Here is a 576,716-nt window from a genome sequence, read left to right as displayed (position 1 = left end):
CTGTATCGAATTTTCTATTCAAAGCCAGGCACAATGTTCAGGAAGCAAATAATTCAGCTTGTAACCTGGAACAATGAGTGACATTTCAGGTTATGGATGAGAAAATGGCAGTATTAATCTGAACATGTTTTATCAAATCACTGCCAAATCTGAGGGTGATCATATGCCAATAGCAAGTATATAAGTCTATAAGTTTATGTTCCTCATGATTGTGTAGTTTTGGATCCATCTTTATTCTCATGTCATGTCTGTTTCTCTCAGTGCACTGAATCCTAGTTTAGTTCAGGTGACTGACAACTGTGTTTCCATGGAGATGGTGTTTGGGTAAACACAGACTGCGCCAGCGCACCAAAGGACAAAGGCAGAGAAAAACAGACATCAAGAGGAAACTTTAGTTGTGCTGTTTTGAAGTCAGTATGAATTCCCATTTTACTTCCATTATGTGAAGATTTCCAAGCATTCAACAAGAAAAACAAAGTAGGGTGTGACTACATTGAATTCTTCAGGATTTGATTAGATGGTAAGTCAGTGTTACCAAAAATGACTGTTTGCATCATAGATATATACGTAGATGTCACATTCCACGCTGTTAGCGTGTTGTCACTCACAGTAAGAATCAATGAGGCCACAACATTGTGCAGCTTCTGGTTGAGAAACAGAGATTTCAATTCCTGAAGAAATGGGATAACCTTTCACAGGTGAGTGTTGGTTTGTGTTTTTATATGTACAGCAATATTAACTCAATATTATATGTTTTTACTATTTTAATGTTTTTACTTTTACTATGGTAACGTTTTAATGTCGTGTTAGCTAACGCCCCCATCTTGTTGTATTGTGAAAGTTGAGCAAATTCATCTGCTGAAGTCTATTTCATATATAAATATTCATACACTACTTAACTACGGTTGCATACGGTCAGTCAACTTGCTCTTGAATGTTCACAGACCGGCTTTGACCGTTCCAATATGGCGGACGGCTTATGTATAGCGACCCACAGAAACAGCCATTAATGAGGCAGCTATGTATATATATATATATATATATATATATATGTGGTTTCCATATCAATGAAGCCAGACCAAATGAGGGCCAGGGCTGTTATTGTTAACTGAAGCTAAAATTATTACAATTGGTTTTCGCTAATTGAAATAAAATAAAATATAAGTATTCAATGAAAAACCTTTACTTAAAAAAACTGAAAATTAGAGATGTTGCCTTAGAAACTGAAGTTGAAGTACTAAATTATAAAAACTATAAATGAAATAAAGTATTTAAATAAAATCAATTAAAGCTAAATGTGATTTTTTTTTATCTAATAAAACTGTCAAAAACATAACAAAAGGGCTCAAACTTAAACTAAAATTAAAATGAAACCTTAAAATATTAAAATAATTTAGGAATAGTAATAAATACTATAATAGTATATAACACTAAACTAACACTGATGAGAGTTCGCTAAAACAAAACATAAACAGCTATTTTGGCAGTTGGTTAATATTATGCAATATCCTGAATTGCCTAAGAGATGTCAGCTGGAAAGGAAAGATGTTATAAGACAAACAATGATGGATCATATTCACAATAAGACCTGGAACATACATTCAAAGTTAATACGGTTATTTTGATGGAGTGTTTACTATAAGAAAGTTTAATTAGAAAGAGAAATCTGCTGTAATCTACTAAAAGTGAGAAGACGTGGGATTTATTGTATGAATGCAACCATCTAGTTAGTGAGGTAACATCCCTTGTGATTGTTATTTACATTGATAACTCAGTGTTGTTAATGAAATCAATATGAATGAAAGCTGAATATCTAAAGTGTAATATCTGAGTAATGCACCTCAGGATATAATGTCAAGAGTGTGCATGCATAATAATTGTCCAATCAATTCTTACAGTCTCATGTCTCACTAAATTAGATGATTTTAATTGTGTTATAACGTATGTATCTTATTGTGATCAATTCATCAGAGCATGTCATTCCAAAAAAAAACACAAAAAAAAAACATGTTTGTCATTTTTTATCAAAATGCATTTAGCCTATGTTCTCTTAATCTGAAGCAACTTTCCTTTTTCGCTGACATCACCTAGGCAAAGTAATGTTATTGTTAACCAATAGCAAAATATCTATTTAGGTATCATTTCAGAGTCAGACTACTGCTTTAGGTAAAGTAATAAACCCTTTATGAAATCTTGCCACTAGTTAATGTCACACAATAATTTAATGTTGCTTAACATTAATTTATAAAGAATCAGCAAGTATAAAAATGGTCACCATAATTTTGCCAAGCAAGACATGTTCCTGAATCAACATGTTTTGTTAATCCTGGAACAACACTCCTGTCCAAAAATTGAGTCCTAACCCTAACCCTAACCTTAGCGCTTATCTTAAGTTATGATAAGCCATAACCTATCGCTAAAATCAAAGGGAAATGATTGATGAATAACACTGATGTAGAAGCACTTAACCCTGGTTGTAAGCCTAAACATGACATAAACTGTAAACTTGTCCTTCAAATCTGATGAGTTAATTGAAAAGCTATTCCAGGATCAACAGTGTTTCCCATACATTCATTTATCTGTGGAGGGCCGCCACAATATCAACATTGACAGCCACAAATATATTTCTGTACTTCCCATTCATTAACTAGACTGTGGTGACAGGAAAATATATTTAAACTTCTCATAATAACATAAAAGGTCTTTAATGTCATGTTTTGCTCCATTGCTGTCAAACAAACTAAAATTGAAAGCGAGATAAGGCTTTGTGTCCTTATCAAAAGACTGTCTGTTTGTGCTGCGCAAAGAGAAGTGCGCACTTCGCTCACGCGATAAGAACATGATCAGTTCACAGTGAATGAATGTGGTGGACTCCATCTGTGCACGTGCTGAGTTTAGCGTGTATTTAAGAATGCAGTTACACATTATTTCCACATTTGCATAGTTGACCATTACAGCATTTCACTAGATTTGTAATGAGACGAGTTTGTAAACTTGTTTTCCGCAAAAATAAAAGTTCAACTGCAGTTTCCGTCACAATAAATACTCACAGGTTTATCTCTTGCATGTATAGAAGTAAGGACAAAACTAATTATGAAAGTTTCATTTATTTTTCAGTGCATTTGTTTTACAATATAGGGCTGTACAGCCATGGGAATAATATTATATTGTTATTATTATAAGTAGTAGTAACAGTATTATGTAGTTTAATGTAGACTGAGACACTGCACTGACATTGTTCAATTCACAATATGGGTTGGAGCTCTGAATTTGGAACTCTCAAAGTGCGCCAGATGTATGAATTTCGCTTCAAAATGTACAAAAATAAATTCTTCTGGGGGCATGCACCCGGACGCCCCTAGAGGGACGAGGACCACCAACCACAATTTCACAAAAATCCTGTGGGAAACACTGAACAAAGATGCTGATCCAGTACCGTTGCACTTGGTGAAATCACGTTCACTGTCTTCAGTACCATCTCAGTTCTCAGTAGGTAAGAAGCTAAAATATAAATGGTCTGATTCCTGGGGCAAAGATTCCATCATCTCCACAACTGACTGCCATCTCACATTCCGGTCTGGCTCCACTTTTCACCGACCAATGAATTCCCGACGGATAAAATCAAGCCCTAAATGTTTTTCTGTTGAATGTTCTACTTCACTCTGAAAAACGTCTCATTACAAAAGTAAAATAGCTTGTGAATGCCACTTTCTACTGACTTCAGAGATGTTTTTTTATGGGCTGATAGGAAATTGAAAGAAGACAATAATAGGTAGAGATGAAAAAGTGGAGAGCGTTCCTAAATTGTTGTATTCCAAAATGGCCAGCGTGCCAACTCTCAGACTTTTCTTCTTTTGTTAACGCTCTAACTTCTTGTTATTCATGAGTTGATGTGGTGTGTGTGCGTAAGAGCGAGACAGAGAGGCTGAGAAACGTTCAGCACTTGACACGTCTGATGGGAAATAATGACTGACTGCATTAACACCACAGGGCAGAGAGGAAGAGAAGCTCTTGACCTAAACGTATTCCTCTGCAGAGCTGAGCATGCATTTACACATGCGGTATTCACATACACACGCCGTCTATCCTAAAATACAGATTAAAACACACATATGCACTCTGCCCTCCTACGTGCTTTCTGCATATGCTGCGCACATAAAAATGGGCTGTAATATATGTGTGCCTGCATGTGTGTGTGGGTGTTCGGTACCTCATTGATGAGAAACTGCAGTTGGAGAACTGCCGCCCCACTCTCATGCTGACAATGACAGTCCACTCCCGGCCTTCCCAGACTGATGACATCACAAAGTTAAGGACAGTCATTTAAAATGAAATTCTGATACTTGAAAGTTCGAAAAGCTTCGAAATTTGAAGGTTGTAAATGGTCATATGCACTTTCGACACTTTCCATACAGCAAGCTGGATTAGACAGATAGACAGCATTTAGTGTACAGTATGCGGCTCAAGTATAAACTGTCTAAAGGTATATTGTTACCTACTTTTGTGTGTGTGTGTGTTACTGAAAGAAAGAAAAAGAGAGAGACGGTGAATCTGTGGCATTAGTAAATTAACTCATAAAGTGACATTAACAGATTAGACTCTAAAAGCAGCTCATCACCCAGTTTTAAACAGATCTTCCTCTAGGAATGTGCTTAATGATTTATCTCAGCAGTCCACACACACACACACACAGCAATTGAACAAGACAGTGGGAACAGAAAGTGTATGCCATTTGTCTCTTCTCTTATCTAAAAATGTGTATACACACAGCTGTGTCCGATCACTTCAAAATCATGGTGGTGATGGCGCAGTGGATAAGACACATGCCTTTGGTGTGAGAGACCCGGGTTTGAATCCACTGTGAGACACCAATGTGTCCCTAAGCAAGACACTTAACCCCTAGTTGCTCCAGAGGCGTGCGACCTCTGACATATATAGCAATTGTAAGTCGCTTTGGATAAAAGCGTCAGCTAAATGAATAAATGTAAATAATCACAAAGGAGGGAAATGCTTTCAAGACAGAAACAAGGTCAAAATCATTCAGTATAGTTCAGACCACACACAGAATAGGTTTGTATAGCAAGAATGCATTAAAGGGTTAGTTCACCCAAAAATGAAAATTCTGTCAGTAATTACTCACTCTCATGTTGTTCCAACCCCATAAGACTTTCGTTCATCTTCGGAACACAAATTAAGATATTTTTGATTAAATCTGAGAGCTGGATCACTCCTCCATAGGCTTCTTAAGGGATCGAAACTGGTCGGCCCAAAAGTTATGAAAGACATCGTTAAAATAGTCCAAGTGACTACAGTGGCTCAATCTTAAGTTTATCAAGCGACGAGAATACTTTTTGTGCGCAAAAAAAAATAAAAAAAAATAACGACTTTATTCAACTATTCATTTCCTTCTCTGTACGGCCTTGAGATTTCACGTAGTGAAACTGCGCAAAGCTTCTAGGTTGTACGTCACGCATCACACACATGACCAGCGTCGGCCAATAGTGAGCCTACGTGTGACATGCAACCTAGAAGCTTTGATTATAAATTTGTAATAATATTTCACAATATTCCTGTTTTTACTGTAGTTTAATAAATGTAGCATTGGTGTGCATGAGAGAATTCTTTGAAAAAAACATTTAAAATTAAAATCTTACCAACACCAAACTTTTGAACTGTAGTGTATATATTCCACATGTCTTATTACAGGCCTACACCTAAAGCACAAATATAAATGCACAGCTGTAGTTTAGGTGACAACAAACAAGCTTGCGTTCTCGTATCCAGCCTTTACATTAAATAAATACCAGCCGAATGCATAAATGTGATCTTTGTTTTCAATGCAAACGCTCCCAGGCTCAAAACCCAGCAGAGTATACAAATTTCACAATACTAACTTCCTTTCAACCATACAGTCTCTCTCCGAAACACCACTGTCCAGAGACATGTCAATATACCCAAACATACAAAATGACTGACAGGCAGGGAGGTGCCTCCAGGGTTTTTTGGGTAACATGCGTGGGCCATGCTCAGATTTTTTTTAGAGCTGTCACAGAGAAAGGTGTGATTTCTCAGGACATCTAATCTATTTCAGTGATATCTGCCAGGTAGCAGACATTGTAGGCATGCTATACAGAAGCATTAAACAACAGGAACTCAACAGAGCAATCAAACGGTCATAGACATATACTTCTATTGACCTATATGATCACCCTCAATTCAAAGGAAGGAAAAAGACAGAACGTTGTAGAATAAACCCCTACAATCACTATTAAAACATCTAGGGATTTTGCACAGACAGTGGTTAATGATGATGGACACTCAAGAAAGGACGGTTCCTTAAAGCAAGTGTTTGAGTGTATGTATGTTTAAGGGGGATTGGTTATAGGTGTAATTGTTCTGCATGCTTGATTGACTCTTAACTGCGCTTAGTTCAACCCACATGTACAGGAATTAATATGTTCAATAGTGCCTGGGATGGACACACAGGGACCAATGCACAACTTCCCCAGATTAAACCACATGCTATATATATCGACTGCACTTAGGCTTGTTAATAAGATAAACATCAACTTGCAGATAAACCACAGGCTCAATATAGCAATGGGGCCTCTGTAAAACATTACTTTAGTGATTTTTTACTGTGCACCAAAAGGTGTGTTTTAGCCTTATTTCTGAAGCCTTGGTTATCTTTACCCAGTGTCACAATCTAACAGTAATCAAATGAAGAAATAAACTCGTATAGTACTGTCATTAATCCATATTGACCATATTAATGATCAAGCTACTTCTGTATTCAACTTAAAGGGACAGTTGTCATTATTTCATATCTACAGTAAAAACAATAAAAATAAATAAATGTTAGGCAAGATGTCTAGGCTGCTTTTTCCATACAATAGAAGTAAATGTTCTAAGTGTTAAATTAAATTAAAGTGTTAAAAAAATTCAAGTATTATAAAAGAGGTCCACATGACTTGTGAACTATATTCCCCATCTCCTAAAGTCATGGAATAGCTCTGTCCCAAAAAAAAAAATTAAGTGCCCTTATGTCATAATCCTCAAATCTCATTCGTGCATGTGGAGAAATTTGAAGTGTTTAAATCAGTTACTAGACATACAAGATCCAATGATATTTGGCAACATTGTTGTCAAACTTGGTATGACGCACCATATTTGAAAACACATGAAAAGATACAAATGGAATTTGACTTGAATGAGATTGATTATTATCAATTAATGCGTTTTGTCATTTTCAAGATTGGCAGCCCCTGACTAACATTGACTTTTATTGTATGCAAAATACCAAAAACATCCCAATAAACCTCTTTTATGTACTAAAGAGAAAAGAAAGGCATACAGGTTTGGAACGACACGAGGGTAAGTAAATGACGACAGAACTTTCTCTTTTGATTAACTACATTTATAGCTACATCCAAGGCTTTACAAGGTTCAAAATGACCACTGAGAGATGTTTTAGTGGTGAAGAGGGCACTAGATTGATGTCTCCATTGTGAAACAAGGCTAAACAGAAAGATATATGATCGATGGAGGAAGAAGATAAGGATGGAGTGAGTTAAGAGATGTTGAATATAAAGACTGGTGACTCAGACCCTGAAAAGATGGGATGGAGGAGCAGAGGTAAAACTCAGAGTATCACTGAGGCAGGAGGTGAAAGAGAGAGATGAGTCAGAAAAAGACTTCAACAGGTTTGACGTGGTGACTCAGATTGAGTAGGAGAGAGAGATTGAAAGGGAGAGTTGAAATCTATTGGTGTCCGTGTCATAAAAGCCACAAACACACACACAGGTAAGGCGATGTTTCATGACTCATTCTGGTGTATTTGGCTTTGTGCTATTTATGCACTCAAATCTATGGATTTCCTCATTTTGTCATTTTTTATACAATTATAATTTCCTTTATATAAAATTTCGGGTTTTTTACCCAATTACTGTTAGCATACTCTCTCAAATGCACATACTGTATATAGACTGACAAAGAAGATTTTCATTACAATTAAATCACACAACTGTGCTAAGGACCCATTCACAGTGATACAAATGAGTTGTTGGATTCCCTACAGAGCTAAAGACTCCCTCCATTGATATAAAAAGAAAATGATGTTGATGAACAACATGACAATTTACCGAGCGTTCACAGCAAGAGAAATGAGTCAGTCAAAAGGGATAGAATTATTGACAGAATAATTGCGTGCAAGATGGTTTTGCAGAGAGGGAGAGAATCTGTCTAAACTATTCGCTCATGAAACCTTATGAAACTAAACAAAAAAATCTATTGCTAGAGAGAAGCAAAGCACATAACGGTAACACTTTATTTGAAAGGGTGTGCATAAGACTGACATGACACTGTCATAAACATGACATAACACCTGTCATGAACACGAAGGAGTCTTTATGAATGTTTATGACTGCTGTCATTAAGTGTCATTCGGTAAATTATGACACTTTTAATGCAAAGTTGACATTGTTTAAAATGTCTTTGTTATGACAACTTGACATTAACAAAGACAAAAATGTCTTTGTTAAGACAACTTGACATTAAAAAAGACAAAAAATGTCTTAGTTATGACAACTTGACATTAACCAAGACAAAAATGTCTTGATTATGACAACTTGACATTAACAAAGACAGAAATGTCTTTGTTATGACAACTTGACATTAACCAAGAAATCATAACCTGTCACAAATATGTCATAACAGGTCTAATTATCAAACTTAAAGAAGTTATTTAACATTACATTACCCTGTCATATGTTAAAGCATTTGTCATATGTCATATGTTAAAGCATTTGACAGTGTAATAACCCTTAATGACATCATTATAACTAGTACAATGTGTTCCACTTTACTTGAGGACAAGTAAAATATTAATGACACAGTTATAATGGTGTCATGACGGCTAAAGTCAAAACCAACCACATATGACAGTGTAATGTAATGTTAACGCAAAGCTAAATAACTTCTTTAAGTTTGATAATTAGACCTGTTATGACATATTTGTGACAGGTTGACAGGTTATGATTTCTTGGTTAATGTCAAGTTGTCATAACAAAGACATTTTAAACAATGTCAACTTTGCATTAAAAGTGTCAATTTACCGAATGACACTTAATGACAACAGTCATAAACATTCATAAAGACTCCTTCATGTTAATGACAGGTGTTATGTCATGTTTATGACAGTGTCATGTCAGTCTTATGCACACCCCTTCAAATAAAGTGTTACCCACATTTCATTTGTTTTCCTTCTCTCCTGCAAACAACTCTTTCAAATGCTGCTAATTAAAAAACACTGGCGTTAATGTAGCCATGCTAAATTACAGACCAAGCTGTTTTTAGTGGGTATCCCCCAGTCAAATGTGTGAATATCTGTGTGTGTGAGACAGAGAGATTTTATAACAGTCACTGTGAGTCTGATTGCATCTGGTAATATTTCACTGCTGTTTGTGTGAAGGATGCTGTCAGTCAGTGCTCAAACAATCAATCAAAACACAAACAAAAACACTGCTAAATCTGAGAATTCATAATCATGTTCCCCACTTCACTGATTTAGGAAATATGAAACATACCATGCACCACCTATAAAAAAGAAAAATGATCAATTTGACAATACAGTGAGCAAATTGAAAAGCATCCAGCTTTATTTCTACTGAGAAAAGGGCTCCAGTATACAATCTCACATGTGTTTCCTAAAGTGTTTCAGAAGAGATTTCAAATATATCTCAAGCCATGTTCAGATGTTCAGTCTGCAATCAAAGGTCAGATATCTCAACATGAACTCAAACATTTCTTATTAAAATGAAAATGATCTAAGACTAAATCATCTGAGCTATGCTATTCACTCTCATTTTATATCCCAAAACTCTCTATTCTTTCATGTCAACCATTGTCTCGTGTATGTCTATTTTTATCACTTCTAATTAATTTTAGCAGAAATATCGAAGAGCAATGTGATTTTTATTTAAATGAACATAAATTGAGAACTCAATCTCCTGAGCAATGAAAGAGCAAACTTTGAGCTACAAAACTTTTCTATTGATTATTTTTATTAGCCGTAATATAGGTGGGATTGATGTGGGATTATGTGAAGGGTTAGGTTTAGGCTGTCATAAATCATTTTTATATATGTAAAATTATGAGCCCTGTTACCGTGTGTGTGTGTGTGTGTCTCAGCTCAGCACTAATATAGTCAGCACGGGGGAAATTATTATTGTAAATTAACATACCATGATTGGGATATGCACATTTTACTTCACTGACTTCTCACATACGGCTGTGCATGCATGTACACCTGCATCTCGCGTCTTGTGTCTTTAATTAAAACTAACAAATCACCATGTTTTTTGTGTTACCATGGCAATACCGTAGTATTCTTTATAATGGCCTTAGTCTATCATGTAAATACCATGGTACATGAATATGGTATTCACTTACATTTACATTTATGCGTTTAACACTCGTCTAAAGCGACTTATATCGCATTCACATTTGATCAGTTCATGCTTTCTTTAGGAACGGAACACATGGCTTTGGCATTGTTAGCGACATTCTCTTCTGTTTGAGCAACAGGTGTGTCTGTGTTACCATAATGTGCCTGTATTTGAATGGACAAGTGCATTAGAATTAGTAACCTAGTAATCGGAGTCTGGCATACATCATTTCCCAATCTCCTTCCATATCATTTCTTGTCTCACTGTTCCCGTCTAAAAAATGAAAACAATTTAAAATATAAAAAACAATTACCATCTTTTTCTTCAGGTGATCTGGATAAAAAAATAACTCTTACAGTACATCATACAAATAAAACTAACCCACTGGAATATAGCTCACTCAACAGTGTTTGCTTGTCCAGTCTGACATCACCACTCAAAGATAAATCAATTCAAGTAACGTACTGCAATGTTTATGTTGTGAATTGATAATTGGTGGCAGGAAATGTAAAAAAAATACAAATAAAATCAGGACTGGCCCTGTATCTCAATGTGCAAACCTCCCCGCTATCATACCCAATATCATGACACAGTAACCGAATATACAGCATTTGCTGAGATTTTGAAATGTGCAATACATGGAAACTTTTGCCCCATAAGGCCACTGGTGCTGAGGAGTTGTCAAATTCAAACTGAAAGCAGAAAAGGGGTAACAAAACTGTGAGCTGGGCATTTCTTTTCAAGTTTGTCGCCTGTTTCAGCATTCATACTGGACGGCAGGAGAGCACGGGAGTGCGGAGCAGGAGCAGAGCAGAAGTGGCAGTGTCGTGATTGTTTTGCCGCGGAGTCTATTTTTGCCGCCCTGCTCATACTGAATTAAAGCCACAGTACATTGTTTTTTGGTCAAAATACACCAACACGAAAAATAACAAATTTCACCATAACATCATATAAGTGAGGTGTTACGTGTTTCACAGTCACCATATGACATTCAGAGCTGTCATAAAATAAATATAATACATGAAAACACACCATTGCCAGGAGTTTTTGCCCAAACTTCAAAGGATGTTGTGTACATGATTAAAACTAGAGGTATATCTTAACTTTAAGATTACTTTTATCATTTAAACTACATATATACAGCATGTTATGCATAACAGACATAAGTGTTGTAAGTTCAAAGAAAGTTGTTCCTCATCGTTATATTAAACTTAAAGGGGTCATATAATGGTACATGCACTTTTACAAGTTGATTGTACTGAAATGTGTGTTGGCAGTGTCTGTACACAAACATCATATAATGATAAAAATCCATCCAGTGGTTTTGTTTTAATCTCCTTATATGTTTTCCCCTGCCTCAAATCGAGCCGTTCGTTTTTGTGACGTCAATAAAACGGACGCCCCTTCCACGATTGTTGATTGACGGGAGCGTTTCAACACAGACCCGCCCTCGCACATGAGGTAGCTGTCAATCATAGTCTGCGCGGCGCGGACCGGACCGGCGCGGTCATTGTTGATGTGCCGGAGCACTGTCTATGAGCAGAATGGCGTCTAAGCGATTGTGGTGTTCTGTTCTTGGGTGTAATAACGAACACAGTCATTTTAATGTTCCTGAATCCGAACCGCTGAAGACGCAGTGGCTGAGTTTTGTTTTCGAAGGGAATATTCTCCACGAGCAACGTCAATGCTTTCATGTTTGCGCGAATCATTTCACACACCAGACTGCTTTATAAACGAGGGTCAGTATAAAGCTGGATTTGCTAAGAAGCTTTGCTAAAAAGGATCGGTACCAGATATTCGTGTTCCTGCTGAACCTCCAGAAGAACGGAAGTGAGTGAAACGTTTTATTAAACTTTATATTTAATCTTAAATATATTAATCTTTGCAAATCGCTAGCTGCACGCTTCACAATGAATGCGTCTAAGGTTTACACTCAGTCAGGGTACATTACGGCATGTTTTCTATGTATGACGTTCTCAATATAATTCATAATTCCACGTTTATACTGAACAACGCGTTATGGTTATTGTGTTATTGTGTTACAAACGGTGTATGCACAGAACAGAGGGGCGGAGTGAGCGCAGCTCATGATCATTTAAAGGCATATGCACTGAAACGGCGTGCTGAAAAAAGAGCTGTTTTTGACCAGGTAAAATAAGTGTTTTCTTACAATACTAATGAGAATTTTTAATTAAAGTATATTACAAACTTTTAATTTAGACCCTAAAGAATCATATTAGCTTGTACAAAAATGGCATTATATGACCCCTTTAACACTTTATAGGTCAAAAGACAATGCCAAGTAGTACACTGACATTTGAAAGTTTGGGCTCAGAAATATATAGGACATTTTTTGGGGGGTTCAACAGTAAGTTTACATTGGTACAAAAAAAATCTATTTAAAAAAAATGCCGTTCTTTCTAACTTTCTATTCTTCCAAGAAGCCTTAAAAATGTATCACTGTTCCTATATAAAATATGAAGCAGCACAACTGCAGTCTGTTTTCAACATTGATAATGATAAGACATTTTCTTGAGCACCAAATCAGCATGTTGGAATGATTTCGGAAGGATCATGTGACACTGAAGACTGGATTACTGGATGCTTTGCCATCACAGCAATTGATTTTTAAATACATTAAAATAGAAAACAGTTAAATTAAATTGTAATAAATTATATTTCACAATATTACTGATTTTACTGTATCAAATAAATGCAGCCTTGGTACTTCTTTCAAAAACAATAAAAAAACTTACTGATCCAACACTTTTGAACTGTATTGTAAACCAACAAAACGTATTTAAGCAACAGAAGAATTAATCATATTCAGTACATAATATGAAATTTATTTATTTAAGTCAGAGACAGTGGAAAACTGAAAAAAGGTTACTGCAGCAGTAAGTATTTAAAAAGAGCAACAGCCATAAATATTCAAGTTTTGTAAATGTGTGAAACCCTCTAACATCAGCACATCAGAGTCTATTGACCTTGTATGTAAAACATTAATACTTATGCGGATGTGGCCAGCCGACCTTCAGTAAATCCACACTGATTAATTGATTCTGAATAAGCAATCTTTCTCATATCTTCTCCCCACTATACTGTGAATTATTCAGCGAGGGGTGATGCTTTTAACTCAAGGACATTCGGTTTGGTATCCAGACTCACAGGCTCAAGGGCAGAGTGAAAATGAGGGTGTGTGGGAAGCTGTCAGCTTGATTCTTTGAATGTTTTTCTCTTTTAATGTGAGCCTTTCATTGTGATTTGCCGGGTAAGAATAATTGTGCAGATGAGGATGTTGGAACCCTGCATGTTCCTCATGCCAGATGCCAAGCTAAAGCTCTTTTTAAAGAACTTTCAATGAAAGGGGCAAGAGCGGTTATGATGATCTCAGTGAGCTGAGGCATTCGGCTTACGAAATGTCAGCAGGTAACATGATTTTTCTGGACCGTGTCGTCTACTGCGCATTTCTGCCGATTCGAGTTGGCAGCGTTGAGCCGGGGCCGGCGGCATCCGGGCTATCGCTTTTAATTATGATCCCTCATTAAGCTGCGCACATTCTGCCGAGCCAGAGGATCCAGGTGTTAATGCCCGCACCCAAACCTGCTCTGACAAATAACCTCCTCCACCGCCGAAACCCCTCTGGCTGCGGCACACACATCTGCCAGACGGTGCGCACGAGAATGCGAGGACACTGTAAAGAGAGTGTGAATGGAGACACGTGACCCTGACGGAGCACAGCTTATGTGGGTCTTTAATAATATAGACAATAGCAGGACACAGGTGTGCGTTACAGAACGGAGGGAGCTGGCAGCCGGTTATTGATAGAAGATCCTCCAGCTGTTCCAGTATCAGTGGGGAAAAAAGCTCCGTCTCGCCCAGATAGGACTGCTGACCCAGGGCGACACATTCGATTGGTCTGCTATTGCATTTTTGCAGGGTGACATTTTATGGTTCCTTTCACACCGAATGCCTGACAATTAGAATAAAGGGCGAGAGGCAATTTGCATATGCGGCCCATGATGACTGCCAGTTATCTGAGATAGGCATGCTCTTCTCTATTGTTTAAAAATTTTTTAGCCTTCTCTAATGCACATGATTGACAGACATAACAGGTCTATGGTGATTATGCATTACGTTTTAGGCCTGTTCTATTATTTTGTGGATCTTAATTGTAACTGTTACTAGTGGTGCCTGCTGCAGCAAGTCTCACTGTTATTGTGTCTATACTTTTAACATGCTTAATGTAACTCTTCCTGTGCTACAGTCAGACATGAATAATACCTCAAAACAAGTAGTTTGTTCAGAAGAGGTGTACTAGAACTTTTTGCCTGGAAAATGGGTGAAAAAAGTCCCACGGAGTTACATTGAAGGAGGGACCCAAGCCATAAAGGGACAAGAATGTAATTATGTTTCCATCCAAATTATTACTACGCCACCATTCGAAAGTTTGGGGTTAGTAATATCATTATTTTTTAAATAAATTAATAGTCTAATTCAGCAAGGATGCATTAAATTGGTCAAAAGTAACAAAGACCTTTATATAAAAGGTATGACAATTTAGAGAAAAACATTAATATTGTTACTGTTTTAACTGGAGCCTTGTTGGGGTAAGATACTTCTTTTTTACAACCTTTTGTGTGGTAGTGTACTATACAGTATATACAATATTATTATATTTTATGCAAAAATTGGAATATTGTGAAAACAATTTACAATTAAAGCAATGAACAAACAAAATCTTCATTTTTGGGGAAACAAAGATATAAGTTGAAGACACTGGGAATTGCAACATTTTAATAAATTAAATAATTTACTGGCTATTCAGAATACACAGACAAATCTCTGGCAAATCTTGTACTTGACTCTTTCTTCTGTGAAATACCAAAAAAAAAGATATGTTGTAGCCCAGTGTTATTTTGTACCCCTTGACATTCATTGTTTGGACAACATTGTTTGTTTTGTTCAGAAAATGTTTTATGTTCCACAGAAGAGAGAAAGTCATGTCGGTTTGGAATGAGAGTATTAAATTATGACAGTTTTTATTTTTGGGTGAGCTATCCCTTTAAAAACACCTGTCAAACACCCTAGAACACCATAACAAGCACATAGCAACACCTTAGAAATCACCCAGAACATCCTAACAAGCACATAGCAACACCTTAGACAACACCACATCCTAGCTTTATGCAGAACCTGAGTTCGCCAAATACAACATGTTCCTGGATCAACATCTTTGTTGATCCTGGAATAACATTGCATTCAACCAATCAGATTTGAGGGTTTTGAAGTTTACAGTTTATATCAAGTCTAGGCTTACATTCAGGGTTAAGTGCTTCTACATCAGTGTTATTCACTTATCATTTCCCTTTTATTTTAGGGATAAGTTGTGGGTAGGGTTAGGTTTAGGGGTAGGGTTAGGGTTAGGACTCAATTCTCAGACAGGAATGTTGTTTCAGGATCAACAAAATATGTTGACCCAGTTATGCGTCCAACTTGGCAAAATCAGGACGTGTTAGCATATTTAAATTTTTGCACCGATAAGCATTATTTAATATTTTCTTCAGACAGTTTCTCTTCCTGTTTATCATAATAATTTTGGAAAACACAGATCATTTTGAATATATCACAGCATGTGCAATTTTTTTATTTATTTTTCCAGGTCTTAAATTTGTATCTGTGTACACCAGTTCTGTGCTCTAGCTCGTCTATTTTCCCATATTACTTCTCTTGTTTTGACCATCTTTTGTTTTCCAGCATGTTTCGTCCTGTACTGTCTTAATTACCCTCAGGGGCAGAATGGCTCGTTCCCGTGACAACGGACAGTCAGGCAGCTGCATTGGGGTGACAAATTAAAGACCAAATCGATCACCATAATAACAGTAGAGATATAAAACCCCTTCTGTCTCTCACTCCTTCCCTCACTTCTACTTCCTTGCATTATATCTGTCCCTTGTCTGCCCCAGGCCGCATATTTTAGGGAACCGGTGCTTGATGGGGCAGTAAATAGCAGTGTTTGTTCACCACGCTCAATTTAATGAGGACGAGATTAAATGAAGGCAGGATGATTGAGCTTAAGGGGACGAGCCAATGAAAGTCACGCGATGAAGAGACATGGAAGAAATGGGGGAGGGGTTAGGGTTGTCCAAGAGTGATCAATAACCCTTGAGCGAATTATTATTGGCTTGTCAGCCTCAATACACTAGAGCACGTTAAAATAAAACAAAATAAAAAAATTCTGTTGCCCACTTTCCAAACATGTACAAAAGTCAATGAAAACATCTACACTGGAGAATAACTGTCATTTGCAGTGTCACGTAATTTTTCTTGTGGCACAATGTGACATCCAATAGTTTCTGACTGACTGCAATTTATGTTTAATAGACTGCAGTGACCTCTTTCAATTTCCCCCTATTCATTTTCTCCATAGGCATTTACAGAATTCTTCAATAAAAAGTGTAAAGACCTGAAACAAAATAACTAGTTCTGACTTAAATCACATTGCAACATTTGATTTGAAGATAAACAAGTGTATGAAAATGAGAAAAAAAGTCAAAAGTACAAGTGTACTGTGTATAAATATATATAACATATAAAACTATTTTCAATAAGGATGAGTAGAACACATTTGAATGAATATAATAATAACGTTGTTTACACAAATAGATTTAGACATATTCAAACAAAGTTGTTGGAGAGTTTAAGAAGAGTTTCTCTATGTTATTCCCAATGATTTATGGGATTGGGATGTCACTGTTGAGCTTTTTGGCCGTGATTCCAGTTTCTGTGGTAAAAGCATTAGACAGCATTGACAACATGATTGATAACAGGTTATTGGAAATCTATTTTTAAAATACAATAGTGTCATTAATCTGATCAATTTAGTTTTGTGCATCCGATTTTGCCAGTGCAGTAAATATTGACAATATTTCTGAATACAAGTACGACTACTTACTTCAATATAATATTACTAAATAAATCCGATAACCTCATTTACAAACACCAAGCACGTTTCAAAACCCTAGAACACTTTAGCTCAATTGACTGATAAGAATCACAGACAATTTCTTTAGAAAATATATTTCTCTGCATACGTATTTGAAGTAACTGTAATAATAAAAATAATGTACATTTTAATAATGTCATTTATTCAAATATATGCAAACATATTGAAATTGTTTGAGAGTTTAGAAATATACACTGTGTTATATATTATTATGCAAGTGAGTAGGATTTCAGTACAATAAACATTCAGATTTTTAGTTTTTCAAAGATAGTGTTTGTTTTATTTCTCATATTTTAGACAACTGGCATCAATCTCAGACAGGTTTGTTAAATAGTTTGGCAGGTCTACTTGGGTAAATGGAAACCCTACTTAAAGAGGTTGTTCCACATTAATAAGCAAGTCACCGTTCTTATGCAATATGGGGAGGAAGAAAGATCTTTCTGAAGATGAAATGCATGAAATGGTGCAAAAGCCATGAAAACAACTAATATTTTGTGAAAACTGAATAGAGATTATCAAACTGTCAAAAGATTTGTGAGTGATTTAGAGCACAGAAGAACCCGGTTAGACCCGGTTAGATAAATATTTATTAAGGGAAGTTTCTGTCAAAGAATTTAATTGTATTAAAAGGGCAGCTATTAAAAAAACAGTTATTTGAAGTTGCTGGTGTCTCTGGAGTCTCAAGAACCTCTCCATGCAGGTTGGCAGTTGTGTGTAAAGTTGTATTTCTACCACCTCTAACCAAAGCTCATGAAGAGAAATGTTTAAAGTGGGTTTAGAAGTACATTTTTAAACCGTTTTATTGCCGAGGTGTTTTTTGCAGCATGGGGTAGTGCGTTGTCCTGCATGAAAATCCTTTTATAACTTTCCTTAAGAATAGTTTATCTGACTGAATTCTTCTGTGCTCTAAATCACTCACAAACCTTTTGATGAACCTTTTGCAAGACATTGAACCAATTCATGCTTTGCATCTGCAGGAAGATCTTTCTTCCTCCCCGTATTTCATGAGAACTGTGACCTGGCAAACTATTTAACAAACCTGTCTGAGATTGATACCAGTTATCGAAAAAAATATGAGAAATAAAACAAACACTTTATTTGAAAAACGAAAATCTGAATGTTTATTGCACTGAAATTCTATTGATATTTCACTTGCATAATAATTGGGAACACAGTGAATAGCGACCAGCATTAAGCTTTAACAAAGATGCAAAAGGTATCACAGAATAGTCCGATGCTACACGTGTTGTATATTATAAGTGTTCTGGGGGTATACGATGGGGTTAGTTGAAAACCAAACTGAAATCTAATGTATTATTTAAAGAATATCCTGACCTTCGGCGCTGGCCTTCTATGCACGGCTACTCGATGTGCGCATTCGAGAGACTCAATTAGCGCCGCAGTTCACACCGACTCACCCCGAAAAAGCACACAAGTTGTGATAAATCAAGACTAATTGCTGTGCTCATTTCACGATGGCTGGAGCTGCCCAGCAAAACATTTCAGAATTAGAAACATGTCACTTATTGCATCGCTCCAAGTAAGGACATTGTATCATACGGTGGGTGTTAAAAATCAATAAAAATAACAATATTTTCTGTAAGTTCCTTTTCATCTGTCCTTATTTGACTCTATTTTCTTTTCTCCTCTTATTTTAGCACTTATCTTGGCGTGAGCACACCTGCGTGTCCCAGACACAGGCCTTCCGGATCACTGTCACTCCATTAGCATATAATGTCAAAACTATTTTCACTATCGCTCTGTCTCACTGTCTCACAGAGCTGATCATCCCAGAAGGTGATGGTTTCAGGGCATGCTTACTGTGTCACTCAGTTTGGGACAGAAAAAAAAAAGGCTGCAATTAGCCTAGAGTGGGGTGCCATCACTCCACCCTATAAAAAGGACAAAGGAAAACAAGAAAGGATGACAGGACGAGTGGGAGAAACAAAAGGGAAGTTTTTCCAAATTGCAAGTGATCAGATGAGTTCCACAGGGACATATGTGATTTGATAATGATCCTATTGGCACGACCACCGCTGGGCTCATATGATGATAGTAGATGAGGGTCAGCAGAACAGAGATGAAGCTGTGAACATAATTGAGTTTTTCACACTCCTTCTCAATTCACTCCTTATCTCTCACTGGTTCTCTCTTCGGAGCTAGTGCGAGAATCCTGCTCAAAATGAACAATTTGTTCCATCTGCTCTAAAATCAATTACTTCCCCTGTAAGCCAGCAGAAAATGGTTTCTGGGATATGCAAGAAATGCCTAACAGAAAGAGAGAAACATGTGTAAACTCTAAAGAGAGAATGGATGAGTTTAGGGAGGGATAAAAAGAAAAAGAAGGGAAAGAGATTAAAAAGCATTTCATTAAGAAAGAGTTCAGCCAAAAATGAAAATCCTCTTTACTCGCTCCAAACACATGACTTATTTTAAAGTCATTAAATTCTTGTTCAAAGAGTTGTTGAATAAATACATCATTTACATTATACTACATTGTTTAGTTGTTGTTTTTCAGTGACACGGCAGATCAGAATGCTTGCTTTGAAATAAGGTTGACTCAACAAATCTCCCACTAATCGGATCAGAATTCACCAGTTCAGTCACTATTCCAACTGTCGTCTATAGAAACACTTACGCTAATAAACACACACAAAGGGGTCAGTGCACATCTGGAGATAGAGAGATGTAATGCGAGGAGACAGACAGACATGCCGTAAACTCAGTCACTATGACAAGCCAAAGGACCAAGGAAAGGAAGCATCTAAAGAAAACAGACACGGTAACAAATGTAAAAGAATAATTTATGGCTGCCAATAGAATTATCAATGCAATTCATCTCATGATTTTAGAAGCTGAAATGTAGAAGAATTACAACGACAACCACAACAATAATAATGTAATACAGTATAATTAATAATATTGAAAAAAAATAGTATTATATTATTAATATATTTTATTATTTTATTTATTTATAATAATATTTCTTACAATAATATTAGACCCTTTTTAAAAATGTTTAAAAAAAATGTATAATATGTATCTCATATTGTTGCTGCAGCAATCAGTATAAATGGTGAATCTTTTTAATGTATGTAATAAAATAAAAAGGTCTTTAAAAAAGAGAACAGAATAAGACAAGAATAAGAAAAAAAGACAAAATATGATAAAGAGAAAATGAAAAATAAATGAAGAAAGTTCCATAGTTATCAACATCGCAAATCTAATAAAGTTTTTCATATTTTCATTTGTAAAAAAAATAAAATAATAATACACATTTATAATGCTATATTGTTATATTACCTTGTCAGTAAATAACATTAAAAAATAATAATGCTCCTGGGAGGGTGTTTCTAATACAACAGCTGTGGGAGGGAAAAAAGTGAGTTACAGACGAACAGAATAAGACAAAGAGTAAAGAAAGACAAAAGATGATGAAGAGGAAATAAAATATAAGAGTGTTCCTACTCTTCTGAAAGTAAAGTGGGCACTTCATTATGTTGTTTTCCAAATCCTGCTGAAAAATATGAATATGCATCTCTCTCTCTCTCTCTCACACACACACACAGTGATCTGACATTAACCTGAGGTTTTGGTGCATGTGCTGTGCTCAGCTGAGCTGAACATTACGACTCTGCAAATATTAATGTGAGGTCTGCTCATATGCATACTAATAACAATGCCAAACAATACATGAATATTCAATATATAACAACCCTCTTTTCATAAATCACTTCATTTCCTTTGTAATGATGAATGGCATTTGACAACACATAATAACACAACAGAGCATTCATCTGCAAAATGAAAAACTTAATTTCACATGAAATGAGATCTTATTGCCTTAACCCCACAGAGGCGATATCAGAACAATCGTCTGTGTCACTGCATTGTTTCTGTTATGTTAAATCACTAATGAATTACTTCTTCCTGTAAGACCTTTCTCCAGCGACTCCATCTTATTGTCTTTGCTGTTTTGTTAGATGTGTGGGACATGGAATGTGTATTTGTGTTCAACTACAGACTTTAACAACATTGAATGACAAACACAGGATGAGACAGATTGTCACATTTTGACGAATACACAATAGTAGTTGTCGGCAAGTCATTCATCATTGTTAAAGGAATAGTTCATAATTGAGAAATGTGCGTTCTGTCATCATTTACATTTACCCTCATGTCTTTCTAAACCCATACAACAGTCTTTCTTCCATAGTAGTCAGTACATACTGTTCTAAGCATGGGTACCATGTCAAAATGTACTCAATTAAAAGTACAGTATCAAGGCAAAATATACTTAAAAAGTTTCCGTATTAATTGCCCTTAAGTATTTCAAGTAAAAAAAAAACATTTATCTTTGGAAATGGGATGATGAAATGACGAGACCGTATAAACGTTCTAATTGATGTAAGGTTAATGCACAAACTGTGCACTGCAACCTGTAAAATCATATTTTTTCCTGACTTTTTTCAGGTTATGCACCACTTCAGGTAAAAATGACCAAAGTTGCAATTATTGAAAATAATTTGTTATATTGATAACTTGTTAAATAAATAAATGCATAAGTAATATATAATTATGTTAACTTGTTAAAGCTCCAGTCTGTAACTTTTTTGGGTTAAAAATTATCCAAAATAATTTTTTGAGCAAGTACCTAACCAGCCAGTGTTTAAAACTATCTGCTTGCCTTAGCTCGATTCAAAGTGGTAAGCTTGTAATAATGTTTTTAATTCCAGTGGTACTGGTGGATTTCCACGGGAGATTCGAGCATGTCTTTGCGTCATTACGTCACATCTGTACACATAAAGAAGGAGTCTCGGCTAGTAGGCTATATTGCGAGTGAGGATGCTGGAGGTGGAGATTTATAGCCTTTTCTCACAGCACTTGATATAATTAAACTTATCAATTTGATGGCGGATCCAGAAAGGTTCAAACGACAATCACCAGTGACAACAGATTCACCCGCTGTAAAATGCAAAAGACTTCAGAGTGACTTCGTTCGGACTTTAGAGTGGCTACAGAAAAAAAGAGACTGCAACCGGACCCATGTGAAAACAAGGACACATATCGGAAGGACATTACATAGTCACGCAATGCTGACGTTGTTAACGTTAACAATTTGAGAACAAAGTATAATTTGCACAGTTTTGCGTGACATGATAAAAGATTTTTAGATTTAATCAGCGCGATTTACTGCAATGTCAGAACCAGAACAAAAGTGGATGTTACTTACTTGTTCAGAGGACATTTTCCGGTGAAAATTATTATGTTGGTCATACTTCCAAAAAGAATAATCTGTGATTCTGAATGCCAGTATCCACACCGGCGCGGTGACTGACAGCCTCACACTCTCCTCAAACATTGTGTTCATCCGCGCTGTGTCGTGTTGAAGTACAACTCACGTAAAGTTGATAATTCCGCGAATAACTGCAATTGCAGATTTCGAACAGAGATGGCGACAAAGAGGAAAAACTGCGGACTGCAGCTTTAACTTGATAATAAATGAAATTATTTGAAAATAAATTAATATATATTAATATTAATAATAACAAACATTGTTTATTATGTTCTAATAATTCATTTTAACTTAAATAAATCATATTAATAATTGTTATTATTACCACATTATTATGTGATAAATAAATAAATAAAATGTTCAGTTTTGATGATTATGGTGAAATATGTACCTTTTACTTCAGAGCTCTTAAAGAAATTGTAAGGATAATAAAAGGGTAACACTTTAGATTAGGGAACACATTCAAATATTAACTAATACCTTATTAGCATGCGTATTACAAGCATATTGGCTGTTTATTAGTAGTACTTATCGTGCCTTATTCTGCATGGCCATATTCAAGATCCCTTAACCCTACCCCGTTACTATCAATAAGCAGTAATTAAGAGTTTATTGGGGGAAACTACTAGTTAATAGTGAATATGTGTCCCCTAGTCTAAAGTGTTGCATAAAAAGCATTGTTTTTTTCCTTTTAGTACAAATACTAAAGTACTGTACACCGCTGCATGAAAGTCATACAAGTCAAGTATTTTTTACAATTTGTGCACTATTTTGGTTACACCATTGCTTTAAAGGTGCCCTAGAATTTGAAATTGAATTTATCTTGGCATAGTTAAATAACAAGAGTTCAGTACATGGACATGACATACAGTGAGTGAGTCTCAAACACCATTGTTTTCTCCTTCTTATTTAAATCTCGTTTTTGAAAAAAAACCCTGAAAAATAGGCGAATCTCCACATAACACCGACTGTGACACAACAGTCGGGATCATTAATATGTACGCCTCCAAAAATTGGCATGCCAGCCCATGTTCAATGCCAGGAGAAACTGCGCAGCCGAATCATCGGAAGTTCTGCAGGTGAAGAAACAAGCGAGGATCATAGGGAAAATGGCAGATCATGGAAACAAATGTTATGTTCCAGGCTGTGCAGGGGATGTGAGGACTTTTCATACCCTTCCCACAGAAAAGAAATGTCAATAGGCGTGGATGTTTATCTATAATCGGATACCGCAACAGTTTAATTCGAAGTTGTTAGTTTGCTTTGCCCACCACGGACTTATTTTCTAACCTGGGACAATATCAAGCAGGCTTCTCTCAGCGTCTCATACTGAAGAAGGGGGCAATTCCAACTATATTCCCGCAAGCTGTAACTAGTGATTTTATTAACGATAATTACACTGTGTTATAGATCCAGCGCAAGATCCTAGTACAGTAACAATAGCAAACTCCAAGTAACGAGCATACATAACTAAATAGTATGACAAAGTATTTACGCTGAGGTTAATATTTCTTGCCTGTGTTGTCATATAAATCTACAAAATAATACTGTAGATACAAATAATTGTACTTTCGTCTATTTCATCAACAACACGTCAGGGGCTAACTACGTTAGTTTAGTTGCTCACAGATAATGTTGGCTCACTCGATCCTTCTAGCTAACGTCACATTCTCCACCACATAAGTTGAAGCTATATTTATTTGACAAGGCATCTAACGTTAGTCCATTTGTTACATTTTTTTAATTTTTTAAGATTTTTTTGCACGCTTGTATATCAGAGTGTGTGAAGTGAAACAGCCAATCAGAGCAGAACTCCTCATTACTATTCATGACCCTTCCAAATAAGGTAAAAACAGACCATTTCATTCTAGGGCCAATTTCTAGAGTTGAAAATGGACCTGTAAAACCATTTTAACATTTTAAATGCCCTTAAATAAGCCACACACCCTCTATGTAGATATCAGAGACAAAATTTAAATATTATTTCAGCACATTCTTGGGCACCTTTAAAGTTTGTCCAACAGTGCTAATTATGTTCCCCTCACATGCAACAGCAGGAGGTAAAGCAAGACCACTGAACTCAGCTGACAGATACAGTGTCTTCTCGCACAGACAGTGAATCAGCATCACGGTCAGCAGCTCTGTGGCACTACCAGAGATGTTACGGGCCGCAAGACAATCGAATAAATCCAGCCTGAATGCTGCCGCTATGAGCTCAAATGCCAATTCCAAAAGCCTTAAATCCCACACCTAGTTTACCGTACTCCAGTAATCTCTCTGGGTCCGTGGATGACCCCACTATATTTCTCTAATACTGGGATTAGTCTAGTACAGCACGCTTCTCAATGAAATGCTTCTGAACATTTCTTGCAGAGAGCTGTGTGTAAGGTTATGCAGAGGTCTGCTGTCCTTTTGCCCATAACTGTCTATCATTCGCACACAGTGTTCAAGGTCTTGTGTTTTATGTGGTTAATTCCCTGCAGGAGGCAAACAGGCCCCTGCCTACATTTTCTGCTCCAAAGAATAAAGTGCAGCTAATACAGCATCCTACCAATCCTCTCTATCTATCTCTATCTCGGATTCTCTCTTTTTCACACATACTCACATTGATGCAGCTAGTTGGCAGGGCCCTCCCCATTACCACTTCACTTCACTGCCTTCTCTCTCTCACACACACACACACACACCACTATAAGGAGAAATTGATTTTGTAGCCCAAAGCCTTTTACAGCATCAGGGGCATAGTAAGAGTTCTCTATCATCAATGCACAAGCAATCACACACCAATGAATGCTTTACACAAATCTGCAGTTACACAAATTACACAAGGGTGTGTGTGTGTGTGTGTGTGTGGTGGTCCGATATACAGAACCTGTGCTTGTAAAAGCCTGTAAGCTCTGAAAAAGATATTACAGTATATCCAAAAACTAGTAATATGCCAATGACAAGAAGGCTGTTCCAGGTGAAAAAAAGCTCAGTGAAAAAAAATTATCAGTTAAGAATGAGTTGAGATGAATGTTGAATATAAATAAATTTGTTGTACATTACCAAAAACAGAAAATTACTTTTACATTTTTTTCGAAAGGCTCTTATGTTTACCAAGTCTGCATTTATTTGATCAAAAATACAGGAAAACACTAATATTATGAAATATTATTACAATTTAAAATAACTAATTCTATTTGAATATATATATTTTTTAAATCTAATTTATTCCATGTGACTCCATTCTTCAGTGTTGAAACCACCCTTTCAAGCCATATCTGAGTAAACATATAGATATAAAGACATATACGGCCCTATTTTAACGATCTGAAACGCAAGTGTCAAAGTGTAAAGCGCAAGTAACTTTGTGGGCGGATCCCGGCGCTGTTGCTATTTTCCCGGCGGGATAAATGCCTCTTGCGCTTGGCGCAAATCTAAAAGGGGTTGGTCTGAAGTAGCTTCATTATTCATAGGTGTGGTTTGGGCGTAACGTGAAATAAACCAATCAGAGCGTCATATCACATTCCCTTTAAGAGGAGGCGCGCTTGTTGTAAAGCGGATTCCTATTATAACGGCGGATTTGCCAGGCGCGCACCAGGAGCGGTTCACAGCCGAGGAGAGCAACGTTCTCGTCAGGGCCGTAAAATGAGAAGTGACATTGGGGATGGAGAAACCCACCCAAATTAACTTCTGTTAAACAGGCGTATGATAATTTGGGTAAATGTGTAAGCTACATGCTTTTATAATAAATTGTCTATCTATCTATCTATCTATCTATCTATCTATCTATCTATCTATCTATCTATCTATCTATCTATCTATCTATCTATCTATCTATCTATCTATCTGTCTATCTATCTATCTGTCTGTCTCTATCTATCTATGGTAATAATGTATGATTTGCAAAAATGAAAACTGCTGCTTAGATGAGAGAATCAACGTGTATGCGCGTTGTGCACACGCTACATTGATTATGGCCAAGCATGCGCCCTTAAAATAGCATAATGAACAACGCGCAACGCGCCACTGACTTTAGACTAGGTTTTTTCTGGTCAGTGGCGCAATTGTTTTATAGAACAGCAAAATAGCATGAGGGAAAGTTTGCGCCGAAACACGCCTCCTCTTTGCGCTGAACCGCCCCGGGGAGCGCAAGTGTATTTCTCAAGGCCAATTTATACTTCAGCGTCGAGTGTACGCCGTAGTGTACGGCGTAGGCTACGCACGTAGGCAACGCCGTCATGAGCATTTATACTTCTGCGTTTAGGTCTGCGTTGCTCTGCAGTACAGCGCCGAAACGCTAGTTGGCGGCGGAGGGTTTTAATGTTCCACTGTGTTTAGATTCCTCGCGGCAAGAAGAAGAAGATTCCTCGCGGCTGTTTTGAGTTTAGGTTACTACAAGCAATGGCGACTGAAAGAGAGCAGATCATGTTGGAGTTGGAGCTTATCGAGGTGGAAAAGGTAAATTTTTAGTTTTTTTAACAGTTTCGCTGTACTTAGAATTTAAAAATGGCGGGCAGTGCAGAAGAACACGCCGGAAATGCATAGGAGGAAACGCGATGCTACCAAGCCGACCAATCACAGATCTTGCGGTCCGCGTCGTCGCGACGTGTAGTTAAATTTTTGAGGAGGTGCGCGTCAGGTTACGGCGAAGGGTACGGCGTATGGTACGCGTCTGTGCGTATGCTACGCCGTACCTACTGCGCGCACCCGACGCAGAAGTATAAATTGGCCTTTAGTTAACCGACGTGCGTCTGTGGAGGGAAAAGTCCGCTTTGCGCGGGTGCAAAATAGGAATGATACATGCGTCAGTGTACACAGAGCCGGATTAACGCAAAGGCAAACTAGGCACGTGCCTAGGGCCCGACTGGCTGGATGGGGCCCAGACAGAGGGATACATTTTTTTTTTATTTTTTTTTTACAAATGTCCTATCTACAATTTATTTCAATATTTATTAATTAACTAAAAATAGTGACGATGTTTATCTTAACCATAGACTGTTACATTACGTCACATTAACGCCAGCCCATCAGGTGCTGCGAAGCAAAAGCCTAAATAGGCACGCAAAGAAGCACAGCTCGTAATGCAGGTGTGTGCGTTGTCGTCATCTATTTTGGAGTGATTGCAATGTATTCTAAATATAAACTTGTACTGTAGATCAGCGTCATTTCTGGAAAAAACATTCACCGCTTTATTACGAGTTTAAAAGAGCGCGAGCGTCATTAACGTGCCCAGACGCGACGCTTTGAATTTGCGCGTACAATGAATAACATCGCGTCGGGAGCTGACTAAAAACGCTACAAAAGTAAAAGACAAGACGTTTGAATTCAAAGTTAAAAAGCCAACACACTACAACATTTTTAAATGTTTCAAATAAAGGATCTCGGGTCTATCTTCTAAATTCTGCTGATGATTGTTGAACATTGGTGACCTTGAATGTGCTCTTATTATGACTGTTGACTAAGGGGGTGTGAGTCTAAGGGGTGTGGTTCGTTCATAATGTTTTTCAGGTGTTGCAATTTAATAAAATGACTGCATGCTCCTGTGTGAGTGTGCACGACAGTCAAACGAAACCCGATGGCTCCGTGAGTTTATTCCTCCGTCATGTTTTAGCCGGTTTTCTACCCTTTATGTTATGATGGCGAACTCAACAGGTTATGGGCCCAGGAAGGAGTTTGGAAGCCGGTGGAACCGTTTATGTTTTGACGGGGATGAGAAAAAGTATGAACTGTGGGAAACTAAGTTTCTTGCGCACCTGCGTCTGCTCAGTTTGAAGAGCACCATACTGAGCGAACCACCTGATGATGACGGTGTAGAAGAAGACGCGGAGAAAAATGAGGACGCGTATGCAGAACTGATTCAGCTGTTGGATGATAAAAGCCTTTCCCTTGTGATGAGAGATGCAGCGGATGATGGAAGAAAGGCGCTAAAGATTCTGAGACAACACTATGCTGGTAAAGGGAAACCACGAGTGATCAGCTTATACACAGAGCTTACGTCTCTTCAGAAAGCTGTCAATGAGAGCGTCACAGATTATGTCATTCGCGCAGAGACCGCTATTACAGCTTTGAGAAATGCGGAAGAGACTTTAAGTGATGGCTTGTTGATTGCAATGGTTCTGAAGGGCCTACCGGACTCTTTTAAGCTATTTTCCATCCACATAACCCAAAGTGATGAAACGATAACTTTCACGGAGTTCAAAACAAAGCTGAGGAGTTATGAGAGCACAGAAAAGTTTAGTGCTGCTTGCTCAGAGGATGACAGCGTGATGAAGGTGAAAGCAAGAGACGGGTGGAATATGAAATTGACCTGTTTCAACTGCGGACAGAAGGGACATAAGGCTGTGGAGTGCATTTCTACTACGAGTGAGCATAGAGAACAGCGACAGTGGTGTAATTTTTGTAAAAGTTCCACGCACAGGGATGTGAATTGCAAGTGGAGAAAGCGGGACAACGTGAAGCAGGTGATGGATGAGGAGGACCACACCTTTGCTTTTAAGGTGGGCCAAGTGGATGCCGTCCTGGCCAGCGAGGTGAGGGAAAAAGGTCTCATGGTTGATACAGGAGCCACGTCGCATATCATCCGGGACATGACACAGTTCAAGGACTTTGATGAAAGTTTTGAGCCACATAAGCACATCCTAGAGCTGGCTGATGGAGAGAGGACCAGCGGTATCGCCTTGAGGAAAGGTACGGCCAAAGTTCGCCTGAGAGACAACAATGGTCAAGTGGTGGAAACGATGCTGATGGGGGCGTTGTACGTCCCATCTTTTCCACAGGACATCTTCTCAGTCAAGGCAGCGACGTCCCAGGGAGCGACGGTCATTTTCAAAGAAGGTCAGAACAGACTTGTTCATAAGAACGGTGTAACATTTGACATTCAGGTGTATGATAGACTGTTCTATTTAAGCACGGTTACAGACGATGTTGATCAATGTCATGTATGTTACGATATCCACACATGGCATGAAATTCTTGACCACTGTAATTATGAGGATGTGTTGAAGCTGGAAAATGTCACAAAGGGGATGAAAATTAAAGGTAGAACTGAAATGTCTAATTTAAAATGTGAAGTGTGCATACAGGGAAAGTTTGCTCAGAGCAGGAACAGGGAGGCAGATGAAAAAGCAAAAGTTCCCCTTGGACTTGTGCATACAGACTTAGCTGGACCTATGGAGCCGGTAGCAAAAGATGGTTTCAGGTATATCTTGGCCTTTACTGATGACTATTCAGGTGCAATCTTTACATATTTTTTGAGAGCAAAGAGTGATACAGTCAAAGGAACCGAGAAGTTCATTGCTGATGTTTCACCTTATGGTAAAATTAAATGTATGAGATCTGATAATGGCACCGAGTTTACATCCAGGGAATTTCAGTCCCTGCTCAGCAAAAATGCAATTAGACATGAAACCTCAGCTCCCTATTCACCCCATCAGAATGGGACAGCTGAGAGGAGCTGGAGAACTTTGCTTGATATGGCAAGGTGTATGTTAATCGAGAGTAGCTTACCAAAAATGTTATGGACGTACGCAATCCAGACTGCAGCTGTTATTCGCAACAGATGTTATAACAGACGTGTAGAACAGACCCCATACTATATGCTGACTGGAAAGAAGCCTGATCTTTCAAGAATGAGAATATTTGGGTCAGAGTGCTATGCATACAAACAGAACAAGAAAAAGTTAGACTCTCGATGTGAAAAAGGGATTTTCATTGGTTATGACAAGAATAGCCCTGCATATCTAGTTTTCTATCCAGACTCAGGAAAAGTGAACAAAAGTAGGTTGGTGGAGTTTATCACAAAGAGTGGGACAGAATGCCACACTCAGACAGATCAGTTAACGTGTGAAGATGATGTGCGTAGGGAGAGCGCCGAAACTCACCTATCAAAACCTGAGAAAATAGAATTAATAAATCCCCAGGACATAAGATCTGAAACGTGTGACCCAAACCCCAACACAGGTGAAAGGGAAAGTGTTGAGAGCAGGCGTTATCCACAGAGAGAGAAGAGGCCTCCACAGTATTTGAGGGATTATGAGTGTGGAATAAAATGTGATGATGACCATGCACTAGCCAGTATTGATTATTGTTATAGAGTTGCATGTGATGTACCCCACACTCTAAAGGAGGCTATAAGTTCACCAGAGTCAGAATTGTGGAGTAAGGCCATGCAGGAGGAGATGAACTCTCTTAAGGAGAATGATACGTTTACCCTTACAACACTACCTGAAGGTAAAAATATAGTGGGAGGCAGATGGGTCTACACATTGAAGGAAAACCCAGTTGGGACAACATACAAAGCTCGGTATGTGGCGAAGGGGTATAGTCAAGTTGCAGGCATTGATTATAATGAAACTTTTTCTCCAACTGCTGACATGACATCAATACGTAGTTTAATGCAAATTGCAGCTCAATATGGTTTAGAACTGCATCAAATGGATGTAAAGACTGCATATTTGCACGCCCCTATTGATACTGAATTATATATGGAACAGCCAGAAGGGTTTGAGGTCAAGTCAGAAACAAGTGAGAGGCTTGTCTGTAGACTTAACAAATCACTCTATGGTTTGAAACAGTCAGGGCGGAATTGGAATAAAATGCTAGATGATTTTCTGATTCAAAATGATTTTATTCAAAATCCTGCTGATCATTGTGTTTACAATAAACAAATTGGAGGTGAGAGAATCATACTGATAGTCTGGGTTGATGATCTTCTTATTGCAGCAAGTGATAGTCAGATACTCAGAAATGTGAAAAGAATGTTGGAGGAAAGATTTAAAATGAAAGATCTTGGTAAACTTACACATTTCCTGGGTATTGATTTTGCACAAGGAGATGGTGAGATAAAAATGAACCAGAAAAGGTTCATTATTAAGATTTTGGAGAGGTTTGATATGATTAATTGTAAACCAAGGTCAACTCCATGCGAAAACAGAATGCAATTTGATAATGAAGGTGAACGTGTTGATCCAAAGCGGTATCGAGAAGTGGTTGGTAGCTTGATCTATCTAATGACTTGTACTAGACCAGATCTAGGTTTCATTGTCAGTAAGCTGTCACAACACTTTTCTGAACCAAAGAACCAACACTGGGTAGCAGCTAAGCATGTATTGCGATATTTAAAGGGAACTGTGAACAAGGAATTGTCTTATAGGAGAAATGATGTAAATCTTAATCTCTTTGCATTTAGTGATGCTGATTGGGCAGCAGACCAAAATGATAGAAGAAGTACAACTGGTTACTGTTTTAGTTTGTCTGCCACTGGTCCTGTTATTTCTTGGAGATCTAAGAAACAATCCACAGTTGCTCTTTCCACATGTGAGGCGGAGTATATGGCTTTGGCAGCTACTGCACAGGAAAGCCTATATCTTGTCCAGTTATTAAACAAAATGGACAATGAATGTGTTTACACACCAGTGACAATTTATGAGGACAATCAAGGGGCAATTGCTTTGTCAAAGAACCCCATATGCCGTCAAAGGTGTAAACATGTTGACATTAAGTATCATTTTGTTCGATCTGCACTTGAAGATGGAAAGATAACTATTGAATATTGTCCTACAGCAGCCATGGTTGCAGATATTCTGACCAAACCTGTAACCAAAGTCATGCTTGATTGATTTGTGTGTTTTATTTTTGGTGTGATGTAAATGTACATGATAAATGTATGTTATTCAGCCTAAGAGCAAGTGGGGGTGTTGAACATTGGTGACCTTGAATGTGCTCTTATTATGACTGTTGACTAAGGGGGTGTGAGTCTAAGGGGTGTGGTTCGTTCATAATGTTTTTCAGGTGTTGCAATTTAATAAAATGACTGCATGCTCCTGTGTGAGTGTGCACGACAGTCAAACGAAACCCGATGGCTCCGTGAGTTTATTCCTCCGTCATGTTTTAGCCGGTTTTCTACCCTTTATGTTATGATGGCGAACTCAACAATGATTATACCCTGTCTGACATCAGCCTACTTACGCCAATAATATCAGTTTAGAATTTTTTTTCTAATCAGTAGCGATCGTGTCTTTCTCTTCCACTTCATTTGTGTATAGCATATTTAAGCTAGCAATGCAATGCATAATATCATATTAGGCCTACTTATATTAATAATATGACAATATCTGCATTCTGCAGTCGAATATTTATTAAATGGGAGGGGAAAATCCTGCCCATACCAGCTATGAAAAAAATGATAAAAGCATATATCACTGAAGTGGTATTCTGGAACTGTGAATAAATTGAATAAAACAGCAAAATAACAATAACAATAACATCTTCATTAAACAAAAAAGAGATTACCTTAGATGAAGTTTGATTAATATGTAGCCTACTGGTAAAAAGTCTGGACCAATTACTATTTTTAATGTTTTTGAAAGAAGTTTTTTTATTATGCTCTACAAGCCTGCATTTATTTGATCAAAAATACAAAAAAGAAAAAGAAAAACAGGAATATTCAGCAAGGATGTGTTAAATATATAAAAAGGGATAGTGAAGACTTTTTTAAACAACTTTTTAATAATAATAAATAAAAAAAATCCTGAAAAAAAGTATCACAGGTTACAAAATAAATATTAAGCACCATTTCTAACATTTGATAATAAATCAGAATATTATAACGTTTTCTGAAGGATCACATGACACTAAATTCAGCTTTGCATCACATACATATATTTTAAAGTAGTAAAATAGGAAAACTGTTATTTTTAATTTTAATAATATTTCACTATTATTTATCTGTATTTTTGATCAAATAAATCCAGGCTTGATTAGCATAAGAGACTTCTTTCAAAAACATTAAAAATAGTAATGTGTCCAAACTTATGTACTGTGTAAGTAAAAACATTTAAAATTAAATGTTGTATAAATTAAAAGGTTAGGAATCATATTTGTTTCAAGAGTTTTTTATTGGGGGTGGGGGGCCTCCAACATGAATATTGCCTAGGGCCTCCAAATGTCTAGAACCGGCCCTGAGTGTACAAAGTCATTTGCGCCGAGTGCAAGATAGGGCCCTTAATGCACATTGTGAAAAGGCTGAAACATTTTGAGATACAAATTTGCCCAGATCTATCTGTCAGTCTAAGCAACTGTCCCACAATCAAAAGTCTGTCAAGCAGACAGCAAACAGAGAGGTTGGGCCAATAGCTCTATACGGTTGTTTTCTCTGAACTGCTCTCAGAGGGCACATGCAGTATAGGCTTTTACTCATCTGTGGCCATTTCCCTGTTTTCACTTCCATCCATTTACAGGATTGGCAAACACATTTTCATAATTTAGCCAAAACATAAACACAAAAATAAAAATAAAAATGTGATTGAGAAATGTGCAGTTCTCTGTGGCATGCACATAAACACACACGCCCACACACACAAACACACACACACACACACAAATGTGTCCGTAAATGCACACAGATTTTGACAGCAAAAAGAGAGAGTGCAGCAATCATCATGTTGTTGCCACCGAAAACAACCCCAATTACCATCATCGGTGGTTTTGTCTGCAGCTGACATCACTGCAGGAATGATTTGAATCATAATATATACGTCAACATGTCAAAAGCTGAAGCGTTTTGGGTTCAGTAATGGAAATTCAAAATAATTTAAAGCTAATTCAGTGCTTTTGAACATATCGTACTCGGATGCTTTCATGTACTCATAATTTTGTCCGAAATGAAGTGAACACGAGGCATTTCGTTCAAGAAACAAGACATCTTGTTCATAAATATATACTAAACAAACAAGACATCTCATTCGTGAACAAACTCAATGGATAAGGTATTTTTATTTGTGAATGAACTGAACGAACAAGGCATCTAGTTTGTGAAAAAAGGAATGCAAAATGCATCAAATTTGTAAAAGAATTAAAGGAACTCTGTGACTAGATGTTCAAGAACAGTTCATTCAGTTTGTTTGTCACAAATTAAGTGAATTTAAGCAGCATGGCATGCCCTCATCCTCAGAAACCATAAATGAAAATGAAAATATAAAAAGGTAAAAGAAACTACAGAAAACATTTAATTAAGGATCACAACTCAACAAAGACAAATATGATGATGTCCAGTGTAAAATCAGGAGCTGGAAGCAAAACCAGTTGAGAACCACTGCAGTAAGCCATAACACACACACACATACTAAGAGATGATCTGGGATCTACTCTCTCGCTCTCTCTCTCTTTGTGGAACATGAGCTGGTCGGATGACAAGTGGTGAGTCACAATGTGGGCTGGTGAATAATCTTGATTTAAACACACTCATACACCCACACTCCAACACACACGCATACACACGCTGACCTGTGTTCTAAATGTAAGAGATGTGTCTTATGTAAAGCTATCAGGAGATTGTGAAGCTACAGCTTCAGGAATGTACTTCATTCACTTCGGTTCAAACAGAAAGAGGCAAAACAGTCAATACGGTCAGAAAAACACACCGCAACATTCAAGAATAGTGTAAATACAGAATATGATGATGGTGTGCACTACTGTTACTTACAGGTTAAGTGTATAATTTTCTCTGACATTCCAATATTTATTTTACCTCTGCAATACTAAGCAGAGACAACCAGGACCTATCAAAGTTGACTTCCAGAAGAGTGTTAACACTGTGGCTCTGTGGCATTTCAAAAGAATTTCTTCGATTGTTTGAGAGCTCTGACATGTCAACATCAAGACCGTCAGTTTTTCTGTAAACAACATTATTTTTTCCAAATGTCATTTTTGCTGCATAAATTCTATGCTGTACGTTTAAACATCTGAATCATCACATTTTATAACAGCAGAAACAACATAAGCTAATTGCAAACAAGTTAATAAAATAATCTACAAATTTAACAAACGTAACACATTAGAAAATAACTCAAAATAATGTAACTAAGACTAAATGTGGCAATAATTGTAAACGCTAGTTTCTCTCTCTTTTTCTGTCTGTTTGTTTTCCTCACTCTAGCTCTGTCTGCTGGCTGCTAGTCAAACTTTGTGGAATGAAAGTCATGTCACAAATCACAATTCCCAACAGCACTTTCTTTCACAAGCACTCTTTCCACTCTAATCAGTTCAGGAATCAAAATCTAACATTATCTAAAAGGCCAAGCATATTTAAATGACAGGCATGTCCCTCGTTCAAGGGCAATCACTAATTATAATGATGACGATAATAGAAGAACAGAGAACTGATTGCAAAAAAAATGAAATGGAGAAAAAGGACACTGGATAATAGCCCAGTGCTAGAGGGTTTTTTTTTTTTTTAGTCGCCGCAACCCTCATTTTAGATGAAATAACCACCTGCTGCTCTGCTGCTGTGGAAATGGAAAATGCATATGACAGAAATCAGCATTTTCTTTCAGGTAAAAGTGTTTGTGTATTCGTGCATTCTGTATGTGCGCTATATTGTTCTCGGATATGAATCAAAGTAATTGTGATAGAACTACCAGGAATATTACCATTTAGTTATTACCTAAACCTCTTGTTCCAGATCTGAATGACTTACTTTCTTTCAGGAAACAAACAACTGTTAATAATTTCCATACAACAAAAGCAGACAGTTACAACGTAATATGTACAATGCCGAGGCCATTTGTAGTAAAATTAATGCGTTTAAATGCTGTACAGTCATATAATCTAGGTCTGTTAGTCCATTGAATTATTGCTTTGAAAATACTGATCGCTGTCTCACTTGTTCTTGGGTTAACCTTTAATGCAGCATTCCTGATATACAGGGAGAATACATTTTCACACACAGACAGTCCAGGGGCCCATCAAATCAGTCCTGCTCATTCATCCATCCATCTCTTTCTCTTTATTCCATCTCCCTCCTCTCTATTTTTATCTCTCAAATATTACAGTTATCCTTTTTTCTCAAATATTTGTAAAAAGTTTAGTGCCGGAAAACACAGATCATTCTTCTTGGTCTTAATAACATTCTGTACACACATATGTCTTCTCTTTCTCTTGCTCCATCTATTCCTGCATTCATCTGGAACACCTGAAAGGCAATCAGGGAGGCCTTGACTTTTGAGGATATCGATTGCGCACAGGCCCACGTGTGTCTGTGTGAGATTTGATCTGTGTCCCTGAATCTCATGGGGCCATATTTATGTCTGTGTGGACAGAATGTTTAGCATGTTCACCCTCACTAACCCCCATCAATTACTTTTTCGGACTTACATCATAAAAGTTTCATAATAGAGGTTCATACGACTCTTACACTGTATACAAAGGTACTATACCAACCACACAGGGTTTTACAGGTTAACCGCACCTTATGAGAACCTTTTGTAGCTTTATTGAGCGTTTTATGCTGTAGTTCAGTAAACCATCTATGTGCTGGTGCTTAAAACCAATACATTGGACTTTACACTGGACCATTAAACCAATAATATACATCAAGAAATGTTTAAGTCCAAAGATCCATATAGTCCCCTCAAGAACTAGTGGATGACCAACATGAGTTTTTTTTCAATTGCCGATGCCAAAATCATACAGAGCAGGGTGGCCAATAGAGTGGTGCAGGTATGACATCACTTTGAAGGCCAACCGGCAGCTAGCATCACACTGGTTTCCTCTACAAAAACCCAATAGGATTTCTCCATAGGCTTTTGGATTATCGCTAAAAAACAAGCTCTGTAATTAACAAAAGTTTGATACTTACACGTTATGTCCATCAAGATAATTTTCACAGATGAACATAACTGTTATGAATTTCACAACAAACAACACTACGGTGCCACCACTAAGCTTCCGACAACCGTTTCAGTTTTTATCTGAAAGTTTTCCCAGAAAGTTTGTGTTAGAGTAGATTATAAGAGCACAACTATAAGCATAAAGGGGCTGCAAAAGCGGCCTGAACTTATCTGTTCGCCGTGATGACGTTTAATGTCTCCGACAGCCTCTGTAGTCCCATTTAGCCACTTGTTAGCAACCGCCTTTTTCAAGACACATAACAGCTTAAAAAAACACTGGTGGGGTAATACTGATGTATTTTATGTTGTAGCATAAACCTTGAAAGTATCTTGAGCTTGTGTTCACCCCAGACCTTATTTCAACCATTTAACAAAAACCCCATTCAAAAAACCCATTGACTTTGGGACGATGGAACCGGAAGTTCTAAAATGCTAACTCGCTTCCGCATTTCGGCCTACAAATTTACGTCATACCTGCACCACTCTATGGTTGATATAAAGTCAATATATTATCACAAATTTAATTTAAAGACCTGCACTTAAACATTGCTGCAATAATTACTAAATTAATTTGTAATTGTTATTTTGAAAATAATGCATTTGTGAAAAATAATAAAGTCAGATTTATTTTTGTGTCAAAATAGCAGTCCAGCTTCCAACACTTATCAGCTGATGTAATAAATAAAAAAAACAAATATGCCAATATATAGGCTACTGGTCGGCCACTATTATAACCCTATATCAGTGGTTCTCAACCTTTTTGACTCAAAGCCCCGAAAACAGTCCAAAACAATATTTGAAGGCCCCTATATAATATTATCAGAACTACGTATACCTGTAATATATAAACTATAATATTCTATTAACAGAAACTGGGAGTGTCAATATAGGTTAATTAACCACAATTAAAAAGGTGGTGTCAGTGATCAGTCAATTAAAGTTATCTTGAGGCCTCCTCTGAAGTTTTCTGAGGTACCCTGGATGAAAATCAATTACAGTATAAAATATTTCTTGATCAGAAGATCTAGAAGTTCTCAGCTGAACCTAAGGTGCTACAATAAACCACTGAAGAAGCTTTTATTCTATTTCTAAGATTGCAGAAATCTTAGCCACAGCGTGAATACAATTGAGAGCTGAGTGTGTGTGCATGTGCTCGTGTGCCAGTTAGTCAGTCAATCAGTTTTTTTTCCTCCATTCTTTTGATCTGCTCTTCAACCTCTCCACCTCCATACTCATCAAGCCCATAGGCCTTTCTTTCAGTCACTCTAATTGCAATCATTTCTGCACAATGACCGAATAACGCCATTTATCTCTCTTCTCCATCCTTGCCTCGACGCCACCCCACCCCCGCGCTCCCTCCGTCAATCTAATAATCAGCCAATCAACATCTGCCAAAACTTGACCACTCTGTCAAACTGAGACCAGGTCAAAAAGGCAGTTCACATGCATTACATGCACATCAAGAGAAAAATCAACATAGCGCACACATACACACCCAGAAATGCGCATAAACATAAGCACACAACACATAATACACCGAAGCAATTTGTATGCTGGTTAACTGAAGCCTGAAAGGACAGAAGCCTCAAGGACACACAAACATAATCTAAATATTATTTTAATTAAGTAAAGAATGAAAGCCCTCAAACACACACGTTAATCACACATGATTGACCTTTCTTGTCCGCTGCTTTGAATATCTCTATAACCTTTTCCTATATTCATAACTAGAAGAAAAATGCCCACAACTATATACAAAAAAAATATGTGTGTGGGTCAGGTTTTGCTTACATTGTGGGACCAAATGTTCCCAGATGGACAATAAAAACAGAAATCACCTTCACTGTGTGGAAAAGCCAACCGTCCCTTGAGGAAACAACTTAATAAACATACTAAATGATGTTTTAATGAAAATGTAAAATTGCCGAAAGGTTTCTATTAAGGTCAGGGGATAGAAAATAGAAAAAAGAACAGAAGTTAATGGAAAGTACATACTGTATGCCATGACAAAAAAAAAAAATGTCTTTGTGTAGGTGTGTGTATGTCTTGCATCTCGTTGCAGCCATAAAATGCTCATTAATTTAATTAGCGACGTTCACTATAAATCAGTTTAAATCAAATGTAATTAGGTTCTCTGCACGGGTCCCTCGCTACAGTCTGAGTGTGTGTAATCGTGGGCATATGGCTTGGCAACGTTTTCCACAACACAGAGATTTGCTAACAGGATGAATATTAATGATGTCAGTGACATCATTGTAATATTTGCAAACTAAATTAAGATTGGTGTTCTCTTCCTTGCATCTTTTTAACCTCCTATAGACCTTAGTCTAGGCTGTGAAGGGTAGAAGTACAATGTCCTCAATATATTGTACTGTAGTTTAACAAAGTAATTGTTCAGCTGACAAAACATCTTTAAAAAAAACTAAGTAGACAAAAACTCCATAAAACGTGGTAAAAGTTGGGAGTTTTGGTTTGTGCATGTTGACTCTTGTGCGCAGGTGACAGACTTCACAGACAAAAGCCACTGCAAGACTGCCCCATTTGAGACAATGCCACTGTACGTTAGGGTTTCATTCATAAACATAAAGCCTAGTCCACAGATCAGCTTTTTCTGGCCAAGAATCTTTGTGACATTCAGGACTGAAACCGGTTACATACCATTCAAAAGTTTGTGGTGGGTCTCTTATGCTCACCAAGGCGGCATTTGTTTGATCAAAATAGTCAAATACAGAAATATTGTGAAATATTATTACAATTTAAAATAACTTTTTATTTGATTATATTTTAAAATGTAATATATTCCTGTGATGGCAATGCTGAATTTTCAGCATCATTTCAGAAATCATTCTAATATGCTGATGCTCAAGAAACATTTCTTATTATTATCAATGTTGAAAACAAAACTAGGATACATTTTATTTCAGGAATATTTTGATGAATAAAAAGTTTAAAAGATCAGCATTTTTTAAATAGAAAGCTTTTGTAATATTATTAATGGGTTTACAGTCAATTTTGATCAATTTAATGTTTCCTTGCTCAATAAAAGTATTAAAATAATAATAATATTTAAAATAATTGTAATAATGACCACAAGCTTTGGAACGGTAGTGTCTAACAAGAAGTAGAGTAAATATACAGTAGTCTGTCTTCAGCCATATCTCATTTACTGACTACCAAGAGTTTTGTTTTTTTGTTTTTCAAAAAAGGAAAACCTCCGGAGAGCCCATTATAACAACATGGAAAAATTACAAAAATAAATTGATTTAAAACTGTGTACTCTTACTTCAGAAACCACGTAAAGCTAACCCATCCGATTTGAACTTCTTTTGTTGTTGTTGAGAAAGCTCATTTTGTATACTATTTGCTAGCTTAAGGCATGAGATTAATAGGAAACAAAAAAAAATCCAATGTTAAAATCAAATGTATCAGAGTGTAACTGCCAAATTTTTTTTTTTTTTTATGAGCATGAGAGAACTGGAGCAAAGATGTTATAAATATGAAGAGAGCCTGTAAAAAAAAGGGTGACATATTGTCAGCAGGAAAGATGGCAGCAGCGTGCTAACTATCAGCATCAGCGCTAAGATCTCAGCATTATTCACTGTCACTCTGACCACACGCACAAGGCATCTGTCATTGCCTTGGTGTTTGTGCATGTTTCTGTGACGCTGCGTTAGATGTGTTTGGATGAGCGCGTGAGAGCTTGTGTGTGTTTCGCCCATCATTCCGACATTAACTGGACAGAGGCTGCGGTGAACTCTAAACGTGTCCTGACTGATAATGAAAACAGTTCCTGCTCTTTCACACCCTCGCTCTCCCCTCTCCAATAAAAATGGAAAAGAAAAAGGGAAAGAAAATAATGCAGAAGGTTACATGACTCCACCCGCCTCTGTTTTGCCATCTCACCAAAATTCATCATCACTCCACGACCAATTTCCCTCTCTCTATTTCCACTAGTCTGCTTTGATGAGAATCGACAGCTTATCACAGAGGAGAATTCTATTACCTGTTCACATACAATCTTACAAACTCTCAGAGAAATGCACATCGAATTTGAATTACTTTGTTTTTGAACATACGTATGTGCACACACACGGGTAGTGAATTCTATTACCAGTCTCCTATTGGACAGTAATCCTCTCTTCACTTCCTGCTACGACAAGGACTACATCACACAAAAAGCATCTCACAGTGCACCGGTGTCACAGAGCAGATCCTAACAAAAACACAAAAGATGAATGACGCATACGTTGTGCGTCAAAGGACGATGTTTGGAAGGGAGCCAACTGTCGCCCCTCAATTATGCACCCGTCTAATTTTATAACAATTGAAAAGAATTTAGCATGCAATGCCAGTAAATTAGAACTGACCGCTACAGGGTTGCTGTTAGAGAACTCATGAGTCATGCAGATGATGCTGAACTAGAGATGTTAAAGTGCTCGTATTATGCTATTTTAAAGGGGTCCTTTTATACCCTTTTACGAAGTCTTGATTTTGTTTTTGGGGTGTACTAGAATATGTTTTCAGGCTTGATTGTTCAAAAAAACACATAATTTACATTATTACTGCTCCTCTCTCCCCAGTCTGGTTGAACACGTCATTTTTGATGAAGCCCCTCCTTCTAAAATATGAAATGTGCTGTGATTGGTTAGCTGGCCCAGTGTGTTGTGATTGGCAGCGTGTTCGGGAAATGTCACACGAAATGTTAACGAACAAGAGGATTGTGCTGAACGGATTTCAAGCACGGACTTTGCAAGCACGGATTTCACAGGACATTTCAGAGTGGTATGTTTTAGTTTTGTAATTTTCTTATAGATATGATGTTATCCACCATTTAATCATATTTGTCAGAAAACTGGTAATACAAACAGTAATCGATCACAAAATCATGGATAATTTTCCTAAGGGGCAGCCTTACAAAAGCAAGAGCTTACAAAAGCTAAAGTAAACACTACATCAAAACTGTAATGTTAGTTAGCAGGCGAGCGGAGATAAAGCTTTGCCCTTCGCTTACATCTATCATAGCAACTACATAAAGCTTATAATTGGAACTGTTAAAGCTGCTGTAGGTAACTTTTGAAAAAATGTATTTGCTAAAACTGTCATTATGTCCTGACAGTAGAATATGAGACAGATAATCTCTGTAAAAATCAAGCTCCTCTGGCTCCTCTTAGTGGTCCTATTGCCATTTGCAAGAAATACACGCTCCCGGTCAGAAACAACCAATCAGAGCCAGGAGGAGTGTCTTAGCAGTGTCAATCACGCTCGTGTACGCGCTGATCACACCCCTCTCTTGCACAGCGCGAGCCGTCGTTCAAACTCAAGATTGCCGGCGAGCTGCAGCTGTGCTTATGATGGAGAAACAACCTAAACTGCCAATTCTCGAGTGACAACCTGCTCATAAAACAAAGAGGTAAAAGGAAAAAGACTGATGACGATAAACAAGCGAAAAAGAAAGAATTACACAGAGCCCATTGACTCGGTGTCAAAACTCTAGCCGCATAACATGTAGATAAAATGTCACGCACTCTGCTAAGCTACAATTGAAACCTGCTAATTCACTGGCTTGTCATGTTGCTGAAATAATGTACTAGCACACCTTATCTAGCATTATATATCGCTAGAATAATTACTTACATACTGTGACGTTAGTTACCGTTATATTAACGTTATCTTACTAGCTATTTATAACTTATAGAAAGAGTGCAACGTTATAAAGTTACATGTAGGCTATTGCAAAATACATAATGATTTGAGGACCAAGTTTGTAGTCAAAGTATGGGCAGGCCATAGTCAATGTAAAGCATATTATTGACGTTTAGTCCCTATTAGTGAATGTGCCATATAACTTTTTATCCGCTGTTATCGGTGGCCCTGTTTACTAGCCTGCGCGTTCACGACGGGCTCCGCTGTGGAGGACGAGCTGTGGAGGGAGGGCTGTAGCGCAGCAGAGAGCAAGGGGGTGGGACCTGGAAGTTGTGCTTGTTAAAATTTTCAGGCTAAGTCAACGTTTTCTCAAAACTCCCTACTGGAGCTTTAATAGAAAACACGGTAACACTTTATTTTAAGGTGCTTGTAATAAGCAGTAATTAACAGTTAATAATACACTTATAAGACCTTATAAGATGCATATAAGATGCATATAAGCATTAACTAATTATAATCAATAAATTAAATAAAAAAATAAATTTCTCAAGTATCAATACATTGCACTTTTAGAACAGCCGAACAAACATAAATGGTAACACAAACGCACAGTCCCTTAAAAATTGACCTTCCCAAGAGGGAGTAGTTTCCCTGATCTCTTCAGGGCCTGGACCTTTAATTAACCCTTATATGAAGTAGTTAATGCTTATATGCATCTTATAAGGTCTTATAAGTGTCTTATTAACTGTTAATTACTGCTTATTACAAGCACCTTAAAATAAAGTGTTACCGAAAACACAACTACAAAATTTTAAGACATACTTACAAGTTGTGATCCATAAACAAAAGATTGTCCTGACAAAATGGGAATGGCTACATCTTTTAGGAGAAGCTATTGTGCATATAGCCTGCAAAATGTGCAGCGCACAGACAAACGTTGAGGTTATAATGTTCAAGAACAGTGTTAAAAATACATTTTAACCTCTCTAAGCTCTCTACAAACTTTTTTCCTGGGTGTAAAAAACAGCAACAACAACTCTTCCTTATCTCTAAAGCAGCCCAACATGGCCTCATCCCCTTTGTTGCGTGTTCTCAGGGTTTATGTAAATTTTAGGGTTTGTGTTGTCACCAACCCGGGAAGAAGCTCGTTGTAGTCCCTACCAGCCATTTGTTGTAGTCCTTAAAAAGCGATTTCTGTAAAAGAAAATATCTCACTTTGCATTGAACTTTGAGCGTCTTGACTTTGCAGATGTTGTTTATGCTCAAACAGCAACATTACACACTAACTAAAGTTAAAAAAGTGAAATCATAATCCTAATTTTGTTTTGAAGGTCTCCTTCAATTGGTTTACATTTATCCGAGGTAAAAAAAAACAACGCTAATTTTCTCATAATTTACATTGCAGCAGCATCACCTCTTTTCTCACTGTGTCTGAAACGGATCAATCAAGGATTCAGTCTCTCTAAATTCCTCCTTTCTGAGAGCTGACTCTGCTCTGATTGGTTAGATGGCCCAGTCTGTTGTGATTGGTCTACAGCTTACAGCGCATGTCTGAAACAAAACATTCTGGAGGCTTCCTCAGCACTTGTACGTTATGAACAGAAACGATGGCATTGTTTTTACAGCATCAATTTGAGTCTGAGTCCGATAATGAAACATTCGAAGAAATAGTTGATCAATTTGAACCACCAGCGCAAGCACGACTTGAGCAGGGCGTTTCTAAGTGGTCGACGTTATTTGCGGGCAGTGAACGAAGACCATAGGTTGGTTATATGCAAATTTGTTACAAACCTACTTAGATTTCAGCAGGATCAAGACCCGAAATTACTGACAACTCATTTCAGTCAGTCAGACTGTATTTGTTGTGCACTTTGATCTTTGAAACTTTGCAGACCTTTTACATTCACAAACAGCTATATTATATCAACTATGTGCTAGCCGGCATGCTTTTCTGGCTCCTTTTCAATACACACAAGTAGTAGTGTGGAATGCAGAAGTGTATGTCGTTGTCGTGGTAACAATGATGCTTGCCTGTGCTAGCATGTGAAACACCCTGCATCTGAGGTGATTATTATAACTACTGTATTTGGTGTAACATGTAAATGAAAGGTTGTTTTTTTTTATAAGGAAACAGAAAGACATCTATTTATCTCTCTATAAAATTTCTGGATTTGGATTTGAGAAACCAATACAAAAAGAAACGCAATAGAGCTCAGAAAAAGCGAGTATTATTTTTTTTTATTAATTTTACACAAATTTAAAATATAGAAATAGTATACTAAAAATTTGATTTCAAATAAATGCTGTTGGACTTTCTATTCATCAAGGAATCCTAAGAAAACATGATCACGGTTTCCACAAAAATAAAGCACAATGTTTTCAACATTGTTTAAAAAAAGTGTTTCTTGAGCATCCAATCAGCATATCAGAATGATTTCTGAATGATCATGTGACACTGAAGACTGGAGTAACGATGCTAAAAATTCAGCTTTGCCAACATTTCAATTATATTAAGATGGAAAACAGTCATTTTAAATTGTATTAAAGGTGCAATGTGTAATATTTCTGAGGATCTATTGACAGAAATGCAATATAAGATCCATAACTATGTATTCAGTGGTGTATAAAGACCTTACTCAATGAACCGTAATGTTTTTATTACCTAAGAATGAGACATTTATATCTACATAACCGCGGGCACCCCCTTCTATGAAGGTCAACATATTGTGACGGCATGTTTCTACTGTAGCCGACAGCGAACAAACAGCGCTACAGAGCGCGTTTCGGTCATACCTTGAAAGAGAAGCCGCAGAAAGCTAGAAGCTAGCCATAGACACCGTGAGTAGTGACTTTTCCCTTGTCAGTGGTGTAAAATATGTAGTTGGATTGTTTCATGTAACTCAGTTCTTCTCCCTCGCTGTGTTATGGCTTTGACAATCAGCTGATTAGTACTATTGACCGTAAAACAGTAACGTTACAGGAGTCACCAACCCGTCGATCTTGGAAGCATTTTAAGTCGATCGCGAAGAGTTTTCAAAACCAGAGAAAAAAAACAATATTTTTATTCATTATTATTTATTAATTTGTGTGTAGCAAATGGTGTCTAGGGGATGCGGAGGCACGCGCGCTGTTACAATCATGTCATTTTTGATTGTAATGTCATGTCATGAGCACTTTCTGCTGTCTCAGACGACGATATGTTTGTCCCGTTTTAGCCACCGTAGCTTCTTCGAAAGGGAGGGGTGAGCAGTGGGCTGAGCCATTAGTGCAACTCGCAACCGAACTGCTAGATGCGGCTAAAATCTACACACTGCACCTTTAATATACTACAATTTCACAATTTTACAGTTTTTACTGTATTTTTGAACAAATAAATGCAGCCTTGGTGAGCATTAGAGAACGACCCCAAACTTTTACACTTTTTACCATTTTGCATTTAAAATACCGTTTACAAACTCAATCCGGTGCTCAATTTTTTTAAATGGCAATGAAAATAAGCATGGTGCTTCTCCTACTCACAAACTAGTCAAATTAATATTGTGTACCATTCCATAATTGTGCCATTATTGAAAAATTTGGAAAGAAATTGTTGCCTTTTGTCTTAAACATATGTGTCTAAAACAATGTTCAAACAAAACCTACACCCCTGCATATTCTTACAGACACACACAAGTAGCTAGCATAATCTGTTAAGACCCTTACATCAACGTGACGATTATATTCTGTCAGGATTTCTTACTGTAGTTCAGGGGTCAAATTCACTTGCAAAGTACATTTTTTATGTATTTTGTCAAAACTCAAAACAGAATCTTAATACGGGTTTTTCATCTGTGTTTGGTTCTATAAAATTGCGAAAGTTTAGAATGACTTTACTGGATTGGTATGAGATTGATTATTTGTCTTCATTCATGGGGCTTATGCAGTTAGCTGACTGCAGTAAAGTGAATGCCACACCAATCTCAGCCCTGCATACTGCCATCCTGCCAAGATCTGCATCAAAACACACAGATGACATCAATAAAACCGGTCAGTATAATGTGCTCCTTGCTTACATCAGCATGGTGCCTATTTTTATACACAGTACATATACTAGCGTGTTTAACACCTGCCACCTGTCTTTCTTTCCTAAGCTATAAAGAGAGGCGCTATTTTAATATATTTACAGACCTTTCTAAAACGAGCACAAATGCAAGTTCACCCATGCACACGTTGAGTATTCCCCTATAAAAATGATTTGCAGACAGTGTATGCAGTGAATGCAGTGAGTGCACAGAGAGGTTGATAATCAATAGTGCAGTGTGAATGTTTAACTTTGGCTGCTTTCAATCAATACAGAGCTCTGAACAAGAACTAAATATATCATTCTGCCCAGGAAAAGATAAAGAGAAAAAGTGAGGATGAACAAAATGCTAACGTAATCTGAAACAAACACAATCAGTAAGCAGTAGTACATTATGATGTGTACAGGATGAAAGATTGTTATAAATATTATATTATTGACCCCAAACTTCTAAAAAGTAGTATAAGTATATTATATAGGTATCAAAGGCCCTTGCAGTGGATGTCATGCAACAGAATACAATGATGATCTAAAATCTGTGCACAGCACACAGTGACTTTACACAATAGTCAATGCCAAAACTTTCAGCGACACAGAAATGACTCCTAACAGAGTCAAAGCCCCTTCCTTTCATGTCTCATTAGCATGTGATACATGCGGATGAAAGGGCAGACAGAAAGACACAAACAGTAGAAGAAAAAGTATCAGAAAAAAAGTAAGAGACAGATTGAGAGAGAGAGAGAGAGAGAGACAGGGAGAGTCATGCTTTTCACAGTTAAGTAACACAGTCCATAGTTATCTACGGTAATGACAGGTCCATAATTAGCACAAAGCTAATTCACTATGATGCAAAAATGGCTCACTATCTCTCTTTCCCTCCCTCCTTTCATCTGTCTGCCACATGATTCCTGGGCATTTCTTCTCTCTACTTCCTGCTTAGTCTGACTCCTGCACACAGACTTTGTTTTCTCAATATCGCAAGCAAACCTCTTGTGACTAACCAAATAAATAGCATCATCATTAAGGACAAACTAAAACATTTTAAGTAGATTTCTTTGCAGGCAATGTTTCCAAATCATAAAACACTCCAGACACTTGAGTTGTACAAGTGCTGGGATCGGGTTAAAGGAACGTGATTCATTTATTCATGCGACTGAGAAAATAAATTACACACACCAAAAATCAGATCACATATTTTCACTTCTATATTCTCTTCTAAATTGTGAGCTCTTTCTCTTTGGCGAATTTAAAATTCATTATATCTGTATTGAAATGAATAATTCCGACATGGAAACTGCACACTTTACATTTTCTAAGCTGCTTTTATTTTTATTTTTTTAGGAAAATCAGCTGAATTATGTGGAATGGATTTAAATGTGGAAAAATGTAGCAAAACTGAGTCTTAGGGTGTGTAGTTGTAGTTTAGTTCTCTTGGTACAAATGATACATTTAGTCCTGGTTCACTAAGCATTCACACTGTCATTTTTAAGACCAAACCTAAAGATAAAAAAAAAAAAAAGCTTTTATGACTTTTTTTTAATGTTTTTGGTCTGTGCTGCGTTCATATTTCATTCGAATCGCACCAGAGTTTGTTTGGAAGCGGACTGAGACCCATCTTTTTGGCAGTCTGGTGCACACCGGGGTTTGGATAGAAATGTTCACGCTTATTCAAGTGAACCACACTAGCAGAGCATCAGAGTTTGTTTGAATTGAACCAAACCTACCAAGTGTGAACATGCCCTTAAAGTCATATTAGTTGCTTAAAGCATCACCAGATTTGGCACAATATTTAAAGGAACATTGTCTGGGCTTTCAGTCAACATCTGTTTGGAGCAATTTACCTTTTTCAAAAATGTGCTTCTCAAAGTGCACTGCTTTTTGCAAAGTAGTTGGCCCTTTTTTATTGTTTACATGACGTAAATGCAAACAATGGCCGAAGACGGGAAATTACCCAGCAAATCGAATCAGACATCTCTGAAAATAAAACATTACTGTAGGCTTACTGGTAAGGCAAGAACACTGATTTCACTCAATAATTCATTTTCTGTGGAGTTTTGCAGGCACAGAATCCACGCAGGCCTGTTCAATAATGCTGCCAAAGAATTATTGAACAAAAATGCTAAGCTAATGCAGGTTTCTGTTAGTGGCCAATACTCATGTTTAGCCATTATTTATCCAACTATGTTGGAACTGTCTCTCTCAATTTTTCTGTCAGTCATTCTCAGTATTAATGCATGTGTGACATTGTGCGGCGATTCCTCTGGGTGTCAGTCAAATGGTCTTACACTCCTCTATGCCATAGGGAGGTCTTTAAAGCAAGGAAACATGACAGCATTATACCTTACCTCAGAAAGCAGCTATCCCAAAGCCCAAAAGCCCTCCCAAAGTCTTGAAATTACACTGTGGAGGAAACAGCATTGGATCACTGACGGAAAAAAAGGATACAGACGTACTCCTCCGGAACGAGTGCCGATGGCAAGGATCTTCTGCACCGGGTCAAATGCCAGAGCTGTGGGCTGATAGGGAAATCCATGACGCACCGTCTACAGAGAAATGAAAACAGAGCAAACATGAAAAAAGCGAAAACATTGTGTGCTGCGTCAAGAACAAAGTACTGTATAGGCAACTTCAGTCATTCATTCCCACACAATAGTGACACAGCCTACGGCCTGCCTGAACCCCCTGTGACTCTTCTGAGAACAACTCACATGAGACAATTCTCGCTGCTCAATGTGCAGCCACCCGCTCTCTTTCCTCTCTCCTTCATAATATCTTCTGCCATATTTTTATTGGTTTGGCAGTACACTACTGTTCAAAAGTTTGGGTTCGCTAAGATTGTGAAATGTTTTTAAAAGAAGTCTCTAATGCTCACCCAGGCTGCATTTATTGTATTAAAAATACAGGGGAAACAGTAATATTGTGAAATTATTGCCATTTAAAAATAACTGTTTTCAAGTATAATATATTATAAATGTATTTTTTTCCTGTGATGGCAAAGCGTCTCAGGTTACTACTGTAACCATAGTTCCCTGAGAAAGGGAACGAGACGATGCGTCACTTGACGTTTTGGGAACGCCCCCAGCGTGCATGCGTCTGAGCATCAATGTCAACTAGTCCAATGGAAAGAATGAGCGTCACGGGCGGGTGACGTCATGACCAGGAAGGGATTAAGGCTCACCCGGTGAAACGCGGCATTAGCTTCAAAAAGTCGAAGCAAGCCGATCACAGGGATGCAGGAAGTATGGCAGGGTGACGCATCGTCTCGTTCCCTTTCTCAGGGAACTATGGTTACAGTAGTAACCTGAGACGTTCCCTTTCGAGGGAACTCTCGATGCGTCACTTGACGCTTTGGGAACGAGAATACCCAAAACGCCAGAATTCCAAGTACCTGAGTGTCAGTCTGTTGGAACTAAGCACTAAGCACCTGAGAACCTGGGGCAGCATCCAGGTCTAAGCTGTAAAACCTAACGAATGTGAGCGGTGAGGACCAGCCTGCCGCATCACAAACGTCTTGAAGAGAAACTCCAAATAGTAAGGCTTTAGAGGCCGCCATACCCCTCGTAGAATGAGCTCTGACCGCCAAAGGACACGGCAGGTCAGAGTACTCGTATGCAAGTGAAATAGCCTCAACTATCCACTTACTAACCGTCTGTTTAGAAGCAGGAAGACCCTTCTTAGGTGATCCAAAGCAAATAAATAACTGGTCGGACTTCCTCATTGACGATGTCCGATGAACATAAGTATCCAGTGCTCGCACTGGACACAAGAGGTTCAGCCTTTCCTGGTCCGCAGATGTAAAAGGAGGAGGACAGAAAGCCTGCAGCACAATAGGCCTCGGAGTCAAGGTCGGCACCTTAGGGACGTATCCCTGTTTTGGATATAAGAATGCCTTGACCATCCCCGGTGCAAACTCAAGGCAAGTGGGGGAAACCGAAAGGGCCTGAAGGTCTCCAACTCTCTTAAGGGATGAAATAGCTAGCAGAAAGATAGTCTTAAAGGTAAGAAACTTCTCTGAAACCGAATCTAAGGGCTCGAATGGAGCCCTAGACAGGCCTTCTAGTACTAAAGCAAGATCCCAAGCTGGCACCCTAGTGCGAGTTGCAGGCCTTAGCCTCAAAGTGCCACGAAGGAAACGTGTAATCAGGGGGTCTCGACCCAACGATGTACCCCCCACCAGGGCGTGGTAAGCCGCAATGGCCGCCACGTAGACCTTGAGCGTGGAAGGACATAGACCTGACGTAAAGCGCTCCTGCAGGAACTCGAGTACTGTGTTCACAGAACAGTTAACTGGATCCCACTGATGTCGGTGACACCATACAGAAAAAACTCTCCATTTAAGCGCATAAAGTTTCCTAGTAGCTGGAGCTCTGGAGCTTAGAATGGTCTCAGCAGCCTCAGCTGAGAGACCACTCTCTATGAGTTGGGCCCCCTCAGAGGCCAAACCCACAGGTTCCAAATTTCTGGTCGAGGGTGAAATATTGTGCCCCCGGCCTGAGACGGAAGGTCTCTCCTGATCGGGATCTCCAAGGGAGGACCGTCTAAGAGATGGATCAGGTCCGCAAACCAGATCCGACTCGGCCAGCGTGGTGCTACTAGCAGTAGGCTTATTCCGTACTGGCGGACTCGTTCCAGAACTCCTGGGAGCAGAGCAACAGGGGGAAATGCGTACAGACGTAGCCTCGGCCACGTCTGCACCATAGCATCCAGCCCCAGGGGGGCTGGGTGAGTAAGGGAGAACCAAAGTGGACAGTGCGTCGTATGCTGAGACGCAAACAGATCCACCTCTGCTTGGCCGTAAAACTCCCAAATTTTCTCCACCGCCTCGGGGTGGAGTCTCCAGTCCCCTGGCCTCAGCTCCTGCCTCGACAGGATGTCTGCCCCAATATTCTGGTCCCCAGGAATATACACTGCCCTCAGGGAGAGTACCTTCCCCAGAGACCACAGGAGGATCTGGTGCGCCAGCTTGCAAAGCGGACGCGACCGCAGACCCCCCTGACGGTTCAGATAAGAGACCACCGATGTGTTGTCTGTACGGACGAGCACATGATGGCCCCTCAGGTCTGGGAGGAATTGCTTCAACGCATTGAAGACGGCCATCATCTCCAGGCAATTTATGTGCCAAGAAAGATGATGACTCCTCCACCGACCCTGAACCGAGCGGCCTTCCATTACCGCTCCCCAGCCGGTGAGGGAAGCATCTGTCGAGATCGTGACTCGATGGCAGAGAGCTCCCAACACCGGACCCTGGGTTAAGAACCAGTGTTTTCTCCATATAACCAAGGCACGAAGGCATCGCCGCGTGATCTTGATCATACGAAGTGGGTTTCCCCTCGGGGAGAACCCTCTGGTCCTGAGCCACCACTGCAAAGGTCTCATGTACAGCAGGCCAAAAGGAATCACGTTGGACGCTGCCGCCAAAAGACCCAACAGTCTCTCGAACTGTTTTACAGTGCGTGACTGGTCTAGCTTTAGCTCTTTGGTGGCTGTCAGGATAGCAGCTACACGAACGGGCGATAGAGTGGCCCGCATCGTCACTGAATCCCATACCACACCAAGGAAAGTGGTTCTCTGTACTGGAGAAAGCACACTTTTCTTGGCATTGAGCCTCAACCCCAACATCTGCATATGAGCGAGAACGACACCTCGGTGCCGAACCGCCAACTGCTCTGATTCCGCTAGAATCAGCCAGTCGTCGATGTAGTTCAGAATACGTATGCCCTGAAGCCTGAGAGGGGCTAGAGCTGCATCCACGCATAGGAAGAACCCGATATTGGTATTCTTTGCCCCCGAAAGAAAACCTTAGGAACTTCCTGTGCTGAGGGAGGATGGAGACATGGAAGTAAGCGTCCTTCAGATCTATCGTGACAAACCAGTCCTCGGATCTGATTTGAGTCACGATCTGCTTGAGTGTCAGCATCTTGAACTTGAGTTTCTGTACTGAACGATTTAACAGACGAAGATCTAAAATGGGACGCAACCCTCCATCCTTTTTTGGAACAATGAAATAACGGCTGTAAAAACCCGACTCTCTGTCGGGTGAGTACACCTGTTCTATAGCTTCCTTTGCTAACAGGGCCTTTACCTCTTGCTCCATTACCAGAGCCTGCTCGGGATGCACCACTGTGGGCAGCACCCCGTTGTAACGAGGAGGACGAGAACCAAACTGGATTCTGTATCCTTTCTCTACAATCTGCAGGACCCAACGAGAAATATTCGGCAGAAGCTTCCACGCTGCCAGAAAATTTACTAAGGGAACCAGCCTCTCGAGGCTGGTCTCTGGTGTTATCGAGACGGCTAATTCCGGAGCCTGAAACATAATGGCAGGAACTACCTGAACTTGCCGCTCTAAGGCCCCCCTCAGAGGGCGCGAAACCGATGCTGTGCCGCAGCATAGCATCAGCGACTCGCTGGACACCGCTGCGCCCTGAAGCACCGAGGGTGGCAGGGTTGGCAGAACGGTCTCGTGAGGACCCCGAAATGGAACGGGCACCGTATAATGAGGTGAACACCGCTCCACTTCGGTCGGGGCTGTCCTCACAGGCCTGATGCATGAAGATCAGGACCTTTTTTTTTTTTTTGAACCGAAGTCTTCTTCGCCTGAAGAACAGTCCTCAGATCCGGCTTCGACTTAGAAGACTTCGGTTGAGAGGGTTGCGTCCGTCTCCAGTCTCTACGTGGAGGTGCACGAGACGCAACACTCTCTTTCTGATGCACACGATATGATGAGCTCGACGGCTGGGGCTGCTCACGACCAGCAGCCCCAGGGGGCTGGACCCGGCGAGGGATAAACTTTTTAAAAACGTCAGCTTGTTTCTTTGACTCCTGAAATCTCTCGACGACCGCGTGGACTGCGTCGCCGAAGAGACCAGAAGGTTCAAGCGGAGCATCTAATAAAAAAGCTCGATCTTTTTCTTTAATTTCAGACAGATTTAACCATAAATGTCTCTCAGTAGCTACCAAGGCTGCCATAGACCGCCCAATTGCTCTGGCGGTCTCCTTAGTAGCCCTGAGAGAAAGATCGGTAGCCCGACGAAGTTCACGAATATCGTCATGACTGACTCCCTCACTACTATCCAGATCCCCCAGCAGGTCAGCTTGATAAGCCTGGAGCACTGCCATAGTATGCAGACATGCTCCAGCTTGACCTGCTGCCGTATAAGCTTTGCCCACTAACACCGAAGTGGCTTTGAGCGGTCTAGTGGGCAAAGCCGAGGCTTTCAGAGACGATGCGGGACCAGGGGAAAGATAACTGGCTAAATTCTCTTCCGCCTGGGGCATCGCCTCATAACCATACTCTTTCAGCCCTCTTATTCTCGAATAAGTGTTAACTTGAGGGCTGAAAAGACGTGATGAGTAAGGTTTATTCCACGATTTAGATATTTCATTGTGCAAACCGGGAAAAAATGGAAGCCCTCGTGGTGGAGATAATGTGGTGGAAGATAAAAAGCGCTCATCTAATTTGCTTTTAGGACGAGCGCCCTTCTTCTCAGATGGCCATTCAATATTTAATTTCTCTACAGCCCGCGACATAACATCCACCAGCTCATCATATGCTGGGGAAATAAATTGTGAATCTCTTTCCCCCATGTGTGTGCTTTCACTCTCCAAACTCATCGCATCAACCTCCTCGGAGGAAGAGCAATGAAGTAATGGAGGGCTCTCTCCCCGGGCGGAAGAAACCGCAGAGCGTGCTTCCGACACCGGGGGGAGAGCGCTGGATCTCTCGGGTAAGGAAGGAGAAAGAGCCCTCGGACCCGTCTCCAACCCCTCCGAAAGTTCCTTTTGCGATCCCCAGGAATGCAATCTCCGCGCTGCCTCAGCAGACGCGGGTCCTGATCCCTGCGGATCGCGAGCCTGCCCACTCTCTTTATCAAAGAGTGACAGGCGAGAGCGGAGCATGCGAAGCGGTAACATCTCACAATGCTGGCACTCAGCCCCCTCGAAGGCTGAGACCGCATGCTCCACTCCCAAACAAACGACACAAAGCTCGTGTGTGTCCCCACCCGTTAAATAACGCGGGCAGGGAGAAGCACACTGTTTGTACACTTGTTTAGTTTCCATCCTTTTCCGCAACAGACAACAGTAAATAGACAGAGACAAAATGACACAGATCGCTTGCTGAGACACAGAAGCTAATGCCGCGTTTCACCGGGTGAGCCTTTATCCCTTCCTGGTCATGACGTCACCCGCCCGTGACGCTCATTCTTTCCATTGGACTAGTTGACATTGATGCTCAGACGCATGCACGCTGGGGGCGTTCCCAAAGCGTCAAGTGACGCATCGAGAGTTCCCTCGAAAGGGAACTGAATTTTCAACATCATTACTATAGTCTTCAGTGTCACATTATCCTTCAGAAATCATCTATAATATTCTGATTTGGTGCTAAAGAAAGTTTCTCATTATTATAAATGTTGAAAACAGTTGTGCTGCTTAATATTTTTGTGAAAACCATGATGTATTTCTCAGGATTATTTGTTGAATAGGAAATTCAAAGAACAGCATTAGCTAAAATGTATATGTGACTTACTTAGATAAATGTGTTTTTTTTGTGTATGTGATATAAATAACAATAAGATAAATATAAGTAAACAACAGTAGCAAAATGTACATCAATTAAGGGCTGGGCGATATCGCCAAAAAAAAATCAAAAAAAAAAAAATCCTATCAGTCGATATCAATAATTAATCATGATAAATGTCAAATCTTTATTTCTTAGTTTAAAGGCAGATTTTTGTTCCTAAGTGAAAGTTGTTGAAACCAGACACTAGACACTTGTGGTTTTATCATCAGAACATGACAACACTAGCCAAACAGGTGAACATTTCACAAATTAAAATTACATGTTTTGTCTCTTAGAAATACACATTCGACAGTAGCTTGAGTAGGGATGCAGATGTAAACCTTTTAACACAGGTAAATTCACACACTGCACCTCTACCATGGTAAATAATTATATTGTTTCTTTGTTATGAACAACAGTAGCCTAAAGACATTAGTAGCCTAGAATACAAATGCACAAAAATAGCTTAACTAAAATATTGTAAATCCGCAAGCATTTAACGACCACACACTCTTAAACCAAACATACTTAAAAAGCATTTCTTCTTCTCTTCTCTAGCCGGTTTCCTAATTTAGTCTAATAAACCTGGCATTGTGTATTTCAAAGATTGTTGGCTCTTTGATGAACCCTCAACCCAGTAGGGGTAAAATCTTTGCGTGGCAGGGGGAGCTGCCACTCGACCTGTCACTCAACCCGTCACCGTTATATGCGCCTGCCACTCGACCAGTCACCGTTATATGCGCCTGCCACTCGACAAGTCACCGTTATATGCGCCTGCCACACGACCAGTCACCGTTATATGCGCCTGCCACTCGACCAGTCGCCGTTATATGCGCCTGCCACTCGACCAGTCGCCGTTATATGCGCCTGCCACTCGACCAGTCGGCGTTATATGCGCCTGCCACTCGACCAGTCGCCTTTATATGCGCCTGCCACACGACCAGTCGCCGTTATATGCGCCTGCCACTCGACCAGTCGCCGTTATATGCGCCTGCCACTCGACCAGTCGCCGTTATATGCGCCTGCCACTCGACCAGTCGCCATTATATGCGCCTGCCACTCGACCAGTCACCGTTATATGCGGTGACTGGTCATCCTACACAATATGTAAGATGTTTTTAAACTAAATGCAGCGCATATCCCCTGTAGCCAGCGGGAGACAGAACGGTACGCACAATAGGTCAATATTCACAATTAACCAAACGCTTTTCACCTGCCTTACAGCTACTAGCAGACACTCCAACTGATGCATATGATCAAATAGACAGGCACCCCGCGTTTCCTTTTACTCTTATTTACCCTACCTATTTGCCACATTGCCTTATTTTATTCCACAGTTTTAATCCGGAGCGCGAGTCTCGTGACACTATTTGTCATCTTATCTTATTCGCTTGTTTTGCCCGTAATTGAGCCCGTCTCGTGGCTCTTACTAAGCGTCGCGCCTGCCACAAGATCTCTCACTGTTTTCATCTACTAGACACTGCGATTGATGCACATATGCAAACAGACAGTAAAATACTGCTATTATTTGCCATCTTATCTTAAATTTTATTTCCTCTTTTTGTCCATAATGGAGCGTGCGTCACGTCACCTATGAGCGTCGCGCCAGCCACAACTTAGCGTCACGCCTGCCTCAAGATCGCTCACGTTTACATGAACCAGACTCTCCGGATTGATGCACATGTGCAAACAGACAGTAAAATACTGCTCTTTGCCATCTTATCTTATATTTTATTCCCTCTTTTTGTTCATAATGGAGCGCGCGTCATGTCACCCAAGCGTCGCGCCAGCTACAAGATTTCTCGCTGTTTTACTGTCTGATACTCCGATTGACAGCTGAAGGGAAAAGCAGACGAAGATACCTCACTACATCGATTTGTTTGTTTTATAGGCCTAGGCTATTTTTATTTAATTTATTTACAGAATGTTGCAGAATATCAACATTTAATGATGAGGTCTTTGAATTTACATCAGTGAGAACTGCAAAACAAACAAAAAAACTTGTTAAGGCAAAGAACAAAATTTTATTTTAATAATTAAAAAGAAATTTTAATAATCATCATTACTCGCCCCATGGGGTTTTACCAATCGGTTACTACCTGTGGCCATTAAAAAACCAACACCAGTATGGAAAATCCAACACAAATGGACTCATTTACTGAATTTAGAGTGAAATTGTCAGCATTTTAATGCTTCATTTAAAATATTTTGCCCTAGCCAGTTGTTATTTTGCCGGTTTTTCACACAAACATCTTATCCGAAAGATGAATAATAAGTTAAAATAGATAGGCCTATAGGCTATAAAACAAACAAAGCGATGCAGCGAGGAATCTTCATCTGCTTTTCCCTTCAGCATGTCATCGGAGTATCAGGCAGTAAAAGTGAGAGATTGTGGCTGGCTCGCTTATAGGTGACGTGGCGTGCGCTCCATTATGGACAAAAAGAGGGAATAAAATTTAAGATTACAAATAAGAGCAGGATTGCACTGTCTGATTGCACATGTGCATCAAATTGAGTGTCTGGTAAATTTAAACAGTGAGAGATCTGAGGCAGGCGTGATGCTAGGTTGTGCCTGGTGCGACGCTTAATAGGTGTCAAGACTCGCGCTCCGGATTAAAACGGCAGAACAAAATATTAAGTAAGGTGGCAAATGGATAGGCTAAATAAGAGTAGAAGTAAACGCGGGATGCATGTCTAACTGTCTATTTGTTCATATGCATAGGTCGGAGTGTCTGCTAGTAGCTGTAAGGCAGGTGAAAAGCGTTTAGATAATGGTGAATATTGATGTGCATGCCGTTCTTGTCCACTAGCTACAGGGGATACGCGCTGCATTTTGTTTAAAAGGCGCATATATCCGTGACGGGTCCTGAGTCGCAGGCACATATAACGGTGACTGGTCTAGTGGCAGGCGCATATAACAGTGACTGGTCGAGTGGCAGGCACATAACGGTGACTGGTCGAGTGGCAGGCACATAACGGTGACTGGTCGAGTGGCAGGCGCATATAACGTGACTGGTCGAGTGGCAGGCGCATATAACGGTGATTTTACGCAGCCGCCATTTTAAAATCGAAAGAGAGGCTCCGGTGGGAAGAACCCCAGAAGTACAGATAGACAACAATGCCTTGGACTACCAACCTGATGCTGCTGCCGCGATTTACACTATTGGATGTTAATATCCAATATAGCATATGTATATAGTTCGTTCCTGCTTCTTTTTTTACGTTCTGAATTATATATAAAAAAATATTTTTATTTATAAATGAATTTCACTGTATATAGTCTAAAGTATGAAAGAAATGTATGTACATTTTTAGAATAACTAATTTCTACATTAAACACAACAATACGCCATCGCATTCGCGACTCTCCTATGATTAAAGGCGACACTTCCGGTTTTCTTCCCACCGGAGCCATTTCATAATGGCGGCTGCGTGAAATCAGCGTATTGATAGCAACATGAAGTACAGGTCAAATTACTCAAGTCAATAAAATAACAAAACAAATGCAATCAAATATGCCCTGCTACTTAGTTTTCTGAAGAGCAAAATCACTTGGGATTTGAACCCAGGAACCTTTCAACCACATAATCGTATATCATGAATGATGATGACACCAGATCACTTGATTGAGCCACTGAATCATATGGCCCTTCATGCTGCCGTCAGGTTGACAACACTCCACATTCCCTCTCATTTCCTCTTCCATGTCTACAATCTCAGCAAAGATCTCAGCATGCCTTTCTGGCACCTCGCTGACCACTCAAGCTCAACTTCATCAAAACCGATCTCCTCTAACCCCCAGTTAACGCTGCCCCACTCAGTCTCTCTTCATCCCAGCTGAAGGTCACACAACTGTCAACTCTTGCTGTGCAAAAACAATGGTATCCTTCATGACCAACTATCACATTCAAGGACAAAAATGCAACAACCACCTAAACCAGCCCTTTCAACTTTAAGCTTTTCCTTCACTCCTACACCACCCAGATGTTTGTTTATGCTCTGTTTATTTAATAGCAAGATTACTCTTCTCATTGGCCTTCGTGCCTCTGCTACATAATCCCTTAAACATATTCAAAACATTGCTTCTCGTCTCAGTTTCAACTCAGTTCAATTCTTTCTTTCATGAAAGAAAGAAAAGAAAGAAAGAGAGAGTAACACTTTACAATAAGGTCTCATTTGTTGAAAATTACAATAAAGCAGTACATTTGTTGCAGTATTTATTAATCTTTAATGTTAGTTAATAAAAATACTGTCATGTTAGTTAACCGTACGTTAACTAATGTTAACAAATACAACTTTTGATTTGAATAATGTATTAGTAAATGTTGAAATTAATATTAATAAATGCTATAGAAGTAGTGTTCATTGTCATTCTTAGTTCATGTTAACTAATGAAACCTCACTGTAAAGTGTTACCAAAGGAAAGAAAGAAAGAAATTACATCGTATTAATTAATAAAAAATACAACTGAAATAATGTAATGCCATAAAATAAAATACAATTATTATTATATTTTTTTTTAATAATAAAATAAACATTTAACAAGATAATAAATGAAGTTAAGGTAGGTTTAGTGCCTTACACCAGGACCCAATAGTGATGGCTTTCTAAAAGTGGGGCTTTCTAAAAGTGGGTCTTGAACCAGCAGCCTTCTGGTTAAGAGCAGAAAGCTTTATTCTGTAAATGTGCATTTAACCTCTAGAATTTCTCACACATTACATCATTACAAATAAAAAATGAGATGCGCTGTTCTCTGCCATTAACAAACAACTATCTGTAAGGACGGCCCCTTATGGAGCATCATTGGGTTAAGTGCTTTGCTCAAGGACACAACAGTGACATGGGAACACAGTAAATCTACAGTTCAAGGGTTCACATCATTTAATCTATTTGCTGATACTTCACTGCACAATATGTACAAAATGGGCTAATAATGTTTTTAAGAAGAAAATTTGTGAAAGAATATGATTGTTTCAAATAATGCATTCATAGACAATTAATGTCAGGGATTGAACTGTTTGAGCTGCATCAGCTAAAGTAACACCAGTAAAATGAAGTGCTTTTCTAGTGGATTAATGAACTCACCCAAACAAATTCAATACAAATGAGAGTAATCGGATATATACAATATATAAACATATTACAATGTGCATCTGCAGAAAATGCACAAGTGATTGCACAAATGAACTGTGTAAATCATGTTGTGAATACGTTGTTTCCACAAGAATACACTAAAACACAAATGATGAATAATTACATAATTATTATTCACATATAGATTATTAATATAATTACAGTAGTGTACCCGTCTTATTTCAGAAGATCAGGTTTTTATAACCAGGACATTTTTCACTTAAAAAAAAAAATGTTGATACGTTTAAATTATTTATTTATTATATATATATATATATAGCCTTGTTATACTTGCAGCAAACTGCCTGCAATCGCTGTACTCAATTGAGCTGGTTATGGGGCCAACTTCAAATCATGCAGCTCTGCCTCTGGGTGTGTGTTTTATTTGGTGCACTGAACTGTACAGATTACAGAAGTTGTCCAGAATGTGTGCTCTGAAATGTAAGAGCAGGTGCTGTCCACAGCCGTCGGTGCTGGAAGGGTGCAACGAGAGCTATACACAGCCTGCGGGTCTGTGCTAGTGCTCTGGCGCTGTCCACCACAGATGGTGCTGAAATCCATCACACATGCGGCTCCAGAGCTGTGACGCAAATTGTGACTGTCCAAAAAAAACACATTTTTTAGAAACAATTCTGCAGTTTAGTGTAGAATAGTTCCTGATTGGGAAACGAAGAGAAAGTGACAAGTCCATGAGGTAACTATCCCTCTATTTTTTTTGACTGTAAAAATCACTTTTTGCGCACTCTTGCTCACTCACTTCCCCCATTTGTTTGGCTCCCTCATAGAGGTACGTTCATCAATAATTCATCTGCATAGCTCGGGACTGATGCAAGCAAGTACTGGATGAATGAACAAGATGGAGTGATCACAAAGCGAGCGAAAGACAGGCAGAGAGAGAGAGAGAGACGGGATGGAGTGAGTGTGATGTTCCATCCGTGGCTATTAAGCTGTAATAAGGCTGTGATGATAACCATTGTCATGTCCAAATTCTCTCGACTTGTGACTAAAGCTGCAGGTTAAGGCAAACATCTGGAATCATTGCTCAGCGTCTGCATGGGCGTGGCTGCGTTCGATGTTTCAGAACGTATGTGTGTGTGAGTGTTGCTTTATCTTCTCTATTAATCAAACGAGTGCTAATGAATGCCTCGCCGTATAGATTTTCATTCAGTGCTCTGCTTTATTGCAGACTATTTAAGCATCCCCCTCGCATTCCCTTCTTAATTTCTGGGCTTCTGTCCTCTCGCTCTGTCTCTTGCTCTCTCTCAAACTGATATGGGGTGTTGTCTCTGTCTTTTAGCTATTCAATTTCTCCGCCCTAATTCTACTACTCCATACTGTTCCATCACTCTTAAAGTGGGTTTCATTTTTGGGTGAATTGTGACTAAGTGTTTGTGTATAGCAAACCCTTTTTCTCTCTCTCTCTCTCTCATACACTACCATTTAAAAGTTTAGGGTCAGTTATATTTTTAATTAAATTTTTTTAAAGAAATGAATACTTTCAATCAGCAGGCACTATTGATACTTTTATGATCAAAAGGGACCGTAAAGATGGATATATATATATATATATATATATATATATATATATATATTCAAAGAATCCTGAAAAGAAATGAAAAAAGAAAAGAAAATGATCACAACTTTTTTCAACTTTGATAATTATCAAATTTTTGAGCACCAAATCACCATATTAGAATGATTTCTGAAGGATCATGTGACATTGAAGACTGGAGTAATGATGCTGAGTAATGATGCAGCTTCGTTATCACAGAATTTCTTTTTAATATATATATATATATATATATATATATATATATATATATATATATATAATATTTTAAAAAGAAAACTGTTATTTTAAATTATAATAATATTTCACAATATCACTGTTTTTACTGTATTTTTGATCAAATAAATGCAGCCTTTATAAGCAAAATCTTGACGAATTTTCAAAATCTTGCCAACCCCAAACGGTACGGTATATCTCATTCGCTTCCTTAAAAGCTCTTTCAGCCACAAACATACGAATAAAACAACACAATCTTGCTCATTCACAGTTACAGAATCAAACGTGGTCACACCACACGTCTAGCTGTCACAACCCTGAAAAAAGTTGTGTGTTAATGCTGAGAATCAGGCCAGGACCACATATGCTGTGTGTTTCTGTTTGAGCGTGCTGTAGCATGCTTTTTGTGCCAACCAAGGATCAAGCCTCCCCACCCTCCATTTCTCCAAGTCATTCATACGGGCTATATCAGCTTCTACAAGCTGTGTGTATCTGCCCGTCTCTTTGTCTTGCAGTTTGCTAGATAATACAAAAATACTTACTGTCATGCTGCTGGTATTCTTTCAACCCATACTTCTTTTTGTAACTGATGTGACGCCATGATTAAAATGGAAATCTCTACAGCTACATTAATACTGCCGCAATGGCTTTGTGACTATGGCTTTGTGACTTCTTGTTCTGTGAATGTTTAAATAGGAATTACAGTAAGTGACAGATCGTGTTTAGGGGTTTTCTCTATCAGCTCATATTTGTAAAGAAGGGCAGAGTCAGTTCATAAGAACCATAAAATACTGCATATGTGGCACACTATCAATTAGTACACAGAATAGGCTAATTTAAATTCTGTTCCACACATAAACAACTGGGAAAGTGTTTATAGTAAGTATACATTTATAATAGAAACACACTGTATTGACCATAACACATTTAGGGCCAGATCTACTAAACGGGGCAAATTAGCCTAAGAGTGCAATTCCAAAAAAGTGCAGATGGGAGTGGAAAGTTCTGTGCGTGATCTACTGACGACGCGCACATTAAAGAACACAGACGCAGCCGTCAGATCATTTCCATAATAATGACCAACGCAATCTACCAAGATCAGCGCAAATTAGCGTCTAGTTTAAGACATGCTTTTTTTACGGTAAATAATGGCGCAAATACCAGTAAATTGACTAGCGCAAACCTTAGTAAATCACGTTGCGTGCTTCATTTAAATACTCTCCTCCCATAAATTTTGTCTCCCAAAGGGAAACTCCTACAAATGCATATGAGATCATTTCAGCCGCAAAAATAGCCGTCTACGCCTTTTCAGGGCTAATTTTTCACTGCGTGCCTTTAGTAAATCCTGACAGTAGTTTTGTAAATGGTAAAAGACGATTTACGCTAGCACAAGCTAAATAAGTAGTAAATTAGTAAATTAGTAAATCTGGCCCATAAACATTTAAAGGGATGGTTCACCTAAAAATACAAATTCTGTCATTTACTCACGCAAAAAGTTTTTTTTTTTCAGTCTTCTCATTTAAATACAATGAAAGCTTATAAAGAACAAGTTCTGTCAAGCTCCAAAATGTACCATAAAGTTAAAAAAAAAGTGCAGATAAAAGCTACAGCACAAATGTATATATATAGCCTATAGCATAACAGATGTGGTACACAGACATTAGGTTGAAAACAGCTATTCCTTTAATGAGATACACAAACACACATTCACACAAACCCGTCTCCCACCGCTGGAGTAGGGGCGGGTGGTCTGGGTTTGGCAGCTCTGCAGCCTTTAATCATGGGCTGGAGAAGAGGTTGACACACAAGGGGGCACTGACCTCCTGTCTGTCCCAGCAGGGCAATGTGACCTGTGACAGGAAGGAGACGAGGAGCCCCTGGGACCTCCCCCTGTATCCATGCATAAAGGCGGGGGGGGCGGGGGGGCGGGGAAGGGGGTGTGTGGCGGGGTATACAGGCCCCATACGAGCTGCAAAGAGAGTCATTTGCCATTAAATATACATAGTACAGAGCGAGGATGAAAAATACATCTACTGGCCCCAATCTTTAAAGCCTTATTCATATTTCATGGCCAGAAGATCTTTTTTTTCCCTCTTTTTCTCTCTCTTTCTTTCTCATTCTATATCTCTGGCCTTCGCCTTTAATTTTGGCTTTCGGTTTGTAGTCGACAACATGTTTAATTCTGCATTGGAAAGGCACAGGAAGGAGGAGAGAAACATTTAGTAAATAGACCTGCGTGGCACTGATGTTATAGAACTTTCCAGAACACTGAGCAAGGGTCTCTCGCTCTTCCTCTAGCCCTAGCTCTATCTATCTCTATCTAATTACATTTCAAACCACTCTTTCTCCATCGCTCCATATAAATATATAAATATTCCAACACATACACACAATGAACTCTCTTTCTCGTTTATTCACTCAGCCTTTTCTTTCAGAGGGGCGGGCGAGTCTAGACCCCAATCTAAAAATAGACCACACATCCAGCGCTCCCATGCTCCACTCTTTGCCCAAGACTGCAGATCTCACTCTCACACTCGAACTGTGCCTCTCGCAAACACGCACACACGGCACGTTATCGTTTTAGCAGAACAACAGGTCTTGTCATATGCTCTCCCAAATATTCTTGGATGGACTGTCGACATCAGTTCCATTCATATAATACCCTCTCGGCACACACACTTATTTATTTATATATACACAACACAGCATTGATCTGTTGCTGCAATGCAATATAACACAGTGTAAGCAAAAGATGGTCTATATAAATGTCTGTTGAAATCATTACTAATGCAGCATGTATTAAAAATGTATTGAGGAAACTATTAATGCTGCCTTTAGTACACAAACTGATAGTTCGTAATATCATATATGTGTATGTCAGAGCACAAACATATGAAATATTAAGGAACAAATGAGTCAAAGCTGTGATGTAGTGGTTAGTGTACATGTGCGTCCACACATTAAGCCTTGGTGCTCATTCAGGCAAATTGGGTTCGACAATCACTGATAATGAAAGTCTTAAAAAGACCAAATATAATATAATATAACATGATATAATGTGACAAACAGTAAATAGAGTTCTCTCTTGCATCTTATCATGCTTGATTTATCCTAACATTACATTACTTGATTGAATGATTGGCTGATCATAGGATAGGCCTACATGTGGACCGTCCCCAGATAGTGTGATCATATATTGTAACACTAGACAAAGGATGCCAGGGAAAAAACTGTGTTAATTGTAATACAAAAATTGTGTTAAACAAAAAATATTGAATCGCAGAAAATATTTTTTACAGTGTATATATATATATATATATATATATATACACACATATACATACATACTGTACATAGTGTACCTTAAAGTCACCATGAAATCAAAAAAGACAATTTCTCTTTTCTGAATTTTGCAGTATTTATTTTAAATGATTTATCTGTGAATTATTATTGTTTTTTATTCTTGTGCCCTCATAATATTTCATCAAAATAACATCCCTACCACTTGCAATGACGTTTCATCTCAATCTGTGATTGCAATAATAGCGAACCACAATGATCCAACAATCCAATCAATTCCCGATAGACAAAATAAAAGAATCCATTGAATGACATACACAAGACATAGACATATGAATGACAAGTGGTGGAATATAACACGGCAAAATATATTTTACAATTTAAACACAAATTTGTTGTTATATTAACAATTATTTTGCCATTCTAAAAATAAACACACAATACGTTCTCAACTGCAGCGTTTTCATTTCCGAAAATCCAATATTTAAAACAAGAAAAAAATGTCGTTCTGCACAATAAACTTCTGTGGTCATATGTAGCAAATCTCTCAGAGCTGCCTGATACATTTGGTGGAGACACTCTGTTGCTGTTCCCTGATAAGCTCTATGCCTTTAATATCCCACAGATGATCCGTACATGCTTCAGGAAGAGAAGCTTCAAGATTGGCACTATGTGATGTACAGTATGACTCATACGCATGAAGCTAGAGCTACATCCTCTTAGTCCTTCAGCCAGAAAAGAAACATCTAGACACTGAACTTTTGAGTAACTTTTGAACCTTTAAAAGCCTGAGACATAGAAAGATAGGTGTATGAGATGGTTGTATTCATACTTCAAATCTCAATTTCAAAATTATGTTCACCTACAAACGACAGACTACGGTTGTCAATTCTGTATTTGACTCCTTAATTCGGTGATGTTCACACACAGTTCAGTTATTTACGGGAGTGACAACCGCATTCTATAACCAAACTCACACCCGTAAATGTTCAGGACTCTCAACCGCATTCTTGGAAAACATGTACTGTGTGAACGCTACTGAACTGGACAGCTACTGTAGTTGTCTGTCACGTCACATGAGAGAGCCACTCTGCGCTGCACAAACACGGGTCTACCGCGTGATGTGGGTTTTCATATGTGGTTTAAAAAAAATTACTACAACACAGATACTGTATAAGCTGTGTGTCATCTGAAGGTTTTAGATCCAGTCACTTTTCTCCACCGGAGCAGTTCCCATCAGTTTCGTGTTCTACACGCAAATCAAATGACCCGCTCTCCACCCAAATAATAAACGCTGTTGTCAGTTAATGAAGATTTGACGGATGAACTCGTGGATCGATTGGACTCTTGTGGTGTCAAAAGTGATAAGTCTTTTCAGTTTTAGGGACATTGCCATCTTTGATATTACTTTGGTCACTGTTGCTATGGTTACTGGTAAGAGAATACGGGCTTGACTCCCATTGCATATTCAGACAGTATTTAAGATACTACGGTAAGTTGTTGTGTGAACAGTTAATTTCGACACTCACACTTTTGAGTAAAAGGGATTGACAATTCCAAAAAATTACAGTGTGAACGTAGCCATAAAGTAACACTAAAGTACTGCTGCACTTAGTAAATAATTTAGTAGGCATGTTTACTTAAAGCAACTTATTACAGGAAATTGATTCTACAATTATTCAGTTATATAAAATGATAAAAAAAATAAGTGTATAAAAATGTATAAATAAATATATATAAAAAAATAAGTACCTTAAATAAAATAATTAAATGAAAAAATGAAAAATAATAAAAAAAATTAATACTGAGCAACACTTCGCTTTGCAGAACATCTCATTTAAGAATGAATTGCTCATGATGTCGCACTCCTCATTTGCAAGTCGCTTTGATTACAAGCATCTGCTAAATGAATAAATGTAAATGTAAATAACTCAAACTAATCTGATGATTCACTCACTACTAACTGCCTCAAATAAAATCCTTATCTTTCAAATACTTAGTGACATAACTCCCAAACTTCAGCAAATCCAGCTATTTTCTTTCTAATTCAAAAACTGACAATTTCAGAAAGCTCTTTTTGTGACATCAGCTTGTTCATGAATGTTTAGTGGGTAGTCCATCTGAGGCTGAGACTAGCTGTAGGATCCTGTGTTGTTTCATTCTGGGGTCTAAGGTTCAATCCCTGGGATCCCAGAGGATAGATTTATTGCTCAGAGGTTGCTCTTGCAAAGATGTGTTATTTGGTGACTGGAGAAGTACAGTACTGAGGATTGCCCCCTTCAGCAAATCACTTAACCTCAGATTGCTCAAGCAGGACCGTGATAATAAGCAGACTAGGTTCCTTTGGTGAAAAAAAGCATCTTCAAAAACTAACAAAAACTCTTTTTTCTGACTGTAGAAAGCAAGTATAGAAACACACACATAAATATGTGGCACACACACATACACTAAAAGCTTGTTGTGGTCTCAGCTTAAGTTCTGTCAAGAATAATAATCTTCCAAAGACAAAAATGAACTAGGAATGCAATCTGACTCATAATACATCCATAGGGTTAGAGCATGTGAGAAAATAAATCTGAATAAAAGAAAGAAAACAAAGAGACAATGAAAATAAAGAATGAGAAGAGGAAGAAACCCAGACATATAGCATTCTCATATGACAAAATATACTGAATATAAGTGAAATGAGGAAGATAACTACAAATAAGGAAAGAATAAAACAAACAGAGCAGGATTCTAACCATTCTCTATCAGAAATCTGGTTCAATCAGCCTGAAATGGTATTACGCCTCAAATCCAACAAATAACCTTAAAACAATTGAGTGAAGGGGAGGAAGACAGAAAGAAGTGAGTGGTGGGAGGGAGGGGTATTGATACCAGATAAGAGAAATGAGGCTCTTTTATTGGGTCAATAAGTGTGTCATGGCCCCGGTGAAGCCACATGAGGGCAAACAGCCCACTTTAAAAGCAGTTCTGTCACCAATCAATTACAAACCAGACCATCATCCTGCACACACATAACAGAATATGACAAAACGATCAGTCAAAAAACAGTCCAAAGTACCAAGAGATTGGAAACAAACACAGTACAACCTGAAGGTTAATTGGAAGTACTTGTCCTTTGAATGACAACAGGACTGTTAATGCATCCATCTGCCCATCTTGTCTTTGTTAGAGCTGGTGTATGTGCATAATAATATGTATCTAAACGTCACTTGAAAGGAATGTGTGGGCGCAGCTTGTTTGAACCCTGCTGCTGTTTATGCTGCGGGCTTCAAGCTGCGCTAAAAGCGAGACTTAGAATGCAATTACTGAGCTTACAAGCCATTGTGTACTTGAGCGTGCATGTGCACGTGCCTAACTGGATTTCCGTCTACAGACATATAAGCCATCACTCGCCTATCCAGAGAGGGAGACTGTTCAATGCTGAAGTCATTGGAAAGGGAAGCTATGGAAGAATGCCAATCACAAATGAACGCATCTGTTGGAGGTGATATCATCATTGACTTGAAACAAATATTGATGAATGTTGGCAGTGAGGTCAACATGGAGGTGAGGCAACAACTTCTTAATTGAGCATTGGACGCCGTTTGAAGCAATCGCACAATTCTAGCCAGACATTACATTTGTCTCTTTCACTTTCACTGTCACATGTTACATGTCACGGTTATCAAGCCTGAGGAGAGTGACAAATAAAGCGCAGTTGTCTATCAGAAGGCTGTTAGAAATCTAGGAAATGAGTTTACGCCTCTGCATAACTTTTTATCTCACACTTGCAACTTTATTTCTCATAAATTGCAACATAATTTCTTGCTAACTACAACTTTATATCTCAGAATGTGTCTTTATGGGGCGGTTTCCCAGACAGGGTTTAAATTAAGCCAGGAGTAGGCCTCTTGCAATGTGACTTATTTTGAACATACAGTTGTGACTTATATATCACAGCATGACAATTTCTTGTAATTTTGGCTTTATATCTTACAATATGAGTTAAAACAAATATTACATAATTTTTAATGTGACTATTATTATTAAAACTTCATCATACAATTAGTTTTTATTTATTTTTAGTTTTACTCTGATGTAGCAACAGGCTTCCATAAAAATTCTGACAATTTAACAGCTTTAAGAATACAGAAGAATACATCATGTAGGCCTATCATTTTATGTAATAGCGACTATCAGTATTTTTTTATCATATTCAGTGAAATCGACACTATAATCCGACAGAACAACATAAATAAAGAGGTTTTAGAAAAAAACCCGAGCTTCTAACTCCACCTGGAGCGTGTTATTTGTTTTGCAAAAATCCACAGCTCCCGGATCATCGGGCCCAATCAGCGCAGGGGGGGTGTGAGATCTGACTGTCAATCACAGATCGGGCACACGCCACCCCTCGCGCACGTTACAATGACATGCACACGCTGGAAGTTCGCGGAAGTTCGCGCAGTAACGAAGAGTGATGGCGGAAAATCAAGTAAGCTCATTTAGAGTATAAATGACGTTAGCAATTGCAATCTATCGGTAGATTAGCCAGGGCAGCATACCTCCAAATACTCCATGGTGTTGATGGATGCTGATGAGACGGGCGCGTTCACAGATAACCTGGTGCACACGCACTGACGAGCATGAACTCGGTGGGAGGGTATTCCTTGATAGTGGGGGAGGGCCATGAGACTTGTAAACATTCAAAATTTTGCCTAAGTCCACTCAATCTGCCAGACTTGCCGACTGCAGCTTTAAAATCGAAACGGATGCATACGTGCACAAATACACAGAAACACAAAATCCTCGGAAAAGAAATTTGTTCTTCCACTTTCTTCTTTTGTGCGAGTCACTCAATTACAAGAAGAGAAAATGAAGGGGCATCAGAGAAGTGGAGTGGAAAAAGGTTTAGAGGATATAGATTGACTGAATAGGGCTATTCATTTATGGGTGATTACAAGCAAAGAGCTGTTTGGAGTATTAACTACCTTAGCCCTGCTCAGTCACTGGAGAGACGACACTGAGTTTAAATGATGGAAAGAAATAACAATAAGGTTCAAACAAATGATACCATTGGAAATCAATCAAGTTGAGCAGATGTAGAAAATAAAGAGATAAACAGAAAGAAGTAAGGGTGCCAGGTGCTGTGTAGGCTGTAGTAAGGGCACGATCATAAAGGATATCAAAGGAGTCTTTTAGAGTAAATTCCACTAGAATCACAGGTAAGAACCTTAGGGAATAACCACGCATAACATAAACAATACCGTACAATAAAATATAGGAGACTGAAGGCTTAAAAAAAAGGGAGAGTAATCAACTGAACAGAAACAGGTGTGTAGAACTAATTAACAATAAAGGAAACAAAGGCAAACCAGAACAGGGAAAACAGAACCAAAACACAATGGTTGTGTCCAAAATAATGTTTTGAATAAGTAATTACTTCACGACCACTAAAAAAGTATGTTCTATATAGTATAAATGTGTGTATGAAATCTGGATGTATACTACATTCGATCTACCAGCATTGTTTACATCGCTTCACTGCCATTCATAAATCCTCTCCCGTGACCTCATGGGATAGGAAAGTGTCGATCGTATACACATTTCAGGATCTCAACAGAAGTAGTAGGTCATCCGGGTACTTCTTGCCTACTCTTTTATGAGTACTGTGAATTCGGACATACTTCTTTTGCCACATACGGATTTTCGTCAACTATATAGTAGGAAAGAATGTGATTTCAGATGGAGCCAATAAAACTAAACCAAAACAGAACGTACATGTTAGTTAGAGAGAGAGAGAGAGAGAGAGAGAGAGAGAGAGAGAGAGAGAGAGAGAGAGAGAGAGAGAGAGAGAGAGAGAGAGAGAGAGAGAGAGAGAGAGAGAGAGAGAGAGAGTTAACCTTACATCACGTTACGTTACAACTTGCAGTTATTAAAATTACTTTATAATTAAAAATTCACAATGAGCTGATCATTTTGTACTATACATAGTACCTCATTAAAACACCATACATCACAAAAGAAAACCACATTATTTGTAAGTCTGTAATAAGCGAATTCGATTTTCAGTCTTCCCTCTACCAACCGTCTAAACATCATTTCAGGATCTATTTTAGCAAGTTGTAGACCTTTGTTCTTTCTTGTTTTCCAAATTGCAAGTTTAGCTGTTCCCATCAAATAATTTAATAAACATATTTTCCTCCTCATTGAAAAACTGTATTTCATTCCCCCAAAAAAACACTTCATCAGAAAAATCCTCAATAAAACTTCTGGGGCCTGATGTATAAACGTTGCGTACGCACAAATGGGCATAGAAATATGCGTACGCATTTTTCCACGCACATATCGGGATTTATAAAAAATAAACTTGGCGTAAATAAGTGCGCACCGTAAGGATGCTCTTGACCGTGCGTACGCACTCTTTTAGAAGAGTATGTGTTTTGGCGACACCAACTGGCCCAAATAGCAATAACTATTTAAAATGAAAAACTTCTAAACTATCCTATTACATCACCCAATAAATCAAATTGCATCAACCTGAATTATCATTATCAGCATTCTTAACCAGGTGCAAATACTATTTTTTTGTAATGAATGGGCTATAAAAAGGTATGTGCGTATATAACATATCATCATAATGGATGCTCTAGCGCTGTTAGAAGACCTTGCTAATGACGCTCTACGGAGGGAGCGTGTTTTCAGAGACCGTGAAGATTTCCTTGCTCATGATGATGATTGGCTCATGAGCCGATTTCGATTCCCAAGAGCCATCCTCTTGGAATTGTGTTCTGAATTACGGCCAGTAACATGAAATCATTACTGAGAAGTTACAACATTTTTATATTCAATAAATATAAATATTTGTTGTGGATGTGATGCTTTTGAACACTTTTCTCTGGCATGCTGTCTGTGTTTTAATGTGTTAACTACATAGATAATTGCTTATGATAGCAGATTGTCTGAGAAAATGGTTTCGTGCAAATAATGCACAACAAGGTCTATCTGTTTCCATTAAAAATATAAATCAATTAAAATACTATTTGGCCAGAGAAAAGATTGAGAAAAACTATCTCTGAAATGCATTTTGCACAATTTTATTTTATTTATTTAAAAAACAAGGGAAGGATGGGCTACTAAATGATTTTTATTAATGTAATGTGACGGCACATCCAATATTTCATATTTTCCTAATGTCTTGTACCGTTAAACATGTTATCATGTGGATGAATAATCATATAGAAATGATATGCAGATGAGGATATGCATAGTAAAACTAATAGTAATCTCCATATATGGTTATTTCGGGGTGGAGACGCATGTGCGCACAATCTTCCGCTGACTGGGATTTATAAAGTGAATTCTGCGCAGGTTCTGGCGTACGCACGGTTTTATAAGTTTGAATATTTTTTTGCGTACGACATTTTTGCCTTTCGGGCGCACGTACACTTTTAGTAAGGATTCTACGCACAGTTTTATAAATGATGCCCCAGGTCTGTTACACCTAAAAAACAAATGTTCTAGATCCTCCTGTTCCCCACAAAATCTACATTCCCCAACTACTGCTGGATTCAGGTGTGCCACATGTCGGTCCGTAGCTATGGCCCCGTGAATAATCCGCCACTGTAGATAAGCAGTACGCTTCTCTACAGGGGGGTTATACAGGGTCCGCCACCTGTCCCGCACGAGAAAGTCTGGTTGTAACAGTTCTGGCCATCTAGCAGCTTTTTGCCTCTTCAATGAATCTCGATGTGTGACTTTAACTGTAGTGCAGTATGTTGCTTTCTTAGACACATTTTTAAAGATAAAATCGAGTCTGCAACTTCATCTTCATTTATGACAGGTGAAATTTTTATTTCTGGAAAATCTTGACCAGTTATCATGTCCTGTGTTTGTCTCAGTCCTATCCAAGTCCTGCAGCTGCTTGGTAGTGCATTACAGATTTCTTCTTTCAATTTTTGAAACAAGACGCAAGGACTTTAACCCCGCCATCTCTTGAAGTGCCTGAATGGATTTCCAACCCCTCTCATCCAGGAGATGTCCAAGTTTCTGAACACCATTCCTCAGCAAACATCTCTTCACGCTCAGGGAGGACAACAGTCTAGTCTGGACCATTGGGTTGAAAAACAACAGTTCCTCTGGAGTCCAATGTCCTTGGTCACCCATATCTCGCTCCACTCTAAAAACAGTTCTCCATGTCTGCAGCATAGACTTATAAAAGGGTGGAAGCTCTGACAGGCTTACTTCCTCGAGTTTCATTAAAAACAGGTGTCTATCAATTCCAAGTACTCCTGCCCACTTCAAAAACGCACTTGCAGTTTTGGCCCATACCACATCCGTTTTGTAGCGAAGTCTCTGCACAGCTTGAATCCTAAAAGCCCGGATACGACACCTCACATCCACCAAGCCTTGGCCGCCCTCTTGAACTGGTAAGTAAAGTGCAGCTGCACGGATCCAATGCTGTCCACTCCAGAAAAAATGAACAAATGTCCTTTGTATCATAGAAATAAGTTCTTCAGGAGGCTCCTAGTTATACCCCTGTGCCACAAAATCGACGCAGCGAGATTGACAACCAGAGCTCTCCCCCATAGGACAATTGTGGCAATAGCCATTTTGACAATTTAGCAGACACCTAAGCTTCTCCAGCAGACCCTCCCAATTTTTCTTTTGAAATTGGTCATTCCCCAAAAAAACTCCTAATGTTTTCAATCCGTCCTGTCTCCACCGTACCTTCCCACCAACCAATCATAAACCCTTCACTTTTAGACCAATTAACTCAAGCAGAAGAGGCTTTTTCATATATTCCAATAGTTTGGTTTAAGGTTGTGTAATATCCTTCTGACTTGTGATAAAAACACCAATGTCATCTGCATACACAGATAAAAATTATTTAAAATTATCATTTGAATTACAAATTACAACTCCTTCAAGATTCCTCCTCAATCTGCACAACAAAGGTTCAATAACCAAGCTGTATAATTGCCCGGAAAGTGGACATCCTTGTCCAATACCTCTTGACACAGATAATGGTTCACTTAATCCACCAATTACTTTCACCATAAACTAAACTACAATACAACAACCGAATATAGGATATAAATCTGTCACCTAGGGCTGCACGATGTATCATTTTAGCATCGATACCGTGATGTGCGCATCCACGATAGTCACATCGCAGGATGTGCGATGTCAAGGATCGTAATCGTCGTTGATCCGTGATTCATGATCAGTAGGCTACGGGCCAGCAGCTCCCCGGCCCGTAACGCTTGTGATTCGCGGATTAATTGCAAAGTTTAACCATCATAGTGTGAGAGTTTATCAATTTGCAAGAAGACTGGAACTTGCGTGCTGTTTTCTGTCAGCCTTACTAAGGCGTATTTTTGTCCCGCCAAAGCCTTATTTGACCGGTGAGTGATGTAGATGACTGACTGCTGCGCTTGAACGAGCAGAGGGAGTGAAAGCCCCGGTCGCGCACGCGCACTCTCACCGTCTTCAAACTGTCTTGCTCTCTCTCCCTCCCTCCCTCGCGCATTTAATGAATTGAGTTGACTGAATATCTTTGAGAATACACGATGGTAAAAGGTCGGAAGATCGAAGTTTTTTTTTTTTTTTTTAACTACCACTGGTTGTGAATTGTGCTAAAATAATGGTCCCTTATCTTCTCTGAAAAGCTTTCCACACATTCAGATCGAATCAGATGACAAACCACACTTTCAATAAACAAAAAAAAATCTATCTAGTGATGAAATGTTTTCTGTGTTGCGACAAATCTTGTGCGATGTCCTAAACTGCCTGGATAATCACACAACGTGTGCCGTGGTCCGTTAATGACACATCTGATTCGCGAACTAATGACTCCTTTGAACCGATTCACTTTAATGAATGGTTAAAACAACTGATCTGTCCAACACTGAACTCAAGAGACATAAAGCGGAAACACTTTACAATAAGGTTCCATAGTTAACATTAGTTAACATTCTATTAATATTAGTTTCTATACGGATTTACTCCATGACAAAACCACCCCAGTCATTCTAGAATGATTCATTCTTTCCAAATAGAGCTATTCAAGTCATCTGGTGAAATTGTTTTTATATCGCAGAAAAATAAAATATCGCAATGTCATTTTTTACCAATATCGTGCAGCCCTACTGTCACCAAACCCAAAATACTTTAACACCTTAAAAAGATATTGATGATCAACCCGATCAAAAGCTTTTTCTTGATCTAGTGACAGAACTCCAAGATCAACATGATAAAACTGATTATTAATATTAATTATATCCCGTAATAAAAAAAATCCAAATAGATCTTACAGCTATACAACACGTTTGATCATTATGAACCAACAAGTCTAAACAGTGTTTAAGTCTATTGATAAACATTTTGGAAAATATCTTATAATCAGAACATAATAAAGTGGTCTCCAGTTTTTGAGAAGTCCCAAGTCCCCTTTCTTTGGAAGCAGCGACAAGACTGTTTCACTTCTAATGCAGACCAGCAACACTTCATAAAAATCTTGTCCAAATATTTCCCAGAACTGTTGATAAAAGTCTATAGTCCATCAATTCCAGGAGAACGGCGAATTCTTTTTCAACGCATCACAATGTACACCTTCATTATTAGTTACAAGATTTTTTTCCAACAACTCAAATGTCCTTTTGTAGAGTTTTTACTGTTGTTTTGACCATAGTTGATGTATGAAAAGCATAATTCTGACAAAATAATCTTATATTCGCCTTTCCCACATCCCACCATTGACAAAGATTCTCAAACAAAAGCTTCTTCAACTTCCGTTCACTCCAAAACACTTTAAAACTCACAGAAAAAAAACATCATGTAATAATTTACCATTCAAATGCCAATAATAATTAGATCTTAGTGTCTTTTTTACATTTAAAACCAAATGATCAATCATATGGTGGTCTGAAAACCCGTTTGGAAAAATACAAGCATCAATTACTCTATTATTGCACATTTCTTTCATATAAAACCTATCCAATCTTGCACCCCAAAATCTAGTATTGTCACACACTTTCAACCATGTATACCTTTTCACACCAATATTTCTTGTTCTCCATACATCTATTAATTGAAATTCATGCATAACTTTTAACAGTGTGCTACTTGATTGACTGAGGCTCTTCCCCATTTCTGTCCACTGTAAAATCTGTTGTGCAATTCCAGTCCCCTCCAATTACAAGACACACACTATCCTCATACTTCTGGATGGCATTTCTTAGTTTTAAAAGAATACATCTTGTCTCTCAGGACCACTATTGGGAGCATAGACATTAACAAACACAAACATATTTCCGTCATACTCAATTTCTATTAGCAATAATCTACCTTCAACAATCTGTTCCACATTTAAAATGTAAACATTCATGGTTGCAGAAAATAAAATAGCCACTCCCGCACTATTAAATGTCCCATGGCTCAAAGCAAACTTGCCTTCCCACCACATACCCCATTCAATTTCATTATCCTTATGTGTTTCTTGTAAAAAAAAAAAAAAAAGAAACATTAACCTTTTAAATTTTAAGAAATTCTGAAACCATTGCTAATTTACCCCTCTTCCTCCATTAATATTTAGAGCAGTGGTTTTCAAACTGTGGGTCGCAACCCACTTGTGGGTCACACAGTGAGAAAAGGTGGGTCGCACAAAGGCACTTAGCTGCAGCTAAAATTACGTTACGATGAGTGAAACAAAACCAGTCCGATTAATGACCAAACGACTCTTAAGTGACGATTCTTTTAAGGAATCATTAAAAAAAAAAAAAAAACACACACACACACACACACATAAGAATCAGACGTCTGAATCAACATAGCATTCATTGAATGACTCACTGAATAAATCATCTGATTCATTTGAGTTGAACTGTCACCTGTCTACATCAGTACAAATACAGCATTCAATGACCACGCACTCCGCGTAGCATATGTAAAAAAATGGAAAAGTTTTTAAAACTAAAGGCATCGCAGACCTGTGAGAAGTCGTCAGAAACAACAAAATCTAAAAAGGAGCCACGCAGAAAATATGACCAGTCCTACCTTGATCTTGGTTTTATTGCCTGCGGAGGTCCAGACGGTGAGGAAGTCCCTCAATGTCTTTTATGCTTAGAAAGGTTGGCCAGTGCTAGCATGAAACCCTCAAAACTTAAACGGCACCTCACAACAAAACACTCTGCATACGCCAACAAGGGGCGATCGTATTTTCTTCTAAAAAAAAGAAGAGTATCTTCGTCAGCAAAAACTGATTAAAGGTACAGCCAGCATCCCTGAAAAAGCAATGCGAGCCTCATTTTTAGCTGCATATAGAATCGCAAAATCCAAAAGGCCACACACCATAAGAGAGGAGCTTCTGCTGGCAGCCTGCATAGACATCGTTGAGGAAATGCTGGGTAAAGAAGCTGCAGGAAAGATCGCTAAAGTTCCACTTTCTGATAACACAGTATAACGGCGTATTGAGGAAATGTCCTCTGATTTACGCGAACAGACAAGTGACAAAATCCGGAGTAGTGTTGCATTTGCTCTACAACTGGACGAAAGCACAGATGTTGCAAAATGTGCAGTTACTGGCTTATGTCAGGTACGTTGACTCCACTTACATCGTTGAGGACTTCTTATTTTGTGAAGAACTGAAAGAACGAACGACAGGGGCAGATATTTTTGACTGCTTTTGGATTCATAACGTCCGAGGGCTTCCAGTGGGAAAACTGTGTGGGCCTCTGCACGGACGGTGCGGCTGCAATGACAGGCAAGAAAAGTGGTCTTGTTGCTCGAGTAAGGGAGCTGGCCCCATTAGCTACTTTTACCCACTGTTTTTTACATCGAGAAGCCCTTGCCAGTAAGAGACTGCACCCGGAGTTAAACGATGTGTTGCAGACTGCCATCAAAATAGTAAATGCTATCAAGGCCGGGGCACTCTCCTCACGACTTTTTACATCGCTATGCACTGAAATGGGCTCAGAACATCCGCACCTCCTGCTTCACGCCGAGGTCAGGTGGCTATCACGGGGGAACGTGTTAACTCGTCTGCTTGAGCTGCGAGAAGAGGTCTCGCAGTTTTTAGCAAATGTTCATTCTCCTCTTGCTGTAAATCTGTCAGATGAAGAATGGTGCGCGAAGCTTGCCTATCTGTCGGACATATTCACTCATATAAATGTACTGAATGAAACCATGCAAGGTCCATCATCATCCATCCTGACCTATACGGACAAGATCACAGCTTTCACCAGCAAGCTGAAATTGTGGAGATCCCGAGTGAAAAAAGGAGTGTGGGACATGTTTCCATCACTGTGCGGAGTGTGCGCCAATGACTGTGAATGCATCCGAGACACTGTACATTCTCAGCCCGGTGCACTCATTCAGAAAATTCCACGAGTATTTTCCTGATATTAGAGGTAAGATATATATTTTTGGTTCTATTATTATTATTATTATTATTATTATATACATGTTAAACACTCTTATCAGTTGACTTCATTGTAATAGTAATTTTATTTTTTTCTATCAATCAATCATCTGTAGATATGACAGAATGGGACTGGATACGGGATCCTTTTTGTAGTGAGGCAAGAGAGCACTGTGTCCTAACAGGAAGAGCAGAGGAGGAGCTGAGATGTGGCTTCAGACAGGAGTCAAAGAGTCTTGGACAGTTCTGGGTGTTTGTTGCCAAGGAATACCCCACATTAGGACCTGCTGCACTCAAAGTTTTGGTACCCTTTTCTACCACTTACCTATGGTGAGAGTGGATTTTCTGCTCTGACTGCAATGAAAACAAAATACAGATCACGGCTACAACCATCACAAGACATGCGTGTCAGTCTGTTTATTCTGTATTTCTTTCAAGCCTTTTGGTATTGCAATCAATTATATATTTCATTCATATGAAAATAAATTAAATTAATAGGAAAATAAAAACTGTTCTCTCCTACTAAATGAAGATGTGTTTTTTCCCATATTTCCATTTAAACATTTTATGGTGGGTCTTGAGATTGATTATACTTGTCTAGGTGGGTCCTAGAATGAAAAAGTTTGGGAACCCCAGATTTAGAGAACCCACCCTCAAATTATCCATGTAAGAAGAGAAGTACCTATAGAGTGGGGAGAGACAGAAAAAAACAGCAAAGTATAAAAGCCACCACGTGAGATTTAGTCATCTTGATGTCTTCTTTGAGAAACAAATGTATCTTTTCGCAGTTTTGTTACCATCTTCTTCAATCGAAATCTTTTCTTCTTATCCAAAGCCTCATAGCTAGGCCTAAACGTTCTCTGCAACAACAACAGAGACGTCCGGAAAAAATCTGTCACATCAACAGTCTTACCAAATGTCGAATCTAGGAAATCATTAAATCTCTTGTAAAGTATACACCTATCCCACTATCTGTGAGCCCATATCAGAAATATCGGAAAGCGTATCATCATCTTTTATCTCTGTATCACAATTCATCATCCCTTGATGCATCAACATTACCAGTAGCCTAGCACTTGTCACTTCACCATAAATCTGGTCACTCATATCATCGTCCATTTCACAATTTTCATTTGATTCTGTTTCAGCAACCACTTTCTCATTTTGACCGTTATCAGTAACTCTTTCGGCCTCAACAGCTTGAGCGTCCCGCTCCTCCACAACTCGAGGCAGCCTCTAAGGCCTTCGCCATCACCGCAACACTCGGCCCGGCGCTCGCCACACTAGTCCCACTACTCCCAGCTTTATGTGGGCTGGGCATGCTAGTCTCTTATGACCAACATCCCCACACTCAAAACATTTCATGCTTCCCGTCGTTTTAGCATAAATCATATATGCCTTTCCTTCGTACACTCTAAAAGACACGTCTAAATTTGGTTCTTTCAAAAACATGAACACCTATCTTCTGAAAGACATTACATGTTTTAACGCTTCATTTTTACAGCCGAGTGGAAGCGTTTTTTATCGCGATGGCACATTTTCCGTACCGTGAAAGCCCTCGCTCAATTTCATCATTCGGAATAAATGGAGGCACGTTAGATACGGTTACCTTAGTTGGCGCAACAAGCGGTGAAACAACAACAAACTCTCCACTTACCACAATTCCATTAGTTATCAGGCGGCTAACTTGAACCTCTTCCTTCACAAAAACGACCACAGCTTTGTTCATGCCATGCGTGAAGCCGATGCAATATTCCGATGCAATACCTCTCCAACAGCCAGCACATCCTCCACAGTCACACCGGTCTCAAGAACACACCTGACGCCGTGACGAAGGGAAACAGGTGGTGCTACGAAGAAGGACGTCATCCTGATTCCAAACAAAACTCTATAAGAGTCAATAGCTACACGTCACTTCAACACACATCTTTTTAGATGTCATTCCTCTCAAAGACAGAGAGAGAGGACCTTTCTGGGTGCCCAGAACCTCTGAATTGAGAAAATATACTGGGATCTTGGAGATACAATGGATGATGGTTAAAAATGCATAATACTACCATTCAAAAGTTTGGGGTTGGTACGATTTAAAAAAAAATGTTTTTGCAAGTCTCTTATCCTCACCAAGACTGTTTATTTGAGAAAAAAAAAGAGTAAAATCTGTAATATGTGAAATGCTATTACAACTAAAAACTCTTTTCTATTTTAACATTTTAAAATGTAATTTATTTCCTGTGATGGCAAAGCTGAACTTTCAACAGCCATTACTCCAGTCTTCAGTGTCACATGATCCTTCAGAAATCATTATGCTTATTTTGGTGCTCAAGAAACATTTCTTATTAGCAATGTTGAAAAAAAGTTGTGCTGTTTAATATTTTTGTGGAAACTGATACTTTGCAGGATTCTTTGATTAATCATTCATACAATTAAATGTCTTTGCTGAAAAAAGTATTAATTTATTTTTAACAGTACTATATTTCAGTAACTATATTTTGCTTTTCTGGAATATTTGAATATACATTTATATACAGTATTCTTATATTAAACAAAGGGGAAAAAATGTAAATCCAAAAAGTCAATAAAACAAAAACAACAAAACAAGCTTCCACTCTACCATTTGTTTACCATTGTTTGGACACAGCAATGTTTTAAAAGAGTTATACCCTTCAAGAAGTTTAGCACATTCCTAGGATAGAAGAATTCACTCTGCTGAATCTATAAACAGTGTTGATGATGAAAAAATCAATCTACAATGTAGAGACGTGTTTCTCTTTGGTCGAGTGAGCACAGCTTTCCTGTTGAGAGATGAGGATACATGCAGACAGAGCGGGCTGCTCGCACAAGCAGCGCTGCCACTGCAGTCTCAGAGCACTGAGGAAGAGGAACAGATTCACAGTATCTACCTTGTGTTTTGTCATTTGCAAGTGCGAAAACTGATTGCTGATTGGCTTAAAAAACAAGTTCCCTCCTGTTTTTTTTTTTTACCTTTCATTTTGATGTTACATACACATTCACTTTTTTTCTATTTTTCCTCTATGCCTTTGACCCTATTATTACTGTGTGCATGCCAGATCCCTCCTGGAGTAGAGAGAGACATTCTACCACACATGAAACATGACAGCCCGTGACGGGAGTTGTTGTCAAAGCTCATAATTCAGTTGAGTGATCATAACCAGAAATGGGTGTCACAGTGTGTTCTTGAGCACATGAGAGGGTGTTCGGCAGTCTATTTCAGATCTGAGTCTCCAGAGAACTGTCTCTGTCAACATCCCAAACAACCCAACCCCTTTGACAGTCCATGAGGCATATACTTGTCCATAGAATAATAACTCATACAATTCACCATTGCTTATGTCTGCTTATAGGCCAGATTTAATTTTCATTAAAGGGGTCGGTACATTTGAGTTTATCGGATATAAAGTTTACTAAGCAACCCCCGAAAAGGAATAAAGTCTGTATATATTTGTTTACTGTTAGTTGTAACAAGTGTTTTTGTGTAATTCGCTGTGTATGTTGTATGTACAAGAGAGAGAGAGAGAGAGAGAGAGAGAGAGAGAGAGAGAGAGAGAGAGAGAGAGAGAGAGAGAGAGAGAGAGAGAGAGAGAGAGAGAGAGAGAGAGAGTTAATGGATAAGACTTTAATGCGCACTTCTTGTACTGTGTTTTATTCAGCTCTAACAGTGATTTTCTGGAGTGAAAACAGACACTTCATCTTGTGTGATGTACAATAAACTTCATAAAACTCATCAATAAAGTTGTTGGCATCATTCAGACGGGGTCCGCTACAACAGGCTTGTAGTGGATAATAGCAAGGTGACAACATAAGTTATAACCATAATTAAACTAAACTATACCTTATCTATCTCCATGCAGCATATATTCTCTGGCTCTGTAGGCATTATAGTCCGACTCCGGTTTGAATTGAGCACCGCTGACATTTCAGTGCATAAGATTATCCTGTTTGTTTGTTGCATGATCTCTTGAAGTCCCACCCTCTTCTTGAAAGGGGGCGTGAGCAGCAGCTCATTTGCATTTAAAGGCGTCCTCAAAAAGTGGCAATTTTAACATGCTATAAAAAATGATATCTGGGGTATTTTGAGCTAAAACTTCACATACACACTCTGGGGACATCAGAGACTTATTTTACATCTTGTAAAAAGGGGCATAGTGCCATTTAACAGTGATTGGCTCATACAAGGAATTACAATAGTCCAGATTTACAGAAATAAAAGCACTAACAATCTTCTCCAAGTTACTAGATGACAGAAACGGTTTTACCTTTGCTATTGATCTCAGATTAAAGAAACAGGATTTAACCACAGAGTTGATCTGTTTATCAAATTTCAGAGAGTCATCAAACTGCACCCCAAGATTCTTAACCACCGATTTGCAGAATGGAGATACATTTCCCATATTAGAAAGATTTTGGGAATCAGAGCTCCCAAACCAAATTATTTCAGTTTTGCTTTCATTTAAATTAAACAAATTCCATAATTTAACAAAAAGTTTAGTAATGACTCAATTGACCTCCTGTCCTGTTTTCATAGATGTAGGTACACCTGAGTGTCGTCAGGTAAAATGGGTAAATTATCAATGCCTTTGAAAAATAGAACTTTGAAAAATAGAACCTAAAGGTAACCTAAGTAACATATAAAGTGAAAACAGAATTAGACCAAGAATAGAACAATGCGGAACACCACAAATCAATGAAGCAGATATGGAGTAAAGTTGACCAATATTAACTGAGAAGGTTCTATTAAAGAGAAAAGATTTAAAACATTCAAGAGCCATACCCCGAATACCCACAGTCTTTTCTAGCACAACAATGGAACAAAATCATTGAAAACAAGAGCCAGAACAAAATAATACTTATCGACTTTTTTATCTGGGAAATCAGATACTAGTTACACTTCCATGGATATGGAAAAGACCTACAGCACGCAGAAATTTTAAAATATGCTTAAAAAAATATTGTTATACACTTTCATGTTAGCTAACTCTCAACCCTTCTCTGTTTATTTCCATCTTGTTAATTTTCTTTCAAATCAATTTATTCATGATACTAGGCCTACAGTTTAAGTGCGTGCTTCACAAGGGCATGTTTCTGAAACTCTTATATACATTTAGCTATTATTATTTTTGAAATAGGCCTACTTAATCTTAAATTACAACACAGGTATATTCAAAAGTTAGAAGAAAAAAACGGCAGTGCATAGTAATGACCCATGTTCTACCTCTGTGGGGAAATACATCCTGACAATATCTGATTGATTACCTCATTTTATTTAGCTGATGATTAATTATAATATATCCAATCTGTTAAGCTTCAATACATTCTGTGAATCGGATATTAGCGCCAACTAAAGGGATGAAAACAAAACAAAAAATATTCGGGGACGTTGGACCTGTATAGCCCGAGTCTCTCACCATATTCCCGGGGAGAGCATAGCAACACCGCGGTCCCATCACTATACATGGTGAGAACAAGGCGTGTGCCCGTCGGCAGTGAATAAATGTGCTGCGATGGGAATGTTTCACAAGCAGCTTTATAAAGTGTAATTTCTGCACGTGATACATTCCTGCACTTCCATTCAAACGGTACTACTATCGTTCGTTCGTTCATTCTTACCCATTTTCCGCTGTGTAATTTGCTATGTTGGAGAACACACGTCCATCCTCGATCGCTCTACAAAAGATTATTTACTCCAAATTTCGAGCTCGAATCGAACCGATTCAATTGGAGGCAGAATCGCTACAGTCAGTTTCCACCATCCCGACCGGCTGGGTTAGGCCCTTAAACAAATCTAAAAATAGCTTTAGGAAAAACCACAGCAAAGCCCGGGGACTACGGCAGGCATCCCGAATTCCCGATCGCTTTTTATGTAGCGAAGACACCTCGGTTATGTCATTGATTTCCTATCACTTGACTTCTTCACTTCTGAACATCTCCCTTCTGAACATCTCACTCCTGAGCATCTCGATAGGATAGATAGATTATAGATAGATAGATAGATAGATAGATAGATAGATAGATAGATAGATAGATAGATAGATAGATAGATAGATAGATAGATAGATAGATAGATAGATAGATAGATAGATAGATAGATAGATAGATAGATAGATAGATAGATAAAGCAAAGTTCAGTCCCTAAAAAAATATATTTTTGCATTCCATGGGGAAAATCATACTGGTCTGAATTTTTCTGGTCTAATGACAGAATTTTGACTTTTTTCATGAATTCTTCAACACATCTGGTCTTGCTGATGTAAAAGGTTTGGGACTGGATTAAGCAGTAGTAGTTGAGTCATTTTGAGGGAGCCAGAACTATGTTTAAATGTGAACACCACGAGTCCAAAGGTTCTGGCTCCGTTTTTTGGGACTGAGAGATTTTGGGAATCTTACCACTGGCATGTTTGTTTTGAGCTGTTAACGGCTGTTTACAACTGAGACAACTGTTAAAGGGATAGTTCGCCCAAAAATGAAAATTCTGTCATCATTTACTCACCTTCAAATTGTTCCAAACCTGTATGAGTTTCTTTCTTCTGTTGAACATTTTTCATTTTGGGATGAACTATCTCTTTAAGTGCTGGGAACTTAAAGGGACATTTCATTTTGTCATAACTTAGTCATCAGCATGTTTTTACAAACCTGTATAACTTTATAATGTCTGAGGGACACAAAATAAGAAAAAAGAACATTTGAAGAATGTTGGTAACCAAATAATTGTGGTTACCATTGACGTTGTATGAACAAAAACACAGGTATTTATCAAAACATCTTCTTTTATGCTCCACTAAAGAAAGTCATACATGGTTGTGAGGTTGAGAAAATGACAACTGAATTTTCATTTTTTGGGTGAACTATCCTTTTAAGGTATACAATCTGTGGTTTACTATGTCTGTATACTATATCTTTGTGTATATTGTGTCTGCTGCTGGTGCACTGCAATTTCTATTGTGGCTCGATCAACAACAGTTCTCCCAACATCTGCATTGATTAGCACAGGCCTCTTTGCCAAAACTAGCTTCACATCTCTACTGCAATGACAGACAAGCCCTTTGCGACAATCTAGAGGGGCACCCACCTTACAGATCTGGAAGTGCTCGGACATCAGCGTTTCCTGGATCTCCAGTTCGCGCGGTGTTGGTGCCGCACTGGGGGTCCCAGCCGCACTGCCGCACGCGGGAGATCCGCCTGGATTCACAGGCGATGAAGTGGTCAACCCGTCCAAAACCTTCCGGAACTTCTTCATCTTTATCCTTGTGTTTACACTTCACCGTTTCTCTTGGAAAATCACAAAACGTGCCGTCGAGACGCTTAAAACGGCATAGGAGATGATGCAGCTTCAGGCGAATTCAGACTCCTCGTTTCTTCTTCCTTTCAGGATTTTATGTGCACAAAAAGTCGCAGAAGAATCTCATTTTCCAAAGCAAGGCTGATGATCACAAATAAAGTAGATGAATTGGGGGGAAAGGCGAAGAGAGGTTCAGTGCGCATTAAAGCCTGAACCAGGCTGGAGAACAACCAAGAAACTTCATGGCACTTACGCAGGACGGTAGCCTATCGCATCCAACTAGCCAACATTCTCAGAAGCCATGCCAGAAACATATCAAAGTACAATTGACTTTGGTGAATGTATTATTATTATTATTATCGAGACTCAATAGCGGTACACACCAAAACTCACGCTGAGCGTTTGTGGTTTGGGATCCCAGGCGCAGAGGAGACACGCTGCAGAGAAGCAGCGTATAGCGACGAGCCAACGTCGAAAATGGATCACAAACTGCCGGGAAAAGAAAGAAAATTCACGGCCTGACAGATTTTCTGTGAAATCCCCTTCTCTATTTCTTTCTTTTGAGTTATTTGGGAGGAGAGGAGGCGAGTACCCTCGACCCGAACCCTGAATATCTCCCGCAGTCGAGTGCGAGCTGCTGTCCAAGGTGCTGAATGATTGAGCGAAAGAAAGCCACACCCCTCTATGTTCTAATTGGACCATGTGCCACGGCCCTACTGTAATCCCCGCCTTTAGGCAGCAGCGATTGGACCATGTGCTTCAGAAACCACAAACAATGAAATAGTTATTTAATTAATTGCACAATTTTTATTAAACTTAATATTACTTTTAATGCACCAAACTAAGCTACAAAAGTTTTGAAATTCAAATGTACCGTCATTTTTCATGCCAATAAAACACATTCAATTTAACTGAATTTCAGAATTAAAAAATGTCCATAACATTATATTGGCCTCGAATTGGGCATCGGCATATCACAACGTCCAGCAGTTAATTTAATTGTTTATTTTATTGTTACACGACTAGTCTAAAAACAACTGAAAAACATTAATATTCGCTAAAAAATACAGTATTGTACAAACAATTGAAAAATGAAATGTTAGACCAAACTAAGGGAGACACCTCAAAAGCGGAGTATGGTTGCATTATTGTTCTCTGGTTATGGCCACACACTATCCATCCTGTTCATAATTCCTTTGAGAGGCAGCGGTGGCCTCGAGGGGGCGCTGTGATGTGCATCTCGCAGATGCAGATTACATAAGCGCTTACATCATCTCTCCCATCGGCACGGTTTATTCCATTGAGGTCTTTTCCCCTGAAATCTGCTCATGTTGGAGATACCTGCTCCAGAGATTTTGATGCTCATGATGCTCCTGTGAATTTTATTCGGAATCTTATGATTAGATATATTAGAAAAGAAAAGAACAAATAGAACAAAAGAAGCTATGATAGATCCAAACCTTATTTTTATATGTGCTTCATTTGTTGAGTGTGTTATATAGACTGAATCTGAATAGACTATAAATATATTCCATAGAACATGATATACTGAAGATTAAGACCAGCAGTCAACAGCTTTGCATAGACGGCAGGCAATAGTGACGCCAAAATGCAAGACAAAATTTTGTTTGTTGTCCTGTTTGGTTAAAAGCAAAATATATACAAATTATTTTTCATTTATAATTATTTAAAATATGTCTTTATTGTATATATATTCTGTTCTTTTGGATATTACGTAGTGTTCAAGTGTAGCTAGCTAGAAGGAAGCTAGTCACACCAAATATTGATTTATTTAGTGAAAAGAAGTTAAATTATAAATATATATATATATTTGTATTTAAAAAAATGCAGCATTTGTTCAAAAGTGCCTTAAAAATTTACTGTGTGCACACACACACACACACACACATTATATAATCTATTTGTAGGTGCCTTAAATATCATATTGTGTACTAAAGTGATTTCAATGTATTTCAAGTGCCTCAAAACCACTGACAGTCTTTTTTTCCCGCTCATCTCACCATAGCTCAACAAGGAACGACAAGACTAAAGAGGGGATTTCGCAATTATCGTGATTATAGGGTACAAATGTTATGCTTTCTAGCATTTTATCTTGACATTTTCAGTTATCTATTGCTTTGACTGTTTATAGGTTATAAAATTATAGATCGGGCTCAAGCTCCCCCAATTAACAGGCTAGAAGCTCAGTAGGCTGCCACATGTAATTGCTTTTTAAAACCTCTTCATTAAATACACTTTTCATCATGAATACCTCTTTATTGGCACATACCCCAGACAAGATTTTCTATGATTGTCTAAACTAAAGGATGGAATCAGAGTCTGAACTTAAATGGTGAGAGAAACAAATAATATATTTGTAGCCAAAACATTTATGGTCATTCTTCTAAATCTAATTCTAAATCCTTCTGGTTTCTCGTGCTAATGCAGCTTGTCGCTTGACAAACATCCCCACATGGACAGTTTATCTAAGTTATATTATTATGTGGCCTATCGCGAATGAGGCAAGCATGGTAGTGTTGCTAAAAGAACTCAGTAGGGGCCTTCTCCCTCTGCTGCTTGGTGGATGTATTACAGAGGAAATCCCTTTGTTGAGAGGATTTGGGAGTGAGAAAAAAGCTAAATAATCCTCTCCATCACTCCCTCAGGGTAAACAGCATCCAAGATAACGCAGCTGCCAAGACAACGGCACGGGGTGTGTGCTGCACTATGGGGCCGCTGCGTTAATCTTCCTGCTGAAACCTGCAGACACGGATTAGGGAACATGAACACGTCAGGTATCCCATAGTGCAATGCAGCTGGGGAGTTTTGACTTGGCATTACACTGATTCAAATATGATGTGGGAGAACATTAGTGAATAAAGAGAGGGATAATTTATTCACAAATTCAAAAGTATGAAATAAAACTAAAGCAGGGAAGGGTAAAGACTGCAATCTGCTTGAATAAATGTTATAGATTTGATCCCAGGTAAAAGTGACATATGGGAAACTGAGATACTTGTCATAGCCGTGCCCTTGAGAAAGGCACTTTACGCCATATGCCTCCAGGGTGGACTGTACATAAAATTGTTGTATTGTAAGCTGTTCTAGATAAAACATTCATGCAAAATGTTTATTGCAAATCAGTGTTTAGACTTTACTGAGCACCTAATTCAAAATGCATCAGTCTCTATTATGTGTCTGACAGTCCCATCAGCGCCAAAACCTTTTGGTTAACCCTTGGCAAAACCCTCAGGCAGATTATTTTCTATGTAGCTACACACACACCATTAAAGCTCTTATTTACTTGACTGTGGAAAGACTATCGACTAAAACGTAATTTTGAGCGTTACATTTTCTCCTATTCATATTTATACAAATGTCCTGTCTCTTATGTCTCATATAAAGGGTTAGTTCACCCAGAAATGAGAATTCTGTCATCATTTACTTCCCCTCATGTCTTACCAAACCCGTAAAACTTTCGTTCATTTTCGGAACACAAATGAAGATTTTTTAATGAAATCTGAGCAATTTCTGTCCCTATAGACAGCTATCCAAGTGACAATTTGGCGCTTCAAAAAGTTCATAAAGAGATTGTAAAACTGCACTGTAAAAAAATGTACATGTAAATTAACGGTAAAATACTGGCAGCAGGGTTTCCAGCTGTGTACCGTAATTTTACAATTTCATTACCGTAATCTAAATTACAGCTTTTCTATAATTTAACAGTAAAATACTGGCAGCAGGGTTTCCAGCTTTGTACCGTAATCCTGCAGTTTTATTACTGTATTCTAAGATACATATTCTTTATTACCTTTAATATCTATACTTGTACAAATAAGCTGGTATTGTAATATTTCATTTAGAATACTTTCCCAAGGGGACAAAAAACAGCTCAAGAGGGTATTTCTTATAGCACACAATTTATTGAGTTTAGTGACAAATAATCTGAATGCTTAGACAAACAAAGCAAATCATAACAACTGAACCACGTCCAATAGAATAATCAGTCTTTTTGTGTTTACATAAAAACAGCCTTTAAGAAATAGTGAATTTGCAAATTTATTTTAGTTTAATAAAAGTCAAAACCTGTATTTGGTACAGGAACAGGCCAAGAATGTGTTTGGGGTGTCCATTCCCCTAACAGCCTTTATGAAATAGTAAATGGTGTGAACATTTTTGAAGTTAATTTTAGTTTAATAACAGTCAGTCAATCGAAGTCAAAACCTGGCAAATATTTGGAACAGGAACAGGCCAGGAATATGCCGGAATCTTCAAAGTGATGCAGGTGTAGTCTGAAAGATTAAAAAAAAAATGGGGGGGAAAAAACTTTAAATAAACTTGTATGTTGTTTGCTTGTAAATAAAGTGTCAAAAGAACATGACAAAAAGCAACATAATGCTACACTACAAAAATAATGACTAAGAAGAATTTAGATTAACTTGAAGGAGAGAGTAAATGGGGAAACATTTTGAGCTTGAAGAAGAGGCGACAGGCTTTTTTAATAAGCAGCAGCATGGTACAATGATGCCCGTCACAAAAAAAAGGGCTTTACTGACTTAACTCTGGGTTGTTGTTCTTTCTAAACCCTATTTTAACTCAGTTAAACTTAAGAATCCACAATATCATAGCGTTTGGGTCATAAGCAGCATTCAAAAATCAATGGAAATGACACCACAAATATGCAAATAAACCCTATATTATGAGCAATGCTGAACATTAATCAAGATAACCTAGGATGCTGTTTATCTGGGGTTTAGAAATGACCCATGGTTAAATGGCTAGTTTACCCAGAAAATGGAAACTGTAATTACTCATCCTCATGAAGTTCCAAACTCGTAACACTTTTGTTTATCTTCGGAAAACAAATGAAGATCTTTTAATGAAATCTGACAACTTTCTGTCACTCCACGGACAGCCTTCGCAGCACTGTCAAGCATCAGAAAGGTAGTAAAGGCATCATTAAAATACTCCATGTGACTCCCGGGTTTAACCTCAATTTTATGAAGCGAAAAAGCCCACACAAAGTATGTTTAACACGCATGCGTCAGGGCGCAAGTGTTATTTTTTTCCCTGCACACAAAAAGGACTTGCGTTTCTTCATCAAACTGAAGTTAAACCGCTGGAGTCTCCTGGATTACTTTAAAGACCTTAACCCCCGGTTTCACAGACAAGCCTTAAGTTAGTCCCAGACTAAAATGCATGTTTGAGCTGTTTTCACTGAAAGAAACTTGCACTGAAATTTCTTAAAATATTTCAGAGCCTTTTGTTTCGACTCAAGATGCACACCAGTAAATGTTTTTTATCTATGGCATGTTTATAAAAGCTACTTAAATACCCTAATTGAACTAAGGCCTAATCCTGACTTAATCTAAGCCCTGTCTGTGAAACCGGCCATAAAAGTAGTAGTTTTGTAGGCTGTGTAGACAGAAAGATTTCATTAAAAAGATCTTCATTTAAGTTCTGAAGATGAACAAGTCTTATGGGTTTGGAAAGACACACACTTTAGTAATACATTGTAAAGCACATCTGAAATTAAAATGAAAAGAGCTTTCAGTAGTGTAGTGTATTGTAAACTGTTCTACAAAAAAAGCTGGTATACTGTAATAACTTTAATGGGAAGCAGCTACATAAATTAGTGTGTACGTGCAAATTTACTTACCTAGATGAAATCCCACTCGAAATCCGCAAGATTTCTCAGTAGAGAGGCAACCATTGGATTGACTGTGGAAGACTTTTTATTCACCACCTTGCCCGTCTTCTTGGAGACCACCTTGCCTCTGCAGGTCTTTGAACCTCTTTCTGGGTTTATTCCAACGAAGCGTCTAAAGACAGTTATATAACAAATTACCATTGAATGCAAGAATGATGCATCAAAATTCTTATGAAGATGAAAGGTGGTAAAAAAAAAAAAAAAAAAAAAAATCCAATAAGGACTTAAGTGTCATACCTTTGAAGAAACTCCAATGTGCAACAAGCCTCCTCTTGATACTGCAGGTTGAAGACGTAGTACACAGCAAAAAGTGTTGAAAGTGCAGTCAAAAATGATGACTGGTCACTCACAAATAACACGGCCTTCAAGGCTTATCATCCATCGTACAGCATTTGTCTGCTTTCCCATACCTAAAATAAAAACAGCAAAAACAAACAAACAAAATAGATAAATAAATATATAACAACAATAACGATAACAATACCATTGGCACAACTCATTTAAAGATCTGCTTTTGAGAAGACTTCATTGTAAATGGATATGGATAGTTCACCCAAAAATGTAATTCTGTCTTAATTTACTGCTGAACACAAAAGAATATATTTGGAAGCATGTTTGTAACCCAACAGTTGTGAGGCACCATTGCCTTCCATAGTAGGACAAAACAACAACAGTGTGGAGTATTCAGCAGAGCAAATTAATTTATACAGGTTTGGAACATGTGGGTAAGTAAACGATGACAATTTTCATTTTTAGGTGAACTATTCTTTAACAACTGTATACAAATTAGAAATGTTTTATTTTATTTTACTGTATCTTCCCCATTTGTCAATGTTTCTTCTAAACATACTAACCCAGTAAATTAAGACGAGGACTTCCAGGTAGAAGTTTCTTCTCAACATCAGCTGCAGATGCAGCAACCTGAAGAGGACACAATACACAAATCAGAATACATATCATCACTTAAAGGAGAACTCCGGTCAATAGGGTGCAAATTTTAAAAAGAGGATAACACGGTGTAGGCAACACCGATTTTTGTCGTTGTTCTCTGTACTGACAGCACTCCAAATTTACAAAAAAATGAGCTCAATGTTAAAATTGACCGGAGTTCTCCTATAATAAAGTAGAAAGTAGAAAACTAAATACTCACATCTGCATGCAACACCAGTCCATCTGCATGTTCCTGAAAATGGGACATTAGCTTGATATGCAGGTGTGCCATCTCTGTGTTTTCAGGCTGGGACAGGACATCCTTCACCTTTTCATTCTTTGATTTGCTTTTGAAGTACTCAACGATAGCCTTTCCGCATTCTGTCATGGACATGTCAAAGGCTTTCATAGTGCTCATATACTGTACAAAGCCAAAATAATAACACTGACATTTAATAAGTACATATAACTTCAAATGAGACAGACGTGTGCAATAGGCTTTATGCCGAGCGTCACGTGACCAAACAGGAAAACAGGTCTCATTGCATCCGCTTGTCAGAGAAAGTGTTAACGGCCGTAAGAACTAACTACGATATCTATGGATTTTTAAGGTAATCAGCTAACCTATTAAGTTCACTTTGTTATTGGTGTTTTATGCTGTTTAAATATCTAAACGTTAGTGTGAAGAAGAAAAATGTAAAAACTTTTAAATATCAATCTGCACATGCGAGGGACATTGGTTGTGCTCATTTTTGCGTGCTCCTTTTAAGTTATCTTGAGTAAAACCGCAAAAAATTTCATGAAGCACATACTAAAGACCTGAATCGGAAGCGATGTGACCTGTTTTCCGGCTTGGTCACGTGACGCTCGGCATAAAGCCTATTCACTCGTGCTACAGAACCTAACGTTAGCTGTTCCACCATCCCCCACCGCGTAAAAAAAAACATAGCCTACTGGCGAAAGGAGGTAAATTAAAAAACGTACTCGGTTACTAACGTAACCTCGGTTCTCTCTAGAGAGGGAAGGAGTACTGCGTAATAGCTTACGCTAGGGGGGAAAACTCTTTTCCGCGAGATATTGAAGCCAAAAATTATCCTTAATTTTTTATTAATGTAAAACGCTTTGCAGCAGCAAGCAGACATAGGCGAAACAGCTCGCGCGCCTATTGGTTGCTCTGCAGCAAATGCAGCAGCCTATCGAGAGAGACTCTGCGTGACGTAATGACCAATGGGGGCAATTCGCGCCCATATCGTCACGTCCCGCCAGAAGGGGCGTGGTCTCACCCTATAAATATGCTCGTTAGGCTGATACAAGCTGGTTTTTATCACTGAAGCGAACCAGAGCGTATTCCAAGCACGGCAAGATACGCAGTACTCGTTCCCTCTCTAGAGAGAACCGAGGTTACGTTAGTAACCGAGTACGTTCTCTTACGAGAGTATCTCTCGTACTGCGTAATAGCTTACGCTAGGGGAACACAATGCAACACGCCGTGCGTACAGGGATCCAACACCAAAGTCCCGGGGGCCGAAGCCCAGGGCTCATGTAGTGCATAATCACCATAAACTCACATAGAGTGTAGGAAGAGAGGCTGGAAGCGTCATTCCCTATAAAAAAGCACCCAGCGGGGCTATTATATGACAATAAAACGCGCAGCCAGGGTGAAAGCTTTCAGCCTGATCTGGGTGGCCATACGTGTGTCAACACTCATGGGGCTGCAGTAAACTCAGCATCTGGGCCGCACAGCGGGGCAGATAGCACTGAATTTTAGACCGCCAAAAGCTTAGCTTGTAAGGCGGGTACCTCCAGGTTATAGTATTTTATAAATGTAGACGGCGAGGCCCAGCCCGCGGCCGTACAGATATCTTGCAGGGAAACCCCGCTCGACCATGCCCACGAAGAGGCCACGCCTCTCGTGGAGTGCGCCCTGACACCCAAGGGGCACTGTAGGCCCTTCGCAGAGTAAGCGAGCGCAATGGCATCCACTATCCATCTGGATAGGCTCTGTTTTGAGGCGGCGAGTCCCTTGGAACACCCGCCAAACAAAACAAAAAGCTGCTCCGTCTGTCTGAAAACAGACGAGCGTGACACATAAGCTCTCAATGCCCTGACGGGGCAAAGGAGACTCGCATCCTCCTCCTCACTGAGAACCGGAAGGGCGGACAGGGAAATTACCTGGGCCCTGAACGGTGTATTGAGGGATTTCGGGACATACCCGTGCTTTGGTTTGAGAATGACCTTCGAGTCATTAGGCCCAAACTCCATACACGACGCGCTTACTGAAAGCGCCTGTAAGTCCCCTATGCGCTTCACTGAAGCGAGAGCCATGAGAAACACTGTTTTGAACGACAGGTGTTTCATGTCCACCAGCTGGATTGGCTCGAACGGGGCGCCTTTCATGGCCTCCAGGACCGTGGAAAGGTCCCACGTCGGGACTGAAGGGGGCCTGGGAGGGTTCAGCCTCCGAGCTCCCCTAAGGAAACGCACGACTAAGTCGTTTTTCCCCAACGACTGGCCAGACACCGGTTTTGCAAACGTTGCTATGGCCGCCACATATACTTTGAGCGTGGATGGGGTCCTGCCCTTATCCAGTAGCTCTTGAAGGAAGGAAAGCACTTCCGAAACCCCGCATTCCACAGGTGAAAAGCTCTGGGCTTGACACCATGCAGAGAAAACAGACCATTTCGAGGAGTAGAGCCGCCTGGTAGACGGAGCTCTAGCCTGCGCGATCGTGTTTAACACTCCTTCTGGGAGGCTAGCGGTTACCCGTTGATGGGCCATGCGTGCAGGGACCACAACCCCGGGCGAGGGTGCCAAATCGAGCCCTCCGCCTGAGAGAGGAGGTCTCTCCTCAATGGTACAGGCCATGGGGTAGTGCTGGTCAGCTGCATCAGGGCAGGGAACCACGTCTGGTTTGTCCAGAGCGGAGCTACGAGCAGCACTGGGCATCCGTTCTCCCTGATTCGTTCCAACACCTGAGGCAGGAGCGAGACAGGAGGAAAAGCATATAGGGGGCAGCGGGGCCAAACATGAGCCAGCGCGTCCTTGCTTTTCGAGAAAAACTCCGGGCAATGAGCGTTTTCGTGGGACGCGAATAGGTCCATCTGTGCTCTGCCGAACGTTTTCCACAGCAGCTGGACCGTCTGCGGGTGCAGCGACCATTCCCCTGCTGGAACATTGTTCCTGGACAGTCTGTCTGGTCCCACATTCAGGTGACCAGGCACGTGCGCTGCTCTCAGTGAGAGCAGGTTGTGCTGAGCCCAGACCAGGAGGCGTTCCGTCAGCCTGTGAAGGTTTCGTGACCTGACGCCGCCCTGGCGATTTATGTATGCCACCACTGACATGTTGTCCGACCGGACCAAGACGTGGTGGCCTGTTACCTGGGGACAAAAACGCCGTAGCGCTTTGTCGACTGCTATCATCTCCAAGCAGTTTATGTGAAGGAGCTTTTCCCGTTCTGACCACAGGCCAGCTAGCGGTCTGCCCTCGAGCAGCGCTCCCCACCCCGAGGTGGAGGCGTCCGTAGACACCACCTTCACACTCGAAGCGGTCCCCAGACTCACACCTGACTGATACCAGTCGGTTATTTTCCAAGGTTCCAGAGCTGAAACACACTGAAGGTCGACCCTGAGGCGAAACAGACCCGCTGTCCATGCCCTGGGTGGAACCCGCGCTTTCAGCCACATCTGCAGTGGGCGCATGCGGAGCAAGCCCAACTGGAGTACAGAGGCTGCTGAGGCCATCAGCCCCAGCATTTTCTGAAACCTTTTGAGCGAAACTATCGCGCCGTGGCGGAAGGATTTCACGCCGCGCTGAATATTTAGCACGCGCTCTGGTGACAGGCGTGCTGTCATGGACAGCGAGTCCAACACGGTTCCCAGAAAGGAAATTTTCTGACTGGGAGACAGTGAGCTCTTCGCCCAATTGACTGTGAGGCCCAGCTCATCGAGGTGCTCGAGTAATGAGGCCCTGTGTTCTATGAGCTCCGATCGTGATCGAGCTAGAATCAGCCAATCGTCCAAGTAGTTCAGGACTCGCATGCCCTGAAGTCTCAGGGGTGCGAGCGCCGCGTCCATGCACTTCGTAAATGTACGAGGTGCTAGGGACAGGCCGAACGGCAGGGCTGTGTATTGATATGCCTGGCCCTCGAAGGCGAATCTCAAGAATCGCCTGTGATGGGACGCTATTTGTATTTGGAAATAGGCGTCTTTCAGATCTATCGACATAAACCAGTCCCTGTGGCGCACTTGCGCGAGGATTTTCCTGGTCGTAAGCATTCTGAACTGGCGTTTGACAAGCACTCTGTTCAGCTGTCGTAGATCTAAAATGGGTCTGAGACCCCCATCCTTTTTCGGCACCAGAAAATATCTGCTGTATAGGCCCCCTTCGCTCTGAGCCTGAGATAAAGGTTCTATAGCCCCTTTGCTCAGTAGTTTCGCTATCTCGGCACGAAGTAGATGAGACACTTCGTTTTTCACCGTAGTTTCGACACGCGCCGTATAACGGCGCGGGCGTCGAGCGAATTGCCTCTCTTTATAGTGTTCAGCACCCATTCTGATACCCCGGGAAGCTTTGACCACGCATCTGCGTGAATAGCTAGGGGCAGAATGAAATCCGGGCTCTGGTCGCGGCAAAACGGCAGCTCGAGAGCCCGGGCATACTGGGAACACAACACCGTGTTTACAGCGTTCGAGGCGGGGGGCGCGCTGATCACAGCGGGCGGCCTGACCGCGCTCAGCTTTTTTATGGCAGATTGTGCAGAAAAAGCGAGCGGGGGAGATCCCGTAGGAATCGGCGTGTCTGTGAGAAAATGTGGGCGCGGGGCTGCGGGCACATTTATTACACTGAAAACGAATCGGTTACCTAACGTAACCTCGGTTCTCTCTAGATGAGGGAACGAGTATTGCGTAAGCTAGCTTACACTGCGGGAAAGATTCATCTTTGCTGAGAATTTGAAGCCAAAAAATTATTTCATAATTTGTATCCATTGACAACGCAGTTCCTCTGCGGCAGACCTTGAGCAGGCTAGCTAGCGGCTCATTGGTTCGCTCAGAGAGAACTGCTTAAGCCTATGGGAGAGCGGGGCTGAACCCGCTGCCAATGAGAAGCGCCCGCGCGCTCATTGCTTCATGGCCCGCCAGAATGGGCGTGGCTATGGTGTATATAACAGTCTCTCCCAGGCTTATATGTTGATTTATTTCAGCGTGAAGCGAAACGCTAGTAGCGCAAGCACGGCCGGGAACGCAATACTCGTTCCCTCATCTAGAGAGAACCGAGGTTACGTTAGGTAACCGATTCGTTCTCTTACGAGAGGTTCTCTCGTATTGCGTAAGCTAGCTTACGCTGCGGGAACACCTGGTCAACGCCGTGCGCGCTATGAATCCACTCATGAATCCCGGGGAGATACCGGGGGATTCTTAACGTGGAGTGAATGTAATATGAGGCCGGCAGAGGGGGCACATGAAGTGTATACATAAGCATCTAAGGGGAGCACAAGGGGCGAACCGGTTGTGTGAGGGACTCCCAGTAATGCAGCTTCTTAGGGAGCTGATCGTTAGACGGCTAGTACTTTTGCCTGCAAGGCGGGAACTTCCAAGTTGTAAAATCTGGAGAAAAGGTGGACGGGGAGGCCCATCCCGCGGCCACACAAATGTCATGAATGGAAATTCCACAGGACCATGCCCACGATGAGGCCATGCCTCTAGTGGAGTGAGCCCTGATGCCCAGAGGGCAGGGCAGGCATTTAGATGCGTAAGCAGAGGCAATCGCGTCCACTATCCATCTAGACAGCGTCTGTTTTGAGGCGGCCAGACCCTTGGTGCGCCCCCCAAACGACACGAAAAGCTGCTCAGCGCGTCTGAACACGGCAGCGCGCGTAGTGTACAATCTCAGGGCCCGCACCGGGCAGAGGAGATTGGCGTCGCGCTCACTATCGGATGAAGGTAGAGCCGATAGGGAAATAATCTGAGCCCTGAACGGGGTACCAATCGCCTTCGGGACATAGCCATGCCTAGGTTTGAGAATGACGACAGAATCATTCGGTCCAAACTCAAGACACGCGGCGCTGGATGAGAGCGCGTGAAGATCCCCCACGCGTTTTACTGAGGACAGAGCCGTCAGAAAAACGGTTTTGAGCGAGAGGTATTTTAGGTCCACAGACTCGAGCGGTTCGAACGGGGGTGCTTTCATAGCTTCGAGAACTATAGAAAGATCCCAGATAGGAACAGAAGGGGGGCACGGAGGGTTCATCCTCTTAGCTCCCCTGAGGAAGCGGATGACTAACTCGTCTTTGCCCAGGGACTGAGCGCGTCGGGGTTCAGTGAACGCCGCGACGGCTGCCACGTAAACCTTGAGAGAGGAGGGGGACCTGCCCTTGTCCAGCATCTCTTGAAGGAAAACAAGCAAAGACGGCACCTCGCACGACCGTGGGTCCAGATTTTTGTCGGTGCACCATTTTGAGAACACAGACCATTTAGATGCATAGAGCCTTCTCGTGGAAGGTGCTCTAGCCTGTATGATAGTGTTTCTTACTCCCTCTGGCAAATCGACGAATAGTCGTTGATCACCCATGCATGGAGCGCCCAGCTCTGTGGATGGGGGTGCCAGATCGTGCCGCGAGCTTGAGAGAGGAGATCTGCTCTGACTGGGATGGGCCACGGGGCTGTCTGTGAGAGCTGAGTGAGCTCCGGAACCCAAGTCTGACTCTCCCAGCGCGGGGCTATGAGGAGCACCGAGTGGCGTGTATCCCTGATCCTCTGAATTACCTGCGGTAGCAGAGCGATCGGAGGGAATGCATAGAGCGGGCGGCGAGGCCATTCCTGGGCTAGCGCGTCCTCGCTCCTTGAAAAAAATATTGGGCAGTGAGCGTTCTCCTCTGACGCGAAGAGGTCCACTTCTGCTCTGCCGAATAGCCGCCACAGTATTTGGACCATTTGTGTGTTCAGGGACCATTCTCCTGTGGAGATGAGGTTCCTGGACAGTATGTCTGGACCGTCGTTCAGATGGCCCGGCACATGCGTCGCTCTGAGCGAGAGCAGGCGGCTCTGAGACCAAACTAGAATGCCGTGTGTCAGCAGGAAGAGATTCCTGGATCTGACACCGCCCTGACGGTTGAGATAGGAGACCACAGCCATGTTGTCTGAACGGATCAGGACGTGGTGTCCCCGAATGAGCGGGAGGAAGCGCGAGAGCGCGTTCTCGACCGCAAGCATTTCCAGACAGTTTATGTGCAAGGGGCTTTCCTGAGTCGACCAATGGCCGAAGGCCGGTGAGCCCTCGCAGACCGCCCCCCCACCCCGTGTTGGATGCGTCTGTCGAGATGACCTTTCGGCTGGAAAAGGTCCCCATCGTGACGCCTCGCCGAAACCATTCTGCTACTGTCCATGGCTGCAGTGCCGTGAGACATGTCTGCGTAACCCTGATCAGCTGGCGGCCCGTGTTCCACGCGCGGTGGGGTACACGGCTTTTTAACCAGAGCTGAAGCGGGCGCATGTGCAGAAGGCCCAGCTGAAGCACAGCGGAGGCTGAGGCCATGTAACCCAGCATCCTCTGAAAAGTTTTCAGAGGTGTGCGGGTGCCCATCTGAAAAGAGGCGGCTAGTCGCTGAACACTGCGCGCGCGCTGTGTAGACAGGCGAGCCGTCATTGTGACCGAGTTCAAATCTATTCCTAGGAAGGAAATCGATTGACTGGGTTGAAGGGAGCTCTTTGTCCAGTTGACAGAGAGGCCCAGCGTTTTCAGATGGTCGAGGAGAACTGCGCGGTGCGACAGAAGCTCCGTCCGTGATTGAGCCAAAATCAGCCAGTCGTCCAGATAATTCAATATGCGCAGCCCCTGGCTCCGCAGGGGGGCGAGCGCCGTATCCATACACTTCGTGAAGGTACGGGGCGCCAGGGATAAGCCGAACGGGAGAACGGCGTATTGATAAACATGACCCTCGAAGGCGAAACGTAAGAATGGCCTGTGACGGGGATTTATCTGGATCTGAAAATAGGCGTCTTTCAGGTCTAGAGAGATGAACCAGTCCCCCTGGCGCACCTGCGCGAGGAGTTTCCTGATAGTGAGCATCTTGAACGGTCTCTTCATGAGCACTTTGTTCAAAAACCTGAGATCTAAAATCGGTCTGAGGCCGCCGTCTTTCTTGGGAACCAGAAAATAACGGCCGTAAAACCCCGACTCGGTCATAGATGGCGGGACTCTCTCTATAGCGCCCTTTTGCAACAGCGTCGCAATTTCTGAGCGGAGCCTGTTGGCGGCCAGCGGGCTGACAGTAGATTCGAGCCGAGCGCGCGAACGAGGCGGGCGGCGGCGAAACTGTAGCAGATAGCCGTTCTTTATAATGCTTAGCACCCACGGGGAAATGCCTGGAATGGCTTCCCACGCTTTGGAGCATGCGGCTAGTGGCCGAATGGCTATATCGCCCTGATTGCTGCACATAGCGGGCTGGACACAGTGTGTGGGCGCGCTTTGAATGTGTGTGGCAACGGGACTTACACTCAGAGAGGAGTCTATGGGCCGTGAAACAGAGCGAGCAGAGAGGGGACACGCGCATGAGCTCGTGGGCGTGTTTATGTTCTCTGATACCAGAGCGGGCTGTGCCCGCTTCATGTGGGGGGGCTCTGAGAGAGACACGGGATATGTTATGCTTGTGTGTATGGGTGAACACATGATTGTGGGCACATTTTCTACACAACTGGCATATTTTCTCTTTTTGAGATTTCTCTGGGCGGCGGTCTGCGGCGGCTGTCAGAGCGAGAGCGAGGGCGGCCGCCCTGTCTGCGCTGGGCTGTTTGAGTCTGCGGAGGAGGGCGCTGTGGTGGGGCTCTGGCAGGAGGCTCGCGAGAGCGGCCTACGGAAGAGCTAGCGCGGCGGGGCAGAAACAAATTCATGGCCTGAGTGGCTTTCTGGACCTCGGAAAAGCGATCGACGATCCCCGTGACAGCAGATCCAAAAAGGCCCGTCGGGGAGAGGGGCGCGTAAAAAAAACGCGGCGCGCTCAGAATCTCCCATGTCGGCGAGCCTGAGCCATAAGTGTCTCTCGGATACACAAAGGCTGGCCATGCATCTCCCCAGAGCTTGTGCGGCGGCTTTAGTGGCGCGAAGGGCGAGGTCCGTAGCACTTCTCAGATCCGTGACAGCGGAGGGGGGATTCTACCGCTCTCGGCCCACTCACGGAGAATATCGCTCTGTAGCACCTGGAGGACAGACATAGAATGCAGCGCCGCGGCGGCCTGACCGGCGGCGGCATAGGCGCGAGCATGAAAGCTCGAGGTCGCTCTGCAAGCTTTCGAAGGAAGCGTGGGGGAAGAGCGCCATCTAGCAGAGGGCGGGCAGAGGTGGGCGGCGACCAAGTCCTCAACGGGCGGCATGGCTGAATAACCTTTTCCGGCGGCTCCGTCCACCGAGCGCAGCGAGGCGGAGAAATCGGAGCGGTTTCTGGCCGAGAGTGGGGCATTCCAGGACTTCGTCAGCTCTGTGTGAAGTTCAGGCAGGAATGGGGCGGCCCGGTTGCACGCGGGGGTCGAGCGCCGATGAAAAAAGCTGCCGTCCATCCGGTTCGGGGCCTGCTCGGGTGGAGGAGACCACTCGAGACCGAGGCGTTCGACGGCCTGTGAGAGGAGGCGCATTAGTTCCTCCTCTATTCCGGCGCGGATCCCCGCCGACTCTCTCGTGGATCCGAGAGATGACCATTCCTCACTGTCTGACGCGAGCAGTGAACAGGAATCCTTCTCCTCCGCGGCGTCATCGGAAGCAACAGAGCGGCCACTCGGCGGCAACTGTATGTCCGGCTGGGGCGGGGAGGGAGAGCGGGAAGCGGGAGGCGGCGGCAGCGGCCCGCATGGTTCCGCAGGGGGCTCCGGCGGCCTCTGGGCGCGGCGTTTCTTCTTACGCGGCGAAGAGAGAGGCGGCGCGGGAGCGGTTTTAGCCGCCAGAAGTCGTGCCCGCAGGGACGACAACGGCAGGCTCTCACAGAAGTCGCATCCTCCATCAGCGAGGGCGAGTTCCGCGTGCTCGAGTCCCAGGCAGAGAGCGCAAATGACATGGCGGTCTCCGTCCTCGAGAGGAGCGCGGCAAGAGCCGCAGGCGAAGCGAGGCATCTTTAAAAAGACGCTCGCGCTCTTTTAGATAATGAGAGAAGGATACAGTCGTCGGATGGCGCTAGCTTGCAGGGCGGCTGAAGGTGGCGAAGACGGCCGGCTTCTTCAGGGTCCGGGAGCTCGCTAGAGTGATGCCTTCTCGACGGCGACGGCTTTTCTCAAGTCAGCAGAAGCGTGTAGCTCGCTGAAGATGAAATGAATCAACATATAAGCCTGGGAGAGACTGTTATATACACCATAGCCACGCCCATTCTGGCGGGCCATGACGCAATGAGCGCGCGGGCGCTTCTCATTGGCAGCGGGTTCAGCCCCGCTCTCCCATAGGCTTAAGCAGTTCTCTCTGAGCGAACCAATGAGCCGCTAGCTAGCCTGCTCAAGGTCTGCCGCAGAGGAACTGCGTTGTCAATGGATACAAATTATGAAATAATTTTTTGGCTTCAAATTCTCAGCAAAGATGAATCTTTCCCGCAGCGTAAGCTAGCTTACGCAATACGAGAGAACCTCTCGTAAGAGAACACTGTCGTTCATGGCCGACTGAATGTGTGTTGGTTTCGTTTTTACAGAAACCAAGGGACACGCAGCATGTAGTGTGAGCGGGCATGGTGACATGGGCGCGTTTACTACATTGTTTGCACAATCGACCGGAGTCGATTTTATTTGTGCTAGCCCTGCACCGTGGCGGGCTGTGTCTGTGTGTGTGAATGGGCACTGGGTGGGCATTCTTACAACACTTATAACACCATCGGCCGTGGCCGGAACACCAGAAAATGCACTCTTTATTGGATTTATCTGGGTAGCCGTAAAAACGGCTTTTGTGCGCAGGCAAACGGGCTGAGACACCGGCTGGCTCACTGCGAAATACACTGGGACAGTCGCGATGTTTGGAACTGACCGAGCGAGAAGTTTTGGTGGAAATCCGGCCGCAGTGGGATCTGAACACCGTCGCTTTCCTAGAATGGCTAGGAAGATTTTGAGGCCTCGGGCTTGATCTCAATCCTCGGCCGGGGCCCGCGCTGAGGGGGGCGGCGTCCAGCAGAGCGAGAGCGCGGTCTTTGGTCTCGGGCGTGGCGGCGCTGTGAAGCGGCGGCGGCAGGCGGTGCAGGCTGCGGCTGAGAACTGCGAGCAGACGGCTGTTTTGAGCGGCCTGCATCGGAGCTCGAGCGCTTCGGAAGGAAGTGCTTCATGGCCTGCGAAGTCTTTTGCACCTCCATGAATCTGTCCGCGAAATCTTTGACGGCAGATCCGAAAAGGCCCGCTTGTGAAATGGGCGCGTCGAGGAACACAGAGCGCTCGGCTTCCGTCATCTCGGACAGCGTCAGCCATAAGTGTCTCTCAGCCACGGTGAGAGAGGCCATGTTTCGTCCTATGGCTTGTGCAGTGGCTTTAGTAGCGCGAAGAGCGAGGTCTGTAGCGCTTCTCAGGTCCGCCACGCAGATCGCTCCGGGTCCTTCTTCGTCCAATTTAAGGAGAAGGTCGGCTTGGAAGATCTGCAGGATAGCCATAGTGTGCAGCGCTGAAACTGCTTGCCCGGCGGCGGTGTAAGCACGACCGTGCATGGTTGACGTCACTCGGCAGGCTTTAGAAGGTAGCGTCGTGTGAGCGCGCCGTCCAGCGGAGGGCGGGCAGAGATGAGACGCTACAGCTGGTTCCACAGGAGGAACAGAAAGGTATCCTCTGTCCTTCGCGCCATCCACCGAGGAGAAAGCAGCAGAGGCAGAGGTACGCAGCCTGGCGGAGAAGGGGGCGTTCCACGATTTAGTCACTTCCTCGTGAAGTTCCGGGAGGAAGGGCGCGGGCCGCGATTTCGTCGGAGCCTCGTCATTTCCGAGAAAGCGTCCGTCCATTCTGTTGCGCGGCGACTGCGCGGGCGCCTCCCAATCGAGGCCGAGCAGACGCATCAGCTCAGTCTCAATGCCGGCTCTCTTACCAGTGGTCTGGCGGGAAACGCTAGCGGAGGGGAGATCCACGGAGCTCGCCCAATCCTCACTATCGGATGCCAGAAGAGAACACGCCTCGGTGGGTTCGTCAAACTCGTGGATGGACGCGGCGGCAGGCGGCGGCCGTTGTCCGTCAGTGAGCGACTCGAGCGAAGCCGGCGAAGCTGGCGGGCGAACCGGCGAGCTTTGGCGGGCTGGAGAAAGCTCGGGAGCGCACTGGGCGCGGCGCTTCTTGCGGCGCGGCACCACGGCGGACTGCGGTGAAGGCTCGGAGAATGATGCCAGGCGAGTCCTCAGAGTCACCATGGGCAAAAGCTCGCAATGAGGGCATCCGCCGTCAGCGAGCGCGAGAGCCGCGTGATCCTCACCCAGGCAGGAAACACAGATGACGTGTCGGTCTCCATCGCTGAGCGGGGCGCGGCACGAGCCACAGGAAGGCATCTTTAAAAAGACGCAGCTCTTTTTGTGAGAGAAGTGTGAGTCGCGTCAAGTAAGCGAGCAAACACTCTCAACAGAGTAAATACACACAGAGTATGAAAGGATATAGAACGCCGGAAAGCGCAGCAGGTACGGCAGTTGAAGGCGGCGAGGCCAGCGACTCCAGAGCTCGTCCCGCTGAAAGGCTTGCTTCGACGGCGCGGCTTCTCACTCCGGATCCAGCGATGCGTGTGCTTCGCTGAAGAGGTAAAAATCAGCTTGTATCAGCCTAACGAGCATATTTATAGGGTGAGACCACGCCCCTTCTGGCGGGACGTGACGATATGGGCGCGAATTGCCCCCATTGGTCATTACGTCACGCAGAGTCTCTCTCGATAGGCTGCTGCATTTGCTGCAGAGCAACCAATAGGCGCGCGAGCTGTTTCGCCTATGTCTGCTTGCTGCTGCAAAGCGTTTTACATTAATAAAAAATTAAGGATAATTTTTGGCTTCAATATCTCGCGGAAAATAGTTTTTCCCCCTAGCGTAAGCTATTACGCAGTACGAGAGATACTCTCGTAAGAGAACCTACGGTACTTAATAAAAAAATCCAACGAACGCACTTATTTTACATTTCCCTCTATATTAGGGTAACTTGTACAATGAAAGAACACAAATATGCTGCACGCGCGAGCGCGGAGACACACACACACACACACACACAAAAACGCTTAACTTGAGGAACAATAAATTTACCTTATCTTAAAGCGTGAAATAAACACAATTATTTTAGATTCACCCGTGGTCTGGTACCTGTAAATGAGCTTCAATGTGAAAGCTGTGCTTCCACCGAGAAAGACGTGTGTCAGTCACTCTTAATGCCGTGTCAGTCACTCTTAATGCCAACTGCCAAAGTACGTGTTCGCGGTTCCTTCCCTCCTCCACAGATCACGTCCTATTTAACGGTAAGAAACTGTAATTTCAAAAAACGGTTCAGTACTGTACATTTCTGCTGTAAATTTACAGCAATTCTTTACAGTGTGCATGTCTAAAAAAATGATTTGAGCGGTTTAGTCCAAAATTTTCTGAAGAGACATGATCAGATGAACAGATTGAATTTAGGCTTTTATTCACATATAAACATTGAATTTGCTGTCATAGAGAATGTCCTGTTTGTTAGTTTGGATGATTCGGTCAACCAAATCCTCCTTAAATCACTTCAATGAACTACCAACCAGCCAACTAGCTACTTTCAAGTTGAGTAGCAGCACACTTGGAAAAACTCAAGTAGGCCTACATTTAATCTGTACTTAATTTGAATTAGTTAAACCCGGACAAAGATCACTAACATACCAGCCAGTCTGACTTCGTCATACTCATATTCTAGTCAGAATGTGAGTCTGATACTGCTCCATAGGGCTTTGATTATGAGGCGTGTCTTAACCGAACCAGGAAAAAAAAAACTCTGCACTCAATTGGATAGACCTACAACCAATCAGAGCAACGCAGTAAGTCAACTACTTTGCATAGCACAGTTGTCAACTACAGAACTCAAATGCACGCACGCTGGAAGAAGTAAAATAACGAGTGTTGCTTCTTTTACTTGGTCCTCCATAAGTGCGACCAAAGGAGAAACCACAACGACCACAGGGTTTCATTGCGTCCCATCTTCTTAGTTACCTTTGGAGCCAGCTGATAAGTTACACTTTTGCCGAATCCTGTAGGAAGGACGGCAAACACATCTTTCCAATCGAAAAATGCCTTGATTGCAGTTTTCTGTTCGTCTATTAAAATGAATGCGCTGTCGATTTATTTTACAACAGGCGCGACAGCGGAATCTATACATCTCAATTCTCCAGCTGCAGTCATCGCGCTCTTTGATAACGTGATGATTAGGCTACGTCCCTCCCTGCAGATCATCTGTCCATCATCGTATAAAGCCCGCCCTGGCAATTTGATTGGCCCGAACATTTTTTGACTGATCATAATTACTCCTCAATGGATTGAGTCCAGACCGAACTTCCCGACCAAAAAATGTTATGGGCGGGGTTCGGGCTGGCATCCAGGCTACCAGCCCACTGCATGCCATGCTAATACTCATTCATATTCACACTTGCTTAGACTGGGGACAAAACCAGGGGTGCTTTCACACAAAATGCTCAGAACTGTCAGCAAGTCTTGTATTAAAACACCCTTAGAGATGTAAAAGGCTTGTCACCCCAGCTTAACAAAGTGTTCTGAATTGTACATCCCCACTAGGCTTTGGGAGAGAGAAACAAATGGAAAACAGCCAAAGCAAATCTAACACATGGAGCTCAAGTTTATGAGTGTGCACAATCTTGCTTGAGGTAAAGTAGGTGCTTTTCTCTTTCTCCATTCCAACATACTCTAACGTAGATCTTCAAATTAATCATTCAGAACTCACTAACCTGCGTTTCACACAATTAGAAATGCCACACTGTCCTGTCCTCAACAATTAAAATAAATGAGCCCCACAAGCACATCCACATGTGCCTTGCATAAATTAAGTCATGGCCTACCGTTAGGAAAATGATTATTAAAATATAATTGTCAGGTCTTAGACAGCATGCATTGTGTAACTGTCCTTTACTGCTCGGCACCCGCAATAACCGTCAGCCCTGCCGCTTACGATCAAGACATTCAAAAAGGCCAGTCACTCAAGATGAAGCCTCAGTTTTTCAATTAGGGCAAAAATTTGACTTGAAATTTTTAATTACTCTCACACGTTGTTGCTAATGTGAGCATGTACCACATGACAGACAGGGTTTGAATATTCCCTTGTGAGAATATCCTGAATTGATTTTCATCTGTTCAGTGTATGTAGGACAAAGTAAAGCCATGATGTTCAACACAAACGCTTTGTTTCAAATGCAAATACAAAGAAGCAAATTGATATTGATCACAAGCGTTAATCAGACATCATGTCTTTGAATATGTACGTCACAATTCAATCATATACAGTATGTCAATGATGTAATTGTGAAAGGAGCGAGGACTCAAGTGCAGGAACAATGGTTACTTATTAAGTGGTAAAAATTAATCAAATACAAACAAGAACTCCCCGTGGGGTAAATCAAGACAGGCATCTGGCAGGACCAGGAAACATGAGGGAATAGACAATGAACCAACACAGGACTGCAAACACAGGGAGACTAAATAGGGAAGCACACAAAGGAGGGTAACCAGGGAGGACAGGTGGGGCAAATGAATCAATAATCAGGTAACAAGATCGAGGGGCTAGACAATCCACAGGAGAGCACATGGCACAAGGAAACACCTGACCAGCCATGTGCTAACACCAAACAGAACTAGAACACAAGCACATGACAAACCGGGAGTGTCAGAGCTCTGACAATGATGTCACAACGGATTAGATTATGTTTACACCAGTATTTGTATCATATTTTGTATTATTCATTTAGTTATTTGTAACTCTAAGATCCTGATCTTGATGACAACCTCCCATTAATAAAATGAAGCAGTAGAAACCTAAGATTAGAAATACTAACACAGTTCTTCCTCATTCTGTGACATTTTAAGGTATATACTATGACTGAATAATTTAAAGAGTTTACAGTTTTATCCTCAAAACAGTAGCTAATAAATTTTTGCTTCAAACCTTTTCATTTCGGCTACCACCAGTTGACCTCAGATCAGGTCAGCTACTTTTGTTTGTCTGCACTATCGATCTAACCGCCTACATGCCTGCACCATTTTTGGATGAGGATTTTTTTTCCCTCTGCCTCTGGTAAAAAAGGAGGGAAAAAAGAAAGTGAAAGAACAAAAATCAGAAGATAAAAAATACAGGCCTATATCTAAAATGTGTCAAAATACAAAACCTTTCAAAACATAAAATACACATCATTATCAAATTAACTTCTCAGCGAATACAAATATCAAATTAAATAATAATAATAAATGAATTAAATAAAGGGAAGTATTGTATTCAATGCAATTTGAAATATTAAAATGTGATTATTAATGTTTAGAAAGTCAAAATTCTAAATGTAGTATGTGCTTTATATAAGATGAAATTATTAAAAATGTTAAAATAAGTAAAGAAAATCAAAATACAATCTAAAAAGAACAAAAAGTGGCTAAGAAAGAAAGAAAGAAAGAAAGTAAGAAACAAAAAAAGTTATTCTTGTTCCTGACTAAAGAGAGCAGACATCAAAAGTCCTCATCAGCATCATGACATGGCTATAGCTTCATACTCCTATTCATGTTCCTTGTTGGATTTCTGAACAAAAAGAACACACACACACACACACACACACACACACACACACACACACACACACACACACACACGCATGCACACACACACAAAGAAAAGGATCCAACCATTCATTTTGCCCCTTTCATCAAAAATGAGTGTGAACAGTCTGAACAGTGATGATTGAATTAGCGACAATGGTTGCGGCGAGAGCCTTAGCAAAGGACTTCATTCCAGCCTCACCACCTTCATCTTCACTGAGCCTAATGCACTTCTTCCAACCCACGTCTGTCCATCAAGAGGCCCCATTCCATCTTTTAACATGTGACCATTCACACATCATGCCATTAGCCTGTTCTTTCCTGTCATTTTCAAGACCCCGGTTAAGTCGTCCTATTTCCATTTCATTTCATGGAGCATATATCAGTGAACATATCCTGACAAGGAATTACTTTTAACTCCAGACAAGAGCCCATAACTGCATGACAATCAATGGAAGAAAAAAAAATGATACTGATAATTCAAACACAAATTTTAAAGTGTGGTTTAAGTGTCAAATACTATTTGGACACTATATGCCTATGTAAATGAAGCTATGAACATAAAATAAACAGGGAGAAAAATCATTCGGTTTATGTGAATATAGACTCAAGAATATGGATCACCCAAATTCTGGTACACTGAGAAATTCAGGATCACCAGTGCTGAGCGAGTCTACATACTGCACAGTGGAAATGAGAGATGGCAGTGTCAGGGCCGCTTGTTTTTGGATGTCACTGTGACAGTCTCATTGGGGTGAAGGGGGTGCATATCCTCTCTTTCTGTCACAACATAATTTGTGTCACTATCCCACTGTCAACAGGGTGAGTCACCACAGCCTAAGATACTTGTGATGTGTACACAGAATGTATCAGTGACTCAAAACAGCTGCCTTGCCATTTTTTCTACATTCATGTATTTCATTTTTAAAGTTTGGGCAGCACACCTCAAAGGGCTCATGCCTTTTAAAAAGTAGCTAAAACAATCCATTTTCATTACCATGGAGTAAAGGTTTTAGATGATAATGCCAAGATACTTACTTGATTTATAGCATATTATGGTAATGAAAGACTGCCTTATTTTGTATGGTACTCCAAGGTGGGCTACCCAACACAAAGTTGGAAAACATATTTACCTGCTGCACGTGCAGGTGTCAACCTTAATGAAGACTTTATATCACTGGGAAATGATAGGAGGTGTTTGCATGTTTGCATTGTAGGTAAACATCCACTTCATTGAATGCTCTTTTTGTTCTTTGTTTTCTAAAAGGTTGCGTTACTGTTTTATGGAGTGACAACATTCAAAGATTTAGTAAGTTGCAGAATGAGAAATCGCGAGCTGGTTCAGATCGGCTCTGTTGAACCCATTTGACCAATCCAATAATAAAGAACCGACCCAAAAGAGTGACTTGAATCGGGCATCTCAAGTTCTGATGATGGCAGGAAATAAGGGACAGACAGAAAAGGATTTATCTGTAGTTAATGGGGTTTGTACAGAGAAATTGGCTTGGTAATTCTGAGTATTTGCGATCACATGCGAGTAGCAAGGAGTTGACAGTGAAACTTCATGAATGTTCATGGGGGTTTTTTCACTTATGTTTTGCCTAAACTAGCGCAATGCTTAATATATAAAAATATATGTTTTTATACGTATATCATCATACAGGCACGTGTTTTTATATGTATATCATCATACAGGCACATGGTTTCTCTTACCATTGCTATGCTGATGACACCCAGCTCTACCTCTCATTTCAACCAGATGATCCCACAGTAGCTGTACGGATCTCAAGCTGTCTGGCGGACATCTCGGCATTGATGAAGGAACATCACCTGCAGCTCAACCTGGCAAAGACTGAGCTTCTCATCCTCCCTGCCAATCCGCCTCTACAGCACGACTTCACTATCCAGCAAGATTCTTCCTCAATCACCCCATCAAGGTCGGTCAGAAATCTTGGAGTAATCTTTGATGATCAGCTGACCTTCACAGACCACATCACAAAGACAGCTCGATCATGCAGGTTTGCTATGCACAACATCAGGAAGATCAGGCCTTTCCTAACTGATCATGCAACACAACTTCTTGTCCAGGCCCTGGTTATCTCTAGGCAGTGGTTAAATTGGGCCGGGGCTCTCCAGGGCTCAGCCCCGGCACATAAGCCTGCTCGTTTGCAGTCAGTTGCCTACTGGAAATTATGTCACATACAATTTGATGAAAGTGATGCTTTTGAAAACATATTTCTGACAATAAATGAAAGATTTTTGAAATGGCCTGTCTATTTTGTCTCGGCGGAGCTGAGATGAGAACAATCGGAACACGGCCGTATTTTTGTTCAGCTGCTTAATCTCGTTGTCAGTCGACCATGATCGCGCACCGCTCGCGCATGCGCATCTGACACGGATAAATGTACGCAGCAATAATGAATGTTCCTGGGAGACCGTGGTTGCGCGGGATGTGGATGTTCCAGAAATGTCTGACAAGGTGAATGACAAGGTAAGGAAAATAAGACTAAATCAAAATTAAATAACCAGGACTAGGTTGACCATGTGATTTTTCTCAGGAGATGTTTTCAGCATTTTACTTCAGATACCGGATTATCAGCAAACTGCCAAGAGAACTGCTAATTTAACGTTAACTGGCTACTTAAAATAAACTAGCAATCTATTCAGTCAGCATATTTGTATTTGATCTGTGTGAATTACAGAAATATAAGACTTGCTAGACCTAAGTTACTTTTAGCTACCAAGCTCTGTGGTTTATGAAAATTAAATCAACCATTTATTCTCCAACTTTCAGAGATAAATTGAAATGAGTGGAGCATATCCACCCAAGAAGAGGAAACTGACTTACTTCTTCAAAAGGTGGGGTGATATTCCAGACATTTTTAGCATGACTAGCTCTGTAACATGTTGGCAGTAGAGATGGGACAGTATGAAAATGACCAAAATTATCACAGTGTTCGGTATTATTGCGGTATTTTTAAAAGTGTGTTCAATATGTTCAGAAAGCACTGACAGCGTGTCAGTGACAGGCCTACACAAGCTGAAATAGTTTCAAAAAGTGTAACAGTGCTTAATATATTACAAAAATATAGGCAATATGCTTGTAAAAACTATTGAAAACGGTCTGAAACACTGAAAGAACTTGAACCAGAGATGTCTGGCTGAGATCCAGGAAGATTTATTTACAACTCCAACGTGAAGTCAACTATGAAGTTGTATTTTGACATTACATGTGAAGTTGGATGTGGTTCTAAAATATAAACAAATAATAATGCACAATAATAAGCATCTGACTTACTATGAAAATTATTTACCAGTACTAAATATTAGCCATCACAACCCTTAATCGCCAATTTATAACCCATCACAAGCCTTAATCGCCATTTACGGCAACTGATGAAGTTCCCATTTATCCAGTCTTCCAGGTCCAACCCATAGACAGAAGTCTTCCAGGTCCAACCCATAGACAGGTACAGGGCACTTGTTATCGACTTAAAATTTAAATAGGTAATCGCAACAGTAATTGAGTAACAATGGTGCCAGAGACTTTGAGAGAAGGAACAGACTCATCCCTTGAGGGACTTCTTTGATTTGCATATAAATGGGCGGGTAAACGCATGTCTGCCATTATCAGCCCGCCTGACTGGCTAAGAGGAAAGGGTAATGAGTGCCTGCCCCTTTTCGATTAGCATGGCAGCATGTGTTCCATTTCAGTGCAAAAGACACACATGAGAATAGGTTGAAAAGAAAACATTTCACTCATTCAGAGGCAATAAATGATAAACAACTCAAAAGACAAAGCAGACAAAAATAATAGTAATTGTCTCCGATAAGACCTTGTTAATGTCAAAGTAGGCCTACCTGTGAAGCTGCAGAGCAAACCAAGACTGCTAATGATTATCAAGATTATGCTTCTTACTGTTTACATTTATGCATTGAACAGAAAGGCTAGGCCCAGCAGAGCCGGCATTTATTTCAGATTAAGCAGCTGTTTTCACAGGGAAATCATGTACCGATCTGTAATTCCAAAAGCTAGAGGGCCAAGTGGGAGGATACGGCTTATTTCAGAGAAGCTATTCCAAGGCTGTATAGCTCTTTGTGTTACTGTCATTTGGTGCCTATGACTCACAGCCTTATGAAGTCATTACACGGCCCTCAATGTACGACATTTTGCTTTATGCAGAACGCATTGGCCACGTGGCAGTTTGTTTGGTCAGTGTATTATTTATTCAGCCTTCAGTGCTATGAGTAAAATTAGACTGGCTCCTTAAGTTAACATCAACTTGGGCTACTGCAACCAAACAGACACTGGCTGCGTCCGAAAACTTAGGCAGCTGACTTGTTGCCTTGCTGCCCTTTCAGGCAATGACTTTGCAAGCAGAAAGGTACTTTGCACATGAAGGTATACCTCACGAAACTAATTTTTGATAGACTTCTGAGGCAGCCTAACAGTTTAATGATCTACAGTAAAATAGAGAGAGATTTGGTGATAACTACGCAAATATTGAATTACTACAATAATAATTTCTTGCTTGACATCAAAAGTAATAAACTTTTGTCAAAAACGTACATTTACACACAAACTGACCACCAGCCACAACTTTCAGATGCCATCTTTCTTTTTTACCTACTCTGTCACCGAATGGAAAGCACATGATTGTGGAATATCAAAGGCAGCGAAGGATACATCTCTGCTGCCTTCAAAAATCGATCAGATAAAGGTATCTCATGAGACGGGAAGTGAAGCTAACATTGGATTGGGACGTGCCTTGATGCCTTCCTACCTTGGAACGCATCCTCCGAAGGCTGCATTTTTAAGATTTCGGACGCAGCCACTGTGATAATCACAACCAGCTGAGGACAATTAACTGTTTGAAGGTAGTTGTGCCACCAGTAAAGATGAGCTACAACTCCCACTAGATTTCTCTGGTCTTTCTTTGTAGGAAGTGATTAGAGTGGGCTGCCCATATTCCAGGGTCACATCATTACTTGCATTAATTCATGGCCTGCATCTTGCTTTCATTGTCCTTGAGAATCCATAGCATATCCTTACTGTAAATGCACGTCTAGGGTAATTCTTCTTGGCTACTTTTGGAATATAATTCTAGTGGCTAAAGTCTACACGGTAGGTAATACTGTACAGTATACCTACTGTTTTTACTTACAAATAAGAATAGAAAGAATCCTAATTAACTAAATGATTCTGGTTAATAACATTACACAGACTTGTATTCAGTGTTTTTAGAGGTGCATGAATGCAATCCAATAATTGTCCTAACTATTTTAGTTAAGAAGAGACATTCTAATCAGACTACTGGTCGCTGTCTGTTACTGTCATGCTGTAGATTCAGAAGAGGTGTTGTGGCGCTGCTAAGTAGTGCAGTTTTACTGCACTCTGTCCGCAACAATGTAAGAATGCGTGTACAAAACCATCAACCTAACAGCATTCAGGTTAACGGTAGTGCGTTGCTGAATGAATGTCTGAATAAATTGCTGTTTTTGAATGAGTCATTTGAATGAATGATTAAGTGATTCGCTTCATAAATGAATGAATGAATGAGGCATTTATATAGCGCTTTCGTATGTACTACTGTACACCCAAAGCGCTTTACAATCATATCAGGGGATCTTTCCTCAACCACCACCAGTGTGCAGCATTGACTTGGATGATGCGACGGCAGCCACCGTACAACGGCGCCAATGTGCTCACCACACACCAGCTATAGGTGGAGATATAGCCAATTCAATAGAAGGGGAATTATAAGGAGGCCATGATTGGCAAGGGCCAATGGATTGAATTTGGGCAGGACACCAGGGTTACACCCCTACTCTTTACGAGAGGAGCCATGGAATGTTTAATGACCACAGAGTGTCAGGACCGCGGTTTAACGTCTCATCCAAAGGACGGACAGTCACTTGATACAACCTACAGATGTAACCTGCAAGTAGTATTCTAGTCTGACCTCACAACCTTGTTTAATTCTGTGTGTGGTCGGTCATCATCTCAGAAATAAATATGGCTTGTAATTATCTGAGAAGATATTAAAAACCGTTCATGTCTAGTTGAACACTTGAAGTAGGATACAGTATTTCATGCAGTCTGCTCTGGTTGTAAAGACTACTGCAGATCTTGGTATAAGCCATCTGGGTGTTCAATGGATACATAAAATCTGCATAAAGTGCAACAAAAAAAAAGAGTATGAATATTATCGTTGTGTGATTTTCTCACATATCTAGTGTACTTTGTCTATGCCTCATTCTTCCCATCATAAATCAGTATAGGTGAATTAGTGATGATGATTTATCAGCATATGACTGTCTGAACACCTCTGTGAATGCAACAGATTCACAAGGCGAAATCTCCTTAGACACACTGAAGGGGATGAAAGGAAACAAGCATGCACAGCTTTTCCATTCAAACACACCGAGAGCACATCATCCCAGTAGCATAGCTTTGCAAGGTGCCATTTTCATTCCAAACTCTACTTGCATGAAATATGATAGGCAGCGTAGAGATCGTAAATACTCCTATCATCATCCAACACAACGTTATTATCTTTGTCCATGTCATTATTAACATTATCGTCATTTACATAATCATGATAATTATAAATGGCTTCTGTATCAGTGAGGGAGATGTTATGAGAAGATTATATGGAGATGAAGGAAAATGAGGACATCTGTTATTATTATATCCTTTGGTACATTTGATTTCTGAATTGAATTACAAGGAGATAAATCAACATGACAGTGGAACGGAGCTACACCAGATCCACATGCCCTCCCTCTTTCAATTTTGTTTTTCTCACTCTTGAGTCAGAGGGAAGGATTGTGTGCATTACACAGTGTGAATTACGGTTACCATTACAGTAGTACTGACACACACGCACACAGAAAAACACACTTTCACTCTTTAGGCTGCATCAAACCTGACGCTCTACATGTAACATCTCCATTGAGCTTGTCACTGATTTCAGTCCTTCATTTAAATGTAGTCTGGATTTTAAATGAAATGTTTTGAAAAATGTATTTTCTATATTTTTATAATATTTATTTTATATAATAAAATATGTATTTATGTTAATATTGTATAAAATAAAATATGGCCTAAGGTCTACCCTAAGGTCTATGTTTCTGTTAATTTTTGTCCATTTTGCATTATTTTAGAGTTGTTTTAAGGTTTGGATTATATTTTAGTTCTGAATGTGTGTAAAAGCTTAACCTTATTTGACCCCTCCTTCCACATCTTGACTGATTGATTGAAAAGAGAGATGTTGGGAGTGATGCATTTTTATTAAATTTTGACTTGCTCCTCACACTAAGCTATTCACAAGACTTGGAATGTAGCTCAAAGGTCATATAGATTTTTTTCACCAATTTCTTTTTGGTCTTTTGCAGCTTGAGACACCGTTTGCTATCCATTTTTGTCGCATGGAAAAGACGAGCCTTAACATTCCGCAATATGGAAGAAAAAAAAAACATGCAGGTTTGGACATGAGGGTGAGTAAATGATTAAGAAATAGTTATTTAAGAAATCATTCCTTTAAAATTGCTCACCATGCCCTTCCTTCTCTCATTGATGTTTGTCCTTTCATGCATCATTTAGTTGATACGGGATAGTGTCAAGGGCAAGATTCAAGGGTTGATGTGAGACCAAACAATCTCATGCCAGAAAGCTACTTGAAACTAGAACCTATAATTTCCCGAGAGAGTGATAAAAGACATTTTTAGTATTTTGCATTTTTTTTATTCTCCCTATACTAAAATGCCACATAGCAACTGCTTTGTCAGTTTTTATCCCTCTAGGCGTGCGTCTCTGTTGAACGCATTGAATCCATTACCCATAAGTGACGTTTATCTTTTTCTCCCTCTCTGAGTGGATGTGCTTTTACTGGATTTTAGCATATATAAAACATGATAATCTCATTACACTGTCACACATTAAATCAAACCGAAATATTTCCATGCTTCATGTGAAAAGAGAAGCCAAAAGTATATTGCTTAACATCTAAAAGCTAATCAATCTGATAAATTTCACTTTTAACTGTCCTTTTTTTCCCCCTAAGAAATGGCACCTGTGATCCAATTAAATCTGAAAAAACCCACGTCTCTTTCTCACACAGAACTTACAAATGGTTTCAGGAGACTTGAAATATAATTATTTGTAATTATAATACAAAATCTTTGTTACTGTTATGTTGGTTTTGGAGCTTGACAGGCCCAGACCTCATTCAGTTTCATTATATCGAAATTAATTCACAGTTTCTGATCCGTGGGAAAAGAGTGAGTAAATGATGATAACATTTTTGAATAAATTGTATGATCTGAATTGAGCCAGCAATATATAGGCCTATCTGAATCTATTTCTATATTTTATCATTTAAAATATGAACATTTTGGGGATGATCAAGTGATATGCAGTGTTGCATTACTCATGGTTTCATCATAACCCCGGTGCCTGCATCAGCATTTAGCATTTTAGAGGTCATGGATAAATAGACAATTATCCTGAACAGTCTTTCCGTATGGCTAACCTCTAACAAGAAGAGGTGTGGCTTGAGGAACATATAAATCACATTAACCACAGCGCCACCTTCAATCGCCCAACCATAAATCAGGGGGTCACATATGCACATGCCACCAGCTGTGCATGTCTGCATGTGCATGTTTTATATGTGATTTAATGCTGGAGGTTCATAACTGAAATGCGCCTGCTGCAGATCAACTTCTTTCATTTAATTTATGACGTGGGTGCTTAATAAGGTTCCTTATTTAGTGGTCCCTTGCCCTGATGTGTGAAGGTCTGACTAATTATTATATTGATCAGTGGGTGGCACATTCAATTGCTTGAACAATGAATCTATTGATTGAATAATTTATTCAGAGAGACAAAGACCATATAGGTGTTGGGCAGACAAGTATAGATTATCTAAACAGCCAGATACGTTAGATGAACATTGAGTTTAATTTAGGGATTTATGATGCTTCAATCAGACTAGAGCTTGTTGAATGCATTCCTCTGGAACTTGAGACTGTAAGGAGACTGTATGTAATTATATTTTCAAATGTCTAAATAAATTAAAATAATTACAGTATTCGCCATTGAGTATCTAGCCTACTGAGAATGAAAGGGTGTAATCAACTAATTACTTTCAAGCATTTATTCTCATTATTATTCTTCTTGCTCCCACTGGTGACCTCATACAGATTTTTAAAAGAATTTACATGAAATGTAAGTAGGCCTATTAGATATTGTAATGGAACCTGCAGCACTCATAAATAAACCCTTAATATGGCCAGACGTATCACTCAGAACTCACTGTTCTGTACATCCCAAACATCCTTCTCTTTTACTCCTTCTATCTTTCAGACACAGCAAGTACGAGCTGACAGGAGGTATCAAAATGATTAGTATTGCTCAGCTGCGGGCAGATGCTGCTTTCAGAGAGATTCAGTGGAGAGATGGGCTTTGACATCAAAAGCGTGAGTCTAGCGCTTCCTCTCGACATGAGCACCGTTCCACTGACTCACATAATTGCACACTGACATCAATTAGACCTTAATGAGGGTGCCCAGATTAGATCCAAACAGAGAAAATATGAAATGTGAGTATGTGACCTTTCATGGACTGATAACACGTTTGTGTTTTGCTGGAAGAAATAGATTGGACACTAGCCCAATTTGGGTTTTGTGGCCATAATATTTACAGCATAGAAAATTAGAGGCAATTTGAACTCTTTCAGCTAAATCGCTGTCAGGATACAACCTTACTGACAATACTCATAATGCAATGAACTAATATCTTTTTCTTGACTCTTTCTTGATTATTTGATTAGACCACCAAGAGTTTGAATCAGAAAAAATATGACAATAACGTAGCACACTTCTATCTGAATTTTTTTTCTGTATCTTTGTATACCCCATACAGTTTTACATGCTATTGTAATAAACTAGAAAGTAAGATACAGTGTATACTGCATAGTATGCTAGTATTCCATTCTGAACATTGAGTTTTAATTGATCAAACTAAGTAGCCTAATTGATAGACAGCTTCCTGTTCAGGGGGTGTTTTGTTCCCTCATCAGGATCCAATAGCAGGAACTGCATGTTTATGATAGAAACACTTCCCCCAGAGCAGAATACAGCTCCCATGAGGCCACACAATGATGTCACTGCTCAGAGTTATTGTTTCAGAAAACCAGTTTGGAATTAGTTCAGTCAACCCCTGGGGTAGTTAATGTTTTCATATTGAACACAGAAACTGTAGCAGGTAGTGTCCATGCCGTAAGTTGCAATGGTTACTAGCATACTCTTAAAATGTCACTTTTCAAAAAAAGCTCATGCAAATTTAGGTTTGCAGTTTGTAAATAATTACACTTATCACCTATAACCTCCAGAAATACTGTCCCTTTAATAAAATTGTACTGCAAGCTGCTTTGGATGTTCTTGCCAAATGCCAGAATATCCACAATTCAGTCTGTCCTAAAATTACCTATAACATTAAAGTGTACATGAATATTTAAATTATGTAGCTAATTTTGCAATAACTTTTTAGCTACTTAAGATGCCTTTTAGTGAATGTAAATACGATCTTTTCAACCTCACACAGGTATATGTCATCACATTAACTAATTCTCTAACATTTCACAATCATAAAATATAACTCTTGAAGTCAACTTTTTATCATTTGAATCCTAGCAAACCTTATTTGGTTACATATTTGTTTTGTAGTTGTTTTGCTTGAAATGTGTATTTGTGTTCTCTTTCTTTAAAATAAATGCCACTTGCTTTGATATGTTGTTATCTAATGCAGTGACATTCAGATATTTTTGCGCATGGCTTTTTTGGGCCACTGCACGCCTGGCTCAAAACCAGACATGATCCAATTGAGAGGGAGTTAAATTCAAAGAGAGGCGATCTTGAGTGTGTTTGTGTGTATGAAACAGGGGATGATATTGCAGAAAAACTTCTTCCCTCAGGCTGTGTAAATCACCACACAGTGTGTTGCTGGCCGGCAGGTGTGTCACCAGGGACAGACTGCATGTTGTGACACTCTAAAAGGCACAGACTCCTGGGAGAAAGCAATAATGCAATAACACCCACACACCCCCACACATACACGGTTTCGCTATCTTTGTGGGGACTCTCCGTATATGGTTTTTAAACTGGACAAACTGTATATTCTATCCCCTAACCCTAAACCTACCCATCACAGAAAAAAAAAAAAAGTATGTTTATTAATCCATTTCCCTCGTGGGGACCGCTGGCTGGTCAATGTGATTTCGGATTTTACTATCCTTGTGGGGAATGTATAAACCTACAGTATTTGCATTTCCTGGAAGAAAAGATCAGTGCTTGTAGGTAAAAAAGTTAGCTTTTGTTTTAATAATAGCTGTGGCTTTAGGTATAATAACAGTTATGAACCTACATAAACAGAGACAGGAAGAGAGAAATGAAAAGACAGGAAGAGAGAAAAGAGTGTAATATTAAAAAAATAGACCAAATCACAACTGTGAAAATAAGTCGGAAAGAGCCAGAGGAATAGTCAGTACGCATATCACTGTTGCATTTTGAATGCTTTTGAATAATTAACTTATTTTTATAAATCTAAAAGTAGGCTACAAAATCATAACATCATTGCTTTTTCTGTATTTTTGATCAAAAAAGTGCAGCCTGTTTGAGCATAAGCAACTTCTTTCAAAAATATTCTAACCGAACCCAGCGTATAGTACCCATCTCAACTATGCCCTTGTTTATATTGTACTTAAGTAAATAAGGTGGACATAAATATTTGAAACATGTTTGTGCCATATAATTATCTTGTTGCAGGCCTCAACACCCCCGTTTCCAACTCACCCACAGCTTTCCATGTAAGAAACATTAATTAGTGTGTTTGGAAGTAAACAGAAAGAGAGGTAAACAATACACCGTAACTAATGAAGGAGTGGCCGTGAGTTAAAGAGCAACATGTTCAGATTGGACACAGCAGAAGCAGCCGCAGGAGACAGCTAATGGCTTTTAAATGACTGACAGATGACAGTGTGTGCGCTTCCCTAATTGAATAGAGAAGGCCATCAGATCCAAAAATAACCTTCATGAATTCATCTCTACTTTGTGTTCTTCATTAAAAAGATGTAAAGGACGAAAGAGTGATAAAACAGGACTAATCAGCAAAGCAGCCAATAAATAAATATTGACCCATGAAAAACTGCTTAGATCTACACACTTCCTATGACTCGTCACCAAAAAGATGGTAGCTAAGCATGCAGCGAATGGTGGGTTTTTGATTTTCTCATTTCACTTGCAGCACAGTAATATAAATGTACACTTCTGTCCATAAGCCGATTCTGACTGAACATTTATATGCTACAATGAGACATCTTACTTAAAGGGATAGTTAAGGGAAAATTACGTTTCTTTATGTCGTTCCAAACTTGTACGACTTGCTTTCATCAGATGAAGACTGGGGTCAAAACTATATAGGACTCTGTTGACTTTCATTGTATGGAAAAACAAAACAAAACTTATGTTCTACAGAATAAATATAAAAATTTCTAATCATTTTTCCAAGTGTAAAACTTTTTACAGTGGAAAAAAATTGTGAATGCCTCTTTACTACATTGCTAACAAGAATAACACTAAAGAAAGTCGTGTACTAGATGAAACGCAATAGTTTTGTTAGGTAGACATAAACACATTAAAAAACATGAAGCCCAGAACACCTTGACCTCACAAACAGTGAAATAATCGAGAGTTCTCTGAATCTTCCATCTGAGAAATGCCTTTCATTTACAGCTGAGGAGGTTATAAAACAGGGAGTAAAATAGGTGTGCTGAATGTGGCTAATAAATAGATTGGGACAGGGTCTGCCAATTCAACCCAGTCTGGTTGAACACAGAAATGGTACAAGGAAAATATAATTTACAACAACAAGGTCAGCTAACATTATATAAGACTCATAAATATGCAAAATCCAATAAAAGCCTTTTCATTTGAGATTCATTTATATGTTAAACAGTGGTTTCGGCATGGTAACTGAATTCAGCTGAAACGTTTCCTTGTAAAAGTTTGCATACACAGTACACACTTCTGCTCTAACTTTTTGGGAGTCTTATTGGTAGACCTGATCACATCTGTTCTCACAGAATTCTGCACAAAATTATATATTCACAATGTTACTTGCATCAGGGGCTCCAAATATTATTTCTAAAGTCTAATGTTCACAAACCATGTTTTTGTCCACTGGTATTCTGGAAATAATTATTTGTTGGTTGAGTAATTGACACCAAGGTGCATAAAATAATATATTCCCTTTTTTTCCTCCATTAAATACAACTAAATTCAAATGAAAATATATGGGTTTTTTTTGTCTGTGGCTCGTGGCTGTGACATCATTGATTTGTTTTTCCATTTATTTTATCAATAAACTATATAAGAAGTATAACATTTTAAGTGAAAAGGTGAAGAAAGAAACATGCCTTGCAGAACTCGAGCTGTGTAAACCCAGTTAAAATGTAATAAAAACAAACAGAGGGAAAATGTTTTCCAGTAGGAATTGAGAATGACAGCATCTGACCTTTTATAACCGCCGGTAAATGTCACAAAATTGTTTATACTTGACTAGTTACCTCGAAATAGAGCAAAAGCTCTAATATTTGTCAGTCACTTTATATCATTTCTTCTTCAGGTTTCAAAAACATTTTATTTCAAAGACTAAATTAGATTTTGAAACCCATAACTTCCAGTTCATAACCTTTAGACCCGCCCCCTACATTTAGACACCCCTTTTGCTCTGATCTGCAGATACCCATAGTTGACTCCACAGTGCTGCACCTGCAATATGATGTGACAGCAGCATTGCCAGTTTTCTCTCTGGCTGCGCATCTACGCACCACAGATTTTATCTCCCGCATCGTCTCATCCGAGCATCATCTCATCCACAGCTGCACCAAAACACATCCCCGGAGACTGTTCCCAATTCAATTACATGATCACACATAAGAGGTCAATTCAAACATTTTTTGGAAACAGTCAATGGAAAAATGACCTGCTGTTCTAGACAAAATAAACACAGTAAAGTATAATATGAAAGCAGGATTGTAGTTTATGAAGCTCATCTTTTCATTCATATTCATCTTTTGGGTTGAGGTTGTTGCGTGCATGCACACACAGATTCATGAATAAACTGACGTTTTTACACAGCTTTTTATTTCTATAAACAAACTTTCAACAAACTTGAAAAAGAAAACATACTTTATCCATTTACGGATAAACAAACTGAAGTGAGTAATGACCACTGAGGCAGAGATCAGAGAAAAAAAGTGCTCATTTCTGCTGTGAAAGGAAAGCAATCACTCTTAACAACCATATCTCATCAAAACTCTTTTAATATCACGTCAAGGCAGTCAGTCGCAAAAAAAAAATCGCTAGTCTTTCAAACGGCAAATCCTGCTAAATACTGTTGGGGAAAAAAAGAGCCATGGACAAAGACAAGAAAGCAAGAGGATGCGGAATTGTCTCTGTAGCTTTGAGCAAAACAGAGTCTGTCACTTTCTGTCATTCAAAAGTCAATCATGCCAGAAAAGCCTCAGAACCCTTCGGTTTGGGGTTTTCTTTTGAGTAAAACCGTCCTAGAGGTCACTGCAGCAACACTTATTTGTTTGGAAGTCTCTGAAAATGGCGAGACCACAAACATACTGAAAAAGGAAGCGGTGCAAGTGTGTTTGCCAATGTATGATACTCTTGTTTACAACAGTGATACACACTCAATAACTGGCACCAGAGAAGTTTTATATATGAATATGACGGAGGGTTGAGTAAAAAAGAACAGTCAAAGGGTATAACACTACATTTCTCAGCTCTGGCACGCCGCACAACACCGTTTGAGAGTAAGTGTGCAAAGGAGACAGATCGAAACTGGATCCTGTGGAAAAAAGGGCACAAGCGAGATGCAGACAGACATGATGAACTCAGTAGTACATGTCCTGGAAGAGATTCTGGCCCATCTCAATGTACGCCTCTTTCTCCTGGGCGCTCATCTGTTCCACCAGGTCGGGTCTCTGGCTTACTTCCCTGTAAGAGAAGGGTCTTCCCCCTACCATAACCACAGGGTCATCCCCGACCTCCTCAAACTCGTCATCATCTTCGTCCTCATCCACTTGTTTTCCTGGCCGCAGAGCTGTAGCATTGTGCACCATGTGGGTTGGAGCCTGGGGCAAAGAGTCCTCATCCGATTCGCTGGTATCGCTGTCAGAGTCGCTGGCGTTGGCCACTGGAACGGTCGGTCTGGAGACGACGGCACCTCCTGGACCGACTGCGCTCCTCTTCTCATGAATGAGTAAAGCCTGCATTACCTCCTCATTCTCATCCTGGTTGGCTCCTCTTGCAGCCATGCCCTCCTGGGTTTCTATAGGGTCCTCGCCAGCTGGTGTGTAAAAATTTGAGAAAAAAGAATAATAAAAAACCCACAGCAAATTTAGATGTAATCTTTTTTCTTTTTTTTTTACTTTCCACATTTTTTTACCATGAATGTGCTATTCTTTGCCATCTAAAGCCATACTATAGCTCTATATAAGGAACAGGCCATCATTTAAGTTGTTTTTTGATGACAATCTTTCCTTCCATCCTAGTTCTCAAATTCCACTCACACTTCCATACATTCAAACCTATTAATGACTACAATTCCAAAAATAATTGAAGTTTACATTGGGTTTCTTTTCAGCCTTCTTTAATGGTGTTAAATATGCTAAATGTATATTTTTAACCATATCATGATTTGTGCGGGTGGAAGTCAAGACTTAGTGAACAACAACTTTAAATCGGTATATTTCTCACAAAAAGCTATTTTATGGCTATTGAAGACTTGACAGTTGTCATGTTAAGCCGCGGAGCAACAGCTTGAGTCAATCTACACTGGACGTGACAAAGCAGACTGTTGCAAATCTATTTGCTCTACATGTCAGAGTAAATCAGAAATAGAATGGGGCATCAGTTTACATTTGGGAATTTGTCGTGTCCAGTGTAGACAGCTTCACTGATTATAATGGGTTATATTTGCTTTTGTCATGTTGCGTTGCCCTGCTTGTGTCTGCTGTAGACATGGTGTAACAAACCCATCCCGAGCAGACCTCTATTTGGAAGTCATTGTATTAAAAGAGCAGCTTGGATATTCCGCTCTTTGTGTTCCACAGAAAATCAAAGATGTTTAGAGTGACAATAGTGTGAAATATCCCTTTCAATCAAATAAAGCCCTCACCCTTATACCTAGTTTGACTATGCATTCAGACCAACGAGGAATATGAACAAAAAATAAAGCAGGAAAATCATGAAATTAGTGATGCACCGATGGAAAAATTGTGGCCGATACCGATAACCGATATTAATATTGCTGTTATGGCCGATACCGATATTTACCGATGTCGATATCTCTGTAAAGAAAACACATAGCGAGGATTAGGGCTGCAATGTAGTTAACTAGACTTTAATAAATGGAACCTTATTGTAAAGTGTTTCCGATTTATGTCTCTTGAGTTCAGTGTTGGACAGATCAGTTGTTTTAACCATTCATTAAAGTGAATCGGTTCAAAGGAGTCATTAGTTCGCGAATCGGACGTGTCATTAATGGACCACGGCACACGTTGCGATTATCCCGGCAGTTTAGGACATCGCACAAGATTTGTCTCAACACAGAAAACATTTCATCACTAGATAGATTTTTTTTTTTGTTTATTGAAAGTGGGGTTTATGTCATCTGAATGTGTGGAAAGCTTTTCAGAGAAGATAAGGCAATGTTATTTTAGCACAATTCACAACCAGTGGTAGTTCAGAAAAAAAAAAACTTTACCATCGTGTATTCTCAAAGATATTCAGTCAACTCAATTCATTAATATGCGCGAGGGAGGGAGAGAGAGCAAGACAGTTTGAAGACGATGAGAGTACGCGTGCGCGACCGGGGCTTTCACTCTCTCTGCTCGCTCTCTCAGTTAAACAAGCGCAGCAGTCAGTCATCTACATCACTCGTCATCTACATCACTCACCGGTCAAATAAGGCTTTGGCGGGACAAAAATACGCCTTAGTTAGGCTGACAGAAAACAGCGCGCAAGTTCCAGTCTTCTTGCGCTTGATGTTTAAACTGACAGGACTTGCGCTCGTACATGCGCTCGTGCAAAAACACACTCACATCTACACACGTCAAATACACAGGAATGATTATCGGCCTGTTCACATCGGCCCTATTTTGACATCGGAACAATACCGATGTGTAGAAAATTGACCATATCGGCCGATATAATATCGGTGGCTGATATATAGTGCACCATTACATGAAATACATAAAAACAATGTTAATATGCAGCCATGACCAGAAAGAATGCTTTCATAATGATACAATATAGTTAATGTGACTCACAGTTCTTCAGAGCATCCGTTTCGCTGTACGCCCCCTGCACCGTGCTTTCTGTCAGCCATACGGGCCTCTCTTTGGGGGCTTTGCCTTCAGCGGTCTGACTAGGCTGAGACTCCTGGTCTTCCATGCTGATGACCACATTCTGCGTGTAGAGGTCATACGACGAGCCTTTGGTTTTCCATGTGTCTCGATCAGCCCCTGCAGCTGCTGCTGCAGACTGGGCGGCCCGCTCCCGACTGTGAAAAACAGCAGAGGTGGATTACTAAAGAGTTATGTTGTCGATATAACATAAACCTGACTTATATTGGGCACCCTTTATGACATTTTTAAAAAAATTAGTATCCACTAAAAGTGGAAAAATGCTTTAAAGAAGATGATAATGAAGTCTCTTCTATTCGGTTCAAAATAAATGGTCTATTTTGGGGATATTTTAGTATGCTTAATATTTCTATTTAGCTTAAATTTTTTTTTCAGTTTTAGATTTTAGTACTTCAACTTATTTTATTTCAGTTAGTTGCCAATGCAACATTTTTATTTTTCGTTTACGTTTTTCATCTAATATTTATATTGTATTTTATTTCAGATTTATTTCAAATAACAATAAAGAAAGTATTTGAATAGTTTTAGTTAACTATAACAAAAAGTCTTCTGCATATAACTGGCCACTGAACTCTGTGCTGACCTCTGTTTCAGGGCTGGGATTTCTGCCGGTTCGGGCTCCAGAAGGTCATGAGATAAGTTGATGTTCTCCGTCTCTCGTAGCAATACATAGATGGGCTCAATCTGCTCATTAAATCGTGCCACCAGAGTGCGGGCATCTTTCTTTGGCACAGCCGATTCGTCTTCTTCTACTTCTGTTTGACAGAAGGTACAGCGGAATGTTCCTGTGTTTGAGAGAAAAAGGTCTTAAATACAAAATATCAAGTGTTGAGACAGTAACAGTGTTCATCATCCCTGAGCCTTAACCACCACAACGATCCCATCCATGATGTTTGGTGCCTCTGGGTAACTCGGTTTAGAAGTAGGAGCCTAGAAAATCTTTTCCTGTCAAGGAGCTCCATATCTCCAGTTAGCCAGGGGCTCCAAATTTTACAGAATTTTCTTTTCCCACAAAAATGGTGCCAATTGCGAAGCTGGAGCCAGTGCCCAATCTGGCCCCCATCCTCTGGCGTTTCTAGTTCTGGGCCAGAAAATTTGACTCAGCCTTTCAAACCTGCTGGTCTCAAACCAAGGACCACTAATGTCAGTGGCAAGGGGGGTGAGATGCTGTCTTCGCCATACAAAGTTTTCAAACCAACAACAAATCAGTCTGGCTAAACAAGACCGCTCCCATTATAATTGACTAGATGTGTATACTTGAATTGGTCAATACTGACAATTGAGTCTAAAATAAAATAAATATTTTACAAATACAATATAGTTCAAAAGTTTGGGGTTGGAATTGTTTTTTTTTAATGCTTGGAATATGTCTCTTATGCTCACCAAAGCTGAATTTATTTGAATATTAAAAAAACAGTAGGTAACACTATTTCGATGGTCCACTTTAGACATTCTACTAACTACAAGTAACTTTGCAAGTACATTTCTACTTATTCTACTAACCCTAACCTAACAGAAAAGTAATACTCTGAGAGCTAATTGACAAAGTTCAAAGAGAGCTAGTTGCAAAGTTATTTATAGTGTTTACCATGGTATGTCTGAATACTCAATTCTGATTGGCTGGAATGTGTGCAATAAAACCGTTTGATGCACAGGTAGTTCCAAGTTAGTTTAATCACTGTTCTATATTAATGCGCTGTTTTCATTGAAGCACACACACACACACACACACACACACACACACACACACACAGAGAGAGAGAGCAGAGATCGCGCTGTGCACACAGAAACATTCAGGAGCACAGAAACTTATCAACACTGCCCCGTGACTTTTATTAATAAAATAGCTTCGCTACTGAATCGCTACATTATATTTCTCAGCAAAGAGGGGGTTACATCACTATTTTGAAGTAATTAAACTCACAGCTTTGTTGTTAATAGAGAGAGACTCTGAACAGACGCAGATACAAGTCTCTCTCCCTTTATATACACTCACCGGCCACTTTATTAGGTACACCTGTCCAACTGCTCGTTAACACTTAATTTCTAAGCAGCCAATCACATGGCGGCAACTCAGTGCATTTAGGCATGTAGACATGGTCAAGACAATCTCCTGCAGTTCAAACCGAGCATCAGTATGGGGAAGAAAGGTGATTTGAGTGACTTTGAACGTGGCATGATTGTTGGTGCCAGAAGGGCTGGTCTGAGTATTTCAGAAACTGCTAATCTACTGGGATTTTCACGCACAACCATCTCTAGGGTTTACAGAGAATGGTCCGAAAAAGAAAAAACATCCAGTGAGCGGCAGTTCTGTGGGCGGAAATGCCTTGTTGATGCCAGAGGTCAGAGGAGAATGGCCAGACTGGTTCGAGCTGATAGAAGGGCAACAGTGACTCAAATAACCACCCGTTACAACCAAGGTGGGCAGAAGAGCATCTCTGAACGCACAGTACGTCGAACTTTGAGGCAGATGGGCTACAACAGCAGAAGACCCCACCGGGTACCACTCATCTCCACTACAAATAGGAAAAAGAGGCTACAATTTGCAAGAGCTCACCAAAATTGGACAGTTGAAGACTGGAAAAATGTTGCCTGGTCTGATGAGTCTCGATTTCTGTTGAGACATTCAGATGGTAGAGTCAGAATTTGGCGTAAACAGAATGAGAACATGGATCCATCATGCCTTGTTACCACTGAGCAGGCTGGTGGTGGTGGTGTAATGGTGTGGGGGATGTTTTCTTGGCACACTTTAGGCCCCTTAGTGCCAATTGGGCATCGTTTAAATGCCACGGCCTAACTGAGCATTGTTTCTGACCATGTCCATCCCTTTATGGCCACCATGTACCCATCCTCTGATGGCTACTTCCAGCAGGATAATGCACCATGGCACAAAGCTCGAATCATTTCAAATTGGTTTTCTTGAACATGACAATGAGTTCACTGTACTAAAATGGCCTCCACAGTCACCAGATCTCAATCCAATAGAGCATCTTTGGGATGTGGTGGAACGGGAGATTCGCATCATGGATGTGCAGCCGACAAATCTGCGGCAACTGTGTGATGCCATCATGTCAATATGGACCAAACTCCCTGAGGAATGCTTCCAGCACCTTGTTGAATCTATGCCACGAAGAATTGAGGCAGTTCTGAAGGCAAAAGGGGGTCCAACCTGTTACTAGCATGGGGTACCTAATAAAGTGGCCGGTGAGTGTATATAATTAATTCAAATAAATGCTTTAATTCATTTATTTAAATAAATGTAATCTTACTCACTACTTTATCTCTGTCTGATTCAAAGCTTGCAGAATGCTAGATCTAACGAGCCGTGACTGATGAAAATTACCGTCAATTTTACCCTTCCAGTCAAATATTGCGCTGCAAACATTAATAACAGATTTAAGTTTTCAATGCTGGCAAATGACTATGGTATTGTGGGATAATCCACGGATAGCTGTGCATTAAACGATTTTAATGCACTTCGCTGAGGCAACCACCCTCCGCTTCGCATCGGGCAAAATGAGAAATGCATATATATTAAGAGTAACAGGTTGTGTGGCCTAATTACAGTTACAATTCAATGCCATCTAGAGGATGGAGCCAAACCCACTGCTGACCATCTAATATTATTGAAAGAGGAATAACAATCACAGACACAAGGACAAACCTACACAAACACACACTCAGCCCCAGCATTCACTAGCGGTTCCACAGCAAGCGAATCTGGTCTGGTTTGCCATCTGCTGCTGAAGTTATTTACAGCCTTCTGACAAGAACACACACAGCAGGGCCCGGTGTATGAGTGTGTGGTGTACACTGGCTACTAGCTGAATATAAAATACACGCATTGATATATTTTACAAATGTGTGTACTTAGCATTTAATGGTCAGTCACAGATGGTGCTGATATCGTGAGCTACTTTTAATTGTAGATTTTTACTTAGAATGTCATTCTACTCATGTTCATGTTTTAATATCACAAACACACACCAGCAATATGTATTTTACGATGAAATAATCTCATGTTGTTGTGCTGAGTGCATGAAGGCTTCCGAGTTTCTGGCCTTGAGGGGAATCGAACGAGTAAACGATTCACCGCAATTTCCATTTTAAAAGCTTTGCTGGAAAGTTGACAACAAAATCTGTGAAAGCGCTACTGAAAAACAATCACCTCCAGCTAGGCCCTTTTACTACAGATGTCTTCTCTGCCAATACAGGAGTGGAGGGCGGAAAAGAAAACAATTTGATGAGCACAAAGAGAGAGAGAGGCTGTTAAAAAGAAAAGAAATAACATTCAGGTGAAGGGAAGATAAAAAAAAAAAAACAGTCTTCATCACATTTGAGACAGCTCCAGAGGAAATATTGACAAGCCCTGAGCACAGGAAACATTTTACCGCAGCCCTTCTGGTCAGTCAGTCGGTCTGCATGTCCTCACACAGAAAAGGAATGAAAAAGCACAAGCGATAAAGAATGCAGAGACAGGCTGCATTTTAAATTTCTAAATAAAGATGTGGCCATATCAAGGCGCATTTTTAAACGCATGCAAACATCATGTAGTGAAGGAATAAGGGCTTAAACAGCAGATGTATTCGGGACCATTCGTTTTGAATGCATCCCACACCACTGCCTTTACATTGTTTTTCCTATGTAAACACGCACTAGCTTGACGTGTTAGACCGTTGCGCTCGCTTTTTCAGTGTCTTGCGCATAACAAAAGGGAGGGATTCTAAAAACACAAGTTAACATAAGTTCAACATTTAGGGTGTGTTCACACTTGTAGTTCGGTTCACTTGGTTAAGTTGGTGTGGACCAAAATAAAAACAAACATTTTAAACAACCTAAAGACATAGATATGTTCACAACCTGATTGGTTGGCTTTTATTACATATATTTTGCAACGAAACTTACCGAAAATCCAAAACAATGCTGAGTGCTAGGCTAAATGCGCTCCTTTTATGTACGTAGCCTACATATGATGGTATTTTGACCAGCTAAGAACTCGTGAAGAGAGTAAAGGAGTCAAAATAGCACCAGGAATCCACACCGAACTGCGATGGGCAACATCGCGACTATGACAAGAAAAAACAGGTATGCTTGAGCAGTCTGTCCTTTTTAGGGTCGCATCTTGTGACAATGTCGTTTACATGTCTTTGGTCCATGTTGCGTTCATTTAATTTAATTCGAACCGCACCAAAGTTAGTTTGGAAGCGGACCAAGACCCATCTTTTCAGCGGTTTCGGTCCTCTTGTTTGGTGCACACTAGGGTTTGCTTTGGGTGGCAGCGTTCATACTTATTTAATGAACCGCACTAACAGAGCAATCGTACCAGGGTTCGTTTTAATCGATCCAAACATGCCAAGTGTGAACATAGCAACACAGCCTTAAAAAAATGCATCTCTAGATCTTGTGTTTTTATTTATTTATTTATTTTATTTAACTACCCTGCTTCTTGCATTTTTAAACAAAAACGCTCTGCTTTTCCAATGTTTTAGATTTAACATGAGCACTGTGTTTTTAAGATAACTTGTCAACGCGTGCTGGCACCATGCAGTCTTTTCCTTTCTGCTGCGCTAAGTCTGCCTTCTTTAAACACAAGAATGTGTTCTCTATTAACCAACATGATATCTTAAAAGTGCATTTCTCATGCGTGAGATGTTATAGAAAAGGCGAGCAAGATGCAGTTTAGCAGTTAAAGGGGTCATAAATTGATAAATCAAAATTTCCTTGATCTTTTGACATGTAAGAGGTAGGGGTGTGACGAGACACTTATCTCACGTCGAGACGAGACTGGGTTCACGAGAACAAGACGAGACGATTTTTGCACAATATTTTAAAGAAATCCTCAATGACAATGTTCATGACTGGAAAAATAGTTTGCAGGTGCATTTTGAAATCTTTGTTTTAACTAATAATCTTCTAGTGAATGTCATTTCATGCACTGGTCTGGCAGTTATAGGGTTAAGGCTGTTAAAGTTTGTAATGTGTGCCCTCATACTGCTCATGTCACGTGTATGTGACCTGCTATCCATAGATGGATGTATGGTAATAAAAGAGGTTCAGGTCCAACAGAATACCGAGTTATGTCTGTGTGTTTTTCCCCCGTATAGTTTACTAAAATAAACGGTTATAATCAAAGTCCTTTTAGGCAAGTCATGCCACTCGGCCGCCATCTTGGCAACGCCTCCGGGCAGCTATTTCGGACTAACAAGACCAGGCTCCTATCTAAATGAATGGGCAGAGAGTCAGAACTGCACTTTCACTGGTCACCGGGACATAAAAACTGCATGTATAGAAACAGCAGTAAAATATGATAAAAATCGCTGAAAAAGTTTGATAACTTTGCCCCAAAATAAGGTTTAAAACGCCTTTTCCCCCACAGGTTATACTTTACTACGCATGCGCAAGGGTTCTCTCCCTCTGACGTGCGCGCGCTGCACGGTTTGAAACACAGTATGTGTGAGGTCTCGCTCGCTCGCTCTAGTTTCCGGGAGATTTGAACTAATTTTGGGCATCAGGGAGCCGCTATAAATATGCGGTAGACACTTGGGATGTCTGATATTTACACAACGCACACATACACTGCATATCAAATCTGCCGCCTTTTCAAACAGTAACGTATTTTCCACTGTCGCAAACCTCAACTGTGCGCATGCGTCAGTGGAACCAGACGATAGGCTTAAATGTTTCCCGGCTTGACTGTTAAAGGCAGACGATTGGCTTTCCAGCGGGAGGGGCGGGACATGTGCATACAACCGCCATCTTTGGCGTTACGGGTTTTCCCTATATAGTTGTATTGAGGATTGAGTAAGTGGCATGTCTCTATATAAATAGTCTCTGTTATAATTCACGAAAATGGCGGCGCCAACAAAGGCGGTGAGTTCGAAAAAGGCCGGGTAGACAGAAACGAGCGAGCGAGTTAGGCTGGTGCGTTTGTGTACAGTTGTCCTTGCGTTCCGATTAAAAGTGCAGAAACTGAGCCTCCCTTGTCTGTCTTTCTTCAGATGTTACAGTACTCTCTCAATATTCAAAGTGCAAACCGAGACCAGAGCCACAACTACACCGTCCAGAGATCAATTTGATATTGGGAGACAGACTAATGTATGTAGCCTTAATGTACTGGCATATTTTATGCTTAATTGTAATTGCACCCTCAGGCTCTGTCATGGGGATATCGTGAGACAGATTTTCACTCGTCACATTTTAGTCTCGCGAGATCATCACACCCCTAGTAAGAGGTCATTGTACTATAAAAACATCCTGTAAGTTTCAGAAATCAAAACTTCCTCATTAGTTTAAAAACAGATTTTATTGAAACGAAAGCTCAGAAAATGACTCGTTTCGGATTGTCACATTATGACCTAATGCAGTATCAGATCAAACTACTTCTAGATCATCACATCTTTAGCCCCACCCACTGGCACGTTAGTCAGACAAGAAGGATAGAAGAGAGATAGAGGATCACTGGACTAAATTCACATTACTTTTCAAAGGGATCTTAAAGGTGCTCTGAGCGATGTCACGCGTTTTTTAGGCCAAAACATTTTTTGTCACATACAGCAAACATCTCCTCACTATCCGCTGGCTGCCTGTCCCCTGAACACACTGTAAAGAAACGCGATCTCTGTAGACAGCCCAGCCACCATTTGCCCATTCCAGCAGCCAAAGCAGGACAAGGCACTGCAGTCCTGAGTACTTGGCCCCAGCATGACCACTACTCTTTTCAGATGCTCCCAAAAGCACTCCTTCTCAAGGCGGTCACAGAATTCCCAGTTCTTAGGCTCCACACACAGCAACAAAAACAAACTGCGGCGACCAGCTCCCCGAAACATAACAAACTGTTCCAGCCAATGACCGACAAGAAGGGTTTGGGGGTGTGGTTTGGGGGGTTAGTGTGTGGATGAGGAGGAGGGAGGGTCGGTCTAGCTAGCCTCCGTTTTGTTTGACAATAGTTCGAACGTCAACAAGAAGTGACGTCACCCAGGATCGCTAATGGCGCTTTTCCACTGCATGGAACGGTACGGTTCGGTTCGGTACGGCACGCTTTGGCGCTTTTCCACTGCATGGTACAGTACGGCTCGGTTCGGTACGGCTCACTTATGGCGCATTTCCACTGCATGGTACGGTACGGCTCGCTTTAAATGGTACCTGCTCTGTTGAGGTTCCAAGCGTACCGTACCGATACTAAATGTGACGTGAAAACACTACAGATCACTGATTGGTCAGAGAGACAGAATCGTCACTATCAGCGTCCTTGTATTTGCAAATAGCCAGTAGACAACAGCCACCGCTGTAGCACCTGTTTTAAAACTACTTGCTTGACTTGCTTGAAGAAAAAAGAAAGAAAGAAAACTTCCATAAAAAAGAAATGGCTGAATTGTGGTCAGTGGACGAAGTGCAGACGTTCGTCTCGTTGGTTGCCGAGGAGCGGATAAACTATAACGGCCCGACTATAATCCCACCCACTTTGAAGCGGTACTAACTGCAGTGGAAAAGCAAACCGAGCTAAAGCGAGCCGAGCCGTGCCGTGCCGAGCCGAGTCGTACCAGCAGTGGAAAAGCAAAGCGAGCCGAACCGTGTCGCGCCGAGCCGAACCGTACTGAGCCGTACCAGCAGTGGAAAAGCGCCATTAGAGAACCTTTAATGCAGTGGTCTCAAACTCGCGGCTGGCCCCCTACTTGACTTTAAAGTTTAATGTTAGTGCGGCCCGTCGTTGCGTGTCCCGCGTTTTTTTTTTTTTATCCCTTTTGGGCTATACCATAGATAGTCTCGTGACAGCTTACGGGTGGGTTTGTTGTCAATAGTTGTCATAGACAACCGCGAAGTACAAACATACGTACTGCGCCTGGAAAAAATGAGCGCGTCGCTTCAATTATGAGCGCGGTAGCCGCGCCTACATTTGAAATAACGAACTTGAGCGCGCAAAATATGTAAGCGCGATATGTGAACGGCCCCTTGGCGAGCTACCACCAAACAGGCCACGAGCTACTGATAGATCGCGAGCGACGTGTTGGAGACCCCTGCTCTAAAACAATGTAAGAGTAATAATTTTGAGCTTGTAATATGTGTCCAACAGGTTGATAAGAAGGTTTGCTTTGATTTGTGCAAGGTCAGTAATTTGCCTGAGACACTATACATGTGTAGAAAGAACTCCATAAGATGGGCAGACATGACTGCAAATATTTGTATTTCAAAAGCAATAATTGTTTTTGTAAGTATAATAAAAGGAAATGTGCCTTCCAAAAAAACATTCAATATCATATTGAAAATAAAAAGGACATGAGCAAATATAAGAATCACAAAGATGTTGTGTAAAAGGAAAAGGAAAAGAAAGTTTGTAAAATGAACTTTAACTGTCAGAAGGACAGCTCATGAAGAACCAATCATGTACAGAAAGGAATGTTCAAATTAAGAGGAACACTTCAGAAGAAACGTTAATAATAAAGATTGAGAAGATTGGATCAGTTGTGCTCCTTTTTTGGAATACTTGAATACTATTTTTTTGTGGAATACTTGATGCCGCCCATCCTGACCCAGACTCTACCTCCAGCGGCCCCCAGTTAAGTTGAGTTTGAGACCCCTGCTTTAATGCTAGGAAAGTGGTTATTTATTTATTGCATGTTAAATGGAGGGAGACAAAAATAATCACTGACCCACAGCTCCAGATAAAGGGAAGTTCTAGTAAAATAGTAATACTAGTAAATAAAGTACTAGTATATAAAATAAAAGGTATCTGACAATTTTTTCCCCATGTCACTGGAGGCTCCCTAGCCAACAGTAATCTGTAGAGCTATCAAATCCAAAACCCTGGACAATTAATATGACACATGCACACACTCCGGTTGTCATCTTTGTTTTTAGGCAAAGTGTGCATCAGGCCGGCACATACACACATTGCCACAGTGATCTAAAGAAACATGGCGCAGCGCTGCTAGAGTGCCGTGTAGGCATACATTAAGGCTTCTGTCGGTGAGAAGTGGGCTGGTGTCTTTGTGTTGATAGTTTTTGTATTATCTATGAGATATGAATAGGTCTGGCTTAAATTACATAGCACTCTCACCAGTGATTCAAAGCTCTTTTGAAAGCAGGACGGCGCTTTGTTCAGTTGTCTACGCCAAAGAACAAAAGGACTTTTGTGATCATCCCTTAAAAGATGAATACAGCATCATTGCAGCATTTGAGAGAGGATAAAGTTTTGTCTGTGCAACAGTGACAAATGTACCACATTAATTCCAATTACAGCAGAGATAAAGCAATTAAAATAAAATAAAAATTACAGTAAAAAAAAAAGATTTTTCTTCTTCTTTGAAGAACTGTATATGACTGTAGAGAAATGTTCTGGATTCAATACAAGTTAAGCTCTATAGACAGTACCTAAACCCCATTCAGAAAGGATTAGTTTTTCAGAACATCTGGAATGATCATCAGCAATTTGCACTGGATAAGCAGTGTCTGTAGTAAATGCCCAGATGGGCGTATGTATAGCATTTATAAAAAGCCTTTGGAAATGACTGACCAACAACAAAACTTAAGTATTAAACATGTATTATTCAAAAGTTTGCAGTTGATACGATTTTTTAGGGGCCAAGTCCCAAAAGGGCAGTAACCTCTTATTCCTCCCGAATGGGAGTCTATGACAGCCCTATGAACGGAACATGAGAAAATTATGAAATTTGGTACAATTGTAGAGATGGTAATGAATAGTGATTTGACCAATTTTGGAGTCTCTAGGACCAACTACATAGTGCAAAAACTCACTTTTCGAAAGGTTATAGCTTTTGAACCCTTTGTTCTATAAAAATTACTTTTCGTTCACCTGATTCCTCTCTTCATGCTGACTACATTCAAAACCTTACATTAAGACGCTGCCCGTTACAGTATCGGCCATTTTGAAAAGTACAGTATTCCATTTTTTCACTACTCCTCCTTCAAATATTCTCCAATTCTCACGAAAATTGGCTCAGATGATCTTTGGACCAAGCCGCACAGAAATGACTGAACAGATTTTGTTTATTCATTTCTTTTCAAAAGTTATGATGTAGCAAACTTAACAAGGTCGACCCGAAATTGGTTCAGAGGCTGTCTCTCGGCCAAACTTTGATGAATCGAAAGGAAGATCGGTATGCTTCATCGGAACCATGATCTGAGAGTCCACGCCAAATTTGGAAACAGCTCTACCTACAGGTCATTAGATGTGAAAAATGGCTATACTAATAACTTTTGAAAAGTTTTTCAGAATATCTATGTCTATTGTCAATGGATTCCTTGTGTCATAGCGAAACCATGGATACAGATTTTTACAGGATCGGATGAACCATTAGGCCGCCATTTTTGTAATAAATTGCAATATCTTTTAAACGATTTGACATATCGGCAAAAAATTTGGTAGGTATCATCATCGCCACATAGTCCTTCAGAAATCGTTTGAATATGCTGATTTGTTGCTCAAGAAACATTTTTGATTATTATCAGTGTTGAAAACAGTTGTGCTGCGTCATATTTTTGTGTAAACCATGATACTATTCAAACATTTTTTAATCATTGTGGTAAGATAAAAAAAAAGGTAAATTAATACTTTTATTCAAGCATGCATTAAATTAATCAAAATTGACAGTGAAGACATTTATAAGACATTTTATATTATAAAAGATTTCTATTTAATAATTACTATTTAATAAATATATTGTGTTCAGATATAATTTTTAAGTCTAAATTCAGATTTTTAAGAACATTATTTTCGAGAATATGTACCGTATTTTCCGCACTATAAGGCGCACTTAAAAGCCATTAATTTTCTCAAAAAACGACAGTGCGCTTTATAATCCGGAGCGCCTTATATATGGATGGGGAACACACGTTCACCAAGACGGGGAGACAGCGCCGAGCAACTTACGCCACTATTTGCCAATGGAGCGTGGATGCCTGCCCTGGGCTGATGTATCAGTCTCAACTGTGATTCGAGCTTTCACGAAGGCAGGAATAATCTCTTTATTCCATAGACAGTAAAAGAAAGCTTTATTCAGCCAGCTCACATAACGTTACCCGTATTTACTTCCTGTTTTCGGCCGAGGTCCACAATAGTCGATTGTCGAGTTCGCGCGCGCGATCAAACCTCCTCCGTGTGTTCAACATCTGATCCGGATGAACTATCCATTTGAGCTGATATTCTCAGAACACCACACAGCACCGTCATCGGCTGACAGTCCGAGTCTCCACTGTTGCTTAGTTACCAATGATCGCGCGCACGCACTCGACAATCGCCTACTGTGGACTTCGACCGAAAACAGGAAGAAAATACGGGTATGTGCAGTCAGATTCACCGTGTTCACTCACATGGCTCGGCTGTGCACTTGTAATGACACATTAAGGTTGTTAAGAGGCTAAAAGCAGGTTTAAAACTTGACCAGTTTAAGTCATCAGGGTGCAAATTTTAAAAAGAGGATAACACGGTGTAGGCAACACCGGTTTTTGTCGTTGTTATCTGTACTGACAGCACTCCCAATTTACAAAAAATGAGCTCAATGTTAAAATTGACCGGAGTTTTCCTTTAACGTTTGAACAACGTTACCATGGGAGTGAACGGAGTTGTCAGAACGCTTAATAAAGTTTGACTATCTCTGACTGTTTTGTTGACATCTAGTGGATGCATAACGCAAACCCAGTCAAACGTTTGACTGCAGTATTTTATGCGCCTTATAATCCGGTGCGCCCTATATATGAAAAATGTTCTAAAATAGGTCATTCATTGAAGGTGCGCCTTATAATCCGGTGCGCCGTATAGTGCGGAAAATACGGTATACTTCTTAAATTTTATCGTAAGAACAATCTTAAGAAAAAAAGATAAGAACATTCTTTAGAAAAGTTTTAGTTTTTGGGAATACAAAATATAAGAAGAATTTTATTATTAAGAATATTTTGTGAATCCAGCCCATGATTTGGTGTTTAAGAAACACCGTTCTTATTATCAATATTGAAACAGATATGCTGCTTAATATTTTTGTAAAAACTATGATATATTTTCAGGATTCTTTGATGAATATAAATTTTAAAATAAAAGCATTTATTTAAAATCGAAAATGTCCCTCTTAATCATTTTAATGCATCCTTGCTGAATAAAAAAAATTGAACAATTAATTTTATGCAATTTTGGTAGTTCATTAATTCTAAATAAACAAAATGATCTGTACTAGGTTCAAGGTTGCATAGCATGCATTTTCTAAAAGTGCCCACTGAATAAAGATATCTCTGTTGTGAAGTACATCTTTTAATTTCCTGGTCTCCTTCTATTGATCAACATACACTTCAGAACTATAGACCCTAAATTTGAATGATTTTTAATTATATGGATTATACCGATACCTTGACTTTGACACCTGTTCCTGAACGATACTATTTTCCAGGGGCGTAGAATTTAGTAGGGACGCTAGGGACGTGTCCCTACCAATATCCAGTGACACTGATATATCCCTAGCAATAATTTCGATCAAAACTTAAAATATATATTGATATATAATATATTGACAATAATTGTTGTCCCCGTCCCCACCAATTTCAAAATCAAACCTACGCCACTGCTATTTTCGATACCAATTTTATGAAATCCCTTTTAACACGATTCCATTGCATATTACCCGTCACTGCACGTCACTCTCGGATAACCGAAAATGGGCAAAAAGGCGGGATTAGCTGAGGTGATGTGACGGCTAACAGACTGAGCCAGCAGACAAACGGCTTGTAGTGACAGCAGCTGCAATCCACCCGTCCCTCACACACGCCCTTAATTATGCAGAACTTCAAGGCTTAATATAATTTAAGGGGGGTGTGTATGGGATTGCAGTTTAAGTCACTTACATGCTGGATTCAAGAGAGAGACCGGAAGATTGCAGCTCGGTTTTTCCTTGATGCCTTGCCACAGCCAATCATGCTGCGTGCTTATTGTCTCACTGATGTTGACGAGACTAACCCCTTAGATATCGAAATTTGGTACTGAACGACAATAAATTATTTGATACTCGATGGTATCAAGGCAATTTGGTCGATGCCTAAAAAGTATCGAATTCTATTCCCAGCCCTACTGGAGACTGGAAATGAGATTGTTTTCTGATGGCAAAAAGAAAAAAAAGACTGCTTGTGCTTTTACCAATTATTGATAGCATGAAATAGCAGATGCCTAACGTAATACAAATCAGTAATTGAAATACCCATATTGTTTAACCTCTGAAAATTGTGTGGTTACAGCCCTGCTATATGCACACGTGCGACTCAGAAAGGAAGACTACAGGGAGATAACAGAAATGAGACAGAGTGAGGAGATGCCGAGATAGGAGGATCAGCGAGTGACTTAAGGCCAATTTATACTTCTGCGTCGGGTGCGCGCAGTAGGTACGGCGTAGCATACGCACAGACGCGTACCATACGCCGTACCCTTCGCCGTAACCTGACGCGCACCTCCTCAAAAATGTAACTACACGTCGCGACGACGCGGACCGCAAGATCTGTGATTGGTCGGCTTGGTAGCATCGCGTTTCCTTCTATGCATTTCCGGCGTGTTCTTCTGCACCGCCCGCCATTTTTAAATTCTAAGTACAGCGAAACTGTTAAAAAAACTAAAAATTTACCTTTTCCACCTCTATAAGCTCCAACTCCAACATGATCTGCTCTCTTTCAGTCGGCATTGCTTGTAGTAACCTAAACTCAAAACAGCCGCGAGGAATCTTCTTCTTCTTGCCGCGAGGAATCTAAACACAGTGGAACATTAAAACCCTCCGCCGCCAACTAGCGTTTCGGCGCTGTACTGCAGAGCAACGCAGACCTAAACGCAGAAGTATAAATGCTCATGACGGCGTTGCCTACGTGCGTAGCCTACGCCGTACACTACGGCGTACACTCGACGCAGAAGTATAAATTGGCCTTTAAGGCCAATTTATACTTCTGCGTCGGGTGCGCGCAGTAGGTACGGCGTAGCATACGCACAGACGCGTACCATACGCCGTACCCTTCGCCGTAACCTGACGCGCACCTCCTCAAAAATGTAACTACACGTCGCGACGACGCGGACCGCAAGATCTGTGATTGGTCGGCTTGGTAGCATCGCGTTTCCTCCTATGCATTTCCGGCGTGTTCTTCTGCACCGCCCGCCATTTTTAAATTCTAAGTACAGCGAAACTGTTAAAAAAAACTAAAAATTTACCTTTTCCACCTCGATAAGCTCCAACTCCAACATGATCTGCTCTCTTTCAGTCGCCATTGCTTGTAGTAACCTAAACTCAAAACAGCCGCGAGGAATCTTCTTCTTCTTGCCGCGAGGAATCTAAACACAGTGGAACATTAAAACCATCCGCCGCCAACTAGCGTTTCGGCGCTGTACTGCAGAGCAACGCAGACCTAAACGCAGAAGTATAAATGCTCATGACGGCGTCGCCTACGTGCGTAGCCCACGCCGTACACTACGGCGTACACTCGACGCAGAAGTATAAATTGGCCTTTACCTGTGCAAGCCTGACCCTGTCAGATCTCCTTATCTCCCCTAACACCTCACCAATCAAAGAGATTTTCATAGATCAATTTGTTTTGCTCAACGAGGGGGGACCTGGATGCGCTTGACCAATCAGATCAATGCACTCTACTGTTCTAATATATAACTAAACCACCTAAGCATAAAAAGGCAGCACAGGGTGAAAACAGACAATTACAAAACATCCACGTTTAAGCCTACTCAGAGGAGAAACAACACTATGTATCATGAAACTCATATTTATAAAATCCTTTCAGGTATACTGGTCCAGAAGAGAACATGGGAAACAAGTATGTGTATAATGACAGGGTCTACACAGGGTTAGGTATCGTTGGCCGTTCCGTTCTTCTGCTCTATCCTCGCCAATCCTCCTGATGTGTATCCTAGCAACAGCTTTGCCTCCCTGACTGCCAGTTTGCTTTTAGCAGAGGTGAGGGTGAACACGTGCCACCACTGCCACGCGGTCTTTACCTGCCTTTCTTTTCCTCAAACACTAATCACTCACCTCTGGCACTGCTCTCAGCCCTCCAACTCTCTCTCTTAATCCTGTCCATTCCTCTCATGTATCCATCACTCTCTGAAACATATGCTTTCTATACAGAGGAGTTCCTCCTGTCTATCGGGTGCAAGATGCTTTTCATATCCCCTATGCAATAACATATACAAATGCAGGTAGAGCTCACACATAAAAAAAAGAATGACATGAAGTCATGGAGAGAGACAGAAGAGAAAGATAAAGTTCATATTAAAGGAATATGGGTAAAATGTTCTTTGTACATCATCTGTGATATGCTGTTGATATTAATTTCAACTTCATAAATACACTTAGCATAGCAAGCAGCGTGGCCACTAATGCATGTTTTTTTTCTTCTTTAAGACCAGTACTGATATCTCAGAAAGGGTGGCTGAAGGCTGATATAATATATAATTTATAAATAAATATATAGACAATAAGATTGCCTAACAGAATAGAACAGACAAAATTGCTCAGTTTAAAAGAACATTGAAATGGATTACACATTACAATTTAACACAATTCTCTTATTTTCCCACAAACCCTAATATTGTAGTCTTATTTAGTCAACAACAGTGGTTGACCTTTATGTTTATGATTCACTGAAAAAAATAACTAATTAATTTGGGAATCAGATGAAACATTTTGTATGGTTGTCATTTGTCATCACTCTGTATGGTTGATTCACTGAAAATTATCGGCTCTTAGGAATCATTCGTTCAGGAATCAAACTGCACTGGTTGCACTGTATGGTTTTGATTCACTGAAAAGAACTGGCTCATAAGAGTAATTTGTTCATAAATCACCATTTGTTAAAATTACACTACACTGATCAGGCTGAAGAATCAGCAGATGTAATGGCGCTCAATAGTACTGAGGGAAAACAGTTCCGTTTGTTCAATTCCTCATGACTACTATCCCTAGCACAGCACCGGCAATAGGCTACACAAAATACGTAATTTAATTTAAAATATGGAATAATATAAAATACATAATTTGAAATATGGAATCATCACCAAACACAAACTTTGTTTTTTCTGGGTTCAGTCCATTATAAAAGCTTAAACAGGGATGGCTAGCAGTGCATTAAGCTTCACAAATACTCCATCTCTGAAACCATTATAACGCTAGTCACGTCAAGAGTAGCACTTGTGTGTGTGTGTGTACTTCACTAAGTACATAAATCAGCAGCTGTTGAATTGTAAAACAGTCAGAATTGTAAAACAGTAGGCACAGAAGCAGAAAGTCATGATGATGATGTCAATGCGGTATGCTAATCCTTACAGCCGCCTCTATGAGATTACAGCCTGTTTATTTTTAAGCCTATGAAAATAGTTTCATTTTCTTTCCTGTCTGTTATTACTGTCTGCAATCTGACGCAATTCAGCATCAGTCTCCAAGTGAGGTTCATTCAAATGTGTTGAATGCATTACAACTTTTGACCTCTGCTGCCATCATGTGTCTACATACAGTTCTGCCACAGTGTGGATCAAGCATCTTAAATGAATTAAGCACTCGTTAAAGGGTTAGTTCACCCAAAAATGACAATTCTGTCATTAATTACTCACCTTAATGTCGTTCCAAACCCGTAAGACCTTCGTTTTATTTTCGGAACACAAATGAAGATATTTTTGATGAAATCTGAGAGCTTTCTGTCCCTCCATTGACAGCAACGTCATTGCAACTTTCAAGGCCCAGAAAGGTGGTAAAAACTTTGTTAAAATAGTCCATGTGCTACTAGCCTGGCTAACGTCAGACCCAAGTCTCATTGAGACATGCATACTAATGCATGTTTTTTCTTCTTCTTTAAGACCAGTACTGATATCTCAGAAAGGGTGGCTGAAGGCTGATATAATATATAATTTATAAATAAATGATAATAAATAAGTAGCGACAGAAATTAGACGAGGAAGAAGAAGATGGGTCAGAGATTTATGTGTACATGATGGCGTGTATCTAACGCCCGTTTCACACCGCATGCGTGAGCGGCGCGTATTTTTTTCCGATGTTTATCAATGAGTGCATTCACACCGGCAGCAGGAGCGGCGCGCGAGCGTCGAGCAGGAGCGTCGCGTGAGCAGCAGTGAAGCGGGGGTTTCGGCGTCGAATCTGTTTTTGCTGCGCTGCTCACGCTCAATTCAGGTGAAAGCACACTTTTGATGGACAAAAATAAATATGATTTCACACAAAAAGTGCCCAAAATGCACAGAATAAGCATGTCTAGTGAGTTTTAACAAGAAATTGAGTATAAAATATTTATAGAAGATTTAGGCTACCCGGTAAAAACTTGTTTTTAATTATTCAGTTTGGGTGAAAGTTGTGTATTATATTAAAAAAAAACTAAAGTAAACTAGCCAGAAAATATTATATATAAACGTTCTTTTAGTTTATGTAACACACAGACAGCTACATAGGCTAGCACAACCCAAATCAAACCCGAGTGTGTGGTTTATTTGTGTGTTTTGTTTTTTTTATCCGCGGAGTTGCCGTCTTGTAAACATATCGAAAGTATGACTGAAACTAATAGATTGGAGCCATTTTCTGGGTTGTTTTGTTGTTTAACATTTATATCCGAATGTTGTACACCTCCCCATTACAAACTTTCAAGACTATCAATGTTATAAATGACCAACTTCTAAAAACGAATGTATAGTTGTCTTTGTAAAGAATTGCTCGCTTATATATGTAGCTTTGGAGCCGCTGCTGTAGACGTAGAACCCAGAAGCGCTGCACTGTTTACACTACGTCAACAGCGTAGGAGAATGACATGGAAGAGAAGAGATTGTTGAATAAAGTCGTTATTTTAGTTTTATTTGCGCACAAAAGGTATTCTCATCGCTTCATAACATTAAGGTTGAACCACTGTAGTCACATGGACTAATTTAACAAAATTCATACCACATTTCTGGGACTTGAAAGTTGCAATGACATTGCTGTCAATGGAGGGACAGAAAGCTCTCAGATTTCATCAAAAATATATTCATTTGTGTTTCGAAGATAAACGAAGGTCTTACGGGTTTGGAACAAAATGAGGGTGAGTAATTAATGAATTAATGATTCATTTTCATTTTGGGGTGAACTAACCCTTTAAGAGAAGATACCAGAGATCAAGCACAGACCTATATTAGAAACATCTTTCCAATTCCTAATGTACATGGGTTTAGGATCTTCTAGATGAATCACACAATCCTCAACTTTGAGATTAGCTAGGTATTAAGAAATTTAAGCAGGATTCTTCCTACAAAACCACACTTAAATTACCCAATTAAAATACCAATTATAAGCTTAAAACTTTATTGTCTACATGAAAACTCCAGTGAGCCCAAGTAATATACTTCTAGATTGGAGAGCTTTTTCTAATTGATTTCAACATTATGATCACACAACTGTTGTACAATAATATATTTTATAACTCCTCATTGCTCACTTACCCATCACCTAAAAAATTTCAGAAAATATTTTTTGCTCCATGAAAATTATATATATATTTTTTAATGCTCACCAAGGCTGCATTTATTTGATCAAAAAAAGCAGTAAAACAGTAATATTGTGAAATACTATTAAAAATTTAAATACTGGTTTTATATTTAAATATACATTTAAAATGTAATTTATTCCTTTGATGGCAAAGCTGAATTTTTCTTCATTGTCACATGATCCTCCAGAAATCATTCTAATATGGTAATTTGGTGCTCAGGAAACATTTTGCATTATTATCAATGATAAAAACACTTGTGCTGCTTAATATCTTTGCGGGAACCAAGACATTTTTAGCACCACCATTCATGTGACGAATAGAAGAGTGTTAAAAGAACAGCAGTTATTTAATAATAATAATAATAATATTTCTTAAAAAAAAAAATCCTACTGAACCCAAACTTTTGAATGGTAGTGTATGCAAATAAAGTAACGCAGTTCTGCCCACTAATATAGCTGTAGTGTTTCCTATACCGTACATGTATGCCATCATAAAGTCTTGCCCTAATGCCAAATTAATTAAGTCTTTTAATAAAACATCCCAAGGAGAGCTTTGGCTTACATGTTTACAACATTCGAGCAACAGGAAAACCACAAATAAATACAATAATTCAGCTAATATCGCACTTCTCAACTCTGTCCCGCAGTTTACCTCTCATACTCACCAGTCATGGGGTCAAACAGCTGGTTGGCCTCAAGGTCAGTGAAAGTGTTCGTGCAGCAGGGGCAGCGGAAGGAGGCTCTGTTAGTCGAGTCGCGTTCATCCGTCTCAATGCGTCTGCGCATGTGGTCCAGCTTGTACTTGACCACATTAACCAGCAGCCGGTAGTTAATGAAGTAGTAATTGTGCCGAGTCGCCTTGCCGTCAGGCGCTGTCTCCACGCGCATACGGCATTTGACAAACTTGTCAGCCTTGAGTGTGTTCAAAACTGAGCGCAGCTGCTTGCGGTCGAACTTGAGGAGCTCCAGCATGTCCTCTTCACGTACGCAAGGGTTCCTGATCAACACGTCCAGCGCAAGAGCGTGCTCAATGCCGTAGAAACCCCGGACTACTTGCTTGGCCAGACGTTTAAGAGAGGCAGGGACCTCTGTGAGCAGATCTGGCTCAGTCATGATGGAAGGGAGGGAACGATGGAGAGACAGAAAAAGCAGGAGAGGTGGAGGTATTTCTAAACAAAGAACGTGTACTTAGGAAGAACAGGAGTGGATTATAGGAAGGGTCAGCTCAGGTAGATGCCTTTGGGATACTAGGAGGTAGGTCTGTAAAAAGAGGAAGAACAGAAAAAAAGAGATCATTTGTACATATGATCTAAAAACTGTATGTGCATCCAAATGTCAAAAGTTCTATTTGTTAGAGAAAATGGTAGCAAAAACTGACACTTTACAGATGTTAACTTGCCTTGACCCGCAAATCTTATAAATGGCTATTTTTATCAAAATACTTTTTATATTTGTCAGAAATTTTTTTTATTAATATTTTTACTTTCTTATTTTTATGTAACTTCAAGACAGCTATAAACTCAAACACATTTTATGCTGTAACAATGACATCATTAATGCAGTAAATGACTGTTTTACTAATATTCATGATTATTTTATTGTTTATAACTAAAACTCCTTGTAAATAATGCCCCCAAGAGAAGTCATTCTCACAATTTCAATCTATGATCAATCTATGTTAGCCAACTAGACCATATTACCTTAATGACATTCAAATCAGTACAATTCACAACGTTCAATTTGTTTGTGTTCTGTGAGGCCATTTGTTGCTGATCATGCTGGACCAAGATGATCATCTGACTAAACATACAGAAAGCTAAGAACCATAAATGACCAGTTTGGACCAGCTAGAAACCATTAAAATAACCAGAAGCTGGTTTTAGATAAGTTTTCATATTAACAACAATGAATCATGTTAAAAGATAGCTTATAAGCAAATGTGAGGGAGCTAATTTTAAGATTCATATCTTGACCCAGTTTCAGCCACTGTAGTTTAAGAAAGAAGAGACACTTACTATTTATTAGTCACAGACTTTATCTACAAGTACATAATAATCTGAATGTAAGAAATAAATGCGCTGAATCTAACTAAAACAACCTGACAGTACAGCTCACAACAGTTTAATATTAGATTATCGAGATTCAGTAAACTGAAAGATGCCGTTATATTAATACCTCCAGTAAAACAAACATCATAAAAAGCTGAACGATAGGAAACAAACAGCTCAAACCTTAAATCTTCCTCCTGTTTTTGAACAGAACAAGTTTTCTAGTTCAACATCATGCAAACGATCAGCGGAAATGACGCACAGGATGTTGCTGAAAAGTCCAGAAAAATTATTTATAATAATTACATAAAATGATATTATTGTGTATTAATTATTGAAATAAGTTAACATTTTGAATATATCAAATAAATGTTCGTATTTTAGTTTGAAAAATATTGAAATAAATAAATGAAAAAAAAAACAACAACATCAAATATGTGTTAAAGGCCTATTTTGCTGTGTCTCAGTACCACTGTTTAATATACTGACCACCGGGATGCATGCAAAGGTTTATATTTTTTATTATTTTGCATTCAATTCTTATGTAAGGTTATATTTGAAACGCTTTTGTTATGAGTAATGTGCACACCCGCTTCCGCTGTGGTGCTTCCTTGTTGTTTCTACAGTGAGACTTCCACGTGTGTTCAGAGTGATGCCAATAAACAGCAAGAGAGAGCAAGGAAAAGATGCTGCTGTGAGTTTGCCAGTGTTTATATTCTGTTGGGTTTCATTTAAACAGGCCCAGCTTAGATCCGTGAACTTCAAAAAGGTCAAATATGGCAGTGAAAATGTTATACCACTAACAAAATAGTATCACGTAGTGTACTATGCTAATAGTAATGCCATATTGCTCATGTACCATATAGTGCCTTGAAGTATGTTATTCAAAATACAAAAAAAACAAAACAAAACAAAACACTTTTCTGAACTTAAAGGTGCATATTACCCAAAAAGGAAAATCCTGTCATTATTTTTCCAAACTCGAATGCCTTTCTTCTGTGGGATACATTTCCCCCCTGTTCTTTTCTTTCACATTTTCAATCAGGTGCAGGGGACCAATGACAGCAGTGTGGTCAGTAAGGTGTCAGCAGCGGCACAGGGCTACTTCCATGATGACTTCCTCAAACATTTTGTGTGCAAGGTGTCAAGAAGAGCTCCACTGATTAATAGGTAAATGTTTAGGAGACAGTTATTGCTCTTTTAGTGATTATATTCTCATACAACAGTTTTTATATATGTGATGTGTGTATATTTTTTTGTCAGAGGTTATTATGTGCGCTGGAAAGCAGTCGATCATTGTATGAATCAGTTTTTCCATGCTACAAACTCCAGCTCAAGGAGACAGGTGGGATGAAATATCCATGTTTTGTGTATATAATTTTTTACTGTGAAAAATGAATGCCCTGACCATATCCTTCTCTTAATCTCAGATTCTGTCACTAGGAGCAGGGTTTGACTCCCTATTTTTCCGGCTGCATTCAGAAGGAGCCCTTGGAGGTGTCACAGTTTTTGAGGTTGACTTTCCAGAAGTTGCCCGACGCAAGGCTGACTTGATCAATAGCAATGCTTGTCTGAAGGACACATTGCCAGATTGGGAGGCTGTCTCGAATCAGCAGACTAGTAGGACATTCACTGTATTTATTACAAAACATTCAACCACTTAAAATATACAGTATATAAACTATATTGTATGTATATATATATATATGTATATCTAAGCAAACCTTCCAAAGTGAACTTCTGCAATTCTGTCTTTTGTCTCTAAAATGTAATAGAGTTTAGTTAGAACATGTTTCTTGCCCATATGTAGATACTGTGTTCATCAGAAGTGGTCATTATAATCTCATTGGTGTGGATGTCAGGAAAGAGCAGAAGGTGGAGGCGGCTCTGAGCGGAGCTGGGCTGCAGTGGGACACTCCCACACTCGTCTTATCAGAGGTGGTGCTGACTTATATGGAAACACAATGGTGAGGATGTGAATTCAGTTTGGTGCAACAATTAGCACATGTGCTCCTGAACCACTGAGCCTTGGGCTGTGTTCCAGTCCAAAATTGTCATGCCCTTCACTCGCTAACTTCTCTCCGTCTCGTTCACTCGGATGTACTTCATTGCTTACATTGCATGAGTGCCCACTACTGGCGGAACCTTTGCAATAGGCTGAATTGGAACGTGCTTAACCCTTGATCACTTAGAATCCACTATGGGGTTGATTTATTATTTATTTCCCCCCCCCTACGAAATTGTTTAATGCAGCATTCTATATGTATATAGGTGTGTTTGAGTTGTGTCAATTTTTTTTTTAAATAATTAATATATTATAGAGTTGTTTGTGGTGGGGTAAATTAAAGGAACACGCCGACTTTTTGGGACTTCAGCTTATTCACCGTATCCCCCAGAATTAGAAAAGTACATACATACCCTTTTTATCTCTGTGCGTGTTGTAACTCTGTCTGACGCACCCACCGCTAGCCTAGCTTAGCACAAAGACTGGAAGTAAATGGCTCCAGCTAGCATACTGCTCCCAAGTGACAAAATAACGCCAACATTTTCCTATTTATATGTTGTGATTTGTATAGTCACAGTGTGTCCAAATAACAAGGTCAAATGAGACACAGCCACCTTATAACCGTATACATACTGGGAACTATATTCTCAGAAGGCGAAGCACTGCTACTTGGGCGGAGTGATTAGCGCAACACTCTGAGCGAGCTTTCTGCTCCTCACCACGGGGCTTCTCAGGTGCTGTGAGCAAATCACTCTGCCCAAGTAGCAGTGGTTCGCCTTCTAAGAATATAGTTCCCAGTATGTATACGGTTAAAAGATGGCTGTGTCTCATATGACCTTGTTATTTGTACACACTTAGTACTCTGGGGGATACGGTGAATAAGCTGAAGTCCCAAAAAGTCGGCGTGTTCCTTTAAACGCAATATGCGTTGATGTCACAGTCGTGTTGCATTGTGGTATATGGAGCTGCCTGAAGTGTACATATGAAGTAGACTTGCTCCCTGTCCATTATAAACTTCCCTCGTCCACTTCACGAAGTGGAACGCACATCAAAATGGCGGGAGGGATTCCCCCGAGGGGAAGTGCTTTGGGAAGTTCGCAAGTGCGTGTTAAAAAGTGGACTGGAACGCAGCCCTAGTGCCCATTCCATAGATACAGGTTCGAGTCCCACCTGCAACATATCCTGATCTCAATGCTTCTCATGCCTCTCCAATAGTTTTCGTATATTTTTTGTACTATACCTGTTTGGCAAAAAAGGGGCCATATTAACTTTTAAGCAAACTGGTTGGTGCATTTTTCACTTGCAGTTCTCTTTATTTTGTTTTGGTGATTTTCTCTAGGTCAGATGCTGTGATTGGCTGGACTGCCAAGCTCCTCCCACAGTCTATGTTTGTGATGTATGAACAGATCCACCCAGATGACCCATTTGGCAGGGTCATGCAGAACCACTTCCTGAAGCTCAACTCTTCCATACATGCTCTCAAACAATATCCACACACTGTCGCTCAGACACAGAGATTCATACAGAAGGTATACCTCAAATTAATGTTTCCTATTCATACAGAAGGTATACCTCAAATTAATGTTTCCTATCTATCTATCTATCTATCTATCTATCTATCTATCTATCTATCTATCTATCTATCTATCTATCTATCTATCTATCTATCTATCTATCTATCGAATAAACACCTTCAGAGTGAGTAAGACCTGACCTGACGACGTGTCAGGTGTATTTTATGATAATGACAGGCTCACTTTATATAATAACTTATGGATAATATGAACTACATTTTAAGCATCAATTAAATGATTTTAATTAGCTTATGTCAATTTTTGAAGATTGCATTGGCCTTATGTTGAATGCTGAAGATTGAAGAGGGTTGAAGAGATACAAAGAAAGATAAATCATACATGCACTATTGTTTAAAAAAAGGTGTCAGTATGTTTTTTTTTACTGATTAATAATTAAATTCATATTTTTATTCAGCAAAGATGCATTAAATTGATCGAAAATTTCTATTTCAAATGGTAAACATTTTGATATTATAAAATAATTCTATTTCAAATGAATGCTGTTCTTTTGATATTTCTATTGATCAAAGTATCCTGGGAAAAAAACTGTTTCCCCAAAAATATCAAGCAACAATAATAATAAGAAATGTTTCTGGAACAGCAAATCAGCATAATTAGAATGATTTCTGAAGGATCATGTGATACTGAAGACTGGAGTAATGATGCTGAAAATTCAGCTTTTCTGTGACTGGACTAAATTACATTTTAAATTGATCAAATTAAAAGAAAAGATTTAAAATACAATTTAAATAAATCTTTCAAAAACATGAAAAAATCTTACCAACTTTTGAGCAGTAGTGTAGATAGATCACACTTGTTTTTCAGTAAGACAGGTAACTGATCTTTATTTGCCACAGGGCTGGGAAAAATGTGTCTGTCTGGATATGAACCAGTTCTACTTTGACCTTCTTCCTGAAGATGAGAGGCAGAGAGTCGAGGGACTGGAACCTTTTGATGAGTTTGAGGTGAGGGAACGGCCCCATTCCCAGCCAAGACTTTTGAATGATCCCAATATGACCACTGATTCTGATCAAATGCCTAATCCTAGACCTGTGTTTATTTAATGATATCAGGAATGGCACCAGAAATGTTCTCATTACTTCATCCTTTCAGCCTCCAAAGGCTCTGTGACCAATCAAGCCCTTCTTATGCTACCGAAGTGTAAGTATTGGTGAGATATTTGTGTTATGTGTACAGTATCACTAGGTGAGGTGTATGGTGCAGAGGTACATGTGCTCTGTTCACTTCTAGCGCCTTCCATCCCACACATGACTCCTCAATGGGCTGAGCATCCTCCTTTGGTCATTCAACCCATGTGTGGGTCTCCGTGTATAGAGGCTGTCGGTATGGCCTCTGCCGTACTGGCCCCTGGAAACATCCTTCTCACCGGAGGCTGTGGGAGAAGCGGAAGAGACACCGTAGCAAGGGTCCTGATCAAAGAGCAGGGTGGCTGGAAATGTGCCTGTGTGGAGGCTCATGGAGACAGAGGTGATTTGACCATGCTCTCTTTTTTTGCCAGTGCTAATGGTTTCCTTATTGGAATTTATCTAAAATAAACTGTTTGACTTGCCGGTTAGTTAATGAACTCACTTTGTCAAGTCAAGTCAATTTTATTTGTATAGTGCTTTTCAAAGTAGCTTTCCAAATATTCATAATGTTTATAATACCTTACACATTTAGCAGTTTATAGCTGGGAAACAGGATGGTTTACATATCTTAATGATATAAACAGTTGTTATTTGGGATATAGTATTTATCACTTTATGTGAGTGCACTGTATTTATGCTGATAGCACTGGGCATATTTATAGTAGTTGCAAGTTGCTTTTATTAATACATTGAGGTGATATGCAAATTGGTAAGGTTCGAAAGGTATGCAATATCTAAGTTTTTTTCTTATATTGTTTAGGTTGTTGTTCAATTTATAACAGTCTGGTGCAGTGACAAGCTTTTTATGTATGTATGCATATTGAATATTTCTTCTCCTTAGTGGTGAGTCTTTATCAGACGTTGACCTCTATCCCTGGTGGTGGAGTGGTCCTCTTTGGTGGCAGAACTTCTCCACTCAATCCAACAGGCAGCATTGTGTGGGTGACCTTTGACCTTGGTGATCAGCAAAGTGCTGTACAGCTGTCATTTAAGAACATGAATTGTACCGGCACTGGTCCAAAGCCACGATGGAGACACACATCGACCTTAGTTTGTCATAATGGTGAGTTTATATATTTTTTGCAGTTTTTTACATTTGCATTGTAAGGAGCAAAAAATTAACAACTTCTTAACATATACTTCCAGATAAGACATTTCTATTTGTGTTTGGAGGACGTACAGAGAAGGATCCAGTTCTAGGTGATGCACATTTCCTGTGTTTGGAGGACAAGCACTGGACTGAGGCACGTATTAAAACCTAATGAAAACATACATACAATTGGACAATGAGTCGATTGTTCGCAGATGTTGCAAAACTAATGCTGTAATACACTAAGCAAAACAATACATAACACAATTGGGTGAAGTTGTACATTTGTAATTTGAATATACCGGTAAGCAATTTAGCAGTACTTTGTAGTCTCCATTCCAATTTTTACTGAGCAGTGCATACAGGGATTGGCCGATTGACCAATTGAATACACTACTGTTTAAAAGTGTGTTTTTTTATGTTTGAAAGAAACTCTTATGCTCACCAAGGATGCATTTATTTGATTAATAAATTTAATTAATGCCTCTTACCTTTCTGACTTGTTGTGTGAACACCAACTAGTAAGAACACTTAGGTCTGCCAACCAGGGTTTGTTAACTGTTCCAAAGTCAAAGTTAAAATCTAGGGGTGAAAAATCTCTTCTTATTGTTATCAATGTTGAAAACTACGGAAGCCCTGAACCGCAACGTAAAAAATAAATAAATAATAATCTAGCATTTCGAGATTAAAGTCAAAACATTTCGAGATTAAAGTCGAAACATTTCGAGATTAAAGTCGAAACATTTCGAGATTAAAGTCGAAACATTTCGAGATTAAAGTCGAAACATTTCGAGATTAAAGTCGAAACATTTCGAGATTAAAGTCGAAACATTTCGAGATTAAAGTCGAAACATTTCGAGATTAAAGTCGAAACATTTCGATAATACAGTCTTCCATAGAAGTGTGTGCATTCATAACAGTGCTCGTCCACTGGCTCAGAGCGCGTGTGTGTGTGTGTGTAAAGAAATGCACTTGTGAAGTCGAACTGCCATGGATCAACACTAAATAGTAGCTTTTTACTTTTATCTGGGCTTTCAACAAAATTCTACACAGGTGCTAATCTACCAACAAGAATTACCATGGCGTTGCCTATAGACGAGCGCACAGACTCCGCCGGAGTAGGTATCACAATCTGGTCCAAACTTTATGTGGCAGTGTTTTTGAGGTGTTTTCGTGCTCATCTAGGCAACACTATCTTGGTCGAGAACACAACAGTAATCGTTCTGTCTCCCTGTTCACCGTAAATACGTTCTGGATACATTTTAAGTGCATCATTCTGTATCCAATCATTTGGCCGGATCCCGTGATTTCCTCAGATTTAATAACCACTAATAGTGGTTGAGGAGAGATTCTCTGATATGATTGTAAAGTGCTTTGAGTGTAGGCCTAGTAGACATATGAAAGCGCTATATAAACGCCTCATTCATTCATTCATTCATTCAGCTGGATATCTCCATCCAGTCTGAAAAGTGTTTTCCGGGTTGGTTTTCCTATAGGCTAAAGTCTATTCCGGCGCAGTATATTTTATAACGTTCTATAATGGTAGCCTAATGCTGGTAGATACGCTGATTTCACGCAGCCGCCATTTTGAAATCGAAAGCGAGGCTCCTGTGGGAAGAACCCCGGAAGAACAGATAGACAACAATGCCTTGGACTACCAACCTGATGCTGCTGCCGCGATTTACACTATTGGATGTTAATATCCAATATAGGATATGTCTATAGTTCGTTCCTGCTTCTTTTTTTACGTTCTCAATTATGTATAAAAAAAAATGTTTTATTTATAAATGAATTTCACTGTATATAGTCTAAAGTATGAAAGAAATGTATGTACATTTTTAGAATAACTAATTTCTACATTAAACACAACAATATGCCATCGCATTCGCGACTCTCCTATGATTAAAGGCGACACTTCCAGTTTTCTACCCACCGGAGCCATTTCAAAATGGCACCTGTTGAATTTTCTTTTGTTGAAACAAAACACACACAAATACACACACACACACACACACAGTGTGAAACACTCGCTATGCACCATTATGAATGCCTGTGTGTGCGGCAATGTGAAACAATGGCAAGCACACACGCAACTTCTACGGAAGACTGTATTCTCGTACTCTCGAAATGTTTCGACTTTAATCTCGAAATATTTAGACTTTAATCTTGAAATGCTAGATTTTTTTTTTTTTACAGATTTTTTTTTTTTTTTTTTAGATTGCGGTTCAGGGCTTCCGTAGAAAACAGTTGATAATTGAATCAATTGAATCATTTTTGTCCAAAAGAACATTTATTTGAATTAAAAACCTTTTGGAACATTATAGATGTCTGTACTGTCACCTTTGATCAATTTAATGCATCCTTGATGAAAAGTATTCATTTCTTTCTTAAAAAAAAAGTTATCTTGTAAGAGCAGTGTAATGTTCCTGCCTATATTTTGGAATAGCCTTTATGTCTGGAGGGTGATTGTTAGAGAATCTTTTGTGTGTTTCAATTAGATTACAGTTGTTGGTGTCGTTCCGGAAGCACGTCATTCCCATTCAGCTTGTCCCTATGGAGGGGGGCTTGTGATATTTGGAGGTTTAGGGAAAGGAGGAAGACCTCTCTGTGATGCTTTTTACCTGAGACCCACATCATCAGGTTTCTGCTGGGAGACAAAGAATTTACATCCACCTCCAGTGCCCAGGTTCAAAACCACTCGCTTTAAAAAAATAAAAAAATACTGTATGTATGTGTACAGGTGTGCTCAAAAGTTTAAATACACCTTGCAGAATTTGCAAAATGGTAATTATTTGTACAAAATAAGAGGGATTATACAAAATGCATGTTATTTTTTATTTAGTACTGTCCTAAATAAGATATTTTACATAAAAGATGTTTACATGAAGTCCACAAACTATATGTGAAAACTTTTGAACAGGATGAAGAGGTCCAAATATTTCTAAAAAATCATTTAGTACTGCCCTTCGGAAGCAAAAGAAGATACTTGCATGCTTCCCTGAAGACAAATTAAGTACAATTTACCTTGATCTTCAAATTCAAAAAGTTTTCACCCCCTGGCTCTTAATGCATCTTGTTTCCTTCTGGAGCATCAGTAACACACTCAATTAGTGCGTTCACTTTTTTTTTTCTTGCTGTTCACAATTTAACCCTCTGGGGTTCTTCATTTCAGAGTCACACTCAGGACCTTCGGGTCCAAATGGGCCGGAAGGGTGGGATTAATATTTATTAAAAAAAAAGTCATCTTTTTTTTTTTTTACTTGTTTTTTATAATATTTTTTCTTTTCTTTTTTGGTATTTTGAGATAATTTCAAAAATAAAAATGATTTATAATTAATATTAATGCAATCATTTTGACCCATTTTTTCCCCATTGAATATAATAGAAAAAAATTTTTTTTTTTTTTTTTTTAAAGCTGTATTTCATTTTAGAGTCAAGCCTAGGCCTCATGAAAGCAATTTTTGAAATGAGATGGATGCCATCTGGTGGACAAACTGAGCATTTTAAAAATTCAAAACCCATATGTAATCTGAATTTATTAGTGTGTATGTGTATAAAAGTGTGTTTGTGTGTGTGTGTGTGTGTGTGTGTGTGGATGTGTCTGTTTTGCACTCTTGATGTTTTATAGATTCACCCCTTCACTGTTGTGTGCTTTTTTTCTGGATCGTGGCTGATTTGTAGATTGTACGCACAAAAAAACTCTGTATTTTCACATTTTTGCCAATTTCCCATTCATTTCCTATGCGGGTCCATTTGGACCCGAAGGTCCTGAGTGTGACTTTTTTTTTTTTACAACCACCTAGACTATTCAAATCCTGTCCCCAATTTTTTTGGGTGTTCATATACCAAGTACCAACAAAGTCACCAAATTTCGGACCATTACGATAAAGCTATGATTTAAAATATATATATATTTAAATGCTTCGGGTCCATTTGGGCCAAAGGACCCCAGAGGGTTAAGACACTTAAAGAGAAATGTAAAGGATGTGTCATAAGAAAGATGTGTGCCACCTCTCAGTGATCGAAATCAGTCTTGGCCTCTGCTTTCAGATATTCCCACTCGGCCCATGTAATTAATGAGAAGTTGGTTGTGGTTGGTGGAGTTTGGCTTCAGGCTGATGGAGTACCAGGAGTTGCTGTAATAAATCTTAACACTGGGGGTTGTGTGGAGATCCAGCTGGATACCGTAAGTTACTCTACTCATGGACTAGCAGTGGTTAATGGCTTAAAATAAAAATGGAAAATTTTGGATCTAAAATTTCATTGGATGAGCCACTCAATAGGCATAATAAAACTGATATTTTCTACTCTAAATTCTGATTGTTCTCTGCTGTTGCAAAGTCCATATATGCACAAATTCTGTTATAATGCAGGATGTTGCTATGTTGCTTGGCAACAAGTTAATGCAGAACAAACATCACTGTAATGATAAATATTATGATATATGCTATATTAGTGTCCACACCAATAGACAATAACATTGTTTATTCTTAGCATGAGCTGCAGTTGTTCGTATATTTTCAAGCTGGATGGATTTTGATTGGCTGTCTATGATTTTATTATTCATCAGCTGGAAGAAGATTACTCTGAAATTGATCTTAACTATATCGTTGCTCTGTGTCATCATCTTTATAATTGTGGTGTGGACTATTCAAGTGCTATTAACTTTTTTTTTTTTACGATTCACGATTTTAAAATCTTTATGGTTATTGTTCTTGGTGTGAAGTGAACAGACCTTTAGACTTATACACTATATTACTTGATGAAGGAATTGTTTGATCATTAATAAATTAAATTAAAAATAAATTGCTGTCATTGCTGTTTTAAAAAGGGTCTTCGTGGTCACGGAAAATCTGGAAATATTGGGGAATTTTAGATGTGTGATTTCCAGGCCATTCAATTCTTTAAGTCATAAGTCAATATATCTGGAATATGCCTGGATATTTACTTGTATATAAGCCACCCGAAGACATAAATATTGTATTGTTGTAATTACTGTAGCTAAAATTAATTTAATGATCCCCATATTTCCCATTTAAAAAATAAACTAATACACATTGGGAAACCCATAGTTTTAAAATGCATGGCATACATATTTGTTTCTTGTTTTGTTCTGTTACAGTCGTCTGTGCCTTGGCCTCTTATGCTGCACTCATTCTGCTCTGAGCTGCTGGACTCTGAGGGGACTGAGGTGGTGCTCATTGGTGGAGGAGGAAACTGTTTCTCTTTTGGAACTCACCTTAATCTCCACCCTGTAACTGTGGATCTAAGACCAATACTTTGCCATTTAAATGAGTCAGATCACAAGTAGTGGGTCTCCAGCCAAACTTTATTTTAGCCAGAACTTCGATTTGTGTCACAGCCAAATAGCCTAATTATTGTGACATAGGAACATCACTCTGTGAAGCGACGGAAAGACTGCACGGTGGGACAGACTGCACCCCAGTCCACTGGTTTGCGATAGTTGCCTTTCTCCAGGAAGTACTGATGACCACGATAGTTGGGATGCTCGTAGAAGATCCAGTAACCATCCAGAACTTTGCAGGAATTGACCTCTCTCAGACGGAACCTCTCCACCACAGATGGACAGTCTTCAGTGGACTCTATGGCCTGGCCTGTGAAGTCAGGCTTGTCGTACAGCTGAACCTTGTACTGCATTCCACTCGTCTGCATGGGTTAGATGTGTTTGGGAAAGGGGTGGATATATTTGTGTATGAGGGTTTGGGGTTAGAATAAATGAGTCAAAATGGCAAAGAGACACATGGAATAAGATGCTTCCAGTTTTGTGAATGTCAATAAATAACATATAAAACTTAAAGACTTTCATAAGCATGTTTTGTAGACGAATGTATATTTTTATCTTGTTTGCTTGATTTGACCTTTCTTTAGTATCCGCTGATTTCCATGCGGAGAATTTTCAAGATATATATATATTTAAATATTTTATACTATTGATGCCTGTGATATATTCATTCAGGTCTTCATGGCAGAAACCGTTCTGATTTGTTTGGATTCAACATGTCATTTTTACATGGAGTTGTGTCAATGTTGGAGAAGATGGCCTGTAATGTCAAAACAAACTAAATTGAAGACCATTATATTGACCTGAAATGTAATTTAGTCCTGTGTGTGGTCCATTGATTAAAACGAGCTGAATGTTTGCTTACATTACACATACAAGTGTGGTCTTTTAACAAAGACTGACGTAAAAACAGCTGGCCATATGGAAATTGATCTATTGGCAAAAGCCTTGCGGCTCAAAATCAGTTAGCCGGACATAACAGTCAGAAAAGGTCTATATGACCTTCCACTACTCACACTATCCCATGGTTTTATTGTGCTTTAACCTAGGGTGTGTGGTGGCGCAGTGGATAAGACACATGCCTTTGGTGTGAGAGACCCGGGTTCGAATCCACTGTGACACACCAATGTGTCCCTGAGCAAGACACTTAACCCCTAGTTGCTCCAGAGGCGTGCGACCTCTGACATATATAGCAATTGTAAGTCGCTTTGGATAAAAGCGTCAGCTAAATGAATAAATGTAATGTAAATGTAAATGTAGTAAATTGAATCCAATTCTAGCACAGCATTGTGAAACAGCTTGATCATTATGCCAGTCAAAAAACACAGCAAATCATGTGTTCCACATTATAAATAATTTAAGTATTTAAAAAAGCTTTATGTCAGTAATGTGCACTGCTACAGTAGATGCAGAAATAGTTTAACTTACAAAGCGTATAATCTTGCAGGAACTGAGACAGTCATTAAGTCCCATCCAGCCCAGGTACTCAGGATACTCCCCCCTGGTTAGCAGATACCGGTTACCCGTGTAGTTGGGCCGCTCGTAAACCACCCAGGTGCCGCTGTCCACACGAATAGAGTTGCAGTGGCTAAGGTAGGCATGGAAGTCGGAGCAGTCGCTGTCACACTCGTAACGGCGACCCTGAAAGTTCTTGTCCTCAAAAAACACAATCTGAGAGACATTAAGATGATATTGAAGGGCATTGTTGTTCTTGAACAGCCAACTTAGCGTCATTTAAAAATTGTTAATATATGTTTTTGGCCATGTTCATGCTGGTTTTGGTTGGATGCTTAACATGCAATGTACATTTTTATCTTGTTTACACAATTTTTGGTATCCACTGATGTGCTCTGGAGAATTTTCAAGATGTCTATATATTACAATACTATGTTATAGGATTGATCAGCTGGTCTGCCTGCAACATTAACAAGCTTAACCAGGTACTAGTATCAGTCTGGTGTGCCAGCAACAAACCAATATTACCAATATCTAAACCCACCAACACTCATCTTAGAATTTAACTAATCCAAAATGGTTTGAGCTGCAATTAAAAACTTTACAAAAAAATTAAATAATTAAAAAATGTGTAGGCAGTTTCATAAAGGTAACCTAATTAAACTCATTGACTGCAAGCCAAGACATTTAGAAAAGTGAGTTTACTAAAAATAGCTTTATAAGTCAGTGTCATAATTTAGGCATCACAATCAAGTAGACTCAAAATTAGACATTTAAATTCCTGATGATGTCATGAGGTATCAACAATATAGCAGCATCTCTATTTGCTAGGTAGTTTTATTCATTATTTTTCTCAAATTACTTTTTAAAGATTTTTAAATGTGAATGTAAAGTTAATGGAACTATCATATCCTTGTATAACATATCCATAAATGTGCTACACAACTTAAAATCTGCCATTAAAGCTGAGAAAAAAACATTAAAATTATAAACATTCTAAACAAACATTAAAATAAATATTATTTAATTGTGCTGCTAGGCTAATCTTTTTATTTTTTTTTGCATCTTTTCCATTATATTCAAGTGATTTCCTACTCACCCTGCCCATCTTGAATATTGTATTAAAGCTTGTCTGGAGAAGTTGTCTGAAGTCCAGAGTAAATGTTTATGGGGCTGTTTAAATATGCAGCTCCCAAAGTCAAAATGAGGTGGAGGGGAGGGCCAGATATTCACTTTGTCATGAAAATGAGATCCAAAAATCGAGTCAGTGATTCTAGCACTATTCAGGGTTTTCCAGAAAAGCAAATGGGGATTAAAGGATAATGGCACAGGCATTCATTCACCCTGGAACACCACTGCATCCCACAACTGGACCAACCTGAACCACAACAAACGCAGCACACAGGCCAGAACCTGATGCCAAGAGCAGTGCCAAATAAAGAGCCCAGACTCATTGAATTGTCATGCCATGCTGAATGGCACCCATTACCCTGGCTCAGCTCTTTTCAACAGCACAGCCACTGGCAAATAAACCAACTAACTAAACTTAATCTGGAGAAAATGTGAGTGGTTTGCACATGAACAGGCAGTGATCATTTAGGTTTTAAATGACAAATCTACAGTGAAATATTGTGTTTAATAAAGTAAACACCCTGAGTCAGTATATGCACACTTCCCTGCTACAAAATACGCAAAAAGCATTTCACGAGTTCACACTTACATATAATTAGAGTGGATAAGAGTTAATGCGTATTTGGTGTGCTGTCCGGGGGGAGGGCTCCGAGCTCGGAGTTTGGCCCGAACCTAGAGTAGGCCTACTCCCCCCTATGTAAGTGTTTAGTGTGGAGAAGGGGCGGTGGAGGGATGCTGCTAAACTATCAATGGAGTGAGGTGAGATTACTGAATCTATATATACACCTCTTATCATTGATTGCTGAGTGCACTCCACTCGTGTTAATTAACTGAACGTGCTCCTCCCGAACTTTGTTAATAAAACATCATTATGTGTAATGAGTCAGATCATGTATAAATACTCAGTATTGATGATACAGTCGGTGAACAACACCAATTTGTAGGGTGCAAACTTTTACAACTTTTTCCAGAACGAGTCCGATACCGATATTTTCATTTTTGGTACTTGCGATACAGACTACCGATACCGATACCTGTATTTTCACTGCATTTGTCATTTTTAATTATTGAATATGAATCATATTAGCTGGCTTAATTTGTTCAGCAAATAATATTTCCTTCAGTTATTTTCATGCTTAATTAAGCCTGCTAAAATGTAGGCTATTGTATAAGCTTCTGTTACTTTCATTGTTCATTATATTGCATATTTTATCTTTCATTTAATAGCACAGCACATTTTAATAGCTGCTCCAGCAGGGATCTGAGGATTGGGTCAGTGGTTCAAATGTTTAGATACCAGTGAAATATCACTATTTCTCTATACACTATATTCTGTAATTCTCTATTACAATTTTGATACTTCAGCAAAAACTACTAGCCTAATTAATGTAAATTTAAAACATTATTAAAGACAATTAAGCAGTCAGTAATAAAATAAGAACAAATAATCAAATTACAAATAAATACAACAGAACAAAGAAAGGCTACAAATGAAATAAACAGTGTTTTTAGAGTTTTTCAGGAAGTTTTCAGGTACATAATTTGAATAAAGTAATCAAATGTGAAATAACACTGAATATTCATTACTATAAAATTAATATAAATTAAATATAGATGGATCTTTATAAAGTTACAAAAGGTATTTAGTCAAGAGCAGTGAGTGATTTCTATGTCCTTTGTTTAATCAACATTAGAACGCAGCAGCAGGTTTATTAGACTGCTATCCCTTTAAGACCGAATGCACGGATCACATACTGTCTGTGTTCACTTGAGATATAACTGACAATGTTTACTAGGATACTCGCCAAGACAGGCGTTTTTACATTAGTCAGCTGCAAATATGGCTTGACCAGAAAAAAAATTCTAACAAAAGGTTTCTCAGTGGTTTACAGTAGTATCATATGTACTTAAAAACATACTAAAAGTTTACCAAAGTTTGACTCCAAGAAAGGCCCCATTTTCAACATGGCAGCCATTTATTGGCTAGATATTTGGTTGAGGACTCAGTTGGAGGGAGACGTTCTGGGGTAACAAATGATTTGGCGGTAACGATTTTCTTGCTAAAAAGGTTGTAGCGCAAAGAGGCAACTGAATCGGTACTTTTTCCGCCAAACAACACTGCCATTGCCTTGGTCCCATGGTCCTCTATGACATTCCTTGCTTGATGTGGGAGCAGAAACACATTTGCACAGGACTGGATGGTTGATTCACCATTCACAAGTTTCTGGAATGCTGTCTGTTTGCCAACACTAAAAATACGTGAAGTTGTATCACATCCTGTGAAGGCGTGAATAAACAGCAACTGGGAACACAAGTCACTACCCAGGACTTGTTTCATCTCACCGATGTTGAACACTTTAGTAGCTTTGGACTTGTCTAAATGAAAATAGAGTCCTCTATTGTTCGTCCCAGCATAGTAGAGGAGAAGAATGCGTAAGTCTGTATCCTCCCCTATCAAGGTTGTGTGCTGATGTTCTGAGGCCTTGACTGCAGCTTTGACAATGTCCATGTCTGCATCACCTGATGCATTGATAACAGTGCAGCCCTTCTTCTCCAGCTCCTCGGTCATAAGATTGATAAGTCCTTGTTTGTTGCAAGATCTGGAAAGGAAATCATCCTTTCTTCCCACAAACTCAGTCTCTGCATTGAAGTTAACGATGGGGTAAGTGTTTTCATCTCTGATGCATTTTGTCTTTGATGGAAGGACCTTCGCTATAACCATCAAAACCGACTGTTGCTTTACCATAATGGCGTATGGTAAAGTCTGCATATGACTGTGCAATGGCACCGTAATGGTCACCCTTTTTCCATGCCAAGTGGTGAACCAGGAAGCCACCATCAAGGACATAATGCTCAGTTGGTGGGACGGAATCCAGGACAGTTTTGTTAGATTTCTTGCTTGAGAACTCAGTGACTGCCTCACTGTTTATGACCAGTTACACAACTCCAATTTAAGTTACTTTTGGGTGCAATACCTTTTACATTGAATGTCAAGTCTGTGTTTTAGCAAAAAAGGGTATGTGTCCAAAAACATGTATTTGAGGTCTAAATTGAGGCTAAATCGTTTACATCTCTGGTTCACCCCAAAGATAAAACCTTACAGTAATCTCACAAAATCATGTATTCCATAAGTATGTAATCATGTCAGTGCAATTTAGACAAGTCCAATGGATTCATAGACCCAGAAAACATGGGGTTAGACACCAAGATTACTTGACTAGGTCAAATAATGGAGTTAGGATATTTCCTGCGCATCTTGGACGCCATCTTGAAAATTACACCTTTCTAGTGGTCAAACTTTAGTAAACTTTTAGTATGTTATTAAGGACACCTAATACTACAAAAAAACAGCTGAGAAACCTTTTGTTAGATTTTTTTTAGGGTTTGGTGTTTTTTTTCATATGCAGCCGCCTACATCATTTTGTGTGAATTCGTCCATACAAGTGCAAGACGTAAAAGAGAATTCAATTCCGTATTCGCGCGCTGTCTGAGACGCTTTTTTATGCTCGTCTCTCTCAAACATGAAAGAGGCACATATTCAACATTTCTAACTTCAATGGCATTTGAAGAGAATGACTTACAGTCATAAAACCAACTGTAAAGTGTTCATGTAGGTGTCAGGCATAATGTGCATCTTTTAGATTTTTGATATTCAAATAAATTGAAGTTTGCTATTGAAGTTAGAAACGTGTATACCAATGTTGTATGCAACTTTAGAGACGGTCCCTAAATGTGCGAATGTCCAATGTCAAGCCAATTTTATGCCAGTATATCACTGGGAAACGCTCAGCATGAAACTTTGCGCATTAAATTCATATTCTGAGTCCATCTGCTTGCCTGTAGCCTATATAGTAGCCTACAGCCTACATTCCCAATAAGGTGCGAGTTTGGTCTTTTATGTCACTGTATTTTGTCCCGACGGAAGGGCAATCCTTGAGTATGATGAGGTATTGAGCGAAATCGATTATAATCCCGTTCATGGTAGAGAAAGCTGATAACATGTAGGCTACACAGGGAAAGTAACAATGAAGATATTGAATTAAACATAAACACAGCTTTTGAGTCTTTATCATCTTTTCCGCATATATACTGGCCCAGATAATCATCCCAAAAACTTAATGCATGCTCAATTTCTGTAAATGAGTTATTACGAATGAATGGCTTGCTTTAAAGGGATAGTTCACCCAAAAATGAAAATTAAGTCATTAATTACTCACCCTCATGCTGTACCAACCCCGTAAGACCTTCGTTCATCTTCGTAACACAAATTAAGATATTTTTGATGAAATCTGAGAGGTGGATCACTCCCCCATAGGCTTCCTAAGGGAGTGAAACTTGACGGCCCAGAAAGTCATTGAAGAAAATGTTTAAATATTTCATGTGCCTACAGTGGCTCCACTATAAGTTTATCAAGCGACGAGAATACTTTTTGTGCGGAAAAAAACAAAAATAACGACTTTATTCGACTATTCCATTGCTTCCTTGTGGGCCTGAGACGAGAGTTCAAGAGATTTCCAGGACGCATGCGCGAGAACTGACGTTCTTCTTCTACTACACAGCGCGTGTCTTACAAGCAGAGGAAGACCATAGACAGTATAAGAAGTGGACAGAGCCATCTCATTGGAACTCAGTTGAGACAGTTGAAGCCCATTTTTAGGGATTTTTGAGCACTTCCGTTCCTGACGCGCAGACTCAAACCGACTCAAACTAAGCTTGATGACGTGAGCAACCTGTCTGACAGACGTTAATCTTCTAGTAGCTGTGCGTGAAAATTGCCAACGTTAATCTTGCAGAGACGGGGAACTAGAGCAAAGAGTTCTTTGGCGTGAGTGAGCAGGAGTAAGTATTCCGTTGCTTTTATGGACTCATTATCTATGGGCTTCTCCCTTGACGGGACGTCCCCCCGATTGACTGCGAGCTTCTCCTCCTGGCTGTACGGTAATTTCTGTACAGCGCGACAGAGAGTCGAGTGGTTATGACGCAATCGTTAGCCTATTTTTACTAAATCTGTTTCTACGGGGCCATAATGTAACATAGAAGGTAATGGAGCCCTTTATACATTGTCGTGTTTCTTTAGAAATAAATAATGGACAAATGGAGTCTTTAAACGCCTCAGATGTAAAGTTATTCGCTGTCAAAGTGACGCCAAAATGAATGGGAGTCAATGGAAATGCTAACGCAAGTGAAGTTCTGCTACAACATGGCGGCACCCGGCCGGCTTCAACTTCCGGTCGATGGATTACCCCCTTGAGGAAGACGCGCGCTGTACATAGTAGTAGCAGAAGAACGTCAGTTCTCGCGCATGCGTCCTGGAAATCTCTTGAACTCTCGTCTCAGGCCCACAAGGAAGCAATGGAATAGTCGAATAAAGTCGTTATTTTTGTTTTTTTCCGCACAAAAAGTATTCTCGTCGCTTGATAAACTTATAGTGGAGCCACTCTAGGCACATGAAATATTTAAACATTTTCTTCAATGACTTTCTGGGCCGTCAAGTTTCACTTCACAGTTTCAAAAATCCCACTCAGCGCGTTAATGACCAAAAATGGTCATATATTCAATAACATCCTAAAATATTATATATTATTATTATTATTTTCCACTTTCACTAAGTTAAATCTTTTAACCAGCATCAGTCCTCATCATAACTACCAAATATGTATTTAATTTCAGGATTTTAACCCTTTAAATTCCAGTTTTGGTGGCGATACCATCAATTTGTATAAGAGGAAAAAACACAAAAATTTAATTATTTTCCATATACTAAATGCAAAGAGAAAACTTTAGATTTGGATTATCACAGTCTTGAATATGTCAAAGATTACCAGCAACATTATTTCTGGTGCATTTAAAGATTTTCTGTTATGTCAGATTTAAAAAAAAAATCCCACTCAGCACGTTAATGACCAAAAATGGTCACATATTAAACACTGCCTAAATTATTATATATTATTATTATTTTCCACTTTTACTGAGTTAAATCTTTTAACCAGCATCAGTCCTCATAATAACTACCAAATATTTATTTAATTTCAGGATTTTAACCCTTTAAATACCAATTTTGGTGGCGATACCATCAATTTGTATAAGAGGAAAAAACACAAAAATGTAATTATTTTCCATACACTAAATGCAAAGTAAAACCCTTGGCTTTGGATTATCACAGTCTTGAATATGCCAAAGATTAGCAGCAACATTATATTTGGTGCATTTTTGTTTTTTTTGTGCTATGTCAGATTTTTTAAAAAAGGACAAATTTGGTCCTATTTGAACCCATCAAAATATCCATTTTTGAACCCACTGTCATAATATCATAAAATCATAATTTCTATTCAAATACCAAGCCATTACCAAGCCTTGGGGTAATATATTTACTTTTTACTGTTTTCCACCAGTTGGTACCATTTTTAATATAATTGACATACTGCATCTGTAGTACTGCAAACATTTTCCTGATTTCTACTAGGTGATTATAACCTGTGCCTGTCTCACTACACATACAATTTGCTAAAGCAAAACTACAAGATCACCATGAACATGAATTGTAATTTTTTCTATAAAAAAAATGTATTCTATAAACATTTGCAGGACTGACTGCATGGCTGTGTTTATGCCTCTACATATGTGAGAAGTTATCAATTAACTTTGAAACTTAGACTGCTAAAAAAAAACGTAGCTGTGTCAAAGATGCGTAAAATTCAAAAGATTCATGTTTGTGCGTAAAATACGCATGAATCAAACCGAAAGAAAACAATGCAATGAGAAGCACTTTCTCTAGCTAAATGCGCACACACACACACACACACGCCTACACACACATCCTACACCACTGACACACACACACACACACACAGAGAGAGAGAGGGAAAGAGAGAGAGAGTAGACAGAAAGGGTAAAATATGACCTTTAGGATATTGTGATTTGTCACTCGCATAAACACCATTTAGGCCCTACACACACACACTTTTGTCAACACAGACACACATTGCTCTCAGACATCTACACATACTCAGAAACATAATTTTAGATCATTGAGCCATTAAAATGCTTCATAACACACTCCATGGTGCCCCTAGTGGAAACCAGGAAAATAACATGCATTTCCACCCATAGGGAATACATATGTAGTGACGTCATCTGGTGGAATACACTATATAATGCAAATATAATGCTTTTGCTTCAAAATGAAAGGATGTTTCAACATAAATCATGATTCATGTATTAATGACGGCCTTGGCTTTAAACAACGTTTTAATGGGTTTCAATGGGCAATTTTTGGTCATTATGGTGCTGAGTGTTACTATTTGATCTACACAGTGTGTGTTATACATATTTTGCAAAATGGGATCACATTTTTTACATTTATCCAAAAAGTCACAATTTTGCCAAATTACATACCATTTGCATTAAAACAGCCAAAATGGTCAAAGAAATTAAACTGCAAATGACCAAAAATGTCCCTAATGCAGCACAAGGGTTAAAAGATTCTGATTCTATCCTGTATGTGCATGGAGCTTGACCAGCATCAGTTTGATAAATATTAGGACCTATGCGTGTAAGAAAAATGAATTTTTTTGACTAGCAATTAGATTTTTTGACTTCAGAATTTGATGACTAGCAATGCAGCTGTCAGAACCCGTTCCCCCGCCCCCCTGATTAGAGGTGTTGATGTGGTGGCTCAAAAGATGCTGCTTCTGTAATGTATTTGCACAGAGCTTAACCAGCATGAGTTTGAAAAATTTCAGAACCTCTATGTATACATATTTTTAAATATACTAAAATTATGTAAGTTCTTTCAAAATATGAATAAATACTACAATAGTTGAAGTTACAGTCAAATCCAGCACATACTATAAAGTACTAGACAGCACACATACCATACTTAGGTGAAATATGAAACATGATGATTTGTTTTTTAAAATGGCAACACATTTCACAAATATTCCATTCAGAAAGCCAAAGCCAATCGCTATTGATTCGATATGGCCATTAAAGCTCAAAAGAAAGAAAGGCGGGTGTTGCTATGGTCACAATGTTCAGTTTTCATGTTTGGAGTCAAGTCCAAAAAGCATTTCTTTACTTGTTCACCTGAAACTGAATATTAAAATAGGGCATGTTTATTAAACACCCAAACCATATTACCTTTAATAAACTGTATTGTTAGTACAAATACAATGCTCGTTCAAACATATTTCAAATGTTCATGAATACATCCAAGAGACATTTTAAGTGACGGCATTTTTGGAATCTGTATTGTGAAGATACAGTAATAGTGCAATTACAGGGTAAGGCATTGTGAACATACATAAGAAAAAAGAAAAGAAAAAAAGTACACATTCATACTGGCCGTGAGATTTCAGGAGACAATAGCTGCAAACTCTTTGTTACACCACGTACCAGTTGAGCATATGACACATTTGTCTATTACTACAGTACATGACTACACACATCTCATTCCCTGTTCTCTCTAAATTCATATGAGGGCAGTAATCATTCCCTTTTTCGATTTAATTAAATAACGACTCTCTTCTGGTGATATTTTATACATATTAAGCTCTGGAATGACTGATGTCTTATAACAATAAGTAACTATGCTTAAACTATCAAACACCTGCAGCAATAATACACACCACAGCAACTCTACAAACTAATCCAGCATAGATTTCTCTAGACGTCAACAGTGTAAAAGGACACAATGACCTTGTCTAAATACAGCATTGTTTATATACATGAATTGTTTTTGACAGCCTTTGTACTGGAAGAGCACTAATGTTTGAGAAACAGTTTTTGGAAAGTGAGGGTTTTGATTGTTTAGCTGCACTCTTAGCAAACTGTTGGCGCCCGTCCCATTGCTTGTTCAGGTGGTTGATCTTTCAGCACATTTAGTCCAGAGTTGGAAGTGTGGCTTGAAGGCCAGTGGTCCAAAGAGGTGGAGGAGGTGAGGACAGAAGGGAGAAGACTGTCTAGCTCTTGTCTTTGTCCCGTCTCGAGCAACCACTCATGAAACTTCTGCTCCACTAAGGCCTGAAACTGCCGCCTCTGAACCCTTTACGACAGCAAAGACACAATGCATCACTACTGAATGTCGCAAAAGAACAAACTTATTGCCCAGGTTATTATTACGGAGTTACATTAAATTTTCATGTCCGATTTAATAATGAATTATCTTGATTTACGATTAATCTTTGTAAAATATAAAAGATCCACTCTAACATTATTTAACTTTTATATATGCCTATTAGAAATACCTATATATGCATAAAGAAAATTTGTGTTTAGTATAACCCCAAATAGCATGCATCTGTCTGTCTGTCGATCTAAGAGAAAATGAATATAATCCCTCCCCCCCTCAAAATTATAATAAATATTAATATAATAAAAATACAAACACATACTTTATTACAATAGATGGATGATAAATAGACGCCACAATGTCACAGATCTAGAATGCATTAAAATCAACAAAGCTGTTTCTAAAAATATAAAAATAGTACTGTATATTAATATAATAAAAAAATACATAAACATATAATGTAATATATTTTGTTATAATAAACAAAAATAATCTTTTGTCATGAAACACACACACACACAAACCCAGTCGACAATAACTAGCGACTAGCGTGATGCCACAGATCTAGAATGCATTAAAATGCAGCCTTAAAAGGAACAGAAAAGTGGACTCACTTGTTCAAGTGTGCTTCCTTCACGGTCTTCTGCCAGTCCTCTATCGCCTTCTCTCTGCCCTCCACAGCCTTCTGGTAGTCTGCCGGCAGGTCCCAAGGGAACTCACAGTTATCCCCCTCCATTTGGAAGGGTATCACCAGCGGATAAAACTCAGAGGGGGGCTGGATGTGGTAGCAGCCTGCGTCTGAAGTGGAACCCTCTGCTCCGAATAGCAGTGGCTGGTCCCATAAATTGGGAACCACAGCTAGGCCTACACTAGCCATGTGGTCCTCTAAAGTAGGGTAATGTGTGTGGAAGGGGCCCAGAGTGAGAGACACATTTCCAGGAAGGAGAAGGGGTCGAGTAGGGGTGAGGGCATGGATTGTGCAGTGAAAGGAGCCGCCTACAATCAGATGGCCAACCACACACACCACACGAACGTTCTCACAGCTCTGAATGTGGACGCTGGTCCTCACCGGGCCGAGGACCACTGTACTGTTCCTGCACTTATCCAAGGTCACAGACCTGCAAGATAAAGACTTGGTTTTGCACGGATGTTGACAGTAATAAACAAACACAACGAAAAAGACTAATTGACAGCAGACTATTGATCAGCATTTATTTTGACTGTAAGTCCTGGTAAGGAAAGGATTTATCCATTGCTGGTATTATTAGAAATATGACAGGATGGTTGACTAGTCATCCAACAACTGATTTTTTCATTAGTGTGGTGCACATTGACTAGTGCACATTTATTTTACTTTTTTATTCCATGTCAGCATCTAAGGCCTGATATTTTTTGTGGCAAGGAAAGGGTTAAAACGGTTTAAAAAAAATCTAAACAAACAAATGAATAACCATATTTAAAAGGAGTTATAAGATACTGCAAATGGTCTTAAAATGACAATAATGACAAACGTATTGCCCAGGTGCTTATTAAGAACTTACAATAAAATTTCACAACCAAATTAATAATGCAAGACTTGAACTAGGGTTAATCTTTGTAAAAAACAAAAACAAATACATAAATACAATAAATATATTGGAGCTATACTATAAATATATTTTAGTTCAAAAATAATTACAATACACAAATGTTAACAATATAGACAGTGAACTAATAATTATTATAAAATAAAATATATAATTATATAAATGTATAATATTATGATATAATATATAATAGACTGACAGAGAGAATCTTCTATCATGGAACGTACAAAAAAAAAGGGCTTTTGATACCCAATTGACAAAAAATAATGCATTTATTTTATTCTAGCAAAGTGATTCCTCACCGCAGAGGAGAGAGAAGGTAGATGAAAGCCTCACTGCAGCGGTGGAGTTTGATGTTAGCATCATTCAGCTTTTCAGAGTCTTTGGCCAATGTCTGTTTGCAAACGTGCGACATGAGCACCAGTCGACTTCCTGGAGGAGCCATGTGGGTATTTCTGAATATTTTGGCTTTCTTCAAGGTGCCCTCAACTACAAAACAAAATGTGAAGAGTTAATGATGCCACTAATTAGGTAAACCATCCATCAATTCAAGCTAAAGTCATAATATAAATTTCCTTCAGTTCTCCCATTGAGGTTCACTTAGAGATTTTGGGCCTTGAAAGTGGTTGTTGCGTTGCTGTCTATGGAGGGGTCAGAAATCTCTTGGATTTCATTGAAAAAACATCTTCATTTGTGTTCCGAAGATGAACGAAGGTCTTACGGGTTTGGAACGACATGAGGGTGAGTCATTAATGACAGAATTTTCATTTTTGGGTGAACTAACCCTTTAAGTTTTTCAGGTGGGTATACACAGTATATTCAGGTAAGATATACTACAGAAATTAAAACTAATCAAATGTAAAAAACAAAAACAAAAAAAAAAACACTGGATAGTCTTCATTGAAAAAAATAAATACAGATTAATGTTTACAATTAGTTGCAAAAGCTATTCAGTCAAAAGCAGAGAGTGATTTTCTTTGTCTTTTGTTCTTTTATTAACATGAAAGACAACAGCAGGAATATTAGACTGCTATGTGTCACTTTAAGAGCGAACCAATATACTGTTACACAACTTGCGTTATCTTTCTCAACTTATTAGGTTCCAAAACTGACTGTGTTTAACCGAATACTCGCCAAGATGGGCATTTTGACATAATTATGTGTGTATTTGACCGTTGAAGCGTAGTAAGCCACTCATTTTGGTACTTGACCCACAAGAGGTGGCTTTATGTGCGCTCCACTTATATAGATAAGTGGTGCGTGTGCACGCTTTTGGTGAGAGTGTAAAACCTGCGGGAAATAGTAAAATTATGCACAATACAAGCACTATTTAACCGGAGCGAATGAGGCGAGTGAGTGAAAGGAGGCGGGTGTGTCACTTCGCCGTCAGAGAGAAGAGAGCGAGAACGTGCAGCTGGCGTTATTGCCTGTGCCACTGGCAACAAAACGGACGATCATGCAGAAAGTCGTCTGATTCCGGTCCCTAGCCAGTCGATCGGTGCATCTCTAATATTAGTCAACGTTTTTGCAGTTTTGGAATTTACCATTTTTCCCTCTCCCTCAAGTCATTTTATTAAACAGGCTGTTTTTGTTTTGCAACTATACCTTTAGCATTTCTGTGTAAACGACTTTGCAATTGAAAAATGTGTGTTTCCGTTCATATACAACTTCAATGAAACTATTCCACAAACATTCCTAAAGAACGTTTGATTTGGAAACTTTAAGATAAAATAACACCTACAACTTTATTTCCTTGATGAGAACTTCCAGTTTACCTTGCATGGACCATGCCAGTTTCTTGCCTGACTGTGAGAAGGTGGAGATACCGAAAGGGTTGAGGCAGAGAGCCTGATGCAGAAACCCCTGGAACTGCTGCAGAGAGTAAGTGCGGCTGAGTTTGGAGAATCCCGCCTGAGACTGCAGTGCTGAGCGGGTAAGGAGCTTGTGGATTGGGTGCACAGTATGGCTGTGGCTCACAGAACCTTCCAGCAGCAGACTGAGGCTCTCTATGGCCTCTGAAGTGAGCTGGCTGTCACGCAGAACCTGTCCTGAACTGCTCAGCTGGCCTGGCTCAACTAGCAACTCCAAGAGCTCAGCCAAGTGTGTCTGGATGAAAGTAAGATGAGCCTGGTCGTCCCAGTTCTGGTAAAACAGAATGAATAAATTAACTATTATGCAAAAAATAAACAAATTATGCAGGTGGAAATCTCTCTATACACAAGCCTTACACCAAAAAAATTCAATAATTTTTCAATAAAATAAATATTATTAATGTCTTTTAATATTCAAATTATTTATTATTATTTTCATGACAATTAAGCACATCCTCCAAATTCAAATTTTATTAATAAAATAATAAATAAATATATATATTTTTATTTTATACTACAGGGCTGTTGAATGCTTGAATCTGATTAGTTGACGAACGTTTTAAGATGTGCAATTATTTTAAGGGAAACACTTAAGTAGTTCCAGGCAGGTCTTTATCCGCATTACAGTTCCAAATCACATCGCCAAATTATTTCAGTTATTTGAAAGGTCCTTACAGATTCCTACAGCAAAAGAACCCAAATCCACAATGAGACTGACCAAGCAAATAAATAGTAAATATGATAAAAACGACAAATTATTTCCACGTTTTTTTATATACGAAAAGCACATACTCTTTCTCCAACTCTCTTTCTCTCTCAACGCACATACAGATACTGTAGCCACACTCACACAAAAACGTGTTGTCAGCGCTGCTCTGGCGATTTGATCAGTAAAATAGGTTAACAATTAAAAAGCTACATGACATTTCTCACAATTGAGGTAATAACAGCTCTGTTCTTGGAGCAGATAAACTTACAGTTAAGACACTGCTGCCGAACACAGACTCGGATAATTGACACGCTTAATCTCTCTCTCTCTCTCTCTCTAATAACTGCAACAGTCCACCATCAGTGGGTGAAACCTACTGTTTTTTTCTAAAATTACGTTTTGGAATTAGCAACGGAGGCTTGGGATTAAATGCGTAAGAAATTAGTCCCAAAACAAGAGCATTTTAAGGACGAAAACCTGACAAATATCTTGAAATACATCATCTGAACAATGTTTTGAGGTGTGGTAACCGTAGTATAAGCGGAATAATTGACCCTGGGCTATTGAATAATTGAAAAATAATGTACACCTGCATTATCACCTCGAATAAGTGTGCATTATTTTTCGAATAATTCAATGGCCCGGATTCAATTATTCCTTACATATACATTTGTTAACTATTTGTACATACACATACACTATTCAGAGGCTTAGGGTCGGTCCGATTTTTTTTTTATGTTTCTGAAAATACGTTTTTTAAAAATACATCTTTTCTATTTTAATATGTTAAAATATTACTTATAGTAATTTATTCATGTGATGGCAAAGCTGCATTTTCAGCATCATTACTCGAGTCTACAGTGTCTCATGATCAGTGTTGTGTGTAACGTAACTACTTTTTCGGGTAAAAAGTAGTGTAATGCGCTACTACTGAAAATTTGGTAACGAAACGTAGTTCCTTTTTCAATTCAGCGCAACGTTACTTTTCCCAGGGACAGATTTGACAGCGATCTCCGTCATTTGACAGCGATCGCCATCTCCGTGAACGCCTACAGAGAGAAATGGACATAATGGATTACATAATCAGAGAGTAGCCTATTTCTTTTCGTTTTGAATTGTTTCTTTTAAAGACATTTCAAGCTTTCTATATATAGATATATTTCTCAAGTCTGTGAGTACCGCGCCTCCATGTCATGATTATATTGTCTGCTATATTTGCTTATTTATTAAATCCAGGCAATTGGTTGATAAAAAATTGATTAAAATTACGATAATTTATACAAAATGAAATTCACTTTAAAGAAAGGCTTTCTTCAAAACAAAACTTAATGAAGTGGTCAAAATCATGTCTGACCGAATGTCTCCCGATATATTGCGCATCCATCTTACTCATGCTGTTCACTTTTCATAATCAACATAGATGGAAAAAAATAACATTATAATATTTTAACAAATATGAAACTAAATGCGCTTATTTAACGGCTACAACAACACGTATATGCGGTTCAGGACTTCCATTGAATACAGCCTGAATATAATTGCTTCCAGAAATTATTTTTGGGGTGCTTTGGTCTTTCTTGGGGGCTTTCTTTCTAGCCCCTCCCTAGCGCCGCCCATGCATATGCCTATCCATTAACGGGCATTTCTTCATAAATATTCAAAAGTTTGATAAATGCATTATGAATTTATGGGATTATATATGGCATTATGCATAGTAGAACTTTATGTAGGCCTACACATTTAGGAACAGATATTGGGTTCTGCCCAAAGTCAAGCAACATAAAAGTAACGTAAAAGAAACGAGTAATGTAAAAAGTTACTTTCCATATGGGGTAACTAAGTAAAGTAACGGATTACTTTTTTAAAGGAGTAACGAGTTCCACTACTTTTTAAAAGTAACTTCCCCAACACTGCTCATGATCCTTCAGAAATCATTCTAATATGCTGATTTGGTGCTCAAGAGACATTTCTTACCATCAACTGTGCTACTTTTTTCAGTATTCTTTGATAAATAGAACGGTTAGCATTTATATATTTTTTAAATAGAAATATTTTGTAACAACATTCTTTACTGTCACTTTTGATCAATTTAATGCACCCTTGCTGAATGAAAGTATTCATTTAAAAACAAATATATATATATATACAGGTCCTTCTCAAAAAATTTGCATATTGTGATAAAGTTCATTATTTTCCATAATGTAATGATAAAAATTAAACTTTCATATATTTTAGATTCATTGTACACCAACTGAAATATTTCAGGTCTTTTATTGTTTTAATACTGATGATTTTGGCATACAGCTCATGAAAACCCAAAATTCCTGTCTCAAAAAATTAGCATATTTCATCCGACCAATAAAAGAAGTGTTTTTAATACAAAAAAAAAAAAAGTCAACCTTCAAATAATTATGTTCAGTTATGCACTCAATAGTCAATATCCTTTTGCAGAAATGACTGATTCAATTCGGCGTGGCATGGAGGCAATCAGCCTGTGGCACTGCTGAGGTGTTATGGAGGCCCAGGATGCTTCGATAGCGGCCTTAAGCTCATCCAGAGTGTTGGGTCTTGCGTCTCTCAACTTTCTCTTCACAATATCTCACAGATTCTCTATGGGGTTCAGGTCAGGAGAGTTGGCAGGCCAATTGAGCACAGTAATACCATGGTCAGTAAACCATTTACCAGTGGTTTTGGCACTGTGAGCAGGTGCCAGGTCGTGCTGAAAAATGAAATCTTCATCTCCATAAAGCTTTTCAGCAGATGGAAGCATGAAGTGCTCCAAAATCTCCTGATAGCTAGCTGCATTGACCCTGCCCTTGATAAAACACAGTGCACCAACACCAGCAGCTGACATGGCACCCCAGACCATCACTGACTGTGGGTACTTGACACTGGACTTCAGGCATTTTGGCATTTCCTTCTCCCCAGTCTTCCTCCAGACTCTGGCACCTTGATTTCCGAATGACATGCAAAACTGAGCCACAGTCCAGTGCTGATTCTCTGTAGCCCAGGTCAGGCGCTTCTGCCGCTGTTTCTGGTTCAAAAGTGGCTTGACCAGGGGAATGCGGCACCTGTAGCCCATTTCCTGCACACGCCTGTGCACGGTGGCTCTGGATGTTTCTACTCCAGACTCAGTCCACTGCTTCCGGAGGTCCCCCAAGGTCTGGAATCGGTCCTTCTCCACAATCTTCCTCAGGGTCCGGTCACCTCTTCTCGTTGTGCAGCGTTTTTTGCCACACCTTTTCCTTCCCAGACTTCCCACTGAGGTGCCTTGATACAGCACTCTGGGAACGCCTATTTGTTCAGAAATTTCTTTCTGTCTTACCCTCTTGCTTGAGGGTGTCAATGATGGCCTTCTGGACAGCAGTCAGGTCGGCAGTCTTACCCATGATTGCGGTTTTGAGTAATGAAACAGGCTGGGAGTTTTTAAAAGCCTCAGGAATCTTTTGCAGGTGTTTAGAGTTAATTAGTTGATTCAGATGATTAGGTTAATAGCTCGTTTAGAGACCCTTTTCATGATATGCTAATTTTTTGAGACAGAAATTTTGGGTTTTCATGCATGAGCTGTATGCCAAAATCATCAGTATTAAAACAATAAAAGACCTGAAATATTTCAGTTGGTCTGCAATGAATCTAAAATATATGAAAGTTTAATTTTTATCATTACATTATGGAAAATAATGAACTTTATCACAATATGCTAATTTTTTGAGAAGGACCTGTATATATTTATATATATATATATACACATAAACTTCTAAATTGTAATGAACACAATACACACACAAACAAAAACACTGTATTATTGTATTGAATAGGTCATGAAAATAATGTCAATGCAAACAATAAATTCATGCTTTTAAAATAAGTTTTTTCTATTTTTCTTTTGATTTATGGTGAAATACGACTCATGTTTTCATAAGATTCACCCACACACACCTTATTTTGGGAGCTTATTTTGGTCTCTCTTTCAGATGAGGAAGAGGGAGATCGTGATCTCGGACTTGGCCACTCTTCCCCGATCAGTGATGTGCGGAGAGAGATTCGGTTCAGCTGCTGCAGATACAGGAAGAGTAGAAACTGCAGAGTGTTTACTGACAGCTAGGAAGACAGAGAAAAGCATTAGTACAGCAGATCTGCAATTCTGTCTAACGGCACTACAACATTTTGTTATTACCTTACAATGCTGTCTGTCAAGTTCCTTAGGACTGTGGCTTTGAGATAGAGCTTCTGCCCACTCTAATCTCTGCTCTGCAGAACGGGGCATTAAGAGATCAAAAGTTTCAAAATACAGCCAGGCAAGCTCCTCTGCCAGCTGCAGTTTGCCACAAGCGATGTGTCGCCACATGTGCCAGCCGAGCCTGGGGAAACAGCCATCCCGTGTCCGGACGTAACTGGCCATCTTGCGCAGATAATGCATGCTGAATTTGCTTGGAGGTGTGGCGGGAAGCACCCCGATCATAAAGGGCTCCAGACGTGGCCATACACATGCTGTGTATTTGTCCATTTCTATAGAAGAAAACAGATTTGTTGAAATGAATGAGCTGGGTCAGGAGAAATCACCATTAAAGTGGCAGTCATAATGTACTTGCATGAGTGATAATGTACTGGCTGGCAAATTGCATAATATGTTAAAAGTAATAATAATCTGAATATTAAGAGATGGGCAGGGAAGGTTAGCGACAGTAACAATACAAATCGAAAAAAGTCATGGTAGGAATGTCACCATATATCTAACCACTCTGAGACAGATCTAGATCTCTGTCGCCTTTTTCACCTTTGTTGCCATTGGCTTTTGGCTTGCTTAGTTGGGGACATTAAAGTGCGAAATATTTGGTTTTGAGTAATATTCTTTCATTTTATGAATGGGAAACTTTCCCATTAACACGAACAATTGTATAATATAGGCTATGCCTTCTCTTTTGATCTTTTATCAATTCCATTGTGATTGAAGTGTATTATTATGTCAAATGCACTCAGCTGTAAAGCAAAATTCAATTTCTACTTAATTAAATGATAATTTTTGTATGTAACGTTATACAATGGAGAAAAAAATGGTTTCCTTGCCCCAGAAATCAATATTACGTTCCAGCACATGTACCAATATTAATGTTAAACTTATGACAAGTTTAACCACATCTTTTCCAAAACTACACCAACACAGTGATAATGGACTTAGCTTTCACTCTCCTTACCTGACCATTGAAAGTTTTACGGCTTCAAACGGTGGTCCTCTTTGTTTCATGGGTTAAAATATACATAAACATCCAAATCTATATTTAAACTGAAACGCTTTCAAATTATATCCACGCTGACCATAGACTGTAAAGGACGCTGACACACACGCGCGCACGCGACCCGATCCCAAACAGAGAAGCCTCGCGAACGCGCGCTGCTGTGCCGCTCAAAACTTCATTGTTTTCTTCTTTTTATTCACTCTACCATTGTTAGATGTCCAGACAATCACCAAACCATCATTTTAGAATAATAAAGTACTTAAAGTCTAATGAACATGTAACGTCTCTACAGCATTATTATCTCTAAGAAAACAAACAACGATAAAACAGAACAACTGTTCCTGAGCGGTTGCCATGTCTGCGTCACGTGACGTAACACAAATTGTTATATTTGGAGCCCGGCTTCATTTCAATATAAAAGTCACAGGATGTACACATACAAACATATTTTTTTACTTTTTTATTCATATTCATACTTTTTTTCTAGCAACGCGTAATGATTTTAAAATACAATTACTTAGTATTATTGATCATGGTGATCAAATAATATTGGGTGTTATTTAATAATCTTGAATTATTTGTTGATAACATGAAACACTGAACACGTTCCTTCTCCAGATTTCAAAATAAAAGTTAGTCAATTTAGTTTAATTTAAGAGACAATAGACTATTTATTTTATTTGTATTTTATTGCATGTGACCTTATTTCATATTTATTTTCTTTCAAAATAAACTGTAAAGGCCTGTATAAGAACTAAGGTAACGATGTATGTAATTTTATACAGTTTTACATCGTTTAGTCACTGCAAACGAGAAACAAGATTAACCTTATATTAAGACTGCCCATACATTATTACTTATACCTACATTAGGAATGAAAATAAATATAAATCTCTACAGATTATTTGATTTGTATGGTTCACTGCGCGTGCGCAGATGTGCAGGAAGTGCTCGCAGCCCGATAACCAGCTGATAGATCAACAACCGAACAGCCACCTCTAAAACAGCCGCGACTGGAAACAACAGGTAAATATCACCAATCTCGGTAATTTTATATCACTCTATATATCTAAAAGAGGTGTGTTTATTTTGGAAATCGATGTTCACGGCACCTCTTGGCCCGCTTCGCCTGGATCGAGACGAGTCACGTTAATGGTCAGAGTCTATACTGCGTCTCTAATGCATCACATCAGACACATTCACCTGACAGTCAGAGTTATGTGTTAGATCAGTAGACATACACCTTATTATTGCAGTTATGCATTATATCTGTAGACATACACCTGATTATTACAGTTATGCATTAGATCAGCAGACATACACCTAATTATTAGTTATTAATCATCAGATCAATAGACATAAACCCATACCTGTCAAGTTTTGGATTTGAAAATAAGGGAAATTTTCCGGCGCCCACCGCGAGCAGTCATTAGCAGTATCCCTTACATCAGGTGTTATAGCCTAAATGAAAACATACACACACACACACACACACATATATATATATATATATATATATATATATATATATATATATATGTGTGTATGGTATATAGGGTATATATTAAGAGCATTTATTTAAAGGCTTATTTGCATATTTTCTGTTCATTTAACATTGCTTGTCTTTACATTTACATTTTATTTTCATTCCACACATTATTTTCATTTCATATTGCTTTTCTTTTACAGTTTTTCTTTTCATTTGCAGTTTTTCTTTTCATTTCACACAACTTTTCTTTACTCTTTTAGTGAGTTATTGAACAAATTTGTTGCAGACTTTGTATTAACTGTTTTGGAAGGAGTGTATTTGTGGGCTGGGCCACAGTGGTTAATTTTACATGAGAGTATAGAGCAAACAGTTCTGTTGTCTAACGTCATCCTATTCTCTGTAACAATCTTTCGTACCATGCTAAACCCCCTTTCTCGTGCTGATCGACATACATCATTCCTTCCCCGTGTGAGATGCTAAAGTCGCAGTTACAAAATGCGCGTAACTGTCCCCCACCCTGCTCCTCTTCAGAAAAGTAAATTCGCTATCCCATTGATCGCGGTATTTAGTACATGAGGTTTATTTATTTTTTTTTGGCAGGAGTGCCTTGCTCTGTCATAGCGTCCATCATCCGTCTCTGTTTTTGTTTGTTTTTTTGTTTTCCCCGGGTTGTCACTCATCATCTGACCTCACACACTAACCTCGCGACAACTGCCACCTACAGTAGGCCTACCTGTAGTTATCGCGAGGCTAGTGACAGCTAGAGCTCAGATTGGGAATGTTTTTTTTTACTCCGCCCGGGGTATTATTATTTTTCAATAACGCAGGTTAAAATACGGGAGATTTACGGGAAAATCCTAATACGGGAGGCTGGCGGGAAAGAAAGGTAAAATACGGGACTTTCCCGGCCAAAACGGGATACTTGACAGGTATGCATAAACCTGATCTTTAGAGTATATTAGTCAGATCAATAGACATACACATGCTTATTCGAGTTATTAAAGGGATAGTTCACCCAAAAATTAAAATGATCCCATAATTTAATAAACCTTAAGCCATCCTAGGTGTATATGACTTTCTGTGTTTCTGAAAACTATTGGAGTTATATTAAATTATATCCTCTTCCCAGCTTTGAGTTTTTAAAGCTCCAAAAAGCACATCCATCCATCCATCATAAAAGCAATCCATACAACTCTAGTGGGTTAATAAATGCATTCTGAAGCAAAGCAATGGGTTTTTGTAAGAAAAATATCCAAATTGAAAACTATTATCACTGGATTTGGCAACGGCTGTACGCGCGTTCGCGGGAGAGTTGAGTTCTGGCAGAAAGGTGACCTCTGACCCGTCACCTGACGTATGACATAGTTCCTCAAAATCCTCCAACATTTTTCTTTAAAACTTTTCGTTTTAGACTTCTAATTTGTGACCGGCGTTTTGTTGTGCTCCATCCTCCTTACAAAAACACATAGCTTCGCTTCAGAAGACATTTATTTACCCACTGGAGTCGTATGGATTACTTTTATGATGGATGGGGATGGATGCGCTTTTCAGAGCTTCAAAAAACTCCCCTCTGTGGTAATGGCATTGAATACACTATTCAATGCCATTGCCAATACAAAGCTGGGAAGAGCCAGGATACTATTTAATATAAATCCGATTGTGTTCGGGTGAAAGAAGAAAGTCATATAGGCCTACACCTAGGATGGCTTGAGGGTGAGTAAATGGGATAATTGTCATTTTTGGGTGAACTAACCCTTTAATCAGATCAATAGACACACAACCGATTAGTTGAGTTATTAATCTAGATAGACACAGTTAGAGCTATTTATCAGATCAATGGACAAACACCTGATTATTATAGTTATTAATCAGATCAATACATATACCGGATTATTAGTTTATTGTACATGTGCACTATATGAAATGTGGTATACATTGACATGATGGTAAGGGTTATCAATTATAGATGTTATGTAAAAAATAGAGGTTTTGATGGACAGTTAAAGGTATTACATTAATTACTCATGGAAAATCCATCTATGCATAAATGTTACTGCAAATGATGGTATTAATTTATGTTACAATTAAGTTCATGTATTGTAAAGTATATGTAAATGCAATTCATTACAACAGCATTAACAATATAACTGTGTAATTACAATCAGCTCATCAAAGATTTTACATATTAAGTGTACATTGACCACAGCTGACACTTTATTTAATGCCTTTAAATTGCTGTATGAGAGTGGTATTCAAATGGCGGACCGCTAAAATGGCGCAATTACTTCCCGCGGTCCGGATGGAACCAAGCTGGGGTCTGGAACCGGGCCGCGGGACATAATTGCGCCATTTTACCATTTCTACAGTTTAAAGTGAGCAGCGCGTCGAAACAACAGAGAGGTTCACACCATAAGTGCTCAGGGTTGTTTATGGTAATGATATTTCGGCGCTTCATTCTCTAATATTTTTATCTAGAGCCAAACCCTTTCCACTCCGTGTTGCTTCTCTCTCCCGCTAAAGATGTAAAGCGCTGCATTAAGAGCTGCAGATGACGCGGTTATTTTAACAACAGCAGCAAGATGTGAGCAGCAAAATAGATTCTAAAATTTGCTGAAAACGAGAATGCAGCAAATACAATTCTTTTTATCTGACTCCGTCTGTTTAACTTAACCATGTTTGTGGCAAGGTTTGGTGCCTTTAGATATTTTTTTCATACATTTATCATTATTATATCAGCATATTAAGAGCATTTCATAATAAACAATGTTAGAATTTGGAAAATTATTTAGAGATGGCAAGGTAAGACAAAAAACTTTGAAATTATAGTAAACTTTTTTTGTGCTCATGATGAGAGTTTTGATTATTAGATTATGTACGTTGTTTTTTTTTAGTAGTTTATTACTTTGAGCAAAATATACAAATGGTCCATACTTTTCTTACGAGGTAAACTCTGGACCTCCAGTTAGTTTTCGCAGTCACAAGGCCTTCTATGTGCCATACACGTACTGTAGGTGTATCAATGTAAAAGAAAAATAATAATAATATATATAATAACAGCCTGACAAAACATCTCATCTTACCCTTTATACTCATATCCAGTTGGAAAAAATAGAATTACTTATTTTGGTAAATATTATTAAAAAAATTTTTTTTAGATATCACGCTTTGGCTCTCAGGGCCCAAGATTCTCATCTTTGTTGACCATTTTGAGTGTTAAGGATTTTTTTAGTTTACAAAGAACTACGACTGCCCTGATGGAAATGTAAAACTGTTCCAAATAAGTATTGTCCGGACCTCTGCTGGGGAGGAAATATAGAGACCGGACCTCTTGAAACTCCTTGCTTGAGGCATTGAATACCCCTGCTGTATGAGATGACTTTGAGCTATGTAGGCCTAGCCTACTTGAAACGGCTAAGCTATAAATGTTTGCACTGCAAAGTGATAATACTTATGCAAACTCAGAGAGACCAAGCACACGACCAAGAAACCACAAAGAGGTGACAAAGTTTTAACCTGGTGGTTTCCTACCTAACCCTAACCCACGCTCAACTTCTAGTTCATCGATCGTTGTTTATGTCGACATCAATTACAACATTGCAACAAAACAATACAATTCATACTTGGGGCAAAATGCTGGATTTGGAATGTATCAGAGACTTTACTTTAACAACCAGAAATTGTCACTGAGATGCCAAGATAAGAGTGCGGTAACTGCGGTTAAAGTTGATTTTCTTCCTGTCATGCCCATCAAGTCTATTTTTAAGTTCAATGTATCTCGAGGTTATACTTGCCACCTTGTTTTCTACAGACATTTTAGGATGTTTAAATATAAATATATTATGGAGTATGGTACTTGCCTTGAATTGAAACTGTCATGAGGATGTTTAGCAATACAGTCTTTCCTAAGAAATATTATTGTGTTGCTTTACTCACCAGCTTCCCTATTTCTGATGAGAACTGATTCACATATGTAGAGGATCTGTGGTTGTGTTTGAAAGGATACGACAAGCTGAAGTCACCTGTTTTCTCACTTGTTTCTTATTTTGACTGTTAATTCATTTGTTTTAGTTCAGGTTTGCTATAGCTATTGAGTTTTTTCTTCTAGGCCATAGTTAAAGTTGCCATGAAATGGATTGTTGCGATGTTTTTTTTGTTTTTAACGTATTGTATTGAAATGGCTTCTCGAACAAGAAAACATGTAGATGTTTTGAACGACTTGATTTTGTTAATCGGGAATTGATTGAATCGTTGGATGGTTGTGGTTTGCTGTTGCTATGATCTCATTTGTGTGACAGGATGTCCCGCCGTCACTCCAGTAAACATGTGACCAGAGAAGAGATGTTGCTGCAAAAGGGAAGGGAATTTATTAAAAACATAGGTTGACTTGACTATAAGTAACATTGCACCTACATGTCTATGTAACACTTTCATTGGGGTGTTAGTTGAGTATTAGTAGACTGGTAGGGTTAGATTAAGTTGACATGTAGTTGCAAAATTACTTCTAGTCAGTAGAATGTCTGTTGGGGGACCTTCACAATAAAGAGTTAGCAGATATTAAGCAGACAGTCTACTAATACTCTAATGACTCCTTGTTGACATGTAGTTGGAAAGTTACTTATAGTCAACAGCACATTCAAAAGGAACCATCAAAATAAAGTGGTACCAAAAAATGAAAAAAAATGATGATGTGCATGGATAAATCCTTTATAATAAATACTGCAATAGTCCATAAAAAAAAAATCTCATGGTGACTTTAAACTAAAGTGACAGTTCCCCCCCAAATTAAGATTCTGTCATCATTTACTCACTCATTTCTTTCTAAACCTGTATGACTAGCTTTCCATTTTTTTTTTATAAAAATGTCTCAGTATGTTTTAAATTTCTTGCAATGACAAAAAAACCCTTTGATTTTCAGTAAGTTAACTCTTACCAGAGCATTTTAGTTATGACTTTCTCTTCCACTACCCATTCCAGTAACGTTCTGCTCTTACTGTTGTTTGTTTTTTAGCATCACAGTCTGACTTCTGTCCTCACAGCCTAAAAAGAAGTCTCCAGTATTTAAAAAAAACTGAGTCCACTGCTTTGAGTTGCTGCTTTCAGAGACGCCATCAGGGAGGACGGCCACCCTTCCTACATCATGAGCACCCGCGGGACCGGCAGGACCAATGGGAGCCTACCGCAGACCAAGATCTGCCAGTTCAAACTGGTGCTGCTGGGAGATATGGCCGTCGGCAAGTCCAGCCTGGTGCTGCGCTTTGTTAAGGGCCAGTTTGATGAGTTTCAGGAGACCACCATTGGAGGTGAGGCATAGGAGATGAATTTGAATTCAGTTCATAAAGATGGGTAGGGTACTACTAATCTTTAGGAAAAATTGGGTTGGTTTAAGCGGTTTATTGCATTTACATTCGTACATACACTACCATTAAGGTTTGGTGTATTTATAAAGAAATTACTACTTTTATTTAGCAAGGACATTGAATTGATCAAAAGTGACAGACTTTTACTTTATTACAAAAAAATAGATTTCATAACTGTTTTCAACATTAATAATAATACGAAATCTTATTTCTTGAGCACGAAATCAGCATATTAGAATGATTTCTGAAGGATCATGTGACACTGAAGACTGGAGTAATGGCTGCTGAAAATTCAGCTTTGACATTACAGGAATAAATGACATTTTAAAATATATTAAAATAATATTTACTGTTTCTACGGAGTGCGTTAAAAGTGAAATTACCAGACTTTTCCTGGTGTTTTTCACACAGTCTCATTGGGTGTGAGCAGTACAGTCAACAGTGCCGAGAACACATTTGTGGATCCTTTATAGTGATCTGTAAGCCTGTGTTAATTTGACTTCAAACGGAGCTAATTTTGTTCTTAGTCATAGCAGTAGATGTCAGTAGATAAAAGATATCACATGTGAGAATGATGACAAACTAGGTTGACTATCTCTGTGTATAATCTTCACACTAGAATTTGCAAAAATTGTTATAGACTTTGGCTCCCATAAAATCAGAGGCAGGCAAATAGCATAAAAAATGGACGTAATCCAACACTAATATTGGACTGAAGTTCTTGTTAAAGTAATAAAACACTTGAGGTCATTACAGTGATTTGACAATGGTTAAGGGGTATTTTAAGTCATGAAGCAGAGGTCTTGAGTGGTTTATTGCTTTTATAAAACAGCAACAGCAATATTATAAAATACGCCAATGTTCAATGAATAATTAATTAAAATAAAATTATTTAATAAAAATAACGGATCAATAATAGTCATCAGAATAAACAATACTACTCCTAAAAAAAATTGTTGCTTGTTTTACCCTTGGTGCATTTATTTATAGAATTTATTGACCTCAACATTTTGTTTGTGCATCAAAAACTAAATTTAAGTTTTCTATTCTACAACCAGTGTTATTTTAGTATTATTTATATAATAATACTATTATTAATATTTAGAATTAGCTTTATTTTTATATTTTCAGTTTTCCTTTTATTTTTTCTTCGTTTTAGTGTTAATTTGTAGTGTTTTAGTACTTTTATGCGCTTTTGTCATTTTTTTATTAGTGTTTTTATTTAAAAGTTCTATTTACCTTTAACTAATTTTAGTTAGTTTTCTAATATTTATATTTGATTTGATTTCAGTTGAATGATTTTTAGTTACAGTTTTATTTAACAATAACAACTTTGAATTAAAGAACAAAGAACCAAAAATAAAAAACAAGACGGAACTACTATTAATACGTGAATCTCTGGCTTAGATTACTTATCTTTTTTGTTGCCCACCATCAGCTGCTTTCTTGGCACAGTCTGTTTGTCTGGACGACACTACAGTGAAGTTTGAGATTTGGGACACTGCTGGACAGGAGCGCTACCACAGCTTGGCCCCCATGTACTACCGTGGAGCCCAGGCGGCCATTGTAGTGTTTGACATCACCAAGCCTGTAAGTTAACAGTACACTCTTTATACAAAGGATACAAACATTCATTTGGTAAAATAGTAGATTTGTTGCTTAGTCTTTAGCCATCTGTTTGTAGGAAACATTTGAGCGAGCAAAGGCGTGGGTGAAAGAGCTGCAGCGGCAGGCCAGTCCCAACATCGTCATTGCTCTTGCAGGAAACAAGGCCGACCTAGCAGACAAGAGACTTGTGGAGTATGAGGTCATATCTTTCTCTCTTTTATTTCTAGACATGGGAGGTGTTGTTAGGGTTGTTCCTGTCAATGAAGTAGCAAAAATGTTGAAAGAATCCCTTCTGGGTTTGATTCATAAATAGCTCTGGGATTGTTGTGTTTGTGGTGTGCCCTTGTTTTTATTTTGAACTTAGGAAGCACACAGAACATAATTAAACCGTTTCAAATTTTAGTGTAAAAAAATACACCGCAATTCAAAAGTTTGGGGCTGTTTTTTTAAAGAAGTCTCTTATGCTCACCAAGGCTGCTTTTATTTGATCAAAAATACAGTAAAAACAGCAATATTTTGAAATATAATTACAATTTTCTGTTTGAATAAAATATTAAAATGTAATTGATTCCTGTGATGTCAAAGCTGAATTCTCAGCATCATTACTCCAGTCTTTAGTGTCACATGATCCTTCAGAAATCAGTCTAATATGCTGATTTGGTGCTCAAGAAACATTTCTTATGATTAGCAGCAATACTGAAAACAGTTGTGCTGCTGAATATCTTTTTGGAAGCCATGATACTTCTTTTTCAGGACTCTTTACTGTCTCTCTTGATCATTGTAATGCATCTTAGCTAAATCATATATAAAAAAAAAAAAAAAAAAGAAATCTTACTGACCTCAAACATTTGAACGGTATTATTAGTACACAATAACTATGTCATACACATTTGACAGCCCAAATAATTATTTGAACTGTTGGTTATTTCTCTAATGTCTTGTGTGCAGTAACCCAGACATTCATTTTACATTTCTGAACAGGAAGCTCAGACATATGCAGAAGACACAGGCTTGCTTTTCATGGAAACTTCTGCCAAGACTGCAATGAATGTAAACGAGTTGTTCCTGGCCATTGGTAAGTGCTAAAGTTGTTTTCTAACTGTAGTGTATTCTCTTCTGCACATTGTTATTGTTACTACAATAAAACTGTGGTATTATCTACAAGTGTCATCAAATAAGGAATCGAAATTTCAGGTGGTGACAAGGGACTACAAACTTTAGATTTCAATAAATTCAAGAACATCAGTGAACATTCTTAATATTGTTAGTCTTTTCTTTACACGCAGAATTAAAACTCTCCTGGCATACCATCCCATTTCCAGATTTTCAGATTGTTAGTCTAAACAGCGGGGACTATATGGTTATTGATTGGCAGATCTGCAAGCTTGCGGGCGGGATTTAAACAGATTCTATATGATTGGAGAAGTCCGGCATATGGTACAGAAAGAAGTCTGTTGTAAAAAGTAAAAAAACAAAAAACAAAATAAATGTATGCATGGATGAACCGTTTGCAATAAAATCAATTACATCATTTAGAAAATAGTGAATTTTCATTTCCTGCCAACTTTAAACAAAAGATTTACAATATTAATCTCGATTTTCAAGCTCATTTCTCAATTTTTTTCTTCTTCATTTAACAATAGCAAAAAAGATGCCAAAAACAGACACCCAAAACCCCACGCATGCTGCCCGACACAGGGGCGTAAATCTACAGGACCCAGATGCACAGTCCACTCGAAGCTGCTGTGGGAACTAAAGGCCTGTCAACACTCCATAATGGGAGACCACCGACACCTTCTCCTTCCCAAAATCCTACCCTTCACCCTTTCACCTCCCAAGACGGATACGAAAAGAGATCGAAAGAGAGGGGAATAACAGAAAGAGATTGAGGAAAATCCCTCACTGATGCCATAAAGAGATTTTTCAAGGAAGACTTCTGATGGACAGGGTAGAAGAAAGTGAACGGACGATGGACTCTGTCATATGTGGCAGTATCTGGATTCTGTATTATTTTTAAGTAAACAATGTTTTCAGCCTCTGTTCATTTTCATTATGCCAGCAAGCACCAAGGTGTCACCCAAAGAGATAGAGGAACACAGAAGAAACAGGATGAACAGAAGAATTATTTCGCCAATAAATCTTCCCATTCTCAGTCCTGAATTAACTGAGATGGTCCATAATATCCCCTTAAAACATCCGGAAGTCTTCAAGCGAAATCTACACAAAGTATCCGTATGCTCTGGGCTCCCCCATTCTGATCCCAACTCTAACACTGGAAGGAAGTCAGCACCTTAACCTGAAACTAACCCTTACAATTCTTCAACCATGAGCTGCATCTACTAATTTTTTTTAAACTACGAATTGAAAGGAACACTGAAGCAAAAGTTATTCATTAACCCTGAGCTTGTTTTTTTCAGCCTCCAGCTTTATTTATTACCTTTGTTTGAACTGGTCTCCCTTACGTAGCTTGTCATTCATCTTAGACCCGAAAAGTATTGAAGAACATCAATGTTGTCTTCCCTATCCCATTTCCTTCTCCCGACCGCATTGATCTTGAAATTCAGTGTTGAAGTTCACTAAACGACAGCAAGCTCTACGATGCCTTCTCTACGTTCTTGTCGCTTTGTGTAAACTACTGTTTGAGAAACAATCGACAAATCATTTACAACGTATTGACACCAAGCAGATGACCGATCGAAAAGCATTTCGCTTCACAAGTGATTGCAGAATATCGCACATTGATTCGTTTGAACAAGGAATTCATGAAATACCAGGCCAATGTCTCAGTATGCTATGAAAAAGCAACAAAAATATTTAAGCACCCACAAATCAAGAAAGTGAATGATTTAGTAACCGATGCTGTGCAATACAGTGGGATGGAAAATAACAGCAAGGGAAATTTTTACCCACAAAACCCCTGAAAAAGTGGAAAAAAACAGAAGTGCCTATACTCCGTTTTTTCCGTGTTCTTTGTTTTGGGCTTGTTTGAGGTCGGCAGACCGCCAGAAAAGTAGCGTTTTCGAGATGTTGGCCCAAAGTGTACAGGCAATAACCTGTAAAAAATAATCAGTTGAGCTTGTTAGAAACAGAGGAGTCATTTATGAAGTTTTGTTTTATGGATGCTGTTTGTTGATTTGTATAAACATAGTTTTATTTAAAATTGATTTTAGTCTGTAATTTAATGGGTTACCAGTAAGTTTATATGGTCATTTAGGGAATGAATTAGGAATCATGATAAGATGTTACACAGCTTGAAGTCATTTGTCATGTGTCTTCAGGTCCACCTTTTTTGTGGAATAGATCTGATCTCCTGTTAACACCTCTGTGAACTGAATTGTTAAATAAAGCTGTGCTGTGCTGTTCTGCTATGAGTGAAATGTGAGTGGTTTCTGTGCCTTTTTGTCTAGCCTTGATCTAAACCTCAGCTAACAGTCATTTATGAGGAAACGGCATTCAACAGTTGTCTGGCTGCACGCCATGTGACATGTCACTGCAATATTTACCCATAGGTGTCAAATTTCAAATAGACTAGTAGCAGCACCAAACAAAATTGCAAAAATAATGTCCAAACATGTTTCCCAAACACTTCTAGTGGGGTATGCAAATAAATAGCTGTTTATGTATATTGTGCTGCGGCCCAGACTCTTGAAAATAATAAAAATATCATGACTGGAATGATTTGCGATCAGAATCAGTGCTGCAGGAATGAGTCCGAAACCTGGAAACGAGTGAGTATATTTGCACTTCCGGTTCCATTTTCAGTCAAGCTCAAGATATTTTAACATTTTATTTATTCTTCTATGACATAAAATACATCAGTAATACACCACTTGGCATATTTCTTATGCTTGTGGTTGCTAATAAGTGTCTAATTGGAACTACAGAGGCTGCCGGGGACATTAAACATCACGTCGAACAGGGAAACTCATCTAAAGTTACTCACAAAGTATGCTTTTACAGCCTTGTCATGTTTATACTGAATTTTCTGTCCTTTTATAACCTAACTTTAGCCTTTTACTTAAGGAAATTGTTTTTAAGCTTCAAAACTCATCAATTTGTATTCTTTTCATAACTTTTTTTTCCACAAATAAAGATTATTTTGATGAACCTCTAAGAATCAAACTTTTGTTTGTGGTTACTTTCTGCAATAATCCAAAACCCAATGGAAAAAATCATATCCTATTTGTTGTTGTTTTTTGTCAAGGAAACCAGGGTGATGCTATCTTTTGGGATGGCCAACAAAAATGTTATCCTTGCAGCATTCTATGCTCCAACATTACCTGGAATGTTGCATTAGGGGAAAAAAAGAGAAAAAAAAAAGCTCGATGACTCAAGAGCTCAAGAAAGTTGATGCATTTTCATGAAAAACTGAGATAAAATAAAGTATTTCAAAATGCAAAAAATGACATCAGGATCACTTAATATTTGAACTTTGATGTATTTCCAATCAAATGGTAAAGCAAACTCAATCACAAAACTAATAATAAAATAACAGCCAAGACAGAGAGCAAACAATTGAGTGTGTTGTGATATATTTGGCTAAAAATAATAATAAAAAGGAACAGATCATTAAAACCAATCACAAATGACAAATACAAGATAAAAATGTATAAATGGCTGTGGCATTACTTTATACACATGAAAATACCAAAAATAAAAGTAGTACATAACCTTGACATTTCTGAAAATAGCTTTCCATTAATTCTTCACAATCATAATCAGCAAAACTTCTGTTCTTTAAAACAACAGTAGTTACAAAGCAGATCAAATCAGTCTAGTAACCCATTCAACTCTTTAGAATCAAAAAGAGACAGCAAACCAACTGGCAGATCATTCTTGGTATATGTAATTTGCTGATCTAAAAATATAATTGCATTTATCTAGCCCTCACTTTCTTCATCATCTACTGCCGTGTAGATACTCTGGTTTCTCCGTTTTATTTGAGGTGTGCCACCCGTGTGACTCGCGGGCCCCTGTGCCGTCTCACCACTCGTGCGTTTGGGGACCCTGGCTGACGTGAAGCCCCCCTCCTCTTCTGAGCTGCCCTGAGAGAGGGATGCTGAAGGAGGGGGAAGAGAAAGAGGCCGTAAGGAGTGTAGTGGAGCCTCCGTCTCTGGTGCAGCACATGGGGGCGGTAAGATCAGTCTAATAGCTGTCTCTCGCTGGGGGCTGCTGTCTCTATCGCTGTCCTGGCCCCCCATTTGCCCTTCTGGAACCACTGCGTCTGTCCCTTTCTCCTCGGCACATCCTACTGCCTCATCCTCTTCCTCCTCCCATTCATCCTCAATGGTGATTTCATCAGGGTTGTAGGAGCTGGAGAGGCCGGAGGTGTCAGTGGGGTATTCACTGGGTTCGTCTACGCTCCCAGTGCTGTCCTCGTCCTCCTCCTCTTCAGTCGCACCTGTGGCACCCTCCTCCCCATAAGTCTGCCCATTTTGCCCAGCCAGGATGTAGATGTCCGTCAGGCCGAGGGTGGCACACACCTCTGTGGTTTGGGGGTTGGTGGAGTAGGCTGGGTGAGCATTGGGTTGAGGGCGGCTGGGGTCGTAGGCGGGCACCGTCAGGCTGAAATTCTCAGGGATGCAGAGGTCACCACTCAAATCTCTCACAACCTCCATCATAGCTTCCTCTGACGCACTGAAATCCCACCTGAAAGAAGCAGAAAAATAGGATGCCAAAATACAAATTAATTTATGTGCACCAAATTCCAATTAATATTGGAATTATTCAGATTACATATGTATGTGATGTAAACGTGTAAACCCATTTGTCATAAACCAGTTAAGCCCAGGTTTCAAAATGGTATATGCTTATATTAACTCTATTACACTAAACTGACCCCAAAAGTTTCTTTTTTTATTAACACTTTCATTCAGCAAAGACACATTTAATTGATCAAAAGTTACAGTGAAGCGATTTATAATGATATAAAATATTTCTACTTAAAATAAATGCTGTTATGCTAGTGTTTCTTTTTACCAAAGAATCTTGGGGGAAAAAAAATGTATCACGGTTTTCAGAAATATACTGAAATGTTCTTTATATCACGACTTTTAAGTAATGATGCTGAAAATTCAGCTTGGACATCACAGGTATAAATTACATTTTAAATTGTATTAAAATAGAAAATAGTTATTTAAATTTGTAATAGTATTTCATAATATTACAGTTTTCCTGTATTTTTGATCAAATAAACATCCTTGGTGAGGATTTTTAAATATTCAATTACATATTCAAACAAAAATAACTACAGTATAGGTAATTGTGACAAACGTGACTAAGAACTATGAGAACGACAAGGGACACAGGCAGCTATGACAATTCAACATATCAAAGTGCATCTTCCGAATTTCCACAGGAGATTAGCAGGGAAAGATCTGAATTTATTGGGAATATGCTGGTTACTGGAATATGCAAATAGAATGAAGGCTTAACAAGCAATCAAATAATCATGCGCATGTAAATGTGGTTATTATTGTATTGTGGTCTGTACCGGGTGTGTAGTCCGTTGTCTTGCGGGGGGTTCCAAAAATTGTGGGATGGTTTCTGAAGTCGGTCTGTCGCTTTCAAGATGGCCAGCCACTCTGGGTCGTACTCGAGGTGTTCGGAGGAGCCCGGTCTGTCTGCTACCTCCACGATCTGCAATATCAAAATCTTGATTCATTCACAAAGATCTACTTCTTGTTCTACTACTAGATCTACAATATTTGGTCAAAGTGGATCTTGAAATATGCTTGTTGATGGAAACTGCAGGATCATTACCTGAAGGAAGTCTCGATGTGGAAGACACTTGTCAAGTGAGAGAAACTTGGTGATCTTTGCGGCAGAATTATTCTTAGCCTAATGTGACAAATAGCTTGTTGTTATTTACTTTTCAATAAATAATTAACTCTGATATCTACATCTTATCTTAGGCCTGTATGTAACTCCAAGAGAGATATAAAAATAATAAAATAGAGATATTCCAGAAGCTCTTTCATAAGACATGTTAAATTTATGTTGTCATAAAATAAAAATATATACATACACTCACCGGCCACTTTATTAGGTACCCCATGCTAGTAACGGGTTGGACCCCCTTTTGCCTTCAGAACTGCCTCAATTCTTCGTGGCATAGATTCAACAAGGTGCTGGAAGCATTCCTCAGGGAGTTTGGTCCATATTGACATGATGGCATCACACAGTTGCCGCAGATTTGTCGGCTGCACATCCATGATGCGAATCTCCCGTTCCACCACATCCCAAAGATGCTCTATTGGGTTGAGATCTGGTGACTGTGGAGGCCATTTTAGTACAGTGAACTCATTGTCATGTTCAAGAAACCAATTTGAAATGATTAGAGCTTTGTGACATGGTGGAAGTAGCCATCAGAGGATGGGTACATGGTGGCCATAAAGGGATGGACATGGTCAGAAACAATGCTCAGGTAGGCCGTGGCATTTAAACGATGCCCAATTGGCACTAAGGGGCCTAAAGTGTGCCAGGAAAACATCCCCCACACCATTACACCACCACCACCAGCCTGCACAGTGGTAACAAGGCATGATGGTTCCATGTTCTCATTCTGTTTACGCCAAATTCTGACTCTAACATCTGAATGTCTCAACAGAAATCGAGACTCATCAGACCAGGCAACATTTTTCCAGTCTTCAACTGTTCAATTTTGGTGAGCTCTTGCAAATTGTAGCCTCTTTTTCCTATTTGTAGTGGAGATGAGTGGTACCCGGTGGAGTCTTCTGCTGTTGTAGCCCATCCGCCTCAAGGTTGTGCGTGTTGTGGCTTCACAAATGCTTTGCTGCATACCTCGGTTGTAACGAGTGGTTATTTCAGTCACTGTTGCCCTTCTATCAGCTCGAACCAGTCTGGCCATTCTCCTCTGACCTCTGGCATCAACAAGGCATTTCCGCCCACAGAACTGCCGCTCACTGGATGTTTTTTCTTTTTCGGACCATTCTCTGTAAACCCTAGAGATGGTTGTGCGTGAAAATCCCAGTAGATTAGCAGTTTCTGAAATACTCAGACCAGCCCTTCTGGCACCAACAATCATGCCACGTTCAAAGTCACTCAAATCAACTTTCTTCCCCATACTGATGCTTGGTTTGAACTGCAGGAGATTGTCTTGACCATGTCTACATGCCTAAATGCACTGAGTTGCCGCCATGTGATTGGCTGCTTAGAAATTAAGTGTTAACGAGCAGTTGGACAGGTGTACCTAATAAAGTGGCCGGTGAGTGTATATTCAATTTATGCAATATATAAACATATTTTTTAAAATGTCTCTCTTAACATTTTCAGATGTTTGCAGATATTGCACACACACGTTACAATATATATATATAATGCTTTGAAATGGCTTAAAAGTTTGAGTTTTTTCTTCCCCAACTATTTTTTGTTGCTGAAGTAAAAAAAAAAAATCAAAAAAAAAAAAAAAATCACAGACATCCCTGTATTAACGCTCTCTTGTTCACAAATCACGAGACAAGAAGGCATCACAAAATTAGTCCGATTATCAATCTAATGACAATCTAGTGGATTGAATACAAATCACAATAACATATTCTAGATATTCAAGCTTTTTTCATTTTATATTGCCAGCAAATGATTGTGAATATATTTGTAAGAGTGACTTAAATCTAGTGTATCTGTGACAGCGTAATCTCTACAATGGAAACTGAAGGCTTGTATTTGTCAAAACCACTGACCCACCTCGTGCTGCATCAGTGCAGCAAACTTCACGTGCAGGTGAGCTGAGAACCAGTAGCTGGGCTGCAGGTGGTCTAGGAGTTCTGCCGCAGCAGGGCTGCCCAGGGTACCGCTCTCCACTTCCTGTCTGAGGAACTTCTTCTTGCGCAGAAGCTGATTTGTGTTGCCGTAGTGATAAATGCCTCTCGGCCAATCATGCGTAATGAAGACGTCTATGGGCATCTTGAGCTTGAGAAGTGAGGTTAGAAATTATACATGTAAATAAATAGTATTTTGCCAAGCCCTCTTTTTATGAATTAAGAATTGTGTCTGATTTTTCTTGATGCATATACAATTTCAGATTTTTTTTTCTGAATCTGCATCCTTATTATTGAACGTGTAAGATGTCTATTGATGCATTCCACATTACAAAGATTTACCTGTTTAAGCTTGAAGACGTCAATGTTCCGTATGTGGTACACGCTGCGCAATGTTTCTTGGCTGTACGGCGGAAACTCAAAGTGTCCTAAAATTGCATAAATTTTTTTAAAAAAATGCATATTTGTGTCTTATAACACAACACAGTTGATTTGGAACTGTTAAAACTCACCTTTCTTGTAATCGTGGGATTTAAATATACCAGAAAGACCGCCAATCCGTACACCTCTAAAGCGTACGACACCAGCATAACCTGAGTAATGAGGAACATCAAATCTATTGAGAACTATTATTTAAGCCAAGTACTATCCAGAAAACCATAAAAGTATGAGAATATTGAACACTGAAACACAAAATGTATACTAGATAATCTAACTACATATTAAAGTAACAATATTTGTAAGTATAGCCTAAAGATCTCACCCAGGTAATAGATGTTGGGAGCCACCCAGCCTCCATACGGAAGTTCCTGCAGATAGTTTGATGCCTCATGGTTTCCGCCAATGAAAATTGTCAGGACAGGAGCTTTCTTCTCACCAGAGTAGTACCTTAGAAAAACAATTGTAATAATGAGTAATGACATGAGAAACAATGGTCGACCAATATCACCAACACAATATTTACTTTTTATTTGACATTAAATAACCCATAAACATGCCATTTCTTTCTTTCTTTCTTTCTTTCTTTCTTTCTTTCTTTCTTTCTTTCTTTCTTTCAGGCCGATTTTCAGCCTATATAGTTATCTTTCTGCTCATCTGTCTATCTATCTATCCAGAGAATAACGTCAGGGGTTTCCTTACTTGTAAAAAGTTTGCATTTGTCTGTATTTGGCAGGCACCGCCATGCACTTCATGTCTCCTTCATTTCTGACAGCCTGGAAGTCTCCGCAGCACAGAAGCAGGTCCACCTTCACACCTTCTTTATTCTCCAGGTAACTGATGCTCTCATATATCTTATCCAGCTCTCCATGACAACAGCCTTCTACTGCCACCTTCATCCTTATTTCTCTAAACCACAGCGTTACACTCAAAGACGACAAAACGCGTTAACCATCGGTCAGCATGTACATCTTAATAGTTATACCAGAGAATGTCGGCTTTGGTTATACTTAATTCTTCCAGCAGCCGCTTTGACTCCCTGCACTCACATGCTACTCTGCTCATGCGCAAACGGTCATGTGACCAGCGCACTAAATGCATTTTTTATTCTTCATCCACACTTTCCGTAATTTATATTCGTTCTTCAGTTTATACAAAGCCCGTCTACGGACATTCTCTGGTTTATATATAAAACTTGTAAAGCCTTGGTTGCAAGGATATTGATCAGCATGCATTTGGTTGCACGTTAGCAATATTAAAACAGTGAATTATGGGGACATGTTGAACATCGATATACAAATTATAAGAATTTTGTTTGTATAAAAATGAACCAATAATAATATTAATTTTAGATTAAAATAAGGGTAGAATAGTAATATTTAATTACATTTTATTAACTGCACCAGACATACGGCTGATGTAACTGACTGCTGTCTATCATCTACTGTTGCTCAATGTTTTTATTAATTTTATTTTCTCTGTATTATTATTCATACTAATATTGTTTTTTTTGTGTTTATGAATTTAGCTTATAATTTTATGCCACTGAAGCACTCTGAATTTGACTCTGAAATTATAGTTGTTGAAAATGCAGCCTGGTGCTGCCGGCCTTCTGCGTGCTTTTGCTTTGTCACATGCTATGTTACTTTTTGTTCGGTGTGGAATAATCAAATCCTCTTGTCTTTAATAAACAAACGATTTATTTTTTCAATTCAAATTATACTGCTGAATTTAATGTATGGTCTTTTTTATCTCAAGTAATAATTTTTTAATTAATTAATAGGAAAATATACTTTTTGTATAATAATGTCCGCGGTAAGACATTCCAAAAAATCGCCCTATTCTCCTAAGATTGGAAAAGGCTCAAAGAAGGATGCGGCTTTTTGAACCACGAAAATCACTTTTTGAAGTGACTTTTAGGAAGAGTTTTGTCTCTCATTTGAACCACATTTTTTATTTTATTTAATAGTTGAGTAATTAATACTAGTTTGAATAATGAATAATTGTTATTATTTAAATTATTAATTGTCTTTTAATTATTTAAATTCCTTGAAATTAAAAAATATATATGTTTTATTATCCTTTTTATAAATAAAACTTAAATAGAGAGGCAGTAACATTTGACACCCAGTGGTGTGGAAAGTGCTGGACTGTATGTTTGGCTGATTTAAGTTTGGGGAGAAAGTGCTGCTGTAAATATTCCGCTGATTGAGCTGTGTTTGTGTGGAAAGTGCCGCTGTGAATGTTCCGCTGGGTGAATGATGGCGTGCCTGCTGGAGGCCCCTTTACGCATCAGCGTGTTATCCGTGAGTCTCTTTGATTATAGCAATTGAAACCTCACGTTTTCACTTCAGAATCTCTCAGAAATACACTTGACACATTAGATATACTTTAGCGAGTGATCTTAAATTAAACGGTGTTTTTTTTTTAAATAATTGCTTGTGTGTTTATGTGGCTAACAGCAGATCTGGATGTGCTCAGAGCTGTCAAATCAAAGTTATATTTAGTTTTCAGTCTATATTTAGTGCTGGGGCTTCAAAAACAAAAACAAACCTGCTTTATATTCTCTGATATAGTAGTTAAATGATGAGCTGATGGGCAAATATGGTGGTAACGCCCCCCTTTTGACAGCCCAGTAGTTCTGTACTGTATGTTTTGACACATGTTGATCTACCCTCACTGTGGTGGTACCCAAGTACAGTATAGGTGTTAATACACTGGTGATGTGATGTATAACATGTTACTGGATAATTACCAATCTCATCTGCCCCTGTATTTATATTGATATTTTGAATGGGAATGTGCTCATCTGATGTAATCAAAACCAGTAGTGTGATATTGATAAAGCTTTAACCCTTTGTTATATTATAAAGGTAAGTAACTGTTGATATACACACTGTTTCTTTTCAGAAGTCATATTTGATCATCAAATGTATTGCATTTATTCATGTTTTACACCTGAAGTCTCTGAGACCCCAAACAAAAGTGTTTTTTTTTTTTTATCAGCATGAAGCTTTCTTTATTATCATTATGAGACTGCTCATGTCTTGATGATGCCATAAAATAACTTGCATATTGTATCTGTTTTGAAGAGTAAAGGGGGCTTGAAGTCTTTCAGACCCCAAACTGAACATAATGACTAAGGTTTAAAGATGCTATGTGCATTTTTTAAAGATCTAAATTATAATTTATAAAAATAAACTCATGTGCCTCATAATATGTATGTGATTGTAGCTGTGCTTCTCTATAAGCTTGTGTCTGTTAGTACAGTGGTTCTCAAACCTGGCCTGGAGTACCACCACCCCTGCACATTTTGTATGTCTCCCTATATCTGACACACTCATTTCAGGTCTTGTAGTCTCTACTAATGAGCTCATGAGTTGAATCAGGTGTGATAGATGAGGGAGACATACAAAATGTGCGGGGCTGGTGGTGGTACTCTAGGACAGGTTTGAGACAACCACTGTATTAGTATATTAAAAGCATCGTATGTAAGATTTTTTTGGATTAAAATGTCCAAAAACCACTAGAACAATGTTCTATATTTTGTTGACTTGTTGAATCCACATTATCCCAAATGTTTCCAACAATGTTTAAATCCAGAGAAATCAGCCATTTTAACCAGTGTAACGGCCCGTGTCCTTGCCTCGGCTGGCAACGTCGTCATAGCTTACTGCAATGTGCAACAAGTAGAGTGACGTTATAACATAACTTTAAAGGGGTCATATAATGCCATTTTTGTACAAGCTAATATGATTCTTTAGGGTCTAAATTAAAAGTTTGTAATATACTTTAATTAAAAATTCTCATTAGTATTGTAAGAAAACACTTATTTTACCTGGTCAAAAACAGCTCTGTTTTCAGCACGCCGTTTCAGTGCATATGCCTTTAAATGATAATGAGCTTCGCTCACCCCGCCTCTCTGTTCTGTGCGTACACCGTTTGTAACTCAATAACACAATAACCATAACGTGTTGTTCATTATAAACGTGGGATTACGAATTATATTGAGAACGTCATACATAGAAAACATGCCGTAATGTACCCTGAGTGTAAACCTTAGACGCATTCATTGTGAAGCGTGCAGCTAGCGATTTGCAAAGATTAATAGATTAATATAAAGTTTAATAAAACGTTACACTCACTTCCGTTCTTCTGGAGATTCAGCAGGAACACGAATATCTGGTACCGATCCTTTTTTCATGAGCAGCTTCTTAGCAAATCCAGCTTTATACTGATCCTCGTTTATAAAGCAGTCTGGTGTGTGAAATGATTCGCGCAAACATGAGAGCATTGACGTTGATCGTGGGGAATATTCCCTTCGAAAACAAACTCAGCCACTGCGTCTTCGGCGGTTCGGATTTAGGAACATTAAAATGACTGCTGTGTTCGTTATTACACCCAAGAACAGAACACCACAATCGCCTAGACGCCATTCTGCTCATAGACAGTGCTCCGGCACATCAACAATGACCGTGCCGGTCCGCGCCGCGCAGACTATGATTGACAGCTCCCTCATGAGCGAGGGCGGGTCTGTGTTGAAACGCTCCTGTCAATCAACAATCGTGGGAGGGGCGTGCGAGCTTGTGACGTCACAGGCTCAAACGGCTCGATTTGAGACGGGAAAACATATAAGGAGATTAAAACAAAAACACTGGATGGATTTTTATCATTATATGATGGTTGTGTACAGACACTGCCAACACACATTTCAGTACAATCAACTTGTAAAAGTGCATGTACCATTATATGACCCCTTTAAACACACTCAAATGTATTTTTAGTAAGTTTTTGTATTTTTAGTAAGTTTATTTTTGACCAAGTAAAACAGTGCTGCGTTAGCCCATAATTTTACTTCGTCAGTTAAAGTGACCTGTACGAGTAGTAATTAAGCACTTGCAGCTATTTCGTTAGAATGAAATAAAAGAATGTGATTTTAAGTGATCAAAAGTAACTGTAACAAAGTTCAAGTTCAGGGAAGAAGGAGGTGGGAACTGTCAAACGTTAAACATAACTTTAATCGTATAATAGACATAAACAACTAAACGTAAGGAGCGGCAGCGGCCTACACACGATTAAAGCCGAAGCTCCTTCATGGGACTCGAGACCGGTGTGTTGTGCAGGAGTCTCTCATTAGCATTTGCTCCACCTACCTCGTTCCGCTCTCCGCCCTGCTTCGTTTCACAGTAACGTTAATAAATACATTAGCTCATCTATAAACTTGATTTCTGAGTCCCGTTGGATAGCTGTGGAGGTGAAGACGATAACTCCCATGAATCCATACTCATTCAAAGCGTCATTAAGATACGCCTTTGTTATTGTTTTGAATAAGCAACATCTAGTGGGGAATAGGGGTGTAACGGTACATGTATTCGTATTGAACCGTTTCGGTTCGAGGCTTCCGGTTCGGTACGCATACAAACCGAACGATTCCTTGGACCATTTTTCCTACCGACAAAATTCGCGCTGGCGCGACCACCACAGCGTTGCGCAACATCAAATGGCAAGCGTAAAGAAAGCGGAACGAAACTGCGCTACTCATGTGCTTCACGGATCGTTTATCAGTTCGGAGTTCGGACCAGCAACATCTGTGCAGCGCGAGCCGATCTCGATCAAGCGACACTGTCACTACACAGCGCTAAGAGATCCAGTAAAGAAAACATTTGAATTCGCCACTGAAGTAATAACATCGCTGCGATATCTAGTGAGAAGCATTCACATTTCTCCGTTATTAACCGTAGATCTCTATTAGATCAAACAGCGCTGACGTGGACACCAGGAGAAATATTGTGCCGTGAATGAACTAAGTTAGTAATACTTTACCTCCACAGACCAGCAACATTCACCATAACTGTAACCAGTTTGGCTGGAATAGTGAAATGCTTTCAAGTAGCCTACTTCACACATCTTTTTCCAGCACTTCAAAACTCAAATATTATATAAATAAATATATGAAGAGTTCAGATGCAAAAGCCTCTATGTGCCATTTGAAATTTTCTTCTAGAATGATCATTTTTATGAAGCTTGTATATTTAAGTTCAGTAATTTCACTCAAATGACAATTAATAGGTAATCTTCATTGCCATTTAAGTGAAATTACTGAACTTAGATATACAAGCTTGATAAAAATAAAGAAAATTTCAAATGGCTTTTGCATCTGAACTCTTCATATATTTAAATGTTATTTTTAATGTGATGACCAAAACATTATTTGTTCATCCTTCAAAGATGACACCCATTTATAGAGCTGAAAGTTTCAAGATGTAGGAAAACTCAACTTATTTAAAAAATATTTTTTTCTTTTAACAAATAAGAAATTTCTCTGGCATTTCTTACTTTTTGCTGTATCGAAAACGTACCGAACCGTGACTTTAAAACAGAGGTACGTACCGAACCGTGATTTTTGTGTACCGTTACACCCCTAGTGGGGAAACTTGCATACTCTGCCTTTAACTAATGTCAATGCATAGAGATCTCATTTTGGTAAATGTCAAATAAATTAATTATGTAAGATTTGCAACTTAATTGTTTATTTAAGTAATGACCTCTAGAATGACAGCTACAAAATTAGGACTGGTTAATACTGTAATGTAATACTGTAATTTAATAATTATCTCAAATTATCAATTAAATGCTTTGTTGAAGTCTGTTTGAAATTCATTTGTGTAAGAACAGGTAATATACAGTGAATCACTTTTTATTATGTTGCAGGTCAATTTAGCCAATTTAAAGTTGTCAGAAATACATTTTCTGAATTTTTTACGGTCATAAAAATGCCTAAACATGAAAAAATATCAACATGTGTTGTGGAATGTGTGTTCATTTTTAGAGGCGCGGACCTAAAATATAGGCTATATATTTTTTGATGAATTTTGTTGTGTGAGGGTATCTGAGGGTATTTACATTTATGTATTTGGCACTGCATTGAAGTCATACATTTTTATCAGTTCATGCATTTTCAGTTGCTAGCGCCATGCTCTACTGAGCATAGGAAAGCACACAGTACAAGTATTTTTTTTGTTTAAAAATAGTTACAATGTTGTTTATAATATTCACAGTTTAGGGGGAAAAAATTTAGTTTTAAACATCCTATGTTCTCATGTTCATTTTTTGTAATATAATGTTAAATATTTGCAGTTTTTTTCTCATAGTGTGATTTTTTTTTTTTTTAGTGAATTGTAGGCATATATTGAATCCAATTGACCTTCACCATTAAATTGTTTTCAGATTTTAACATAATACAATGGTTATATTCAATGTGAAATTCTAAAGTTCATCTGAGAATGTGATGTTTTGAACCATGAAGTGACATTTATAGCAGTGCAAGCTGATTGCATAGATTCTTTGGTGTGTTTGGGGTGACCATCGTTCCCACAGAGCATCATTCCCACTTTTCTCTGCCCTGAAATTGCCGTCTCTATACGAGAGAGCTGCGGTGTGTGAGGAGGCGGCAAGCAGGTCTCTGCTCTCCTTCTAGAGACTTCCACCAACAGCCGGTGACTGTAAGGATAAACAGACTGATGTATTTGGACCCTGTGAGCCGGAGAGGTGGCTATGGGGCGAGAATGAGGGTGTTGTGATGCCTCAGACGGGATGAGTTTGCTGAATCCGCTTTGTGCTGTCATTTATCACCATGCAGGAAGTCACAGCCACGAGTCGCCACTATGTTGACCGGCTTTTCGACCCTGACCCACAGAACGTGCTGCAGGGAGTCATGTGAGTACACAACCATACGTCCTTCCTGTGTGGTTGCGATCTGCTCTGTTACAGGTCACCATGCTCACTTTTCTGAGTGCAAAAGATGAGGCTGCCACCATAGGAGGTTGGTTTTAGTCCTTAGAGAGAAAAAGTTTAGTTTTTTGTTGTTTCATGCGAGACGTTGTGAGGTGCTGTACTTGTGTGTTTATGTGAGTGTGTCTGGGTAGCTGGGGCTCGGGTCTCTTCATCTTTATTTTTAACTCAAGCTCTGGTTACTGTTAGCTTGACGTTTCTCGACTGCCATTGCCGCACTTTTCCACAGATATAAATCTTCCATCAGAGTAAACATCAACCAAGACACTGATTATTATAGAGTTAGTACATTCATGCTGCCTGGCCCTGTTCATCAAGTTCAAATGAAATGATTTGAACTTGATGAATGTGCAGAGATGCACCACTAATAATAATTCATAATTCTCTTGGAGCACTGACTTTTCCAGTTGGAGGCGTGTCAGCTAAAGAATTATGGGGAATTTAAGCTAGACGAATTAAGCTAATTGGTCATAAATAATGTTGTGTTCAAACCCTCCTGGGAAGTTCCTCCTGAAAATGTTGCCTTGGCAAGTAACTGAAATGTTATTTTTTTTCATCTAATTTGACTCATTCTAATTTAAATCGACTGATAATTTAAGCTTGATTTAAATGACCGAAAATGATTTGTAATGGTTTCAGTTAACAATACCCTCCCTTTTTCATTTCCTGAAGCTTTTTAGTGATGATGCAACAAAATAAAGAGCAAATGATGCACATTAGGTTTGTAATTGGTGCTTTATCTTTGTATCTATCATCATGTGCATCTATCATCTTGCATCATGTGCACTCAACTCTCAAATAAATCATTTCAATATGACTTAAACGCTGCATAAGTTTATTATGACTATGGTTACATTTGTAAACAATTTGAGTTCTATTGACGAAGACTAGCAATAATCCTTGCCAAAATATTCGCTCATGTTTTTTTTCCCTATAAAGCAACAGGCATCAATCCTCCCATCATTATTGGTGGCAGAACGATATCGATAAAATGCACCGATAATGTGCATGTCATCATTATTTTCATCATTTTTTCATCATCATTTTTGAAGTTTCATCATTACACTTCATCATTTTTATTCAGACCAGGATCACTTCGTGTCGCAATTCCGTTGTTCATACTAAGTTGAAACTTCACAGGAGAACTTGAATGTGGCTACATTATCTGTACATGCTGTACGTGAGCTGAACAAGACATGAGATCTCTGCTGGGAAGGTGTTACTGTTTGCTCTATCATTATCAGCCTCTATAATCCTCAGATCATTCAAATATACGCTAACTGTATGATATGTCAAACAAAAACATCAGTGTCCTCTACTTCAGTGGTTTTAAATGACATATTTCCAATTGTTGTGTAATTATTATACACGCAGTTTCCATATCAATTGAAAGAAAACATAATATGTGTAAAATCTCACAATGAAACGAACTGCAAAAATGCGGATAATGGTCAAATCTTGTTAAAAAATTATGAACACTTACTAAAATATCATTGTATTTATACACTACCGTTAAGTAGTTTGGGGTCTGTAAGAATTTTTAATGTAATGAATGAAGTTTCTAATTTCTAAAGAAATTTTCCCTGGTTTGTGGTTCATCTGAGAGCAACAGCACCCTCAAAGTATTGAGAAATTCTGTTAATCTGTTTTTCTGTTATGCTATTTTAAGTGTATGTGTTTTGTGCATTTCTGGATTGACAGTGACATGAAGAATGCAGTCATCGGAAACAACAAACAGAAGGCCAACCTGATTGTGCTGGGAGCCGTGCCAAGGTAGGTCCGCTCACTTCAAATTTTATACCAATAGCACTACAGTTTTGACACATCCAATAAAATTTAAGCATCATCATAGCTAATTTATTCAGTTTTACTTCTCCGGGAGTCTTAGGCATGTGAGTATTTTTCACCATTCCAAAAAACAAGAATTATCAATTTTGATTTCATGGTGACTTTAAGATACACAAAAAGCTGTTCTATGTTGATTTTTCAACTTCTGATGTTTTATATCAAATCAAATCAAATCAAATTTTATTTGTAGAGCGCCTTACAACAACCAAAAGGTGCACAAGGCGCTTTCCAGTAATATGCTAATCGCTGGCTCTAATGATGTTGTTGATGATGATGATGATGATGATGACAAGGTTGTGTGTGTGTGTGTGTGTGTGTAGACTCCTGTATCTTCTCCAGCAGAGCTCCTCCAGTCTGGAGCTGAGGACTGAATGTGCGGTCGTGTTGGGCAGTCTGGCCATGGGCACAGAGAACAACATCAAGTCCCTGGTGGACTGTCACATCATCCCAGCCCTGCTGCAAGGTTCTTGCTCTTTCACCTCTCTCTTTTTCTCTCTACAGATCCATGCTGATTTCTGCTATATATTTTTATTTGAAAAGTGTTCATGTGTTTTGTGTTTCTGCAGGTCTCTTGTGTTCTGATCTGATCTTCATTGAGGCATGTCTGCGCTGTTTAAGAACCGTTTTCATCAGTCCAGTCACACCAGTGCAGCTGCTCTACACAGTAAGACGACTACGACTCGCATGTGTCCCATTCTGAACCGACATATGCACGTGCATAAACAGAAGTGTGATCAACATGTTTTTATTTGCATCAGGACCCTACTGTGATCCCCCACCTCATGTCCTTGCTGAGTCGGTCACAGCACACACAGGAATACATCACGCAAATATTCGCCCACTGCTGCAAGGTAACACACAACTCAGCATCACGCAGTAAATATGCATTTATTCAGATTTATAAGTCAAATAGTTCCAGCTCTAAATTGCGATAGGATTAGTCACATACAATACACACCTGTGGCCACACGTCAAACTGTAAAGTAGTTGCAGTATTACAGCCATGAAGTCTAAACTGCCAGAAAAAAAATCCTAAAATGTTGAATAATGTGTGTGTTCAGACTCCAGAACATCAGACAGTGTTGTTTAACCATGGTGCCATCCAGAACATCGCTCCACTGCTCATCTCTCCCTCCTATAAGGTACAAAAAGGAACAGAATGGCTTTTCCAGTTGTTATTTTATGCATGTTGGTGTATTCATAAGGGACAATTCATGGCTAGCTGTGCATTAAACGATTTTAATGCACGATGTGGAGGCAAAGAACCACCTGACACAAAGCGGAGGGTGGTTGCCTTCGGAGTGCATTCACATAGTTTAATGTACAGCTAGCTGTGGATTATCCTGCTTATACTATTGTCATTTTCCAGCATTGACAAGTTAAAGGTGTCATTGATGTTAGCAGTGCTAAATTTGACTGGAAGGGTTAAAATTATGGTTATTTTCATCAGCTACCAGATCTAGTTACGGTAGATCTTGCATTTTGTCCGCTTTAAATCAGACACAAAGATAAAGTAGTGCAATAAAGTTACATTTATTTAATTGAATTATAACATTTATTTGAATGAATTAGCCTTTTGAGAGAGAAAGAGAAAGATGTGTGTGTGAATTACATGCATCCGTGCATCTTTTCTCTACTAGCAATGAAGCTGTGTGTTTAATTGCTTCAAAAACAGCGACATTACAACCTTTTGCTGACTAATATTATGTAACGATTCAGTAGCAAAGTTCGTTTATTAATAAAGGTCGCGGGGAAGCTTTAACAACAAGTTTCTCTGCTCCTATTTCTGTGTGTTCGCTGTGCAATCTCCGATCTCTGTGTGTGCTTCAATGAAAGCAGCGCATTAATTACAGAACAGTGATTAAACTGACTTGGATCTACCTGTTTTATTGCACACCTACCACCATCAGAATCGAGTATTCAGACAAACTGGTATACAGATTAATAATGTTTCACTCTCTCCGCAGGTACGGATGCAGGCGTTAAAGTGTTTCTCAGTCTTGGCCTATGAGAACGCTCAGGTCTCCATGACACTGGTGAATGGTGAGGATGAATTCGTTTTATTTTCTTTTTCTTCGCTGTTGGTCGGGACTGACTCTTGACCAAATCTCTTGTAGTTTGTGCACCTCATCAGTGTTGTGTTTTGTAGTGTAGTGTGCATGCTACTATGACAAGACAACGACAGATGAGAAACCTTGTGTAGTGTAGATAGTTTTACAGTCCTGTAGTGTGAGCTTGCCCTTAGTTAATAGTGTAGTGTTAAGGTGATGATACACAGGGCAACTTTTTGAGCAATGTTGCTGGGCAATGTCGCCGTCAACGGGCAACCAGATGAGACACAGGGCCCACGACCGATCTAAATTATCCAGATAGAAATGTATTGCCCATTTTCAATGTAAAAGTACACAAGCAACAATCGCTCGGCAAGATTGCCCAGCAACATTGCTCAAAAAGTTGCCCTGTGTATCATCACCTTTAGAGCCTGAAAATCATCATCAATACACGAAAAAGACTGATATGACATTATTTGCAATGCTCATTTTTTCTTTGAATCAGATGTTGTGATTATGTTTCCTTCAGGGCTTTATTTAGGCTTCCTGTATGTCTATAGAAGAAAATCAATAATACTTCAGCCTGTTCAAATCATCATATTCATTTGTTGTATGTTTCTCAGTGCTTGTAGATGGTGAGCAGCTCTCTCAGGTTTTTGTTAGAATGATGCAAAGGGACAAACCCATCGAAATGCAGCTTACAGCCGCAAAATGGTAAGTAAGATAAATGGTATCTCACCCTGCAGGTTATTTGTGAAAATACATGTGTAATCCCCTCAGCTTGTACACACTCGCACTCTTTCTCTCTCAGTTTAACATACATGTGTCGAGCAGGAGCCATCAGTACAGACGACGGCTGTGTTGTACTAAAGGTACCTCCCGAAAAAACATCCATATTTACATGATGAATGCAGAAGTGTAACCATTGAGAGTGCATAGTAACTAGTTGTGTGTGGGTGGACAGACTTTGCCTTGCCTGGTCCGGATGTGCAGTAAAGAGCGGTTACTGGAGGAGAGGGTGGAGGGGGCCGAGACACTGGCCTACCTGATGGAGCCGGACATAGAACTACAGCGGATTGCCAGCGTCACTGACCACCTCGTGTCCATGTTGGCTGACTACTTTAAATACCCGAGCTCCGTCAGTGCCATCACTGATATTAAGAGGGTACATTCACGCACACACATATACATTTACACGCATTTAATAAGCTTTACCAGAGACTTCTGTTGTTTTTATATAAAGCTAAGTATGAAGATTCCAATAGCAGGTGTATCCAGGTACATTTTGATTTTCCGATAAAATGAAGACTCAGTTTAACTGATCGTCTGTCTTCCTGTAGTTGGACCATGACTTGAAACATGCACATGAGCTCCGACAAGCAGCTTTTAAACTCTATGCTTCACTGGGCTCCAATGACGAGGACATCAGGAAAAAGGTGAGATACCATGGGGGTTTCTCGTTATGGATGTATTACCAAAATTATTATATTATATTATATATATTATTTCCCCATTAATTTACATAAATTTCCCACTACAGATTACAGAGACAGAAAACATGATGGACAGGATCGTTAGCGGCCTATCAGAATCTAGTATCAAAGTACGGTTAGCAGCAGTCAGGTATGACACACCTTTTCTCTTAATTGTTGTCTATCAAACAAACAAAAGCTACCATTCACTACCATTCATAAGTTTGGGGTCAGTAAGATGAACTTGTATCATGTTTTACTCAAATATATTTAGCAACACTACTGTTTTTAACATTGATGATAATAAATAAGAATGATTTCTAAAGGATCATGTGACTGAAGACTGGAGTAATGATGCTGATAATAAATTACATTTTAAAATCTATTCAAATAGAAAACAGTTATTTTAATTTGTTATAAAATGTCATCATATTACTGTTATTACTGGAATTTTCAAATAAATGCAACTTTGGTGAGCATAAGAGACTTACAATTTTTACAGACCCCAAACTTTTGAACAGTTGTTCAAATGAGAAATGTTTGTTGTAAGGGCACAACAACTGGATATATAAAGAATAAAACAAAGAAAAGAGGTTTTGTTTGCTCTTTCAGTTTCAACTGATTTCATTCAAATTTCTTCTAGATGTCTGCACAGTTTATCACGATCTGTACAACAGCTAAGAACGAGTTTCCACGATCATGCAGTATGGAAGCCACTAATGAAGGTATGATATTCATATGATGTTGTTGAGTAATTACTGAACGCTAATCAAACCCTAACTGAATGCACATTTGTTTTTGAGGGCAGTTATTACAGAACGCACCAGACGAGGTGCTGGTCATGGCCTCTTCAACACTATGCAACTTACTGCTGGAGTTTTCACCCAGCAAAGAGGTAAAGTACACACACTCTGTTGGGCTGAGTGTTTATTAGTGTTGCTTGCTAAAGCGTTGCTTGCTGAGCACACTCAGAACACCTTAGCAACCGTATAGAATAGGTCTAAAAAAGCACTTTTTAGCAATCCAGAAAAATTAGATTTTGAATCCAAAATAGGTCATTTGTGTGATCTGTGTAGATTTGTTGTAGTTTATTTATTTATTTATTTATTTAAAATCTTTATTAAAAATAATAGTATTTTGGGGGTGGTTTGGATCACTTTTTACGTGCGCTTGAAAGTGCAACGCGCCAACCATCTTCCTAAATTTGTAATATGTGGTGATGCGTTTCCACAGTTATCAGCATTGCAAATCCAGTAAAGTTCTTCATATTTTCATTTTCATATACATTTATAACACTATTATAACACTAATAATTGGTGTTATTACATTAGCAGTAAATTTAAAAATACAAAAAATTATATTTGCTTTCATCTCATTCACCGCTATAGAAGTTTACCCAACTATGATGACTTCCGCTTCTGAGAACCCAGGGAATGTGAAAAGGGTCTACGAGAATCATTTATAAAACTGTTGTCAACAAAAGAGAAGCTTTAAGATTTCTTTGCAGTTTTCACTAAAATAAAAGTTCTACGATTTAATGTTTGAAGGCAAAAACATTAAGACAGCCATGAGTATTGTACATTTCTGTGAAATAAAAGTATTGCTATTATTACAAAATGCTACAGCATTTCTTTTAATGGTTTGATTAATCACTCACATTTTCTACATTAATTTAAGAGAATTATTATTATCAGCAGGCAGTAGAACAACATTGTTGCTTATACTATTTAGTTACTTTGTCATAATTTAAAAGTATAATTTTTTCATTAAATAGAATGAGAGGGTTATTCAAAGTGCCACTGGGCTTTGAGTGTGACTGTGTATGTGTTTGTTCTCAGCCTATCTTAGAGTCTGGGGTTATTGAGTTACTATGCAGCCTGACACAAAGTGACAGTCCAGCTCTGAGGGTCAACGGCATCTGGGCTCTCATGGTAAGACCGGCTGACTTTGGTCCTCACCAAAGCTTCAGGATGAAAACACTCAATGTCATCAGTGACTGTAATGCATGTTTGTGCAGAATATGGCCTTCCAGGCAGATCAGAAAGTGAAGGTGGAGATCGTTCGAGCTCTGGGCACAGAACAGCTCTTTAGACTCCTGTCTGATCCTGATGCCAATGTGCTCATGAAAACATTGGGGCTGCTTCGAAACCTGCTCTCCACCCGGCCGGTAACACTCATATATATATATATATATATATAAATATGCATACTTTGTCTGATATGTTCTCAGGGTCTAACAAGATTATGGGCTTTCTGTAGCACACACACACACACACGTGCACACACACACACTAATTGTCTTTCCCTGTCTTTGGTAGCATATAGACCAGATCATGAGCTCACATGGGAAGCAGATAATGCAAGCGGTCACGCTTATCTTGGAGGGAGAACACAGCATAGAGGTCAAAGAGCAGGTGAGCTACACAAACACACTAAAGCTGGGTGCACACTGTGCGATTTATAATAGTCCTTTAAGACTGTTGCTTGTCAGACTGTACGAACATGATCCCCGCTGTAAGTCATGTCACACTGTGGGATCTCAGTTGTCATTAAGATGTGTTTAAAAACGTTCACATGCAAGAAGACTTGTCTGGAGTTTTACATCATCAATCCTTGACACGTTCAGGGATGTGAATTATATGCGGGATAGAAATGGTGACTAGCAAACAAAAACAATCTGTGTTTATTTTGATCATGACTTCTATTGAAAGGAAACGGTGTGGTTTGTTGTTGTCTCACTATTGCATCATCAGGTTTGGTGCCCCTATTGGTTTTTGATTTGATTGTTGTTGTAGGAGAAGTCCCTACAGGACTGTGCGTCAAATCTTCTAACACTGCCAGAATTTCGTCTTGAGGTCAAATTTGATCGTAATGGTCCTTAATCAGCTGTTGGTGAACTAACGATCAAAGACTTCAGATTTTGGCCTAGGATCCGAGGAATCTTTTAGGATTCACGAAATTTCCCACAGACGGCCAAAATCGTACAGTGTGAACCGCTTAAGATAAGAGAGATTAGACACTCAGATGACAATGTGCTCGCCGGGTCTTACAGAATAAGACTAGTAAGTCTTCTCAAGCAAGTATTATATTCCTGGTGTTGTAAAAAGGAATGTTCTTGGTTTTATAAAAGTTAAGGTTTATGTTTATTCCAGCTGTCTTGAAAAATTCCAGCCCTGATTTCATAGACAAGGCTTAGGTTTAGTCTCAGACTAAAATGCATGTTTGAGGTGTTTTAACTGAAAGCTATTTACACAGACATTTTTTTTTTTTTTTTTTTTTTTAAGTCAGTCCCATTGTTTTGTCTCAAGATGCAGACCAGTAATATTTTTTTAAGGCACGTTTCTAAAAGCTACTTAAATGTCCCAGTTGAACTAAGGCCTAATCCTGGTTTAATTTAAGCCCTGTCTGTGAAACCGGGCCTTAAAGTGTTAGTCTTAAATTCACTTTTCAAAATGTAAAGCTATTCATATCTTAAATACCATAGAAAAAAGTCTTTAGCTCTTCTGTCTTTTTATCAGGTACTTGTTTTTGTTTATTGTTGTTGGCTGTGCACAGGGCTTGAGTGTGATATACTGTGGTGCATAAAATGTGTAAATATGCCATCTTGTGGCACATACATCGATTCTGAAATTGAAATGTTTTATTGTATGCAGATAAATATTGCGGTTTATGAACACATTAATATAATGTTACACATACACTACCGCTCTTTTATTTCGTTTTTTAATTAATACTTTTATTCAGCAAGGATGCATTAAATTGGTCAAAATTAGCAATAAAGACATTGATGATGTCACAAAGAAATTCTATTTCAAATAAATGCTGATTATTTGTACTTTATCATGGTTTCTTTCCACAAAAATATTAGGCTTCACAACTGTTTTCAACATTGAAAAGTGTTTCTTGAGATTTCTGGATTTTGTTTTTACCTGTATCACCCAGGTATGAATGGTGCTATTAATGACCTAATATGATTTTTCTTTTTTCGTATTATAAAATACAACTTTTATTTAATTCTCTTTTGTTTAGGAGCCTTGATTTTTAGATAAAGAAGTCTAAAGGTGATGATTAAGTCTCCAAAGTTGATGCTTAACAATGCCTTTGGCATCTTTTGCAGACATTGTGCATATTGGCCAACATTGCTGACGGAAACACTGCCAAGGAACTCATTATGACCAATGACGACATGCTCCAAAAAATTAAATATTACATGGTCAGTGTATTGTCATTAGCTCATCTGGTTTCTCAGTCGTGGTCTTTGTTTTCAATGCTTCTTTGTCACACTAGTTTTTTCTGTTCTCTATAGCATTTTTTTTTTTTTTTTTAATTGCTTGCCTTAGTCTCCTTGTTCTGTTGTTGGTATCCCCCTTGTCACTGTCCTTTTCTCCTGGCCCTTCTTTTCTTTCTCCTGCTAGATAATTGTTTTGCTTCTCTTCTCTATGATTCAGGGTCACTCCAATGTGAAACTGCAGCTGGCTGCAACCTTCTGCATCTCTAACCTCATCTGGAATGAGGAGGATGGTGAGGAGCTCATGACGCATGGTTTGTGGAGGTTTTGAACAATCCGATTTTTGAGCACGAGTTTTGTCATTGAAATTACAAACGGTTGCACAGTATAACTGTTGTCTGAATTTGTGGTATAAATAACATGCACAACAGGATTTAAAAATGCAATTAGGGCTGTCAATTAATTAAAACATTAATCGCAATTAATTTGTGGGTTTTAAAACCTGATTTAATATTATATTTTTAAATTTGCATCTAAGTATTTTTTTCAAATTGTACATTCAATGTTAATGCATTCAAGCTCCTAAAGAAAGAAAGCACAATAAAATGTAACATCAAAATATTTATGTTAAATTTAATGGTGTTATTTAAATGGAAAAAGATTTATAAAATAACAACAACACCGGGACGAATATCGGCGCGCGTTATTCGCCAGCGTTTTTCAACGTGTTTTTTTTTGTTCACACCCAAGCGATTTTGGCTGACGATGAGCCGAGTGAACATGCCAATTCATTCCCTGACATTAGATGGCGCTTAATGTAAGACAGAAATAGTCCTATGTTGTAGTCGCTGTCGCGTTTGTCATATAGTTCTTTATGTTCCGACACCAACGAGACCAGCAGCTCTACATTCATCTTGCCTTGCATCTTCCTCGTCTTATTTCTCCTCGGCAGTGTAGACCATAGACATAATAAATCTAAATTTATTATGTCTATGGTGTAGACGCTACTTGGCGTATATCTTCTTCGCCGTTGCGTTTGTGTGCTCGGCAAGACCGTTTTGTGTTTCAGCGCCCCCAAGTTGTGTTTTACTGTAACTTCAGAAGCTCCAGACACGTGAGCAAAAGCGCCAATCTCATTGGTCGGATAGTTTTTGACACGGCGCGTCAAACTAAAAAAACGAACCCGAGGCGTATTTTTAAAAATGACGCTTTTACGCGTGGCGTTTTTCGCGTCGGTGTGCACACTCACATAGGCGCCCTTTGTTTAGTCATGAGGCGTTAAACGTCGGCGAATAACGCGCGCGAAATTCGTCCCGGTGTGAACAGGCCTTTAGCGCCTATGTGAGTGTGCACACCGACGCGAAAAACGCCACGCGTAAAAGCGTAATTTTTTAAAAACGCCTCTGGTTCGTTTTTTTGGTTTGACGCGCCGCGTCAAAAACTATCCGACCAATGAGATTGGCGCTTTTGCTCACGTGTCTGGAGCTTCTGAAGTTACAGTAAAACACAACTTGGGGGCGCTCAAACACAAAACGGTCTTGCCGAGCACACAAACGTAACGGCGAAGAAGATGCGCCAAGTAGCGTCTACACACCATAGATATCCATAATAAAGGCTAGATGTCTCGTCCGCGCTGCTGGCCAATGGCCTTTATTATGGATATCTATGGTCTACACTGCCGGGAAGAAATAAGACGAGGAAGATGCAAGGCAAGATGAATGTAGAGCTGCTGGTCTCGTTGGTGTCGGAACATAAAGAACTATATGAAAAACGCGACAGCGACTACAAAATAGGACTATTTCTGTTTTACATTAAGCGCCATCTAATGTCAGGGAATGAATTTGCATGTTCACTCGGCTCATCGTCAGCGAAAATCGCTTGGGTGTGAACACAAAAAACGCGTTGAAAAACGCTGACGAATAACGCGCGCCGATATTCGTCCCGGTGTGTACGAGCCTTTAACGTTAACTTTGTCCTAAATATTTCCTGTTTGGAGGCTCTGATTATTTATTTATTTGTTTATTATTATTATCCAACAGCAGTGCAGTTTGTAGTTCACTTGGTGTTTATTCATATCTGATGGTGTAACCTTGAGTTAAATAGGATTCTTTTTTCAAGTTTCTGTTTTTCTACTTCCTCCAGGCTCACAAGAGAGACAAGATAAGCTAAGGGAGATGGGCTTTGTTGATATCTTACACAAACTCACCCAGGCATCAGATCCCAACCTCTGTGACAGGTGATGGACAGACTGGCATTTTGGTGGTTGTTTCATCTGTTGTATGGTTTGTTGCCACAGTAATGATGTGACGGTTCACATTTCCCTCTTTCTCTCAGGGCAAAAACAGCGATGCAGCAGTATCTGGCGTGACCTCGATGGAAGGCGCGCTACGGCCTCACTAACAATCTCTAGGAGGATCACATCTCCTGTGTTTTCGTTTTAGATTTGAGATTTTTTTTTTTTTGCTCCTCCTTTTTTGTTTTGTTGCACAAGACACCTTTTGTTGTGGAACCCCCGAACAGCTTTGTAAATCGGAGACACGGTTGCCAGGGGGCCACAGCACATTTTGGGCTTATGTTTTCTGCTGAACTCTTGGAACTAGTTTTTTTTTTTTTTGGACTTCATGTGAAGGAAAAAGTTCCTCAAAGTGTGTTGCAGCTCCACCTAGTGGATTGAGGCTTTGATGCTTTGGACTCCCTTTGGAGAAAGCTGACTGACCTCTCAGTGCTACGCTTATAGGATCTTAGTCTCCTCATTTTGGTTTGCTGATTTACTATTGATGATATTATTATAACAATAATTATTATTATTATTTTAATTGGGACTTTTGACACAAAGTTAAAAAAGACTGCTTGTTTTTGTTCTTTTTTTTTGTGGATACATACCTCGTAAATATATATTAATATAAATATATAAATATATTTTTTGGATTTTTAATTTACCCTTTCAGGTTGTTTTCTTCCCTTTGTATTTTCCTCTCTGTAATATAGGCTAATGTGGGTATATCTGGAGAGGCAGCATGTTAGGTCATATACCGAGACATTTCGTAGAAATCATCCAACCCCAAATAGAAGGTGAAACTTTGTTTGCTCTTTTGACAGTTTCTTCGTTTTCTCATTTTCACTCCCTTTATCTTCACGCAAATCAGTCTCTCTCTATAACTCCCTCTTTTTGAAGCTCTATAGTGAATGTTTCCACTCAAATATATGCAGGCCTCTGCCATGGAGCAGTTTACTGGTTTGTGTGTTTTTTCCAGGGTTGGGAAGGGCTTTTTAGCACAGAAGATGAGGCCTAGTAGTTATCACATGCTTCAGAAATGTTGGACTTTGGTACTCATGTGGGGAAAACCGGTTTGAATCCCGACTGCGTCCCTTATTTTCTTTAAAAGGAAAAAAAGAAAGTCCCTTCATCTACTTTCCCTGCCTAAAAATGTAGGAGAAAACTCAAAATAAAAAAAACTCCCAATAACTTCAAGTAACAAACCAAAGTCACTCTTTGGTTGATTTGAAATCATTTTCAGATATTATTGCTCAAGTATTTAATTTTGTGAATTATTTTAAGAAAGTAGTTTTTAAAGGAGCACAGAAGTCTTTATTCTTATAAAACATCACTTTTTGTTTTATTATCCTGGTGGCAAGTGTCTCTTGTAAAGCTTGTTACAGTTAATAAAATACATCTGGACCCCTGTTTGCCTTGGGCGTGCAGCCCGCCCCCTCCCCCCATACATGCAGGCACATTCCTCATGCAAATTAATTGGACATACAGGAAACCCCAGACCCCAAAGTTCATCAAACTCCTATTATCCATGTTCAGACCCCCTGACCCAAGTACAGAAAATAGAAACAATAGTATTCTATTGTCTTATAAACAACGTGACCCTTCTCTATTCAAGCAAGTACACGTTAGTCAGGATGGGCAGATGGCGCGCACGATTGCACCAGCAAACTGATAAAAATGAGATGATGTCCATCTGCTTCCAAGATATGTGGCAAATTATACAGCAACTAGTGGAAAGAAACAACACTGGGTGCTCGGTTTAAGCCAGTCTGTTGCTGGTCATCAGATATCAGAGATGCTGAGGTGATCATTACTGAAATGTGGTGAGAAACGAATGAGTTTGAGGTGTTTCTGCTTCCATGGGCACCAGCTGCAAGAAGCATCTGTGAGGTTCCTTCTTCTCAGGATAGCAGGTAGATAAATACATACATGCATACATAAAATCATTAAATAAATAGATCAGTGAAATAAAAGTGCAGTGCTTTTTACTGATGCACGACCAAAAGCTCTTGAGAAATATTGTGAACACTGAAAAATGGGGAGCGATATAAGATTTCTTTTCATATATATATTATGAGAAGGCACGCTGGCAGGATGGGTAAAGCTGAGTGTATATGTTTATTTCAGTTCATTAGGTGCCATGCCAAGCTCCCGGGACCCTGCATGGGCTGCCCAGCATAAGGCATGCCATATCCTGTCATAGATGTATATAATAATTACTAAATATAATTACTGTTTGCATTTTACAATGACGCAGTTTCACCTTTTTGATCTGTTTGTGGTATTGAGATTATTGTGTTTTTTTAAAGGAGATTGGAGTAACTTGGGCAATAGAACATGACTTGTAACGCTTCGCATGTCATCCATGGTTGTTCACTGGGTCATAAATGAACATTTGCCAAGTGCAAATGTAAGTAAACTGGCTTTGGCAAGTAAATGAAATGACCAGTTGGCTGGTAATTCTTCTAGCAATTTTAACATACATGGTTAAATTACAATGCAAGAATGATAGGTTTGTTTTTTTTGTTTGTTTGTTTTTTTACAATTGCAAATGAGAAATAGAACTTTTAACTAAACGGGAAATATACCATCAAAAGTTTATTATTATTATTAATTTATTTATTGTCATAGCTCCAGAAATGAGGTGGCACACTTGTGACATTTATACCACTGAAATGAAACAAGGCAAGGTTTTTTTTTTTTTCTCCTTTTTTTTCTTGTGGGCAACATATGGGTGGCGTTTCACGAGAGTTTGGCTTAAATGTGATGCCTTGAACAACACAATGTCCTGCGCTAATTGCTCCAACTATTCAAGGGACAAATGGCTAAATAAATCCACTGTGATAGAGAATTATATATATATACTTTTTAAGTAAATAATGTAAAATATAGTTTCATGGCTGGTAAAAAAAATATTTATAGCATTTACCACATAATTTTAGACACTGGTTGTATATATGTGCGTGTGAGCAAAGTATTACACTTTCTGCTTACTCTAAATCATACCTTTTTTTTTTTGACTGAATATAATGAAGAAATCTATAAACTGACCAAACTTGATCATTTTTCAGAAGTGGAGAAAATGCATCTCCCAAGGTCTTCATTCTGACTAAATATGCAACTCACGGTTCTGGCTACTGAATGTGTTAACTGGCCTAAGACAGTCTGGAGGAAACAAATGAATTATTATGGTGATAATGTGACAGCTTCATTCATTTACCAAGTCTGAAAATTTAAATATAAACTTGTTTCATAAGGTGGGAAATTCTTAGAGTAAAAACTTTATTTTGGTAATACAGAGATAAGAAACACCACCTGACAATTGCTGTATTCTGTGCATGATTAGTGCACAGACATGCAAGTTTATCAGTGCACTTTCACTTATGTTATATTAAATTCCCATAGCAAGGTTTCTATGACCGCTGCGGGATGCTCGCAGTTTGGGTCACCATGCTCTGTGATGTCTATGGTGCCTGTGAAGGCCCTATAAAGCCTTTAGAAGAAAAACGTCATGAAGTTGTGCTCGGAGGAGAGTGATTGGCTGGTATCAAGTACTGAGGTGCTGTTTCAAATCATAGTGAGCTGCCTCACTGTATTCTGACATTTTTCATTGGTAGCATCTATCCTTGCTGGAAAAACAGCTCGTCTCTTTGCCTGACCACATAACCGCACTAGAGACTTAGACGTTATCATGTTGCTAAGCTAATGCTAATTGCTGACTCAATTCTCTTAGCGCAAAAATACACAGTACACAGTATTAGGCTAAACATTGTTAATATATAATTAGATGGGATTTTCATTGTTAAAGTTCAGTTTGCATTAGCTTAGCAGCATATTAAACTTAGCCTGTGTTGGAGTCAATGTGAATAAATGTGTTCCTGCCGTGTTTGAAATACCATAATTGCGGGATGTAAAAAAGCGCTCACGTCCTCAGGCCTGATAATTACAAAATTCACAGAATTTTCTGAAAGCTCCAACTTGTACCACATGACCGCTGCAACGTCATGCGGAAACACTCGGAATGCCATTGGCTTCAGCAGTAAAATGAATCGTTAAAATTGCTTATTGTTTATGTCTTAATGATGTAATTATTATCTGAATAGTGTAACTATCTAAAGTCCTGCTAATTAAACTTTAAGCTATTACATAACGATTGTTACTTACTGTTGTAGTTTTGTCTAATGATTACTCAAATTGCACATTTATTTTAGTGTGAATTAGAGGACATGAATAGCTCCAAGTAGAACGTCTGGGTTGTCATCTCGCAAGTATGGCATTTACACCATGACATGAACTCTTGTGTGGTTTTGTTTGATGTAACAATTGGGACCATCCCGGATGAAACTTTTTTTACTGATTCACAATACATTCTGAGATATCTTATCCATGATGCATAAATGCAATGGTGACTTAGATTTTGGCCAAAATCCTTACAAAACCACATCATTTTAGCTGTCTACTATTTGGAAAAGGTGTAAGTGTCATGCACATGATGGCTAAAAATGCTGTCTAGCTAGGCAGCTCACGAGGGTTTGGAACAGATCCACAATTTGTCCAATTACGAGTGTCATCCTGTAGAAACAGCAATCAGTGTTGTCTGTTATTCAGAATGTAGGTGTGTTGGGGTCATTGCTGTTGGCCCAGTTCATCACTCCATTATTTGCTAAGTCAACTAGTTGTAGTATTCATCTTTCAGTCACTCACAGTGGCGGTCCCTCTTCATCTATGAAGCTGATATGCTCTGTGGTAGGCCTCCCTCCTGCTGCCCACTCTTGCATCTCAAACTCTAACTGAGGAGGTCCCGACCTGGGGTTCTGCGGGGACCAGGAAGTCCCAAAAGAGGCCTGGGTTTCTGGCAGGGAGCAGGGCAAGGGTGGGGGGGTGTGTGAACAAGGAGGAGTGCATGACCGTGGCTGAATCCGAGGAGTGGTGTCAGCAGAGGAAGGCGACGAGGGAAATGGGTTGATCCCCAGCCTGTGGTCGCCAGGGGAGTTATTGATCGAGGGTGGTGCTGAGCAATGAGAGGGTGGTGGAGGTGGGGTGTCCTGTGAGGGGGGTCTAGGTAGGAAACCTCTGCTGTGACTGGCAGGTCGGTGAGGCCCCTGGCAGGGAGAGCAGGAAGTAGACTGGGAGCGGACAGTAGGAATCGAGGAAGAAAAGCTTAGAGATGGATTTGAGGGGTGACTGGTCTGCGGTGGCTGGGTCGGAGCTACCTGGCCGCCTGGCCCCTCCGTTTGGGCTGTCACTGGAGAAAGGAGAACTGGCAGGGAAGGTCCCCTCAAACAGCCTGCCGGAAACACCTGAGCATGTGCTTGGTGTCTCTGAGGTGGGCTGGTGGGTATGAGGCAGCTGGGCAAGCCAATGCTTCCAGTTTCTGCGCTGTCCAATAGTAAGCATGTAGGCCTGAGTTGTGCAGACAGTGGGGCTGTGGGCGAAGGAGATGGTGGTGTGGATATTGTTGGACCACTGCTACTGCTGGGAGACGGAGGTATCGTTGGACTGATGGCTGTTAGGAGGGGTTGAGATCCAATGACAAGCCAGGGCCGGAGGAGACGTGTCATTTCCTGTAGCTCTTTGCTCAGCTGAGAGACTTGCTGGGATAGACTAGTCATCTGTGAATGAGATCAGTGGAATGTGAGCTATGGAAGAGATAGTTCTGGCTACAAAATCTGATTGGATGTTCTTCATTCAAAGCTGTTCCCACACATCAGTTCAGTTCAATATTAATGCACCAACAGTTCGAATAAACTACATTAAACAACAGAGTGGTTCTGATTGGTCAATCGCAACAATTTCTTTATAGCTTTGCTAGTTGCATGTCTCTCATATCTCTCTGCGGTCTCAAAATAAATCATTCAGGCCTTCTTCAGGTCTCTGACTACTCAGGCCAATACTCTGATTCAAATGAGCTGTTCTCTACTAGCTGTGCAATCATTTTAAACATATTTTATGTTTAAAAATGTTTTATATTTGTTGAATGTAATTTGATTTATTTTGATTCAATGTGCTTGATTCAATTACCTCCTCGCTCAGTTTGGTGATGCTCTGCTTGGTCTCCAGCTGCTCCTGGTTCACTGCACACAAAACGGGGTAAGTTTAGATTTTTTCATATATTGAGTTTGTTGTAGAGATTAAGCATATTTTAAGGTGAGAGAGTGAGAGGATTGGATGGATGAAGAAAAGTTCACTGTAACACGGACCATTTTCTGACCATCTCACGCATACTACACACGAAACTGGTAAGAGCTGCAATCTGATTGTCTGACTTTGTCATTTCTCTGAGGCCCTGTTTACACCTGGTATTAAGATGCGTTTTGGTCGATCAGATCACAAGTGGACGACACTAAATACAGGAGTTTCCAGGACCTTGTCCACTTTCAACCACTCCCAGAGGTAGTCGAAAACGCATTCGACCAGATTGCTTTCGTAGTGTAGACGCTTTCGTAGTTTTCAAACAGCCAAGAAAAAAAGACCGCCAACTGATCTAACGCGTAAACATTATGGGAAGTGTGCTAGCCAGATGGGATTTAAACTTTGTGGGCTGGAGACCCAAGTTTGGTTTGAAGACAAAAAAAAAACATACCAAGCACAATGTTCTCTCAACATTCCTGATTTCTAACTCGCACTCACTGTGTCCGCCGTGGTCTTGCGGCTATCAGAGCAGTAACGAAAGCAGGCACGTTTATGTGTAAATTGTGTGAGCTTATTTTGTCCATTAGCAAAAACCCATACTTTTACCTGCCCATAGACCCTCCCCTAGAAGAAATCACGACAGAAGTGGTTGACAGTGGACAAAAGAGACTAATTTAAAACACCAGGGGTCTCATTTATAAAACTGTGTAGGATCCTTACTAAAAGTGTACATCTGCCCGAAAGCCAAAAATGGCGTATGCAAAAAATATTCAGACTCATAAAACCGTGCGTACGTCAGAACCTGCGCAGAATTTACTTTATAAATCCCAGTCAGTGGAAGAATGTGCGCACATGCATCTCCACCCCGAAATTGTCATTTACATATGATTATTCATCCACTTGATAACATGTTTAATTGTACAACACATTAGGAAAATTTGAGATATGGATGTGCCGTCACATTACATTAATAAAAATCATTTAGTAGCCTATCCTCGCTTCGTTTTTGTATAAATAAATCAAATAGTATAAAATACATTACAGAGAAAGTTTTTCTCAATCTTTTCCACTGGCCAAATAGTATTTTTAATCGATTTATATTTTTAATGGAAACAGATAGACCTTGTTGTGCATTATTTGCACAAAACTATTTTCTCAGACAATCTGCTATTATCAAGATAAGCAATTCTCTCTGTAGTTAAAACATTAAAACACAGCATGCCAGAGGAAAAGTATTCAAAAGCATAGCACCTACAACAAATATTTCCATTTATTGAATTTAAAAAATGTTGTAACTTCTCAGTAATGATTTCATGTAGTTTAAGTGTTTAACTCCATTGTGACACTGTCACACATGACACATGTTTTAACCACTCTATATATTATGATTGTATGTATATTAGAGTTTTAATTGGTTTACATGTTGTCTTAGTCATTTTAGTCCATTTTATTCCTCTTATCTGTTTTAATGTGTGTATGTCTTTTATCCATACTGGGTCTGCCTGTCATGTGACTGATCACATGACAGGAAACAGCAAATAGCCAGGATAAATGAAGCAGCATGGCAAAGAAACAAGGTCTCTGTCAAGACGACCAAAGCTGGAACGAGGAGTTGTTTTAAGGACTTACCATTCCAGCAAACCCCATCACTTTTCATCGGATTATCACTACAGTTGGATTGTATATACACTGGTGGAAACTTACACATTGGGACTTACAGCATGCAAGGACTCTTAAGGACTGTTTTAGGGTATGGACTTTATGCTTTTAACAGCCTAGGGTTTCTTTGTATTGTGTTGTTTTAAGTGCCTGGTAGAAATTGTAAATACACTTCATTTATTCACTTTATTTCTGTTGTCGTCTCATCTTTTAAAAAAACACTTCCCATACTCTCACAGTTTAATCTGACCCCATTTTTATCTCATGTAACTCTACCGATTAGGCCGATTGTTACACCATTAATGAGAATGGCATATTTAATCTAAATGTTTATATCAGAAGTAAACCATAGTTTGAATCATTCTTTTATTTATTTAAACTGTTATTGTGAACATGCACTGTATTTATGATTAGGACTCATAATGAAGATTTACGGTTTTAGGGTTAGGGTTTTACTTCATCTGCCGTTAGATATATATGCGTCAGTTTCACTAAACGGCACAACGTGCTCGCTGGCGCGGACATTTTATGGATATTTGCTTCAAGTGATAGGCTTCAAGTGAGTGAAATTATATTTGTATTATCTTTCTGTATATGTATGATTTTCTTTAGATTTTGTCTAAAAGTAACCAAAAAGACATTTAACTCCAGCTCACCATCAGTGTCGCCAAACTGCTCCGTCCCCAAAACGTTCGTACGCATGGGTCAGAGTTTGCGTGCAGGTGCGCAAATTTTCCCGTTAAGTATGTTTTTATAAATCACAACTTGTGCGTCGGAAGTGGCGTACACCTCATTCAGGGCCTGTTTTGTGCGTACACAACGGTTATAAATGAATGAGGCCCCAGGTGTAAACAGGGCCTGAGTCAGGGTGCCCCAGAATTAAAGTTGTTTGTAAATTTCCCATGCTGTTACAATGGATTCTGAGGAAGAATTAATAGCTGATATATATCCCTGTGCAACAAAATATTCTGCTTTGCTTTGAGGTTTATATCCAATTTCAGATGTACCACCCCTGTGGATGTGTTAAAAAAAAGAGTTGGCAGCTTTACATATTGGTCAGATGGTCCCTTCCTGTCTAAGTGGGCGGTTCTTGGCCAGAATAAGCTGCAGAATAAGTCTGACTGTGCAAGACAGTCTATTTTTGGAAATATCACTTCACAATATTTCCTTCCAGAAATCGCATTCTGTCTTGTAGATGTGTTTGTACCTGGGGAAGGGGATGGGGACGGGGGGCCGCTCTGAGGTAGGCTGGGACCGAACTCAAACCTTTGTGTTGAGCTGGAATTGCTTTCTGTCTCTATACCATCCACAAACCTGCAGAGACATTAGAAAAAACAAATCCACTGTTGTTCACGTGCAGCAGATCCAGGACTGGCAAGAGATTTAAGCAGTTTAGTTAAATGCATGATCATATCAATGTCTACATATAAAATGCCTATATAGAAATGGAATCCTTTGGTTTCAGCTCACTAAATTGCAGCTTTAGGTAAGCTTTGATTTCTTAGTGTGAAATTGAAGAGCCAATCACTAGAGCAAGCAGCAATTCCACCAAAACTGGTTGCCATGGTAGCTGGATACTTCTTCTAAATTGAATGATTATATAAAGTTCTTATGAGAGCCACCAGAGGGCAATAGCTCATTGAGGATGTGATGTGATATGTGTACCTGGGGCTGAGTTCTGGAGCGGCGCTGCTGAAACTGACCACAGGTATCTGGAGGGTGGCGGGTCGCGTGTGGTCTGATGGAGGGCGGAAGGGGCGAGGGGGGAGGAGTGGCGATCGCAGTGGGGAGTTGAGACCCCGGGTTAGGCGAAGAGGAGACCGTGGGGCTCTTGACACTGAGTTCTGCTCTTCATCATTCTCCTCGTCCTCACGGATAGCAGGAAGTTTCTTCACCAGACCACCGTTGCTTTCCCAGTCCAGCTGAGAGAGACAGAGCAGGATTAATAATGCTGTTGTCTATAATGCAGTGGATACACGTCTTTGACCAGCAGAAGTGAGTTTTATGATTAGAGCTTGGGTGATAGCACTTTACTTTAGTATTTGTGAGGCAGCACTGTATTTATGTTCCAATCTGTTTTTTTTTCTTTTGCACAATTTTCTGCGAGGTCACATTATATTAATCAAAAGTGACAGTCAAGACATTTATAATGTTATAAAAAGTTTCTGTTTCAAATCAATGCAAATCAACATATAAGCATGATTTCTGAAGGATCATGTGACACTGAAGACTAGTAATGACTGCTGAAAATTCAGCTTTGTCAACACAGGAATAAATTATACGCAGGAATCAAAGTAATTCAAAGGAACGCTATTACTGCTTTCGATCAAATAAATTCAGCCTGGGTGAGCATAAGATTTCTTTCAAAAACATGAACGGTAGTGTATGTATATTACAGTTTAAAAAACGTCCATTCTTAGTCTTGCATTAACAAAATGTAAAACACTGTCACTGTAATATTTGCATACCGAATAGTGATTGGCTCTCTCTCTTGCATGTATTTGTATCTATTTAGACATATATAATCACTTACACTGCCATAATGCTGTGCCATTGTGTCGACCCTGTTACCTCCAACATTAACACCATTCTACAGATGCTTTGCAAGCACTAATATTTCCATTTGAATAGTCAAATATAGTTATTAAAGAACAATTTATTTTTTATAAAACCAGTCTTGGTCCTCAATAGCATGTAATTATAAAAATTATTTTCAAATGGGTAGTAAAGTGTCATGACCAGTGCGTGGCAGAATAACACAGCCTGTTGATTATTCTTGTCCTTCTCTCCCTCTCTTACATGTTTCTCAACCTCTAGCTCAACTCTGCAGATTTTTCCATTGTACTAGACTAAGGAACCTCAATTGGTTTCCCCCCAGAAAAACATTCTTCTTTATAGAAGCTGAAATTGATTTCGATTTCTTCGTTGTTAAACTCTCTCAGCACTGCATGTTCTTAGAATGTCATAAAAAGGATGACTGCAAGCAGTGGTATCCTGCGGCACCGCAAAAGAGGTTGCAGAGAGGGGAGGCGGCACTGTTTATTTTTGTTTTGTCAAAACACATAAAAGATTGTGTCAATCACCGTCCTTCGCTATTGGATGGCAACACACACAGTCCTCATCCCTGCATTGCTAACTACTTCATCACATATCCAGGGAGGAAAGAGGCTGAAAAATAACAAAATTCAAGCTTATCTTAATTCAAATTAACATGGTTCAATTCGTCTCCCCCGTCCCTTTCTTCCCATCCCTTCGTTTGTTCTCCCCCAATCACTTTGACTGAAGTCTCTCCATCTTTATCCGCAACCCCCCTTCCGTTCTCCACACCCTGCCTCTCTCTTTTTTCGTATCTTGTTTTTTTTCCCCGTTCCTCTCTTGATCTCCACCCCCACGCTCCGTCTGCAGTCCCACACCCCACCTAAAGCAGAGTTTATTTTTAGCCATCTCCTTCCAATCTTAGTAACACAGCCCCCAGTGGCACATGAGGAGTCTGTGCATGTGTGTAAGATGCTTAAATTGGTTTCTACAGAAGTTTTCACTTTCTTTCCCTCCCCTTCTCCAGAGAGACAGAAGGAGAAGGTGTTTATAATTAGGCATTTCCATGTCCCTCGAGTCACCAAATTCAGTCAATCACGGCTAAGTATAACCAGAGTGAGAGGAAATAATGCATTACCTTTCTCCTCCAAAGCCCTACTGCACACACACACTTATATATGTGGTTTATGGGGACTCTCCATAGGGGTAATGGTTTTTATACTGTACAAACTGCATATTCAATGCCCTACACTAAACCTACCCATCACAGAAAACCTTTGGCATTTTTTGAATAATAATTTAAAAAACACCATTTAGATTGTTTTTTTTAAAGCTATTTGGTATACGAGGACATAGGAAGAATCCATGTTTATATTGTAATACCCATGTCATGATGATACACATTTGTGTCCTCATAAACCATATATAGCCTAAAAGAACATGCACACGCACACACAGAGATAGTAATAGGGATGCTTCCCCAATAATCACACTTCTATTCTCATCAGCTCTGCAATTGTGGAAATGTATGTGTGAGAGTGTGTTCATTGGTATTCTGTGTGTATTCTGGGGTTGCACACGTGAAATGAGCATCGATGCTGATCCGTTATGTGTCATGGCACAAACAAACTTGATTTTTACATTTTCTGATGGAAATGAAGTGACTGCTTATGCGAAATTACTGCCAAGATGTTAAGCTATTGTTGCTGGTTGCCGGGCATTTCTATGCGGTTGCTAAGGTGTTCTGAGAAGCATTTAGCGCATTGTTATGCAGCTGCTAGGGTGTTGTCGCTGGTCTTTTAGGTCAAAGTCCCTTTATATTGCTTGGTGAAAACTGTATATCCGACCGAACACCTCTTGCCAACAACCCGCACGATTTGAGGTAGGTAATTTGAGGTAAGGTTGAAGTATCTTTTATACAGTATATTTACTGGCCACTCCACCAACCAACAGTAATGAATTTCTCTTTTCTTTCTTACTTGATCTCCCTCTTTCTCTCCTCAAACACAGCGATATCTTTCTACATGTGACACCTTGCAGAAGCAGCACTGCAGAAAAAAGTGAAAAGGAGAGAAATGAGGCACCTCTCCCCCCGCCCCGTGCCTCTCGCTTCAGAGCTATTTTTATCTGCCAGGATCCAATCTTAGCTCGAGGCGTAGGGGACCCAGCCAACACGGAGTCCCCGCCTTCCCTCTGTGCTATTCTTAGTATCAGCACACACTCCAAACCGCAGCCTGCTGCTATTCCTGTCCTTGCAAGTTACACTCAAGGCTGGGAAAACGTGTGTGTGTGTGTGAGGGCACATGAGAGGGGTCTCGTGCACAGGCATACATGTGCATCCTGAAGATGAGGGGGGTAGCGGCTTTATCCAAGTCAGGGAAAGGACACTGACTTAAAGAATGTGCCAAAAAAAGGAAAGATGCCAAAGACAGCAGATGGGGAACCATTTTGTATTCTGCTGGTTGTGGATGTGGGTAATGCAGCGTTACACACACATACCTCCAGTCTGTATGTCACGGCTCTTGAATTCATTGAGTAACTCTGCACTCTACATGCATAAAATCACTATGGTCAACTGGGCTTGTGGAAGTGGAATTTTTTTTTTTTTTTGCATTTTTATTCATATTTCAAATGTTGTTGTTTTTTCATGAGTGACTTGTTCACACCAACACAAATGTTCTGCCTGAAAATTCAGATTTTCGCATGAGATTTGTCTGTTCAGAACAATGCATAAAAAATAGCAGGCGGTCTGAATGAATATGCTAGTCTCTGATTGTAGGTGATGCTTATAGACCTTAAAGGGGTCATAGCCTGGATTATTTTATAATGTTTCCTGGGGTGCCCTTATAATGTTAGTATGATTTTAAAGCTGCAGTCGGCAAGTCTGGCAGATTGAGTGGACTTAGGCAAAATTTTGAATGTTTACAACTCTCATGCCCCTCCCCCACTATCAACGGATACCCTCCCACCGAGTTCATGCTCGTCAGTGCGTGTGCACCAGGTTATCTGTGAACGCGCCCGTCTCATCAGCATCCATCAACACCATGGAGTATTTGGAGGTATGCTGCCCTGGCTAATCTACCGATAGATTGCAATTGCTAACATCATTTATACTCTAAATGAGCTTACTTGATTTGTTAGTGTTTTGAAAGCGAGGTACATCCGCCATCACTCTTCATTACTGCGCGAACTTCCGGCGTGTGCATGTGATTGTAACGTGCGCGAGGGGTGGCGTGTGCCCGATCTGTGATTGACAGTCAGATCTCACACCCCCCTGCGCTGATTGGAGCCGATGATCCGGGAGCTGTGGATTTTTGCAAAACAAATAACACGCTCCAGGTGGAGTTAGAAGCTCGGGGTTTTTTCTAAAACCACTTTATGTTGTTCTGTCGGATTATAGTGTCGATTTCACTGAATATGATCAAAAAATGTTGCCGACGGCAGCTTTAACATCAAAAATTGTCATAATTTATAAATAAAAGGCATTTTTCCAAGCCTGATTTTAGCCTCTGATTTGAACGCTCTGTTTTAAGGGATGTGTCTGCTGTGAGACTTCAGTGTAAACGCCCACTACTGTGATTGGCTGACACGTTTGCATATGAAATAGCTAGCATTATATGTGGAACTCTCTCTAAAACTTTTACTTTGCAGTGATGAACATTGAGCAGATGACAGACAGTCTGTTGATCACAAAGGAAATTACACCTCTGGCTTTCACCAAAATTACAAACACGATGCAAATACAGTAAGAGCATCTATGTACTGTACATTGTAACAGCATCATGATTTTGTGATGATTGATTTCAACGAGTTTTGGCAAGTGTCCAGATAAACTCGCGATGTGTGATTTACAGCTTGGGCAATTGGAAAGGGAGCGTTGTTTGATCGCTTTCTTTATATAATTTAATCACAGTTTAAATAGGATTATTTTCATCCTACTAAGAGAAACGACGTGAAGTTAATTGTTTAGTCACTGGCTTGATTTACTGATGCATAAACAGTATTGAACGATATTTTGATACAGTGGGCGGGGCCAAAGCCAAAGTGTGACGTCACAAGTCTCCACTTTTTAGATCCTGTCATTTGCTGGCCTTGGTTTCAATAAAAGCAGTTTTTGGAATAACAAGAAAGTTTTGAGTTTTGAAACTTACAGTGTATTTTTATAGTATAACGAACTCTCAACTGTCAAAGGATCAAGGAACATTTGAATTCTTATTCTATGACCCCTTTAAGCACTAGAGAAACAAGCGCGCAGCCATCTTTAGAATATTGTCTTTGAACTTAAATTTTTTCGGTCGCTCTGTATATTTCTATGGCATAGCAGTCGAGGAGTAATTAACTGGAGAAGTGGATTTACTTATTGTAAAGTTAATGAAAGTTATCATGAGGATTGTAATTTTTAAAGCAGATGTCTTGACAAAATGTCAGTAGACCGGCAAGATTTTAAAACGAGTCTATAGACCTTATGTAGCCCCGCCCCTTTTCAGCGCTGCGCTCGTTGTCTTTTGTCTTCCGGTCTGTATTTTCACAGCGATCTTACGTATTTATGAATGAACGGCTCGTTTAAAAATCTTCCCGGTCTACTGACATTTCTCAAGACATCTGCTTTATACATTACAATCCTCATGATAACTTTCGTTAACTTTACATTAAGTAAATCCACTTCAAAAGCTAATTACTCCTGGACAGCAATGCCATAGAAATATACAGAGCGACCGCAAAAACGGAAGTTCAAAGACAATATTCTAAAGATGGCTGCGTGCTTGTTTCTAATGTGCATGAGGTCTATAGACAAGCAGAAATACAGCGGTTACCCCGGTTACTATGGTACACAAAGCAACGCCGTGCAACTTTCTCTTTCTAATTCGTTTGACATGAAGTCAAACAGTCTTTACACTATGAAACAGCCATTGAGATTTTTGTATCCGCTATGGTGTTTATCAAACAACACCAAATACAGGAGTACAGAAACAAGAGAGACAGTTCTAGACTCTACCTCTGCTAATCACTGTCATTTAGCAAAATTGTCTGTTCATGAGTCACCTTAATATTTATCAGCAATGGAATTATATTCTCTAATGTAAGAAACACTTCTAATGTAAGAAGTCTCTTGCTTATCAGATTTTGTTATCCAGAGACAAAAAAACAAAAACAATCTTGAATTTTTCTCTATAAGAAACAGTCTCAAACTGCTCAAATTTGTCAAGATACCAAATTCTGCAATCAAAAGTCAGAGATCACATTATGAACTCAAACATTTCTCATCAAATTCCTCCAAGACCAGTTTATCTGAGATATACCATCTAAATTTAAAGAATCGTTCACCCAAATATGAAATTTGTATTATCCTTTACTCAACCTCATGTCGTTCCAAACCTGTATTACTCTCTTTTGCAGAAAGCAATTTTGATAAATATCCGTAACCAAACTGTTATGGTTACCACTGATTTCCATTGTATTGGACAAAAAAAAACATTTCTTTATATTCTGTATTAGATAAAGTCGTACAAGTTTGGAACAACATGAGGGTGAGTAAATGATGACAATTATTCATTTATACATCCCTATTTATAGCTCTATATTCTTATTATATAAAGTGTTTCTATTTTATGATAGAAATCTGAAGCAAAACTGAATAGCTGAGAATATGAACCATAATACATGTTCATGAAGGTGACTGTATTATGTTTGTCTATTTGAATGATGCACTATTTATAGGACTCATATCAGCTCCACAGTACAACTGTACAATATTGATAGTCCAATCAGAGGCGATGTATCGACTCCTGACCTGTACTTTCGAGGTAATTTCCTCAGTCCCTCATGCACATGATTCAGGCTAAAAAAAGCTCTATTGTATGCACACACTCCTTGACCTTTACAGTCATATATGTAGAATCGAAGCATTGTCGCCCTTTGCCCCGAATACCGTCATGTGTGCTTGCAAGCATCACTCACGTCAGCTCCACTGCCCTCCCGCAGGTTATAGGTGAGATCGTGCTGAATTTCGCTGACAAATTTCTGGGCGTATTCAGGATAGAGGCGCAGCACCTCTCGCAGTCCTTTCAGGCTGATGTACTGCAGGTCGCAATATGTCAGTGCTTTCACGTTTGCGTTGGTCTTGATCACCTTCTCTTTTGTCAGCGAGTCCGAGCCGATCAGGTCCCCTTTTCCTATTTGAGAAAAGCATATATAAATTAATTTGTCAGTGTATTTAATTTTAGTTAACAAACTTATCCTTTGGATTAGAATATATTGTGGCTGTATCAATATTGGCCAAAATTGTTTTTTTTTTTAATAATCATCTCATCTGTATTAATTGTACTCAATAGGTAAATATTGGAATAATATATGTTTTCCCACTTTTGAACAGTAAAAATGTCTATTCTAGGTTTTGAAATGGCTAAAATGCTAAATGGACACTTTGCAGCTCTTGCAGTTGTAACAAATATATTTTAAGGTTCTGATGTGGCTTAACCCTCTGGGGACCAGAAACGCGCGGGCGCGTTTTGCTCGTTTTTTTTCACATAGCAGAAAAATAGACTTAAAGTACTACCATCATTTCTGTTCATATAGAGTTAAGAAATATGTGAAAATAATCTGTTAAATGTCTACTTTTTTATGTGCCCACATACAATCGAAATAAAATATTGTGCTTTTGTAAAATAAAGAAAATAAACAGGGTGTGCGTTCTGCCTCTCGGTCACCGTGAACTTTTTTTCTGGAGCACGTCTCTAATCTTCAACACAACTCAGCTAATACTATTCACCCAGCCATAAGCAATATATCTTTTAAATCGTTTGAGTTTGTACTTTTAAATGATCCGATTCAAAACTAAAATTAATATTCTCCGTTTATGTCATCTATATAAAAAGAGAGACGTGTCAGCCCGTCTCATTATCGTTCTCTCAGCTGATTATCCCTGGTAATGTGACACGCCCACGGAGAGCACGCGCTATTCAAACGCAAATATGTGAAGCAACACATTGAGACGCGTTAACGCCCATAAACTCTGAAAACACACATTATTTTTTAGTCAGATTAATCTACTGTCGTCTTGCGCGGCTATATGAGGAACAATCCTGGGACATTTACCACTGGGTTTATTTTCACTGCGAGGACGAACAGATTCAGCTGAGAAGTAAGTGTTTTTTGCAAGTGCTTTGTTCTAATCGCGTTATAGAATAACGTAGTGTCTGTAAACGGAAAAATAGCGTACTGTTAAATGTGAATCATGTTTGTGTGTGTGTGTGTGTGTGTGTGTGTGTGTGAATGAATGAATGAACGCACAGATACGCACTGTTACAGACTAAATAACATTTCGTTGACTGGTTTTGGATAAAGTTTTTACTCTAAAATAGACATCAAATAAGCTTTTTTTAGGAGTTTCTGCTCATATGTTAGTATGTTATAATATATAGTATGTTTTGTCAATAAACTAATCAACTAAGATGTTATAGTGTTTGTTCAAGCTATATCAAAATAATGAATCCTCAACTTTGAAATATGTATGATCAAACTAAGACATTTATGGAGAAAGACAATTTTCTTTTCAAGATGTTTCCAACTCTAACTTTGAACTTTGAACTGAAATAAAACCATGTCCTTATGGTGAAGGGTGTGTGATAGAAGTGTCCAGACTTATGCACCCTGTATTTTCCTTATATAAATCCAAACAATCTAAAAGCCATTCTTTTTTAAATCTCCTCATTCTTTGTGCAAGGCTCCTGTAATGATATGGCCTGATAGCACCTAATAGGGCCATTATGGGGAGGGTCTTTGTCTTTCTCAGGTGTGAAATTCCACACATATTAATGAGAGACCACGCCTCCTGCATAAAGCTTTCTCTAACAAAACACGTCATTAAAAATGTAAAAGACTTTATTGACTTATCTGAATGAGTAGTCAGGATGATTCTCACATAGTTTTGGAGCAAATATTCTAGGCTATGTGATACAATTTTCAAAAGTCTTGTGAAGAAATAATCAATATGTGTTTTGTGGTCTTATTTCAGCAACTTTCATTTTTATTTTTTTCAATAACCACGCATAAACATTATTCTATTAAAAATACAAACATGTACATACATGTTGCTCACTCATCATGGTAGCCAAGTTTGTGCTATATAGAGTGAATTTACACCTTTGCCATTAACATGTTTATAAATAACTGAAAAAAGCACAAATGTCAGTGCATGTCAAAACATCCCAAGGGCCCCAAAAACACTCTGGTCCCCAGAGGGTTAAAGGTTCATGAAACCCTAAACCCAATTTTCTGAGATTTTAACAGAAGTATGTTTGTTGAACACCATTGAAGACAATGTTAGCATCTGTTAGATTCAATAGTAGGGGGAAATGGTTACATTTTATTTTTTTTCCGCTATTTTTGTCTTCCGGTTTAAAATCTTCATCATGTCCACGTCACAGGCTGTGACGTGGCAGTGCACTGTGAGTGCTTTGATGACTCATCGGTGTCTCATAATTATTCATGAGACTGAGTTTTCTTATCCTATGAGAAGACACTGTCTCTTAATTATTCATGACACCACGTGGATCTGTCCAATGACAGACATGTCAAACTGTGATAGATAGTAAAAGTTCCAGTGCGTTGCATATCTTTCCCCGCGATGCTGCCAAGGCTAGACTCTGGCTGCGGGTGGTTGGTTGGCCATCAACCACGGACAAATCTAACTATGTGTGTGTAGCAAGCATTTTTGTAGCGAGAGAGAGCTTCGAGAACTGGAGAATGGTGGACTTCGGCCTTGTTCACCAATCCAAGTTGCGTCTTGCGAGTGATGCGGTACCAAGTCCCGAGGACTTTTCTATCGCTTCAGAGGTGTGTGTGTCTCTAAAATGTAACCCTGACCGTTTTACTTGCCTTAGTTTTGTTAAACCTCTGGGGTCGACAAACGCGCCGGCGCGTTTTGCTGGATTTTTTTCACATAGCAGCAAAATAGACTTAAAATACTCCGTCATTTATGGTCATACAGACTTTAAAATATTAAAAAATAAACTGTTAAATGTCTACTTTTTTATGTGTCCACTTACAATCGAAACAAAACAGTGTGCTTTTATAAAATAAAGAAAATAAACAGGGTGTGCTTTCTCCCTCCCAGTCTCCGTGAACTTTTTTTTTGGTTTCATGACCCTTTAAACAGGCATTGTCATGTAGCGTTCATGAGTACGCAATCAAAGTTGCATATGCATCTTGGCAATATATTGTGCAAATGTGTAGAGACAAGTAAACAAAAAAGCTAAGAATGTCAATCAAATTTAGATGCTAAAATTATAAGCAAAAAAAGAGTTTCTGTTCTAGGTTTGAAAATGAGACTCAGGAGGGGCACACAAGGCAACATAGAAGCTAAAAATATGTTCTGGTTTGGTGCAAAGGGACTGTGAAAGCAGTGACAAATTCTGAAGTGTGCTGAAGTGTCAAAGCAGTGCATTCTGGGAAGGCACACAGTGGAGGCAACTGAGTTCAGCAGCCCTGGGAGAGAGATGGGTGGTGGACCATATGTGCATCCTTCATCAAGTAAGCAGGTGTGGTAAAAATGCATGTGCCGCATGTGTGTATGTGTATATGTGTGCGTGTGTTGTTTCTACTGTCATGTTTACAAAAGCTCAACATATCTCGTCTCTAAGATAACATGTCAGAGCCCAATTACAGCAAATTGTTTTATATTTTTTCATTCGGTTGGTCAAAGCAATTTTCTCTATCATTCTCTATCTTTTTGTTGCTCTTTTACCCCTCGTTCTCATTTTTTTATTTTTTTATTAATATTATTATTTTTATTTATCATTATTATTATTATTTGTTTTTGGTTTGTGTGCAACACGTTGGTTGTTTTGATTGATGTGGATATTGTAAAAATATTAAATAATAATAATAATAATATATATTTTTTTAATTGTCCATTGACAACCTTTCAAAAGAAGCCATGTAATTCGCCAAATTTCTATTTGCAAGCTACATATTAATTAAAAGTATAGAACATATAAAAAAATATAGTAAAGTAGAAATATCACTTGTGACTGATCTTCATGTATACATTTAATTATTTTACGCATTTCATTTTTAAATTTATTTTATTCTCTCACACAAACGTTTTTTTTTTCAACTGGACGTTTTATATACAATGTATTTCTATAATAAAAATACATATTTGATACATCTCACCTTACAAGAAATGTGGAGGCAAAATGGTTAAACAAAAAAATTAACTGCGCAAATAATGGGAGTAACTTCCATTAAACTGTAAACAATCAGTGAAAGCCTTACGGTATTCTTCTGACGTCTGAAAATAAAACGAAGCAAATTCAGTCTGGCTGATAAGGATTATTTGTAGAGTAACCATATGATTTGAAATTATTTGTTTTAGACTTTTTGAGTGGAAGTTCCCCAAACCGGAAGAAGATGGATACAGCCATGTTATATTAGGTGTCCAAGATCTATATTATAATTATTATTGGTTGCTTTGGTCTCTACAAGACCTCATTAGAGAGCCAAAAGCATGTATGAATCACAGGGCCTGTCACTGACGGTAATTATTGACTGCGCTTTAAAAGGTCAGCTGGTAATGGGGTCAAAGTTGAAATTGTTTGAACTTTGGCCTCCATGTTTTAGAGCTTGACTAGCATGCATGGCAGCATTAAAGGGATACTCGACCCAAAAATGAAAATTCTGTCATCATTTGCTCACCCTCAAGTTGTTGCAAACCTATATGAGTTTCTTTCTTCTGCTGAACACAAAGGAAGATATTTTGAAGAACGATTGGAACTTTGGCACCATTGACTTCCATAGTATTTTTTTTTTCTACTATGGAAGTCAATGGTGCCAAACAACTGTTTGGTTCCAATCGTTCTTCAAAATATCTTCCTTTGTGTTCAGCAGAAGAAAGAAACTCATACAGGTTTGCAACAACTTGAGGGTGAGTAAATGATGACTGAATTTTCATTTTTGGGTGGAGTATCCCTTTAAGGGATAGACTGTAACTGACGCTTCAATCCATAGAGTTCAATGCATCAGGCAACATTGATGTCAGTCATGTGACAGGAATCTCTCTCTCCAACTTTTTGCTTCCTCCTTTCCTTGTCTTTATATATATTTGCGTTCTACTCTCTTTCTGATTCAATCTCTCGTTCTCCTGACAGACTGTAGTTACAGTGCAATAACAAGTGTAATCTCATTGCGAGGTGACAGGAGTCTAGGTGGAGGAAGCCATTTCATATCACAACTTTAATTAAGACAATCACTCCCACTCCAACTGCAGCTCAGGGACGTCTGCGTGTATATATATATTGGTCTGGTTCTGAGAATAAGTGTTTATTGCTGTCTGTCTTGACTAATCATTCGCTTGCATTTCATGCTTCATTTTTTATCAGTCATTGCCAATTTGCTCTCTCTCTTTCTCTTTCTCCCTCTCTCCAGTATTCTCCAGAGCCCCCTGTGAATCCCTGGGTCAAGCTGTCAGATCGATAACGCCACAGGAAAGTGCCATTACTTTGCGTGTGTGCAGGTGGTGCAACATCAAACGCACATCCTCCAAACAGTCTCTTGATGACACTGAGTGAACGTGCATTCATGTGTGCCTTCATTCACAGCTCTGCATTTCCTCTTCCTTTGAAGACAATAGTCTATGTATTTGAATTCTATGGAATTTGGAAAACAGTTTTATAATAAACTTAATGTGATGCATATTTGTCAGTCATACATAAATGAAACTTATAATTATCATAAATAAATACAATTTTCTATTTCTATCTCTAATTGCTTGTTCCAAAACTAACAATGTAAATAATTAGGTTTTATATTAATACATTTAATTGTTTTCACGATGAACAGATGTATGCTGATTCCAAACTATTTGAATAAATGCAAATTTAAAAATCGTTAATAATAAACTATGCCAGAGCAGAGCAGAAAGAGCAGAAATCTTATTTAGAGCAGAAATCTTACCCGTGTTGCTCGTTTCATGACTAACAAATGTGCATCACATTAAGATTATTAGTTAATGTTAAAACTGTATAAATCAAATGGATGACAATTTTAATTACATAAGCAATTAAAATACATACGTTTAAAATGTAGGGCTAAATATGGGTTATATATCTTATGGTCTAATGGTCTATTCACACTGTAATGAAACTGGAAGTGTGAGATTTATATATGACATTATATGTTTTACCCAATGGCATCATTTAAATCCTGTCTATGTAGGATGTTTTGGAACATAGTTCTAGTGCGCAGAGTGAAGGAAGTGTGTCTTGATGTATTTATTCTCTCTTACTGCATGTTCCTTTTCTCATTCCTTGATTCAGTCCCTCCTACATTATTTTCCATGTGTGTTGAGATCTATGGCTCTTGCCTTCATGTGTCAGCCTGTATTAATAGTCAAAGTACATTAATAAGGCATTAGCCATCAATTATTAAGTGTGTGTGAGAGAGAGATGGATGTGGCCTAGCAGCACGCCAATATTTGATCTGATCAGAGCAATAGAGTCCAGGCGTTTGGAGATAAAGAGAGCCACACACACACACACACACACACACAGGAACCTTTAGCTCAGCGAGAGCTCGGCTCATCGTTTATCCTGACCTTTTGAGAGTATTTATTTCCAGATTAACTATAGGCACTGTATGACAAATAGTTTATTTATGATGGGAAAACTGTAAACATCTGATTTTTTTTTTTTTTGCCCTTTGAAGCAGCATTTAAGGCACCATGTAAATAAATGTTATATATAAATAATGCTTGCTATCTTCTACATATAATCTAGTACAAATCCTTATCCTTATTCCCACAAATATGGTCCACCTGGTCCATGCTCAGATAAAAGAAGAAAAACATAATATAACAGAATACATAAAGGATGTGTTAATTGAAATCCAGTCCTAATACCCTCAAAGGCAAACAGACGATGTCTGAGACAGTGCTGCACTGATGTTACATCTCAAACAGGACAGCAATTGCCCATAACATTGGCCCCTACTGTCTGGTGCATCACATAAGATAATGATTATGAAAACAATCCTTGGATTATGAAGAAATGAAGGATGTTCTCCTTGTGTGCATGTGTAAGACAAACCCAAAGATTAAGACTCGTACTGTATATGGCAGCAACAAACATTGTGCAGTCTCCAAATCTAAAATATCTATTCATTTGACATTTGCGTCATCTGCAAGACAAAACCTTATCCTACAATTTATTCTTTTTTTATTTTTAACATTTGGTTTTGAAGGTACGGAGCCCCATAAATGACACATACATGAAAAATATGTATATCGTGGCCATAAATTAACAATTTGTTCTCACAACTTAATACTTCAGCACGTTTTACTAATTAGTTTCCTCATTTTAAGTAAATCGTGTGCACGATATAATTCTTGGTCCCCTCATTTTACTAAATCATGGCCACATTGTAATAATTTGTTCCCTTTTTTAGTTAAATCAAACCGTGAACCAAATTAGTTCAACATGGCTACAAATGACTAAAATGAGGGAACTAATTAAGTCGTAGGAATGAATTCTTAATCCGTGGCCAAGATTTAAATGAAAAATGAGTGTACGAATTCTTAATTCATATATCCTTTTTTTTTTTTTTTTTTTTTTTGCATGTCGTGCGGGGCATCATAGAAATGACCTGAGAGTATATAATGACAATTCATTTTTGAGTGAACCATTTCCTTTAAAGCAAAAAAAAGTGCATATGTAAATATGTATTTTAGCTATCATTCACATTTAGGTTAGGAGCTTATTATGAAGATTCCTACTGCTATTGGCCGAAGGCAGTTTCGCCTGCTGTTATCATACTTCTAGAAGCTTCCCAGCAGGATTTTTGAAGGGCCTTTAAGCTACAGTGGTGTGAAAAAGTGTTTGCCCCCTTTGTAAATATGATCAGAGATGGCTGTAAAAAATAAATCTGCATTGTTAATCCTTTTGATATTTTATTTAAAAAATTTGAAAAAATCTAACCTTTCATTGAAGTAAAAGAATTGAAAGTTGGCGGAAAATCACATTATGAAATAAATGTTTTTCTCCAAAACACGTTGGGAACAATTATTTGCCCCCTTTTATTAAATACTTTTTGCAACCTCCTTTTTCCAAGATACCAGCTCTGAGTCTTCTCCTATAATGCCTGATGAGTTTAGAGAACACCTGACAAGAGATCAGAGACCATTCCTCCATACAGAATCTCTCCAGATCCTTCAGATTCCCAGATCCATGTTGATGCTTCTTCTCTTCAGTTCAGCCCACTCATTTTCTATGGGTTCAGGTCAGGGACTGGGATGGCCATTGCAGATGCTTGGTTTTGTGCTCAGTGACACATTTTTGTTTTGATTCTGATGCTTGTTTTTGGATCACTGTCCTGTTGGAAGATCCAACCACGGCCCATTATAAGATTTCTAGCAGAGGCTGTCAGGTTTTGATTTTTTATCTATTGGTATTTGAACGAATCCATGATGCCATATATCTGAACAAGATGTCCAGGACTTCTGGCAGAAAATTAGGCCCACAACATTAAAGAGACAGCAGAGTATTTCATTCTACACATGGGGTACTTTTTATCCCTGTGTGCACCAAACCCACATTAAGTGTTTGCTGCCAAAAAAGCTAATTTTTTTGTTTCATCTGACCATAGAACCCGTCCCATTTGAAGTTCCTGTAGTGTCAGTTACTTTTCAAACGTTCTATGGTCAGATGAAACAAAAAAAAAGAGCTTTTTGGCAGCAAACACTTAAGATGGGTTTGGTGCACACAGGGATAAAAAGTACCCCATGTGTAGAATGAAATACTCTGCTGTATCTTTAATGTTGTGGGCCTAATTTTCTGCCAGAAGTCCTGGACATCTTGTTCAGATATATGGCATCATGGATTCGTTCAAATACCAATAGATAAAAAATCAAAACCTGACAGCCTCTGCTAGAAATCTTATAATGGGCCGTGGTTGGATCTTCCAACAGGACAGTGATCCAAAAACAAGCATCAAAATCAAAACAAAAATGTGTCACTGAGCACAAAACCAAGCATCTGCAATGGCCATCCCAGTCCCTGACCTGAACCCATAGAAAATGAGTGGGCTGAACTGAAGAGAAGAAGCATCAACATGGATCTGGGAATCTGAAGGATCTGGAGAGATTCTGTATGGAGGAATGGTCTCTGATCTCTTGTCAGGTGTTCTCTAAACTCATCAGGCATTATAGGAGAAGACTCAGAGCTGGTATCTTGGAAAAAGGAGGTTGCAAAAAGTATTTAATAAAAGGGGGCAAATAATTGTTCCCAACGTGTTTTGGAGAAAAACATTTATTTCATAATGTGATTTTCCCCCAACTTTCAATTCTTTTACTTCAATGAAAGGTTAGATTTTTTTCAAATTTTTTAAATAAAATATCAAAAGGATTAACAATGCAGATTTATTTTTTACAGCCATCTCTGATCATATTTACAAAGGGGGCAAACACTTTTTCACACCACTGTATGTACATTTCCCATGAATACTTCCAGATGAAGCAGAAAGGTAAGCACCGTTTTATTAAATTACCCATCAACAGAATCTATTTATGACAATGATTGCTATTTAAAATAAAACCACAAATATTTTATTTTATTTTTTTTCCAATTTGCTTCTGTTTACATGCTTTTCTTTCCTATCATTCCTATTATGTATGTGTTTTTATGATTATGTCTTTATCTATGGGATTGAAGCGAATTGATTAGCGCTGCATGACATTGAAAGGTCCTATGTAAATTCAGCTCATAGTTACAAGCCATTAAGGATATCAGCAAAGGCATTTTATCACTGATGTAGGCTATGTATCTGTTGTGACTATTTTCAGAGAGCCATGTTTTTTTTTTCTGTTTTCAATGCAGACGTTATTTCACAATTTTAGCGATGTGTTACATTTATAAAACATGAGGCACAGATTTTTTTTTTGTTAATGAAATCATACAATTTTAATATAGACCGGGGCTAGTTGTCACACGGATATCACTGCATAAATGCTTTTCTCCAGCAGGCATTATCTGTGTTGGCTTCAAATTTAATCTAAACTAATCGAATCTAGTTAAAAATTGATAGTTATATTAATCATATCTAAATAATAATAATAATAATAATAATATCTAAATGTATTATTCTCAAATCCCTGCCAACAGAATGTGTTAAATGAACTGTATATTTTTGCATTTCAGCCTAATTGAAAGATTTAATGTTTAGCTTGTAGACGTCATATCAGGGTGCATTGTGTAATATCACTAGATTTTCAGAAGAAAGAAGACATTTACGCTGACGTTATTTCTGATTATTGTTATTTGTTATAAAAAAGTAACTTACAGGGTGGTTATTGCAGCAACCAGTAGGCTAAGTGACACATAGGTCACCAAATCATGAATCCTCATGGTTTCACATCTGGGCTGCCTGCCCAGCTCATTAAGCATTACAATACCATAAAAAGCACTGACCTTTTCTAGTGCAGTGCACTCTGCAGTGCAGTGATATTTACACATTTCCAAAATTTAAACAGAAAATATCTCTGTTAACTCACTCTTGACTCAAATTTGATTGGCTATACTAGATCTGCCTGCAGATATGCACGTTATGCCGTAGTGTTATGTTTGTGTGTCAACATTTTCCTTCACATAAACTTTAAAGTACAGGACTGGAGAGAATGTTAGTAATGCGAATGTAAGTGTGGGAACTACAGACACTGTGCATGGAATAGCAATCACAGACTCAAGTACATGTGAGCTGGATTTCTAATGTCTCTTATGGCATGAAAGCACAAGGTAACATCAGGATGCAGGCTTCATATTTCAACCAGCTATTGGCGAAGGACGCTCTTAGGTCAGTCAATTGCTCAAAAGCAACACATAGCTCATGGGGAAAAAAGAGGAATTTGTAGGTATCAGATGCTGTTATGAAAGCTGCCAACAGATAATAATTTTTAAGGGATCATAGTAATCAAAAAGGTAGACAAAATTATGCTGCCTTCTAAGATATCTTGTTTTGGCTAAGGCGGCAATCTCAGAATGCATTACCATGAGCTCAGTGAAAAAATCCTTTCAAGGTGCCGGACCGGTCGAGAAACAGATTAGAAATGTTTCATTTAATACCTAAATCATAGATACAAAATTTGTGTTTTTTATGCTCTATAGAGTATTGTGTTGTTAGCTTGTTAACCTGTTAAGAGCATTTTGTGCTAAGAGCATTTTGTGTGATGAACATGTTAATAATTTAGCATATTGTTGGGCATGTGCAGTTTTTTTTTAAAATATTTTGTTTGATTTTAATGCTATTTGAACGATAAAAAAAAATGCGTGTTGTAAAATTTACATCCTGATATAAAATCTTTGATAATTTAGGTCCATCTCTTATGACGTTTCATTTCAGTTAGAATGTTGCCTTTAGATGAGGTCACATTAGCGAAATTTCAGCATAATTTCACGGCAAAAAGGTCCATTGTCAATAGTGTAGCAATACATGAACACAGAATGACCTTTTTCACCCTTGCTTGAAACAGATTCCTATTGAAATTACTTTATTCTGACTGAATACAGAATACATTTACAAAAACAGTAAATGTGACCGCACCTTTAGAAGGTACTAGTTCCCTAGGCAGGCAGCTCTCTAGATTTTGGAACTGAGCTTGTATGTTTTGGCATGTCATGTAAGAAACTGTACATATCCACATCATCAACAGTAGCAGAATCTCACAGATAATGTATGCATTAATATGCATAACAAAGGAAGCCAATTAATGAGAAAATGAAGCCAATGCGCCGATTGTGCCTGTGTAAAGGGGGGAGGGGGTTCAATAGACTTGAAAATTATATGGGAATCCTCCCTCGGAACAATGAGAACTACAGATAGTGGGAGGATGAGATCCGCTGAGCAAGTGAGTGTGTGTTTGTTTGATGAGGTGCTTTAAAAAAGTCATTATTTAGCTCATTTATAATGTCTGAGTTGTGTCATAAATGATACAGTGATATTAATGGATGGTATGTGTGCGTGTGTGGGCAATTTTTATTGTATTGGCCTGTCTCAGTCTCACAGAGGAAGCACAATTAATAGTGACAGGTAGGAGAAATATAAATGGGTTTTGAAATTGCTGTGAAATTATAATTTAAAAGCCAGCTTGCCTGACACCCAGAAATGTCTTTGCACTATAGCTGTAGTGTTACAAATGACATTTGAGTCTGAATGTAATTGTTTTGTTTTAATTTCAAAGATTTTACCTGGTTACCACTTTTATTAAATAAGTACTTATAAAATGTGTGTATTTTTAGCGCCACTAGTGGCACCAAATGGAATTGCAATCTGTTTATTTGAGCAGGCTGACTTGTTTGAAACTTGTTTAAAATGCAATATACAATTCTTGTTAAACAGTTCAAAAGAACATTTGGGGCGTCATCTATTAAAAACAAGCATTTCTTAAACACAACCAGAGCAAATTTCTGCGCAAATCTTTCATTACATCATTATGTAAATAGTCACAGTGGTCACATGTTTTTTTTGTTTTGCTTATTTGTACAATGACAAAAAAAAAATCATTGTGCTCTTGTTTCCTCATTGAGGCCGATTGTGTGTATATATAATGTTTGTGTGTAATCTCACCCAGTATAGCCAGCACAGTGTTGTCCTTAAGCACTTCCATGGAGCCCGAGCAGACAAAGTATATGGCTTGCAGAGCGTCACCCTGGCGAATAAGGAACTCCCCAGGAGCACAGAAAGAGGTTTTGATGATGAGCGACAGAGAGCGGAGACACCCTCGACTGGCCGATTCAAACAGAGGCAGCTGCAGCAGCTCTTTATTCAGGTGCATGGCAATGTCAGCCCGCAGTTCATCTGGGAAGTCCTTCAGAAGCTGGGAAAGGACAAAGATATTTTATTTTAAGTACTTCAAGAGTACACTTACTTCTCATTCTTAAAAAGCATTTTTTTATTTATGTTTGATTATTAAAAAAACAACTGCAGAAAAGAAACTGTAGATCAGTCTTCTACTTGGACTTTAATGGGATATTACATTGGATATCAAAGCAGAGAGAGTGGGTTATGAGTTATGTAACGATTGTAACGTTTTGAATTGGACTCATTAAATACATTGTGAGTGTAAGATGGAATCTCTTGTTTATGAGCACGACAGATATGGATGAGATGGTGAACGAGAGGCGGGTGGAAAGAGAAAATAAAGCAAATGATAAAAGAGATGAGATATTGTGAAACAGAATGAGAGATCATGGTGAAGTGGAAAAGGAATAGAAAAGGATAATACGCTCTAATCTTAGACAGAAGCATCAAATCACATCATTAATATGAAGAAGCCCAATAATATGCAATGGGAATTGGAACCAACTGTTGCATTGAGAAGCTAAAAATTGCATAAAATATAAAATACTATGAGCATGATATTTAATTCCAAGTGTTTATTAGTTTTCCTATATTTTTAAATGCTACAGGTCAATGGGAGATCCAGCATTTCCTATTAAGAAGCGTAACATTCCCATAGTCATAGAAATGATGAATGCAAAATGCATTCTCTGTAAATGTTAACATTTTCTGCTGGAAGTCATGGAATATTGAATATAATTGTGCTTATTGCCTTGAAATAACTGCACTTCAGAAGAGGCACCTTCCACAAATATAGTACATTTCAAGGTCATCATTCCTTACAAATCCAATTTAATATTTATTCATTTTATATACATTTAATTTTGATGTTTATCTAATGTTTATTGCTAGAAAATTGCACACAATTTTAATAAAAATTGTCAAAACTTTGGCAACAGAACAACGGCAAACCCACAACTTGTACAATAGTTTGTCTTCCTGAAGTTGAAGATCATCAAAAATTTCTAAATGTTAAACAACTCTTTCACTAACTGTTATCTGAAAAAAAAGAAAAGAAAAAGATATTCGTACTCTTGGCATCCAGAAACCAAGAAATCCCAAGTGTTCAATGAGTAAATAAGAACAGCAGCTCTCATACACCCACATGACTGCACACACTCATAGTAAAATTATTTATAAATTCTGAACTTGTTTTGACAATGTATTCATGTGTGCGCACAGATTATTGAAAGTTCTTTTAAAGTCCTACCTCGCTGACATCGATGCCGTTGTTGACAGACCACGTCGTCTGAAAGCACTCCAGCATGCGCTGCGCGAGAGCCTTGGGCAGCCGATGCACGCGGATGAAGTCTTTGAGGTCTTTGGTTCGAGTGTGATAGAGCGAGCGCCGTGAGTACATCCGCTGGATAATGGCCGTCACGTTACCGAAGACCGCGGCATGCATGAGTGCTGGTAGGAGACACACAACAAACCAATATTTTAGGTGATTATTTAATGATTTTTAACCATGACATCTGGTGTGTCCAAAATTGTGTACTGTCTGAGTAGGTACTACATTTGAATTTGAACTTTGAGGCCGTTAAAAATGTATGTTCTAGAATAATTTTTTTTTATTTTTTTTTTTTTTTTTTTTTTTTTTTATTATTATATTTAAATTCCTTTTACAAAGACGATACAAAGCACTGCATTACATTAACAACAACAAAACAAAAAAGACAAAACAACAAAAAAAAATTATTAAGAAAGAAACAAATAAAACAAACAAAAAAAGAGGTTCATCAACAAGTAAGAAAAAAACGTACATAGTTCTTAAGAAACGTATTGTTCTTGCTGTTATCAATGAGTTTAAGAGATTTAACTATAATGGAAATCTCAGCAACAAATACATCAAATCTAGGCAAAGTCTTGAGAAATTTGTTTTTGTGAATAAAAAATTTACAATGCAACACAAAGAAATTAACAACATTATCAATGGCATAGTCACTCCCAGAAAAATAAAAAAATATATCTTTCAATGAAAAGTTTAAATCACATTTGATAAAATAAGAAAGATAACAACCCAAGCGCTCCCAAAGAGGCTTAATCACATTGCAGTGGTAGAATAAATGAAGCAAAGTTTCTTTCTCAACCTTACAAAATACACACAGGTCAGAGATATCAACAAAAGAGGCAATTTGTGAGTTGGTTGGGTAAACATTATGAAGAATCTTAAAGTGAACCTCTCTAATTTTATTAGACATACAATATTTCTCTGGGAGTAACCACGCCCTTTTCCATTGAATACTGTCAAACAAATTATTCCAGAAAAATTTACATCGAGGGGATGTGTAAACTTTGTAATGTAACAATAGTTTTATAAGTTTACCATTACATTTTTTATCAATAAATCTAACTCCATCCAATAAAAGCTTGGGCATAATTGTTTTTCTCTCATTAAAGAAAAGGTGTGTTTTAAATAAATGCACATAACTCGGAGACAAAGCTTTGATGACAGAGTTGAAAGTTCTAGCAGGGAGAGGAAAATTATACAAAGTCATAAATTCTTCATATTCCAGTATACTGCCATCATTTTTAAATAAATCCAAAACAAAAACAATACCTCTATCATACCACTTATCAATAAAAAATGATTTGTTTCGGATTAAAATGTTCAAATTATTCCACAGAATTTCCTTATGGGGAGAAAAGTTGTGCACATAACACAATTTCCAAGCAAGTAAAGCCTGTTGGTGAAATTTGGAGAGAGAAACAGGTAATTTAGAAGGGGCGAAATTACATTTCAACAGAAATTCTAGACCACCTGATCTACGAAATATGGCATTGGGGATATAGTACCAAATCGAGCCATTACTGCAAAGACATTTTTTCAACCAACTAATTCTAAAAGAGCTGACTAATTCTTTAAAGTTTAAAACTTCCAGTCCACCCTCAGAACGTCTATTAGACAAAACAGATTTCCTAACTTTGTGAAGTCTGTTCTTCCAAATAAAATTCAATAAGATTTTGTCAATATCATCACAGATTTTATCACTAACAAATAAAGATAAAGAAGACACAACGAGACAAACCCTCTGCTTTAGAAATAAGTACTCTCCCATAGATTGACAGATCTCGTTGCAGCCAACAATTAAATATGGTTCTTGTTTTCTGTATTTTATGTGAGAAATTAAGTTGTTGGCGGAGCAATCTATCTTTAGTTAGGAAAATCCCCAGGTACTTGACACAGTCTTTTACCGGAATATCATGCATCAATGGTTGTTGAGTGTCGTAAAGACAGAATAATTCACACTTTGAAACATTTAAATATAAGCCTGAGGCAGCAGAAAAAGAATTAATAATATTGATACACAAGGGAATTTGACTTTAATCTTTAAGAAATATGGTTGTATCATCAGCCAATTGAGATATTTTAAATTCTTTACCAAATAAAGAAATACCTTCTAAACTGGGATTTTGTAAAATTACAATTGATAACAGTTCAACAGCTAACAGAAAAAGAAATGGAGAAATGGGGCAACCTTGGCGCACTCCTCTATCGCAATTAAAACGTTTAGTAGTTTGAAAGCCAACCAGCACTGAAGAGTTAATGTCATTATAAAGCATGCTCACCATGTTGATAAAGTTACTTCCAAAACCAAAAAGGCTAAGAGATTTAAGCAAAAATTGGTGCTCTAAAGAGTCAAATGCTTTATAAAAATCCAAAAACATTATAATAGCTTCGGAATCAATATTCTCTGAATAATCAATAAGATCAAGAACTAATCTTATGTTGGAGCTAATATGCCTATTTTTCATAAATCCATTTTGTGTTTCGCCAATTATACTATTAAGGCCAGATTTTAAGCGAACTGCCAAAATTAAAGCAAGTAATTTATAATCAACATTTAACAGTGATATAGGTCTCCAGTTTTCAATTAAAAGTGGGTCTTTATCCGTTTTGGGGATCAAGGAAATAAGACCCTGCTTCATTGAGGGAGTCATCTCTCCTTTTTTAATACAGTCTTTAAACAAACTATGTAGAGGATGCTTTAAAATGTCCCAGAAATGTAAATAAAATTCAACAGACAAGCCATCAGTACCTGGAGATTTTCCCCTCTTCATAGATTTCAGTGCATCCTCCATTTCAACAATAGAAATATCAGAATCACAAAGTTGCTTAAAATCTTCCTTAATACCCGAAATCTTATGAATACTCAAAAGGAAGTCGTCCGATTTCCGATAAGAAAACTGAGAAGTATACAATTTTTTATAAAAGGAATATACAAAGGTTGAAATCAATCCTGGATCTGTACATACAACACTATCAATGTTTAAGGCAGAGAGGGATGTCTTTTTACGATTTCTTTTTTCAAGAGCAAAAAAGTAATTAGTGTTTTTTTCACCCTTCTCGATCCATTTTGCTCTAGAGCGTATAAAAGCACCTTTAACAATCTCTGTGTACATATCTTCAATTTGCAACTGACATGTGCTCAATTCTACCTCATCCTCTTCACTGGGCTTTTCCTTCTGCATTAACACACTTAATCTTTGAATCAGTTCTAATTCTTTAATGTTTTTTTCTCTTTTAATTTGCTTACTTCTATTAACAGCAATGGCTCTAACCCTAAATTTAAAAAACTCCCAGCTAGAGCCAGGGTCGCTTTCAGTACTACTAAACATAGAGTTAGCTAGCTGAATTACACTTTCATTAAATTTGTCATCTTCCAAAAGACAACAGTTAAAATTCCAGTAACCCCTTGTTCTGTTTAACTTACTGCCTTGAGCAAGATTCAAAGAAATTAACATGTGGTCAGTAAACGGGGCAAATTGATGATTAACAGAATGTACATCTTTCAAAATAGCGTGAGAAATTAGAAAAAGATCAATTCTAGCTTTAAGCGATCCAGCTTTGTTGGACCAAGTAAAGCCTCTACAGCCATCGTTAAAGAAACGCCAAGCATCCGCCACTGAAAGATTTTCACACAACCATAAAATAATATTATCAGGTGAATTAGAAGTAGGCCTAGTTCTTATAGGAAATCTATCTTGCGCGTCGTCAGGGGTTTCATTAAAATCTCCGGCTATAATAAAATAAGCATTAATAAAACGATTTTGTATACTTGTAAGCTTAGCTCCCAATTCTTTAAACATGGATGCATTAGCATTTCGGGAATTGTGCCCATAAACATTACATAAAATAAATACCACATTTTCGATCTTGCATACCAAAATGATCCATCTACCCTCATCGGATGAAAAAGTTTCTAAAATGTCTCCCCTAAATTTATGCATCAAAATTAGAGTACCAGCAGAACGATTGGATCCGTGACTCATAAAGATTGAATTACCCCACTGAGTTTTCCAAAAATTCTTGTCTGATTCACAAGAATGACTTTCTTGAACAAAAATAAAATCGGCATTACAGCGTTTACAATACAGAAATAACGCTTTCCTTTTCGAATGATCTCTTAAACCTCTAACATTAAGAGAGACTAAATTAAAAGAAGAAAACTCAAAAGAATGCATGAACACAGATTAAAACAAATGCAGTGCAAAGTTCTAGAATAAATGTGTGTAGTATGAATGTAATCCGGACGTACTACATCCGCCATGTTGTTACTTTTTAAAGAAACACTATGCAATATATACTGAACACGTAAAGCATGCACATGACGTCACCGTTTTCACAAATTTGCATTTTTGTAGTTTACACAGAGACAATATCGTTATCGTTTTCAAATGTTTGTGTTTTCAGGCCTCCAAATCAGCAAAAATGCAGAAAACGTTTTCCGTTTATAGTTGAAAACACTGTCATGTAAATTGCCCCAGAGGCAGATTGTCATTTACACGTGGTGTTTATTACACCTAGCTAACAAAATTGAAAACCATTATTACGTTGCAATGGACAGTCATTCACCTGTTGTGCATCAGAATGCATTCAGGTTTATGCCACAAATGCAATCTCCAATCTTTGTGATCTCCACATGTGACTGGATTCACCCGATCTAACCAGAGATGGATTTTAAGTGGCATTTTCATTTAGTCATATAGTGAGAAAGTTTTAGCATCTTACACCAGCCTGTTTTCTTTCTATTGTTTATCTCATTGTCAGTTGACAGCATGCTGGTTTGCAGCTCAATCCGTTTTGTTCATCTTTTCAGTGTTTACATTTTCGACTGCATATATTCTGTTCAGCGTAACTACTTTCACTCCACCACCAAACTCTGTATCATCTATTTATTTAACATCGTGAACTTTGCCAACATGAGTGTAAACAATCAAGAAGGACTGGAGAGTGTCTACATAAAGTGTCTGGAGAGTGTCTTCCATTGTTGCGGAAATTGCAAGCTGCTCTTCTGTTTGAGAACTGTCCTCAGAGTAAGTGGCTGCACCTGGGTTATGTGCCTTTTGAGTGCTTGGATGAGGTTTGTGCTGAAATCCATGAAAATCTTCAAATAGGGCTACAAAATGAATATGAGCAATTAAATCCTGGTTCAATCACCTGATTCCTGTAGCAAGGACAAATGAGTTCTCTTGCTGAATTGTTTCTCCAATACAGCAGTGAGATTATATGAAGACTTTTTCTTTATTCTTGAATTTCTATTTATTCTTGAGTCCCAAACTGTGCAGCCAGTATGAAATCAAACATACTTAAACAAGTGGTATCCACATCCATTTTATCACGCTATACTCTTACTCATTTCTTTCTATTTTTATTTCTCTGAATGAATTTTAGAAGACATTTTTAAAGGGAAAGTTTACTTTAAAAATAATAATTTTATCATCATTTACTCACCCTCATATTGTTCCAAACCTGTATGACTTTCTATCTTCTATGGAACATATTTTTATGTTCTTTCTCCATTCAATTAAAGTCAGTTGGGTTCATCTTTTGTCCCTATTGAATTTCATTGTATGGAACAATAAAACACATTAAATATTTTTGAAATATTCATCTTTTGATTTTTGTATCTTTTACATCTTCAAGGTTTAAAACAACATAAGGCATGAAACAGAAGCTACGATCTTTTCTTCCCTATTACGATGTACAGTATATCAGAGTAAATATAAATCATTAATAATAAATACTGCAATAGCAGCAATTATCGGGGCCAAGCGCTAAGACAATAAGACATGCCAACATGGCTGGGAGTGTCAGACCAACAGCAACAATGAGAAATTAAAGACATTTAAAGATGATTTTTGGCAAAATGGCTGAAAAATCATTTATACTGTAACTAAAAATATGAATTAATGGATTATCAAGACACATACAGAGTTTTGTAACGGTACACCAATGCATTCCGTAAAGTGTTGCATTTAATATTATGATATTATTTTGTAATTAATGGCAATGACCTTGTTTTGTTCTATGATAGCGCCTCCAAGTGGCGCAGTTCCACCACTTTTTTTGTGTGTTCTCAGAGTGAGCCCATACATGTGTGTGTCAAATTTGGTGAAAATATCTCATTTTGTTTTGAAGTTATAGACATTTATATGTATAAACCCATAAAAAATGACCCACACCTGACTTTGTTTGCATTTTCTTGCCACTTACTATTGATATTTTGTCATTTGGGCTATAATGTTGAACCAACGACGTATGTTTCCAAACTTCCTACGGTGGTTTCGTCTCAATTGGTCTAACGGTTTCGAAGATATTGGCAAATGTTTTTTAAGCGCTAAATCACAACGCTACACAAACCGTAAGGCGAAACCTAGCAGGTTTGATATCGTTGGACTCGGCAAGGATTCAGGAACCTAAGGAGATTACCCCCGTGAAAATAAGTCGACCACACCCAGAGTTATAAGCATTTGAAACATTTATTTTACCACTAGGTGGCGCTGGTTTGAAACTTCTAAGGCTCCTTCAGGCCATCGTACTGATGACCCATACCGAGTTTCATAACTATACAATCATGCGTTCATAAAATACAGCATTTTGGTACAAAATTCAAAATGGCCGACGCCTAAAATGGTCGATATGGTCAGTCGACTCGCCATGACGCCCTGAATCTAACGAGACCACTTTTATGATTTTTGGACAAACGTTCAGAAGTTATAAGTAAAATTAGGCATTTTTCGTATCTGCGGACCAATAGGTGGCGCTGCGCTGAAACACAGCATGTTGCCTCAGGTCTTGCTTGTGATTAGATGTACCAAGTTTGGTCTGAATACGATAAAGCGTTGCGTAGATACAGTCTTACGTCTGTTTTTGCAAACACTACGTAAAATTAGTTAGCGCAGTATTCAAGAACGGTATGACGAATCGACATGAATTCCGTAACTTTTTCTCGGCATGGTCTGAAGATGATCTGGTTCAATTTTAGTGAAAGTCGGAGCAACGGCCTAGGAGGAGTTCGAAAAATTTGTCGTTTGACGTAATTATGGTAATTTTTAGTCTAAGGCATATCAGTGTTCCCCAAATACCCTCTGTGTGTATGATCTGTGTGTGTGGTTAGGAGCCCAGCTGTCAGCTGGCTGTGACAGTAATGGCCCTTAGTGTTAGGATTGGTGACAGATTGATTCAGTGTGCATGTATGTGAGTGTGCATGGATTCAACCAGCCTTATTTGCCCCTCTTAAGTGCAATGAAGCCTGAGTCTCTCTCTTCATGGCCCAGAGGACATGCCTTAAAATTCAGTCCACTGTCACAACATCTCCCTCGAATCCACATGGGGCACATGCAGCCACAAAAATCATTACAGCTGTCCCAGCAGATAACAAGTAGCTCCATTTCTGTGGCATTCGAATCCTAGCGGTCAAGTTAGCATAAAACAGCTAAGAGTACCCAACGTAAGCAGCCTTTTACTAAGAGTCTAGACAAATATGCCAACATTAAGTTTTGAACCATACAAACAAATACAGACTGAATCAAATCCCTTGTTTTGCAAAGAAACAATCAATGCAACATGCCGTGAGACATACTGAATGTTGGCCAGTGACATAAATAGGTAATTGCAGGACTATTATACAAATATGCACTGAACAATCATGTTTCTAGAAATATGTTTAAGGTAGTGGTCGATGGTCAGTGCTGGATAGTTACTGATTATACGTAATCTGGATTACATAATCCGATTCCAAAAATTAAATACTTGTAATTAGATTACATTACATTTTAAAATACTCATAATCAGAATATTCACTTTTTTATTGATCACATATATTACTTAATATTCACAAAATGCCAGTAAATTCATCAGAATTCATTGATTATCCCTAATTCTTCTTTTTTATTCTTGCACACACAAAATAAAAGTAGATTTACCTCCGGTAGATTATTATTATTATTTTAAGTAGTAAAAAATTCCTGAAAATTGTTTTCACAAAAAAATATTAAGCAGCAAGAAATTGTTCAAATGAGCACCAAATCACTATATTAGAATGATTTCTGAAAGATTAGGTGACACTGAAGAATGGAGCAATGACTGCTGAAAATTAGTTTCAGAATTTTGCCATCACAGGAATAAATAACATTTTAAAATTTTAATAATATTCAAATGCATTTAAAAAAAATCTTACCAACCCAAACTTTTAAACAGTAGAGCACAGTATTATAGATATTTTAAGCTGATCAAGAAAAAAAGAACACTTAATTTCAGGTATCAAAAGATTAAATTATCAATATTTGGAAAGGGTTATTGGCACATCTATGTAGTGAAACATTATAAATTCAAACCTCACAATCATTTAAAAACGTGTATCTGTGTTCTCTTGCAATTACCTCCAATCAGCATGGTGCAGATAGAGAAGATCTTCTCTGAGTCAGTATTGGCTGAGACATTGCCAAAACCCACGCTGGTCAGACTGCTTAAAGCGAAGTACAGGGACGTCACATATGAACTCCGAATCGAGGGCCCGCCTCCCAATACGGCTGCAGTCTGTCCAGCATTTGAAGTGCCCACCGGACCTGCTCCTGTTGTGTTCCATTGGCTCAAGTTCCACACAGACTCATGTCCCACTAAATCAGTGCCGCTTCCCTGGCTTGAATTGACCACCAATCCATCCAAGATGGTGGGGCGCAGTGATTCAGGAATGAGGGATGCAAGAGGGGACAGGAAGTAGGGGGTGCCCAGACGTTTACCCAGCTCATGCAACCAGCCTATTAGAAAGAGGAAGAGAAAATGTAAGATGACACTTTTACATTTACTATTTTGCAGACTCAATTATTTTGGCCAGTGAAATTATCTACAATCCTAATATTATTGTAGTTTTGGTGATGGTTTTATAATCTAATTTATTTATTTTTTTCATTTGTGTTTGGCACTAACTACCCAAAATGTAATTGATTTGGCACCCCTATAAGTTTTTCAGTGGGTAAATGGCCACTCTCAGAACTGAGCAGATATAGAGCAGTTGTCCCTGTCCATGGTGCTGAACCTGAAGCATTTTTAACATCAGTTGGTTAGCAGTAGGCTGGAACTTCTTTTGGAGACTCTACTTTTGTTCCCCATGGGACTGATTCTCTCTCTCTCTCTCTCTCTCTCTCTCTCTCTCTCTCTCTCTCTCTCTCTCTCTCTCTCTCTCTCTCTCTCTCTCTCTCTCTCTCTCTCTCTCTCTCTCTCTCTCTCTCTCTCTCTCTCTCTCTCTCTCTCTCTCTCTCTCTCTCTCTCTCTCTCTCTCTCTCTCTCCATGCTTGTTTGTCTGTAAGCTTCTAGTTTGGAGGTAGTATGTGGCATTAGAAGTGATATTTTGGAAAAACCAGAAAAAGTCCCAAGGGAGATGGAGAGAAGTGTGAAAGGTCAGAAAGGGAATGAAGATTGAGAGGAAAAAAAGTGCCAGAGAACCTTTAGCTAGCAGTTGTCAATCACACAAAACCTTCACAAATACACAAACACACACAGTTTTTCATGTACACAGCGACCAGCTCCAGTTTACAAGACCTTTCTCATGTACACATACACCAGAAACCTTGGTCATTCCTTTCCTGACATATAACATCCAAAGTCTTCCCTTCGTTGACTGTAATACATCCTTATATGCTAATAGGCAGAATTGTCTTTCATGATGTCCATGGCCAAGATATCTGCTTTCTAACTTTCCTCATTTCTCTCACTTTCACTTTTGCTTTCAGAACCAATATCACTTATTGACCAGATTTTTTAAAAAGTATATAAAGTATTTTAAACCTTGACTACTACTAATAGTATGTAATAAGTACCATTAAATATTTACATTGAGAAAGATTTGGTAAGTGTTATAATTGCACCAAAGTGTTATAATTGCTCCATTACACTAATTGTATTCCCAGCAGTATCCCACTGTATCTCAAATAAGACCTAACCTCAAAGTAAAATAATTGCTTTAATACTTAATAATATTACATATAATAGGTTTCATTTTTATATGGTAGTAATGATTTTAGCTGGCAGGAAAAATGTGCATTTAAAGAAGGACCTACATTGTTAATATTTTAAATAACTAAATCTTAAGCTATTTCATTTTAGTTAAATAATGTTCCTCACACATTTTCAAGATTACATCTTTTAATTTTTAACAAGTAATGTTAAAATTGGCCCAGAATCACAACCATGATTAAATAATGTATATTTTAAGTAGCTGCATTCATATTAACTTACCAACAATCAACAATGTAGAGGTAAAATAGATATTATTTTATATTTAAAGGCATCAAAACTTAAAATTTGCATGTGTGTGTGTGTGCTCCTGGTAAACCCTATGTTATGTGGAAAAAAAATGTCCCCACAAAGATGGCAATATCCATCTTTTGGAGCCAACTCCAAAATCCTTGTTGGGACATGTTTGGTCCCCATGAGGAAAACAGCTTATAAATAATACAGAATGATGTTTTTTGAAAATGTAAAATTGTGATGGTAGGGTTAATGGATAGAATATACAGTTTGTACAGTATAAAAATAAGTATGTCTATGGAAAGTCCCCAGAAAACATGAAAACACATGTTTGTGTGGGTTGACTGGGTGAAGCTGGTGTGTTAGTGAGAGATTCCTCCAGATACCACAGAGATTTATGCCCGCTTTCCTGTCACGTTATTTGTATTATTTGAGATTTTGACAATTCAATTGCACTTGATGACAGAGTGCATTTTATTTTGTGAAAAACAGCCATCAACCCGTGCTTGACATACTTACAACCTTTTAGAATGAATAGCGCAAATGTATACATGCAAACAGCATCACCGAAGATTAATTTATACCATTAATGCCACTGTTGGAACAGCCTATCAAGAGATATACTCTACATATCCTGCTGTATATTTAGGATGAAACTATGATTAGAAAATTGCAAATGAATGTAAAAATGGTGTCTCAGACCACAAAGCTTACATTGGGTTGTAAATCACTGCAGGAGGGACAAAAGGACAAGTTCACATGAAAGCTTACTTTCAAGCTTACAGGATCCTCAAGCAGAAATAGAGGGCTACCGAATCAGTGTTGGTTGAGGAAGATGAGGCAGATTGATGGGCAAGAAGAGGATATTAAAATTCCTGTCATAACAAGACTAAAAAGGATAATATATTTATAATAGTGGGCAATCGGTATTCTCTTCCCAACCACTTAAAAAAGAATCAAGAAGTTTGCTGATTTGACACTGGGATTTTTGGAGCCAACTTGAAAATCCTCTCTAGTCTCTCAAGGTCTGCCTGGCAGCTAGCCATTAAAAAAAACAGTGTTCTGCTGAGGTGATGGCAGTGAAGAGAGTGATATGGAGAAAAAAGACAGAGACAGAGGCGCAGAGCAACAAGAGTTCAATCAGCTCCTGGAGGAACCCTCAGAGAAACCTTTCATCATTGATACAGCAGAACTCCAATCCATTTACATTCTTTCATTTCCCCATTTCCAACAAAGATAGACAGCACTACTCAAAACTACTTCAATATTTCATTACTATCAATAACACTATCTCAAGATTCCACAAATAATAATAGCTGTAAAGAGCCAATCTGAAACTGGTACTCACCAGATATAAAACAGCTTTTTGTAAATCTAGAACATTTACAATATTCTACATTCACCATTTGAAAGCCGAACTGTAAAAAAAATTGAGTCTCATTACACATTGGATGTGTCATGTATTTCAGTGCTAAATATTCCATCTGATGTGCAGAATGCTACAGACTTCCATTTCCACTAGCAAAACTAAATGTGTCAAGACAGCCTCATGTGCTTAATATTTAATGGCTGGCCAATGTAAAACTGGGCAAAAGGGAATGGTGTGTGATATTGTTGGCAAGTTGGCAACACCAGCAGAGAATGGATACTGGAGTAGTATCCTTGCTTTTCAGGAGAACATGTGGATGAAATTTAAACTGCTGGCCAGTAGCCAGTGTGGTATAGTGGTCAGTTAGGGCTCAGATGTGCCTGAGGTTACTACTGATGCTGAGGCTAATCAGAATTGCTTTCATTAGACATGACAGATGGTGTTAGACTGTGGGCATATTGTAGGGGATTTTCTACTAATAAATTCTCAAATAATATGTGCGAATAGGTTGGACACACCCATATTTTAAGGAGGCTTTTGTGTATGACAACAACACCAAATGTTAGCCAAAGCCACTTATGGATCTCACCAAGTATCAGGAATTGAACGAATTAATGTAAATTAATTGATATATTATATCAATTTACATTTATATATGGGTGTGAATCTTTTAATCAATTCACAAATCATTGGTTTCTGTCAATTCAGTTTAAAAATTGGTTTCTATCGATTTAATTTAATCGATACACTGAACATGATTCGATTCAGTGACTGAGCAATATCACACAGGCATGAGTGCAGTTGTAAGTAACTGGATCAACAGCACGATTAAACGAGTGAGTAAAAGCAATATGTTAATATTGAGTAACTTACATTTTAAACCTTTTAGATTTATTTTTTTATTTTGTTGAGATCAAAGCAGTCTCACTGCAGTGACCGTACTGAATTTATTAATGTTTTTGACCGAATCAGTTGAATGATTGATTCAATGACTCAGTCATAAAGACAGTCATTTGTCGCTACCTACTGCTGTAACTATGTAACCTGCAGAAACAGTCAGTAAAAAGGCTAATCAAAATAGAGGGCCATAACTAAATGCGGTCTAGATCATATCAATGTCATCATACACTCTTCTGTGCACTACAGCCATTTATTTTACCCTTGGTCTTTTTTTCTCTTTCATGTGGAGAGCAGCACATGGGAGACCGAGAGAGAGGTTCATTTCCAGTCAAATTGATACAGTAATTCACTTGTTCATGAACAAATGTGAAAAAGGTAAGTTTGTTCAGAGTTAGACTTGACATGACGTGAAGATAATGTCTTATATCGGAGACTGTCTCATCAGGTCTTTAGAGGTGCGCCGGTCAAGAGCCAGAGAATGTTCTGTCCTTCTAACAAAACGCATTACGTCTGGCTTGTTTTTCAGTCTACCTGATTTGAAAAGTCATTTGTAATCTGAACTCTTTTTGTAAGGCACATGAAGAGGTTGTCGTACATTTTCAATGTAATAAGAATGTTAGTGGACAGACATCTTCAATAATGATCCTTGTGTATGAGACACTGTGAAAACATATACAAAATAAGGCCAGCATCTGATCTGAAGCAGTACTTATGCTAATATCCTAACTGCCATTCAGTTTTTTTCTTTTGTTGTTGTTGACTTTTTAATTTCACTTACATTATCTGGTTTCATAAAACATCTAGTAAACATTTTTTAAATCATAATTTTTGATTTTAGCTCAGCCAGTTCAAGGGAAAAACTGACCTAAAGAATCTGTTTAAATAAATTTGAAAGTTTGATACAGCTATGTTGACAGTTTGTAGATATGATACTCACCAATGTCCCAGGAACCAGGGCTGTTATTCTCAATCTCGCTGCGCCCGATTACGTACCAGACACAGGCCATCCAATGTGCCAGCAAGGCAAACATCGACATAAGTAATGTGAGTACAACTGCACTGTATTGGGAGTAGCGCTCCAGCTTTTGCAGCAAGCGTAGAAGCCGTAATAATCGAACAGTCTTCAGCAGATGAACTCCAAAGTACTAAACACACAGAGATGGAATGCATAGCTCAAAAGAAAATTATAGTATTAATAATTACTTAAGATGGCATGCCCAGCAGCATCATATAAAATATGGTGTGTGTGTCCCACAAAGCTCTGTGTGAGGCCCATTAAAGGCACAGTATGTAGTTTTCGCTGATAGAAGTCACATATTCAAAACAATAACAAAGGCGTAGCTTGATGACGCTGTGAAGGAGCGTGGAATTCTGGGAGTTGTCACCTTTACCTCCAATGCAAATCAATCCGACGTGGAAATGACAAAATTCACAGCCGAACCAATGAGGAGGGACGCTACACTGGTTAAAATTGCAAATTTATCTGTATTTAAACATTTTTGGAATCATTTGGGATAACGCAAGTACACAAGTGAACAAAATATATAACACTGTGCTAGTGGTTTTTGGATATTTATATGCAAAAATCTTACATATTGTGCCTTTAAAAAACTATTTAAACACAAATACATAGATACTTAAAACTGTGAATAAACAGTTGGCTCAAAATTGCATAAAAATAAGCTAAATTAACATACCACGCTGACATTGAAGGCATACAACAGGTCAAAAGGTAGCGCAGCAATCAGGTCCACGAAGAGCCAGGTTGTGACATAATGCACACAGATAGATCGTCCATCATACACCACCTGGCCTGATGTGCTCACAAATGTGGTGCGGAAGTTTAGCAAAATATCTGTCACAGGGAAAAAAAGAAAAAAAGAGAAGAAATTAATAAATGTATTATTAAAGCACAGAAAACTGTATTTTAATCATTACCTCGTTCAGTGACAGGTTATATAAGTCTGGTCTGGGTAGTGACTATAATACTATTTAATGGAACATACACATACAGTAGCACTTAATAGAAGCTCAGTTTAGTAAATGGCTTTAGGCACTTCTTTGCAAATGTTTTGATGATACAAAGAGTTTTTTTCTACATTATGAAATTGTGTTTAATGGGCAGAAACAGATCCTGTCATTAAACACTAACTGCCCTTAAGCAGTGCTAAAAAGCTTATCCACACACTGTGGATTTCTAATATAAAGGTGATGGCTGGAGATATGATGTTTTGTCTAATTGATTTGTATACGAGTATATCCTTAACCTGTATGGCAATAGAGGGTATGCGCGTGACGTCACCATCGGGTGGAGGGACTGCGGTTACGCCCACTAAGTGGCAAAAAGACTGAATGGCAGCATTTGTTTTCAGCCTGAATGGCGCGAAAAACACATCTAAAACTGGTAAGAGCTTTGCGATTGACTGTACAACTAGATTTGACAAGAAATCTGAGGTATATTTTTACAGACTGACGAAAGCTACAGAACAGAGAACCAAATGGATCGCTGCAATTCATAGAAACAACTGGACTCCAGGCAGCAAAATATGGATTTGCAGTTATCATTCTGTGTCAATATGCTGAATTTAGGGGTAAAACCATTCCCTAGGCTATATATTGTATTGTTGTTCTATAGTATTGACAACTCATCAATTAAATAATTATCATCGTATATTCTGCATAATTGGACGTTTTAAATAAACACTGACAAAAAACTATATAAGTTTTAAGGCTGGACGATATGACGATATTTAACATTGATTTAAGTGATCACATGGATTTAGACCTACCTATATTGTATTTATATAAAGGAAAATTTGCTTTATGTATTTCCCCGGCGTGGAAATCAGGCACATATAAATGTCAGGAAACATGATTCCTGGCTGCATGTCAATATCCATGATCACTGGATCTTTGGTAAGTTGTAAGGAACACTATATCGAGTCCAACCTTTAGTTTAAACTGATTATTTTTTGTTTTACTTGTGTTTTTGCAGTTTCCCCTATTAACTCCAGTCATGCAGCAGCTCTTTTGCCACTCAGTCCAGCTGAGGGGGGCGTGTCCCGACAGGAAAGTGACGTCAATGCATACCCTCTATAGCTACAGATAGGAATCTTACTTTACTCATAAATGAATTAGAAAAAATCTTCTGAAGAGTTATTTTTGAACTATAAAACATATCTTTAGCATTTGTATTTGCTGAACTGTCCTTCAAAATCTTTTCAGTTTCTCGTGTTTTTAAGGCTTTATAATTGCTAGATGTGTTTTAATGACGTTTGCTTAGTAACATCTTGAACTTTTTACTAGCTCCGAGAGTAATTGAAAGATGTCTGGCAGTATATCACCTCTGTGATATAAAAGACTGTCTGCACAGCACAGAAACCAGAACAATAACAGAATTGTGTTACAATTCTGGGTACTTTATTAGCAGGCAATGGGATCAAACGACATTTAATATCACCCAGACAACATTACTGAGACAGAACTTTTTTTTTTTTTTTCGCTAAACTAATGACACTACAAAAACTATAGCCTTACCTAACATGAAAAGGATTTCCACAAGGATGTCGCTCACACTCGGTGGACTTCTAGGGGTCGATGACTCATCCCGTCCACCAACAACAGTGAAACAAACATTGTAGGGAACAGTAACTGCTACATAAAAGGTCGCTAACAGGATCAGCCAATCCCAGCCAGCTTTGAAGGTGCCATAATGGAGAAGAATGAAACGGCTCTTCTGAATGGCTGCCACTTTGTACTCTGGGATGGGCGGCTTCTCGCCAAACATGTTCTAAATGAAGCAATGTTCAGACAGAAATGTTTAATGAATTTTTAGTTACATTTTTAACTTTAATCAATATTTCTATAAACATTATGCTGTGTGCTGCTCAGTCACAATGAATTAAATAATCCAATACCTTTGAGAAGAAGTAAACAACCTGAAAAGCCACACTGATGACTTTTTCTCATAAGTGAACACAACATTGTTCATCTATTTATTTAGCTTTACAAATTCATTGTTGTATTTTATACTTCTGTAATACTTGAAATATTCAATGCCAATGGTGTAAATATTGCACTGCTGAAGTTGTGCATGCTAAGGGTTAATCCAGGTTTATAGCATAAGACATTGTAACTGAGAGTTTAAGGACTTACATTGTTGATCTTGAGTTTGCTCTTGTCTTGTTTCTGCAGGTGTCCAGACAGCTGGTAAAGCACAGCTCTACTGCGCCGCCGGTTGGCATTGAAGCCCGGTGGCCGCGTGACCTTGTGCACCTCCAACCCCGTCTCCACGTCTAAGCAGAGAACAGCCATATATCATTTTTATTGATTTCATTTCAATTTTTTTTTGCTCAACACAAAATAACATCAGGGTATTCTAGAAAAAAAACAAAAAAAACACATGTAGCTTTACTGCGCATCAGTGAAACATGAGCACCGATTTGCACCATTACTTAACTGAAGTTATTAGAAAAGTCTACCTTAATTTCTTACCCATAATCTTCTGAACAAACAGAACGATTACATTTACCCATTAGCATGCTGCCTGCTCAATACACATTACATTTGCATTCATTAGTTTATCAAGGGTTTGTAAATATGACAAAAAAGTATTGCATCCAATGTAAAAAAAAAACAGCAAATAAAAAAACAACAACACTTATTCATTTGAACAATTGTAAACACAGCTAGATAACACCATGGGAAATAAACAGCCACATTTATAATGGACAATTGAAGCCTTTTGAAGCTTTTTAAAAAGGAAAAAGTTGCTAATTTGGTTGTTTGTGCTTGTTCTTCTTCCCTCTCTAAAGGCTACCAGACTCGCACTCTATCATGCACCAGGGGTGTTCAGAGATATTTTGAAAGGTGACCTGATTCTGTGACACAGTGACTTAGTAGCCATAATTTGTTTTTAAAGCAGTAGTTCATCCAAAAATCTAAATTCTGTCATCATTATACTCTAATCTCATGTAATTCCCTACCTGTATGATTTGCTTTAGTTCATAGAACACAAAAAAGAGAAATTTTGTTTTGGTTGCTTTTTTCATGCCAAAAACATCTCAAGCTCCAAAACAACAACAACAAAAAAAAAAAACTATATTTTAAAGGTCCCCTGACATGAAATTTTCACTTTCCGAGGTTTTTTAACATTAATATGAGTTCCCCTAGCCCAGGGGTAGGCAAGTTCGGTCCTAGAGAGCCGCTATCCTGCAGAGTTTGGCTCCAACACTGAAAAAAACCTCTCCTGCCCATAGCCTTAGTAATCCTGAAGACATTGATTAGCTTGTTCAGGTGTGTTTGATTAGGGTTGGAACTAAATTCTGCAGGACAGCGGCTCTCTAGGACCGAACTTGCCTACCCCTGCCCTAGCCTGTATATGGTCCCCCAGTGGCTAGAAATGTCAATCGGTGTAAACCGAGCTTTAGCTATCTTTCTCTGCCTTTGAGAAAATGAAAGCTCAGACGGGCTGATCTTGAATCTCCTCCGTATGACGTTATATGGAGGAAAGGTAACCTCCCCTTTCTCTGCTTTGCCCGACCAGAGAATTTGGCTCGCCCATGAGAAAATTAGCTAGAAAGTACGAACGCGCGAGCGCGATTTGAGTTTTTCCTCGAGAGATATCATGGCTTGCAAACGAGTGAAGCATGGCAGTTGATCAGTGTTTGGATGTACAAATGAACACAAAAGTATTTTTTAGTTCCTTCATCCGAGCCTCTGAAGAAACAGTGGGTTAATTTTATTTTCTCTGGAAATGCGCCGACACAACTTCCCAAAGTTTTGTATGGTCCAAACATTTCACCGACGACTGTTTCCTCAACTCGATGAACGTCTGAAAATAAATCGATTGAGCTACCAAGCAAAAATTTCTGATGTGTAGGCTAATTGTTCAAGTTCAGACAGGTAAGTTAATCCTTCTCTCAAAATCGTTCAATCAGTAAGTCAAGCCAGTGACTAAAATATCAACTTCACATCGTTTCTTTTAGTAGGATGAAAATAATCTTATTTAAATTGTGAACAAATTATACAGAAAGCGATCAAAGAACAATCTTTCCACACAGCGCGAGTTTATCTGGACAACTCGTTATGAAATCAATGACGCACGTTACACTGCACAACGAAGCTCTTACTGTATATATACAAATTATAGGCAAGACAAGTAGTTTGTAGAATCAATTTTTAATGCGCATGTGAACGCCATCAGGTCACAGGTTCGCGTTTAAAGTCTGTTTAGAGAGAACGCCGTCGTCTTAGTGGCCCCTAATGTAATAACAAATGATAATTTTGCTGGAAGTGAATCAATCAAAACCAACTTTAGCTGGAAAAAAACATTATTCAAAAATCGCTATAAAGCCAAGCCAATCTCTGTTACCTTAAATTGTATGTTTATCTCTGTAAAGCTGCTTTGAAACAATCTCCATTGTTAAAAGCGCTATATAAATGAAGATGACTTGACTTGACTATATCGTCGTGTTTGCATTGGTGAAAGCATTAGAGAGAGTGCAGAAACTGCGTTGCAATGATAAGATCTTTATTCTCGCGATCAACAGACTGAATCTGCTTGGTCAATGCTCATCACGGCAACATTTTATGTGATGGGAATAGATCTAAATACTTTAAAAACTTCTCACGATACGTTAATCTCAATAGCTGTAATAGTAAAAACGTATAATAGCTGTAGTAAAAGTATTTGAGAGAGTTTCACATGTAATGCGTAGCTATTTCATATGCAAGCATGTCAGCCAATCACAGCAGTGGCTGGCTACACTGAATCCCACAGCAGACACGCCACTTCAAACAGAGCGTTCAAATCAGAGGCTAAAATCAGGCTAGGAAAAATGCCTTTTATTTCTAAATTATGACTATTTTTTATCTAAAAAACATACTAACATTATAAGGGCAACCCAGGAAACATTATAAAATAATAAAATAACTCTATGTCAGGGGACCTTTAAACAATTGTAAGTAAAAAGAACATTATTTATTTAAAATATATTTTTTGTGACATTTTTAATGTCTTAACTCTCATTTTTGATTAATTTATTTCCTTGCTGAATAGAAGTATTAATTTCAGTAAAAAATCGTACTGACCCCAAACTTTTGAACAGTGTGTATTATCTGTTCTGTTTTATCTGACAGAAAGACATTAGAGGAGATTTGCTCTCTTCTCATATGCAAACTAACATGTTCCCAGCAGCCAACCCTTGACTGAAGTGTTGATTTTAATTGATGGCTTTAATTTGGAGAGAACCATCTGTCAGTTTCTTGTAATTAGATGTCTTACAAATCCTCCAATGTATTTTTTTTTTAGTTCTTTCCAAATCCTCATTCTATCCTTTTTTATTTTGTTTTATTTTTTTATTTGTTGGCTTTTCCCCTTTATTATATAAGTCTAATTACGGTTTTCTTAAGTGAGTCCAATAATTCACTTTTAATGAGTTGACATCATTGACCAGATTTATTATTCCTAGTGCTAGTACAATGTTCATCCATCAACCAAATGAACAGTAACCATGCTTTGGCTCAAGCTCAGGCCACTAAAGGGAGCTTCAAACCTCTGTGCCAAGCTTTCCTACCGGCCCTCCCTGTGTCTTGTGTGTGTGTTTTCATCTCTCTCTCTTTATCAGTATACTGCTCTCTCTCTCTCTCTCTCTCTCTCTCTCTCTCTCTCTCTCTCTCTCTCTCTCTCTCTCTCTCTCTCTCTCTCTCTCTCTCTCTCTCTCATCTCTCTCCTCTCTCTCTCTCTCTCTCTCTCTCATCTCTCTCTCTCTCTCTCTCTCTCTCTTTCTCTCTGGGAGGAGAAGTGTCAGGATTACTGTAACAGCGAGCACCACATGAGATGCTGCTGGCCTGTATCGAAGCATCCACAACACATGATTCAGTAGCCAAGAAGTGAGAGGGAATGAGAAATAGAGGATAGGATGAGCTTAAGTATGACACTGACAGGACCAGGCGTAAATAGGCAAAATTATCCTGTAATACGCCTTGTAGAGCATCCCGTACAAGGCTAAAAGTGTTGCTGTCTGTATAAAAAGATAATTTGCCCTTTTGAAACCATACTCCCTTTGTTATATAGCACTTTGCTTCGGTACCTACCTTTACTGTATACAGTAATTTTTTTCCCCTCATTATGACTTTTCTCTCTTTTCATCATTGTTTTCTATGTTCTACACAAAACAGTGCAACTGTGTTTTTAGTGCGTTGAGAGACTGGATTAACAAGCAGAAAGAAAATATGCAGGAATCAGTGTATTGGTGTCTGGGTTCTTTAAACCACCAGTACATAGATGGTTTACTAGAGCATAAAAAGTAGGGATACACCAATATAAAAAAATGTAATGGCTGATAAATTACATACTAATAAATAATTGTAAATATATATTTTTTAAATTGAGGGTTTTCTCATGTGAGGGTTGTGAGCGAAATGACAGCAACAACAACAAAAATACACGTAAAAATAGGGACAATTAAATATATAGTATAATTAAATTAAATGATATATATACACACACACACACACACACACACACACACACACACACACACACACACACACACACACACACACACACACACACACACACACACTCACACACAATAATAGTATATACTGATACCAATAAATTAAAAACAACTTTAACATTGGCTGATTACTGATATTGTTTTTTGTTGGTTTTAACTGAAACTTGTATTTATCCTGCTTGATAAATCCCATCATAAAGGTAGCAACACTCACCTCTTTCTGGGCTCTGTTCTTCATCTTGGACTTTCTTGTTGTCTGTTATGTCCTTGTGTGATACTAGAAAGAGCACCACCTCTCCCTTCTCATTCTTAATGGGCACGATATCCAGAAGACACCAGAACTGAGTTCCTGTCACAACATAATATCTGCCGTCAGAGTTAACATTAAATGTGAACATTCAATATTGACACGCAATAAGCATTTACTGAGCCTTATATTTAGACCAGACTTCATGTTTAAAATGTACTATAGATCCATAAATGGCTTGATAAGACCTTTTCTGCGTATTGCTTTTAGTCTAAATCAGAACTAGCTTTTGTTTTTCTCAAATGGCTGTACTACCTACATTTCCCATGAGCCAAGATATAGTGCTGCAACAACTAATCAATTAAATTTAGAAGTAAACAGTCAAGAATTAATTGGGTCTTTTATGTTCAGCACAGAGAATCTCCATCAGTGACGTCACATTGCAATAGTCAAAACCTTATTTCAATGAGGAAAAACAGAAAATGGTGGAGTTCACAATGCGAGTCGCAATGCAAAACATTCAACAACAAGGTTTGGGAATACTCCATTTTATAAATATTTTAAATTAATCTTTTATTTAATGAGCATATAGATTTGTGTAGATCCAGATTTAATGTACATGTATATAAAACACCATTTTATTTTACTGTCAGGTATTTATGTAAACTGATGTTTGATGTGCTGCTTCTCTCTAAGTTTATACATTAGTCTTTTGACAGGTGAGCAGAACATGTCTTGAATGCTGAGATCAGAATTCACTGTTGTGTGTCTGTGTTTGTGTGCGGATATGTGTGCCTTCTGTAGGTTCAACGTTCTGCAGCTGCTCAACATTATGCCACAGCATCATTCCATGCCTCATTAAATCAAAACGGAGGGAAACGGAAAGAAAGAGGTAGGAGGTTGGAGTCCCTATTGATACACAGTTCTGTGTGTGTGTGTGTGTGTGTGTGTGTGTGTGTGTGTGTGTGTGTGTGTGTGTGTGTGTGTGTAAATCACCAAACCCTATCATTAGGCACAGCTTAAGTCAAGAGAAGTAAATTCAATAAAAAAAGAATACATTTGATTGAACCAGCAGAGACCATAGACCATATAATACAATGAGCAATATGTTCAAAACAAAGCACTTAATAATGCCTAAAAATCGCAACATGGCAACCTATGAATAAAGCATGTGCTGCTGACAATAGCTAAATACAATATATGAATGTGTGCCACATGCTGTAAACAGCTAAATAAACATTGATTAAACAGCTACTAGTTTGACAGTACAATGGATGCAAGGTTGTTATGATGATTATTGGCCTGAAGGGTCAGCAATCATTTTTAAACCTCACATAAGAGCTCTTTAATACACTAAAATAACTACCATTGTATCTCAAAGTAACTGTGCATTATTTATTGCTGTTTTCAGTTTACAAAATGAAAAAGTTTGTGCCTCGAGTTTGCTCAATCAAAACTCACTTTCGGACGTGCCTAATAGTCATTCCTGCCAACTCATTCAACACTCCAGTTATTCCAAAAGTACTGTCTGCCGAGGGTTTCATAAAGGCAACAAAATGTATGTTTCTGATGTATTTTGCTGAAAAGCATAGAGTATAACAAATAAAACAAATTGAAAATATAACGGTGATCTGATGGCAGTAGTTCTCAAGTAAATAGCAGTACAGTGATGATAACAGTTCTTTCTCGAGTCAAGAGTTGGTTAATTGTTACAGCTCTCGGGTCACCAGTACATTAAACTAAGGAAACAGTTCACACTCAGACATGCCTGCGAAGAACTGACAAGCTGCTGATACATCATGTGTAAACCATGCAGTTGACTTAAATTTTGAGTTTTTTTTAAACAGTTCGTTGAAATGAACTGTCTGAAAGATCCAGATTCCCTTTCGAGAGGTTCCTCCTATTGCGTAAGTAGCTTACGCTATGGGAAAACTCCTTTTCTCGAGAAATATTGAAGTCTTTATGTAAAATGCATTGCAGCTGCACAGCATACAGCAATGAGCGAGGCAGCTCAGTCATTGGCTGTGCTGCGGCAACTGCACGAACCTATGACGGGGCGACTCTGAACCCGCTTCCAATGAGCGTGCTTCGCGCCCGCGCGCGTCAGAGCCCGCCAAGATGGGCGTGGCCAAGGGCTATATATTGGGCGCCCCGTCGTCTGAGTTCTTTACATTTAATCTCCTTTAGCAAAGACCTTCTCTTCGCTGGATCCTCCGGATTTTTGGAGTCTTTTCACCGCCGCCGTCGACAAGCCTACAGCAGGACTGCTTCGAGGACGCTGGCGCCTTCAGCCGCCTTCGATCGACTTCTGCTAAGCCATCCGGCGCGCATCACCTATATCCTTTCAAAGCTACCAGTGTTCGCCCCCGCGACACTTTTCTAAAAGAGCAAATTAACTGGGCGTTGTTTCAAATGCCTTCCTGCGCCTCGTGTCGAGGCCCTCTTCAGGACGGGGATCGTCACATCATTTGCAACCGCTGCCTGGGACCGGACCACGCAGAGGCTGCCCTTACTTGAGGCGGATGCCCCGAGTGTGACGCCCTGGGCCTCACCGAGCTGCGCGCTCGCTTCGCCGCTTTCGCGGCGAAAGAGCCCACCTCCCCCGTGCTACCATCCCCTCTGGTCGAGCCGCGCAAGAAGAAGCGCCGCTCACAGAGGCCGCCAGAGCACGCGGTTTGCAGTGATGTCACGCCGGGCCAATCCCCGTGTGCTTCACCACCACCCGAAGACTCCCCGCCGCCAGTCCAGTTCACACAGGCGGACCAGCACCCCTCCAGCAGAGCGATGGGTCTCGTCTCGTTTGGCGCGTCAGGGGATGACGACGAAAAGGATGACCGCTTTCCTTTGATGCTGCATCCGACGACTGGCCGGGCTCGTCCTTCGACCCCGCGCCATCGACGTTAGCGGGCACGAGCGTGGGCTCCAGCATGGACTCGGAGATCGTCCGCATCCTGTCTAATGCCGTGGAAGACCTCGGGCTCGATTGGTCTTCCCCGGAAGAACCCGCCCGCAGCCGACTGGACGAGTGGTTCCTGCAGGGGCGCCGGCAGGCTCCTCGGCAAAGGCCCTCCCCTTTCTTCCCGGAAGTTCACGACGAACTCACGAAGTCGTGGAAAGCCCCGCACTCCGCTCGCCTGAAGCCTTCTTTCTCTTCGTCGCTCTCCTCTGTGGACGGCGCGAAAGAAAGAGGCTACGAGGGGACTCCGCCCCTCGAGGAGGCTGTGGCCAATCACCTGTGCCCACCCTCCACCGCTGGATGGAAAGCCAAAGGTTATCATCCCTCGAAGCCTTGCCGATCTACCTCAGCTCTCGCCGGTCGCGCATACGCCGCCGCCGGCCAAGCTGCGTCAGCGCTTCACTCCATGGCTGTCCTCAAAGTGTTTCAAGCCAAACTTCTCCGCACCATGGACGAGTCTGGACCTGATCCTGAGGCATTCAAGGATCTGCGCAGCGCCACCGACATAGCACTGCGAGCCACAAAAGCCACCGCCCAATCCATCGGCCGTGCCATGGCTAACCTGACTGTCCTTGAGCGCCATCTGTGGCTGACGCTAACAGAGATGAAGGATGCAGATAAGGCTCACCTGCCGCGCAGCTCGCTCACCTGCAAACAAACGCCGTTTTTACGGCGACACACAGAAATCACAAAAAGAGCCATTTTCTGTCTGTGTCATTAAAGGGTCACGTGTCCACACTAAAGTGCGCATTCCCACATATCAAAACTGTCAAAACAGTGCCAAGTGCTTCCCCAGCTCAGGCTGGACGCCCCATAAATGTAGATTGTGTGCCCACTGTCATGTATGCACCACTACACATAAGCACTGTTCCCACAGTTATAAACACTTCCCCAGTAAAAGCGGGAAATTCTATAAGAGTAGCGCGTGTGCCCGCTGTTATGCACGCACCCCAACTCACAAACACTGTTTATATGGCCAAAAACCTCCCGCCACGAGCGGGAAGTTTTATGAAAGTGGCGCGCGTGCCTACCACAGTCTATGCACCCCCACCCATAAGCACTGTTCATACAGTCTTAAACATTTCCCCAACTCACACTGTGAGCATTACGGATGTGGCGAGCGTGCCTGTAATCTCACACGCACCCCTGCACTCGGCATTCAACAAAGCTGCTCAGCGCGCGCCCGCGCCTCTGAGAGCTGTAAGCTCAGTATTAGCACAGGGCGATTTGCTGGCGGGAGCCATACGTCACTGCGACACGCCCCCAGCCAGCATTCAGCCCATATCTGTGCGAGCGAAAGCTTGGGAAAATATCCCCGGCATGCCGAAATGGGTTTTGAACATAATAAAACACGGTTACTCGCTTTAATTCGCTCGCAGACCGCCCCGCTTCACGGCGGTGGTCGAGACGAAAGTTAGAAAAGATGTTTCACATGTTCTACGCGCCGAGGTGCTCAAACTGATAGAGAAGGGCGCTATAGAAACAGTCCCTCCCTCTATGAGCGAGGCAGGTTTTTACAGTCGCTATTTTCTCGTCCCGAAGAAGGATGGTGGTCTCCGCCCCATTCTAGATCTCAGACATCTGAACAAAGCTTTAATGATTAGCTCGTTCAGAATGTTAACAACCAAGCATATCCTCGCGCAAGTTCGCCCGGGGGATTGGTTTCTATCAGTGGATCTGAAAGACGCTTACTTTCACATTCCGATAGCGCCTCATCACAGGCCATTTCTGAGATTCGCTTTCGAGGGACAGTCATACCAGTACACAGTACTACCATTCGGCCTGTCACTGGCACCCCGTACATTCACGAAATGTATAGATGCAGCACTTTTCCCCCTGAGACAACGGGGAGTGCGAATACTGAATTATCTCGACGATTGGCTAGTCCTAGCACAATCAGAGAGCCAGTTAGTGACACACAGGTCTTGGATTATCAGTCATCTAGAATGCCTGGGTCTAAGAATCAATTTTGCAAAGAGCATGCTATCCCCCAGCCAGAATATTTCTTTTCTGGGAATAGTGCTAGACTCAGTGCAGATGACGGCGCGCCTCTCATCAGAGCGCGCGCTCACTATCCGGCGCCTTGCAACATCGTTCAGAGCGGGCGCGCGCGCCCCCGTCAAGCGATTTCAAAGGATGCTCGGTCTCATGGCCTCGGCATCAGCTGTACTCTAGCTAGGATTGTTGCACATGCGTCCTCTCCAACGCTGGCTCAAAAGCCGTGTCCCCACTCACGCGTGGCGCTTGGGCCACTTTTTAATCAGAGCGAATCACGGCTGCATAAAAGCCCTGACGCCTTGGAAAGCTGTCGACTGGTATCAGTCCAGTGTGAGTTTGGGCGTGAACACAAGGAGAAAAATGATCACGACAGATGCCTCCAAAATAGGTTGGGGGGCCCTTTACGAGGGCAGGCCTGTCTCCGGCTTGTGGTCAAACCCGGAGAAGCGCCTACATATAAACTGTCTGGAATTGAAAGCGGTCGCTTTGGCTCTCAGAGCCCTGCTTCCGCACCTGAAGGACGAGCACGTCCTGGTCCGAACGGACAACATGACGGTAGTCTCGTATATAAATCGTCAGGGTGGACTCAGGTCGAGCTCCCTGCACTCGATGGCCAGGGAACTCATCCTATGCTCCCAGCGCAACCTGCGCTCGCTGAGAGCAGCGCATGTGCCAGGTGTTCTGAACCAGGGAGCGGACATGCTGTCCAGAGACAAAGTTCTCCCAGGAGAATGGTCTCTCCACCCCCTGACGATTCAGTGGTTATGGCAAACCTTTGGCAGAGCAGAGGTCGACCTCTTTGCCTCCAAGGAAAATGCGCACTGCCCTCTCTTCTTTTCAAAGAGCACAGACGCGCTCGCCCAAATCTGGCCGAGCCGCCCGCTGTATGCCTTCCCTCCGGTCGCGATGCTACCTCAGGTCATCAGTCGGATCAGGGAGGAGAAATGTGCAGTGCTCCTGGTAGCCCCACTCTGGAAGAACCAGACGTGGTTTCCAGAACTGATCCAGATGATGCAATCTGCCCCATGGCCGATTCCGCTGAGGCTAGACCTCCTCAGGCAGGCCAACGGGATGATCCTCCATCCCCGCCCCGATCTGTGGGCCCTCCATGCATGGCCCCTCAACGGGTTCCCGGGAACCTCCCCAGTGGAGTGTTGAGAACCATCACTGAGGCGCGAGCGCCCTCTACGAGGCGCTTATATGCCCAGAAATGGAAGGTGTTCAGTGACTGGTGTAAATCCAGGAACCTGAACCCTGAGACATGCGAGATACCGAGTGTGCTCGTTTTCTTACAAGAGCTGTTGGAGGCAGGCCGCACCCCCTCCACGCTCAAATTATATGTGGCTGCCATAGCGGCATCACACGACCCTGTGGAAGGACGCACACTAGGTAAAAACTACCTAGTTGTTAGTTTCCTGAGGGGGGCCAGGAGGATGAATCCCCCACGTCCCCCCTCAGTGCCGATCTGGGACCTAGCAACGGTCCTGGACGCACTCAAAAGTGCCCCGTTTGAACCCCTCCGAACTGTGAACCTTAAACAGCTCTCGCTCAAAACTGCTCTCTTGCTGGCTCTCACCTCGGTCAAGAGAGTGGGCGACCTGCACGCGCTGTCATCAAGCGCTGCCTGCCTGGAGTTTGGACCTAACGACAGCAGAGTTGTCCTCAGGCCAAAACACGGGTATATTCCTAAAGTGCTCTCTACACCCTTCAGAGCCCAGGTGATATCTCTGACCGCGCTATCGTCTCTAGCAGACGAAAGCTACGCTAATTTACTCTGCCCGGTCAGGGCGCTCCGAGTATATTTAGAACGTTCTGCCCTGTTCAGACAGACAGAGCAATTGTTCGTATGCTTTGGCGCCCGCACCAAAGGTCTCGCTGTTTCAAAGCAGAGAATATCGCGCTGGATAGTTGATGCTATAGCGCTGGCTTATGAAGCCAAGGGCCTTCAGTGCCCCTTGGGCATCAGAGCTCACTCTACGAGAGGCATGGCCTCCTCGTGGGCGTGGTCGAGTGGGATACCCATTCAAGATATTTGTGCGGCAGCAGGCTGGGCCTCACCGTCAACATTTATCAGGTTTTATAACCTACAGGTCCCCTCATTGCACTCCAACATACTGTCGGTCTAACTATGCATAGGCTGGAGTGTGTACATGCTGAGCATTATCTCCTCCCTTATAGGGTCCGTCTCTGACTGACTTAGAGGATTTTTCATGCATATCAGTACATAAAAATGTGCTTGTGTGTTTTCTCTGGACGCCCATTGGGCCGTTCCACATTGTCCCTTATAAAGCCCGCCTTCGGCCGGCTTGTTGGATAATTACTTTGCTTAAAGGCTCAGGCATCTGCCTCCGGCTTAATAGAGCGAAGTCAGCACGCACAGCGTTTTACATGGTGTTCCCATAGCGTAAGCTACTTACGCAATAGGAGGAACCTCTCGAAAGGGAACGACTCGGTTACTAACGTAACCTCGGTTCCCTGAGAGGAGGGAATGAGTATTGCGTAAGCTACCGTGCTTGTGCTTGGTCAGTTCGCTTCAGTCGATTGAACCTAAAGAACTCAGACGACGGGGCACCCAATATACTGTATAGCCCTTGGCCACGCCCATCTTGGCGGGCTCTGACGCGCGTGGGCGCGAAGCACGCTCATTGGAAGCGGGTTCAGAGTCGCCCCGTCATAGGTTCGTGCAGTTGCCGCAGCACAGCCAATGACCGAGCTGCCTCGCTCATTGCTGTATGCTGTGCAGCTGCAATGCGTTTTACATAAAGACTTCAATATTTCTCGAGAAAAGGAGTTTTCCCAAAGCGTAAGCTACTTACGCAATACTCGTTCCATCCTCTCAGGGAACCGAGGTTACGTTAGTAACCGAGTCGATCTGACTTCCCATCACTAATACTTATGTAAACACCTAGTTTTATCAATGCCTTCTCAAGCGTTGTAATAGTAACCACTGGATTAATAAGGATTACTTTTATGCTGCCCTTATGTGTTTTTTGGTAACCATCCACTTGCATTGTATGGATCTACAGAGCTGTGGTATTTTCTAAAAATCTTTCTTGTTCTAAAAAGAAAGTCATACGCATCTGGGATGCCATAGCATAAGGGTGAGTAAATATGAACTATTCCTTTAAAGGAGAACTCCGGCGCAAAATTAACCTTTGGTCTAATAAAACATTGGTACCTAGTCAACCGTTCTCTGAGATTTGTTTTCATGATAATCGAATGTAAAGAGTTTTATCTCTAAAAACTGTTTAGCGTATAACGCTAGTAATGGGGGCATATAAGTAAAAAGAAATACCTAGTTTATACCACTAACAAGGCTCAAAATAGCCCCATACGAACACAGTAACATAATGAGGGTCCCTACATGCAAAACGAAGCATTGAGAACTTTGTAAGTGTACAGACCGTTTAATAAGAAGATAAAGATAAAGACAGTCCACTTCGTGTATACAGACAGGAGCCATCTTTGGAAAACAGTCTCGACTAATCAAACCACGAACGACGTGCTAAGTGAGCTGAACTGTATGAAGTTCAGTGAACTTCTGAACTGTATGAATGGCGTTCGTGGTTTGATTAGTCGAGACTGTTTTCCAAAGATGGCTCCTGTCTGTATACACGAAGTGGACTGTCTTTATCTTTATCTCTTATTAAACGGTCTGTACACTTAAAAAGTTCTCAATGCTTCGTTTTGCATGTAGGGACCCTCATTATGTTACTGTGTTCGTGTGGGGCTATTTTGAGCCTTGTTAGTGGTATAAACTAGCGATTTCTTTTTACTTATTATATGCCCCCATTACTAGCGTTATACGCTAAACAGTTTTTAGAGATAAAACTTTTTACATTCGATTATCATGAAAACAAATCTCAGAGAACGGTTGACTAGGTACCAATGTTTTATTAGACCAAAGGTTCATTTTGCGCCGGAGTTCTCCTTTAAAGTCCCTGTAAAGGCAATTTAAAAAAAAAATTCTAAACACATTATAAATGTTAGAAATGTATTGCTAAAACATATTACAAAGACTGTGAACTGTGAAGTACTGAATTGTGGAGTTAGACCGTTAAACAGTTTTTCACCATTGCTATTTTCCGGATTTTCTGGGCGGGGCTAAAACAGGGCTCGATGACGCACTGGAGCCCCTGAGCTCCTGGACACGCCCCTACTTGATGACGCACTGGAGCCCCTGAGGCTGGCCGCTCCTAACAATATTATAGAGCACATTCACATCAGTTTGCCGCTCAATCGCGAGTTACTGTCAGTACTATTATTCGTAACACAGCCTACAGATTGCTAGCTACTAGCTATGCCTTCGTCACGGAAATGCGTACTACCTGGAAGCGATCACCGGATCACATACAAAACAGATCGGTGTCCTTGTTTAAATTTCCGAAAAACGATTACATCAAGAAGAAGTGGATTAATTTTGTGAAGAGCCACCTTGATGGAGAGCTGAGGATCACCGCCAAAACCCGCCTCTGTAAGTGATCATTTTACACGGGATAGTTTTATAAACTTTCGTCGGAGATAACTGTCTGGGATTCACTGATAATCCGCTGTTACTGGTGAATGGGGCCGAACCGACTCCCGCCTCAGCCTTCATCCTCCCGTCGCGCCGACAACTGGTGCCATCATCGGCAGTGCGTGCCCACCGTGCGAGCATCCATTCCGGCTGTAGAGTTGAGTGTGGCGAGTCGACGGCAGCTTTCCCGCGAGTGGGCGTGGTTTCAGCGCAGCCAGTGGACACGCCCCCAGCGTTTGAGAGCAGAGATTACTGCTCATTTTTTCAAGATTTTGATAGCTTATTTTATGTACTTGCTGGCTTTTTTTATCATTCAAATTTGGCTGGGTGACTAATAACTAATTTTTCTGTGGTGTGACAAACTCAAAACACATACTTAATTTTGACTTTACAGGGACTTTAAGTTCGAATAGCATCGCTCCCCAACATTGCCCAAAACATTGTTAAAACGTTTAATATAATGGACATTTAATAAAAAAAACATTTACAAAGCAGTCCTTTAAATGCTATCCCTAAGACATTTTAATTCTAACCAGTTATTTCAGCAGTATAAAATGACTTCTTTTGAGTCTTCATTGTATGATCGTCTTTTTAATTGGTGTATTTTATGTTTTATTTCAAAGAGATAATTGAATGTGCATTTGACAGTCTGTTGAGCTCTTCATCTCACTGACAGTCTCTCAATGCAAAATGGCAGTTGTGCAACTGTGGGAATTTACAGCAGTCTTGCAACTATGATCTTCTATTCCCTTTGAACCATGTACAACCTCAACCTGAACTTGCGGGCCATGAGAGGTGCGTGAGATATATTTTGCGAGCACCACAGCATTTAGAAGTCCTTTGACTCCGTGACAAAGTGACTGGCGGATTTTTGGGACTGATGTACAGAGGTAATGTGAAAGAGGAAGCATTCGGAATGCTGCACGGGACTGCAGTGGCTTGTTCAGACAATCCACAAATTAACTATTACCAACTGGATAGAAGAATACACAAATTGCCTATTTTCTTTGAAAAGGCAACAAACAGATACAGGGCCCTATTTTAACAATCTGAAACGCAAGTATCAAACGCGAAACACAAGTAACTTTGTGGGCGGATCTCTAAATGACTCTTGCGCCCGACGCAAATCAAAAATGGGTTGGTCTGAAGTAGCTACATTAATCATAGGTGTGGTTTGGGCGTAACGTGCAATAAACCAATCAGAGCATCATCTCACATTCCCTTTAAAAGCAGGAACGCTTGTTCCATGGCAGATTGCTATTATAATGGCGGATTTGCCAGGCGCATGCCAGGAGCGGTTCACAGCCGAGGAGACCGACGTTCTCATCAGGGCCGTAAAAGACAGAGAAGTGACATTGTATAGGGATGGGAGAAACCCACCCAAATTAGCTTCGGTTAAACAGGCGTTTAATAATTTGGGTAAATGTGTAAGCTATATTTATGCCTATTTCTTCACATCTTCATGGACACCACATTGATTTTCCTCGTGTGGTAATATTTTTCCTTGTAATTATGTATGGTTTGCAAAAATGGGAACTGCTGCGTCTGTGTAGATGAGAGAAGCAAAGTGTATGCGCGTTGTGCACACGCTACATTATGGCCAAGCATGCGCCCTTAAAATAGCTTCTGAATAACGCGCCACTGACTTTAGACTAGGTTTTTCCTGGTCTGTGGTGGAATTGTTTTCTGAAACTGCAAAATAGCACCAGGGAACATTTGCGCCAGAACACGCCTCCTCTTTTCGCTGAACCGCCCTGGGAGCGCAAGTTCATTCCCTAATTTACAGACGTGCGTCTGTGGAGGGAAAAGTCCGCTGTGCGTCGGGTGCAAAAAAGGAATGATAATCAAGCGTAGCGTCAGTTCTGGCAGGTCACGTTAGTCAAGCTCGCATCAGCTGACTCTCAGCTGATCCACGTCTACCTATAGGAATACGACGCCTATCACTGTATATATAAGCTCCTTCAGTATTATCAGCAGCTATTGCGTTTCACAGGAGCCAATTAAATGGCGAAATTCGGCAGGCAAACCACATCATCTCACAAGGAATCGTACAATTGGGAATTTAGCAAGAGGAATTCTTTCCCCACAAGGATTTTACCTCAGATTAATTCAAGTTCATAAACTTGACCACGAGATTCGCCGCATTGATCATAAGCTGCCTGATTTGGAAGTGATCTCAGTCTGCATTGCTGCTCGCAGCGCTGCATTATTGACACAGGACTCGATGTGATTCACTCTCAATTCATCTCTGAAAGTCTTCACGGAGCCAAGCTAAGTGCCTTTTTAATGCTCATTGCTAAAAGCTATCAGGATAGGGCAACATGCTTGTTGCTAATGCTATCCGTGTGCTTGGGCTTATCTAGTCGTTTTCATTAAAATGCTCTTGCTAGGTTTATGAGATTAAATTGGCAATGTGCGTTACTTATCTGCTGTCATTGGCAACTGCTCGCGATGCACATGCAGTGCTTTTAGCACTATGCAGCACAGATTTAGGCAGTTTGCGGTGATAGTTAGGAAATAACAATTCATGGTGCTAAGTTGCTAACGGAATCATTTCTGCTGTGGCACAGCTCTAAAAAGACATAGTAAACAGTCATTATTCAGTTGAGTCAATTCAGCGATGATCCTGTCGGGTATTGGACACGCTTGGTCTATCTATATAGTTCTTGGAAACACGGCATTCTTAAAGCTATAGTGTATTGTATATGTGATTGTTTTAAAGGCTATCTAACCTATATGTTATTGAAAACTACTTGCTCTAAAAGCTGTTAGTTGCTATTGGGAACATGTTTTTTTTACTTTTAAGGTTATTTAGCCCAGTCATTATTTGGAACATGGCTGTGTTTTAGGCTTATATCTGGTGTCATTATCACATGCTGTGCTAAGCTTATCAGGTTTCAGCAACATTGCTATCAGTACTATACGGTGGTTGCTAGTGCAAATGTTATCGAATATATTCTTGTTACTTAGGCTTCTAGTATTATACCGCATACTGTCCGAAGCAACATGCTGTGGTAATCAAGCGTTGTTTTAGGCTTATCTGGTTGCTTTGGAAAAATACTCGCTCTTTATTCTATCTGATTATTGCAACATGCTGTGTTAAAGTTAGCGCATGCTTGTGGCTAAAGCTATCTAGATTATCGGTAACATACTTATACAAAATACACAGTAGGTACATTCACTTCGGAGGTCTGTTATTCAACACTAACAACATCGTAGCTCGATGGTCCTGTGAAGGAGCGTGGAATCATGGGAGTCGTCATCTTCACCTCCACAGCCGATGGAATCAGTAGGGAGCAAAAATGATGTGCATGAATGAAGCACACTGCATAGCTTAGCTGCACACTGCATCTGACTCAGAGCTACAGGGTGTATGCTTCCCCTGCCAAACTACGCTTCCCCTGTTAAACTACACTAGTTTAAGCAATGGTTCTGTCATTATACAACATGCTTGTTGTATCAGTTGTTGCTGCAAGTCGGAGCTATTGCTGTAGGGTGTATGCTTCCCCTGCCAAACTACACTAGTTTTAGCAATAGTTCCGCGGTTATACAACATGCTTGTTGTATCAGATTTTGCTGCCGCTAGGGGTGTAAGCTTCCCCCAATAGATCCCATACAATTGGTAAATTGGCTACAGCAAAATGCTTGTTGCAATGTGTCCTTGCTTGCTCCAGCTGGGGGTGATGCTTCCCCCATTAAATTGGATCTATAGTGCTCAACATATGCCGCTAACATCAGGATGTATTAACCATTCTATCAGCCTCGGTCGTCTTGGGGGTAGTGTATAAAAAAATAAAAATGGTTGTAGTTTACTTTTGTAGAAACCAAGAAAATACCAAGTATAACAAGGTTATGACATCATTGACAGGTGTCAGTGTACGCAGTTTTTGCAAACCAACATATCTGTGCCTAAATATATCTATGTATCAGATTCACTCTTGTTGCATTAAACCATCCAGCTGTATTAATGACATGTGTTGCTTAATTCTGCGTGAACTGGAAGTTTCCACCAACATTACTCAGTATTGTGAAGTATTTCCAATGAAAAGGATAATTGAAAAGGAAATCTCCATTTCTCATCTCTAGCTTACAGTCGTCACTCAAAAGAAACTGGAACTGGACTGGGGATATACAACCACAAGCAAGCAGCTGATTCATTTTGATATCTCAATTTCCACTTCTTCATTTCAGACGGCATGCCATCCATGGCAATATGCATGTTTACTGCTTAAGCATTTCGGGTATTGACAACATGCTTGTTGCTATGGCTGATGCGGGTATTGGCAACATACTCGTTTAGGTCATGGGCAGCATACTTGCGTAAGGCTTTCCGTTATTGTTGGTAACATGCTGTTCCCCAAGTTTTTCAGGTATTGGTAACATGCTTGTTGCCTTGGGTCACTCAGGTAACTGCAAAAGCATCCAAAATTGCGCTGTCAGTTATGTTTGGGGGATATTGGCATATGGTTTTGTTTTGGGGGGTTATTGCTGCTCTCCCTGCTCTTATCCATGCTAGGCTGCATGGATGCGCAGGGGGTTCTCGCCCAGAACAGAACCATACCGCCAATCCAAACTGTTTGCTAATTGTCAATCGTATTTGACTATAGTGGTCCTGACAGAACATGCGTCGGTGTACAAAGTCAATTGTGCTGGGTGCAAGATAGGGCCCACAGAGTATCTCTTACAAACCAGTCAAATGAATGAATCGAACTCAACACTGCTCCCAAAGTGTGCTCTCTGAATTTGGGCACTGAATTAGGAGCAAATTTCCCCTGATGCATGTTGCACAAATGCTAAATTAAAGTGAATCAGGTGAAAAATCAGTTGCCAATGCTGCAGTGTTTGGAAAATCTTTTGCGAAAAATGTCTGGCAGATTCTCCCTAACTTTTCTGGTGTCTGATAGGGTTTGAAAGAGATCTACGCTGTATGTTCACAGCAATTCACAGTGGTCTCCTGGTACCCGGATGGAATTGTGTTCTCTTGACCACAGGTGGGTAAAAACGTGGATGGAATTAACTATATGACACGCCGCACACTTTCTGTGTATCACATTCAACATGAAACACATCTAGCCATCAGAAATCATTGTCATCTCTGAGCCACTATTTATCCAAGGCTGGTTTAAAGGCATATTGTGTTCTTTTCAGGGAAATCGGTGAGGGAGAGAAAAGACAGCTGTTGAATTATGATGTAATCATAATCTATGCTCAGCTGCTCTAGACACAAGTTAAAGAACAAGGCAGGCATTTAGGTCAATTTGTTCAAATAAACGGATTGTCTGGACTGAAATGGTATTTGTTTGGTCATCTACTGTGAAGGGTTAGCTCAAGATTACTCCTAAAGTGAGCCATTGTAAATGTGTTTTCCTTTCAGATCAGTTGATTATAAAATCAAGATTGCATTTATTCAATTTGTACATACATTTTATTATCCATAAAAATGCCAAGCACTGCCAATTCATAATCAAATAGTCTAAATGTTGATCAATAAGTAAGGGATCATGTACAGTACATACTCACATTGTCTTACTTATAACACTGCCACTTAACTAAATGCACATGAAATATCGATTTGAGGTGAAATTGAGTTTTTATTAGACAGTGGAATCTAACACAGCTATGTTGGAAACAATTTTCATTACAGTCAGTTATAAAAGATTTAACAGCAGAATCGGCCAATTCAGCAAACTATTCCAGAGAGCCGTATAGTAAATAAAATCCATTGTTTCAAAATCTAAAGAAAATACTGGGTTGATTAAATTTAAATGATCTTATTCAGTACACAGTTTGCTTCTGTTCTTTTATTTTTAATCCTTCCATCACTGTTCCTCACCCCTTTGTGTGAACATTTATTTGTGATTAATTTATTTTAGAGTTTGGCTTGATTTGGTGTCCTCATCCACAGTGGACCTGTAGTAATTTAATTGCTTTATGGCAACCTCCTTAATGAACCCCTTTCCCTTTCTGAATAAAGGTCACATTAAGGTCTTAATGCAACTCAATAATAATAATAATAACAATAATTGATAATTAAATAACTGATAATATAAATGATGAATTACTATATTGTAAAATTACAAACAACTAAATTAACTGTGGGAAATTGGGATGGACTAATACTAATTTTGCATGATACTTAAGATGGATGTTATGGGAATTGGGATGAAGTCCTGGTCACTTGCTTTTGGTGCTGGAGGCAAAGGTATAGATCACACTTTATATTAGGTGTCCTTACCTACTATGTACTTGCATCAAAAAATAAGTACAATATACTTTTGCTGCTATTGAGGTGGGATACTTGTAAGGTTAGGGACAGGTTTGGTGGTATGGGTAGGCTTAAGGGTGGGTTAAGGTGTAATGGGAAGATCAACAGTGTAATTACAGCTGTGATTACATGCAGGTATTTAAAAAAAAAAAGTATAATGTAAAAACATGTATGTATACAATAAGTGCATTGTATCAAATTATTAATTTAAACGTTAGTACATAGAAAAGACACCTAATATGAAGTGGGACCATGGCATGTAGTTAACTACGTGACTCCTACCTCCTTTCTTGTAAAAGACCAGTTCGGTCTTAAACTCCTGCCTTTCGTCCAGTGCGCCCTGCATCTGTGCCATCAGCTTATCACTGGTCTCTGGCCCATACAGAAAATGACACGCACAGCTCTTCTGCATCAGTTCTGCCCGGGCATAGCCAGTGAGTTCACAGAAGCCATCAGAACAGTACACGATGGGATATAGAGACTGGACCTGTGCATTCCCCAGCACAAAGTTACTGTCTGTGAGGGAAAAACAACAAAGAGAAAAAGATAAAGGTCTGCTCATAAGAAATTCAACAAAGTTCTTTGAGTTTCAACACTCAAAAGTGTTAATATGCAGTGATAGAAAAATAATGTGAGTTAACAGAAATCCCTTGTGCTAGCGATATTTTATCCAGCTCTGTTATCGCACTCACCCCAGACTGACTGGGGGCCTGAACAATTCGCACATCTTCTCAACAATGCTTTAAAGGCACCTTTAAACATTTTCCACAAGCCTACAGGGAATCTGTTTTGACTGCTGCTATCAGACAGTGCAAGGCTTCCATATCCTGCACCTCCTCTTGCTCAACACAGTAGTAGTTATGCTCACATGTTTATCTAATTCTTAAGCGTCGTACGGGTAGATATCTCTTGAGTTTAAAGGGATACTCCACCCAAAACTGAAAATTCTGTCATCATTTGCTCACCCTCAAGTTGTTGCAAACCTGTATGAGTTTCTTTCTTCTGCTGAACACAAAGGAAGATATTTTGAAGAACGATTGGAACTTTGGCACCATTGACTTCCATAGTATTGTTTTTTCTACTATGGAGGTCAATGGTGCCAAACAACTGTTTGGTTCCAATCGTTCTTCAAAATGTCTTCCTTTGTGTTCAGCAGAAGAAAGAAACTCATACAGGTTTGCAACAACTTGAGGGTGAGTAAATGATGACAGAATTTTCATTTTTGGGTGGAGTATCCATTTAATGGAGGGGTTCAAGCTTGAGATTCGACTACAGCTCTATGTTCCCCCTTGGACTATTTGATAGATGCCTGAATGAATGTGACAGGAGTGAGGTAAACAGCCATTTACATGTATGTATGCTGCTGTGATGAGCGACTCTTAAACTTTCGTTTACTCATTTAAAACATTTTGTTTTGCACTATGTGTTATGTTTTGCATTATATATTATATCTGTATATTGCTCTGAATATTGTATGAAGTATAGAGCAAATGGTATACTAAACATTTTCTCAGAACTAACCTCAACCAGAAAGTGTCCAAATACATTCATTTTTAGAATATTTTTGGGAGCCACTGTTGTTATACATTAAAATCAATATGCCCAAGCATATTTTTGTTTTTTAATATAATCAGAGTTGTTTATTTACATTTGTTTGAATATTCAGATTTATTGAACTAGTTTGCATAACTGCTTTTCATAACAATTTCCTATACTGGATGAAATTCCATTCATCATCCTTCTTTATTTTATTAGATTTACAGGCTACATGCAGTGTTAAGCAGAACCAAAATAACACCATTCAGTTCTGAAAGTGTGAATGATAAACAAGATCAAACACTGAATCTAAAGCCCAGTATTATTCCACACAATTTCCTTATAAACCCAGTGCAAGTACAAACATGCACTACTTTAGACTTCACATATTCAGAAGCATGGCCTTTTATCACCAAAAAAGAGAAAAGAAAGATGAAAAATTGAGAGAATATGCATGAAAAAAAGAATGGAATGTGCCGCCTTATATTATCAGCAGTCATTAAATCCTCCCTTAGAGCTAAGAAGTCATAATCATATTCTGACCAATCGAATATTTATTGCTTCGCGTCGAGGCGCAAATATTGATCCATGGGCTGGTGGGCGCCCCCCTCCCTCTCTCTATGTGTTTAATATTTCAAAGGGTTGTGAACGGGAGCAGATTTGAATGTGGTATTTAAAATGGAGCAGTGAGCTGCAGGTTCATTTTTGAGGTATAATAAAGTGAATGGAACGGGAGTGAAAAGCTACCAATCACATCAAGACAACAGCACAAAGAAGTGAGCAGAACAGCTTTGGAGAAAGACAGCCAGGATGTGAAGAAAGAGTGGAGTGGACAAGAAAAGTGATGTAATATTTATTACTACACTACACTAATTACTCGATTCTGATTGGTCAATAGCACTATCCAGCAGTCTGATATTTCATCAGATATTACAGCCCTGTGTATTAGTCCACTCTTCCAGGTAAATAAAACTGGCGCTACTGTCTCCAGTACTGTCCACTCTTACGTCTCACTAAGTGAAAATCAGCTTTGAGGATTTTAGTACTGTAATACTGTTACAATTAATTAATTATATATATATATATATATATATATATATAAAATAAACCGATAAACTGCGGTTAAAATATTGGAATGTGTATGTGATAACACTTTAGAATACTGTTATATCTAGGGCTGGGTATCGAGTTCGATACTTTTTAGGCACCGACCGATTTAGGAATCCAGAAGAATTTTAACGGGAAAACGTAATTAACTCACATTAAACTAGGCATCTTGTAAAGTGTGCTTATCCTTAAGGTTAGCTGCATTAACAGTTTAGCCTTGTTATTTTTCCCTCTTCACATTAGTATTACAGCCTCTGCTATAACATTATCTGTTCATAAAATTGGTATAGAAAAAAGTATCGTTCAGGAACCGGTATCGAAGTCATGGTATCAGTATCGATATCGATATAAATTTTTAAACGATACCAGAGACAATTTATATAGAGACATGCCACTTCCTCAATCCTCAATACAACTATATAGGGAAAACCCGTAACGCCAAAGATGGCGGTTGTATGCACATGCCCCGCCCCTCCCGCTGGAAAGCCAATCGTCTGCTTTTAACAGTCAAGCCGGGAAACATGTAAGTCTATCGTCTGGTTCCACTGACGAGAACCCTTGCGCATGCGTAAGGGTTATAACCTGTGGGGAAAAAGACCTTTTAAACCTTATTTTGGGGCAAAGTCGTCAAATTTTTTCAGCGATTTTTATCATATTTTACTGCTGTTTCTATACATGCAGTTTTTATGTCCCGGTGACCAGTGAAAGTGCAGTTCAGACTCTCTGCCCATTCATTTAGATAGGAGCCTGGTCTTGTTAGTCCGAAATAGCTGCCCGGAGGCGTTGCCAAGATGGCGGCCGAGTGGTATGACTTGCCTAAAAGGACTTTGACGATACCCAGCCCGAGTTATATCATTAATGCATAACTACACAGGAACAAATTAATAACGTAAATTTAACATTCTAGTAACTCTTATTAACTTAAAGACCTAGAACATTTTTGGAGCACCTGACTCGCCTGTACTTTTCTTTGTTTTTCTAACCCATTATTACGGTGGCCGAGAGAGCTCAACGCGCTGCAACTGAAGAAAACACATGCAAATAGAAGAAAACACATGCAAATAGAAGAAAACACATGCAAATAAAATAAAACGCATGCAAATAGAAACAAAAGCGTGCAAATAAAAAAAACACCCGCAAATTAAGAAAACATCTTCATCAGTTTCACAACACACGTGTGCTCCAAATACTCACAACACCACCAAATACAGACACATGCTGCAAATAACACAAAGCACAACGGAAATGTTTCCAGGGGAACCAAATAAGTGACGAACCCGGCTGGAACGTGCTGGCATAGATATCCATAAATCTATGCGTGCTGGTGCTTACAGCTTAAAATTATACTTTATTTATTTGTTTATTTATTTATTTGTTTGTGCAAAACATACAGAGATTACATTTTTTTATGACATACAACTTGTATACAATGTAAAATGTATTAACAATATGTTCAATGTCATCAGAATACAAATGAGAAAAGAACAATGAGCTAAAGCTGGCTGGGGCTGAAAAAGATAAAGATAAAGAAAGAAAAACATGAAGGAAAGATATTTATCTATAGATCAGTTACACTGTACAAATTGTTTCATGTTATTACATTTTCATAAAGAAAAGTTTCGTAAGAAATGTTAGGTAATGTATGTTCCAAAATTTTTAAAGTTGAGACACACAGATATATATAACGCATATTTTAACAGCTTTTTTGTAAAATAAAAATAAAAATGTATTTTCATCCGTTATGTTAACAGCATTATATTTCTGTTGTAAGACCAGCTGATGGACATCGTGCTGCGTTGTCATGGGAACATCCCAGGTGAAAATAATGAGGAAATTACGTTGTCTTTAGTTGCTCCCTTCATCAAGTGCGCTCCACACGGCTACATAACAGCACACTAGAGCCCTGCTCCCTCCACAGTCCCACTTTAAGGGCTCTGCAATCTGCCCTTCGAAGGGAGTATGGCATATAGGGAAGCTCACGAGCAATAAGCACGTCTCAGCCGGGTTCGTCACTTATTTGGTTCCCCTGGAAACATTTCCGTTGTGGTCTGTGTTATTTGCAGCGTGTTTTCTGTATTTGGTTGTGTTGTGAACTTTTGCAGCGCGTTTCCTTATTTGGAGCACACGTGTGTTGTGAAACTGATGAAGATGTTTTTTTTTATTTGCAGGTGTTTTTTTTTATTTGCACGCGTGTTTTTCTATTTGCATGTGTTTCTTTCTATTTGCATGCGTTTTTTTCTATTTGCACGCGTTTTTCTCTATTTGCATGTGTTTGCTTCAGTTGCAGCGCGTTGAACTGTCTCGGCCACCGTACATTAGCAGTCAGCATCAAGTGCGATATATCATTTTAAACAGGAGAACTTGAAGTTTCAATCTAGCTCATTTAAATTCCCAATTTTACTTTTATTTTGTCTTAGAATGGATGAATTTACCAGATTTAAGGTTAAAAAAAATTTTTTTTACTCAAACAAAACCTCCAGAAGTCTGGATTTTTTTCCTTTAGAAAGTTTTACTTGGATATTCTAGATTTCCAGATGAAATTTTGTCTACATGTAACAATCTCTAAGCAAGTTATAGCCATTTATTACAACATAATTATAGGCGATTTTCAGTGAAAAGCTGGTGTTTTTTTATTTACTGACAATGTAGATGTGTCAAGAAAAGTTCCGGAAGTAAAATAAATAGAAGCATTGTTATATAATATTAGAACACTGAAGCAAAAGTGACTTTTTATGTGTGTGTGTGTGTGTGTGTATTCAATCTGAACATGAACAACAAACACAAATAGTGCAGCAAGTAGTGTAAACAATTGTGAAAATTTTCTTGACTTGTGCAACAAAAATACAAACAGTGCAAATAATTTTCACAAACTATTATTGTAGTATATGTACTATATATAAGTATTGACTTTCTTTGATGAATCAATGCTGATCAAAACTTGATGACGCAATCACATTCACTACGGAGCATCTGAATCTCTAAAAGCGAAAAACCCGATATCAGAGAATCTCCTCTTTAAATTTCTTTTTAAAGCATACTGATTGGATTAGCGGTTCAAAAGTTATTAAACATTTAAGAACAATAGTTATTTTTAGCCGCCGGCGGCTGTATAGGTCTTTAACTAACAAGAAACTCTGATCCAAAACAAGGTTTTGGAAAGTAATTCCAGTAACACTTTACTAAAAGCCTTTATGTAATGCATTATAAAGGTATTCATAACGTACTTTATAATGCATCATATCTTTAAATAAATAATTGTAACCAAAGTTAAAATGCATTATAACATTCACAGATTCCTTGTTACATCTGAAATTGGTTGTTAGTCGTGTTTTAATGCATTATACTTTCTAAGGGTGTATTATGTAACTGCGGTTACAATTATCCATGAGACCAAACAATGCATTATAAGGTGCATTACAAGGCATAATTAATGCATTAAAATACTTTTATAATGCATCATACATAAAGACTTTAAGTAAAGAGTTATCGAAATTCCCTCTGATGGATTTGGTAACACTTGAGTCATTACTAGTGGGTTAACATGATCTTCACTTTAGAATTCCAAATAATTTGTAATCCCTTTAGAATGATGTAGTAACACACGAGTCATTACTATCCAAAACCTTACAAAAAATACTTACAACGACTTCAAACATTACTTTGGTTACATTTTAGGACGAGATGGTAATATCCCTTGCTTTTAGGCAATAGTTATCATGCTTCTCACTTTAGAGTACTGAAGGATTTGGTAATACTTTACTGTCATTACTGGTGGGTTACCCTAATAGTGAACTACCACATTCAACTGAGCACTATTACTTGCTAATTTGTTAATCAGAGTTCCTTATTACCGGTAGTTAATAGTAGTTACTAGAATATTTCATTACTCATTTGTTACTGTTATTTATTACTGAGGGAACAGTATTCTACCATGTTTGATATGTTGTGTACATGAGCAGTGCCACGTCTGCGTTGTTGAATTCACATACATGTACATGTCTCATGTTTTCTCTGCTAAACCCTATCTTTTCTACCTGGCTAGAACTTCCTGTTTATTCTCATTACTCTGTAATGAATGAAGTGAATCCCACTAACAAGAGCTTCCATATGAGTTTTATTAGATGTTCTTGCTGTTGCTGTGATGAAACATTACCAATGTAAAATAAAAGCTGAGGGTGATTAATGCAGGACCTCAGAGACGGACAAAACACTCAACTAGAGAGGCTTGCAAATCTCTCTGCGGTTGAATAGATAGATCTATGACACCACTGATGGGAAAATAAACACTAGCAATCTTGTTTACAAGACAATCTGAAGATGTTTACTTTTATTATCAAATTTCAGATTTGATTGTTGCCGACATGATGTCACAATGGAACTTGACTAAACTGCATTAATCCACTACGCACCTCTCTCTCTTGTTGACACATTACTCAAGTAATGGAAAAGAGGCTTGAATTAAAGTTGACAATACTTCTGATCCAGTAACGTCTGTCTTTATTCTCCTAATTATTTTCTTTCCTATTTATCTCTTTAATGAGTTAACTTGACGCTGAACCACTAATCTGAACTATGAATTGCACACAACTTTTTTAATTATCTAACGTTTCAAACACTGCACACTCGCATGGTTGTAAAGCACTAATGTTTGTTATTTTATGGCTAGACAAGCTATATTGCCAAAGTTTATTGTTTAATGAGTTTGTTTTACAAATTAAAAAATATAATGGTTGCATAATGTATGATAGTTCACTTGTTTTTATTGCTTATTCAGCAGTGCCTCAAAAAAAGAAAAGAAAAAAGAAAAATCATGTGAGATTTCTTTAATGTCTCGTTTCTTCTAGGCAGAAATAAGATCAAGTGGTCTGCAAATGAAGACATTTTTTATGATTCACTTATGATAGTCCAAAATCAGAGCTTTAAATACAGACTCAAATATTTCTCATGTCCACAGGCCAACAAGTATTTTGTAAGCCCATTTTCCAACATGTTTAGCTCAGTTAGATATATAAAATAAATATATAGTATAACATAAAAATATACTTAACACTTCAACAGTTGTAAGCAGGCCCATGAGGTTGAAAATGCTAATATTTTTCTAAATTTGTTTCTATTTTTCTAACTTCACATATAACCTTGTTTCTCAGCACACACACATTCCTCTTACAGGCACAAAGTTGCACCCTTCATAATATGTCAGCTTTATACTGTAGGAACAAAATAAAGTGTAACAGAAACATAGCAGTTATTCCCATAAACAACAGAATAAAAGTAAAGCTGACAAATATAACATGCTAGTTGCTCATTACAGAAGCATTAGCATAACAGCTAGCAGATACTGCTGTTTGCTCTGTATGGTTTCACATTGACTGCTTTTTAATGACTTCTTTATCTCTGCTAGCTTGCCCGTGGCTTTTCTCCCTCGTAGACTTTATTAATTGTACAAAATGCATTCAATTCCGCCTAAATTTTAGATGAAAAGCTTTACTTTGTCAACATGACTCAAAAGCTAACCCACTGTCTATTAAACTGATGGTTTATATACTTTGCTCTTTGGGGGCTATGCTTAGGCATCAAGTAACTTTAAAAAAAAAAAAATGTTATTTCAGGTAATCACAAGATTATATACATTTTCACTTTTGAATAGCCAAGTAGACTGGGGAGTCCCAGACCCTAACATGATGAAAGCTGCATTAATCGCTATGACAGGTCGCAAAAACAGCAAGAAAAAGTACTGCAGAGCATCTAACTGAACTGCTTCTTCATGAGATGTGTTCATTTACCTTTATCCATTTGATATTATGTAAAGTGACTTACAGTGCATTCAAGGTTTACATTTTTGCCAATATGCATGTTACTGTATGAGTGAACATATTCTTCTTCAGAAATATGCTCCCATAGCATCAGGGGTAAGGGGAAAATAAAACTTTTTGATATTTATCCTTTAACAAACACTTTATTTAAATACTCAAGATCAATAGTGTTTAAAGGGAATAAGTTTTAGTTTTAGGTAAAAACTCATGTAGTTATCATCACTAAAGACACTGAAAATTGTATCTCTTACTGACATAGTATCTGCACTTTTGTGTTTATGATGATATAATTCGAGAGGGTGTAAAATTCTTGATAACCCCTTGAAATAAAATGTAACTGATATTAAGCTGGTATGAAGCCTCAATTTATGATCTATGGGGAGAAGTGATGTGAAGGAAGTCTTTGATAACAAATTATTCTCTGATACTGTGCTTTTGTAAAGGGAAACAACTCTAAGGAACTGCAACCGCAAACATGAATGCACAAATGAAATGACAGAACAAAACAACCCTGACTGCATTGTGATGCTTTTACACATCTATTCTCAAGGTAAGACCATTCGAGTATACTTTTAAAACCTGTTTTACCATGTTGTTGAACTGAAGAAACTGGAATATTATGGACTATTTTGTTATTCTTGGTGACTCAAAATAATGTAATGCTTGAGCGGATTTCATTTTCTAATGCTATGAATGAGAATGAATTAGTAATTAAGATATAATGCAATTTACATTTGCATTCGTTGAACTGCAATGGCTGAAGAATAAAGTTACAGTACATGAGTGTTTCTGGATACTTCAGAACAAGAGAGCTCAGAGTAGATAAGCAAGAAGAGATCTCAAATCTTGAAAATGCTTTGTGTAAACACAGGCTCTGCTAGGCAGACATCTTGCTACAGGGCAAAAGAACCACAGGGACCTTGATGAATAAAATAACGAGACTTCCAATAGCGACATCCCATAAATAATGAACGATTCCATGGTAGAGTGTGGAGCTTGAGTTTGTGTCTTGTGTTGGTTAATGAATCAGGTACAGAAAACAAGGTCATGGTAGCTTCATTTCTTCAGTTCAGATTGGAACAGAATTGTACCAACTTTCCACTACCCAAGTGCTACACGTGTGAGTGCTTGTATACATGTTTTATAAGTGCACACACTTTATACCCGTTATTCAATAATAATAATAATCATAATTATGCAAAATGTGCATGAAATCTGCATACAAACGTTTATCGTTTAAGCAAATCAGGATTCACCAATTACTTTCATAGTAAAATGTATTTTAAATTTAGAATTGATGGGTCTGTAATCTGTATGAAAGGCGTTTATTGTGTTTGAACTGGTTTTGAGGATTGGCAGTGCTGGACTATCTTGCTGCAGGTGATCTTTGTGCATCTTTAGAGAGCGTCAAGTAGGTTCTGAGAGTGACGAAAGACTGTTAAGGTTGAATAGAAAGCCCATATATGGAGATGGTTTGGCTGTTTTATGCAAATGACTAACCTTGGCCACACAGTCGCTCATTTAGAATACTCCAAATCCATTAACATTAGAACAAGGTTAAGAACAAATTCATGTGCATACGCACATGTCATGAATTAGGTGATATTTTTCGGTGAGATGTTCTCCTGTGCGTACAAATACGAAATAATCCAATTATTGTGAATGTAGAGTTGTGACTCTTTCAATAGGTTACATCGGTATGCTAATAGGTAGCAATAAGTTACTGTCTGTCTTTATGAGTGAGTCATGGAATCATTACCTCAACCGATTTGTTCAAAACTCTGATTTATTCAGGAAAGATGCAAGAGACTGGCTGTTTCCAAATATGCATACTTCCCTACTATAGTAGGTGAAAAACAGTATGTGAAAAGTGTTTTATGTTCAAATTAACAGTTTTTAAAAACAGTAGGCAAAAAGTCTGCAGATGACTTGGGTTGTTTGATTGATTATGACATCTTAGGTTCTGGTTTAGCTATAATGAAGCAGCAGGAGAGCTGAAGCCTAACCAATACATACTTAAACTCCAGTCCAGTTCTGCTATATCTAGAGCAGAATTGAGATGCAGTGAGTGATGTACCATCAAAAGAACTGTGAAAAGAATATTGTGTAAAGTGGTGTGTCAGTCTTGAAGACTTTGATGAAGACCTTTTGAAACTGAAATTGCAAGCCTTTTTATACAAAGATGCTTACAAAAATACGTGTTGCAGTCACTATAAGATTACTGCAACAGCAAATGCTAAATTAATAAATATGCTTGATAATAATTGCCTGCTTTCATAAAGGTTAATGATTTCCAGTGAAGTTAATGCTCGTTAAGCCAAATGTAGTGAGTACAAAGCCTTTCACATGAGACATAAAACAAAAATCTCAATTGGCATTCAATTCTATGTTTTTTCAGCTGCTGTTCTTTATAAAATTTACAAAGGTGCAAAGGCTTAGAATTTGCCATTTGTAGAACAATGTGAAATAGTCTTTCTCTTACATACAGTAGTACTCTTTTGTCTCCATTCATGTCACAAGCCAAAGTGTCCGATTCTGATTTGTTTCAATTTCTTTTTCTTGCTTGTGACTTTTTAAATGTGGTGACCGTCCTGCTCTTCTTGATGCCAAAGATAAATCAAGTATGCAATTACCGCAAATTATAAGTTAGATTAGTGCATTTAATTCCAAACTGGCTGTTTTCAGAAAGTCATATTGCAAAAAATCTAACATGTGTCTGATTTACAGCCACATATGAATATCAAATCAGAAATGGGATCATGTGGGATCAGAAAATCAGATTTGGGTCAAATGTGATGTGAATGTAGTCTAAGTATGATTTGAATTAGTGCAGTATTATCAATGTTGTATAACTATTTACAGTAAATGGTGCTTGGGTGGCCACATGAACTGTGTCCTGCTGCCTGAATCTTAGATCTGAAGTCCAGCTTAGGTTGAGTTAGAAATACAAGGGGTCACATTTGGAGTTTGAATGTTAATTTTAGATAAACCCACATGTTTTGGGGAGGCTGGCCTGTACAGCTGTCAGTGAAGGACACGCATTTGACCTCTTACACTGTCCTCCTCCAAACGATGACATTGCTCTTGAATATTTCTGGCAGTGCACAGGACAGGTTTCTCTGTAATTACCTTCCATGTGCTTATATACGTACGTATACTCAATGCCAATATTTATATAAAGGAGAAGTATTTCTAGTTTCCCTTTGAAATTGTAACAACTGCGCAGGTTTACTGTTTACAAGTGTGACTAAAAGATCCCAGAACTTTTATACCTGCTCCCATTAGCACACACATCTAATTGACACTAGGCCTCCGTGATGTTGCACAGTGCATGTACAGGCAGCAGTGGGTATTGTCAGCAATGAGGTTGCTAGAGATGGAGTTATGTTCGGAATAGGTTAACATTTACCAGGTCAAGACTGCCACTGACTATCACATCACTCACTATTGTTAATGAGTGAATTTCACAGGGAAATGCCCAGTCATATTTATTCCCTGTATCATAGAATAAAACACATTATATAATATATAATAAATTATAAATAATGTGCATAAAACAAATTCCCATTACTGTAATTCCAGGGCCAGATGTCAAGCCAGTGACTAAAATATCAACTTCACATCGTTTCTTTTAGTAGGATGAAAATAATCGTATTTAAATTGTGAACAAATTATACAGAAAGCGATCAAAGAACAATCTTTCCACACAGCGCGAGTTTATCTGGACAATTCGTTATGAAATCAATGACGCACGTTACACTGCACAACGAAGCTCTTACTGTATTAGGTATTTGGGTCAAAGACGTGACGCTTGCTTTTTCTGTCCGACTGAACTTTTTACCAATTAATAAACATTAAAATGAATAAAATTATAACGTGTATGTCTACCACCTCCCTTATACATATGCCCACTCTTATTTCTTTAAAAATAATTGGCTTATTGGCCATTTTCTGCCACCTGAAGTGTGAAAACATCATGTGGGGCGACCGTCCGGCCTTGACTTCTGTTTGGACAACTGGTTTTAAATCAAACTAAAATAATTTAAATATAATCCTTACCCTATTTGGCATAATTTTAAACTTGTTTTCCATTGATTGACAAAGTTATGAAACATTTGTACACACATTTCAATCATAATAAACAAACAAATCTTGTCCGAAGATGTTCATTGTCTGAAATATCATCTGGGGCGACCATCAAGAAAATACAATTAAGGGACTTTTATTTTGACAATCATCTCAAAGAGGATGTTTTATCAGCCAGCCTCATGGTGAGGGTCCCACAGAGACAACTAGCAGGTGAGTAGTCACTCTCATTTTTACAAACAAATCCTCTTTAAAACTGCTGCAGTGTATACGTCACATTTTGATATCATGTGGGGCGACCAACCTAAAACTGTAAATAATAAGTTTTATACGCAAATCTTTATTTTTAATGTAAATTTGTCAGTGATATGTGGTGAGAAGAAGCTAGCTTGGGTTCTATAGATAAGCATTAGCCTGTTATACTTGATTAAACTTGAAAACATCATCTGGGGCGACCGAGCATCATCTGGGGCGACCGCCACTGATTGCTTAAATGATAGAAAACACATATCATGTATTTGTAGTTTCTGTATGCAAATGTTTTCATTCATTATATGCATTTAGTTGTTTTAAATAACTTTCTACATTTCACCACATATTTTTTCTAAATTTCAATAATTTCCACCCTACTTCAGAGAGGACTAAGCTTACTTCTTTTTGATTATTATGTTTTTATCAGAGAAATGTGTGAATATTAAGCATTCATTCTACTTTTTCCAATTCCTTTTCTAACTCTGTGTATGTTTAAATATACTTTTTTTCCTAGATGGCCCCACTAACAAGCAAAGAAAAGACTGCTTGCTACAGGCAGCGGATCAATGCAGATCCTGTAGCAAGAGCATTCAATGAAATAGTAATGAAAAGGCAAACATTGTACACTCACCTAAAGGACTATAAGGAACACCATACTAATACTGTGTTTGACCCCCTATCGCCTTCAGAACTGCCTTAATTCTACGTGGCATTGATTCAACAAGGTGCTGAAAGCATTCTTTAGAAATGTTGGCCTATCAATATAGGATAGCATCTTGCAGTTGATGGAGATTTGTGGGATGCACATCCAGGGCACGAAGCTCCCGTTCCACCACATCCCAAAATGCTCTATTGGGTTGAGATCTGGTGACTGGGGGCCATTTTAGTACAGTGAACTCATTGTCATGTTCAAGAAACCAATTTGAAATGATTTGAGCTTTGTGACATGGTGCATTATCCTGCTGGAAGTAGCCATCAGAGGATGGGTACATGGTGGCCATAAAGGGATGGACATAGTCAGAAACAATGCTCAGGTAGGCCGTGGCATTTAAACGATGCCCAATTGGCACTAAGGGGCCTAAAGTGAGCCAAGAAAACATCCCCCTCACCATTACACCACCACCACCAGCCTGCACAGTGGTAACAAGGCATGATGGATCCATGTTCTCATTCTGTTTATGCCAAATTCTGACTCTACCATCTGAATGTCTCAACAGAAATCGAAACTCATCAGACCAGGCAACATTTTTCCAGTCTTCAACTGTCCAATTTTGGTGAGCTCTTGCTAATTGTAGCCTCTTTTTCCTATTTGTAGTGGAGATGAGTGGTACCCGGTGGGGTCTTCTGCTGTTGTAGCCCATCCGCCTCAAGGTTGTGCATGTTGTGGCTTCACAAATGCTTTGCTGCATACCTCGGTTGTAACGAGTGGTTATTTCAGTCAAAGTTGCTCTTTTCTATCGGCTTGAATCAGTCGGCCCATTCTCCTCTGACGTCTAGCATCAACAAGGCATTTTCGCCCACAGGACTGCCGCATACTGGATGTTTTCCCCTTTTCACACTATTCTTTGTAAACCCTAGAAATGGTTGTGCGTGAAAATCCCAGTAACTGAGCAGATTGTGAAATACTCAGATCGGCCCGTCTGACACCAACAGCCATGCTCAAAATTGCTTAAATCACCTTTCTTTCCCATTCTGACATTCAGTTTGGAGTTCAGGAGATTGTCTTGACCAGGACCACACCCCTAAATGCATTGAAGCAACTGCCATGTGATTGGTTGATTAGATAATTGCATTAATGAGAAATTGAACAGGTGTTCCTAATAATCCTTTAGGTGAGTGTATGTTTAAGTGATTAATGAAATGAAATGAAAAAGGAAAATGCTGTTCAATGTTATGTCCAAGCATTTAATGCATTAGTATTGAAAACATTAATTTGATGGTTATGTGTCAAATAAAATAGTGAGGAAACTGTTAATGTTATGAAATGTGTGAAATGAAATGGATATGCTGATTCTTCATAAAATTTCATTAAATGAGTTTTAACTATCAAAATCATTGAATGGTCTTAATTGCCTGCTGTTTTTCATCATGTGGGGCGACCACTTGTCATGTGGGGTAACCAACCATATTCAATTCTGTAGTAAATTCAAAAAATAATGTCTGTCCATTTTGGTTGAAATATAATTCATTGGTATAACATCAATAAGTGGATACTATATCTACACATTTTAAATCAGTTTTGTGGATTATATGAGTAAAAAAAATATGTAATTGCTCTATGAGGGTGACAGTGCCATTATAGATAAAAATGTATTTAACATAATTTGCAATAAATGAAAGGACACATGAGTATATCTTTCTTAAACAGTTCAATTAATTACTGATACTTCTTAAAATATAACTCATGTAAAGGAAATCTATTAATTTTAAGATTAATTACGGTCGCCCCAAATGACTTTAAGGTCATTGCTCTATTCATTTGAGTTTAAAAGCACTAAAATATCTTTGTTTGAAGTTTTCACACACATGCATGTGTAGACTACACTCCAAATGTTTAGAAAATAGCCAAATATATTATTATTTCAAGTATTTTAAAAATGGGCCTCTCAAAGGCCTTATACGTCATTGACCCATTTACATCATCGTGTTTGCATTGGTGAAAGCATTAGAGAGAGTGCAGAAACTGCATTGCAATGATAAGATCTTTATTCTCGCGATCAACAGACTGTCATCTGCTTGCTCAATGCTCATCACGGCAACATTTTATGTGATGGGAATAGATCTAAATACTTTCAAAACTTCTCACGATTCGTTAATCTCAATAGCTGTAATAGTAAAAACGTATAATAGCTGTAGTAAAAGTATTCAAGAGAGTTTCACATGTAATATGTAGCTATTTCATATGCAAGCATGTCAGCCAATCACAGCAGTGGCCAGTTACACTGAATCCCACAGGAGACACGCCCCTTCAAACAGAGCGTTCAAATCAGAGGCTAAAATCAGGCTAGGAAAAACGCCTTTTATTTCTAAATTATGACTATTTTTGATCTAAAAAACATACTAACATTATAAGGGCAACCCAGGAAACATTATAAAATAATAAAATAACCCCATGTCAGGGGACCTTTAATCTGTAACGCTTAATGATTTCGTTTTCCCTCAACTGAAAAAGTGTGATTCTTGTGGCAAAAAATCTTTTCAGCTCGTCTCCTTAGCCTATGTCTTCGTCTTGCCCGGATTACTGCTGCCATTTCACCAGGAGGCATATGCCAGGAAACCCGCTTCATAAGTTACACCTGCTTTTAAGAGGCGGAGAATCTTCAGCGCAAAATAGAGCCACGCTTTCACAGGCTTTTTCTGTACATAACGCGGAATACATAATTAGGCGCAGTTTACGCTTCCCCTCCCATCTCTTTATGTGACACTCCCACTTTCCCCTTGACCATCCCATGAATGCATATGCATGACACGAAAAGCGCATTTTGCCATTTTCAGTTCCCGTGACAGGCAGTCTGCGCTTTCATCTCGGTGCGTCCCGTTCGTACATACCTCGCCATGGTTTTATGCACACTTTGCGAAACAAATACGCAAAAAATGTTAGTACATCTGGCCCTCAGTATTATAATAAAATTTCATCGTTCAAAAAATAATTTAAAACAATCTTAGATTTTGTGGGGAAATGTTGCATTTTTTAAGACTGTGATTGCCAATACTGACAAATATGCTATAAGTTGGCAATTATTTTCTATTTTTAGATGAAAAACTGACATTTTACTGGTAATGTTATTTTGTTGGTGCACAGAAGACATTTACATACAACTCATAAGTTGATCAAATATTATTATGCATTTAAACTTTGGTTACCATTATTTCTGAAAAGAGAAAGTTCAAAAGAACAGAATTTATTTGAAATATAAATCTTATGTAACAATGTAAAAGTCTTTACTGTCACTTTTGATCAATTAAATGCATCCTTGCTGAATAAAAGTGTTAATTTACTAAGTTTGGGGTCAGTTTAAAAAAAAATGAAAGTGTTTGTGGTCATGAGGTATTGTAAAAGCTGATACTGTAATCTGATGGTGCTCATTAATGAAACACGAGGTCACGTGACAACAAATGTTTATTGTTGCATACTGCTAGCTATTTTGCATACCACATTACATTTTTGTTGACAAGAACGATCAAAAAAGGCAAGTTTAGTTTCTCTAATCCAGGGGTGTCCAATCCTGCCCCTGGAGGGCCACTGTCCTGCAGAGATCAGTCTTACTCAAACTCAGTATGGACACACAAGCTTGATATCTTGATGGGAATATCAATTGACATCTATTTTTTATATTGAGACAATTAAATCTTCTAACCCTTAACATATTTCAGTGCACAACTGAATTACTTCAAATGTTTACTAAACACAAATAACCATGCAAAATCAATTTATATTTGTCCATATCATTTATTCGCAAATTTTTTTTTTTTAAGCTGCAACAGCCTCTGGGAATTTGCATGAAGCATTTGACAGAGGCTATGTTTTTCAGGCAGAATGGTTTCTACCTATCACTAGCTGTAGGACAGGGCATATAATTTTCTAACCCTATTATTTTTGCATAGTCTGTAATATGTTATTCATTATATAAATAATACATCTCTGTTTGTATTAACATAACCCCTCTGAAAGAAACAGCTTAAAAATAAACCGGCGGCCTGAAATATTTGCAACCGATTCTAGCTACACAAGCTCTACTTCACACACCGTTGTATTCCTGAAAATATGTCAGAACTGTTTAAAGAGAATCGAGCTGAGCAAGTTATTGGAACATTAGAACAATTGCATATGGTGGCCTTAGCTGGTTTACGCTTGTCAGGTTGGTATGGTTCTGTGATTTAGTAGGTTTTGGGTCCTATAGTCAAACCGAAAGTTAGACCTACACCCTACATGCGTTTTGTTTTGTTGTGTGTGTGTGTGTGTGTGTGTGTGTGTGTGTGTGTGTGTGTGTGTGTAACTAGAGCAACAGAGTACAATAGAAATGAAAAGATGCTGGGTTTATAAGCCCAGTAACTCCTATTCGCTGATGTTAATACACACTCATGCTAACCCCACCCCCAGATTCATCTGATTGGCCCATTGTTTTTATACACTACCATTCAAAGGTTTGGTGTCAGGAAGGTTTTTTTTTTTTCCTTTTGGGTGAATTCAGCTCATCTCAATGGAAAAATGTGTCCTAATCAACCTAAATCCAGCCTATATATATATATCATATGTTATCGAAACACTGATGATCCATAACAACGGAAAACAACGTGCCATTTTTCCACCTCGTCTCTTTCTAAAAACGAAGCATGGAAAAAAGTAAAATGCAGACAGCAGGCAATTTATTAGTGCTGTACCACAGCAAGTTGCGTGGCACTTTGGCAACATAATTACCAAGCTGAATGCCCAGGTCTCTCTCTCTTTCGTTGCTTCTCTTTCTCTCTAAAACACAAAGCTCTGTCACTGGCCCCTAGAGCCCTGGGAGAACTATGGGGACGGCCCCCACACACTGCTGATTATAGCCTAGAGAGTGAGCAAGAGAGAGAGAGTGGTGCACTGATACAACACACATAAAAAGCAGCACACCCACATGACAGAGAGAAAGAGAGAGAGAGCAACAGTCTGTCAGTTTGTGAGTGAGCAAATGTGAGAAGTGAATAAAACCAATGGTGTTAAAACGTGTAAGCTAGGGTTTGTGAGGGAGAGAACAGAACATTAATAATCAGACTGACTAATAATTTGATACAAATAAACTTGATTCTGCCACCCTTTAGGCAACAGCACAACGAAAATTTCCACTATTCATAAATTTCATTAGCCACGCCACGCAAACAGCATCCAGGAGAATATTTACTAAACAGTTGACCTCAGTCTTATTCATTGTGCACCCGCAAGTTTAACCAGGTGCTTAATTGTGGATTACAGTATTTAAATGAAGTCATTATCATTCTTTCCAGTCTAAAAACACCTCCATTCTATGTAAATGTAGCTCTTTATACATTACACCTTGTTCACAAAATGTAACGCTATTTGTCTGGAGCAAATAGTATCATGCTGTAAACTTTTTTAAATTTATTCACGACAGATGTTTCTTTACATTTTCTATTGGCCATGGCAGCAGTGATTCATCAAATGATGATCAAAATGATGGAGAGGACAAATTGGTATGGAAGCATTGATACTTTTCATCCATACAGAAGTTATGGATTGATCGGGGGGAAAAAATAATGAATGAATTTTGAATTCATTAAAGGGATACTCCACTTTTTTTGGAAATAGGCTCATTTTACAACTCCCCCAGAGTTAAACTGTTGAGTTTTACCGTTTTTGAATCCATTCAGCCGATCTCCGGTTCTGGCAGTACCACTTTTAGCATAGCTTAGCATACATCATTGAAGTGGACAAGACCATTAGCATTTCTAAAAAAAAAATGACCAAAGAGTTTCGATATTTTTCCTATTTAAAACTTGACTCTTCTGTAGTTACATCGTGCACTAAGACCGACGGAAAATGTAAAGTTGCAATTTTCTAGGCTGATATGGCTAGGAACTATACTCTCATTCCTGCGTAATAATCAAGAAACTTTACTGCCGTACCATGAGTGCAGCAGGCGTAATGATATGACGCAGCGCCTGAAAATAGGCTACCTTCCGTCAACACAACGGAACTATTTTCAGGCGCTGCATCATATCATTACGCCATACACGCTGTCTGCCATCTGCCCTGTACAGTGAAAACCGGGATTCATCCGTAAAGAGAACACCTCTCCAAAGTGCCAGACGCCATTGAATGTGAGCATTTGCCCACTAAAGTTGGTTACGACGACGAACTGCAGTCAGGTCGAGACCCCGATGAGGACGACGAGCATGCAGATGAGCTTCCCTGAGACGGTTTCTGACAGTTTGTGCAGAAATTCTTTGGTTATGCAAATCAATTGATGCAGCAGCTGTCCGGGTGGCTAGTCTCAGACGATCTTGGAGGTGAAGATGCTGGATGTGGAGGTCCTGGGCTGGTGTGGTTACACGTGGTCTGCGGTTGAGGCCAGTTGGATGTACTGCCAAATTCTCTGAAACGCCTTTGGAGACGGCGTATGGTAGAGAAATGAACATTCAATTCACAGGCAACAGCTCTGGTGGACATTCTTGCAGTCAGCATGCCAATTGAACGCTCCCAAAAACTTGCAACATCTGTGGCATTGTGCTGTGTGATAAAACTGCACATTTTAGAGTGGCCTTTTATTGTGGCCAGCCTAAGACACACCTGTGCAAAACTCATGCATCTTGATATGCCACACCTGTGAGGTGGATGGATTATCTCGGCAAAGGAGAAGTGCTCACTAATGTAGTGTTACAAATGTATTAAATGTTTAATTAGGTTCCAATACAATAGTATTTAAAATGTACACAGTGTTTTCCACTTTGAGGCATAGATGATGAGATTTAAATCAAGCAATCCTGCCTGCTGACATTAACCTTTTGTCACTTCTCAAAGTACAGCTGGGCCTTTGTCTCTATGATAATGTTAAGGTTTGAGTGATCTAATCAGGTTGATTGGATCACCATCTATACATGACACTGTTATGCTGATGAAATCAGGAAATCTCTGCAAACGAGCTGACTCATTTACACGCCCCCTTTATGTAATTGATCCCACCAAGTTGAAATGTATATAAACTACAATGTAAGATTCCCTTTTGTTTAGACTTGACAATGATTGCAGCTACCAGCAGCTCATGTTCTCAATAAAGAATCCTGCTGAAGATACAACCCGAGTCTCCTGGTCTTCGCTTCTGAGTTTCCTACACTTTAGAGGAAAAAAGTTCACAACACTAACACAGATTTAGACAGATTTGAGAACAATATTTGAGAGAAATAGGCCTTTTGTGTACATAGAAAAAGTCTTAGATCTTTGAGTTCAGCTCATGAAAAATGGGGGCAAAAACAAAAGTTTTGCGTTTATAATTTTGTTCAGTGTAATTTATTATTAATCATTATTTATGCACATTTATATACACATTTATTGTTTTTGCATTTAATTATTATAATATCAATGCAAATATGTAATCAGCCAATCACATGGCAGCAACTCAATGCTTTTAGGCTTTTAGGTAGATGTAGACTATCAGCTGAAGGTCAAACTGAGCATCAGAATAGTAAAGAAAGGTAATTTAAGAGACTTTGAACGTGGCATGGTTGTTTGTGCCAGACGGGCTACAATGGGTATTTCATAAACTGCTGATCTAATGGGATTTTCACGCACAACCATCTCTAGGGATTACAGAGAATGATCTGAAAAAGAGAAAATATCCAGAGGGCTGCAGTTCTATAGGTGGAAATGCCTTGTTGATGCCAGAGGTCAGAGGAGAATGGCCAGACTGGTTCGATCTGATAGTAAGGCAACAGTAACTCAAATAACCACTCGTTACAACCGAGATCTGCAGAAGAGCATCTCTGAACACACAACACGTTGAGCCTTGAAGCAGATGGGCAACAGCAGCAGAGGATCACACCGGGTGCCACTCTTGTCAGCTAAGAACAGGAAACTAAGGCTACAATTCACACAGGCTCACCAAAATTGGACAATAGAAGATTGGAAAAATGTTGCCTGGTCTGATTAGTCTTGATGTCTGCTGCGACATTCAGGTGGTTGGTCTGAGTCAGAATTTGGAATAAACAACATGAAAGAATGGCTACATCGTGCCTTTTATGAGCGGTTCATGCTGGTGGTGGTGGTGTAATTGCGATATTTGCTTGGCACACTTTAGGCCCCTTAGTACCAATTTAGCATTGTTTAAATTCCACAGCCTACCTGAGTATTGCTGCAGACCATGTCCATTCCTTTATTACCACAGTATACCCATCTTCTGATGGCTACTTCCAACAGGATAATGCACCATGTCACAAAGCTCAAATCATCTCAAACTGATTTATTGAACATGACAATGAGTTCACTAAACTCAAATGTCCTCCAGAGTCACCAGATCTCAATCCAACAGAGCACCTTTGGGATGTGGTGGAACAGGAGTTTCGCATTATGAATGTGCAGCTGACAAGTCTGCAACTGATTGATGCTATCATGTCAATATGGACCAAAATCTATGAGGAATGTTTCCAGCACTTTTTTTAATCTAATCCATGAAGAATTACGGCAGCTCTGTTGAGACATCAATCCTTTTTTTTTTTTACTTAAATTTGTTATCTTGTTAGCCTGAATACGTGTTCAAAACCAAAAAAGGTATGTATAAAATAATTACAGCAGGAATTCATCATTGATCAAATGATGTTACAACATCAGGCCCTTAAAAGAGATGATGAACAGACATCTAAACGCAACGCAGGATGGGTATAGAGCACTCGTTTCTGGAAGGAGCCAAGTCGAGCTGTGCGAGGGTGTGTGAGAGCAAACAGAAAAGTGTTTGAGAGAGTGAGAGTGTGCAAAGCAAAAGAGAAAAGAGGACTCTTGAGAGGGAGAGACAGACGAAACTCCTCACAAATAAGCAGGAGTGCACTTCAGTATGGCACAAAGTGTTCAATTTATTATAGACGCAATGTAATTAAGCCAACTGAACAGTAAAATCTGGTTTGTTATGTGTTTAATGAGAAAGTGGAACCCGTTTCAAATGTGTCCTCTCTCATTTGGGACGCTGCAAACGCTATAATAAAAACAAGAAAATAATAAGGGAAAACCAAAAGATATATTTTAAGGCACAAATGCTGTGACTGTCTGAAGAAAACATGCAGAGCCAAAACATTATCTCCCATCATCCCTTTTGTTTGCCTTCTCTTTGCTTTAACAAGGCCCGATCAAGTCTTCAGAGAATAGTAGAAGCTGAAATGCACTTCAAAGAGGATAATCTCTTTTTATCCAATCTAACTTCACATTAGCCATGCACAGAGCTCTTTTGTGTGAATAAAAAATAGAAACTGGATTTTTGCAGATTTTGAAGAAATCCTTACAGATTTTTTTTTGAAAGATTTGAAATGTTGCTTTCCTGCACAAAACACGCCAACACAATGTTGGGGTGTTCTGGGTGGTTGCCAGGGTGTTGCTATGTGGTTGTTTTAAGTGGTTATTAACAGGTTGCTACACAGTTGCAGTGGTGTTTTGAGTGACCGAATGGGTTACTTAGTGGTCTCTGCCCATTAAAATGGGACAGAAGAAAATCTTATATCATTTCAACACCACCTAGTGCGATGCAACTAGCCTGGTTAAAACCAGACCATTCTCAGTTATAACTGAGTTATGGTCTGGCAAAGCTTCATAGACAAATCATTTCCAAAGGGGCGTCAACAAAGGACATAGCTCAAATGCCTCTGGGCGCAATTGGATAGACCTAAAACCAATCAGAGCGATGAAGGAGATGACGTATGCAGAGCGACGTTCGTCTGTTATAGAACAACTTAGTTTGAATAAACGAGCAGACACTGATTAGCTACTTGCTCTACGTTTATTTAAAATCAACAGCAAGACAACTAGAAGTGAATGTGCTTTCCATTAAATAAATCACACACAGTAAACAAAACCTTAACAAAAAAAACTTTGCAATTTAGACGCGCAAACTGCGTGCCGGTGCGGTGAGACGTACATGCTCGGGCAGATTCGGCTTGAAGTCGGTCATCCCCGGACGCGCTGTTGCAAAAAAAGCCAAGCGAAATGGGGTCGGTCTTGCGCACCGAATGCGTCATTTTTGCAGCGCGCACCTTCGCGCTCGTGCGGACGCGACGAGTATAAACAAGGCTTTGCTCCGTGTCAGCGCGCGCTCTGATCGGTAAAGGGGCAGAGATTTTCAACCTCCGTTTATTCAGGAGATCTCCAAGATTTCTTTTCTTATGAGGGGGGGAGGGGGGAGGGGTACACAGACCTCTCCTGAATCATCTCCAGCAGTAGCAGCCTCCGAAGCACCACTAACTCCGCCTCCGTTTCCCTCGTAAACTGATATTAGTATTTAAACATTATCTATGATGAAAAAAATATTTTAATAACATGGTTTTGGCGGTTATAGAGTTCTAATGACGGTGTTCAACAATAACCGTCACACCCCTAGTTCCACGGCGGCATCCATCTTTGTAAATGTACAAAATCTGCTTCACCGTCGCTGTGCTGTCGTCATCGTGTAAAGCCCGCCCCAACGTTTCTGATTGGTGCCGCGATTTCGACGGATTAGAAATGGGCTTGAAAGAGCTCTTTGCCAGACTAACTTGCAGACAAAATCTAAGGCCATGTCCACACGGACACGGGTATTTTTATAACCGGAGTTTTTCCTACAGCGTTTTTAAAAAAAATCCCGTCCACACATGCTCGGTCTCCGTCTACATGAAAACGTAAAAACACACAATCAAGCGCGGTCAAGAGCATGCCACGCCAGCAGGCGGCGATATAAACCTTAACCCTAAAGCCACGTTGGCCAATCAGAAGCGCAAATCTGATGTCAAACACAGCTGATAACGGCGCACACTCTGACGTCGCAAGGCAAAAACCCCGGTTTCACTGTCTACACGACAACACTGTAACCGGCGTTTCTGAAAATCCTCACCCTGGCAGGGGTTTTCAAAAATGTTCGGTTTCAGTGCGTTTTCGTGTGGACGAACGGCCGAACCGCGTAAAAAAAGTCACGGTTATAAAAATACCCGTGTCCGTGTGGACAGGGCCTAAATTTGCCGGAAGTTGTCTGGGTTTTCCCAGGTTACAATGGAACAGTAAATAGCTACAAATCTGTGCCATGTTGAGGGGCGATACACAATCTTTAGGGGCAGTATGCAGACTCACAGGCAACGTTCAGGGCATCTTTCTCCAGTGGGTGCCAGTTTCGCTTAGGAGGGGGAACTAAGTCTGGCAGATGGCAGGGTGGGGAAAGACTAAGAATGACACAAATTGACAGGAAGCCAGTATGGAAATGACAAGGCTTGGCAGGACGTTAAGGATGTGATGGGTGATGAAAGGAAAATAGAGAGGATTGTGTGGGAGAAGTCTTCATTGCAAGACTTCATGTGTGTGTGTATGAACATTAGGGGTGGGAATCTTTGGGAACCTTACGATCTGATCCGATTCTGGGAGTCTTGATCCGGTTCCAAAACGATTCTTAATCTATTTTTTTATTAAATTAATTAGTTTACTGACTTGAAAATCTTAAAATCTTTTTTTAATTAAATTACATATGTAATTATAAGTACTTTTTAAAATAATTACAAATTAAAACAATTGTATGTTAATAATTTTAAATATATAAAGACAAATAAGTGAAGATAGGAGCAGGCTTCACTCAATGCATATACTTATTAACTTTAAGAGTGCTGGCCTGGATGATTAAAATACGAAAAATCGGAAAGAGGCCGCACTATGCATATGTTCTTTTATTTTATTTGCACAGACGCGTTTCGGCGCGTGCCTTCTTCGGCAGTGCACTTCAGCATTAGTTTGTATACAAATCAGTTAATGTTTACGTTCAATTTTATAGTAGGCTAATAAAGCCTAGTAGGCTACAACTGACTCCCATAGTTTACAGCATTAGTTAAGAGATTTGTTTTCCTTGAGAAAATTTGCCATGTATTGTACCTGATATCCAAAATAATCAATATTGAATCGAAATCGAATCGAATTGCAAGCTTGTGAATCAAAATCGAATTGTGAAATTTGTGTCAATACCCAGCCCTAATATATATATATATATATATATATATATATATATATATATATATATATATATATGTATGTATATGTATTTTGTAAATTTCATAATTTTAATGATGTTTTATTAACAAAGTTCGGGAGTAGCACGTTCAGATAATTAACACGGGTGGAGAGCACTCAGCAATCATGATTAAAACGTGTATATATAGACTCAGCAGTCTCACCTCATTTCTCTGACAGTTTAGCAGCATCCCTCCACCACCCCTTCTCCACTCTTCTAGTCCTAAACCACTTTACATACGGGGGGAGTACTCTGGGTTCGGGCCGAATTCCGAGCTCGGAGCCCTCCCCCCGGACAGCACGCCAAATACGCATTATACTTTATTCCCTTTAATTGTATGTAAGTGTGAACTCGTGAAACCAGAACAATCGAAAATGTATTCCCAAAATCGTGCAGCCCTATAGTTTCTCTTGATATCAGCATGTTCACAGGTGTTTTTTTTTTTTTTTACAGGGACCAGATGCCACTGAAGTCCTGCTGACTTCAACATTCACATGAGTCTCTGTACATGAACATGGTAAAATGAAAAATCAAACACCTTGGAAATGACAGGTATGTACTATGTTTCAGGAATGGCACAAAGGTGTGTGACTGTTCAAGTCTCTGTCTTTAGATCAGTGTGTTTAATGTGCTTTTTTGTCCTTTGTTGTGTATCTTTGGATTATGTTGTGTTGTAAATAATTCCAAACAATCTAAAAGCCATTCTTTTGTAAATCTCTACTCATTCTTTGTACAAGGCTCCTCATAATGATAGGGCCTGATAGCACCTGATGGGTTTCATGACCTTATTTCAGTGACAATTTTTTTTTTCCACAAACCACGCATGAACGTCATTATCTCAAAACTACAAACTTTTACAAACATGCTGCTGACATATTATTGTAGCAGAGTTTGTGCTGAATACAGTGTAATAAGACTTTAGCCATGAAAATGTCACAAGTAACAGAAATAAGCACAAATGTCAGAGCATCTCAGAACACCTCCAGGAGCCAGAAAACACCTCAGAGCCCAGAGGGTTAATACCGACACCCTGTGTGAATGCAACGTTAGTTCAGTTTTGGGTGATATCCTAAAGTAGCAATGCTTTTTTCATGTTGTATTGTGAGGATTGGTCCTCACTTGCCGTTCAAAAGTTTGGGGTCATTTTTTTTTTTTTAAATTCATATTTTTATTCTGCAAGGATGCATTAAATTAATCAAAAGTGTTAGAAAAGACATTTCTAATGTTAAAAAAACTTTTGTATTTAAAATAAATGCTGTTCTTTTGAACTTTCTATTCATCAAATAATCCCAGAAAGAAAAATCATGGTTTCCACAAAAATATTAAGCAGCACCACTGTTTTCAACATTAATAATAAGAAATGTTTCTTGGGCAGAAAATCAGCATATTAGAATGATTTATGAAGGATCATGTGACAATGAAGACTGAAGTAATTATGCTGAAAATGCAACTTTGCCATCACAGAACATATTACATTTTAAAATATATTCAAATAGAAAAGTTATTTTAAATTTTAATATTTCAAAATATTGTTTTATTAAAAATATTTTTAAAATATTACCAACACCAAACTTCTGACCAGTAGTGTAAATAATTTTTAACTTTCTTTCTCTTTCTTTCCCATTTTTTTTTTTTTTTTTTTTTTTTTTAATTTTGTTAGTGAATGGCTGTGTGTGATCGGAAGGAATCATTTCTTTTTCCTCTCACCTTATCTGATCAGAAATACAATAAGTGATATCTCCCATCCCTACTGATCTTGTATTTGCAGATATGGCAGTGTATCTCAGTGACTGGAAGAACTGTTTACATTTTTTCATCTAAAGGTTAAAGGCTATCTCAACAAACACATTCCCTCATAGATCATAAATGGCTGACAACACTAAACAAAAAGTGTCCAGTGTACAAATTGTCAATGAGCTGCCTTATGCAACTAGTATAAAACAGGCCTACTTAATGATGAAAATTCAATAGCAAAGTCAATACCAAAGATTCGTCATCACTACAAGAACAACAATGTGAAATGATATCAATCAAGTGCAAGAAATATGAACCATATGTGGACCGGAGGCGACAGCACATAATTTGGTGTATTTAGGAAAAAGCAGAAAACAATCAGGCATTCTGAAACTAATTTGAAAGGGTTGAAGAGAGTCGATAGTGATAGTCTGTGGGTTTCACCTGATTTGTTAAAAGTTGAAAGGAAATTCTATTTTAAGATTATATAATTTTTCTTGAGAAAAAGAGTCCAATACTGTAAGCTAACATTCCTAAAACAGATAACAGCTGGAAACTAGCTTTCCTTTCCCCATCAGATGAGGGCTTCATTTGACTTGTAAAACATCTAGGTCCAGCAAGTATGATCAAACGTCCCGTCCACACTCACACCGGACATTATGTTTATTCAGACACAAGGCTCATAAATCAAACACTATCCATATGTCACGCAGCAGTCACCTCAAGGCAACTTGAAATGGAAACTAATGCATTTAGTATGAATCTGATCATAGCGGCTGAAAGCACCGCTTAGAGACAGACTGAAGGGTTCAACTGAGGTATACATTTCAAAAAAGTGCAAATTCACTTTACACATAAGCGACTACTGGTAGTTTACAGCGTGTGTAAGTGCGCCTGTGTGTTTGTGACTGAGTATCTCACATGCCCACATGTTCGCACACAGACACCCACATGCATTGAGTGTTAATGTCGCTGCTTGTTGGCAGCTATCACACTTTCTCTGTTAATCTGCTTTCTCTTCCAACAGCTTGTGGCTTGGAGATACCAGGCCATGTTGCCAAGCGACAGGTACCCATTCTGTTTTTCTTGGTTGCCATGGTGAGAGGAAGGAGGGTGGGGCCTGAATGAAACAGGTACAGACTGAGAACATGATCTCTCATGTGCACTACATAGCCTGCATGGTGTTTGTATCTGTGTAACTAACATTAACAATGGCATATTATTATAAATGATGGTATCATGGTATCATATCATCTGGTATTGTTGCAGCAATATGTAATATATGTAATAATTAAAATAAAATATAAAACAGACTATTTTATAAATGTATAAATATATCAAATATATTATTCTTTTAATATATGGACACGGGAAAAACCCTTAACCTGTTAAGCTTCAAGCCCATTTTTGAAAAATCCCCAGATATGGCATTCCCAAACTGAAACAGATACAGTTCATGAACCCTTTGTACTAAAAGCACAAGTAAGATCTCATTTGAAAGCTGACACCTGGAAGTTTATTGTAAATGTAGAATTAATTATTGTCATAATAAAAAAAAATAGTTATAAATAGCTTCAAAGTTTTGTAAAGTTATTATACATTTATTTTTATGAAACATCTTCATGAAAATAAAATTGAAGTTGGCATTGTAGCAATCTAGAAATGCACTGCAGCTAAAGCCACATGTCTAACCATGTTATATTTAAAATCTGAAGATGATAAGTCTAAAACTCTGTATTCAGTTCAATGTTTTTCAAGATCATGTCATATGACTTTATTTTGATTAGACTGGTGTTTATTGTCATCTTATAAGCATCTATTCAGTCTATTGCCTCTATTGTTTTGTGATGCAAAAACGAGTCCCATTCAGTCTCAGGCTCCCCTGCACATATTCACACCTCTCCAGCCTGTTTATTGCTCTAAATATGCTTTTCTTTTGTCTGCATTATAATCACTAACGACTAGCAATTCACACTGTTTCAATCCCTCATTTATTTTATAAAAGTTCTCACTTCACAGTGAAACTGTATCAAATGCCCTTTTTGAAAAACGAAACATTTCAGTAAGCATTCTTATTTAGAAAAAAAATCATAAAAATTACATCGAAGTTAGGTAGCAGGTGCTCAGTACTAGCTAGCATGTTAGCTTAGCACACCATCAATACACGACAATTTATGAGAATAAAACTATGTTTGTGCTCCAACTTACTTTATAGCGCAAGTCGAGTGTTTTAAATAACTTTCTGTAATCTGATTTGGCTTCAGATAAAAAAATCAGATAGAAAATATATTATTTTATTGTATTCTGCACAATTTGAAAGTCTATCTCGATTAGCATTACATTATACATATAATCTATTATTATGAAAATACCTGACATGACTCGAAGAACACAGGTAAATCAAATATCATTGCAATCATGTTTATTGTCTTCAAAACATCTTTATCTGCACTTTACAGCGATCTCGGATAGCTTTGTTTATGTGTCAGGACTTCCTGAATGTCACATGATTATGGCTCTTCTTCATGTGATCCATATATGGACTTTACTGTGCAAACAGCGCCCTCAGACTTCAGAATGAATGGATAACACAGTACATCAGAGTATACAGCGCTCAAAATGATTACATCGACGCATTTGGGTATAAATTCAATAAATATTATTCCTGTCTATAGAAGTCTGATGTAAACCTATGATAATCTATCAATATTTCTCCAAATCTGCACATGTTTGAGCTAAAAGCCCTGAGGGACGTTGTTTTGTGAATCGCTGTCATGACGATCGCACGGGAGTTTTTTTCTGAATGAGAGCAGCTGACGCTCATAATTCATATTAAAGGTAACGACTCATTTTTTTATTTCATAACTCCTGACACAAATTAAGACATAACTGTCACTATAAGTTTCACAGAATACAATAGTGGTCAAATACTGAAACTTGAGTCTTATATCGTTTTAATGATGTATAGTTTGTCAAGTTAATCACATTAAATATGATAGTAACTTTGAACTATTTAAAAAAAAAACGCTTCAGAGCGCCCACGCACTGGTGACGGTTAACAGTAACTGTTAAAAAGACAAGATATTGCAAGACATTCAAACTGATTTTTTATTATGAATATAGGACTGACCTGAAGGAAAATGCTATATCTACTGTAAATGCAGATACACTCACATACACTCACGGATGGAAGCACTTTTAGGCTTATACACACCTTGCCAGGGGCCAGGGAGACCACAGACGTACCCGAGGTGGGGCAGCGAGGTGGAGAACAGGGACCCAGCTCGAGAGGCCCGGAGGCTGCCCCGAAGCAGGGTCTGAGTGTGCAGTGCAGCACTTACCTGACTCTACTGAGCGGCAGGGGATGAGTGAGAAGACGAATGACCGGGTCCTCAAACCGTACCCAGGTGCCGGCTGGCTAACAAGAGCGGGCTAAGGAAGAGAGAAAATGCTCTTTCTTTGAATATGTGGGTGCCGCTGGCTCCACTTTTTCTGGGAACCAGCGGCGGAACAGACACACATATAAAACAAAAACTTTACCCGGTCCTCCTACGAGTGAAGGGAGTGGTCGGTGACCATCTCCAAGAGCATTCCTCCATCCCTGGGTGGCCCACCTCAGGTTTAATGCCTTCGCTTGCCACTTTGCTTGGCAGCGCCTGAAGCGGGCGGGGCGCCCCTTCTGCGGCCGGCTCCATGCTGAGACCTGGGTGGAGGCTGCTGCGACGGTCCAGCACTAGCAGTGGCAGCTGCAGGCGGGCGCCCTCGGCGACGAGCAGGTGGAGGATCTGCCACCGACGGACGGGTGGAGGTAGCAGCAGGTCGTCGGGGCAGGATGTGCCGGATGGCCTCCGTCTGCTTCTGGGCGGCCGAGAACTGCTGGGCAAAGTTCTCTACCACGTCGCCGAACAGCCCAACCTGAGAAATGGGAGAGTCCAGGAACCGATCCTTGTCCGCTTCTCTCATATCCGCCAGGTTGAGCCAGAGATGGTGCTCCTGGACCACAAGGGTGGACATCGCCAGATCGATCGTGCGAGCTGCAACCTTCGTGCCCCGGAGGACAAGGTCGGCTGCAGTGCGGAGCTCACCCATGAGCTCACGCTCTGGGCTACCCTCGTGCATGTTCATGAGTGCCTGAGCCTGGTGGACCTGAAGCAATGCCATGGCATGCAGAGAGGAAGCGGCTTGCCCACAGGCTTTGTAAGCCTTCCCCGTGAGAACGGACGAAAACTTACAGGCCTTAAAGGGGAGACGAGGATTCACCTTCCATGAGGTAGCGGTCGCTGGACACAGCTGCATCGCAACAGACCGCTCCACTGGAGGGATAGCCTTGTAAGGACTGGGCCAGGGTGAATCTGAATAACTAAATACCTTCGTGCTAAAATCCCAAAGCCTTTAGCCCCAAAAGGCCTGGAACTTGAAAAAACACACACAAACACACACACACACACACACACACACCTCCCCCACAGCTGACACCCACACTCAGGACAGAGCGTGGTTTCCTGTTACGAGACACTTGTATGACTGACTTGGAATTTGATGTTCAAAGAGAAAGAAACTTCTTTTCTTTAAAAGACATTTAACCCGATATATTCGATGTGTTTTTATGTGTGTCCATTTGCCCATGTCACATTGTAATGACTATAATTTGTCCGTAACTTAAAAGTGAATTATAAATACCCTAGGTGTATTTTTAATGTAAATGTTTACCTATAACAGTCGTGTTTGATATCGTAAAAATGCCCTTGACTTGACTCAGCCAGATATATGTATGAACACACCGTAAAAGGTATGATTATGTGCATAACACATCTCTGCAGTAGAAATGACCCTTCCTAACACAGGTCATAATTTAATTAGACAAGCAGTCTGACAAGACAAAGAGAAATAAAACCCAAAGTCCCGCCTGTAAACTTCCAACCCTCTAATTGGCCAAGCCAACAGGAAGAGGCTGGATTTCTCATAGTGTGATAAATGACGCTTCTCCCCTGCGCTCGCTCTCTTCCTCCCGTGTCATGATGTAACGTCTCGCCTCCGGGCGAGCTCTTCGCCTTTCTTTTATTTGTTTCTAGTTTAGTTGTGTTTTTCATTTGTAGATAAGTCTCTGTGTTTAATTCCAATCGACGATTGAAAAGGAAACCCCGTGACCGTGACATATCTCTTCAGCAAATCCATCTACCAGGGACCTTTAAACGAGCGCGCGCTCTCTTTGAAGGAGAAACACGCGCACGTGACCACGTGACGCGCCGGACCGAGAGACACACACGCTTCTTCAAAGCCATGGAAAGATGCAACGTTAACTCCGCGTGATTTCCCCGTAGAGATCTTTATTCCCTTTTTGTTAGTCAAAGTTTTGTTTTCCGTAGCCGACTCAGTTCACTTCCACGAAGTGAAACGAACTTAGCCGAACTATTTCCCTTTGGAAATGTTACAACAAAGACTGTAAACCTCCGTTCAACACGCGCGCCAAGCAGCCCACGTGACGCTTCCTCACACCCAAAGGACTCAGCTCACGCGGCCAGACAGGGCCGTACAGGAATGTTTCGGCACAGAGAGAAACCATAACATAAGTTGATTGCAAGTATAAATCTCTTTATAGAGCTTCTAAGAAGTTTTAAGATGATGTTCCGTGTTGTAATCGGAGAGGTGAATGTCTTCCTGCCAATGAAATTCTCCCAATTTCTCTGTTCTCTCTCTCCCCATCCCCTTTCCTCTCTCTCTTACTCGCTCACGCGTGTAAGTTATCAATTGTCCAAACTTTATGCATTTCTCGTTCATTGATGTCTTATTGTATCGTTCATTGTTGTCTATGTGTTTGTAAATACATATATCCCATGTAACCGTAGTAAATACATAAGTAGTCATGCCTCTATTAAATTAATTATATATTCATTAGATTGATGTGCTGTCTTTTTGCTCAATTTCAAGTCACTTAAGTGCCAAAGGTCTAAATGCTACAAGCTTTATGAATTACAGATACTTTAAAGAGTAACGTTAACGTTATGTGTTGATGGGCGGGAAACCCAATTCTTCTGGCCAGAGAATTGCGTTTCCTGACATCCTATAAAGTAAGATGATATTGTGGATCCCACAAATATTATCCTGACAATTGAGCTAATTCATTTTACCTGTGTGTGAAACATGGCCCGGGTAATTAACTGCAAGCAACTTGTGGTTAATTTCCGGGATTCACATGCACGCATGCAGGTAGAATGACCGATCCTCCCTTATCGGGAGATTTATTAACATGTAAGACAGATCTAATCCAAACATGTATGAATAATTATTAATTACCAATTATTAATTATGATATGCAAATTCCCCACGGATTAGATCCGCCCTGAATCCTTACATAAAGTGGTGGAGAATGCGGGCACACTTTAAACTTGTTTCTGAGCAAAAATCAGTTTTCAATCTATGTGTATATTGTTATTTAATATTGTTTATGTAATATTTAATATTACACGTGCGCATCGGAGTGAACGCTTGCGAACTCCCGATCTGATTTAACAAGCTGCTAAATGTTCAAACATCTTAGTCACTTTTAATCGCTAAAAGTAAACTGCAGTTCATAGTATTAAATTTGTCCCACAAAAGACGAAGAAACCTCTTTTGAACGACGACATTTTTAATGTTAAACTCCCCTGTCCGAACGATGTTCTTCTGTCAGGGTGAAGACAAGATTTAGTGAATCGATGCTCTTTCACTATTCTTAAAAAGGCCTTATTTTATAATCGTTACATTAACGATAAACTCCGGGTTAAAACATTGACGTAGCTACTCAATTGTAAAAACCTAAAGCATATTTAATCATAGGTGCTATTTGATATATGTTATGGGAGTCGAAAAACAGATGAATAATTCCTGTTTTCTCTCGCACAACGCAGCGACGAATCCTGCTAGATGTGCTTGTAAAACATAGCACCGAAAAAAAAAAAAAAAAATCCAACACTGAAAACATTTTTAAATCATAAAATGCTATTTGATAAATGTTATTTGGATCCGAAAAACAGATGCCTAATTCCTGTTGTCCACAATTTACGTGTAGTGCAGCGAAGAAATCCTGCCACGCACTTGTGTGAAATATAGCATAGAAAAATCCAAAACTGAAAACATTTTTAATCAATGCCATTTGATAAATGTTATTTGGAGTTGAAAAACAGATGAATAATTCCTGTTTCCTTTTGCACGACGCAGCGAAGAAAACCTGCCAATGTGTTTAAAATAAGTATAGCACCGGAAAGAAATCCGTCGAGATTTAAATGAGACAGTGCATGTCCCCCGAGACAATCGAAAGCGGGCTGGTTGCCATACTACTGCCAAACGCTAGGGTGCGCCCTTGAGTGTTTTCCAGTATCAGATTGCCTCCACGCCCTCCATGAGCGCAATAGCGCCATCGTGTGGACACTAGCGGTAAAGCGTCTTTTCTTCAATTTTCTCTTCCCACAACTTCAAAGTTTACCAGTGAGATTTTGAACTCGTGTGTCTAACTTTCAATGCATGGCAATTTACAGCCTCGTTCACTAACATGATTTTCCCTGCCTTGACTGTGTGCACTTGTTTTGGATTTTGGTTCAAACCACATTTGAACTTAAAAATTCAAAACTATGTCTTAGCAGTTTCTGATGACCGCTCTGTGTTGAAATGGCTTTCTCCCAGTTGATCTTATGTTGGATACTACCACTGACACCTCACTGTGGTCGTGATCATCAAATATAAGGCCAACCCTTAATTTCCTACACTTATTCAAATTTGGTTTGAAACAAACAGATTTCAAGGTTAATTTGAATTAAGTCTCATTGCCCGTTGGGAATTGTTTTATGGCTTTTTCTATATTTCCCTTTTCAAATTATTTTTAATAATTCTGATTTGATTTTATTACAACTGTCTCCTTGCTGTTCTAGAAGTTACTTAACATCTATGTATACGCTTGATTTGAATCGTATTTAAACCAGTTTGAATGCAATTTAAATCAAGTTCTCTGTCAGCCAGCTTGACCACTAAGAGGAAGTGGCCCAAACCCCTTTGTGGCCCAAACGCGCCACTACAGCCTGCTTCCTCCTGTGCTCTTCCTGCGGCTCTAAAACTCTCCTCCGAAGGGAGACTAGGTTATTCTGATAATTAACATTGTCATAATTCCCTTTGTTTTTACCATAATTTTAGTAAAGCCGTTGCCTTTGATTTTTCTAAAAAAAAAAAAAAGACACTCAATTTGATTTAGATAAAAGAGCTTTAATTCACGTTGAGGTTCAATTGTTCTTCATCCTGTTTTGTGTTCGTAGGTAGAAATCTCTCTCGGGCTGTGGCGATTTGACAGTCAGCTCTGCTCGAGGTCCGGCGGGCTGGTTCGTCTGATCTGCGTCACCAGCACTGACTGAGCACGGGTCTCGGACTTTCCTGTATCTTTCCCTTCGTGCGGCCCGCAACACGACATTACCAATGCGGCACCGCCGGTTGTGTTCCAGGTCAAGTTGCTTGCGAGGGCGCACCTAGGTACAGATGCACCAAAAGGCCCGGGACACTGCTGTCAAGTGTTTGGGGCGACAGAAGGACCAGCCACGATGCTGACTTCGAGCGGAATGACCTCATTTCACCCCAGGCAAACTAGAAAAAGGTATTAAACCCATCCACTTAGTATTGGCCACAGAATCTATGAATTCCCCCGGTCATTGAAGCGTGTGGCTCCCTTCTCCTCTCCGAGCCACAAACCGCAGGCTTAGGCCTCTTCCCTTGTAACACTTCCTGTGTACTATTGACGCCATTTCATTACAGAACTTTCCATCTTTAATGGTTGCATGTTACTTCAAACTTTGCTATCTTGCCACTGCTCTTTTCTGTTGTGCTCTGTTCCTTTCAGTTCACCTAGAAGACAGAACCTATCTGAGACCACAAGGAACGCTGAATAATAGTTTGACAAACCAAGCCGTTAGCATAGACAGGTGACCCCTAAGCTACCGCCCTGTTAAATTTTATTCAGGCCCATACCGACCCACCTAAATTGTCCCACCGAATGATTTAACTGTCTGCATCAGTTAACCAAAATTTTCATACACGGCATAGCCGGTATTATAGCTCGTTAGACATAGACGAACTTGCATTGGTCTCTCTGTGTGTGTTGTTCCTCTCGCCCACAGTGAAGCCAGTATGTTCCGGTCCTACAGTCCCACAACCCGCTGGGACAACATGGAGACATGGCTGAGATTCATGACACCTCCATTCCTGCCCAAGGTCGCCAGTGACAGAGCCCGAGCAAAGAGCAGCTGGACGCAGACGTGGACACGCTAATGTCGCACCAACCCAGCCAAAGCTCCCACGACAAAGACTGGGCCAAACACGTCAAAACCTCGCTTTCCAGCTCACCGCGCAAGCACGCCTCCACAAAGGAGCCGCATCGCCCTGGAGCACAAGGTTGCAACGCCGAGGATGACAACGACCCCGAGCTACAAAAGGAAGTGGAAAGACTTCAAACTGCCCTGGCTACATCGACACAGACCGAAGCGAATAGTCAGAGAAAAGAACCAGAGAGGAACTCGACGAGAAACTCCGACAAAGTGAAGCCTCTTGCAAAGAGCAGAGACCGAACTGAAAGAGACTCGAAAGCGCACGGCCTGCGAAAAACTCAAAAGAGGCCCGTGCGACCATCCACAAGCCCGTTCAACAGAGACAAGATCTCGAACACGAACTTGGCACCGATCACACAGAGTTGCCACACTCTTATAGACTGCAGCATGACCTGAAAAGGGGAAACACACACCACAAGTTTCCCCTGACCGGTCCGCACATTTCAGCCAACGCACAAGAGCTGAAAAGGGGGGTGAAAAAGCCCGCCTTCCACACATCTCTGACAATCTACAGGACATTGATTTTTCACCTGCAGTCTCCAACCGGTGAACACACGTCACAGACACCCAGCAGCACAGACCTAGAAGAACCTGTGCTACCACCACCGGCTCCGAACGAGTTTGCTGTGGAACTTACAACGAACCTGTGACTGAGGACACAAGTTTCAAGAAACTTTCCCTCCAAAACCCGTTAGCCACCATAGTTCTTCTGCCCCCACGCAATGCCCACTCAACGATGCGTGAAGGTCCCCTCAGTAAGAATTCCTAAAGCCCCAAATTCCTGAACTGCAAAACCAGAAGACACACTGCACGAACACCGTGCAAGACTCAGCTAAAAGGTCCTTGATCAACATCGGACATAAAACTTTTAAAAGTAGATGAAAGTGTGCTCAAAGAGTTGCAAGACTCTGCGTCTGTAAAATTAGAATTTTACTGATTTAAAGGAATCTTAGACGGACATGTAAGCCTCAACGGCCGACAGACTATGCACGACTCTTTTGAAACAAACGGTTTCTAGATGTTGAGTAAATCGGCACCGCTAAACATTAGGTTCCGTGACAGTGAAGAGTTACATAGAACACCAGCCCCAAATAGGGTATACGTCACCTTGACGCCAGAGTGTAGTAAAATCACCTGAGTTCTAAACTACCGTTAACCCACGGGCGTGCACTTGATCATCGCGATCCAACTAAAACAAAACGTGCAATACGTGTTTCGATCGCTGGCTTGTCTAAATGCCGATAAAACAATAGCTGGAATTGACATCTCTACTTCAAGTAAAAGAGCCTTAGATTCTCAACTGGTATCAGTAACTTCAGCATTAAAGCGTAAGTCTGTGTGAAAAGGGTATCATCTCAGCAGCTTGTAATCTGTACCGATATCCATTCCGCTTTGGTTAAAAGGAAATCCAAATCGCGGTATGACTAAAACCTGTTTCTGACAAAGAAAACTCAGAACAGGGTTATCTATGTAGACCCGGGTGATGCTCCCCTTTCTACGATGTAAAGGCCCTCAGAGAAAAAAAAAAAAAGAAAAATAAATTTGTTGCTAGATTGATGTAATTCACCTAAATTTTGGCTGCATCTACAAGCAGAAAGCTACTAAGCGATCAAACCAAGTCACGTGCTGAAAAATCAGCATTTATGCACGAGAAGGGACGTAACTACATGCGCTTAGACAAGCGTTGACTTGCAGCAATTCCATTTCCTTACTTTGTAAACAAATAGAATAAGTCATGTAAAGTAAAGAGCAAAGTTGCATTAGTACAATTAGCAAATGCCAAAACACATCTGCAGTTTACTAAATGGAACATCAAGTTCTTGAAAAACAAAGTATAGGCGCCTCCTGTTAACCCGTTAAAACGTGTGTGATTCATGTAAAATGTACAGACATTCTTCAAGTACTGTTGAATTGTTCTGACATGCTCTGGTTCCCATGACAACAACTTGCCACAGGAAGTGTTAACTCGTAATGTCACTTTTGTAAACAAACCAGCATGGGTGGCTAAGCTAAATCTAGCCTAGCATCCAGCTAACTTAGGCTAAGCTAACCTAGCTACCGCACAGCATAGGCTAAGCGAAATAACTTCCACAGTTAGCAGCTAGCATAATTTACTTGAACCCTTAATCACCGCCTGTGTTCCACAGGGCAAAGTATTCTAGAATACTTTCCTCAACACCAGTTAGGGTTTCTAATTATCCACTTTCCGTGTTTGCAATTCTTATTAGCTGAAGTTCATCTTCACTGGTTTAGGAATACTCCTTGCTAACCGTTGAAGACTAACTTCGCAGATCCCCTGTTAATTAAACTTAAGTTTAACTACATGTAAACTGCGTAACTAACTACAGAAGAATTTGTATAACCATAGGAAGTTTCATCTGCATGTTGACTAAACCTTTGGAGGGACACACACGATGTGGTTTTGAACATGCAACCGCTACAACCCACTATAAAGTGTTGATCAAAGCAAATCCAAAGTTTAGTCACTAATGCCACTGATTATTCTCGACTTCAGATCATTCCTGTGTTTGATCATTTTATTGCATTTTGCTTTAATTTTTATTTTATTTTCCTCATTAATTATTTCATTCCTTTGACCTTGATAATAATAGCAAGCAGCTATTCCCTGGTCTATTAGGTCATCTATATGATTTAATTTTTTTTTTTGCCTCTCTTGTCCGAGTGTGGTTCCATCTCCTATAGGGCCCAGAAAGGAAACAGACCCCCTTATTTGTTATTTTGGCTTAATTTCAACCAGTGCACTCGTTTTGTGACCCTTCAACACCACTACTAGAGTCCTGAGGATTGACAATAAGCAGAATTTAAATAAGAAAGCTGTCCTTTTCCCTATTATCGTTCACTTCGTCGAACCATCTCTAAGTCCAGAGAAATAATTTAGTCATAAGAACCACCTTACGTCATTTATTTCATCTCGGCTATGTCCTTTCCAGGAAATACCATCGGAACCACACAAAACTTAGCCTAACAGTCACAGCTAAGATAAGGACACAAGAGACACTTAGCTTTATGCTAAATGCTTAACAAACCTATTAAGCAGTAGTTCTGAACTTTTAGGGCCACGCATTAATCACTCACAACAAGTGTGCCAGAATGCCACAGAGCCCCTGCCTAACCGCTCATCAGTCACGACACCAGCCCAGACGCCAAGACTTCTGTAAAGCCTAATCAAAAAGGGGGTGGCACGAAAACTCTACCCAACCACCACCAGAGACATTGATTTGAGCCTTGAAGGCCTGCTAGACACTAGCTCGAACACCACGCTAAGGTCAGCCCAACTCTCTGAAAGACTCAGTGCTACAGCTGAGCATCAAAACGAACTCTCAAGTCCCAAACATGTGAGCTGAACGTGCAATCCTACAGCCAAAACAACACTTGGCTCAAAACAGGTAGCTTCCGTTCACCCAGTGTACCGATCACGTACCCACTTCTGATTGGCCAAGTTCTGTTAAATCGCTTTGAGCCTTTAATAGACCCTAAACAACTGAATGTCTGAGCTCAAGTTCAAAAACCCCTCCCCCTCCAGTCACACAGGTCAAGAGAACCTAACTGGCAGGTCACAGAGGTCACAAGAACTCCCTCAGCCAGCCATAAAGGCACAGCCTCAGCACCAAATGGAGATGTGAACTTGCTACCCTGCACCTTTCAGCTCACCAAAGACTGTGACTAACCAAATGAACTTTGAGACAACCACCTCTCTACCCCTCCAACCACCCACGACCGCCGTCTGCACCCACCGACAACCGGTGCCTTCAGCCAACCTGCGTCGACAAGCACATGCTGCGTGCACTAAACAACATTCAGCGTTCTGCACCTGATGCCATCACCGCGCCACAGCTTGTGATGCCACAGTGCAAAAGGGGGGTAATGCCAATGTATGCCGCTGCACGCCGCAGCACCAGAGACACTTGCAAGACACCGAAGCAAGTGGCATACCGGCGAAATTTTTCCTCCCTTTCTCTCTTTCTCTCTCCCTTTCACTTTTACCAGGATGCTGCTGTGCCTCCAGCCAACCAGAGGGCAACCGCACTCGGACATCTCACCAGGTCTGGCACCAGGACTCCTTTTCTGCCGGACCCGCACTCAGAAAGTGAATGTGCCGACTGATCCTTACAACGCCTACAGAACACACTACCCCAGCGTAACAACACAATACAGCTGGGTAGGTGCCGATGGACAAAGGACTCCCGCACTCACGCTGAGACCGTGGTTGAACACATGCTCAAGCAACTTGAGAAAATGACTGTCACGAGCACTCACAACAGAGTGCATCCCTGCAGACCATCGACAAGACACTAAAGGGAACTGTGGTAACTTTAAACACTCACAGCGTTGAACCCCATGCACTCCAACACTCACTCCATGAAACAGCTGTTTACTGTCTTCCAGAATGACTTTGCCCAAACTCAGCTGGTAACAGCCCTGATGACAAACCTGCTGCAGGGGGTGAACTCCTCCATCGACAGCCTCGCCAGGGGTAGAATTCCACCGCACCTGATACCCTTAAGCCTCGTGAAAACCGTGCTGGCGTCCGCCATCACCACGCCAACTGACTCTTTACAAATACACCTTTCCTACTCTCTGGGTAGTGCCATCCCTCTCTGCGTCGACTACAAGCAGAGAAGGGGGGGGGGCTTTCTCTCGAACTTGCCCATCATAGAGTCAAGCCGAATCTACCGGCTCAAGAACATTGTCAAGGTCAGATTTTGAAAAATAACATTCACATCAAGATCCACACGCCGGACGGGGTTGACTGCAACGACAGCAACACAAAGCCGTCCTAAGCTCCGAACCCGTACGTGTGCACATTGACCAAAGAAATTCACTATCTCTGCCCTAACAAGCCTTTCCTCAGAGACAACACTGACGGAATCTGCGGGCTGCAGATCAGCGACACCCGCTGCCCTGCCGAAGCCAAGCTACGCACTCAAGGCATCAAGACCCAAGCAGAGAGTGTAAGTGACAGGCGGCTCGCTAACACTCCTGTGCGCACAGCTGCACTCACTTACGACCAGAATGACACCGACACCTGTGTCACCTCGCTCCACTAGAGCCTGTGAATCCAAGCACCGGAAAGTGCCATCCTTCACCTTGACGACCTGGCATGATACCATCTTCCATGCAAAGAGTACAAATTAAAACTGGAAATCCCATCCTTCTCCAGGTACCACACTTTCACCCTAACTCCAGAACGGGAGTTGTGGTTTGCGAAAGGGGGGGTGATCCCAGCTAATTGACATTGCTCCTATCGACACAGCTCTCCAAGCTGTGTCTCTACTACCCATTCTGACTACCTCACCTGTTGTCCAAGCCTGGACCGCAGCCGACACTGCACGGTGTACCTCTATGGTAGTCAGACACACCCTGACACTGGGCGTGACCTTCATCCTATACAGGAGACTCAACGAGATACAAACATCTTCAGCCAAGCTCACGAAAGGTTTCGGACGAAACCCGCAAAAAGGGGGTGCCAAGTCAGAGACCAGACCAGAGGCAGCTTCGAACCTCATAGAGCTGAATCCTCAGCCCTAATAACCACCTGCTGCATGAGTCATGATTCACCTGCCATCCGTCCATTGTGATGATTGTTGTCCGATTAAGTCCACACAGGGACTTCATCAGACAAAAAGGGGGACTGTAAGGACTGGGCCAGGGTGAATCTGAATAACTAAATACCTTCGTGCTAAAATCCCAAAGCCTTTAGCCCCAAAAGGCCTGGAACTTGAAAAAACACACACAAACACACACACACACACACACACACACACACACACACACACCTCCCCCACAGCTGACACCCACACTCAGGACAGAGCGTGGTTTCCTGTTACGAGACACTTATTTATTTGTTTCTAGTTTAGTTGTGTTTTTCATTTGTAGATAAGTCTCTGTGTTTAATTCCAATCGACGATTGAAAAGGAAACCCCGTGACCGTGACATATCTCTTCAGCAAATCCATCTACCAGGGACCTTTAAACGAGCGCGCGCTCTCTTTGAAGGAGAAACACGCGCACGTGACCACGTGACGCGCCGGACCGAGAGACACACACGCTTCTTCAAAGCCATGGAAAGATGCAACGTTAACTCCGCGTGATTTCCCCGTAGAGATCTTTATTCCCTTTTTGTTAGTCAAAGTTTTGTTTTCCGTAGCCGACTCAGTTCACTTCCACGAAGTGAAACGAACTTAGCCGAACTATTTCCCTTTGGAAATGTTACAACAAAGACTGTAAACCTCCGTTCAACACGCGCGCCAAGCAGCCCACGTGACGCTTCCTCACACCCAAAGGACTCAGCTCACGCGGCCAGACAGGGCCGTACAGGAATGTTTCGGCACAGAGAGAAACCATAACATAAGTTGATTGCAAGTATAAATCTCTTTATAGAGCTTCTAAGAAGTTTTAAGATGATGTTCCGTGTTGTAATCGGAGAGGTGAATGTCTTCCTGCCAATGAAATTCTCCCAATTTCTCTGTTCTCTCTCTCCCCATCCCCTTTCCTCTCTCTCTTACTCGCTCACGCGTGTAAGTTATCAATTGTCCAAACTTTATGCATTTCTCGTTCATTGATGTCTTATTGTATCGTTCATTGTTGTCTATGTGTTTGTAAATACATATATCCCATGTAACCGTAGTAAATACATAAGTAGTCATGCCTCTATTAAATTAATTATATATTCATTAGATTGATGTGCTGTCTTTTTGCTCAATTTCAAGTCACTTAAGTGCCAAAGGTCTAAATGCTACAAGCTTTATGAATTACAGATACTTTAAAGAGTAACGTTAACGTTATGTGTTGATGGGCGGGAAACCCAATTCTTCTGGCCAGAGAATTGCGTTTCCTGACATCCTATAAAGTAAGATGATATTGTGGATCCCACAAATATTATCCTGACAATTGAGCTAATTCATTTTACCTGTGTGTGAAACATGGCCCGGGTAATTAACTGCAAGCAACTTGTGGTTAATTTCCGGGATTCACATGCACGCATGCAGGTAGAATGACCGATCCTCCCTTATCGGGAGATTTATTAACATGTAAGACAGATCTAATCCAAACATGTATGAATAATTATTAATTACCAATTATTAATTATGATATGCAAATTCCCCACGGATTAGATCCGCCCTGAATCCTTACAGCCTCGTAACCCTTTACCGCTCCCCCATCAAGGGTAGTGAGGGGGGAGGAGCTACTCAGGTGATTTCTGCCAGAGAAAGGTGCCATCCATGCCCTTGTCAACTCCTTATGCACTTCAGGAAAGAAAGGTACCGGAGTGGCGGGCTGAGAACCAGACCGGCCCTCTCCGAGAAACCAATCATCCAACCGAGACGGTTCGGGACACGGTGGAGGGTTCCACTCGAGCCCTTCCACTTCGCGGCCTTCTTGAGCATGCCATCTCTGGATCCGGCTTGGGCAACGCTGGTCTCCCAGAGGGAGGCAGCGCAGCCAAATCGTCATCTCCAGAGCCCAGCTCCCCTTCCGATACTGCGATGGACATCCTGTCCTCTGGAGGGCCCCCGAACGAGACGGCTGGTCGGTCCACCACAGAGGGACCAGCACGCTCATCTGGGAGCTCCACCGGCTGCAAGGGAGTGAGGGATCCACAGGGTTTTGCAGGGCGGATTACCCCTCACAGTAATCCTCAGGTCACCCAGCCCAGACGGCACTCCAGGCCTCTTCTGGGAAGGTAGCCCAGAAGAGACATTAGAGCGGGGCCTGGGGATGGGGACTCCACCTTCGCGAACGAAGGCGAGTCTCGACCTTAACACCGAGATGGTCATATTCCCGCAATCGGAACATGACTCATCCACAAGAGCTGCCTCAGCGTGCTTTAAGCCGAAACACATGATACAACTCTCGTGACCGTCAGAGGGGGACAGAGCCCTACCGCACCCAGAAACGCACGGATGGAATGGCATCTTGAAAAAGATGCAAACGCACCCGTGTTGCTCTTTTAGAAATGGGACCCATCACCAGTGCCGGAGCACACAGGGAATGACCACGGCAACACTGAATTCAGTGAACTGAAATAGTGAAGCACTCACTTTTCCGCCCTCAACCAGCCATCAACACACACACACAAACACAGATATTAGCTTGCTGTTAAAACAGCAGTTGAGAGCTCAAATCTCGCGACCACCGCTGCACTGCACTGTAGAAACCACCAGCACAGGGAGAGTCTTTCCAGAAGAACACCGACACACTCGCTCGTTGAAAGCAACAGCACTCTTCAGAGACATCAGAACGATCGGCTCCGAAGCGAAAGGCAACTAGTGCGTGCATCCACTTTCGTATTTATACCCGCGCCGTGGGGGCGGAGTGTGTGATGTAAGTCACGCACGCCAAATACCATTGGCTCGTTCAATAGTACTCGAAGATGACTAGCTCCCTGGCGTGATCCCATTCAGTCGACGTCGACTACGTCTGACGTTCTCGACTGAAAGGGAACTGTTGAATACAATTGAACAGAACAGAACCCAATTTGGTGATTGTAAGAACGATAAATGCATTTTTTCATACGGTCTTTTTGGCATTATCAATTGAATGCGTGAGTAGACACATTCCAAGATGATAAGTTTAATTTCCTTAATTATAACATGTAGCACTGTTTTAAAACTTGTATTCAAGATAATGTATTTGTTATTTGTCTAAAATCAGGGATTAAATACAAATTGGTTCGTTCTGAGCAAAAACTTTAAGGTTATTTTTTTTTTTTCTGGTTAGTTTCAAGGTCTCCTTAGGTCGCTTATAACGAAATAAAAATTACAGCTTTATTTATTTAAAACATTGCTGCCAACATTGGAAACTCAAAACACACAAAGCACCAATATCTTCACCCATTTGCAATGTAACTGAATTGTATTTATAAAATAATATGAATTACAATGGTCATGTTTGTGATTTTTGTTTATTCATTATGTACACTATTTAAATTAATATCCAGAAACAGGTGCAGTTACTGATACCATTTTATTTTATTTTTCTGATGAACTTCTATTAGACTGCAGACCAAAATAAAATAAGCCTACTTGATAATATCATTTTTTTAAATGGGAGAAATCACTGCTATTCCGAATTTATAGGATACAAAATTACGAAATAAGAATAAATGATGTTTGATAGGGAACGCATCTCGAAAGCATATATAGGCTATAGTCGCATACATAGACATTAGAGTTGCCATTGGAGCAGTCAGCGCCGAACAACAGGCAAATAAAATATAGATTAGGCTAATTAAAGTTACAAAAGTTATTCTATTTGTCCTTGCATTATATGAGAGGCAGATCCCTGTGCTGCGCACACATCCAAAGCGCACCAAACAGCGCACATGCAGAACTGTTCTCTTTGTCTTCTTGTGCTTAAAGAATGGTATCAAGAATTGGAATCGATTTTCTATTCCTAACCCTGCAGCCGGCAGCGTCGGTTTCCCCTTTTTGAATGACGAATATATCTGCAGAAATAGACAGTTGTCTCATTTACACTCAGGCGCAGAACGCGCATTCTAGCTGACAGTCGGCTGTAATTCTCTCGGGGTGTTCAAGTGCAGCTTTTTACCCCGACGCGAGGCGGCAACACAGTCGGCTTTCATCAGCGCTAGTTCGTCGGCGTCGGCTTGGTGTGTTCCAGGCTTTAGTCTTCAGTGTCACATGGTCCTTCAGAAATCATTATGTTGATTTTCTGTTTAAGAAATATTTCTCATTATTTTCAGTGTTAAAACAGTTGTGTACAAATTTTTTCATGATTAATTGATGAATAGAAAGTTCAAAAGAACAGTGTTTATGTGAAATGGAAAGCTTTTGTAAATCTTATAAATCTCAAAAAGTTTTGCAATTTTTTACACTTTTACACAGTAGATACACTTTTTTCTAGGTTGGTATTAGAAATTTTCTAGGTTGGCCTAGGTTGATATTTAGCATATGCAGTTATATAACTATTTCTAAAAACATTCATACATTGTCTAAGTCGTCTCAATGCTGCATCAACACCTGTCTTTGTTTCCTTTCACACACCCCATGTCCCCCTCATTGCTTTTCAATTTGTACCTCCTTTTAGCTTTTGCTCTCTCTTTACCTCTTTCTGGAGAAGGCGGCAATTTTTGGACCAGTAATAATAGCTACAATGCATGTCCACGGCACTTAAAAATTGGACAAGCTTATGGGCTATTCTTTCTATTCATGTCATTCTGAGGTGTTCTGCGTGAAGTGTGCATTTGTGACAAATCCCTTCTTGTTAGTCTGCAATGAATGGCCTCGCACAAGGCTCTCTTTTCAAGGATGCTGTTAGGGATCTTTGTGAGATGATGTTAGTTATAGGCAGTGTTGGGCAAGTTACTTTTAAAAAGTAATTAGTTACAGTTACTAGTTACTTCTTCCAAAAAGTAACTAAATTAGTAACTCAGTTACAAATTTTAAAAGTAACTAGTTACTTAAGAAAGTAACTATTGCGTTACTTTCAAGTAAAATTAAATTTTAAATGCTCAAATGTGACCCCACCTCTACCCCTATTTAACGGATTTTAACACATGTGCATGTTCAATTATTTATGATAAATCTGAATTTTATAATGAAATGGACACTTAATACAATACATTATTAACAGAAACATGAAACATTGTACACACATCTAAAAAAAAATGTTGCCGTGGACAAAGTGAGACTAGCCTCCAATCAAATGCCATGTATGTAGATATTATGTTTATATAGTGGATCAATGCAAATAACACAATAGATGTTTTGGAACTTTTGATATTTATTGCCCCTCAACAGGCCACAACTGGGCAAAATTAAATTAAGCTTGTTAAGCTGTGGAGTTATATATTCTCATTAACTATATTATTTTATGTTTCTTACTGTTATTTTGTTTTTACTTTATGCTATTGACGGTTGTATACTAAAAATGTGCAAGAGTTCATTGTGCGCATGTGTGAACAAATGGGGACTTTTATTTTGACTCAGCTTGTGTTCCTTCCTTGAGATGATGTTATGCCAGCGCATTGAGATGAAAACTAACAAATAAATAACACTGAGAAATTGTATCTGGATTGTTCTTTAGTGGATGGATGATCGCAACATATTGTGCATGGACATGACGGACGGAAATGAAAACTTAACATAAGCAATATACCATTTAGAGAAGGCTACTTTTGGATTATTTGGGCTCGTCGGCATACCTGTCTCTCGTTGACTGACTGGCTTGTGTTGTTCGTTGTGTGTCCTGTCCTGTCCGACTATGCGTTATGATGGGTCGTTCGCAATTCATGAGCGTTAGCTGTTAGTGATGATGGGTCGTTCGCGAATGAGCGTTAGTGATGATGGATCGACTCGTTCGCGATTCGCGAATGAGCCGACTCTTTTAGGTGAACGTCGGTAGCTGGCTCGCATATCTGAAGAGCCGACTCTTACAAATTTAGCCTATAGAAATTAAATAATTATGTAATAAAAATTGAAATATTATAGTCAAAGTAATTTAAAGAGCCGTTTGTGAGCCAAAAGAGCCGGCTCTTTTCAGTGAGCTGAGTCAAAAGAGCCGAATGCCCATCACTACTATGCGTGCTTTAGAACACCCGCCCAACTCTACCTCTGATTGGCTTACAATGACATTTTACTCTACCTCAGCCAATCGTCAGCATGTATGCGCTTGTCTCGTGCTCCCTCTGCCCACTAACCAAGGAAGAACAGTAAAAAAAGTATTTGCCTCTCGCTCGGAGATCTAGTTGGTCTGATGAAAAAAAACAGCTTCATCAGTTATAGTAACGCGCCGCATTTTTTGGCAGTAACGGTAACGGCGTTATTAAGATGAGAAGAGTAATCAATTAGATTACTCGTTACTGGAAAAAGTAATGACGTTAGTAACGGCGTTATTTATAACGCCGTTATTCCCATCACTGGTTATAGGAGGCTATTCATGCAAGGCAGAGAGAATTGGTTATTGTCATTTAAGGGTGCAAGTTTGATGCAAAAAATGTGCAATTAATAAAATACTTGTCAGTGTCAGGGAATAGTATCTGACTATTACACAATTTTACGATAAATAAATGTTTTTACAGTAAATTTAATTTTACTGTAAAATGTATTTTGCATGGTGTCAACTACTTAAGAGCTTTAATTAATCAAAATCCTATAATTAATCAGTAATTTTTGTCAAGTAAAAACATGTAAACATTTAAAACAAGATAAATTAGCTTGAGAGTATATTAACTCAACCTTTTTGAGAATACACTGTATATTTAATCAAATTAATTTTTCTTATCACAGTGGCTTTTTTGGAAAAAAAAAGTGGCCAAGGGAAAAAAACGTTTATATATATATATATATATTATTTCGTTTAAATTTATCTTAAAAGTAAGTCTTTAATACTTAAATACTGATGGAGAAAATTATTGTTTGCAGTGTATTAAAATTAGATTTGATGCAAAATTTCAGTTTTTTCTGATTTCCTGTGTTACATGATAAACAAATCAGAATTTATAAAGGCAGAAATTGCAATGAAAATGTTCTTACTGTATTCACTGTATGCACATCAACAAACATGTTTACGAGTTACTGACTTACTGACTGACTGAATAAATGACAGTGACCATGCACAAGTACATTCAGATACACTATGAATCTGAAGTTGTTCATATTCTAAGTATGCATCATGTAAACACTAGGGCTGGGTAAAAAAAAATACTGATTTCTCGATTTTAATCGATTCTCATTTTTACGAACCGATATCGATTCTTAAATCCCAAGAATCGATTAGGCTAGTCATCCTGTTTTCAGTTAATGAATGAATGGAACATTGTAGCGTGCATCCCATCCAATAAATCGCAATAATCTTTGTGCTTTGGTACTATTGATATGAAACAAAGTCTCAGATTTCAAATCCATTGTCCATTTTCTTACGAAATTCAAAAACATAAATACCGTTTTGCCGCTGTGGCGTGAGATCGCTCTGGCGCAGCTCAGCTCAAGAGCAGCACATGATCTTCTCTTCTGCCTTAATAATACTAGATACAGCGTGAAATAAACATGAATGAGCATCTGAAAGTGTGTTAAAAGATAGAGTACAACTTATCGAAATCCGTATCATGGCACATGGATATATTTAGCAAAATCGCTCAATCAGTGTTTCAACCGTGGAAAGACGTCAGTAAAACAGCTTGTAAACAATGTCATGTAACGTCACATTTACCTCGGAATAAACATATCCAGTGACCAGAAACTCATTAGTCAGCTAGAAAAATGAACTAGAGAGGAGCATTTTGCCAAATATATGCACCATATTACATATTCATTATAATTTTTAATGTTCTTAAATTTTTAATGCATGTTTGAATAAACCTGGCAAGTTTTTATGACTGCCACCATTTAAATATTTATATTTCATATAACTTTATTATTATAAAAATAAATAAATTAAAGTGTAATTTAAGTGTTTGTATACAAAAGTGTTAATTTTTACCTTCAGTATTATAGAAGGCTAATGAAGCCTATAGGCTACAACTGACTCCCATAGTTTACAGCATTATTTAAGAGATTTGTTTTCCTTGAGAAAATGTGCCATGTATTGTACCTGATATCCAAAATAATCAATATTGAATCGAAATCAAATCGAATTGCAAGCTTGTGAATCGAATTGTGAAATTTGTGTCAATACCCAGCCCTAGTAAACACCTTATTTGAAATGGCATTGTATTGATTTATATACAATATCTTAGCATTGTATCTGAAATATGTGTTTATATCTGCACATCTGAAACCTACAGTACAACATAACAGGCAAGTGCACTGTAAGATGCCAAGGACACATTTTTGTAGTGAGGAGGAGCTTAAAAAAAAGACCATAAATCAATATACGGACCAGCAAAAGCAGCCTGACCTTCACAAAGGTGACCTTTGCAATTCATCCTTTACCTTCTTGTCTACTATGATAAAGGACTTGAATATAAATGAAAGATTTGAATAAATTACTAATAATGCAGTGTATTCCAGTAGCTTGGAGTATGGAAAACACTATTTCAGAGTAAATGCCTCCTTAAATGGAAAATGGTGTGCGTGTAAATGATTATAAGACTGATTAAGAAAATGCTATTTGAAATAAAAGTTGAATACACATACTGTACTGGCAGAACAAACATGTGAACAGGTAAACAATGTGGATAATATGCTGATCAAGCAGCATCAAACCTGGACTAATCAGTACAAACCACCCTAGGCCAACATGGAATGCATGCTGTTCCTTTGAGCAAGATTCCACTGCCTACAAAATCATATTTTTGGAATATATATTCTGACTAACCCACAGTAACTGGATTCAAGCTGATTTCACTGGATCAGTACCCCTAGTAAGTACATGTAAGTGCAGGAATCTTACGAAGGCTGTGAATTTCAACGGACCATAGATTAGAGGCAAAGTTGTACCTGCTGAACTGACCGCAGCACACTGAAAGGTGTGTGTTTTATGTTTGATTTTAATAGCCTTCCTTCACATCCAATAACTCACACACAGACATCTAGTAAACACACCCTCTCGGCCCTTTAATACAGCATTAATTGGTCATTAGGACATCCACAAGCACTAAAACCATGTTGATCATTAACTTAATATTACAGCATGAGGTAGCCAGGGTAACAATGTCGCCTTTAGTCTGTATGTTATTCCAGTCAGATAAGACAGCGCTCACATACTTTGGTCACCAAAGTGTCTGTTTTTTTCTTTCGTGCAGTAGCCACTTTGATCAGTGCGTTCAATTTCATAACGTCATTGTCAAATTCTAGTTGTCCTCCAGCATCCATAAGACATTAATTTGTAAAATAAAATTATTTTTAACAAATTTATTCTTTTACACTTAATAATCGAATAGCAATAGGATTAAATTCAGATTATCTCTGCATTCCTTCACTCCAAGCCACCTAACAATTTAACATTTCATCTTTCCATGTATATTAAAAGATGGTCTCGAAAGGCTCAGTTTATTAACACTTACTTAACGATTTAGATTTGTTTCATTCAGGCATAAAAATAGGACGTACTTAATCCCTGATGTGATTAAGATCAGAGAAAAGGATATCAGAGCCATATTGTTTTGATTCAGCGTAAATTAATTAAGAGCACAAGGGTGAACATTATTGCGATTTAGTGGTTAGTGGCAGAGAGTGAGGGAGAGTGAGGGGTGGTAAAGAGGCACAGATAATGAAAATCACACAAAATGAACAGCACTTTAAATTGCATGAGAAATGTACCTGCCATAAAGAGCCGATCAGAGCAGCATCCCTTGAGTGAGCTGAATACTGGTGAAATCACCAGTAAACTAACATTAAATGAAGTCTAGGGATCAGGGGCGTCATGCAAGCCAAAATTCTGGGGGGGCACAATCTGAGACGTTGCAATTGTTTTCTGACGGGTGATATGGATCATGTTAGGAGGGGTCAGGGGGGTTTCTCCCCCTGAATTTTTTTTAATTCTGGCTGCGAAACATACTATTTCAATGCAGTTTGGGAGGGACAGAAATACCTTAACGGAGCTAGCAGCAACCCTCCTCTATCTGAGGACTAAGTTAAAGTATGTGTATCTGTGCATTATAAGATGTTTTGAAGGCCAAAAAAACTGGATACAAACAGCTTTAAAACCATGTCACGCAGCTGATTATTTTTCTCTCCTCATCTCCATCACACTTTTTCTCTTTGTTTTTCTCTTGCCCTGTCTCTTCCCCTCCTAAAGTTGAACTTTGACTGATAGGCTTTCCATTTTTGTCTGTCAGTGAAGAAAGTAAACATAGGGTCAACTGATAGGTTGATTTATGAATCATTTTCTCAGACGAGTTACTGAAAGCTACTAGGAAAGCTAGGTAGCCTAACTAAGTTTATTAAATTCATTCACAGTACATATTCATTATTGATCTTATACCTAATACAGGGCCGTAGACAGGGCTTTATAATCACAGAGGTCCTAAATTTGAGGTGGGTAGGGGGTTCAAATTTTTATTTCTCTGATATGTGCATTTCAAGACGTTTGAAGGCCAAAAAAAGGATAAGAAATAGCCTTAAAACCATGTCAGCGGACAGTAGATTATTTGTCAATACCTGCTCTCACTTCTTATCCATCACTCTTTATTTTTCTCTCAGTCTCCTGATCTTGCCTTCCCCTCCTAAAGCTGAGCTTTTTTAATTTACTTAAGGCTACAAATTGTACTATATTAATTCTCAATATGTATACATTCATTATTAATCTTGTGCCTGACAAGGAAAACGGCTTTTCCCCTCACAATGACAGTAAACTAAATATTAGCCATTACGAGTCACGTTACATAGGCCTATTTTCAGTTCAAAATGGCGAAATTAGACAAAAGTATATTCGTGTGCCTGATTATTTTCGTCATTCGTTTAACATTTATGAACTAAAAAAACTGTCAAATATGAAATGTTTACTTTAGCAACTTACATCTCGCACTTACACTGACTGAAGCGTCGAGTGAGTCTAAAATTCGCGCTAAGCTTCTGTGAGCATAAAGCCCGCCTCCTTTGATTTCATTGGCCATCTCAAATATTCTGACATTGACGAGCAGTGACAGACCAATGAGGCTCAGATGAACACACACGCGCGCACACACACACCCTGTCCTGTGTCCTCTGTTTCTGACGTGCGCTCTGCTCGGCGCCGCTGCGGATTGAAGATGAACAACGTGCTGAATCTGATTATAACAAGTAATTTAAAAAAATTATCAGGGAGGAAAAATCTGAGGGGGCACGTGCTTTGAATGGGCATGACGCCACTGCTAGGGATGGAACGATTACCGGTTTCACGGTACACCACAATAAAATGTCCTGACGGTTAGTATTATCGTTTAAAATTTTATTATCATGAAAACTGTGTTCGATTATCGCAATTTTGAACACCTTTTGTAAATCCTGTCCCGGCAGCATCAGTCTGACGCAGCCGCAGCGCAACGTTGTTTTTTTTCTATGAGAAGACATGGCGGAAAGCAGTGACAGTGCTTGGGAGATTCATCCCCCAATCCTCCCAGCCGCGGCTGCAGCTTCTCAGTGACTTCCGATATTGCACGTACTATTCTCTGTTATTGTTAAGCCCCACTAAAGATATATAAAAAATATTGTAAAGCACCATAGAGTTTTCGTGCACTATATTTCAAGACTTCTGAAGCCATTTGATAACTTAATGTGAGGTACAAATGAATATTTAAGTCGTAAAAGTTTTGATGGAAACTCATCCCTCCTTACATACTCCATTCAGCATTCAAACAGCACGTCGCGTTCGGTTACGACCATACCTGTCAACACTCCCGTTTTCCCCAGCAGTCTCCCGTATTTCACACCCATCGGCCGCCCCCCTCCCGTTTTGTTATTTCTCCCGTGAAACTCCCGTAATTCGTATGGCCCAAACCTCGTTATATGAATAATCACATCAATATATTATTCCAAGTTTGTCCAGTTGCCAGATCTTGTATGAAACGCATCCTACTCACTCACACAATCAACACATCATACAAATTTCAACCCATTTGTGAGCCCAACCTGGCAACCTACTACAACCCAGTTACGCAGGCGATATCTGCTCAGGTAGTAGGCCTAGACGCGGGAAATTGAATAAGCGTCACTGGTAGAAATGGGAAGAGAAGACTCAGTGGTAAATATTTAAAGCAATTAACGCAGCATCCGTTTTTTCTGTCATCTTTTGGCTGGCGTTACATTATATGACGTGCTCTTATTCATGCAAATGCTTTTAAACCATTCAAGCCAAGACAAATTGAGCGCCAGAATCGAGTTCTATTTCGGCTTGAAGTTGAACGAACATTAACACGCAATTATGCCAAAATGTCAGTTTTGTCGAGTATCCTCATAAGAGCAGAATGAGCGGTTTTAAATTAGTTAAATAAAGTCTTAAATGAACGTAAAGAGTTGTGAGAGAATGAGGCCCATGTGAGATCTGCATCTCTGTCAGCAGCGGCTGGTTTTAAAGGGACAGCAGCCAATAAAGCTTTCTGTCAGTAAAGTTAATCAAAGAACAAAGGGAACAGAGAAAAACACTCACTGCTCTTGACTAAAGAACTTTTGTAACTTTAATAAGGATTAATCTATATATAATTTAAATTTATGCAGAGTGAATTTGGTCCAAACTAGGTTCAGAATTCTCCTAAAGTTATTTGACTTCATTAGGGATGTACTGGTTTGAAAATTTCGGTAACACTTTACTTGAAGGGGTGTGCATAAGACTGACATGACACCTTCATAATCATAACATGACACATGTCATGAATATGAAGGAGGTTTTATGCTTGTTCATGACAACTGTCATTAAAAATGTCATAATTGAGCGAATTACACTTAATGCAAATATGACATTGTTTGAGATGTCTTTATGATGACAACTTGACGAAAAACCAATGCATCATAACCTGTCAGTGTCTTGGTACTGACAACTTGACATTACCGAGACAACATAAATTGTCATAAATATGTCATAAACATGACATAGCAGAATAATTATCAAACTTAAGAAACCACTTAGCTTTATGGGTTAACATTACATTAAACTGTCGGTTGGTTGGTTTTGACATTGGCTGTCATGACGCCATTATAACTGTGTCATGAATATTTTTCTTGACCTCAACTACAGTGGTACAAATTGAATTTGTCATTAAAATGTTATAATGGTTTATGTCAAGGTGTTGTAACAAAGACATCTCAAACAATGTCATATTTGCATTAAAAATGTCATAATTGAACGAATGACACTTACTGACAGTGGTCATAATCATGCATAAAACCTCCTTCATATTCATGACATGTGTCGTGTCATGATTATGAAGGTGTCATGTCAGTCTTATGCACACCCCTTCAAGTAAAGTGTTACCAACATTTCATATCACGATTATAGTGACCAAAATTATCACGATTATCAATATTATCACGGTTTTGTTAAAATGAGATGAAAATGTTCAAAAAGAAATAAATATAAATATAGATTGTGCATGCAGACATGTTCGGAGAAGTTAGCTATTGAAAAATTACTTATTAACTTCGGTCAAATTAATGAATTTACTTAAAGATTATTTAATTTTGCTGAACAAAATTCAAAGTCATCAAATCAAATGATCTGATCTATCACTGCTGAGTCTGGGTAAAGTTACACACAACACAACTTGTAAAAAGAGAGCTTATTTTATGTATAACCAAGTGCGTAGTGACAATTATAGTCTGCGTTTTACAACTATTTGAGCGAACGCGGTCAGAGCATAGACTAAAAAAAATATGGACGTAGTGTCCGTGACGTCACCTGTAGGTTTCTGCAGGGCTGCCAACTCTCACTCATTCAGCGTCAGACTCACGCAATTGGCTTTATGCACAGCTGCACTACTTCCTGACCTTCAGCCAGCTCCTTTGTTTCCTGTCTGCCATTATTGGACAAACTGATTAATCCAGGTGTGCCTGGCCTCAGTAACAACAATCAGGCACACCTGGATTAATCAGTTTGTCCAATAATGGCAGACAGGAAACAAAGGAGCTGGCTGAAGGTCAGGAAGTAGTGCAGCTGTGCATAAAGCCTATTGAGCCAATTCTCACGCTCTCACGCCACACCCCCGATTTCTCACGCTGAGGTGTCAACCCGGTCGGTCAAATGCCTGAAAGATAAGTTTATCTATAGATATAGATCTACCAGTTGAGCCATTCGCGATCGACTAGTTTTACCGCAAATTAGTTAAAATATCCTGTAATCTAGAGCGAGCGTGCATGCGAGACAGATGTGTTGAACTCCTAACGGCGCAGTCCTAACTGCACACGCGCATGACGGCAGAGAGGTAAGCAAGCGAAAGAGCTTGCGTGTCTTTCGCAACACATGGATGCGCTTTTTTCGGCTTCAAAATCCAAGTTACCCTTCACTCTTATTATAAAGCTTGGAAGAGCCAGGATATTTTTTATTATAACTCCGATTGTGTTCGGCTGAAAGAAGAAAGTCAGATACTTGTACACCTAGGATGGCTTGAAATATTTCAATAGATGGTCTTTTTGTAAAAAGAGAAGAAACGGTTAAGTTCTGCACATTACATTATGATTTAATAGTACATAATACTGTTTCATCCTGAAAAGATCCTAAAATCAATATTATAATCATTGTTAGATTCACAGAAGATGGACGTGACAAAATATCTAACCTTAATGCGTCAGCCAATTGAATGAATCACCAGGTAACACCTGTTATTGTGGGATGAGACACTGGCTTTTACCTTGGGGGGAACGAATAACGAATGCAGAATGACGTGAAGAGACACTGACATACGAGGAAATCAGCTCTCATGACAATGAGAGGATCACATTGCTAAAACTCTCCAACACCTGCACTTATAATTCAAGAAATGTGTGAGAAAGAGAGAGACCGTCACCCGAGTCCTTTCCTTCCAAGGCATTTGATTTTATAAAGGTTCTTAATTAAAATGATTAAGTGGAGAGGCAGCAGTGTGAGCTGCTGTGACATGGATACACGGATCAATCACGGGTCAATTATATCTGCTTTGACAAGTGGCTTCTCAGTGAAATCTGCTCATTACAGACCAGCACCACTGCATACATATATTCAAATATTTTGAAATATAATTTATTGTTGATGGAACAAATGACGGCTCTTTGGGAGGCCTTTGTCGCATGTTGTTGGTTACCACAGAAAATAATTTTGAATAAAATAAGAATAAAATAAAATAACACTTCCACTGAAAGTCTATGGGATGAGGAATTTGCATACATTTTAATCTTGTACTTTTTCTAAAGCATGCATGAATTACATAGTACAACAATGATCTGTAAAGTTAACATACTTTTACAATGATCTGTAAAGTAAAAATACTTTTATTGGTGGAGGAAGTTCTAGTTTTGCGTTTCCAAGATAATTCAGATGGGATTTGCTCCATTACAAAGTGATTTATGAATATCTTCTCATGTTCTTAAGCATATCATGCCCAAAGTACCAGGTTTACATGGTTCTAAATTGAATCATTTTATTAAACTTTGTAAAGACAATGTAAGTAAGCGATTTTATGACACTACTCTCGTTCAAACATGTAATTTAATTTCATTGTGATTAACTGTTTTTTTCCTGGAACTATGGTATTGCCCCATAGACTTCCATTCCAAGTGCATGTAAATATGTTTTTCTTGTTTGCTTTTACAAACTACAGGATGGGTAAAAATTATTTTCTGCAGTAACCGATAGCATGGCACAGATGCTATTCATAGAGCTTAAGTTGTATTTAATGGAGATTACTCCCTAACTACAATGTTATCTGCAGCACCTTGGGGGTGGTGGAGGTGGCACAGTAAACGTAGCAGAATTAAACAAAGACTAAAAATACTCTAGAAATAGTTTAGACATCTGGTTTGGGCATGCCTCGATATCCTGCCCTTCAGTCAAGTGACATTAACATCAGATACACTCCTGTAAAACACAATTTCTTTTAATTTCTGATTTTAGACAACCCCTTGCAACAAGGTGTTGAGAATGGTCTAAATGTCGAAAGATGTAGTTTGGCAATTCGAGTTATAAACAAAGATGAAAGTGAAAGCAAGACACAAAGAGAGAGAGAGACATCAAGGAAATCAGCAAAGAGCAGGAACACCATGTAAAAAGTAAAGTAAAAGTAAAAACAAAGTAAAGCAAGGTAAAGTGAAGTAAAAACTAAAAAGTAAAGAAATGTAATGTAAAGTAAAGTAAAAACACCAGCAAATAAAACAGGTGTCTGAAATTGAATAAGACTTAGGTCTGAAGTGGAGTGCTACTGATACATTTCTGCAAAGAAATAATTTATAAATAAACCTTCATGCCTGTCCAAACTCAGCAAAAAATCTCAGAAAGAGCCAGGATGTGGAAACGCAAGAGTGGTGCCCTTAGCCTCTATTCGCCGGTTCGCAGCTGCCTGCTGGTTCATGCCACTTTGTTTGCCCTCACATTGTGGCCCCCAGCTGCCAGGAACAGGTGACAGGTGGAATGTAATTTAAAACCCTGTGGAGTGAGCTGGCAGACTAATGTCATTCTCCAAGTCCCCAGACGTGGCGTGAGGTATAATATTGGGCTGGTAATTGGGTTGGGGAAGGTGAGCTCCTGTGTTTTATTAAGTTTAAACATAAACATGTTGTGTATGTGCCTTTAAGTGATGGGTAAGGAGTGGCAAGGTTTTCAATGCGTTGAATGTTCAAGTCACAAAAAAAAAAACACCACAGAGAAATTATAGATATTAGGGTGACACATTGCATGGATTCGATAAAGTGTGTTAGCCAACTAAAGCAAGCAAAAAAAAAAAAAAGTGTAAGAGTTTTTTTTATTTTTTTATTAGATCGTCATTGCATTGATATGTTTATTTATTTATTTAAATGTCATGTGACCATCTGGTCTGTTTGGTCGATAGGGACCCTCTTTGTCACTGGGAATTGAGTGTGTCAGTCAGACATTTTGTGCTTGTAACTATAAGCATGAAGCTAATCCTCAAATGTTCTCAATTCTGATGAAAATAACAAATATATAAATCTCCAGGGAATCAGTCTGCCGTCACACTCGGAATTCTCAAAAGAAAAGTGCCAATCAACAAATAAATCATGGAACGCTGCCCCATCCTGAACACAACTGGCAGAGTAATGAACAGCCACACAGCTCCTGCCATTCAATCTATAGCCTCGGCTTGTGCAGTAGTTTATTTTTCCTCTTTCCCAGATGCCGCATCTCTCTTTAGAACCTCTGAACTCATGATCTGTCATTCTCCATACTGTAAATTCCTCTACAGTATGAAATTATAAAACTTGATATATATTTAAGACAAAATAGTATAGAATTTTTTTATATCAGCCATTTATCAGTTATAACATGAAAATAAATATTGATTTGGGATATCGTATGGACTACACAGTAGATGTAATATCGGTGTCTCCCTAATCATTTAGCAATACATTCTTGTCTTGTTTATATCCATTTATATTTATGCTAAGGAATTTTAGGAGAAACATGTGATACTTAGAGTATATAAAATATAACTGAAAACTCTAACACTATACCAGGCACAAAGTTTCCAGCAGCAAGCAATATGACTGTCGTGAATCCAAACTGTTGTGTGATGAGCCACAATTACAGTCAATCAGAATATATTTGATGTTTTATGTACATTAACGTATATCTTTAGCAGTTGGTTAGGAAAAAACTAATGGAAGATAGCTTTTAACGTTTGTTGCTTTATCACCTTGAACTTGCCTGGGTCAGTTATGAAAGAGCAACATCTGAGCAATAACATTTTCCTCTAGAAAGATGTTTCAGCTCTCATCAGGAAGACTTTGAAGACATATCATGTGCTGTATGTACAAGCAGATAAAGAAAGTTCAAATCATTTGTCTGTGCTTGCTCACATTTCTGAGAGAGCATAAGCGAGGAACAGGTGGAGGGTTCACCACACGCGCCTCATCAGACATAGGGAAAGTAAGTGTGCACAGCTGATGAAGGGCCGTTTCATTTGAGCCGAGTGAGGCGGAGCACTCTCCCAAATTGCTCTGCCTCCTCTACAAAGATATGAGTCATTGAGAGAAAGAGAGCAGAGAAACTATCAGAGGGAAAAGAGCAGCAGATTACTGTGCATGAAATAAACAAGGCTGATACAGCTGGACAAAGACAAGAGCGGTATAAATGGAGATGCAAAGCGATACGATCCAGTAAATATATGCATATTAGTGAGGCTGAGGCTGAATGAGGGAGAAAAGATTGCAATGAGCAATGAACACATCCTCAGTCCATTACAAAAATAGAGAACAGGTGCCAGACAGGAAATGAGGAATGACAGCAAGCCATAATGAAGGAGTCCTGGCCCATTTGTTTCATTGTGAGGTGGAACAGGGGCTGATGGAGGGATGGAGTCTCTCGTTCTATTCCAGCTTCATCATCATTTGCTACTCCCCTCGCAGGTGAAACAAGCACATTTTCAACTCTCCAGCAGTGCATTTCCATTTACCATAGATAGCTATAGAAAATTCCCTATAAACAAACAGTGGATTCCCCCACATTTTCCCCATTGTTTTCCTCCAAATCAGGACTTAACATTGAATGCAGCATTACACTGTGTCCTAACTAGGCTCACAAGGATGTTATGAAAGGTATTAGGAAATTATTCTTCTGTCATCACTGAAAGCAAAAATGCTGAACAACGTGAGGAAAAAAAAACAGACAATCGGAACATATTTGATGTTCCGAATACAGTCTTGCATGAAAATTGCCACCTATTAATGAAATGTTAAATGTAAAAATGTTTATGTAAAATGCTAAATTAAACAAACTACACTAACTTCTCACATGTTACTAAAAATATTAAATGTGATAAGTGAAGGTATGGCAAAGTCTTCAAGACATCTTGACATTTGTACAATCTCTCTGTAACTCATTTTAAATTCAAAGAGATTTTACCTCCTCGTGTCACTGCAGCACAAACAGGGTTCAGTACACTGCAAGATTAAGCGGTTCATTGTCTCCAGGCAACTATTAGGCCTTACAAAGCAAGGTCACTAAGATCCAGTGAGAGCTGATTGTAATGAGTAGCTGTGGAGTGTTTAGTGAGGCCTAGCTTTACTTTTGTTTAAGTGAGCTAAACTCTATTAGCATGTCAACTATCCAACTATCCAGTCATAAAAGAAAATAAATCACATTTCATGTGATTGGTGGGATCAATGCTAAAAAAGTATTTTGATAAAATGGTTTGTGATTTTTCCACTGTTGAAGTTGTTTATAAAATTAAAAAAATAAAATAGAATGAAACAATATTCAAGCATCCTTATAGTAAGACAGAATTCTGTAATGCAATATATTTTTAAATAATATGAAACTTTACTCTATATTGTTTTGCACATTTTATATTTATTTATTTTTTCTTCTCTTATTCCATACATGTAATAACACTTCTTATTTACTTTGTTTCCTCTGGATAATCATCAGTGCATTAGCTAAAAAGTGTATAAAAAGCAAAATAGGTAATTATTAACATGTAATAAAAAGAATGTTTGACCCTTTTTGTCCCATTTCATGTGATTGGTTTTAATGCTGAAAACTAGTATTTTTATAATACATTTTAGAAAAATAGGAAGAGGAAGAGGCTGTTAATAAAATAAAATAAAATTGAGTTTTTTAGATAATCATAAAAATCCTTTATGATTAGTAATAATGTTTTTCAACTCAAGACTTAAAGATATTGTAATTCCTCTATACAGTATTTTCCATGGATACACAGAAATACCCAAGAGTTTCCACTACTGTAGGCTAGCTTGCAGAGAGGTGACAATGACTGAAGTAAGAATTTTTCATGGGGATGACAGTGACTAAATACAGAAGAAACCGCTTTAGACCTCAAAGCAGCAGAAACACCTTTCCTGAGCCAGTTAATCCCCTCTGTTCTGCCTTCTGGGAGCACAAAAGGAAGTGATTTCCAGCCTCCAGACCAAGCACTGGCATCTAATATGAGTCATACACGATTGACCATTAAGACATCCCAGGACCACCTGCAGGTTAACTTTCCATCTTCTCACCTCTGGACTAATATAACCTCATAATGAGTGCCACCAGGTCAATGTTGACCGTCATATACATCAAAGACCTCCAGACATCCTAACATGTGCGCTCAAGTGTAGCTGTCATGTGAGGAGGAGGGGCACCTTGTGACCATAGCAACAGACTAAATGAACACTGCTGCCTCCGGAAAATCTTCTGTTGTCATTCATTTATTACATTGCTGTGGTCAACATCCTGTGGGAGAAACTGGCTGTTTGGGAACAATGGCGAATTTGTATGACTTTGTATCTGTATGACTTTGCTTTTTCTGTGGAACATCAATGAGAAGACTGTTTTGTTTTTTTAAGAAGAAGAAAATTATGATAAAGAAGAAGAACGTAGATATTTTAAAAGAATATATCCACTGAAGAAAGAGAGTCACACAGGTTTGTAACACACGGGTGACTAAATAATGTCAGGATTATCATTTATGAGTGAACTCCCTCTTTGAGAATGGACCCAGCTGGTTACCAGCATAAGGTTGGGAATGACTATGTATCCAGATAATGGTGTTTTGGCTGCACTAGTCTTTCATCATGTCTTGAACCGGAGATGAAAGAGGCACTCTCTCATTATCCGCCCTCGGAGTAGTTCGGACTGGAAAAATACTATATACACTGTAAAATCCAATAGCGTTCCTGACTCACATATATAAGTTAACTTTACTCAGTTATATAAAATACATACTTCTTACTAGGTTTTGTTAAGTTACGGTCAATTGCAGGGTGAAAATAACAAGTTACTCAATAATTTGAGTGACGCTTACTTGATACAAGCAAGTAGCAACAAATGATGCAATGGCGTTACTAAACCAGTGAGAGCCAGCAGCGCATTAAAGCGTGCCTAATGTGCCGAAAAAACAAAGAAGAAGAAGCTGCACTTGTGAGAGCATGCGCGATAGATTCTGTGTATTTCAGCGCCAATTTTGAAGATGTGGAAAGACGTTGACAGACTGGAGACTGCCTACATTTTTATCTGGAGCCTCGCTACATTTTTGGAATAATAATATGAGATGATAATAAGGTGAGTAATCAAGCATGCGACTTTTGTGTGAATGTTTTTCTGTCGCTAATCTTTACTGATCTCCTTAATGTGTACCAAATAATTGTGATATTCGGAGCTTGAAGAATATGGTTAGGCATAACAGTTCCTGGAATGCCTGAAAAGCTATTTATTGTTCCCAAATTTAAAACCGATGCATTTTCACTGATGCATTCTCCTCTGTTGGCATTGGTTTATAAATGATTAAGGTTACAAATCGTGTGAAATGGCGCACATTTACAGTTAAATGTAACGTTAACCTGCAGTTTATGCAGAGATTAAGTTTTTTGTGATGATTTGTGACAGTATTTATGAATTCACAATAGCATTATACTTTTATTTTTTAAATTGAGTACATTAAGAATGTAATGCAAGCACTGGTAAAAGTGATTTTCTTTACTCAAACTCAACTGCTTTATCACTGCTGATAAAATTAGCCATCTTTTAACAAGATGAGAAACTTAGTAATGTTAAAGGAACACTCCGACTTTTTGGGACTTTAGCCTATTCACCTTATCCCCCAGAGTTAGATAAGTCCATACATACCTTTCTCATCTCCGTGCGTGCTATAAGTCTGTTTGACGCACCCACCGCTAGCCTAGCTTAGCACAAAGACTGGATGTAAATGGTTGCAGCTAGCATACTAATCCAAATAAGTGACAAAATAACGGAAACATTTTCCTATTTACATGTTGTGGTTTGTATAGTCACAGAGTGTACAAAAAACAAAGTCACATGAGACACAGACATATTTTAACCGTATAAATACTGGGAACTATATTCTCTGAAGGCGAAGCACTGCTACTTGTCTTGGGCGGAGTGATAACCGCAGCTCCCGAGACGAGCCGTGGTGAGGAGCAGAGAGCGCGTCTCGGGAGCTGCGGTTATCACTCCGCCCAAGTAGCAGTGCTTCGCCTTCAGAGAATATAGTTCCCAGTATTTATACGGTTAAAATATGTCTGTGTCTCATGTGACTTTGTTTTTTGTACACTCTGTGACTATACAAATCACAACATGTAAATAGGAAAATGTTTGCGTTATTTTGTCACTTATTTGGATTAGTATGCTAGCTGCAACCATTTACATCCAGTCTTTGTGCTAAGCTAGGCTAGCGGTGGGTGCGTCAAACAGACTTATAGCACGCACGGAGATGAAAAAGGTATGTATGGACTTATCTAACTCTGGGGGATAAGGTGAATAGGCTAAAGTCCCCAAAAGTCGGAGTGTTCCTTTAAGTGATGTTATCCTAGTGGAACCTCTGATTGCATCAAAGATGGACCAGACCTTCTCAATGCGAAGATGTGAGATTGTGGATGCAGATGGAGCAGTGGCCAGCTCTTTTTACAGAGAGACCAGTAAGAACTTATTCATATCCCTTTTTCCACCATGAGAAACCACATTCTGTTTAGGTTTGGCTTTAGGATTGGCCTGTAGGCCTGACCATGCATTGAAAAATTTCCACACTGTCCCATGCCTTTTTTTGTGTGCCTGTGTTGTAGGTGTTTGTGTAGCAGAACGAATTAATGAATCGGAGGAGTGAGGATGATTGACATTAGTGAGCACCTATCAGCGAGGAATTTCGTCTATTTAAGACCTAGTTGGCTGTAGCCTGGGATGCGTCACGTCCGGCCCCTCCCCTTCTGTTGTTGACGGTAGCTGCAGGTATGTGCTGTTAGCCTCTAGCAGTCTGTTTCTAGTTGCTGTGCGTATGTTACTGATAATTCGTGTTGTATTCTAGCCTGTCTTTCCCCTCCGTTTCTTTCGGCTGTCTCGGTGGGTGGATTTGGGACTGCTCACCTCTCCGGTAAGTTATCTGTTAATTGTTGTGTGGAAAGCGGGTTGTTTTGACTCGTTCAGGGTTAGGGATCGGCTGATATTTTGAGTTGTGCAGTATCCTTGTATTCCAGCTAAAGGGCGGCTTATATGAACTCCGAGTATCCGTGCCTGTGAAGTGATAAGCACATTGTGTAAGCACATTGTCCCTTTTCGGTAAGTGTAACGTTCATCGTCATGTAGTTATGCGTTAAACATTTTTAGCATGGTGAAACATACATTTTAGATGTGTTTCTCTTTTGTATTTGATTCAGGATTCTTCCTCGTCTGTGGCGTTTGCTTTATCGGCTGTCGCTACAGTTAATGCTACAGCCCTGTCGCTTTTCGGCGGCCATACTGCGAGAACGTTGTATCTCCCCACTAATAGAAAGGATTGTTGCTGTCTGGTTTTACCGATTTATAGTTCTGTTTTATTGTATTTAGTTTTGGGTTGACGCTTATCTCTATTGGTGTAGAGAGAAGAGAATGCAAACTGTGTTTGCGCTGTGAGTCTGTCTCCCTTTTTGTTTGACTGAGTTAATGTTTCAATTCTTCGTACATCAACTGTGGTTGATTTGTTATTGTTAAAGTTTGTTTATTAATTCTGATTTACTTTCAGGTGCTGGGGTCCCACAGGTGAAGGGTCTCTTGTGGTGGTGGTGCTCCTCTGAACATTTGCCGTGTGACACGCTGGAAATGTTGTGGTGTGATCTGATGTGCACGGTGGCGTGTGTGTGTGTGCTTTCAGCTAACTAGTCTAGTGATCACTCCTCCGGTGGTGTACCTCAGCCCTGTAAGTCTGTGACGTTTTTGTTTTGTTTCGTAAGCTGTTTAAATATGAGTGAAGTGTGTTGGGTTTGATTTGTTTACTTTTATTTTGAAACTTTGTCAGCCAAATACCTTTCTGTCCAGCCTTCAGATGCTGTACCATGGTTGCATTTTAATGTGATTTATTTCCTCGCTCTAAATTTTGTATGAATAAAGATTCTGTATTTTTGATACCCATGTTTCTGCCTACCTATTTAAGAGAGTCGAACCTGGGTGACCTAATCACAACAATTTAAGTGTCATTCCTATTTCCCCGGGTGAAATTCCCAGGGTGGCGTAGTCGAAATTTCTTGTCTAAAATCTTACCACTTATGCCACATTTGGCGTAGTCGGCAGGATCTCTATTGTGTAGTGCAAAGACCTGGGTATTGTTTCTGTTGGGTTAGTGTTTTTGGATATTTTCTTTTTCTTTCCTATCTCTTTTGCAGAAACCAGACAGCAGCAGTTTCTTTTGTGGGTTTGTGTGACGAGTAGACCCTGGGAGTTTCAAATTCCCATTTGTATTGGTAAGTGATTTTTTTTTTTCCGTGATTCGCAATCATGGACAGTGAATAAAAAAGAAAGGGAAGAAAAAAAGCCAGTTCGTCGCCAACCCACTGCTACGTTGTTGGACGTTTGCAGTGGAGCTATTCGCGGGGAATGGGAGGGAGTGCTGGGGGGAATGGCGACCGCTTCGTTTTCCACCAGCACTGGCAGATTCCTTTTTTTTCTTTTTTTATGAGTGCGCAGTCACCATCTTGACAGTCGTCGGAAAACTAGTTCTTGCTGAACTGTGGGGCCACAGCTTGATTGGGGAAGGACAGGCTCGGGTGTTCTGATGGGTTAAGATTTATTTCCCTATCTTGTCATATGGATAGGTGGATTTTAAGTACCATGTGTGGTTGACATTAGCTCTATGGTATCTACTGTTACAGAGAGCTGTATTCGTAAACTTTTGAACTATGAGGGCTGGAAAGACTGCAGTCGTGTCAGTGGTTGTAGCTGCTGGCTGTTTATGGGCCTGCAATTCCTTATGATTATTCGGGATTGGACAATATGGCTCTGTTCTTTTCGGTCTGTCAGTTAACCCTTGAGGCTCCTGGTTTGGTTGGATGGGCATGAGGTTCTGCTTGTATAATGGCAGCAGTGAGTTGAGACGATGATGCCCATCCATTGTTCTCTGTAAATTTTAGTACGGTGATGCCTATCCACTGTTCTCTGTAAGTGAGTTGAGACGATGATGCCTATCCATTGTTCTCTGAGATTTTAGTACGGTGATGCCTATCCACTGTTCTCTGTAAGTGAGTTGAGACGATGATGCCTATCCATTGTTCTCTGAGATTTTAGTACGGTGATGCCTATCCACTGTTCTCTGTAAGTGAGTTGAGACGATGATGCCTATCCATTGTTCTCTGAGATTTTAGTACGGTGATGCCTATCCACTGTTCTCTGTAAGTGAGTTGAGACGATGATGCCTATCCATTGTTCTCTGAGATTTTAGTACGGTGATGCCTATCCACTGTTCTCTGTAAGTGAGTTGAGACGATGATGCCTATCCATTGTTCTCTGAGATTTTAGTACGGAGATGCCTATCCACTGTTCTCTGTGAGTTGAGACGATGACGCACATCCATTGTTCTCAGTAAGATTCGAGTACGATGACTTGGTGTAGGTTCTATTTTTAGTTCACCGCCGGGGCGTCGGTGCAGAAGCTGGGGGTGGATTGTAGCAGAACGAATTAATGAATCGGAGGAGTGAGGATGATTGACATTAGTGAGCACCTATCAGCGAGGAATTTCGTCTATTTAAGACCTAGTTGGCTGTAGCCTGGGATGCGTCACGTCCGGCCCCTCCCCTTCTGTTGTTGACGGTAGCTGCAGGTATGTGCTGTTAGCCTCTAGCAGTCTGTTTCTAGTTGCTGTGCGTATGTTACTGATAATTCGTGTTGTATTCTAGCCTGTCTTTCCCCTCCGTTTCTTTCGGCTGTCTCGGTGGGTGGATTTGGGACTGCTCACCTCTCCGGTAAGTTATCTGTTAATTGTTGTGTGGAAAGCGGGTTGTTTTGACTCGTTCAGGGTTAGGGATCGGCTGATATTTTGAGTTGTGCAGTATCCTTGTATTCCAGCTAAAGGGCGGCTTATATGAACTCCGAGTATCCGTGCCTGTGAAGTGATAAGCACATTGTGTAAGCACATTGTCCCTTTTCGGTAAGTGTAACGTTCATCGTCATGTAGTTATGCGTTAAACATTTTTAGCATGGTGAAACATACATTTTAGATGTGTTTCTCTTTTGTATTTGATTCAGGATTCTTCCTCGTCTGTGGCGTTTGCTTTATCGGCTGTCGCTACAGTTAATGCTACAGCCCTGTCGCTTTTCGGCGGCCATACTGCGAGAACGTTGTATCTCCCCACTAATAGAAAGGATTGTTGCTGTCTGGTTTTACCGATTTATAGTTCTGTTTTATTGTATTTAGTTTTGGGTTGACGCTTATCTCTATTGGTGTAGAGAGAAGAGAATGCAAACTGTGTTTGCGCTGTGAGTCTGTCTCCCTTTTTGTTTGACTGAGTTAATGTTTCAATTCTTCGTACATCAACTGTGGTTGATTTGTTATTGTTAAAGTTTGTTTATTAATTCTGATTTACTTTCAGGTGCTGGGGTCCCACAGGTGAAGGGTCTCTTGTGGTGGTGGTGCTCCTCTGAACATTTGCCGTGTGACACGCTGGAAATGTTGTGGTGTGATCTGATGTGCACGGTGGCGTGTGTGTGTGTGCTTTCAGCTAACTAGTCTAGTGATCACTCCTCCGGTGGTGTACCTCAGCCCTGTAAGTCTGTGACGTTTTTGTTTTGTTTCGTAAGCTGTTTAAATATGAGTGAAGTGTGTTGGGTTTGATTTGTTTACTTTTATTTTGAAACTTTGTCAGCCAAATACCTTTCTGTCCAGCCTTCAGATGCTGTACCATGGTTGCATTTTAATGTGATTTATTTCCTCGCTCTAAATTTTGTATGAATAAAGATTCTGTATTTTTGATACCCATGTTTCTGCCTACCTATTTAAGAGAGTCGAACCTGGGTGACCTAATCACAACAATTTAAGTGTCATTCCTATTTCCCCGGGTGAAATTCCCAGGGTGGCGTAGTCGAAATTTCTTGTCTAAAATCTTACCACTTATGCCACATTTGCAGAGTTTGACAGGATAGTCACCACAGATCTGCAGACTGCAGAGTAACTTTTATGGTGCTGTGGATCGCTACACACCACGTTTTGTCACAAGTCTTTAAGAAGCATTGGAGAGAAATTTGATGATCTTATGCAGCAAATTAATACAGGGGTGAGTTTCCTGCAGCCTTAATTTTTTATTATTATGACACTTTTTTTCATCTTCAGATAAAAAATTATGATACTTTTAATAAAATCCAAGTCCTTTCTGTTCCTCAATAGGCAGCAATGAAAGAAATCATTAGCTCATGTGTCTCCAGTGGTTTAAGCTCATTTCATGAAGCAACATGAGCGCTTTTTGTAATAATATTTATATATAATAATATAAAAATAATATTTTGTATTTACTAAATCTTATCGATTTGTTCAAAGGATAACAACTGGCTGCTCATGCATGAGCAATACACACATGTATGCAGGACAGATAACTGACAATTAATCATGCCTTTTCACTTTTCCCTGTTGTAATATTTTTATTGTTTGGTTTCATTCAGGTTTGTGATGTTGATGAACCCTGGGCACAAGTATCTGTTGGGGTGCTGACTGTCATTGATGAAGAAGAATCTCTCTCTTTACCTTTGCCCAGTGTCTACTGCCATCATTGTTGAGAGAGGTATTGTAATAATCTGCAGAATCATACAATTTGCATCTATTTAGGTCTGTCTTATGCTTTAAATTTGGATTACACAAAAGACATGAAAAACACTTGGTTTGGGACAGAACAAACTCCCACCAAAACGGCAATCTCTGAAAAATCTCTTGAGTAATGAAATGTGCAAGATTAACGATGTTTGGCATTAGATTAAATTCGTTTATGACAGTGGAATTAGATTAGTTGATAGACAAATAAAAGGGAAACTAAGCCACTTGTTTAAAATTATCAGCCCATTAGTTCATGAGCAAGTTAAAGGGTTAGTTCACCCAAAAATGATAATTCTGTTAGTATTTACTCTCCCTCATGCCGTTTTAAACCCGTAAGACCTTCGTTCATCTTTGGAACACAAATAAAGATATTTTTGATAAAATCAGAGAGCTTTCTCTCCCTCCATTGAACGCAACGTCATTGAAACTTTCCAGGCCCAGAAAACTAGTAAAAACATTGTTATCCATGTGACTACAGTATTTCAACCTTAATATTATGAAGCGACGAGAATAGTTTTTATGTGCAAAAACCCCCCCAAATAACGATGTAACGAGGTTCAGTTGTTATGGGAAGAAGGAGGCGTGAACCGGCGAACATTCAACAAGTTTAATAACCTAAAATAAAACAAATACAAAACGAAAGTATAAGCCAGCTGCCCCTCGAGGATGACTGCTGGCCACACATAACAACATAAAATCCAGGCCTGGCCTTTCTCGATCTCTACTGTCGTCGCTCCTCCTTTATGCCTCTGCTCCTCCTCACAGGTGTCGCTCATCAGCAATCACGCCAGCGGCCTAGCGCCGCTCTCTCACGGCCCTCTGCCTCGTCCTGCTCGCTACAAACTACATTCAACAATCTCTTCTCTTCCACGTCATTCTCCTACACTGTTGACGATAGTGTAAACAGCACAGTGCTTCTAGGTTCTATGTCAGAATGTAGGCTTATTATTGGCCAGCATCACACATGACCAGCGTCGGCCAATAATAAGCCTACGTTCTGATGTAGAACCCAGAAGCGCTGCGCTGTTTAAACTAGATCAACAGCGTAGGAGAATGACGTTGAAGAGAAAGAGATTGTTGAATAATGTCGTTATTTGGCGGGGTTTTTTCACACAAATACTATTCTCGTCGCTTCATAACATTAAGGTTGAACTACTGTAGTCACATGGACTATTTTAACAGTGTCTTTACTACCTTTCTGGGCCTTAAAAGTCACAATGACGTTAATCTTTGGAGGGACAGAAAGCTCTCATATTTCATCAAAAAGATCTTCCTTTGTGTTGTGAAGATTAATAAAGGTCTTACGGGTTTGGAACGGCATAAGGGTGAGTAATTACTGACAGAAATGTCATTTTTGGGTGAACTAACCCTTTAAGATGCTGTCAGCGTATTCATTTCTAATGTACATGTGTGTCAGAGACATTGCTTTTTCATTGTTTAGGATAATGAATGTAGCCACTTTTTTTGCACTTCTATATACCAAGTTTGGTCTCCGAAGTGTTATTGATTAAAGTGAGTAATTGTTATTTATTGAATTGTTAAAGCTGTTTGTTGAGGATGTGTTAGAGTCAGGGTATGGTCTCAAATTTATTTATTTTTATTCAGATTTTATATATATAAAAAAAATATATATTGTTGTACTGTAAAAGGTTTTTGGGAAACAACTTAACAATAAGGTTAATTAGTTAACATGAACTAAGAATTAACAATACTTCTACAGCATTTATTAATCTTAGTTAATATTAATTTCAACATTTACTAAAACATTATTACAATCAAAGTTTGTATTGGTTAACATTAGTTAATGCACTGTGAACTAACATATAGCAAATGTATTGCTCATTGTTAGTTCATGTTAGTTAATACACTAACTAATGTTAACTAATGAACCTTATTATTAAGTGTTTCCGTTTTTTTGTTTTACAGTTGTTGTTGTTTTTTTAAACCTAGTGATTTACATAAATTGTATACCCCAATGCAAACTTGTGTGGACCACCCCTGTGCAGTTTTTAAGAAAACAATACAATAAATTTACCTTTGAACTGTATCATTGCCTTACATTTATTTGTCCAGTTGTAAATGTTATCTTTGTAAAATTGTGAAACTATTCTCAATGATTTATAATAGATGTGTACACGTGTAAGTGTACACTACTAGACATGCACTTGTTAGTTCTACATATTTTTCCTATTTCACTTTACTCAGTTTTTAGAGTGCAATCGGTTTGCATGCTTTTTTCAAGTAAGGTGTACTAATTGGATTTTACATCAAAGTTAACACAACTAGCATAAATGAGTACATCTAAAGTAAAAGATCAAGTATAGTATACAAATTATTTTAAGTTACTGGAACTCTCTTGTAAGTGTACACTACTAGACATGCACTTGTTAGTACTACATATTATTCCTATTTCACTTTACTCAGTTTTTTGAGTGCAATCGGTTTGCATGCTTTTTTCAAGTAAGTTGAACTAATTGGATTTTACAGTGTAGTGATTCCAGAAGACTACAGTGAAGAACCCAAGCATCAGCTACCCCTTCTACCGAGAGATCATCGTCACATTCCATGACACGAAAAACCTCATTATTTAGCAAAATACATGTTCTATATCAACACTGATTTTGAACCATTTTTTGACAAGGCCGCCAGAATCAATGTCCCCCTGTCACAGCCATTTTGCTGTGTATGAGATAGTACCATTTTTTAAGCTGTCATGGGCATCTGGAATAGGTAGAAGGACAGGCAGGTTGAGCCATCAGATAGCTTTAGTGCTATTCATCGGCCTCTGTTATCTCACAGCCTGCAAGATGACAACTTATAGCACTTGAGAAAGGACTGTCACACTTAGGTAAAGTCAACGTGAGGCTTTTGAAGAGGCAAAGAGATGTCAGCTGTCAAATGGCCAGAGATTATGGGTTCTCCCTAAACCCGATGCGATCATGTGGAGGATGAAAGAACTGGCAGACAAGTTCATAAAGAATCAGGATGAGTGAACTGCATGTTTCAAACAGTGTGTGGTATTTTTTATCTCACTTATATGCTATTGTACTACTAAATGTTGACAAAATTAACCTTTAGCATGTATACACGGGAAAAAATGCAATCTTTTGCTTCCTGGAAATTGCCAAAAATATCAATTACTCATCCTACACTATACAAATTTTTGTCTAATCAAATGCTAGAATGAGAATATTCTTCCAACCTGTAACTAAAGCCTATTTCTAGTTTCAAAAAAGGAAGAGATTCTCAAACTTCCTGTTCCAGTAAGAAATATACTAGTCAAAAGCATGGAAATAATAATACAAAGAAAATAATACTTTTATTCGTAAGAATGCATTAAATTGTTTGAAAGTGACAGAGGAACTTTGAAAGCACGCTGCAAACTGCTACTGCAAACACTGACTAAACTAAAGACCGCAAGATCTATTTAAATGTTGAGCAGCAAGCTCATTGGCTGCAGATGCAACAGGAACCAATTAGACTGTGCTGTATAGTTAACAATGTCTATTGTTAACAGCAGGTTGAGTTAAGGACCCATCAGCAAAAATATTAAGCAGCACAACTGTTTTCAACATTGATAATAAAAAATATCAGCATATTAGATTGATTTCAGAAGGATCAATTGACACTGAACACTGAATTAATGGCTGCTTAATAATAAATATGTAAAAATAGTTATTTTAAATTGTAAAAATATTTCACACAATATTACTGTTTTTGCTTTATTTTTGATTTCCTGTATTTTTACTGGTTTTTTTTGCATTTTTTTATTTAAAATTAAGCCTTGGTGAGCATTCTTTTAAAGGATTAGTTCACCTCAAAATGAAAATGTCCTGATAATTTACTCACCCAAATGCCATCCAAGATGTTCATGTCAGTGGAAAAGAAATTAAGTTTGAGGAAAACATTTCATTTTTTTTTCTCCACACAATGGACTTCAAGCGCAACCAACATGTTGAAGTCCAAATCCAAATCAAGGGCTATGAAGTGCTTCAAACGGCTCTGCACGTTCCCAGCTGAGGAATAGGGTCTTATCTAGCGACACGATCGGTCATTTAAAAAAAAAAAAACATTTATATACTTTTTAACCACAATTGTTCGTCTTGTTCTGGTCTGCGACGCGCCAGGGATTACGTCATCACGTTGGAAACGTCACACGTCACGTCATCTATCTAAGTTATTTGTCTGTGTACTCCGGTTCAAAAAGGCAGGGAAGGGTGAAAAATTCCATCTCATTTTCGCCCGTTTTCTGCTCCAACTTCAAAATCATCTGACATCTTTGTTTTAATTTATTATTATTATTATTTTTTAAAAACGTGCCGTTTCCAACGTGATGACGTAATTCCTGGTGCGTCGCCGTCGCCGAGCAGCACAAGACGAACAATTGTGGTTAAAAAGTATATAAATGTTTATTTTTTTAAATGACCGATCGTTTCGCTAGATAAGACCCTATTCCTCAGCTGGGAACGTGCAGATCCGTTTGAAGCACTTCATAGCCATTTGAAACTGCATTGATTTGGACTTCAACATGTTGGTTGCGCTTGAAGTCCATTGTGTGGAGAAAAATCCTGAAATGTTTTCCTCAAAAAACTTAATTTCTTTTCCACTGAAGAAAGACAGACATGAACATCTTGGATGGCATTGGGGTGAGTAAATTATCAGGAAATTTTCATTTTGAGGTGAACTAATCCTTTAATAGCATTAAAAAATTTTACCAAGTCCACACTTTTTAATGGTAATGTATGTAAACACAGGAAAGAAACTTGTCAATCATGTATGATCTCCGTTGGTGAGTTTAACCCCCGTTAATGCATGTAATTCTGCAAGAAAATAAACCTGACCTGTTTTCCCACAAAATAGACACTCTTAGCTTCACATTCCTCTTCCTCCTTTTCTTTTTCATCTTCTTCTACTCAATCAGAACATTATTTTGTTTGGAGCCATCCAACTCCATCAAAGCATGAAACCAGCTTTCCTTAACCCAAAAAACTTCAGTCAAATTGCTCCGATTAAATCTGTGCCAAGTAGATCCTGGTAAATAAACTAAAAAATCCAAGAATCAAAAAAGTTATGTGCCTGTCCTCCACAATAGCACATTCCTTTTCCCCCAAAAAAATAGACACAGAAGACACAAGTTATTCAAATGCAGATATGTACACATGCCTCTGCTGAAAAGACCAGCATAGACCAGCCCAGCCATACTGTTCATCCACAAAAATAGCTTGTTGGAACACAAGTACACCAGGGATGGTTAATGCGAAACCAAACATTTTCTCATCATCTCATCATTTACTCACCCTCATATCATTACAAACCTGTTTGACTTCTGTGGAACATAAAGAGATATTTTGACAAATGTCTACTCAATTGGATAGACCAACAACCAATCAGAGCAACGGAGTAAATGACGCATGTTCTGTATTCATATTTCCGATCGAGAAATGCCTTGATCGCGGTTCTCTGTTCCTCCTTTAAAATTAATGCGCTGTCGATATCTTCTAACAGATGGCGGAATCTACAAATGATTTTTCATAAACAAAGTTTGGGAGGAGCAAGTTCAAATAATCAATCCAATCAACTTGTCATTAAACAATACCATGTCTAACGTTACCCTATCAGCATGAGAGGAAGCATATTCACTCTGTCAACTCACCTAACACTCCTTGACAGTTTTTCAGCATCCCTCCACCACCCCGACTCCTCACTCTTGGCTTGTTCTTTCACAGCCAGGAATACGGGCGGAGTACTCTGGGTTTGGGCCGAATACCGAGCCCGGAGCCCTCTCCTCGGACAGCACGTCATATACGCATTTATTCTATCTGAATTATTTGTAAGTGTGAACTCGTAAAATCTCAATTCTACAGCGGCAGTCATCTTTGTTGTAAACGAATTCAACCCAAGCGCTCTTTGGTGACGTGGATGATTACGTAACTGTAGATCATCTGTCCATCATCATATAAAGCCCGCCCTGGCAATTTGATTGGCCCGAACATTTCTGGATCGAGCATAATTACTCCTCAACGGATCAAGTCCAGACCGAACTTCCCGACTGTTACGTCCTGGGGACGTATTATATAAAAGTGTTTTTGATGTGTAATTTACTTTGTTAAATTGTTGTGTTTGTTGTGCCCTGTCAGTCTCTCCCTCACTCTGATTGCCTTGCAGACAATTAACCACACCTGAGGCTCGTAAGGAGAGTTGCAGAGCTACACTATAAGAGAGCAGAGTGAACACTTCTTGAGGAGGTTCACTTCTCCCCTGCACCAGACTTGTGTGTTGCTGAGTGTGAAACTGGTGTGTTGTCTCTGTGTGGTACAGTTGAGCTTGTTTTTGGTGTGCTTTGTGTGATAAAGCAATCTCTTTTTTTTTCTTCTTAACAAACTTTGTTTGGTAACTAAAAGGTATTGAATAGCAACTTTTTGTTTGTTTTGGAAAGCAGTAGGGAGATTGAGTCACCACCTTTTTCTTTTTATATATTAATCCTTGTTTTTGGTTAGTCAGGGAGTGGAGGGAAGCATATGTTGTTTATTTATTTTCTTTTACATGTGTAGGGCATTTAGTTTTCCTTCCAATAGTAAGCTTCCTCTTTTGTTTGTTGTTTTGGTCTGACCTTCTCCTGAAGAATGAAAGCTTCCATTATCTTTGTTTGAATGCAATCAATCACTTTACGTTTGCATCAAGTGTTTTGGCTCACTTTTCTGGGGCAGGGGACTGAAGGGAACCCTCCACGTTTACGTTCTTTTCTATTTATTTAAGTTTGTTACCCTCTCCCAACCCTAGACTGGGAGTAGATCGTAACAAGTGGGGGCTCGTCCGTCCGTTAATTGGCTGCTGGTAAGTACTCTCTTCTCTCAACATTTGACTGTTTTTGACTGTAGGTGCGGAGGAAAGTGTTGTGGCCATTTGAATAATGGAGTTTGATTTGACTGGGTTTACTCTTTCCCCTACTATTGAAGCGTTTAATCGCTGTAAGAAAAAGGATCTGGTGTTGATCGCAGATTTCTTTAATATTTCTGTAAAAAAAGACGTCACTAAACAAGTACTAAAGGACAACTTGTATGAGAAATTAGTAGAGGATGGTATTTTGCCTAGAGAGAGTGATGAGAGCACTGAGGTTAGATCATTGGAGGCAGAGAGGGAGAATCTCAACTATGAGTCGGCTGTGTCTCAGGATCCAAACATGGTTTTGAAGTTAAAGGAGTTGGAACTTGAAATTAAAAAACAGGAATGTGAGGCAGAAGTTATAAAGCTTCGTGTAGTGGAGAGGCAGGCTGACCGAGATATCCAAATCCGTAGATTGGATCTAGAATCACAGCGCCTGGCTAGAAACCCAATACCACTTCCACGTACTAGGCCCCCATCAGTCGTATCACCCTTAACGACTGGTGGTAGTACCGTCACAGAGGATTTTTCTCATGCACCCCCTAGCGACTATTTCGATGTCAGTAAGTATATAAGACTTGTACCTCCATTTAGAGAGACCGAAGTCGATTCGTACTTTGTCGCATTTGAGCGCGTCGCTAGTAAATTGAGGTGGCCAAAAGATATGTGGGCTTTATTACTCCAGTGTAGTCTAACCGGAAAAGCTCAAGAAGTTTGTTCGGCTCTGCCAATTGAAAGCTCTCTGGACTATGATATTGTCAAGGCTGCAGTACTGCGAGCGTACGTACTGGTCCCTGAGGCCTACCGACAGAAGTTTCGTGCTCATTCAAAAACAGTCAAACAAACGTATGTTGAGTTTGTAAGAGAAAAGAGAGTTCTTTTTGAAAAGTGGTGTTTTTCTAGCAAGGTTACATCCTTAGAGGAATTACAGGAATTGATCTTGCTAGAGGAATTTAAAAATTGTCTGCCGACAAATATCGTAATGCACTTAAATGAACAAAAAGTGGTCTCATTGGCTAGTGCTTCGGTCTTGGCAGATGAGTTTGTGCTGACACACAGAAATGTGTTCTCAGCCCACGCATCTGCCCGGTCTCCATTTGTGAATGTGGAAAGCTCACCAGTACCGCGTGCAGGACATTCATTTAAAAGTGAGTCTGCATCTAAATTTGTGCGTAAACCTACAAACAGTGATGATAGGCGAGTTTTTTTTTTTTTTGCCTTGATCCAAACCATTTGATTGCGGATTGTAAGGCTTGGAAACAAAAGAGCGCGGTTTCCAAACCCCGAAACGTGGCACTTGTGCACACCATGTGTAACGACAGCTCTCTTAGTGGAGAGAGTTATCATCCTTTCTTATTTGAAGGCACAGTTTCCCTATCTCCTGATTCTGGTTTTAAAACTGTAACAATTTTGCGTGACACAGGTGCAGCTCAATCCTTTATATCCGAGAGTATATTGCCTTTCTCTGCTGACTCTTTTACGGGTAATGACGTGCTGATTCGTGGAATTGAAATGCACTGTGTGAATGTGCCACTGCATACTGCGTATCTAAGGTCGAGCATTGTCAGTGGTGTGGTCAGTTTAGCAGTGCGTCCACAGTTGCCTGTTGAGGGTGTTGATCTGATTCTAGGTAATGACCTTGCGGGTGGCACAGTTTTTCCTAGACCAGTTGTGTCATATAAACCGAGTGCAATACAGAAATCTGATCTGGCCGAGAATTTCCCGTCCGTTTTTCCTGCCTGCGCAGTTACCCGTGCCCAGTCCAAGAAATTTGAGGAGGTGGTGGATATCTCAGACTCATTTTTGATTAATGAGCCTGGCTCTGTAGAGTGTGTCTTGTCTGTTACTCCAGACCCTGACCGTGACGTAGCTATCCATAGAAAATTAAACTCTGAGACCCCTCCAAAGACAGGAAGAGAATACTTAGCTACGGCACAAAAAGCAGATCCTTCCCTAGCCAAGTGTATAGCGGCTGCAGATGGTACTTCACATGTGCCTAATTGGGGTGTAGCTTTCTTTTGGGAACGTGGATTGTTAATGCGTAGGTGGAAACCCCAGCAAGAAGATTTAGGCTGGCAGGAAGTGCAGCAGATTGTCTTGCCTGTTGATTATCGGCAACAAGTCTTAAAACTTGCCCATGAAAACGCTTTGTCTGGACATGTCGGTGTTACGAAAACCTACCATCGAATTACTAGGTTTTTCTTTTGGCCTGGTCTTAAGTCAGCAGTGTCCAGATTTTGTAAGTCGTGTCATACTTGTCAGCTCGCAGGAAAACCCAACCAGAAGATCCCTCCTACACCTCTCTTTCCTATTCCAGTTGTAAGTGACCCATTTGATCGCTTATTTGTTGACTGTGTGGGACCGTTGCCCAAAGCTAAGTCAGGACATCAATACATTCTGACCATTATGTGTGCTGCGACTCGCTTCCCAGAGGCTGTTCCTTTACGCACGTTAAAAGCTAAGATAGTGATAAAAGAACTCCTCAAGTTTTGTACTACTTTTGGATTACCAAAAGTAATTCAAAGTGACCAAGGGTCAAACTTCACTTCCAGAGTTTTTAAACAGGCATTAGAAACCCTTGGAATATGCCATCAAACTTCTACGGCATATCACCCTGAGTCCCAAGGTGCACTAGAGCGCTTCCACCAAACCCTTAAAACAATGCTACGACGATATTGTGTGGAAACCGGGAAAGACTGGGTTGAGGGTCTTCCTTTTCTGATGTTTGCAGTAAGAGAATCTGTGCAGGAGTCCCTTGGTTTTAGCCCTGCTGAGCTGGTGTTTGGCCACATAGTGCGTGGCCCTCTAAAACTGTTAAGTGAACAGCTGCTGAATCCAAGTTCCATAGCTTTGCCTGTTGATGACTATGTCACTTCTATTCGTGAGAAACTCCACAAGGCCCAAACTCTTGCAAAACTTCATCTGTCTACAGCACAGTCTAAGATGAAGGCTTATTTTGACAAAGTCAGTGAAAAGAGATTTTAGCCCTGGTGATCGTGTCATGGTTCTACTTCCCACACCTGGTTCTATTTTACATGCAAAGTTCTCTGGTCCATACCTGGTTGAAAGGAAGTTAAATGAGTCAAACTTTCTGATTGCGACCCCAGACCGCAAATGTAAAAGCCGTGTTTGTCATGTAAACAGGCTTAAACCCTATGTGAACAGGGCTTATTATGACTTGACAGTAGAGCAAACTGCGGTTCAACCAGTGGTGTCCTCTGTTGCCACAGTAGGTGTATTGGCGAATTACTCACTAGAGGAAGATGGTTTAATGTGTAGAGATGTACCAATTTCCTCTACCAGGTTAAATAATTCTGCTATAATGAAAGATCTTCCACACTTTCTTTCTCATCTGACTAATGAACAATCTTGTGGTTTAATTGAATTACTGCGTGCCTTCCCTACCTTGTTCGGTGACGTGCCGGGTAGAACTACTGTGTGTGTTCATGACATTGATGTTGGTGATTCTGTCCCCATAAAACAACATCCTTACAGAGTAAATCCTAGAAAACATGAGATCATGCAAACAGAGGTTGAGTATATGTTGCGCTATGGGCTGGCCGTCCCCAGCCAGAGCCCTTGGAGCTCCCCCTGTTTACTTGTCCCAAAACCTGACAACACCTTTCGCTTTTGCACTGATTATCGGAAGGTCAACAAAGTAACAAAACCTGACTCTTTCCCTCTTCCAAGGATGGAAGATTGTGTAGATAGAGTTGGATTAGCAAACTTTGTCACAAAACTAGATCTGTTAAAAGGTTATTGGCAAGTGCCCCTCAGCCAACGTGCTTCTGAGATTTCAGCGTTTGTCACGCCTGACCGCTTCCTACAATACCAGGTTCTAGCTTTTGGAATGCGAAACGCTCCCGCTACGTTCCAGCGTATGATGTATCAAGTACTCTCAGATGTGACTAACTGTGAGATATATCTGGATGATATTGTGGTGTATTCGGATAACTGGACAGATCATGTGAATACACTCGAGAAAGTGTTCCAACGCCTAACTGCTGCTTCCTTGACTCTAAATCTTGCCAAATGTGAGTTTGCAAAAGGAGTTGTTACCTACTTGGGTAAACAAGTAGGTCAGGGAATGGTTAAACCTGTTGATGCTAAAATTGCAGCCATTCTTGAGTTCCCTGTACCCTGTAATAGACGAGAGTTGATACGCTTCCTCGGAATGAGTGGGTATTATCGAGGTTTCTGTCCCAATTTTTCTGCCATAGCCTCTCCTCTTACAGACCTCCTTAGTACAAACCGAAGATTCTTATGGAGCAATGACTGTCAACTTGCCTTTGATGCTGCCAAAGATCTCCTCTGTCATGCTCCTGTTCTGTCAGCCCCAAACTTCAAAATGCCTTTCAGTCTGCAGGTGGATGCAAGTGCTAAAGGAGCTGGTGCAGTTTTGCTTCAAGAGGATGAGTGCCATATTGAACATCCTGTCTCTTACTTTTCTAAAAAGTTCTCCAAGACTCAGCAAAACTATAGTGTAATCGAAAAGGAAGCTCTATCCTTGTTGTTGGCTCTTCAACATTTTGATGTATACTTGGGGAGTAGCTCTAAGCCTATTGTTGTATACACTGATCATAACCCTTTGGTTTTCCTTTCCCGTATGTCAGGTACCAACCAGCGACTATTACGGTGGTCTCTCACTGTCCAAGGATATGATCTGGACATCCGACACAAGAAAGGCACTGAAAATGTTATGGCTGATGCTCTCTCTAGAGTTTAAAGGGTTACAGTTTTCTTTGAACCTTGTACCTTTCTTAAATAAGAAAGTGGTAAGGGTGTATATATTTGATTACAAACTCTAGTTTGTATTCTTGGTGGTGGAGGTGTTACGTCCTGGGGACGTATTATATAAAAGTGTTTTTGATGTGTAATTTACTTTGTTAAATTGTTGTGTTTGTTGTGCCCTGTCAGTCTCTCCCTCACTCTGATTGCCTTGCAGCCAATTAACCACACCTGAGGCTCGTAAGGAGAGTTGCAGAGCTACACTATAAGAGAGCAGAGTGAACACTTCTTGAGGAGGTTCACTTCTCCCCTGCACCAGACTTGTGTGTTGCTGAGTGTGAAACTGGTGTGTTGTCTCTGTGTGGTACAGTTGAGCTTGTTTTTGGTGTGCTTTGTGTGATAAAGCAATCTCTTTTTTTTTCTTCTTAACAAACTTTGTTTGGTAACTAAAAGGTATTGTATAGCAACTTTTTGTTTGTTTTGGAAAGCAGTAGGGAGATTGAGTCACCACCTTTTTCTTTTTATATATTAATCCTTGTTTTTGGTTAGTCAGGGAGTGGAGGGAAGCATATGTTGTTTATTTATTTTCTTTTACATGTGTAGGGCATTTAGTTTTCCTTCCAATAGTAAGCTTCCTCTTTTGTTTGTTGTTTTGGTCTGACCTTCTCCTGAAGAATGAAAGCTTCCATTATCTTTGTTTGAATGCAATAAATCACTTTACGTTTGCATCAAGTGTTTTGGCTCACTTTTCTGGGGCAGGGGACTGAAGGGAACCCTCCACGTTTACGTTCTTTTCTATTTATTTAAGTTTGTTACCCTCTCCCAACCCTAGACTGGGAGTAGATCGTAACACCGACCAAAAAATTTTGTGGGTTCGGTCTGGCATCCAGGCTACTTCAGAATATCTTTTGCGGAAGAAAGTCCATCATACAGGTTTGGCCATGAGTAAACGATGACAGAATTTTCATTTGGGTGCTATCCCTTTAAAGGGGTAAACAGGGTCATAGGTGAATAATCCAGTCAATCACCAAGTGTCATTAGTGCTGTTTATTTACATCATTTGGTTCGACCATTCCCAAGCTGAACGTATCCAAATGTTCATTAAGGTTGAGTCAAAAGACAGCAAAGAAGCGCCCTATTTTCACACAATGTTCTCATGGCGAGATTTCACTTGACTCAAGGCAGAAATCCCCCAGTAGTCGCATCACTCAAATAGCATTCCATAAACTGTGGGAGGACATTATATAAAAGCAAATGAGAGTTTAACACAGAGGGAGCCAAATGCAGGATAGAGAGAAAGGGAAACTTAATAAGCTGCCCCCGCCTTCCCCCGTTTTGTTTTTTAAATGTTTACACCATTTTGTCTGGTATTTCGGGCATCTGCGCACAGAAGGAACGGCAGAGCAGTACTCGCTTCAAAGCTGAGTCTGAGCAGCAGGGACCATGGGCGCTTCTTTGCAGCTCAGCAGGCTGACTTTATCAGAACGTATTCTGCAGCTGTGAACCCTGGCAACGTGAAGACCGGATAAAATGAGGGAGGGAAAGGAAGGCGTGAGATATGCAAATGAAGACTAACCATGTGAGAGCGGGGAGGGACAGGAGAGAGAGAAGGAAGACTGAGCAAAGGGAACTGTGCTTGAATATCAGATCAAAAGGAAAATACTTGGCCAAATGGAAAGATAAAGAGCACTGATTGCTTGATTCTTACTCCTCATTGCATTTCTTTTCTAACCACTTGACAAAATTACAAATGAAAGTGACTTTAGAAGCAGTCTGACCTTAGAAAAATTATTTGGTGGTACTATGATACAGTACTGGTACAGTATCAGATATATGGGTGTCTTCAACTTTTATGCACTTAATTCACTTTTATCAGTTTCAAGTCTTTCAAAACTTCTTATATTCCCTCATCTTTTAGTATTGCTACTTATCAAAAGCATTTTGAAACATATCAAAAGCATTTAAACTTTGAAAGGGCATCATACAAATATTTACAATTAAATTTAAAAATAATCTAAACAAAGTGAAATAAAACCATAAAAAATTATTAAATTGTTTTAACAGTCATAATGTTCTAAAAATAGATACATATTTCCAGAAATCCAAAAATTTGAGACATATGATGTAAAGAAAACAAAGATACATTGTAATATTAATTTTATAATAACTTGTGTACAGTGATATTAATTTATTATGCATCAAATCAGCAAATTATTTTAGTATTATCCATATACAGTAGTCAACATTTGAAGTGGATCAAAACCTTTCATCAAAGTTAAACATGAATTTTGAACAATACCCGTTCTTGTCCAAAGGACAACTTTGATTAACTTTTTTGATCCACTTCAAATGTTGACTACTGTACTATTACAGTATTTATGAATATTTTCATTTAGCTTTTATTTTTATATATTCAGTTTAGATTTCATTTTCATATTTTAATTTTCATTGTTTTAGTAATTTTTTAAGTGCTTGTCATTTTATTGGTTTTTGTTTTATTTTTTTATTTCTATTAGTTTTAATTTATTTTTATTTCAGTTTTAGCTTTAGTCATTTAAACAAACTTATTTCAGTTAATTTTCAGTAAGTTTAAAGTTTAAGTTTTTCATCTAATATAAAAAAAATTTCAGCTGTATTTCAATTACAGAAAACGATTTTTATTAGTTAGTTTGCAACTGTTTCCAATCAATCTGTAATTTTGTCAAATTATGTTGAAAATATTATTTAATTGTTTGTATTTAGAATACATAAAATGATAGCAGTGAAATCAGCCTAGTAAGACAGGAGTCAGCTATATCAGCTATTTTAGTTCAATAATTTAACAAAACATAAATCCACCACCATCATTCATTTCCATCACAAAATTCTACTACACAATTCAAAATTGGAAATTACACTCTGATGAAAATTGTCAAGAAAAAAAAAAACATTTCTCCCATCATGCATGTAAACTGTTGGGCATTGTTAGTAGACAAATTAAACAAACTAATGTGAGTGTGAAAAGAGTTTATTTTCTAGAAGAAGTCAAAAAAACGCTTTTTTAAGAAACACCCATACTACTATGGTGTATCATACACCATAGTAGTGAATGCTTTAAAAAAAAAAAAAACTTTAGAGAATACCATGCTACCATGTCCACACAAACATGGTCATACCATTCTTTTTTTGTTAGCGAACTTCAATATGGGTTCAGTGATGACTCAGACCACCGTTGCTTTGTCATAATTGGGTTATCATCTTTCTCTAGACTAGCCATTCTCCTGCTAGCATTAAACACTGGCTCAAGAGCAGGCGACCGTAATGGAGCACTTTTGTATCTGCCGGCCCGAGGGCCACTGAACAGAGCACCTCCATTATGAACCGCAATAACGTGAGCAGGATTGAGCACTGCCGCAGGAATCAATCTCTTCAATCGCATTGCGTTCGCTGGATTCGGGGGGTGAGTCTAAGACCCAACACTTTCACCCTAGGGGCCTGCTCTCGGTCTCGCATTTGCCCTTCATTGGCAATGACGTGACCGGCCATTCCCCTGGCGCCTGAACAGGGATGGGAGACATATGAGCGACATGGAAAAACACAAGCCAGATCCCTCCAGGGGATTCGCTAATATCTGCCAGTGTTGCCAGGTGCATGGATGCTAAAAAAGCACAGGGCTGCATGCAGTCATTGTTACAGACCATTAAGTGCTTTAAGCAGATGGATGATCAGGCATGAATGGGAAAACGATTTAGGGTACTGGAAACCCTAATGCCTGTCGGGCGATACTGTATAAGACAAAATAAGGGAAGAATGATGCCTCTGGACACACTAACAAAAGGCTGCTGTAACGAGAGAAGGACTAATTGTGTTGTAATACATGCTTTTTCAATCACTTGTCATTTAAGTGGTTTGCTCTGGTCCACATTGGTGACTAATCAGAAATGTGATCTCAGTAACTTTCCAGTTCTTGGTTCTCCCCTGTTTGTTTTAAGCAGCCTGGATCCTAACCTCTCAATAGTTTGATTACCTTGTAACTGAATGTGCTATTGGATTTCTAATTCAATGAAATTTCTATTCTATTCTTTCAATGAAACGGCAGGGTTTTTCCTGCATTAAATTTTTTTTGGGCGGCCCCCAAAGCAAAATTTTATCCCGCCAAAGCCTTTTTGATCAGGTATTGTGATTTATGAGTGAGGTAGATGACTGCTGTGCTTGTGACAGGGCGCATGTTAACTGAGAGAGAGAACAAGCAGAGAGAGAGCCCCTCCCCCGTGCGCGCACTCTCTCTGTCTTCAAACTAAGCACTGTCTTTGCTCTCTCTCCCTTGCGCAATCAATTGGCACGATGGTAAAAGGTTGGAAGACCGAAACGTTTTTTTTTAAATCAACACACAAAATAGTTCAGTTTTTAAGAATGAAAAGGGTACTTTATTTAGATTGTCCGCTTTGGGATTACGTTTTATTTTGATGGTCCCCCAACAGACATTATTGGACATTGGACATTATTCCTGGTATAATGGATCCTGGATCTTTGCCCCCCTCCCCCTCCAGGGGTGTGCTGTGAAGCAGGGTCTCACGGGGGGTATTGCATCCCATTAGGAGACAGCATGTAACATTCCCTTCACAGGAGACCAGTCAGAGACACCTGCCCCGGCCTCCAGAGCTCTGCACAACCCTGCGAAGCTCTGTGGTCTCCATGGTGAACGACACAGTGGAACTACATGTGAACTACACACTTCAAGGAAGACATGTTGAAGTGTTCTTAAAGGGTTAGTTCACCCAAAAATGAAAATTATGTCATTAATGACTCACCCTCATGTGACTTCACATGACTTCAGAGAAAGTATTTTAACTGCAATCAGTATATTTTTAAATCTAAACGCAGAGGTGCATACATATCCTTTATTTTTATATGCCCACGTATCACTCTTTAAATGCGACATGCATGCAGTACTAATGTCAGTTTGATCTATGTGTTCTGACAGGTGGTTGGTGCTCGCACGCTCTTATATCATACACGTTACATCACAGAGATTACAGTGTTTGGTTGTAGTGCATGCTAGTGTGAGAAAAAAAAAAGCTCTTTCTTAGCACAGTAAACCTAAACAGTCCTCAGTTGTTTCATTTATGTTTCAAGTATCAATTTGTCAGAGATGTTTCTTCTAAAATGTGGATTAAGAAGAAAATAAATAGATATGAATAAGTCAACTTATATACAGTAAAAGTAGACATCTATAAAATGAATGTAAATAGTACGGCCTTGATTTAATGAGAAATATTCTAAATTCTCTGACTTTGGTTTCTTGATACAAAACTCTTGTCAAATTGAGCACAATCAGATCTGAAACTATAGAGATTACTGGGCTTTTTACTGGGAGATAAAAACCAATATATTATTAGTAAATACATTTATAATGTCACAAAAGATTTCCATTTCAAATAAATGCTGTTCTTTTGAACTTTCTATTTACCAAAAAATCCTATTCAAAACAAATTCATCATGGTTTTCACTAAATTATTATGAACTTTTTTCAACAATGATAATAATAAGAAATGTTTCTTGAGCACCAAATCAGCATATTAGAATGATTTCTGAAGGATCATGTTATACTGAAGGCCAATACAGGAATAAATTACATTTTTAAATATATTAAAATGGAAAACAATTATTTTAAATTGTAACAATATTATTTTAACATATTCCTGTTTTTACAATATATATAAAAAAAAAAAATGCAGCCTTGGTGAGCATAAGAGACTTCATTCAAAAATATAAAAACATATATTACGACCCAAACCTTTTAAATGGTAGTGTGTGTGTGTGTGTGTGTGTATATATATATATATATATATATATATACTGTATATTTATATATACACACACAGTATATAATAAAATAATTATACAGATACAAAAATAATTAAAGCTGCAAGCAGCATTTAGCGGTGTTCAAGCAGTTAAGGCCTTTAAGGCCGTTAAGCACAAAAGCATCAAAAGACATTAAGTTTTATGTAGCAAGCATTTAACCATTGACATCATAGATTGAATAGACCATGTTTTAGCATGATTCACCATGATATACCAAATTTAGTGTGATTTTTCATGATCTACCATGTTCCAGTATGATTTACCATGAATCTAGCATGATTTAACATACTTTACCATAATTTCCCATGTTATAGGATGATTTACCATTATATACCACATTCTAGAATGATTTACCAGGATTGTAGCATGATTTACCATGATTCATCACATTGCTAGCATGATTTGCCATGATCCACCATGTAAAAGTATTTTTTACTATGATTTACCATGTTTCTATCGTGATTTACCATGATTTACCACATTGCTGCATTGATGTGAAGTGCCAATAAAAATGAAGTGATAAACTCTGACAAAAAATGATTGTGTTATAATAGTTAACATGGAAAAACTGGTTTGCTTTAGTGCTTTGATTTACTGTTGAAAATCAAGTGTGTCAAAATGAGAGTGAGCCAATAAGTGGTCTTCTACTGCCCTCCGCTGGCCATTCTACTCATTAATAAAGTGTTTTCACAGGTGCTTTTGCACTCATATGTAGACATTTGCTCACACACACACACACACACACACACACACACACACACACACAAAGGCATTATGAAAATATATTTTAATGGTCTATAAGCATTTCATGTCTTTGCAAGCTATTAATCAGATTATTCAGAATTTATTCAGAAACATGGGACTACACACACACACACATTCTATTGTAGATTAAACTGTCTCATTCAGGGTTCACATTTGTCAATGTGACAATGAATTTTGACTAAATGTGATTGTAAATGTTAAAATAGTGATTATGTTAATTCTAAAAATGAATTATAGAACAATGATAGTCAGCATTATGACAAAATTACTATTTTAAACAGCAGGGGGCAGTAAAACACCACTTATTGGCTTAATATGCCACTATATTCATATCATTTTCACCTTTTTAACTGTTATAGAGGCAAATTTTGTCCGATCTGTCTAAAATTTGTCAAGCTTGTTTAGAGTGATATGTCCTGGCCTTTTTTTAAGAAGATCTGAGCATTCATTGAAGAGATATAGGTTTTTGGGGACATTTGGTCAAGGCTACATATTGAAGTGACCCTATTATAGCCATCCAAATTAAGATGTTATACCTTTTCTGATCATTATTGATCTAGAGAGTCCCGAGAATTGTACTGCACTGGTTTTAAACATTATGATATGAAAAGTATACGATCATAGATGGAAAAGACCATTTACAGCCAATACAGGCAATTTACCATAGGAAATATATGGTTTTAAAGCTTTTTAACAGTTATAGCGCCACCTATGGTCCGATCTCCATGAAACTTTGCATGCTTCCTCACCATGCTATGACACATATTCTCATCAATTTTTGTCAAGTTCTGCGTTTTCATTTACGATTTATAGGCTTTTGAGTGTATTTTGACACGCCCCTCTTCTAAATGACCCTGTTACAGTGAACCAAAGGGCAAAGTTCAACTTTTTTTTGATAATTATTGATCTAGAGAGTCCAAAGAATTGTCCTAGACTGGTCTGGTTTTGATCGGGCGAAAAACCAGGGACTAGTTCGCAAAAGTAGGTTTTTAACATATTCGTGAATATTTAATGAACGATTTGATTGACAGCAATGGTTCTAGAGGCAAAGTTGTTCAACATGAGGAGATCTATCAAATGATATGCATTTTGGGGGGATGTGTGCAACACCACGTGATTACAGAGCCATAAAACTCGTTAGCGCCAACTAGTGGCCGATTTCTTTCAAAACTCTTACAGACCTCTTAGGCCATGAGTCGAACATGTCCATCGAGTTTCGTTCCGATTGGCCTCCGTTAACCTCGTCTCATAGGGGCTCAAACTTCATTGGTCGATGGCGGCCATGTTTTTTGAGATACGTCAATGTCCTCATAGACATACATGGGGCCTTGGACCAAGACACTGCATACCAATTTTCAAGTCAATCGGACTAACGGTCAGTCCTTTATAAGTTTTTTTCATGTTATAGCGCCACCTAGTGTTCGATCATCGCGATTTTTTTACTGTGACCTCAGATTGAAGTCATGCATACGTGTACCAAGTTTGGTGAACCTATCTAATTTACTTCTGGAGTTATAGCCATTTTAGAAAAATAGGCTCCTCCCACAACGTTCTTTTTGCGCCCCCTAGCGACCAGAAATCTAAATTTCAACTTTTTTTCGATTATAATTTATGTTCAGACTCCACAGAACATTTGTGCACTGGTTTGGTTCCGATCGGGCGAAAAATCAGGGACTAGTTTGCAAAAGTCGTTTTTTGACAAAATTCAAAATGGCGGAAAATCTATCATGACGCAAATGAAATCGGAGATATACGTTTTTTAAGTCAGGAGTCCAGCTTTCCAATGATATAAGACACTTGAGTCTACGACTTACGGTCTAGGAGTTATGAGCAGTTTTGCGCAATTGGTTGCTATAGCGCCACCTATGGGCCAATCGGGCTCATAATTTGATAAGCTCTCCTCGATTTTTGTACTACCATCTGACAAAGTTTCAAGTCTCTAGCATTTACGGTTTGGGCTGCACGATGCGTTTTACGGCGGAAGAATAATAATAAAAATAATAAAAATCAGTACAGATACAATAGGTTTTCAGCACTTCGTGCTTGAACACCTAATAATTTTCCTTAAATGCTATCCGTAATTGCTTGACAAAGGTTGACCGTGTAAACCAATCCTTTTCTCTCATCATTATTAAAAAAATCCTCCACTGCCTTCATAATAACTGCATGGATCAACCTTTCTTCATTAGTATCTTTCTTGCTTTTTTACATTAGGAGACTATTCTATTCGGCATTATTCCAGTTGATTCTGTTAGAGGGAATTACCAAGCATATCTCGAACCCCAATTTGGGACACTCTCATCTGCTGAAACCAATTGAACATGACCTGATCAGAGCGATCTCAAACACAGAACAAGCAGAGAGAGAGACAGACAAATGTAGTAAGCCGTAAATGTAGAGGATTCTTTCAGTTGCTAAGCCACACAGTTACACAGTGGAAAGTCGTTTGGAGAGTATTCGCAGAGATCCTCATTCCCTGTAGGTCCTGAGACATGAAGAGGTCCAGGACGGTGCTCGACAACTCGTCCTCTCTCTGGTTTAAGTCATACTTTGTCAACAAAAACGGAAAATAATTAACACATCCCCCAGATGATTCTTGATGAGCCTTTTATGTGCTCAAAACTAGAGGATATTCATGAGCCGGGTGGAATGTTTGTGGCTGTAATAATTGTCTGTAAGTTCTTAAGGTGAAATGCATTGTAACTGAAGTGAGTTTTGTGGCTGAGAACAGGTCTTATAGATTACAAAACTGACATGCCTTGCTGTTCAAAAGCACTCGGCCAAACAATAGAGCTATTGTGTAGGCCAAAAGGAATCAGTGTCTGCAATTTGGGTCTTTTTTGGGCCTCAGCATTATTCCTCAAAGCAGAACTGAAAGGGCACTGTCAAGAGGTGTAGGATTGCAAATGGATCTTAAGTAATGGACTTGATTGGATCTTCCCGCTGCGGCTCGACTGACACGCATCACGAACACAGCGTGGCCCTGTCCCTCTGGCCATGGGGTTTGCCATGGTAACTCATAAGATTAGTGCAGGTGGCAGCCTCGCTCCGAGGTAGATTACACACAGCTAGTATTTTCGACAGAAATTAGGTCAAATGAAGTAAAAATAAATAAATCCCTGCTTTGTATGATCCTTTTCAACTTTACAATATTTGAATTCTGTAAAAATAAAGAAACACTAGTGAATCTTGTTGTCAGAAGGCAGAGCAGTAAAGTATTACATAATGACTTTTTATTGATTCTGCTTGATATTGATTGGCTCCCTAAAAAGATGCCTTTAATTGGTTACAAATTGCATAATATGTGACCCTAGACCACAAAACGAGTCTTATGGGTCATTTTCTTTAAATTGAGATGTATACATCATCTGAACGCTGAATAAATAAGCTTTCCATTGATGTATGGTTTGTTAGGATAGGACAATATTTGGCCGAGATACAACCTTTTGAAAATCTGAAATCTGATGGGGCAAAAAATCTAAATATTGAGAAAATCGCCTTTGAAGTTGTCCAAATGAAGTCCTTAGCTACGCATATACTAATGAAGGGAAATAAATTAAATTTACACCATTGATTTATGACAACTAAACCTTTATACAGACAAAATTTCATTAAAATATTTGTGATGCGATCTGGGAAAACCCGTCGGATGTCGCGCAGGTGCGTTTTCAGTAAGGTCTAAAAATATCAGCCCGTTCTCATCCTTTGGCGTCATACATGTGACGCTTTGGACATTTCGTTGAAATCTTACGCACATGGCATCCTTTAGCATCAATATGAGACGCAGAACCCAAGGCGTCATACAGGTGACGCTCGTCTAAATCCAACGCACATGGCATCGTTTAGCGTGAATATGAGACGCAGATCCCAAGGCGTCATAACCGTACCCTACCCCAGACCTAAACCTACCCATAACAGTGCGTGTTATATTGACGCTAAAGGATGCCATGTGCGTAAGATTTCGACGAAATGTCATATGGCGTCACCTATATGACGCCAAAGGGTGAGAATGCGTTGAAAAATATATGGAATGTCAGTTTTTTGTCAAAATTGGGTTTTCATTAAATTATTATTCTATAACATCTTGTCTATCCTCTCTGAATATATCTTGGGAAAATCTTTCTCTTTAAGAACACGCACAAATTCGTCATCTTCCAGGGCATCCTCCTTTGCCAAGCATCCTCCTTTGTCTCTTGTCATAATCCAGAGCATCCTCCTTTGTCTCTGGACATTTTGTATCAACTTCCCAATAATTTGCGAAAAAATCATTTACTATGTTCATTAAATTATTGCTGTCATTAAAGTTTAAATTGAGCAAACGCGCTATCTCAGAATCCATGGCTTGCACCGTAACCATTGCGGATTGTGTACAATGTGCACGCGAAGAAGTCGCCAGCCAATGAGAGGCGCTGTAGCAGGCCGTTTTTACACGAGAAGGGTTTGTTTTAACGCTCTCTATTGGCTTACTGCTCTAATGACGTTGTGGAGAGTTATGAACCCGAAAGCGGGAGATCTAAGCTTGACATAGATACCAAACTTGAGTGGGTAATTACCAAAGAGCGGGCAGCAGCGAGCGAAGTTTGTAGGCGTGTTTTCGGACTTTTTTTTGCGCGATTTTACTGCATCCACTCACAAAAATATTTTTTATATATATTTACGGTAGGAAATTTACAAAATATCTTCATGGAACATGATCTTTACTGAATATACTAATGATTTTGGAATAAAAGAAAAATCGATAATTTTGACCCATACAATGTATTGTTGGCTATTGCTAAAAATATACCCATGCGACTTACGACTGGTTTTGTGGTCCAGGGTCACATGTGAATTTCAAGCTGCTCTACAAAAAGAATTCAGACCCTCTCATTTTGGTGACAGTCATCACCAACATCATCAGTGTTGGGGGTAATGCATTTCAAGTAACACGAGTTACGTATGTTACGTTCCACGTGTATTTGTGTGTGTTTCCGTTCTGTCTCCATTCATTGCTTTCAGGTGGTGACCGAGCATTGGCTGTTTGCGGGCACGTGACGTCATTGTGGGGGGGGCGTCGTCATCTGTTCGACCAATCCATTGCTGTGCCATGAGTTTAAAAGGCCCATCCACAACCAGGAAGACAGATCCTCGCCAGGTCTCACCCAACTTGCGCGTTCTGAGCACATTGTCGAAACCACTATCACGATTATGTCTTTATTGTTGATGATTTGAGTAAACGCTTTTGCCTGACCTGAGTTTTGATAAGACATTCAGAGATGCCTAGCCGATCCGCTTACATCTGGAGCATTGAGTTCTCTGTTGTGAAATCATAGGACGGGAGGTAGGGATTATGGTTGTGTTAGGTATGCGTGGAGTGTTCGCCATTCTTGTATTTCTGTTTTTATTTAGTGTAGTTTAATTAAGGCGGCGTATTCCGCTGAAGAATTCGGTTTTGTTTCTATTTTTCTTTTGTGGCAGTTAGTTTAATGGGTAGTCGGGTACACTTAAAATTAGATATCAGTTATGTTTTGCTTGTTTCAATAATTTGGCGACATTCTTGTTTGTCCTTGTTTTTTTTCGTGCATTTTTCTTTCTGAACAATCTTGTTATTTAATTTAAGTGAACATGTCTAAGTCTTTCATTCAAAGAGAATAAACGTTTTCTCTTAACGTTTAATTGAAGTTTCTTGGTTGTTCTTCCTGCATCCACACACAGCAACAGTGTCTCACATAAATGTTATGTAATCATCCCCTTATACATCTTTAAACACGTAACATTTGGTGGTGGCAGCGGTGGGATGCAGGAAGAACAACCAAGAAACTTCAATTAAACGTTAAGAGACCACCTCTCATTTTGGTGACAGTCATCACCAACATTACGATCATCAGTGTTGGGGGTAATGCATTTCAAGTAACACGAGTTACGTACATAATCAGATTACTTTTTTCAAGTAACTAGTAAAGTAAAAAATTCCTTTTAAATTTACAACAAAATATCTGAGTTACTTTTCAAACAAATAATGCAAGTTATATCCCAATTATTGACTGACACCTGTCCTGTCCCCATGTTGAAAGAAATTGGAAGTGCAGAGGCGTTGTGTGCGCAGTGTAAACATTTACATTTAATTATCTCACTTGGACAATTCAGTATTCCTCAAAATAAATAAAACAGTGAAATGCAAACTCAGAAAATTACGCAAACCTGCAATAATTAAATTTGTTAAACAACACAAATACATTATTTAATCTCACTTTATTAATCAATGTCTTTGCTGCTGACCTTCAATGATCCGTGCCATAGAAGAACCAAAATGTCAAATAGTGTGTTGAAATTGACAAAATTCGTTTTTTAGAAAAAGCTCTCATAAGCTTGCAAAGGATGTAATTTCACAAAGAATTAACCTCATCTACACTCATCCGATGTTCTCTCTTAAATAATAGAGAGCAACATTAAAGGTCATGAATTAGTTTTCATGAATTACATGAACACGAAGAACATCCACGTCCTGACAGGTATGCCATTGTGCAGCAGAAATTATAGAGATCAAAGAAAACCCTCTAAATAAACCAGACAGAAAAGAACGAAAGAACGATTCTTTGGATTAATACATTGAGCACAGTATTACTGCATTACTGAAAATCACACATGGCAGAAAAACTTATAACAAGAGCCCAATGAGAATGCATAGTAGGGTAAGGCAAGGACGCATTCTGTGTATTCAAGTCACAGTATAAATGATTCTGTTCAAAAGCCACAAACAGCATTATGGTAGATGGCAATGTGACTAAATAAACAGAACACGGCATAATACACTAATACACAAAACAGAATAGAGAAAGAAAGATGATAACAGCTTGGACAAATATACAGAGTGAACATTAGATAGAGTCTAGTTGAGATTTGGATTAAACATTTTAAATTCTGTGGTTTTTAGTCTGTCTAACTTTGAAGCCCTCTATATCAGGGCCTGAATTTCTTTTTGTAAAATGGGGGGGGATTCCCCATTAGGTGATTCTTTTTTTTTTATTTGGGGGGAGTTGCATTTTTTCCCAAAAAAAATTATTACATTTATCTCGCCTAAATATTTGCGCTCATTGCATTTTTACAATGGGGTAATATTGTTAAGGATTTACACAACACAAGAAAACTTTTAAATTAAATTGAAAAAAGTAGCACAAATAAATACAACAGAATAAAGATACAAATAAAGAGAAATAAAGAGAAAAGTTTTTGAATAGGTTTAACACTAGTATTCAGAAATAGGCCTACAGAAACTGAATAAAGTAATCAAATGGAAAATAAAACTGGGTAGTATTTTAGTCTTGACTAAATTAAATACATAGGTTATTAATCCTGATTCCTTAAACTTAAAGCCATCTTTTGTTGTTTTGACAACAAAATTAATGACAGACACATATGGCTGCTGTCACTTTAAGAGCTAGTGCACGGATCCTGTGTTCATTATACTGTGACTGTCACATGCGTTTTATGCTTATTAAAGACATAACCGACTGTGTTTAGAGGATACTCACGAAGACGGAAATGGACACAATTTTGCGTGTTAAAGCAATATAATCCGCGAAAAATAACTTTTGTTACTGGCGAGCTGTTTTTGATGCGGCTTTTCTATGTATGTGCGCATAGAAAACCATCTCTCAGATAGCGCGCGAGTACTGAATAGTTTAAAATTGCTTGAATGTTTAAACTAATAAGACTTAAAAAGACGTGCAAATGGTAAACTTTAGTCACGATGCACTGCTGGCCCAATTGTGCAAGTGAATATTCGGTGCGCAATACCAGCAATCCTGCGCCAAAATTCGAGCCTTACATGCTAGTGTACTAAACATTGATGCAATTCACTTATGCAGATATACACTCACCGGCCACTTTATTAGGTACACCTGTCCAACTGCTCGTTAACACTTAATTTCTAAGCAGCCAATCACATGGCGGCAACTCAGTGCATTTAGGCATGTAGACATGGTCAAGACAATCTCCTGCAGTTCAAACCGAGCATCAGTATGGGGAAGAAAGGTGATTTGAGTGACTTTGAACGTGGCATGATTGTTGGTGCCAGAAGGGCTGGTCTGAGTATTTCAGAAACTGCTAATCTACTGGGATTTTCACGCACAACCATCTCTAGGGTTTACAGAGAATGGTCCGAAAAAGAAAAAACATCCAGTGAGCGGCAGTTCTGTGGGCGGAAATGCCTTGTTGATGCCAGAGGTCAGAGGAGAATGGCCAGACTGGTTCGAGCTGATAGAAGGGCAACAGTGACTGAAATGACCACTCGTTACAACCGAGGTATGCAGCAAAGCATTTGTGAAGCCACAACACGCACAACCTTGAGGCGGATGGGCTACAACAGCAGAAGACTCCACCGGGTACCACTCATCTCCACTACAAATAGGAAAAAGAGGCTACAATTTGCAAGAGCTCACCAAAATTGAACAGTTGAAGACTGGAAAAATGTTGCCTGGTCTGATGAGTCTCGATTTCTGTTGAGACATTCAGATGTTAGAGTCAGAATTTGGCGTAAACAGAATGAGAACATGGAACCATCATGCCTTGTTACCACTGTGCAGGCTGGTGGTGGTGGTGTAATGGTGTGGGGGATGTTTTCCTGGCACACTTTAGGCCCCTTAGTGCCAATTGGGCATCGTTTAAATGCCACGGCCTACCTGAGCATTGTTTCTGACCATGTCCATCCCTTTATGGCCACCATGTACCCATCCTCTGATGGCTACTTCCACCATGTCACAAAGCTCTAATCATTTCAAATTGGTTTCTTGAACATGACAATGAGTTCACTGTACTAAAATGGCCTCCACAGTCACCAGATCTCAACCCAATAGAGCATCTTTGGGATGTGGTGGAACGGGAGATTCGCATCATGGATGTGCAGCCAACAAATCTGCAGCAACTGTGTGATGCCATCATGTCAATATGGACCAAACTCCCTGAGGAATGCTTCCAGCACCTTGTTGAATCTATGCCACGAAGAATTGAGGCAGTTCTGAAGGCAAAAGGGGGTCCAACCCGTTACTAGCATGGGGTACCTAATAAAGTGGCCGGTGAGTGTATATATACAGTACTGTTCAAAAGTTTGGGGTCAGTAAGATGTTTTTGAAGAATTTAATACTTTTATTCAGCAAGGATGCATTAAATTGTTTAAAAGTGAAAGTACAGACTTTTCATTGTTACAAAAAAATGTAGATTTATTTCAAATAAATGCTTTTCTTTTTAACATGCTATTCATCAAAAGTCCTATTTGGATGGGACTAGTTTTCTAAACAACGTTTGAGTTACAGTTCTTATCACTCGACGTCCGTGATTTCATGTACCAATTCGGACGGGACAAACATCTCAATGTTTTTTACAGAGGAGGGAGTTTTTGTTTTCTAGACGTGGGCGTTACAGAAGGTCATCTGCTGTGCTTGCATGCTACATGCATCATGTATAACGTATGTGCCTTACTGTCTTTTAATTTATTATTTGTTGATAAAATTTGAATTTATTATAAAAACCCTTTTTAAGTAAACTTCTCACAATTAAAAAAAGTATCACGGTTTCCACTAAAATATTAAGCAGCACAACTGTATTCAACTTTGATCAGGTAAGTGATCAGCTAAAGAAACCCATTAATAATTATTTTACAGAACAACAGTAAAATTACAATACTAACATTTGTGGTTGTCATAATTTCTTTGCTTTCAAACATAAAACCATTGAGCTTTTATTTTCGCAGGGAGAACTTAAAGGTGCAGTAAGCGATCTCCCAGAATTGTTGTTGAACACTGTTGATATTTGAAATCAACCCAAACAAACCCACCCCCTCTCTTCATTGCTCCGCCTCCAAAATTCACGAACACTTTACAGCCAGCACATAACAGCCTCGCTTCGTAAGCCATATCACATTCTCACAACCATACATGGTCAAAATTAATAATAAAAAAAAAAGTTACCAACTTGCAAGAAATACCCTTTCAATGCAGATTTTTCGCATTTGGCGCTTTGAATCCTGGCTAACATGCTAAGGCTGTCCCACAGATGGTGCCATGAGCTTGTGCAGCGCTTTTAAAAGCAATCAGTGCATGAAATTAGAAATCATAATAAAAGCAATTCACATCATACTTTTCAGGTTGGAAAATACTGAAATTCTTAAAAATATGGGGGGGGGGGGGGGGGGGATCACATCCCTGAATGATGATAATAATACAATTTTAAAACGTTTTTTTTGTAGTAATAATAATAACAATATTTCACAATATTACTGTTTTAATGTATTTTTTTGATCAAATAAATGCAGCCTTGAACAGCAAAAGAAAATTCTAAAACATTAAAAAAATCTTAGTGACCCCAAACTTTTGAACAGTAGTGCATTTAAAATGTACAGTCTTTCTTTTCCTGGAAAACAAACTAAATATACTTGACCCATCCTGCGCTACAGTTTTGTGTCTAATCAGATGCTAGAATGACCCTCTCCTTATACCACCTGCAAGTGACTTGAAAGTAGCAAATCATGTGACAACTAAAGTCTGGCTATTTACAATATATTTAAATAAAAAAAAATATTTTTAAATGAAAAAAAAAAAAAAAAACTTTCTGTTAAATGGGAAATATATCAGCAACAAGAAGTTTCATGGTCTTTAGAACTATTTGGTTGTAACTACACAGTGGAGAACCTGTAACTCAAAGTTCAGGCTGGCCGTAATCCATCAAACCTCCCTGTTGTTTTGATTCTGTCACTGACTTGGATTAGAGAGATTTCTTGGATCCTACTCTGGCATGGACGTCTAACCACATCAATGTTCCATGCTGGAGTTCCAGAGAACCAAAGCAAGTCTCTACCTTTGCATTCCTGTCTAAACATAGCCCAAGGGAACTATACTGCTGAAACAGGAAGCGAACAGGAAGCACTCACACACACATTGTGCTAAGTGTGTGTGTGTAGATCACATCCAAAAGTAAAGGTTGAGATGATAGATCTCTTAGATTTCTGATTCACATTCTCTGACAGACACAGATGTAGTGTCATCACTGTTGTCAGCCTAGTGTTCATTTTATCCTTGACATATGACTTGTCAAGGTGCAGCGGAGTGACAGCTGAGCTGTTTCAGCAGCATACTGTAGTAAAATGAATAAATAACCGGAACAAAGAAAAAAATATTTATTTCTTAAAGGAATACAGTAGTTTAACTTCACCCCCCAAAAAAACAAAATTCTTTCATCATCTATGTACTGTATGTTAAATGTACTGCAAGCAAACAAGATCCCCGTCCCCAACCCCCCACCCCCCTTCGGAAGACTTGGAGTGTGTGTGTGTGTGTGTGTGTGTGTGTGTGTGTGTGTGTGTGTGTGTGTGTGTGTGTGTGTGTGTGTGTGTGTGTGTGTGTGTGTGTGTAACATGCAAGTTGTCCTTGTCGGGACATTTTTTGGTCAGTATATTAAATGATGTTTTTTGAAAATCTAAAAATGCAGAAATAAGATACAGAAAAATAGATACAGTCTGAACAATGATATAAGAGAAGGAAGAGGAAGGGAAGAAAAAGGAAGATGCAGAGAAATACAGCCCTCTTGCTGTTTCACAGTTTGTGCATCACAGTTCGTACGGCACTTCGTAGCAGGTATGAATGTAACCCGGTGGGCGGATCAATGAAGGACACAAAAATATTTCAGGGGACTCCTTAACCACAAAGGGTTTTTTACTTAATCACCACACACAAAAAGAATCCCTAGTGTCCCTTTAGGGGGATGTCCTTGCTCAAATGTCCAGAACATCCTCTGGGGAATAATTAGCCTGTTTTTCCATCTATCAAGCACTTTATGTGGGCCTTGACATGAGCTAAATTACATCTATTTAGTAGATTTGCTCTTTCAGCAGCTTCTGTGCTGTATGGGGTCACATGTCAGGTTGGTCCAGGCCTTTAGCTAAATACAGTATTAGGCAGGGAATGGACAATCCTGGAATAAAAGATGTTGGTCTTGGTTATTTTATGTGCGTGTATGTGCATGCGTTTAAAGGGATACTCCACTTTTTTTGGAAATAGGCTCATTTTACAATTCCCCCAGAGTTAAACTGTTGAGTTTTACCGTTTTTGAATCCATTCAGCCGATCTCCGGTTCTGGCGGTACCACTTTTAGCATAGCTTAGCATACATCATTGGAGTGGACAAGACCATTAGCATTTCTAAAAAAAAAATGACCAAAGAGTTTCGATATTTTTCCTATTTAAAACTTGACTCTTCTGTAGTTACATCGTGCACTAAGACCGACGGAAAATGTAAAGTTGCGATTTTCTAGGCTGATATGGCTAGGAACTATACTCTCATTCCTGCGTAATAATCAAGAAACTTCACTGCCGTACCATGAGTGCAGCAGGCGTAATGATATGACGCAGCGCCTGAAAATAGGCCACCTTCCGTCAACACAACGGAACTATTTTCAGGCGCTGCGTCATATCATTACGCCTGCTGCACTCATGGTACGGCAGTAAAGTTTCTTGATTATTACGCAGGAATGAGAGTATAGTTCCTAGCCATATCAGCCTAGAAAATCGCAACTTTACATTTTCCGTCGGTCTTAGTGCACGATGTAACTACAGAAGAGTCAAGTTTTAAATAGGAAAAATATCGAAACTCTTTGGTCATTTTTTTTTTTAGAAATGCTAATGGTCTTGTCCACTTCAATGATGTATGCTAAGCTATGCTAAAAGTGGTACCGCCAGAACCGGAGATCGGCTGAATGGATTCAAAAACGGTAAAACTCAACAGTTTAACTCTGGGGGAGTTGTAAAATGAGCCTATTTCCAAAAAAAGTGGAGTATCCCTTTAAGAGAGAGACACGTTTTCTTTTCTGGCCCTTTCAGCTTGCTCAGTCTTGTCCTTCAGACTCCAATTAAAGCTGTTGTTTCAGATAGGGCCATAGAGGTCACAGCACCTCATATCTGACAAATGACACACAAGACTTGTCTGGAGAACAAACACATCTGTTAAAACAGACACCTCAGAAACATATTTCTTGGGTTAATGAAGAACAATGAATGTGTGTATTTGGGTATGTTAACTTAGCTGTACTTTGGCAACAAAATTGACCCCCAAAGTGAGCTAAACTTTTGGGGATGTGCTCAGAAGTAAAAAATAAAAAAAAAATATAAATAAATAAATCATTCTATAAATATATATCAATGTTTTTTTTATCCTATAATCATAATTTCATTTATATCAGATGATTAATTGAAGTCTACACATCCTAACTTGGTAAATAAGGTAAAAATTAGTTTTATGACAAATTACAGGTAGAGCTATATTTTTATCTTTGAGTGTGTCTCAGCCCTGCAAAATGAAGATATTATAGCAAGATCAAACAAATGTTAGTCCTAATGCAAAGATCAGCTAGGGGCCTAAAGACATGCATAGAGATTTTGAAGGAATAATAAAATATTAAATAAATGGAAAGAAAATAGATTATTCAATTCTAAAACGTAAATAGATTTTATGAAAGAAGAGCTACAACATCTAATAATAATAATAATAATAATAGTAATACATTTATTTTTTTATAGACACTCAAGGGCACTTTACAGTTATTGGTTTACATCGATAAAACAAACAAACAAGGTATATAGACAGGGTTACATAACTAGCACAAGAAATGAAAAAAAAAACACATAGGTACATGGACAAGCAGATGCAAAGCAAGAGAGGTGGTGTGAAGGGATGAAGACCTGGGAAAGTCTGTTAACAGGAAAAAGCAAGTTCAAAGAGGTGAGTTTTGAGGGCCTGTTTGAAGGATGTTAAGATCTACATACTAAAGAGCTACTGTAGTATTTATGTTAACAGAGGTTATCTTCGTAAAACATAAAACAATTAGGAATGATCATTAAAGGTTTTTGAAGGTCACATTAAAACTGTCTCAGAGACTTTTTAATGCTTGCATCATTAATTTCCTTTTTTTTTCAAATGCCTTTTATGTGCAGTTATTCTCATTTCTGAGTGCTTTGTATAAAACTCTGTTTATATGTACATGTAATTTTAATTTTTGATCCTTGTCCCAAAGCCAAACGTTCAATCTATTATTTAATATATAGAAATATATTATAAAATGTGTATATTATGAAAAAAGAGTTACATCATTTCACATGTAACCATACCAAAGAGCTACTGTAATGTTTGTTAACAGACGTTATCATCGTAAAACATAAAATAATAAGGAATATGTTCATTAAACTGATCAAAATCATTTAGCAGAACCCTAAAAGGCAATATATCCATTCAAAGGGCACAAAATGTACCAAAGGTCTTTAATAACTATAGCTGTAATTTTTGACATATCATAACAAACTCAGTGTTGATACTGGCAAACACAAAAACAATCAAGCTCCAAACATATGCCATTCATAAATTATTATTATCCTTCAATAATTCATGCTGTCTGGAGCCTAATGCCACTACTGGGTATTGCCATAAAATGTGAAGTCTTTATGGTTACTGGTTTGCCTTTCAAGGAAGTCATTAAACAGCATCAGAGAATGGCCAATGGTCACTTTATCCTGGAGCAAACACTCCTCCTATGAGCTCAGCTGAATACATACACACAAACAAAACCCATAGGCCAGCAACTTGTGCAATTCATGCATAATACACATACTCTGATGTTCAATATGAACATATCACAGCTGCACAATAAAATCTCTGTCTACCAAGTGTTTTTAAAAGGGCACTCTTGTTTGATGTACTCTCATAACGCAGCTAGAACTCTATAGTTTTTACCAATAAACGCTGCAGTTAAAAGAGCAGAAAGCTTTCATGAGTGGAAAGTCAAACTCATTGAAAACGCAACCTAACCTGACCAGCACACATTATAAACCCTAATAACTGAGTTAATGAGCACCTTGATGTGATCATCTCAGGAAAAGCATATAAATAGAAGAAATTATCTTTAAAAAAATCTGAATCTCTCATACAGAAATAATAATTTATGGTTGTTTCTTTAAATATAGGCACATTAATGCCCTAGAGTTTTAATTTTTTTTTAGCAGGTTTCTGCTTATTTTTTCTTTTAGTTATTTAAAGAATAGAATAGAATAGAATAGAATATAGCGCTTTCATATGTACTACTGTACACCCAAAGCGCTTTACAATCATATCAGGGGGTCTCTCCTCAACCACCACCAGTGTGCAGCATCCACTTGGATGATGTGACGGCAGCCACCGTACAACGGCGCCAGTGCGCTCACCACACACCATGCAGCTCATAAAAGGTCATATAAAAACTGTGACTGTCTCTGAGAATTTTTAATATGCCTTCATTCATTTCTTCTATTTAACTTCCTTTTATATGCAGTTATTTTAATTCCTAAATGCTTTGAATAAAAGTCTCTTAAATTAATAAATGTAAATGTTTTTTAATTGTTTGATCCTTGTCCCAAGACCAGACTTTCAGTCTATATTTCAAAAATCTGATTATTTATTGAAAAATATTTATATTAATTTTCCTTCAGTAGCACCCTTTCCATCACGACAAACTATTATTATTTTTAACTATTAAATTAACTATTAAAACTAACTATTAAATTATTATTTTTAGATAAAAAAAACATAAAAGGTTAACATCCATTGCAGAGAGAATAATTTTCCTAGTGCATAATTTCCAGTCAAGCTGAAAATGTTGCTTAATTGTGTGTATTTAAGTTAAGATGCATTAATGCTAGCTATTAATATTAGCTGTAGCGAGATAAGTCAGTAAAAATTACATTGTGATGGAATAAGATACATAAGTTGCATAATATAATCCTAGTATTCAAATAATCTTTTTTTAACACCATCAGGACAATGGACAGCGGCATTGGGCCATAAACAGGTTTAGTGTTGAATTCATGGTTCATCCATCAATGGGTGTGACACCCATATATATATATATATATATTTATTTATTTTTTAAATATGCGGTTGTTACTAACAACCGCATATTTAAAAAAAAAAAATATATATATATATATATATATATATATATATATAAGAACAATGTGGTGCTTAAGACCCTGCTTTGCCTCATTAGTGTTAAAGTTATTTTTGTGCATTCAGACCCTGAGAAGAGGAACAGAGGTCTGGCAGAAGTTGGCAAAACCTTTTCCGTATATCTTCTTCAAAAATCTAAACCAAAGTGATGATCTCTGCAGTGCCGTCGAGCTTTGCAGGGTTGTTCTCTCCAGCGTGCTGGTGTGTGTATTAAGGAGGAACGGTTCATAGCACATTTGGCCCTGATGGAGCGGAGGATATTTAATCAAGCGAATTCCATCTGCAGCGGTAAGCGTCTGACCGTGTTCGAAGCGGGGCCAATTACTGGCTGATTCGACGAGGCCCGGCCACAGCGAGCAAGCGCTTAGCTACAGCTTGGTGGTTTTTCTGCAGTTTATTCACCACTTAAGGATGGCAAAAATTATTTCTAATTCTATTCTATGAAGTCTGAGTCATCCATAAAATTGTAAAACTCTGGAAATGTTTTAGAAAAAAACGGAAAAACGAATGCCTTAACTTGTTCCATATGCCAGGTGTTTAATATGTATCCCTGCACCGCACACATTAAAAGTACATGCGAAGACATACACACGAGTAGATTATAGACACAGAGAGATGTTTTGTATCACAGCCGACTGTTTAACCGATACTGGTGGATTATTCTATCTAAGGGAACATATTTACATGGTTTTTCTTTTAAACTAAAGCCAATTTCAAAGGAGGAAAAGAATTATAAATGGAATCAAATCACATCTTTTCATAAAACTTTGTCATAAGAAAATAACGGCACACATATTCCCTCCAAACAGAAATAAGTAAAAACAGATGCCTTAAAGCGAGGAATTACTCTCAAGGACTGCTAAAGCTAATTAGTCCTTCAGTTTGAGAGTCTGACATGATGGTTTATGTCATTCAGAATAACATCCCCATGGGTCCTCAGAGGGGCGTGTCGAGGGAGGGATGCAAAGCAAGGGAGCGTGGGTAGAGAAGGCAGGAGATGCCTGACATTTGGAGTCACCATGGGTCTAATTCAAATCAACAGCAGGTTATGTTATGTAACACATGTCTCTTGAACACGGCAACCACTAACTATTAATGACACACTAAAGGGCAATGAAAATGACCCTCTGGAAAACATAACAGACTAGCACCTCTGTGTCCCCGGAGTTTTACATACAAACATTCTGACAACACTTCACACAATCTTAAATGCACATTAATTTCACTAAAATGACAGACAGTGCAAAATAAAATAAAAAACTATAAATGCACCAATGCGGTTAATGTACAGTGATCTCAAAAAATACTTGTTTGCTTAAGCCACACTTAAAAAATATGTTTGATTTGTCATATGACTGTCATTGTATTGATTACATAAAACATCAAAAGCACAATCAAGAGAGTGATATAGTTTTATACTGTTCAAAAAACAAGAAAGTTAATATTAACAGACATTTCAGACACAATATTGCCAGTTACTAGTCTAGTTGTGCTCCGGCAACAAAACTTAAGTCACAGCTGAGCTGTTATTTGTCTCTGAGCAACACACTGTAGCCTTATCATGATACTGTCAACATCGTAAAAAAAAAGTCACAAAGAAAAATAGGTTAAATTAATTACTCAAAAGGCTAAGCCAAATATACGAATAAACGAAAACTTTTGGCTTATTAGATATACTGCACAATGAAATCTTTTTTAACATTCATGCAAGAACAGAATGTCACTGACTAATGTCTCCTCCAAAATCCAACCACATAGGCTGAATGGGGTGCAAACAACATATCTTGCCAGGTTGCTCAGGGCAGGGAACTGGGAACTGTGTGAACGCCGCCACTGCAGAAAGTTTTGTTTACTGCAAGTTCAAGCACGGATGCGCTGGTGTCAAAGGATGTCGGGATCGGCCGGGGTATTGTCAGACCGCCCGCTCCTGTCCAAAGTACACCAGAGTAACCAACCGCTCCCGCCATTCATTCGGAAATCTTACCCCGAGCCGCAAGAAATCTGATCGGGTGCAGGCCTCTAAAACAATGTTTTAGAAAGAAATGGTTGAGTGAAAAAATTTGTGACTCACTCAAATATAATACTTGATTTGTTCCTGGTTAAAAAATGTTTTGAGCAAATCATTCAAACAAATTTAACAGAAAGAATCACTGAAAAATCTCCACAAAAGCCTGTCTGAAGCGAAGTCCCATTGCATCTGGACTATATTTCAACACTGCACTGCAACGGCTGCACTGTTCTCACTCTTGAGAATGAAGATGACTTTGATGCTGGATGACAAACCTGTGGTTGTCACTCCCACTTTTCCTGTCACATCAAATAATAATAATAATCATAATCAAATCAAATAATCAAATACCCCTTTCCGGATCGTTCACAAATACCTTCCTCCACCATCTGTGAAGAAGCAACTTCAATCACAGGGAGACGCAAGCTAAAAACAGGATTTAGCAGGTGCAGGTGTAATAATGTAAATATAATATAATTGTACACTGCAATTTCATTAATTTTTTGTTGACCTTAATATAGACAAACTATGTGAATATTTATGTAAAAATTACATGGAACTTGTTAGGCCGACCTGGCGTAGCGATCATCAATTAATTTGATGAAATGATTAATCATGACATTTTCCATAACTGACAAATGAGGGTTTGTTGTCTAGAGGGGACTAAAGTAGCCAGGCTCCGCCCTCCTACGTACTTCCGCTCAATTTTCATTTTCCTTCAGTACTACGTCTGGGTTTGCTCTGTATATTCTTGGGTTTTCTCCGATCAATTTTTTACCGGTCCAATCAGGGAACAGAGGGAGTGGCTGAGAAAGATGACGTTGAGGTGCGCTAGTTTGAGTTGTAGACATACGTCACGACCAAACGTTAGTGATTGATTATGGCAGATCCAGAGTGACTCTGATCCAGTAGTTTTAAACTTCAACAGAGTTACCTGCCTTTAAGGAAGTTAAAGCTTGTCAATGGAGAGGGGCCAGACTCTCTATACAAATGAAATGTGTACGAGAGTCTGGTAGGACCAGGCTAGGACTAAAGCTCAATGACACACCAAATCAAACTATTTCGTGGCATGGACAACCCATTTATTTTAAAAGTGACAAATGTAGATTAATTGTTAAAAGGAAGCTTGTCATTTCTGTGCAATGTAATTGCAAAAATATTGACTTTTTGAAAAGTCAAAACTTATTTGACCTGTTTTGCTTTTGGTCATTAACAGATAGTTCCACCCCCTATTGCATGCCATTGTTATTATGTTGCTATGTTGGGAAAGCTTGGTGATGTTTCATTTTTCACATTTGGAGCTATATGAAATCATGTCTTATGTTAAAATAAAAATAATAAGGTTGTAGAAAAACTGATGAAATTTCAGCAAATATACCAAATCCATCTGCTGGTACAAAGTTAAACCAAGGAAATACCAATAGTCATGATCTCGAATACTCTCTCTAACTCCCTCAGCATTCACAGCCCTGGTCATGAAAGAGCTTCAGAAGTTTTTATACATGGATTCATTGTGATTAAAGCAATGCCAAAAAGAGCCAGGTTATCCAGTAGTGCCTGGAGACCCTCAAGTGAAAAGTTCTTCTCTACAAACCTTTTATTTGTTTTCTACATTACTCCTATCAATGACTGAAACTTGGTTATTGGTTAAAACATTTGGACATGGTTAAGAGCCTCTGTTTGAAGTGAATCTACAATATTGCATTAGCTTTAGAATTTAACTTTATTGGTCCCCAAGAGATTCTTCGAAGTCTTCTGCAGTTTTGCTGCACTTTGGCATTCCTCTACATATTTACCCTTCTTGAGCTTGATAGACCACTGAGGTGACAAAACAAAGAAACTCCAATAACCTTGAAAATGTATTGTTCTATATTGTTTATAAAAACAGTAAGCACTGCTCTTTAGCCCACTGTAAACCAGTGTTGTAGAGTGACCTAAAAGTTAAACACAAATCAGAAAGATGGTAAACAAAACAGTATGTGTAAATTCAGTTCTTTATGTCTTTTTGCTACCCATTACTAACATTATTTGTCTAGTTTGTCAGATATCATGACAAGACTTAATGTTCTGCTGCTGTAATCTTATTAGAATACACAGCAATCTCAGGCTCGTAGCCCTTTACTGAATGCAATACACAGGATTCTTTGCAACATTAGTATACTGTAACTTCCTGCAAGGCTGAAATCAGTTTGCCAAAGGCATTATACAGTGCCATTAGTACAGTAGGCTAGTGCACAACGCAACAAAATTTAAAAAGCAAACCACAACACAGCGAAATCAAGCCACAACACAACGAAATCAAGCCACAACACAACAAAATCAAGCCACAACACAATAGAAACAAGCCACAACGGAAACAGAAGCCACAACACAATGGAAATAAGCCACAACACAACGAAATCAAGCCACAACAACACAACAAAATCACGCCACAACACAACGAAATCACGCCACAACACAACAGAAACAAGCCACAACACATGAAATCAAGCCACAACACAACGAAATCACGCCACAACACAGCGGAAACAAGCCACAACACAACGAAATCACGCCACAACACATGAAATCAAGCCACAACACAATGGAAATAAGCCACAACACAACAAAATCAAGCCACAACACAACGAAATCAAAGCCACAACACAATGGAAATAAGCCTCAACACAACGGAAACAAGCCACAACACAACGAAATCAAAGCCACAACACAACGGTAATGCTCCCGACCACTAGGGGGCTCTCGGAGTATGGCAAGTTAGTTTTCCTTGACACTGTTCTAAAGAGTCGGCAGTCTTACAAAGATATCAATACCACAATTAGGTTTAACAGTATTGTAACCATTGTATAGATTAATCCAAAATCACCTACGTGCATTATGGCTGCGTATTTATACTCCAGAATGCTTTGACATGCTACCACGGCGCATAATGCCTAATGCCTGACTCACTCTATAGGAGTTTTAGGCCGATTTATCCCTGATTTTCCCCTCCCGAGAATCTGAGAAAAAATCTTGTTGAGCACCTCGATCGGTTCTGATGTTTGGTAATGCAGATTATCTGGTAATGTGAGGGTGTTTACAGATCGAATCTTGCACCTCCCAATCTGCTCTCACACAAATCAGGCCCGCACTGATCATATCAAACATGTTTGATATTTAGGATTTTAAATTGGGATGAGCAAGACTGTGATTACGTCAGTACTGTCACAATAGGCAATAAGAAACAAGAAGGGCTGTCGCGATGAAGGAATTTCCCTTAAAGTAATTGAGTGACTCGACAGTAGGGGTGGGGGAAAAAATCGATTCTTAGATGCATCGCGATGCGGACGTGGACGATTCTGAATCGATTCACAAATATCAAAAATCGATTTTCAAATTTTTTTTTTTTTTTTTTTATATATATCAATGAAAACTTTTATTACAGACTCAAGGTCCAAATCATTTGTGGTATATATTTATAATAACATAATATTGACGGGACGCAAAAGACGGAACTCTGAAGCGCGGAAGTGCAGTGCCCGGGACCGTCTGTGGCGTGCACATAACAGAGACGCGATCATAGATATCCATAATAAAGACTAGATGTCTCGTCCGCGCTGCTGGCCAATGGAGGTCGACGTCCGCACCTGGCGGCCATCTTGTCACAGGCAGCTCGCTCACTCGTAACATTGTGTTTTAATGGTGCATGTACTTTTTAAATAACCATAACTTGCTCAATTTTCTACCGATTTTCAAACGGTTTGGTTTGTTATAAACGTCAGAGATGTAGTTATGACACTGCATACTTATGAACAATAAGTGTATAAATAAATAATCATCCAGAATTATAGCCACGTTAATAACGTTTGTAAGAAACCAAACCGTTTGTAAATCCGTCAAGATTTCAACGAGATAAGAGTATTTGTGTTCGTGCTGATCACTCATCTTATATCAGGTACCACAGAGCCCGCCAGAAAGCTTGCCTGTGACAAGATGGCCGACGGTGATGACGATAGAGACTCCGCCGTAATCCGACATCTAAACTGTGTCCGAAACCGCTCACTCGTTCACTCATTCACTAATCCCTATATAGTGTATGGCATTTGAGTGCACTATATCTGCAAGGAGTAAACGAAATTAAGTGAGTGAATTCAGACGCTGACGTTTACACTGTGCGTCGGAGAGCTGGAGCTGTTGCAGAAAAGGCTTCGTCACACGTACTGATAAAACTCTTTTTATCTTACGTTACTTACTTTATAAAATAATATTAACAACAATAACGATCATAATGACTTTATTTTGTAATTATATATACCTCAGTGCCAGCTTTGTAGTTTCATCGACTGAAATTGTAACTCTCACGCTCACAGATGACGTGGTCGTCGAGCGCCCTCAGGCGACCGTTATTACATTCGAATGAATACGCTTCCTAAAGACGATTAACGGATATTTTAAATCATCCACCAAATTATCATCTCTCCCTTTACAGTTTAACGAGTTAACAATAATGCCACAAATGATCAAAACACATTAGTAAAACACATTAAATTGTGTTAATGCCTAAATAAAATATTTTAATAAAAAACCGATATAAATATAATTTCATTTAATTTTAAAATTCATCTATATAATATTGCTTCAATGTTTTAATATGTTCTATTCAAGTAATGAATAATAAAATAATAAAACTAGCATGAAATAAATGTTAAAGCAGGAATAAGAAAGCTGTAATGTAATTAAGGTTAAAACGTGCTCAGTTCTCATTGGATTGTGGGAAATAGTGCTTCAGCAAGTGTACATCGAATGTACACTCGAATTCAGAGAGGATTGTGGGTAAAAGTAGTGAATGAATGTAGGGAATGATGTCGTTCACTCAGAATTCGGACACCACTACAAAATGGCCGACACCCGATATAGTGCACTATATAGTGGATAGGGAGCGATTTCAGACACAGCTCTAGCCTTTATTATGGATATCTATTAGGGATGTGCACGAATATTCGAATTTTCGAATATTCGATCTGTAATTATTATTAGAAAAATAAAATACTATTCGAATTTTATCGAATTTATGAAGCCGTAGCCTAAATGCTTTGCTGGCCGTAAATGCAGTGAATCCCTGATAAATCCCAAGCACTAACTCGCAGTTATAACTAAATCCTCTGGGTGGCGCTGTGGTGCGTGTTTAACAAGTTGTTTGTATTTGATCACATAATGTCGTCGTCTGCCTCGCGAAGTTTGGAATTAGACTACTAGTTAAAAATTATGTTACTAAGTGATCTTACAGAAGGGAATTACTTTTGATCAAATGAATTAATTAATCTGAGTTATAATATCATCAACACAATGAGAAATCACATGAAATCCAAACAGCAGGCGACTGAGGAAAGACAGCTGTCCATCACTACGACTGCAGGTAAGCGCAGCTGTAGCGCGCGTGATCCGAGAGATGATAACTTATCTAATAGCAAAATTATTTTTTTAGACATATACTTCCCTTAAGTTTCATTGAGAGAGACAGGTTTAAGAACAGAAAACGCAAATTGCTGTTAGAAACTTATAACACCGTGACCGTTTGTGTCTCTGAATCGTCTGTCAGTGCAGCGCGTTTTCTCACTCGAGCATAAATTGCTGGCGGCGCCCCTGCATGTGGACATTATTGTTTTTCTCAACATAAACGTGAAACAATATACACGATAATCATGCTGACTCGAGTGTGTGTGTACGTTCTGTTCGATATCTGCCGCAGTCTGCTTTATTAGGCGTTTTTCCGCTCGCGCTGCTTGAGCTTAAATCCTTTTGTTATTTATATTTTGTTTACACATAGGCCAACTGTTTAATGTTTTCAACTAAAAGAAAACTTTAACATATATTGTAAGCTTGTTGTGTATTGCCTAATCGTAAGCTTGTTAAGAAATGGTGACAAAAACTTTTTGAAAAATGTACTTAAAAAATAACGTCTTTTTCGTTAAATGTCATTTAAATAGACTAAACGAATATTCGAATATTCGATTTCTATGAGCCCGAATATTCGAATGCATTATTTTTGAAAAATGCCCATCCCTAATATCTATGCGCAATAGGCCTATTTCACAAAATGGCGACCGAGACCGGAAGTAGGGTAGCGATATTTCCGGTCGCCGCCCGCTACGATCGCTATTCATTCTCAAAATGGACTGTGAAGTGTGAACAGCTTGTTCTCTTTCAAGCATACGTTTCGGTGTCTCACTATGGGATACGCCCCTTCCGCGTATTCCTCAGAAGCCCTATTACATTACGCCAGCCCCAATTGGCTGGCAGACATGACGCTGTGTCTGGGAGTGGCTACCCCACCCCTCCGTATAAGAGGAGCAGCACAACGTCATTACGACATTCAAAAACCTCTTCTCGCTTCACACCAGAAGCCTAGAAGCCTTTGAAACTTTCTACAAACTCTTGGACGAATTACTGGCCACCACGCCGTTTTTCGTCTGACTCCTTCGATTTGCATTCCAGCCGATTGCAAGGACTGTTCGATACTATGATGGCTGCAGCAATGCAGACTATCCAGGCTAGTGAGGGAGATTCTGTGCGACTCTGTTCATGCGGGAACAAGATCTCATGCAAGGACACACACCAGGTCTGCTCTGCATGTCTCGGGCTGAAACATGCTCAACTGGCGATCGAGAATCCCGGCACGTGTGAACACTGCGCAGGCTTCACCACGAAGAGCCTTCGTCGCAGGCTAGCACGCCAAGCTAGCCTGTCGGGCCAGGATCCCCTCATGACTCCTAGCCCTGCACCAGCTGCCACTCCGCAGGTATCCATTCCTGTAGAACTGCCCACCACGGCAGCTCTATCCTGGAGTGAACAGCTCGATGCGTGCATGCCTCTTTCCAGTCTGCTCAGCACGGATGAGGAAGAGGATGCGGTCGAATACGAAGAAGAGGGGCAATCGGACATTCTTCTCTCTGACGAAGAGGAAGACTTCGAAGATTCTCCATTCCTCCCTCGGCCTGCGCACCCGGCACAACTCCTCGTGGCGGCGGGATCCACGGAAGAGGCGGACAGGACACCATCCTCCCCGCTTCTCAGTGTTGACCTGCAGGACGTGTACAAACGCGCTGCGGGAAAACTTAATATTCCGTGGCCGACCGTGATAGCAGAGACTGCAAAGTCTCGCTATGAGGGTAAGAGACTGCCGAGTGCAAAACGGGCAGCACGACAGCTCCTTCCTGTTTTCCCGGAGCTCCTGGAGGAGGTAGCGGTTACGTGGAAGGACAAGCCGTTCACAAGCAAGATGCCCGTGCAGGGTTCTAGATGTAGAGGGGATGGAAAAGGAGGGCCTTCTCCGAATGCCCCCCATGGAGCCATTAGTTGCCGCGCACTTGCAACCGAAGCGCACGGGGGCTGCAAATCCGACGCTGCCATCTAAAGCTGACCGTTTCCAGTCAAGCATGACGGAACGCGCTTACAAAGCAGTCGCGCTCTCTGTAAGGGCTATGAACGCGATCTCTCTGCTGACCGCATACCAAGCGGAGCTGCAGGACGAAGTGACTACCATGCTAGGTCAGACACACTGGGAAGAGATCTGTGTTGTAACGGATCTCTCTCTGCGTCTTCAGAGATGCGCGGTTCAAGCCGCCGGGAAAGCCATGGCCACAATGGTTATCCAGGAGAGAGCTCGATGGCTTAATCTCGCTAATCTCTCTGACAGGGAAAAAGAAGCCATCCTAGACGCACCGGTAGTTGCAGATGGCATTTTCGGCTCAGCTTTGACACTGATGCAAAAGAGATGCGAAGAGAAAAAGAGGGATGATGAGGCCCTGCAGCTCTGTATGCCGAGAAAGACGCAGACTGCACCACCTCCGCCACCCCGACAGACCTTCGCACAGGCCACGGCCCGCCCACCCCCCAACTTTCGCATTCCGAAACGGCAGAGACCTAACGTGAATGCAGCGGGTCAGAGCGGAGCACAGGAACAGAGAACTGCCTGGCCTAGGAAGAACTATCCGCCTGCAGCAGCTCAGACGGTCCAGTCAGCCCCTCAACCTCATCCTCATCCCCATCTTCAGGGAGCGAGGAGGAAGAAGAAGACGGTTTGACAGGGTCTTCACCAGGGAAGGGAGTCAGCAGCCCCCCAGTTCGCTAACTCCCGACCCTCACATGTTCAGCGTTCGTCAAATTCCGAGTTCCACTGTTCACAGATGTTCTGTGGGGAAAACAGCGCCCGGTTGGGCCAGGGGAAGCAGAGTGGTGAAAAAGAAAAGAAACGGTCCAGTGGTGCACACCAACCCACTAGTCACAAGCACTTTTCATGTACAAAATTCAATAAAGTTTTCACTGTACCCCCAGAGAATATTGCAAAACACAATGCCCCAAAAAATGTTGCAAAACATGTTAACAGAACACATTATAACATCACCTCAGGGAGCTTTCGATCCCTCAGAGGTGATGAGCCACACAGACTCTGTCCAAGCGCTAAGTGCCCACGCATGCGCAGTACAGACCACGAACTCATTCATGACTCAGCCACACGATGGCACCAGAACGCTGCAAATAAACAACTGGCGAGAGTGCACACAGTCCCGCTGGGTATTAAAGACAATACAATTCGGGTACAGACTGCAGTTTGCCACTTCCCCCCCCGCACTTCAAAGGGATAATTCATTCTCATGTGTGGGAAGAATTAAAACATGTTCTTCAGGACGAAATTTATTCACTACTGAACAAAAGGGCGATAAGAGTGGTACCACCCGAGAAAAGCCACAGTGGGTTTTACTCGAGGTACTTTCTAGTCCCAAAGAAAGGGACTCGTGCCCTTCGTCCCATATTAGATCTACGTGCACTGAACAAATACTTAAGGAAGTACAAGTTCAGAATGCTCACTCATTCTACACTCCTGAAACTGGTGCGCCCAGGCGACTGGTTTACATCGATCGACCAGAAAGACGCATATTTTCACATAAAGATATACCCACCCCACAGGAAATTCCTGAGGTTTGCTTTCCTCGGAGTGACATACGAATACCTGGTTCTCCCATTTGGCATGTCTCTGAGTCCAAGAGTATTTATAAAACGTACAGAAGCGGCCCTGACCCCGCTCAGGGAAAAAGGCATCCGTCTCGCTACTTACATAGACGACTGGCTGGTGACAGCTCAGTCAGAACAGGAAGTGAGATATCACACAACCATGCTTCTGGAACACATACAGAAACTGGGCTTAAAACTAAACACCGAAAAGAGTGTTCTGATTCCCGCACAGTCCATAACGTATCTGGGGCTGTCACTGGACTCGGTGACCTTCAGAGCGCGACTGTCACGGGACAGGGTGGTAAAATTCACCCGATGCCTGAACGAATTTCAGAGGGGGAAAAATGTCTCTTTCCGCACATGCCTCAGATTATTAGGACTGATGGCCTCAGCCCTAATAGTTATTCCCTTAGGCAGACTATTCATGAGAGAATTTCAGCGCTGGGTAGCGTCTCTGAGACTGGACCCATTAAGGCACTGCCGAAGGAGAGTGAGAGTGACGTCAGAGGCAGTCTTTGCACTGCGTCAGTGGAGACACCCAACCTTTCTGGTTCAAGGGGTACCCATGGGCGTGGTTCAGGCCAGAAAAGTCATAACGACGGACGCGTCGCTGTACGGATGGGGGGGGCATCTACGAGGGCAGGATAGTGAATGGAAGATGGGGTCATCATCTGATCAATCTTCACATAAACTATCTGGAAATGCTGGCCGTGTTTCTGACAGTGAAGCATTTTCTCCCTTTTCTGAAAGGGCATCATGTTCTCGTGAGAACGGACAACACTACAGTTGTGGCGTATATAAATCGACAGGGAGGCCTCAGATCACTTCCCTTACACATGCTGGCACGCAAACTGATTTTGTGGAGCAATGCCAATCTTTCATCCCTGAGAGCGACGCACGTACAGGGTGTCATGAACCGGGGTGCGGATCTGCTGTCTAGAGGCAATCCACTTTACGGGGAGTGGAAATTGAACAAGGAAGTGGTCGAACAAATCTGGGAAATATACGGCAGAGCGACAGTGGATCTGTTCGCGTCGCACGACAATGCTCAGTGTCCTCTGTTTTTCTCCCTGAAAGATCAGAGCGCGCCTCTGGGGATAGATGCACTGGCACACGATTGGCCTCGCACTCTCCTCTATGCGTTCCCACCGATAGCATTAATATCCCCAACACTCTACAGAGTGAGGGAGGAGGGACTAAAGCTCATATTAATAGCTCCGAGGTGGCCGGGGAAATACTGGCTGGCGGAGATCATACATATGCTGTACGAAGACCCCTGGTCTCTCCCGTTACGCAGAGATCTACTGTCACAAGCAGGGGGGGGGGGATCTTTCATCCCCACCCAGAACGATTGGCACTATGGGCCTGGCCAGTGAGTGGTTCAATTTGAATATGACCGGTCTATCTGACAATGTTATCAGAACCATACAGAATGCTAGAGCTTCATCGACTAGGTCACTCTATGAATGCAAATGGGGCGTGTTTGAGCGCTGGTGCGCGGCTAAGCACGAGATTCCCTTTCAGTGTTCAGTGGCAGTTGTTCTATCATTCTTACAGGATTTGATAGACCAAGGGAAAGCATTTTCAACCATAAAAGTGTATTTGGCTGCTATTTCTGCTTGTCACATAGGGTTTGATAATAAAACCGTTGGGCAGCATCCTTTAGTATGCAGGATCATGAAGGGCGCGCGTCGCGCTTTACCAGTTTCAAAACCGCTTTCCCCTTCATGGGATTTAGCACTGGTACTTGATGCTCTTTCAATGTCCCCATTTGAGCCACTGGACGAGATCGATTTGAAAATATTGTCGTTTAAGACGGCGCTGCTGTTAGCCTTGGCTTCGGCGAAGCGCGTAAGTGAGATTCACGCACTTTCGGTGCATTCAGCATGTACACAGTTCATGCCCGGGGATGCAGGGGTGGTTTTGAAACCTAATCCTGCATTTATGCCCAAAATAGTTAATTCTATCACTCCTTTGGAGTTAAGAGCTTTCTATCCACCACCTTTTGCTTCTTCAAAACAGCAAAAGCTAAATGAGTTGTGCCCAGTGCGTGCTTTACGCATTTACATCGAAAGAACCAAAGGGTTCCGGGAGTGTGATCAGCTGTTTATATCTTGGGTGAAACCACGTATGGGGAAGCCAATTACTAAGCAGCGTTTGTCGCACTGGATAGTGGAGGCGATTTCACTGGCATATTCCAGTAAGGGTCATGAGCCCCCAGCTGGTTTACGCGCACACTCAACAAGGGGAATGTCAACTTCGTGGGCTCTTTTTAAAGGAGTCACGATACAGGATATTTGCGAAGCGGCGAGTTGGTCCTCGCCGCATACATTTGCTAGGTTTTATAAACTGGATGTTACAGCTCAGACTTTAGCACATGCGGTATTGAGCGTTGGAGTTGAGTCATGACTCAAGACTCGTCCAGCCTGGAGGTGGTGCTGTGGTTGGCAGAGGACTTCGAGGCAGGCTATCTGGCAATACGGGAGTTAGGATATCCCATAGTGAGACACCGAAACGTATGCTTGAAAGAAAACAATAGGTTACTTGCGTAACCCCGGTTCTCTGATAGCATTAAGTGAGGTGTCTCACCAGATCACCCTCCTTGCTGTGTGAAGCGAGGAAGAGGTGTGCTTGTTTTGAATGTCGTAATGACGTTGTGCTGCTCCTCTTATACGGAGGGGTGGGGTAGCCACTCCCAGACACAGCGTCATGTCTGCCAGCCAATTGGGGCTGGCGTAATGTAATAGGGCTTCTGAGGAATACGCGGAAGGGGCGTATCCCATAGTGAGACATAGCGGCTCTCGCACCCCTGAAACTTCGGGGCATGCGAGTTTTGAACTATTTGGACGATTGGCTGATTCTAGCTCGATCACACTCAGAGCTCATAGAACACAGGACCATATTACTCGAACATCTCGTGAATCTAGGTCTCAAAGCCAATTGGGCGAAAAGTTTGCTGTCTCCCAGTCAGAGAATATTTTTTCTGGGCACAGAACTGGACTCGCTGTCTATGACAGCGCGACTGATGCCAGAGCGCAGACTGAACATTCAGCGCATCACGAAATCCTTCCGCTGCGGCACTATAGTCCCGCTGAAAAGGTTTCAAAAACTGCTGGGCCTCATGGCCTCGGCATCATCAGTACTCCAGTTGGGTCTGCTTCGCATGTGCCCGCTGCAGTTATGGCTAAAAGCGCGAGTACCACCTCCGGTCTGTTTCGCCTCAAGGTCGATCAGAAATGCGTCTCAGCTCTGAAACCTTGGAGAGCAATCGACTGGTATCAGTCAGGTGTAAACCTGGGGACTTCCTCGAGTGTGAATATAAGACAATATATTGATTTAAAATTTGTAAGACATGTTTTGTGTAAGAAAGCTTTATGCGGGGAGGCGTTAACCACCCATTAGTATTTAGTGTTTCACACCTCAGAAAGACAAAGACCCTCCCCTAATGGCCCTATTAGGTGATATCATTATGAGGAGCCTTGCACAAAGAATGAGGAGAGACTTAAAAAAGAATGGCTTTTAGATTATTTGGATTTATTTACAACACAACATAATCCAAAGATACACAACAAATGACAAAAAAGCACATTAGTAAACACACTGATCTAAAGACTGAGACTTGGTCAGTCACACACCTTTGTGCCATTCCTAAAACATAGTAGGCTACATACCTGTCACCAACCGCGTGGATCATTTGCATGTGAACAGCTCGTGCGTGTGTGGGCGTGGTCACATTAGCGCTAATCAGCTCGGGCTGGAGAAACTGTACATGTCGTTGCTTTCATACGAATTACTTAAACAGAGAATATTTGTTTTTGATATGATTTACATCATTTAAAAATGGAGACTTCAAGCTTCGTAAAGACATATGTTTCATGTCACAGTGACAAGCATTCGCTGAGTTATAGGTCATTTTCTGTCGCGTTTCAGAATGAACTTCACATTGAGAGAGACAGGAGAACACGCATCATGTTTATTTTCTTTATTTTACGAAAAACGCAACATTTTGTTTTTATTATGAGTGTACACAAATAAAATAAGACACTTAACAGTTTTGAATGATGTGTAACACTTATAAGTGAGACACCTCACTTAATGCTATCAGAGAACCGGGGTAACGCAAGTAACCTATTGTTTTCTTTAACTGTCTATGGTTTTCTCTCTCAGTCATTCATATATCTGACAAAAGTAAGAATAGCAGATGTTGTCCGTTTTGTTGATAGTTTTCAGGGAGCTGTGAAAAGATCGAAATTGGACAAAGGTAACAAATTCTTGACGTTTGCCTAAATAAAAAAAGTTCCATTCATTTAAATGGCATGACACTTGATGACTAAGCTCACACTTACTATATCTTAACAAAATAAATAAATAAATTGAAATGATGTGATTGACTGAAATGTGGTGGCTTTTGTTAAAATCTCATGTTATTAAGTGTTAAGTTTGTCCATGAGATTGCAGCAATCTTCCACTAGATGATGGCTCATTTTTCATGTTAACACCATGAATGAAACTAAGAATTGTACATCTTTACAGTGAATTCGACCTAACGTTGCTAGTAGGTCTAATAATGAAATTAAGGCAAATAATAAAAAAATGGTTAGACTAAAAACATGAATGAAGTGAGTGATATTACATGTTTTAAAAAATCATGATGTTACAAAATCAGATTTTACTGTCTGGGGTCCTCTTATGAAAAGAAAATATATTTCCCTATATATGAATGGTTTCACAGCATATTTGAATATATACAGAATAATATATGCTGTTAATATATTACAATATATTGAATAATACATAAGGAATCTTCATATATTTAAAAATGTGAGAGACAATACTAATACTAATATAAAATGTATGTAATTTTATATTCAGTAATACACTTCATAATATATACAGGGATTAAAGTTCTCTTACGAGAGGTTCTCTCGTACTGCGTAATATTTTACGCTAGGGGGGATAACCTCTTTTCCTCAAGATATTGAAGCCAAAAATTATCCTTAATTTTGAATTAATGTAAAACGCGTTGCAGCAGCATGCAGACATAGGCAAGACGGCTCGCGTGCCCATTGGCTGTCCTGCGGCAACTGCAGCAGCCTATCGAGAGAGGCCCTTGGTGACGTCAGATCCAATGGGGGCGCTTCGCGCCCACTACGTCACCTCCCGCCAAAGCGGGCGTGGCCTGGGCCTATAAATATAGCTCGAAGGGCTGATATAATCAGATTTTTCATCTCTTCAGCGAAGCTCACGTTCCTGGGTAAGGATCACGGTTTCTGTAAAAACGAAACCAACACACATACAGTCAGCTCATGCCGACAGTGTTTTCAGTGCAGTAAATGTGCCCGCGGTCCCGCGCCCACATTCACTCACAGACATGTTAAGCCCCACAGGGTTCGCCCCGCTCGCTCTCTCTCAGCAAACTGCCATAAGGGAGTCGAGCGCCAAACGCTGCAAGCACAGCGTTCACGTTACAGCACACCGAAGCTCTCCGGTCGCCACTATGTTGCGGCCAGAACCCAGATCTCATTCTACCCCTAGCTATTTATGCAAATGCGTGGGCAAAGCTTCCCGGGGTATCAGAATGGGTGCTGAACACTATAAAAAGAGGCTATTCACTGCAGTTCGCTCGACGTCCCCACTGCTACACGGCGCGGGTCAAAACTACGGTAAAACCAAAGTAGCTCATCTACTTCAAGCCGAAATAGCGAAACTATTGAGAAAAGGGGCAATAGAGCCTTTATCTCAAGCTCAGAGCGAAGGGGGCCTATACAACAGATATTTTCTGGTCCTGAAAAAAGACGGGGGTCTCACTCAGACCCATTCTAGATCTAAGACAACTGAACAAAGTGCTTGTGAAACGCCAGTTCAGAATGCTCACAACCAGGAAAATCCTCGCGCAGATCTGCCAAGGTAACTGGTTTATGTCAATAGATCTGGGGGACGCGTATTTCCAAATACAAATAGCATCACGTCACAGGCGATTCTTGAGATTTACCTTCGAGGGCCAGGCATATCAATACACAGTCCTACCGTTCGGCCTGTCCCTAGCACCCCGTACATTTACAATGTGCATGGACGCGGCTCTCGCACCCCTGAAACTTCGGGGCATGCGAGTTTTGAACTATTTGGACGATTGGCTGATTCTAGCTCGATCACACTCAGAGCTCATAGAACACAGGACCATATTACTCGAACATCTCGTGAATCTAGGTCTCAAAGCCAATTGGGCGAAAAGTTTGCTGTCTCCCAGTCAGAGAATATCTTTTCTGGGCACAGAACTGGACTCGCTGTCTATGACAGCGCGACTGATGCCAGAGCGCAGACTGAACATTCAGCGCATCACGAAATCCTTCCGCTGCGGCACTATAGTCCCGCTGAAAAGGTTTCAAAAAATGCTGGGCCTCATGGCCTCGGCATCATCAGTACTCCAGTTGGGTCTGCTTCGCATGTGCCCGCTGCAGTTATGGCTAAAAGCGCGAGTACCACCTCCGGTCTGTTTCGCCTCAAGGTCGATCAGAAATGCGTCTCAGCTCTAAAACCTTGGAGAGCAATCGACTGGTATCAGTCAGGTGTAAACCTGGGGACTTCCTCGAGTGTGAATATAAGACAATATATTGATTTAAAATTTGTAAGACATGTTTTGTGTAAGAAAGCTTTATGCGGGGAGGCGTTAACCACCCATTAGTATTTAGTGTTTCACACCTCAGAAAGACAAAGACCCTCCCCTAATGGCCCTATTAGGTGATATCATTATGAGGAGCCTTGCACAAAGAATGAGGAGAGACTTAAAAAAGAATGGCTTTTAGATTATTTGGATTTATTTACAACACAACATAATCCAAAGATACACAACAAATGACAAAAAAGCAAATTAGTAAACACACTGATCTAAAGACTGAGACTTGGTCAGTCACACACCTTTGTGCCATTCCTAAAACATAGTAGGCTACATACCTGTCACCAACCGCGTGGATCATTTGCATGTGAACAGCTCGTGCGTGTGTGGGCGTGGTCACATTAGCGCTAATCAGCTCGGGCTGGAGAAACTGTACATGTCGTTGCTTTCATACGAATTACTTAAACAGAGAATATTTGTTTTTGATATGATTTACATCATTTAAAAATGGAGACTTCAAGCTTCGTAAAGACATATGTTTCATGTCACAGTGACAAGCATTCGCTGAGTTATAGGTCATTTTCTGTCGCGTTTCAGAATGAACTTCACATTGAGAGAGACAGGAGAACACGCATCATGTTTATTTTCTTTATTTTACGAAAAACGCAACATTTTGTTTTTATTATGAGTGTACACAAATAAAATAAGACACTTAACAGTTTTGAATGATGTGTAACACTTATATGTAAGATCAAAATCAACAGAGTATTTTGAGTTTGTTTTGCACTGATAAGAAAAAAAGCGAGCAGATCACGTCGGCATTGGTTAAAGGGGGTTAACTGCCCTAATAACATTAGAAAATCATGAAAATAAAAAAATGACATGAAAACTTAGTTATAAAATCATTATTTTATTAAAAGTTAAAAATTAAGGTTTGTTTATCAGTACCATAGCAACGCTTAACTTCCGCTGGAATTGTCGGATAGGATAGGAACCGTCCGTAGCTTTTCGCAAGAGTTACATTTTTTTAACGCATCCGGATGACCAACGGACACGATTTTCTTCGCACCGCACTCGGTCGGACCCATTTCGGACCCATTCGCATGCGGTCTGCGAATCTCCATAGGAAATGAATAACTTCCGGTCGTTTCGGAGCCGTATCGGAGCGGATTTCAACGCGTGATTTTTTCCCCCAAACCAGTTAAGCGAAAACAACGCCCCTTAACCGAAAGCCACACCCCGCAGCGATGACTCGCGTCTACGGCTCGATTTCATTGGTCAACTTCATCTAAGGTAAAAAGTTTAGACATCAGCTAAATGGATCCGATGGTGACAAACGGTAAGATATGCCTGGTTGTTTTTAGTATAATGTTATTAATAGAAGTGTTTGTAGGTTTCAATTATGATTATAATTTTAACTTATGTTATGAATTTATATCTTCCTCAGTGGATGACACTTGTTCTGGCTGTGATGAAGACCAAGCCTCAGATCTAAAGGTTACGAATTTGAATTAAATGAATTTGATATAACACCTTTCTGATTATTGTAATATGACGCTTATAATATGATTTGTTTTAATAAACTTTGTTTACTGTGATGTGTCGAAATGTTGGGACCATCTCAGTTAATATGCTTATTGACATAATCTCTGCCAGCGTTACATAGCAGTGGCTAACATTTCCTTTTAATTTACAGAAATGGTTACCTCCCGGGTACAATTATCATTTCTGCACCTATAATTTCTGCACTCCAAAAGGCCAATCACACCTGCTGGACCACACAAGCTTTGAGACGTCGTTCAGAATTGCACTGACAGAAGTTTGTGAAGTGAAGGAATGGTTGAAAAAGCTTGGGGAGTCATCAGGAGTGAGCTGGAGAGTTGCAGTGACAAAACCAAACAAGGGACAACGTGTGCTTTTTAAGGTAATTAAATTATTTATATATGTTTCTTTAGTTTTCCAGTAAGAAATGATGGATGGGTGGGTTATGCACAGGTAGTCTAAAACAGTATGGTCCGCACATTGATCTGATCTCACCATCATGAAGTTCATCTGGGGTTAGATGGAGACTAAACAATCTGAGACTAAATCCAAAAGTGGAAAAATCTTCAATGAGAAATCTACCTGCAAATCTAAATAATACAATCTAAAACAATAATTTAAAAAAAAAACACTTTACAATAAGGTTTTATTAGTTAACATTGGTTAAAATGAACTAGTAATGAACATTGCTTCTGCAGCATTATTAATCTTTGTTAATGTTCATTTTTATCATTCACTAATACATTATTAAAATAAAATATTGTATTTGTTAACATTAGTTAATGCACTGTAAGTAACATGAACAATCAATGAACAGCTGGATTTGTATTAACTAATATTAAGTTGTATTGTATTGTAATGTATTGTATTGCTCATGGTTAGTTCATGTTAGTTATTAATACATTAAAGGTGCAATGTGTAATATTTCTGAGGATCTATTGACAGAAATGCAATATAAGATCCATAACTATGTGTTCAGTGGTGTATAAAGACCTTACTCAATGAACCGTTATGTTTTTATTACCTTAGAATGAGACATTTATATCTACATAACCGCGGGCACCGGTTAACATTTCATATTTTACTTTTTTTAGGTCATAAATGTTAAACGAATGACAAAAAATAATCAGGCAAACTAATATAGTTTTGTCTAATTTCGCCATTTTGAACTGAAAATAGGCCTATGTAACGTGACTCATGTAATGTAATAATTAGTTTACAAGAAACATTAACAAAGCCGTTTTCATCATGTTAGGCACAAGATTAATAATGAATGTGTACATATTGAGAATATAATACCAATTGTAGCCTTTAGTAAATTAAAAAAGCTCAGCTTTAGGAGGGGAAGAGAAAGGGATGAAGAGACTGAGAAAAAAAGAAAGAGTGAAGGAGATGAGAAGAGAGCAGGTATTGACAAATAATCTGCCCACTGACATGGTTTTAAAGCTATTTCTTATCCTTTTTTTGGTCTTCAAACGTCTTGAAATGCACATATCAGAGAAATAAAAAATTTGAACCCCCTACCAACCTCAAATTTAGGACCTCTGTGATTATAAAGCCCTGTCTACGGCCCTGTATTAGGCATAAGATCAATAATAAATGTGTAGCCTACATATTGTGAATGCATTTAATAAACTTAATTACCTTTAGTAGCTTTCAGTAAATAAACGTGTCTGAGAAAATGATTCATAGGCAAAATCAACCTATCAGTTGACCCTATGTTTACTTTCTTCACTGACAGACAAAAATGAAAAGCCTAAATCAGTCAAAGCTCAGCTTTAGGAGGGGAAGAGACAGGGCAAGATAAAAACAAAGAGAAAAAGAGTGTGATGCTGATGAGGAGAAAAAAATAATCAGCTGCCCACTATCCAAGTTTTTTTGGCCTTCAGAACATCTTAAAATGCACATATGTAGATCAGAGAAATCAAAATTTTCTCGGGGAGACCCCGAACACCCTTATTTGCCCTACCTCACATTTGGGACCACAGTTATTATAAAACCGTGCCTTTGCATCGTAATGAAAATGGTTAATAGTGATTTTTAGATCCTAAACTAAAGTGTTACATTTTTTTATATATTTTTTAAAAATCATATTGGGGGCTTAGCCACCCTAAAATGAAAATCCTAGTGACGCCCCTGGTCAGTGGTGTAAAATATGTAGTTGGATTGTTTCATGTAACTTAGTTCTTCTCCCTCGCTGTGTTATGGCTTTGACAATCAGCTGATTAGTACTATTGACCGTAAAACAGTAACGTTACAGGAGTCACCAACCCGTCGATCTTGGAAGCATTTTAAGTCGATCGCGAAGAGTTTTCAAAACCAGAGAAAAAAACCAATATTTTTAATGATTATTATTTATTAATTTGTGTGTAGTAAATGGTGTCTAGGGGATGCGGAGGCGCGCGCGCTGTTACAATCACGTCATTTTTGCCGCGCGCACCTTTGCGCTCATGCGGACGCGTCGAGTATAAACAATGCTTTATGCTTTAACCAGCTCAGCCACAGCCCTACAGCATAACAGCTCATATTAGCCAGCTAAACTTTTACTACCCTGTTAGAAAAAAAATGTAGTTGGATAGTTTCATGTGGTTCTTCTCCCTCGCTGTATTATGGGTTTGCTATGTGGGGAGAAATGTGCTGGTTACGTTCGTGAGACAATCAGCTGATTACTATTATTGTATTATATATTAAGACCCTTGATCCTTACCTGACTATGGCTTTGTAAACTTTATCCATGATGTGGTTTATAATGGACTGTGATACAGAAACTTGGCTTACTCTGGCTATTCTCTGCTGTCTCAGACGACGATATGTTTGTCCCGTTTTAGCAACCGTAGCTTCTTCGAAAGGGAGGGGTGAGCAGTGAGCCATTAGTAGGGGTGTGACGGCTATTATATAACCGTGAGACCGACGGTTATAGTTGAACACCGTCATTAGAACTCTATAACCGCCAAAACCGTGCTATTAAAATATTTTTTACAAAAATGTTTTATCATAGAGAATGTTTAAATACTAATATCAGCTTACGAGGGAAACGGAGGCGGAGTTAGTGGTGCTTCAGAGGCTGCTACTGCTGGAGATGATTCAGGAGAGGTCTGTGCACCTTTACCGATCAGAGCGCGCGCTGACACGAAGTAAAGCCTTAATTGTTTATACTCGACGCGTCCGCACGAGCGCGAAGGTGCGCGCGGCAAAAATGACGCGTTGGGTGCGCAAGACCGGCAAGACCCCATTTCTCTTGGCTGTGTGCACGGCTTTTTTGTAACAGCGCGCGCGCCGCCGCATGAACGACTTCAAGCCGAATCTGCCCGAGCATGTACATCTCACCGCACCGGCACGCAGTTTGCGCGTCTAAATTGCAAAGTTCATTGCAAAGTTTTTTTGTTAAGGTTTTGTTTACTGTGTGTGATTTATTTAAAACAAAGCACGTTCATTGCAAAGCACTTTTTTTTTTAAGGATTCATTTAATGGAAAGCACATTCACTTCTAGTTGTCTTGCTGTTCATTTTAAATAAACGTAGAGCGAGTAGCTAATCAGCGTCCGCTTGTTTATTCAAACTAAGTTGTCCTATAACAGACGAACAGTTTCAACCGAACGTCCTATAACCCCCCCCCCCCCCCCCCCCCCCCCGACGACGGTTATGTTACGAACCGTCACATTTGACTCACGTCACAACCGTCATCACCAATTCAGAAACCGGCACACCCCTAGCCATTAGTGCAACAGATGCCGCTAAAATCTACACACTGCACCTTTAACTAATGTTAACAATGAAACCTTATTGTAAAGTGTTGCCGAAAACTATTTATGAAATTATTTTTGAAAACATTCTCAATTTACAGCATTTTCTCATACTGTCTGTTTTTGGACTCCCTGTGCATACAGAAATCTTAGTGGATTATTACAGTTAAGGGCAAAATGAAAATTTGGAAATGTAAACTAATATTTCCTATTGGCACACTAATGCAAATTATATAAATATCTAAATGAAAATCTAACATGCCTAAGACTTTTGCCTAGTTCTGTAAACATTCATATTCTATCTATATCTATCCATAGGCTCATTATAGGTGCCAACACAATGTTTGTGCCCGATCAGGCACAGCTAATCAAAGACGGCTCTCAAAAAATGCATGCTGTGAGGCTAAAATGGTTTGCACTCTGGTAAAGACTGTAGACAAAAGGGGAGGATCTAGTAGGTGGGTTAGCAATGTGAAAATTAAATAAAATATATATTTTTTCAGTTACTTAGTAAGATTTGTTTTTATTTTTCAGGAGCAATGATCCCCATATACCCACCTACACTGCTTCTGTGCGCTTGTACAATGTACATACCGGTAATCATAATATCTTTGTTGCAGAGGCACTGAGGCACAGAGATGTGGGGGTCAAGGCAATTGAAACCCTAACTCGGTGGTTTGAGATTGGGCACAACCCTACATCAGCTCTTGCAGTTCTAAAAAGTGACCTGTTGGCTGAGCATGGCAACAAATATGTATATGCCTCAGCTAACCGTGCCCTTTGCCCAGACCTTCAGTTTTGCTACAGGTGTGTGAAAATGTATTCAAGTCTTCAATCAGGTCTTGTATTCAGGTCTTCAAATCAGTAGCTTTGGCAGACTTATGTAGTAAAACAATGAATTTAATTTGCAGACTGTATCAGAAGGTGAATAAGCAGGAGTTTGGAGAGCAAAGTGGGGAGGGAATGCTAGAAGCTTTGGAAAGGCAGGTAGAATCATACAATGCAGCGTGTGATGGCAGCTGTGCCAAGCTTAAAATGTCCTCAGCAGGAACACCACTAGTAGCTATTTGTTCCCCATTAATGAAACGGACACAAAGCATTTCCAATAGTGGAGAAATGTGTTTTATGGATTCATCTGGTAACATGGACCGGGAGAACTGCAGGGTGTTTCTGCTTCTCACACATACTAATGCTGGTGGTCTTCCTCTTGGGATAGTGATAACCCAGTCAGAGGATGAGAGGACAATTAGTGAGGGATTGGAGCTGCTGAAGTCCTTATTGACAAAGGATGACTCAAAGGCAGAAAAGGGAGCTATAGCCCAGGGGTGCGTTTCCCGAAAGCATCGTTAGCCAACTATGGTCGCAAGTTGGTCGCAAATCCCATTGAACTCTATTGGTAACGACGGAACTTGCGACCATAGTTGGCTAACGATGCTTTCGGGAAACGCACCCCAGGTCTTTCCTGAAGCCACACAGCTGCTCTGCATATCTTTTGCAAGCTGTGTGGTTGTGGAACAAAGATCGCAACATTGAGATGAAGGACAGGCAGACACTGTTCAGCATAGTAAAAGACATGCTTTATGCCAGGGAAATGAGTACAGTTGAATTGCATACCAGCAAGCCCTGGACAACCCTTTGACCAACAGGTAGAGAAAATAGTAGACAGGTAGAGGTACTTCTGATATGTTCACCCTCCAGAAGCCTGTTTTGAGGGATGTATTGTTTTGAATTTGTTATGTGTCTTAACTCGCTACAGATACAAGAAGTTCCTGACCTATCTACGGGTTCTTTACAATCGACGTGAGAGTTGGGCTCTCAGCTACAGGAGAGACTTGCCAACACGTGGCAACCAAACAAACAACTATGTGGAGGCTGCAACCCTTTTGCATTTTAGGTTTCAGCGATGTTAGGCCAATCAGCGCTTTGATAGAGTTGACCAATGAAATCGAGCCGTAGACGCGAGTCATCGCTAAGTAGTGTGGCTTTCGGTTAAGGGGCGTGGTTTTCGCTAAACTGGTTTGGAAAAAAAAAATCACGCGATTTCAACTGCCAGTGTGAAGGCGCCGTCACATGTTAAAATGATGATACGACAAATATTTCGCTTTCCTTGGAAACGGCAACCTTTTCACGAATATGACTTGACTTCAAAGACAGATGCAGGTAATCGCACGCGCTCAGTCGATCTCATTCACTGTCTGTTTAGGCTTAAGTCCAAATCCACGAAGCCTCTGTACAAATCACCATGATAAACAGTCTTGTTATCATTATTAACTTATTTAACATTCAATACACATGGTACGAACTACGAAGTTCGAAAAAAGAAGGGTGTAGCCTTATGAAAAAAGAAAACACACGAATATCGCGATTGCTGCGGTTACTTGCAATCCTCTGCAATTGGCCTGTCAGTAGCGCGGTACTGAAATATTGCGGTTATCGCGACAGCCCTTTGTTTATATCCACTTTTCCACTTCCGGTCTGCTGCGTGAGATCATGTGAGGCGCTTCCTCTGGCACGATAATCTTAATAACATTTTGTAGTGTGTGATGCGCTGCGATTTTCAAATCTTGTAGTGTCCACCACTTTTGAAACATCTCGCGGCACAGATGTAAATACAAATAAATAAAACATCCCTAGTTAACTAGCAGAGCATTCATTTCATTCGTTTGTTAAATAAGAGGCGATCTAGCGCTGAAATGTGTTGTTTTTGAAGTGATCAAAGTGCTCGTGGACTCGTTGAGTGGCGCAGATAAAAGTGTTCTCTTGTGGCTCGCGCTGCTGCTCACAGTCTTCACAAGGACGAGCGCTTTAATCCGTTGCGGAATAATGCAGAGACTATTGCATACCTTTTCAACCCAAAGAAGAAACAACCCTATTTATCACTTCACGGCTTTCCGTGTTTTGTGGGGTTTCATGGAACAACTGGGGAGAAGTTAAATCACGCCAGACACAGACGGCAAAAAGACGTGTGTGAAGGAGGAAGCAGATGTTGAAATGGAGTGATGCCCTGACACAAAACATGTTTTCATGTCAGGCAGCTATGCAGCTCGCGTTTACACTTGCGTGCATGGCGGGCCCGTGCCGCGGTTCCCGTGAATGTAAAAGCAACACGGAAAAAAAACACGCGTTTTAGCTGATTATGACGTATTTAGTTAAATAAAGCACATGTAAGGGATGATAGTGTTGATGACTTACCATGGATACGAGCGAGAGTGAGTCTGCAGTGTATTCCCGCATAACGCGTGGAATCAGGGCAACAAATTTGGAAAAGAGTCCGTTTGCAAGCAGCAGAAGGCCACCTTATGCGACACAGAATAATAGCACAGCGCATAATAGCACAGAATTGATATATAAAAAAACAACAATATATTGACCCGCGTTCTGTTTTCTATCATGCGCCGTGCACGTTTGTGATGGCGTAAGATGCACGCAAACCAGACCAACGCAGCGGGGGCGCCGGGAACAATCGCGCTCGGGCCACAGCAAACGAACCCAGTGTTTTTGCCTCTGCAATTTTCCATATCAAAGCAGTGAAGGCAGGGGAGGGGGAAGGAAGAGGATAGCAGATTAACCAGCAGGGCGCGTACAGCGCACAGACTGGTGTGTGGAGGTGAATTACAGTGAGCCGTTTGAGACGGGAGACCAAAAATAAATATGCGGTCAATAGTAAAATGACACGTCGACTAATCGCGGCAGCACTAGTTGTGGCTTGATTTTGTTGTGTTATGGCTTGATTTCGTTGTGTTGTAGATTGTTTCTGTTGTGTTATGGCTTGATTTTGTTGTGTTGTGAACTTATGTTTGCTTTTTAAGTTTCGTGGTGTTGTGCCCTACCGGTCCATTGTAGCATTAGAGACACTGCGGTACCATAGTAATTAGTCTCATACCACAGTTTACGGTTCCCTTCCGAAGGCAGCCTACTAGTTATTTTTTTATAGTTTTAATGGCATTAAAGTTTCATGGACTTTGCTCTGAATTCATTACATTGAATGGAATCAGATTGCCACAGTAATTGGAAAACATTATTGATTAATTAGGGAAGTTTTGTCACTGCTTTGCCAATAGACCAGTGAAAATGAGGTCATTAATTCAAACAAATTAAGAGTCACTTCAAAACTCAAGCTGTCAAAGGAATGCGGCCTGTTGCACGACGCATTCGCATGTTTGAATGTTTATGCATACATGCCATGATGTTAGAGAAATTTTCAGAGAATTACACCGTACAGCAGGCTCAGTGTCTCTCAGTTTGATGTTTTCTTTCTCCCCTCAACTCTGTCTCTGCCTCTTCATTAATGACAGCATGTATTTAGTCAGATTTAGCCCCATATCCAGTGAATGAATACAGGACGCACTAGCTACATTTACATGGACACCTTCATTCCGTTAGATGAATCTGAACGTAGTGTTCACATGAATGCAAAATAAAGTGATCGCGTTTATGTCACAAGCTTCAAAACGGAATTGATTGTTTTTGACGTGCAAAAACTGCACGAATACAGTTTCCCACTGTTTCCACAACCTATTCTCCTACATTGCTACTTTTCTTAGTTTTAAAAAGCAGACTTAATATTTATTTATTTTGGGTCCTAATTAGGAGACGATGAGCAAACAAACCATTGTGCCATGCTGCCTAAATTGATCAAGCAGTAAAAAACGGCCTGAATTCCTGCGCCCAAAACAAGGCATCTGTGGATAAGAGTCCGAAACAAGGACTGGTGTGACGCTGTCCTGCTCCACTTCACAGGCGATGAGTGGAAGAGGAATTTTAAAATGACACGACAGTAATTTATGACACTTTATTCAACTACAACTCATTCCAAGCGTCATACATCATTACGCCATCTCTAAATCACTGCACATTTGTAGTACTTTACAGTTTCAAGTGTTTACATGTTCTCTCGATCGGATTAGAAAAGGTTTAAACCACCCCTTACAATCAGAATGAAATTTTAATCATATTTTAATCATGTACAATTTATTCCGATTGACATGGTTACAAGTGACTTTTAATCTGAGTGTGCTACTAGTCCGATTACAATCGGATTATTAGGGTCCATGTAAATGACATGTGAATAGATATAGACATCCTTTACTGGAGAGTCTTTAACGTATCAAACAACATTAATATAATTTCATATAATATAATTAGGGCTGTCAAATGATTAATCGTGATTAATCACATCCAAAATAAAAGTTTTTTTTACATAATATATGTGGGTGCACTGTGTATAATTATTTTATATATATAAATACACACACATGCTTGTATATATTTAAGAAATATTTTCATGTATATACTGTATATAGATTTATATATAATTTATATTATATATAAATATAAATAATATTTTTTTCTTAAATATACATGCATGTGTGTGTATTTATATATATACAAAATAATTATACACAGTGCACCCACATATATTACGTTAAAAAAAACTTTTATTTTGGATGTGATTAATCGTGATTAATCATTTGACAGCCCTAATATAATATATTCCATAAATGTTCATACATTCATTTAGATTATTGTGCAAAATAATATTGTTTATTTGCCCCATACACTGTGTTCCTATTGCAAATTAGTGTAAAATTTGAATTTGAATCTAATTTGAGAGTCGTAATTGTTTTGTTTTTTTATTAGTGGTTTTGAACTTGACTATTCTTGCTGCATTCTTCCTGCAGAGTGTGTACTGAGTGCTTGCACAACTGAGTGCATTTTTGAATAGTGTTTCCACACAGACCTCATGTTCATAATACACAAAGGGTTCTGACAGGGTTGTCAATTTTGAAGCCTCTCGTGTTGGCACAGAATGCTCTATGTGACTTGTCTCTAGGGTCATGCACAGCCTGTCTCTCTCTCGCTTTCTTTCTGAATTGTTGTCTTACCGGTGACCAATGTTTTCGTCTTTTTATAATGAGGGGCATATTGTGCCTAACCATGGAATCAGTACACCACCCTGGGGAGAGACTCTCAGCCACACACACACACACCAAATTAAACTCTCATAGAAAACCAGTCTTCCACTTAGACCATCATGCTAACTTCATGAGACAGCCAGAGCCTGTGCTGAATCGCCTTGAAAACACCAAATGGACATTTGGAGATTTTGTTGATTGCCGTTACCCTCTCTGCTTCCACAAATTTATTGTTTACTCTTAAATGCAGCCACTGCAACCCCTTACAAAACTTCACCATGGTAGTTTCTGGCAAAACTTCATAGTTTCTGCACTGACCAGCTCATGTCCGATTGCTAGTTAGATTCTACCAATGGAAAATATTCTCAAACACACAACATTTGCTGTAAAATTTATTTTTCAATTTGTAAACTGTGGCCTAGGGCTGTCACTTTTGTGAAAAAAATTCGATTTTTGAGACATAAGTGTTCATTGAATCGATTGTAAAATCGATTTTCCATGTCTTAAGACGTTTCCATTTTCAACACCAAATATAGGCAAATCCACGGACAACTAACAGGCATTAGGACGAACGTAAAGAGGGCGCTTGAGCACAAGTCAGCAATATTTCTGATGATTTATTGGCGTGAAGTTTCGTGCACAATGACAAACAGGAGTGCAACATTCAGGGATTGAATTAACACCCTCCAACCCGCCAAATGCGGGTAAAAATGAACTTTGGCGGGTAACACTGTCAAATCACTAGCCAATTTGGCGTGTTTCTATGTTTACTCACTTTGCTGGGGAAGTTCGTGTAATTTGCGCGGATTTAGCGCAAATACACAACTCGTGAGTCCTCATGATATATTAAATACAGCGTATTACGCAAAATCTGCGCATTTCTGGCTTACTTGAACACACACGTCACTAAGCAACAAATAACGGCGCTCTTGTTCAATTGCATTGAAGTAATAACGAATATTAAAAAGCATTTGGTTAAAAGAAAAGACATTGTTATTTTCCAACATCCTACATGTTCTGTGTACTGTATTGATCTGTCCAACTAAAACACATTTTTGGTTAAAAAAAAAAGGCCGTTAAAATCGATTCCCTATTTTCGTTTTCGAAACTTGTGTTGGTTGGTCCGATCGATTGTGCAATCGATTTTCGAACCTAAAGTGACAGCCCTACTGTGGCCTGGTTTCACAGACAGGGTTTAGATTAAGCCAGGATTAGGCCTTAGATAAATTAGGACATAAGTAACTTTTATAAACGTGCTTTCGAAAAAAACTTTTACTGGTGTGCATCTTGAGACAAAACAATAGCACAGACATATTTTAAGATATGCCAGTGGAAGTTGCTTTCAGTTAAAACAGCTCAAACATGCATTTTAGCCCAGGACTAGGCTTAAGCTTGTCTGTGAAACCGGGAGTAAAACTCAAGGTCGAGCCCTGACCGCATGGGTGTCCAGAGTGGCTTCTAGGCCATTGGTTGATCTGATTCTAACGGTTACCTGAAAGGTTGCTAGAGTGTTCAGAGTAGTTAATGGGACATTGCTTGATGGTTGCTAAGATTTTCTATAGGTGCTGGGGTGTTTCTAGGGCATTGCTATGTGACTGCTAGTGTTTTTTGGTTCCTATAGTTCTCTAAATAGTTGCTAGAGTGTTCAGAGTAGTTGCTAGGGCATTGCTTTGTTGTCGCTAGGGTGCACTGGATGGTTGCTAGGGTGTTCAGAGTTGTCATAAGGCACTGCATGGGGGTTGCTTAGTTATTCTGAATGGTTGCCTTACAGCTACAGAGCATCCCAAAGAAAGCCTGAGAGGGAGGGAGAGAGAGAGAGAGAGGGGGGGGGGGCAGATTGGAACAAATAGAGAAGGGGGGATCTTCAGAAGACTTGATGCCCTTAAAGGGGTCATATAATGATACATGCACTTTTACAAGTTGATTGTACTGAAATGTGTGTTGGCAGTGCCTGTAGACAACCATCATATAATGATAAAAATCCATCCAGTGTTTTTGTTTTAATCTCCTTATATGTTTTCCTGTCTCAAATCAAGCCGTTCGACCGTGTGACGTCACACGGTCGGACGCCCCTCCCACGATTGTTGATTGACAGCAGCGTTTCAACACAGACCCGCCCACGCTCGTGAGCGAGCTGTCAATCATAGTCCGTGCGGACCGGCGCGGTCATTGTTGATATGCTGGAGCACTGTCTATGAGCAGAATGGCGTCTAAGCGATTGTGGTGTTCTGTTCTTGGGTGTAATAACGAACACAGCAGTCATTTTGATGTTCCTAAATCCGAACCGCTGAAGACACAGTGGCTGAGTTTTGTTTTCGAAGGGAATATTCCCCACGAGCAACGTCAATGCTTTCATGTTTGCGCGAATCATTTCACACACCAGACTGCTTTATAAACGAGGGTCAGTATTAGTGCTGCCACTAACGACTAATTTTCTAACGACTAATCTTTCGACTAATTTTTCGATTAGTCGACTAATCTAAACGACTAATTAAAAAAAAATCAAGTGTTTATTTCGTTGTGTCCATTTTATTTTGAACTCAACTGAAGGGACAAAACATAAAATGTCACCTGTTCAAAAACATTATGTATTAACAATCTAAGCATTAAGTATCTGCATTTCCATTAGGCTATACCATATTAGTCAGAGTCCTAATCTAATCCTCTAATAACAAACATGTATGTATTACTTAAATTAGCTCTTTGTTCTGCCTTAAAAAATGTACAGTAAGCTAATAATGATTAATTTATGTACATTTCTGAAAAGCATAACTGATAACATCACTCTGAATAGTAAAGTAGATGCAATGCATTTTCTGTGAAAAGCGCTATACAAATAAATTGGAATTGAATTGAAAGAGTCTGGACTAGCCCACTATGAGTCGCGCTGAAAGCAGGCAGGCACGCAGTTATGTAGCTCGCGTTTACACTTGCGTGCATGGCGGGCCTGTGCCGCGGTTCGCGTGAATGTGAAAGCCAGGAGCCATCTTGGAAAAAAGTCTCGATCAGACAAACCACGAACACGGTGATACGTGAGCTGAACTGTGACTTGGAATCTCATATGGTCCGTTGTTTCCGGAAGAAAGCACTGAGCGCATAAGAGAAGCACTTAACGCAACAGAGAAAATTAAAAAAATAAATATAATTTATCTTATCTTCAATATCTACACGTACTGTTCGCTCACCCTCGTGGTTCGATTGGTCGAGACTGTTTTCCAAGATGGCTCCTGTCTGTATCGGTCTGTATGCGCTAACTGTACTGTCTGTGTAAAGTATCTTCTTATTAAACTGTCTATACACTTACAAAGTTCTCAATGCTTCGGTTTGCATGTAAGGACACTCATCATGCTGCCGTGTTAGTGTGGGGCTAATTTGAGCCTTGTTAGTGGTATTAACTAGCGATCTCTTTTTGCTTACTCTATGCCAATATACTAGCGTTATAAGCTAAACTGTTTTTAGAGATAAAACTCTTTACATTCGATTATCATGAAAACAAATCTCAGGGAACGATTTAGTCTGTACCAATGTGTTATTACACCCGAGGTTCATTTTGCACCGGAGTTCTCCTTTAAGTGAGAGAAATGTGTGTAAGGGTGCTTTCACACCTGCCTCATTTAGTTCGGTTAAATTGCACTAGAGTTCGTTGTCCCCCTTGGTGCGGTTCGTTTGGGCTGGTGTGAATGCAGCAATCGCACTCAGGTGCGCACCAAAAGCGGACCAAACAAGTGTCACGGTTTATGAATGCATTGTTTCCTGCTCGTCTTGTGTTTATGTTGTTATGTGTGTGTGGGTGTGTGTGAGTGACTGTCATCATTGGCTGATCAGCGATCCAGCTGATCTCATTCACGGCGCCAGCTGCAGCTAATCTCCTCACCTTTATAGGGGGCTTTCACACTGGCAGTTTAGTTCGGAACGGGGCACGGTTCGCATGAAAAATCGCTAATGTGAACGCTGTCATGGGACCCGGGTGCGCACTGGGGTACCGAACCCTAGACTACCTGGAGGAGGTGGTCTGAGTTCGGTTGCTCCCGAACCGTGCCACGGTTCGCGTGAATGTGAAAGCAGCACGGACTCGGGTGCGCACTTGTTCAGGAAGTAAAGTGACCTGCGCATGCGTTTTAGCTTATTGTGACGTATTCAGTTAAATAAAACACATGTAAGGGATGATAGTGTTGACGATTTACCTTGGGTACGAGCGAGAGTGAGCCTGCAGTGTATTCGTGCATTGCGCGTGAAATCTAGGGCACCAAATTTGGAAATCCACTGTCTCCTCAAAAGAGTCCGTTTTCAAGCAGCAGAAGGCCACCTTATGTGACACACGCACAGTAAACCTGTTATTGTTCACTCAACTGCGCATAATAGCAGCGAATTAATAAAAAAACACAATATTGACCCGCGTTCTGTTTTCTATCATGTGCCGTGCACGTTTGCGATGACGTAATATGCACGCAAACGCACCAAGGTTCGATAGAATCAAGTTGAGTGTGAAACCAGACCAACACTGCGGGGGGCGCCGGGAACAAACGCACTCGGGCTCGGACCGCAGCAAACGAGCCCAGTGTAAAAGCCCCCATATACTCACCGCTTTCTCATCTCCTTTGTCAGATCATTGTTTGATGTCCTCTGTGCTGTGTGTTGATCCCGTTCCTGTGTCGGCGTTCCAGTCTCGTGCTCTTGTTCCGGTTCGGTGTTTCCCCTTGGATTACGTTCTATGTCTGGATTGCGTCATCACCTCTCACCAGCGCACGTCATCTCTTCACTTCATCTGTTCCGTGTTTGACCATCGAAGTCCCTGCACCACCCATTCCATCTGCCATCTGGACTCTGTTACATTTATATAATAAAGAGTTTTACTTGCAGTTGCTTCCTGTCGTCAGTTATGACAGTACGAGACCTCCTCGAAGAGGTGGTCTCGGACTCGGTACGCTTTCAAACGAACTCTGGAGCGGTTCGTTTGTGGTGAGAACGTGATCCTACCTCGAACAGACCCAACTGCCAAATAACTGCGCATTTTTGGACTAAACCAGCTGCCGTAGTCAGCTGCGCTGTGCATTATTGGATGAGGACTAATGTTTGTTGACAGTTAACACTTTTAGCATGGCAGCTCGCGAGAAAAACTTGGAGTTGTGAGGAGGTGCGGAGCCTCATAGAAATTTGGTCTGATGACCATATTAGGTCCCAACTTTCAAAAACTCACAAGAACAGCGAAATCTTCGCTTTGTTTAGCAAACAGCTCAGGGAAAGGGGGTTTCATAGATCTGTGGAATATTCCCGCACGTTAATTCTGACCAATCGAAGTGCAGTTATGGAAATACGTTCAAGACACATCTGGCCAACGAGTGATGTGGATGTTGTCACGTGACTGCATTTTGGTTCGTTTCATCAACTGATACGGACCAGAGCAATCAGTGTGGTGTGAAAAGGAACCAAAACGCCTGAAAATGCTACAAAGTATCATTTTTCGCCCTTGGTCCGGACCAAATGAACCGGACTTCAGATGTGAAAGCACCCTAAGTTTTGCAACTTACAGACACACAGGAGCTAAGAAATGGTCCATCTGGTGAACATTCTCTAACCTGATTACAGAGAGCAGACGAACAAAATTAATATAGACGATTCACTAATACAAGGACTCCGTGGCTCAATTAGGGTATTTCTGGCACTATGACCATATCAATATGGGAGCTGAGGTTGGACCAGGATACACAGAAATGGAATTCTTCAACAACAACAACAACAACAACGAAAATTGAAGAATAGACATTTGCTCTGCTGCGTGCAAAGAATTTTTGAATACATAATACTGTTTAAAAGTTTGGGGTCAGTAGGATTGTTTTTATACTTTTAGTCAGCAAAGAATTACATTTATCAAAAGTGACAGTAAAAACATTTAAAATGTTACAAAAGATTTCTATTTCAAGTAAATGTTGTTCTTTGAATCGTTCTTTTTATCAAAGAATGTGTCATGGTTTCCACTAAAATATTAATCAGTAGTATAACTTTTTCAACATTATTAATAATAATAAGAAATGTTTGTAGTTGGGGATTTGTTGTGGGGGTGGGGGGAGGGATGCAGTCGGGGTAAAAATGTTGATTCTGTACAGATATATTGTGTTGTATTCTGAAAAGCGTTTGAGAATCAATAAAAAAAAATTGAATCTGAAAATATAAAGCAGTTATGTTGAATTGCAATAATCATTGTACAAATTATAGGCTAAACTGTTATTAGTTTTGATCAAATAAAGGCACCCTTGGTGAGAAACCTTTCACAAACATAAAAAAAAAAAAACCTATATATCATTCTCAAAAAAGGACAACAGATCAAGAATACATTTTAATATACTGAGGATTTCAAGAGATTGTGTGTGTGTGTGTGTGTGTGTGTGTGTGTGTGTGTGTGTGTGTGTGTGTGTGTGTGTGTGTGTAACTGTGCATCTAAAGTCAGTTCTTGGATCACTCTGATGTTTTGAACAGTTTCTTTGGAGATTTAACAAATGCTCAGACAGGCCAAGATGAATTCTTGACACTAGAGGCAGTTAATTATGATGACTTCACTCGTTTTGTTAGGGGGTCTGTAATTAGCTGTGTGATTGGTGAATGGAAAGGCCTGCATTATTCTATCTGAAATGTGCTGAATGCTCTGAATTAATGTTTGATTGAATATGGATGACAAAGACCGAATCAACCCCCCCTTTATTAATTTCTCTCTGAATCTGAAGCTCTTCACAGCAAACACTTTGGCTGGCTGGATTTAGCTAGCTCATATTGAGATCAAGAGTTACATTTGCAGAGAAATGTGATGTCTAATAGGGATCAACACATCTCTGACAGACGGAGGATTGTCTGATATATTCATGCTTAAGAGAACTAATTTATGTAGACAACAACAACAACAAAAATCTATCATGCATGGTTGTAAGGTCGGTCAGTATAATCTAAGAAGACACCAAAATTATGAATGCGGGTGGAGTGATATCCCTTAGAATTAGGGTTTTCTTTTCAATTCAATTACATCAAAGCCAATGTTCCCAATATAAGTTTCATAATTCCTGAGGATAAAATAGAATTATAGCCAATAAACATTAAATAGCCACAAAATATTCCTAAACTGCAAATTAACAGACTGTTTAGATTTGTTTAACAACAATAGTTTTGATGAAAAAAAAGAAAGAAAGAAAAAACATTCACTATAATAAATGTCACATTTAGCTTTGTTGTTATGTAGTGGAGTGAAATAACTGCAAATTAAGCTACTTTTTTCCTGTCATTACCTCTGGCAGGCAAGCACTGCTCTCTGTGCGTTTTAGTGCTGTGGTGGCTGAATACTGGATTAGGACAAATAGTTTTTTAAATTGCACAACTATTTTCTAGCCATGTTCATATTTTTCACTTATAAAATTGTAATATTTAAATGTACAGGATTTGACTTTTGGCCCTAGTGGTTAAAAAACAAAACCGCATGCATTTTGCGGAAGAACATAACTAGTTGTGGTTGTGCTTCAGCTCTGCTTGACTGTGCGGATGAATATGGTAATCCTACTGTTAAAAAAAACATTCACTACTAGGCTTAAGAGATATAAGCTATTTAGATGACTATCTGAAGATGTTACTGTAGCTATACCCATTAATAGACGGTATACTTCCTTGAAAATAAATTCCAGCACAAAGCTACAACAACCATAATGAAATTAGGCTACCATATAATGCTTTACCCCGGTTTCACAGACAGGTTTTAGATGAAGCCAGGATTAGGCCTTAGTTCAATTAGGATATTTAAGTATAATTTTATAAACATGCCTTAGAAAAAAATATTACTGGTCTGCATCTTGAGACTAAACAATGGCACTGACACATATTTAATGTCTTTGAAGACCTAACGTTACATTTGGCAATTTGAATAAAATAACTTACTCACCTGTTGAGTAATAAAAAATGCCATCTCCGCGTCGCTTTTACAACATTTTAACGTTAATCCCTCAGTTCTCGCCGTCTCCGAAAAGCCAACCCAATGTTGATTCTCGTTTTATACGAGCTCTGTCGCTTTCTCTTTTTGCCAGCAGACTCCTGTTCGGCGTTTTTTTTTTAAACGGTCGATTCCCCGGAGGTTTGAGATTTAACCTTACAGTCTATGGATTTAACCTGCTCCATGTCAACCTTTCTCACTTGTTGTGACACCTACACCTAATATGCTAACTTACTCTGCTCTGAATATACACACGACAGAGTGGCCGGAGTTGACGAGACAAGCGCTGGCCAGTGACGTACAGGGACGCGATTTCCCGCGAAACCCATCATGTCAGGTCTGAAACTAATGCTGCGTTCCAGGCAGGTTTTTGAGCACGTAAATCACGACTTCAAACCACGACTCACGACTTTGTAGCATTCCAGGCCAGTCACGCCAAACTACCTGAGCGCAATATACATACTTATTTTTTCAGACACATAACATTGTAATACAGAATCGTGTGTGTATATACATACTTATTGTTTCAGACACATAACATTGTAATACATAATCTTGTGTGTATTATTATCATTATTATTATATTATTATTAATTTGACTGCAACGTTATATTGTCCTAAAGTGTATTCTCACTGTGTACCGCCTGCAGAAACACTGCATCCGTAGGGGCTGCCTTTGTTGTTTTGTATGGTTTTGCGGGCTATGTGACGTCAGAACTCGTAACTGGGAGTACATCGATCTAGTACGAGTTCACGGGTGGGAACTCACGGGTTTGACTGCCGTTCCAGTGCACTTTCACGGGTATAAGGTTGGAAAAACACGGGTTACAGGTTGCCTGGAACGCGGCATTAAGCTGCGTTCCAGGCAGTTTTTTGAGCACGTAAATCACGACTTCAAACTACGACTCACGACTTTGTCGCGTTCCAAGCCAGTCACGCCAAACTACCTGAGCGCAAGGAATTGTGGTAGCTAGATGTAAACAAACCATTGCTGTTTTGTATGGTTTCGCGGGCTATGTGACGTCAGAGCTCGTAACTGGGAGTATCTAGTTTCGAGTTCACGGGTGGGAAGTAACGGGTTTGACTGCCGTTCCAGTGCACTTTCACGGGTGTAAGATTGGAAAAACACGGGTTACAGGTTGCCTGGAACGCGGCATTATTCACTATATGCCTTAATACCATAGTGAATTAGGGTGAGACAAAAACACATTTTGGATTAAGGATTGATGATGTATTGATTCATTATTTGTGACCCTGGACTACAAAACCAGGCACATGTGTCCTTTTTTTTTTTAAATTGAGATGTCCTACATCTGAAAGCTTAATAAATAAACTGTCCATTGATGTATGGTTTGTTAGGATAGGACAATATTTGGCTGAGATACAACGATTTAACAGGTGAATTTTATAAAATAACAGCTTCATCGGAATGTTATGAAACTTAGTGACTTTTATGGCATTAGGTATGTGAACACAAAAAAAATTTGAGGTCATGATTTGAGCAGGCTAAATGGTCGTAAAAAAAGGTGCCTTTTGTGCTCTTCGGTCAAAAATGACCGACCATAGGAAATGAATGGGAAATTGACAAAAACACAAAAATTCTGAGAATTTATGTGTGTGTACAATCTACAAATCGGCCACGATGCAGAAATAAGTGCTCAACAATGAAGGGGTGACACTCTAAAACATCAAGAGTGCAAAACAGACACACCCACCCACACACACACATACAAACACACTTTTATACACAGCAATGAATTGTGATTAAAAAAAATCTGTTTTGAATTTTTAAAAATCACAGCTTCATCTGAATGTTATGAAACTTGGTGACATTTATGGCATTAGGTATGTGAACACACAAAAAAGCATGATTTGAGCAGGCTAAGTGGTCATACAAAAATTTGTCACACTTGTGCTCTTCAGTCAAAAATGACCGACCATAGGAATGAACGGGAAATTGACAAAAACACAAAAATTCTCTACAAATCGGCCACGATGCAGAAAAAAAAGTGCTCAGCAATGAAGGGGTGAAACTCTAAAACTTAATAGTGAAAAACATAACATAATTAATAATTATAATGAATATATATATATATATATATATATATATATATATAATTATAATTTAAATTTAAATTTAAATTTAAATTCACTTAATTTTGAACAAAAAAAGTAACTTTGAATCTATAGCCTATAAAGAATAAAAAAATAAAATAACAAACACGGCATAAAATAGCCTATTTAGAATTTATCCTCTCAATATCATTTTCAGAGGTATATCATATTTCAAGATTGATCCACCCATCACTAGTAGTGTATACACTCCAAATATCTGACCTGATATAGGCTGAAGCCGTCACTTCCTGTTAGAATGTGTGAATGTGAGGTGCCCCACAGCATTAATGAAGTCCAGTGTTTACCAGTATTCCCTCTCTCTATGGGCTTGTCTTTGAACTCCTCTCAAATGGGAGCACACCAACAACACAAAACTCTCCCCTCGCTCTTTTCTCTCCTTTTCTCTGGCATCAAACAGCAGAATAAAACCTTTGATAGTGCACGTCACATTGAGTTTAAATGCAGCTGATCCTAATCATGTACGATGTGACAAAGTGACAGACGTTAATCTGAGTTTTTGTATTTACCAGCTCTGACCACAACAAAGCAAAGGATCTCCAAGGTGTTTTCCTGCTATTTGCTATTTTTCATTTTCAGTCATGGTTTTCTCTTAAAGAATCTGTTTTATCAGGATAAGTTAATGATAAAAAGTGCATATCTCCTAACAAATTGCTAGTTGATAGTGATGTAAACTGAACGATTTGAACCTATAACCTTCCAGTTATGTATTCAGATCTTCAAAATAAAACCTATTCAGATCTTTGAATGAGCTCAATGGAAGTAAATATTGGCATTTTTGGATTTAATAGCAGAAATATAAAGCTTACAATTTTACAAAAAAAAAACTGTTAAACTAATTCTTCTGTTAAAACTTGTCTATTATTTGAGCTGTAAAACTGTTTAAATAATTTTAGCCACTCTATTGGGTTACAGGTTTATGACATTTCATTGTCATGGCAACAAAGTTGTAAAATATAAAGGTTAGTAGGCCTAGGCATTTTTTTCCACTCCAAAATGATGTTAACAACATGCATATTGTTTATGTCTTGTGGCTATATACTATTAAAACCGTATATTTTTACATTTACAGATTGGCCTCATTCACTTCCATTGTAAGTGCCTCACTCTAAGAAGAAAGAGGGATTTGTGGAAATTAATCATTTTTTTGTGGTAATTAACATTATGCCACAAATGCTGTCAACTGAGTTTAACTTGCACTGAACCGAGAATAACTGCATCACCTCAACCATTGGACAGTTGCATCATATTGGACGTGAAGCTGCATGTTAGCGACCCTCTATCCACCTACACACCCACTGCTCACCCGGACAACACACTAGTTACTCATCCCTTCTGTTCAAAAATACTTTACAAACTAAACAAGAGCTATTTCTCTGCAGACTCACTCTCTGTGGTTTATAGAGTTCAAAAGTGAAGCTTTTCACAATCATCTGCAGTTGTGGAGTAGTGACAGATGCACCTGTTTTCCCTCTTTAAAGGATCTTTAACCTCTTTCACCCTCAATGAGCCTTCCAGATGTCAAGTCAAATGTATTCTTAAAAACACAGTGAAATCCTATTACATTGCTTCTATTCTCCAGATTATGTCATTATTTTAGACGCTGAGAAAAAAATGAAACAAAATGTCCTAGGGATGCAGGGAACAGATCACTCCACAGAATGTCTAAAATAAGCAGATACGCAGCAACCAGAACCCATGCAGCGAGACAGGGAATGAAAGTATAAATCCCTTTCTTTAAGATTGATTAAGTTTAATCAAGTTTTACCCAGAGCTCGGTGTTGCACAACAGTTGAAGGGGAGCTGACAAATAACGTGGGCTTTAACTTTAAATCAAAACCTAAGTTTTATGAATATTTGAAAGAATTTGTTTTTTTTCATATATAAACTTTTTTGCAGTTTACATAAATAGTCCTGCAATGTGTCCAATTTGAAAAGTACAAATATTTAATGCAATTAATGAGACTATAAAACTGCATGCATAAAATTATTTTTTAAAAATCTAAAATGTTGTCTAAAATAGTTTTAAATGTAGTAGCCTATGTCCGAATGACTGCTGTCGATGGCATGCCAGCAACCCACAACAATGTTATGAGACAACTGCAACCTGCTACACGAAATGACTCCACGCGCATGCATGAGAGCTTTCAACTGTTTCACTTTACGCACTGATGCAAATAACTTAGGGTGGATGTTCAATTTGCTCAAAACACTTATTATTTGCATTTGACACTTTGGTGAAGGAAATGTAAGTTGGTATGTTCTGCGCACTTACGGGTGCCATCGAAACGGGTGGCGATGGTGTCGAGGAAGGTGTTCTGCGGGGCCAGCAGACCTCTCATCACGGGCATCCTGTTGCGGGTCGACTGCGTCCTCCTCCCGCCTCTGCGCCCAGCAGAGGCAGTGGACTCCTGGTCAGACCCGAACCCAGGTAAGAATCGGGATGTTCCGGGCGCGCATCCTAGACCCTGCAGGAGCGCCCCGATCCGTGATACGCGCGGCTCCACTTTGGCAGCTCAGCAGTGACCATATCCCTCAACGGAAAGCCCACATATCTGCCTTACATCGTGTCATAAAGAGGGCGAAAATCCGCGTATTTGTCTCTGTAAATCAGGTGCTTGGTGATGAGATGAACCTGTGCGTAACGGCAGCGCTGGAGACCGGAGCTCCGACTGGTGAAGCGACTGCGCACTGATGCCGTGTGAACTCCTCTGTGCCACCACGATCCTTTCTCTCTACATCAATATTACTGGCGTTCTCTGGTTGCTATAACCAGCAGATGTCACGTCACGTGGTGAGCAGAGTCTGGTGAGGAGGCTAGAACCTTTGTGCCAGCTCATTGTCTTTTTATTATTTATGGAAGGTTCTTTGTTCAGATGAAATAGTCGAAAAACAAAACACATTTGGTAAGATATTTAAAATAGCCTACATTAAAAATTACTTGAATAGTCTTCACCTCTATAATATAATGACACATTTGTCAAGGTAGTGTAACTGTTTGGAGATTTTTAAATGTTTTAAAGAATTTTTAAAATAAATGTTTGCATAAGTAGTTGGCATGACTTGTTATTTCTTTGGGGGAAAAAATGTGTATAGCCACAATCAAAAACGCGTTTTTGAACTCATGAAATGCACCTTTTTTTCAGTTACAATATATTTGTTTACCTTGAAAGCCATGTCTGAAAATGTTTTTGGAAATAAAACAAAGTGATGTGGTTAAGTGCAAGGCAAGCATTTTAGTACTTTTCAACTGGTTACACCACTTGATATTTTTTTAATTGAAAAAAAAATCTGAATTTTTGTACAAAATGTAACGTTTCTTCTAAGATCTTAGCATTTGTATGATTTCTCCTTTTTATCATCTGCATCATCTTTATTTGTTATTGATTCATAAATCAAACAGTTTAATAAAATAAAAAATATATAATAAAAACAGTTTAACTATGTGTTCAAGAGTGTTTTACTTTTACCCCTGACCATTTATTTTATATTTAATTTGTACTCGGTCAATATGTGTGTTGTTAATAATACCAGAAAAGAAGAATGGGGGGAATAATAAGTCTTTATTGTCATTTTTTCTGGGTAGAAGAAATAAAATATAGTGTCTCCATGGAAAAACATATAACGAGACTAACAATTTAACGTGATTTGACACAGGCAAAAAATAAACTATTTCACAACTCACCACTGAGGTGGAAATACTGTAGTTCAAAATATAAAGAGAAGAATAAAAAATGTAATAATCATAGCAAGTTTATTTATGTATATCTTACTGTATATCCTTCAACATAAACAAAAACATTCTTCTTTTTCTCTTCTATGCTAAAACAAACTCTCAAATGTAAAATTTGTCCCCTTGGCCTGCAGACTCACATTCAGTAAGCCCAAAATATTCCAAAGGACGACATACAGACTGTAAAAGATATTAGTAGGCCATAGCCTTAACTTGGGTCCATTCATACAGTTTGCAATTTGACTCATCAGGATTCTCTTTAAGACAAATTTTACATTGCTATAAAAATATACAAAATAAAAGGCAGATTTTAGGAATGCTAAACCAGGGTTTTTTAAACGTGGAGCCCAGGGTTTGTGGAAAAGTTTAGAGAAAAACAATGTAAAAATAAATAAATATATGCTTTTGATTTAAATAAATAAATGATTAAAATTAATAAAATGAATACAAATTAATGAAATAAAAATGATTAAAATAAATAAACAAATAAATTAAAGATATAACAGTACATTGCTACAGTGAGCAGGAAAAATGTAATATATTTTACACATTAAGTTGTACATTTTTTTATAGTATAAATGGAGTCTTTATGAAAATGTAGCCTAAGATAGCTGTCATTTTAGAATTGGGGTCCCTCGCATAAGGATGATTATATTTGGGGCTCCGTGTCATTTAAAATACTGAAAACCCCTGTGCTCAAGCTTTACAGTACACACTTGTATAAATCACAAAATTGTGGCACCCACACTTAGAGACTTACAAACAATGGAATTGTGACATCTGCCGGTAAGTCTGAATACTGCACTCAGGCAGGAGAACGACTGCTCTTTCATGCAATAGTATCCAGCTGCAGACCCGCAGCACCACCAGTTTCAGAACCCCAGCGCCAGAACCGGAAGTAGGGGCGGAGCTTACGTTCTAACACCAGCGCCAGGACCGGAAGTGAGGGGCGGAGCTTACGTTCTAAACCGAGTAACGCCACCTAACGTTTTGGAGCGTAATTTGCTTAGACACGAAACGGCATTATTACACACGAAACGTCATACTTTATACGTATTATAATGATAAATTAAGGTATAGTACAATAAGCATTTTAAAACAATGATTTTGTGTAATATAATTGTATATAGTTATCCGTTTCATTGTATTATGAGAGTTACTTCCTGGTCATGATGGTAAAAAAAATAATAAATAATAAATTTTATATAAAATATACTTTATTTCACAAGAACATGTGCAGCATGCATTTTTCTTTATGTAAAATAATGTCCAAAATCTTTGAACATTCGGCATTGTTTTAAAAGAAACAATAAAAATGTACCGTAAAACTTCAAATAATAGCCGAGTCCCAAATAGCCGATTGTCTCTTTAGCCTACACGCCTGGTGTGGCTGCAGGTTTGGGTCAATAAAGGCCGGTCTCAAATAGAGGTCGGGTCTGTTTTTTAGTTTCAGGTTGTATTTAATCTTCTAAAACCCGTCAGATCGTCCGCTTTTTGGCGGCCGCCAAAGCAAATTTGTGTCCCGCCAAAGCCTATTTTGATCGGTGAGTGATGTAGAAAAGAATGACTGCTGCGCATGACAGGGCGCTTAACGAGCAGAGAGAGAGAGAGCCCTGGCCGCGCGCGCGCACTCTGTCTTAAAACAACACGAGCGCTGTCTTGCTCTTTATTTGTCACATACCAGTTATAGTTCATACAACGAGCAGTGAAATGTAAGTCTGGTATTCCTATAGACTCACTGTGTAATATAAACATACCCTAAATATTATTTAAAAGATGCAACAATTTTAAATATTTTTAAATACTTGCAAAAATAACCTTGCTTGTGTCATTGTCAATAATTCCGCCCCTCCCTCACTTCCGGTTCTGGCACTGGGGTTCTGGCGCTGGGGTTCTGAAACTGGTGGTGCTGCGGGTCTGCAGCTGGATATATCTCCTTTCATGGACTCGTCCTCACGAACTCAGAGGATAAATAGCTACAGTTTCGCACATGAAGAGCAGCGTGCTCGCGATGGTGGACTGAGAATATGGATTGCTCAAGAAACAGAATGCGTTTTGGAGGTAGGCTGAACCTGTATCTGTCTTGCCTCAGTTGCCTGTATTATCTTCCTGCTGTTTCTTATGCTTTTGTTGCTAAAAGTTAGCAGGATGCATGATACCTAGAAATCACCCATTTGTTTTGTGTGTAAAGGCTGCTTCAAAACCATTAACAATTTGGGTTATGAATATTGCAATTGATAGCTATCAATTGCAATATTCATAACCCAAATTGTTAATGGTTTTGAAGCAGCCTTTACACACAAAACGCTTTCTGACTTTGGGGGGGGGGGGGAAATGTGTTAAGAGACGCACTTTTATGACGCGGTAGTATGTTACACCAATTGACTGCATACTTGATAGCATTTACCTTTAAATAGAACGCAATACCTTAAAATATAAATTTAGATAGACGGGTACTAGAAGTAGGCTACGATAAAAGTGAGTAGAATTGCAAGGAGGTCGTCTAAATGGAGTGTCCAAAATGGGCAGGGCTTGGTGGCCCGGATTGTCTCGAAGTTGTCAGAGGAACGATGGGTCTAAAAATATTTTTCTGTATTCAGTTCGGTGTAAATTAATAATAAAATAAATATTGACAAGACGGCCGCCGTAGTCACGTGCTATTTTCTCCGCGCTGAATCCTGGCTGGAATCAGACTTTATTAATATTAACAGTTTGAGTTATATGGTATTTTTCGTTGCGTGAATTAAATCCAAAACATGCAAAAACTTAATGCAATTAACAAATGCAAATCAAAAGCATCAAATTTATGAATCAAAATCCTATGATCAAAATTCACCTTAAGATAATGCCTTTTTTTTAAAGATCATCAATTCCTTCTGGAAATGAGAGAGGTGTTGTTTTTGTTGTTTTGCATTTGTTTAAAATATTGCCCGAAACTACAATATTTTTTACCAAAAATTAAACGTCAGAATTCAGTGTGAAAGTCAGAGGTCAGGTAAAGATAAGACATACCAATGTTAAAATGGTTTCCTTAATGAACTTTTTTTGCGGATGTTATATTATTATGTCAGAATAAGATGTCAGAATAAATGTGTTTTGTGTTCTAAGTGGATTTTTTACTAGTTTTTTTTTTTTTCAAAGTCATTGCTAGCCTTACTGGAATTATTTGCAATTTTAGAAGTTGAAGAAAATGTGCAGCTCAGCGAAGGATTCTGTTTTTTGAGCTGTATAGCGCCACCTAGAGGAAGACAAGTGTCCGTCCCACTTCAAACAGCGAATGTCCAGAAACATGCCTCCAAATATGATTCATAATGAGGGAGGGGCTAGTCATTTGAGTTAGTTCCTTATTCTCTTGGATTGGTGGATGATTATCTGATTGAGGAGTGCAGAGCAGGGGAGAGCCTATGCCATCCGCTCAGCTGATACGAAACAACGCCTTCCAAGACTAGTCCAAAACCTTTCAAGCTTCCATAACACATCAACTATCTGAGAGAGATCTCTTCATTTACTCCCGTACAACCTCAAGAGAAAAGGTAGGCTTCGATTGGCTTCGTATGGGTTGTGTTGTTTGCTAAATCACATTACAGTCGCTGTCGTTTGATTTGAGGTTTCCTGCAAAGTGCTACCGGTATGTTGAGCATTATCGAAGAAAACACTATGTGCATTCATCAGAAAAGACCTTGTTACAACCTCGCTGATCATATATAATTGACATATTTAATGGATTGTTTATGTTCCACTAATAATTTTTTACGACAAATCGTAAAATAACCCCCATATTCGTCTAAAGCTTCATTACGATTCATTTATTAAAACATAAAATTATGTGTGTAAATCAGTATTGCACGTCCTGTATTTGACCTTTGTTCTAGTTGCTTTATGTAACCAGTACCAGTTTGTGGAACTGCCAAAAAAATTAATAGTGACACAATTGATACAATGATACACTTAATCTGTCGTGGTGGATAAAAGGCCAGTGTCATATTACACAATGGCTGCCTGTTTGTCAGGTGCTGTTACTTTATCTGAAAATACATGAAACATGATAATAACTAACTGATGTCTTTCACAAGCTGTAGCATTAGTACAGAGATAGTAATACCATACTGAACTGTACTTGCATTTTAGTCCAAGGTACTTAAAAGAACAGCATAGAACTGCATTGTTTAAAAAAAACATTGAAAACCATTAAAAAAAACCTTTTTTGTTACATGCTACAGACTTCTAAATCTGATATGTGGTGCTTATTAGTCTGCCTGTTCGAAAATGCTGTCTGTTAAAACGGGTTTAAGTCAAAAATGCTGACTCACTGGTTGTGTAACTTTTTTTCTCAATGGAATCAATTCATTCTTCAGGAGTAAGTACACTACTATACATCTCCACATATAACTGTCATCGATCTTGCAGGGTCCAAAATGTCTCAGAAGATCAAAGCCGGTTCTGTGGTCGAGATGCAAGGAGATGAGATGACTAGGGTAATATGGGAGCTCATAAAAGAGAAACTCATCTTTCCTTATCTGGAGCTGGACCTGCACAGGTAAGATTAAGTGTGTGTGTGTGTGTGTGTGTGTGTGCGCGCGCGTGTTTCTCTAATTATATTTGATTTCCCTTATGAACACGTTACTCTGATTTAATGCAACTTTACTGCCAATTAGTCATGCATTACAAACATTTGCCAGGGTAACCATAGTACTAAAGTTGATGCCATATCACTACAGTAGATTATAAATTAATATGGAGCTCTTTTCAAAATCTTTTTATTTCTATATATTCTAAAAAATATGCCAATAACTGCATTACTAACAATAATCACACCACTGAGCAGGTACCTGCCAAGTTATACAAATATGTAATTTCCTGTTTGTCAGTACAGATTTCTCAGGCCACAATGTGGTAATCCTCAAGGCCAAAGAGAAGTGTTATCATCCCATAAGTTAGAACATTTATTACCTAACATCGCTTTCTGTGCTTGAAATTGTCATGAATCGTCAGCATCTGAACTTTGAACTTGTGGTTACAGTTTGATCTGAGTGGCTCTTTAGCTATGAAGTATGAAGTATAAATAAAGTGCATGAACTTGACCTGAAGTATGGCAAAATAGTGCTACAACTAAAACTTTGTCAGTCTGATAAGAGTATTATCAGTATGTTAGCAAACAAGGTGTTGTCACTTAAGAGGGATCTCTTTGCATGTTCATTCAGTCACTGAACTGCTCTTTGAGCTGGAGTTGTAAGATTGTTTGCGTATCTTTACCTCCCAACATCCTTTAGTCGCATTGTTGAGCACTACAGGCTTTTATTGATGGATTAAACTGACCTAAGTCTATGGCAGACCCTAAAAATGTATAATAATTTGTTCTGAAATGTCTAAATCCTCTAGCGCCACCAACAGTTTTTGACAATCATTATTGCACCAGGGAGTGGAAGTAAAGTGGGTGAAAGGTCACAGCATACTTCACAAAAGCGAGGCCAGAGAACAAGGAAAGTATGGGAAAGTTCCGCCCCCCTGTGTTGTAGCTTAGGGATGCTCTATCTAAAGCGTGTAAAGTATGTCCCAATCTTCCTCGCTAGTTGTAGAGACTCTGAGAAGACGCCTTCATTGTTTCAGTCACACATATCCAGAACAGATGAGGCCTTTCATTTGCTCAACTGCTCAGAGCACAAGTGAGAGTTGCTTGGATGAATTTAAATCAGTGTGGATTTAACTTTAGTTTGGAGATTCCTGTTTTTGGTAGCTGGAGATCACAAAGTATTTACTGAATGAAATATATGGGGATATGAATAATAAATGAAATCATTTTGAAACAATTAGGCTCTAGTACTCTCTGCTCGGCTAACACATTTTACTATGTTATGCTTTCTGCAGAATTCCACAGATTTGTCCCTCTACTTAGCCTGGTTAAAACAGACCATTCTCAGTTGTAACGGACGTCACGGATAGACCTAAAACCAATCAGAGCGATGAAGGAGATGACGTATGCAGAGCGGCAGAGAAACATCTCCGAGTGTTGTTCTTTGCTCGGTTTTTAACAAAAAGGAAACGTTCAAATCGCTTAAAACAGACGCGATAGCTGATTCGAACGAGTGATGTTCGACGGCGGCATCCATCTTTGTAATGTAGGCTACAAAATCTGCTTCAAAATCCCAGCGCTGTTGTCATCGTGTAAAGCCCGCCCCAACGTTTCTGATTGGTGCCTCGATTTAGACGGATTGGAAATGGGCTTGAATGAGCTCTTTGCCAGACTAACTTTCAGAGCAAATCTAAATTTGCCGGAAGTTGTCTGGGTTTTCCCAGGCTACCCCCTACTACAAGGCAAAAAAGCATGTACACTACGATTTAAAGGTTTAGTGACAGTACAATTTTTTAAATTATTATTATTCTTTGAAAGTAATTAATGCTTTTGTTCAGCAAGAAGGATGCATTCAATTGATCAAAAGTGACAGTAAAACATTTGCAATGTTCCACAAGATTTCTGTTTCAGGGAAATGCTGTTTTTTTTTACTTTCTATTCTTCAAAGAATCCTGAAATGTAACATGGTTTCCACAAAAATTTTAAGCAGCACAACTGTTTTCAACGTTGATGATAAGAAATGTTTCTTGAGCAGCAGATCAGCATATTCGAAGTATTTCTGAAGGATCATATGACACTAAAGACTGGAGTAATGAATGATGCTGAAAATTCAGCTTTCCCATCACATGAATAAATTACATTAAAAAATATATTAAAATAGAAAAGTTATTTTAAATTGTAGTATTCTGTCTGTTTTTATTACAGTAAGAAATGAACTCTTCTGTTTCAGTTCACTGGAACAGTGTCTTTGTGCTAAATTACCATGGCTCTAGTTTCCCATTGACCTCATTTAAAGTGTGCCGTGGGGCGCCATCTTCTGACTGCTAGTCTTCTGATTGTGTTCCAAGTCCAACATTACAAATTTGGCTGTCAGTATGAACTGAGTTATAAACTTTTTTAAAAATCTTTTAGACTTTTTTTTTTTGTAAAGTATTATGTAGGCAGGAAAGTAGGGGTAAGAGAAGGGAATGGGATCGGAACAATACCCAGGTCAGACTCAAACCTGCTCGTATGTGTTCCGAGCATGTGCACAGTCCACTGCACTACAGCTCAGACAGGTTATAAGCTATGTACCTTATGTAGCCTGTCTTACGGTTTGTATTTCCACAGCATGATAAATAAATCTTACAGATTTATGAATGAACCACTAATTTTAGAATCTTCCCGGTTTACTGACATTTGTTATGACATCTGCTTCAAACATTACAATGCGCATGATAACTTTAGTTAACTCTACAATAAGTAAACGCACTTCACCAGCTAATTACTCTTCTACAGCAATGTCATAGAAATCTACAGAGCTTCCGCAAAAACAGAAGTTCAAACACAAAATTCTGAAGATGGCTGTGTGCTTGCTTCTCGGGTGCTAAGGTTTATAAAACGCATTTTTCTCCCTTTCCACTTGAATCGGCATCAATAATAGAACCTTTATAATAGAGCTTTATAATTATCTGATTTTTTGACTACTAAAATATAATTTGCAAAGAAATGCATATGTCAAGAACATCACAGAGTAGTTCTCATGGATGAGCAAAACTCAAGTTTTTTTTTTTTTTTTTTTGCTGTGTAGCTTTGACCTGGGAATGGAGAACCGCGATGCCACCGACGACAAGGTGACGGTTGAGGCGGCGGAGGCTGTGAGGCGCTACAACGTTGGCATCAAGTGCGCCACCATCACTCCTGATGAGAAGCGTGTGGAGGAGTTCAAGCTCAAGAAGATGTGGCGCTCTCCCAATGGAACAATCAGGAACATCCTGGGTGGCACTGTGTTCCGAGAGGCTATTATCTGCAAAAACATTCCCCGCTTGGTTCCAGGCTGGATCAAGCCTATAATTATTGGCAGACACGCACATGGTGACCAGGTGAGGAGCTCCTACTCGTGCATATATTACAATGCATATATTACAATGTCTATAATTAAGTCTAATTGTGAATTTGTTCTGGGTTTTTTTTTTTTTTTTTTTTTTTATATCGCTGCTGTTTTATCAAAATGTACATGCCTAACATCCTTTAATCTTGGTAAGATCACGTTACAGGTCAAAAGTCTTCTGACATAACATGTCCTCTTCACTTTTACAGTACAAAGCTACAGATTTTGTTGTCCCAGGCCCTGGAACAGTGGAAATGACGTACACTCCCAAAAACGGAGGGGAGCCGCTTAAGTTTGTTGTCCATGACTTTGAAGGTAACCTACATTGATTTACAATAATAGTGTTGGTGTTTTAAAATTATGTTTTAAAGTATTTTTTTTTAAAGCCACAATGAAATCATTTTTGTTTCTTGTTTGAGAAGCCTGTTTACTCAAATATACATTACAAGACTATTGCAACTTCCATTCATACTGACTTTAAACAATCTGGTTTATTTGATCTGAATTATTGACTGTAGAATAGTCCTTGGATGCATCTGAAATCGCATACTCTCTAAGTACTTATTTTGAATAAGTATTACTTTGTGACTGTTAAAAAAAAGTCTGTTCTATATAGTATGTATGTATGTATGAAGTATTAATGTAATCCAGATGTACTACATTCATCATGGTATCATTGTCATGTGATGTGACCTACCAGTGTCAGTTGTTTGTCTTCACTGCTATTCACAAATCCTCTCCTGTGGCCACATGGGATTGTAATAATTTGTTCATTTGTATGCGCACGTCATAATCTCGCTGGAAGTAGTAGGTATTTATAACTGTTTTATAAACACTGTGAATTCACAGAGGTGTAAAGAGTACCAGAAAACCATATTTGAGTAAAATTACAGGTACCTTAGAGTGAAAATGATTCCATTAATAAACCAATATCCTTCAAAAAGGCCTCTTCAATATAACAAATAATATTAAGTAGAATGAAATAGTCAAAGCCTTCTTGCACTGGACGTCATCGGCCTCATCACTGACTGCAGCCATGTCCTCATCTCATATGACGTCCAGTGCAAGTAGGCTTTGACTATTTCATTCTACTTAATATTATTTGTTATATAGAGTGAAAATTATAACATATAGGATAGCTTATATATATAATATATATATTATATATAGGCCTACTTTTAAAAAAAATGTAGTTAAGTAGAGGGTAAAAGTTACTAATATCTTTGATACTGTCAAACTACAATGTAGCCAAAAAGATATGGTAACTAATTACATTTACTCTAATACTTTACACCATTGTGAATTCTTATATACTACTCTTTTCACATACTGTTTTTCGCCTACTATTTAGTAAGGGAGTATGTGTTTTTGGATGCAGCCCTTCTGTATCTCAAAGATGTGTAAATGTCTCTGTATGATGATGTCATTACAGTGTACTGTGACCTGAGATTAACACTCTCCTGGGTCTGCAAACTGATCAGATGAAATTATTGTGCAAATATTGGATTTGAAATAATTTGGAATGTAGCCTACTTGATGCTAAATATAATTTTGCACAAGCATATCTGCTTTCAGACCAGGTTTGCTTGACAAATGTCATGATTATATATGTTCAGGTACTGGTGGAGTTGCTCTGGGGATGTACAACACAGACAGCTCAATCCGAGACTTTGCTCACAGCTCTTTACAGATGGGGTTGACCAAAGGCTGGCCGATGTATCTCAGCACCAAGAACACCATCCTGAAGAAATATGATGGCCGTTTCAAAGATATTTTCCAGGAGATCTATGAAAAGTGAGTAACCATGAAATGGTTGCGTATGAATTGTCACTGAATAAATTGACCTTGATCTAGTTACACAGGGTCTTTTGAACTAAGCATTGAGTGCTTTTGCTGTATGTATGATAACTGAAAATCTGCCTGTTATAAAACAATTTTTTTAATGGCTTGAATCAATAAACGCATGGCATTGTTTCATTATAAAAGATTTTCTCCTGTCATGGCATTAAAGCATAAACATTTAATCATAATTTCTTATGCCCACACTGAACAAGCTGAAAAATACAGAAAAAATTAAATAAGTTGCTCTTGTAACAATAGCATTCTGACACTGTGTGTGTGTGTGTGTGTGTGTGTGTGTGTGTGTGTGTGTTGCAGAGACTACAAGGCTCAGTATGAGGCCAAAGGCATCTGGTATGAGCATCGGCTGATTGATGACATGGTGGCTCAGGCCATGAAGTCTGAAGGTGGCTTTATCTGGGCCTGCAAGAACTATGATGGAGACGTGCAGTCAGACTCTGTAGCTCAGGGTGAGTAAAACTAACATGTAGTGAAATAACCACATTTATTTTAGATATTTATCTTTTGCACCCAACCAATACCAAACAATCTATGGAATAAATGAATTGGTCAGCACTGAACATAATAAAAATGATGGATTATCTTAGTGTACACTACTATTGAAAAGTTGGAGGTCAATGAGATTTCTTTATTTTTATTTTTTGAAAAACAAAAAAAAGACTTTTATCCTGCAAAGAAGCATCAAGTTGATTCAAAGTGACAGTAAAGACTTTTACATTAATATAATTCCCTTTTTAAAAAAACATATCCGCATATTAGAATGATTTCTGAAGGATCATGTGACACTGAAGACTGGAGTAATGCCTTTGCCTTCACAGGAATAAATTACATTTGATCAAATAAATGCAGCCTTGGTGAGCATAAAAGAAACCTCTTTCAAAAGCATTTAAAAAATCTTACCAACCCCAAACTTTTGTATGGTAGTGTATAATTTTGAGTTAAAATCTTATACATGTTTTTGTGGTGACCGGGTGTGAAATATGCATTAATTTAAGCCATTTGCGTAATGGGTTGCCATTACTCTTTGTGAATGTATTATGAAAGAATGATGAAATTTATAGTGAGTAAACTTTTTGGTCTCTGTCTCTAGGTTATGGGTCACTGGGTATGATGACCAGCGTGCTCATATGTCCTGACGGGCGTACTGTAGAAGCTGAGGCAGCCCATGGCACCGTCACGCGGCATTATCGGATGCACCAGCAGGGCAAGGAGACGTCCACCAACCCCATCGGTGAGGAAAACACTTACTTCATTACCAGTCTTAATCAATCAAATCCACAGATGATGCCATAGAAACTGTTTTTCATGATCATATAAAAACAATGCTCGTCGCACAATGCAACTTCATAGACTCACAATTTTATCCCATCAGCCTCGATCTTTGCGTGGACGCGAGGGCTGCTGCACCGGGCGGAGCTGGATAAGAACGCAGAGCTGCGTGTGTTTGCTGAGGCACTAGAGGCCGTTTGTATTGAGACCATTGAAGCTGGTTTCATGACCAAGGACCTGGCCATCTGCATCAAGGGCATGTCTGGGTATGTCCATTATCTACTCTGGGTCACTTGCCTTTAAAATATATGTTATTTATTGAAAGTTATTATGGTTTTGTCAGTTATAGAGTGGTGTTAGACATGGGGATTTGATGATGACTTATAGGGGACTTACAAAAGACAGCGCTAATTCAGTGTTAAAGTGATATTGCATACCAAAATAAATACTGAGCACTTTCTGTAAAAATACAGTTTTTAAAGTATATCCATGCCTGTGCAAGGATAGTTCTGATATTTATATATGCATTTCTTTCTGTTTATTTCTTTGAAGTGTTGCACGCTCAGATTACCTCAACACTTTTGAGTTCTTGGACAAACTGGCCGAGAATCTGAAGATAAAGTTGTCAAGCCAGCCCAAACTGTAAAGATGCTGGATTTTGATGGGGTGTCCACGCGCACGCAGCCCTCAACCCACGTCAAGCCGCATCTCCTGTCTAACCGGGACCAAAGACAGAGAAATTGACTTCACCACTACAACCAGTAGGGGAAGCAGTGCACTTTCAACTGGAAGACATGAAAGTGCCTTTTTAAATGGAAGGAGCTACTGTAACCTTCATTATGCTTTTAAAAACAAATTGGAAACATTCATATAGGAAATTTTTATCTATATTTATACATTTTATCATTGCCATTTTATTTTTAATCATGCCCCCTGTAGTGCATAAATATGTGTATTAATGTTCTACTGCTATAGTGCAGCCCATCTCTCAGGTGCTTGAAAACCTGTTGCCTTATCAAATGCATCTGTAATTCGTCTTCAGACAGCCACTCTTGAAGCCATCCCAAGAACCGCAAGATTAGGTCTTAACAATGTAAATACCTGCTTTTAACTGAAATGCTGGTAGTTGACACCGGTAGACATTCCTCTTCATTCTTCAACACTCTGTACCACTGTCTGTCACCGTTTTACAAACTAATTTCCTTATGTTTCGGTTTATGTCAGTCTGTGTGCTCATGTGATCAGGTCTTGTGATATGACGTCAATAATAAATGAGACTTTTTAAGAAGAGTATCTCACGTGTTTTGTCTTTCTCTGATCTTGTTAATTTATTAAATATGTCCGTTGTGTGAATTTAAATAATGTGTTAAGTATTGCAAAGTGACATGGGGCTTCAGCTCTACTACATGGCATCCACTTCAATAATTCAATGGCAAACAAATTGATATCACTATATAGTTTTAAATACTTCAAGCAGGGTCCATGATCAAAACAATGTAAATGAGTGAATTAATGCCATGATTAAGTCTTTGTGATAACTTCCATAAAATCCTACAATCTAAGTAGCAGAGCCTCCCAACCTAATTGTTACTTCCAAAAGGGTAAAAGAGTATTTCACAGTGTACAGAAGTGGCCAAAAGTGATGTCTGGCCGAGGAAAATTGACATCTCTACCCTTTATTCACAAAATCTTTAATGCATTTTTGCAATTTATTGTGTAGTTGTGCTTGGATTCAATTGTTTTATTAGTGATTTTTTGCATGGTATAATAAAACCTGTAGCTGTAGCCTTTTTTGCCAAATAATTTTGTCAGATGAATACCTTAACTAAGTTTAGTGTATTGTTCTACCCTCATATTTAAAATATTTAACAAATATAAAATATGTTCTGCATATTTTGATGGTTTAATTGAACTTGTAGTGTCATTAAAAACAAATATAGGTAACACTTTATTTTACAATGTCCTTGTTATACATGTTACATGTAGTTATTATGCATAATTGCATAATAACTACCCCTAAACCAAACTTATTCCTAACCCAATAGTAAGTACATGTATGCCCGGTTTTCACAGACAAACCTAGTCCCTGACTAAAATGCATGTTTGAGCTGTCTTAACTGAAAGCATCTTGTACTGACATACAGTATCTTAAAACATGTCTGCCATTATTTAAAAAAAGTTACTTAAAGGGGTCATCGGATGCAAAATTCACTTTTATATGGTGTTTGCATATAAATGTTTCTTTGCAGAGTGTGTATTCACCATACAATGAAAAAAATCAATTTTACTCCTTTTTTTTTTAATCCTCAAAAAGTCTAAACACCCTCAATAATCAGGCCGTTTGGATTTTCTGAGCACTATGATGTCATAATGCTCATGCTCCGCCCACAACCAATGACGGACTGTCCCGTATTAGCATATTTTTGCCCTCAGCCATTCAACACCCCCCATGGAAGAAAGGGGTGGGGTGAGCAATTGCTCATTATCATTTAAAGAGACATGCACCGAAACAGGTCACTGTGAACAAAGCTGTTTTTGAGGAGGTAAAAAGGGTGTTGTTTTACACAACCATTGAGGAATTTTAACTGAAGTATATTACAAACCTTACATGAACACCCTAAAGAATCATACTAACTTGTGGAAAATGGGCATCTGATGACCCCTTTAAACGTCCTGAATTAACTAAGGCCTAATCCTGGCTTAATCTAACCCTGTCTGTGAAATTTGGGGCATATACCATGAAGCCGGTTTAGGTGGCTAGCCAAGTATGTTTCAGTTTAGTTTGCGCCAACCCTGGGTTTTAGGCACCATGAAACATAGACAGTAAAAGAAATGGACACAGCGACCCAATAGACTTCAACGGAGAAAAGTGAAGTCAATTAGGCCCTGTCCCAAATGGAACCCTAAGCACTCGCGGTCTTCCTCTGAGTCCGCACTTTCGCGACGTAACGCCGCTTTGAATGTCGGGAAGAAGTCTGCTGTGGAGTCCGCATCAGCGCGGGCTCGGCAAAAGTGCGCATCAAGGGCGCAAATCGACCGCAGAGGGGGCGCTCGCGAGCACCCTTCTGAGATCTAAAAATGACAAATGGGACACACTGCGGTCTCACGGACTTAACGGACACGCGCACGCGGCAGCCATTGTAAGTCCACAAGACCGAAAGTGCACATGAAGTGTGCCATTTGGGACTGGGCCATTATGTGAGCTTAAATGTTCAATCTCTATACCTTTATCAACTGTATAAACTAACTTCACAACTTTTACTTGCACTGATATACAGTAGTGAGAGTTTTTCTTTTAGTTGTCCTCTTTCATAGACAGCTATTTTCGTCTTGCTGTGTAAATTTGTTTAAATTCTTAATATTTTAATACTTTTGCGCTGCTTCTCTCGCGAAAAATGAATCGCAGTTTCACTCTTTCTCAGCACGTGATTGGCTGTTCGCTACTGATGTCACACCAACTCAAAAACTCAGGATCAAAGCCTGTGTGTCAACAGAGAAAGTTGATGATCAGCATCATGGTACCAACAAAGCCTGGTTGGATTGGTTTGGTTTTAAACTAATCCTGTAACCCTGAGTTTGTTCAACTGACGTTACCATCATGGTACAGGTAACAGGCCCCAGCCCTTGGTTAATTAATATTACTCAGTAGTATTTAAATGTATAATTACGCTGTAAAGACATCTTTAAAAATGTAACCCAAATTATACCTTATGTTTGTTTACATAAAATATAACATTTTGAACTTTTTTTGCTGCAACAAAATATCATATTGTGGTGGAGTGTCTTGTTACCTGATGAAATCAAAATGTTGTCTGTTGAGGAGATTGTGACAGTTTATTCACTAGATGGCAGCACAATGACGTGAAGAGTGAAGACGGACAACCTGTTGCAAGAAGCCTGCAGAGGGAGATTAGAGATTTTTTTTATCTTTTTTTTATTTTATTCAAATTTCATGAAAGCTTACAATGACATTTAACATCAAACATAAGACAAACAGATATTGGGGAAAACATATAACCAATCTTACATTGTTCAGAGTAAAACATTAAATTCTGCAAACTATTTTTTTTTTCAAAATATGAGATGTTTTTATGCACTTCTTATTTCTAGTGATTGAATTCAATGAGTCATGGAATATTTTAAGATCTTTACAAAAGAAATTAAAGGAGGGTGTTATAGACATTACTTTAGCTGTATGAAACTTCCCAAGAAGAATTATTGAGTGTTATCAATTATATCTGAGCCAGTATTACAATCCAAGAAGAAGATCATAGCCTCATCTATTCTGATTATTTTGTAGAATGTATCAAAAACCATCATAGATACCTGCTTCCAAAAATCTTTAGTTTCAGATTACAAAAACAACATTGTGGTGAGAAGTCTTTTTTAAACTTATTAAGAAATGCATTACAGGGATAATACCCATGTAGTATTTTGAAATGAGTTTCCTTGACAGGGGGGGTTACGCTCTCTTAAAAAAGCCGGTAAACTTGGATCACGTGAGGCACCTCAGCCTATCATGCAATGGCAGTGACGTCAGTGCCCGCCGCCGTTCAAAGTGTTATGATTTTACCATTTTACAACAGTCTATGGTTATGACCTTTTTACAGTCTATGGTTATGACAGTCAGTTGCAGACTGTAAAAAAAGGTCAGTTACAGTTTGCGTTAATCAGTTTCTTGTGGATTAGCACGTTGGTCTTGTGAATAAATGATCTATATTTAGTGTATATCGGTAGTAAACGTAACGTTACGTACAGTAGGATTGCATTGTTTGCGGAATGTGCTTTACTGTGGGAAAAAAGAGCGTGAATATCTAACGTTAGCAGCAAAGTACTAACTTAATGTTAGTCACTGCAGGGCGCATACAACTACATTTAAGAGAGTACAATTAAGTCTAAACTGGCAGCGATAGAAAGAACACTTCATTTTTTATTTTCATTAAACAACATATAACACAATATTTATAATTAAATTATTCATTTTCTTTTTATTCATTAAATTGCATATGCATAGCCTACATGCAGTTATAATAGTCATTACAATTCAAGTCAAGTCAGGCCAATCATAACTGGTGTAAAACCTAAAAGCCAAAGAAAGAAAACATTGGTATTTTTTACTTTCTTTGAACCGAAGGCTGCATCCTACCTAGACTGCATCCTTCCTAGGCTGCCTTCCAAAGATCCTTCAAATTGAGATGGCCTTCAGCGACGATTGATGACGTAGGAGCCGAGTGCAGCCTTCGTAGGATGCAGCCTTCCATTTGAGTAACACCCTATATCACTCAATATTACAATGCCGTAAATGAGTCTTACCTGTCGCGACATTCCCTTCTCTGCCTTCTCTTATAACCTTTTATCATAGTAAAAATCTACATATCGTTTCCAAAAGTATTGTTTAGCATAAAACATGTTGAAGACTACCGGACAGGCAGTCGATTCATTAAGCTATTTCCTCAAAAAAGTGGTTTATTCAGTGTAGTGAAGCCTCTTCTCTATTGACATTCATTAAAAACAACGGCCTCTGGTCTCCTTCCCTGCTTACTGACACAGCTGCAGCGTTAGCATTAGCCATTACGCTTTTTTGGCTAAAGGTTGCAGGCTTGCCTTCTAGTGGCTTTGGAGCCTGCCATCATTCTACAGTGAAGGACACAAAGATTTTCAAATTATTTTTTATTGTTATTATTATCATTTTATTATCAGTGTTTAAATGGAAAAATACATTAATTAAAACATCATGATCATGAGCACTGTAAAATGTGCACTTGGCCTACATGATGTGACTTCCTCCAAGTGACTAGAAAATCAGAGTGTGTCTGAGTACTGAATAGTCCGAACAAAGACTTGTACCTACACACTCCAGGCCAAGTGTCCTTGACTTTATTAGATATATGTGACAATGGTTTACCCCAGTGAGAGCGGAGAAAGAAAGACATCGGGCGTGTGAGAAAGAGAGTGAGAGAGAGAGAGAGGATAAAGACAGCATCCCTCAGACTGTCACCATTGTGCCGTGATAATTGGATTCTCCCTGTTTGAATGGAGACTCATTCATGGGCATTGTTAGAGTAAAGATTACTATTGTGCCACAGGAAGTAAAGCCTTATGAATATGAAATAGAGGCCGGTGGTCTTTCCGACGTAAATGACGTAAAACATGCACAAGCTGAGGTCACTGGACTCGAGCATCGTAAAGGCCACTGCGATGCAAACCCCGCCCCGCAGTCAATTTCATTGGTCAATTTAATTATGCATCAGCTGTCAAGAAAAGTTCAGGCTTTTCATGAACTCAGTAAAAAAAAATGCTATCATCTTATAGTTTGGTTAAAGTACACCAACTCTATACTTTTAAGGTTTAGGTTAAGGGGTAGCTTTTTTTTATCGAAATCTGCCGAATATATAGCTATATAATATTTTGCATTTACAAACATTTTTACACAGTTCACAAAACCAGTCAACATCATTTGCACCAGCATGTTTGCACCTTCAGAGAAGGGCATGGACATTGAAAATTAATAAAGCGATTAATGATTGAGATATGGCTTGACGTTGTTTCTCTCTCTCTCTCTCTCTCTGTTTGAGAATACACCTTTCTCCTGTAGGGAACGCAGTGGTTTCCATGGGGACCCATAGCCACTCTGCTCTTCAAAAGCGGGCCGAGCAGAGGCAGAGGGGCCCTTTGTGTTGGAGAGGAAAGAGTGGAACAACGCTGGGCAGATGAAAGCCCTGCTATCCTTACGCCCAATCATAATTTAGTCATCAGTGCAGGAGCACAGAATCCAAATAGACACTGAAAACACAAACAGTGAAAAGGAGAGGCTCATGGGTCAAGATATGAGCAAGAGAGAGAGAGAGAGAGATGGGAGTCTGATATGAGGATAAATTTCAAAGACATAAAGGAATAGTTGTGCTGTGGCTCAGGCTTGTTTTTTTTTCATGCTGATGATCAGTTCTCTGTGCTGTAGTTTGTGCTGAAATGATGGCGCCCACTTCCATCCAATTTGAGAAAGTTATGCTACATCAACTATATTGTTCCAAAAATAGCAACCTTGTTTATAAGGATGTATTTCTTCTTTGTCTATCAAAGGAATATAAGTGGGCTTTAGATGGTCGATATGTTGATTTACCACTAAAATTTATTATGAATTAAAAGTATCATGTAAAAATACTAAAGTATTACAAGTATGATCCATAACTGTTTAACAAAGCAAACTTATGAGGGTATGGTACAGTAACCAAAGCTTTTGAACAGCAAGATGTGTGACTGTATTGTTAGTTACAATTTAACAAGTTAGCTTCAGAAATGTTCAAAAGTTTGGGGTCAGTAAGATTTTTTTTGTTGTTGTTTGTTTTTGAAAGAATATTTTTATGTTCACAAAGGCTGCATTTATTTGATCAATTTTTTTAAACATTGAAATACTCTTATGATTTGAAATAACTGTTTTCTATTTTATTATATTTTAAAATGTTATGTATTAATGTGATGGCAAATCATTCTAATATGCTGATTTGGTGCTCAAAAAAACATTTTTCATCATTATCACTGTTGAAAATGGTTGTGCTGCTTAACAAAGTGTATTTTGTAGGAAAGTTTGAACAACAGCATTTATTTTAAATATAAATATTTTGTATCATTATAAATGTCTCTACTGTCATCTTTGATCATTTAACACATTCTGCTAAATAAAATAATAAAAATGATACACATGATAAAATATTGATGCATATGAAATGTGAATTGTGGACTAGGAGTTCATATTTGCTTATTTGCATATTTGCTACATTTCTTTAATAAACATTAAATGAAGATAAAGGACAAGCATTTCATACAATTGCTACCTTTGTCAAGGTTAACAAGGTTAGCGTTTCAACATTAATTGCTGTGTCCCATTCTCTTCTCCCTACATGTCACTTACAGCGGCCTGTCCAATTGCTGACGCTCTTAATTGAATCAGAACAACAGAAAAAAGAAGACAGAAAAGAGAAGGGGGAGAGAAATGTTGAGTTTTCTGGGGCAGATCAGCATTCAGCACGGGTTCAGATGAGGGTCTATATAGGTCACGCACAATATGGCTCCTGCAAGTTTACAGCTGGGTCTCGTAGCGCCATTATCCCACAACAATATCGCGGAGAGGAACTTATTTGAGCCCATTAGTCCATGTCCCCTCCTCCTTCATTAACGAAGCCTTTCTTTAAACAAGTCAAGACAATGAGCTCTCAGAAAGGGTAGCGGGGGAGAAGAGGAGGATTGGAGGGGAGGTCGCAGGTTTAGCCCGGAGCCCACGATAATTACTGTGTTTCTGTCTGTGGCCTGAAAAAGACTTGAATAATGTTTCTTTTTCTGTGGGGACCCTGAACAATAGATGCAGGGCTGGCTTCAAGAACGGCTGTTGGCTATTACAAAAAAACCCATCTTTGCCCATCTAAGGCAAAAAGTCTTAATGTCGACCACAGTTTGCACATTAAGAATGCATAGATCTTTTATGCAGTTAGACTTCTTTTGTGTTAATTTGTATGGCATCTCATTCCAGGTCCACGTGGGTTGCCAATGACAGTGAGATATGTGCAAAGGATGCTGGTGTTTGTGAGAGAAGAGCGATCGATAAAACAAGTCTCTGCAATATTACAGTGTAGCTAAAATGATTTTATACACTCCTACACAACAGCTGATGTCATTATTCACGATTCTAATGGAGGCTTGGTGGCATGATGGCATGATGTCGAGAAGCATAGGCCTATATGACTAGCCTAATATTGATGCTGGGTGACTCACAGACGCTTTTCTTTTGCAAACCTTGCAGATTATTTTGTGACTCGTATTAACAAGGAAACACTGAAATACGTTGTTCCACTAAAGTAGCCTAAATCTAAAATCTCACTTGGCTTACAGAAATGTACTGTGGTGGTATGATGCAGTGATAGTGTCAGATGAGATGACAATACCACGGTACTGAATAATTATGTCCATGTACCATGAATTAACATGGTAGTCCAAGATACTACAAAGAATACCATCATAATCGCGAAATAAAATAAATGAAGTAGTAGGCCGGCCTATAAAAAAAATAAAGGGAGCCGGAACCATTTAACGTAGGATGTTGTTTTACCCGGTGCGCATTTTTGCTGACGGAACTGAATGTGACAGATTGTAAACAGAATCGGGTGAGTCACTTTCACATACAAATAACGGATTATCTGCTCTTTTCATGCTCGTACTTTGTGTTATAGTCATTCTCTTATTATCAATGACACATAAACGTATTATAATCGCTGTGAGTTAAACACAATCGGATGACACAAATGTCATTGGCAGCTGATGTAGCCGAGTGCTAACTAGCATCATGGTATGAAGTCATCGGCTAAATTAAGCGAAACAGCGACTTGTGAATAAAAGCACAATTTATTTCAGAAGAGGGGCAAACCTTGATATTAGAGGTTTTTTTTGTTTTGTTTTTTACGTCTGTTCTCGTATATCTCACAGCTTGCTTGTGTGTCAGCTGCACATGTGTGGACTGTAAGTACGTTACATCAAGTTATTAATTAAAATAATCCACGACTCTTGTCGATTTAGCTAATTATTGTCTATGGTTGTTATTCAGTGAAGAAGGTCTAGTGTGAACAGTCAGCATTAGATGGCTGAAGTAAGGGGTCGTCGCTTGTAATTTTGTGTCTGTTTTGTCAAGTCAAATCACGTTTTTTTTTATAAAGCGCAGTCAGTGTCAAGGAACCAAAACTCCATCAGGTGACAGTAGTGGAGAAAACCCCCCACTTGCCTTACAACACTAGTATAAATGTAGCGATGGTGTTTTACAATTGACCAGATTTACCATTGTATTAATTGAAGATGGTATCATTAGCATCTGATACCACAGTCCTTTTTAGTGTAACATGTCAAAAGATAAGCAGTTTAGTTTAACGTTACTGGCAGTTAGGGGTTTTTGTGTTTCCATAAAATAATATTATCATAGATCTGTGATAATATGATTTTATGTTATTTTATGATGACACATAACTTACTGCACATCACAGTGTAACAGAATAAATCTGATTTATTGCACTGCTGCTTCAGCAATAACGTGAATATATTGTATAAAATGACATTTAAGAGGGTGCACATCTCCTCTCTACTGCTTTCACTTTATGATTCTCACATGCTACATGCAGAACATAACTTTGCTTTTTCACTGCCTCCGTGTGCATATTGATGTTTGCTGTGAGATGGCTAAAAATAGAACGGCAGAAGAGGGCCTCCTCATCACTGTCTGAATAAGTGTGTCCACAAGCAGAGGTGTGAAGATCACCAGCTCAAGTTTTTACTGTTGCAGATCTGGTTCTCATGGCTGGCTGCTGGTTTGTACTACTAAGTCTCATCATCATATAGGCCACGAACACACTGCAGCTAAATTTGGTTGTCAATTCAGCTTTTAATGCTTAATCTTGTACTGTACAGAGTTCAGTAATTTACGGGAGTGAAATTCCAAGCATAAACAAAAAAACAAATCCACATTTTGGATGTCTCCCTCATCTAGGTTGTTCAACTCATCAGCTCATTAGAGATTGCAAGACTTGAGTTGGATGTGACTGATGAGGGGGACATTCAAAATGTGCAGTGGTGGGGGCGTCCCCAGGACAGGTTTGAGAATAGGGGTGGTTAATCTGTCTGATTTCCCGATTCGATTCGATTACGATTATTGAAGTCCCGATTCGATTACAGTCGATTTTCGATTATTAACGATTCTCGATTAGCGATTATTGATTTTCCATTTCACAACAGTAAACGAAAATACACTACAAAGTGATTGCAGTATTAAAAAATATCAGCTGCTGAATTACTTAACTCTTTTATTGAGTAACAAAAACTCAAAGCACTTTCTGTGTCGTGTAGTTATAACTTCACAATTATTTGTATGTAGCTTATGTTCTGTAGAACACAGAAATGAATACATCACATTGTGTTGTGACTCATCAAGTTGAACTAAACAATAACAAATAAATGAAAGGCTTATTTCCTTTAGGAAAGATCAGACAAGATACAGATCAGAACCAACATACTGTAGAAATCAGAAGATAAAAGATCAGAACCAACATACTGTAGAAATTGGACAATTTTCTTCTAGAAAAACAAGGTGTTGTTCAGGTGGAGGAAGACTGCAGGTTGCAGTCGAAACATGTCAAGGTAAAGAAAGTTTTTTCTCCACCTGAACACCTTGTCTTTCTAGAAGAAAATTGTCCAATTTAATCATTAAGAAGACAAAATGAAATTTTTTGAACAACTTACTGTAGCTTCAGCTTATATACTGTACTGTAGAACACAGTGACAAAATGCAAAACACTAACTTGTGAGTAATCAAGTTGTACTAAACACTTTAGTGTGGCAATGTTGACAGACGGCATGCGTTCTATCAACATGTTTAGAGCTCCTGCCATGAAAACCAAAATGAATCCACACTCTTGCTTTGAGCCCAGATGGAGCTGGGTGGATCGGTTGGTTGCTCGTTCCTGGTTCTTCCATTTTACACACCTGCTCTCACTCGCTCTGGCTGCCGTTACACGCGCTTGCTAATTGGAACTGGGCGCGTTCGTGACGTTCAACTTCCGGTATAACATTTTTTACAAAATAAAATAATGCAAAAAAAATTTTTTTTTAAATAATAAAACATCGATTTTTGAAAATTTAATAATCGATTCATACTTGTCCATAACATACTCGCGATTAATCAATAATCGATTTTTTTCACCACCCCTATTTGAGAAGCACAGGTTTAGTTAAATTTGCAGAACATAACTTTTGGTCACTGTAATATTACTTTGATACAAAACACACAACAGGCAGAATGTTGCTAAAGTCCTATTCAGAGTGGACTAGTCTCCTAAACAACATTTGAGTTACAATTCTTATCACTCAACATCTGTGATTTCATGTACCGATTCGTCATCTGCTGTGCTTGTGTGCATCACGTATGACATATGTCTTTTAATTTATTATTTGGTAATATCATTTTTAATTTATTATAAAAATCCTATTTAAGTAAACTTCACAAGTTTATCGCAGTGGCTGTTTATAACAAACTTGCATAATTGTGCAGAGAAATCTAGACAAGTATCTTACCTTCTGACTGATATTAAAATGGGCAATCTTCGCAATTCCACGATTTGGCTCTATTTATTGATTGTATTTGTTATTTTTTGTCTGAGACCATCCATATTGGAAACTAAATGAAAGCGTGTCGAAGATTGGTGTGCAAACGATAGCTCAGGTAGGACAAAAATGCATGAGGAGAAGCGATAGAATAATACTATTAATCAGCAATCACAGACATTTGCATTCAGACGGGATTAGATTTCTCAGAGGACCGTTAAGTTTGCTGAAAAACAGTAATTTGCCCTGGAAATTTTACAGAGGTTGTGTGAGAAAAACACTGATTTGGCAGACGCGGACGGGATTAAAATCGCGAAGTACGTCTGTGAAACATGCATTTCTCTAATGTCCCCATGGAAAACTAGTCCTGTCCGAATAGGGCTTATGTATACCATGGTGTCAATCATTGTAATTCATTTCCCATATTGAAATACAGTTGTCACTCCTGAAACTTTAAAATGTGGCCTTACACACCCTCATGTTGCTCTGATCCTGTATGACTTTCTTTCTTTTGTGAAACACATTTATCCACGGCCTTCAAGGTACTAGCATGAAATTGCTGATGCCTTATAGCATAATAGCATGACAATGCCTTGCTGTGATTGTGCCTTGAGTTTGAAGAATGTTGTCTTCAATGAGACTTTTCAGAAAATGACTTCTTTTTAAAGATTTGGAATGACTTTATGGTGAGAAAATTATGACAGAATTTTTTAGAGAACTATCCCTTTTAAGTTTTGACACTCATTATTTTATAGTATTATTTGATTTGAAGATTTGCTTGTTTTGTTGGTGAGTTTTAAACCAACGGAAATCACCCATTTGCATAGCTGTCTGTTGGTCTGCATTTATATGTATTTCTTTGTTTCTACATTTATTCTCATGGGTCAGGTGAGCCTCTTCTCTGAGATGATGTAATGGTCTTTTCAATAATTGATGGTTCAAAGAAACTGAAAGACACTGAGCCGGAGTGCAGAGGAAATCAATGTTAGTGCGGGAGGATGTAGACATGAGTAAGATGAGGAGAGGCTGCATAACTATGTTAATCGAAAATTCAAGAAAGAACCAAGCCATGCTCATGTTTGGAGAGTCTGGAAACTTCCAGGTTTGTCTGTGTCGTGTGCCTGAAGCTCTGGAACTTAAGGTAGCCTGTTGAACGGATTCCATGGCTCTAAAGTAGTATTGTGAAATTGACAATGTCTTGTTATGATTTTGCCATGAGTGTAAATACAGGTCAAGGTGAGTGAAGTTCAGCTGCTGATACATAGTTTGTCATAAAGATGTGAAGGCTGTATCAAAAGGAAGCAGCATTAGGGGGCATTCACGCAGAACACGTTTTTGCGTTTGTATTTAAGTGGAATGGAAAAGAGCGCAAACATGAGCTAATTTTTACTTTACACATAAGTTACTGTGCAAGATGCTGAAAAAACAGCAAGACGTGGAGCAACTGGGAAAGATGTCCATCGTTGGATACAAACTGAATCCGAAGTTTGATCGGTAGATGCCACATTGATTTGACACACAAGTTGAGTACCACTTTGAAAAGTAAATTCTTTATCGAAGTAATCTCTAGTTTGAATGTAATCTGGACGTACTACAATCGTCATGTTGTTAACCTACCAGCATCAGTTGCATGCATCAGTGCGCATGTCTCACAGAGTTGCTGGAAAATCAGTCACTTATGATGTTCAATTGCAGAGTGTATGCCACCTTAGAAGGCAAATGTCTATATAGCTGGTAGACTGCAAGGAAGCTCACTAGGGTTTGGGTGGGACAGAGCTTGGTTATTCAGAAAAATTACTTGTGGTTATTGTCTAGTTGGGGCTTAACTGTTATACAATTCCTGATGTTATACTTTTTGCTCAGAGGCTCATCATCAGCTGTCCATAGAGTTACTTTGCTGACCGTATTGTCCTTTTCTTTCTTGTTTGTCTAAATTTAGGATGTCTGGCTCTGGGGAAGGACGTCCTGGTGCCACCTTGGATTTATCACTCACTGAAACAACGCCTTACTGACTGCAGTGATTTAATTGAGGAACTCGTCTGAGGCAACACCTGTTCTAGACAGCTCTGAGTTTACACTCAGGTTCTGCTGACCTCACCTTACCCAGTGGTGATACTGATTGCTGGCACAGCGGTCAGTTCTCATTAGGTGCTTGATTAACAACGTTGGCAGACTTGGCACATAAAGTGGCAGTACTGGAAGGGGTTCAGGCTTTTGTGTACCATCTGTTTTGCAACAGTCCTTTTGGGTTCAGACAGCAGATGTTCCGTCTGCGGTGCCTTGAGGCTTCTCGATCCTGCCCTATCTACCCTCGCACATGTAAGGAATTGGTCCATTTGCCCCACCCCTCCGCTTCTGTGACGCCAAAACTGTTGAGGTGATGGAGGGTCTGGAGGTCGAGGACATTAGCCCTGCCCTCGAGGCCACTGAGGATTACCTGCACTGCCTCGCTGACAATCAAGGGGATGTCCAGGTACGTCCGCCCAAGCTTAAAGAGGCCTCCACCATGGACAAGTTGAATTCCAGTGGTGTGTGGGGGCTACTGACAGGAAAGCAGTCGGAGATATCACCAGGCAATATGGCCTGGGCAGAGCAGACGTCCTTCAGTGTGCTGGGCCTACGACATGGAAAAAGGAACCGGGCACGATCCACCAATGATTTGGCGGCGCATGCCAAAGAGGCGAACTCAACCACCAATACATCCAATGGCGGCTTCAAACGTGGCCACAACCGTTCCCGTTCAGACGTCAACAACCGCACTTACACCGATAATGGCATGCCAGCCATTGACAAAAATACCCTCAAGAACATGGCACTGAACGACTACAGAGATGGTATGGATTAAACTATAATTATTATTGATACATTTAATTGGAATTGATGTGTAGTGCAGAGATGCAACAAGTTAAACAAATTGTATCTCATTCAAAACCAAGTGTTTTACTTACAAGATTCCAGTGACAGGAAATTTGTCCGTCCACACCGAAAGTAAAAATGCTGAGTGATGCCATATAATCACAACCAATCAGAACATTATCACTGTGCAACAGTGCACATCCACTTGGTTAGCAGTCTTGGTCTAATTATTTTTTTCCATAGGGATTTAAAAAAATTGTTGTAGAGATATAAGCCATGAAATCAACCACCTGCTAGGTAAATAATCACATTAAAGCTGCAGTCCGCAGTTTTTACTCTTTGTCGCCATCTCTGTTCGAAATCTGCAATTGCAGTCATTCGCGGAATTATCAACTTTACGTGAGTTGTACCTCGGCATGGCACAGCGCGGATGAATCCAATGTTTTGAGTAGAATGTGCAGCTGTCAATCACCGCGCGGTGTGGATACTGTCATTAAGAATCACAGATTCTACTTTTTGGAAGTATAACCAGACCAACATAATAATTTTCACCCTAAAATGTCCTCTGAACAAGTATGTAACATCCACTTTTGTTCTTTTGACCAACTAAGGGAAAAAAACCATTGCAGTAAATCGTGCTGATTAAACCTAACGATCGCTTATCATATCACGTCAAACCGTGCAAATTATACTTTGTTCTCAAATTGTTAATGTTAACAACATCAGCATTGCGTGACTACATTTAAAGCCCTTCATATATTTATCCTTGTTTCGCATGGGCCCGGGTGCAGTCTCTTTTTCCAAACTCTCAGTCCAAAGTCTTTTGCATTTTACAACGGGTGAATCTCTAGTTGTCACTGGTGATTGTCGTTTGAACCTTTCTGGATCCGCCATCAAATTAATAAGTTTAATTATATCAAGTGCTGTGAGAAAAGGCTATAAATCTCCACCTCTAACATCCTCACTCGCAATATAGCCTACTAGCCGAGACTCCTTCTTTATGTGTACAGATGTGACGTAATGACACAAAGACATGCTCAAATTTCCCACGGAAATCCACCAGTACCACTGGAATTAAAAACATTATTACAAGCTTACCGTTTTGAATAGATCGAAGGCAAGCAGATAGTTTTGAACACTGGCTGGTTATGCACTTGCTCCAAATTTTTTTAATTTTGGATAATTTTTAACCCAAAAAAGTTACGGACTGGAGCTTTAAATGATTTTAACCAAAAAAGCATTTGGGGAAAAAAGACTAAGCTACAAGACTGTATACTTAGGACCCTTTCACACCTACGGTCCGGACTTTCGGACTTTTCAGTTTGGTCTGAATCAAAATGACAGGTGTGAAACCTACCCCGGACCACGGTCCGGACCAAACAGATGAAATTTGGTCCAACGAAAAGAGGTAGTCTCGGTCCGGATCAAACTGAACAAAGGTTTGGTTCGTTTCTAGTGTGAAAGCATTTCTGTATGGTTTGGACTTTCAGACCTTTTACAGGAAGTTCCGGTGGTTCCCGGATAGCCCAAAAAACAGAAGATGGCAGGAAAAATGAGCCGTGTAGCACATGGGGAGAGGAGTAGCCGAGGTTTTTAATTGAAGTATGGTCTGATGACATAATAAGAAGTCAACTTGCAGTCTTCTCCTCCTTTCCTGCCGGCGACGATAAAATGTTCGCACGACGAGGACGTTCATTTGGCGAATTTGAACTAGCCTTGTGTATATTTGGTGCTGCAGGTAATTATGCCATAAAAATAACAATATAGTTGCAACGATATGCGTCTGTTCATCATGTTGTCATAAGTTACCCGCCGAATTGACATCACGCTGACGTCAGAGTCAGACGCACGTCCATTTACAAAACCAATCAAGAGATGCAGCCCACATAGATGATGACGACAGGACGCAAGTATGTCACGTAAAGTTCTTTACTGCGCTCGCATAATTGCAGTGTGAAACCAAACCAAAACTTTCTGAAAGTATAAAATGTATCAAAACGTGAACTTTGATTCGGACCTAGGTGTGAAAACACCCTTAGCAGCTTTAATGATGGAAGGAACTACAATTCCTATAAGTACAATAAATTCGATTTTTTTATTATTTGCAGAATCATAGGAAATGTACTTTTGACTAGGAATTCCACTGTTAAACACAATTATTTAAAATATGTGTTGAAAGAACGCAATCTGATGGCTTCAACAAAACTATATACCATTGATTAACAACCTCATAGCTGACAGTAGCTTTGTCTTTAAAGGTTTACAAGTTGTCATTAAAAATCAGTTCCTCTATGGAGAAAGTGAATAGGATATTTACTAGTTCCGGAACTTGAATGTTGTGCAGTAAATACCACGGTTGTGTTAAGTGGGCTTTTGGACCAATGCGATTTCACTGTCCCACTTGTCACTTGTTGTGGCTGGTTAGGACAAAAGCTCAACATGGAAAAAACTCTCAACTTTTATCGGACATCTGTCACATCTGTTTAGATGGTATTATTATTACAGCTGTTATCCATCAAAAGACTATCCACTTGCTCAAATGACATTGTTTTTCATCACTTTGTACACTTTATTTAAATGTCATTATGTGATGTTGTAGCTTTTATCTCCTCACACCTGTGATTTGTTGTGTCTATGTCTCTGTCAACACCGCTAACCTGCGCTCTTTGCAGGAATCACGTCCTTTTATGTCGAGGGGGTTCAATGAGTTTGTTTGTTGTGTTTTCTACTGAAGGGTTTATTTAGACAAGGTCATACCAGAACAAGAACAATAGAAACCCAGAGGCATATTATGATTAACATGCTACTATGATTTAATAAAATACACATTGACTAATATAAATGGTCACTTTGTTTTAAAGCTTTTTATATCCAGTGTAGTCTGGTTTAATTTTATATTAACTCATTTCGAAAAGGCTGATTTATTTCTACATCCAATAAATCAGTACTAGGTTTTGCAAATCGGCAGGTGATACCAATCCTCTTGGCTGTCCTTGCTTCCGTATTAAAACTTAATGGGGCAAATTGTTAATTACAGCAAAATGTGCCAAAGGGAGCAACTGGAAATAGAAGCAAGTTCCATGCTCGAATGCCCACCGTTTCTTCAGTGACTGAGATTGAATCCTAGGTGACATTAAGATATTGGCAACCCACCCAGTTTCTAATTCTGATAGATCTACTGATTAAGACTGGAGAAACCCATACACTCTTCACTGCACTGGTCTCAGTGTTTGCGCTATGCTTGACTTGGTTCTGTAGTTCATTACAAGCGTCAATTTCAATTTAGTCTGCTGTGTTTGCACCCATTTTTCAACGTCTTGTTTGACTGGCCTTAGATTGAACTTAATTTAAATGTAGTTTTTTTTTATTTATTTATTTTATTTTTTTATTAAAGCTGCTGTCCGTAGCTTTTTTTGGGTTAAAAATTATCCAAAATACATATTTGATAAAATACATAACCAGCCAGTGTTCAAAACTATCTGCTTGCCTTAGCTCGATGCAAAACGGTAAGCTTGTAATAATGTTTTTAATTTTAGTGGTACTGGTGGATTTCCGCGGGAGATTCGAGCATGTCTTTGCGTCATTACGTCACATCTGTACACATAAAGAAGGAGTCTCGGCTAGTATAAGCTATATTGCGTGTGAGGATGTTGGAGGTAGAGATTTATAGCCTTTTCTCACAGCACTTGATATAATTAAACTTATCAATTTGATGGCGGATCCAGAAAGGTTCAAACGACGATCATCATCAGTGACAACTAGAGACTCACCCGCTGTAACATGCAAAAGACTTCGTTCGGACTTCGGAGTGGCTACAGAAAAAAAGAGACTGCAACCGGACCCATGCGAAAACAAGGATAATATCGGAAGGACATTACATGTAGTCACGCAATGCTTGCTGACGTTGTTAACATTAACAATTAGAGAACATAGTATAGCTACTTTGCACGGTTTTGCGTGAAATGATAACTTATAAGCAATTGTTAGATTTAATCAGCGCGATTTACTGCAATGTCAGAACCAGAACAAAAGTGAATGTTTCTTACTAGTTCAGATGACATTTCCCGGTAAAAATTCTTATGTTGGTCATACTTCCAAAAAGAATAATCTGTGATTCTGAATGACAATATCCACATCGGCACGGTGACTGACAGCTGCACACTCTCCTCAAACACTGTGTTCATCCGCGCTGTGCGGTGTCGAGGGTGTTGAACTACAACCCACGTAAAGTTGATAATTCCGCGAATGACTGCAATTGCAGATTTCGAACAGAGATGGCGACAAAGAGGAAAAATGCCGGACTGCAGCTTTAAAGAAACCTTTTTATAGACATTTTTAAATCACACTACCATTCAAAAGTTTGGGAACGGATTACTGAAAGATTTTTTTTAAAAGAAATTAATACTTTTATTCAGCAAGGATGCATTAAATTGATCAAAAATGACAGTAAATGTATTTATAATGTCACAAAAGATTTCTATTTAAAATAAATGCTGTTCTTTTGAATTTTCTATTTTAATAATTTCTGTTCATTAAACAATCCTGAGGAAAAAAAGTCTATCATGGTTTCCACAGAAGTTAAAGCAGCAAAGGGTCAGTCAGTGCAACAGAACTTACTAGTTGTCTTTAATTGAAGTGCTAAGTAGACAGAGATTATACTCCCGACATTTCATTGTTTAATATGATGTCATGTTATGATGTGACTCTTCCGTGTGTTGCTTTCTCTTTGATTACAGCAGGTCTGAAACGAGTCGTGCCTACTCATTTGCATATTTATTGGACCTCAAGCAGTACAATTTTATTGTTAGTTGAATACAGTTACAGATCTTAAATTAGATTTATGATGAAATCACAATCTAAAGCAAATTACAGGGATTCTGGATAAAAAATCAGGGAGTCAATCAAGATTGCTTGATTGCTTTGGTCTGTTATGTCAAACTTAACCAAATTAACCCATCACTGTGTAGGTATAGCCTACTACTATTTATTTTGAGTTAATGTGTTAGTTTCAGAGACCGTAATATTGTTAAAAATCATTACAATATTTTAATATACTTTAAAGTTTTGTTTATTTCTGTGATGCCAATGTTACATTTTCAGCAGCCATTATACTAGTCTTTAGTATCACATGATCCCAGTTGTGCTGCTTAATATTTTTCTCGAAACTGTGAAGGTTTTTTTTTTCTTCAGGATTTTTTGATTAATAGAAACTTCACAACAACAGCATTTATTTGAAATATATTTTATCTAGCAATGTATTTACTGGCGGATATTTTTTTGTATCTTAAAATTAGTTTTGGGATTCACTCAGATCTTTTCTGTTCCATTATGTCTGCTTTTTTCCCTTCCGGCTCAGATTTTGAGTCATTACTGATGACTGTTTCCCTCGTGCCCATCTGTATAGCCTCACTAGTAAATAGGTGTTTTAGTAACTTGCAGAGGGAACGGTCTTGGAAAGGTTCAGGCTCTGCAGGCCTACTGGCTTTGCACCAGCTTGCTAATTGGGTCATGTCAGCACGCCTCATGTCCTCTCTGCTGTGAAATTAGTTGTGACTCTTTCCATAGCTGCAAACTATGCACCTTTGAAGACCTCTGAGTGCAAGGAGTCCCCAAACACCCACAACAGCACTCCAGAGGCCCAAAGCATGTCAGCTGTCGCAGCTTTTGCTGGCTACTCAAAGTAACCCAACCTTCAGAGCTCACGGTTTATCAGCAAAAAGTGGGAGGGGATTGTCCATTATAAGTTACAGATGTTATGGAAGGTGCAGTTTTGACTGGTACATTAGAGATAAGACTTAAAGAAAACAATACAAGGGAATTTGCTTTTAATTTACCCTCCTCTTGGCCTCTGTCTGTTTCTATTGGTCTGGCCAGGCACAGAAATCCGGGGCAAACAGCAGGTTCCCGATGGTTGAGAGGAAAACGGGCAGTTTCCAGCCAAGGAAGTGTAAGGATGAGGAGTGTTGTGGACCAAGAGAGGAAAGGAGATAAAGGAGGGAGTATATGAAAGAAATGGACAGAAAAAGGAAGGACTGAAAAGGAGTGCCAAAGATTAGGGGTCACTATTTGCCGTTTTGTTTGCACAGCAGCCCAACTCACAATAATGGTTCTTCCTGCTTTGCGGTGGCTGGATAGACTGCTGTCACGTAGCATACTAGCATCCATCATGGATGATGTGAACATCTCTCACGCAGAGCTCAAGAGTAACATGAGAGAGGAGGGGCACTGGTTCCACTGAAGGAGGTACCAGCATGATGGGCATTTAAAAGGAAAAATTCATTCATAATATTACCATATAGCCCTTTTCGGACAGGACAATATTTTTCTAGTGACTAGTGTAAGTGTTTCACATTCATGCCTTTAATTTTACGATTTTCTCACAACCTTAGTAAAAATTGGCCCCAAAAAGGCTTTTTTTTTAGTTCTCTGAGCAATGTAATGTTCATAAATGTCTTCTTTTTTAAAAATACGTTTCTCATTTATTTGGACATCTTTTGATGGTAAATTGGCTAAAATTACAGATTGAATAATTACATATTTTAGCTAAAGTCTTTTGAGAAATGTAATTCTTTTTGGGTTTTTTTCAATAATGCTTCTCATTTATTTGGGCTATTTTGCCATTTTTGGGTTGTTGTTTTTTCTATAGTCCTCTGAAAAGGTAATCATTTGAGAAATGTGAGTTGCTAGTTTAAGTAATGTTGGCATTCTCCTCTACATGAAAATTAAATTAATAAGTTTAATTGTAGTTTTGTATTTTTACTTGTCGGACCCCAGGAAGAGTAGCCACTACCTAGGTAGTGGCTAATGGGGATCCAAATAAACAAACACAATTCTTTCCATTTAATGATGTACTTGTTATAAAAGAAACAAGAAGTCAAAAGTCTCGTTTGCATAGTGCAAGTCACCAGAAAGTATTGGATCCACAATATTGCCTAAAATTGTCCTGTGCAGTCACAGGTTTGCCATTGGCTTGATACAGTGCAGCCAAAGGCCTAATATTCATATTCAATTTTATAGTTATTTAGAGACATTTTTAGTTTGTAGTTTATTATTTGTATTAAAGGTGCTCTTTCTGACTTTTCTTTTCCAGCTCATAAGGAGAGCAGCCCAAGCCTGGTGAAGCAGGGAACGCTAGAACAGAGAGAGGGACCGTGGGGACGCTGGACCGCCTGTCATGTGGAGCTTACGCCCTGTGAGCTGCGTCTCTACAGCCTGGACAGCAGCGGCAACCAGCAGCTATGTGCCGCCCTCTCGCTGTCCCACTGCCAAGGGGTGAGTGCTCCCCAGACGCAGGATGGACGTGTGCTGCAGGCCGTCTTCTTTAACAGCACCCGTGTGCAGTTACGCGCACCGTGCCAGTGGGAGGCACTGGAGTGGCGTAGACTCCTCTGGGAACGCGTCTTGGCCGCCCGTGCAGCCCATCGCAAAGGGGAGCCGGCACCTACCCTCCATGAACCCGATCCAGACACGGCGACCGTGCCAGCCCCTCGACCGCTGGTACGTCCCACGGCCCTACCACTGTTCACCCAGCAGTGTGCCGATGTTCTTAAAGCTGGCCTTCTGCACCAACTCACTGACCTCAACAACTGGAGGGCCTTCACGTTTGTACTGAGCCGGACCGAGCTGCAAGCCTTCCCGACCGAGGGAAGAGGCCCGGTGTCGGAGCCAGTGCTGCGGTACCGGCTGGCTTGCTGTCTGGCTGTGCAGCGGGATGATGAAGACGGTGGCTCTAGCTCCCGCTTCCAGGCGGTCTTCCCTGATGATGTGCTGCGCTTGCGGGCAGAGAGTGAGTCCAAAACTCAAGACTGGGTGGAGGCCCTAAGAACAGCGGTGACGGCTCAGCGGCCACAGTGTGAGAATAGTCAAGTCCCCAGCGGAGTGCTGATGAGGAGTAAGCCAGCCAGGGAGCGACGGCACAGGGAAGCCCAGAGAGCTAAACGACAGTCCGTCACCACTAGCTTTCTCAGTATCCTTACCTGTCTGGCTGTAGAAAAGGGTCTCACCACTCAGAGCTTCCGATGTGCAGGTGACCACCTCTCTAATACGCTTTCAACATTTCCTCATATTGTAATAGCTCTTTGGTTCTCTAATAGGTTTGGTTCATCATCATTAAAATGATCGGGAAGGAATTCACTAAGAGTGAATTGTCTTCACTTATTGCGCATTCATTTGTATCCGTTGTGGCACAAGCATGCCTGCATATTTAGTGTCGATCAAAATTTTCCTTTTTTGGGGGCCCAAATGTGATAAATCTAAAGATCAGATCAATAAATGTACTTAGAAGTTAATTGAAATCAACATGTACAGTGATAATAAAATGGAAAAAGCAATAGACAATTCACTTCTTACACACATCACAAATTAAAATAACTTTATTATTTCAATATTAGTAATTAATAAACATATTTAATGAACTCTTTAATATTCCATAAATGTGCTTATATTTTATTCATATTTATTATTTGACACATTAAATATTGTATTTTCAATTTGCTCATTTACCTATGGCTATTTAATGGATTATTTTTAATTATAAAAAGAAATTTCTTATTTAGCAATGGGTGATTGCTTCACTGCTGTATCTCTTTTAAAATACATTTTTTTGTCTTTTTTTTTATCCATTGATTCATCAATTTCTTAAATGATGATTTGGCCCACGTTATAAATGCTGTATATAGTCATGAAATTAGAAACCTCCTTAATGAAATCTGTTAACAAGTGGTCACGAGACATATTTGATATGCATTTACATACCAGGTATAATAAGCAATGTGTCTCGGGCCTCGGCTGACCGCTTGTGGTCGTATATCACTCGTGACAAATGTTAATGTCAGGTGTAAACAGAGCTAAAATCATGATCATTGTGTTATATTGCTCTTTTTGCAATGTCACTTTTTCTATTCTTAGATCTGGATCTGACATCACAGGTCTAAGGCTGCCAGCTCATATCGACGCCTTAACTTTGAATTTTGCCTTTTGAAAAGGGCATGACTGTATGAACTTCAGCCTTTCTCCATGAGTCAAATGATTCAGCAAGTTCACTCAACCCTCAAAGAAATAGATGTTCCACTCCCTAAAGAATTGTTTCAAACCAAATGCTCCATTTTTCAACATAGGCCACATGATATGGTCATTCAAACAAGCTTGCAACCTTTATACAAAGCCAACCCTGGTCTGTCATTTGAGCGTCATCTCTCCAGTCCAAATACTGTTTGATTATGTTGATGTCTGTGGCTTTGCTTTAGTGGCCCTCAAGGCCAGGTAGATATCTGAGCATTTACAGTTATGTCATATTGTAGTATCTCTGTCTTTCTTTTTCTGGTGTGAAATTTCCCCCCTTGAAGTGGATATGAATGAATCGCTTTCCTCTGTGGTTGTAACAACCACCTTTTTAATGCGGGATATTTGAAAGCCTCACCGAACAAGGACAGCAGGCACCTGACGATAATTGGCCCATATAAAGTGGAAAAAATCCCCTTTTAGAATCAAAGGCTCCCTGGATTCTGCGTTCTGTGCGGAAGCTAATTGTTTGATTCAGGGCCACGAAAGAGATTTTTTTGAATGGGACGTGTCAGCCTAAAAAGAACAGAACAGCTGGATACGTCCCTGCACTCAGCAGCCTCTCTCTCTCTCTTTCTCTCTCTCTCTCTCGCTCTCTCTCTCTGTCTCTCTCTCTCTCGCTCTTTCTGTCTTTGTTCTTCCTCTCTCTTGTACGTATATTTTTGTCACACAAAAACGCACACTTTTATGAATTTTTTTCTTTTATTTCCCCCAAACAGATGCTTGCACACTTTTTCTTTGCTTTATCAACACTATATTACTTTTGACTTTTGCGATGTGTGTTTGTAATTTTAAATTGTTTAAAAGATTGCTTCCGAGGTAGAACTACACTCTAAATACACCTCGTTTTTTGGCATCTTTCTCAAATGTTAACCTTAACCATAACTGCACCCAAAATGTCACAAAAACTGTCTTGTCTATGTGGGCTATCTTTCAGTCTATTCTTGGCCAGAAACAGTTGCAAAATGGATCAGATTAGTCGCATCAAAGCAGAAAATGTTGGTGGCGAGACAGGTGCATTAAGTATCTTGAATGTTGGTAGTAGCGTGTTTAAGAAATGGGCCTTGAGACTCCTGTGTTCTACTGTCTATTCCATCCTATAGTTTCTTCTCAAATTCAAGAATGTATTTCTATCTGTATGTGCCCTAAGAGGATTGGATCTAGTGTGGGAGAGAACGAACTCATCCAATGCAGGGTAGATTCAAAAGACAACATCCCGGTCTGGGTTGATGATTGGATGTGGTATTGGCTCTTCATTATGAGGGTTCATTGTGAGGTTGGAGTATTGTCTCATTACTGTTGCAGTCTTTTATTATCCTCTGTTTAGTTCTGTCATTTGTTCCCTTCGCAATACCTCTTGGCCCCGCATCCACAAAAGGTTCTGCCAGCTAACCCAAGTACTATGTGAAGGTTATTGAAAGGGGTTGTGATGCATTCACATTACTTAAAGATGACTTGAAGATCCTAAAGAGGAGAAGAACTATTGAAATGCAACAATAGAAAAGAAGGAATACTCATCCCTGGCTTTATTTGAATACATTTCAAACTTATACAATCTGTTGCTTCTGTTAAGATTTTTGTTTTTTCTTGCCCCAAGAAGGAAGAGCATTCATGCTAGATGTCTAATGTGGTAACATACTAAGGTGGCATTCTTTCCAAACAAAATTATTACATTTATCTTGCCTAAATATTTGCGCTCATTGCATTTTTACAATGGGGTAATATTGTTAAGAATTTAAACAACACAAGGAAGCTTGATTTAAATTGTTTAATTAAATTGAAAAAAGTAGCACAAATAAATACAATAGAATAAAGATACAAATAAAGACAAACGTTTTTGAATAGGTCTAACACTAGTATTCATATACAGAAACTGAATAAAGTAATCAAATGGAAAATAACACTGGGTAGTATTTTAGTCCTGAATAAATTAAATACATAGGCTATTAATCCTGATTCCTTAAACTTAAAGCTATCTTTTGTTGTTTTGACAACAAAATTAAAGAAAGACACATATGGCTGCTGTCACTTTAAGAGCTAGTGCACGGATCCTGTGTTCATTATACTGGCATGCGTTTTATGCTTATTAAAGACAAAACCGACTGTGTTTAGAGGATACTCACGAAGACCGAAATTGACACAATTTTGCGTGTTAAAGCAATATAATCTGCGAAAAATAACTTTTGTTACTGGGGAGCTGTTTTTGAGGCGGATTTTCTGTGACTGTGCGCATAGAAAATCATCTCAGAGAGCGTGCGAGCACTGATTAGTTTAAAATCGCTTGAATGTTTAAACTGGTAAGACGTGCAAATGGTAAACTTCAGTCACGATGCACTGCTGGCCCGATTGTGCAAGTGAATATTCCGGCATGTCCCGACACCTAAACGCGAGTGTGTATTATCGCCGCAGCGCTTGATGCTTACCTTGCACAACACATTTTGAGAGAAGAGATAGAAGACGCGGCACCGCTGAACACTCACGCTGTTTGTGAAATTGCGTCTGGCAGATAGTTGTTAAAAGAATGATTTGATTTTATAATCTGTGTGGGTTACGATTGCGGGAATTTCCCGCATTATAAGTTTCAGTATGTGTTGCGACCAACCCAGGTTGTCCAGTTCGCTCTAGCTTGTCTCCTGTCAAAACACTGCTGATATACACTCAATGAGAAAACTCTATTCAAATCGATCGGCAGACAGAATAACAGGACTTTGTTTAAGAGGGTCATGCATGTCGTCCATTTGAAGCAGTAGAAGAGACCCGCCCTCTTACCTTCCTTTCTCAAGCACACACACACACTTTTTCTCAAGCCAAATCACATAGTTTGCTTGAACCCAGCTTGGGCTTTTTTCCACACATTTCCACTAAAGTATCCTGTAGCGCGTATAAGGACAGCAGATCAAATGGGAAGATCCAGCTGTAGTTGAGAAAAGAGGGAGTGCAGGGTCAGGTGGAGAGAATGGGATCCAACGGACTGCTGTTTACATCAAAAAGATGGGCAGTGCATCTGTCTCAAGCAAACACATGTGTGAGCACACTTACGCACGCACAACCTTATGCCATCTTGTTTTTTTGAAGTGGATGTCCGCTTGAATAGGGGACATCAAAGCTGGGGCCTTGTCTTCTTTCACGCTTATGGAGCCACAAAGCCCCACCCTGGAGTTCTTGTCTCATGGAACCTGGCGGGCTGCTTGAAAGTGGCGCGAGTCACAGTTTTGCAGCTAGAAAACAGGAAGACCTTTCTCGCACTGAAGGACCGAACACCTCCTCCAGATCTGTCACGTTTATTCTACTAGAAAACCATTGTGCAAGTGGGACCTCAGAGCACCCCACTTCACCTCTTTTTTTTCCCTGCAGATAGTTGTCGTTTTAGGACAACAGGGCGCTGCTGAAAATGAAAGAGGGGAATCTTGCGGACTGTCATGCATTGAACACATCAAACGAGAGTTTGGCATTGCTCTCTGTCTTTCCCACAGTCTCAGGTTGGCCCCACTTTTTTGTGCAAAGAACTTGCCGTTCCCCTCCACTTATGCTTGGCTATGAGATTGAGAAATGTTGAGAACTGTATTCAATTCATGTAATTGAATAAGCACCACATGTGTGCTTCAGAGCCGCAGTTCCAACCTACTAGAATGTATCGTAGGCTTCAATTGGCCCTGAAGGGATGTCCACAGACATCCCTTTACACAGAATGGCGTACCTGGGGATATATTCTGTTCTGTCTGGCTGTGCTGTGCAAACTAGCACCTTGTGTGTTTGAATGTATGTGGGAACTCATGCGTGGGGCTGTGTTTTACTGGCACAGACTGTGATGTCCACAATACACAGAGCCTGCGGTTTCCAAGCGGCCAACTCCTTCTCAGAAGTTACATGCTCCCTGGCCACTGTCCAGAATCTCTTTAGCCCAATGGGCTTGGTGTAAATAGATCAGACAGTTTGCTAGAAAGCTGGACATGTTAATAATTGTGCTGGCACTATGTTTACATGCAATAAAAGTTCAGTTTTAGTATGTCTAATATGTGATAATTTGTCTTTTTAAAATGTCACAGTAAAGCCCAAAATAACTGTAGTTTGGATGCTAGCACTTAGTGTATGTGTACAGCCAAACGCACAAGTAGACTCCATTTAATAGCGCGTGAAAGATAGCACTAGAAAGTCCTTGTTCAGTGTCTGCGCTATGTACACTGAACAAGGACTCAAAACGCATGTGTGAGCTGATCGTACGTTGTACGCGTGGTTATAAAAATCGGTAACTCTTTAAAATAAGGTCTCATTTGTTAACGTTAGTAACTAACATGATCTAACAATAAGCAATACATTTCTTACAGTATTTATTAATCTTTGTTAATGTTGGTTTATAAAAATACAGTTGTTCATTGTTCATGTTAGTTCACAGTGCATTAGGTAATGTTAACAATTACATCTTTTGATTTTAATAATGTATTAGTAAATGTTAACAATAATTAATATTAAGTAAGATTAATAAATGCTGTAGAGTTCATGTAACTAAAGTAGTTAACTAATGAAACCTTATTGTAAAGTGTTACTGAAATATCTGACGTGCATAATGTTACTATGCTGTGATGATAAAATTAATGTCACGCACACTTTATGCATACCCTAGCATACACTTAAAAACCGACTTATACTTTGGACTTAATCAAAGTAATATTTTCATAAGTCGGGCTTACAGACCTATTTTAGCTTTGCTTTGACCAGCATATAAACTCTACAGTCAGACTACAATTGGCTGATGCACGGTTTGTATTTAATTATTTATTTTTTATATTCAGTTAAATTTTACGTATTGTGTGAAGATGAAGACTATAGCTTGACTACTAGCTCGAATTTACACATTATCCATGTATTCTAGGGCCCTATGAATTCCGCGATCACGGAATCGCGGACGGAATTACGGAATTGGACAAATAACGCGGAATCTAGTGTTAACGCGGAATTTCGTGGAATTTTACATATTTGGATTGAAATTCTGTTTTTGTTTGGGAGAAGAACGTATGTCTGGTGAAAATGCAGACCGGGGGAAGCAAATCTGGGCGACACAACCCCTCCCGTCATTTCAGCTCCAATGACGGCATCAAAACAATGAAAGCATGGCGAAGCGGCTCTCCATGGCTCTGCTTTCCTCGGCGAAAAAGTTAAGAAACTCGACGCTATAAGCCCTCAGTACCGAGCCGAGCAGTTCGCACGTGACTTTTATGCAGTGTTTTTCACACACATAGACTAATTTGCGGCCACAAAATCAACTCCGGCCGCCACATATTGCGTTTCGTTCATTTTTTTACGTTATTTAAAACACGCGGCGTATTCTTTCCGTTGTATTTCCTTTCCCCGCTCTCCCTTCGTCTCTCTATCACTCACGCGTCTCTCTCACATACACACACACACCGCGTCTGTCTATGAGGCGCCGGAATGGACAAAAGCGAAGCGAACTCCGCGAGCGACACTGGGTGAGAGAGAGACAGAGTGTGACTTTTATTTAAACTTTAAACGAATATAATTTATTTTACTGAACAGTTTAAAGCTCATAACCATATTTTGTTGTTACTTGAAGAGTGCAGTGTCATTTGGCATCATGCAGTATTTGTCCTGAAAAGGCTACTGAGTAAATGTCTGTAATTTAAGGTCATTCCTATTTTATTTGTATACATTTTAATCATTAACTTTAAAAGCACACTCTTTTTATGACTAAAATAACAGTAAAGGGTAAAAAAAAAGAATTCCCAAAAATTAAAACGGAAAAAACGGAATTTGGGAAAAAATAAAACGGAATTTGGGAAAAAATAAAACGGATTTCATAGGGCCCTAGTATTCTCTTTTGTTTTATTCCACAGCATGTGACGTGAGCTGTTAGCTGGTTTCTTCCATGAGGTTATACAGAAACTATGCTTTGGAAGCCGGTGTAATGCACAGAAACATTGTCGACAAGTTTTGAGTCACTGCTTCACCTTTAATTTTTGCGCAATTTTTGTTTTCCTTTTGCTGTAAAGCCCAGCCTCAACTAGCTCCCTCTTAATAATAGTCTCCGTAGCATGAGCGCTGTACAACGATGTGCTATTTTTGGAAAAGGGTGGTATTTGTGGGTTTACTCTCTGCATGTATGCTGATTACAAGGCAGCTCTGACACACGACACCCTGCTGCTTGGTCTGTGGTTCAGCCCAAATATCAGGCGCCCATCAGCTGTGGCATGGGGGACACCACCTCTGACTTTTTATAGTCTGGGGTCCCTGCCCCTAAAAACCTCAAGTTTACACTGGCAGCACAGTGCAGCGCATGATGCTAGCGCCTAACCTCAGCTAGAACAACCCATTACGTATGGGTTTGGAAATGGAATAGAGTGAATTCTCTTTTCTTGGTCCAATATGGCTGTATTTTTTGGCAACGTATTGTGCAAGTCAAGAGTCACAGAATAACATTTCACAGAATCATTTTTGCCTTGTCTTTTTTTATTTGTCTTATTTTATTATGCATCAAAAACGACTAACACCGTTCTCTTTAATATTTCTTAGGGCAGTGCAACAATGTTTAAGTGCCATGCGGAATGTCTTCATCATATTATTTTTATGGTAGTATACATATTACTGTTCCACAAAACCACAGAATAACTAAAGTAATTCACATAAAACAACACATACAAAAACATTTTTTCACTTGTTAATGTTCACTCTTATGTGAGTTACTTTAGTTATTTTGTGGTTTTGAAGCTCTACAGCATGCGTACCCATTCACTGTTATTTTTATGGAAATAACTGTATGGGCATTCTGCTAAACATCTCCTTTTGAGCTCCACCGAGGAAAGGACCTATTACAGGTCTGGAATGACATGAGGCTGAGTAAATGATAACAGAATTGCCATTTATGAGTGAACTGACTCTTTTGAATCTGGTGGTAATGATGTAATTCTGCTTACAGTCAGAGATGCACGTACTTCATCACTGTTTTCGGCTTGGCCCTTTTCAGTCGGCTAACAATGCTTCAAAAATAGACCTACAGCATTGCCTGTAAACACCGTAATCAGTGTCTCCCTCTACAGATATTTGTAGCGATAACATTCTGCCTCCCTCTTTTAGAGACTGTGTTTTCTGACTTGTTTTTGTCCTCTCTATCCTACCTCCCATCTTGTCCACATTTCTTCTCCCTATGAAGTGTATAGCTGACGTTACGCTCCACTGAAAAGATTGTAAAAGTCCATATCCGCCTGTGCCTGTTCCTTTCATTCTCTTTTTTTATTCTTTTAACGTCCACACTGTCCCGGCTCTGGTTCTCCAAGATGGCTAGGATAAGGGACACCTGCCATGTTCACAATCACCTGTTTTGGTTCCTTCGGGATAAGCCCTTTGGTAGAGTGCCGCCTGACTGTTTGAAGACAACTTGAACAAGACATTTAAAAGACAAAGCAAAGTACTTTCAGGAGATATCTCGCATTAAATGTGCTCAGTATTTGTGCCTGTTCACAACTAAGAAGCATTTGGATTCTTTCTGTTGTGTCTGGACAGGTAAAACCACCTTTTTAGTTTTGGTTTTTAATCAGTGACTCAATCGCTGCCTTTTGTGTAGTATAAATCTTTTTACATTTCTGGATTATCTGTGTTTAACCAGGGTTGTGTCGTAAACCTTGACATATCAGCACATTACCCAAACAGATTGATCACCTTCCACTAATGATTGTCAGATTTTAACAGGGTCGTGCCCCCATCAGTAGATTAGCTAGTCATTAGCATTGTCATTAACCCAGACTTGATCTCTCCCGTCCCAGGTTTGATTTGTGTGTTGTTTGAGGTTCCTCCTTTTTATTGTTGCTTTGTTTTTTCATTCAGGGTGTCAGAGGCCAGTGGGTCTGTCACGGGGCAAAGCTAAAGTTTGCTCTTACAGTGGCTGGTACTACTGCCCAAGTTGTCACCAGGACAACCTCTTCCTCATACCTGCTCGTCTACTGCACAATTGGGACACTAATAAACACAAGGTATGTGTACAGACCTATTTACCCAATCCATATCTTTAATATCGTTAATAATTCTATACGTTTCCTTGCATTTGAGTTTAGAAATCAGCTCAAGACTCAAGACATCTAACAAAAGCTAAAAGTGATTACAAGTAACAACATTGTTGCCATTGTGGTTCAGGTATCGAAACAAGCGAAGGAGTTTCTGGAGTTTGTTTATGAGGAGCCATTGTTAGACGTCCAGCAGTTGAACCCGTGTCTGTATGAGCATTGCGAGGCGCTGGCGGCCGTTCTCAAACTGAGACAGCAGCTCCAGTCTCTCAGGGCCTACCTCTTCAGCTGCCGGGCCACAGTGGCAGAAGACCTCCGCCGCAGGTGAGCTATGCCAGATAGCAGGAAGAGGAAAGATAGGGAAAGTAAGAGGAAAACAGATTAAAAATGGTATATTTTGATAAGGCACATCTGTCTGTTGTTTGAATTAACAACATTTTGTTTACCAACCCCGTTTTGCTTTATTAACACTGTGGGTACCGAAACAGCAGTTTATTGGAAATGGCAGTTACTGCACAAAAGGGGGTTTATGTAGCGATGACATAGAAGCCATTTTTGGTTCCCCAAAGAACCTTTCAGTGAACAGTTATTAAAAGCTAATTTTCTAAGTCTGAAGAACATTTTAATAATCAAATAATATTTTTCCATTCTAAAGAACCTTTTGTGCAATGTTATGTTAAAGGTTGTTTATGGAACCATCAATGTCAATAAATCTTTATTTTTAAGAGTGTATAGCGATCAAACAATAAGGATGTTTCAGTTGCCAATGTGACTATTGATATCACACAATTCAATGAGTCATGTACTAAAAATTGCATTATAAATATTACATATTTATTTAAAAAACTTTTTTTAAAAGTAAACAATCACTTTTATTTTGTTTTTAATAGGGTTTAAATAAATGTATCAATTTTTATTTCTTACATTTTTAATTCTTATGATATTTTTAATAAATAAAATTGTAAAGCACTTTTAATTACCACACTGTGTATGAAATGTGCTGTATAAATAAACTTTTAAAAATATATATTAAGCTTGTTTTATTTTATTTTATTTTTTGGCCTTGTTGAGATCGGTTGACCACAACTGGAGTAGTGTTTCTTAGTTTCCTTTAATCAAACTGTAATTTGCTGCAGTTTTTAAATGTTTTCTTGTAGGTCGTCTGAGAAAGTGTCAAGGTGAGAGTTTAATGGCACAACTTCTGCTTAAAAAATGACAGGTTCAGTGATCTATGAATGTTTATGCTCCTGTGAAACTGATCTCAAATGGGTTCTCACCTATTTAAAAAGGTGTTGCAATAACTCGAATCATATGCAAATGAAATAAAATATGCAAAGGCTAATTATTGTGACTAATTTTTAGATAAAACACATGACCATGGAGCGAGAGCAAACTCACCGTGGAGACTGTAGAAGTGATCGGTTGTTTCATCTTCTATGCCTATATGGTGTTTTTTTCTTTTTTTTTCTTGTTAAGAACCAACACAAGAGATTATATTGTTGTTAGTGACATCAAAACAGTTGGTGGACTTATAAAGTCAGTAAGATAAGAATAAGTTCATAAATACTTCATTGATATCAGTACATGAGTGTATAAATATTCCCTGGTTGTAGTTGTCCAGTGATTCTGATAACAGTGTTTGATTTAGCCTAGCAGGGATACACACTGAGCTTTTCCTCTCTGTTTCTAGATTTGTAAGATAGGACTAGAAGTAAATATATATTGTGGAAAAATGTATTTTGTTTCAAACAGGACATTATCCTATATTTGAATAATAAACACCAACTTGTAATAACTACCTTTTTCATGATAGCATCTTCATGAATCATTTGATGTAGGCTACATTACTGTGATAAATATTTGTAGAGTCTTCCAAGGCACATAAAGTAGTGGTTGACTGCTGCTGGTAGCATCTGGTTTGTTAGCCTGCAAATGTGTACAATAGAGAAGAGATTCATTGTAATACAGACATGTATTTAGCGTGTAGCACTGACAAAGTATGAATTTGTAATGCTATTTCAAGGAATGCATTTGGGTTTTTGGGAATAAGCAGATCGTTCGTGGATTTTTAAGGTCCATGTTCAGCAGGAATGTGAAGGAGCTGTGTTTATGCAAAGGTTTCAGCACTAAAAGGCTTGTCTATGTGATGAATGCTTTGTGCTCTTACCAGGGTCAGTGTGGAGACCATAAGATTGCGCTAAGAGGCCTTAAACATTCACACCATAGGAGACGAAAGCATGTACAGCTCTGTGATGAAATATCACACAATGGAAAGCTACCACCAGCGTTTCCCCAACAAATGGCTCAGCTCCTTTTATACGAACAATTAATCATCAGAAAAAGATAACTGTTTACTGAAACTAGGGTTAAGTGGAAGTTTAGGTGTTTCACCCAAAAATCTACTGTACATTTTGCGATCATTTACTTTAGTGTGGTTCTTCTAAGCCTGCATCACAATCTTTATTATTATATATTATATATGAAACGCTGAGACATTCTTCAAAATATCTTCTTTTGCGTTCCACAGAAGAAAGTCAAAGAAACTTTATAACATCACAGTGTGCAAATGATCACCAAAGCTTTATTTTTGAGTGAACTATCCCTTTAAGAGGAGGAAACTGCAGTTTATTTCTCCTAGTGCCCATGAAACATATCCTCAGATAGACATTGAGCTCTTTTTGTGGTAAACTAATTTCCATCTTATTCAGTCTTTTCCCTATTGAAATCAAGTATGGCATAACAAAAACGTCCATACAAAAAAAAAACTTCAAATGTTGACTTAATGCTGTTGCTAATGCACTCTTAGCTACATGTTCAGAACACTGTTTGTTGTTTTGAATCACTGAATTATTGAATGGGCCAGTACCCTTTCCTATGTATTCGCTCCTTTGAACTCCATGGTGACGTAGAAACAGGATGGCCGTTTGAAGTGCAGACGTGAGGGCTCTTGCAAAAGGGAACCTCAGCTTGAACTGAATATCCTCTCCGAGGTTCATCTTCTTGGAGCGGTCCCAGCTGCCTACCGAGCGGTGACTTTATCTGGCCGCTGTGTTTACGGGGTGTAGCAGTGGTGACCCCCGCAGGAGGCAGCGCTAGAGGGCTAGTGTTTATGGCCTGGCTATTAGCAGGCATCTGGCTAATGCTTCGCTTTTCCAAACAGTGTAGGATTGATGAGGGCGGTGGCGCTAAAATATTACCTTAGCCATTCATCGCCCTGCCCGGACGCTCATCAGCGGTTGTGAAGAGGCCCACAAGTGTTTACACTATAGCCATTGAGAGAAGGGGGAGAGCTGTCACTGTCCACACCTAATGCACCTCATTGAACTGCAGGGGCATTCACACACACGCTTTACTACCTTAGTCTTTACCTTTCAATAGTTCTCCCTCGTGTCTAGGCTTGGGATATAAGTTTTGATTTGCTCTACTATTCAGGGGCACTGCAACACTGCTACTGGATCCACAGTGTGAAACATACAACACGACCAGTATAGTCAATTTTCCAAGCGAATGACTATTATGAGCCAGATCTTTTTAGCGAATCATAAGCATACAGTGCAATTGGCATTGTCTGATTCTTGAGAAATTCTTTAAAAATCTTCTGAAGTGGATCAAAACCACACAGGACAGCCAGTGTAGTCTAATGGATTCCTGAATTAAAGACTCCTATAAAAAAGGGCTGCATCCGAAATCGCATACTTTAATATATAGTGGGCAAAAAAACAGTATGAGACAAAAAAGTATTTCGGAAATAACTGTACTCCTAAAAGAGTAGGCAAAAAGTACCCAGATGACCTACTACTTCCGACGAGGCTCTGAAGTGTGCATACGATGAACACTTTATTGTCCCATGAGGCCACAGGAGAGGATTTATGAATGACAGTGAAGCGATGCAACTGACTCTGGCAGGTCACATGATAATGACAACATGGCGGATGTAGTACGTCCGGATTACATTCATACTACACACTCGTACTATATAGAACGTGCTTTTTTAGCGGCCGTGAAGTAATTACTTATAAGTACCTACTAAAATAAGTACCTACTCAAGAGACTATGCGATTTCGGAACGAAGCCCAGTTTTTTTTTGTTAATCAATCACATACATGTGTTTTCTAATGTTTTGAAAGATGTCTCCTATGCTCACCCAGGCTGCATATATATGATCAAAAATTAATTGAAATAATAAAAGGATTAATTATGAAATATTGTATCAATTTTAAATAACTATAACTATAACTCTAAACAGGTGTGATGCTTCATATTTAGTGGAAACTAAAACTAAAAGATTCATTATTTTTCAAGATTCTTTGAACCGAAAGTTCAATTGGAACAGCATTTTTTTTTAAATAGATTTGTTTTGTAATATGTAAAAATATAAAACTTTTGAACGGTAGTGTAGTGCGTTTGTTGTTTAATGTTGTTGTCTAATATGTCTTTTACAAGGCGAATTATTGAATTGCATTTATGCCACCTTTTAAAAATTATTTATTATAAAAAATTCGCATCATTTTTCATTAGTCAGATTTCATTTCTTCTAAACATTTCTTGCTCAAAAGTACTAAAAATAGGTTAATGGAACCATTAAAGAATATATAATTCTTAACTGGAAACATGAAGTTCCTTGTGTTGTTTCGAACCTTTATCATTTTATTCCATGGAATGCTGTCTTTCCACTTGTTTGAATACTTGGTAGTATAAAATTAGCACAATTCTCTAAATAACAACTACAAGAAGCCTGTTTACTTAAGTATGGTGCCTGCTGACTTTTCTTCTTCATCTACTTATGACCAATCACAGGTTGTTTCATATCCACATAATCACAGTTCCTCTGCCATTAGAGAGTATCTATCCATAGGCGGTTGAGGGAAAACAGCAAAATCAACATATAGCCTCTTGCTTATAATAAGCTTGCCACCCTCTGATTCCGGTGGCTGGATTTGGTTGTCTTTTGTTTGACAACAAGTCATATATCGTCTGGTTACCAGCACTGCAAACACTTGAATGTATTTACCCTGAGAAATGACAAAAGATTCAGACATGAAGCTCTGCCATGAGCAGAGATGAATTTATGCTGGAGGATATAGAAAGCGGAAAATAGACTGTCACCATGACCAGAGGTAAATGAACACCCAGAGAGACACAGGTTTCTTTTCACACACTGTCCTGACTTGAACAAGCTTGACAAAGGCAGGCGAATCAGTGTAACAACACATCCGCAGGGATTAAGTTAGGATTTCATCTTGTCATACAGAAGATAGCGCATTAGAACATGGAATCTTGTCGATGCATTATCTTTTCTTTGTCAGCCTTGCTAAGATGTTCAGTAATACCTCACTTGTTGCACAGATTTGTGGGTATGTAAAGCTTTGAGCTCTGTGGTTTCCAGACCTTTTATTAGGCGTTCATACCTCTCTAAGGCCGCAAATCTGTCAAGGGTGATCTGTAAACACTTCAGTGGAAAAATCTTTATCATCAAAATGTACAAATTCTGCTTCTTGTCGGTTCCACTTCCTCAATGGTCCCATTATGACTTTTTAGTAAAAAATAAATTATGAGATCATTTGGATAATAAATACATTTAAAGAAAAGTCTTTTAGAGGCGTTTAGCCGTATGTGTTAATTCACTAAAGAACCAACTCATGCATTTTTCACTTTGTTTTTAATTCACTAAAAGAGTCATTTGTTCGGGAATCAAACATGCTCTATTTGATTTACTAAAAAGAACTGGATCATGATTTTGAGAGTCATTTGTGTTGGAATCAGTCAGACTAAACTGGTGTTTGCTGGTTTTGCATAATTTTGATTTACAAAAAAAAAAAAAAATACAATGTAATTTGTTGAACAGTCAAACTACACTGTTTGTGTGTAACGGAGGCCAGCTAGTAAAGTGCTTTTTAAAAAAATTGTATGGATCTCGTTTACCAACCCTACTCATCGTGCATCATTCTTCTTCATTAACGGGTTTAAAGAACATCTACAAATACTCTGACCCCTAAGAGAACAGTACGACATGTCCAAAAAGAAAGCACATTTAAACTCTCTCTCTTTAAAGGTTTAATGCATATATTTCTTAAACCTAAGACAATGCATTCACAACTCTTGATAAAGTATCGTTTTTGACGTGTCATACATCAAACCCAAAACAAAGCTGCTGTCATCAGCTCTATTTGTACTAATGAAACCTGCTGCAACTCTTGTCTGTTGACCCTTGAGCCTTCCATAAACAACTGAAAAGAGATTTCATCCTCAGCTTAGTAAACATCCCACCCCCTGCCTCCATGCCTCAGTTTAGACTAAGATTAGTGCTGTAATGAGGTCTGAGGGATGAGCTGTGAATAGGGCTGTCTGGAGAACCGCCATGCTTCTCTTCAGCCAAGCAATGAGATTATGGCAGTGAATGAAAAAATGGAGGTTCACCACAATCCCTAAAGCTGAAGACTGAGATGTCCAGCGAGTCTCAAAACACACGTGCATCTGTGCAACATAGGCCTATTTTTAGATCATGTGCGACTCTACATAATATAATAGCTAAATTCACTCATAAATGCCCCATTATAGCTCAAAACTACCCAGCATGCTTTCCTCCCATGCCTTAATGCCATAAATTCCCTCTCTCCTGTCTCTAGCTGTGTTTGTGGTCTGCAAGGCTGTCTCTAATTCCCAACATCTGCCTGACGGGCTGCTAATGACGGAACCAAGCCACTGAGGAAGCGGAGTGGAGGAACTATTAGTGGGCAGGAGTAAAGATGCACCGGTTTCCAGTGCCAAACTACCTAATAGATCCAATTTTCCAGCCTTTTGTGGTAAAAAAAAAGAAAAAAGACAGCAGTAGCCCGCTATAGTGTGGCTACACCAATAGCTTTGTGTCTGAGTGAATTGTTTTATGCATCTCCAATGAGGAACATTAACATTTCATTAGACTGAATCGCCTGTTCTGCTGGGTCAGTTGTCAGTGAATGTTATTGACTGACTAGTTAGTAAAAGATGGGATCAATAACCGTTTTTCGTTTCATTTCCTTCTCGCAACCGCACATCGTTTTTTTTTTTCTTCTCTTCACCTCACAGTGTGCCTGTTGCTTTTCCCTTCCCCTCTTTTCTGGATAATTCTGTGGGCCCTTGAGTTTGTAATGTGAGCAGGCGTGGGTGAATGAGTTAGGGAAAGAGCGAGTGTTGGCTCATGGGAGGAGAGAGGTGAAGAGGGCCATAATAGCCAGCCAGATGGAGAGAGAGAGACTGAGCCGCCCCACTTCACCCATAATAAGGGATAGTGCTTTTAAATGCCTATTTTACAGCCTTTTTCTAATTCAATTGAATTAACCCCTATTTCCAAGCAATTTGGACCCATGTTGTCATGGATACTGAGGCGGAAAGGCGGGAAACTAGCGATCCCCCTGAAATAGATTTGTACGTATGTGTGTAAGCTATTGCAGTTATTTTTCTACAGAAATGATCAGGCTTGTTATGACTTGAGGTAATATTTATATGCTTTTTATGCTATTTCATGTTTTTTTCTGCAGGATCTTTCCAAGAGAATACCTGTTACAGCACGTGCACCTCTACTCATTGGCAGACCTGCAGCAGGTGAGTTTCTTCCCTGTCTTAACCCTTTCTTTTTTTTTTCTTTATACATATGCATGCATGGAGGAATCATTTTCAGTATTGTTTCGTAATCTACCAAATAATCTATGAAGTTTCACCAAATGGAGTAAAATACTGTAAAATGTGTGGCCAACTAAGCTGAGAGCGCACAACAGAACGAACAAACTTGCAGATGTGTAGATTCTTGAAAGATTTGAAACTCTGTCAAAACACAACAATTGCTCCAAAAAGTATTTGGGCACAGTTAAAATTGAATGTCATTGCACTAGAAAATATCGATCCAAATGGAAATGAATTGGCAACCAAAATATGTCAGGTGTTTTCTCAGGACTAATTCACTTCTCTGGGCCTTTTATTTACAGCCTCAACTGGTGTATAGGTTTTTTTGTGTATGTATGAAGTCAATTCTCAGCATTGTAACCACATATATTCATCACTGTTACTATGAATATGATCCAGAAACAATACCTTTTCTCTTCGTTTTGAACAGTGTACACTTTTTTGGACAGAAGTTAATTTCATTCTGCAAGGATGCATTACATTCACCAAAAGTGATTGTAAAGACGTTGTTACAAAAGATTTATTTTTCAAATAAATTATACATTTATTACGGTTTCCACAAAAACACGAAGCAGCATGACTGAAAAATAAATATTTCAACAAATCAGCATATTCGAATGATTTCTAAAGGGTCATGTGACACTAAATATTGGAGTAATGACTGCTGAAAATACAGCTCTGCCATCACAGGAATAAATTACATTTTAAAATATGTTTAAATAGAAAACATACATAAATGCAGCCTCGGTGAGTTTTTTTTAAAAAGTATTGCCAAACATTTGAATGGAATGTTTTTTAAATGTTTTACTTTGTGCTTGTGAATTATTTCTTGAACATCTTGGTTTGATATTTTGTATCAAACCAATAGAATGACATTCATACATGTTTAAAAAGAGTGGCTAAAGTGATGTGTGTATGTAGGTGACTGTATGTACTCGTATCTCCTCGTATGATCCTGATAAAAGACTTTCACAGACACACACCTGTAGCACCCATCATCACCACGCAGAGTGTGTCTGGTCATTGTCTTCTGGCAGTGGAAGTTGAGAGGCTGTGAGAGTGAGGGTGTTTTTCACACCCTTCCTTCGCAACCCTGACATTCAGAAAGTTACTGTAGATCTATGTGCAGCTCAGTGTCGCTGACACATTAACCTTCTGCTTTTCACTTAGTGTTTTCAATGGCTCATATTTTTATGGCTTGCAAATAATTCGCTCTTGTTTTTGGGTTCATTGTGTCATCAACTTTTTTCTCTTTGTTCTTGCATATTATATAAAAAAACTGAATTGAACTAAAACTAAGAAATGTACACGCTTTAAAAAAGTTTCCTATTTAGTCCATTGTTGTTAATTAAACAATTGTTGTTTGCAAACAGTGTCCTCATCTCCCCTTTTTTCTCTCTCCTTCCCTCATTCTGCACCCAACCCCCCCCCCCCCCCCCATCCATACCCCCACACCCCTGCCACCGTGCCTGAATTTTTTTGTCACTCTTCTGTTTCTTAGGAATGACCCTTGCCCTTATTTTTCTGTTGCTCTCAGAACATCTATTCTTCTGTCCCACATCCCCTCTCCCTTCTGTCTCCTGGTGGGAGGCTGGAGTCCCTCTCCACCCTATGTTCCCCCCACCCAGCCTACTAATTACTGTCATTCAGAAGCAACAGGCAGAAAAACAAAGCATGACAGTCCTGCCTCTGCTTCTATTCCATTCTATTCTTCCCCAATATCCCATTGCCTGACACTGCCTCTTTAGCTTTTTTTGTTAGTTTATGTATGTCTTTTACATTCAACATGTCAATTAGAGCTTGCTTTTTTCATTTATTTATTCATTTATAGTAAATTAATCATTTATTTACTTATTTGATAATTAGTATATATTATATGAGTTTTAATTCATTTATTTTTACTTATTTTTATTTTTGCCACAAAACAAAGCTGTATAGTTGATTTTAAAATGTATCTTTAAACCCCTAACCCTAAAGCCTCTTTCACACAGAGTCGGCGAAACGATCTAAGCTTCACACCCCTTTCGGCATCGGTCCTGCCTTTTGTTCACACAGGGCGCGTTCCGGGACTGATCCCAGCAATGTTACTAGATCCCCATCCCGGGATAAATCTCAGGACGTGTTTGCGTTCACCACAGAAGGCACTCTAGCAATTGTATGGCAATTTTCTGGGATCAACGCTCTGTGTGAAAAGGGGCTTAAGGAAGACCAATTGTAGTAGTAATGCTTACCATAGTCTTTCCCTCTCTTTTTCTCTGTCTGTTTGTGTCACAGTAGTCTTGTTCAGTATTGGGTCTGTGGGTCTTAAAACAGTGCCAAAAAATTGGCTTCTCTTTAAAAATTCAGAATATTGTTTTGCTATTGTAAACCAGTTTTCTTTGTCACAACAATTTGTCTCATACTTGCATCTTTTAAGTGAAACGGCACAGTTGTCTGTGGTTCTTAAAAACTCTCTGCACTGTCAGTACTTTGTCCCCCTTCTTGTGTACTTTTTATTCATCGCATTCAGCACAAGACCTTTATACTCTCTCCCCCACTGCCTGTGTAAGGCCCAAATTTGAGGCATTTCCCATTCACGTCACATTACTTTCTCTTTCAGCTTCTTAATTGGCTTACCTTATTAAGGAGCCATTTTCTTTTAGTGTTTCTTCTTAGTGCCGGTTCCTCCGCGGCTCTGGAATGCTCGCCCTCCGTGTTGAGGTCACTGAATGCTGATCTCCAGCAAGACTCCAAACACACTATAGACCAAATCCGAATGCTCTCCTCATTTATTCTAACAATTAGCACTAAGTTTTGGGCAATCTTCTTTTAAAAACATGACCCCATTTACCATATTCGTTTGCGTTAAACTTGCCCATAAGCCAGCTTTGTTTGGCCACTGCTTGTTTGATATCTTCACTGAAAGAGTATGAAAAGTTTACCAAGTGCACCAAGATGGACACAAGTAGAGTGCTATATAAATGCTAATTGCATTGTGTGTGTTGTACCGAAGGCAACAGCATTAGTCTTGCCAACAATCTGCAACAATATGCACTTAATTGAGCTCAAGCGATGACATTCAGGTCCTCAGAAGTTACATATCTGAATCGAGTGTTTTTTCTCACCAAGAGAAACATCAACTTTCGGAAAACCATTTAAAATCACACCTGGGGCCTATACCATGGAGCCGGTTTTTGGTGGCTAGCCAAGTATGTTTCAGTTTAGTTTGCGCCAAACCTGGGTTTTAGGCACCATGAAAGTGGTTTGGCTTTTAGCAGTGTTCATCGCCATAGTAACTTGCGCTCCACGGCTAACCCGGTCCAGGGCAGGTTATGTTCCAGGTAAGAGGTTGCAAACTGAACTTGGACCAATCAGCTGTGAGCAAAGTGACATGTCTGATGCGATAAAGTCACTCCACCTGTTTTTTATTCCAAATTAAAGGTCACTACATAGCAAATGATTTTTAAAGACAAAATCGTCTGGCTTTTAGTACAGGTATATATTATTTATGTAATTATACCCTTAATCGATCACAGAGTTTAAATGAATAAATATATAAAGGTAATATTAGATTTGATACAGCTAAACAATGACTACATGTGAGCTTAAAAGTTAAATTCTCTCAATACCTTTATCAGCTGTATAAACTAACTTCAACTTTTACTTGCACTGATATACAGTAGTGAGAGTTTTTCTTTTAGTTGTCCTCTTTCATAGACAGCTATTTTCTTCTTGCTGTGTAAATTTGTTTAAACTCTTAATATTTTTTTAATCTCGTAATATTCTGCAGAAGAGAGAAATGAATCGCGCTCGCGAGAAATGAATCGCAGTTTCACTCTTTCTCGGCATGTGATTGGCTGTTCGCTACTGATGTCACACCAACTCATAAACTCAGGATCAAAGCCTGAGTTAACAGAGAAAGTTGATGATCAGCATCATGGTACCAACAAAGCCTGGTTGGATTGGTTTGGTTTTGTCAACTCGAAACTAATCCTGCTGTAACCCTTCATGAGTTTGTTCATGGTACAGGCCCCAGGTCTGTTATGACCAATGCGTTTACTGTACATGGTCCACACATATGATGGATCTTCACGCCGTTTCTCTCATGCCCATCTCACGCGGCTGTACCCTGGCTGGCCAGTTCTCTCTCACTTCCTCACACACGCCAATTGTAATCCTGTTTTGCGAGGCCCTGGCAGGGAGGGTGTTATCCAAACAGAGCTCACACTTTCTTTATCTGTCTAATCTGGGCCCTTTCTCTGCCGTTTAATGGAGCGGGCGAGGACATTAGGGCCAGGGCTGAGGAGGGGATGAAGAAGTAGGTGCTAAACTGTGGTTTTAGGGGATTAAGCAACTGACAACAAAGCACATGCAAGACAGGAGCAAAAGGTGGGGGATTTGGGGGGAGTTGATTTGGCAGACGTCATCCATGCCCCCCGAAATAGCTACAAAGATGCTGGTTTTAGTGAGTTGCCCAACTTTAATGCATGTTTAGCATTTTTATAGATTTTTCTCTTCAGCATAAAAATTTGAGGAAAATGATGACTTTAAAATGAACATGAATTTCAGAATATCTTATTTCAGTGTCTCCCTTTTGCTTGAACTGCAAGTTTGTTTAAAACCTGAAGATCATGTTCCCCAGCCTTATTTGAGATGTGCATCTTGTGCTTCAATAGATAAACATCGTTTTTACATTAAGATTTTACATTAATAATGTCTCATTTGAATAGTGACTAATATTTCTTATTAGTTTTATGTTTCATTTTTTGTAATGTTTATTTTGAGGATTATATTGTTTTATTTTACATATATACATTTTCACAGTTCAAAAATGTGGGGTCTGTTTAAGTGTTTTTTATGTTTTAGAAGTCTCTTATGCAAGATTGCATTAACTTGATCAAAATTACATTATAAACAGTTAATTAAATATTATAATTTAAAATAACTGTTTTCTATTTTAATATATATTTTTAAATGTAATTTATTCCTGTGATGCAAAGCTGAATTTTCAGCATCATGACTCCAGTCTTCAGTGTCACATGATCCTTCAGAAATCATTCTAATATGCTGATTTGCTGCTCCAGAAACATTTCTTATTATCAATGTTGAAAACAGTTGTGTTGTTTGTGGAAACAATGATTTTTTTTTTTTTCAGGATTTGTTGATGAATAGAACATTTAAAGTAAATACTTTAAATAAATATTTAAATAGAAATATTTGCAACATTATAAATGTCTTTAATGTCAATTTTGATCCATTTAATGTGTAGTGTACAGTAGTGTATATTATGTATAATAAGTGTATATTAATGAAAATTAATATACATTTATATGTTTTAATATATAGTAATATTTTAGGTAACATTTATCCTTATTACCATTTAACTGAGCCCTTGAGGGTGACTTACTGCAACTAATTTTAAATCAGTTGATCTTGTCTAGCTGTTGATACATAAATTCACACTTTCACTTCTTTGTCTAACTCTTTTTAACAGCCCTCTTGCTCTGCACAGTCCCTCCCCATCAAGTCTGGCGTACGCGTACTCGCCGTTTCGCTCACCTTGCCTGCTAAATTATTGAAATGTTTAATTACTCCCTCTGCCAGCATTGATCAAGGGGAGTATCCATCATCTTTACCAAAGGACGGCAAGTGTGCTCACCACACCGCTTTGATTGGTGGCTTGCAGCGTTTCCTTAATGCCGTGCTATATTACTCCACCACATGGGAAAAGGCAGGGTATTGGGCTTCTGTCAGCCCGGGCAGAGAAAAACAGGAGTGCCTGACTCTGAACTGAAAGCTACTTGATGGATGGATGGTTAAGGGCTCTCCTGGTGTCTGTACTGAGAAAGCCTGCCAACAGCTTCACCTTTATGTTCATTGGGCAATGACAATGACTACTTTATTGCATGTGGGTCTTTCTGCCTAGTGTCTTTTTGACTTGGTCAGTGCTTTGGTGGAATGTGAAGATTTTTTTCTTTTAGTGAATTATGAAATGTTGAAAAGCTACTTTTTTGAGATATCAACCTCAAATTTGGAACACAGCTTGTTTAGATTAATGGCCTTGATTTTCTCACAGTTTTAAAATATATTTTTGTATAAAAAATCCGAAATGGTATTTTTGTGCATTTTTCATAACAATAAATTTAAAACTTTTTTTTTTTCAATAATCTGCCAAGTGTTGTCTTTAAAAAGAGAGAAAACGTAGCCTCCAAAGCATTCAAGATTTATGGCAGTTTAAGTTGGAAATTTAACTTTCAGGTCCATGCTCAAAAAAGTGAATAAATGGAATAAATTTAATACCATAAAATGCCCCAAAATACAAGATATTAAATAAAAAACATGATCTAATTATTAAAATATAGTACAATCATTTCATTGGAATAAAAAAAAAATCTGTATTTTTTTTACTGACACTGACACAGAGGGGTAATAGATTTTATTTTTTTTTCTTTATTTTTTTTAAGCACCTTAAAGCTACTTATGTAAAGTATAAGCTAATTTTAGGTGCTATATAAAATTGACGATGATGATAATTATTAGTATTATTACATTTTGAGAACACGGTAGGGTTTGGCGTTAAGGGTGCTTTCACATCTGTAGTTCGGTTCATTTGGTCCGGACCAAGGGCGAAAAATGATACTTTGTAGCATTTTTCAGGCTTTTTGGTTCCTTCGAGGAGGTCTCGTACGCTTGTTTGGTCCGCTTTTGGTGCGCATCCGAGTGCGATTGCTGCATTCACACCTGCCCAAACGAACCGCACCAAGGGGGACAACGAACTCTAGTGCGATTCAACCGGACTAAATGAGGCAGGTGTGAAAGCACCCTAAAAACCCTTTGGACTATTTAATATAATATAATCTAAAAATATTTATATACTATATTATAAATGTACATCTGCATTATGTTTGCTTTGAAATGTCTTAAAAGGGTTATTTTTGCCATCTGTCAGGAACCATCTGCAACAATGGTCAACAAAATTATTGCCAAATAGATTTAAAATGCTTCTTTGTTGCTTAATCTTATATCGCTGGAAAAATCATAAAGTATTCGGTATATATACAGTATATACCTTCCAATAAACCCTGTAGCTCAAACATTAGAGATTTGCACTAGCAATACAAAAGTCATGGGATTCCAAGGGGAGGCAAGAACTGATAAAACATGTTCCTTGAATCCCACCTAAGTCGCTTTGGATACAAGCGTCTGCCCAGTGCATAAATGTAAACCCTACACACCATGTTTTAAGTAACTAAACACATCATCTGGCAACTTTGGTCATGGCTGTAGAGTCTAGATTCGCTTTTCCCACACAAACCTTCCCCTTTTCAACCCATTCTCCCCACTCACGCTGCATATGTGTGTGCGTGTCTTTCGTGGGAGACTGCGGTGGTCCTCCTTTTATTCTTTCTTTTCCCTCGAGCCTTCCCGTCCCACCCTCCCCAGCTCTCCTGCTCCACTGTCCCCTCTTCTCCTCCTCCATCCTTGTGGAAGGGCTGAAGAATGCTGGCAGGGCCTTTAATTGGTGTGCTGCAGTGCTGCCAGGTGTAGCCACTTGTCTCTGCCCCCTTGGTGAATATGCACTGGAGGTCTAGGCCCCTTCCCCTGTCTCATTCAACATCCCACAATACACCTTCTTCAGCGCCCCGCTTTCAAAGACCAGGCCGATTTTTAACTACTCTGGCCGATAAATGGCATTCACATATTATTTTTTGCAAACAGTCTCCCAAAAGGAATTACCCCACCCTCGATCCATAGCCAACCCCCCACTCTCTAAGCATTCATTAGTTTTCATGTGGATTCCTGATGTGATGTCTTTTTTTTCTTCTTCTTCTTTTTTTTTTCTTGTACTTGGCTCCCATTGTAGCTTGTTCCTAAGTGTTTGTCCTGTCGCTAAAAATCTCAGATAGAACTGTTAACAGGATGATTACTGTAAATTTCAAGATTCAGTCTTGTAAGGGCGAGCGACATACTGGTAGAGTACGGCAAAAATGTGTTATTTAACAACTGTTAGATTTTATACTATTGCACCTACTGCGGTTACGCTCATATGAGGTTGCAGTGCTGTGCTGTCACAAAAGTATATCATTTACAAAAAGCTACTGCTCACACAGCGTGGCTTTACATCCTACATTTCTGTAATATTTCTTCCGATAGACCTACCTGAAAAACATAAAGCACTCTTTATTTCGTTTGTATATTTGTACTGTTGCATTTATTTGTCCTTTTTGCTTGTAATTAGTTCCTTATTTTATTGCTAACAATTTTGCTGCGAAATTGGTGTTGAGAATTGTGAAATTTGATTGGAATCTAAACTTTTGGTATCGCAAAAATAACTATATCTTGTTAAAGGGAAATAAAATGACATCTATTGTGACAATCATATCGCCCACCCCTCAGTTATGGAATGCTTACAGTTTCCACTTTTGTAATGTCTTTCTCTTTTCTGCAGGTCATAGATGGAAAGCTTGCTCCCTTCCTCTCTAAGGTGATCAAGTTTGCCAGCTCTCATGTCTACAGCTGTAGTCTGTGCCGGGAGAAGGGCTTCATCTGTGAGCTTTGCCAAAACGGTCAGGTCATCTATCCCTTCCAGGAGAATTCCACCAGAAGGTGAGACATGTAGCCGCTGTTTCACCTCTAAATGTCTCATGACATTTCAGCTCTGTGAAATCAAAGATGCTACATACAGTGGCCTAAAAAAATAAAAGCAGCTTAACTTTTCAGCCATTGTTGCAATTACGTTTCACTAACTAGACTCAGTGGAACCAAAGGTGTGGTTTATATAAGTGCCAGTTGTCTGTCAAATGGTCCGCAGCTCATTGCTGATGATTGTCCAGCCTCTGTGTCATGTTAGTCACACCCAGCGGGTGGTGGATTGAGGTGTGATGATGCAGCGATAGTACACCCTTTGTAAGGGGACAGTTAATCCTTCGAGCATCTCAGCTTTTTTTCAGCAGGCTGTGTGTTGGCCGCTTATGGCCTGCAGCTGATAAACCGCTCACTGGTCTTCATACCACCAGTGTGACTAGAATCCAGCGAAGTGGAGTGCAGTTCCCAGAACAGATGCTGCTATTTAAACATAGCTCCTCACACGGCAACACTGATAAAGCCTCAATGACTATTGGTTAGGGCTGTTACATTTTGAAATGAATTAGATAAGTTACATTTATCTAAAATAGTTCAAATGTTTTTCCCCATTTCGTATTTAAACTTTCGATATTTCATTCTGCCTAATTTTCTGTTGACTATTCTGACCAGTCTACAGAAAATTAGACAGAACAGAATGAAATATCGAAAGTTTAAATATGAAATGGGGAAAAATATTTTAGTATTTTTTAGCAGACCTATAAAGTATGTATGGAGAGAGACCTTTAAAAGCGAATTAAAAAATATATATTTTTATTTGTGTATATTTATATAAACATAAATTATATATTTTTCTTGCTCAATATGTGAATAAATTTTGTTTCTTTTAATATTTACACATTTTAAAAGTATGTAAAAATGTTTTAATAAATTGTATATTTATATATATTTGCTTTTTTAAAATACATATAAAATTCAGAATATTACAAATATTTATCTATATTGTGCAAGACGTTTTTTTTAATATTATATTTTTTTTCTGAGCATAAGACAGTGTTTTATTTTCTCTCCTAAAAAAGGAATGAATGCTTGAGGAGATGCATTGCATTTAATTATATAAATCGTTTTACAGCCTTACTATTCGACATATTGATTCACTGATTCGGATCTGTCCATGCTTGATTGAGCATGTCTGTTAGTACAGCTGGATCCAGGTGTTGCACTAACTGCTTCACTGTGTGACCTGTTTAGTTTATCCAGAATTTCATGGGTGTGTTTGTATGCACTTCATGTTGTATATGTAACAGTACATGCTCAATAGGCCACTACTGTGCAATCATAAGAGCAGAAGGTGTTTCCACGCCCCACTGTAAATCCATAAATTCCACAAACCACCACCACACCTCTCTGATGAGCAAGTACACCACAGCCCTTATGGCTTTTGGATCCTTACTGTTGGAAAGAAATAATTTATTTATAGAGGCCGATTTAAAATAGACATCCTGTCAGCTAGTATTATCTTGTTAGCATGCTTTAGGTTTTATTTATGTTGGGCATGCTTCAGATTGCAAGACTTTTTCAGTTCTGGGGTTCTGCTTACTAATAGTTCTACATAAAGAGGAAATCATATTAGATCAAGAGGAATGCCTTATAAGAACAAGGCCTTTTTCTGCTTTTGTGCAAAGCAGACCGTTTTCAGGAATAGACCACCAGTAGTACTTCTGGTTAGTATTGCACAACCTCTTTGCCAACAGTGATCTTGGTTTAAGTCTTGGCTTGGCAGCCCAAAAACTTTAACCACTGGGCTACTACCGCCCATGATGGTGCACAGAGAGAAGTCGCTTCTCTTTAGAGGAATGAGGAGCCCTTGAGCTCCTAATTGATCTAGTAAAGGAAGTAGTAGTTTTATATAGACTGGGACTAACCTTTTTAGCCTGCATAAAAGAAGATATTTAAAAGGACATGTACTATATGTTTACACACACACACACACATACTGTATATATATACAGTATATATATATATATATATATATATATACATATACACACATATATATATATATATATATATATAATAGTCAACATTTGAAGTGGATCACATTTTATTGTGTTTTATCTAATTCGTTTGAAATTGTACAGCACTTTGGTACACAGTGTGTTTTTTAAGGTGCTCTATAAATAAACTTTGATTTGATTTGATTTGATTTGATTTGATTTGATCAAAAAAGTTAATCAAAGTTGTCCTAAGACAAGAACGGGTATTGTTCAAAATCCATGTATAACTTTGATGAAAGGTTTTGATCTACTTTAAATGTTGACAACTGTGTATATATATATATATACAGTATATATTATACACAGTATAAATTCAGACAGGGGCAGAGACAGAACTGTTTTGAGTATCAATGAATGTTTGGATCAACCATCAGCGTTCTTCTGTTTTGACTGCAGATGCGATGGCTGCGGAGCCGTCTTCCACGCCGAGTGTCGGATGCGAGCCCAGCCGTGCCCGCGATGCGTACGCAGAGAACTGCACAAGAAGCCGGCGTCATTCTGGAGGAGGCTCGGCCCTCACGACAGCCCCGATGATCAAGTGCTAGACTGCTTTGAGCTGGACACCTGAACACACTGCACTAATGAAGTCCGAGTGCTGCTGTATCCAAGAAGCACAAGATACTGTGGTCCTTCGGTGGAAGTGCTCCCTGAAAACCGAGAAACAGAGGAGTTTTTGTTTTTTTACATTCTCCCTCACCTGAGAGAGATGGGCACAGAGACAATAATTCAGCTCCCGAAGAGCAGAGGCTTCATAATGATACCAATTTACCCTTCCCTTTCATCTACCAAATGACAGCCAGGGCCAACCGACAAATACAGGCAAAGTACACTCACACACTTGCACATAAACACTCTCACTGGCTGATGTAAAATAATGCACTTTTTTTTGGCAGACTCACAATCCAAGAGTGATGATTCAAACCAATTTCTGGACACAAATAGAGCTTCTAATCCATTAATGGTTTGGTGAAAATGAGCGCTGCAAGATGGCTGTCTGGCCGCTCCATTCGGTTTCCCTCCACGCTGTAGTTAACCTACGATGCCGAAGAACCTTGATCTAGAACAGGAAGATGAACTTCCTTAGAACAAAAATATCTTTTTTTTATGTTTTTAACATGATTTCATTATTGAATTTGCAACTTGTTCAATGTTTTTTATATAAGTTCATTGCACTTTCAGTCACAGTATGTTTGCATACCTGTTTTCATTTTAAATCCGTTATGCTTTGAGCTTTGTGGACCGAAGGTTTGAGTTGTGTAATATGAACTAGGACTGCTGTCTTGTCCCGTCCAGCCGAAGTTTAAAAAGTTTGACTGTTTATCAACACTCAATGGCACTGCCTATAAGCAGCCGAACCACGTTGTTCTTGCTAACCGCCTGGTCTAAGATTACAAGCTACCCTCGGCCACCAAGCCCCAAAATTACAGTCTAGAGTTCCAGGGCTTTGTTTAGCATTCATACGTCTATTTAACAAGAAACGTAAAGCAAACCCGCCGTGGACGAGCTCATAATTCATGTCTAACTGACCTCTGCTTTTGATCCACGCTGCCTCTCTGCGCTCATACTGCGTTTTCTTGCTACTTGAACTTAGAGTTGGCAATGAAGTCACTTGTTTTGCTTTTGCTGCCTTATTTGACTTCCTGTTCTTCGACCAGACCTGTTCTTCTCTAGTTAGACAACATGTGGACGATACAAAAAATCAGACAACCTCTGCTGTAAATGTAGCGAGCTGACTGACATTTTAGAATGTTCCCTTGAATCCCTTGAATCACAATTAAATCTGATTTTCTCATTTACTTTTTTTATTTCTGTAAGCATACAGTAGGAGAAAAGAGCATTGTCTCTCTTCCTGGACACCTCGCCAGCAAACAAAGCGTTAGATATAAATCACATTCAGCTTTACTGCTAGAAACGCATACCTACTAATTCAAAAATCGGCTACAAGTTACTGGTTATACTGGATGTGAAATATTCGAACTGATTCTGTACACTTGATGTTTGAAACTTCGACAAACCATCTTTAGTTTATTACTGGCCAACAATTGACATTAATTGAACTCTTTCAGATGGTTCGAGGTCAATTTACAAATCATTTGCGACCATGTTACATTTTGTTTGTGAGAACGTGTTTATTTAAGTTTTTGAGGTTATGAGCTTGTTTTGCACCAAGAAGTTTACTTCTAAATGAGATTCAGTCTTAGTTTACTTGTGGTTTGTGTGTGATAGAATGATGTAAAATGGAGGATGGATGATCGTGTTAGAACATTTTGGTTGTGTTTATTGAATCTGTGTTTGTTTGCCTGCCCTAAATTGGAAGCCAACGCATTGGCCTGTTGATGTTCTTCGATTAGCAAGCTATAATCAAATAATGTTTCAGTATTTAATCTAATCAGAATATCAGGCTATAGAATATATCGTAATATAATCACATAATCATTTTGGTATTTGAAGGCGAAGACCTTTACTTATCTTACTAAAAAAAGGAATTTTCCCCAAATCTGGCAGTCTCTTGTTTTCCCACCAGAGATCTTGTCATTACACCGTTTTAAACTTGAACGGAGCGAAATGCACCATGTTTTACATGTTACTGTAAGATGGAATGATTTAAAATCTGTTCGCTTTGTATGTTTTATGCATTATGTTACATTGCATTATTCGTACTGTTCTTTAAAATCAGGGATTCTTAACACAATGAATAATGGGACAAACAAAAAGGGAACTCAGTGGATGTACTTGGTGAATATCTTTTGTTCCTTCAGTACACCAAATTGGTCTTTTATTTTCATGTTTGTTGAAGGTGTAATGGAATTTTTTTTTCTGCGGTCATCTTGTTCTCAGTTGTATATTTACATGTCAGATTTGTTTCAGACATATTTATTGTATTTATATACTTTACTGCAATTTCTGTATCAGTTTCCGGGATTTTCCCTGTGCTTTCTTGTACTCTGTAAACTCTCCATTACAGACAACCTCTTGCAACTACAAATATTTGTGTTTCAGAACTGGTGCGGGTTCCTTCCAGTTTTCCTCTTCTTTTCTTTGCCTTTTTTTTTTTTTTTTACCACTGTTGCCAATAAAGAAAATTACTTAACAACACATTGTGCTCTTTATATGCTACAACACTAATGGCGTCATCTAAATTGACTTTTTAGGATTTTGCAAAGTATTTTCGATTCTGCACGGATTATTTTCCTGGTCAGAATCCAAGGCAGCAGTGGAACAAATGCATCATGGCCGGGGTTGTGGTGTTCCCTTTTGGGTCCTGGTGCACCGGAGTGGGTCCAAGCACTGAATCACGAGCTAATTCCAAATTAAAAGCCACATGCTTGTATCTGGTTCTGTTTGGAGTTGTACCAACAACCACTGGACCTGTTAGAGACCACAGCATGAGGCTTCTAATTTTTTTTGCACAGTGGTACTGACGTATAAACATTTGAAATTCAGTCTTGTGATGTGATATGATTCTATTGAGAACAGTTACCATGGAGGTATTTTCTTCATCAAGGCATTTTAAATATTTTTCCAACCTATCTCAACAATAAGGATGGTCCGCTGGCCCAGGGCCAGTGTGAGTGAGTGTTTATGTTTATGCCTGTAAAAACTTAAGCATTTGGTTTTCTGTAATGTATACTACATTTCTGTGGCAAAATCTATAGATTTTTTGCTAAGTTGATGTTATTTAACTGACTAACATAAATGGGGTTTTGTTGAAATTACAAAAATTTCTTTCGGTAGTCTTGAAAGCATGAGTATGTGTTGAAAACTACAAACTTATTAGTGATGATTTTTTCTGATTACAACTGTGTGTGTGAGTGTATGTATGTATGTATATATATATATATACACTCACCGGCCACTTTATTAGGTACCCCATGCTAGTAACGGGTTGGACCCCCTTTTGCCTTCAGAACTGCCTCAATTCTTCGTGGCATAGATTCAACAAGGTGCTGGAAGCATTCCTCAGGGAGTTTGGTCCATATTGACATGATGGCATCACACAGTTGCCGCAGATTTGTCGGCTGCACATCCATGATGCGAATCTCCCGTTCCACCACATCCCAAAGATGCTCTATTGGGTTGAGATCTGGTGACTGTGGAGGCCATTTTAGTACAGTGAACTCATTGTCATGTTCAAGAAACCAATTTGAAATGATTAGAGCTTTGTGACATGGTGGAAGTAGCCATCAGAGGATGGGTACATGGTGGCCATAAAGGGATGGACATGGTCAGAAACAATGCTCAGGTAGGCCGTGGCATTTAAACGATGCCCAATTGGCACTAAGGGGCCTAAAGTGTGCCAGGAAAACATCCCCCACACCATTACACCACCACCACCAGCCTGCACAGTGGTAACAAGGCATGATGGTTCCATGTTCTCATTCTGTTTACGCCAAATTCTGACTCTAACATCTGAATGTCTCAACAGAAATCGAGACTCATCAGACCAGGCAACATTTTTCCAGTCTTCAACTGTTCAATTTTGGTGAGCTCTTGCAAATTGTAGCCTCTTTTTCCTATTTGTAGTGGAGATGAGTGGTACCCGGTGGAGTCTTCTGCTGTTGTAGCCCATCCGCCTCAAGGTTGTGCGTGTTGTGGCTTCACAAATGCTTTGCTGCATACCTCGGTTGTAACGAGTGGTTATTTCAGTCACTGTTGCCCTTCTATCAGCTCGAACCAGTCTGGCCATTCTCCTCAGACCTCTGGCATCAACAAGGCATTTCCGCCCACAGAACTGCCGCTCACTGGATGTTTTTTCTTTTTCGGACCATTCTCTGTAAACCCTAGAGATGGTTGTGCGTGAAAATCCCAGTAGATTAGCAGTTTCTGAAATACTCAGACCAGCCCTTCTGGCACCAACAATCATGCCACGTTCAAAGTCACTCAAATCAACTTTCTTCCCCATACTGATGCTCGGTTTGAACTGCAGGAGATTGTCTTGACCATGTCTACATGCCTAAATGCACTGAGTTGCCGCCATGTGATTGGCTGCTTAGAAATTAAGTGTTAACGAGCAGTTGGACAGGTGTACCTAATAAAGTGGCCGGTGAGTGTATATATATATATATATATATATACACACACACACACACACAAACACATATATTTGAATATGAAAATATGAATACTGTATTTGGACACTTCCATGTAGTCACATTAGTGAAGACCTGTATTTTTTTTCCTGTTCCGTATATTCACTTTCATCACCTTACATGTGCAGGGGAAAAAAAAGAGCCAGGCTTGTTTAATATAGTTTCGCAAACCTTTTCTGATTCTTGTCTGAGTGATGTCTCGGTTAAGCTAATGGCCGGCCACCCCAGACGCTTCCTCCTCTCCTTGGTTTACTTTTTCAACACTTCCCTCATGTTTTTTCCTCCTCCCCTGCTTTTTTCTTCTCTTGAAAGAGAACAGTAATTTGTCCTGGCCTTAGAGAGCTCTAAAGCCTTTCTCTGACAGAGAATAATCCACGAGAATCCAACCACTGCCGATGGGCCGGAACATGCCAAGTCTTTCCTCCTTTGTGTGTGTTTTTGTGAGAATGTGCTTGTTCCCTAACTCTTAAAGCCGGTTTTCGAGCCTCGGCTTAAAATCGAGGCGTCCTGCTGATCTCAGACTCCATTACGGTCTTAATGTGTGACAGCTCAATGCTGAAGATGCCTTTAAGATGGGTGTTTTCACACATATCTGGACTTGTTGCGTCCTTTTTTTTCCTTTTTTTTTTTGGAGCGGTGAAGATTTTTTCGTGTCAAGAGGATGTTTTTAGGGATATGCTGTGATTTTTTTTTTTTTTTTTCACACACACAGAACAATAGATGAAATATGCTGCAGTTGTACCTAAAAGAGAAACAAACACGGTAGATACTATGTTTATTAAGTATCAAAGCACAAGTTTTGTCAAATCTTTTTTTTAAATAAAAATCATAATGCATTAAAGTATTCAAAATAAAATAGCTTTTGTGGAATTTCCAATCCGTCTGGACAAGCTGAACAGCCTGTTCTTGTTTCACCCTCCTCACAGTTTGAGTCTCCTGCAGTATTTCCCTTCACAGCTAACATGAACTTGCTGAAGGGGTGGGAGCATATATTTGGTTGTTGCACTATGCTTATGAGAATAGCTGTTATTTTAGCAGGGCCGTGTGAATGTGTGTGTGAGCTGTGTGTGCACGGTCTGACTCATTTGCCTGTGATTTGTATTGAGGAGTGGGCAAATTGAACCTGAGTGTTGGTCGTGCTTAATTGTCGTTGCCAATTAGTGCATTGTTGAAAGCCACAATGGCTCCACTGTAGCGAGCGGAACACTCTCCTTTGTGCTTCTCCAGTGGCCCACAGGCCAGTCAAGACTCATTTAGGACTCTGACAACAAGGGGCCAGAAATGCCATCAGAAAAAGACAACAAAAGGGCGGTTTAAGGAGAAAAAGACGACGGCAGAATGGAGGCAGGAGGGGTGGAGACAATAGTGACATGGGATGGAGCGCCAGGGTCCGGTTCTCGTGTAAATGGGGTTAGAGAACGTCTGCTTCAACCCTCTGGTTTCCTAACGTCCACCTGCCGCTTAAACACATGGGACCACTGAGCAATAACACTCCTCGACGTCAGCTGTGTTCTGCTTTTTCATGCTCGTTTGTTTGGGATCTTCTTATGCTAAGTTATGTTACACAAATGCTGCCCTTAAATATTGATGTTTAGCAGGCAAGCTATAATTTATACTTGAATATGATATCATTTTATGATATATAAATGCACAAAACAGTACATAGTGAGTACACACAGAGGCCCAAAACTGTGTTTGTTTATAAAGTAAGAAAGGAAAAATAAACATAATGATTTGTGGAAATCAAAAACAAGATATTTAGTGAATACCTGCATTAATAAATTCTAAAATACATTTCTTTTAAAGATGTAGCAAAGAAACACTTAGCCATGATTGAAATAACACAGAGAATGAATACGGGTCCTTTTAGACCCATGTTGCGCATTAGAAGGGTAGTGACACAAAAATGATTTTTATTCGAAAAGTAGGAAAGGAAAATTTAAAATAAGGATTTGTAATGATCTAAAACAAGTTAATTGAGGAATACCTAGAATACTGAATGATGACATTAATTTCTTGCAAAGATATAGAAACTCAGTCTGGTCACTTTAGACCCATGTGCATCAAAGGGTTAAAGCCACAAAGTTTTAAAATAAACAGAAAATTTTGTTTTTAGGTTATATCCAAATATATAAAAATACACTAGTTCAAAGATTTTTGAAATGTTTTTGAAGAAGTCTCATGCTCACCAAGGCTGCATTTATTTGTTAAAAATACAATAAAACGGTATCACTGTGAAATATTATTACAATTTAAAATAACAGTTTTCTATTTGAATATGTATTAAAATGTAATTCATTCCTGTGATGGCAAAGCTGAATTTTCAGCATCATCTCTCCATTATTATATTGACCAGTTTCTAACATTGCGCTACCAATATATCTAACAAAAGCTATTTCAATTACATATCCTATCAATTTACTTCTCCTAAATACAACAACAGCATCCCATATCATATAATCTTCTCTTGAAAGAGACAGAAAAGCAAATAAGGATGAGATTAGGATCAGTTTGGTAAGACTGCATCATGTTGTCATTGTATGAATTGTCCATCCACAGACATAAAGAGTCGGGTATTAGATAAAGGCATGTGCCCAAACACATGTTCAGGCATGTAAAGAAAGGGAAGAGGGAGTGAATAAGAGGAAAAAAAGAGGAAAACCCAACCACCACCATGGGATGTTTTCATGCCCAGGAGACATCATGAAGCACAACAGACGGCTAGTGAGCACCAAACCTCATCACGCTTCAACATCATCTCTACAGCTCAACTAAAGTAAATCCAAGATCGACTTATCTAGAGCTTGAGCGAGACTGATTTTAATCAGGCTATTTCCTCCCCATATCAGTATTCAACAGACTCACTAAAGGTGATGATACACAGGGCAACTTTTTGAGCAATGTTGCTGGGCAATCTTGCCGAGCGATTGTTGCTTGGGTACTTTCCCATTGAAAATGGGCAATACATTTCTATCTGGATAATTTAGATCAGTCGTGGGCCCTGCGTCTCATCTGGTTGCCCGTTGACGGCAACATTGCCCAGCAACATCGCTCAAAAAGTTGCCCTGTGTATCATCACCTTAAGTCCTTTCGATACAAGTAGGCTATGTATACTAGCAATTTCCCTTGCAAGGCCTAACTGTATTAAGGACACAGTATACTGAAAGGAAGTCGGTTGGCGTTTGTGTGACTCCTTAAGGTGGGGTTTTGTAGTTAATGTGTGACAATGTTCGTAGGTAACCTATGAAACAGGTGCACAAATGGCTGGCAAGGTTGATTCGGTTGCCATAGCATTTAAGACACAATCAAACATCCCGAGCGTTACAAGGAAAACAATGTAATGGCCACGTCTGTCTCAATGATTGATTCCCTAAGCAAGTCTGTGGCATGTAGAGTTCTGTTTACTCTCGTCCTCTCAGACTTTCTGTGAGCTGATGTCATCTAAGTGTTAATCGAGCATTAGAAATACCTGACGGAGCAGGCGGATTGGTCACTTGCACTTTTGAACACACACGTATTCTGGCACACACCCTGTGAGAACTTTGGACTTATAGAAAGCTGTGAGATTACAGAATACTGAATCAACAATGAGAGAGAGAGAGAGAGGGAGGGAGAGAGAGAGAGAGAGAGAGGGAGAGGGAGAGGGAGAGAGAGAGAGAGAGAGAGAGAGAGAGAGAGAGAGAGAGAGAGAGAGGGAGAGGGAGGGAGAGAGAGAGAGAGAGAGAGAGAGAGAGAGAGAGAGAGAGAGAGAGAGAGAGAGAGAGAGAGAGAGAGAGAGAGAGAGAGAGAGAGAGAGAGAGAGAGAGGCCAATAGTTGGTCACAATTCTCTCTTAAAATAGCACAATAATTTGACTGTACTTTATCAGTATTATACTGTATACAGTTGCTCCCAGTTGTAATTTCTGAGCCATTTTTGCAATGATATTTAAACCCGTTCAAAAAGTGATTTCTAGAGGATGTATGATGTCATTTTTTCCTTCACACGGGTCTAATTCCTCCCAAATACTATGAACTTGGTCCACTGTTTGACAACCAGAAAGTGTTCAATGTCTTAATTTTGAATTATAGCCTATATCTTATCAATTTTTTTTTTTTTTTTTTTTTTAAAGGATAGTTTTTGTGGAACATTTTTCTTGGAAAGTGTGTTTGTGCAGCTTTTCAAATACATGCCACTTTGTTATTTAATCCAATTCATACATTTTTAAATGTGGCTGACTGATTTAAGTATTATTTATACACTATAATAATATTTCTTAGAATTTTGAATTAACTTTTTTTTTGTTGATGTGATTTTGTCAATTGTATTAGTTTTTCAAATATTTTTTTATTTAGTTTTAGTTTTAGTAATTTAAGTACTTCAATTTGAATTTATTCGAATTCTGCCAGTTGTCAAGGCAACATTTCAGAAATGTTTTTTAAAACGTTTTTCCATCTAATGTTTATATTTTCCTTCATTTAAATTACTGCACACAATTTTAATAATTTTCATTTTAGTTCAAGTTTGCAAATATAACACCAAGTGTGGCAAAATTGTCCAAATCATTCGCATGATCATGCAACCATAGTCATAAAGATTTACAGATGAATGTTCAGTGCTTCACAAAACTGAACAAAAATACTTTTTTTTTTGGTTGACAATTCATAACATCATAAATGAACTCTGACCTAGAGATGCCATCATAGTGCACACTAGCTGTTCACAAGCAGAGTATCAGTGTGGCAAGGTGCTCCTCTCGGTTGCTTTCTTTGTCTTGTTGAGGCGTGAGTGATTAAGCTTGCGTTAGGAGTCATTATCTGAGTGTTTGCACAGCTCCATCTGTCCTGAATGGGCCCAGAGGGTAAACACAAACGTAGCCTAATACAGGATACACTTGCACAAGAGACTCAAGGCCTTTTCATAGTCAAACACACACACACACACACACACACACACACACTCACTCGCCGGTGCCATTCACTTGCCCCTAAATCTCCACTGACTAATTTAAACATCCTCATTATGGTTAGAGGAGTAACGTGTGGCATCTTCCTGGTATTTTTTTACTAACATGAATTTTCATTGTGTTGATCTGTTAAGCCATTGTTGTAGTATCTAGTATCACATTTTCTATTTAATTGAGGGTGGATACCATGTCATAGTTCAAGACTTATTAATTGACAGACAGACAGACAGACAAGAGATAGATAGATAGATAGATAGATAGATAGATAGATAGATAGATAGATAGATAGATAGATAGATAGATAGATAGATAGATAGATAGATAGATAGATAGATAGATAGATAGATAGATAGATAGATAGATAGATAGATGGACCAGTTCTTTTCACACAGATGATTGTCTGTCAGTGGCCCCTGGTAAAAAGGGGTTGGGGCCTGAAAGTTGTGGGCGTGTCAACGCGGGTGGAGTATTTTCACTCCACTGAACCTCTACGGAGTGAGTAATTACTGGCTCCGCAGCCAACAGAGGGAACACACAGAAAAATACGATCTCAACAAATTAGTAAAAGAGTTTAGTGTGGAATTGTGGAGTTTATACATGTTAAAGTGCGTGAAAGGACTCCAGTGGACTGCTGGGAAACACACTGAAGGAAATGGCAGGAAGCACCTGAAACCTGTTGCCCTGAGCAGCACTAACGCGAAAGGTGATTTTTATTATTATTATTAATATTATTCACCTATATTATACTCTTAAAAAAGGATTTCATTTTCGGACGTCAGATTTATTTTCCCTTTATTCTTCTTGCTTTTTCGGCGTCTTTTTTGTTGTGAATCCGCCGGATTGCATTCATCGGATGCATTCACCTGCCATGTGGAATTTAAAGGAGATAAGAAAGGAAACCGACGCTTAAAATGTTACTTTCTTACAAAGTATCTGCGGGAAATGAACTTTCGACCTTAACACGGTTTACTCGGTGAATGATTGACCATTCAGTCCACGGTTGCGCGTGCTTTTCCACGGTACGTTCTGATGCTCAATTATATGTTTATGATTTTCTGTCGAATTATTAAGCTATTGTTTGATTTAACTATAGTTGTTATTTGACTCTTTCAGCCCGTGTTTCAGTGTCCGTGTGAGAATCATGGTCTGGTTGAAATGCACTCACACAGTTGGAAGAAAGAGTGCTCGGGATCTGGAATGAAACTTCACTGTGATTTACAACCTTGTGGACTGTGGACATGCTGCTGGAGCAATTAAGGTTTCCTTTTGGGATTTCTTCTTTCCGAAACGCAGCAATAAATTAAAAAAGGAAGGAAGGGGGGAAAAACCTGAGCTGAGAAAATACTCAAGAATTGAAATTCATAGTTTTCCAGTATGAGAGAACCTGCAGATAAGCATCATTTCACCATGGAGACCTCTGGGATGCACCTAGTCGGATTTTGGCTTCACGTTCTGCTGCTGTTGCAACAGTCTCGGCTCGGCAATGCTGCCTCTAAGGATATAGTGTGTGAGCCCATCACCGTACCGATGTGCAAAGGGATCGGATACAATCACACCTACATGCCCAACCAGTTCAATCATGACACCCAGGATGAAGTCGGCTTGGAAGTGCACCAGTTTTGGCCGCTTGTCCGGATCCGTTGCTCCCCGGACTTGCTTTTCTTTCTGTGCAGTATGTACACCCCCATCTGTCTTCAGGACTACAAAAAACCCCTGCCGCCTTGCAGGTCTGTGTGCGAGAGAGCTAAACGGGGTTGCTCCCCTCTCATGATCCAGTATGGGTTTGAGTGGCCAGAGCGGATGAGCTGCGAGCAGCTGCCCATGCTGGGTGACACCGATCGGCTTTGTATGGACAGGAACAGCAGTGAGACTACGACTCTATCACCTCCTTTCCCCAAACCCACTCCCAAGGGAACACCACGACATAGAGCCACTGCAAAATCCGCTCCGCCGCAGAAGTGTGACCGTGATTGCCGTTGTCGCGACCCCCTGGTGCCCATCAAAAAAGAAGTTCATCCTCTCCATAACCGTGTGTATACTGGCTCTTTACCCAACTGTGCTTTGCCCTGCCACCAACCTTACTTTTCCCCTGACGAGCGTACCTTCACAACCTTCTGGATCGGACTGTGGTCGGTGCTGTGCTTTGTCTCGACTTTCACCACCGTGGCCACTTTCCTCATTGACATGGAGCGTTTCAAATACCCAGAGCGGCCGATTATCTTCCTTGCTGCTTGTTATCTGTTCGTGTCGCTGGGGTACATCGTGCGACTTCTCGCGGGCCATGAGCGAGTAGCTTGCGAGGGCTCTGGCGACCAACAGCACATCCTCTATGACACCACGGGTCCGGCCCTTTGCACGCTGGTTTTCCTGCTCATATACTTCTTTGGAATGGCCAGCTCCATCTGGTGGGTGGTGCTTTCCTTCACCTGGTTCCTGGCGGCAGGGATGAAATGGGGGAACGAGGCCATCGCGGGATACTCTCAGTACTTCCACCTTGCTGCTTGGCTCGTTCCTAGCGTCAAGTCCATCGCTGTCTTAGCTTTGAGTTCGGTGGATGGGGACCCTGTGGCTGGGATCTGTTACGTCGGCAACCAGAGCTTGGAGAGCCTCCGTGGCTTCGTATTGGCGCCTCTGGTCGTCTACCTCTTCACCGGCTCCCTCTTCCTGCTTGCTGGCTTTGTTTCCCTCTTCCGGATCCGTAGTGTCATTAAACAGGGCGGCACCAAGACAGACAAGCTAGAGAAGTTAATGATCCGGATTGGGCTCTTCACCGTCCTGTACACGGTGCCCGCAACTATTGTGGTAGCATGCTTGGTGTACGAGCAACATTACAGGCCAGGTTGGGAGCGGGCACTGGCCTGTTCTTGCCCGTCAGAGCGCCAGCGGCTCGGCATGGGCCCGGATTATGCCGTCTTCATGTTGAAGTACTTCATGTGTCTTGTAGTAGGCATTACCTCAGGAGTTTGGATCTGGTCAGGGAAGACTCTGGAGTCTTGGAGGCGCTTTGTGGCACGGTACATGCCCTGTAGGACCCGGAAGCCACCTGTATCAGGGTCGTCCATGTACAGCGAGGCCAGTACCGCTCTCACAGCCCGAGCTGGAACGGCACCCACTGGGACCTATCACAAATCAGCACCCTCATCACATGTCTGAACATTGGCCAGAAAAACCTGTTCCTTTATAAACCCTATAACAGTGACGCCGGTCATGACTCTAAATTAGCAGGTGTCTATTCGACTTCCACCAACATCACCAGATTTGATGGACGGCATGAACACATTATGAAGGATTTTTACAGACTATTGGTTTTGTTGTAGTCAAGCTCTTTTCATTCACTGGTCTAATTTGAAAAGCAATGAACTTGTTGATACTTTGTGAGGAAAAGATCATTTGTCAACTTTTAATTGTCACAAACATCTTAGCTGTTGTCTGTGGCTATTAGATCATGAATGATGGGAAAAAAAGATTGAAAAGTTTAGTACTTGATATGAGTCAAGACATGAGTTTCTGGAAATATTTTATTTATTTGTGTATTCTTGTAAATATGCTATTCAAGAACATTGTGATATCTCAGCTAACAGCCGCTCTGTTGTGTTTGTGACTTTGTCAGCATTATACAGGATGTGGGTATGTTCTGTTCCATCATTTTAAATACCATCTCTAGTTTTCTAAATTACCAATGTGTTTTAAGGTAGGACGTGAATAGATGCTTTCCTGCGCTCTCTGTAAGCAACAACACTATTCCAGCTAATACTGTGCAAGCGGAGGAAACATGCAAGTATAGTGAAGCAGCAGTTCACTTTAAGTTGTTGCAGGAGGTTCTGCACCAGTTCATGTTCACTATATTCTTCAGGGTCCCTCAACTGCCCCTTAGCAGGTTGTGTTTCAAAGATTATCAAGCTATCTTTCCACCGATGATAAATTGTTGGTTAGCATCAATTGGAGAGTGTTAAATGATAGGATGTGTATGTACCATCTATAGACTTGTGTGGAAAGTCTGTAGCTCTGTAATATGAGCTTGACTTCCCTCTTGTGGTCAAAGGTGCAGGTGTTAACCGGCAGCCATACTAGGTTCGCTGAATAGAACTTCAGAAAAAAAGGCCAAATATTTACTGGTTTCAAAACGATGTGGAACATTTCTTTTGGTCTGTTTAAAAGAATGATTTATTTCCATCAGTTTCCTTGTCAAGCCTCATGATCCTTTGGTAATTTTGTTTGTCATTTGAGCTTATTTGTGTTTTGAACCAGAAAACCAGTGTCGGGTATGCACTTTTTAGCAGGCAGAATCTGTAAACCTGTGTTGGTTTTGTAGATCTGTGTGAAATATTTCAGTGGAGCATTAATGTGTAAATGGCTTCTGTTGTAGAAATACTTTTCCTGTGTAGTCTTCAAAATGCCTCACAATTTCGCTGCATGTCTGGTTGAGTGTACATACTTGTTCAGCTCTATTCATATGTAAATCTTGTAGAAGACGTCCTTTTAAGAGTCCAGACTGCAACTTTGTACATATGTTTTGTAAAAGATATGAAATTCAGTGCTACAATTTTAAAGAGATTCTTAGATATTTATGAAAAGTGTCTTTTACATGTTTCTCTTATTGGTAGAGAATAAAAGTGAGGAGCAATTTGTGAACCTACAAGTCAAATGTTTGGTCAATCATTTATTGTGCTTTTTATTTTTACTGCGGTTTAAAAGAAATCACCCTGTTGATTTAAAATAAATCTGACTGGGCATGCTTACCTTGATGCTTTGTTAGTAGAGGTTTATACATTTCAGTCCCTTTTTTACAGGCACTAAAAACCTGCACTTTATTTATATATATATATATATATTTACATTGTTTAAAACAAATACGTTTCTAACATGATGTTAATTAGCACTTATTGAGAGAGAAAGAAAGAACTATGTAATAATCCCTGGGTTATTTTTTTAGTGTAATGCAACAAAACCCTTTAAACCAACCTTTTAAAAGTAAGAGTGACCTTGTAAAACATTCTTCAAAATTCAGACGTGTTACATGATTAGTGTTTATTTAAAATACTCCATCTGCAAATGATTTCAATTAAAAACTGACAGTTCACAGCTAGTAGCCTACATAGTAAGCAAAAAACAAAACAAAAAACCCTCATTCAGTTTGTTTTTGTCTCCATGTTGTTCTGCATTGGTTGGGTAAGGTGTAGGATCTTTCGATTGGCATAAAATCGCCGGGCAGAGAACGAGTTTTGTCCATCGAGTGCCGTCTGGTCCGAGCAAAAGCTCTAAGAAAGAACGGCGTTGGATCTGCGGATGCCCACTAGGTTGTCTGCGCTAAATGATCTCCTCATGGCCACTCTGCTCAGATCCTTGTACTTATCCTCACATAGTCTTGAGATTGCCTTTGAAATAAAGTTAAACGAGAACTTTAGTATTTAAATTGACCCATTAGAAAAAGATGTATGACTTTACGTCCAAAAAACAAAAATCGGTCACATTGTTTGTCTCCTCACCTCTAGTTTCTGCGCTCGTTCGTTGCTCAGTGGCTCCAAAGGAAAGCTCAGGTTGTTGTCGTCTGCTAAAGAGCGCAGGTCAAAGTAATACTTGGCATAAACGCTGGCCGGTACGTTAATGTTAAACTGCAGCAGCTCCAGAAAATGTCTTTCCATCTCGTTCCTGAAAAAAAATATTATTAGATTAAATTAGTCAAGAATGAGTCTTTTTAGTTAAAATCAATGTAAATAAAACAAACAGATAAGAAAAAAAGCAACATGACAACTAATATACAATCCCATTATTTCGCACGTCAAGCATTGACAATCTGACATACTAAACTTTTTGCTACATCCAAAACTACTTTGAACAGCATTTGCAATTTGTATACACTATCGTTCAGAAGTTTGGGAACATTTAGAAAATGTTTCTTTTTCAAAATGTATTTGAAAACAATTCATTTTCACAATTTGAAAGAAGTCTCTTATGCTCACTAAGGCTGCATTTCTTTGATCATAAATACAGTAAAACAGCAATATTATGAAATATTACAATTTGAAATAACCATTTTTGTGATGGCAAAGCTGAATTTTCATTATTACTCCAGTCTCATCATCCTCCAGAAATAATTCTAATATGCTGATTTGGTGTTTAAGAAACATTTTTATTTATTTTTTCTTTGAATAGAAACTTCAAAAGAACAGCATTTATTTGTCTTTACGGTCACTTATAATCCATTTAATACGTGTATTAATTTCTTTTAAAAAAGTATTAATTTCTTTTGAAAAAATGATACATCTAGTTAGTAATCTCATTAAACGAGAAAGAATACACTGAATAATTGTCCTTTTAAAAATTGTACAATTTACTTTGGGCTATTGAAGTGACCTGCACAAAAGCCATGAAATAAAAAGATAAATTCACCATTCACCAAAAAAAGTTTATGCTATTTGTTAACTATTATAATAGTATTATTATAAACAATAAACATCTTTTACACCTCCGATCCATCACAGGTACGGAGACAGTGACCCGAATGTTTTGGGAAGAGCAGACATTAGGTTGAGGTTGGTATGGGTGGTGTTGGGAAAGGGGGAGGGGGGAGGTTCGGTCGCTAGGGGCAACAAATGGAGTGGGCAAGAGCCTGGACCATTGTAGAGGAGTCTAAGAGCACTTGAAGCCCGCCAGCCCAGAGGCTCACAAAGACTGCTTCAATGAAAGGGATGAAAATAGAGCGAAGGGGCAGAGAGGAGAGAAGAGGGACATGGCCTTTAACATACACAATCAGGTAGAACAGCACAAAAACAGACACGTACACACAAAAACCCTGTCTGTGTCATTTATATGGATATTGAGACATGAGAACAAACAAACAAGGTTTTGAAGTGTGTTGCTTCATTTTTTTTGAAAATCTTGTTCCAAGGGATATGGGAAGTTGTGGGGTATGTGGGAGTTGTAGACTGGAATGAGTGAAGTCTCCTTCCTGCAGCACGTGCTAGATTTTGGATGGTGCATTGATGTATCACATCAGGACGTTTTGTTCTATTTATTTATACACAGACGGTACAAACGAGCAGTAGCATTTCAGCAGAACGGACAGTGATAATATTATCTCACTCACATGTCCTCAACAGTGATGTCTTTGAGGATCTGACAGTAGTCAACGTTCCACACAGCCTGATCATCCCAGACTTTCGAGGCCAGCAGGATGGCTCCCAGAACAATCCTCTTCCAGTTACATGGGCAAATGTCCAGCTCGGCATACGTCAACAGCCTCTCCAAATATACCTGCAGCAAAGACAGTGGGGAAGTATGTTGTCAGAAGACGCTTTTTACCAAGGCAACTCGCAAGAAAGCATACATATTAGTGTGTGCCGATTAGAAATAAAATATAATCTGGATTAATGTTAATTTCTAAATACAGTAAAAAAAAATAAAGTAAAGTAAGAAAATGTCAGTCACACGATCCTTCAGAAATTCTAATATGCTGATTTAATGTTTAAGAAACGTCATATCTTCAATGTTGAAAACAGTTGTGCTGCTTAATATTTTTGTGAGAGGTGTAATATTTTTTCCCAAGATTCTTTGATAAACAATAAGTTCAAATGAACAGCATTTATTTGAAATATACATTTTTATACTATTATTATAAATGTCTTAACTGTCACTTTTGATCAATTTTTTGTGCCCTTGCAGAATACAAATATGAATGAAAAAGTAGGAATTAAAAAAAAAAATCTTACTAACCTCAAAGACTTGAAGATAGTGTATACTAATACATTATTTCATATTGTATAAATCAACATTAGTTAATGTATTATATATTAATCTCCATGAACAAAGGTATATTCACAAAATAGCATTACCCAGATTAATAAATGCTATATAAAAAAAGTAACTATTATACAATGTTTTAATCAAAATATTTGTTTGTAAATAATCAGAATTGATTAATAAACTGATAAATTAACTGGTCATGAAATAGGTGAGCAGTACCTAACATGATTTACTTGAAGGTAAAAGAAAGAAGTTGGAATTGTGGAAAAGTACAGGTTAAACAAGCAAGCAATGATTCATTCTCTGGTGCTCTACTGTCCTCTAGTGGACCGTCAGGAAATTGTGCCTAAGCATATCTCTGTCAAAAAGCAAAGCCTCATATTTTGTCTGCATTGTACCTGTTATTTATTCTACTATCTTTTTTCTCATTGTATTGTTGAAAGTGGAGCAGACTAGTCGGACAGACTGCCATTGTCTTACCAGAGTGACGATTGCACATTCGGCCGTGAGCTGTGCTGCGCTGAACAGTGTCCGGACGAATCGATAGATGAGTTTGTGTTCGGGGTCTGTGCGGGAGTAATCGTCAGGAACCTGCTCCCTCTGCCAAAGGTAGCATTTATATACATAACATGCTAATGTTCACAATTTCTAGTTCAACTTCAAGCTCAAATGCCAGCACGATGCCAAAGAGACCTTCCACTATAGCAAAGAGTCCCTGTCATTGTGCAAAGTACAAACACTTCTTACAGTGCTACAACAAATAACAAATATAACAGACTGTTCAGAAACGCATTTCCAAAATCAATTTCAGCTGGATTTTAAACCACACATGAATCAGATCAAATGTACAAATCGGATTGCATAAAATGCTCAGACTAAACAGCTAAATGGATTTGATGCACACAAAAATAGATAATGCAGTCTGTCTGAACAAAACCAAACAGTGACTGTAAAATGTGAAATTGTCCATCAGCTGCTGATAAAACAAGATAAATAAGGGGTTAACTTACAGATAAGGGGTGCATTTTTTCATCAAAGATGTCCAATGACCTATTGGAGTCCCTAAAATGGATTATCACAGAACACATTTAAAATCTATATGAAATAATACCTCATCAAATGTATAGTTCAAATTACTTTCTCGTGGCAAAGTACATAACCAAACCTACCTGTTTTTAATGTGATAATATATTGCTAATGTGACACTGGAAACAGAGAACAGAAATGTGTCAACATGCAAACAAAGACAAAATAAAACAACCAACAGTACCTTTTCATTTTGCTAATTATTTTTTACATGCATTAATTTGTATGTACTCATTATGGAACTCATTAATGTGTATATTTGACTATACACAATACTGTAGAAATGTTGAAATAATACAGTGAACCTTCACTGACCATTTGATTGTGCTTTTCAGGTTGGGCTGACTAACGGTACTGTCATCAATGAATATTGTAGAGCAGGAACTGTACTTCTTTGAAAGCAGACCAGGTGAGACCTTTGGAAAGGACCAACATTTAATACGCTTGCAGCAAGACGTTCCAATCATATAAGCAAGCACACAACCACAAAACAGACTCCGTAGCACATTCACTCACGTGGTTTATGTGATTGCTTTTTCTCCTATCCCGTACTGAAAAAGAGAAAACCAAGGGTTTTTTGTTAAACATTTCTTCAACAAATATTGACAAGCTGTGCCAGTGGCTATTTATGGGTCAGGACTCAGGACACTTAGTTAATATGCAGCTGCTGACTAGGTAGTAAAATTAAATTATTAACTCATTAGATTTGTTTAATCACTCACCATCCGTCTGTGACTTGCTAAGGAAGATCGTGCTGGCGCGGGCATGATCTGAGGGGTTGGACTCTAAAGCCAAATCTAAAAGAAAGACAGTTAATCAATTAATTGATCACACATAGGCATAATTAGAAACATTAGGAAAATGACCCTAAAGAATGGGTGGTATGTACTTAAATATCAATGAAATATAATACTTCTATAATTTCACACATATACTACTGTTCAGAGGTTTGGGTTGATTTGATTTTCTAATATTTTGGAAAACAGTATCTCACGTATCTTACGAAATATATCATTAAAATTTAATTTTAAAAAAACTTTTCTATTTTGATAAAATGTCATTTATTTCTCTGATGGCAAAGCTGAATTACTCCAGTCTTCAGTGTCATATGATCCTTCAGAAATCATTCTAATATGCTGATTTGCTGCTCAAGATACATTATTTATTATGATCAATGTTGAAAACAGCATTTGATGTAGAAATCTTTTGTTAATGTATTATATATGAATCTCCATGAACAAAGGTATATTCACAAAATAGCATTACCCAGATTAATAAATGCTATATAAAAAAAGTAACTATTATACAATGTTTTAATGCTCTTTACTGTCACTTTTATGTATCCTTGCGGAATAAAAGTACTAATTTCTTTAAAAAAAAAATGTCTGTATGCAGTACAGCATAATATTTACCATACCTGCTCACTATATCTGCCAATAACAAGGCACTTTTTTTTAAGATACAGAACTAGAAAAGCACTTGTGGCAGTGGTGATCAGTCAGAATAAATATTCATCTTCAAACTGAAAACCCCCCTACAACACTAATAAAGGTGGTGTGTCGTCCTATTCGGCAGGCTTAAACTGACTGGCAGGAACATGCCGCTACCCGCTTTTGCCACAGGAGCGAGAGGAGTGTGGGCACAATGAGCCTATTGTATGGGCACTGCAATACAACGCTAGCTTACACCCATAGCTCCGCCCACAACACCATGCACCGCAGGAGCCGTGCCAGTCAGATATGCTACAATAACAGGATATTATACTATACCGAGATGGTGTTTATGCTTGTCTATATCTGTAAAAAAACGTTCTACCCAAAGTGGAGCTCAGAATGCTAGAATTGAGGATTTTGCGCAGGCCACTTCTTGAAAAGTTGTCTTTACCAGCCAATGAAAAGACATTCTTTCTGGAACTCACTGGAGACAGGGTCAAAAGATTTGTGCCAGTGCTGCTAAGTTTTACCGTAAACACACTCCAAGGAGATGTTTGGACAGCTGCAACCATGTCATGGGAGCCTACAAAACTGGCAGGAGGTGTGTAGCGCAGGTGCAGGGCAAAAGGATCCTTGAGAGTTCTCCAGTTTTAGACGACTTTACAGTCTACAGTCCGAAATGTACTTTAACAAGTATGTGAAAACAAGCACAATTTTGTGTCCCAATGGATCAAATGTCAAATCATAATGCATGTAGCATTGTCAGGAGTACCACAAGGGGCACTATGCCTGCAAGTGGGTTTTAGTGTAAACTTTTCTCTTGCAGGTCAACAACTATGAAGCAACAGTTTGAGAAAAAAGTCTATAGCAAGCTTCATGAATAACAACATATATATTTAAAGGTAACTATAAAAATGTCACTCAGAGATCCTATTCCCGCTGCAGTTTACCTTCATGTTAAATTATGGTCACTGCATTGCGTTTCCAGGGGCTACATTCAGGTACATCCAAACACGTACTCTAGAAAATGAAAAACTCAGAGCCTGGCAGTACCAGTCTTGACATCTTTCTTCAACACGAATAATCACAGCCATTTCCTATCAGAGATTATAAATGTCATGGCAAAGTAAAAATGCCAAGTCCAGTTCAGTTGGGAAAATCTGAAGACTTATTTCTCAACCAAACTCTTGTTGGAGCTGAGGCACAGAATCCTTCCCCGAGAGATCGATGGACATGGGTGAGAGAGAACGCTGACCGATAGGAAGGTGCAGCTTTAGTTAACACCTAAGGGCGGCAAACTAGAGCCAATTATCTGTTTGTCAACTCAGTTTTAAAATGCAAAACTAACGTCACACTGCAGGAAAATACAAATGCTTTCTTGGTGGAGCACAAACACTCCTTAACTGTGGTAAAAGCCCTGTAAGGAACTCCCATGAATTATTGCTTTAAAGGACTAGTTCAACAAAAACAGAACATTTTGTTATCATTTACTCACTCTCATGTTACTCCAAACCCGTTTAACTTCTGTGGGAAAAAAAGAGGGAGACCAGTCACTCTCTTCCATGCAATTACAATGACTAGGGGACTGGAGCTCAAAAGAATGATTTTTTGACGGCTCAAGCATTGCTTCTATCATGAACTCTGATAAACATGCCAAGTAAATGATGACTTTTAGCTATTTGAAAGGAAATATAGACCACTTTTTTGTCATTTTGTAACGTGACATACCCACTTTTCACTTTTGTTATTGGAAATGATAACTTGGATAATCTTCAAAAATTTATCTTTTGCGTTCAGCAGAATAAAGAAATTCATACAGGTTTGGAACGACATGCGGGTGAGTAAATTAATGAGTATTATTATTTTTTATGATCTATCCATTTAACATTGTTGTTCAAAGTTTGGGGTCGGTATTTAAAAAAAAAATGTTTTCGAAATAAGTCAATGCTCACCAACGCTGCATTTATTTTCTGTTTTAGCATCAAAGAACATTTCTTATTATCATAAATGTTAAAAACAGTTGTCCTGCTTAATATCTTTGTGGAAACAATGACAGATTTTTACAGGATTCTTTGATGCATAGAAAGTTCAAAAAACAGTATTTATTTGAAATATAATATTTTTTTGTGACTGTAAATGTCTTTACTGTCACTTTTGATCAATTTAGTTGATGGAGGGCCACAGCTCTGCAGGGTTTAGCTTCAGCTCAACCTGCTTGGAAGTTTCTAGTAATCCTGAAAACCCTGATTAACTGGATCGGGTGTGTTTAATTAGGGTTGGAGCTAAACTCTGCAGGGCTGTGGCCCTCCAGGAATTGAGTTTGAGACAACTGATTTAATGCATCATTGCTGAATACAAGTATTATTTATTTATTTTTAAATCCCACCAACCCCAAACTTTTGAACAGTTCTGTATGTGCTAAACAACTGAGATTCATTTATTCCACAGGTCTCTACAGCTCATGTACTTAACTGACACTCCTATTCCCCCACCACCAAAGTCAAAAATAAGCCCTGGGGGTAGGGCAGCCGTCCTCACTGAGGGGAGGAACACGGCTGTAGTGTGGCGCGTGTACAAACAAGGGGTATGTGTAGTGTACCTCACAGACAGATTTTGTTACTTAAAAAAAGAGAATTCACGTCTTTGATAAATAAATGTCAGTGCTGTCACTACAATAGAAATAAATCACAAATAATATACTTTAATGAAGATATTATCAGCGCTCGTCTTTCTTGCACTTCTCTTCTGGTTAGGTGGTTATTAAAGGGTACGTAAGGCCTACTAACGGGTAAATAAGACAAAAAAGATGGGGAAACACTGGCATAAGACACCAGCGAGAAGTGATTCTGTTCATGAAAATGGTGAGACAGTTTAAAACAGGAAAACTAAGTTTATCCAAACTCAAACTCTAAGCCCCAAAGGGAACAAAACATGCCTCATTCAGATTCCCAACGAGAGAGAGAGAGATAAGGAGAATGCAGCTGTCCCAAAGATCTACATCACTGGGATGCCAGAAATACTAAACATTTTTGATCGTCTCTGCCAGTTAAACTTAGAATGGTTTTTATTCACATCTCCAACAGAATTCCAAATGAACCATGACCTGGAATGTCCCAATCATAAAGGATTAACCACAGCCAAAGTAGTGGAGTTTACACTGCTGTCATATGTGCTTTGAAACAAAGATGAAGACATGTTGCTCTAAATACAGCACTGGACATTAAGTTGTGTGTGTGTGTGTGTGTGTGTGTGTGTGTGTGTGTGTGTCTATCATCTCCCCAGAGGGTAAAATAGCTCAGGCTAAATAAACAGCAGTAAAGACTGCAAACAGCCCCAAGAGGCTTCACACACGTATCCCACATACTAACAGACATCCTTCTAAAAATCTCCATAAACCTCTTTTCTTTTAGTAACAATAGCTGATTTTTAAGTTTGAAACTGTAATTTTGACAAAATATCATAGGCCATCCACTTTCAGAGCAAACCAACCAACACAGCACTTAAAGTGTTGAGCTGTTAGGAGAAACCCGACCCGTGAGATGAAGAGGTCAAGGCATCGGATCTCAGTGCAGTTCTTCAAGACGCTGTGACACACGAATGTGGAAACACAATAACAGAAGAATAGAACAGAATAGAATAGTTTCGCATAGATGGATCGACCCTTGCATGGTTCAAACTACTACATTTCAGTTAAAGCTGTAGATTTGATTCTCAAATCTGGTCCTGGGGAACCTTGGAAGTGCACATTCTGGATGTGCCCTTATTGGACAAACCTCTTCTAATAAGCACATGATATAAATCAGGTTAAATAAAGAGATGTCCAAAGAGTGCCATTGTCTGGCTCAAGGTTGCTCAGTTTTGCTAGTGGGGATCCAGCATCCTGCAAAGTTAATTTCCAACCCTGTTCAATCACACCTGTCTGTAATTATCAAGTAAACATAAAGACATTGATGAGCTAGTTCAGGTGTGTTTGAGCAGGGTTGATCTTCACTAGCAGGACTAAGGAACTGTGGTCTAGAGATGTTTTATCAGTGAACTACAACACACACTAACTTACCATCGGGCACTTCTCGATCACTGATGTGCTGCAGGTATGGACCGGTGTCATCGCTCAGGTCTGTGTTGATCTGATAGTCCTCCAGACGCTCCACCTGCCGGGGTAGTTTGGGGCTCCCACTGGGAGACACGCAGCAGGACACTGTATTCCCCATGATGACACACACAAGCACGTGCTCTACCTGCTCAGGTGTATTGGTCTATGACAAACACCTTTGAAACTCACACCGGGGCCGCTTCTGATGTGAATCAATGAATGAGCTCAAGCTAAATGAAGGTACATTAAGAGCTGAAATGGACACAGAGTCAGCATTACAGTTTTGCTGCTCCAGAATTAAGAGGTATTTTACTAACGTTATCTGTGCCAGTCATACAACGGGACTCCATGCATTTAGACAGTGCCACAAAAGACCTTTCGAACCCGAGTAATCAATACAACCGGATATAAGACACGTGACTGAAACCATATCACTAGAAAATAGCTGTCTGAGATTATCGAATACGGATTTATTCCTTTAAATTAGCCGTACATGCTAACGGCTAATATTGATTCATTGTGAATAGGCGAGTTATTAGCCTCCCAGCTAACTGAGATAAACAATCCCTTTAACGCTGATTTAAATGTCCGAATGAGTACTAAATCAGGCCGGTTCGGCGGTTCAAATCGGGGACAGATGAAATAGATCTTAAATAACAGACTTCCAAGCATTTATCCGTCGTTTATAGGGCAGATGTCTGTGTTGGCTGAAACTCTGAATCCAATAATCACTTAAATCCTCAGGCCTTCGGCCCGTAGCGAGAGAAAATTAGGCTTTGAGCGCAGCGAAAATAAAGTCCTGTCCATTTACATGCGCCCAATTCAAGCGCCGGGTTTGTTTTGAGTTATTAGAATTTGTCCACCGAGTCTCGTCCGAGAGTCCCCCCGTTATCCCCTCCTCCTAGCCGGCCAGCAGCAGCAGCGATCCGCTCCCCGCCACCACCGCCATCTGCTCCGAGTGACGCAAGAAAGGACCCGCCCCGTTTCGACATTCCATCAATTGCGATTGGATGAGTTATCAAAACAAACTAAATATTTGTTCGAGGATTGGTGATTAAAACTATCAATCTACGCCGTCATGCTAGAGATTTAAACCCCGCCCATTTACACCTCTTTGTGAATGGTACTGCACAGTGTATACTGTGTAGGATGCCTGCTATTTTTTTGAACGTGAAATATTATAGACTATGTAATGATAAACATTTCAAACAGTAGTATGCATGTTTAATTCAGGGAGTTGTGTGAGTTATCAACTCTGAAATAAAAATGATAGGGTCATTCAGCAGTCGCTCTACTTTGCAACAGTTTAAATAAATATTAAATACCACTGGTACCAGTAAATCATAAAATGCTCAAATTTGTATTCAGTAGGGTAAAAAAAAAGTGTGTTAATTTACATTTTTGTTTTAAAATACGTTTAATTGAGTTTAGGAGATTTCACGTGTAACAAAATCTGCATGTTCCTGCCACAAATCAGAGAGATATCCTCTTTTATTTATTTCATGTTTTATTTAATGTGTATAATATAGTAATTAAATTATTACAGTTTTAGAATGTTACAAAAAAGTTCTCCCCCAATTGTATGTGTCTCTGTGGTGTTACCACGATGCATAATGCTCCTTTAATAAAAGGGGGAATTCTTATTGGACCACTTTCTCTGTGTACAGGTCATTACAGGTGATGATTGATCTGAGGGGTGCATGAGGAACTCATTTATTCTTATTCATTTTCATAGGTTTTGCTAAAGTTTGGACAATTTTATGTGTCATTCACACTTTGTTACATTGATAAAAAATCTAAATGTTCTTACCTTCCATTGATTTAACTGAATATAGCATATTTAATTAGTTTAAATTCATAGCAATACATTTTATTACTTTAAAAAACAAGCACTTACAAATTCAGTAAAGAATAACCCAGTAAAGAATCCAAGTAAAGAATAACCCATTATTATAATTATATATATATTTTTTTTTACAAAATTGGTAAAGTAATTACATTGTAAATCCAATTTTGTAAAAAAAAATAATAATAATAATTTTTATGAAAACTGTGTCTACCAAATTACTACCCAACCAGACAATAAAAACATGTATAAAGAGAAACAATTGGTGCTTCAGACTTATTTGGGGTCTCATTTAGCTCTTTACTTGAGTACAAAGTTAAGCACATTGCATTGTGGGAATCATTTTATCAGACAATAAGACTCATTACGCAGTATTAGTATTTTATTAAAGATTTACATTTGTGTACAAAAGGGAGGTGGGGGGAACAACAACAAGTATCCACAATTGTAACAGTATTAGAGTGCAAAGCTTCTAAAAATGTAAGCCAAGTCACAAAGTATATACAATACACTTCTAAACTTTTGAAACACTATAAAATCCTACTGGTACTGTACATAGTGTCCAAAAGTTGAAAGCTATCATACAAAAAGTGCATGATGTGTTTGTCCAAAATGAGTGGGATCAAACATTGCTTTAGATTGATTGGTCTTTTGTATGCATGAAGGCAAACACACATATTTCGCATATTTCAGAGTTCACTTTGGCCAGCATGGCAGTAGATCAATCTCATTGCATACAGGGTACATACAAAAGGGGAATAAAGTTAATGTCAGTTCACAAAAGTAAAGATTCTATCACTGAAAACAGACAGAATTTGCATTTCTCTGAAAGCTGAGGTCAGTCTACCCTTCAATGAGATTCTTGTGTCGGAAAATAATTGGTTTTGTGAGGAAAATCAGGTTGCATGTCGGCTTGCATAAGCAGTTAAGACTGCAGATCTGGACCGTGAGCGCCTGCTGTGGAGAGATTGCTTCCCTAATTTGTCACGCTTGAGCACGTAAATGACATGTCAGGCAGACGGTTTAACATTTAATAGTAGCAGCAGATGATGCACTCGCCAACAGAGGACAAAAGGTGCATTTCAGTACAGACTGGAATTGTTGACGGACAGTTTTAATTCAGTCTGCTAACATGTCATTTAAAACATTCTGTCCTCAATGCAGAGAACATGCAAAATGTCACACTCCAACCAACATGTGAAACCAAAAGTCCAATAATTGCCTGATTTTTTTGTTGTTGTCATTTTTAAAATTATTATTAATTAAAAACTTTAAAAACCATAAACAGTGTCAACTGAGAAAACTTTGTAAACAAAATACAGCTAATGTAGAAAAAGGCAACTTAAGTTACCAAATGTTCAGTTGTTTCTTGAACTTTCAAAAGCAACTGAATGTGGACAAAGGAAAAATGAAACAAGAGAAATCCTTTAAACACGTCTTTTTTTATGAAATAGCTGCCAAAATGCATATGCCATTATAGATTGATAACATATACTCTTTGCTTGTGTTATCAAATACAAAGACACCGCCTCCACATTCATAGTGTTGAAATGAAGAAAAAAAAGGACCATATAACGATATCAAAGCCAATGTAATATTGATAAAACATGCTTTAGCCTAAAATGCCAGAGATAGAATGTATTGGACTGTATTTCATCCAATTATAGCTCTATGATATACAAGCTTAAAGGGATCCTCCACCCAAAAATGAAAATTCTGTCATCATTTACTCACCCTCAAGTTGTTGCAAACCTGTATGAGTTTCTTTCTTCTGCTGAACACAAAGGAAGATATGTTGAAGAACGATTGGAACCAAACGGTTGTTTGGCACCATTGACCTCCATAGTAGAAAAAAAAAATACTATGGAAGTCAATGGTGCCAAAGTTCCAATCGTTCTTCAAAACATCTTCCTTTGTGTTCAGCAGAAGAAATTAACTCATACAGGTTTGCAACAACTTGAGGGTGAGCAAATGATGACAGAATTTTAATTTTTGGGTGGAGTATCCCTTTAACACAAAAGTGATCTGCTGAATCTGATCAACATAAATGTTTGAACCTGGTAAACATTTTAAATTTACGTCTGTGCATAACTCCTGACATTGTAACGTGAATTTTGGTGTATTAGTGACGAAATGTCAGCAATAAAATAACCATTTTATTTTGTTTGTGCAACTGCTGCTACTGCAAAGGCAGGATTTTAAGCAATTAAATCATTAAGTTAAATTTGTTTGTCATCTAAAATGAGCAAAATGTCAAAATCGAAATGTACATGGGATATAATCTTGCTCTGTATACGATACACAATATTTCAGTTTATAAATGGCATAGATTCTGTAAATCGATATTCATATTTGTATATAGTTTGTTCATAATTAAATGTAAAAACGTCAACTTAAAACACAAGAGCACTATACACCAAATAAAAGTAGCAGTCAGACACGTTAAACCTTTTGAATCTCAAGAGGGAATGATGCCAACTTCAAGAGAAAATCTTTCTTTGTCTACCGTACTATTGAAATGTCAGTTAAATTATTATTCTTATTATTTTACATTATTTCTAACTCTTTTAAAAGTTACACCAGCACACTGGAAAAAAAGGTAAACATTTTCCTCCAAACCCCTCCTCTGAGTTTCGGTTTGAGTCCAGGAGTAAAGATGGCTGAGAACGTGCTTCTGTGTTTTAGTCCACAGTAAAGTTTTCAGCATTTTTTTTTTGTCTATAATGACATGATCCAATATTTCTAGAAGAGATTTGTGTTAGCCAGGGGGCTTCTGTTCAGTTCCCTCACATACCTGTGTGTTCATACAGGCAGTCTGCAGCAATTTAAAATAAGAAAACATTTAGAAAACATGCGTCCGTGTCAGGCTGACTCGTCCTTTAGTCTCTGTACACGCAAGTCCGCCAGAAAGAAGGGAGAATGTGTGGTACATCACTCTGATTTGTGACAGTACAGGTCTTTGAGTGCCTTAAGTTCCTCGATGAGCGTTTTGTTCTGGTTCTCCAAAACGGCCACACGGTTCTCCAGACACTTGACATATTCCTTTTTCTTCCGACGGCACTCACGAGCGGCCTCTCTGGAGGAGGAAAGAAATGTTGCATCTATTTAGCCGATGTTTTGACGACTCTTTTTGGTCCAAAATGGGGTTGTCAATATAAGTACTCAATACCAGAATTTTGACTATTTAAAAATTCATTTTTTTAAGATAAATGTTAAATAAATAAATAAAATAAAATGACATTTAGTAAACACAGACCCATATGCAGACCCATACAATTTGCATATGCAAATTAGTCCCCGTCTTCACTCAATCACACCTGATCCACTCGGTCAACTGTAGTAAACGCTACACGACTGCAAGTGGAAATATTGGTTTAATTGAGCCATACAGTAAAAACAAAAATGATTCCGACACCAGATATCATTTTTTTTACTAGTGGGTGCAGGACACTATAGTTCATTTATGTAAGTGAGGATAGCAAAATAAAGTAAACTGTGACATATTATACCCAAAACTCCTTCATACAGTGGACTACCAGTAAAATAAAATAAAAATTGGGACCAAAAATGATTCGGACACTTTGACCTGACCATGTTTTGCAAGTGTTTTTTCTTTAATTGCAAATTACCTTTTTAAACCACAGACTGAACAAAATTAAGCATTGCTTGGTAATTGGTTGACCTAAATTGGTATTATCTAATTTAACAGCTGACAGCTATTCAACCTAATTCATCTGTGAGAGAGTCAAACAGAAGGATGGCCAAAACCAGTGAAATATCAACTGATTTAATAACTCTGAGAAATAACTCTATTTTATTTTATTACCATTTTCTAAACTAGAGCGAATAAACTGTGATAATGTGAGAAATGTAGAAGCTATCTGAATACATTTTGTTTTGACTGTATATGTTTGAACCACTCCAGTGCGTATTTGTATTCTTAGCTCTCTAGAGAACGTCAAATGTTTCTATGTACTACGCGTTTTTGCAGCGGTGAGCAATGTAGCCAATCACAGACATGTTTGTTGATCTCTTGAACACAGTGACCAATCAGGGTTGTTTAATTTGTGGTAATTTTTAATATAGTAATCCAAACATATGCTTGTGACGGAAGAGAACAGGGGTGGTTTCAAACCGCTTAATGTCTAATAAATAGAACCAATATGTGACCCGATCTGGCGAAATGAGTCGGAAGTCGCAACGTTCTATTTTAAGATATGGGCCGATTATGTGGAAAAACAATGAAATAATATATATATATTTTTTTGTGCTAATTTCAAAGAGCAGACATTCAAAAATAATCTCCCAATGTTTCGTAGTCCAGATAATTGAGTAAAGGTATTTAAATTACTATTAAAGTGTACAAAGTTTTACTAAATTCGCTGGGAATGAACATTGCTTTTCTCAACTCCTCTCGTCACCTCTGAGCATTTCCCGGGTATCCCCTGAAACGTCACTATCTCTGCTCTTTAAATGGTGTTACACGTTGTATAGAACCAATCAAAAAGCTTAGAAATCTACACAAATGCTGATAATTTGTCGATGGGAAGCCATTTCGACTGACCGGCACGCGATTGGTCCAGCCACCCTCCTGTCAGACTCGCAGCAAGCGCTCTGTGTAATAAACAAGCTAGCAGATCTCATCAGAAACATTAAATATTATTAATTTGAGAAATGTCGCTGTCAAAAGCGAGCAAAGTTGCCAAAGCGTCATCAAGCCCCCTGGCCATTGCACACTGAGTCCGCGTTTTTTTCGTATGTGTTTTTTCGTATTGATTCGTTGGCTCCGAATTGTCAAAACACCATTCAAACTGCTTGCTACGGATGCGAAAAACTTACGATTGTTTTTATATCCTCCTGAGACCCAGAAAAAAAAGTTTTTTGAATTTAGTTTTTTTCCATGTCATCACACTGTTTAGAGCACAATAAACAAATAGTAAAAAAACATATATATAAAATAATATTTTATTCATACGTTATGCTATGTCCTCTGTAGTGGACGCCAGGACTAAGTTGTTTAAAAAATAAAATGACATGAAATTATATGTATAGGCAAAAACAATGGGATTTTTTTTTCAATCACCAATACATTTTGGGGTTTCAGGATTTTTTCAACCAAAATTTGTATAAAGATTATTCTCAACTATGTTATGAAAGAAATAATGGAATGAATTGATACACCATTTTACTTTTTGCAATATGTGGGTAAAATGGCCATAAGTTAATATTCCCATTCAATGCAATGTATCTATACACTGTATCTAATTTGCACATTAATGTGTTCTGGGAGCAACATTTAATAAAAGAATAAAGGGTAATAATTGGAGTAATAATTGGCAACATTTTAATAATAATATCTAACATTTCATAGGAATATTGATGTATAATTTATTTCCATATTCACTTGTCGTGTCTCCCAGAATGCCTGATAAACATGATTTTAGTCCTGATGTCCTCTACAGTGGACACGTTTGAAATCAATGCCCTGTTCTGTAACAGAAAGTTTTTTTTTTTTTAAACCCCTTAACATTTTCCTGAGATGTTGTTTTATGAAATACAATTTGAAAAGTAGTCCAATTTATATTATAATTACACTATATTATCATATTTCCATAAGAATGCTACATTTGATCACTAAATTAATGTCAGACATTTTTAAAGACCAAGGAGAAGTTGTTTTCATGGTGAAACCTCCAAACATTTGGTATCTCTGAAAAGTCCTGAATGTGCTCTTTACAGGACACCCAGGTTGTGTCATGTGACATGTATGATGTCAGAGAAATTCACTAAAATATAATGTCCACTACAGTGGACAAAAGTCTATTCTTGGGTCCCAGGAGGATATAACGGATGAAAGTTTCGTAGTGTGCACGCGTGATTGACATAACGTGATTGACAAATGTGAATGAGTGTAGCTATTTATCTGCAAGGAGAATCCATTACAATGTGTTTGATTAACCCAATATTTAACTGTTGGTATCTCCGTTATGAATTTGTTACGCTGTTATTGTCAACTAGCCTACACTAAGATATGATTGCATAGACTAGCATTATTTGATCTCTGTTTCCTTGTCTCTCTGCCTCTCACTTTCTCTCTCTCTCTCTCTCTCTCTCTCTCTCTCTCTCTCTCTCTCTCTCTCTCTCTCTCTCTCTCTCTCTCTCTCTCTCTCTCTCTCTCTCTCTCTCTCTCTCTCTCTCTCTCTCTCTCTCTCACACACACACACACACAGACACACACACCCTCTCTCTCAAGCAAAAATGTAGCACCTCTGTTCAATCTTTCTGATTTTAGTACATTTTTGTAAAAGGTAGGCCTACTGTTAAATTATTTATTCAAATAAAAACTTTTAAAATAATTTGAGCTTCAGCCTGGTTTAATAGCATTTATATATTAATGTCTTTGGTCAAATTAAGCTGTAAAATAAATAGTTTATCCCTTTACATGTAATGGATTTTGAAAGATATCAACAAAAAACGGGCAAAAAACTTTAAAAGCGATTTTCTCAGGTTTTCAATTGGAAAAAGAGGGCAGACGACCATAATTCAAATGTGTATATCTTTACAACCATTCAAGGTATGACTTTGACTAGGATATCAATTGAAAGCTTATGGTCTCCTCTTTCCATTAATAACAAAATCTCAAATTTTTAATTTGGGTCACTGTGACTCATTTTGCTGGATCAGGTCACATATTTTGTCACTAATCTGTTTTTTTTTTTTTTTTTTTTTGTCCTGGCTGTTCACATGAGATGGGCTATATTTACAATTAATATCTCGCAAACAGCTCTCGAGTATTGATAGTCAGTACTTGTACTACTGATACTGTTAAAAAGACTGATATTGTGTACACTACTGTTCAAAAGTTTGATGTCAGTAAGATTTTTTTTAATTAGTCAAATTGTATGCATTAAATTGATTTAATTTGATAGTAAAGACACTTAAAACATATATAAAAATATTCTATTTCAAATAAATGCTGTTCTTTTTAACTTTCTACTCCTATCACTGTTTCTACAAAAATATTAAGCAGCACAACTGTTTTCAGCATTGATGATAATAAAAAAAATTAAGAAATTCCCCATATTACAATGATTTATGAGGGATTGTGTGACACTGAAGACTGGAGTAATGGCTGCTAAAAATTCAGCTTGCCATCACAGGAATAAATTATATTATTTGCGACCAATAGTGAAAAGGTTTGCTTTTACCAAATTTCTTTTTGGTGTTTACCTGTTTTTCATGAGGCGGACTTCCCTTTTGCGTGTGGCTTCTTCAGCACCTCCTTGGCTTGGCAGGGCCGGGGAGGATGCCATGACCACACCTGGAGCAATAGTGCTGGTTGGGGCAGTACGAATTTGATAGGCCTGCACATCTCCAGAAGCAGCTGTCGGGCAGACAAAACACAGCCAACAAACAATGAATCAATAGTGAGTTTGACTCAAAGAACAACATCAAATCATAGAATATTAATGGCTAAACGACTTCATACAGAACAATAAGTATAACGATAACTATATTAGCGATAATCGTTCTGTATATTACAAGCGCACTGCAGTTTTGTCGTCTGCCACTTTAAATGCTCAAGCTCTTTACAGCATGATGGATTCTGATTGGCTGTCTGTTTTTTATCGCTCTTTAGCTGGACAAATTGTATAGTTATAGTTATCATCGTTGGTGTGAATGGCCCTTACCTTTTGCAGTGGCCCAGAATAATAAAATAGGTCAACAAGTTAAAAACATCAAATAAAAATGTATACTATTTACTTATTTAATAAATGACCTGGTTTGTATCATTGTGAAAAAAATTCAACTTACCTTGTACGACTACTTGATTGCTGGGCACCAGTATCTGCTGACCATCACTGGTCTGTGCGTACTGCAGGATGGTGGTCCCTTGCTGGGCTCCTGCATTTGTCATGGTGAGAGTCTGCAATCCCTGCATTCCATCTGTGCCATTATTTGCAAGCTGAATGGCTCCACCCTGTGTAATGGCGACTGAAGGAGAAATGGCAATTAAGAGGTTGTCACTGATTTGGTGAGAATGTTTGCACATGGCACTATGTGTCTAAGAACCAAACAAGTTGGAGTTATGGTCAGGGCTTTTGCGACCTTTTTTCCTGCCAGTGCGACTAAATTTTACTAGGTCACACAGGTGCCACCACCACATTGCCCAACTGATAAGTGATAAGAGCTGCCTTTTATGTTGCATATGAGAAAAATCAAACGAGACGGAAGTGAAACGAAACCGTGAGCTGCGCTGCATGGATCGTTCATCAGCTCTGAGCAATAAAAGAGAGTGCAGCACGAGCACAGAACAGGTTTGCTCTCGGGCCGATCTTAAGCATGCGACACCGTTATTACACAGCGCTGGTTAATTCTAGGGGTGCTCCGATCAGGATTTTTGGGGCCGATCGCCGATTACTGGAAGCTGTATCACCCGATACCGATCACCGATTACAGGGTCTATTTGAAGACTTCTTTTTATCATGTAGCATTACTTATTAAACTATATTTAACAACAATGTACATTAAGTATTACATTTAAGAGAAGACAATGCATAATGAATTGACACCTGTGTATTTATTTGCAAGCAACATGTATTAACATAGCAGCTTGGTTATTGGGAGCAGCTTAGGGCTTGACATACAACTTTCCTGTAGAATATAAAATAAAATTAATAAAAGACAGAACAGTCTTTAAATTTAGCTTTAGACTACTTTAAACTAAAAACAGCAACAAAAAAGGCTATAGCCAAAATAATGTTTTGAGTCAGTCAGCCATCAGTTTTTCTAATACACTTAAAGGACCACCGGTAGTAAAGTGCACAGCAACAAAAAACAAAACAAAAACAAAACTAACAACTTCCATATCTGTATCTATAACTTTGCTTTTTTCTGGGATGCTTAGTCAGATTTTGTGGGCATTTAGAGAGGAAGAGAAACCTTGTGTGTGTGTGTGTGTGTGAAGAACCCTTGCAAAATTATTTTAAACAGATTAAGAAAGCCACCACTACTGGTCACATCTATGGTTAGATTGATTTTTTTTTAGATCCAGTGAAGTCTGTCCCACCATGTACCTAATATAAATAAATAAAACATCTTCAGTTAACTAGCAGATCATTCATTTAGTTCGCTATTAAATAAGAAATCTAGCGCTAAAATGTGTTTTTGAACTCAAGCTGCGCGCTCGTTGCTGCGGCGATCAGTTGCATGGATACAGTGCTCTGTGCCTCGCGCAGTCTTCACTCGGACGCGCGCTTCAATCTATCGCCGTTGCGGACTCAGTCTATTCATTCCGGTGTAATCACAAAATAAAACACAAACGTATCCTTGCTTGATATAACTGTAACCGCTGATGAACATATTCAGTTTTGATGAGAGAAAAAAATATGTACGAGTGATTTGACGGACGCGGGGGGTTGGATACATTTTTGTCATTGGTTGTTGCGTTAAATCTTACCCAGATACAATAGTGCTATTTTCTGATTGGCTATTGTGTAGCTCGACGAACAACACCAGAGGAAACGCGCTTGATTCATGCCGGTTCCACAGTGAGAGAAGGTTTGTGAGAGAAGGTTCTGCGGCATATTAAATATATTACAAATAGTTTTTCAGCGTGAGAAATACAATGTGTGGTGGGAGAGCGTGACAAAAGACCGAAATGAGTGACTGTCACGCTCAATGCTTGACACTTGAGAGCCCTGTTGTAGAATTGCCAGACCGGTGAAGCCATTTTTACCAGGGCGTAAAAAAATTGTCTCGCGAGTTTTGCGTCATCTGATCGGCTTTTCTGGATCGGCCTTTATAGAGACCGCCGATCACACATCCCAAAGCAATTATCGGCCGATTATGATCGGCGACCGATCAATCGGAGCACCCTTAGTTAATTCGCCTCAGAATTGACAACCATCACAGCGAGATCTAGTGGGAAGCATTCAAATTTGATGCAGAATTCTCTGTTATGAATCATAGATATCAGATCAAACAGTGCTAACAGTGAAACCAGGAGAAACTTTGTGCCATGCCATAAATTATGAGCTATTGAAGGCTTTTCAATGCACAAATCACCAACATTCACCATGGATTTAATGTAGCAATGCTTACTGTAACCATGGTATTGTGGCAGAAATAGTAGAATGTTAATTTTTTATTTTTTTTACATTATTCATCTAAGTGTTTGTACAACCTTTTATGAGAGAAATTCAAGCACTTTCCAAAGGCTTTCAAGAGCTTCACACTTTTTCCAGCACTTAAAAGCTCTAAATATTACCCAGTTTGATTTCTTTAAGTTTAAAGATGTAGAAAAACTAAAACTTCATGGCAAACAAACACGTATTTAAAAAAAAGACATGAAATTACCACTATAATCAGTAGACGGTGGCAGAGGAGCACTTATTGACTTATTAGCCATTTCCATTCTCGAATATTTGGAAAAAAGTAGGACGTCACAAAGTCTCCTAAAAAAGAAAAACTTTTCTTCACATTGTGACTGAATTACACAGAAAACAAGTAAAGAGTGCTCCTTTTATAATCACTGAAGCTGTCAGTCAGTTCAGTAAGATACTATAGAAGAACAATCGTACATTTAATAAAGAGTAGAAAATATTTAAATTGTTTCCGATAAAAACGTGTTTTTTGCACGTTACTGTTGTTAATAAAAGTTAATTTTACCTGCATCTCAACTCAAACCTAGTGCTTTACTGTCAAATGTGCATTTTAAAGAAATAAACATGTAATATTATTAGTAGCTGCACTTATAAATGCAAGCCAATAGTAATTTTACTGGCGCTACCATCTGTACAACTAAGTGGCACCGGTGCTGCTGCTCTCAAATGTTATTCTGGAGCCCTGTATAGTCTAAAGGTGCTCCAAACATGTTGAGCAATGATGCTAAAGTGGGAGAATCAGAATATCTCAACTTCATTTGTGGACTTTAACGTACTGTACTGGCCACTGCTGGTCTGATATATTGGGGTTGGCACTGTCACTGTAGTGATGGAAGGCGCAGTGTCCTCCTCGGATTTCTCTTCTTCAATTCTCGGAACTCCTGGAGCATCTGATGACAGGTCATTCAGGATTTTCCTATAGATCACAAATAACTGTTGACTGGAAAATTCCTTATGTAATGCAAAAACCTTCAAGAAACGTATATGTACCTATATGAGGGGCGTCTAGAAAGGATCTCTCTTCGTTTTTGACAATCGGTCACACTGTCCACTGACTCCTGTGAGTCCTCACTCTCCGCTACTGTGGAAATCTGAGCAACAGACAATTGTGTCATGCGTAGCACTGACTATATAACATAAATTTCACATAATTGCATGTTAAGACAATCATGTGAGGTAAATGGAATATCTTTTCACCTGTCAATCAGTCATGAACATCTAGGCCCTGTTTACACCAGGTAAAGATGCGTTTTCGTCAATCTGATCACAAGTGGACGACGGTAAATAACAGGTGTAAACGGGGTCTAAATCGTTTTGAGCTTGTCCACTTAGTCGAAAACACAAATGCTTTCATAGTGAAATTTGCTCATGTGGTCAAATGTGTTCGAACAGCCACAAAAGAACGCCTACTGACCTAACGCGTAAACATTATGGGAAGCGCGATAGCCAGACGAGTATTTACACCTGGTCGGCTGAAGACTCAAGTTTGGTTTGAAGACAAAAGCGTTCCAAGCACAATGTTCTCTCAACATTCCTAATTTCTAACACGCACTCACAGTGTTCAGCAGTCTGTCAAAGCAGGAACGAAAGTATGCTGCTCTCCGTATGTTTTTCCTTCGTATCTGGTCGTGTTTGTATGTAAATTGCGCGAGCTTATCTTGTCCAATAGATCGAAAGATCTAACAAAGTCCATAGATTTACCCGCCCATTGACTCTCCCATCGAAGAAATTAGGACAGAAGTGGTTGAAAGTGGACATAAGAGACGGACAAAAGATCCAATTGACCATAATGCATCTTAATACCAGGTGTAAACAGGGCCCTAGAGATGTTGGAGGCATTAAGTTGTCTTACCTGGACAGTTTGCACCTGTGGTGACTGAATGACTGAAGGCTGAGCGGCCTGGATAACTCCGTGCACCTGTACCGTCTGACCATTGGGCAGTTGCACCAGGGTGACTGTGGGCGCTGTGCCACTTGCATGTCCGGCAGCCATCGTTACCTATCCAACAACACACACAGAGTCAAACTTAGATGTTCTGTTTCTAATGTCAGAATCTTGACTGAGTGTTTCAGCTCTTCATGTTTCAAAATGTTGAAATGATGATGTCCTGAGTTCATTTGACGTACTGTTTGGAGTACCTGTCCAAGAGTGGCGATTTGGGCCTGTGTGAGCTGTTGGTTCTCATTTTCAGAGACCGCAGTTTCTGCACCCTGTTGGGCATCGGCTCCCGACTCCATGGTCATTGAGTTAGCTGGTGAGAAACCAGATGGAATCTGACATCTTTAGAGTGTTTTTTTTTTTCTTTGTGAATTTGCCACATGAACAACTAAACAAAGTGGCATTTAATTAAAACAAAACAAAACAAAACAAAACAAAAAAGATGTGCACAGATAAACCATTTATAATAAATACTGCAGTAATCCATTCAAAAATAAGATTTGTCCATTGTGATTTTATGGTGACATTAATTACATACACTACCGTTCAAAAGTTTGGGGTCAGTGAGAATTTTATTTTTATTTTTTGGAGGAAAGAAATCAATACTTTTATTTATCAAGGACAGTAAAGACATTTATAATGTTACAAAAGATTCTATTTCAAACAAATGCTGTTCTTTTGAACTTCCTATTCATCAAAGAATCCTAAAGAAAAACAAAAAACTGTACAACTGACAGACCAACAACTGTTTCAACATTGATAATAATAATAAATGTTTCTTGAGCATCAAATCCTCATATTATACTGATTTGTGAAGGATCATTTGACACTGAAGACACTGACACTGGTGATGCTGAAAATTCAGCTTTGATCACAGGAATAAATTACACTTTACTATATATTCACACAGAAAACAGCTGATTTACACTGGAGATAATATTTAATACTATAACTGATTTTTGTTGTATTTTTAATCAAATAAGCGCAGCCATGGTTAGCAGAAGAGAATTCTTTTAAAAGTATTTAAAATCGTACCGACCCCAAACTTTTGAACGGTAGTGTACATGATTAATATGTTAAGCAAGTTAATTTCTATTAATACTAGTATACTACTATTACAGTCTCAACCTAAAACTTTGGATGTGGCATTGCAGATGAAGCATACATACCTATAAGAGGGGAACCTAGGCAGAATCTTCAGACTGTCCAGTGTCCGCTGACTCTGTTAAGTCCTCACTACTGTGGAAATCTGATCAGACAGACACAGAAAAGTCACTATACTAGTCAGCAACTTTGACATTTCTTTGAAAATCATCCTCCATGGCACTGAGGAAATATTGAGAGAAAACCTCTGCAAACACTTTTGTTGGTATACAGTATCAATCTGACAAGACTACCAATTGAGATGAGGACAAAGTGGCATTAAAACTCAAGTGTGTAATTGTAATGCTTTCTTCTATTACAGCTTAATATGAAGAAGCAACTTTAAGTAATTAGCAGGTTGATTCCCCAATAAAGTATAAAGACTATGGCTCTGTGGTGACATCAGTGCAAGTAATATCAGATTAGACAGTTCCATCCTTCCTTGTTACAGTGACTTGTATAAATGAATGGGCATTAAGTACCAGTGTTGCATGGCATCCTGGTGCCATGATAGTATGAGTCATTGCCATGCTATAACAAACAATGCATCTAAGCGAGTGGTATAATACTTAGTATCATAATATAGTTTAGCTGATATAGTACTGTATGATTAAGAGCACGAAAAACCCAACTCAAGAAAAGGTTAAAATCTACTAAATAGTTTTTTCCAGTTTTATAAGACAAGCAGATTAAAATGAAGCTAAAGACTTTCTTGGAAAAGGGAGCTAATTTTAGAATATCCAAATATAGACACATATTTGTCAAGTCTAAATCGTTCCTGTGCTGCAACTCTATATGGAGTTTTAATTGAATCATTTGACATTATGTCGGAAATAAGGGTGCAGATTTCCTGTACTCGAGACAAGCACAGTTATGAATCAATACTATGGCTGTTTGGACTAAAAACTGAGACTGCAACACTGCATGCCCATTGATAAACATTCTTCCCAGAAACCTTTCTTGTCCAGGGAAGAAAATGCATAAAATATGTCTTGTCTAAATGTAAGATACAGAAACCAACAGCTGAATCCTTGCTGAACATGTTTACAGTCAGGATACATTGAACTCTGACTTTTGATGCTTTGGCACAAAATATTGGCAGGTCTCTCTCTCTGAACATATGACTACATAAGCCACACTAAAAGATGCAATGCATTACAGTGCCCAATGGAAATTAATCGAAATCCCAGTGTGAATGTAAAGAGTTTGTAGGTTCTCATTAAAGAAAGTCCCAGTGCGCAACCCCTAGGTGCTCTGAAAATCTTTATTTCTGCATTGGTGTACAATAACGTCTGATATGAGATTGTAAACGTACTAGTGCACTGGCCAGTGATAAAAATTAAGTACTGCAATAAAGGTTATCATATAGCATTTTGTTTTATTAAAAGTGCATCCCAATATGCTGTGAATGCAGTCCTGACTTCCCTTGACTGTTCAGCATGTGTATTGGAGTGTCTGACCTCTAGACTACCTGGTGGAGAGGAAGAGTTGGATTACTTTAACCCATATACAGCTAACCAGGCCAGGCTATAGGGCTTTTAATGACTGGCTTCAGCAGCCCTCTTGAATGCTAGAGGGGCTAAGGTATGCTAACTTATGCTAGAGGCTAAGATATGATAAAACAGTTGATGAAAACGTGTAGAAGTTTTTTTCTTCTTCAAATGCATAATCACTAATAACAATGGAAATATCAGACTCGATCAAAAATGAACAAAAACTAAAGTAATAATACAATATATTAAATATTAAAATACAATATATTATAATATTAAAAGTAATATTAGAAAGGTAAAAACATATATTAGGATATAAAATGATATAAATACAATATCAAAAAGTAATGATAAAATGTAAAAGAATATATTTAAAAAAATAACACAATGTTTTATTACCATTAGTGGAAGTATTTTAAATACATGTTGTGTGTAAAACAATAAGGGCAATTGAGCACTTTGAAATAGAAAAAGATGAGAAAGAGTCTGAGAGCTCGAGCCCCGGAATGGCACGCGTGAACCGATAGTAATGTGATCTCATGACGCTTAAAGTCTATCTGTGGTTTGATTGGTCATGCGTAGCTCTCCCTCTACTTTTCAAATCCTATTTTCTGCCAGACAGATTATTCTACGAAACACATAGCTATTGTGCATTCCTTGATCTTTACATCTAAAACTGTAAGCATGAAATCAAATGACAGCCTACACATATTATAATTAAATACTTGATTGCATAAAAAAAAAAAGGTTGGCACTGTGTGGACAAGTTAGGAAAAATGCCTTAAAATGCATAACGTTAATCAAGATCACTAGTATTTGAATAGGTTTTTGCTATTTAACATGCAATTATGCAATACAATATTGCATTTCTTTATTCGTCATGTGCAGTACAGGAGGTAAAAAGTTTCCCATATTGTGCATAAAAACGGTAACGTTATTTACTTGAGGGCGTGCAATCACAGCCCTTGGAATAATAATGAAACTATGAAACCCAGTCCTAAAAGATTGCAATATCATCAGGGCATAGACTATCCAAAATATCGCACAATGCATCAAGGGCATTAGAGAAGATTAAATTATTCCTGAATGATATAAGAGTATTACACCCTGAATCCACCAGGCAGCACACATTTTGTCTAGCCAGTGTGTGAAAGAAGACGACAAGAAAAAGGGGAAAACCGACATATGAACTGCAAAGATGCATAAAGAAACTCAGAAATGTTGTGCATCCATATTTCGTTGCATTTTAAATGATCAGCCATGCATCAAGATTTCCCACCCTGGGTTTGTGTTGCTCTCCCGTTTGCCTCCCCTCCCTCTGCATGCAACAACTACAGCCGCCATGATCTCTTTGTTTCCAACGGGCCGAACCCAAACCAGACTTATATGCCATTCGGGACGAGCCCTTTCCCTCCGGACACTTGTCTCCTCTTACCGATACAGACTCCCTCCGTCACTCTCGAGCCCTCGGAGCTCCACTTTTATTCAGGCCGACACGTAAGAGACCGCGTCAGGCTACACCTCCGTCGCGTCACCGAGAACAACAACACAGAGAACGAGACGAAAATCCGATCATCAACCCACTGCACTGAGCGAGAGCGGCCGAGAGCGTGGCGGAAAAAGCCGAGTGGTGACGAATACAGACGAAGCACGACCGAGGCTTGACGAAATATTGCGAATACGACGTACTTGAACAAGAATTTGTGAATGAAACTCGACAAATATTTTTTAAAACAGAAAATTGTTTAGCATACGTAGAAACATCCAACCACATTCTTGACCAGGCTGGGAACAGCTGGAACCAGCAAACCATTTTCAGCAGGGTTTTTTGTCAGAAGCTTACCTCTATAATGCAAAACATTGCTAAACGTCATGTTCATCAATTAATAATTAATTCAACATAAATTATCAAGACAGCTAAGATAAATCACCCCTATTATTAGCATGGTCGACTTCAGCTTTTCCAAATGAATATGCAGAGGGCTGGCAAACATACACTGTCATTGTAGAAGAGGGAGAGGAATAACGATAGACAATTTTGTTAAATTACTGTTTCGATTTTCTTCATAAATTGATATTGACAGTATGTGAATCCATTGTAGCCTAGGCCTATATTTTAGAAAGGCATACAAATTTAATCTGTTGTCTAACATTCTATTCTAGGCCTATAGATTTAGTGCCTTTAGACACCATAGTAACTTACAGTTTTCAGATGAGACATTGAATGTGTAGCTAATATGAAGTGTGTGTCCCCAACCCCCCAACCCTTTATCCTGTCCAAAACTAGAAACAGTAATTATATTAGGCTACTATGTGTGATGGTATTGGTTGAATGATGTTGATTCGATTTATTAGATTGGATTTTGACATGGATGGCTATTTTTTTAAAAATAAGTTAAAAAATACATGCTCTCATTGAGCTAAAAATAATGACCCAGAAAATCCCTTCCATGGGTCAAATATTGCCCTTGTGATTAATACGTTTTTTTAAAAGTAATTAATTAATTATATAAATAAGTTATTTTTTTATCACTGCAGGTGCTCAACTAAAAGGTATCAATACACTACAAACAATATACAATACTCAATAGGCAATAAACTTGATATGCGTAATACACAGTTCAGAGTATAAACAAGCTGCATGAAAAAAGTCATTCAGCATTTTTGTTGACAGCAGAGCCTCTGCCAAACCAGATGTTGCTTGACTGGATGCTCTCCACACAAGTTTATGCACTAAAAAAAAAAAAAAAAGTTATGACAACATACGTTTACATTGCTTTAACTCATCAAAATAAGTAAAGCAATTTTCACATTTTATCGTTATACAAGGTTCAACTCATTTTTTTAAAATCAGTTTAATATAATTTAAGTTGAATTGACTTAAACATCCAAGGTGATTGTACTTAAAAATTTAAGGCAGCGAATTTTTTTTCTTTTTTTTTTTACAGTGTGGTGCTCATGCTGTTTTGAATCTCCTCAGGATGCCAGGAAGTATATTGGGCCTTATTCAGCATGAGGAGGAGGAGTGGGCCAATGGACACTTTATTTATTGCGTTTACCTTAAATACAATTACATTTCTGATATGCAGAATGCTACGATTTTGAGAGGTAAGATAAGCTGGACTCTTAAGTTAACACATGGCGGCAGCAGTAAACCTCTTTTGAGAGAAGACTCACAATTTTGTCTTCAATTTGCATGGTGTTGCAGCAGTCCTGAAGTCATCCTGAAGGGGGCAGCATATACGCATTTTTTTAGCAGCATGCACTCAATAACCCCTTTCACTGAGTGGCAATGAGTTTTTGGGTGTGTGAGTTTATTCGTGTGGCAGCCCTTTTTATAATCCTCCAGATGCCAGTTTGGTGTGCTTTATCTGTTTAATAGCGCTTTACTGCAACAAGCCATAAAACCTGCTTTTTATTGTGACATGAAGCACATTGTTTGGGGAATTGACCGTCTCGTTAATGAACAACCATGAATTTGTGCTTTGTAGATGTCTTCAGGGAAAAAGTGACAAATCTCTGCAATATGTGAAATTATCTTTACAAGGCTGCGTGGGCTTACAGTAGACCTATAGAGTGATGATAAGGGGAAACTCTTGTGATACACCAAAATCAATAAAAGAATTTGCTCCGTTATCACAACGCCAGCGCGTTCAAATTGCCCTCGTCCCTGTGATACAGCAAGGCAATGCTGCAGTTATTGAAAACATAAATCTAGAAGAAAGCATCTTTTGTAAAGCTATTCTCACTTTCCAATGAAAGTGCACGTTGTAGCCTGTTTTATTCTGTTTTTGTATAACCGTTCGTGTGTATAAGGTTGACCTTGAGAAAGAACTACATTCAGAGTTGGCCATAGAGACTCTCTTCCCCTCCTCCTCCTCCTCTTCACTCCCTCCTCCCTCCTCCACCACCTTCTTCTCTCCTTTGAGCTCATGCTGCGCATCATCCCCCGAGTGAACGCACACTCTCGCTCAGTCTCTTGTCTGAGTCTGGCATGGTTGTATCTCCTCTCAGCCTAAGAGGACCCATTAGGATAAGCAGGACTTACTGCGCTTGGGTTTGGGGGAACTGTTCCACTTCTGGTGCAGTGAGGGTGCTCAAGGTAAAAAAAAAAGAAAAAAAAAGAAAAGAGCGAAAATGAAAGGAGGATAGGATACATTAAAGCCTTTTCAATACTGCAAACCCTGCACATCACCAAATGAAAATTCATCAAACGTTGTCAGAGGAAGCAGAGAGGAGCCGGTGGCTAGTAGTGCTGTAGTGATGTGAGACATACAGGGCTTCAAACATTGTTACTTGCTCAGTTATATTAATGAATGGTTGACAAATTAAATCTGTGATCATCCTATTTGCATCTTATAGAATAATCCCTTCAATGTTGTCATTCAAAAAGAATCAGAAAAAATGTTAATGTGTTTTATAACTTAATGGACTATCGTTGGAATTGCAGCTTGTGTTTTTTTTTTTCTCCACACTGATTTATATTCAACTAATTATACAACCCAAACAATCGAGGAAACAAGATTGAGCTCTCAGTTGAGCAGCAACCCACACTGTATGGTGATTGAACACAGACTTGTGGAAGGTGATGACAGCTCTGAATCTGTCTCAGAAATGATCTTTTCTGCAGGGGCAGTATCATCCTGGGGAATTTTATACACTTTCCATAAAGAAACGTTCACATCTGCAGAACCTTTCCACCGCACAAAAGGTTCATTATAGGGTAAAAGGGTTCTTTAGATTATTAAAATGTTCTTCACACTAAGAAAAAAAATGGTTCACTGAAAGGTTCTTTGGGGAACCAAAACCCATTTTTGCAGCCTTTATTTTTAAGATTGTGTGCGATGTTCTGGTGCTGAGATGTGTCTTATTCGTGTGTTTGTATGGTTTCTAGGGTACTCTATGGTTGCTAGTGTGTGCTTATACAGTTTATGGGATGATATTTAAAGACTATTTTCCAGTCTGAATCAAAAGAGCCCAACTCCGTAAGTTTTTTAAAAACATGTTTTATTGGGTTTCAGTTTAATCAATTGCCAAATTCTTAAAAAAAATTAGATGAAGAATTTATTATATAAAATTTAAACCAACAATGTATTAATGTATTACAATAAATGTATTAGTAAATTAAATTAAAGAAAGATGGCAAAGTTGGTTGCTGGGGTGTTTGCTAAGGTGGTCACTAAGGTGTTGCTAAGACATTCTGAATTGTTGCTAGAGCATTGCTAGGCAGATGCAAAGTTCTGAGCAGTTCTAACTAAGGCAACAATAGAATATAAGTAGTATTAACATATACCATGTGTCACTTTTTGACTGATTTATGATGGGTCGCTGACAGGCTCCGGTATGTCTAGGCTGCGCGACGCCATGTGACATCCTCCGTGCCGATGTCCGGGGACTTTTAAAAAACAAACAAACAGATCAAACAGATGTTAAATTTTTGACTGTTTTTTACGACTGGGTTAACGAACTCACACCTCGCAACTTGCCATTGTAGTTTTTATGGTATGAGGTGTGCCTTTTTCACAACTACGTCACTACCTACGTCTTTTGTTGCAGTTTTAAATAAGGTTAGGGGTTACACTGTTGAACACAGAAGACATTCTACGACTTTCCTGATACAATGGCTACTCGGAGAACTCCTAAAACCCCTAGAAAGGTTATGTGTATTTCGCCGACAAGAGGACCTGTTGAAATGAGAGAAGATCTAACTTTTGCTCCAAGGAAAAAGCTAAATGTTAGCTTGACAAGATTTCTTCATGAAGACAGTGCTCTTGTGAAACAGGATTTCTCAATGTCTGGTGGTCGTGTGGTGAGGTATGTGTTTGACAAGGTGATGCGTACTGTGAAACTCTACACAGGAGATGTTGAAGACGATTTTACATCACAGACCCCATGTGTGATTTTCCACAAGAAGGACTGGTTTCTGTTTTTCAACTACGTTTGGAGAGATTTGAACGACTGTGGTGATGATCCGTTGTACGTAGCCGAGTGGGATGGCTCAATTCCTGACACAAGATTTCGTGTGGTCGGGGACCATAGTAAAAAGTTACCAGACGATTGTGTTTATATTTTCTGCTGCAACGACAAGACAAAGCTCTGCGAACGTGCGTGGCCTGTTCGTGAATCTGAGCATCACTTGTGCTACGACATGAAATTTTTGTTTCAGTGGAAAGATGTTCGTACGCTTGACAACGTATTTACATGCATTGACAAGATGTTTAGATGGTGCGACATGTATGACCGTTACAGTTCTGTAAAGATTAAATTGTTTCACCCTGAGCAGGGCGTTACCAACGCTGAAGACCGCCTCTTAACCCCACCCACGTATTACAGCCATTAAAAACGCCTGCAGATCGGTACAATTGCTACATTCATTCACCATGTCTCAAGAATCTACAACAGTCTACTGCTACACCAACAACCCTGAGGCTCCCCCAGCGATGCCTGATGACAATGCTACGCCGCTGGAGCCCCACCCACAAACTTGCGACAACAGTTGGTTGGATAAATTTTGCATGGATCTTGGATATCACAACATGACCTTCCTCACAACACCATACGGCAACACTGGTGCAATAGCTGGAGCTGCGGCCCTTGCTGGAATCAACAACACAGACAGTTGTATCCGCTCGGACGGATTCAAAATCATAAAAGCGACTGTTGTGGTCCTTCTGGAACACGTCATCAACAAAAAGCTGAAAGAAATCTGTTTGGGTTGTGAAGTGGATCACCCCAGTCAGATTAGACATTCCTGCCTGTTTGAACCGGGTCCCTATTTCTTTGACGCCTACTTTGAGGAACTGACACGTAATCTGGTGAAACCGGACCTTAAGCACATCGTTGCTCAAGCATTGAGCCGTTGTGGTTTAAGGGTTCACCCCCAGAGGATTCAAGGTTCAGTGGAGGCTATTTTACATGAACTGCGTGACGAAGTTTTCATTGTGGAAAAGCTTCGTGAAGTCAGAGAGAAAGTTGTGGACGTCAGCAGCGAACAAATTGTCTATGACGCTGTGGACAGCTGGAAAGGTATTGTCCAAGTTGAGTGACTGTAACACCGACATGGGGAATACGTGTTTTGCAACAGGTCTGGCAAAGTGTCTACTTAAACAACGTATTAGATGTGAGATGACCGGCTTGTTGTATAAGATTATTAATGAATGTGCCAATGTATCTGTTACTGTAAACAGATGTGCTGTAGATACCAATCGTTTTACAAACCTCATGAAACAAATGTCTGTTGTAAGAACTGTGTCAAATGAATGGACAGATTTGATGCGTTTATGCGTTAATGCTGGTGAACCAATTTGTGTGACTATCAGAAAGATTTTAGACCTGATGACTGAATGCGGCAGCTGTATTAGAATAGCTGATATATTGTGCTTGTGTACATATGTGACTGATCTATGTGTAGACATATTGACAAGAAACAATCAGGCTGATGTTTGTGAAATTATTGAAACCCTGGTTGATTACATTCTTGAAAAAAACATTGTGATGTGTATACATTTTTTACACTACATTGATGCTGTATGATACCTTTGTTTTCTTTTACTGTTTAAGAAATAAAAACCCAAATTACTTAAACCATCTGTGTTATTCTTTTTGTGGAGCGTGAAGTGGAAACATGTCAGAAGAAATGAAAAAGACTTATTACACACCTTCTAACCCTGGTTCTTTAGGGGGGAAAAAACGCTTAAAAGAAACGGGTGTTCGTTTAACCGATAAAGAGGTTTCAGACTGGCTCGCTGGCGAGGATGCACAGAACGGCCCCACTAAAATACAAAAGGAATCGGGTTTTTGTCTACGGTATCGACATGGAGTTCCAGGCCGATCTAGTCGATGTGTCTGCATATGCCCCGGTAAATGACAACAACCATTTTTTGCTGACATGCATCGATCTCTTTAGTAAATATGCATGGACAAGGGCTTTAAAAAACAAGAGTGGTGTAGAGGTCTCTAAAGCTTTTGAATCCATACTGAAAGAGGGACGCGTACCACAGAAATTACAGACAGATAAAGGAAAGGAGTTTTTTAACAAACATTTTCAAAATGTAACAAAAAAGTACAATATAGCCCATTTCGCAACAGCCACAGAATTAAAGGCATGTGTTGTCGAGCGGTTTAATAGAACCTTAAAAGGTAGAATGTGGAGATATTTAACTGCTACAAACTCCAAACGTTACATCGACATACTTCAAGACATTACACAAGGATATAATGCGAGCCATCACAGAAGCATCAAGATGAGGCCGATTGATGTGGGGAAAGAAAACGAGTCTGTGGTGCTGCATAACCTATATGGTGATACCAGACCTCATAGTGTTAACCCCGTATTTAAATACAAGATTGGTGACGTGGTTCGAATTTCTAAAGTCAGAGGACCGTTTGCAAAAGGGTATGAGGAAAACTACACACAAGAGTATTTTACTATATCAGCGTGTATCCCACGAGAACCCCCTGTTTACAGATTGAGTGATTACGACGGGGATGTTATCGACGGCGTTTTTTATGCGGAAGAATTGCAAAAAATATTTGTCAGTAAAAACAAGACATTTAAAGTTGAAAAAGTTTTAGATAAGAAGACGAAGGGTCGCAAAACATTAGTGCTGGTACAGTGGCTCGGATGGCCAGCGAAGTTTGCGTCATGGATCGACCAGAAAGAATTAGTTGATGTACAGAAGCCATAAATACAAACCACACACACAGGATGCATACAGTTGTATAAAAACCAGACATGGCTGAGGGTGGATTTTATGTCACACTACCCTGCAACGCTTCGCAGTCTGTATACCCTAATAATAAAATCTCTAATTATAGAACAAGACTGGCTACCACTATAAATATAAAAGGAGAATGGGAGGTGGGGCTTGTTCAAATTGAATATCCTAGAAGCTGGTACACCTTTAACAGCAATGACGCCGTTTTCGAGATAAACATTGGACCCACCACGACCGATGGTGAAAAGTACACTAACAGCTTACGCCATGGTGTAGATGTGAAGAAGACCAGCTTATCGAAACTACGCATACCAATAAAAACAGGGTATTACGACAATGTCCCATCTCTAGTTAGTGTAATAAATGATTTAGTAGCGCCTCATGGGGAACTCGGTTATGACCGCGTAAAAAACAAAGTATTTCTGAAAGCAAAACCTAACATTTCAATGACCTTCCATGGAAAACTAGCCATTATTTTAGGATTGAAACCAGGCGTCCCTATAGGAGATTCTATTCTGCAAAAAACAAACCCTGAAAAAACTAATTATGAAAAGGATATTGTAACATATGCAATGCATCAGTCGGACATACACGGTGGTTTCTATACTCTTTATATCTACACGGACATTATCCGTTACCAATCAGTGGGTGATGCTTTTGTACCGCTCCTGGAGTGTGTACAAATAACAGGGGACAACAATAGCACAGTCAGTGTTCGATACGACAAACCCCACTACGCGTCTATCAACAAATCAGTCATCACAGATATTGTTATAAAAGTGAAGGACGATCAGAACCAGCACGTCCCATTTTCTTACGGGAAAGTGTGCATCAAACTTCACTTCAGGCCTGTAAAACACTTTGTTTAAAATGGCATATTTCAACAATCACAATGTTGACCCTATGCGTTACGTTGCCTATTACCAGAATTAGGCAGGCAGCGGGCTCCCCGGGTATGCAGGAGGTGGAGTCATGTATGGGGCTGGTTTGGGGGGGATTTTTCGGGGGCTCTTTAGAATGGCTATACCCCTACTAAAACGAGGATTTAGCATAGCCAAGCCGCATCTTAAATCAGCTGCAAAAAACATACTAAGTGACGTTGTTAGTAATACGTTATCAAGATCTTTTAACAACAACTATGATGCTCAAGACGGATCCGGACTAATGGTAATGGCTCGCAAAAGAGCATCTAGGCCGCCAGGGGTGCGGAGGAGTGGCCAGAAGCAGAAGAAAACAAAACAACCTCCCAAGAAAACATCAGTTGTAAAACGTAAGCGCAAGGAGACACCTAAGCGTACTGCTTCAAAAAGATCAAGGAGCTCTGTTAAAACAATATTTTAAATCATGGCGTTACTACACAACATGTCAGAAGAGTGTTTAAAGACTGAACTGGATCTGTTTACTGTACCACTAACTCAAACAGCAATTGAAAAAAACACTTATATAGAAGTTCCACCACTATCAGCGATATCCGACACATCTGCCAGCAGCCATATCACCTTGTAGCCCAAGACTGGTTGCCCACTGAAGCTAAGCAGGGCTGAGCCTGGTTAGTACCTGGATGGGAGACCTTCTGAGAAAACCAGGTTGCTGCTGGAAGAGGTGTTAGTGAGGCCAGCAGGGGGTGCTATCCCTGTGGTCTGTGTGGGTCCTAAAGCCCCAGTATAGTGACGGGGACACTATACTGTCAAAATAGCACCGTCCTTCGGATGAGACGTTAAACCGAGGTCCTGACTCTCTGTGGTCATTAAAAATCCCAGGATGTCTTTCGAAAGAGTAGGGGTGTAACCCCGGCATCCTGGCCAAATCTGCCCATTGGCCTCTGTCCACCATGGCCTCCTAATCATCCCCATATACTGATTGGCTTCTTCACTGTCTCCTCTCCACCAGTAAGCTAGTGTGTGGTGAGCGTTCTGGCGCAATATGGCTGCCGTCGCATCATCCAAGTGGATGCTGCACATTGGTGGTGGTTGAGGAGATCCCCCCCTCTATGTAAAAGCGCTTTGAGTGCCTAGAAAAGCGCTATATAAATGTAATGAATTATTATTATTATTATTATCTCCGCTGGAATTTTTTATTGCGGGGAATGGAGAGGATTACATAGATCTAAACAACACATTAGTTTTTTTGCGCCTCAAAATCACTAATGCTGATGGGACGGAGATTGCAGACGGAGATCCCGTAGGTCTTGTGAACTATCCTGGATCTACGATTTTTTCACAAGTGGATGTGTCGCTTGGAGATCGGCTTATATCACAGAGTTCTAGCACATACCCATACCGCTGTATGATAGAATGTCTCACCAATTATGGTAAAGACGCCCTTGAAACGCTTTTCTCAGCAGGGCTCTTTTACCTGGACACTGCGGGCCATATGGATGTGGCTGACCCGGCTGGGGGAAATCGCGGGCTGACAAAGAGAGCAGCCTTCACCAACGATAGTAATGTGGTCGAACTACTCGCACCTGTTCACAGTGATATCTTCTTTCAGGAAAAACTATTACTTAATGGATTAGATCTTAAAATTAGAATGACTAGAGGTAAAGATGAATTCTGCCTGATGAGGAGCAACGCTACAGCCTATAAACTAAACATCCTGTCTGCGTCGCTATTTGTGAAAAAAGTGTCTGTGTCGCCAGCTGTGGGACTGGGGCATGCACAAGCCCTACTCTCAACCACAGCCAAATACCCCATCGACAGAGTGTGTCTGAAAAACTTCTCAATACCTGCAGGCTCACGTGTCTGCAATCAAGAAAACTTGTTCTTAGGAACTCTGCCAAAATCTCTGGTTCTAGCTATGGTTGATAATGATGCATTTGTGGGTGCCTATAATAAAAACCCATTTGCGTTTAAAAACTATGATTTAGAATTTCTGGCCATTTATCTGGATGGGCAACAGTACCCAGCGAAGCCCCTGCAACCTGAATATGAAAATGGTTCTGCAGTGCGGGAGTTTTACCAGCTAGCGCTGGCTTCTGGAAGGCATTTTAAAAACCAGCCTCTATGTATCGATAGAGAGGATTTTCTGCACGGCTATACACTCTATGCGTTCAATTTCACACCAGATGAGGAGTGTAGCCAGCACGTATCGCTTCTCAAAAGTGGCAATATTAGACTAGAAGCCCGTTTTAGACAGCCGCTACCACGTACGATTAACTTAATTGTTTATGCATTGTTTGATAGTTTGATTGAAGTGTCAAATCGCCGACAGGTCCTGGTTGATTACTCCTAATACATTCAAATGAACACTGTACAGCTTACGGCTGTCATGGATAAGGTTTCATGCGATACTTATTTTCTCGGAGTTCTACCATGTGACTACCTACCAAAAACCCCTTTAAGAAAACTACCAGCAATGGTTTTGATCAATACACATCCTTCAGGACTCCCAGGGGAACACTGGTTGGCTATCTACATAAATGAGGATGGTGTAGGATGTTTTTTCGACAGCTTCGGTAATAAACCAGATTATCATGGTTTTCCGCCGATTATCAAAAACTTTTTAAAGCTCAACTCTAGTCAAGTACTACATTCAACTGTGCAAGTCCAAGATTTTTCATCAGATACATGTGGACAACATTGTGTGTTCTTTCTCTACCACATGGCAAAGGGATTTGATTATGATTATGTGATGAAATTGTATACCAACGATTTTATTAAAAATGACAAAAAGGTGTCAGCATTTGTGAGAAAACTAAAACAAGCACCATGTAGTGAAAATGTTTTCAAATGTGTTCAGTGTGTACAAATGGGTGAAATGTTCATGTCTCATGCTTAATATTTTAATAAAAACAACTAAAGAACGGAATTTTGTTTCTTTATCCCCACTTTTATTACACATACATCACATCATAAGTTCTCAAAAAAAAAAAGAGAGAAATTGAGAACACAATACATACAAACTGTTAGTTTAAAAACTTAACCACCGACTCGGGTCTTTCTGTTTCTTACTCCTCTTAGATGATCCTGTTATAGACGTGGTCGATTTGGTTTTGAAAGAGTTAATTGCATGTCTGACATTGTGGTTTGGTACCACAGAGTATGGCAAATTTAAACTAGCAAAAGCCTCCAGAAATTCACGCCACCCGCCAGGTCTCCGCTCGTCAACAATCTTTTGTGGAGCCGTGACGCTTTTAACTAAGTCAAGCATGTGTGAACCAGGGATTGTTCTGCCTTTAAACACAAACTCTCCCGACTCAGTCCATGAAGTAACATCTTTAGTTTTAGACATTTTATCTAAAATGTAACGAACATTTTTCACACTCCTCTGTGGAATATTCTTTAAAATCTCATCTGCAAAATCACCTAAATCGTCATGGGCACGCACATGGTCTGGTGCGGGTGGGTCTTCTTTTTTAACATTACTAGGCTGTGGTAGCCTTAATGTTAATGTACCGGATTCTCTATCCCCTTGTCTAGTGAGTGTTAAAAAACGCTGCAAAACACCTGTGTACATCTTAGCTTTTTCATGGTGATCCAGATCAGACCTGTGCAAAATATTTCTTATAGTCATGTCCAGGTCATTCTCCACAACCTGTTGTATAGACTCACGGGTGTTAGAGGATTTCAGCTTATCCAACTGGTGTTGCGGTACTAAAAACATCTTCTCGGCATACTCCATCACCAAACTTATTTAGATGTAACCAAACTGGTTATAAACGGGATTGCCGCACTTAACAAAGGTAGTAGAAATCCTCCTTGTTGGTTGATTAACCGTCTTTTACGTCTAACTCCAACCTTTTTATCTGCAACAATTTTGATCTCACTTCTTCTTCTCTTCAGTTTCTGATATTGCTGTGGTGTTAGCGGAATATTACCGTGGACTACGTTAAGAGCTACTTCACACAATGTCACAATGAGTTCGTCTGCAGCCGCCTCTAAAATAACGCGTCTTTGTTTAGGCGTGGCTTTTAATAACAATTTTAAAAGAGGTAGGTTTCTTAAAAGTCTTGCAGACATTTTCAAATCTCTCTGTCAATGTTTTCTTTTCTGAATGTACACAACTGGATGTTGTGACAGAATATCTGTTCTGAGACGGTACTGTTCTGGTGTTTTCGCTTTAAAGTCAATCAATAGATACCCGAAAGGGTTGCTGGTAGCATTTTCACAACACTCCATAAAGTATTTTGTGTTCCTGGGGTACATCTGCCGCGCTAAGACATTAATTTGGGTATTGTCTCTAGGGTTTTTAAACAATACCAAATAATTAGTGTTCAAACTGATAGTCCTACTGGATTTACCTTGAAAAAATAAGTTTTGTACGATATATATTGCACTCAAGCTTCTATGGTGCACATAGTTGGTAAACAAACGTTCAACTTCTGAATTGCTGCTAACATCTTTCATAACATCATCCAATATCACAAAATTGGTCTTGTTGGTGGGAAACAAGCGATCATCATTCAGAGTCTGCGGTATACCTTCAATAAATTTAATATCATACAGTTTCAACAATTCATCATACATAGGTTGCCAGCAGTCATAAATGTACACAATGTTTTCAATTTTTTTAGAAATTACACTTTTAGCATTTTCCAACAACTTTTTTACAAAAAATGTTTTTCCTGAGCTAGAAGGACCGCTTAACACACATGAAAAAGGATGTTGTAATCTAAAATCAAAACCATCCGGGTCTACCACACCCCGGTGCCCAAAAACGTTGTCAGTAGCCATATGGTAGCGTAGTTAGGTCGGGTAGCAGTACACGCTTGTTGTATACGACTTTAAATTTTTTCACAACTGACTTGTTGTGCAATGTGAACTGCTTTTTGTTCCTCACTATACTGTCGGTGTACGCGAGAATGTAATTACTGTCACCCCGCCCCCTCACATATTGATCGACAAGCCCAATTAATGTGTCTAACCTAATGGTCTCGGAGTTTACAGCATTCAGTGTGATGCCTTTGGCCTTCATACAGACCTTACCCTTAGCAGTTCTGTACCCGTAACTTTTCGGACCACTTGCCGAAAATTCCACTATATGGTCTCCATCCCCAACTTCATCAGTAAGGTCACCAAGATATGGCCCCAGTGGGGGCTCATATTCACCCTCTTTAGACGTGAACACAACACTATCTGTGTCGCAATAAAGCAGTCTATCACCCAACCTGTCCATAAGATCATAAAGTTCTAACCGCGCGTGGGCTGTTGTAAAAGCCCCGAGAAAGACGTTAATGTCACGAGTCTGGGTCTCTTTCCCATTTGCGTAAGCCCACTGAACGATTGCAACAGTGTCTGACACAAATGAGAAATGCTTGAGGTCATACTCAGTGCCAAAAATGTATCGGGCAAACTGTTCAGGGTCTGTTAGTATTTCGGTTGTCGGTAACTCCTCGCGCATACTGAACCTCCCCCACAAAGAGTTAAGCAGTAGCTTCATGATGGATCTACGTGCAGCATTAAACTCAATCTTGTCCAGATTCAGCTTAATCCCTTCTTTCTCAAAGTAATCTCTAACATAAGATTCTTTGTCGGCGTCGGTCACAACGTCTTTTGGAAAACCTGAACTTTCCTGTTTGAACTGTAAAAATGTTTTAACATAATCACAAAACAATGTTTCAGAGCGTTGGGGAAAATGCCAGACCTCATCGATTTTTGTCACTACATAACCCTTCTCAACGGCTTTTAACAGTTCAATGCTAACCCAGCACCCATGAATTGATCTTTCCTCATTAGTATGCACACACGGGTGTGTCTGGTTCTGCTGTTCAGCACACGTGCTGCAAAGCGGGAACATTAACTTACCCCCGGTCCTATAAGGCAGTACGGGGTGAAGCAACTTCCGTGGCGGAAGGACTGTTGCCTTGACGAGTCCGTAATAATCTTCAAGGTTTTGAAAATCCTTGTGTATTATTTCCGGATGCCCAATTGGGTAACATTTTCGAGCCTGACAGTAGGGATATAGTGATGTAAAGTCAACATACCTAATCCGCTCGCCCTCCGCAACTTTGTGATACAGTTTTAATGCGTTAGTTCGGCCGCCGAATAGAGCTTCACGGGGTTTCAATCTTTCAGTGTGTTTGTATGTGGACATGAAATCCATAACTGCAACATCACTCTGTTTAGCGCGCATCCATGCACATTCCCAAATCACCTCGACCTGAAGACCGTACGCATGCTCCAAAATTTCAATCTTGTCGTCGCATTGTCTTCTCAAAACGCCATAAGGCACTTTTGATAAAGGGTTTAGGTCGTTGGGGTTATAACATCGTTCACAACCATGAAAGAAACATCCGAGAAATTCGAATGCTTTTTTCACGTAGCCATCGTCGTAGAAACCATCCACATAGTATTTCCCAAATGACGCCTCACCAGTGTTTAAAGCATGTTGAATTTCTATGCCCCGTGATTTTCGGATGAATTCGAGCCATTCAATTGAAATGTTCGAATATGTTTTGTTCTGGTTGGTGTACGCATTGTTACGTGTCAGAGCTATTGTGTCTTTTGGGATGTAGTGTGTTTTATATGTGGCCATACATGTTGCTGCCAAAGTGGTGTAATTAAATGGATCAAGGCCTGTACACAAAATGAATTCGTCGCGGTACTTCATGCATGCCTCCCTCAGCAAAACGACATCGTTTTTACCATAAAGCGCGAGTTCTTTTTTAAAATCTAACACTTTGTCAGATATGGTATTGTACCAATCATCAAACGCAGCCCTGTCTTGGTTCGACATTGTTGCATACCCGTAAAATTTCTTGTCAGGGTACGGGCCTATGTAGTTGTCATTTTCAACGCGGTTAAAGTGGTGCGGAAAATACCCCTTTTTTGCATTAGTCAGATTAAATGCAACGGTTGTCTTGGCCAGACGCATGGGTATGAAGGAATATGAATCAATAAAACGTTGCTTGAAAGCTGTGTCATACATTAAGATTAGCCTGCAACCTTGCATTGTGATTTTAGGAGCAACACAGGTGCCAATAAATGCACGTAGATTTTTAATCATAAAATAATGATTGTCATGCAGGTACAAAAATACTGTTTTAGGATGCGGATCGTCTGTGTTTGTATACTTCTCCAAAACACCCGTATCAGACCGATAGAAAACAACTATTTTAACGCTCAGCATCTGTTCAAACCGTCTGATGTCATTAAACGCTATCTTGTATTGATCACCATAGCCAGCTGACTTCTGTATTGAAGATGCTAAAGACTCAAGCTCTACGTGTGGTTTCTGTGGATTTAGGAAATGTGCCAGACAGATTGCAAAACAAAGATTGTTTGAAATGTTCGTGGGACAGAACAGATTAAGTCTGTTTTTGGTAATCACTTCATTGTGGGCAAGATCACGGATCTTTCGATAAACACCGCCGTGTTTACTTCTCGCTATCGACAGTCTTAAATTCAATCTCTCATCAAACTGTACGTCAGAGTTGCTCTGCATTATTTTTTCAAGGTCGTTTATAAATAGATCTACACTATAACCATTGCTACCCGTCAAAAGTGTACTAACATCTGATGTCAAACTCGATCCCCTCAACGTGATGCTGATTAAACACCCGTCTCCGCCTAACAGTTTGGAAAACTCCACAATTTCAGAAAGTGTGTCATGTAAAAACACTGTGTAGGCTGCTAAATCTCAATGGCATTAAGGCGTTTGTCAAAACGTACCTCGAAGGCATTCAATGCGGTCTTGACAGAGTCCTGTATCAGTCCGGCTATGTGCTGATTGTCTATAACGGGTTGTGATTCCTGTTTGTAAGCCTCCTGATTTGAAGGCAGCTGTTCAGGGTCGGATTCTTCCACGACCACGACCCGTTCGCTGGTTGGAACAGACTGCGGTGTTTCTTTAGGGTCGTTTGTAAATACACAGCCGTCCCACGATTGTATCAGACCCTCACTCCAGCTCTGAACATCATTTATATCGGCAACTACGACCACCTCTGTTAAGAAGTAGAAAAGGGTGCAAACAAAAAAAAGTTAGTACAAATGTGTGTTAATTAGTGCTGTCAAACGATTAAAATATTTAATCGCGATTAATCGCATTAATGTCATAGTTAACTCGCGATTAATCGCATTTAATCGCACATTTTTATCTATTCTAAATGTCTCTTGATTTCTTTTTGTCCCATTATTTTTTTCTCATTTTAATGCTCTTATCAACATGGAAAAGTGGATCGGCTTGCTTTGTGCAAATGTTTTTTATTGAAAACAATATTGGCATATACTGTTCAATTTCACACTAAAACATTATCACTTGGAGCAAATAATCTCTCACACAATATAACACTGTCCATCAATAAAAGGGTGAAATAAATACTGACGAGGTCCTGATATTGACGAGGGGGCGGAGAATTCGCATCAGCTGTGTGTGTGTGTGTGTGTGTGTGTGTGTGTGTGTGTGTGTGTGTGTGTGCTGGCCATCATCAAGTGGTATTCAGACTGGACGTGCTGCGATGATGATAGCTCAGTTCACAACGACAAAACACACAGATCACTTTGGTCTTGTCAATGGAACCATTTGGCAACTTTTTAAAAGTAAACTTTCCATTCAGAATCTTATTGGCATCCATTTTGGCGTCTCACGCTCGTCATCCACTCAAAACTGGACGTTTTGAACGTTCCTATAACATTCAGAAATAACGTTTTTATAACTTAATGGGAACGTTATGAAAACATTCTTATAACCTAAAATTGTTAGCTGGGGAAGAGGAGAGATTCGCGATTGCACTGAACACGTTTTAAGTGCAGGCATATTCTCTGAGTGAGCCCAGAGAAAATTCTTACAAGAGCAGCGTGTATCTGAGAGCGCGCGCGACTCGAGCAGAGAGATTCGTTCTCGGCACATTATATTCCGCGCGCGAGCAGAGAGATTCGCGCTCGCGCATCCGGCTCGCAAGCCCAAACAAGTGTGTGCGGCGTGCCTGTTGTTTTGTTTCCGGTCTAGCTAGATCCGCTTGCGCTTTCAAAACGTCCTCGCGCGCCGCAAGCCATTGAAATGAATGGGTTTCATAGCGCAGCGGCCCGCATGCCGTCCTGTTGCAAAAGCATGTGAAAAAAAACCTACAAAGTTTGCTAGGCCAAAAAGACCGTTAATCGCGCGATAAAAAAATTAACGCCGTTAAAATGGGTTTGCGTTAACGCCGTTAATAACGCGTTTAACTGACAGCCCTAGTGTTAATATTATAATGATAACAGTAATATTAATATTAACTATATTTTCTAAGACTAAAAATAAAATAAAAATCAGTCTGGTACTAATGTAACATTAAAAAACAATACGTAGTGTCAAATTCTCTCTCTCTCTCTCTCTCTCTCTCTCTCTCTCTCTCTCTCTCTCTCTCTCTCTCTCTCTCTCTCTCTCTCTATATATATATATATATATATATATATATATATATATATGTATATATAAACAAACAATCAAACAAGACCATGCTAATATGGAATGGCGCAGCAGCCTAAAATCAACATGTCTACACTTTTTTTTACACACAGTTCTCCAATGGTGTCACCTAAAATTATAAATAATCACCTACTCTAAGAGATATGCAGGTTTTGTGTTTTATGTTTTGTTTTTTTCCAACAATTAATGCTAATGTATGATAACAACAGTTCTAAACTAGCGTATTGGCACATTATACATCCACAAACACATTCGACCTCTCACTATCACATTCAAATAAACAATATTTATCTTTCTGATTTAGTGTGAACAGAAAACAATCCATCAGCTTTTGTTCATTACTTACTTTTATCAGCTGATCGTCTTGGCTTTTTTGGGACAGATGTCTGTGGTACGTCTCTCGATGACCCATCAGCAGAAGCTTTTGCGTCCGCATGGGACACCACTGCAGCTTTACGTTTCAACTTATTTTTCGGTTTCGCCACTATCCCCTTCAAGATAGCCTTATCCGGGTTATTCACACATTCAGACACACTGACATTGCTCACAACGTTTGATAAACCATCTGTAAATACATGTGTTAAAGTTTTAAAACAAAATCAACAAACCATAGCAGCATAACATTGTTTGATAAAGCCAAATTACAATGCACTTACCCAGGGGAATAACGTCAACGTTAGCAGACTCGCGGCATCGCTGTGGTGCATGTACTAAGGCCTTGATAGTTACGCGTTTCGGCCCTGGTAAAAACAAAAAACCCAGAGAAGATAAGATATTTTCACACAGCCACAACACTGTTTAAACACGGGTGTAACAACATTTAACAATACCTGGCACAAGTACTTCCGTGATCGCTCGTGAAGAGGCAACAGCGTTGTGCGTAGCAGCAGCTGTGCTAGGTCTAGCCACGCCTCCTGGCGAAAACAAAACAAAACATCATCCGTCACACACACGCACACAAACACATACACACACACAACGTATGCAACATTTAAACATAATTATACGTACCGCTGGCTTGATTTAGGAAATTAATCTCCTCAACAAGATCGAAGAGACTCAAACTATCACCATCTGAAGCGGGCAGATAAAACCTTAAGTAACGCAATAGAACAGCGACACTCATATAAATAAATAATCATCCTTAACAATGTTACTAAATAATAAAAAATACTTACTGTTAAGACTGGATTCCATCTTCTTGCACTCACGTATCCAACAACACAATATGGCTTGGAAAATAGTAACGTTATGAGAACGAGAAAAAACTGCAGAGGAGCGTGACACGAGACACGAGACACTAGTACGCTTCAGTGACTGTGCTCGCGTTCAACACACATTTATACACGCAGCTTTTGGCGAAGTGTGAAAACGGGCCTCCCCAGCAGACAGAATACACAACGACATAACACCTATCTCGCGCAGGTAGACGGCCAATAAACCCGGAAGGCCAAGGGCCAGACACCTTTCTTTTACACCTCTGGCCCAGGATGTCAACGCAGGAGGATGTCACATGGCGTCGCGCAGCCTAGACATACCGGAGCCTGTCAGCGACCCATCATAAATCAGAGACAGGGGAACCTCAGAACCATAAATCCAGAACCTTTTTGACACATGGTATATGTTAATACTACTAATATATAAAGACTATAAATCAGAGGAATTCATTAGTCATTTTCTGCTCCAAGCGCCTGTTATTTTCTGAGATCAGATTTTTCAAGTGCACACCACACAGTAGAATCATGATAAAAAATTTTTTATGTTTTTATATAAAAAGTTTCTTCATTCTATCACTTTAAGCAAGGAAAGGTTTGTTTCTATCAATAAGCGATGGACTTTTACTTTCATTCAGTGGGTATGTATCCCAGTTCTCAGTCATGTTTTTCTCTCTCTCTTGTTGGTGTCTGCGGTGTCTTAGAGACTTAGAGAAAGTAAGAGTCACAGTTTTTATTGATGCGTGGGCTCAAAGGCTGCCTCAGTGTAGCTGTCAGTGAAGTTGCACTCACTTTTTATATTGTGCTGTTCCTTATAATAGGCACTGGAACTGCAATGGTGACAACAGTAAACAGAGTAGATAGAGATTTTGTATACCCGGAGGAAATCTCATTGGCCTTTTCTGTTGTTTAAAACACAAAGTTGGTAGTGCAAGCAAAGTTGCCACTCACAACCACCACAGAAACATCAACTTGAATATGTAATATGTAAATCCATATCTATTTACCAGATAAAATATGTATAACAAAATGCATCAAGCACTGGGTGAAGTATTGGACAGCCTCATGCATAATGGTTTGCATTTATTTTATTTCCTCTACACCTCAGGCACCGTTCAGATGGGGAATATGAACGCAAAGGTGCTTTTTATTAATAAGTAAGCCATAAAAAGCTCTGTGGCTTGAGATCTTTGACATGCCAGGATGATGTTTCCTTGTGCAGCCTGACCTCTTCTGATCTTAATATCTCTGGTAAGGCGCCGTGTGCATGTGTGTTTGAGTAATAACCGTCTGTGCTCAGGAGCGAAGAAGGACGGCGCAGTCGTAAACAACAAAGCATGAGCACCGAAGTCTGCGTTTCTATTTTTACTGCTGCGCAGGAGGAAGCAGCATGGAAATGCAATCGCTGCATAATGCATGGCCCCTGTGGAGCGGCACTGGGGTGTTACACAACCAGGTGCTCTCTCTAGACCTGAGCATCACGCTGTGCTGTCCGATCCCTTGCTTTAGACCCAGTTTACATCGGAGGTGTGAAGTGCGAGCCTCACGGGATATTAGTTCACAGTTAGTACAAACCTCAGTAGATGTTTATTTTGTCTTAAGTGGACTAAGTTCACGAAAGACTAAGTTCACTTCAGAAGCAAAGCAGTATGCTTTTCAAGCGAAGAGTTTATAAAAGTCTGCAGCGCTGACTGAAGCAGACACAGATACACAATCCATTAATATTCACAAGGGAAATGCACCAGTAATGCTCTGCTTCATACGGTCTTATCCAAAGCTGTTTACATCATTGCAGTCATTCTGTATCAGCACCTGAGGATATGGCAAATTAACTCAGAAACAAGTTGCATTTGCCAGTCTGTGAAAAGACAGACACAGAGATGGACCAGAAATACAAGGTTAGTGAATCTCATAAACTGAATTTAGACTGTTAAGTGGGAATAGCTCACGTTCACAAAAAGCACCATGGTGGATGACGCATTGTTACTTTGATATATGGTCTTTTAGTAAATTAACTCTCTAAAAAACATTATTCAAACTAGTTTATGTCTTAATGTTCAAAAGTGTACAGGCTTTACTACATGCATCAGGAGGATTGTCATTTTTTTCTGAACACCATGAACATTTCTACCATAGTATCAGATTATGTTGGGTTGAATAGCAATTGGTTGTGGCTAGCCAATAAATTTGTTTTAAATGACCAACTCCTTTGTATGGCAAATTCCACACAATTGCATAATATTTTCACACGTTTTGCACATATTTGACTACAGCTACATTTATTTATTTACCCTACATATACCCTACGATTTTCCTTAGTAAACATACACTTAAGAATGTCATTGGGCAAAGTTGTTTGTTATTGTGGGAATGATGCCACAGCTGTAGGACATGGCTATTATGTTAATTTGTTATCAAAAATTATATATAGCCTAATTTAAATTAAATCATTTTCATACAATACATATTTAAATAGTTTATGATTATTTCACTTCTTTAGTTTTATACAGTCCTCCTTGGATGAGACGTTTAAAAACTGAGGTCCTGACTCTCTGTGGTCATTGAAAATCTCAAGATGTCATTCGAAAAAAGAGTAGGGGTTTAACCCCGGCATCCTGGCCAAATTTGCCCATTGGCCTCTGTCTATGGCTTCATAATCATCCCAGCTACTGATTGGCTTCATTACTCTGTCTCCTCTCCACCAATAAGCTGGTGTGTGGTGGGCGATCTGGCGCAATATGGCTGCCGTCGCATCATCCAGGTGGAACTGGGTGGAACTGCACAGTGGTGGAGGTTGAGGAGACCCCCCCCCCACCCCACCCCACCCCACCTCACCTCACCCATTTCACAAGTTTTTATTTTTATTTTTTACTTTGCTTGTGGAAATCAATGTATCATTTACTTTGCTTTGGCTATGAATCATTTGTCATTGATTGATTTATGTGTTAATAAAAAACAGGACTTTAATTAGTTGAGGTATCGTGAGTCTTTACGGGAACTTAAGTGAACACCCATAAATCCTTTTACCCGCCTGAAGGTTTTGTTTGTTCTGGTAATAGTGAAGATCATGGCTATGAGAAAGTAGATCCTAGATCAGCATATTAAGGGCATCTAGATTGGAGGTCATCTGGATCATAAGCTTCACTTGATATGAATAATGTATTGGTTGCTCTACTGAATGTGATAAAAATCTGCAGTAGGCTACCTCATGACTCATAAAAATAAGAAAGAAATAGTCATGTCCGAATAGGCATAAATTGGGTTGCACATGAATACAACTGTGTAACATTGATCATTTGTCTGTATATGAATTCATCTCAGCACCCTGTGAGTGTGACCTTGTTACAGATCACTCATTCATGTCATGAACAGTTACACCCAAAAAGATTTGAATCATATATTTTGCTATTCTCTCAGCGGCACTTGCTGAAAATCCCTCAGACTACAGCTATTCTTCAGCTAAGCTGACAAAAATGTCAGATTTTCTTCTGAGCGCACAACCCTGGTAGAGTAGAGCTCATCAAAACCCAGTATGTTTGTAAACATGCGATATGTTTAAGAAAAAATACTAAATGCACAGGTCTCTCTCAACAGCAACATAGGGCTCTAGACAAAAAATGATGGTGCATTTACTATTGTCAAATTTCTTTTTTTATCCGATTACAGAATCACTCTATAGTGCCTATATTGTTCAGAAGTGCTTCAGTTCATTGTATAGTATACATTACAGTAACATTCCTGGTTCATTTTGAATTGGACATAAATGGAAGATGAACCGTTGTTCAGTGAGGGAGTCAGTTGCGAAATCGGTAATGGCTCTGAACAATTTACTGACCGAGTCTGATTCAAAATGCTAACTGAAATACGAGCTTTCATGTTTTTTTTTGTTGATTGAATCATTTGTGACCCTGGATCACAAAACTAGTCACAAGTAGCTGGTGAGAATGTGAACGAGCTATAAGTTGTGATAAGGTGAGCGCGAACAGCAGGCTTGGATCGGCGTTCGTAGATCGACTGGTAAAGGCTGTATTTCAAAGATGGCTCCTGTCTGTATACGCGAAGTTGACTGTATGTTTAAAATATCTTCTTATTAAACTTTCTGTACACTTACAAAGTTCTCAATGCTTCGGTTTGAAGGTAGGGACCCTCATTATGCTACCGTGTTAGTGTGGGGCTATTTTGAGCCTTGTTAGTGGTATTAACAAGCGATTTTTATTTGTCATTACACTATGCCCAATATACTAGCGTTATACTAGCTTTATAGGCTAAACTGTTTTTAGAGATAAAACTATTTACATTCGATAATCATGAAAACAAATCTCAGATAACGGTTGACTAGGTAACAATGTGTAATTAGACCAAAGGTTCATTTTGCGCCGGAGTTCTCCTTTAAGACAAACCATACTGTGTACTTGTTAATCTATGGTATACAGTATGCTTTTGTTGAAGCCATCAGCCTGCATTATTTCCACTCTCTCTCTGATGTAAAAAAAAATCTTGTTCAACAATGAAATCCCTGGTTAACTACACTACCCATGATCCAACAGAGAAATCTCCACCAATCAGAAATTTGTGACAAGTAGCCTAAATCACGCCCGAACAAAATTTTTTGCCCACCCACTCCCATGAAACACTACAAATGATGTAGAATCAGTTTATAATCAACATCTTTACATGAATAGTTTTAGATTTCGCCAATGTTTAAATTGGATTTTGTCAATTGTTTATGGGATGAAACAAATTGTTAATGCATGGCCTCATAGTTATTTCCCTCATTAAAGCCGTTTACACAGTCTTGTACCTTTTGTCTTTTTGTCTGATTTGTCACATGCCTATGGGAAAAATACTTACACAACCAAGGCCGTTAAAATAGTGGGTTGGCAACTTGGCACTGAAGCACTCTATTGCATGCAGACAACTCTGGTACGCACTCTATCGAGATAATAGCTGATGAAGCCGCATTAGGGACGAACACTATTTCTCAAATAACTAGATTTAAATTATTGTTGCATATTTTTTTATTTTAGTTACAGTCTGAAGCTCTGCAACATGCAAAAATGCATGGAAGGAGAAATCATCATTCATACTGTCTCCTCCCAGCTTCATATCAAGATAAAAACAATTAATTCTGTTAATTACTGGTGTGCAGTGGCGACCTATGACAGCGCTGACTATCTTCCATGTCAACTGGGTTTTAATTACCACAGGTCTGCCTGACACTTTGTTCAATAATTGAAAATATTTAGACTTTCTCTGCTTCGGGCACTTCGTGAATGAATGCATTACAGTCAGCAAGGAAACAACAATACACAGCCAAAGTGACCTACAAAGAAGAGATCGACTGCATTTTAACTGCCATGCAATGTTAGTTTCATATCCTGTGGCATCTAATATGTTTAGGATATCCCCTCTGGTCCGAAGGAGACAGGTAGCAGGTGTGAGATTCAACATTTCATTAGGAGAAGACACTTGCACCAAACAGATGCTTGTTTTATTGCCTATATTCAGTGTCACTAAAAGAACAGTTTGAAATCTGCGTCCTAAGGCAGTTAATCACCAGGCTTATATTAGAGGGTCCTTTACGTTTTAACATATGTTGCATTACGGCACAGTGTGTCCGGTGTTATTGCTGCTTTGGGATTTGAGGCGTTTATGTGATTTTCATATTCAGAGCCATGTGTGCTTCATTCATGAGACAAAAGCTGATTTCTCTTTCCTAATTAAAGTGAGCTAGAATGAAACATGTAAATCAAGCAGTACATTATCATGTGTTGGCACTCAGATGTTCTTATATCCTTTAATTCACAGTGTGCCATGTGGCTTCCTCATGATGCGATCGCGTATGAGGAGCATTCCTCCAGAAACCCCCCTGTAGAGGAACAGAGTGGTTTGCATTATCATCTGTTTTGACTGCAAACTCTTACAATCCCTTTGGCTAGAATATGTAAGATAAAGTGTGCACGGTATTATTAGCCACTTTCACGCATGAAACCCTGTTAAATTGCAGTCAAATTGATGCATTAAATGCTATTCACACTTTTCTTCCATTGCTGTTTTTTAAATAACACTTTTTGGATTTGTACTTGCCAGACGAAGTATAAAAATACAGGACATAGTCCAAAGGAAGAGATGATGCTCAGACGAAGTCAGACCATTGAAACACACGCAAATAAGATTATAAAACCTGCTTCCCCCCCCCCCCCCCCTCCCTTTTTTATAATCATCACTTTGTCTCCTACTTTCTCTTTCTTGGCTTTCTCAGTCAACATCTTAGGCTGATAGAAGACTGTACAGTTTTGAGGTAGTAGATAAACTAGGCTACTGATCTTGGATACTGGATTCGATGTTTCTGATAACTGGTTTTGGGTATCAGACAAAACTCTGCTGACTGGTTTTGGATACCAGACAAAACGGTTTTCTTCTGGCAGGATCTTAAAGAGACTGATCTAACAGACTTAACATTTAAATTACGTCTTAGCATTTAAAAATGATGATCCTCTATGGGTGAGTGTTGTATTTGTGAAGCAGAGATCACAGCGAGGAAGATTCTTCAATATAAAAATCCTCTTGTTGTCCAGGGCTTTAATCTGTGCCATTAATTAATAATCGTTAATGTTTCAGTACATTCCCTATGAATAGGCTCATGCTATTGAACAGCCCCATCCTGGGCACCTGCAGTGTGTTCTGTGGCTATAGGCTTGCCATGTGCTATCTATTTCCAGAAGCTGTGCTTGTAGACCCGGCTTGATGCCAAGATGGTGTCCTTAATCTGCCAGACAGCCTGCCAGAGATCTGACAGTCCCTACTGATTCTTAAAAGCAGATAGACAGAACGTGTCTGATAGAAGGATACAGTAAATTACCATGTGCTGTTTTGTCCAGTGCTCCTCCTCGCTCGCTCAATTTACGAAGCTTCCTCCAAACCGCAACTGCAACACTTTCTCTGTTTGCTGTGGAGCAGTACTGACAAGGTTTGAGTTCACATTTGATATGGATTTGGACTGACAGTATTGCAGTTTGAAATGTTCCAGATAGGTCAATGTAACAAATATGGGTGTAACGATACCCTCATGTCACGATTCGATACATATCACGATACAACATTATTGCGATACTCCAAGACATATAAAAGGTTAACAAAAAATGTAGACCTACTGTTGATTAAAATGCTAAATTTGTACATTGTGGGTGTAAATGAATAGGCTTGGACTTGGTGCTGGCAACGGAACAATTGTGACACCAGAATAAAAATATTCATGATTCTGAAGCTGAAAATACATGAATATTTTAGAACATGCTTGCACTCTGTCACTGAGTAGATATATTTAAAATAATGTAGGCCACTTTTTACTGGTAACATAAGACATTTGGCATTATCAGGACCCACAAATATTCCCCCACTGCATTATTATACATTATATTCAACATTATATAGTAGTTTAATGTAGTACTGACATTGCATTTTTGTATTGCGATATATTGTGACACGATATATTGTTACACCCCTAACAAACCTGATTTATAATAGACTGCAGTTATAAAACGCAATAATAATACTTTTTAATCAGACAGGATCCTAGGGGCCAGGGCTGACTGTATGATGGCAGAAATATGTCAAATAGTATAGATTGTACTATGTTGGATCAGTGTACTACTAGTGGGTAAAATGAGTCAAGAAACATAAAATAATGTGCAAAACACACTCTCATGACAATTTGTAACAGTTTTGTGTTTTGGCGAATTGTGAATTTGTACGATCTCATTTGAATCTTGTGCTCCAGTGAGAGATAGGTTTAGGTTTGGGGTGAAGGGTGGACCTTCATGCTTATTTTTTGTTTTTCTGAAATTAGGCCTAGTTTTTGTACAAATGAAAATGTATATGAAATTGGCAACTTGTAAAATGTCATTTCTTATGAGATCAGGTTGTAAAATAGGGATGTCCTAAATTTGTTATATTGTTAGTCACATTTAATATTTGATTTTAATTCATGTTCAGTCATACGAGTCTATCGCCTTTATAATGTTACTTTTACTCTTGTGACTCTTGTGTTAGGTGTTGTTTTTGCTATACATATTTTTAGGATTGTGTGCATCAATTTCCAAATAAAAAGAGAAAATAATGAAATGAGATTGTTAGAATACTGTAAAAAAAAAAGTTTGTAACCTGAGCAGAGAAAAAGAATGTGTCTGAAATCCAACTTAGACCATATTCGTAGGTGGTTTGAAATAAAAATTTTGGACTTTCTTCATTCTGATTGGTCAGGTCAGATTTCAAAGTAGTTGTCATCTGGTAACCAAAGTAGAGCATGAACGGTAATGTCGGTTCTCTCCCATGAAACAGGCAACACGGGCAAGTTGTCTTGATGGACACAAGCTAGGTGAAATTTCCAGTTTCCATCCTCTCTCTTCACAATGATCACAACTCTTGGTTGCAGCACAGGAAAGTCTCTAAGCATCATGCTGACGCTTGAGCTGTTACTATGGCAACCAGTGTAGATATCAGATATTGACTACACCATCTGAATAAACAGATCTGGAGTCTTCATTTGTAAAATGACTGTCAGGATAGTCAGCCCTAAAAAGAAAAACTAGCCTAATCAATCAGTTTTGGTTGCAATGTGAGGATATTGTTTCCCAGTATATTGAGTGTGTTTTAGTGAATCATTTGGTTGGCTATGTTTGAAATGGAGTGGAAATGGAGCTATGTTGAAGGCTGGAATACAATATAATTTAAATAAATCTAAACAAACTTTTGACAGACACTTGCTGACTTTGTAAATGATTACAGAGGAAAAACTGGCCATCATACAGTAATTGACTGAGGATCAGGCACGGCACTATGTCGTTCCGAACACAACAAACTCACGCAGAAACAGATGCTTGACAAATGAAAACGGTGTTCTAAAATTATCAAAATAACCTTCAACTGTATAGAATCATAGACGGAAATTTAAAAAGTTGTGGTCTGTGCCCATCATACACTACACAATTGTCTGTGAAATCTGTCAACTCCGACGGCCCAAAATTTTGGAGACTGAATGAATGAATGAATTTTAGAATCTTCCCGGTCTACTGATATTTGTTATGACATCCGCTTCAAACATTACAATGCTCATGATAACATTCGTTCACTCGACAATAAGTAATCTGAGTCAGCACTTCACCAGCTAATTACTCTTCGACAAATGAAATGTCATAAAAATATAAAGAGCTACCGCAAAAACAGAAGTTCAAACACAAAATTCAAAGTTTGTTTCTCTGGCACATAAGGTTTATAGCCCTATTTGGTAACAATCCCCCCCCCCCCCCCCCCATTTTAATGGTTTAGTTAATTTTTAATATTCAAAAAGCATGCCAAATTAATCAAATTTATTAAACTTTAATAATATAATATTTTCATGTGGCATGCGCACAGTAAAAATTCATACAGTGTACAGTATGCCATTCCAAAGAAATATTGCTATTCTACCTATTTCTGTCTTTCTCTGTATGATGGGATGCAGCATGTGGAAAATGGAGACAGGAAGACGACAGGTAAACAGTCATTATCGTGACATGTCTGTGAGACGCCCCCATGTGTCTTCCTGTGACTTAGCTCGGGAAATTGGCTCTGTGTTACTACATATGCAATGCGAGTCGCACATGGGGCCATGATAAAAAACACACACACAGAATCATCCTCTGGCATGGCTTGCAGTGAGCAGTCTCTTGAAAAAAGAAAAAAATCCAATATAATTGCGTGCGACAAAATCTTGCCGTTCCACCCTCCCGCTACCTCTCACTCCGCAATCTGTCCGGAGCTTGTGACTGCTGATGCTTGAGTAGCAGGTGGAATGTTTCGGAGAGCCCCATGTGGTGGACGGAGAGAGTAAGAGACGTGTCCTCCTCCCTCAATCAAATGTGCTTGAGTGCACAGCACAACAACACATCGTCAGGCGGGGGCCTATAGGGCCATCTGTGGGGACGGGGAGGGGACTGCCTACTCCAGACCTGGCGCAAAAGATGCCGCCTGGTCCACACATGTTCTCTGAGAAAGGCACTGTCTTTGAATGAAGAAGATCTGATACCTGTGATATTTTTGTTTTAGGATGTGTACTTTCAAATTCAACTTTTATTTATTTCTATAGCACATTTAAAAACAACTTTGTTGCCCATAGTGCTTTACAATTGTTTTGTGTAATATGAAGGAAGTCACACGCCAAGCCCCAGCATGCCTGGGTGGGGCGCAGCCCACGTTTGCCTATGGTGCTCCTCCTGATTCAGATGTTATTTGTGTATTCTCTTTGAATCAAAGGCAGGTCACGTTAATTAGTGGATTTCACACTCCTCTGCCAGCAAACACCCCCGTCTCCCCCTTCTCAGCCTCTGTCACTGAGGCATTAGACATGTTAATCGCCTGCACAAGTCTGGGAGCGTAATAGAAAGTTGTCTGCGCACACGTCTGGAGGTCATGGTCGAGGCACCTTTGTGATCCTTTATCAAGCCCAGCACAGGTGTGGCTCGGTCTGTCCATCCGGTGAGCTTCCCATTTAGGACTGCAGGGTCTTAAAGTGTCGCTTTGATCCACACCTGGGCTTCTGTTCCTCTTGCTGGGTTGGCAGGAGAGCCATCAAGCCCTTTGAGAAAATGTGCTCAATCCAGTCATGTTGGCACTGAAATGTTTTCTGATATCCCACTGCTCACTTTTGTGTATCATGGAGTATTAGCACTGTTGTCCCCCAGTCCAAGGGCAAAGTAGAGGACACCGAGAGGATGATCAGAAAGTTTCATGTTATCTTACATGTACCTGGTCATGCAAATAGTCCTAAGAAAACAGTACTTCAGTGTGGAGAAAACAGTAAAACATACAGTAGGCTATACAATTATGGTGTCTTTTAAGAATTTTTTTTTTGTTGTTGAAGTCCAATGCTCTTCAGGGCAGCATTTCTTTGAGTAAAAGTGAAAAACTGATATATTATGAAAGATTTCTGAAAAAGCTGAATTTTCAGCAGCCATTACCCCAGTCTTCAGTGGGGTAATGGCTGAATACTCCTCCAGGAATCATTGTAATATGCTAATTTGGTGCTAAAAGAACTTTTCATATTATTATCATTGTTGAAAACGATTGATAGAAAGTTCAAAAGCACAGCATTTATTTGAAATATAAATCTTTTGTAATGCCATGCCTTTACTTTTGATGAATTTAAGGCATCCTTACTGAAAAAATGCATTAATTCCTTGTAAACAAAAATAAATCTTACACTTTTGAATGGTAATGTATTTATTTAAGGCTGTCAATTTGGTTCAAATTAATTGATAAATTGAATCCGAATTAACTACATGTCAGTTTTTGCTGAGATAAGCCCTTAATTGAAGATGATTCTAAGACTTTATTATTATGGCAGATGAGTAAATCTTTGATTAGATGTTACCAAAAGTAGCTCTACAATAATTAAGAGATTATCAAACGTGCAACCAATGGACATTTTGCTATCACATAAATCGGCAGGAGCCGGTTTGACAACACTGGTGTTGCTACACCAAGTTGGGGTCAAGCTTGTTGTATATATTTGGTACATTATATGCAGATCATAGTTCAAAATAATTAGGTTTCATGGAAACTTTGATTTTAAACTGATATTAATAGAGCCTTGAACTGGTGTGCACTTTCATATTGATCTCATCTCATTTTGATACACTGCACATAACCACTCAAATCAATACTCAGCTAGGCAGGCGACATTCAGACTAGCATGTGTGTGATTTGGGAGTCAGCCACCCTCCAGCAGTAATCTGTGAATAGTTTAGGCTTTGAGTTTGCGATAATGGGGCTGAGATGCAGCCAAAGCCCATGAACATAGGCCCAATAGAGAAAAACCCTGGAGCCCTCTAATCCCTATTGGAACCTGTAAGTCTTTCTTGTATGTGCATTTCCTTCCTGTCAGAGTGAGGAATAGTTCCGCCCAGTGTCTTCATTAATGGCATCATTTCCATTCCAGGTCTGTCAGGGTGGTGTGAGACTGCCATCTAACCGTTCCCAGCTGCAGGTGAATCAGCGTGGCAATTAAGAGACACAATTAGAGCCCATTCACTTCTGCAGGCTACGGGCACAGAGATAAGCTTTAAGCCTCAGCTTAATTGGATCATTGTCTCTGCAGAAACACAAAATACTAGAGGAAAAAAAAGGAATTAAAATGTGATTAGTTCACTGACAAAAACAACATAAATAGGTTCTTAACTTCTTGGAATACTGGTAATTTCTTGCGGCTTCTTGGACTTTTAGTTTTACTAAAAGTGGGTGAAAAATGTGCATTGAATTTTGTATCGCATATCGCAACCCCATCCCCTGCCCATGGCATCATTTTGTGTTGGAAGATGAAATTAGATAGCTGAATGTGCCCTGACAATTAGATAATGGAATAATTACATCCTCAGCCTGACTCGTCTCCTCTGCCCTAGCCATTGGCAGCCTGGAATATTTGCTTAATGAACCGTTTTTTTAAATCCCTTATTGTTTTGCTGCTATTCTAAAATTATCTGAGTTTATGACCATTTTTCACCCTACTCTGTGCTTTCTAAATGACCTCTTCATATGTGAAATAAGAGACAATGCTTTGCAGAACTTTTTTTGGTTTGCTGTTGGCTCCAGTATTGTTTGCGCTGCGCAATTCAATAACAGCCTTTTGGCAAACCCTGAATTACATTGTGACAGCATCACAAAATAAATAATTCACTGAAAATGTGAAGTTCACACTAAACTGATCAGACACAGAATATATATATATATTTTAGCTCATTTCTAATGTTAGGATGCTACACACAACCAGTAACAACATGGGCTTTAACAATATCAAATTTTCACTACACAACTGTGGACAAAAGAACTCACGATAATTTATTATTGCGATGTCTATAATAATTTTGCATATAAATAAAATTCACCGTAAACTCTTTTTTCTTTTCATCTTTCTGAATAGATGTTGTTGGCTTATAATGGCGGTCAGGTGTTCAAATGTATTTATTTATGTGATGTCAGAAAGTTGTGTAAGTGAAGAAAAAGCTGTTTTTGTAGTTATTTTTCTCAATGGTCTGAAACACCAGAAGAACATGGACAGTAGTTTTAAATTCTGAAAGTCATAGTGCGTTTCCCATAGTACAATAAACACTTTTATCTCTAGAGATGGGGGAACATTTTTATGACCCCTTTAAGTCATACAAAAAAATATCCATTTTGACCAGAGCCTTTAATACTTCTTCAAAGTAAGTCTTCCTTTCTCACTTCATAACGCTCTGCTCTTGTTGTTATACTCTTCCAGCGGACAATGGACTATGCAAAGTGTAAGCCAGTAGCTTTTAGGGTGCTATTTGTTAGTGGTTGGCCAATATGGGTTTTCATTTGCAATGCAGATTTTCATAAACATTTGAAAAACTGAAAATGTATTTAAAATTATTTAAAAAAAATGTATTTGCACTTAATAAATGTATAAATTCATAACATGTTATAAATGTTTATGTAAATATAATCTCTGAGGATCCATATCAAATATTTAACTATTTCTCCCAGTTATGGCCAGTCTGTTTTTTTTATTATTAACTTTAAAACCTGTGTGTTTGGTCTTGATGCCACAGATATGCAATCCTCTAAATTAATCACTGACAAAATCACTAAATAATTTCTTTATTTTACTTAATTCAGCTCCTTGATACATTGATGGATCAGGGTTGAAGAAGTGTGGAGACATTCTGCAGTTCAACTAATGTGCGTCAGCACAGATTGTGTTCAATGTCTAAAGCCGGGTGCACACTGTGCGATTTTGGCCACAATTTGGCCGTCTAAGACAAAATTTGCAAATCTTAAAAGAATCCTCTGATCCTAGGCTATAATCTATTCACAATGGTAAAATGAATGATTTTAATGAATGTAATGCATGCATGAATATATCCACACAAAACAATGACCCTCAATACATCTAAAATAAAAACACAGTAGATTTTATAGAGCTAATCAATATAAATATTGGTCCGACGGCTGTCGTGTGCAGTGGAAAGGCGGATTCAGAAGATTTGACTTCTCCTACGACGACAGTCAAATTGTCTTAGTTTTTCAAGACAAGCCATGACCAAAATAAACATAAGAGATTTATTTGTAGCCACCATTTCAATCCCACGTGTAATGCAGCTCATTCATTGTCACCGAACGTGTCATTGATTGATGATGTAAAACTCTGGACAAGTTTTCTTGCGTTATAGTTTTCTTGCGTCCGTTTTTAACGTGTCTTGACTGTCCTACAGTCTGACATTAATGACAACTGAGATCTTACAGTGTGACATGGCTTACAGCGATGATCATATTCTTACAGTCTGACAAGCAACAATCGTATAAAGGACTATTATAAATTGCACATTGTGCGCCCGGCTTTAGATGCAGCGTTTCACCAGGTCCAGCACTGTGAAGGGTATTTGACCTAGCTTGTAAGGGAAAGAAATTACAGTTTTTGCCCTCTGCCCCACACCTGTGGCCACAACAATACACACAGGCCTTGAGAAAAAGGAAACACATGTGACTGTCACCAGACCTTTCTGTGTGTATGCACTTCCTTTTCCTCTGCCCTCTCAGGCTTGATAAGAGAGAGGGGAAAAACAGGATGAAAGACAAGACAAACGGCAGTGGGTCTTTTCTTTTTACACTTTTTTCTGGCAAGGGGAGTAGTTCTGATGGTGACAAAGGAGCGTTCCTATACCTCATGCTCGATGAGGCTGTATATATATGTGCAGTGGTGCTTTCCCATCATCTCTTGGGGTATTATGGGGGTTTTTTTCTTTCATTTTTTTTTTTCAAGAAAAGGAGTTGAGGCATATTTGTGAGTGGGACAAGTTCCTTTTAAGTTCATGTTCAAAGGCTCATCTAACAGTTGAATCCTGATTCAAGGGAAATTAATGGCCCCACTCTCTTTTTGAAGCCGACGAAGATGGGGGTGTCCATTTCATTGGCAAATTCTGTTTTTTTTTTTACATTTTCTGTTGAATATCTGAGCCATGTTCTGATATGCTTGTCATGGGAGAGCCTAAAATTAATTTTGCTAAATTGTATAGTGAGGTTAGATTATAATCTAGCCTATGTCATAAATATAATTCATCAAAGCAGTGAGAGCATCAAAAAGTGGAGACAGTTTTAATGTTATGCAAATTAGAAGTGTAAATGGCAGGCAGATTTCAAATGCAGTTTGGATGCTTTCATTTGGCGAAGGCTGAAGGTGGGCTAACAAAGGTTATTTAGAGTGTGTGTGTGTGTGTGCATGCATACATACGAGCATGCAGTTCACATAAACTGCGAATGCTCTGCATACCCAAGCAATTTGAGAGAACGAGTTTGTGGACTTGCCAATTAATATTAACTCTATAAATGATTAGGCCTATACAATTCCTTATCATTTGAGGTGTAACATAAATCTTATATTATAAAATGGTGGTAATATGCATGTAACTGTCCGTAATTTATTTATTTCCCAAACGACTGTAATTTTCTGTAAAAATCTGTGCCAGTTATGGAGGGGTTCGGGTAATCCTTCTGAAAAGCGCGGTGTGCTCTGATTGGCCAGCTGACTCCTGCGTGTGACCTCAAGCGCGTGTCAGAAATGTAATGCCCCTTACCATAATCGTGAGCTTCAGCTTCTAAAGCAATTATAAAGACAGCTAATAATGTTATCAGTTTTACCATATTGGTTCGAGCACGATTCGGATTCTGAAAATGCAGATGACCAAGCGATCGTTTGGAACCAACTTTGCAAGCGTGACATAAGCTCTGCTTTAGTGGCCTATGTGAAACAGAACGCATAGTGCATGTTTGTCATCTTTTCACCACAACTTATAGCAGAGAACAAAGGATACTATGTTTGTAAACAAAAATCCATCTCTGAACTTTTGATCGTAAGAACAACAAACAATAAGGCCCGTTCACACCAAGATAAAGATATAGTTCTAAAAATCATTCTCAATATTAAAGAACAGCAGAGTTCACACCAGAGCTATAACGATCACGATATAGAGAAACGATATCGTTGGGATCACGTTCGGAACGATTTTTTTCCAAGCTGTTGAACGATAAAACACCGACATCCAATCAGAATCCATTCTAATTTAAGGGCTCGCGCATTTTAAATGGCAGACGACGTCGACATTGCGGAGAAGTTAATCGCCGAGGTCCAGCAAAATTCACCAGTGTTTGACAAGTCAAGCCCCTTTTCAAGAAAATGGATATTGAAAACAACCGTTCATTACGGTGGCCGAGAGAGCTCAACGCGCTGCAACTGAAGAAAACGCATGCAAATAGAAGAAAACACATGCAAATAGAAAACAACGCGTGCAAATAGAAAAAAACACATGCAAATAAAATAAAACGCATGCAAATAGAAAAAAACGCATGCAAATAGAAAAAAACGCGTGCAAATAAAAAAAAAAACACCTGCAAATTAAGAAAACATCTTCATCAGTTTCACAACACACGTGTGCTCCAAATACTCACAACACCACCAAATACATAAACGCGCTGCAGATAACACAGAGCACAACGGAAATGTTTCCAGGGGAACCAAATAAGTGACGAACCCGGCTGGGACGTGCTGGACGTCCATAAATCTATGCGTGCTGGTGCTTACAGCTTAAAATTATACCTTATTTATTTGTTTATTTATTTATTTGTTTGTGCAAAACATACAGAGATTACATTTTTTATGACATACAACTTGTATACAATGTACAAAATGTATAAACAATATGTTCAATGTCATCAGAATACAAATGAGAAAAGAACAATGAGCTGGAAACTAAAATAAATAAATAAAAAAGATAAAGAAGAAAAACATGAAGGAAAGATATTTATCTATAAGTTACATCAGTTACACTGTACAAATTTTTTCATGTTATTACATTTTCATAAAGAAAAGTTTCGTAAGAAATGTTAGGTCATGTAGGGTCCAAAATTTTAAAGTTGAGACACAGATATATAACGCATATTTTAAAAGGTATTTTTGTAAACTAAAATAAAAATGTATTTGCATCCGTTATGTTAACAGCATCATATTTCTGTCGTAAGACCAGCTGATGGACACCGTGCTGCGTTGTCATGGGAACATCCCACGTTGTCTTTAGTTGCTCCCTTCATCAAGTGTGTTCCACACGGCTGCCTAACAGCACACTAGAGCCTTGCTCACTCCAAAAGGGCTCTGCAATCTGCCCTTCGAAGGGAGTATGGCATAGGGAAGCTCACGAGCAATAAGCACGTCTCAGCCGGGTTCGTCACTTATTTGGTTCCCCTGGAAACATTTCCGTTGTGGTCTGTGTTATTTGCAGCGTGTTTTCTGTATTTGGTTGTGTTGTGAACTTTTGCAGCGCGTTTCCTTATTTGGAGCACACGTGTGTTGTGAAACTGATGAAGATGTTTTTTTTTAATTTGCTGGTGTTTTTTTCTATTTGCACGCGTGTTTTTCTATTTGCATGTGTTTTTTTTCTATTTGCATGCGTTTTTTTCTATTTGCACGCGTTTTTCTCTATTTGCATGTGTTTGCTTCAGTTGCAGCGCGTTGAGCTGTCTCGGCCACCGTAGTTCATACCCTCTGAATGGAGAGAAGTATTACCTCAGGTATCCAGCGCTCGTTTCGACAACGTTGTCTTGCTTCGTTTGAAGTTGCGGTGAAAAAGACTAGGTGTTGTTTTTATTCCACTTTATTGACTACGTCAGCTAAATTCACTGTTAGATTATTAGATTGATTACACTAGCTTCACTCAAAACATAGCATGCTGAGGACATCTTCTGGTTAAAGCTGTGTAAATGCAACAAGAACAGCAAAAAAAAACAAAAACATTTTCAATGACGTTGTAAGTTACACACTTTGAAACCACAGCGTGCAGGAATAAAACAGACCGTTATCGTTCGTTGGTGTGGACGCAAATATAATTTTCGTTATAGTTATCGTTCTTGGTGTGAACGGCTCTTTACTCTACACTGCACAAAACTCCGCATTTGAACAGTCAATAGCAAACAATTTAACAAATAATAAAACATACTTACAGGCTCTGATTCAGAAGCGCCAGATTGCCCTAGCAAAGTTGGAATTGCCCCATTTTTTAGAAATAGCTTTTGTGCACAGCCGGCCTTGTACTCTCCCAGGTTCAGGAAACAGCATAAAATGCGCTGCACACACGAACATTTGTGTTGTACTGTGGAAGTAAATGTTGTAAATAAATCTTAACCACTGATTCATAATTGTGTCCACTTTCAGAAGACCAAATAAATTGCTTTTGCTTTCGCATAGAAACACACAGCGTCTCACGACATGGAGGTGACAACACTACGATAACTGAAGCCACGCCTTCTTTCTTTGCGTACATGCATTTGGGCGGCATTATGCAAATACTTCCACATAGTGACGTAGGTGTGTGAGGCAGAATTCGATCGAGGCATTTTAGCTAGGTCTGGATCTGCCTTCTCTTTTAGATAGAATAAATCTTTTTGTGGGAGACTTTGAGTTTTGGAACTTTGCAGATCTTATACAGTATGCACAAACAGCTACATAACACACTAAAGAAAAAGGAAAACATGAAAACGCATCATATGACCCCTTTAACTATAATATGATGGGTGGGGTCAGGCTCGACCAGACGGGATTGCCTTCGTTGCCGTCGTGCATCAATGAGCCCTCACCTGTGACTGGTCATAATCTTTTGGCCCATCAGTGTATATATATAGGCTATAGTGCAAAGATCACTACTTTTGAATTTGAAAATGATGTGATTAAGCTAAGAACTGAATGTGCAGAAAAGCACCTAATGTAATCCCCTGAAAGACAAGACGGCTATAATGATAACGTTAAAATCAATGTGCATTTGCTGCGACAGAGAGCAAACTGCAGATATAGTGATCCACAGTTTGATCAGAGAAACAGGGTGATGATGATGATGATGATGATGATGATGATGATGATTTCTCCCGACACGGGCCGAATTGACATGCACTGACAAGGGAACGTGGAAGAACAACAGGCTGCTCTCTGAGATAAGCCCTCTTCAGATGTGCACGTGTTTACCCTGAATAATTTAGGCAGTACACTCCAGCAACTGTCTGATAAAGACTGCGTATGACATTAATGAGTCTGAGCAGTCAGTAGATAGCAATTGAAGTGCTGGTATTGGCTATTCGAAGCTTGTTGATGTGACTACTCAGCAGAGCAAGAAATTGGCCATAATGGTGGATCTCAGCAGATTTACTGAAGGACCTCGATACATATCTGAAATCGAGGAGAGAGACATGATGAGGTCAATTTGTTGTGGATTTTTTCCTCTTCCATTTCATAGGCTGGACAACCAAGTGAAGCAGCATTTTGCTGACAAAATTAAATACATTTTCTATAGGCTATAGGCTACTTTTACTTTTTTATGTAAATAATACAGGGATCAGGTTTTACATTTTATTTTTTAATACCCTTGATTTTAATATATATTTTTATTTTTAACTACTTAAGAACAACCAGTCAATAATTGATTTATCATTTTAAATGTACTTTATAATAATATTTAATGCTGCAGTCCGTAGGTTTTTTTGGGTTAAAAATGATCCAAAATACTTATTTGAGAAAATACATAACCAGCCAGTGTTTAAAACTACCTGCTTGCCTTAGCTCGATTCAAAACGGTAAGCTTGTAATAATGTTTTTAATTTCAGTGGTACTGGTGGATTTCCGCGGGAGATTCGAGCATGTCTTTGCGTCATTACGTCACATCTGTACACATAAAGAAGGAGTCTCGGCTAGTAGGCTATATTGCGAGTGAGGATGTTAGAGGTGGAGATTTATAGCCTTTTGTCACAGCACTTGATATAATTAAACTTTTTAATTTGATGGCGGATCCAGAAAGGTTCAAACGACAATCACCAGTGACAACTAGAGATTCACCCATTGTAAAATGCAAAAGACTTCGTTCGGACTTCAGAGTGGCTACAGAAAAAAGAGACTGCAACCGGCCCATGCGAAAACAAGGACACATATCGGAAAGACATTACATGTAGTCACGCAATGCTGACGTTGTTAACATTAACAATTTGAGAAAAAAGTATAATTTGCTCGGTTTTGCGTGATATGATGAGCGATTTTCAGATTTAATCAGCGCAATTTACTGCAATGTCAGAACCAGAACAAAAGTGGATGTTACTTACTTGTTCAGATGACATTTTCCGGTGAAAATCCGGTCATACTTCCAAAAAGAATAATCTGTGATTCTGAATGCCAGTATCCACACCGGCGCGGTGACTGACAGCCACACACACACTCTCCTCAAACATTGTGTTCATCCGCGCTGTGCCGTGTCGAGGGTGTTGAAGTACAATTCACGTAAAGTTGATAATTCCGCGAATAACTGCAATTGCAGATTTCGAACAGAGATGGCGACAAAGAGGAAAAACTACGGACTGCAGCTTTAATTAATTCATTTTTTAAGCTAGCATCGTTTGTAAGCTAACAGCTCATCTAAAATATGTTTTCTGTGGTGCTGCAGATTTAGCAGTGGCACAGGAAACACTGCTATACGTGCAAAAAAAAACCCCAAAAACACACAAACTCCATCCAGGAAGTTCACTGGTCATAACTGATGCTCAATAGAATCTGCAGATGTTTGGTCTGAACTATGGGGGAATTTTGAATGGGCTGAGTGGTTCTGACCCTGTGTGACCCAGTGAGCCAGTGGACTGGACTCAGCTGCTTTTAAGATTTTCAGTGAGGAAACAGAGAGAACGTGTATGCAGGAAAACGTGAAGGAAATACTGTGTGTGTCAGTGTGTGTGTTACTGAATAAGTTTAAAAACTAGGCTGAAAGTGAACAGTCTAAATCTGCTCTTGTGCTAGTGTCATCCAGAAATAAGTTTGTATTGTCTTGAATCCTTATACACCTTTTGTAATTGCTTCACTCATCCCTGAGCACTTTATCTGGATTAATGATACGATATGGATAAATGCACTGCTTGGGTGCTTCTCAATACTCAAATTGATACCTCCTCGTTTCTTCGCTCCTGCACCCTCCAGCCCCTGACCTGGAAACCGATCGTACTCAGCCGTCTTGAAGGACATCTCAAGTCTCTAATTGCACCGCGAGGAGTCGAGGAATGAGAAGTGAGGAAGCTTCCTGAGGAGTCATGAGTGAGGATACACAGATGTATCCTTACCTCGCATCCTAAGGGAGTGGAGCTAAGACGCGAGGGAAGGAAACGAAGGAAGGAAACGAGGATGCACAAATAAGAAATGAGAAGCACCCACCATGTGACCCCATCTCTGACCCCTGACCCCACTGAATCTTTACCTTTGATTTGAAGTAAACAGCAGCATTTCTGGATGTTAAACCGAGGTGTCTGCACTGTGAAGATACCACTACCGGTATTTCCCACAGGAAGACTGGTAGACCACATGTTGTTCACAACAGATTTAGTTTCGAGTAAAATAGGCATTTTATAAAAGTTGACAAATTTTTACAATTTCTG

At 39.2% G+C, this 576,716-nt stretch overlaps 14 protein-coding genes across 39 annotated transcripts in view; 6 read left to right on the top strand and 8 right to left on the bottom strand.

Moving 5' to 3' along the window:
* The window catches only part of stxbp5l (syntaxin binding protein 5L), a 207,934-nt gene extending 120,694 nt beyond the window's left edge, over positions 1-87,240 (bottom strand). For 11 of the 19 annotated variants that reach the window (XM_056242089.1, XM_056242095.1, XM_056242098.1 and 8 more), the window contains exons 1-3: positions 86,367-87,239; positions 49,547-49,644; positions 4,211-4,292 (exon numbers count right to left, since the gene is read on the bottom strand). In XM_056242089.1, coding sequence (XP_056098064.1) covers positions 4,211-4,292; positions 49,547-49,644; positions 86,367-86,534 — 348 coding nt within the window. In that variant the 5' untranslated portion in view covers positions 86,535-87,239. Of the gene's footprint in view, positions 1-4,210; positions 4,293-49,546; positions 49,645-86,366 lie in introns of all 19 variants that reach the window. The other 8 variants (XM_056242082.1, XM_056242087.1, XM_056242084.1 and 5 more) reach the window with 1 other exon arrangement.
* Positions 87,241-124,428: 37,188 nt separating this feature from the next.
* Positions 124,429-149,259, bottom strand: gtf2e1 (general transcription factor IIE, polypeptide 1, alpha). The gene is made up of 5 exons (XM_056242102.1): positions 149,177-149,259; positions 147,611-148,205; positions 128,030-128,231; positions 127,351-127,583; positions 124,429-125,366 (listed from the first exon to the last, which is right to left on the bottom strand). Exons 2-5 carry the CDS (start codon positions 148,056-148,058, stop codon positions 124,912-124,914), a joined length of 1,338 nt encoding a protein of 445 aa, XP_056098077.1. The 5' UTR covers positions 148,059-148,205; positions 149,177-149,259; the 3' UTR covers positions 124,429-124,911.
* A 381-nt stretch (positions 149,260-149,640) lies between these two features.
* Positions 149,641-160,121, top strand: lcmt2 (leucine carboxyl methyltransferase 2). Its single transcript, XM_056242104.1, has 14 exons — positions 149,641-149,687; positions 150,039-150,163; positions 150,257-150,338; positions 150,424-150,613; positions 150,804-150,960; positions 152,338-152,527; positions 153,430-153,537; positions 153,646-153,733; positions 153,824-154,060; positions 154,562-154,783; positions 154,867-154,964; positions 157,309-157,496; positions 158,861-158,996; positions 159,933-160,121. The coding sequence occupies exons 1-14, from the start codon at positions 149,646-149,648 to the stop codon at positions 160,119-160,121; spliced, it is 2,052 nt and encodes a 683-aa protein (XP_056098079.1). The 5' UTR covers positions 149,641-149,645.
* Positions 160,121-162,766, bottom strand: crygs2 (crystallin, gamma S2). Its single transcript, XM_056242103.1, has 3 exons — positions 162,667-162,766; positions 161,541-161,783; positions 160,121-160,477 (listed from the first exon to the last, which is right to left on the bottom strand). Exons 1-3 carry the CDS (start codon positions 162,673-162,675, stop codon positions 160,205-160,207), a joined length of 525 nt encoding a protein of 174 aa, XP_056098078.1. The 5' UTR covers positions 162,676-162,766; the 3' UTR covers positions 160,121-160,204.
* An 8,137-nt stretch (positions 162,767-170,903) lies between these two features.
* Positions 170,904-181,244, bottom strand: tbccd1 (TBCC domain containing 1). Its single transcript, XM_056242078.1, has 7 exons — positions 181,130-181,244; positions 180,112-180,443; positions 179,874-180,035; positions 175,130-175,496; positions 173,657-173,843; positions 172,383-172,886; positions 170,904-171,741 (listed from the first exon to the last, which is right to left on the bottom strand). Exons 2-7 carry the CDS (start codon positions 180,439-180,441, stop codon positions 171,519-171,521), a joined length of 1,773 nt encoding a protein of 590 aa, XP_056098053.1. The 5' UTR covers positions 180,442-180,443; positions 181,130-181,244; the 3' UTR covers positions 170,904-171,518.
* Positions 181,245-182,136: 892 nt separating this feature from the next.
* On the top strand, positions 182,137-192,990 carry rab5b (RAB5B, member RAS oncogene family). Its single transcript, XM_056242075.1, has 6 exons — positions 182,137-182,197; positions 187,669-187,960; positions 189,456-189,607; positions 189,702-189,824; positions 190,607-190,700; positions 191,269-192,990. Exons 2-6 carry the CDS (start codon positions 187,798-187,800, stop codon positions 191,379-191,381), a joined length of 645 nt encoding a protein of 214 aa, XP_056098050.1. The 5' UTR covers positions 182,137-182,197; positions 187,669-187,797; the 3' UTR covers positions 191,382-192,990.
* Positions 192,991-194,043: 1,053 nt separating this feature from the next.
* Positions 194,044-199,822, bottom strand: dbr1 (debranching RNA lariats 1). Its single transcript, XM_056242079.1, has 8 exons — positions 199,546-199,822; positions 199,169-199,293; positions 198,918-198,998; positions 198,748-198,833; positions 198,332-198,556; positions 196,388-196,465; positions 196,119-196,264; positions 194,044-195,274 (listed from the first exon to the last, which is right to left on the bottom strand). Exons 1-8 carry the CDS (start codon positions 199,740-199,742, stop codon positions 194,506-194,508), a joined length of 1,707 nt encoding a protein of 568 aa, XP_056098054.1. The 5' UTR covers positions 199,743-199,822; the 3' UTR covers positions 194,044-194,505.
* Positions 199,823-201,061: 1,239 nt separating this feature from the next.
* On the top strand, positions 201,062-218,642 carry armc8 (armadillo repeat containing 8). Of its 3 annotated transcripts, XM_056242116.1 has the most exons (23): positions 201,131-201,149; positions 206,221-206,345; positions 206,483-206,559; positions 208,336-208,407; positions 208,803-208,945; positions 209,049-209,146; positions 209,241-209,333; positions 209,544-209,624; positions 210,450-210,525; positions 211,157-211,247; positions 211,345-211,405; positions 211,498-211,698; positions 211,874-211,969; positions 212,074-212,156; positions 212,649-212,730; positions 212,814-212,900; positions 213,844-213,936; positions 214,023-214,172; positions 214,324-214,419; positions 216,123-216,218; positions 216,454-216,547; positions 218,376-218,469; positions 218,568-218,642. In XM_056242116.1, the coding sequence occupies exons 4-23, from the start codon at positions 208,340-208,342 to the stop codon at positions 218,599-218,601; spliced, it is 1,917 nt and encodes a 638-aa protein (XP_056098091.1). In that variant the 5' UTR covers positions 201,131-201,149; positions 206,221-206,345; positions 206,483-206,559; positions 208,336-208,339; the 3' UTR covers positions 218,602-218,642. The 3 variants fall into 3 exon arrangements, with proteins under 3 accessions (XP_056098090.1, XP_056098089.1, XP_056098091.1); XM_056242115.1 differs by lacking the exon at positions 206,221-206,345 and having other exon boundaries at positions 201,062-201,149; positions 216,454-216,526; XM_056242114.1 differs by lacking the exon at positions 206,221-206,345 and having other exon boundaries at positions 201,062-201,149.
* Positions 218,643-222,734: 4,092 nt separating this feature from the next.
* kcnh3 (potassium voltage-gated channel, subfamily H (eag-related), member 3) lies at positions 222,735-431,607 on the bottom strand. The gene is made up of 15 exons (XM_056242113.1): positions 431,106-431,607; positions 286,308-286,541; positions 270,258-270,392; positions 265,677-265,816; positions 265,059-265,311; positions 263,219-263,376; positions 262,459-262,666; positions 257,386-257,763; positions 248,930-249,129; positions 247,447-247,696; positions 234,793-235,007; positions 227,965-228,221; positions 227,507-227,613; positions 224,530-224,582; positions 222,735-224,120 (listed from the first exon to the last, which is right to left on the bottom strand). Exons 1-15 carry the CDS (start codon positions 431,179-431,181, stop codon positions 223,209-223,211), a joined length of 3,576 nt encoding a protein of 1,191 aa, XP_056098088.1. The 5' UTR covers positions 431,182-431,607; the 3' UTR covers positions 222,735-223,208.
* Positions 431,608-434,519: 2,912 nt separating this feature from the next.
* On the top strand, positions 434,520-444,930 carry idh1 (isocitrate dehydrogenase (NADP(+)) 1). 2 transcript variants are annotated; one of them, XM_056242066.1, is made up of 9 exons: positions 434,520-434,624; positions 436,971-437,100; positions 440,204-440,495; positions 440,713-440,818; positions 442,120-442,297; positions 442,661-442,812; positions 443,454-443,594; positions 443,736-443,898; positions 444,185-444,930. In XM_056242066.1, exons 1-9 carry the CDS (start codon positions 434,591-434,593, stop codon positions 444,276-444,278), a joined length of 1,290 nt encoding a protein of 429 aa, XP_056098041.1. In that variant the 5' UTR covers positions 434,520-434,590; the 3' UTR covers positions 444,279-444,930. The 2 variants fall into 2 exon arrangements, with proteins under 2 accessions (XP_056098041.1, XP_056098042.1); XM_056242067.1 differs by lacking the exon at positions 434,520-434,624 and adding an exon at positions 435,934-436,096.
* Positions 444,931-452,700: 7,770 nt separating this feature from the next.
* Positions 452,701-495,589, top strand: plekhm3 (pleckstrin homology domain containing, family M, member 3). Of its 4 annotated transcripts, none has more exons than XM_056242061.1 (8): positions 452,701-452,787; positions 457,704-458,598; positions 465,711-466,646; positions 475,514-475,659; positions 475,820-476,013; positions 483,207-483,270; positions 491,777-491,934; positions 494,364-495,589. In XM_056242061.1, exons 2-8 carry the CDS (start codon positions 458,145-458,147, stop codon positions 494,533-494,535), a joined length of 2,124 nt encoding a protein of 707 aa, XP_056098036.1. In that variant the 5' UTR covers positions 452,701-452,787; positions 457,704-458,144; the 3' UTR covers positions 494,536-495,589. The 4 variants fall into 4 exon arrangements, with proteins under 4 accessions (XP_056098036.1, XP_056098037.1, XP_056098038.1 ...); XM_056242064.1 differs by lacking the exon at positions 452,701-452,787 and adding an exon at positions 464,495-464,567 and having other exon boundaries at positions 458,460-458,598; XM_056242062.1 differs by lacking the exons at positions 483,207-483,270; positions 491,777-491,934; positions 494,364-495,589 and adding an exon at positions 482,755-483,103.
* A 9,001-nt stretch (positions 495,590-504,590) lies between these two features.
* fzd5 (frizzled class receptor 5) lies at positions 504,591-507,158 on the top strand. The gene is made up of 2 exons (XM_056242065.1): positions 504,591-505,020; positions 505,115-507,158. The coding sequence occupies exon 2, from the start codon at positions 505,376-505,378 to the stop codon at positions 507,152-507,154; it is 1,779 nt and encodes a 592-aa protein (XP_056098040.1). The 5' UTR covers positions 504,591-505,020; positions 505,115-505,375; the 3' UTR covers positions 507,155-507,158.
* Positions 507,159-509,014: 1,856 nt separating this feature from the next.
* On the bottom strand, positions 509,015-519,314 carry ccnyl1 (cyclin Y-like 1). The gene is made up of 10 exons (XM_056242068.1): positions 518,321-519,314; positions 513,553-513,627; positions 513,347-513,381; positions 513,146-513,246; positions 512,914-512,949; positions 512,755-512,806; positions 512,225-512,344; positions 511,089-511,255; positions 509,488-509,650; positions 509,015-509,376 (listed from the first exon to the last, which is right to left on the bottom strand). The coding sequence occupies exons 1-10, from the start codon at positions 518,472-518,474 to the stop codon at positions 509,260-509,262; spliced, it is 1,020 nt and encodes a 339-aa protein (XP_056098043.1). The 5' UTR covers positions 518,475-519,314; the 3' UTR covers positions 509,015-509,259.
* Positions 519,315-522,783: 3,469 nt separating this feature from the next.
* On the bottom strand, positions 522,784-536,534 carry creb1b (cAMP responsive element binding protein 1b). 2 transcript variants are annotated; one of them, XM_056242069.1, is made up of 9 exons: positions 536,379-536,534; positions 533,477-533,556; positions 532,496-532,620; positions 532,221-532,367; positions 531,359-531,459; positions 531,145-531,284; positions 528,018-528,197; positions 527,433-527,586; positions 522,784-523,278 (listed from the first exon to the last, which is right to left on the bottom strand). In XM_056242069.1, exons 3-9 carry the CDS (start codon positions 532,610-532,612, stop codon positions 523,134-523,136), a joined length of 984 nt encoding a protein of 327 aa, XP_056098044.1. In that variant the 5' UTR covers positions 532,613-532,620; positions 533,477-533,556; positions 536,379-536,534; the 3' UTR covers positions 522,784-523,133. The 2 variants fall into 2 exon arrangements, with proteins under 2 accessions (XP_056098044.1, XP_056098045.1); XM_056242070.1 differs by having other exon boundaries at positions 532,508-532,620.
* Positions 536,535-576,716: the final 40,182 nt, after the last annotated feature.

Source organism: Rhinichthys klamathensis, unplaced genomic scaffold, assembly GCF_029890125.1.
Source record: "Rhinichthys klamathensis goyatoka isolate OS25496 unplaced genomic scaffold, OSU_Roscu_1.1 h1tg000693l_1, whole genome shotgun sequence".
In the NCBI taxonomy this organism is placed as follows: Eukaryota; Metazoa; Chordata; class Actinopteri; order Cypriniformes; family Leuciscidae; genus Rhinichthys; species Rhinichthys klamathensis.
This window is presented reverse-complemented; position numbering and strand designations above follow the sequence as displayed.

Coding starts and splice junctions, on each gene's coding strand:
- tbccd1 (XM_056242078.1), bottom strand. CDS start 180,441: ATGGACAAATACACAGCATGTGTATGGCCACGTCTGGAGCCCTTTATG. Junction 172,887..173,656: donor TACCTTCTCTCTCCTCTGCG/GTGAGGAATCAC, acceptor TTTATCTTGCAG/GTCTGTGACCTTGGATAAGT. Junction 171,742..172,382: donor AAGGAAGCACACTTGAACAA/GTGAGTCCACTT, acceptor GCTGTCGTAAAG/GGTTCAGAGGCGGCAGTTTC.
- dbr1 (XM_056242079.1), bottom strand. CDS start 199,742: ATGAAGGTGGCAGTAGAAGGCTGTTGTCATGGAGAGCTGGATAAGATA. Junction 199,294..199,545: donor CAAATGCAAACTTTTTACAA/GTAAGGAAACCC, acceptor TGTTTTTCTAAG/GTACTACTCTGGTGAGAAGA. Junction 195,275..196,118: donor GACAACGGACTACACACCCG/GTACAGACCACA, acceptor TGCTTCTTTCAG/GTGGGATTTCAGTGCGTCAG.
- creb1b (XM_056242069.1), bottom strand. CDS start 532,612: ATGACCATGGAGTCGGGAGCCGATGCCCAACAGGGTGCAGAAACTGCG. Junction 531,460..532,220: donor CACAGGTGCAAACTGTCCAG/GTAAGACAACTT, acceptor TCTGTTGCTCAG/ATTTCCACAGTAGCGGAGAG. Junction 527,587..528,017: donor CAATCAAGTAGTCGTACAAG/GTAAGTTGAATT, acceptor TCTGCCCGACAG/CTGCTTCTGGAGATGTGCAG.
- armc8 (XM_056242114.1), top strand. CDS start 201,102: ATGATGGCGTGCCTGCTGGAGGCCCCTTTACGCATCAGCGTGTTATCC. Junction 209,334..209,543: donor TATTCGCCCACTGCTGCAAG/GTAACACACAAC, acceptor GTGTGTGTTCAG/ACTCCAGAACATCAGACAGT. Junction 216,548..218,375: donor TGAGGAGCTCATGACGCATG/GTTTGTGGAGGT, acceptor TACTTCCTCCAG/GCTCACAAGAGAGACAAGAT.
- ccnyl1 (XM_056242068.1), bottom strand. CDS start 518,474: ATGGGGAATACAGTGTCCTGCTGCGTGTCTCCCAGTGGGAGCCCCAAA. Junction 509,651..511,088: donor GACATCACTGTTGAGGACAT/GTGAGTGAGATA, acceptor ATTTTTTTTCAG/GAACGAGATGGAAAGACATT. Junction 509,377..509,487: donor AACGAGCGCAGAAACTAGAG/GTGAGGAGACAA, acceptor TTTATTTCAAAG/GCAATCTCAAGACTATGTGA.
- fzd5 (XM_056242065.1), top strand. CDS start 505,376: ATGAGAGAACCTGCAGATAAGCATCATTTCACCATGGAGACCTCTGGG.
- lcmt2 (XM_056242104.1), top strand. CDS start 149,646: ATGCCAATAAACAGCAAGAGAGAGCAAGGAAAAGATGCTGCT. Junction 150,961..152,337: donor ACTTATATGGAAACACAATG/GTGAGGATGTGA, acceptor GATTTTCTCTAG/GTCAGATGCTGTGATTGGCT. Junction 154,784..154,866: donor GACCTTAGTTTGTCATAATG/GTGAGTTTATAT, acceptor ATATACTTCCAG/ATAAGACATTTCTATTTGTG.
- plekhm3 (XM_056242061.1), top strand. CDS start 458,145: ATGGAGGGTCTGGAGGTCGAGGACATTAGCCCTGCCCTCGAGGCCACT. Junction 475,660..475,819: donor GGGACACTAATAAACACAAG/GTATGTGTACAG, acceptor ATTGTGGTTCAG/GTATCGAAACAAGCGAAGGA. Junction 491,935..494,363: donor CAGGAGAATTCCACCAGAAG/GTGAGACATGTA, acceptor TTTTGACTGCAG/ATGCGATGGCTGCGGAGCCG.
- gtf2e1 (XM_056242102.1), bottom strand. CDS start 148,058: ATGACTGAGCCAGATCTGCTCACAGAGGTCCCTGCCTCTCTTAAACGT. Junction 128,232..147,610: donor GCTGTTTGACCCCATGACTG/GTGAGTATGAGA, acceptor TCTCAAACACAG/GAACATTCCGCTGTACCTTC. Junction 125,367..127,350: donor AACGGATGCTCTGAAGAACT/GTGAGTCACATT, acceptor TTTACACACCAG/CTGGCGAGGACCCTATAGAA.
- idh1 (XM_056242066.1), top strand. CDS start 434,591: ATGGATTGCTCAAGAAACAGAATGCGTTTTGGAG. Junction 440,819..442,119: donor TGTTGTCCATGACTTTGAAG/GTAACCTACATT, acceptor ATATATGTTCAG/GTACTGGTGGAGTTGCTCTG. Junction 442,298..442,660: donor TTCCAGGAGATCTATGAAAA/GTGAGTAACCAT, acceptor TGTGTGTTGCAG/AGACTACAAGGCTCAGTATG.
- rab5b (XM_056242075.1), top strand. CDS start 187,798: ATGAGCACCCGCGGGACCGGCAGGACCAATGGGAGCCTACCGCAGACC. Junction 189,825..190,606: donor AGAGACTTGTGGAGTATGAG/GTCATATCTTTC, acceptor ATTTCTGAACAG/GAAGCTCAGACATATGCAGA. Junction 190,701..191,268: donor CGAGTTGTTCCTGGCCATTG/GTAAGTGCTAAA, acceptor ATTTAACAATAG/CAAAAAAGATGCCAAAAACA.
- crygs2 (XM_056242103.1), bottom strand. Junction 160,478..161,540: donor CCTGCAAGATTATACGCTTT/GTAAGTTAAACT, acceptor TAACCCATGCAG/ACGAGTGGAATGCAGTACAA.
- kcnh3 (XM_056242113.1), bottom strand. CDS start 431,181: ATGCCCGTGATGAGAGGTCTGCTGGCCCCGCAGAACACCTTCCTCGAC. Junction 270,393..286,307: donor GGTCTTTTACAAGAAAGGAG/GTAGGAGTCACG, acceptor ATGTTGTGACAG/GAACTCAGTTCTGGTGTCTT. Junction 247,697..248,929: donor ACGGCATCGATGTCAGCGAG/GTAGGACTTTAA, acceptor GTCCTTTCCCAG/CTTCTGAAGGACTTCCCAGA.